This window comes from Castor canadensis, chromosome 2 (genome assembly GCF_047511655.1).
Source record: "Castor canadensis chromosome 2, mCasCan1.hap1v2, whole genome shotgun sequence".
NCBI classification, from domain to species: domain Eukaryota; kingdom Metazoa; phylum Chordata; class Mammalia; order Rodentia; family Castoridae; genus Castor; species Castor canadensis.
The window spans coordinates 130,708,882-131,182,178 of NC_133387.1; the positions used below are offsets into that span (position 1 = coordinate 130,708,882).

Consider the following 473,297-nt stretch of genomic DNA (forward strand, 5'->3'; position numbering starts at 1 on the left):
CCTTTCTGGAGAAAATATCCAATAAGAATGAGTCTAATAACAGACTTCCCCAAATTTCTCCGACTAACACAATCTCATGAAGTTTGTTTCAAAATTCATATACTCCCTGGGCTGGTTCCAGATGAAACGGCTTGACCTTACAACTCAAATTCAGGCTGTGTCTGGCGCAGGCTGGCAGCCATCATGTGTTGTCCTTGCTATGAGTCTGCAGCACCGAAATGCCAGCACAAGGCAGAACAACCAGGAAGTTCACTTTCAAAGTTGTCCATACAGAGAAAATGCATAGCTACTGCCTCAGCCAACTCCTTGAGAGCCCAATGTGCAAGTGGAGAACAACAGGAAAGTTGTGGGCAATCATGTTCCCTCTGCACCACGAACCCAGCAAACCTGCCCAGATAAAAGAAAGAAAGGAAAAATGAATTCAGACACCTGGGACAAAGAGGTACAGGCTGACCCCACATTCCAGACTTGTCAGGCCTGCTCCAAGCCACTGCTTGTCATTTTGAAGGTTGACTTGTCAAACCACACACAAGCAATGCTTAAGCTGTACCAAAAAGAGAAAAGGAAAAAAAGGATCCAAATATGAAGTCCATCTTTGCCAAAGAGAGCCGGCCTGTCATTAGTGGTAAAAGGCAGTGGTATGGCTGGTACAGTCCAAGCATGACAGAGAAGGAAATTTCTTATCCAACTTTTCCACATTTTCGAGAGGCCCTTTTTATATTTCCTAAGAGATTTCTCACATTTGGAAAGAGTGAGGATGCAGGTAAGGTCCCTTCTTCAGAGGTGTCACACACATCCGTCCTTATCTTGCTGGCATCCCAGGTAGGCATGTGTGCTCTGAGAAGGAGAGACATGGTTGTGGACTCTTAATGTCCCTGCAGCTACTGCACCTGAAGAAGATGGGAGCTGGAGAAGAACTACATCAATCACTCACTATTGTGAAGAAGCAAGAGCCAGGACCAGCCCTGATTAACTCTTGATGTTTTCTTTGAAGACCTTCAAAAAATGTTTCCTTTCAGCATCTGTTGTCCTTCTTTTTGCAATCTCCTCTGAGGAACCCCCAGACTGCTTATCAAGCACAACACCCACGCTGCCTGTGACAGTACCGTGTAGGTCTAGAATTCCCTCAGCATCACCAGCCACCAGAATGTACACTCTGTGCCTTTTATTTTACTGCAGGAAAGTGGGTAGCATGAGAAAGGGGCTGATAAAACACTTTCCTGAATAGTTCTTGGGTCAAAGAGGAAGCTAAATTTGCAGTTTCAGAGTTTTTAGAGAAAAAAATGATACTGATGCAATTGTATATCAAAATGCATAGTGTACAACCAAAGTTTATCTAGAGAACAATTGTGATTTTATACATGTCTTAGATAATAAGCGAGAATTAAATAAGTTGAGCAGAAAATAGAATAAGCAGCTTTTGGAAAGAGAAAGGGATATAACTTTAGCCAAAAAAAAAAAGAATATTTTAAGGGAACACTGAACATAATCCAAGGCCAATACATTAGAAAATTCTCTAAAATAATTATATGGAAAAAATGACTCATTGAGATAGAAGCTAATACACTAAGTGAAATTGGGGAAAAAAGGATAAAAAGAATACCATAAAAATTGTCAGGCATAATAATATATAATTCCTAAAATTTTTGTATTGTTTCAAGGAATTTGGAAAGATGGAAATCTTTTTAAAAAATTTTCATAAGTGTTAGAAACCTGACATCCAAAACTTGGCAAAGTCAACATACACACACATACCATTGTATACCATAAACATCATGTACATACATGGAGGTCGTAAGTTCAATGTCTTCCAACATGACCTGGCTAAATATTAAAAGAATGACTCAAAGTGGCCAAGAATATATAAGTAAATCAGTATTAGTGTCGTTCATTAACAGAAGGAAAATAGTTGACCATCTCAACAGACAACACCTAAAAGGCATTTGACAAAGTATACCTTTCATTCCCCCATTTAAACAAAATATAGTAAAGTTAAAAGGGGAATATTTCCTTAAAATGATAAAGACTATGTCCATTGGAAACCCATAATCAGCTTCATACTTCAGGTTAAAAGAGTGGAGTCGTTCCCATTAAAGTCAGGAATAAAGACAGTGGTGCCTGTGGCTACAGAATCTCTGTCCTACATAACCAGACAAGAAAAAAACCCTACTGCACAATGAGCCATAAACACTGGAAAGGAGGAGACAAAAGTAACACTTCCAGCAAAAGAGGTGATTATTTGAGAAACTCATGAGACTCAACTAAAGCAACTTTAAAATTAATAAGATAAAAATAGAACAAACACAACTGTAAAGACTTTAAATATGAAATTTAGGGGAAAATCCATAAAGAATAATGATAAAGATGAGCTAAGAAAATAATTGAGAAAAGTATCTACTGTTTTTTTAAAAGACTAAATTACTGAAGAAAAAAAAAGGAGAATTCTTCTCACTCATAAACACCAGGTTCAGTGGTGGAAAAACTTACTTCCAAAGTCAAGCCAGTTACTTGTAAGCTAATCTGTGAATATTGTACAATTCCATCCAAACCTCATCGAGTTGTTGTTCTGGTTCAAGTTGCTCTTTGCTGCTACTCCTGTTCACTGTTGAACTGAAAAAAATGAATATGAAGTTTATCAAAAACTAGCTCAGAAGCCAGGTGCCAGTGGCTCATACCCACGATCTTTGCTACTTGGAAGGCTAAAATCAGGAGGATCATGGTTTGAGGCCAGCCTTGGCAAAAAAAAATTTGCCAGACCTAATCTCAATGTGAAAAAAGCTGGGAATGGTGACACACACCTGTCATCCCAGCTATGGAAGGAGCATATAATAGGAAGATCACAGTCCAGGCTGGCCTGGGCAAAAAGCAAGACCTTATTTCCAAAATAACCAGAGTAAGAAGGGTTGGAGTCATGGCTCAAGTGGTAGAGTCCTGCCTCACACACATGAAGCCCTCAGTTCAAACCCCAGTACTGCCAAAAAGAAATAAAAATAAAAATTATGAAAAAGAAATATAATGAGAGTAGATGGATTTATAGGTGTCACAACCCATAGCTGGAATACTGAAAAAATGTGATTAGGGTGCAGTGTTCAAAGTGTAGGAAACCGTTTAAGAGATTTTTATTCTCAAGGACATCTCATTCTTTTAAAGGCAATAAACATAAAAATGAAAATGATAAAGTTCAATATTATCCATAATAAAAATATGAATGCCATGTGTTTGCAGGGTCACAGGAAGGGGCTTTCCCTTCTCCCTCTGAAACGCGTAAGTGAGGCTGACACTCTAGAAGGGGCTCACTGGTGAGGAAGGGCAGCAGGGCTTATGGAGCCTCTGAGAACGCATGGCTTTGAAGAAAAAGTGAGAATGTGAGACCCTGAAGGACCTGGGGCTGGAATGGGAATCAGTGGTCTGATTGTGAAGGACTTGAGTATCTCTGGGGCGTGGGGCGCAGGGTGCAGGAAGAGTCCACGAGGTTTTCTCTGAGCGAGCACATACCCAGGATTCATGCTCAGACATGGAGATTTGCTCTCATTGGTGACTTATGGTCACAAGCCACTGGTGTAGCCTAAGGTAGCCTCCAAAGCAAGGTGGCTGTGTGAATCTGGCTGTGTTTTGGAAAAACTGCTGTGGCAGCTGCATGGAGGTATATTGCAGCAAAGAACACCTGAAACAATGGAAGAAACTGAGCCCCCAGAGAGGCGAACTACTTCCCTAAGCCAACACTAGGAACTAGGACAGAGAAAACCCCCACATCCCGGACAGGGAATCCCTAACTCCCAAGTCAGTGCTCTTCATCCTACCACACGGATCTTCTAGATGCCGTCAGGCAGTGTCTAAAGTGTGTCTTACCCAGAAGACATAAGCTACCCAATGTCCTCATAAGACAGACCCTGAGCAAAACAACCCCCAGAAACACTTGAGCTGGATGAGCTCTTTTCACAAGGACAAATAGTGAAGGACACAAGGTGATTTATCACGAAGACCTGGACATAACACACAGTAGAACCCATACACTTACATTAGGAATGAATGAAATAGGAATGCCAGATTATATAAAGATTTCCCTCTTTTCATAGAATGCATGGGCAAAAAGAACACAAGCCCCCAAACATGCTTTGTTCTTTCCTCTCCCAAGAAACCTGGATCATTCGTGTGTGTGTGTGTGTGTGTGTGTGTGTGTGTGTGTGTGTGTGTGTGTACTTTTGAGATCCTATATATGACTAGAAAAGAGGGCCCCTACAAGTCCAATAGAGCCAGTTGTCCTATACCTCCAGCTTATACCTAGATGATAAAGAGGTTGGGGCCACCAAAATATATCATTTCAGTATTTGGTTTCATATGACATTTGCAATACCTGAGGGATATTTCACAATACTGACAGTATCTTCTTACATTTATCAAGTGAGTCAGGAATATTCCCCCAAAAAGAAACTATTTCATTGCTGATAAATTTACTTACCTTGTCTAAACCCAAGATTACAGCATTTACTTCAGGGAAGTAACAGTTAATCTCATAGTTTCAGACGGGCAAGAGTAAAAAATGGAAAGGACGGAAGGAGATAGGGAGGAACACAGGAAGTAGAAGGAACTGACTGCCTCTTTAGACATTTTCCTCTTACTATACAATATTTAAGAACTAAGTATGTCCCAAAAAGATGATGGCAATAAATAAGCAAGGCCAGAGAAAAGATGGAGTTTAATCCACACAGCTCAAACTCCTGTCAGTGTGATGATTAACAATCTCTCCATGACATAGCAAATATCCCTGGACTTCCCAGGGCTTGGAGTGTAGCCTATAATATCCTGAAAGCAATGTGCCAATGAGGACTTTAATGCTCAAAAGCACAGGGTGCCAGGGCTTCTGAATTTGTGGAAGTCACAACCAATAACTTTCAGCACCATAGTCAAGTGTAGGATAGGATCAGACTCAGCTGAGGCATGGCCCTCCATTCTTCCCTAAGTGAGAGAGTCCTGGTTTCCTCGCCCTCTTTCTTGGGGTCCTCTAAGGCCTGAAATGATCATTTATTCTTCCACACATGGTCAGGCATACATGTGTTGCATTTCTATTGCAACTAACACAGCTGAGGGAAACTAACTGGATAACACCCCACACACACTTTTTAAGACCATTTCATGTAGCAGAACACTCATCACCCTCTGCAAATTTTTCATACTCCCTCTCATTTGGACTTACCTCAAACTCTTCCCCACATTGCTGTAAGTTCTTCATGATGCCGTGTTGTGGACACAAGCAGAAAGTAGCATCTGGGTTCCAATTGTGGCCCCAGCACTTACATGTGCCATCTAGAGTAAGTTACTTAGCCTCAGTTTCTCCCTTGTACAGTGAGAATGAGCACTGCATAAGAAATATGAAGCAAAGTTTAGTGCCTAGCATCTGTAAGTGTTCAGGAAACAGAGTATTAGCAATTTACATCCATGGACTTCAAATTCTAATTACTATAAGAGTCACTTAGAGCTTGAGGAAATGCAGATCCTCAGGCCTCAAATCCAAGAACTCTGACTCACTAGATACATGAAGAGGCCCAGGAATCTTCCCATAGAAAAACAGTATCAAAGGAGCCAGGCAGCCTGCAGGCTGCAGTGTGAAAAACCCTCATCTAAGGGTTGCTTCCTTTGCAAATACTTTTCCAATGGTCCACAGTGGCAACAGGTGGCCAGGTCTGGGTCTGAGACCCACAGAACTCTTGGTCCTTAAGTATCCCTATCAAGAAGCCCAGATTCCAACCTCAAAAATAGCAGAAAAGGTAAGATTCCAGGAAATTGACATCTTGTCTCTAAGGTCATCAGTGACAACCAGGGAAACTGCTCTAATTTTATTCTTTTATCTCTTATTCTTTAATGAAGTTATTTTGCTTTGTGATACCAATTGCCTGGAGCCCAGCTTAATTCCAATCTGCCCATTATGTTGATATTTCAGGTCTCAGTGGAGAAGACATTTACTGCTTTCCCATTGACAGGATGCCAAGAGCTGAGCACCAATCCCAGCTCTGGACACGCATTCCAACCAGCATCGTCCTTGGTGAAGACCGACCCTGATGCCGAGGGGAGGGCAAAGCATGTGTGTTTCATCACTTAGGCTTGATTTCTCTTGCACTTTCTCAGTGTTTTCTGTTTGGAATGCCTCAAGTTTCAAAACTCTGGTCAAGAGAGAGCAATCTGGTAAAAAGAACCCAGGAACAAAAACTCATCATGGTGATGCAGAAAAATAGATTCCAATAGGTAGGAACCAGGGGAAAATGGCTGTGCCTGGAGTGGGACAGCCTTGTAAATAGCTCTCTCATGTTCTGAAAAGTCTCTTTCCTGTGGTCCATTGTACTCTTCAGCAAATTAGGGAAATGTCTCCCTGGGTGTCTCTGAGGGTGACTGTAAGTGATTTGGAGTCCTTACTGCCGTCTGCTCTTTGCTGTGGTAGAAATAGCCTCAAACTCAGCTTCCTGGCAGAATTTTATGTCTTATCCAATTTCCCCAGTAGCTGAACAACCAAGAGACCCTGCATGCTGATCCTGTCCCCGAGTCACCTCCAAGGGTGACTTTAGTTATATCCTTTTGTGTCCTCATTGTGCTTTGGTTAATCCATCTATAAACCAAAGTGAATCAGGAAATATTCCAGCAAAATATATTAGACACATACTCTTTTGCACATACACTAGAGGGTAGAAATGAAATTTTTGTTTGATTTTTGTCCTTTTTTTGTATTTATATAGACAAGATAAGTTTTTCCTAACAGAAAAGTAGCTCTAAATTTAAAGGATCACCACTAAATGGGTGGAGATGTAGTTCAGTAACAGTGTTTGCCTACCATGCCCAAGGCTCTGTGGTCAATCTCTAGCACTAAAAAAAAAAAAAAAAAAAAAAAAAAACCTAAAATTTAAGAATTACTGTAAAAATGAACTAGCATTAAAAGTTAATTTTAAATTTAATAATATTAATTCGTGATATTAAATCATGAAGTATGGGTTTGATTACACCTGTCTCTGCTTACCACTATCTGAGTGTTTGGAGGCAAGTTATTTGACCTCTGTAGGGTACCATGTCATCTGTAAAATGAAGATATTATCAGTCCCTATCTAATAAGGTCTTTATGTGTGAGTACATTACAGCAGTTATGTAAAGCACTTTAAAGTGGCACAGTGGTTTTGTTAGTGGTAGCATGCTTTCTTTACGTATAAAAATGCAACACCTGTCAAGTAAACACTCTCAGGCTTGTAGTCCCCAGAGTAGGGTGATATATTTGGTGCACCCCCATATACGTGTATTTATATACACACATTTTCATGGAGTCCCCTTGCAATGACAGCACCCATTTGTAAGAGGGTTAAAAGACTAGACATGAGACCTGTTGAAAAAGTTGCACCTCATGAGCCAGAACAAGAATTGAACCCATGACCTTGGCCTCAGTAGCACCTCATGACACTATGCAGCAGCCAAGCAGAGATTGTGAGTGTGTGGCTGCAGTGATGGGTTCCATAACTCAGCAGCTGTGGACACTTCTGGATTGTAGAAAGGATTTCAAGAACTTCTAGTAACTAGCAACCTTACCAGTGACATCTCTCTCCTCCCCTTCTCGCTCTCTCACACATATACACTCACACACACACACACACACAAAGGAGGAATCTTAGCAGACACATCAAAGTGCTCTTCTGACCATACACACCCTACTAGAGAGTGGGGGAATATCCTCCCCTAAGAGGAATCCTTCATCTCTACCCACTGGATAGCACTGACAATACGTGACGATCATTCCTATGATGAACAGCTGTAACTGATGAGATTGTGTTGGAGAAGGAAATTCTAAAGGAAACTGATACTTTTCTTAGCACGTGTGCACAGGAGTATGTGATTTGTGCATGCTCCCTCCAGCACCTCTGATTCATTTTCATCCTTCCCTCAAGAAACAAGGGGTCCCAGGAGATCTTTTTTTCTGTTCACAAACAAGTCAGCTCTTCCACGAAAACAACACTGTGTTCTACACAGTCATGGTATCCACATCTCTGTTCATGGACCATCCTTGCCCAGCTGAGTAGCAACACAATATTGTGCAAGGCTGTCATAGTTTTATGAAGGACTCCATTTTCAGCCTCTGCCCCATTCTCCTTGGACTAAGACAGCACCCCTCTGACCCAGAATAAAAGCCAGATGACAGATGATACGAATTACTATGAAGGCCCCTCCTTCCCTCCAAAAGCTAACAGATTAAAGTTCTTCCACCAGACCAAGCACATCCAACTGTTCTCCCTCCCTTTAGCGGAAGTTGACTCCTAGAAGGCTCATCAAGCATTCATGCAAATGCATTTTTGCAGATTCTGCTCCACCAGGAGTCTTGACCTACCACCAAGAAGCAAACTTTGCATACACTTAAGCTGGGCCTTCCTCACACACAAACATACAAATAAATGTTTCAGCTCCCCTCTTTCATGTCTGATTTCTAAGGTTCTGAATCTGAACTCTATAAGTGGTTATCCCAAAATCCCATGATTTTAAAGTCGTAAGTAAGTAATTGAGGAGCTAGGGACCTGAAAATATGCTTTCTAAGAAACTGCCTTGATCCAAAACCGCATCCTTTGACCTCCTCCATCTCACCTTTCAGTGCCTTACTGCCCTTGACTCTGCCTACTGGAAAGGCATTGCCTGGCCTCTCTTTGTTCTAATCTAGCAGGGCTCTGGCCCTATATCCTCTCTGAGGTACCTGTCTTGGGTTTGATTCCCACAGGACCTAAACTGCTAAGCTAGCCAGTTTATTTCTCACTGAGGGTGGATTGATGAAGGAACCCTCTAAGTTTTCATAGTTATTTTAAACAGAGTGTTTTAGAAGCAATAACTTAACCTTGAGGCTCTTGGGTGGGCCCCAACCAGGAGACAGTGCCAGCCTCTCCCTGATGCCCTACCACCCTCTCCGTAATGACTGAAAATCTTGTCCTGTTTTTATTGTGATCTCTTCCTTGGCATCTCCAGAAATTATTTAAAAGAAGGTGAGCAAAATAATCACCAAACAAGCATTAGGTCATCTGGTCTCACTTTGGGTGGTTTTACTTTCCATTGGTACTGTAATTTATCCAGTGTCCCCAACCCTTGTCATTTTTCTTGCCCCAAGCCACACCTGTGTAACTCTGATCTTTGAATCCAATCTCCAGTGAGTTCAGAGCTGTGGAACTTAGGCCCTGCTTTCTCCCCTGCCTCCAGCACTTTCACTATGCTGGTCACTATGTAAATAGGAAATCATTTATCTCTAGTTTACTGGAACCTTCTGCGTAACCAGAGCTGCAGGTTCGTGGGAGATCAAGGGCCCTTGGGTGAGTCCACATAAACACATGCTTCAAAGAGAAGATATAAACCTCCCTTTCCTGACCTCCAAAGCCAAGATCCTCTTCCCTTCACTAAACAAAGCCCATCACACTGTTGGAGGAAGTTTTCCAAACCTTCCAGAAGAGGACTTATACAACCATAGGCTGACTTATCAGTAAGCCAAGCACCATGGCTGGAAAAGAATGCTCATTTCTGAGATATCTTTTTATTAAAAAAAAAAGTTGACTTTATAATAATAAGATGATCTTTATTAGTTTGCAATCTTTCCATCATTCAACAGCCAAGGGTGCCTGCCCTACAACAACAGAAATATGCAACAGCATTCTCAGCCCTTCTCCTCTAGCCAAGCTTTTTGGAATATTAGAATCATATAACCATAAAACATCTTCTTTCTTTTCACTCTCCTTTGTAAAGGATCCATTTAAAACAGTGTGTGTCTTCAGTGAAACACTAAGTTAACTCAGTTCAAGGGTAAGGATTTCCAAGCCCCTGTGCTATGAAAGATCTGAATAACTCTCTGAGCCTACTAATCATTTGATTTATCCAATGATTTGCCTAAGTCCACAAAGGATTTTAGGATCAACCTAAAAATTTCTTAGGGATGCCCAAATTTCTGAACACGCTTAGGAGAGAAAAACCTTAATTCGCAGTTTCTTGCCCTTCCATTTTCATCTCATTTCTCCAACATGTTAGTTTAGATCTGTACTGTTTGTGAATGGCAAAAAACCCTAAATAACAGTGGCTCTCCATGGAAGCAGAGATCCAGGTCCCTTCTGTCTTATTGCTCCACTGGGCATTGCTTTAGCCTCATAACCCAAGATGGTGGCTAGTGCACTCCAGGCAGTAGGCAGGAGGAAAGAACAGTGAGCATGTGTGGGTAGAAGTGAAGAGTACCTCCCACTACCTCTTAAGTGTATCGGAGCTGAGCATGATGGTGCATGCCTGCAATCCCAGCACTGGAAAGGCTAAAGCAGGGGTATCTTGAGTTCAAGGCCAGTCTGAGCAACATAATAAGACCTTGTCTCAAAAAATAGAATATCAGATCTTTCCACATGATATTTCTTCTTATAGCCACTGAACAAAACTTTGCACCAGGGCCAAACCCAGACACAGTTGGTCCAGTAAGTGAGATTGCAAGTCTGGAGATTGTAGATCCAGTGAAAAATCTAAGGCTCTATCACCAAAAAATACAAAGAGAACAGATATTAGGGGTTTGCTAGCAATCTCCTCACATTACCTACTATCTTTGTGTCTCAAATCACAAGCAATATTGCATAGAGATAAGGCTGGCTGACATGCTAGCAGCATTCAGGCAGGAGGCAAATTCTATGCAGAAAAGCCAAATGGAACTGAACCAGAAAGCCAAAATCAACAGAGATGAGAGCAGAGCCTAAGTGACAGAAGAAAGCTGACAGTGAACTTGAGAATTATTTCAAACCTACTACTGTATATATCAAATCCTAAATCTATAGGAATTAAAAGACTGCTAACTGTGTAAGAAAAGAGAAGTCAATGACATAGATAGCCCAGGAGCAATGCCAGCAAGAATAGTTTGTCCAGCAGTTTGATGACAAAGGGCTTTTCCATTTTGGAAAAACCAAGTGTGGAGGATCGCTTCCTATCTTAGACTGGCTATTCTAGAAACAGTGCCTAAAGCAAGGCTTCAGTGCTAATGTTGATTAGAAGGTACAATTCTAGGAGAGTAAGGGTGTGGGGAAGAGAAGTGAGGAAAGGAAGCCAGTATCTGTGATGGGTACTGAGCTGGCTGGGTGCATCATGAAGAGATACAGCTGGTCACAGCCAGGCAGGACTCCTAGACATAGTCTATAAAAAGAGGTGCCCCAGAATGGCTTTTGGAAGAACGCACAGAGTGAGCTCCTGTGTCCCACTGGCCATGATTCACTGTGGCCAGTGAATGAGTTATCTCCCATGTTTCTGGGTTGTGTTTCCTGGCAAAACCTACAATTGCTAGACATGCCAGTTATACATGCTCCGATTCTAGAAATAAGGAAGCAGCCATCAATGAGCTTTAAGTGTGAGCCTGGCAGGTGGCACAAACTCGTGTTATGACAGGTGAGATGGCAGAAGTGGTTGGTGTTCAAGTGAGGCTCAGAGAATCCAGGAAGACCAGGAGTCACATTCAAGATGGAACCACACATCCTACACAGAATCAAATGCTAGACAGATTGAGTACATCATTGTTAGAGCAATGGTGGGCAAGTGAAAGCAGGAGGAAAAAACCTTACATCCTATTCTGTGACAGAAAAGGCTTTCCTAAGTATGGCTCAAATCCAGAACCATTGTAAGAAGTGAAATTGGCAGATTTGACTAAAACTTCCTGGAAAGTATACATGCAAAAGTAAAATAACACATGGAAAGCACAGGAGAAAATATTTGCAGCTCACAAAACAGAAGAGAAGATGAACATCAGTCAATTCTACAGCACCCTTACAAATCATTAAGGGAATCATATATGTCCAAGAGTAATTTGCTTGAAAAACCAGAGGGTAAGCTCAGCACAACAGTCTAGCTGTCCAGTTTAATAGATCTACCAAATAATCCTTATTATAGTGGCCAGACTCCTAAAGGAAACTGAAATACAGGAATTGCAGAGAGAGAAAGAGAGAGAGAGAGAGAATAATCTAGTGGATTTGATTACTTTACAGCATGGGAACCATATTTCCAAGGTTCCATCAAATGATCTGACGAACTGCCTCTCACACTTTCATTTCTGTAGCCCCCTTATGTGCTAAAAATCTCAGAGGTTTCTGTCCATTCCAGGAAACCCAAGCTCCATTGAGTGTTTCTATAGCAAACCCCACCCATTTTACCTAGGCACCCCACCTTTACAAAATTCTGAAGTGTTGATTTGAATTGCTTTACTTAAAGGAAAAATGCTATTTTATTTCTTTGAACATAGCAAGGCAATGTTAAGCTACAATAAAAATAACACCTTAAATTTATTGGCTCTTTCTCAGAGCATTTTCTTATCTGTTATCTAATACGATCATTATAAGGACATTAACAGGAATGACGGGCCAGACCTGGTGGCTCATGCCTGCAATACCAGTTACTTAGAAGGTGGAGATCAGGAAGATTGAAGTCCGGCCAGGGCAAAAAGTTACAGACATCCATCTCAACAAACAAGTTGAGAGTGGTGGCGTGAGCTTGTCATCCCATCTACACAGGAGTCATACATAGGAGGATCATGATCTAAGGGCAGCCCTAGGCAAAAAGACAAAAATGCAAGATACTATCTGAAAAATAACTAAAGGGGGGGGGGGGAAGGAAGTAGCTCAAATGGTAGAGCACTTGTTCAGCATGGCAAGGCCCTGAATTCCAACCCCAACATTCCCATGATAAGTGTCTCACTTCCGATTTCAGCTTCTACTGGACAGTGTATAACAACACTAATTGGACAAGTGGCTCAATGAGTTGTTTTCAAAACATACATATTTCAGGATTCACAATGGAGTTTGTCAGCTTCAGAAAAACAAAGTTGCTTGTATTCAACTTTCCCTTAAAAAACAATGGCTAACTGGCCAAAAGCAGTAAAAATGTTAGAATTCACATCAAATGCCAAAGAACCCAACCCTTTTCCTTTAATATTATGAAACTGAGCTGTGAAATGCCTTCTGGATATTAATTTCCATAGTCATTTTCCTTTCCTCCTAGAAGTCAGGGAAGGAAAACTGGGAAAGTTGCCGCCGTCCTTGCCCTTATAGGGCAGGGTCCCTTCCCATCTTCTGTTGAGAAACCCGTAATCAGATCCCGAGTATCTATCATCCAATGTTCATTGAGCAACAAGAGTGTGGAGTGTCTTCCCTCAAGCCAGGCACCAGATCTCACTGAATCTCTTGGTAAGATTTGAAGTTCATCCAGGCTAGATATGAGTCTCTTCCTATTTTGGCCATGACTGATAAAAGGGAAAATAAGAGGGAAAGCCAGAAATGTGAATGGAATTTAGCACTTCTGAAAGCTCTTCCTTTGGATTTGATTTCTATCTGAGGCAATAACTCAAAATCTCAAGTAAAATTTTACTTGATCCATCTTACCTATACTTTACTTGACCCAAGATCAAAGTGGTCCCAAGATCAAAGTGCCAATGGCCAACAAACTTTCCATTTAGGTTTGTATTCCTTAGACTGGGAGTCCTAAGAGGGTAGGGATTTTCATCTGGTTTCTTAACTTGATTTATCCTAGTGCCAGGAAAAGTACCTGCTACATAACAAGTACCCAGCAAACGATTTAACAGATAACTGGAGCTTATTGCAGGGTATTTTTTTTCTTGTCTTGAGTGAACAGAAGATGGACTTTCTGGAATGTTGTCATTCTTTAGATCCAGTCACTGCCTCAGTAAAACGCTTCATTTGGAGAAAGAGAAAGAAACCCACAGAATGGAGCCAAGTGTGTCTCTGTTACTTTCTTAGCTTTCAAATTAGAAACATCTCATGATTAGTCTTTTAGATAAAGGTTTTAAGATTTATCTTGTTAGCTAGGCCTATTTTAAGAACAAAACATGACTGGACATGTTTTCCACATACCTGTAATCCCAGCACTCTGGAAATGAGACAGGGAGATAATGAGTTCAAGGCCAGCCTGGGAGTATATCCAAAAATAAATAAGTAAACAAAAGTGTAACTTTTTAGAAAGAATGAGACACTTGTAGGCTATAGTTCTTCAGCAATCAAAGAAACCAATTCTAGAGAAGTAAGGCAAAAACAAATCTATTGGAAGAACACAAGTTAGCTAAGAAATTAAGGGGAAAGTGGAAAATCTGCGTCAGAATGGGAAGTGGGGAGGGTCTAGGGATAGGGGCTACAGGATTAATTGGCAGCATTTCGGTGTTATCTGCTTGGGAAGAAGAAGCCACAATCGTCACTCTGCTTAATTCTGAAATTTCAGACAGAAAGACTAAGTCAGAGGCACATTGACAGAGTCGCAGCAATAATTATACACAGCGAAGAAACACCTATCCCCTGAAGAAGTGAAAAACGATGATCCTTACAACAGCCTACAGCAACCTTGATGACCCAAGTACATAGCCTGCAATTAAAAAGCAAACCTCACCATGAACTTTTCTCTAGTTAAAGGACCGACACTCAGTAAAGGTGAACACTGACACCAGGTCAGAATATCACCTGAGAGCATCCTTGGGAAACAAAGCAGCGAAAACACAGCCCTGAGCAAAATTTATACACAACTCCTTCAAGTTAGTGTCCCATCTGTCTCCTGTCCCGTGAAATGCAGGAGATCTGAAATATAAAAAGAACCTTCGTTTTAGAAATGGAACTGACAGCAGAAGCAGATTCATGTACTTCCAATCATGGGCTTTTACTGGCCCTTTGTGTCTTTGGTCTTTTCAAAATAGAGGAAGTCCCTTCTTTGTATAACAGCAGGGGACCAAAAAAATGTGCAGAACTGATGCCACACCAATGAATCTGAATAATCAATGAGGAAAATTACAATCATCCCACAGCTTTAAAAAGGCTCTTATGACCAACGCTGTCTAGCTGTTGGTCATAAGAAAATTAACAATTGCTTAGTACCCTGTAATTTAAAAATTAGCAACATGGAGAATTAAAATATTTTCTTTGTAAGAAAATAATGAACTCAAAATTAGTCTGACCAGGATTTGCCTTCTTTCTTCATGCTGAAACTATAGAGGCAAATTGCCACTTCTAACTTTGGGTCAATTTCCACCATTTCATCCTGTGTTTTCAGTGTTGTGAAATGTCTCTAAGAGCTCATTTAACATAGGTTTATTTTCTTCTTTTTCCTGCTGGTATCACTTCCTCTAGCACATTTTCATCCTTCTCATCACAACCGTTTTCCTCCTTCACATCTGTGAGTCCATCTTCATTACGTTTGCCAGCTGCATTTCTAGGGCATGTCAAATGGCAGGGTCAGCACCCAAGGCCAGTTACTTCTCCATTTGACTTTATCTTCGCTTACAGTATTAGCAAGTTCTGTTCTGTGCTGTATTTTTCCCTTTGTGGCCCATTTCCCCTTTCCAGTTACCCATGTTTGTAAAATGTTAGAATTATTAGCAATAGTCAACATGACTAGCTGCTGATCACCTATGTTATTTCCATAGCAATTTGTGGGCTGAAGAGGAAGCAGAAAGATTTGTGCTTTTTATAATTCCTCATGGTTAACATGTCCTGGTCATTATAATAATTTTGAACTACGTTGTTGGGAACTAGTGTTATTTAAGTAAACCATGGTAACTCCAGTTCAGTGGATTTTAAGCCATAGGTATAACTGGGTAAAATGACAATTCCTGCATTGTGAAACATTCTGCTGAAGCCTTTCCATGGGCCCTAAAACTTCTTATAACTTCTTTATTGCCCTCCTCTTTTGGGGGAATTCTTGGACAGGAAAGCAAATATCGTATCTATCAATATTTCCTTACAAACATCATGCAGAGAGTGGCTTATATTTGAGCACTAAATTGGAACTATCCACTAAATCTTATTTTTGACCCTCTCTCAAACAAGTTACGTTCTAGAACAATTTATCCACAATGAAATATGATAATATGTTGCTTATAACTATAAGGTTGAGGTTGATGAAATACCATTCATCCTTCAAGACCCAACTCGGATGTCACCTCCTGCACGAGTCTTCTCTAGTCACACATCTCTAAGAATAAATGGCTGCTGCTGCATCTTCATCTTCTCCTCCTCCTTTTCCGCCCCCATTATCCACATGCCAGCACAATGCCTACTCTATATTAGATGCACAAATTCTTCTTGAGTGATGGTTGATATTTATCTCAAACTAAAGTTTTTCTTTCTTTTTAATAAATAAGGTGTCCCTCTGTAAGAGACTCTAACTAGTAGAAGCACTAGCCAGAGAGCCAGTTTGATGTGCTAGTGTTTATATCTAGGACAAGGACAGCCAGCATCTAATTCTGGATTCTGGACCTTGTGTGTGTGCTGGTCAGGGTGCCCCGAGGGAAGCCCTCAGGAGCAGGTTCCTAAAAGCCACTTATCATCTGCATGTGAGCTCTGCTGGCTCACACTGACTTTGGGGTTTTCAGCCCTCTAGATCCATGATGAATAACACATGGAGTAAGAGTTATAAAATACCATCAGTCATATGGTTCGGTGTACAGATCTAAGGAAAATAACTTTTAAATGAAATTGAACCAAACATCTGTCTCAATCCCCTTGCAAAGTACAGAATGTGCTGCGTGAACTAATCAAACGTTACAGCCCTGACAGAACCTGGTACATTTCCTAACAACATGTCTCCTCCAGAGCTGTCACTTATTGGAAACTCATCACTGACTGAGCCATCAGTGTTCTCTATACTACACAGAATAAAATGTAAATACTACAGAGTACATTTGACTTGGGTAATGAGAAAGCATGAAACAACATATGTCCACACATCCCACATCAGGTCTTTCTCTCTCAAATGAACACACACACATAAATCAGAAACAAATGCCAAGAAAGGATTGTGATCAAGTTTCACACAATCCATTTGATTAAATTAATTCTTTTATCTGCAAATTCCCACAAACACTTAATAGACTTTATCTGATAAAAGGGATTACTGTTGTCATGTTGTGGAAAACAAAGAAATCTGAAGGTCTTGACCCAATGGCACAACGGGACTCAGAACAAAATCAGCTCCTCTGAACCCAAAAGTTTTCCATGCCATGAACTCTGCAAGAAGGAATCATGAAGGCTATGCCAGGTCTTAGAGGACATGCTGTCACCAGAGGGCCAGGCTTAGCAGACTCAAAAGACGTATGGATGTGTGTGCACATGCATGCAGACACTGCATAGAGAGGTAGAAGGGAGCAGATGCTCGCACATGGAGATTACAACCTTCCAAAAGGTTGGCAATGGCAGCAGCACACAATGTGTGAATGGGGGCGGAGTCAGCAAGCCAAAGTGTGAGTTGATGAGACAATAAGGAGTTACAGCTTGGAAAGCCAAGTAGTATTACAAAGAACTCCAATGTCTTACCTCAAGAGCAGTGTCTACATCTGAGAGTTCAGACAATAGGACCTCTGTCCCCAGATTTTGAAGGTGAAGCTCTATTAAAGTCTTGCTTCTTAATTGAAGAGCACCAAGGGAACATACAGAGCATGGGTTTGGAATTATTTTGTTGCTGGTGGTGGTGGTTGGTAGTGGTGGTAGTGGTAGTGGTTTGGTTTAGCATTTTCTCTTTTCTGGATGAAGGCTATGGTTCTGATCTTCCCCTGGTGGCCCTGTTACTCATAGACATAGCACCTGAGCTCATGAATGTAGGCAGGACAACCTGACAAAAAAGCAGCAGTTCATTAACAGAAACAACCGATGCCTTTCTTTCTGTAATTGCAGGAACTCAAGGCCCACCCCCCCCAGAATCTCTTTCAAGCTTTCTATCTAGTTGATAATCATTATAGTTAAGTGCAGAATTCGGTATATCTTCTAACTGTCTTAGTTGATTTGGGCCATTAAAACAGAGTACACTAACTGGATGACTTGTAAACCCAGGGATTTATAGGTCTGGAGCCTGAGAAATCCAAAAGCAAGATGTCAGCAGGTTTGGTGTCTGCCAACACCTACTTTCTGGTTCCTGGATGTCATCTCTGGCTGTATCTTCTCACATGGCAGAAGGAACCAAGACTTCTAAGGGCTCCAGTGTCATTCATGAGGGCCCCACCCTCATGACCTACTGACCTCTCAAATTCCCTATCTCCAAACACTATCACACTGGGGATTAGGTTTCCACATATGAACTTACAGGGACATAAACATTTAGTCTATAGCATTACCAAGAAAGATCTCAGGTTCCTCAATTTGCTATTTCCAAATCAATTCCTTTGAATGGAAAGGAATCAAAGTATCAAAAACTAAGCAAAGTGCAATTCATTATGCTGTGGCCACAGAGAGGACACAAAAAGAAAATAGGGAGTGAAGACATCACCTCCCATCTGAAGCACAGCGTTGACAGTGACAATAAAAAACAGTACCAATCAAATAACACCGATGATGTGGTAGTCCTACATTATTACTTCTTATATTGGCTGTAAGTTGGCTTTATTTTTTGTTTATTTGCATATATTGAGTGTACAAAATGATGAGTTTCCTAGTGACACCTTCATACATGTAAACAATTGATCACATTCACTCCCATCACCCTCTTGTCCGCCCTCCCCCTGCCCCTGGTCCCCTTCATCTTCACAAATAGCTTCCCTTGTACTTTCATGGTTTGTTTTCTTTTTTTAAGAAAATCTGTATTCCACATAAGAGAGAAAACATGTGACATTTGTCTGTCTGAGTTTGGCCTAACATGTTGATCTCCAGTTCTGTCCATTTTCCTGAAAGGAAAATAATCTCTATTGCCTCAAGACACAAAGGGATGTCTTGATAACATTTAGGCTTGTATCTGAAAATTAATTTCTGTGATTTCTTATAAAGGGGGCAGGGTGGATGGTGAGTATGAACACAGGCTCTGGATTTACATGGCCTAGGTTTGAACTGCCCCTCACTCTGTGTGTGATCAATGTCAAGGTAGGACATCCCTCTATGTCTTACTTTCTTTATCTCTAAAATAAAAGCACCAACCTGGGGTTATTGTAAACATTATAAATACATGTTTTAAATTAAAACTCTTTAATTACAGACCTTAAAACATGTAATAAGTGTTCCTTAAGCAGTAACTATGACGATGATACAAACATTTACAGACACTGTTAAGGTCCCTGTCATCAAGAACCTATACATAATTAATCTTCTTCAGACCCAACACATGAAATCATGACAGAACTACATGAATGGAAATGTAGGCGCACTCGTGCCACTATTCTGAGCAATTCATTATAAGCAACATGAAAATTGTCATTTTTTCTAACTTTTCTTTTCCCTCAGACCACTTAAAGGGAAGAGAGCTTGCAGACAGACTCAGGAGTCAGAAAGTACTATACCATCCAAAGATGTTATGTTTCTTTCTCCCTCTCCTTCTTATAGCCTACTTATCCTATCTCCGATTCTTGACTTATCATCCAGGGACCCTCTGACACACCCACACACATGATGGGGATTTCTAGATTTTCACCCTCAAGCTTGATCAGGCCACAAATAGAGCTCCCTTCCGCTCAAGTTTTGCCAAAGTCAAGGGAGCAGCTACCTGGGAGTGAGGGAATAGGAGGGGCTCTTGTTCCTGTTCAGGGTCCCACCAGAAAGAGCTATCATGATCTCACTTCACATCTTCCCAGTACCTACAAAGCATGCCACCGCCCTAAGCTGGACATTGCATTTTTCTGGAGACAGCACTCACCACTATTTTGATTCCATATAAGGAAAAGATGTTTCTCATTTGCTCCTTATCTGCTCCTGGTGGGCAATGGCTGAGGATGACACTCAGATGTGTCCATGTGGAGGGGTGTGTCCCCACAACCACTTTACGTCCCAGTGTAGGAAAGGGAGGCTGAAGTGAGGAACTTCAATAACGTAACACAGCCTAGTGCAACCCAAAAGAATTGGAAGCTAAACCCTTCGTTCTCACCACCATAACAATGTTTACTCCTGCCATATTTGAGAGTAAAAGCAGAACTCATAACTCTTTCAGACAGGCTTAAAATCTGTGGCTAGAAAATCTAATTGCCCCAAAAGTTGGCTTCCCTTGGTAGACACAGCTTTTCCTCGCTGAACTGCTAGCAGAGAAGGAAAGCCTAGAGAACAGTCCAAACTTTGGAGGTCTTCCAGCAGCTTAGACCTCTTGGCCAAGTACCATAAGCCCTGGTCTGCATGTTCTTCCTGAGAGAAGCAATACCAGAACATTTGCTCCCAGCTTCCTTCTGCATACCAATTTGTCTACTTCAACACAACTGCTCTTTCCCAGCATTTCTATGACCAGTTTTCTGAGTCAAACCTTCGGGCCTCTGAACCCTGAATATAGCGATGTTCTTCCCACTCACTGCCTGTCCACACCAAGGATTTGGCTAGAGCCAGTGGAATATGCAGTAGCAAGTGGAATGTCCCCTGTGACCTCGGACTCCTTTTCTTGGCTCTATAATAAGCTCTGTCCCCATCAGGAGCTACTTTTATTTTTTATTTTTCGTTTGGAGTTTTTTAAATATATTTTTAAACTTCTATAGAATAAAATTAACTCTTTTTTGGCATGCAGTCCTGAGTTTTGATAAATGCCTAGAGTCACACAACCACCACAACCATCAGGATAAGAATAATTCCTTTGTTCCTGAAACTTCCCTTGTGATGCACATTTGTAGCCAAACTCATTCTTTAACCGTACCCACCACTGGCCCTTCTGTCTCTCTAATTTTACCTGTTCCAGAATCTCACACAAATGCAATTGCCCAGTAGTTAGCCTTCTGAGTTTGGCTTCTTTCACTTAACACAGAATAGTAAAGATTCCTCTAAGCTCTTTTGTATGTTGAATATTTGGGTGATTTTGGATATTAAAGTGATTATGGGTAAAGCTTTTTATAAACATTTGCATACAAGTTTAATATTAGCATGTTTTTATTTCTGTTGGGGAAATGTTAGGAGTCAGATTGATGGGTAACATGCTAAGTTCATGTTTAACTGCATAAGAAACTGACAAACTTCTATTCCAGGTGACTGTGCCATTTTGCATTTTCACCAGGTATCTATGAGAACTCCCGTTGCATCACTAGCACATGGTATTGTTAGTTGTTTTTCTCTTTTCTCTCAGCCTTTCCCCAAGAACAGCTTCAATCATGAAGCTACTTATCCAAAGATACTCTTGGGGAAAGGGTGGGGTGCTGTAGACCCACAGGAAGCTGTAGGCTTGGCAAGCTTATGGCAGTTAAGACGACCAGGAATATCAGAGGTGACCATCTGACCTCGGCCAACACGAGCCATGATCCATCAAGAGTAAAGGAGTTCAGCAAATGTCCAGTTTAAAGCTCTCCCAACACAGGAAGCTACAGATGTTTTCTTGCTAGAAAAATAAAGAAATGAATAATGTACAAAATATATTTGATGTTCAGCCTTAGACCCTAGTTAAGAAGTACTTCATTCATTAGCAGTCATTATGCCAGCCTTCCATCAAAGGAAGGAGAACTAAGTGGCACTTGAAGTATGGAGGAATTTTTGGACACATTTTTTCTAAGCCACTCCAATCTTATTTCCCACATCTGTCAAATATACACAAAAGTAAGAATATTTTGTCCTAGAAATGAGTACTGAGCTCAGGAACCCAATTCTATACCACACGACCTTGGGAGCCTGCTTCCTCTATATGACTTCAGTCTTCTGTAGGATGAGGAATTTGAATCTCTTTCCCCTCCTACGCCTATGGCCTGCTGCTAGCTCTGTTGGAGCAGGGTGGGCCACTGGTTTCTTGGCCTTCCCTCACTCCTTCCCTACCTCCTTCCAGGTGGGGCTGAGAAAGCCCACTCCAACTGTTTCCCATCAAAACCATAATCAATTCAGGTCATGTGACCCTCAGGCTAACAAACTCCCTGTGTGTAGTATTGAACTGTGCTGTCTTTTTCTCTTTGTGTGCCTATGTCACGTCCCAGTGAGCTGCAGGAAGCCCCCAAGGGCCAGAGCTATTTTTATTTCATATCATCTATACCTGCCATACCCTCGGTAAGCAGGGTCCAGACAAATTCTCCACCAAATAATCTGAGGCTTATCTACTGTGCAAAAATCTGTAATGCCTGCAAGGCTCCTCCCCACTTCTAAAGGATCTGGAAACTTCAGCTCTGTGTCCCACCAGACTGTGTTTCTCAACAAAAGAAATCATCCTCGATTAACTGCCAATGACAAAGGGCTCTGTTTTTCACTTTTAATCTTTTCCAAATACCTTCTTAACTTAAACCAGAAACATCCTTTCCTGGATTAGGAAACCAAATGACAAGTGTGAATGCATAAAACCATCAAACATTTTAGACAGACACACACACAACCGCCTGCCTAAGGCAGGCAGAGGTCAGGAGCCCCACACATCTCTCTAACTGTCCCTTGGCAGCCCTAGGCCTAGGCCACCATCAGACCATGGTGATGTCACAATTGGAAGCTACAGCACTGCTCAGGCCTCCATCCTCAGGGACCTTCTGAAGCAGCAGCTGGAAGGGTCAGAGGCCTGGCTTGGTTTTAGGATCACAGGGCCTTCACTCTTTCAGCTCCAAAATTGGTCTTCAAAGAGAAACCTCTCAATCCTAACCTGGGCTTTGTTAGGCAAGCAGCAGAAATCGCCTCAAGTAGACAAAGAAACAGGACCTCTGAGGAGAAAGTAGAACCATTAAGGCAACAGAAATGATTCTATTAAATTACCCAAGGACACTGGGCTTATTGGGTGGTAATGGTCAGGCAGAACTCCCCTTTCTGAGGTCCCCTCACCTCCTTCTCTGGTCCAGGGCCTCACTGTGGGAGTGGAGGTCCTACTCCTTGTTTCTCATCTGCCTCCTACCCTCTCAGGTGCTGGTCTACACTGAAGCACTAAGTTCAAAGGGCACAAAATCCTTCAAATCCTCAAGGAATGAATGGCAGAAGGTGGTATTCCCAGAACCATGTAAGTAGCAGACCACACAGTTAGCCCCACTGTGGCTCCCTGTACCTCCCTGCTGGGGAGGTGACAGTGACATACCAGCCTCACCCTCCTCCATGGCAGAGTCCTCCTTAACACGCAGAGCAAGTCAGAGCTAGGCAGCACCTCCTAGCCAACAAGTGAGACTTAATCCAGAGAGGGATTCCTAACCTACCATTCCAGACCTCATGGGATCCATGGATGGAATTAAGGAAGGCTATGAACTCAGATGAAAAAAAAAAAAAAAAACTATACCTTTTTGCCCCACTAACATCTAAGTGAAATTTACACTTCTTTCCATTATGAATATGGGCAGTATACCTTAGTAGTATTAGAAGCATCTATGACTATATTACCATTAAAACTATAGGTATTTTAACACCATATCACAGTTGCCACGGAAGTCATGTTTATACATCACTATTTCAAAATTACAATAGTTGAAAACTGGTGTGGTGGCACATGATTGTAATTACAGCACTTGGAGACAAAAGCAGGAGGACTGTGAGTTCCAGGCCAGCCTAGGTGACAGAGAAAGACAAAGGAATGGAGGGAGGGAGGGAGGAAGGAAGAGAGGGGAAGAGGAGGGAGGGGAAGAGGAAAAGGAAGGGGGAAGGAGAGAGGGAGGGAGGGAGGAAGAAGGAAGGAAAGAAGGATGGGAAAGGGAACGAAGGGAGAGAAAAGGAGGAAGGGAGGGAAAGAGGGAAAGATGGAGAAAGAAGGAAAGGAAGGAGGGAAAGAGAGAGGAAGGGAGGGAGGGGAAAGAAGGAAGAGAAAGAGAGGGAGGAAGGGAGGGAGGAAAAGAGGAATGGAGGAAAGGAGGGAAAGAGGGAGGGGAGGAGGAAGGAAGGAAGGGAGGAAGGAAGGGAGAAAGGAAGGGAGAAAGGAAGGGAGGAAGGAAGGGAGGAAGGAAGAAAGGAAGGGAGGAAGGGAGGGAGGAGGGAAGAAAGGAAGGGAGGAAGGAAGGGAGGAAGGTAAAGGAAAGAAAGGGAGGCAAGGGAAAGGAAAGGAAGGGGGAAAGGAAGAAAAAAGAAAGAAGAGAGATAAAGAAAAAGAAAAGTCAATTGTTAGTAGATCCCATGGTAGAGCTTGTTATTTATTTGACAAACATAAAGTACTATATTACTTTTTTATTGGAACTTTATTTCAATGAAATTATTGTCCTTTGTAATTCAACATGTATAATTTTAAATTTTCAAAAAAAATATTTTACTAGGCCTCTCAAAATGTCAAAGGGTCCTAGTGAAAAGAGAAAAAGAAGGGTAAGAACCCTTCGATTACAGTAATACATGGGTTTATTTATCTTCCATCCCGCACCATGGGCCACTTAATCCCCACTGGTAGCATCAAAGCTACCCGAACCATCCATTTGAACACATTCTAAAGGAAAGATGAGAGGTTCAAGAGTTCATCAGTTCAGCACAAGTCAATCTTATTACAAGTTCCATTTTTTCCTGAATTATGAATTTCCTGTAACTAGATTGCCACCTGGTCTTTGAGTTTCTCTCTGACTCAGACCTTACCTTGCTACTGGGCTTTTGTTATGAAAAACGTGAAGGTCCTCCTATACATTTGAATAGCCAAAGTTTCTTGCTCAATAAATTGGGAGACTTTTGTGTTGACTTGTTTTCTTCTTCAGAAATTCCTAATATTGAATGCCTGCCAGACAACAGTTCACAAGACGTTGCACAATGAATCATTAAATGACAGCAGTCTCTCCCTGTGCAAAATCCCAGTCTCCTTTGGATGGAGAGAGTTTTCTAGTTGACCACATTCACAGAATGGCCTGATATCTTCTGTCCAGGTGCCCAAGAAAGCTGATGTTGTATCAAGAGAGGAGCTAATGAGAAGTATAGGATCTAGTGAGTCACCAAGTGTTCTCTCTCAGATATTTGAGGAATGGTTAATGTAGCTCCTAAAGGGCAAAATGGAGACAAACTAAAAAATGTCCTCATAATGTTTAAAGAGTAATGTCCTGAATATTCAAAGCAAGCAGACTATAAAATCAACCCTCAAGATGCCAAAAAAGAAAATAAATAACTCAGTGGCCAGAAAAAAATGACTTGGAACTTAGCAAAGAGTTGTCCACCAAGAAGTCCTCACTTTCCATGCCATGAAGATTTTCTCCCGGGAAGCCACCCAGTTCAGAAGTTCTTTGTACCTAGCAAAGACTCAGGCTCTTTCTCAGTAACATTTTATTAAATCTCTGGATTTTCCCGAGAAGTATGGGCACTGGGTGAAACCAAAGAGAAAATATTTAAGTATAATGTTCATGACAAAACATGTTCAAGTCACAAAGAAAGCTTCTTTGTGCTCAATGCCTATCCTCTCCAGAAACCAGGTTGTTGCCACATTAACTTCTTGAGTTAATGAGAAATAAGAAGATGCAATTTGATTGGATTTTCTTCACCTTAAAAATTTCATATTTGGTGCCAAGAAAAATGGTTGCTAAATTCTTTCCTATACAGCCAATACAGATTTCAGGGCTTAGAGCCCCGCTCACAAATCAACCTAGGCACTACAGAGTTTTTCAATTCATTTTCATGGGCATTCTCAAGTAAGAACATGTGACTCCAGGTGATTGGGTCTACATGAAGTTTTGTTTTACCTCCAAGTTCTTCAGGAACTCTGGTACTACAGACACAATTTCCAAATTCACTTTAAACAACATGTTATCACATCCTATTAAAATGAGGTTCAGACCCTCAGAGTAGTACTTTCTTGATTTCTATCTTCTCCACAGGAGCTACTTACATGAAAGCCAAATTCATTCCCCCAGAGATAGTCCCTTTTCTATTGTCCATGTACCACCATGGTGAACATGCCTGCAGTAAGGGACCCAAGTGTGGTGAACCACGGTGATGAATGAACGAACCCTTTATCTTGAAGGATTGCCATGAAGTAAATATGAATGTAGCCCCCCAAACAATGTATAGGAATGCATCATATTGCAAAGGCTTGCAAATAATAAAATACATTCTCAAGAATTCATCAATTATCTGGACATCAGTGGCTCATGCCTGTAATCCTAGCTATTTGGGAGGTTGAGATCGGGAGGACATGGTTTGAGGCCAGCCCAGGCAAAATGTTTGTGAGACCCCATTTCCAAAATAACCACAGCCAAATACATTGGAAGTGTGGCTCAAGCTGAAGGGTGTCTGCTTCGCAAGTGTGAAGCTATGAGTTCAAACACACACACATACAAAAGAAAAAAAAAAAAGCAAGAACTCATCAGTTATGTCATCCTTTTGCATACTGGGATCTCCAGCCTAGGCAATCACTAAAAATCCCCACAAGGTGCATCAATGGTTCTTAAATTTAGCTGCGTATTAAAATCTAGAATTTCTTTTTAATCTCAGTACCTTGAATACAGCCTAGACCAATTAATTGAGAATATGTGGGACCCAGGAACCAGCATTTTTTTCTAGGTGATCTCAATGTGCATCCAAGTTTGAGAACCAGATCAGCAGACCATGGAAACTCCAGAAGGCTTTCCAGTCACATGGAGAGTAGCTCCAAGCCATGCCCCAAGATCTCTAGACACTCTGGTGTACCCTGAGTCACGCATTTTAGGTGAAGGGGCAGATCTGCTAGGTGGTGATGAAAAGATACCTGACGTCCTTGATATCTATCCTCCACACCCACCCAACACAGTGACCAGCTCCTCAGCAGCCACATTGTGGTGTCTCTTCCCCTATCCAAAGCTACCATTAGTAATCTTTGCAACCCAGCTTCAGACATACAAACAGTATTTACACAGAGGACAGAAGCAATATATTTAGTCCAGTGCCAATCACCTCTGGGAGAGTCCTACCCTAAGACATATACCCACTTAGTGCCAAGCTAACCAAATGAATTAAAGGAAGGTGTTCCAAGGAAGACAAGACTTATATTTGCCAAGCTTTAAAATTGCTTTCTCAGTTAAAAAATAAACCAAGACTCCTTTCCCTTAATGAGCTGGAAATGGCTCTTAGAGTATTTTTTTCAAGCATGAGAGATGAAACGCCAACTTACATAAAGTGCAGATCCTCATCTGTGACTGATTTGCACAGCTAATTAGAGCCCCAGACAAGTGAGAGCCTGGCTCTAGTCTCATTCTATTTTGTTCCAAGGTCACAAGCTATGTGATAATCCCTGGGTACCTCTTCAGCAAAGGCAAGAGTGGCTCAGAAAGCTCTCTTTACCTCCTAAAGAAAGGAGTCTAGCTGCCCTACCATGAAACTTCACCAAGACAGAATGCTCAAATAGATGCCTTGCCCTCCAGAACTTGCAGTTAAGTCATTAAAGCTACTAGCTGATGACCCCAAACAGAGCAGAAAAGTCCACATAAATAAATCCTTATATTTTAAAATGACATATAAATAGTAGATAAAGCTGAGAGTCAGGGGCCATGATCCAGGAGAGAAAATGAAGACAGGGAAAAGGAAGCATTCGGCCATCAAATCTACCAGCTTGTATACAGCCTTCAGTCTCTTCACAGTGGAACAGATGTACCTCTTAGGAGGCTCATTCCTCCACCAGTGATCTAGATTCTTTCCCCTCTCTCCCAGGAGTCTGCTTTTGGCAGTCATTCTTTCTCATACCTTAGCTTCTCCCTAACACCTCTTTCTCTGTAGCATCTATACCCTCAAGCTTCTCTTACCTTTAAAAAATAAATAGAATAAGGAAGGGAAGAAAGGATGACGACATCTGTTCCCACCATGTGCCTCTCTAGCTACTGCCCTACCTTATCATGCTCACATACTTGTTCACCTCCCACTTAATCATCAGTCTGCTGATAGATGGACTCCACCATTACTCCAGTTAAATTGTTGTCGTCAAGATTAACCTCAATCCCCTCTCATAATGTCTGCAGGAAACATCCAGTCTCCATCTTACTTGGCTGTTCTCTTGCATTCAACACGTCTGACCTGTGTCTCTTCAAATCTTCTGTGTTCCAATTCTCTATTCTCCTCTTTCTCTGTTGCTTCCTCTCTCCCCTTTGGTTGTTTCACTTCCCTTGAGTGGATTTGACATACTGCATTCCTCAGAGATTATGCTCTCTTTCTTAGCCCATACCTTCTTGGTGAATGAGTCTCCATGAGTGAAATTACCAATATACCTGTTGTTCACTTCCATATCTAGAAAACTATTTCCACAGAGTTTCAGATCTGGATATCCAACTACGTATTCAACATCTCCACTGATTTCACAGATATCAAGTTCAACACATCCCATAATGGAACGTATTCTCTCTCCCCCAGCCTGATCTTCTTCCTTCTTGTCTCAGAAAATGCCACCATATAACTGGTTGCTTAAGTTAGAAAAGTTGACATCATCCTTCTTTTTTCAGTCTGTTTATCCAATAAATTACCAAGTACAATTGATTCTATCTAATAAATATTTTCAATCCATCACTCCTTATTTCCTCTGCCAAAGTTGAGTTCACCATCATCTCTTGTGATGATTATGGAAATGAACCCCAAATATCCTCCCAGCTTCTAGACATAAGACTCCCAACACAATCTCTACATTGCCACCACACCGACATTTCTGAAATGAAGAGTCAATCTTCCCCCACATACACACTTAAAATCCTTCCTATACTCCCCAGTGCCTCAGAATAAAAGCTCAACACATCAGTAGCAAAAAAGTTATGAGGCCGATTCACAAAGTTCATCCCAACAAGGAGCTGTTTTGTTTCATTAAATTGCTTGAGATCCATTTTATAATTGTGAAATACTGTCTTTTACTAACTGTGCTAAGAAACTGGTGACCCACGTTTTGTCATAAAAACTTTGTAAGGGGAAGGACTGTATCTTTTCTCACTGTAACAAAGAAAGCCTGTCAAAAACTATATTTGGAAACAACACAGATACTGTAGTAATAGAAAAGTATTTCAAGATTGAGGGGAAAAAAAACTCTCTCCTAGACCTCTGAACACTAGGATTCAGAATGATTTCTATCTTCAGGTCTTAGACCTCAGTGAGAGATAGAGGCAATGTCTTCTGATTAAACCTTCCAGCAGCTGATGGCTGAACAGGAAAAAACTTTGTCTCTGTAGTTATCAGTAGAAATGGTTCAGACATTCCAGACAGCATGCACGCATGGAGGTTTGGGACTAACTCATAGACACGTAATCTTGGACCAAGCTCAGAAGTAAATTATTCATCAAAAGTGAAGTTGAGGTTTTCAAGAACTGTGTGCATGCTGTATGTGTGTGCCTTGTTGAGGGCTAAAAGAAACACCGATATTCCCTACAAATCCAATCTACTCAATCACTCTCACCTCTATAATAAGAACACACACACACACAAACTCCTACTTTTATACAAAATTTCCCTAGTCTATCCATTTCCTTAATGCTTAGCTAACATAATCTCCAACCCCCAAACTGCCCACTATTTTCTCCACTTTCAGAAGGTTTAAAGGAGCCTCTAAGAGCTCCTTTCTAAGTGAAAAAAGGAAGCCAGAACTAGAACCTGGTCCACTCAATTCTGAAGAAAGTCCCCTTCCACCCCACCATCCTCCCTCCTGAGCCCTGATTACAAGAAATGTTGGTAGGAAGATCTCTGCATTACGATAAACCACCCTACTAAGAATGATTCGGTGATTATTTTTGAGATGTCAGGGTTGAAAATGTACAGATTTCACAGGACAGAGAACCTGCCAAGTTGTGATTGCACAACCCAAGCACTGCAAGGAACCAAGGCAGCTGAATGTGTGTTGGAAAAACCGCAGATGTCATCTGGGAATGCTCAGAGCAGTGGACTTTCAAGCGGAGACAGCGTCACTTCCGCCGGAACCACAGCCTTATAAGGCCAAAGGCTGGCGAGGACTTCCTCAGCTAATCAACCCGACACACACTGCCTGCTCCCTGAGCGCACTGGGGTCTGACTGGCTGAACATCAGCTCCGTCATGGAAAGAATGCCACTGCCAGGGAGGCCTGCTTCAGTCCCCATCCTGAGCCAGATCACAAACACCCACCTTGCCATAGAGCTGCTATGAGTCTTGTTGGGAGAGATGGGGGAGGCAAGACACGGGGTCAGGAGGAGAGGCATTTAGGCTCCCCAGAGAAATTAGTCACAGTCTTACCTCTGCGTCTCCCTTCACAGTCATTCACTTGGGAGCCACAAGCGCTAAAAGGCTGAAAAACAAAGTCCTCCCAACCCCTGTGTGTGTTCTGAAGTTCACAGGAAGACTCCTCCTTGGCTTTGGGGACCACTGCCTGCTAACAGCTGTCTTCCCATGCACTAATCAGACAGTAAGTGTTCATGACAGAGAGGGCTCCAGGGAACAGAATGAGCCATTTATTTGACTCCCATCATTAGACCCAGTCCCAAAATCTAGGACAATAAAAGGAACTTAGCAGAAATCAGCTGCTCGAGGTTTCAAAAATTCACAATAACCCATGGTTGAGGAATAATGCAAAGGTGTGACACTGTGAAGTTGAGTGTATAAGAAATCTTCGCAAAGTGGAATGTTCACACTAGTATAAGTCAACTTCCTTCCAAGCGTTGATTATTCTCTACAGATTATGGAAAATACTTATGTGAGCGGTTATTTCAATTGCGGACATTTTCAGCTACAAGTAGAGTAGACCTGTAGTAAAACATGTTTTCCAAGCTTTCCCCCAGAGGTAAATTACTGACACATATATGTTACAGTTCTAGGAAGAGGTAAAGAAAATTTTTGTAAGGATGCCAGTGACCTGAGAGTAAAGAGACTACCAGCCCTTACTGGAAACCCATTAGGGTGGTCACCTGAGTGACCTGACAAAGACCCAAGACGAGAAGGAACTACCAGCCTTAAGAGAAAAAAATATCATGAGCCAGTGGGTCCACCTAGACACCAGGAGGAAACTGTGGGAGTGATAGTCTCCAGATCTTTGGGGCTATGACTATAGGACTGGTACTGACCTAGCCCTCCTGGGTATGAATCTGTGCCCTACAAAAAGTGATAGAAGAGAGCCTAAGGTAACGCAGACCAACATTTTTTGTTCCAGGCAGGAGGTTTTGGGAGGGGGGGCGTGATTTTTGGTACATTTTGGGGTCAGGGAATAAAAAGAGCCACTGTGGCTGGCTAGGGTAGGTGTTAGAAGAGGCTCTGCCCCTCCCTCCATTTTCAGGTCTGTATTAACCCATCTAGTTTGCATTTTCCTGGGTAATGGTCTTTACACCTGCTCTCCCACTTGGCAGCCAGGAGCTGCATGACAAAACGGCCAGCTTAGTGGATAGGTTATGCCATCTTTTGCTCTAGAGAGTATGATGGCCGTAAAGATGTGTCTCACAGACCTTTTATAAGGAATGGAATTGATCCAGGGCCCCAAGAGCTGTACTTTTAAGCCCATTGCTGTGCTTGCATCATGCACTTGAGCTGCTCCCTGGCAATGTAGGGTATGGTGGGGAGTTTCCTCAACATCCCATTGTCGGGGTTCTCTCTACCCTACATTCCACAGTCTTGAGAGAGTTCCCTCCACACTGCAGCATTGACCACCGGTCCTGCACGTTCCATCTGGCCCAATCAGGAGTAGAATGGAACAGCCCCTCTACAGGGAAAGAGACAATTTCAGTGTTACAAGCTTCCAACACAGTGCTGTGCCTATATATAACTCATAATAGAAATTTCAACTCATTAAGCACTCATTATGTGCAAAGCATTTGGTATTCATTCCCTCTGTCCATCCATTTAGTCACACACCAGCACTCCCCAAGGAGCAAGGAGACAGCAGAGAAGATGACTACAGAGCCCGGCACTTCATGAAGTTTACAGTGTATTAGTACAGTCCTCAGAAATGAGTAGCAGCAGCATCTCCTTCTCCTATCCCAAAGTCCTTGTAGAACCTTGTAATTACCTCATGAAGGTGCATTTCCCTGCCTGAGCAGAAGTCCCACGGGGAACTTCTAAAACCATCCTTCAGCAAGAAAAGCTGTGACTCACTAAACCCATAGGTATTTATGGTTTTTGTCCTGCAAAGAACATTGTTTCCTCTGGGGTAATAACAGGCCACATAAATAGATCCTAAACCCAAAATAAACTAGTAGAACTCATAGATGCACCACTAGTTCTGATGGGTCACACGCTTTTTCCTTTCTTCCCATTACCTGCTTTCTTTAAATAAACCTCCATCTTATCCAAAGGTCCATGGACCAGTCAAGTGTTCAAGACTACACACTCATGAGGGTCCTCTTTGTTACCAATAAAGTTGTGGTTGATTTTTTATGTATTTTCTCAACAGACACCTTTTGCTTTACTTCTGATTTAAATATGTATCACTGAGCTATTTGATAACTACGTAATTTTCTACAGAGTGGTATATAACAATCTCCCCCAAATCGAAAGCTGAAATAATGCCTTGAGGGCAGAGATGAACTCCTGATTAACTCAGTCCATACAGAATTCCAACACCGTTCTGAATAACATCTCAACATGACTACTGTGACAGTCAGTATGGTTTGGAAATAATGTTGTTACTTACTTTTCCATTCAACCCATAGAGCAATCTTTTACATACAAGTTGGAGTTAACATTCCTTCATTTTCTTCTTCACTATCCTCTAGTGGTGATAGTTAACTAAGTGATTAAGCACAACACCCAAGAAACATCAAGTATTACCACACATGAGTGTAGGAACTCCATTTAATTCAAGAATAGCAAAATACCCTTGAAGTCACAACTCTTTGGAGACTGCCAGCCACTGAGAGAAGACTGAGGAGGCTGCAGGTTTACCCACTGCTGCAGATAGATCCATTCCTTTCCTCCTACTCTGCCCTCATGGGTTTTGGCTGACCGACTCTTCTTAGGTGTGTGTACTACGTCCTTGACAAAGCCCAACAGTATGGCCAGGAACTGGTCAGAAATCTTAGAGTTTAAAAGAAGGAATATATTTAACAAGCAGACAAAGTAGTGGTTTAGCAGGGTAGCCACAATAAGCTCTTTTCAGAATGTGCTTTGTTTATTAGACTCAATTGCATTTTATATCCTTTTTGGTGGGGAAAAAAGACTGAACATTCAGGAATTAACCAACAAACAAGGGATGGGAGGACAAATCCACATAAAGCAATCAGGTTTGTGGTCTCCTAACATTCTTCTTAACCCAAACTGTGTTGTTTCCTTCTTTCTCCTGAATCTAAGGTCTAGTGTTTCTGACCTTGTCTTCGATCTCTGCTCAGTCCTTGACCTCAGTTAGAGTCGTGGCTGGCAGGGAGAACAAAAGTGATATAGTTCAAGTCACCGTCTCCCAACACAAGATACCTGTCTCCAGCATCTTTGGCCAAAGGTCACGTGCCCCTGTCCAAATCCTTCTATGATAGACATACTCAGGCACCACTAATCACTAGAAATGTCATTCTGCCTGCGTCAAGTCTCCCCCTCTGAAAGCTTCATCAATTTACCATCACCCTCCCTCCTGTCTACACTGCTCACTTCCACTATCTAAGCAATGCATTGCGTTCCCTCCAAAGACCCACGCTTCAGTGTGAAGTTTGCTAATGTGTCAGCCTCTGGGTGACCATTCTCTGGGTGCTAAGTGGTCAATCTCTCTCTTAAGTGACGTCCATGTCTGGGGACAATATTCCAGGTACAATCTCAACATGTAGAGTATAGTAAGACTATTTTCCCTCATAATCAAGACAACACCACTTGTTCTATTTCTATAGCCCAGAAAAGGGCTAATAGTTGGCTAACTGAGTTTCAATGCTAACAGATGTTGGAATAATACTAATAAATGCTCTTGGTAGCTTTTCACAAGAATTCCTTTCAATCAATCTCCCCAAATGTGTTGACACTTGTTTATAACTAGCTTATCATGGTTTATGTTTCAATAACAATAATGTCTCTTAAAGGAAATAATTAGGAGTTTTAAGAAATCTGTAACAAAAATTCTCTGATGAAGTTCACTGTCTCTTTAACAATTTCAACTATATAGTCATATAAATGTTTGCACTTAGGTGCTTTCCAGAGCATGGCTTTAGCTGTTGGTCTGCTTGTCCATGCCCAGGTATTTTATTGGCCATCCTGGGGATCTACAAGATATCAGATGTGCAAGCAAGAAGCAAGATGGATGTGGAGGAAGTTGCTACGCAGACAATCAGGACACCTGGATTCTAACCTTGGCAGTGTACTAACTCGCTGTGAGACTCAATGGGATGCAGAGATGTGGGACTTGGCACCCACATGCTCTTCTTGAGCGCTCATTTTTTAAGTTGTAAAGTGAGGGGCCCTGTTTAGATCACCAACTTGGTTCTGCACCAGTGATAAAAGTGTTTGGGATGTGTTTTCACTTTAAGAATACTATTCCTTCTGGGTGGACCAGAGAGATCCCTAGGGTAGAGTCAATGCAGTACTGCCCAGCAGGCAGGGAGATGAGGGGCCCCAGAATCCCCCTTAAAGCAAATGGTTCTTAGCTCAAGGACCACCTCTACCCCTAACAGAAGGGCAAAAGCCCTTCTCTCAGGTTCTTGAAGAGGCCTAATATTTACAGCAGATGGAACACGGGGGAGTCCATCCCCACATACTTTCTACCCTCTGAGCTATTTGCATGCATGAAGGCTTTCTCCTCACCTCTCAGGTCCACTTTAGCTCTTGGGCTTCCCTATCACTTCTTCGCACATTAACTAATAATATTACTTTTCTTATCACGTAAGTTATACATATTTCTTATTAAAAAGGGGGTAGAAGATAAAAATATTGCATTAACCCACCATACAGAGATAACCAGATTTTAGTGTCTATCATTCCAGAACTGTGTGTGCATGTGTAATGTACAAATGTACATTTTTAAAATTTGGCCATATTGTACTAAAGCTTTGTCATCCACTTCATCATTTAGTATGTACAAAACATTCTCCCATACTACTCTGTAGTCTTCCCCAACATAACATCCAATTGCATGAATGGTACATTATGGTATTAATTGTTCTGTGTCATGGGACATTGCAGCTGCCTTTCTGGAGATTGGTCAATCTCTCCACTTACTTTACAGTTTGGGGCAGGATTGCACATTATGACCACAGAGGTATAATGGTAGTACTGAATGGGCCCTGCCTTACAAATCACCTGGTTCAATCCCTCTTTTTTTGCACAGGTGAAACTGTGGCTTAAAAGAGATAAAGAGATTAAGCCAATAATTACATCATCTGACAGAAATATGTCTGGATCAAATCTAGCCACATACAGAGTCATCACTGACACTTTTACATAGAAGTATCCTTAAATTTTAGCCATTTCTACTTTAGTCTAAATTTTCCCAAGTTATTTTGTAATTTTCAAACCTATAAGGCAGAGCAGAAATTTAGAATCTTAATTCCTTTATCAAGTCGTTACAGTCTAAACTCCTTCCAGTTCTATTAGTGTAAAGAATTTAGGAAAACACCATTTTTTTGGTTTTGGGTTTTATTGTTGTGGGGGTTTTTTTGCTTGTTTGTTTGGTTTTTTTGGTAGTGGTGGTAGTGGGGTTTGAACTCAGGGCCTCACACTTGCTAGGCAGGTGCCCTACTAATTGACCCACTCCACCAGTCCCAAGTACTTTGCATAACTGGTTGGGTGAACAAAATTAGGATTAATGGATCACTTCTACTTTTTGCTGCTTCCCTTTGTGGGATGGTTATCATCACTTAGGAGCCCAGTTAAAATTGCTTTCATTAGTGTTGAAAACACATAAATGAATACATATTTCGATGTCACTAACAACTGAACAGTGTTTCAGAGATAGAAGGCATCCAGAGACAACCAAGCCACGTTCATTGCACAGATGGGGGATAAAGACCCACAAAATGGGTACGATGTGTTTAACCAGAAAATGATAAATATAAACAAGATAGCATATCTTATGTCTCTTAACCCAGTATTTTTTATATACCTAAGACCAGGTAGAGAACAAAGGGCTCAGGGATATCAAGGATATTGTAAGCTCATGCCATCCATTCTCCTCCAGCCTCTGAGAACTATCCTTCCATGTTAGATCAAATAGGAAAGAATTAATGCTTTTGAAGTTTCCTCAATTTTGTCATCTATAAAGTGGGGAGAATCTATGCATACCCAACTCAAGGAGGTCTGCTATGGAACTATATTAAGTCACACTTATCTAATATTACTTATCAATGAAAAGGAATGAAGTACTAATACCTGTAATGACACAAGTGAATCTTAAAAACAACTTGGAAAGAACACAGCTAGACACAGAAAAATGCACACTGCATAGTTTCTGTTATAAAATCTACACTATGCAAAAGTGACATTATGATAAGAAAATTACATAATCAGAAAGAATTTAACTGTAGAAGGGAGAAGGTGAGGATTGACTACAAAGAAACATGATAAATCTACATAGGATATTATATACAGTTTGCATCTTGTTTTGAGGGTGGACACACAGTTGTGTGTAATTATTGAGGGCTGTGGAGGGCTGATGGTGTGGCTTAAGTGGTAGAGCACCTGCCTAGCAAGCACAAGACCTGAGTTCAAACCCCAGAACTGCCAAAAATAAAAAAATTTTAAGCTATTGAGGAGGATTCCAAGATGGCGGCTAGAGGGAGGAAACAGAAAGCGAGCCTCCTATAGTGAAATCTTGGAGAGACGCTGTAGACACACTTTGCAGGCAAAATCACCAAGAGGTGGCAAAACTTTGACCCCCTCCACACCTCCAGCCGGTGCAGAGAATCTCCACTTCACATTAAACGGAGAAACAAGGAGGGCCCCGGGGCCACCAGTCGCCCGTGCCCAGACGGCTTGGGAAGACGCAGACAAGCTTACTGTTGATTAGTACACTAATGCTCCCTGTTTATACTTTTGAAACTTTCTTGTCTGATTCCTTGTTCTGTTTTCTTCTTCTTGTCTGTTTGTTTTTCCCTTTTCTTTAACTGCTTGCTCTCCATCTCCGCTCACCATTCCATTCAAATTATTACAAGTTAGAAAATACTTAATTGCACACAGTACAGGAACAGTAACAACACCAAAGACAATGACGGGAAGACAGAAGAAACAGGGAAACCAGTTTCCCCACAGCAAAAAAATTAGGACAGGAACCAGAGGGGAATGAAGAAAACAGATACTCAGATCCAGACTCCAACAAAATGAAGATAAACTATGCCAAAGGACCCAATGAAGCCCACAAGAATAATTTAAAAGAAGACATACTACAGGTACTCAATGAGAATTTTATAGAGATGATACTGGATAGGGTCAACCAAAATGTACAGGAGACACTCAAGAAATTACGAGACAACAAAAATAGAGAATTTGAAAAAGCAAAAGAAGAAATAAAGTAAACCATGGAAGCACTGTGTAAACACCAAAGTGAAAGGGAGAACACGATGAATAAACAGATAAATGAACTCAGGACAAAAATTGACAACATTAAAGAGGAAACCACCCAGGATATGGAAAACCTCAGAAAAAAAAAAGAAACAGAACTGCAAAAAAAAACGGAAGGCCAATCCAGCAGAATAGAACAAACAGAAGACATAATCTCAGAACTTGAAGATGAAATGGTAATTAAAGGAAAAACTGAAGAACTATTAATTAAACAACTCAAGACCTGTGAAAAGAAAATGCAAGAACTTACCGACTCCATCAAAAGACCAAACTTGAGAATCATGGGCATCGAAGAAGGAGAAGAGGTGCGAGCGAAGAGAATACATAATATATTCAACAAAATAATAACAGAAAATTTCCCAAATCTAGAGAAAGATATTCCCATACAGATGCAAGAGGCCTCCAGGACACCAAACAGACCAGATCAAAATAGAACTACCCCACAACATATCGTCATTAAAACAACAAGTTCAGAAACTAAGGAAAGAATATTGAAGGCTGTAAGAGAGAAAAAAAGAGTAACATACAAAGGTAAACCCATCAAAATCACAGCAGACTTCTCAACAGAAACATTAAAAGCAAGAAGAGCGTGGGGTGAGATCTTCCAGGCACTGAATGAAAATAACTTCAACCCCAGGATACTCTACCCAGCAAAAATGTCATTCAAAATAGATGGAGCAATAAAAGTCTTCTATGATAAGCAGAAACTAAAACAATGTGTGACCACAAAGCCACCACTACAAAAGATTCTGCAAGGGATTCTGCACACAGAAAGTGAAACCCAACTTAACCATGAAAAGACAGGCAGCACCAAACCACAGGAAAAGAAAAAGCAAGACAGTAGAGAGTAACCTCAACTTAGGTACACACAATCAAACCTTCAAACAACTAAGACAACTAAATGACAGGAATCACCACATACCTATCAGTACTAATGCTTAATGTTAACGGACTTAATTCACCCATCAAAAGACACCGCTTGACGAAATGGATTAAAAAGGAAGATCCAACAATTTGTTGCTTATAGGAGACCCATCTCACTGACAGAAATAAGCATAGGCTTAGGATGAAAGGCTGGAAGAAGATTTACCAAGCCAATGGCCCCCAAAAACAGGCAGGAGTAGCAATACTTATCTCTGACAAAGTAGACTTCAAACCCACATTGATCAAACGAGATAAAGAAGGACATTCCATGCTAATAAAAGGGGAAATAGACCAAAAGGAAATAATAATCATCAACCTGTATGCACCCAATCTCAACACACCAAATTTCATCAAACATACCCTGAAAGACCTAAAAGCATATATTAACACCAACACAGTGGTTGTGGGAGACTTTAACACCCCATTATCATCAATAGATAGGTCATCCAAACAAAAAAAAAAATCAATAAAGAAATCCAAGATCTAAAATATGGAAAAGATCAAATGGACCTAGTTGATGTCTACAGAACATTTCATCCAACTTCTACACAATTCCATTCACAATAGCCTCAAAAAAATCAAATACGTAGGTGTAAACCTAACAAAAGATGTGAAAGACCTCTACAAGGAAAACTATACACTTCTGAAGAAAGAGATTGAGGAAGACTATAGAAAGTGGAGAGATCTTCCATGCTCATGGATTGGTAGAATCAACATAGTAAAAATGTCGAGCATTTCATGTGTTTTTTGGCCATTTGAATTTCTTCTTTTGAGAAAGTTCTGTTTAGTTCACTTGCCCATTTCTTTATTGGTTCATTAGTTTTGAGAGAATTTAGTTTTTTAAGTTCCCTATATATTCTGTTTGTCAGTCCTTTGTCTGATGTATAGTTGGCAAATATTTTCTCCCACTCTGTGGGTGTTCTCTTCAGTTTAGAGACCATTTCTTTTGATGAACAGAAGCTTTTTAGTTTTATGAGGTCCCATTTATCTATGCTATCTCTTAGTTGCTGTGCTGCTGGGGTTCCATTGAGAAAGTTCTTACCTATACCTACTAACTCCAGAGTATTTCCTACTCTTTCCTATATCAACTTTAGAGTTTGGGGTCTGATATTAAGATCCTTGATCCATTTTGAGTTAATCTTGGTATAGGGTGATATACATGGATCTAGTTTCAGTTTTTTGCAGACTGCTAACCAGTTTTCCCAGCAGTTTTTGTTGAAGAGGCTGCTATTTCTCCATCGTATATTTTTAGCTCCTTTGTCAAAGACAAGCTGGTTATAGTTGTGTGGGTTCATATCTGGATCCTCTATTCTGTTCCACTGGTCTTCATGTCTGTTTTTGTGCCAGTACCATGTTGTTTTTATCATTATTGCTTTGTAATATAGTTTGAAGTCAGGTATTGTGATACCTCCAGCTTTATTCTTTTAACTGAGTATTGCCTTGGCTATTCGTGGCCTCTTGTGTTTCCATATAAATTTCACGGTAGATTTTTCAATCTCTTTAATAAATGTCATTGGAATTTTGATGGGAATTGCATTAAACATGTAGATTACTTTTGGGAGTATCGACATTTTTACTATGTTGATTCCACCAATCCATGAGCATGGGAGATCTCTCCACTTTCTATAGTCTTCCTCAATCTCTTTCTTCAGAAGTTTATAGCTTTCCTTGTAGAGGTCATTCACATCTTTTGTTAGGTTTACACCTAGGTATTTGATTTTTTTTGAGGCTATTGTAAATGGAATTGTTGTCATACATTCTTTTTCAGTTTGCTCATTGTTAGTGTATAGAAATGCTAATGATTTTTCTATGTTGATTTTATATCCTGCTACCTTGCTATAGCTATTGATGATGTCTAGAAGCTTCTGAGTAGAGATTTTTGGGTCTTTAAGGTATAGGATCATGTCATCTGTAAATAGGGATATTTTGACAGTTTCTTTACCTATTTGTATTCCTTTTATTCCTTCTTCTTGCCTAATTGCTCTGGCTAGGAATTCCAGTACTATGTTGAATAGGAGTGGAGATAATGGGCATCTCCAAACGGACAATCTTAGAGTCACAAATTATTGAAACTAACTCAGGAAATAGAAAATCTGAGTAGACCTGTAACAGGTAAAAAGATTGCATTTGTAAGTAAAAATAAACTTCTCACAAAGGAAAGTGCAGACCCAGATGGCTTAACTGGTGAATATTGCCAAACATTTAAAGAATAATTAACACTAGTCCTTTACAAACTTTTCTAGAAAACTGGAGCAAAGGGAACTCATTCTATAAGATTAGTATTAAACTGGTGACAAAGCCAGACAGAGATATCACAAGAAAAAGAAAACTATACACCAATACCCTTTCTGAAAGGTGATGAAAGCTCCAATTTGCATCCTGAAACAAATAAAAAGGTAGCCCACAAAGAAGTGGGATTTATCCAAGAATTCAAGATTAGTTTAATAACCAAAAATCAATGTATATAATAAACCACAACAATAAAATAAAGAGCAAACCCACATGATCATCTCAAAGATCAAAAAACATTTGATAAAATCCAACACTCTTGTGTAATTAAAAAAAAAAAACATACAAAGAATACAAAGGAACTTCCTCAGCCTAACAAAAACCTGTAACCAACGTTATATAAAATCAGGAAAGATTGCATACTTTTTATTCTCAAATATACAGATAATCCCAAGGAATCCACTAAAAAAACTATTGTAATTCATAAAAGGATCCACAGCAAGGTTTATAGATACAATATAAAAATTGTATTTCTGTATGCTACCAATGAAAAATCAAAATAAATTAATAGCATTTATAATTAGCAAAAAGTATAAAACTCTTGGAAATAAATAGTAAGTTAGAAATATAAGTACAAAACTTGTATAATGAAAACTACAAAATCCTGTTGAAAAGTGTTACTGAAGATTCAAATAAATGTAGCCTGTGTTCAAGGACTAAGAGATGTAATGGTTAAGATGGCATTAAATACCCCAAATGTACAAATTTAGTGCAATCCTTATCAAAGCCCTATGGTTTTATAGAAATGTACAACACATCTTAAAATTTGTATAGAAATGAAAGGGATGCAGAATGCCTAGAATGATCTTGAAAAAAATAAAGTTATGAACTCACACTTTCCAATTTCAAAACTTATTAGGAAGCTAGAGTCATGAAAACAGTGTAGTCTGGCATGAGGACAGACATACAAATCAGTGGAATAAAATTAAGAGGCCAGTAAACCTCCACATTATGTTCAAACAGATTTCAGCAAAAGGCTAAACCAATTCTGTGGGAAAATAATGACCTTTAACAAATGATCCTGGACAATTGTATATCTATATGCAAAAGAATGAAGGTGCTTTTCTACGGCACAGGATGCACACAAATTTAGATCATAGATGTAAATTTAAACTTAAATCATAGATCTAAATGTAAGAGCTAAAACCACAGAATTCTAATCAAAATAATAAAACTCAATGTTTATGATCTTCAATCAGGAAACGACCATATAGATTAGAAACTAAAAGCACATGTGATAAAAGAGGGGAGGAATAAACTGAACTTCATGAAAATTTAAATCTTTTGAGCTTCAAAGTATATTTTCAAGAAAGAAAAAGACAAGCAACAGACTGGGAAAAAATAGAAATTAAAATCTGATAAGGGACTGGTATCCAAAATTTGTAACAAACTCTTACCATTTTAATAATGTAAAAAAAGCCAATTTTTAAGTAGGGAAATGATTCAAATAGAAATTTCTCCAAAGAAGATATATGAGTGACAAATAAGCACATGAAAATATACTCAATATCATTAGTCGTTAGGAAAATGCAAATCGAAACCACAAAGAGATGTTACTCCACACCCAATAGAATGGTCATAATTACACAAAAACAAGCAGCCAGAGACGCTGGTGAGGACTGGGGGAAGCAGGACTGCTCGGGCCGTGCTGATGCAAATGAAAGAAAGCACAACCACCTTGGAAAACATTTCGGAAGTTCCTCAAAATATTAATCATACAGCTACCCTCTGACCCAGAAACTTCACTCCTAGATATTTACTCAAGAGAAATGAAAGCATATTGTCCACCTAAAAATATTAAAATGTTCATGGCATCATTATTCAACATAGCCAAAAAGTAGGAAGAACTGATACATCTATCAACTGATGAATGCACAAATACAGCCTCTAAGAGTCAAACTTCAAAATGCCCAGTTCTTGAAAACATTTTTTTTCTTTTCTTTTATTATTCATATGTGCATACAAGGCTTGGGTCATTTCTCCCCCTCCCCCCACCCCCTCCCTTACCACCCACTCCGCCCCCTCCCTGTCCTCCCCACCCCCTCAATACCCAGCAGAAACAATTTTGCCCTTATCTCTAATTTTGTTGAAGAGAGAGTATAAGCAATAATAGGAAGGAACAAGGGTTTTGCTAGTTGAGATAAGGATAGCTCTACAGGGAGTTGACTCACATTAATTTCCTGTGCATGTGTGTTCAAAATACATGATCCCTGAAAACATTATTCTAAGTGAAAGAAGCCCGACACAGAAGGCTGGATGGTATACGACACCACTGATTCAAAATGTCCACACAAGGCAAATCTGTAGAGAAGACAAATTAATGATTTTCTTGGCCTGAGGAGGATTGGAGGAGGTAAATGGAAAATGGTAGATAGCAGGTACGAGACTTCTTTTGGGGTGATAGAGATGTTTGAAATTAGAATGTGGTAATTATTGCACAATTCTGTGAATATTCCTCAAAATCACTGAACTGCACACTTAGAAAACATGAACCACACAACACATCTCTCTCTAATATCCCTCTCTCATCTCACTACCCCAGGTTGACCTCAAATTCTTGATCCTTCTCCCTCCACCTCCTGAGTGCTGGGATTACAAGTGTACACCACCACACCTGGCTCTGGGAACTATATCTCAATAACACTGCTTGAAAAAGAAAAAAAGAAACCAAGACAGAGTGCCAGATGCCCTAGACCTTGAAAAGTACAGCTGAATATTCCAAGTCAGAGGAAAGTTGAACAAGATAGTGTTTTTGATTGTAAACTACAGATCCTTCCTCAAATATATAAAATAAACATAGGAACTATTCAGAGATATAAGGTCAAATGCAGACAAAACGGGAAGTGAAGGCCATAAGAAAATTAACTGCAGAGATACATTCAGTCAATTCCTGTCCCCGTAGTTAAATTTTGCTCTTAATTTTCTGGGGATCAATATAGTAAGATATCAGTAATTTTTTACTTCTATTGACACTCAGTTCTGAAAAAACAGTCAGAAGAGATGCAGCCAGTTTCTCCAATATGGTCCCTTTCCTCTAGGAGCTCATAGCTCAAAGACAGAGAAACATGGAACTGACTAACCTCAGCAAGGTATGTGTTACAGGGAGTTGTGCGCAGGCTCCAATCCACAGGAAAGCCTTACCATTCAGACTCTGGGGTGTGCTGGAGTCAGGGGAGGCTGTTCTGAGGTGGTAATATCTGAAGTGGACTGGGTATGTAGGTGGGAGAACAGTCCATGCCTCCGCAGAATGAAACCGCCCAGCCCATTTGGCAAACTGTCTGTAGTCTAGTTTGGCTGGACTACTGGTCTGAAGATGAGACTGATGGTAGTTGGATAGCTGAGGGTGGCAAGAAGGCTGGAACCTTCCCACGGATGGCCAGACTGAAAACTTAGGACTTCAATGTGTAGGCAGTAGGAGCTATTGAATGGCACACTGGGTAGGGAGAGCCTAGGCCCTGGAATGTGAGGTTAGTTTTCAGAGCTAACCTAAAAAAGATTCTTGCCTTCAGATTTACTTCCAAAGAGTAGTAATCCAAGATGCGTCTAGCCATCTACAACAGTGATTTGTATCAAAAGGTATACAAATCATACTGAAGGTACAGCTAATTTGGGGTTATGGGATATGTGCGCTCCAAGTAGTTCCCATTATAATTATCATAGCTTCCTACTGAGCCCATGGCATTCCTTCATGGTTCGACTTCCTGCAGTTCCAAGGGATTAAGTCAGTGTCAAAGCAAAACTGTGGTCACAAAACAGGCGGCAACCCACGTATGGATTGAAGTGAGGCTCACTGGAGAGGACATCTCTCTCTCTCTCTCTCTCCATCCTTCTCTGTCTCTGTCCTTCTCTCTCTCTCTCACACACACACAGAAAAAAAAAACACACAGTGCTATGACAGTCATGTTACACATCTCATGTAATTCTCATAGCAACCCAGGATAGAAGGTGCTGAATTAACACCCCCACCACCCTGTGCTGCAGATCAAGACTATTTGGGCTTATAGAACTTAGTGCTTTCACTGGCTAGGCTGATATGGGTGCCTCAGTATTTCTAATTCTTACACTATAAACCTTGCAATAACACTTCCTCTATTTTTCATCTGCAGAGAAGAATTAGAGACCATTCTCCTTAAATGGCAGATGGAATAGCTCAAGCAAAAAGATTAGATGACTCACTCAACTCACTCAATAACAAACGCAGGACAGAAATATTTCCTAACAGTTGGTCAAGTATTGCTTGCACTTAGGCATTTTCCTTACATAAATAAAAAATCATAAATGTGCAGGGAACCATATTTGCTTTGTTCTTTTCCCCATCTAGTCACCACAATAGAATCCTTCACTCTTCCTGGGGACACCACTCAACCTCTACATCACCCTACATCAAATACCCTGTTGCCACCATATCACAATGACCAGTGGTTTCTTTTAACACTGCAGTCAGTCCTGACTGGTACCATAGTTATCACCATTCTTATTCTTCAGGCTTGCTAGAGCATCAGCTGTGTCTAACAAAGGTAACAACAATGGCTTCTGGCCAAGTGAGGGTGAGGCTTTTCCCAAGATGGATCTCCACGGAACCTGTGACAAACGCACATACTGTGTCCTCAAGGGCTAACATTCTGTCTGTGGCAGAGGGAAAATCCTCCTGTCTTAAAAAGTGTTCTGAGGCTCATGGAGAGAACAATGAGTGCACTATCATGCTCTCTGAGTGAAGGGCCTATCCCCACCCCCGCAAGGGGCTGGCATGCTGACCTTGGAAAGACAAGTAGGCCCTGACCATGAGGCCTTTAAGACATGACACCAACACCACCCAGGAACCTCCCTTTATCCTACTCCCATTACTTCTCAGTCACCATGGCACAGCCAGAAAACTGACCAGTTGTCAACGTCTATCTAGGACTGTTCCCTAATACTCATCCACTCATGCTCACTAAATCTGCCTGGTAACAGAAAGATCAGTGCTCTATGAAAATAGATAAAACAATCATGCCTCATTTCCCAATAGAGCCAGGAAAAAGCCCCCTGTCTTCTTCCCTCCTTTCAGGGCCTAGTCCCTCCAATTCTCCCAAGATGCTCCAGAGCTTATCAAATGCAAATGTGGCCTTTGATGCATCTAATTAAAAGCTAACGTCAAAGTGACTCTGACAGCAGACTAAAGTCCAAACACCCTTACAAAGCATTCAAGAGTTTTCACAAGCTGATGCCAATCCACCATTCCAGTAACACCTACCAGTTTCTTCCCACACACTGGATACTCTGGCCTTCCCTGACAAGTCACTGCTCCCTTCAGATTTGGTACTTTTTCATTACATAGATTTTTTTCTGCCACCAATTTACTTAGAGTCCATCCCCACCTCACAAGTTCCTAATCATTCTTTGAGATCCAGCTCAAATGTAACCCATTCTTCAGTTGCCTTCCTCAACTGCCCCAGGCCAAACTAACCCATCCTGCCTCTATGCCCCTACAGATTATACTCGTACTGATTTTCCAACTCACTGGGTGTTAGAGTCAAAACTCAAACCAAGGTTCTCTGACTCCAAATTCTAAGGCATTTTTTAAACCATCTACGACGCCATCCAACCAATGGGATCATGCTTTAATTGTGCATCCCTAGTGGTTGGCCTGTAGTGGGTACTCAGTAAATGTACATTAAATGAATGAATGGATGAATGAGTGAAGGAATAACATGCAGATACCTTCTACTACCCTCCTCTTCCCTCATTCTCCAAACTAGAATCTAGAAGTGTGGCTTCTCCAACATACAGTGCACAACACATGGTGCAATCATGCCCCCAATTTAAGGATATTCCAAATCTGTTATCATGTAATTATTTGAACCCTCCAATATGGTCATGATGCCTACCTGACCAAGGAGAAGGGAGGACACAATGTCCTAGGAGAAGCCTCATTCAAAGAAGCAATTCCCTTTCACTCCCTAACACACCTCTTAATGTAACCGCTGCGCATTTGAGCCCTCTAGGGGCCAAGAGCCAAGTCCACACTGAAAGCATCTCAAGTTGTTCGGGAGACAGAAACCAGGGTTCCCACAGTAGTGTAAATGCAGAAACAGGGTAGGACAAGCAGGCCCTGAGGACAGATGCTAATTCTAAGAATGTCAAAAGACTTTGAGTTCTGAGTCCACTCTATGTAAAAGACAAAAACTAAAAAGTGGGAGATTAAAGAACTTGGTGATTTTGCCTTTTCACAAAGAAACTCTTCAAGGAGGAGAAAATAAAATCCTCCCAACTCACTGGATGCTGAGTAAAATGTTGAGACACCGGCCCTTGCAGAAAAAAATGAATAAGCAATTCAAAATTCAAAATTTCCTGCTCTGGGCTCAGCATCTGAAATTACCCATAATGCCAACAGTGTTCTGTCTGCCAACCTACCTGCAAAGAAAGGGGCCATTTAAAACCTTACATCCACCCAGGATGGCTGTTGTACAAAACACACACTCACAGGCTCTTCTAAAGCCTGGTAAGGAAAAAGCAAAGGAAATATTCTGGCACCTTCCAGATTTTAGGAATTTCACAAAGATATTGCCAATATCTACTTGACAAGATATACAGAGAGTTCATAAGGCAAGGGCCGAAAGAAAATTTTAAAAGTTTTAAAACAATCTTGGGATTTCTTAAAGCCAGAGTAATTTGAATGTCTGGATAATCACAGTCTGTTTGAGATTGGCTGTTATGGAGTCTTGTAGTCTCACACTTGCACACACAGAACAGACACTCTCAAGAACCAGGGATTGGGCAGGGGGTGGTGAAGCAACGCTATTGCTCCATGGGGGAAGAAGAAAGCAGTCAACAAAGAGAGAAAACAATACAGCCCAAGGAACAGGGAAGAGCTGACTTTCTATTGCCACTTTGATTGTAAACTATCCCAGACAGAGCTGAGTTTCTTCACAGCCCACGTTACACTGAGCACACCGTAACTACTTAACACATTTGCTGCTGTGTTCATTTCTTTGTTGTTTAAGAAGAAAAGAAAGCTGGTGTGAGACTTGTTCTTTTATGTGAAAACACATCAGAGATACGGTAACACCTTGCTTATTCTTTTTCACATGACCAGAAAAAAAGTGACATCCATAGGAGATAGTGAATGACTCATCAACGCAGCTAAGAGAAAAATTGTGTTCCCTGCTCTAGAATTATTCGCAGAGAGGATTTCAGATGCTTACCCTCCTAAGCTTTTTTGATCACCATGGATTAATTGCTATGCATACAAACATATTTCTTTTCATAAAGTAGTTCTTGAGTACTTCTACTGTAAGCTAGTCACCGTGCTTCGGGTTGGAGATGCAGAGAGAAACAGGAAATGGCCCCTAATCTTCGGGGTTTGTTAGGTGAATTACATCTGGCTACTGTTGATTGTAGCCCCAGGGATCCCTGCCTTCTCATCTCTCTACCCTTACATGACTTGATCTGTCACCACCATGTTGATGACTCTTGGATCTATAAGGCTGACCTTGATCTGACCTCTCCTAGCTTATATCAATCCAACTACCTACACAGAGGTCCTGGCATTGCTCCAAGCATGAACTGAGCTAGGCACCTCTTTTGCCCAAACCACTGCCCCTCAGAACTAGCTCCAGTACCAATGGCCCCCTTACCTTCAATTCCAGCTCCCTTTCTGTCTCTCAGACTTTACTTCCTACTTCTCCTTCAGCTCTGAATGACTATCCTGCCAGTATATGCTAGCACCTCGCTTTTTTTTTTTATTATTCATATGTGCATACAATGCTTGGGTCATTTCTCCCCCTTGCCCCCATCCCCTCCCTTACTACCCACCCTACCTCCTCCCTCTCCCCCCCAGCCCCTTGATACCCAGCAGAAACTATTTTGCCCTTATCTCTAATTTTGTTGAAGAGAGAGTATAAGCAATAATAGGAAGGAACAAGGGTTTTTGCTGGTTGAGATAAGGATAGCTATACAGGGAGTTGACTCACATTGATTTCCTGTGCGTGGGTGTTACCTTCTAGGTTAATTCTTTTTGATCTAACCTTTTCTCTAGTTCCTGGTCTCCTTTTCCTATTGGCCTCAGTTGCTTTTAAGGTATCTGCTTTAGTTTCTCTGCGTTAAGGGCAACAAATGCTAGCTAATTTTTTAGATGTCTTACCTATCCTCACCCCTCCCTTGTGTGTACTCGCTTTTATCTTGTGCTCAAAGTCCAATCCCCTTGTTGTGTTTGCCCTTGATCTAATGTCCACATATGAGGGAGAACATACGATTTTTGGTCTTTTGGGCCAGGCTAACCTCACTCAGAATGATGTTCTCCAATTCCATCCATTTACCAGCGAATGATAACATTTCGTTCTTCTTCATGGCTGCATAAAATTCCATTGTGCATAGATACCACATTTTCTTAATCCATTCGTCAGTGGTGGGGCATCTTGGCTGTTTCCATAACTTGGATATTGTGAATAGTGTTGCAATAAACATGGGTGTGCAGGTAGCACCTCGCTTTTTGAATGCCTTTTCACTTTTCAACTTTTAAAACCCTCTGGGTCTGTGCCTCATTAACTCATAAAAGTGTGACTGACCTCTCTGCCCCTTCCAATCCACTTTTCATAATCTTGAAGCCACTTTCTTCTAAAAACATTCAACACCATTTTCCTACTCACGAAATCAGCGGCTCCCTTTGGCAGTCTTGTCAAGCGTACGCTCTTTCAGGACGTCTGCGGCCTGACATTTCTCCGGCTGTATCATGTTACTTCCATCCAATCCCGAAACCCACACTACCCAACCGTGCAGTCAGTCTAGCTCCCATCTCGCCAAACCCCAAGCCTCATCCATGAGCACAGTTCATTGAATCCAATATCCACTGTGCATAAGCACTGTGCAGGATGCTGTAAACGGCAAAGCATGACAGGTCTGTCCTTTGACCTTGTGAATCTTACCAACTAGTATTACAACAACTAGTTAACTGCCTAAGAAAAAGCGTGACCCTTTTTTCTTATGCTTTCATATTTTTAAAACCCTAGAGGAAAAGTATATTAAAACCCCCAAAATATTCTTTTTTAAAAATATGTAAATGGAATGGATATTTTTCAAATCTGATTAGAAACGGATACATCCAAATAAGTAGTAAAAAAGAATAGAATTTAAAACTTTTTTAATAATCTCACTACTCCCCCCACCCCAGGAAGCCTTGTAAAACAAATACTTTTCAAAGAATCATCCATGACAGGATTTTTCTCCTTCAAATCTAAGTATTAGGTAGACTAGCATTTAGTTATGCTCACTCGTTTTGTGTGCAATAGTTTTTGTCTTTGAAATACTATGCTCTTTTAGAAAAACACAGTTTTGCTTTGTGTTTCTTTTGTAGCCCTCACAAAAGTAAGCAGTGATTAAACTTCACAAATATACTGAGTGGATCAAAGAGCTTCCAAATTCAAATATTCACACTTGCAAATATCTGTATAATTTAAAACCTTGGTAATCCAAGAATCTGTTACAGCAGGCTCAAACGCTAATATCTGTGGATATCTGCAACTAGAAGAAAGCCTGACTCTTGAGGCTGGTCTTCTTTTCAAGCCTTTCCTGCTCATGGTCAAAAACAAGACAGATGAGAAAAAAAGGCAGATTAGAGGAAGTTAACAAAGGAACTAGATTGTAAGGAGTCATTTATTTCTACCTCTAAGTGACGTTTTTATCATTTGGACCTCAAATGAACTTGTCACCAGACATCATGTGGGCTTTTAGAGCCAAATCCCCAGAAGTTTTTTGCATGACTGTTTCTGACACAGCTATTCTTAGTGCAATAACTGCCTCTGCTTCTGTGACATTTCCCAGAACAACAGTAAATCTGAGATCAGACAGGAGGGAATTTTATTTTGATTTAAACTTGTACTCAGTGAGAGTCAGGGATAGCCATATTCTGTATGAGCAAGTCTGTGGTCAAAGTTTAATTCCCAAGGAGTCAGGTCACCTGGACTGGAAAACTGGGACCAAAAATGATAAACTGCCTTCCTTCTTAACTTCTGACTTGATCTCTAAGAAATACCTGTACAGTCTTAGACAGCTGATCCACTCCAAATGAAAGAGAAGATTATGAAAAGCAGGTCTCACTCCCACTATTGCCTCAGTTTCTCATCCTTTCTCACAGCTACCAAGTACAAAGCTAAAGTCAAAATAGGGAGGAAACTCTGACTACACAAAACCTTGCTGCTTTTCAAAGATTTCTCTTTTTTCACCTAACAGTTGTTGTTAAGTCATCTGCATACCTTCAATTCCAGAAATTTGGAAGAGTGTCTACAACTTCCATAATACAATCTGGTTTCAAACAAATACCTTGCCATGTGTGCACAATTACAACCACGAGGTTGTCCAGCAAATGTTCAACACAACCTGGAGACGCAGTTCCAGTCCCATGGATCATCAGATAATGGAAGACTGCACTCTGCCTGCCCCAAACCTGTCTGGACTGGTTTGTAAATGCATCCCTGGGTTGCCTGTAATGGTATATCTGGTGACCTGGCCCACGACAGGCCACTGTCATCCTAAGATGAGCTTAGGAGTGACAACTTAGAAATACTGCATTAGAAACAGACTCTGCATCAGTGCTCGAGGGAAGAAAGTGAGGGTGAGGTGACTGGGAACCCACTGACCCCGTGGACAAACTAAAGGCATGAAAAAGTTGACCAGTAGAAAGAGGAAAATAAAGTTGATGTACAGAAAAAAGCAGGAGCACCATGAATGGACCACTCCATGAGGCCTGGATGTGCCTCACTGCCTGCTCTCAGATTCCCAAAAGAATGTTTTATGCCCTTCTAATAAATCCCCTTTCTGTGAACTATGCTGGGAAAAGGGTGATTATTTTTCTTAAAACCAAAGACCAAAACTGAAAATCACCAGTGATGCTGTAAAAGAAACTTCCACACCCTTTGTAGAACAGAGCTGCACCATGATAAAATAACTTAACATGTTAACAACACCTCTGCAGATCCTGACTCTAAACTTTTGACTGGAGCCCCAAGAAAATGTAAATGATTCTTATATTCGGGCACATTTGGATGAATTCTGTGGTCCTTTCAATTATGAAGGCAACAGACATGAACTAACCATTTCTTCCCAGGCAGCAGGAGTTGAAGATTTAATTCCTCATCCTCCAGGAACAAAACACTTTTTCTAGAATACATTAGACTATTCACTTTGATCTAATTTTAGAGATTATAGCAAACTTTTAAAGCATTTAAACCATGCCTGCATTACATATAATTAAATCCATATAGCTCGTACATCTGTATGTTCTACTCCCCAATTCACAGAGCTGAATATACATAGTTCTATGATGCAGGGAGGAGTGTAATCTACTGGAAACAAACCAAGAAGAAAACATGCAAATATGGACAGGAAAATGATTTGAACACCAAGATTCCACAAGCGTGGGGCAGATGTTAATTAATAAACTAATTAATTAAAGCAAATTCTGCAAAGTTGCTGTGAAAGTACTAAATCCAAACTCCAGAGACATGTGATCCAAACCCAGAAGTGCTTTGTGAGGCCTTAGGAAAACAGAAATAAGCTTCCAGCTGATTTGGACTTTGGCTTTGCTTCAGCACCCAATTCCAGTAGGAGCCATAAATAATTCCAGGATTCCTTCATAGAGAAATAGCTTCTGAACAGAATCTTACCTCCTTTCTATGGAGGAGAATGAGAAATTACCCAGAGAGATTACCTGATTATTACAATTTGACATTTGTCTTATTTGGGCATATTTAAGCAGCATTCAGCCTGCGGTTGGCTAAGAGTCTGACTGTTGTGATTGGCTGGGACTCAGTTGCTTCATTACTAAGATATACTTTTAGGTTCAATTATAATTTGTTTACACATCAAGACAGGTTACAGTTCACTATGTACTGAGACCCCTTTGAGCTGAACCTCACCACCCAAGCATGGAGACAGCTGAGGCCAAACTTCAACAATAACACAAAGTCACTTACCCTTTCTACTTTCTTAATTGGGAAACATTGCTTACAAAGCCCTACCCTGACCCTCATTCTTCAAGACAAACCTCAGAAAAGCTCAGACAAAGAGAGACCCGGGAAAACAACTGTTGCTAGTTGGACATTCACAATGTGCTACCTGTGTTCTCTGTCCACAACAACTTTCAAAACAGGGATTGTTATCAACTCATGCCATACATTAGGAAACCAATATGCAGAAACATGAGATAATTCACCTTGAACCACACAATCAGTAGATGACAAGAATTTGAGGCCGAGTCTCCTGACTGCTCCAGGTCAGCACCATCAGAGTCATTGGTGGGCTGCAGCACAGAGAGACCCTCCCCACCACCACCACCAGGCCACCACATCAGGCTCTGCCATTCTCCGGTGGGATTCTCACAGGAGCCCAGGTGCCGAGACCACAAAGCTAGAGTAAAAAGCCTGCCCGTCCTGGCACCATCAAAAGACTAGCCCGCATGTTTTCAAATTCCATATTTCACAGTCAGAAGTATTTTAATGCCGTTTGCCCAACAATATTTTAAAGCCCTCTCCCTTCTTATGTGGAAAAGCATAGATGCCGAGCTTCCAAATGCCTCCCCAGAAAGAAAACAAACCTCTCCCTCTTGTTTCTTCCAAAACAAACTCAAGTTCTTATGCAAAAAAAAAAGACTCTTCCATCAGAAAAAAAAAAAAAAATGGGTCTAGCCAATATTGTTTACCTTTGCCTTTTTCTGTTTTTCTTTATTAGCCTCCATCTTAAGCAAAAGCCAGGGGACATGCCTGCCTTAAAGCCCTGTCAGTGACCCCCAAGTGCTACCCACTCCCAGATGGACCCTATATGGCCTCATTCCACAAGCCCCCCCCTCCAGTGAAGGCCAACCAGGGATCTCAACCCCAAAGAAAGGACAAAGTGGCAACTCCTACAATCTCACCCAGTAAGGATGGACACAGGGCAGAGACACAGGCCTCCAAAATCCCATCCTGAAGCTTTGACTCAAGAGTTCCTCTCAGAGGCTTGACTGTTCATTGGGCTAGATGTGGTGGGCATCAGAGGAGGCTCAGAAGGCTCAGATCCATTAAAAGTGGGAAAAGCAAAGGAAGACATTAAAAGCCAGCAAGGCATGGTATCTCAGCCTGGAATGTTGGGTGGTTATGTTTGTTGTTGAGGCAGAATCTTACTATGTTGCCTCAGCTGGTCTCAGACTCTCGGGGTCAAGTGATTCCCTGCCTCGGCCTCTTGAATAGCTGGGATCCCATGTCGACTCTTAGTGAGTTGGCTCATCTTCTAATCTTTGAGATGGGCACAGAAGGTTTGAAAAATGGCACCAGGTACCCTTGGAAGGCTGACATGCCGGGGTCTGTGAAGCGCTCTCCTGCTAAGCTCACACACACACACACACTCAGGGAAAGCCTCCACGATAATTTGAGTGTCCGTTTGTCCTTTCATAGGAGCACCCCCCAATCTCAGGGCCACATGAGTAAAGTTAGTTTCAATCATAGACCCAGAAGGGCATTGGCAAGAAAAGTCAGCTAAAACAAAATCTACATTGTGATTCCCACTTCCACCAGAGGGTCCCTTACAGCCACTGTAGCCCAACACAGAAAGATAACTAAAGGCAACTTCATATTACCATCCCTGACATGAAGTAATAGACACTCACCTTGCAACTAGAGAGCTTTGAAAATGCTCATAACTGGGTGAGGCTCATGGTGGGTTTGATAGAATCTAGAAAGAGCTGCACAGACTTCTTTTTAAAATCGGATGCTTTCTGATGGCTCCTGCATTGTCCAGCTTGTAAATAGGAGCTTGGCTGGGATAATCCCTTGAGGGAGGTACTTTTCTGTCCCCAGCTCCCACCAGGAGGTAATGTTGTATTCCAGAGCTTGGGATAAAACCAAGGGAGGGATTGTGTGGTGAAGGCCCTAAGGGTCTCATATTTCCATTCTCAGCAGATGCCAAGAGCAGGCCTGGCAACAGCACCATTAAGTCCTTAGCGGGAAGCCACTTCAAGCCACGTGGGAGGCAGCGACAACCCATCATTATTGGATAAAGAGTCCAAGGACCAAAATAACTAAGGGATGATGACATTCTGAAGTAAAGCAATGGGTTTCATATCCAAGAATTTCCCTTTGAGGAAGAAAGCCAGGGGCCTCCGACTTGGCTGTGTGCTTGGCTGTGTGATTGGCCGGGGAATGCTAGCATACTTCGGCTCGGTACGTATGGCCATTGTGCAGGCAGGGCGGGGCTGCAGCACTTTTTCCAACTACATTTTTGAGGTGCTTCCAATTTCTCCTGAATGAACATTTTTCCAAATATTCTGTGTCAATACTGTCCCTCACCAGCTTAGGACAAAGTTTTCCTTGCTCAAGGCGTGCTGCCAGGGAGTTGACAAGACCAATGGTGCCAAGTGACCTGAAGAGCCAGTCTTAAAGGTTCAGTGGTGTGTCAGACTCTCAAGGCCCTAGAGCAAGGCGGGGTGAGTCTTTCACAGCCTGTACCTTATACTTCTAAGTGAACATAGATGATCAAGCCATTTATCTTCCAAATGAGGCATCCAGGGCTCAATGTGGAATTTGTCTGAGAACACACTTAGCAGCAAGAATTGGTCTGTCACCCCCTCTCCCTCACCGCAGGCCCAAGCTACAGATACCTTAACAAAATATCCAGAGTTTCAGATCCAGGTGGTCTTGGTTTTTGTACATCTGCTCTGAGTCCAATCAGTCATGAGAAATGACCTCAGATGGATAGGACACCAGAGCGGGAGTATTTAGGGATATGGCCAGAGTTAGGGAAAAAGCTAGGGTTTTGGACTACAATGAAAGTTGAGAAAATAGTCCAAGAAAATAGAGTAACATCTTTCCCAGATGTATTTCAGCTTCCATTTCACCTGGCCTGACCAACTCTTCAGATACTGACAATATGAACAAAATTAGCACAAGTTCTAAAGGAAGAATTTAATGTCTTAGTCCCTCTGGAGTGTCATGGTACTAAAGTCTGTGTGTATCTATTACCAGCTGCTAGGTAGGAAAAAAACCCTTTTATTAGAAGCCTTCTTGTAGACTAGGAATCTTGACAGGGCTCAGCAGGCACAATTCATCCATGCCATGTGGTATTGGCTGAGGCAGCTCAGCTGGGGCTGGAGAGTCTAAGATGGTCTCCCTCATACATCTGGGGTCTTGGTGGTGACTGTTATCTGTAGCACCTCTTTCTCTTCTATGTGGCCTCTGTTCCATGGACCTCTCACTCTAGCAGGCTCACGTAGCCTTCTTTACATGGCATCTGGCTTTGACAGGCAAAGTAGAAGGTGCATGGCCTCACAGGAGCCCAGAGTACCACTTCTACCACATTTTATTGCTCAATGCCAGACCCAAGGGCAGCTGGAGTCGATGGGTGGGGAGAGGAGCTCTACCTTTATGTTGAAGAGCAAAAAGGAGGTGGACCTGGGAGGTGGGGTCCTTGGGGACCAGGTTTTGCGATTTGCTCCACAGTACCCGTCTCACCAGGAAGGGCCGTCTGGTGCAATGGAGAGAGAAGGTGATCCGAGTGTACTCCTGGCCCCCTGAAATCACTGTGGCTATGGCAAGCCGCCTCCTGAACCTCCCACAGTAAAGGGGCTTTCTGTAATATTGGGATATGTTAAGGTGACTTAGCTGGAAAGAACACAACCAATGAAATCAAAGTATACTGAAAACCATGGCGGCAAGCCAATTCAAGCAACTTTTAATTCGTATATGAATGTTGTGTTATTTTATTCACACATCTCCTCTTTCTAAAAAGCCTTCAAGATGAATAGTAGGTGGCTGGCAAAAGGTATTTTCAAGTCCTGAAAAGAGCCGTCTTCTCTAACAACTGTAGATGTCAAGCCTGGCTCTACCACTAACATGGAGAATTACTTACCTCTGACTTTGTCTTCACTAGTAAAATTACATTTTTATGAGGGTTAGGAATTTTAAAGTTGAGAATTTTTATAAAAGGATTATAAAATAGCTAGAACAAAAAAATAGCACCACTGGCACAAAAATTTTTTACATAACCATCATTACTAAATCATTTGAATAGTGACAAAAAAGAATCTGAAATGGTCAAAATTTCTAGAAAATCACCAGTTTAGGTAATTTTAGGTAAATCTGTTTAGATTTAGATTTTATTTTTGAAAAACAAAAAGCCAAAACTAAAACTTATTTTAAATTGGAGGTCAACTCTTTAAAAAATAAAAAATACTAAAAAAAAAAGAAGTTCTATTACCTTAGTTGGTGTCTGCGGTCGGTAGTATGAGAAATCCCATCTCAAGGGGCTTGCCTGCCAAGCTACTAGAGAGCCTCGCTATGGCCTGGGAGTGTCCTCTTAGGGCGTGAGGACTAGGCAGGAACACACACACCACGGGTGCTTTTCCCACCCCAAGAGCTGGTCTTTCTTGCTTCCTGCTGCCACCAATGCCCAGCTCTACTCATAGGTGCCAGAGGCTCACATCTGGATATTTAAGACCAGGACTTCAGTGGTGCCGTGTGGCAACTCCACCCTGGAAGGATGGGGTGGGGCCCTCTGCCACCCCCTATTGCTTGACCTGGGCATAGCTGCCTTGTGTGCTTTGGTGAAACTTGGTGGTACTTGGTCCAGCTGATGCAGCTTTCCCAGCTCACACAGTGTTCAAATCCCCAGTCCTCCTCCTGCCTGGTTCATTTTTGCCCCTGCATGGGCCCAGTCTTGGGGCTCATGACCAGAACTGATGCCAGCCAGCGGGACTTAGCTGCTCATACAAATCCATGTGGCTGGCCCCAAAGACAGGGGTCCTGAGAAAGGGAAAGAAGGGGACCATGACAGGCTTTGCTTCCTTCAACCAAGCAGAGCTTAGTCCTGAATAGTAGCAGAGGCAGAGGCTCCTGAGTAAAGCAGATGCCAGATCTGTGCAATTTCTGTTCTGATCTATACTTGAGCACACTTTACAGAACTACTTTTGGGCTTGAGCAGCAGAAAATAAGAAAGCATCATAGGTTCTGAAGAGTAACAGTAAGATTGGTAATTCACTGAGAATTCATTGAGGCTCTGATGGAAGCAGCGGTTTACATGGATTATGGGCTCTACGTACAGTCACCAGGGGTCGTTCTTTTTAATTTCACTTGTAGGTTTAATCGGTTTCATTGGTCAGGATGTCAAGTGGCACCAGGTTAACACTCATAGGTGGTCAGGTTGAAGACTGTAATTAGGAGACAGCTTAGAGCCATGATTCTGAAATGTTAGCCTGGAGTAGAGTCGCATGAGAGGCTGGTCCTCTCTCTCAGAACTTCTGCTTCAGGAAATCTGTGGTGTGACCAAGAATTCAAATTTGTGGCAAGTTCCCAGGTGACGCTGATGCTGCTGATCACAGACCCCAATAAAGCCAGGAAGCCTGATGTTGACAGGTGGTGGCTTTGAGTCCTCACTTGAGTGGGAGAGGGAGGAGAAATGAAGCTGTGCTAATAGGGAAACCGATGCCCCTGAGCCATCTTAACGGCAGACCATGGCTCTCCATCCATTGCTTTGAAGATGGGTCATCAAGGCAGGTGGTGTAAGAATACGTCTCGTGGTTCAACTTCATACACTGACAGAAGACACAGAACACTTTGGGGATGGTGTAGCTCCCTGCTCTTGATCTCATACAGTTACATGTCAGGCTTTCATGCCCCACATTGCAAACCATGGACAACCATTGTCACTATAACTCAGTGCTCCCCAAGTGGTCTAAGTAAACTTGGATTACAGTGGTCTGATATCTGACATCCCATTCCAACTTTCTAAATCTTGGCCAGGCTTTCCTCCCCTTCAAACTCTTATCCTGTATTGTTCCGCCAGCTTGAGCTCCTCCTGCCAGCATGCAAACTCCAGGAGACCGTAGGGTAGCATCACTGATCGACATGTTAGGTCAGCGTTTTGTTTTATATTTTTGCAAAATATGTTGTATAAAAAAGAACTACATAGCAATAAAATGCAGTGTAAACAGAAACCCTCCAAAAGGATGTAGCATATTTCTAAGGAAAGGAAACAACCACCTTCGCTTTATCCATAAAAAAAGAAAAGAAGAAGATGACGAGGAGCCATTTTGTTCACAGATTGTGGAATCCTACTGTTTGCTGCTCTCCAAATGAACATTCCTGAGCAGGACTTAAATGGGAGTTTTCAGACTGAAGCTGCTACTGGCATAGTGAGAAGACCCTGGTGGTGCTGAAAGGTCAGCTTTATATCACTGCTGGGATTGGGGAGAATTCTGACAAAATTACACAGCATGAGCCCATGTCGTCACAAGTATACGGTTCTTGCTGAACTAAGCTGTGGCTGTGGAATTCCTCTTTGAGAAACAGAATGTTCCTTTCAGACAGCCTAGCCACCCTTTCCCAAACTAAAAGCCACCCAGGAGAAGATAATATAAATAAAATGGTCATATCACTGACTTCATCCAGGACAGGCCTCTCTAAGCCCAAACCAGTTAGCACATGATTAAGGCAAACATTTTAAGAAAAAATGAGTCACAGTGACTTAACAGGATAGAATGTATTCCAGCCAGGAGGATGGGTCATAGAGTGACACCAGATCCATGGTGATGGGGTGGTGAAAGACAGACTCAGAGCCCACCTCACAGAAAATCTCCACTGGAGTGAGAGGGAATCTGGGTACAGTTCTTCAGACTGACCCAGTGGGCTTCCTTCAAACTTGTTGCCACCAAGCTGAGAAAGCTCTGAGAGTCTGGTATTGTTTTTCTCTCCTCACCAAGACTCTTGCTTTTGAAGAGAAAGCTGCATGTTCAGCAAGCACAGAGCCTCCCATCTCCATTCTGGGTCAGAGAAGCACGTGCCCCTAAGGACCAGGCTTCAGAGGCTCTGCATGTGATTCTACTCATTCATTTCACAATGTCCCTTGGTTGCCCATTATGTGCCAGAGCCCTGTCCTCTCTTATGGAGAGACTATGCATTCAGTGAACTTGTAGTAAATGTAGACCATCTCTGTAAAAAGCTGAAAAGCAGCCAGTGGGTTTGTCAAAAATGAAGATTTTAAAATGATACATGGCTGGGTATGGTGGTGCACTACCATAATCCCAGCTACTCGGGAGGTAGAAATGCAAGGATTGCAGTTTGAGACCAGCCCAGGCAGAAATCAAAGAGACCCTATCTCAGAAACAAGCCAGGATTGGTGGCACATACCTATGGTCTCAGCTACTTGGGAGGCTGAGATAAGAAGATCATGAGACTGAGGCTAGCCCATGGCAAAGTTAGTGAGACCATCTGAAATAAGCTTAAAAAAAAAAAAAACTGGGGTTGGAGATGTGGCTCCTAGCAAGCACACAAGGTCCCAAGTTCAAAACCCCAGTATAGCAAAAAATAAGTGCTGAGGATATAGCTCAATGGTAGGGCACTTACCAAGAATGTGTGAGGCCTCGGCTTGGTCCCAGCACTGCAAAATTGATTAATTAAGAATAAATTAATGGTTGGCCCTTAGTCTGCCTGGAATTCATCAACCCCTATTGTCAGCAGGCAAACTAGTGTTGTTTCTTTTAAATTCCCAAAATTAGATGTGACCAGGAAAGAAACATTGCCACAAAAGTGTTCATAAATCCTATATTCGAAAGTAAAGGATCTGTCACTAGTTAGACCATGATCCCCCCAGAAGTCGGGTGTTCTTTAACAAAGCATTTCTCTCACATTCTCACCCAGCAAAACAGGCCTGGTGTAGCAGAAGAGCCAGCCAGAGGAAGAGAGCAGGGAACGTTGGTAGTGAGTGACAGTGACAGTTAACACTGACTGGGCTTACTGTGTGGCTGGTGCTCCCTGAGCAGTCTATGTCTATTAACTCCTTAATCACACAGCTGGCTGTCTAGTGAGAACAGTAATTAGCCTCATTTTGCAGAAAAGGTTACAGGAGCAGAAAGGCCAGGTAACATGCCCAAGGTCAAGTCAGAGGCAGAGAGAGGAGAGGAGCAGGGTCTGTGCAAAGGCCAGGATAGCCTGGCTTTCCCTATGGCTCCAAAGGGGACTATCCGTGCTTCTCAGTGGATGTAGCAGGAGCTGTGTACCAGAAAACCCGAGCCGGAATCCCAGTTCTGCCCCTCAGTGCTGTGTGATTGGATAAGCCGTGCAACTTCTCAAGACACAGTGTCCTATTCTGAGGATTTGAGGATTAAATGAAAAAAATAAGGCCCAGACAGAATTTCTTGTCTCAAGGTGAGTATCATCTCCTGGCTGTGCTGTTCATTCCATATGTGTGAGTTTCAATAAAATTCATCCAAGAACTTGCATGCTGTCTGTAGTCAAAGCTGTAAGGACTCACATTAGCAGTTCAGATTCACCTGTGCCCTGAGGACAAGCCAGGCAGTTTCTCTACTTTCTAGAGCTGCTGACAAATTCAGAACAACTTGCTTTGAAACACTAGAAATTCAGTCATGCACTTAAACCAAGGATAAGAGCAGCCTGAGTCACGGTAGCTGTAAAGAAGTCAGAGGAACTGCAGACTACGCAGGACAACGGAGCCCTCTTACTAAGAACAGGGGAGGGTATAGGGAACTTAAACTAAATTCTCCCAAAACTAATGAACCAATAAAGAAATGGGCAAGTGAACTAAACAGAACTTTCTCAAAAGAAGAAATTCTAATGGTCAAAAAACACGTGAAAAAATGCTCACCATCTCTAGCAATAAAGGAAATGCAAATTAAAACCACACTAAGATTCTACCTCAGCCCTGTTAGAATAGCCATCATCAGCAACACCACCAACAACAGGTGTTGGCGAGGATGCGGAGAAAAAGGAACCCTCTTACACTGTTGATGGGAATGTAAACTAGTACAACCACTCTGGAAAAAAATTTGGAGGCTACTTAAAAAGCTAGACATCAATCTACCATTTGATCCAGCAATACCACTCTTGGAGATATACCCAAAAGACTGTGACACAGGTTACTCCAGAGGCACCTGCACACCCATGTTTATTGCGGCACTATTCACAATAGCCAAGTTATGGAAACAGCCAAGATGCCCCACCACTGACGAATGGATTAAGAAAATGTGGTATCTAGACACAATGGAATTTTATGCAGCCATGAAGAAGAATGAAATGTTACCATTTGCTGGTAAATGGATGGAATTGGAGAACATCATTCTGAGTGAGGTTAGCCTGGCCCAAAAGACCAAAAATCGTATGTTCTCCCTCATATGTGGACATTAGATCAAGGGCAAACACAACAATGGGATTGGACTTTGAACACATGATAAAAGCGAGAGCACACAAGGAAGGGGTGAGGATAGGTAAGACACCTAAAAAATTAGCTAGCATTTGTTGCCCTCAACGCAGAGAAACTAAAGCAGATACCTTAAAAGCAACTGAGGCCAATAGGAAAAGGGGACCAGGAACTAGAGAAAAGGTTAGATTAAAAAGAATTAACCTAGAAGGTAACACCCACGCACAGGAAATCAATGTGAGTCAATGCCCTGTATAGCTATCCTTATCTCAACCAGCAAAACCCCTTGTTCCTTCCTATTATTGCTTATACTCTCTCTTCAACAAAATTAGACATAAGGGCAAAATAGTTTCTGCTGGGTATTGAGGGGGTGGGGGGGCAGAGGGAGGGGGCGGAGTGGGTGGTAAGGGAGGGGGTGGGGGCAGGGGGGAGAAATGACCCAAGCATTGTATGCACATATGAAAAAGAAGAAAAGAAAAGAAAAAAAGAAGAGAGAGAGAGAGAGAGGGAGAGAGGGAGGGAGGGAGGGAGGGAGGGAGGGAGGGGAGGGAAGGAAGGAAGAACAGGGGAGGGCTGGGGTGTGGCTCAGCAGTAGAGCACCTGCCTAAGAAGAATAGGAGGCTAAGCGTAGTGGCTCACGTCTATAATCCCAGCCATTTAGGAGGCAGGGATCAGCAGGATTATGTTTTGAGGCCAGATTGGGAAAGACAGCAAGACTCCATCTCAACAATCAAGACGAGCATGGTGGTATACCTGTCCTCACAACTACACAGAGGGTATAAATAGAAGGATGGGGCCCAGTCAGTCCCTAGGCAAAAACATGAGATCCTACCTGAAAAGTAACCTAAAGCAAAAAGTGCTGGAGATGTGGCTCAAGTGGTAGAGCACCTGCTCAGCAAGCATGAGGCCTTCAGTTCAAACCTCAGTATCTCCATTAGAAAAAAAAAAAAAGAAGCAGCCTCATCCTAGTCTGAATTATGAAATGACTAAATACTGAGCAGATGAGTACAGAAAAAATGTGTTACTTAGCATTTCCACAGAATGGTAGAACTGAGAACAACATATACAAGTCCTAAAAACCATATACCCACTGCTCTCCTCATGCTTGAGGTGTAGAGGAACGTGAGAAGGACCCTTCACTTGGATATTCAATGCTACTTTAATATGCACACTATTTCCATAAAACAATCTCAGGACTCCATTACATCCCTACTGTCTGGCTGATGCTCCGTTTGCACTAATGAATCCCGACACCTTCCAAACAGCCTTGGAGCACTTAGCTGGGGTTCTACACAGTTCCAAATACTAAACTCTAAGATAACACCCAAAGTCAACGTGTGCCTCTTACTGGAGAGCAGATACAGTTGTCATCAGCTCCCCCTGGGGTCTGTACACAGACCAAAGTTTACATATTTTAACTAACAGGTCCTCAACAGTACAATAGCCAAAATTTCCTGGTGCAGGACTCGTTTAGGAATCAGTGAATGACACCATTTGTGGGAAATAAAATAAGATTTGAGAGACTTGCAAATAACAAGCTTCACCTACCTAGGGCAGAAAAGTTGGAGCTTGCTGCCGAATTGGTGGCTTAACACAGAAAAATAGTGTAAACACATCAGCAGGAAAACCAAGGCTCTGCCCAGTATTCCCTGGTTTTGCATTTCTAACATGAGTTAGAAACTCTAGCTCACTACTATTGCTCTTCTAGTCACTCAGACACCTAACTGTAGGGCTGTTAAAACATTAGAAGTATGGTGTGATAAAAAGAGCAGCTTTGGCACCAGTTCCACCTAGGTTCCAAATGAAGTTCAGAATTTATTATCTGGATGCCATAGTCCTTGCTATCTGTGGATGTTATCTGAACATTCATAAGGTTAAAGCTGTAGTAAAACAAAGAATCACCCATATGAAATAAGATAGAACCATGATGGGGCAGAGATATTTAAAGGTTTGGGTTTGAGGTATGGTTTTTACACATGGGTACATGAAAGCAATAGTAGGAATCTTTCTGTATAGCTGTCCTTAACTCAGCTAGCAAAAATGCTTTGTCTTTCTTATTATGCTCATGTCTTTTCTTCAACAAAATCAGTGATACGGGCAGAATGGGACCTGCCTGGAACTGCGTGTGGGGGAGGGGGGAGTGGGGAGGGAGGGGAGCAGGGTGGAGAAATGACCCAAACAATGTATGCACATGTGAATAAATGAACAACAAAACAAAAAACAACAATTAATCTCTGCAAGACTCAATAAGGCTAGAAAGTGGAGGATAAAAGGCAGGTTACTGTGTGCTATACCAATAAAATTAGAATTACAATTCTTAAAGAAAATAAAATAAAATAGGGTTTTTTGTTTGTTTTTTTAAAGAAACAGCTCTCATGGGAAAGGACTCGTTTGTGAGTACAGTTCATTTCTACACAGGAACAAAGTCAAAATGTGCAGAAAGGCAGAAGTCAGGAACACAGCACAGCAGAGAAGACCCAATCCAAAGTTACACTTGCTTTTGCTATTTGAACTTGCTGCCACCTGTGTCCCTAGAAAATTATGTCTATATCTCAAGGGCATCTAATGCCTGACCCTGTTAACATCGTGACATGGCACTACCTTAGCATCTAGTATGTACCAAGCATGGTGTGGAGACCTGGCATGTGGCCCTGAACTGCAGTTGTTAGAAGAAGACCCATCTTCCTCCTACCCTTCTTCCCAGCACCATTTTGTTTTATTCCATGCTGTGACATTTTGGTGCTCATGCGGGTCCTGCCTTCAAAGACAAGCTCTCCCAACTCCTCTTCAGAGCAGACCATGGTCACGCACAGCTCACCCCTGAGACTGCAGGACCAAGAGCTCCCCAAGTCCAAAAACCAGACCCACCTTTACAGCTGCTCCCTGTTGGGTGGGGCTGTCTGTTACCTGTGTCTTTACAGGTAACAAAAAGGCCAAAATGGCACCAGGTCTTACACACAGGCCACCATAATTTACATTACATCTCCCAATTCAATGAAAGTTTTCTTTAAACATGCTAATTAAAAAAAAAAAAAAGGAAACATTAAGAAAATTGTTGTGGTGTTTGTCATGGAACAGAGCAAGGATCCAAACCCAGCTCTGTCTGGTTTTACGGCCTGTGGTCTTAGGCAGCACACCACTCAGCTTCCAGGGTCATAGTCCCAAATAATTGACACATTTGTTTACAATCTGTGAGCAAAATCTCAGACATACACATACAAAACTATATAGCCCAAGCCTTCCCTTTGTCTCTGCCCAGGGAGACAATCCCATAACCCCACCTTGCTGCTCAGAGCTCAGTGCTGCTGGCGTGGTGAGGCGCTGCCTTCTGCACCACTTCCTGTCCCTCTCACACACTCTTCCTCCTTTGTCTAGTCCTTAAATCACTTGCGCCCAACCCTCCGGCCTGTGTATGTCCTCCCTACCTGTGGCTTCCATCCCTAGCCCTTTGCTCACCTCTCTCAGATCTACAGCTCCAGACAAGATCACAGTCCTGTGCCTCAGGCTCTGTGTCTCCTGGCTCTGCTCAAGAGAGGACCACTGGATCATGAGGTCCTCAAAGATGAAAACCTGCCTCACTACCATTACATATTCTTAATGCAAGGTATGAAGAAGAAAGTGAATAAGTAGGTTCATTTAATGAATGACAAATTAAAGTGGAAAAAAAAAGAAAAAGACTTATAAAAGGAAAACCTCTGTTCACCTAGAATAGCATAAGGAACCTGGATTCCACAAGGTAGAATGGACTGCCAGGAAGTGATGGTAAGTACATTTAAAAACCACTAGACTAGAATTAAGGAGGACTTTTCGATCCTTTATCATACTACAGTACAGTTTGAGCATCCAAAAGAATGTTTTGTAGTTTTCATGGTTGGTTAGATGTCTATGGATACATTTGAGTTTATTGGTTTAGTGCATATTAATTGTTCTGCGTATTCAGAGTCCATAGTTAGCCAACTGGGAGAACTATGTCCTAGAAAATCAGATCATTGACTGGTCACTGCTTATAAGAAAAAACTTCTAAAAATAATGACCGCAAATCTTCAAAACTAGCTCAGTGGTAGTATTCATAGCACTTGACTTTCTCTGAGAACTCAGTAGATCTTATGTACATCACTTGAATGCAAAAGAAACTTCAGCCTTGACCTAGTGTGAACCACATCCAAGTGGGTGTGGCCATGCCTCAGGGCCATCCAGGTGCCCTGTCCATCAGGCCACCGCTGTTAACAAACTCACTATGCTGAATATGGCTTTCCTTCTGTTGTGGCAAATCTTACTGATACAGTGGCCACAGGGCCCACACACACACTGGCTCTCAACCGTGCTCCTCTCTGGGCCTTGGGAAGGACAGTGACTCCTCAAGCTACAGCAGCTGCAGGAAGAAGAGTGACATCACCTCCCCCCAATGCCAAGAAGCCTCCTCAAGGTCAGACCTGGAGCAGGCATCTTTGGACAAAAAACACAAATATCCTACCTCTTTCCGCCCTGGATATGAGCTCACAGCTCCGGGAAGCCCGGCTTTTTGTGTGTGCCAGGTGATGTCAGGGTTAGTGTCCCAGTACTTCTGACACTCTGCAGGTGCTTCATTCACAGGACACCATGCACCCATACCAGATGGCGGCGTGGGAGACAGACACTTGGCTGTAGACCTTGCCTCACTTTCAGTTACAAGGCCTTTGGGGGACAGACTCGCCCATTTTCTTGGACTGGGTTATATGCGTGTTGGGCCAATTTTAGTGGGATGATATTGGGGTAGGGTGGAGATGGAGAAGAGTTTCTCTAGAGATTTCTCTAGAAATAAAAATTCCTGGCAGTAGCCTCTCACTTCCATCATCAACCATTATTCCATGGGTCATGAGAAACCCTGCATTGTTGGTCAGCCATGGGAGGGAGTGGAAAAGTTAAAGGAAATCTAATTTGCTTGTGGCCAGGTGAGCAGAACTGTTGTAGAACAGGAGAAGCCCATGCAAAAGCTACCCAGGTGACACCAACCCAGGCTCCCCTCTTCCCACTGTGCTTGTTCCAAAGCCAAGAGACAGAGAATTCAAAACATCACGCTTGGTTTTAGTTCCACGGAGAGTGAGCTTTTGGTCGATCGTTGGTTGCTGACAGTTGGCCTGACTGTCCCCTGCGTTCTCATCACAGATAGGAAGTGAGCGTGAATTAAGACTAGTATGCTTCCTTGAATCCCACAACAGAGAAGGGTCAAGATAACCACATTTCAATTGCCTATAATTTTGTCACTTGGATCAGTTGAGGGCCAGGCCCTTTCTGCATCAGGAGGTATCTGTTTATCTGCCTGGTGACAGATAAGGTGTCAGGGACATAGACGTGTGTAGCACAGGAAGATGTACTCTAAAAGGAAGCAGTCCCTTGGAAACTTGCATTCCACCACTGACCAAGTGTCCAAAGCTGACAGAGGTGGCTCTTGCTCTAAGGAAAGGAAGGAGGCAAAAAGACAGGAGGAAGAGGAAGGAGGAGAAATGGAAGGAGAGAATAGGATGATAACGTGAGGAAAAGGGAAAGGGAAAGGGAAAGTGAGGGAGGGAAGAGAGGAAGAAGAGAAAACCCAGGCCAGCCAGGAGCTCCTTGGAATTTAGCTGTAAACCACAGAAGTAGGGAAACATGACTCTTCCCAGATGAAAGAACATGACAGGCATCCTCCTTCCTCAGTTTGCGCCCTGGTGTAGCCAGGCTGCAGCCTAGGAAAGCTGGGTGCAGTCCAGCCTCGGCCCACGGTCCCCAGGGTCAGTGAGTCATAGCTGTGCTGCAAGTGGGCTGCTCCAGGGATCCCTCGAGAGTCGATTGTGGGCGGGCAGACTGTTTCTGCTGCTGCTCAGGAATGTCCCTGTCGGAAGTTGGTTCATTCCACAGTCATTTTCTCTAGGATTTCACGAACAATCCCGAGAAGGATGGACCTATCTCTAAAAAAAATGTCAGCAAGCTTATTTTCTGCCTCATAGTAGGTCCTTCAGGAAGCTGCAGAGAAGGGTGACTTCCTACCAAGATTCCTGCTTGTAAGGGACTGTCCCATCATGGCACACAAATGCCTGTGCCAAGGCAAAGGGAAATGCCTACACCTGAACAGAAGTGACACTACTGCCTGCTCTCATAGTGGCAGGGCTGGAAGGGCCAAGAGTGGGAATCTAAATACTAACCTTCCCAGCCTTCCCAGGGCCAGCGTGATCTCCCTTGTCAGTACACATCCCATGCAGCCCTTCACCAGCTCATCACCACCAAACAGTCCCTGAGCTAATTCAGCTCCACAGCCTTCTCTTGTATGGGTTCCAGGTTTGCTCTGTACTCTCTCATCACCAAAATAAGCAAAACAGCTCCACTGCCAGAATTCATCCAGCTGCTGTTGGGAGAGGGCAGGTGAGCAGCTGTTGTCCTGGTGGACAGAGTGGGGCTTGGGCTTTAGAGTGAGCAAATGATCAGGGTTCAGTCTACTTGCCAGTGAGCTTGGGAAATTCACTTAACCTGTGAGCCACATCTCCCCATATCTGAAATAGTAAGAACAGGAACAGGGTTACTATGAGGATGAAATAGTGTCCCCTTTTTGAGAGCAGACTTTTTTGTCTGGTGATGTTTACCCTACAGAAAGTGTAAGGACAGTTAATGAATGCATTTCAAGCTGCTTCCCACAGTGTTCAGCACATAGACGGCTGTGGTTAGTGGACAGGATATCTGCCTTATCTTTCACGCCTTTCTCAGTGCTATTTCAGCCATTGTATCAGTCTAGGTCCCACAGGAAACAGATGGCATGTTCCCACTGAAGGGGGAATCCTCAAGGAGGAACCATTTGCAGGGGTAATTAAGGGAAGCCACACAGGATAGTTAAGCACTCTGGAACTAGCCACAGCAGAAAGGTGTCATTCCCCTAAACCTGAAGGTCAAGGATGGGATCTGCTCCCAGAATAGAGAGAGTCATAGGTGAGAGGACAGAGCCAGAAGGTCTAAAACCCTTTGGTGGATGAGTGGACAGGGAAGAAGATGGGAAAATGGAGAGCTACTCTCTGACCTGGTGGTACCTGACAATGGCCAAAGCCAAGGTCCACTGAGGAAGCCCATATATACCAGCTAGCCCTCACAGAGCAGAGTGGAGAAGGGGTTCCTGCATCTGGTGATGAGAATGGGGAAGTCTAGGACAGCCCTTGGGTCTCCCAAGAGTTTGTGCTAATAGCCATCTTTCCTAATGTCCCCGAGTTCATCAGCAGATTGATACCACAAAAGCCACGATCTTCTCACAAAAGCTGAGGTCAACGGGAGAGTTTGAAATGTCCCCTTGTATTTCTTCCTGTTGGGGGAGTTTAAACACCTGGAGCCCAGCTGTTTCATAGACTTAATTATACTGTTGTATTAGCCCTTTCTGCCCTTCTTCATACTATAAATTTCTACATGTAAAACCTAGCAGTCATTTCACCTACTTGCTGTTCTTCAAAAAGAGTAAATCTAGGTGTGAACAATCTATAGGAAAAAATGTTTTTATGTTTACAATATGTGGGCAATTTTAAGTAAAAAAAATAGTTAAAACCTGGTCATTTTCATGTCATCTTTGTACTGGATGTTATATTTGTTAAAAGACTTAAAGAAATCCTAGACTTCAAGGACTAAATTAGTTCACTTTTGAAGTGCTGGCCTACGTGTGGGCAAGAGATAAGCCATGTGGCGATTAGAAGCCAGCTCTGCAGAGTCCACTTGGCCTTTGGAGGCCAACATTCACTTTCCCAACACCGCACCCTTGGCTGGGGTGGGCATCCTGCTCACTGGCAGCTAATCTCACTATCCAACAGGTGCCGGGAGAGCCAAGGCCTTCGCTGGAAGTGAAACACTGTGCTGGTCTCTGAACACAGGCTGGCTCTCTTCAGGGCTGGGTTCAGAGGTTAAGCAAATGCAAAAAATACGTGTACCAAGAAGATGAGCCTGTTAAGAGGACGGCGTGCTCACATTAAGGCATGGGTAGCTTCTCAGTCCATTCTTTAGTCTACTCACCTGCACCTAACAGTGGCATCCATTTGGAAACAGATGTAAGCATTGAAGGAATGAAGAGGATAGGCAGGAATTTTGCAGCATTTATTTAGTTCTAGAAATGACACTAAGTGCCTCATATAGACTGTGTCAACCCTCTCAGCCCTGAAATAAGCATGTGTTGTAGACCGTTTTATAGATGAAGAAAACAAAGCCAAGTAATAGTAAGTTACTTGACCGAGATAACAAAACTGGGACTGGAACTCAGGCAGTCCAACTCCAGATTGTACTGTTAACCACCACAGAGTTCTGCCTTGCATCATGGCCTAAAATATTCACTGGGGGGAGGGTGTGGGGGGGCCTGGGGGGGTCAGGGGAACCATACTTTAAGTTAAGAGCAGCTTACCTCAGAGAGGGAGATAAGTGAATGTTTTCCATTACTTTCTACTTTTTGGTCTTTTCCTGATTTTATTTAGGAGTCAACATATTAATTTCATATTGAAAAATATAAATGTTATGTCAAAAAGTCATCAGGGGATCTGGTTCTATTCTGGAATTATGAATTCTTTTTAGTCTATCCTTCCCACATAGGACAGCCAAAAACCCTATACAGAATAGAGATCAATATCACACCCGTGTGTATGGTCAACTGGTTCTCCAACAAAGGTCTCAAGGGCAAGGAAGCCAATAAGGAAAGAACCGCCCTTCTAACAAATGGCACCAGATCAGCTGGACGGCCTCCTTTGGGGGTGCCCATTGCTCTTACCTCTTCCTATGTAACAGGAAGTAATTTGAAATAGATCATACATTTCTAAGTAAAATCTAAAATTATAAAATTCCTCAAAGAAGATAAAGGAGAAAAGCCTTGTGACCTTGGAGCAGGTGAACTTTATCTTAAATAGAACACAAAAATAAAGAACTGTTTTATCAATGTTTTATGATCAAAGGTACTAAATCACAAACTTTGTATAGTCTTATTTATGGTATAAAATATACAGAATAATCACAGCAAAAATGAGAATATTTGATTAAACAGTTATGGAATTATTTGAAAAACACCATTTAAAAACATACACAGGTGAGAGACTGGCTGGGAGAAAATATTTATTTACCCTAAATATATAAAGAACTCTCCCATGTTGAAAATATGAAGACAACCTACTTTCTTTAAGGGAGAAAATAGTTTAACAGGCACTTCAGAACAAGATTTCTGAAGGCCAAAATACCTGTAAGAATGCTACATCAGGGAACTGTACATGAAAACCACTGTGACATGTCACTCTGTAGCCACCAGAAGGGCTTAAATTTGAAAGACCAACCACACCAAGTATTGGCAACAATGCAGAGTGACTGGTACTCTCATACACTATGGGTAAAATAACAAATGATAGAAAAATTTTGGCAAAGAGTTTGACAGTTTCCTTAAAAGCTAGACATAAACCTACCATATGATGCAGTCATTCCACACCTCAGTTCCATATCCAAGCAGGATCTGTCCACACAAAGGCTTGTACATGAAATACTTTACGATGGTTCTCAAAATCATTTGTTCTGTACAAAAGTTGACAGAAAACCAACACATACTGTATGATTCCAGTGATGGAAAATGCTAGAAACTGCAAAGACACATTTACTGGCAAAAGTAGATCAGTGGTTGTCTAGGAAGAAGGGTGGAGGGAGAATGGGTTACTAGGATGCCTGAGGGAATCCAGGGGAGTAATGGAAATGCTTGCTGTCTTGATGGTGGTGATAGTTTCACAAGTACACACGTTTGTCAAAGGTCATCAAGTGGACAATTTTAATATATGCAGTTTGTTGTATACCTGCAAAGACACTTTTAAAGACACCTCTTTTCTTCTGCGCTTCTGTGTTAGGAACTAGACAGCCACGGAAGCATCAGTACCCAAAACCCTGGTTTGCTCTCCCTCAAACAGCAGCGCTGACCCACCATTCCAGACAGACCTTTCTTCTTGTTCTTTGCCTTACCACTTCATCTCTCATTTGTACAGCCCTTTGATTTTTTTCAGAGCCTTTACTGTCGTGTAGTGGCACGCACATTCGACTAATAAGAATTTAAGTATAGAGCCAAGCATGAGGGCACACACCTGTGATCCCAGCTGCTCAGGAGGCATAGGCAGGATTGTGATCTGATGTCTTCCTAGGCAAAAAGTGTGAGACCTTATCTGAAAAATAAACTAAAAGGTCTAGAGCCATGGCTAAAGCAGTAGACCAATTGCCTAGTAAGCTCGAGGCCGTGAGTTCAAACCCCAGGACCACCACCAAAAAAGAGACTTGAAGTACACACACACGAGGTAATAAAGAAAGGCAGTTACACTCGTTACAAGAAGGAAAAGGGAAACAAGGTGCACGTGCAGGCGGGCGCATCCACCACTTCATTACAGGAGTCTAGAATAATGTGACTGCTGCTCCTCCAACTCTCCCACCGCCCACGTCTCTTGTTTTAGGAGAATCTCATCACCTGAAGTGAAATTCTAGTGTTTTGAGCACTTTTTTTGTTTTTGCACAAACACTTCATCATACATTCAACTGAAGAAACAACATGACCTGTCACCGAACTGTAACAAACTGCTGGTTGTGTTGGACTTACAAGGAGACAGAATATTTGTCTCCTACACGGAATCTCATAAGAATAGTTGACTAGACTTAATTCTCACCCTAGGGGCTGGTTTCCCTCACGTGAGACACAACTTTGATGTACCCTTTCGGGTTTTTTGACGTACCCCATGCTGTGGCCAAGGCAAGTATTATTATGCACACTTGACAGAGGAGGAAAGGAAGCTTTGACAAGATTGTGACTTTCTAGTTACACAGCTAATGAGGTGCAACCTCATTTCAAGAACCCAGACTTCGAACCACCACTCTAGTGTCCCTTGAACCCTATCACCACCTCCATATGTCGCCAGTTTGTTTATCACTCGAAAGTATTTATGGTCCGGATTTTCCTGAGTCTCAAGAAAGTTCTCGTGTATTTTCACAATGGAAGCAGAGACCCACGCTAACAACTCCTGGCCCTTACTTAATATTATTTTCCTTGTTAATCAAAAAGGAAAATACATTAAGCCAAATATGATAGCATTTGACTCTTCCCTCCTAATCATAATCAGAATTTACTTTAACTGACAACCGATCTGGCAGTTATTCAAGTTAGAGTGAGCGCAGATGAGGCCAAATTTTGGAGTCATGATTTCACAAATTCGGAGGGAACCAAAATTCTGGAGCAAAACTCCAATCTGCCCAAGGCAGGGGAAAGCACCTAGTACCTACCTAAACCCACCAATGCCAGGAGCTCCCGGGCACACTATCATTGTTTTACATTCTAACTGCAGCCTTTAATAAAAGCTGGGGCAAGGTCGGGGGGTTGGGGGGAGGGTCAACTAGAGCACAGACAAACTTTTTGGAAAGTTATAGTATTTCTGCATGAGGGGATGGATAAGTTATAAAATGGCCTATAAGATAACTGTCACCCTAAAAATCTAAAAACAAACTGTCCCAATCCATTAACCAACACATTTATTACCATTAGAAATAATTTTGCAAAGAGTAACAAAGATGGGAGGACCTCCAACCACTGCCAAAATTTTCACTGACTTCAGCACCAAACCAATTAAGACTTAACAAGGGCCACTGTCCCAGTCATGACAAGTAGAATAGAAACAATCCCATGTCTGATCCAGACAGAAGCTAACACCGGTTACCCAGATATCAGGATCAGGATGTATGTACCTGAGGGGAGAGGGAATGTACCCTGAGAGTCATCCTTCCCACACAGACATTTCCTGCCCTTTTGAGTTTCCATCCTAGAAGCAGACACAGAAGTTAAGCATAGCAAATTCACACACCTAACTTCACAATCTGGGTGGCAACTTCAGTTCCCATGGCTGAGGCTGGAGAGCGGACCTAAGCTTGTGTTTGGGACTACGACATCTGCACTCACTGCTTCCCTCACTAAACTCAGCTGCAGTGTAGACACAGGCTCCCAGCCTTGCCTAGGTAGGTCAGATATGTGATGAGTAATTATTAAGAGAAATACACAGATCAGAATGCCAAGTTCTTTTGCCTGCATTTCAGAGTGAGAGGGAATCCAGGCAACTTGGGTTCTTATTTACAAAGTCTCATCCAATAGGCATCAGCCCGAGGTTTGGCCTGTGGATTTTGTTTGGTTGTACTGTTTGTCTTTTTAAATCAAGGAATCATTCTGCTTTATACCTCCAATTTCCTCCCTGCTGGCCCAGTAGCAAACCAGGACCATAGCAGACAGGTAATAATGTTCTACAGATGGAGTGTCAGAAAAATAAACACATTTGTTCTCTCCTGTTACATTCCTCTCCTTAAGGGAAGAAAATAAGAAAGGAAGACTTAGAGCTAAACACAAATTTTCCAACAACACTCACCTTGCCAGCTCCTGCAGAGGATCCTGTGGCTTTAAAAATGCTCTCTAGGCCTGGGTGCACAATGAATTTTATGCAGCCTTGACTCTGCATGGAGCTGCCATTGCATTCTTTCCGTTGTTTTCTGCTGTCTGCACGAGCATGGTATAAAACACAAGACACCAGCAGGCCCTGGCCAGGTGGGAGAAGCAGGCGCAACACAGCAGTCTTGTTTCTTCCTCAATGTGTTTAAAACCCTTCCCGGACCATAGACTGCTCGGCTTCTCAGAGGGCCTTGGATGCAGAGCCTTTGAAGTTGGCTCTCTCAGTAGGGTTGATTTGTATCAGGTCTCCCTCAAAGCCGCACCAGGCCTTAGAAAGAGTGGACTCGAGAAGGGAGCTATGGCCAAGATCTCCAGGCACTAGCAGGAGTAGCCCAAGGTCAGTGTCACCTTGTCAAGCACGCTGTACTCTCTTCATCCTAAAGCAGCCTGTTTGCCAGTGGAGAAAGTGAGGCACAAACACAGCTCAGTGATTCTCCAGGGGCGGTCAATCCTAGGGCCAAGCAAGAATGGTAATGGAGCTTCTGCTCAGAGGTGTGCCCCACGTGGCTCTAGTAGGACAGAGTCACCAGCAGCAGCCTCATTGTAAGGCAGCTTTATTAGTCTCTATGCTCTCCACCTGTGAGTGTGGCAATCAGGTGTTTCGATGAGCTACCCAGTTAAAACTTAATTAGGTTTCATTATGCTCCCCTTGACGTTTTCCTCACAGCTGGATCTCACTAGGCAGATTAGAGAAGATAGAGGCCAGGCAGGTGACTCTCTGCAGCACGTCCTTCTAGCTTTCAGCTACTATAATATCTGAGGTAAATCAACTTTAAAAAAGGGATCTCAGAGGTTTCAGTCCCCAGTCACTTGGTCCCATTGTCTTTGGGCTGGTATTGGCCCAGTATACCATGTTTGCATATAGCAAAGGCAACATCTCACCTGCCGCTAGCCAGGAAGCAAAGAGGAAGGGGCAGGGCTGGGGTCCCCATCTCCCCTTCAAGGGCATGCCCCAATAGCCTACTTTCTTTCACTAGGCCCACCTCCTAAAGGTCGTACCACCTCTCAATGGCTCCACAGGTTGGGGACCATGCCTTCAACACATGGGTCTTTGGAGGACATTCAAGTTCCAAACATGCACCAACCAACCAGCAGCAGTCAGAATTGATGTCCGGGTATCCACCTGCCACCACTGGGCAGGAGTGGTGAGCAGTTGCTCTTTCACACAGCATTGTTCTTTTTCTAACTTGTACCTCTCCCATTTCCACAATGCTCTTTCAAAATAAGCTGTGTCTGGCAGCATTAGCAAATAAAAGCTGACAAGGGAACAATTGTTCGTATGTGGCTATATGTGTATTTCTTCAGTTTAATTTAGATCTCAAATGCCTTTAGATTTTAAAATGATATTTTCATTTTCTTTGCAGTACAAGTTGCATTTGTATAATGGAGGCACTATTTATAAGTTCATACCATTAAGACACATGTGTCTGAGTCCGTAAACATCTACATGAAAGCCCCAGATACCTGGGCAACAAGGTCTCCGTTAGAGAGCCCACTATTAGTCTTATAAAATTTAAAAAAAAAATTCATTCAATGAAATATTTGATTTAAATGTGATTATGGTCACAATGACAGGGGAAGGGGGAAAGAAGCACTCACAAATTCTCTTACTGCTTTTGAGGGGACAGTATCTCTTGCTGGGCTTAAAAAAAAGTTTTTCAGCAAAATATCTACTGTTCCAATCCATTTAAATGGGTTCAGTATTCAGCTCTAGACTCTTCCCAGTGCCTAAATGAAAAGACATTTTTGTTTCATGGGCCAGTGAATGTGACAGTGAATGTTTATTTGGGAACTAAGACACTATTAGGAGAGATGCAGGTGTCCAATTTTTTAATGGTTTTAATCAGTGCTTGCATGTCTGGAAGCACGAAATGGGCTTGCATTCTGACTCCAAAGCCCACGCACACAATCAGTCTGTCTTTCACATGCTCGTCATCCATTGGGTTTTTCTTTTAAAAGTCAGCCACCTCTCCTGCTTACTCTTTCTCATCAAAGGAGCCTGTGGTTAGACCCTGGGATGCAAAGGCAAAAGGACATAGTCCTGAGGTTTGCAGCCTACAGACAGATGACTACACAGACAATTTGAAATGCAAGGTAGCCTGAGCCAAGGAAGCACAGGAGAGGTATGGGCAGAGATGCTCTAAAGAAAGTAGAGGTCCCAGAGGCTTGCTGTTGGAGGACTTGTCCCCTTAAAGAAAAGAGAGGCACAGATAGAAAACAGAATAATGGAGGGCACTAAGGTGGCGGGGGGGGGGGGGGGGGGGTTGAACAAAAGCAGAAGGTGAAAAGTGGTTTCCACTGGTTGAGGAAATAAAGCTGACCAGTTAAGTAGAATAAAAAGACAGGGTTAGGATGTGGCTCAGGGGTAGAGCACCAGCCAAGCATGTGTGAGGCCCCCACCCCCAGAAAAAATTCAGGATGGACAGACCTAGGAAGTGAAGGCAAAAGCCAAGCTAACCCTCAGCTGCAGACGCCATGAGCGCCAGGCTTGTGTGCACCAGGGGGTCTTCACTGAACTTTCATCAACCTTCTATCAGCGCTAATTCAGAAAATCTCAGTGGTGTTTCCTTTCGTCTTGGTTGGTTGGTTGGTTGGTAGTTGGTTTATTTGTTTTTTTCTTTTATGGCCTTAAAATCACCACCACCTGAACTTAATCTGGTCAGCAATTAGGATTAGAAATTGCATAGCTTCTGGTGAAGAATAGAAGGAATTCCAAAGCTTTGAGCATATGCTAACACAGAATACGCCCCACACGGTAAATAAAAGAACAGTCATTGGATACTTTTCTTGACCACCTGAGGCACAGACCCACTTCTCACTCTGTTTTAAGTTGGTGTTTTTACTGATCAACCTGCCTTTGTATAGTCACTTTATTCCTGAGAGAACTAGCTAGCAGATGAGGCCGCTGGCTTTTTTGTTGTGAGAAAACTTTTTATATCACTAGAGCCTTGGTTCACTGCCTTTCTGTGTGTCCCAATTGATCAGCACTGTGGTCTCACAGGGTGGAGTCATTATCTGCTTTTTACAAATGAGCGAGTTGAGCCTCTGCAGATCAGGTGACTTGTCCTAGGTCACCCAGCCTGAGTCTCAACTCTCCAGTTCACAAGGACCATGCAAGATCTTCATCAAAATCCTGCCTTTTTTCTCTACGTAGCCTATGACATCTCACCAACAGTTTCTTTGAACTTGTCTTCTACATACACTTTGTAAACCATATCCTCTCTAAGGAAGAAAACGTTGCACCTTGTTCGCCATGGCCACCAGGTCCAAGATAACATTCACTACTCTCAGCATTGTCTTTTATCCTCCACGCGCCCATGAAGTATAGGAACTGACACCTACATTTGACAGATGTGAAATTCGGTTTAGAACAAGAAAATGATTTGATTTGATCAAGCTCACATAGCTACTATTGGCAAAGTAAGAATTCTAAGGAACCTTGATTACAGTAGAAGAAAACCGTCCAAATGGATGTGGGGAATCGCGATGTTCCAGGCAAGGTTTCTGGCCCCAGAATCACAGAGAAATCTTGTTCAAACTTCAGAGTTCTGATCCCAAATGTCTGAACTGAGATACAGCCTAGGGAATCTCCATTTCTTTCAGTACTCAGGATGGGATCTTGCACGTGCTAGGCAAGTGCTCTATCACTTGAACTACACAGCACCAGCCCTTTTTTAATTTATTTATTCTGTTTTTCAGACAGGCTCTCACTATCCTTGCCTAACCTGACCTTGGACCATGATCCTCCTGCCTCTACCTCCCAAGTAGCTGGGATTGCAGCTGTGTATCACCATACCAAGTATTTCCAGATTTTTTTTTTTTTTTTTTTTTTTTTACCAACACCAAAAACTATGAAATCCTGGCAGGAGCCATGGTCAGAAAACAGTATAGCTTGTCCCAAATAGCTAGGGGCAAATACATGGAAGTAGTATAAGGCACATGGCAGTAATAGGTTAGGGCCAGATGGTGGAGGCTTCTGAATAAGGTTGCACTGCAATGAACAGGAAAAGGACTGCAGGGAGGGAGGCTTACAAGTATCTATCTGCCCCAAGAACATGAGTGTTTTCCTATGTCAGAAGACACTAGTCTGATATAGGAAAAAGATCACAAGCTGAAAGGCTATTCACCTTGCAATCAACAAACTCAGCTGCCTTGCCTTATTTCTTCTGTAAAGGATGAAGGCCCAATTTGGGAGGAGGCAGATCTGGGTCTGTTCCCAATTTTGCCTCTAACTCTTCCATGACCCTGGGCTAATCATATCACATCTGGGAGCCTCAATTCAGCCTCAGTAAAATGTCACCTGGGGGAGAGGGGATAAGTTAGGGGGTCAGAGTCATGATTGCTAATATGGAGCCCAATGCCAAATATTTTCTATCCTGTCCTTTAAGCCCCAGAGTCTCCATCAAATGGTTGTGGCATTACCTTCTTCTCCACCAGCCAGGCTCAGCAGGAAGGTTTGGAAAGGCCCTAAAGCCAAGAAGTGCTATGAAGAGAAGCAGCTGGAGCCCAGGTCATGGTGGAGAGAGCTGAGCTACAGAAGAACAAATCCCACCATAGATGACCAGAAGTGGCCACATGCTCATTACCTCTAAGGACACCCAGCATCTGGCAACCATCCTGGAGGGGAGAACTTCCAAAGTCCATATGCAAAAGATGCCCAGCTCAAGACTTCTGTTACGAGGCCAGGTTCTAAGCTCCAGGCAGTGTGGAGATGCTCTTTGGTCTTACAGGGGCTTACAGGAAAGATTCCCCAACTTTCATAAAAACTTGGGCACTTGCTCATAAAAGGTAGGCTGGTGTTCATCACTCTGCACAACACTGGAGAAGCATTGCCTCAGATTTGGGAACAAGCAGAGGGAAGGGCCCTGGGGTTTTGCCAGCCTGATTTGGAAATAGGAGACGACTGGCCTGATCGACCCAGGACCTGGAAATGCATTCACAGCCAGACAATGATAAATAACTTCCTTCTTCATGCAAACACCTGGAAACACACATCCTTGAAATGGAAGGGAAAGTCCTTCTAACCTCTTCTAAATTGTTTTGTTCAACAAAATGACTGGAATCGACCTCCAGTCATTCCTGGAAGCTCCTAGAGGAAGGTCTTACCATTCAGTATCAGGAGCACTGGTACTGCAAGGAGAGCTCATGATTTGAACTTGAAGGATGACTTAACTTTCTCAGGAGTTTTTGTTTTTTTTTTTTAAGAAGTCAATTCTGGGTGGCTTCCAAAACAGAAATTTATTGTCTTGGTTCTGGAGAAAAAGTCCAAAATCAAGTTGTCAGTAGAGCTGGTTCCCTCTGAGGACTGTGAGGGAAGGACCTGTTCCAGGCCTCTCTCCTTGATTTGTAGGTGGCTATGTTCTCCCCGGGTCTTCATGTCATCTTGCTCTGTGTGGGTCTCTATGTCCACATTTCTCCCCTTTGGCCCCTTTTTTATAAGGCCACAAGTCATATTGGATTAGGGGCCATGCCAATTTCATTTTAGCTTGACAACCTCTGTAAATGCCCTTAGTACCTCAAAATATGAGGTACTAAGAGTCAGGACTCCAATAGGCCTTTTTTTGGAGTAGACATAATAAAACCCATGACACCTCCCTTTCTATAGAAGCTAGTTCTGAAGGAGGGAGAGACCAGCAGGATTAAGGTCATTTCATGGACAAGGCACAGTGGAGCCCAAGGGAAAATATTAAATCAGAGAGAGTGGGACATGATCCAGAAACCAGTCAAGAAGGCCCAGAATACAGCTGGATCGTCTTAGTCCCTTTTGTGCTGCTGTAACAGAATACCTCAGATTGGATGGTTTATAGAGAACAGAAACTTATTTCTCATACTTCTGGGAAAGTTGGGAGGCTGGGAAGTCCAAGATCATGGTGCCAACAAATTTGATGTCTGGTCAGGACCCAGTCTCTGCTTCCACGATGATGCTTTGAAAGCTCCATCTTCCAGCAGAAGGGAGGAGAGGAAGACTGTTCCAGAAGAGAGTGAACCCACTCCCACAAGCCCTTTACAGAGCAGTATTAATCTATTAATGAGGCCAGAGGCCCACATTAGCTAAACTCCTGCAATGATGCCCTGCCTCCCAGCACTGTTGCATTGGAGATTAAGTTCTAAATTACACATTTTGGAGGGGACACAATCACATCATAGACCAACTGACTCCATCCATGGGTAGCCCTTAATTGCTGGAAGGGACAGCTGCATGAGGAGGTTCTACACAAGGACCCCGGGACCAGAACCCTCCACCACTTGGCAGCCAAGAGCAGAAAAGAACACAGGTTAAAGATGAGTCCACACGCATGCATCGGAGGCACCCACCCTCATGATCACCTTCTTGGAAAGAAGAAAAGGCAGGGACAGGAATCTGAAAGGCTCAGAATTTACCCCAAAGAAATGTTTCCCCAAAGGTGATTGTTTTCCACTGAAAGACTTTTCAAAGCAAAGACTCTGACTGAGTTGTGTTTACTGAGAAGGTGAAACACTAAGAAAGTGTTTTTCCCCTGCTGGGGAGGATGCTAGAACAAGATTAGACCCATTGAAAAAAATGAAAAGTTACATTTCCTTTTCAACTTGGATGAATAATATGAAATTGTCAACCCCCATTCCTACTACAGCGATGGGAAAGGAGTTACCCAAGTGAGGGAACATTTTGGGAAGCAGTTGAAAATCTAACCCCCAGAGGGGTTGATCAAGAATGTGATAAGCCCTGGGCCTGGGTTTCAGTGAAGATGAGAAGACAAAACCCAGTCTCCATAATGTCTCACCTAAGTGGTCATGGCTGTGATAACAGCCCTCCACTGTACTCTCCTGGGAAGCCCCAAGGCCATGGTCTCCTCCTGCCTCTGATTTTAACCATTCCCCGTTCATCTGGGCACTCCCTCTTCAGAGCACACAAAACAACCACATATCAAAAGCTTGACTTAGAGGGAGCTTCTGTTAGCACAGGAGTAAAGCAAGCAGCAGCTTTCAAGGGGGAGATACAAGCAGGATTGGATGGTGGAGCCCATGCCAACTACAGCAGAGCCCCAGGGCCCACAGTGACTGTGTATAAGCCTGGGCTCTGGTATCCTTGAGCCACAGAAGCACCATTTATGGAGATGCCAATTGAAGCCAGGGGTAAGCGAGCAGAGGAGCAGTGAGGCAGCTGCGGGTCTCAGCTCAGCTCCAATGACAGTGGCTAGAGGTACTGACCTCCAAGGCAGCTAGCAGCAAGGATCTCATTCAGGTGGCTGCTTCTCCTCCCAGTGTTAAAGGAGGGCTAAAAATAACCCCCCACAGACAAGCTCTGTACTGTGTTGTTGGCTACAACTACTGTGTTTGGGCCTTCTCTCTTTATAGACGCAGAACCTCTGCACTCGCAGCCCCTGCTTCTCACCCCAGCCTCCTTCAGAGCACATAGCCCTTTCCCTTCAGATGTCCTGTTGCTGGGCTCCATATGACCCCCTGAGGGTCTGCAGCTGTGGAATCCTCTGATAGCCCCGATGGCCTTTCTAGTAAACAGTATTGGGGCCTGTGAGGTCAAGGGGGCACCCCAGGGTCAGTACATCTGCCCCTTTCCCCCACTGTGAATGTCAGCTCACCCATTACCACCAGGTATTAGGATAGGAGAGGAGAGAGGGAGATAGAGATGGCAGAAAGAATAGGAAGGGAAAGGGAAGACGCTGAGAACTGGTAAACCAGGTCCCCAGAAGAAAGTGCCCAATGACAAAGGTTTCAGATTGTGGCCTTGTGGCCAACCACAGCCCTCGCTTCTGACATTGTATCTCACCGTGAGTGCTGGGGGAGCAACTCAGAGGCAGACAGCAGGACTTGTTCACAGCCTCGTCTCTGAGGCCTAGCACTGTGGTGGTACACAGGTGTGTTCCTCACCACCACCACCCAGGGCAGCTGGCACATAGTGTAACCTTCATAGAAAGGGACACACACCCTAACAAACACATTCCAAGGGTCCAGCCATCCAACACAGATGCTTGTATGTGACAGACTCGACTCTGTCCAACCACACTACCGGCCCCCACCTGCCCCTTGGGTCAGATATGAAAGGTCAGACTTTCAAATAAGAACTGTGTTGTGTCTTCTCAGTAGTTTACACATGGAGAGGGCTCTGAGCCAGTATCCTGGACTTTTTTTTTTTGGTGGAACTAGGGTTTGAACTCAGGGCTTTGTGCTTACAAAGCGGTACTCACAAAACAGGCGCTTTACCCCATACCTCCAGTCCATTTTCCTCTGGTTATTTTTTGGACATGGGCTCTCAAGAGTTATTTGCCCAAACAGGCCTCAAATAGCAATCCTCCTAATCTCAGCCTCACGAGTAGTTAGGACTACAGGTGTGGGCCACTGATGCCCTGCCCTTGTACCTTTTTAAAGAGAAGTATAGAAACAACCCCCATCCCATGTTCCCCCTCCCTAAGGCAATCACTTTCCATATCTTACATCTTCTGTTATTCTGTTGCCTTTAGGGGGAACTGGAACAAAGAAATTATTAGATTGGGATGTGCTACTTATGATTATAGAAAACTGGTGAACCTTGGTAAGAGGGACCAAGTCAGACTGTGACAGGGACCAGTTCCCTGCAGAAATGTGACTTCTGTATCCATGTGAGATAATCCTGGGCCCCCAAAAAGAGCTTCAAAGCACCCAGGCTTCTCCCTGCTAGGGGACTGAGCTCCATCCATGGGGCAGCTGATGCCTAGAAAACACAATCCAGTGACACAGGTACAGCTGTGCAGGGAACCAGCCCACTGGCTCTCAGAAATCCCAGGCCCACAGTTGATGGTCTCTATGACTGGTGCCTCACAGAGGGCGAGCCACCCTACCATTCTTGATGGTGAAAGGACCAGGTTAAACCAGATCGTTATCCTGGGGGGGTTTTGACACTGAGGTTATAACTAGCACAAAAGGAATGGATTTGTCATCAGCAGCCAGCATCCTGCAGGCTTTCTGCTATGTAGGACATTGTGTTTCAGGACCCAGAGGCTCTCCCATTTGGGATCTGCTCTTCTTCAGGGCCCAGTGCAGAGACTGGCTCCTCCCTGAAGCCCTCCCTATCCTCACAGCTCTTCATTTGAGAAGCGCCCCTTTAACAGAGCAGGTGCCAAGCTGGAATCAAGGAGGGAGGTCCACCTCCCCTAATTCTGATTTAATCCACACAGGGTGTACCCAAGCATCAAGGGTTTTAAAAGCTCCCCAGGTGATGCTACTGGGCAGCAAGACTTGAGAGCCAGTACTCTGGCATCTCTCCAGGAGGCTCTTCTAGTCACCCATTCAATATCTAGTAATCTAGTTATTGGGCAAAACAATAATGAGCTTTCTGGGCTTTTTGGTGATAGTATTGGGGCTTCACACTTGCAAAGCATGCACTCTACTGCTTGAGCTACACCTCCCATCCATTTTTCTCTAGTTATTTTGGAGATGGGATCTCATAAACTATTTTCCTGGGCTGGCCTCAAGCCACAATCCTCCCCATCTCAGACTCCAACTAGCTAGAATTACAGGCATAACCCAGCAGTGTCCAGCAAGAGCTTTCTTTATAAACTATTAAGTTATCAACAGACTTTAGATCAATGTTTGGTGCTGAGTTCCAAATTTACATCTTTCGTGGAGGTGAGAGGTCTGGAGAAGAGGGTGCAGACACAGGCCCGAACCAGGAGCTGACAGATTTTCAGCCCCAACCTGCAGTCCCCTCAGAGGGCACGGCAAGGGTTCATCCTTGACTATCTGCATGGAAGGAGAGTTTAGGAGATCAATGGGCAGATGGCTAGCCCACAGGGCGCATTGTCATCCCTGGTTAAGAATCCATAACTCCTCCAAGGAGGAGCTCAGCTCTTTCTTCCCTTTGGCTTGAGGCCCAGTAGGTGAAGTACTTTGGTGAACACCCTTCACACCAGCAAGCTCTGATCACATGAGTATGAGCCCGATCTGGGCCCACTCCAAGAATGACATCACTCACTGGCAGGAGCCAGGGGTAGCCAGCCACCATCTATAGAGGAATCGGCCCAGGGAGTTTGGCTAAAGAGACTCTGTTTACATCACAGGAAACGTCCAAGAAGGAGGACAGGAACACGCAGCCCAGGGTTCTCTGAATCTCAAGTGAGGCCAGACCTGGGCCACAGGATTCCTCTCGGTTCTCAAGGAATGCATGCTGACGAGGCCTTTCCCAGACTTTTGGACTGAAGGAGACTTAATGCCTTATGTGGAAAATTGATTTACATTATCATCTGAGTGGTTTATTTATAAAGAGAATTTGACCGCTCCCATTCCCATTGGATATCCCATTTTGGGAATGATAGAGATAGCAATTTTGTGTCCCCACCTTCCTCCCCCCAACACCATCAATATTTTTCTTAAAGTACAGGTTCTTGCTGGCCAGGTACACTTGTGCAGATTAAGAGAGGCAACTCCTCAAACAGCTGTGTGACTTGATAAGCCACCCCCTCCCCACGCCACCCCCATCTGGACCTCAGTGTCCCAATATGTGAAACAAATGAACTCTAGGGAACATCTTCATATTTAAACATTCTGTGGTCTAACTATAGACTGAGGCTTTCATTTCAAAGCCTTGCAACACTTGGCTACAATCCCAAAATTCGGTGACATGCACCTCATGATTGGAACTTAGTTCGTGTACTTATTAACATGTAGAAAATGCCAGAGAGAATGAAAGGGGGGAGAATGAAGGCTGAATGGGACATCGTCGGCCATGATGTGGAGTTCTGGTAGTTTTGACTTGCCTTATTTCATTAAGCATCAAAGATGAATGAATCCTTTGAGCCCATACCAATCTGGCTTTCACTTCACCTCTCCACCAAAACATGTTCCTTTTCCATGATCACCCAATAACTTTGCTTCATACAAACCAAAGGCACAGCTTATTCTCAGTAGTGTTTCTTACTGGTGGCCACTTCCTATTTCTTGAAATGCTGTCTTCCTCTGGTTCCAGGACACCCCATAAGTTTTATTTTCCTACTATTTCCATGGCCGACCCTACCCAGTTTCCTTTACCGATTTCTTTCCATCTCCTCATGCACTTAAGGTCCCTGGTTTTCCAACCTCCTGTCTTTCCTTCCTATATCTACTCTACTGGTGGTCTCACCAGTCTCATGTCTTTAAAATCACCACTAATTACCAACATTTGTCTCCAGCCCTGACACTCTCCTACTGTGGGATGGCCAGTGAGCCTGAACAGCCAGAGATACTCATGACAAAGAGCCTTGTTTTCCTGGTACAGTAGGTGGAAAGACATCTTGAGCTAGTTTGTCAAAGACTTCTCTAGAAAGGAGAATGGATACTGCTGCTTCCTAAACAGGCAATGTGTTTTTCACAAAAGTCAAAAACCCAACTCAGATGAGCAAGGCAGTGCTCTATAGACAGATGGCCTTATGTCATGTACGGTCATCCTTTAATGCACTTTGTCCATTGAAAGAATACGCCTGTTAATCCGAGGGATCCATCCTTTACAGAGGCCTGGGCCTTGGGGTTCCTTTAATTCAACCAGGAAGATGGCATTGGATGACTACTCTTCTGTGTTGCTGAATTTCTAAGTGAATGAAACAAAGAAGACATAGTTCTATGCTAGCAAATGAACCAAAAAGTCCATTAAAAGGCAATAATATATATTAAACATCAACTATAGGCAAGAACCATGGTAGATTCCCCATGAGATGCAAAGTCATGGTTAGGTCCTTCCCAAGGCTATTTGTCACAGAAGACCTAAAATTCTTGCCTCTAAGGGCCTAAGAGCCCTGGAATCCACGAGCCAGGCCATCACATGTGGAGAAGCTAGGGCTTCTCCTGCCCTGAGTCGCCTTGGAAGTCTCTGAGCTCCTTCCCTGTTAGTGGCCCTCTAACCTCACTGGCCTGTTTGTCCCTACTTGTCTGAGCACATACCATGTTTTCCTTGTAATTGGCAACCTTTGAAAAACAAGCGTGTGAGTGACACAAAGCAAAGAGTTTATTTAGCTGGGAATTATATCTCAACAGCCTCTTTTGAGGGACACATGAGGGAGGAGTCCATACTCGAGGACACCATCTTTGGATTTGATAACCATCCTAGTGAAGCCCCGAAGCTATCATTTTGGGGTGGGTTTCTCAAACTGGAATTCGATCAGGATTTCAGTATAACAGGTTTCCTAATCCTTTCTTGGATTAGGAAACTCTCCACAAAGGTGAACAACCAAGGCATTGAGACACACGCTCCCCTAGCCGGTGGATGAGCAATGTCTGCCCACGCAGTCCACGTTATTACCAGCAGGAACTCACAGCCAGGCCTGTTTGCCCTTCTCCAGGCAACACTGGGGTGCTTCCCCACCTCTGACCTGGAGCCTGAGCCAGGCCTCAGCAGAAATCCCAGGAGAGGCCCAGGCCTTCTTCGCCTCCTTCTTCCCAATGTAAGAGCTGGTCAGAACAACAGATTGTAAAGGCCCTTTCATAATGGGACTGCCTTTATAGAGCTTGCTTTTGTTTCTTTATTATCTCCTCATTGCATTGTCCTCTTAAAATCACAGAACCAAGCAAGAGCACATCAGCAGGAGCACATCAGCTGGAGGTGTTTTGTTTGTTCTTATTCAACAACTGCTTCTGCATTTCCAGGTCCCCCTCCTTGAGTTAGGAAGGGACATAAACATCTTCCTGTTCCCCGCCTCTGACTGAAGCTGCAGAAATTTTACCCTACTTCCAGTTACCCTGGTGAATGTACCAGGGCGCCTTCCCTTTTTTAGTAGCTGGAAGCATTAGCTCTAGTGTAGCTCTGGGTCCCTCTGGTAGCAGCTGGCATTCATTCCAGCACATGTGGGTTCCCCTGAAGGGTGGTTGAGGATGGAGTGTGGGGCCAGAGAGGAGGAAACAGAATAAAGAGGTGCCACAGAGCCAGGATCCCCTCTTACATGTGGGAACAAAGATGTCTGCTACACCATAATGAGGTCCATAGATGAGTAGCTGGAAGATAGGATAAGCTAGAGGGGCCAAAGACTTAGAACCAAACCTAACTGGCAGAGTTAAACAGGCAGCTATTCCAACTGCCTGTTTGAATATTTTAGTGTGTAGTGCATATTTAAAATTTACCAGAAAGCTTATTAAAATGCAAATTCCTGGGACCATCCCAGACATTCTGGTTCAGCCAGCCTGGGGTGGGACCAGCATGAACCTACCTTTTTTTTTTTTTTTTCCAGTTTCTCAGCCAATTCTAATTTAGAAGTCTCTAGATTGCAATTTGAGAAGTATCAATGTAGAATGAGTGGTTAAACTAGAGACACTGGCCAACGTAATTTGTAGAGAGGAGTGCTTAATCAAAGTCCTGAGGGCAAATTTAAGGTCGGAGTCCAGAGGAGTGTCCAAGAACAAGCTCACAGCTAGGGCTAGGGATGGAGGAGTGTCTCAAGTGGTTAAGCACCTGCTTTGCATGTGCAAAACCCTGAGTTCAAACCCCAGTCCAAACCAAAAAAAAAAAAAGTGTATGGTTTAAGGACTATGGCTAGAGGCCCAAAAGGCAGAAGGGAATCGATGCAATAAGCAAGGCTCAGAGAAGCATCTGGAAACCAGTTTTCTGACAGATGTTACACATAATGGTCTGACAGATGGCAGACACACACATCAGGTAAGACATAAATGCACAGTGCTTTTAGCGCACGTAGGTGGACCTATGCCAGTGATCTGCCCCACCCCAAATCAATAGTTAATGGGAAGTCCTTTAGAACTATATGGGGGATTTCACCTTCCTCAGCAGAAGCTGGGGTAAGCAGAGGTATGCAAGGAAGTCACAGTCTAGTTGCTCTCCATGTACATTTTCAGCATGGAGGATCCTAGGTTCTGTGAGAGATTATAAATCTAACATGGCTATATCGTCAAAGAGTTTATGATGTAATCATGGAGACAAAGCTAATGTACAAAGCACTTTAGAAAAATTTACTATTTAAGTAAGCTGCCATACAGGATAACAGTGAAGTGGTGAACTACGGTCCAGAACACAAATGGGGTCCTGTGAGGCCAGAAAGAAGCTCCTAGACCAGGCAGAGGCCAGGAATGAGTGATTTAGGGCCTTCATCATCTTTCCTTCTTGACCCCTTTTTCTAGAAGGGCTGATCCCATTCTATGCAGTCCACGCATTCTGGAAATAGACCCTGGCTCTCCTCACAGCATCCACTTTCGCCGTGCACCTTTTGGGACCTATGTTTAGCTTCCTCCCCTGTTCCTACTCTTCTCAGTTTCTGACAGTCTCTCTTCCCTGCTAAGACCTTGCTCTGCTCTTAAACCTGACATTAGGTACCACTCCCATTGGGTCTTTTGCTACCCTGTCTTTCCACTCTGAGCACAATTACGATTTTCAAACCCCCTCCAGCCTCCCCACCTTTGGCTACACTGTATGTTCCCTAATCTATTCTGGTTTAGCATCACCTCCCTCGGCAGCAGCAACTCAGGATTTTGCCAGCACTGAAGGAGAGCTCACCTCCTCATGAAGAGAGCGAGCAAGGGAGTGGACACAGAAGGGGACAGGAAAGACAGCAGGTAAGGAGTGATAGTGAAAGGGGAGAGACTACATCTTGAGATGGCTCACAAGGTCCTCTCAGTCAATGTGCTTCCACCTCTTGACCATCCTGTTGGAAAGATCCATCGTTTCTAGACTCAAATACTCTTTGGCTTGAAGCCCTCTGCAGACATAGTCTTCTACATGTTGGTGGAACCACACTGGGAGGGAGAGGTTTAAGTGCACCTGACAAGGTGAAGGAAAGTCTAGAGGCTGCACCTCAGATACCTACCCTGGTCTCAGCTGGAGCCAGTTTGCTGGAGTCACATTCTTACTGAGATTCATCTATAGCCCCAAAACCTCCGGAGAACCAATTTGAACATTGAAGTCTAGTCCCAACTGGCTTGGTGATCAAAGAACAAATCACGTCTCATGCAAGAACCCATCCTCAGTACACCCCACTGCAGTATCACCAGTAAAAAACAGATCTGATGGTCTGTGGAGTTATGCAATTTGTTTCTTCTCATTTTTCAACCTCCTTGTTTCACACACACAGAGACAACCTTAAAGTATCTAAAAAAAGGGCAATTCTGCAATGCCTGAAGACTGCTTTGCATATAGTAGGACTTCAAACACTGTGCTAATACACAAGATTAAAAATATAGAGTAAGCAATGCTATTGAGAATCTGAGCCATAGGTAAATCTATAAAGGGAAAGAGGTCTAGTACCAATATCTCTAGGGTCTCTCTCAGGAACATAGTCCACTGATGTCCACTTGTCCTTTAAATCACAGGCTTAAATTAATCAAAGGAGCCAGGTGTGATTGCTAGGTGTGGTCTGAAGTTGCCCTTGGCAGGAAAACACAAGGCCTTACCTGAAAAATAGCTAAAGCAAAAAAGACTGGGGATGTGACTCAAGTGGTAAAGCACCTGCCGAGAAAGCAGGGAGCCGTGAGTTCAAACCCCAGTATTGCCAAAAAATATAATAATAACTAATCAAAGTGACTAAAATAACCTTCTCAGGTCCTCGATTGTACTTTTTGTTAAGTGTGTGTGATGATGAGGATCTATGGCCAATTATCAGTCACCCACTACAATCCTACCTTTGGTGGTTTAGGATCTAAATCAATCCTAGACCACAGCTTGATCAGAGAAAGTCGGTGGCAACAGTTAGGCAAATAATGCTGGGTAATAATTATCCAATATACCCACTCTATAACACTGTAGAAAAGCCATTCTTCACTTCCCCCGAGAACCTCTTGCTGTTAAAAATTTACAGGAATTGTCAGTAGGGGCCCCTACAGTTTGCTTCACTTTTCACAAGTCAGACATAGCAGGTTCCTTCCTCCTCCTCATCTCATCATTACCAGATCTCAGCAAAGACTTTAGGAGAAGCTCCTAGGTCTAAGACTTTGTATCCCCCACAGGACGGTGAGAGTCTCAGGAGACATTTTTCAACAGGGCTTGTCCAGGGTTTGGGCCAATCCTGCTGCATTCTGGATTCCCAAAGCTTAGCTGAAAACTTCTAGAAACAGAAACCCTTTTAAGAAAGGGAGAACCAGAATCCAGAATCCTGACTCTGAAATATTATTGTCTACCCTGGTGAACTGATAGACTGTCCTTTGTGAATACGGTAACAGGCTATTTCTCACAAAGAAACACTGACTCAACATACACTGAGGTAACAGGATTGTAGAATAAAGTCACTCTGCAGATTCCCTAACTTTTTGTGACCCATAAACCATTTGAGAAAACTAAATAACATCTTTTCCCAGAGAAAAAGTTGCCATTTTTGGCAAACCAGGTATGACATAGCCTCAGAGGGAAGAGAGAGTTGTCTTGTCTTGGATTAAAGGTTACAAGGACAAACATAAAGGAAAAGAACAAAGACCGTATTGTTGAACTGGATGGCCACCCAAATATCCCAAGAATGAGCTATAACTTCCCCAACAAAAAGCCAACCTCAGAAAGCATGGCAGCTCGTGGAGAAAGTTCCTTCATGAATGTGCAACCTTCACAGCACTGCATCTTTATACAGAATTAACACAAGGTCCTGAAAGATGTGTGTCCTTTCCTGTTGTGTTTTAAGAGCAGACTTAGAACACAGAGTACAGTTTTGCTTCTGTCTTCTGATTCGTCCTTGCTTTGCCCTCCAAGGTTTGCAGCCAGATGAGCATTTTTTGGCCAGACAGAAACTCTCCAGTCCTAAGAATGCCCAGGAATCAACAGATCCAGGTGGTGGTTCTTAATCTTATTTCCTGTGTTCAGACTCTGGAATGAAATCCCATCTGGCCTTGCTATAAAGGCTGGAAGGTAAGGAAGGTGAAAAAAATTCCCTAAAATGTTTCCAAGTTTTCTATTTACTAGGTAGACAACAAGCCAATAGCTGTTTGGAGGAGCTAGCTTGCTGGCAGAAATTTTCTAAGAATTTCCAAACAGCAGTGCATGGCCTAAGGGAGGGAGATACCAGATATGGAGTTAGAAGGGGGGGAAGTAAAAGATGATTTATTGGTGGCCTTGGCAATTGAAAAGTGGAGTAAACAGCCCAGCCAAAGCTATTTTGCTACTGCAACACAGAAAATAGCCAAGAGTGGTGTCAATAAGACCTATGAAGGATGCAATTTCATCTGAGAAGTCACCTCAAGGCAGAGGATATAGGTGCTGAGGAACTGGCCAGGACTATCTGAGAATGTAGGAAAGAGAGAGGAGAGAGAAAGAGAGATGAACGCAAGCCATACTATTGGAGGGAAAGGTTAGAGAGCTGAGGAAGGCCTCTGTTTTCTCTGACTTGTTGTTGGATGAGGAAGAATCATTGTCTGACTGCAGAAAGTCAGGAAAATTGTAAATCAACCTTTTAAGAATGGCAAAGGAGAATCAAAACCAGAGACAGGACAATGCTAAAGTAAAACAGGAAAATAATCTTTTGCTTTCTCTTATTTCTTGGACATACACAATTAGTCAGAGACGCTTTCTTTGGAAGTTAAGTCCAGTGCTCCTGTGAAGGGGGTTGGACCACTGATGAGAATGCCAAGCATGGATCTTCTGCAGACTCTGGAGAGGCTCAGAGGTGGGATCTCCCTGCTGAAGGGTGGGATGTGACCCTGAACAATAGGGACAGTGGGTTAGGAGGAGCTTTGTCCTCTGAGAGGCAATAAGGGTGTGATCATGATCTAACAAAATACCACTGTGCACAAATGTCAGATACACTCAGGGTTTCTATACCAATGGATGCAATGAAGTCTACCAACATAGGAGACACAATTTATCTTTGTATGTACAATAGGAATAATAAAATTGTTTCCTCCTCTTCACACCAAAAGTACCAATAGAAGGACCTTGAGACACATTCTATAGAGATAGAAAAGTAAACGGCCTAAGACAATGGGTAGTTTTGCTCACTGAATCTTCCAACGGAAGATTGAGATAATGGACAAGAAGGAAAGAAAGAGGAAACAAAAGACTAGATATATGGAATCCAAAACAAATTTTGTGTTTCTTTTGCAACTGTGTGTGTGCATATGTGTGTGTGTGCCCATGTGCGAGTGTGAGTGTGCAGGTGTGTGTGTGCATGTGTGTGCGCATATGTGCAAGTGTGTGCATGTGTGTGCATGTGGTAATGAGGATCAAAGCCAGGATCTTGCACGTGCTCAGCAAGCACTCTACCACTGAACTACATTCACTGCCCAAATTTTGTTTTTTTAATTTCAGACATTCAATTTATCGCCTCTGGCTAAGATCAGAGCATCTCTCACTGCCTAGACCCCAAGTGAACTAACCCACAGGATTGAGTATGAGCGAAATAACAGATAGGCCAGTAGAGAAAAACTATAATGCACAAGGAGTTTGGCAAGAAAGATAAAAATCACAAAAGCATTCTGCAAATCACATGAAGAAATAATGGAAAAATAGGCAAAAACAATACGAATGAACCCGGATCTCTGTGTTCCAATGTCAGAACATTGAGCATTGAATGGAAAATCTGACCTCAAAGGTTTTGCCAGGACTGGTTGGAGTGGAACTCAGCATTGGAATACTGCAAACGTGCTAGGAAAGGAGGATAAAATAGGAGTCGGCCCAAATGATGCTCCAGTGGCCAGTATTACTCATTCAGTGTAGGCAGACAAACAAAATGGTACAAATCTTACAGAGGCAGTGCTTGCTATGGCAGGCTGTCAGATATTCCCTCCAGTACCAAAGGAGCCATTACCCTAGGTACAAGAGTGTAGACTGCTGTATTGGTTTCTTATAGCTGCTGTAACAAATTTCCACAAATTTAGTGACTTATGCTTTAAGCATTGGTTAAATATGTTTTAAACAAACTTAAAACTTACTATCTTATAATTCTAGATGAAGAAATCGGAGCTAGGTCTCAATGGAGGTGTTGATAAGTCCGCATTCATTCCGGAGACTAGAGAAGAATCTTTCTGTTTGCTTGCTTGCTTGCTTTTGTTTTTGTTGGGCTGGTTTGTTTTGGTTTGCTTTTTGTCTTTTCAAGCTTTTAGAAGTTGCTGCATTCCCTGGCCCATGACCTCATTCTACCCTGGATGTTATTCTCGTATCACTTCACTCTTATACTCTCTCTCTCTCCCTCTCCCTCTCCCCTTCCCGCCCCCCCATCTCTCTCTCTCTCCCTCTCTCTCTCTCTCTCTCTCTCTCTCTCTCTTTCTTCTGCACTCTTCCACTTACAAAATCTTTGGTAAATGTATTGGGCCCACTTGAATAATCTAGGATAATCTCCCCCATTTTAATTCCATTGCAATCTTAATTCTCTTGTGTCATATATCATAACATAGTCACTGACTCTGAGAATTAGGATACGGACATCTTTGGGAACTATAGTTCTGCCTGCCACATTTGTCAGCAACTTGGAGCTAAATCCTTCCCCAGGAGTTCTTTGGCTGAAGGCATCTGTCCCCTCCCCCACTTAGAGAAAACCAGCAACCAGTGACTGGTTGACTTGAAGGTTAAAGGTCCAGCTCTCTTGCCTCCATATGAGACAACTCCGCCATCCTACCACAGAGCCCTTGTGGATCAACTAAACCCATGGTTGCAATGTATTGCAGAATGTGGCGCCTTTCTCCAGCTGATTATGCCTTCCTAGTCCAGGCGAGATACTGTTCTCAGGAATTCTCTCAAAAATCTTCCTGAACTCTGCCTCAGGGTGTTTCCTGGGAAACTCAACCAAAAGCAATGGAGGTCAGGAGAGGTCTGAGGAAGCTGATTCTAAAATGAGATTTCACAGCTGAATCACATGTGTCCATTATCAGTAAGGACTCCATTGAAAAGTGGAGTATGTGTGGCCCCTGTTTGCTGGTGGTATACCGATGCAAGTGTTATTCTTTGGTGGTGAGCCAGGATAGGGTTTAAGTGGAAAGAAATGCACCAAAGGATGCAATGTCTCCAGCATTTGAGCCACTTGGAGGAAATGGGGTTGCTGTTTGCTGGATACCATCAATGAATTAGGGAAGATGATGAAAATCCAAGGGCAGTCAGTTGCTAATTGAAGTTAAAAGTGTGATAGCCGAAGGACCTCTTTAGCAGTTGCAAAAGAGACTCTTGCTTTGTGCTGCCAGATGGCAGAAAAATCTGAGAATCTGGCTAGGGTTTATTTGCAAGTATATTGGACATCAGAAAAAGTTAAATTTCCAATTCCAACAAATCAGCTATTCCTTTGTTAGGGCCGTGGTTGGGGGAAAGTGAGACCTTGAGAGCGGAGATGAGCACTTCTGAGTCAATGCACTGAAAAATCTTGAAACCCCAAAGCCATTTGATCTTACAGTGGTCCTCTCCTCTCTGACTTAAAGTCAATACAGGAGTCTCTGCCTGAAAACAAGATAGCCTCATTCAGCATCTAGCCCACATCTACCCTTCTGGCCACAAGTGGCAACCTAACCTGGCCAAGAAAGTGCTGGATCTTCTCTGAGAAGAAACCAATCAGCATGTGCCAGGAAGTGGCAGTTATCTGTAAGTAGAACTAGAGTCTCAAAGGGTTGGATGGAGAAGAGTAGGATTTAAGGTTGAATAAGGAAGAGGTGACTGGCATGAAAGCACTTTCCTTCATACAGGAGTCATCAGCCTGGTGAGCACCAGCAGATGGTGTTAAAATCCTGCTAGGGTGTTTCTTGAAAACTAAGGAAAAGCAATGGCCCACAATAAGTGACATAAAAAACCATGTTATGCTGGGTGCTGGTGACTCACGCCTGTAATCCTAGCAACACAGGAGGCAGAGATCAGGAGGATCATGGTTCAAAGCCAGCTGAGGTAAATAATTCTGTGAGACCCTATCTTGAAAAATCCTTCACAAAAAGGGCTGACAGAGTGGCTCAAGGTGAAGGCCCTGAGTTCAAACCCAGTACTGCCAGAAAAGATAAGAAAGAAGGAAGGAAGGAAGGAAGGAAGGAAGGAAGGAGGAAGAAGGAAGGAAGGAAGGAAAGAAGGAAGGAAGGAAGGAAGGAAGGAAGAAAGAAAGAAAGAAAGAAAGAAAGAAAGAAAGAAAGAAAGAAAGAAAGAAAGAAAGAAAGAAAGAAAGAAAACCATGACATGTTATAGGAGAGGAAATCAAAAGTCCCAAAGAGAAGGGCATGAAATGTGAAGCTGAAAACCTATCAACTGATTATGTTGTATGGGAGGTCAGGTGGAGGACATTATGCTCAGCAGAGTGGTGACAGATGCACTGGGAGAACATCAGCCAGAAGCTCCATGGTGACTGTCCATTGTAAGGCAGGCTGGACATTAAAAACTTGTGATCCCTTGCATAGTTTAGAACTAAACCAGGTTACAGATCCTTTTGACTGAAGAAGAGGCCAGGTACTGCAGAGGAACCACCCTGCAGAGCCAAGGATGTAAGTAATCATTACTTCAGCCTTCCCCTAGAGAGTTTGATGATCATTTTACTCAAGTAGCCATACACTGAATAAAGGGGACTGTCCAGACACTTTGAGGACTGATAGAATTAGGATCCAAGATGACACAGAACTTGGGAACTAACGCATCATCATGCACCCCCTGTTAGAGGGAGGGCACAGGGAGCTGGTATGCTCACGCATACATTGCGTCAAAGAAACTTAAAGTTGTTTTCACAAAAAGATAAAGTTGTCACACCTGTAGTTAGGCTAACCAACAAAAAAAGAGAATTCAGATAAATAAAATTATAAGTGAAAGAAGAGCTATTACAACCAAAGTGCAAATGATTATGACACCACTACAAACAATGAAACACCAATTAACTGGATAACCTGAAAGAAATAGATAAATTCTGAGAAATAGAAACCTGCTAAGACTGAAGCATGGAGAAATAGAAAATTTGAATAGAGCAATAACAAGTAAGGAGATTGACTGATTAATCAAAAAACTCCCCAAAGAAAGGGCAAGGACAATAGTTTCACTGAGGAACTCTTAAAAAGATTTAAAGATTAAAACTAATCCTTCTTGAACTCTTCCAGAAATTTGAAAAGGAAAAAACACTTGCAAATACATTTATGAGGCAATATTTACCCTGATACTAACGTCAGTTAAGGATGCTAGCAAGAAAAGAAAATTACAGGCCAATATTGCTAATTTAACTTGATTCAAAAATTCTCAACACTAGCAAACTGAATTCAACAGCACACTAAATAATCATATACCATGATCAGATGGGATTATCTATGGAATACAAGGGTGATTCAACATATACAAATCAATAAATTTGGTGCACTACATTAACAGAATGAATGATAAAATTACATCATCATCTACATAAATGCAGAAAAAGCATTTGGCAAAATTCAATATCCTTTCATGATAAGAACTTGCAAAAAAATTGGGTATAGAAGGAATATTCCTCAACATAATAAAGGCCATATGTGACAAGCCCATAGTTAACATGAACTCAACAGTGAAAGATCAAGATCAAGAGAAGGATGAACACTCACACCTCTTCTATTCAATACAGCACTGGAAATCCTAGCCAAAGCAATTAGGCAAGAAAAAAGATGTCCAAATAGTAAAAGAAGAAGTCAAATTGTCTCTCACAGAATACATGATCTTATATGTGGAAAACCCTAATTATACACACACACACACACACACACACCAATAAATAAGTTCAGTAAAGTTTACACACTCACAGTAAATTTGTTAGTGTTAATTCCACTTCCCATCCTGCCCAATGACCCACTCAGAGTCCCTTCCATCCCTACAATCTGGGCTCTGCATTTCTAGAGATTCTGGTTGTAAGACAGAAACACACCAGGAAACTGCAAGGACACTGTTAAATCTGAAGCTATAGCTGCTACCCAGGCACTTTCTGCTTCTTGTGCCAAGAGATACATAGACAAAGGAAGACATCATCATCCTGGCAGGGGTAATTAACCAGAAGGAGGACATAAAGGCTACATTCATGTTTGGCTCCCAGAAGGACATCTGGGACTTCTCTTGGGAATCCCATATTCAGTTGTAGTGGTAAGTGGATAAGGCTATGGTTTATGAAGAGTATCATGAATAAGGACTCAGCTCCTTCAAGGATGAAGGTCTGGGTCACCCACCATGTAGGCCACCTGGTATGTCACCAAGCAGGAGGGGTATCTGATGAGTGTTGGTTGTGTCCCTGAGATCGGCCATGTCAATGAAGACTATAGTTTATCTCATTGAATTTCTTCTTGTGTGCTTCCCTAGAAAGAAAGGCAGACCAGAATTCTAGAGCAGCTAATTCCTACATGGGATGAATTTGCATAAAAACAAGTAGGTGCAAGAAGTACAAAGAGTGACTGTAGTGGATACTGTGATGCACCGCCAGTTCTCCTTTGCAGTTCTGACCATTTATTCCCTCAGCTGCCTGGTGGATAAGCTGCTGAGAGGTAGCAGTTGAGTCCTTCTCCAGGACTGGCCCTTGGCTACAAGGATACTTTACCTGAAGCCACGCACTTCCCTGGAACAACAGGTATCCAATGAGTGGTCAGTGCAAGAGCTCAAAGGCTCAACGCCCTTTTCTCAGTGTGGAAAACCCTAAAGGAACCTCCAATCTCCAGAGCTCCCCAGGACCAGCAGAGGCCTTGGTTGCAAGAATTCATGGTTTTGCTTCCTGTGCCCAATCCTCTGTCTCACCCTCTCACAGGTGCTGAGGGTACCCCCTAATGAAATCCTGCACACAAGTCTCTATCCCAGAGCCTGTTTCCTTGGAGTATAACCCCAAAACATAATATATAGAAAAGTCCTTTAAAAAATTCTTACACTTTGACCCAGTAGCCTCAGATCTGAGACAGTTTGAGGAAATAATGAAATAAAATCAAGTGTGAGTTGCCTATTGTGACATTGTCATTTTTAAAATTACAAACAACCTAAATGTTCAATAAGAAAGGGAGGTAAGTAAAATAATCACATATGATTCTTTGCAGCCATTACAAAAATTCAGACTTTGGAAAAATATAGTGATACAGCAAAATTTTCACAAAATAACTTAAAGTTAACTCACCAGGATACTGAACTTTGCCATTATAAATGGCTCACAAACATATTACTTGAAGAACTGTCATATGAAAGAGAAATTTGATGACCCCAGTGGTAATATATGAGAAAAATTCAAGGAGACAGTCAAATTTTGCTTAATTGGATAAAATTCTATCTTACAGTCTGACCTATATTTAGTTAAAAAAAAGATAGTGAATTCTCCAGTACTGGGTATTTCAAGTAGAGCACAAATGACATTTGACAGGCTTGATATAAAGTAGAAATAAGTATTAATTTAAAATTTTAAGGTCCCATCTTACCCTATGTAATTCCACCCCACAGTGGGCAGGCATCTTCCCAATGTGTGGTTTTGCTTTGCTTCCCTTTGATTTCCCTCTGTTTTCATTGCTTTGGTTGGTTTTTTCTTATTAACAACTTAACTCTTAGAGAGATCTGATTTCCTTGACAACTCAGTAAGAAGGAATTTTCTTGATCATCCCCACCTCAAAAGTCTGCAACCCTCAGACCTATACCACAACATGAGAGAAAAAGAATTCAAACAAAAGAAAGTGCTTTAAGTTGATACCACTAAATGTTCCTGGTTAATGAGGAGTACCTCTGTCCTAGTACTAAGAGAAGGGTAGTACTTTGTAAAAATAAAATTTTATAGTCATCTAAACTAATTGGGGTGCTATATTATGCTTTGGATTTAAATAATACCATGTGATAGTCTCTTTCAGCAGAACCCAACCACACCAAAAACAGTTCAAAGAGTCTGACCCTTTTTTCACTGGCAAGCCCGTGATATTTTCTAGGCAAGGATAAAAGAATCTAATGCTCTCATTTTCCCAGTGTCTTACCCACCCAAGATCACACTCCTGGAATGGGTATTTCCAGTTGTAAGAAGTGAGATGTATGGCAGAGATGTATGGAAGAGACACCATTGCCAACCACAATCCTACACTAAAGTCTGTTTGGCCTGTGCTGTAGGTGGACAGATAACATTTAAGCTTTATGAAGAGGCAGCCCTGTCCCCATCTTCTTTGTACCCCAGTAAAGACTGTCATTCCCTCTCTGTCCCTGCCCTACCCTTTCCAACCTAGGATGTCCTAGCTGGCAATGGATGAGCAGTTCCTCAAAACAAACATGACTCATGATTTTGGGTTCTCAGTAAGTCATGGAGGTCTGCTGACAGCCTCTCCTTTCCTTTGTATCTAATTTTTCTCTCCAACATGATCAAAGTACAAGAATTACCAAGGTGGGGTGGGGGAGACTTAGAGAATTAAAAGGACAAAGGGACACTAAAATGATTGTATGGGTCATGAGGAAAGAAGAAAAATAATAATGAAAAAACAAAGGTTGCATTAATGGACTGTGTTCCATTGAACATAGTGTGTGCCTCTTGAACTTGGAAAGTCTCTCTCATGTAGAATCAGCGATTGAAGAAGGGCTCACTCAAAATCAGAACTCTTGTGCTTAATTCAACAAATACGTTGCTGTGTGTCAGGCACAGTCCTACCGGCTGGAGAGATATAACCCAGACACTGTGCCCTGTGGATATTACGTTCCACTGGCACATACACACATTTATCAGAAACTTGATCCCCAGCACCTGGTACACTGACCAACAGTTTAGATGCAGCAGTGCTATGGGCATGAGAAAATCCCAACTGAAACACCCTTCAAAAGGGTTGCCTGAACAACAGGAGCAAGGGGAGAGAATCTGCAGAGGTGGCCTGTCTACCTCCTCTCCTCAGCCACCCAGGAAGACCACAAGAACTGGAGCAAGCAGGCGTCAATTCTAAAGAAGCGGCAGCCCCATGGGTGCAACTACAGCCCTGGGAAAATCTGCAAACAGGCGAGGTTGGCCTGCAACCCTCCAAACCTCAGCCTCATTACCAGTCTCCCAGACACCACATGCACTCAAGCTCCGTGAAATCTGCCCCAAATCCTCCAATAAGCCTAGGCATGCCATTGGACTGGTGTCTGATCAAAAACATAAATAAGGCTTAACCTCACCAGGACAGTGCCTCAGTGTCCCCTGGCAGGTCTTCCACTGAGACAGACTGAGGTGGTAATGGAAGGAAATTGGTTTGGGGCCAGAGACACTTGGCTTCTCAGCCCAGGTCCACCACTTAACTTTTTGTCACCACAAGCAAGTTACTGAACTTCATTTAAGCTCAATGTTATTGGCCACTAAGCGTGGATAATAATACCTGCCCAATCTTATTTTGGAAAAGATTAAATACAATCTCTCCATTCTTATCCTGTCCCTCCACATCTTGTAAGGGGAACCTAGAAAGCACAGAAAAAAATAAAATAAAGTAGGCGTTGGCAGAAACTCCTCCAGGAATAAGAAGAGGAAGTACTTCCTAGAGTTTGTTGCTGTTCCTCTTGGCTGGGAGGGGTGAGAAGACTCCCAGTGCAATGTGCAAAACCTAGGTGACCTCCTGAGCAGGAGCCAGGGCTCTGGGGAAACATGCGGAAGAAGCCCTTAGGATTATCATTCCCCTAAGAAAGAACACAAAACCCAAGAGCTTGTTTTTTATTATTATTATCAGTACTGAGGTCTGAACTCAGAGACTCCAGCTTGCTAGACAAGCACTCTACCACTTGAGGCATGCCTCCAGCCCTTTTTCCTTTAATTTTTCAGGTAGGGTCTCATGCTTTTGCCCAGGGCTGGCCGTAGACCATGGTCCTCCTACCTCTGTCTCCCATCTAGCTGGGGTGTACCACCATGCCCAGCCCAGTAAAGTGCACGTTTATTTACTTGGAAAAGCTCTTGGTTCTAAATAATCTGTCCTGGAAATAATGCAGAGAAGAAAGACGGAGCTTGGCTTTATTTACAGAGGTGACACTGCAGGGATATGCAGCTTATGACTTGGTATTCTTTAGGGCTAGCCTCCACTGCCACTTCCACTACAGGGTACAGAAACGACTGTTGCCCTGACCAGCATCGCAACTGGACTCCCAACACTCCCTCAGGGATCCTGCCCTGGGTTCCAGCTCACCGTCTCTTCCCCACACGGCAGCGAGCCTCTGCTTCCCTGTCTCTGTCAGTTCACCCTGCTCTCCTCTCTACCTAGAGAACCCTCCTTTCATGTCTCCCCTTCCACCTTCCCACATATTCAAGTACCACCTCAAACGGATCCTCTGCAGTCAGGGAAAGCAAACAGAAGCCAGGACTCAGTATCCACAGGTGAGGGCACAGGGGCCTACTGAGACCAATCAGAATGGTGAACTAGACTGATCAGAGACCTGGAACTCTTTCTGGAATGTGGCTCTCAATCCAGATTCCCTTTAGAACCAACTCAAGAGCTTTCAGAAATACAGAAACATCCATAGCCCCACGCTAAACCTGCCTAATCGGAATACCTTGGTGGCGGGGGGCAGTGCTGGGCATCTGTATTTTTAGCAGATTCCACCCTGGATTCTACTGTCTAAAGTCCATGGCTCTCGCATAAGGACTTTTCTATAAAGGAACTTGGGCATTATGCTATTACTTCATACTACAAATAGTTCTGATGAAAAATAGCACAAAAGCAGTAGTTGGACAACCCGGGCATTTACAAGTCAAAAGGGCCAGGTTAATGAGTAGCTTGAAATGTTCAAAGATCTGGGAAAGGAACCAGTAAAAGGCTTCAATGTATCTCAAAATTTATTGGCAAGCCAGGGTCAGGGGAGTGGAATTGAAAATGCCCACACATTTGTCCTAAAACTGTACCTGTAATGGGCAAAGCAAGGGTAGTTAGGATAAAAATATGACTTGGAAAAGCATTGAGAATAAGGGAATCTCTCAAGCAATGAGCAAAGAGGCTTTCTTAAGGATAAGGAATGCAAAACAACCTGATTCCTTGCTTTAGACAGGATAACCATATGAGAAGAAAACAGAAGAACACTAGATGTTTCATTTTTGGACTTGGGTACAGCATTCTGTATATCAGCTCATGAAATTTTAATTACTAATGTGGTTCAAACTGGCAAAGTATACAAGTCACATGGGTCAAACACTAACTAATAATTATGAAGAAAAGGTGAGGCTTTGTGGCCAACCTCCAGAAAGATGAGGTGCTTAACAGTTTGCCCTAGGGTCAGGACTGGTTTGCTCTAGATTTAATTTTATACTCTAATTAGTGTGGGAGAGAGAACAAAAGACCCCTGATAAAAACTCAAAGGAAAATTTGCAAAGGTGAATGCTTGCACACCCCAGGGAGAACAACCAAATAAGATGGATGAGCCCACAAGCGTTAACCTATGGGCAAAAACACCAGAAAGCCAAAACTATTGATTAAAAGGCAAACTAGCTCACTGGAGGAAAATCCACTGGAACCCTTTATGATACAGAAGCAAAAGGGCCAGATCACAAAAATGTCTAAACTCACACAGGGATGGTGGCACACAGCTGCAATCCCAGATACTCAGGAAGCAAAGATTGGGAAGACCATGGCTCAGAGCCAGCCTGAGCAAAAAGTTTACTACACTCCATGTCAACCAGTAAAGGCTGGGTGTGAAGACACATGCCTGTCACTCCAGCTATATGCAAAGTATAAATAACAGGACTAAGCTCCAGGCCAACCTGAGTTTGACTATGAAGCCCTAATTCAAAAAATAACAAGAGCAAAAAGGGGTGGAGGAATCGCTCAAGTAGTAGAGCACTTGCCCAGCAAGCAGTAGGCCCTGTGTTCAAACCCCACTGTCACCCCAAAAGAAAGTCTAAACTCTTGAGGAGGATAAGGCTACACAGGAGCCAGTGAGACCCCACCTAGCTACCAGGTCAGTATCAACAGGAGCAAAGGCAAAGTATCACCTGTGAATTGGTTAACAGCTGTGGGAATTTTCCTTGTAACCTAAGCAAAATTTGTCTTCTACCAAATAATCCACCTGATTAAGTAATCCAACCCCTGCCATACTTGGATCAGCATGTACAAATGGCCAAAACCAGGGACGCATTCACACGTCCACAGTGGCCTGCTCTATGAAGAAAAACAGGAGGCTGGGTTGGTGGGATAAGGCAAGAAAGGAATTTTCATCACTGGTATCTGCCGTAAGCAACAAGTGCCCGGTGCCTGCTCTGGGCCTGGCTCTGTACTGGACACCTGATCCGTTGTGTTCCACTGCACTGCAATGGCAGAGTTGTGACTTGGGGGGAGGGGAGGGTGTATAATTGGGTGAGAATGCACTGAAACTGCGTGTCTGCCAGAAATGGGTGTCTTTGGGCAAATTAAAAAGGAGGGGAGGAGATAGTGGGATGAGGAAGAAGGAGAAATTACCATGCAATTGGAGTCCAAAAGTTCCAATCTGAACATTTCCAGTAATGACAGCTTCTTCTGGCTGATTCTAGATAAGGCTTTTATGGTTTGGGCTCCTGGGCAAGCTGAGAAGCTGCTGGGATGTAGAAAAATTAAATCTAAGTGCGGAAGGTCTGAACCTAAGCAGAAATAAAATGAACAGGTCCAAACGAGCCTGGTGGTCTACCATCCATCAAATGCCCAGCTTGTGACAAGCTGCTGAAACTGCTGTCACAAGACAAGGAGAGAGTGACCCCAAGGCTGGTTCTGCCATAAAGGAGCCAGGACTGGGTGAGCTTCCTGCATACTCAGTATGGGTGAATTGCCATGACAGGGTTTTCTACCCCACAGCCGCCAACATGTTAAATGGAAAAGAAAGGGGCCTTACCCGATGAGATATATACTATTTCCCAGCAGCTTTTGCATGCCATCCTTGGATCTCTTGAGACTTCCCAGTATCTAGAACCTACGGGGCTCTCAAAACATCTGCAGAATAAAATATTGAAAGAGTGTATGTGGAGGGGGTGACTGGGTCACTGGACCTCCCCCACACACCCAGAAATCCCATGAGACACAATGAGAACCAGGCTTGGCACCAGCCTCCAAAAGAGTGTGAAAGAATTTCCCCAGGCTCTTAAAATTTCAGACCTGAGGCTCCACCTCCCCAAGCTCTGAGATTCTCAGCAGGGCCCAGGAATTTGCTTTTTAAGTAAGTTCCTTGGGTGATTTTGATCCGGTGGTCTGTGGTTCACTCATTAAGGAATAACTGTTTTAGGGCCCACTTAATGACAGCTTACCTTGAATTCCAAAGATGGGCAAAGTGCTGTCTCATCCCACCCCAGGGGGAGCCTAGTCCCTCAAAATTGAATGGATGCCGGCTGCCTCCTACATAAACCCAGTCATCGGTCAACCTGAAAGGAGCTTATGCTGGGGACCAGGTGCAAGTAGGATTATATGAACCATGGTCGCTGCCCCACTAAAATTTCCATCACGTGAAGGAAGACCTGCTGCATAAAAGCATGTGTTCTTTGGAGATAAAATTCCTGGAAAATAGAGGTTTTCATTGCTTAGTTTTAGAAAGAGAACAGGGAGCATCCCTCTGTTATTGTAAGTGAAATAAATTCTACTTTAGTATACTGTAAAACATCTTAAAATTTTGATTTTGTTATTATTGGCTTGATTTTAATAGCGATTTTTTTAGATGAACAAAATGAAAAGGGATGTCCTCTGGGCACTCCTCAGAGTTGAGGGAGGTTCCATCTGAAAGCCAGCAGGTCTTGGGAGGGGCGAATCCTTTGAGGCTCAAGTTTGAGATACACAAAATTCAGTTCAGGAAACAGCCCCTCCCTGGGCCAGAAGTAGGAGGTCCAGCCAGGTGCATGAGAGGGAGAGAAACCAAATTCAGGATTAAGAAGGAACTGATAAATTCAGCTCCTAACTTTAATCCACTGAAGTGAAATGCAGTCTCCATATCCAGGAGAAGGAAACAGAAGGTCAGGGCCACAGACCACACCCGGGATGGAATGCAGTCCTTCAGCCTTGGGCAGCCCTCTGCAGAACCTGATGCCCTTCCTACCTTCTTCCAAACAGAGACCCTTCTCATCTGTTCTGCTAGTGTTTGCTGAGTGCCTACCCCATGCTCTGGGAAGTGGGGAGATGGTCCCATCTGTCTAACAGAATATCCACCTGAAATAAGAAGGTACCCAAAAAGTCCCCTGTTGAATTTTAAAGAATAAATAACCAGAAATTCAAATTATAAAACCTAAAAGCACAAACTACTTACAAATGGGTTGTACCCCAAAAGTTTCTTTCTAAATTTATTGTTTAGAGGTTACAACTGTTTTAAATGACTATCAACTGTTCAGTCCAAACCTTATGAATTCATAGTGGAGTTAAAATGGAGGAACCCAGGAAAAATAACATTGCTTGCATTATTATAATGAACTTTAAAATAAGTTAAAGAAATAATTAAAAGCATTATCTTTGTCAGGAAATAATGTTTAATTAGAATTTGATGAAGGGAAAGGTGCGGGGTACACACCTGCAACCCCAGCTATCCCAGAGGTAGAGCTAGGAGAATCATAGCAAAAAAAGACAAAAGGACTGGGGTGTGGCTCAAGTAACAGAACATCATGAGGTCCTGAGTTCAATACCCAATACTGACCAAAAAAAATGTAATGAACAGGAAGAGATGTTCGTAGGAATTGTAAGGAAATCTGGATTTACAAGGACTTTAGACTCTTAACTTACATTTTTTTTTTAATTCTCTTTATAAAAGGTAGTACATGTTTGTTGTGGAAATTTTGAAAAATACATTAAAAATTAAAAATATAGATCACACATGGCCAAAAGGATATAACAATTAACATTCTAGTGAATTTCTCTCCAGCCTTTTATTCCAAACATATATACATATAGTTTTAATTGGAAAAGACAATTTTGAAATTTACTTTTTCACTTTTTTGCTATAAAAATGCCTGTTTTATTGCCATTTCATCAACACTGTATATTAGTTTTCTTCTTATCCTTGCCAAATTGATCAACCAAAAATTATATATCACCTTAATTTTCATTTATTTGACTATGAAAGTTATCTTTGCTTCCCTCCTAATGACCGCATGTATTATATATACAAATACACACGTATATACAACACATTTTACATTACATAATATATATTGTCTTTTGCTGCTTTCTGCTGGAGTACTTAAAGTTTTCTTGACTTGACAAGACTATAAACATACACTAATATCTCCTTAGTCAGATATATACATTACAAATATTTTCTTGGTTTATCATTTAATTTTGATTTGGTTCATGGCGTTATCTGACACACTGAGTTCTTAGGTTTGTATATAGTGAAATCTAGCTATGTTTTCTATATAATTTTAAGTATAGAAATTACTTCCTCACATCTAATTCCCTGTTGCTTTAAGGTGGTCTATGATTTAATTTTTATATGTTGAATAGAAAGTTCACTTGCATGATTAAAAGGCCAATCTGTATATGCAGATTAACACAGACAGGGCTTTCCTCTACCTCTACCTTCCTCACCACATTGACCCATATCCCCTCAGGTAGCGTCTTTATTAATATCTCATTCATTCTTCCATGGCTTCGTTGTTTGTCTTTTTGATTAGCATATATTAATTGTACAAGCTAATGGGTTTCGTTATGACATTCTCATACACATATTTTGATCAAATTCACCTCCCATGACCCTCACTTATCCCCCACTCCCCTTCCTTTTCCCAAACAGTCCCCTTTCTACTTTCATGCCAGTGCTTCTTTTTGAAAACTTAAAACTTATTTGTTCTTTCTAGAATTGGTACAGAGTATTGCATTCTGAAGTAGATTTTCTCATTAAATTTTCTAATTGTTTACAGTCAATATCAAAGAAAACCATTGTTTCTGGACATTTATCTTAAATATGTTCATCTTATCAAATTTTTAATAATTTCTCAGCTGACTCTCTTGGGTTCTTAGGTAATCATATCATCTTCATGATTTATGATGATAATTCTGTCCTCTGCTTCCATATGGAACATTGCTATTCCAGTTCTTATTTTAATACAGCTAAATAAACCACCACTCTTTGTGATACATTATAACTAGCACTACTTATGTATTTTAATTGTAATTTTTCTGAGTGCCTCTGGTATTCATCATGTCAATTGGTACCCATAAACTGGTCATTGCTACCTCTAGAGTTGTGCTATTATCATTTATGTTAGTCAGAATGGGCTAAATCAACTTGCTTTTAGTAAACAACCCTAAGATTTCAAAAGTTCAGAATAGTGAAAGTTTATTTCCCACTTAAACTACAAGTTTATCATGGTCATGGAAGGAGGCTCTTAAAGCCTTTTGTCTGGAAGTGACACACACTATTCTCAACCATGTCTTACTGGCAAATCAAGTCTCATAGCTATGCTTAGTGCCAAAAAACAAAGAGACAATTTAAAAAGATCCCTATTTCAATCTAAAGCACACACCTTATACCAAGTCCCACAGACACACATGGCTGGGACTCCACAGTTGGTGAAAGCCTTTTAATACACCTCAGGTTTCTGGAGAGGACAGAAGAGAGTTAACCAGATTAACTACATGATCATTTCAGCAGGCTTTCTAACCAAGCAATGCTCCCTTTCCATAAAGAGTCAATGGAAAGACTGATTTTTTTAATTTATAAACCGATACATTTTCTCTTTCCCTAAATTAAGTTTTACTATGATTTACTTGTTTATTTTTAGATTTAGATTCATCATTGTATATAGCATAACTAGTACTTTAATTACAAATTCAAATAATCCTTAAGTCTCGTTCAATCATATCTTACACATTTCAGAAAACTTGGGTAATCCATATTTTAGGAAAGGCATTGCCTTTGACAGTGAGTAACAGAGATGGTTACATATTCAATACACACCAAGCAATTATTAAATAACTCAGCCTGAAAATGAATAAATCATTTTCAGTTATAAGTCAGTCATCGTTCAATATTTCTGCATTTGGGTTTAATTGTATTTCCTATATGTTAATTACAAGTGTAAACTAAACGGAGTTAAGGGATACCTAGATTGTTGGGAGAACATCATTTCTAGGGACGTCTGGGAAGGCGTTTTTGGAAGAGGTAGGCAACAGGAGACTGAGTAAAGAAGATCCCCCTCACCAATGTGGGCACACATCATCTAAACCCATTAAGGACCTGGGAGGAGCAAAGAGGGAGATGAAAGGCAAAGTTGCTGTCCCTTCAGGACTGGGACGTCCATCCCATTCTGCCTTTAAATATTATAACTCCAGGCTCCGGGGGGGCTTACCCCAGCAGTGCTCCCCTTGGACTGACAGTTACACCATCAGCTCCCCTGTTGGTCAGGCTTTTGGTCTCAGGCTGAATCCCACCACTGGCTTCCTTGGTTCTCTGGCTTACAGATGGCAAATGGTGGAACTTCTTGACCTCCACAATTATGGAGCCAATTCCCATAACAACTCCCATTATGTACATCCACATAGCTAATTACTTCTGTTTCTCTGGAAAACCCTAACACATTATATAAGGCAACTGTTTGCTATATCAGGAAGCAAATGAAGTCATTCAACCCTCACCATCCCAACAAAGCAAACTCTGCCATGACAATGGCCTCTATCTGCTCCTATGGTTGACATGCTGGAGACATGAAATCACAGGGCGTGAATTCTACTGCACTTGTTTATAATGTGCAGTCAACTCACTCTTGTGCCCCTGTATCTCCACTTTCTATCCTTCTGTAATGAGAACTCAGGAAATTACTTTCGATGTGCAGATTAGCTTTGGACTGTTCATATAAATATACCCCAATTATGTCATCAGAATTTCAGTGGTAGGCTGTCGCTGTGACTCCTGCAGCCTGTAGATGAGTAATACAGCATCCTAGCCAGAGGCTCAGGCTGAATATTTTTCCCAAATGCATTGGCTAAAGAAGCTGTTTCATTGTGTTTCATGTCATAAGCACTGAGGAAGAACTAAATGTATTCACAATTGGTTTGATCATGCATCCTCAGTCTACAAGCCAGCTATCTACCCCTGTTAATGAGCAGTGACTGAAAAAGATGTCCCCTTTGGCAAGGAGGACTTTCAGTTCAGTAGTTGAAGAACAATCTGATTACCAGACCTTCAAAATTCGGGCAGTTTAATAAGAGTGTGGTTTGTTTGTACTTGTGTGGCCCTGGAAGTTGTGAAGATAACACTGTTATACTTCCTGATAGAGCAGGCTTTTTCATAAGTAGGGACTGCCTTGTGGATTCACGCCTATCATGAGACTTCTGGGACGGACTCAGAATTTCTATAGCCTCGGAATCCTAAGTTTGTAATGACGATGCATTTAGAAGGTGCCCTAAAGTCAGAGTTCTGCAATTGACCTTGGTCTTCATACTCAGCTACTTTAATCCTCAAACCAGGTTCAGTCTGCGCAAAGATCATTGTCTGGGTTAGTTTCTAATCCCCAATGAAAATTAGCCCATTTTAGGAAAAAGAATTCCATATTATAATTGTGATGCTTTATACATATTTATCATTTTTCATCTAAAAATTCAATTAATAGAAATTATCTCAGGAATCCCCAAACCATGTCACTGAAATATGAGCTGGTAAATACACAAATATGGTATCCGATATCTAGCTAGAAACATGACATACCCTCTTCGTTAGATGGGGAATTACTAATATTTTAGCTAATCCACATTATCTGTATGAGTTTGCTAGGTTATCATAACAAAATACCACAGACTGGGTAACTTCAACAACAACATGTATTTTCTCACAGTTCTGGAGGCTGGAAGTCCTAAGGTCAAGGTGTCAGCAGGTTTGGTTTCTTCTGAGCTCTGTCTCGCTGGTTTGCAGGTGGCTGCCTCCTTACTGTCCACGTACCATCTTTCCTCTGTACACACACCCCTAGTGTCTATTAGTGTGTCCAAATTTCCTCTTCTCATGAGGACTGGATGAGAGCCCACTCTAATCACCTCTTTGAAGACCCTGGCTCCAAATGAAGTCACATTCTGAGGTACTAGGGGTGTGGCTTCAACATAGGAATTTTGGGGGACTTGGTTCAGCCCATAACAATCGTAGATACTGACTTCATCAAAATGGTAGCCCACATCTAATGTTCATTTTGTAATTAATCGTTCACTAATTTCCACAATAAAACTCTTTTCTGATGTTTACATTGCTAATTACAAAGTGTCACCCACTTCTTTATATCACTGCTTCACAATGAGTCAACTAGAAGGACATCTGCTTGACAGAGCCAGGTCATGAGTGAGGCTGGTGAAGCATAAAACCCTGGGGCTTTTACACTGGGGAGAAGGGCTGATTAGAGCTTCGCTGGGCTCTGTGTGGAAGTACCTCTATTCCTTTACAATTGCTCGGCGTAGACAGTATGACAGCATGTGTGTGCCAGCTTCAGCTCCAAGGGCATCCAATTACTCCAACACAAAGTGTAAGCTTGAGGATTGCTTATGAAGCAACACTCAGGCGATTTCAAGTGTCCTGACAATTCCTGGACTGACAGTGTCCTCACTGGGGCACCCTTGGATGGAGTTTGGCCTTATTTCATTATTTTAAGTGCTCTTTGTCTTCCTGGGATTCCATGAGTAACCTCAGAGATAATTCTTTAGTAAATCCTTTTCTGTTTAAACTAGCCATAAGCTATTTCTGTATAGCCAAGTCATCTGATCTGGTGCCCGTCCCTTGGATTTTCAGAAAGCGTGTGTGAGGTGTATAATAGTCTAGTGGTCTCCTCTCCCACACAGCCAGTGAATTGAAGATAGACCAGTTGACCTGCCTACATTTCAGCCATATTCATACCTAAAGCAGAGAGGATTAGAGGATCAGATCAGGTTAAAACTAAAGGGATTGTCACAATCATCTAAGGAAGATGAAGAAACAGAATCTTAGAGAGTAAAAATTGCTCAAATTCATACTGCCTTCATTCCTACCCCCTATCCCACAAGGACCTTTGAAAATAGTCCCTTCAGTTTATTCCATAATGGCAATCCTCAGCCTAGGATCATTGTCATTTAGGCTAAACTCGAGCCCCGTCAATGTCAGCCCGGCAAATGAGTGCCACAGACACTGGAGCATAAAAGAACGACTTCCCTTTTCTGTTTAGAGCCATAACCCAAAGTGCTAGAGTAGGGTATCAGAGGAGAGCAGCTCAGTGAGTCCTTGTTGAAGGAGGCACTCTAGAGCCAGGTTGTGTGGCCCTTTCACCTTGGCATGCCTCAGCAGTGAGTCACTACAGGTCATGTCTTGCTCTGTTCCTCCTCTGTTTCAAATAACAGCTCAACTTGGTTTTACATCAGCATCGTCTTAGAAAGTAGCCAAGGAAACCTCCCTGGTGGGTGGTGGATGAAGGAACAACCTCAACCTGACTGCGTGTCTCCTCCAGGCAGGCCAGGCTTGCCAGGTGGACAACTGCTGCTTTTCTGTGGATGTCACCTGGAGTAACTCAATCCAGTGTGCCGTTCAGCCATATTTGTGGTGGGACATTGTTTTTTTCCTTTGATTTTTTTTGTATGTTTAAAACTTAAACCATTCAAAGAAAATGCATATAGCTCTTGGACCTCAACACAGCATGTTTTCTGAGTTAAATGTATTTTCATAGAAAACTATTTCTTAAAATCCCTGTAAGCTTAAAAACAGACTAAGAACTGTTTCCTATAAGCCCCTCCCTTTGGAATTTCAAGTGTTTTGTGAGCGGTTTGATTTGGGGTAGGGGAATTAGCATAATCAAGGAGCTCAAAAAAGAAAAGAATTTAACTATTTCCTATACTAACCCATGCTTCAAGGCTTACTTGTAGACAGTAAGCCTGTTCCTGGGTTATTTGTCACTCATGCACTCATCCATTCATTCATCCACTTTTTCATTCACAGAGGTGACTGCATACCTATCAGGCTCATGAGGTCACTATACTAAGAGAAACATCCAGAAAGAAGCCTGGAGCATTTAAGAGAAAAAGGATGTTGGTACACATACGCATGGAAGGTACCATTATTTAAGCTTCTCAGAACCTTGGACTAATTAAAGCTCAGAAAAAGTGGCATCTGTGTGACAATTAAACCTTCCAGCAAATTTCACCAATTTGCTGAACCCTCAATTCATCACGCCTATCCAAAGAGAAAGTTAATTACTGGCTTTGGTTAATTGCTTTCCTGGCTCTGAAGTATTATCTTAACACAGAAGGCAAGAGGAGGCAAGAAGGGGTTGAAAGAATGATCCTTCCAATGTACACTTGAGACAATCAAAAACACAGATGTCCCTCTCTGGGGCCCTTATTACTGGTCAGATCTGCTTATCCAGAGGCCAAGAGGGCTTAGTGGGAACAAGAATGATGGTTGTAAGTGTGAACGCACTAATTGGTCTTTTTTCTGTATCCAAAGGTCCAAGCCTTTCTGAATGGAGTCTTTTAAGACTAAGCTTTGGCACCACCTCTTCCAGAAAACCTTTTGTGGCCTTCTCTGCCCCCAGCCCTGCACACACAGGCAGTCCAGCCAGCCCCCTGCTCAGTGCTCCCACACCCACGCTGACCCTCTCAGCTCACCCACTGTTGCCAGCACCTCTCCTGGGCCTGGCAGACACTTGGCACACAGAAGGTACTTAAAAGAGATTTCAGAATAACCATAATGCAAAGGTTACGAAAATTTCAGAACATGAATGTAAGGAAAAGCATTAAAGAAAAATATTCGTGTACATCTAAGCAATGAGAATACATAACAACAAGTTTACATATATAAACAGGGGAAAAGTCGGTTATAATAGAACAGATACAGGGGTCTATCCCACAGGGCAGATGTAATCCATCACATCTTCCAAATTGCTGAAAAGAGATAATTGGACTGAAGATAACGCTCAACTGTAACCGCTAACGGCGTGGGGTCCATTTATTTTTAACAGTGGAGAACATCTCAGAACAGGCTGTTGGCACCCACACTGGAGGTGCCCATACTGAAATCCTAGACTAATTAAAACTTTGGTTGTTGGAGTTAAATGTTGCAGGAGGATTGTACTTAGAAAATGCATGAGGTTACAGTCAAATAAAACTTGGACAAGTTAGTCTGAGATATTAACTGGCATATCTAATTATTATTCTGTTACATAGCAATTAGGTGTTGGTGGCAAGAAATTCATGTAGATTATTATAATAATTAGCACAGGTAAATTACACTTTCCTTTTCCCCTCTGGCTTAACACATTCTCCAATACGTGTAGAAATGTCTAGCTGGTTTCCGTAGTATGGTGGTTATCATGTTTGCCTCACACATGGTGTTCCCAACATCACAATTATTTTTGAGACAGGATCTCATTATGTAGCCCAGGCTGGCCTTGAACTCACCACCCTCCTGCTTCAATCTACTAAGTACTGTGATTACAGGTATGCACCACCATGCCTAGTGTTGTGTATTTTTTAAAATACCTTCCACATATACATGTAAGCACCCATAATTGTACACCCCTACCTCTGTTATGGTTCCAGAAGATTCCTGCAGCTCTCTCCCTCCTCAGTTTCTCTCTTTTTCCCATTCTCCAGGGAAGAATTCAAGGTGAGTGGGCCTGAAATATATACAATTTTTAGGGAGTCTTATTTTAGACAAACAAGGTAAAATTATGAATTCAAAATTAGGTAAAATGAATGTTTACTTAAAAGAGAAAAGTTTCAAAAATGAAAAAAACACAGCAATCAACACCACAATATATGGGGAAAATAAAATATTGGTGTTCTACACATCTATAAACTTTTCCATGGACTACCTACCACTGACTACAGACATTTCAAACTTCCTTCTCCATTGTTCACACGTCACCAGGGTCAGCAGTTACAGGCTGATGTCACCTATATGGTACCACCCCAAACCCTATACATTCAGGTTAGGATACCAGGTGAGCAACAGAAAAACTCAGGAAAGGGTGACTAGTAACTATTCACTGCCTGTAGAAGTGATTGCAAGCCACAGAGATACATCTTCCTACCATGTCCCCTAAGTCAGGCCCAAAATATGCCTGCCATTGCTCTAACTCCAAAATAGGAGGAGCAAGACTCAAGTTAAAATGGAAGTCATTGAACTTTACCAATTGTGGCTAACATCTTGCTTTTGCAAGCAAATGAACACCTCCCTAAGGCCCCTCCAGAGCCTTGGAAGGAACCCAGCATGTAAAGGGTCCTAAAGTTTCATTGGCTTGCTGGTGTGTCCATCTCTGTTCTCCTAGACATCTTCCCACTCAATCCAACACCCAGACTACTGCATGCAACAAGACCATGAGGCTTGAGGCACCAGGCACTATACCTTAGGGAGGGATGAACATACTGGCAAGGCAAACAGGAACAGCAGAGTCATGCAGATGCCCTCTGTTTCAGAGTCTTGGGACAAAGGGAGATGGAGCAAGTGGCTAGAATTCTGAGGCTAGTCAGGACTTTGAACTACAGCAAGTGGACCCCATATTAGTGAATAAATTGAATTAAGTTCTGTACATGTATTCATTCCATCCTCACTACCATCCTAAGGAAAAGAAGAGAGGGATAGAGAAAGGTGCTAGAAGGGGGAGAGAGGAGGAAAAAACGTGAACAGGAAGAAGGAGAAGTGGGGGGAGCAGAGGAGGAGAAGAAGGAGAAGGGTGAGGAGAGAAAGAGATTAAATGAAAAGAAAAGAGAAGAGGAAAAAGAAGAATGCAGAAGAAAGGTGGAGTGGGACAGCCAGAAGCAGAGGTATGAAAAAAAGTTTCCTCTGTATACTCCTCTTCCCTGGGAAGCATCCGTGTTTATCATCAGTGTCACAATAAAATTAAATGCTTTTTTCAGACTATACACTCATCTTCTTAAATTAGAAAGAGTGACAATTCTTTTGGCTCAGTTCTTCAACATCCAAGTTGTCATGATCTCACTATGAAAAAAGGAAAAAGGGAAAAAACCGCCTCCCAAGAGATTGATATCACTGTAAACAGATGCCCGGTAACCCAGCCATTTGGTTACCATCCATGTTTCCAGTGGCATGAGAGCCTTCCGTCCAGACTTCGAATGGAGGCCAATCTGCATGTCATAATCAATCTTCAGCATTTTTCACACAGTCTCAACACTTCCCAGCAACAGTTGGGTTCTTCTTTACATTTGCTGTCTTAATCTTTTAACTGATACTCGTAATTTTCTTCCAAGAAAAAAAAATAACACAAAAGTTGGCAATATCACTTATTCTGGACTGCACATGTGAAGACTGTTCAGAAAATGTGAAAAATTATAATCCACAAATGGGCAGTTTGAAGTAGCATGTCAAACCTTAGAAAAGTTCAATTCTTTTAGGGGGGGTCTGTTTAAGCAGCACTAAAAACAAACTCTATCATGGAAGTTCTGGAAAGTCCATTGTTTTGTAGACTTCCTATCATCATGGACCTCTGCAGGTCATCCAATGAATCTCTAAGTCACTGAGTGAGATCACACTGTCCAGAATTCCAGATTAACCACCTAATCCATAGTATTGGTGAAGACATCTGAGAACATTTCACAACCCGTCTCTGTGACATTCCAATGGGCTTCAGTCCTCACTTTTGGGAGTCCTTCATTTTTCCCAAAGATACTGCCATTACTCCACATCCTTTGTGAAAATAATGAGATAAAAACCTTTACAAATTTCAATAATAAAAAAGGGACAGAATTAAGGCACATTCTTCTCTTCTTCAAAGTAACTTGTCCATACTTTTTGTTTTTAGTCCTTCAACCATGTGTGTAGCCCCTGTACATAAAATATATATATAAAGGAACTTTTAGATATATATATATATATATATAAAAGGAACTCTCTGGGATGCTCAGCTATGGGCAGAATATGTAATATCTCACTCTACAAAAAACTGGTTAGTGCTGGACTAAGTGAAGTATTATTTCATGGTGCCTAGAAACTTGGGAGTTCAGATCACCTCCCCATAGCGTCTGCTTGAGAATTAAAAGTGATGTTTCATTGGGCTCTAGGCTGTTGAAGTGACAACTGACTTCTAACACAATTGGCAATCCCAGTGTCAAGTCAAAACACAGCAGCACACCCAGGAGTAAGTGTTTCAACAAACTCAAAAGAGAGTCAAGAAGCCTGGAGAGTTGAGTCTGAGAGGAGAAGGGACAGGCCAGCACAGGCCTGTGGGTAACACGTGGTGAGCAGTCTCTGCCACTGTCTCTCCTTCTGTCCTCCTCACTTCACTTCCTAACCCACTCCCTCTCCCTTCCTCTCTATCTTGGGCACACCTGGCTTTTAACTGGCAAACTGGTCAATATTTCTGCTGATTCTAATATGGAAGCATTCTTGGAAACCTGTGAAATCAATCTTAAGAAACAGAATGATATAAAGGGAAGGACGCTAAGCTGGAAGTCAGAACACCTGGGTTGGTTTTTTCTCTTTACACCATAACAGGCTCTACGAACTTTTTTATATCACTGTTTGAACTGATTTCTTCATTGGTTACCTGAATGGTTGAACTAGTGATTCATTCTGGCTTTTAAAAAAATTCATCATTTCATTTTGGAGGAATTTCAAGCAGTGGTGGAGAGAGAAGAAACTGAGAGGCAGGAGGCCTACTTTGGATGCGTCACAGTAAATCACACGATGACTTCCCAGCCTCTCCCCTTATATTAAACAAGCCTTTGCCTCTGTGGCATGATGAGATGGAAAACACCAGAAAAGGCGTTTCACACTGAAACCCAAACCAGTCCATACTGACCAGTGCCTCAGAAGATGGAACCCTTACCAAGATGAACACAGATAAAAGTTGGGGAGAGAGGAGACTGATAAAGAGGGAGAGAGAGGCTGCTGAACATAGGGCTTTCTACCACCAACGCTGAATAGCTCTGTGTTTATCATCTGGAAAGGTGGGGGGTCTTTTACTGAAAATGGCACTGGCCGGGGGCCGGGGATGGGGAGTATCACAATTACATGTGAAAAGCCTGTTCTCACACCCTTAATTTCCTGTCGTCATCTTTAAGTTAGGCTGAGATTTCACCATCTCCTCTTTCCATCTTCTTTCCCCCCACCCTTGATTTCCTAGCAGATGGATTTCTCAGCGACTTCCCTTAGTATCCACTCATCCTGGATGTTCCTTCTGTGTGGACCCGAAGAGCTCCAAAAGGCAGACACAAAGGCACAGTAGAGTCAGAAGTAATGCTCACTTTCACCACTCAGTGGTGAGTAGAGATTGGAACTAGAATGGCCTACCAGCAAAGAGGCAGGACGAAAGCTCTCTAACACCAATGGGAAATAGTGCAACTTTTCTGGAAAGCATTTAATAATTAGGGGAGGAGGCCATAAAATGTTTAACCTGGGCCCTATCCCTATTTCTTTTATGCTAAAGAATAAGAGGTTCAAACCATGTATGAGTGGGAAGGTAATCCAGATAGAAGAGAAGGCGCTATCACCAGTTAGACATCTGTGGTTCTGAGGATCAGAAAATGACAGCAAAGAGGCTTAAATGACAAGCACACACCCAAAGACATCTAGAGGTAGGATGGCCTGTAAGGATGACAGAATTAGTAGCTTAAGAATATGATCTGACCTCTGTGTTCTTCCTTCTCCTACATTGGCTTCATGCTAAGTTTGGCTCCCCTGGTGGCCAGCAGTAACAAACAGCACACAACCACATTCTCTCTGGAATCCAAAAGAGATGGAAAAAGACTGATTTCACACAGTTCTTTCTTAAAAGCAAGAAAGAACTTTTCCCAGAACCTCTCATTGGCCAGATTGGGTGACATGCTACTTCCCAAGCCAGTCACTGGCTGGGAGGCACGGAAAGGGACGGGGCAGTTCCTCTAAGTCAATATGGCTACCCCTTCACACTGAAATCAAGTCCCCCAGAGTACTGTTTCCATTCTATGGGGAGGGATGCTGCATTTGGGAGTCAATGGCTATGTCTACACAGAGAGCTAAGGGACAACTGTGACAATGTCAGGGAAGGGTAGGTATTCCAACCTCTCTGTTTTGAAAATTGACTTGACCATAAAGAGATTTAGAGGGCTGGTGGAGTGGCTCAAGTGGTACATCACCTACCTAGCAAGCATAAGACCCTGAGTTCAAACTGAAAAAGAGAGAGAGAGAGATTTGGAAATTCAAACATAAGAGTTCTGCCCATGCCTAAGCCTTTGGGTATTTAAAATCTGGTTCTTAGCCTTTTTAAAAAAGGTAACTTTTTAAAAAGTTAGCTTTTTTAAAAAGGTAACTTTTAAAAACTAAATAATAAAGAGTATTGGTGATGAGTTACATGGTGAAGATAATTCATGCTTTGAAGTTTCTCAGAAAGAAGAAACAAGAGAACCCCTCATGGAGGAAGGGAGTGTGGATTCACATTTGATGGGTGAATAAGAAAAATCGGCTCTTGTCTTCTGGGTCTGACCATCGAGGCAGCTGAACAAAAACAACTTTAAACCATAATCTATATTCACAGGCAATGAGTTGATGACGTCTTCATTTTGAAGATGCTGTACACTCCAGAATATAACAATGCTCCATTGCTATGTGCGCTGAGGAAATCTACCGTTGTGCGTGTCCAATATTTTAATTCCTCACTCAAAATCACAGCCCACCTTGCTGTTCTTTGCTAGATGAACAAAATTTTTTTCCTGGTTATTTTGCTCTCCTGAATCCCATGCAATTTTTAAAGCCAGTGATAAAGCCCTTCCCTCCTGTTACTGGCGGTGCATTTAGGCCAATCTCACCGCCACCCAGAACTCGAAAAAGCGAAACCCTACCATGAAAAGCCACTTTAAGTAAGAAAGTAATCCTCGAGGGTGATAAATTGGCAAAGAAAGAACTAGAAGGTCCATCCCTCAAGACCACGTCCTTATGCTGGCCTGAAATCCTAGTGCTTCTAGGCTGAGGAGACCCCACACACCAAAGGACCATATCCCAGGTGACAGAGGTGACATCCTGCTGCTCTCAGACATCCCAGCAGTGTGTGAGGTTTCTGGGGACTGACTGGTTATAGTGCAGTAACCTGGAGGGATGTGGGTAAGTTCTTCACAGCTGCCCACACATCCCCTCTGCAACCTTGTTTTCACTGGGACAACGGGAGGCTATGACATCTCTCTCGAGGAAGAGCTCTGTGTTTGCAATAAACAGCTCTTTTAAGGCTGCCAGCTTTCTCTGAAAAGAAAGTGCTTCCCTGCTGCCATATAGGTCACCTTCCTATTTGAGGAGCACAGGGAAGGTTACAGTGCCTTTCCTTGTTTTGTTGAAAGAAGCCAAGCCCCAAGACAACTCAAGAGGTGCCCCTACACCCCTCAGTCAGGGCAACCCGTAGCCTCAAGGGTACAAGTACACATTCCTGTTCTATCAGCACTGTCCAGCCTAGGGAAGCCAATCTTCTTACAGAAGGAAACAGCATCTCGCTTTTGTGGGTTTCTCATGAACCTCAAGCCCCATCTGATCTGTACAAAATCATCAAGAGGCCCAGAGGAGGACAGGGCCACCTCTGGATTCTCCTCCAGGAACTGCTCCTAAGCACCCAGTAGGAGGAAGACTTACTGACAAGTAGAAAGAAAAAATAAACCACCTTTCACAGAACAGACAGGATCAGGGAAAGGAAGAGAAGCGGGAAACACACATGCTGCTGACTCTGAGCTCTTCAGGTCTGTGGATGAATCAGCACCTATGACTTCCAGGACATAGAATTCAGGACATAGACTCCAGGAATCTATCTGACAACTCTGGGTCCAGAAGAGACTTTCACTCCTGCCTCGGGACATCTGAAATGTAACAAACAAACATGTGTCTTAGGAACACATGTGTCTTCTAGAGGGACTCTGTGTGTATACTGAGTAACTAGAAAACATTCACTCCGGAACCCTCCCTGTACACGCCTTGTCACACAACACTCCCACACAAGACAAGTGAAATTGCTGTGTGATGAGTGCAAACTCGTGGGTGCTTCCAGCAGTTGGGAGTCCTGCCAGGTGTAACTAAGAACCGAGGTGAGCGTGAGCGCGAGGTGTCTCCCCACCCCCACTGCCCCCTCTCTGCCTGTGCTGAGCTGAGATCCTTATTTGGTGATGCATCTACCTGTGTCTGGCTCTCAAGGCCAGCTTGCTGGCGCAGGACCACAACAGGGAGAGCAAGCGGTGGCTGCTGACGTCTCTTCCAGAGATGAATGGAATTCCAGGCAGCTGGAGTCATGCTGGCTTGCACAGGGGCTTGGAGACCAGACTTCACTGACAGAAGCATCAGACAGCAGCTCTCATGGCAATGTGTGTACCCACAGAAATGTAACCCACACCTCAGTTTCAGAAGCCGAAAAATGAAAAGAACGTTTAGAGAGGAAAAGGAGGAATAAAATAACAGGCAGAGGGTAATTTATTGCTCTGTTGGGTCTGTTCTGTAAATAGTTTAAGACCCTGGGACTCAGATGGCTCTCCAAGTCCTCCAACCAGGAGTCACGTTAAGAAGCACGAGTGGGCATCAAAAATTGTTTTTCAAGACACAATTTCAAGTTTGGCTTGAGGAACGTGGATAGGAATTAGTTTTCTTCAAATTCCCAGACAAGAAGGAAGCTGTCCACTGTGGTCCCTTAATCTGAATACGCATACCGCCCCCAAGCGGCAAGCCCCGGAAGTGCAGTAGCAATTGAAACACAAAAAAACTTTCGCGGGGACTTTGGAAAAAGTATGCCCCGTGGGCAGGGGAACGCGAGCTGTGCGACACCGTACGGCCCCCTTGGAGGTCAGGTGAAAGGCAGGCGTGCGGGGCAGGACAGGAGCGCGGAGTGCAGAGCACGCGTGGTCTCCCCACTCGACCAGGATGGATGGACCAGGGTCAAGGGGCAGCTTCATTAATAACTGGCTTCTCAGGGTCCCACCTACCCCAACGACACCCCCCCTTTTTTTATTAACAAAATACTGTCCGTCTCAGAGTGTCTCGGCCATCTCCCAGACATTCGAGGAGACGGCTTGTCTGAGAGCACCCCACACTCTTGGGAATCGAGGGGCCGCCAGGTCTCGGCGCGGGATTCTCACGCGGGACGCTTGGGGCCCGCGTGGCGCAACAGCCCAAGTGCTGAGCTGTGCGCACCCAGGCTGCGTGGGCGGCCACCCGTTTTGTGAGAAGTTCCAGGGCTGCGGTGCCCGAGCCCTGCCTCCCCCCTCACTTTCGGGCTGGAAAGTTGCGCGCCAGGCGCGGGGGGCGGAGAGAGGAACCCAGCTCGGCCCCCTCCCGCTTCCTGCCCCGCCGCCGCCCATTGGCCAAAGGGATCCCCAGGAATGCGAGCGCCCCTTTAAAGGCGCGCGGCTCCTCCGCCTGGCCAGCCACTGCCCCGGCGAGCCGGCCAGCGCGGGCTCCTGCAGCTGTCCCTGCGCCACCTCCGATCCGACTCCGATCCGACCCCGGGGCGCACCGCCACCCCCGCGCCTCTCCAGGACTCCGCGTCCTTCGCTGCGCCCTTGTCGCCGCTCCCGGCCGCTGCGCCCACGTCCTCAGAGGTAAGCCACCTGCGGCCATCGGTACTTTCCCGTGCTGTCCCCGCTAGCCGCAGGGAGATCTTTTCATGGGAAGGCTTCAGAGCCATTGAACTCGTCAGGACACCCCAAGATTTTCTCATTCACCAGATCTCCCTAAACCTTTCATCAGTCTTCTAGGTTTCTACTTCCCTGTGCTCTGTGTGTCCCCCCGCCCCAAACTACACCTCCTGATCTTGCTGTTCATCCTTGTCTATGCAAGGAAAAGCCCCCCGATGCTTGGTCTTTGCGCCCCTCACTCTCGAACACCACAGTCTCCTGCGGCCGGCACTCTCCTTTTGTGGGATGCCCCCCTGGAAAGAAAACCCTTTTGTCTTTCCTCCCAGCAAACGTGGGGACAAAGAGAGGTGCCAAGCCCTTGGCCCCATGCCCAGCCCCCACTTCTTTTACCCACCTTGGCCCCCACCCCCCACCCCTTGCTTCCTGGTCTCTGACCCTGGGTTCTGGTGCTTCCTTCTACAGGTTCCCTACTGGGCACAACCGGCTCCACCATGGGGCTGGCCTGGGGACTCGGTGTCCTGTTCCTGCTGCATGTGTGTGGCACCAACCACATTCCAGGTGAGTCTGTGATCTCTTTTGGGGGGGTGCAGGGGGAGGAGGCGGCCGCCAGCTCAGGTATACCTCCTCTCCCAGCTGGGTCTCCCCTGAGCCCTATCAGATGGTTTTCTCAGCTCTTTCAGTGGTTGCCAGGAATTTTCACCTTACCTCTCCCCACCCCCACCCCCAGAGTTGAGCCCCGTAGCCCCGGTCTAGAAAGCTGACTGTGTCCTCCCTGTCTAACAGAGTCTGGGGGAGACAACAGCGTGTTTGACATCTTTGAACTCACTGGGGCCACCCGCAAGGGCTCTGGTCGCCGACTGGTGAAGGGCCCTGACCCGTCCAGCCCAGCTTTCCGGATTGAGAATGCCAACCTGATTCCTCCCGTGCCTGATGACAAGTTCCAAGACCTGGTGGATGCTGTGCGGGCAGAGAAAGGGTTCCTCCTCCTGGCCTCCCTGAGGCAGATGAAGAAGACCCGGGGCACGCTGCTGGCCATAGAGCGGAAAGACCACTCTGGCCAGATCTTCAGCGTGGTCTCCAATGGCAAGGCGGGCACCCTGGACCTGAGCCTGAGCATTCCGGGGAAGCACCAAGTGGTGTCCGTGGAAGAAGCTCTCCTGGCCACGGGCCAGTGGAAGACCATCACCCTGTTTGTGCAGGAAGACAGGGCTCAGCTCTACATCGACTGTGAGAAGATGGAGAGTGCAGAGCTGGATGTCCCCATCCAGACCATCTTTACCAGGGATCTGGCTAACATCGCCAGGCTCCGCGTTGCAAAGGGAGACGTCAATGACAATTTCCAGGTAAGTCCTCTTATTGAAGCCCTGGTCCCTGGACTCATTTGCTAGCCAGCTGGCTGGCCTGTAACGAGGGCCACATGGAAATAATGTCTGGAGACTAAAACAGCAGGATGTAAACGTAGGGGGCCCTGGAGGTTAAATTCTCAGGGCCTGAGAGTTTGCATTTCTACTAAATCGCAGGTGACACTGATGCTTGGGACCCGGGAACCATACTTTCAAAACTACTTAAGGAAATGAAAAATGATTTTCCTTTAACAGTCAGCCTGTTAAAGCATTGATACCACCGTGCTCCTAAGAAAATCATAAATATTTCAAATGCATTCCGCCAATCTTAGTGTGTCTTGAAATGGATACTTCTTGTGGGCAGAAGCAATAGCACTGTGCTATTTGATTCCTGGGGCAAAGTGGGAGGGACATAGCCCTGCCTCAAATCAAAGGTTAAAAGGGTGCTGACTTGATGCTGCAGCTTCTCCCTCGCCTAAACTTCCAGATCTTTGCAACTGTGGCTTTGAACTCCCACATTTAACTCTTTGCTGCTGGAGAGTATCATATCCTCCAGACTTAGTATCAGATTCCACTTCCTGTGTGCAGAGCAAGCTGATAATGGAATTCTTTGTAAAATACTGAAGACTTGGCAACAGACATGGGATTTTTAAAGTTTGGCAATTTATGTTGGTGTGTTGTTTTGATACAGTGATCTTAAAACGGAGCTCTTTCAAGCTTTTGGAACATTTACTGTGGCTTTTCCTAGCATAAAGAGCCAGCCTCCCCCACCACACCCGTGCACCTAACATTCAGTATGCTTGTCCTCTGCCCACAGGGGGTGCTGCAGAACGTGAGATTTGTCTTTGGAACTACACCAGAAGACATCCTCAGGAACAAAGGCTGCTCCAGCTGTGAGTACCCCTCTATTTTCAGGACATATGGAGAAATCCGGGGAATTCCACCAATATCACACTGAGAAATTAAAGCAATAGTGTTTGTGCCTAGCTTACGCCAGGGACCATAGTTAAGAGGTACACACACGTGACTTCCCAGGGTATTTTACACACACACACACACACACACACACACACACACACACACACACACACAACTTCTCTATTTGCAACCCTTGCCCCAAAACAAAGGTCTTTCACAACCAACAACTCAAGGGGCTGTCTGGCGAGGTCGTCTGTTTGAAGCTTTTGTATTTTTTTTTTTCATTTCCCAGCGACTACCAATGTCCTGCTCACCCTCGACAACAATGTGGTGAATGGCTCCAGCCCTGCCATCCGTACTAACTACATTGGCCACAAGACAAAGGACCTGCAAGCCATCTGTGGCATCTCCTGTGACGAGCTGTCCAGCATGGTCCTAGAAGTCCGGGGCCTGCGCACCATCGTGACCACGCTGCAGGACAGCATCCGAAAAGTGGTCAGTGTCCTCTGTTCCCAGCCTACTCACCCTTCAAGGGTCACCAAAGAGAGTCCTGAGTGAAGCTGGTTATTAATGATCATTCTCCTTTTAGACGGAAGAGAACAAAGAGTTGGCCAAAGAATGGAGGAAGCCTCCCCTCTGCTACCACAATGGAGTTCAGTACAAGAATAACGATGAGTGGACTGTGGACAGCTGCACTGAGTGTCACTGTCAGGTAAGGGTTCAGGCCAAACTAAAATAAGAACTGGTGGCATGCGTTTGAAGCCACTGTCCCTTGGGAAATACCCAAGCAGCCACACAAAGTACTTTCTATGGACCAAAGTGTTTTCGTTAACATGCGGTTATGACACCTACAAATTCGTCTCTAGACTTGCAGAAGGTTTGTCAAAGTCTTAATTATACCCCAGGCTAAGTATCTAAGAAGACAGATCTACTTAGAAATCTGGATGATTTACCTGCTTTAGTTCAAAGACTGAGTGTTGGATGTCAGGTAAATAAAACCTGCTTAGAACATTTCTTTGTTTCTCCTCAACCCTGATTTGTATTCAGTTCTGGCACGAAGGTGCCTTTAATACAGGACTGATTGTTCAAATCACTTAGCCCCACATCGCTGGGATGTCACTGTCTACTTAACTCAGACGGCACCACATGCTGGCATGTCCCTTCCCTCCCCCCAGTGCCAGCGCAGGTGAGTTTGGCATTTATCTGACTCATCAAGCAAAGTAAAGCTTAAATGTAAATCACAGATTACTGGGCTTGGGAGCCAAACTCATTAAATTTCCATTGCCTCCAATATAATATAAAGTTAGATTTATAGATGAGGAAATTGCTAGTAGGCTTCCTTTTCCCACTAAGGATAAACAACTTCAGGTCCTAGTTGACATTTGTGAGTTTAATTTTAGGTGTACATTTGGCTCACATGTGTGTTGGGGCCCCTTCTGTAAATTCTTGGTGCTGAAAAAGAACTCTCTGAAGAAGGGAGTGACAAGTGACTAATTTCGAGAACTGGTTGACATTGGTGACTGCAAATACAACAGGGATGGCTCTCTTAAAATCACTCCACAAGAGCACTTACAGCCCTCTGCAGTAGCTTGTAATAAAAATTTTCTGATATACAAACTTAGATTTGCTGTATGCTCAGTAACCCATTGCTCCCTTGTGCTCTTGCTCTACAGAACTCAGTTACCATCTGCAAAAAAGTATCCTGTCCCATTATGCCCTGCTCCAATGCCACCGTGCCTGATGGAGAGTGCTGCCCGCGGTGTTGGCGTAAGTTCCCCAAATGGCATAACCACCCTTCAGTGACCAGATCAGTCCTAATGTATCTAGACAGCCAGGCATGACGCTGGACCCCACTCCCTCGCCACCATATGTTTTCATTCAGTGTCTTGCGGCTCCGCCTGGTTAGCTGTCTGCTGTGTGCAACAAAACGTCCAGTTTTAATTACCTGTCTGGACTGTGGTGTAGATAATAATGATCTTGGTGGAAGCTTATTCAGTCTGATTTTATGCTTTGAGGAATGGAGATGAATGTGTAGCACAGCAGGTCTAAGCTGACTGCTTTTAGAGTTTGATCCTAATGCTACAAGTTAAGAAAAAACCTGTTCACCAGAGAGGTTGATAGGCTGGTGGTGTGAGCATTGGACCTGAAAGTTCTGCACTCCCCCCCACCTTTTTTTTTTATCTGTAACATCTCTTTGAATTTCAGGGCACTGAAAGAAATTAGTCACTATTTTGTTCCATGGTACCCTGTCTCTGGGTTTTGTTGCCAGTAAAATCACTTTGTTGAGACAATATTCGATGCAATAGGTACAAGTCACAAAAGTGATTCATCACAACAAAGGAAGAACACACACACACACACACCCTCTTACATACACCCGGCTACACACACTGCCATGGCTCAGAGTGATCAGTCCCATTCAGGGGTCCTGGAAGTGACATTGCACTACAACAGTCACTTGTAGTTATGTTTCTGTTCAGCATTCATTTGAGGTATGAGTGAAAGAACAAAGCCTGCCGGAGGCTGGTGGAGTTCTGAACTTCAATTAGGGAGGGCTGGGAAAATTTCTTGCTGATGGCAAAAGAAAACAAGTTTTCTTGCTGAGTGGAGGCAGAAGTAGGACGGCCGTGAGTTCAAGGCTAGTCTGGGCTACATAGTGAGAACTTGTCTCAAAAAAGTTTTCTGTTTTCTCTCTGATACAGAGATTGTAGTCATGGTACCTGGAAGACAGTAAACAAACACTTTCTCCTCCTGTGGAAATATGTGCGAGGAAGGCCCCAAATGCTAGGGTGTGGGGACAGAGTGACCATCCTTGTGGCTGGTCAACTGCCTTCACAGCTCATCTGTCAAACACACAGTCAGAAATGAACCCTTCCAGCTGCCCCAAACTCCAGATTCTTCGAGGCTGAGACTGGAAATGCTATCCAGAAATCTTAAGTGTGTAAAGGGAAACTCATTCGAAAAGCTCAGAGGATGGAAAGGGAAGCAGCAGGCAGGGACACACGCTGTGGGAAGGCTTGGTTGTACTGGCCAGGGAAAGCATCCGTTGTCCCAAGCTGTGCATAGAGTGGCCTGAGATGAACCCTCCACTGTTGGCCTAAGAAATGTATTGATTTTCATCCTGAATAACTGAAACTTTCGCTCTTAGGCAAGGGAAAGCTCAGGCACGTCACAGTGTATATAGTGAGTATACTGAATCATATACTTGAGATTTGCTGAGAGGAGAAAGTAGTGAGTGTGAGGTGACACATATGTGCAGTGGCTTGACAGTGGTATTCCCGTCACAGTGTGCACATGCGTCAAAGCCTGTATTCATTAGATAGAAACAGAAAGTTCGGGATAAGAAGAACACATTGCTTTACACCCTCTGGCAAGGAGGGACACTGCACAGAGACGTTTAAAGAGTCTCTGTTCCAGACTTTTAATCATCCATCTTTATCACTCTTTATCACTCTACCTTAATCATCGGATGCTAAGTGACTTCCGTTCCCCTGCAGCCAGCGACTCTGCAGACGATGGCTGGTCTCCATGGTCTGAGTGGACCTCGTGCTCTGCCACATGTGGCAATGGAATTCAGCAGCGTGGGCGCTCCTGTGACAGCCTCAACAATCGCTGTGAAGGCTCCTCTGTCCAGACACGGACCTGCCACATCCAGGAGTGTGACAAGAGATGTAAGTGTCTTGGCCACTTAGTGGGAGTGGAGGTCTGACCTATCTTTATTGCCATCACCAAGACTAGCTCCACAGCACAAAGCCTAAGAACACAGGCTGTAGTGTCTCTGTGTCTGAATCCCAGTTCCACTGCTTATCTCGCCCCTGTGAGCTCCACATAACTCCCTGACGTCCTTTCCTCTTCTGTAACTTGGCTCTCTGCAATGCTTGATAGGTTATTTGAAGCATTTTATTTAGATAATACATACAAAACAATCAGCATAGAGCTTGGCTCCTGGTGAGCACCCCGTAAATGTTAAGCTATTGACAGTACCTGCAAAGACAGCTGATACCTTTGCTGTGGCAGAAAAAATTCTCTGTTGACCATTTGGACATGGGCCAAGAGCCAGTTTCTCCTCCAGGCTGGGTTTAGCTGCTATTGACGATGTGTTGGAAGCTCTGGGGAGGGCTTCTAGGATAGCTGTAAGCCAGCACTGTTTGTGACAACCACTTTGTACTGTAGTTAAACAGGATGGTGGCTGGAGCCACTGGTCCCCGTGGTCATCTTGTTCTGTGACATGTGGTGACGGTGTGATCACGAGGATCCGGCTCTGCAACTCTCCCAGCCCCCAGATGAATGGGAAGCCATGTGAAGGAGAAGCTCGGGAGACCAAAGCATGCAAGAAAGACGCCTGCCCCAGTGAGTATGGGCCTGACTATGGGACTGGCACGAGCCGTGGCTGTGCCCAGCTAGCTGGTTGCCTGGTATTTGCAGCCTCGGGATCAGTGGGTCATGGAGCAAGCAGGGAAGGTTATTTACTAGAGAGACAAACAGAAGCAAAGTCCTGCCTGCTCAGCAGCTTCTTTTAATGAAAAACAGAAAGAAAACCTTTTCCAACTGCCCCTCTTCCCGAGCACCCTTTCCACGTGTCAGGGTAGAAGTAGAGTCTTCTGTGATCGGTAAGGCATTTGAAAACTGATGTTAATTTTTGCATGGGATTCATTTTCTCACAGTCAATGGAGGCTGGAGTCCCTGGTCACCATGGGACATCTGTTCTGTCACCTGTGGAGGAGGGGTGCAAAAGCGAAGCCGGCTCTGCAACAGCCCCACACCCCAGTTCGGAGGCAAAGACTGCATTGGTGATGTGACAGAAAACCAAGTCTGCAACAAGCAGGACTGTCCAATTGGTGAGCCATGCAGGCGGGGACAGAGTCACTCTAGATGCTTTCAAAATACTGAACGCCATTGTTGGTGTTCATAGGACCCCAACTTCGATGGGTCCTGGGTGTCTGATTACTGTCAAATTCGGGTGGGCAATTTAATTTTAACCCATTTCCCGTGACAGAGGGACCCTGCAACGTCTTATTCTGTGTTGTGTTTTTAAGTGGCCAGCTTGGCAGTCAGCAACTTAGACCAACACTTACCTGTCTCTCTCACCTTTTCTCAGATGGATGCCTATCAAACCCCTGCTTTGCTGGCACCAAGTGTACTAGCTACCCCGATGGCAGCTGGAAATGTGGTGCTTGCCCCCCTGGCTACAGTGGAAATGGCATCCAATGCAAAGATGTGGATGAGGTGAGGAAGTGATGGCTCTGAGTTACCACACCTAGGAAAGTAGGTCCTAGCACTTCCTCAAGGCAGCTTTTGCTAAACGTTAAGCAAACTCATTTCCTCCACAGTGCAAAGAAGTGCCTGATGCCTGCTTCAACCACAACGGAGAGCACAGATGTAAGAACACAGACCCTGGCTACAACTGCCTGCCCTGCCCACCGCGCTTCACTGGCTCGCAGCCCTTTGGCCGGGGCGTTGAACACGCCATGGCCAACAAACAGGTACAGCAGACTCGTAGACCAGAGGAAAAAGAAAGCCGTTCTTGGCCAAACAGCTGGCAAGGGGGGGGATTGAAAACCACAGGGGAGGGAATGAAGGCACAGTCTAGTTTTTAGAGCATACCTTAAAAGGAACTAGAGAAAAGGTTAGATTAAAAAGAATTAACCTAGAAGGTAACACCCACGCACAGGAAATCAATGTGAGTCAATGCCCTGTATAGCTATCCTTATCTCAACCAGCAAAACCCCTTGTTCCTTCCTATTATTGCTTATACTCTCTCTACAACAAAATTAGAGATAAGGGCAAAATAGTTTCTGCTGGGTATTAAGGGGGGGAGCGGGAGGGGGTGGAGTGGGTGGTAAGGGAGGGGGTGGGGGCAGGGGGGAGAAATAAACCAAGCCTTGTATGCACATATGAATAATAAAAGAAAAATGAAAAAAAAAAAAAAAAGTCACCATGTTTGAAAATTCTGCTCTGAAAAATGTTGTGAGCAGATGGGCTACACAACAATATTTTGGCCTAGGTGCCAAAATATTTCAAGAAAATCAAATGTAATGCAGCCTTTGTTTCTAGCCTGGATATCCTCAGAGAGCAAAGGGAAAGGGACAGAGGTAGCCCACACTCTTCCAAATGGGGCCTCTGTGTACTTGGACACAAGCATGATCTAAATTTTTCATTTCTTCATGGTGTCTGGGGACACACAGGCTCTGTGTTGACAGAAAGACATTGTGCCCTCAGGTGTGCAAACCCCGCAACCCCTGCACAGATGGGACACATGACTGCAACAAGAACGCCAAGTGTAACTACCTGGGCCACTACAGTGACCCCATGTACCGCTGTGAGTGCAAGCCTGGCTATGCTGGCAACGGCATCATCTGTGGGGAGGACACGGACCTTGACGGCTGGCCAAATGAGGACCTGGTGTGTGTGGCCAATGCAACTTACCACTGCAAAAAGGTAAGTCCGGCCTCCCTCTTGTGCCTCCCTAAAGTAGGCCCATCGCCTGGTCAGAAGAACACACTAAGGGATTGGAAAAGTTGAACTTGGAAAATGAATCTGAAGGAGTAACTCTCCCAAAGGCAGAGGGGCATTAATTCTCACTAATATGAAATCATTTGGTACCAAGAACACGAACACAGCGAGCTGTTTTGGTATTTGTGCCCATAGTCAATTCTTTTGTCCAAAAAAAATGCTCACTGCTTTACCAAATACCAGCAGAGTATGACTGTGTTCACAGTGTCTATAGAGCCTAGAGCAGTGACACAAATTCTGTATGCATGGCCCCTGAGAAACCTTTGTGTAGCCTTCCCATAAAAGCACATGCGGGCAGCATCGGCTCTTCCTGTTTGGAAAGTCCTGGTGCCACCCCTCATACCACTCAGACATCATTGTCATGTGTGTCTGCCTTTCCCTAGGACAACTGCCCCAACCTCCCCAACTCTGGACAGGAAGACTATGACAAGGATGGGATTGGTGATGCCTGTGATGACGACGATGACAATGACAAAATTCCAGATGATAGGGTAAAACCAAAATGTCCTCATTCCTTCTTCATCTTCACAATTCAACAACAGCCTGAGCCATTTTAGGATTTAAGAATTACAAGGTTATAGTAAATGTATAGGGGGGTGTGTACATACCAAGTTGATACAGAGGCTAAACTAGAAATTATTTCCTGTGTCTCAGTAATTTGAGACATAGATGCTGCCAAGAGAATTTTTAAATGAACATTTTGTTTTTCATCACAGAATTGACAACACGTAAACAAATGACGTGTTGTTTCTCTGATTCATTTCAAATGCATATCTAAATGACAGTGTGATTTACTTTGAGCATACTGAGAACTAAGTGATATTTTACATCTCACTGATTTTTAACAAATGGGTATCCGTTTTTCATTCATCATCTCCTATCTTTTAACTTTTGTAGTGACTGTTTTACTTATCCTGAGTACTCAGTTGGAGTAGCCACTAAGTAGAAAGGAATTAGCGCAGACGTTTGCAGTTTTCTGCGTGCCATGCATGAGGTTGGAGGCTGCACTGGACTTGTGGGCAGCCCTGCAGTGTGCTCTGTGCCCTTCTTTGTAGGACAACTGTCCATTCCATTACAACCCAGCCCAGTATGACTATGACAGAGATGACGTGGGAGACCGCTGTGACAACTGCCCTTACAACCACAACCCAGACCAGGCAGACACAGACAACAATGGGGAGGGGGACGCCTGTGCGGCAGACATTGATGGAGATGGTAAGATGTGCCCTGGCTCAACAGCCCTGGAGACCAGGGAAAGCCCACAGAGCTTCGGGATACTTCATGACATTACTGTGTGGTTTGATTGAAATCTCCATGGCTCTTACTGGTCCTGTTCTCTGCAGGTATCCTCAACGAACGAGACAACTGCCAGTACGTCTACAATGTGGATCAGAGGGACACTGACATGGATGGAGTTGGGGATCAGTGTGACAACTGCCCCCTGGAGCACAATCCAGATCAGGTGGGTGGACTCCTTCCAGCAATTCTCAGTAAGCTGTTGGGCTCCCTTTCTGGGCCTTTACAACAGTGAGTTTAATAGAGTTCAAACTCTTTGGTTACCACGGTGCCTCAGCATTATCAGAGCCAGCTCCAGGGTGTTGGTGTAAATAGTGTGCCTGCAATGAGCTCTTCGCAGAGTCCATGGATCTTGTGTGAAGATCTTATAACTTTAATCTTGTCTTCTGTAAGAAAGGCCACTTGACTTGCTCAGTGTGACTACCATTGTTAAAAAACACTACACAATGCAGAGATCTGTGATTGGTAACTACAACAGTAGTAACCCAATGTAAGACTAAGAGGGATTCTATCTAGAAGCAAAATAACCATTAGCCATTAAGAAATAATCAAACTAAAAGTACTTCCAAAATCTGGGGAAAGCTCCTGGTTCTCTATCATTTGCCAAAACTATCTGGCATTGTAAACAGATCATCCTTCTCCCATGCTGCGGAGTGCCACAGATCAACATTACTACACAGGTTCCTGTTGAGAACAGGAGTAGGGTTCCTGTCTGAAAGTAGTTCTTTTTTGTGTAAGTAACCATCAGTATTTTCTAGGGATAAAAGTTAAGACTTTTTTCTCTAAAATGCATTGTTCTAAATGTTTGGAAATCAACTTTTTTTAAATGGTAATATTTTTTATTAGAGCAAAGGAAAAAGAAGTCCAGCTTTGCCCTCCTAACATTTGCTCTTGTAAAGCTATGTCAAGCTAAAAGCAACCAGGCAGGTGGTCTTGAGGCCACCATAGGAAAGCTCAAATGACCTGGGATTAGCCTTGCTGAGTTTAGGTCTTACTAAAAATTAAACTTCTTCAATATCATTTAACCTCACTGGGTGAGTTTTGGGTTCCTTAGATTATAATAAATTTTGCTATGACAAAATTCAAGCATCATGTAAAAATCTTACAAGTAAAAAGCATAAGCACTAGCAAGAAAATTCCAGTTTGTATATACACAGCCTCTAAGGAGCCCATGCATACTGAATAACGTTAAGTACTCTGGGAAAATCTGTTTTGAAAAAAAGATTTCATGGCGTAGCATAGAAGCTGACATATCAGTAAGTTTACAAGTGAAACTTAAGTGGGAAATTACAAATTATATCCAGAAAATTTGATATAACATTGAGATATAAGCAGTTAACTTTGCATTCCATCTTGAGTGATTAAATAAGTCTTTCTATGTTCATTAGAAAGTTTTTTATTAAAAAATCTTAAATATCCCTTCTCACCTAATAAAAACAAGGATCAAGAAAAAGGTTTTAAAAATTCAATTGTTAGTATCTTTCTGCAGTAGTATAGAAATAAACATGAAACTCACTGGCCTTATCAAACATGTGAGAATTTTCCCTGACGTGGGGTGTTAACATTACCTTTAACATGACTGGCTCATACTTTATTTACCCTCCTTTTATGTCTGTGTTTCAGCTTGACTCTGACTCGGACCGCATTGGAGATACTTGTGACAACAACCAGGACATTGATGAAGATGGCCACCAGAACAATCTGGACAACTGTCCCTATGTGCCCAATGCCAACCAGGCTGACCACGATAAAGATGGCAAGGGAGATGCCTGTGACCACGATGATGACAATGATGGCATTCCTGATGACAGGGACAACTGCAGGCTGGTACCCAATCCTGACCAGAAAGACTCTGATGGTGAGTCATTGCACCCACTTTTTAAGAGCATAACTGGGTGACTGGGTGAAGAAATAAAAGCAAGGCTGAATGCATTTGAGGGGACAAAGTGACTAAAGGTCAACTTTGACAAGATAGTGCATTTCTGACCTCAATCATAATGGCCTTTCAGAATTTCACTCACCTCTTGCCTTTCTGACTGCAGGTGATGGTCGAGGTGATGCTTGCAAAGATGACTTTGACCACGACAATGTGCCAGACATTGATGACATCTGTCCTGAGAATGTTGATATCAGTGAGACTGATTTCCGCCGATTCCAGATGATTCCTCTAGATCCCAAAGGCACATCTCAAAATGACCCTAACTGGGTTGTGCGCCATCAGGGCAAAGAGTTGGTCCAGACTGTCAACTGTGACCCTGGACTCGCTGTAGGTAAGTAATAAGCTCTGAGGCCAAGAGGCAAATGAGAAAGTTGGGCCTTTCCCTGTGGGAGCTAGGGAACAGAGGACCTTGTAAAGACAGTTTTTAACCTGGCCCTGGCCTCATCTTCCAGGTTACGATGAGTTTAATGCTGTGGACTTCAGTGGCACCTTCTTCATCAACACTGAGAGAGATGATGATTATGCTGGTTTTGTGTTTGGCTACCAGTCCAGCAGCCGCTTCTATGTTGTTATGTGGAAGCAAGTAACCCAGTCCTACTGGGACACCAACCCCACCAGAGCTCAGGGATACTCAGGCCTGTCTGTGAAAGTTGTGAACTCCACCACAGGGCCTGGCGAGCACCTGCGGAATGCCCTCTGGCACACAGGAAACACCCCTGGTCAGGTAAGAAGCAACGTCCTGCAGAAGGGAGAGTTGATGGGTGCTTGACTAGCACTAAGGACACCAGACTTTGGCCAAGAACCCAACAGGGAGTTCTAGGTATAAAGTTCCCAGCATCACCAACTACAGACAGCATTAACCTCTGCTTTGTAAAACTAGAATAGTGTATTAGAAGGGAGCTCACTGTGACCAAGACCTACCCTTCCAACCCAAAGGCAGCTTCAGCCTCTTTGAACAGAAAAGTCCCTTCCGTTTTCTCTCTCTGCAAATGACACACAATAAATGAGAGAAGCCTTGGGAAAAATCCTATCCTGCAGCCCCTCAAGTTTAGGTCAGCTCGGTACCTTTCAAGCATCCAGCATGAAATACAAATCTTCTGATGCAACTGTGTGTCAACCTTTTCGTTTCCTTTCCCTTCAGGTGCGCACCCTGTGGCATGACCCTCGTCACATAGGCTGGAAAGATTTCACCGCCTACAGATGGCGTCTCAGCCACAGGCCAAAGACAGGTTTCATTAGGTAAAATTGCAATGATTAAATTTCACTCAGAGTCACACCAATGGGCAAACTGGATGAAACCAAATGTAGTAATGTCCTGAATGAGAGTTTTGTTTGTTTGCCCTCCCTGCAGAGTGGTGATGTATGAAGGGAAGAAAATCATGGCTGACTCCGGGCCCATCTATGACAAAACCTATGCTGGTGGAAGACTGGGACTGTTTGTCTTCTCTCAAGAAATGGTGTTCTTCTCTGACATGAAATACGAATGCAGAGGTAGGAGCAACGGCCAGTATCAAGGGTGATGATTACGGGGGAGTCAGATTTAAAGACTATTTTAGAGGCAGGGGTATTTCTATTCCGCTTTTGAGGACACAATGCCTAAGAACTGTGGCTAATGAATTCCTCAGTCCTTGTCAACACTTTCTGATTGCATACCAATCTGTGCACTCTGCGTGTACAGTGGAAAGACAAACTGTGACGGTTTAGGTCTTCTTAGTAATACTTCTCTTTAAAATCTTGTATGTTTACATATCTTACGCTCTGCCTAGAGTTCATTCATGACACCACGGCACAACTTGTCTTTCATAGCCTTTTCCTGTGTATGGAGAGGAGAAAGTATGGCCTTCAATTTTCACCATTCACCTTAGCTGTTTTCACTCAGTGGTGATTTAAGCTCTAAGTCTGGCATTGGACCTCCCACAATATAAATGCTTGATAAATACTTGCTGAGCCAGGCCTTGAAGCCTGTGAGATCAAAGGCATCAGACCTCAAGATCAAAGGCTTAAAGAATAAAGAAAGATGGTAGATATTACTCAAAAAGTATTTAACTTAAGATACAATTTTTGAGTCTGAATTTTTAAAATAAAACTCCCTAGGCTCTTACCATCGAATGCCTTACAAGACATAATACAAGTTATGGAAGGTGGTTCTGTATCAGTCTCCTGCCTGGCATCAATGTCAGCTAAAGAACTGTGCTAGTCCAGTGACTGAACAACCTTAAATTATGCTTTGTCACTGGAAAAGTAGAGTTTGCCTACCACGTAGGAGGCCCTGGGTTGTTAATTTGTTAACTGCTGTTAAGATGGTTGTGCCTTCATCAATTAGTTCTCATTTGTGTATTTATTTATTAACAGATTCCTAATCATCCTGCTGATCAGCGTCCTGATCACAACCAACGCTGGTATTGCACCTTCTGGAATCAAGGGCTTGAGAAACCCCCAGGATCTCTCCTCCTCACCTTCCTTTCTCCTCTGCTTGCATCAGTGTGGCCTCCTAGAGCGAGTGACCTGCCTCAAGACAATGCAGTTTTCAAACAGACTCAGTGTTCAGCCTCTACTGAATGAGAAGGCATCTTCCAAGAACATAAACAAGTACTGTGGTTTGCTTTTGCAAAGGCAAAAGCATCTGTTTGCTTTCCATTGGAAAGGTGCCCGCTCCACTCTGCCTTTGTCATAGAGCAGGGTGCTCTGGTGAGGCATCTCTGAGCAGTGCGCTCAGAAGCATGTCCAGGCACGGCAGAGAAGGGAGGACACACTAGAATTAGCAAACATGAACACACCACCTCTGACTAAGCACTAAGGGGAGGGCACATACCCAAGAGGTGGTTATATGAAGAAAACATGGAGGAACTGTTACTTGTTTGGCACTAAATCATTTTCAGGGGACTGAAGGACCATTGCTGGATTTCATGATGCTGACAGTGTCAGCTGATTAACCGTACACCTAAAGAGAAACAGGCAAGGGAGGGGAGACTGGCTTCTGGACTTCCTCCCCACCCCATGCTTCTCACCTGTCACCTGTAAGTGGCCAGAATAGGAGTCAGGAGCCTGAGGCAGTGCTGGCTGCTGTTCACTGTCTGGTCACATTGGAATTGTCAGTTTTATTCTAGGTATACCTTGCGCAGGTGTAGCAGGAAAGTAAGTAACTCTCCCATCTCAGTGAGCTCTAGCTGCCTCCCTGCCGAGGGGCAGCTGTGCTTGTATTTTTATGGTTAGAAAGGCACAAAATTACTAGCGACCTAACTAAAACATTCCTTTTCTTTTTTTCTCAATAACCATGGAATTTTCCAATTCTCCTTTGGACTATAGTTTTTTGGATTTTTTTTTTTCTTTTACAAAGGCTTTAACAATGTAAAATATTTATTTTTTACCTATTGTGGAAGATGTATCTGAAGGATTATTCATGGACCAGGAAGGACTATCAAATCACCTTTGTTTGGAGTCTTCATGACTGTAAGATTGTAAATACAGATTATTTATTAGTTCTGTTCTACCTGGAATTAGATTTCACAAGGAAAATGGAATGAGAGCAGGTAGCTGAGACTCCTCAGCTAATCCCTTCAAAACTCGCATCTGGAAAATCAGAACAAGAAGCTGCTTTTCACTTTGTGCTTAGGGTGAATGATTTAAATTCTGTTTGGCTCTTTTCCACCTTTGTTTGTTTTGTCTGTTCAAGTGGAATTAGTTGGCTGTCTATTTGCAAGTGTTTCAGATTGCAAAGAAAGCCAGGAGATCTTTAATTCTGTTTTACCCATCCCTTGTCCTTCTTCCAGGGGGAAGAATAGCGTATATACCTGTTTGGGGTTTTTTGTTTTTGTTTTTCAGTTTTCCAAAAGAGAAAAGATGACAAAGGTGAAACTTATATACAAATATTACCTCATTTGTTGTGTGACTGAGTAAAGAATATTTGGATCAAGTAGAGTTTTAAGTGTCTCACAAACCTAACGCTACTGTAGTACCTAAAAATTCAGTGTTGTACATAGTATAAAAGCGCTTTGCAGAAAGGTGTTCCCAATAAGGAGATAGCATTGAAATGTTAAGTACAGTTTCTGAAAGTTATGGGTTTTTTTCTATTATCTTGTATACCATTGCTTGACTTTTATAAATTATTTTCTCATTACCTTTGGAATAGATCTCAGATCGTGTAGATACGCTATTTAAATAATTTATCAGGAAATACTGCCTATAGAGTTAGTATTTCTATTTTTATATGTTTGCACACTGAATTGAAGAATTGTTGGTTTTTCTCCTTTTTTGTTTTGGATTTGTTTTGGGGTTTTTTTGGGGTTTTTTGTTTTTTTTTTTGCTATTTGCCAATATTTTTCTAGGAATGTGCTTTGTGTACACATTTTTATCCATTTTACATTCTGAAGCAGTGTAACTTGTATATTACTGTTTCTTATGTACAAGGAACAACAATAAATCATATGGAAATTTATATTTATACTTACTGTCTCCGTGTTTATCCTGTTCTCTACTGGCTTTCTATTAATACAATTCCTAAAGTAGTACAGCATGCACAAAATGAAGTTACAGAAACAACATAACATCCACAGCTCCTACACAAATCAGAGACTGGGCTGCTGAAAACTGGGCCTACAATATACATTTGCTAGACCTGTGGAATGAAAAACAATAAACGAGTTGAACATGCCAAAAGCATAGAAGAGAGAAATAACCCCAAGTCACACAAAAGCCCCAGCACAGTTCATATTTTGTTAAGGGTTCTTGGGTTCTGGGTTCTGAATCCTTCTCAAAGTCCGTTCTGTTTCTAAAAAGAGCAGTGAAAGCACAGGACAGAATAGCTGTGCTGATGGGTTTTCTGGTGGCACTGGATTCAAACTCAGGGCCTCACACTTGCTAGGTAGGTGCTCCACCACTTAGGCTATGTACCCAGCTCTTTTTTGCTCTAGTTGTTTTTCAGGTAAGGTCTCACATTTTTTGCCCAGGTTTTGCCTCATACTGCAATTCTCCTATCTATGTATACCACCACACCAGTCTTATTTTTGAGATGGGGTCTCACTAACTTTTTGTCCAGACTGGACTGCGATCTTTCTGATCTCTGCCTATGGAGTAGCTGGGATTACAGTTGTGAGCTACTATGCCCAGCCTCACATGTAATTCTTGTGTTTCCTTTCTTTGACCCCTGAGTGATGGCTCTGGATGGGCCATGTGCTCAACCATCCTGGAGCAGGTCACGTAGAAAATGGAGCCAAGTGTGACTCCTTTTGGACTAAAGAGAAATGTAAGGTTTGGGAGGGATGTATAAATGTGCCTGTGTGGAATTAGTTTGTGAAGAGAATCAGAGTGTTCCCATATGCGGACTTTCAAATAATGAATATAAAATGCTGACAAATTAATTTCTAGTTTTGATAAAAACAGATCAAAGAAGAAATTTTGTCAGTGGCTTTGCACACTGAATTGAAGAACTGTTAGGATTTCTTTTTTTGTTGTTTGTTTTGGATTTTTGATAAAAGTCTGGCTTTGAGGTTGTTTAAACACTAGAAAGAATTAGCTGAATGAGATAGCATCTTCTTCCCTCCTTGACTTTTCCCTCTTGTTCTAGAAACATCTGTCTGGTAGTATGATTACATATAAATACAAACCACCACATCGTTTTACAGGCCAAAGGCGAGGAAGAGCTGTGTTAGGAAAAATTGTCTCAAAGACATAATTATTTGAAACACGACATCATTTACTCTCGGAGTAGCTCCACACGTGAATTCCTGGGAAAGAACTCAAACTGATTTTTTCACAGTACAGCAGGAGTGATGGAGAGGACCAATATGAGACGGGATGTGATGGAGGTCCTGCCGGGCAGGTCTACTTCACTCCCAGAGTGACCTTCAAGTAAGCGGGATATTTTGGAATAAAGGGCGTGAGGAAAATGAAGATCGTGTCTTCAGGATGACAGCTTTTTCCTCCTACAGGAGCTGACTGTCATGTCTCAGGGCAGTGAGATTAAAGGGCAGTAACCAGGTCCTCTGGGAATTTAGGATTAAGGTGGTGCTGGTGGTTTTCCTTAAGCCATGTGTAAAAAAACTGAATGTTTGATGCTCTTAAATTCATTCCTAAAGTGAATTCACTCTTTCTCTTTTACACTTTTATTCTTGTTCTGGGGAAAATACTCAGGCTTACAGGGAACCTCAAAACAAAACAGTTTTTTTTTTAATGAGAACACCCTCTCTCTAAACCAGAGAGGTTTTGTTTCATTTTGTTTTGATCTGGAGACTTCATGCTGGATTATATGATAAATTCAGTTTACCAGTCATTGTTAGTTACTTTTAGTTGATGTGCTATAGAATGGCGTCACCTCTTTTAATAAGAAAATCATTCCATTTTTTCCCCTTAACTAATCCGATTAACAGAAAGGTTCACTGTGCCTCAAATACCATTTGCAGAAGCAGACTAAAAGTCAGGGGCCCTCTGCAGTACCAACCTAGAAATAGGTTCTCTTTATGTTTCTCTCACTTTCTTTCTCCCCTCTCCCTTCTCGGCACTCACTCTCTCTCTCTCTCTCTCTCTCTCTATCTCGCTCTCTCTCCCTCTCTCTATCTCGCTCTCTCTCCCTCTCTCTCTCTCTCTGGCTCTGCTCCTCATGATACACATACATCAAGTACAAAGACAGTTTGGATTTAGAAAGCTGAGTTCCTCTACAAGGCTGACGGGCAAAGGTGGCCCCTCTCTGTCCCACTCATGTCACCTGTGCTCTCTGGTTGCTCCCACCCAAACCCTTCAATGCCCAGGAGTGCCTCGTGTCATTTGTAGGAGAATCTTTTAACTTTTAACTTCTGCTGGCATCCCACAGCCCACAGCAAAACCCTTGCATCAAGATCAGCCATACTGCAACACATTGACAACAGAACACACCATTGCTATTTTAGATGAACAAACAGTTCCTGCTTGAAATCAGAAATAAATTAGACTTTTAGTTCTAATGCTAATTCATCTTATGGAGTGTTGACATAACACTTTCCCAGGAATTTCAGTTTCTGACCTACACCTAGACAATTAAAGTAGTCCATCTTTATTTGCTTCATTCTATTTTTCCTTTTTTTTTTTTTCAGTGCTGGGGACCAAACTCAGGGCCTTGCACTTGCCAGGCAAGCGTTCTTCCACTGAGCTAAATCCCCAACCCCTATTTGCTTCATTCTAAAAGGCCCAAACTCTGTAAGAATATAACAAGCTGAAAGTAATATATCAAATAATTCACCAAACTCCTGTTTAAGAAAAGTAGTATCACTCAGGACCCTTTCATGTTGCTTTATTAAGGAAATTCACTTCTTCCCACAGCAAGCTGTACTCATTAACAGACAGGCAGAAATAAGGAAAAAACAGGGTGAGAAAAAAAACTCCACAGTGACCACAGTCTGCCTGAATCACAACAAAACCGAAGCACATAAAATCAAATGTAGAATAAGCATCCCACTTCCACCAGTTCTAATATAACGTGTATATGCTGGTGTTGGTTTTTCTACTGTATCCCTGATAGTCAAGATTAGCAGTACATTTATAAACAAATTTCCCAGCACTTTGAATGAAGAAAAAAGCCATTGTACAATTATACCCCAAGTCTCAAAACTATTAAGGAAACGTAATTAACAAAGAGATGATTAAAATGTTAGAATCATTATTTGAGGAATGCAATCCCTTCACTGAATTCAAGCAATTCAGAAGCAGGTGAAACTTAATCTCCAACCTTCTTAACAGTGCCCCCTAGCATATCCTTGCTTGAAGATTTTTCACACTCTTCCGGCATACCTTTAATCTCCTGTTCATCTGCTGATAAAATAACCAGAGTTAATATACAATCAGAAATATGTGCATAATTAAGAAAATAATTCAGTATTCATAGTTAGTATTAAGTCCTTTTACACATAATACAATGTTCACATTCTCATTTAATATTGATTGAATAGTCATCATTAACTTTCCAAGAAAACTTGAATGATCAGTTGTCTGTCTTCACTGAGCTTACAATTCAGAGAGAACTTGCTGGGTTTTCAGAGATACAATGATTGTGAGCTTCAAGACAGACATCAAAATTATTATCTTGCTTTCTGCTAAGTTTCTACAAAGTAGGGTAAAATAGAAAGTAAATATCTTATGTGAGGAGGATGAGGACTGATTGCCTTTTGTCTCTTCACCAGAGAATGAAATTGTGACACTAAGAGAAGTGGAATGGGAGAATTACCCAACCATCAGTAAGAAATGAGGTTAACAAAAAAGACAGAATTGACAGCAGAACCAAATAAAAGAAGAAAATGCAAAATGGTACCCTAGCTCTGCAACAGAGTCAGGCAGCTTCTCAAAAGGTTACAGTAGACCTGGCATACGCCCAAAAGAAATGAAAACATATACTTACACAAAAACTCGTACACAAATATTCATCTCAGCATTATAAGGAACGGCTAGAAAGTGGAAACAACCCAAATGTCCACTGACTGATGAAGAGACAAATAATATGTGGTATGTCTATACTCTGGAACATTATTAAACAATAAGAAAGAATGGAGCACTGATACAAGGTACAACATGGATAATCCTGAAAACATTACGCTGTGTTAAAAGTCAGTCGTAAACAGCCATATAGTCTATGATTCCATTTAGATGAACCGTTCAGACTAGGCAAATGTACATACACAGGGTGGAATAGCAATTACGTAGGGACTGGAGGTTGGGGAAGCAGGGAGTGATAACCACACACAGTTGAATTATACACTGTAACATGGTGGGTTAATTTGGTTGAACAGTGGTCCATTCTTCCTTCTCCCTGCAATTGGTGAATTTTACCTTCTTTTGGAAAAGGTTCTTTATAGCTGTAACTAAGTTAAAGGCACTGAGATGAAGAGAATATCCAGAATTGTCTGGTGGCCCCTAAATCAGTAACAAGAGTCCTTATGAGAAAACAGCAGAGGAAGGCAATATGAAGATGGAGGAAAGACTGGAGTGACAAAGCATGGAGGCCACGAGAAACTGTAAGACACAAGGAAGCACTCTCCCTCTATAAGCTCCAGGAAGGTGGCCCTGGTGATGCCTTGATTTAAGACTTCTGGCTTCCAGAACTGTGAAAGAATAAGTTCCATCTTGGAAACTTGTTATGGAAACCACAGGAAACTAATACAGGCGTATAAATTACATCTCACCACTGTTATTAAGCAATAAAAGAGTCAACTGAATAATTGAGGCCAGATGATTTGGAGTTTCAAAAAGTGAAGTGAGAAATGTAGTGATATTGTCAAGCCATGGGCAGAAAATATTAAACAGAGTGCAGAGGGAAGGGAACAGATGAGAACTGGGCCACAACAACCCACACTTGAGATGAGGAATGATGGGACCAAAGCCTTGTAAGTGCTACTCCCTCTCTGAGGAGTGCTCCATTTGCCCACTCAGAGAGTGACCACTCAACCTTGGAGACAACTTGAGTGCACTCTCCCAGCTCCTCAGTGTTCATCATTTCCTCCGCACACTGAAATGGACTCAGCCCTGAAGTCCTTATAGTACCTACCCTACTTCATTGTCATTATTTTTTTGTGTGCCTGCCTTCAACAGACTGTGGAATAGTTCAGAAAAGTGATTATGTCCTACTCAATCTGTATCCTAGAACAATGGTCCTCAACTCAGGAAACTTTGCCCCCAGTGAACATTCGGTAGTGTCTGGAGACATTTTGTTTATCACAACTGCATGGGGCACCCCTGCCATCTATTGAGTAGAGACAGGGATTCTATTACACTTCCTACAATGCACAGTCCCCAATAGCAAACCAATGTCCAGCTCAAAATGTCAACAGTGCTTAGTGTAAAAATAAAAAAAAGAAAACTGTACTGGAACTTAGAAAAATCATAATAGAAATTCCATGAAATGTTTGTGGGGTGGATATGTGGATGGATGGATAACAGATGGGCAGATGGATGGTGGATGGATGGGTGGTAGCTAGAGGAGGAATAAATAAGATAGAGCTTTGGAGCCACAGTTTTAAAGCCTAACTGCACAACAAAATTGCACACTCCCTATCCTCAGAAACTGACTTGATCAAATTCTGATACCCAGAACCAACCCCTGGAAATTGATTTCATTCAAAAAACTTGGAAGAAACCAAGGTATTAACCTGTTCTGTCTTGCCAGGTGGTTCTAACACATGGCCAGAGGTTAGAAGCAGCACTTCCGAGTTACTAGAATGGCTGAAAACACCAGGCTGACTCCAGGCCAGTGAAAAGTAGAAGAATCTGAACATGAGAACATAGATAGTCCTACACTGGCTTTATGTATCTCTAAAAGAAATATTAACCATGAAATCTGAGAGCTTGTGAAGGCTCCAGGCCATACTTGCTCTGGGTGGCGAATGTTGCCCAAAAGAATAAGAGCAGGATGGCTGGAGAGAAAAGAAGACAATCTGGACAGCCATCTCCTCACTAAAAAGCTCTCAGAAGGAAACAGCAGGGCCCGAGCAGAGAGCAGAGGAGACACTTCTACACATTCTTTTGCACATACCACTGTTACCGTGATGAGCAGACCATCTAGCAGAGCTCCGCACACTAACTGCACAAACACCTGCTGGGGCACCTTGGGAAAGCACGAGCTCTGACCCAGGGGTTCTGGCTGGGCCAGAAACAATGCATGTCTAAGAAGCTCTCAGGCCACTTTCACCATCATCACCGTCATCACCGCTGGTCTTCAGCAACTTCCTTTGACCCAATCTGAATGAAGCAATGGAGTCAGACATCCCCAGCAATTGATGAAGGGTTGAGTGCATTGCAGTTACATACCAAGACTCAAAAAGATGACGTTGCTCACTGTACACAACTAAGTAAAAATGAGAGCCAGTGACAACGGGTAAGCCGACAGAGATGGTGATCAGAAGGTGATCAGAAGGTGATTGGAGGCAAACAGTCACAGGAAACGCCTACCTCAAGAAGAACTGGATTTAAAAAACTAGTTGAAAGGAACTTAAAAAGATAAATGCAAATAATGTCAATGCAGTTTACACTGGAAATTTCTAATTCAGCAGCTCTGATATTTTGTTCAAATAAACTGACCACACAAAGGGAGGTAAAGTCACCAAGAGCATCTGAGAAGCAACTAGTAAATGTGGAAAAAAACGTGACATACATTACATAAGAGGTCTAAGAACACATACTGAGAAAAAGAAACTCATTAGGCAATGATGAATTAGGGCCTTCCCTAAAAGCAATCCAAAATACCCTTTTTGGCGGGGGGAGTGCTGGGTTTTGAACCCAGGGCCTTCACTTTCTAGGTGCTCTATCACTTGACCCATGTTGCCAGTTCTTTTTGCTCTAGCTTGTTTTTTCAGGTAGGATCTTGCTTTTGCCTGGGGCTGGCATCAGACTGGGATCCTTGTACCTATGTCTCCCCTGTAGGTGGGATTATATGCATGTACTTGCTTATTTGTTGAAATGGAGGCCTCAGCAACTTTTTGCACAGGCTGGTCTTGAATGTGATCCTCCTGATCTCTACCTCCCAAGTAGCTGGAATTACAGGTTTGAGCCACAGTGCCCAGCATCAAAATATTCTTTTAATAGAAAAAAACTCAGCTAACAGTATCCTATTTCTAAAATCTCAATGTTCCACCTCGAAACAATAACATTATAACAAGAAAATTTTCTCATGGGATGAGTGATAAAATGTGCCAGCACATACCCCCTTCAAACACTGCAATCTACTTCCCAAAACCCACTCCACCTGCACCCAGCTCCACCGAGACAGTTTCAGTCAAATGGGCAGAGGGCCAATAATAAATGTGTTTAGGTTGTGTTTAACTTGCTCTGTCAATGACCCCAATAGGATGACATAATTGACTTTCATTAAACCAAAACCCTCATTTGTCAAGTATGCACAATGAAATCCTATCACTAGCATTAACTGGACTGCCTGGATGCTCTATCCATGGAGCCCTGACATCAGTAAGTCTGGCTAGGGCCATGGATGTGGATATAAAACAAGCAAGCAAAAACTCCTAGACACCATAAAGATGGTGTGCAACAGGGATCTTGTAAATTGCAACTTCTGATGTAATAGTTTTGAGGTGCAGTCTTGGGGACCCTATATGTGTCACGAGTTCCTAGTTATTGGAACACACTATAAGCAGGAAGGCTCATTGAATGGGTTGGAAACTCAAAAGTCTCCAAAGCTCCAAGTTCATGAGAGGGGCAGACAGTACCCATGTCCTCAGCCAGAGTACACACCCCTTCTACAGGGAGAACCCAGTACTCAATTCAGACTGGCTGATTTGTCAGAAAGGTGAGAAATGCAGATGTCTGTCTCCTGTTTAACGTTGGATGCCATGAGGGCCAACCAGGTCTAGTTACCACACTGATCACTTTATGGGAATTCTCTCATTGGACCCTTATTGCAACCCTAGAAGGGTAAGTATTAAAGCCACTTGTATTCGTCAACTTTCCATCAATAAAATGAAATACTAATAACTCACAGAGTATTTTTATGCGTGTGAGTCAGGGTCCCAACCTGTAGCTGTCTGGCCTTGAACTCACAATCTTCCTGCCTCAGCCTCCCAAGTGCTGGGATTACAGGTATGTACGACTATGCCTGGCTAAACAAAAATGTTTATTTGGGCTCACAGTTCTGGAGGTTCCAGTCCAAAAATCAAGTGGCCCCATTCTTTTGGGCCTCTGACAAGGGCAAGACTTCATGGTGAGAGATTGGGGTAGAGAAAAACCACTCATGATCCAGATATGAGAGAGTAAAAGGAAGGGATCCTACAACCTCCTAAGACGGCATGCTCCAATGATCTAAAGACCTCCCTTTAGGCTCTTACTTCCTAAATGGCCCACCACCTCACAACAGAGCCACAGTGGGACCAAACCTTCATGGTAGTATAGTACCACCTAGTTTTAAAGATAAGGCAGCCACAGAGAGCACTGGCACTTCAGAGCAGTGGCTTGTAGGCCCAGGATTTAGTCAGATTCCCTTATGCTGAGTTGCTTTCTTGGTCGTCAGTGAATGCACATTTACTTCTTGTCTCCGCTAAGTGTTTGAACTAGCTGTCAACAGAAAGTCATACAATAAAGAGGAAAATATGACTATCAAGTAACAAAGTAGGAACACACACTTGGAGGAACTGGGAGTGGAAGCATCCAGCCTTGCTCCACACCCTCCACTCTCTCCAGGGGAAGGAGGGCCAGTTGTCTAGTGAGTTCAAGGATAAAACAGATGCCTACCTCAGCACCTTCCTCTTCACACTCAGTACCCCCACTCCACCCATCCCATTGCCCCAAAAGTGCCTTCTTGGGTCTCCACATTACTGGTTTTACATGGACAGATCTCCACAGGGGAGATCTAAGGTTTTGTCCCCTGCCAGTGACTGGGTAGATAAGTTTATTTTAGGGGCATGGCATTAGAAAGCCATTTGGCTGCCCACTGCATTACAACAGCCCTCTACATTTCATCAGCAATAAAGCTAGCCTTCATCTCCATTCATCAGAAGCATCTCTCAGTTCTAGTCAAGCTAGGGAGGAGAGCAGTGCTACTTGCTGGCCCCTAAATCCCCATAGTTAGCAAGCATAACACTAAATTTAGTAGACCTTGTATCAAGAAGTCAAGTAAGAGTAAATACCACTGAGCTTAAAGCACAGACGTGAAAACTGAAGTATTTCTCATTGAATTTTTAATACAACTGTGAAACAAATCCTTATTTTTCAAAACCACAAATTGCTCATTAGATTCTTTTTTTTTAAGCTTTATCTGACTTTGCTATGTAGAAGCAGAATTAAAATACTTAGAACAAGACCTCAGCTTATCAGGGAAAAGAAAACCTCGCATCAATGATATTTGCTATTAAAAGAGAAAATGATAAATGACTTTCCTTATTTCCCGCTCATCTGCTTATTAGAAATCTAATCTGAATCACATTCATGTGTGCTTGTTTCCTAAGAAAGAGCGAGACCATAATGTAACAGCTGAACGCACAGCAACCCTCATTACAGAAACATCTTGTGGGCTTTTTGCCAGGAAAACTTGTATAGCTTTCAGTTTTGGTCCCCTCTTTTATAGAAAGCACATAATGCACAATTTAGTATTTCAGAATAAAATTGTTTAGCAAGTTATTTTAACAACTGTAAATGCTGAGGTTAGTAAAACAACTCCAACTTCAGATATTCTAACACTTGCTCAGAATGGTAATGGAGGACCCTCTCCTTAGAGCTTACCACACAACACACAGAAAGTGAAACACGGATCACACATTCATATCCATACTACCTTGATGCTCCCTGCTCACAGACATGGAGGTTAACTGTCACAATCATGTACAAGGACTATCTGGTATGATCAGAGGCATGTTCTGGACCTCCAGTAAATCACAGTAACTTCTGGGTCACTCCATCTTTTCATGCTCTACTCAGTGACAGATCTATGTCAAGATGACTCAATCACATTTTAGCAAATACTATTCTAAACACACACACTGAGCTGATCAGATGAAACTCCAAACACAAAATGAATGCATCGAATTTAATAAATTTTATAACAGTAGAAAAGAGGAAATTCAGATATTTTCTAATAAAAAAAACTTTACCCAAAAAGAAAGAAAATATACTGCAATTTTATGGTAGAATAAAGTTTCCATAGGCTATTTATTAAACTTTGGGGGGAGTTGCATGTTGTAAGTAACCTCTGCTGTTGGACCAGAAGCATTAGAGCTTGAAGTTCTGTTCACAAGATGATGGAATAGGAGTTCTCAAGCTCACACCCCCTCACAGAAATCCACTGGCAACTATCCATAGACATGAATACTTGCATAAATATCCCCCGAACTCAGGAAAGAGGCAGAGATTCCACTTTGGGCCAAGGAACAAAGAAAAGTCAAACTCAAACGGTAAGAGAATGGTTTCACTTTGACTATGCCCACCTCCCATACTCTAAACTTAGCACAATGCCACACATAGAGGATTTCCCCAAACCCACACTTTCTATAGTGGGGAAAGAGATATTCAGCTCTCTAGCATTCTGGGTCCTCTCACAGAGTTTCATTCCTTTTTCACCCCACAGGAAACATCAGGAGTACCATTGGGGCTAATCCACCTGGGATCTGTTAGAAACAAAGAATAGAAGGGGATTCCAAGATGGCAGCTAGAGGGAGGAAGCAGAAAGTGTGCCTCCTAAAGTGAAATCTTGGAGCAACACTGGAGACACACCTTACAGACAAAACCACCAAGAAGAGGCAAAACTTTGACCCCTCCACACCTCCAGCCTGCGCAGAGCATCTCCACTTCACGTTAAACAGAGAAATCAGGAGGGCCCCCGGGCCGCCAGTCACCCACGCCCAGACGGCTTTGGAAGACATGGACAAGGTGAGCTAAGCGGTATGCGGTACTCCCACAGACAACCCTGGGCCAGATCAGCATAACCCCCTGGACAGACCGACCTCCACCCAAGAAAAAAGAGAAACTGGGTAATAAGCAATAAGGACAATAAAGACAAGTAGCAAAGAGGGCAGGGCGCCCTGAGAGCCAAAGAAGCGGGGAGGGGAATCCCTCACAGAACTAAATAAACAAACTGGGCCTGGCCGGAGAGGGTGGGAGCGGGGGCGCACGCCCAGCAACCAGGAGCAGGAAAGCTTGTGAGAGTGGCAGTGGGAGGAAAACTCCACAGGAGGGGGCGGGGAAGACCCACCTCCCATGTGAACTGTACACAAACACGCCGGCCTGAGAAAGTGGGTGCAGTGTCACCTCCCCCAGTGTGCTTGGAAAGGGGAAAGCTTCTGGCAGTGGCTCCTGCACAGGAGACCTCTGAGTAAACAAAGCCTGTGGGGCCAGGTGAGTGCTAAGCTCACCCCTGAGATCTGCATAAATAAAGCATCCAGCAACAGCAGGCTGACAGCAGCGGGCAAGCAAGCCACAGCCGCAGATAGCCATTCACAGAACTGTCTCTCCCTACCTTTGATGAGAAAACAACCGAACTAAACCTGCAAGCTGAAAAACTTACTGAAACTGTATTGCATTTGAACTTGGACACTTGGTGGGTTTTATGTTTGTTTGTTTGTTTGTTTTGTGCAGTTTTGGTTTATTTTATTTTTCCCCTTTGATGAGACAACTACAGAACAACATCTGAGGCACCATCTCCAGGATTGAAGACTGAGGGACAAACACCAAAAATTGCATTTGAACTTGGAGATTTTTTTAAATTTTTTACTTTATTATTTTTTACATATATATTTTTTCATTTATTTATTTTTTATTTTTTTATTCTTTATTTTCAAACCTCTCTCTGTCTCTCTAATGCCTTTTCAGCTTACAGTTGAATACTACACTGTCTCTCCCTGTTTATATCTTTGAAACTTTTTTTGTTTGTTTCTTTGTTTTGTTTTTTTCTCTTTGTTTTCCTCTTTTCCTTTAACTTCTTTGCTTTCCATCTCCTCTCACCCTTCCATTCAAATATCACCACTGCTATTATTACAAGCTAGAAAATACTTAATTGCACACAGTACAGGGACAGTAACAACACCAAGGACAATGATGGGAAGATAGAAAAAACAGGGAAACCAGTTTCCCCACAGCAAAAAATTAGTACAGGAACCAGAGGGGAATGAAGAAAACAGATACTCAGATCCAGACTCCAACAAAATGAACATAAACTATGCCAAAGAACCCAATGAAGCCCACAAGAATAATTTAAAAGAAGACATACTATAGGTACTCAATGAGAATTTTATAGAGATGATACTGGATAGGGTCAACCAAAATGTACAGGAGACACTCAAGAAATTCCAAGACAACAAGAATAGAGAATTTGAAAAAGCAAAAGAAGAAATAAGGGAAACCATAGAAGCACTGTATAAACACCAAAGTGAAACAGAGGACATGATTAAAAACAGATAAATGAACTCAGGACAAAAATAGACAACATTAAAGAGGAAACCACCCAGGATATGGAAAACCTCAGAAAAAGGAACGAAACAGAACTGCAAAACAAAACGGAAGGCCAATCCAGCAGAATAGAACAAACAGAAGACATAATCTCAGAACTTGAAGATGAAATGGTAATTAAAGGAAAAACTGAAGAACTATTAATTAAACAAATCAAGACCTGTGAAAAGAAAATGAAAGAACTCACCGACTCCATCAAAGACCAAACTTGAGAATCATGAGCATCAAAGAAGGAGAAGAGGTCCAAGCAAAGGGAATGCATAATATATTCAACAAAATAATAACAGAAAATTTCCCAAATCTAGAGAAAGATATTCCCATACAGATGCAAGAGGCCTCCAGGACACCAAACAGACCAGATAAAAACAGAACTACCCCACGACAAACCATCATTAAAACAACAAGTTCAGAAACTAGGGAAGAATACTGAAGGCTGTAAGAGAGAAAAAACAAGTAACATACAAAGGTAAACCCATCAAAATCACAGCAGACTTCTCAACAGAAACATTAAAAGCAAGAAGAGTGTGGGGTGAGAGCTTCCAGGCACTGAAGTAGAACTCAACAACAAAAGTAAAGACAAAAAACATGCAAATTAAAACCACACTAAGATTCCACCTCACCCCTGTTAGAATAGCCATCATTAGCAATACCACCAACAGGTGTTGGCGAGGATGTGGGGAAAAAGGAACCCTTTTACACTGCTGGTGGGAATGTAAACTAGTACAACCACTCTGGAAAAAAATTTGGAGGCTACTTAAAAAGCTAAACATTGATCTACCATTTGATCCAGCAGTACCACTCTTGGGGTATACCCAAAAGACTGTGACACAGGTTACTCCAGAGGCACCTGCACACCCATGTTTATTGCAGCACTATTCACAACATCCAAGTTATAGAAAAAGCCAGGATGCCCCACTACTGACGAATGGATCAAGAAAATGTGGTATCTATACACAATGGAATTTTACGCAGCTATGAAGAACAAAAATGTTATCATTTGTTGGTAAATGGATGGAATTGGAGAACGTCATTTTGAGTGAGGTTAGCCTGGCCCAAAAGACCAAAAACTGTATGTTCTCCCACATATGTGGACATTAGATCAAGGGTAAACACAACAAGGGGATTGAACTTTGATCACATGGTAAAAGCCAGAGCACACAAGGGAGATTTGAGGATAGGTAAGACACCTAAAAAATTAGTTAGCATTTGTTGCCCTCAACACAAGAAACTAAAGCAGATACCTTAAAAGCAACTGAGGCCAATAGGAGAAGGGGACCAGGAACTAGAGAAAAGGTTAGATCAAGAAGAATTAACCTAGAAGGTAACATACACACACAGGAAATTAATGTGAGTCAACTCCCTGTATAGCTATCCTTATCTCAACTAGCAAAAACCCTTGTTCCTTCATATTATTGCTTATATTCTCTCTTCAACAAAATTAGAGACGCCCCTTATCTCTAAAATAGTTCCTCCTGGGTATTGAAGGGGTGGGAGGGAAAAGAAGGGGGCAGGGCTGGTGGTAAGGGAGGGGGTGGGGGCAGAGAGGAGAAATGACCCAAGAATTGTATGCACATATGAGGCCAATAGGAAAAGGGGAACAGGTACTAGAGAAAAGGTTAGATCAAAAAGAATTAACCTAGAAGGTAACACCCACGCACAGGAAATCAATGTGTCAATGCCCTGTATAGCTATCCTTATCTCAACCAGCAAAAACCCTTGTTCCTTCCTATTGTTGCTTACACTCTCTCTACAACAAAATTAGAAATAAGGACAAAATAGTTTCTGCTGGGTATTGAGGGGGGGAGAGGGAGGGGGCGGAGTGGGTGGTAAGGGAGGGGGTGGGGGCAGGGGGGAGAAATGAACCAAGCCTTGTATGCACATATGAATAATAAAAGAAAAATGAAAAAAAAAAAAAGAAAGTGAAGATAATCCTGAGGATTTCAATGGGAAATTGCCTAAGAAAATAAATGCAAAAATAAGAAAAGAAAAAAAAATAAAATAAAATAAAAAATAAAGGTGAAATAAAAATATCTAAGGGGGGAAAAATTGGGAAATTATGGGGAATTAGAATAATTTGGAGTTTTAATTAAATTAGAAATGTTGAATGCTAAAAAAAAAAAAAACTAGGGAAAGAATATTGAAGGCTATAAGAAAGAAAAAACAAATAACATATAAAGGCAATCCCATCAAAATCACAGGAGACTTCTCAACAGAAACATTAACAGCAAGAAGAGCTTGGGGTGAGATCTTCTGGGCACTGAATGAAAATAACTTCAACCCCAGGATACTCTACCCAGCAAAACTATCATTCAAAATAGATGGAGCAATAAAAGTCTTCCATGATAAGCAGAAACTAAAACAATATGTGACCACAAAGCCACCACTACAAAAGATTCTTCAAGGGATTCCCATGGTTAAGTGAAAACCAACTTAACCATGAAAAGACAGGCAGCACCAAACCACAGGAAAAGAAATAGCAAGAAAGTAGAGAGTAACCTCAACTTAGGTACACACAATTAAACCTTGAAACAACTAAGACAACTTAATGACAGGAATCATCACATACCTATCAGTACTAACACTTAATGTTAACAGACTTAATTCACCCATCAAAAGGCACTGACGAAGAGGATTAAAAAGGAAGATCCAACAATTTGTTGCTTACAGGAGACTCATCTCACTGACAGAAATAAGCATAGGCTTAGGATGAAAGGCTGGAAGAAGATTTAACAAGCCAATGGCCCCCGAAAACAGGCAGGAGTAGCAATACTTATCTCTGACAAAGTAGACTTCAAACCTACATTGATCAAACGAGATAAAGAAGGACATTCCATACTAATAAAAGGGGAAATAGACCAAAAGGAAATAATAATTACCAATCTATATGCACCCAATGTCAATGCACCCAATTTCATCAAACATACCCTGAAAGATCTAAAAGCATATATTCACTCCAACACGGTGGTTGTTGGAGATTTTAACACCCCATTATCATCAATAGATAGGTCATCCAAACAAAAAATCAATAAGAAATTCAAGATCTAAAATATAAAATAGAACAAATGGACCTACTTGATGTCTACAGAACATTTCATCCAACTTCTACACAATATACATTCTTCTCAGTAGCCCATGGAACCTTCTCCAAAATAGATCATATCCTAGGGCACAAAGCAAGCCTCAGCAAATACAAGAAAACAGAAATTATACCATGCATACTATCTGATTTCAATGCAATAAAACTAGAACTCAACAACAAAAGTAAAGACAAAAAAACATGCAAACAGCTGGAAACTGAATAACTCACTACTTAATGAACAATGGGTCATTGATGAAATAAAAGAGGAAATTAAAAAGTTCCTGGAAGTCAATGAAAATGAAAACACAACCTACCAGAACCTATGGGACACAGCAAAGGCAGTCCTGAGAGGAAAGTTTATAGCCAAGAGTTCATATATTAAAAAGACTGAAAGATCCCAAATCATGACCTAATGATATATCTCAAACTCCTAGAAAAACAAGAACAAGCAAACCCCAAAACAAACAGGAGAGAAATAATAAAAATAAGACCTGAAATAAATGAAGTAGAAACCCAAAAACCATACAAAGAATTAATGAAACAAAAAGTTGGTTCTTTGAAAAAATAAACAAGATTGATAGACCCCTGGCAAACATGACTAAAATAAGGAGAGAAAAACCCAAATTAGTAGAATCAGGAATGCAAAAGGGGAGATAACAACAAACACCATGGAAGTCCAGGAAGTCATCAGAGACTACTTTGAGAAACTATATTCAAATAAATTTGAAAATCTTAAAGAAATGGACAGATTTCTAGATACTTATGATCATCCAAAACTGAACCAAGAGGATATTAATCACCTGAATAGATCTATAACACAAAATGAAATTGAAGCAGCAATCAAGAGTCTCCCCAGGTAGCGGCAGTGGCCGCCGGCGGAGCAGTCTGAGCCCAACGATGAGGCCGGGAACGGGAGCTGAGCGTGGATGCCTCATGATGGGGCACCCTGGCATGCATTATGCACCAATGGGAATGCACCCTATGGGTCAGAGAGCAAATATGCCTCCTGTACCTCATGGAATGATGCCACAAATGATGCCCCCTATGGGAGGGCCGCCAATGGGACAAATGCCTGGAATGATGTCATCAGTAATGCCTGGAATGATGATGTCTCATATGTCTCAGGCTTCCATGCAACCTGCTTTACCGCCAGGAGTAAATAGTATGGATATAGCAGCAGGTGCAACTGCTGGCGCAAAGTCAATGTGGACAGAACATAAATCACCCAATGGCAGGACATATTACTACAATACTGAAACAAAACAGTCTACCTGGGAGAAACCTGATGATCTTAAAACACCTGCTGAGCAACTGTTATCTAAATGCCCCTGGAAGGAGTACAAATCTGATTCAGGAAAGCCTTATTATTATAATTCTCAAACAAAAGAATCCCGCTGGGCCAAACCTAAAGAACTTGAAGATCTTGAAGGATACCAGAATACCATTGTTGCTGGAGGTCTTATTACAAAATCAAACCTGCATGCCATGATCAAAGCTGAAGAAAGCAGCAAACAAGAAGAGTGCACCACAACATCAACAGCCCCAGTCCCTACAAAAGAAATTCCCACCACTATGAGCACCATGGCTGCTGCAGAAGCAGCAGCTGCTGTTGTTGCAGCTGCGGCTGCAGCCAATGCCAGTGCTTCCACTTCTACTAGTAATACTGCCGGAAGTGTTCCAGTGGTTCCCGAGCCTGAAGTTACTTCCATCGTAGCTACTGTTGTAGATAATGAAAATACAGTAACTATATCAACTGAGGAACAAGCACAACTTACTAATATCTCTGCTATTCAAGATCTAAGTGTTGAAGTAGCCAGTAATACTAGAGAAGAAACATCTAAGCAAGAAACTATAGCTGATTTTACTCCCAAGAAAGAAGAGGAGGAGAGCCAACCAGCCAAAAAAACATATACTTGGAATACAAAGGAGGAAGCAAAGCAAGCATTTAAAGAATTATTGAAAGAGAAGCAGGTGCCATCCAATGCTTCATGGGAGCAAGCTATGAAAATGATCATTAATGATCCACGATACAGTGCTTTAGCAAAGTTGAGTGAAAAGAAGCAGGCCTTCAATGCATATAAAGTCCAGACAGAGAAAGAAGAAAAAGAAGAAGCAAGATCAAAATATAAAGAGGCTAAGGAATCCTTTCAGCGTTTTCTTGAAAATCATGAAAAAATGACTTCCACAACCAGATACAAAAAAGCAGAACAAATGTTTGGAGAGCTGGAAGTCTGGAACGCAATATCAGAACGTGATCGTCTTGAAATATATGAAGATGTTTTGTTCTTTCTGTCAAAAAAAGAAAAGGAACAAGCAAAGCAGTTACGAAAGAGGAATTGGGAAGCTTTAAAAAACATTCTTGACAACATGGCTAATGTAACTTACTCCACTACTTGGTTTGAAGCCCAGCAGTATCTGATGGATAATCCAACTTTTGCAGAAGATGAGGAATTACAGAACATGGACAAAGAAGATGCATTAATTTGCTTTGAAGAACACATTCGGGCTTTAGAAAAGGAAGAAGAAGAAGAAAAACAGAAGAGTTTGCTGAGAGAAAGGAGACGACAGCGTAAAAATAGGGAATCTTTTCAGATATTTTTAGATGAATTGCATGAACATGGACAACTACATTCTATGTCATCTTGGATGGAATTCTATCCAACTATTAGTTCTGACATTAGATTCACTAATATGCTTGGTCAGCCTGGATCAACTGCACTTGATCTTTTCAAGTTTTATGTTGAGGATCTTAAAGCACGTTATCATGATGAAAAAAAGATAATAAAGGATATTCTAAAGGATAAAGGATTTGTAGTTGAAGTAAATACTACTTTTGAAGATTTTGTGGCAATAATCAGTTCAACTAAAAGATCAACTACTTTGGATGCTGGAAATATCAAATTGGCTTTCAATAGTTTACTAGAAAAGGCAGAAGCCCGAGAACGTGAAAGAGAAAAGGAAGAGGCTCGGAAGATGAAACGAAAGGAATCTGCATTTAAGAGTATGTTGAAACAAGCTACTCCTCCAATAGAGTTGGATGCTGTCTGGGAAGATATCCAGGAGAGATTTGTAAAAGAGCCAGCATTTGAAGACATAACTCTAGAATCTGAAAGAAAAAGAATATTTAAAGATTTTATGCATGTGCTTGAGCATGAATGTCATCATCATTCAAAGAACAAGAAACACTCAAAGAAATCAAAAAAACATCATAGGAAATGTTCCCGATCTCGATCGGGGTCAGATTCTGATGATGATGACAGCCACTCAAAGAAAAAAAGGCAGCGGTCAGAATCCCGTTCTGCTTCAGAACATTCTTCCAGCGCGGAGTCTGAGAGAAGTTATAAGAAATCAAACAAGCATAAGAAGAAAAGCAAGAAAAGGAGACATAAATCTGACTCTCCAGAATCTGATGCTGAGCGAGAGAAGGATAAAAAAGAAAAAGACCGGGAAAGTGAAAAAGACAGAACTAGACAAAGATCAGAATCAAAACACAAATCACCCAAGAAAAAGACTGGAAAGGATTCTGGTAATTGGGATACTTGTAGCAGTGAACTGAGTGAAGGGGAATTAGAAAAACGAAGAAGAACCCTTTTGGAACAGCTGGATGATGATCAATAAATTATACCAAATATATGTTTATAGTATGATTTAAGTCTGATTCAGACCAGGGACTCTATTTTAAGTTCAATTTAAATAACACTGGCTTTTAATTGTATCACAGAAAAAAAAAGTGCATTTAAGTATTCTTATTGTAGACTTTATAAAAGCAAAGGAAATTGAAAATAACTTTTGATTCTGTATCAAGAATCATATTTTCCTACGGTCATAACTGTCTTTCTGTGACCCTTTCATAGGGCATTGCAGGATGGATTAAAGGTGGCAATTTACTGATAACTGCAGATGTCTCTAATTTGTTCTAAAGTCTAAGTCATGAGGTAATTTGATTTACTTTATAGAAGTTGGATTTTGAAGATAAAATGAAAATTTTTTGATAATGTAGTACAAAAAAAAGCACCAGCAACTAATAACTGCTTTTTTGTGCACTACCCAACTGGTTAAAGCCAATATGATCTTTTATGGTGAGCTCCTAAGAAATAGGTGTTTTTGATGGAAACTTGGTAAACCCTTAACTGTAGTGGTGCTAACAAGCGCTACTGTAATAAAGCCACCATTATTTTTTATGAAACATCTGACTACGTTTTAAAAAGGCTATTATGAGGGCATTATTTTGAGCATCTATTTTGAGGTGATGTTTTAAAAAGTTAACATCAAATTGTAAATTAGTTGAAATATATTGCCTTAAGGACCTACTAAAGAATGTGCCACCAAACTTTGAGTGGTAGTTGAAATATCCTTGTCTAGAAAAAAGAAAAAAGAAAAAAAAAAATCAATGTTGACTTTAAGCATTTTCTTTAACAGCTGTCTTTTTTTTTTTTTTAAATCCAATCTTTCTTACTTTTTTTTCATTGAGGAAGTCTTTTATCTTCCCTACTCACTGAGAAGTATTGACTTCATGGTACATGTTCTAAAGCATTTCTGATTTGAATATTTTTGTACATTTTTATCAATTATTAAACCTTCTCTTCTAGTGTGTACTAGTATTTATTTCTACTTAAACTGCTCAGCTCTAAAGAGTGTGTGATCATTTTAAAGATAGTAAATCCCTGAAATTTTGCTTCATCTTGCCCACAATAGCTACGTTCCTTTTTTTAATATTTAAGAATATTATATAAATTAGTGTATTTGAGGTCCCTACATTTGTTTTTCACCTATAAATTTCCTATGGAATATTTGAGAGGTAACGGTTTAAAGATAGCATACTCTTTACATGCTAACTTTTGAAGGTTAGTAATGTAATTTATACTATTTTCCTTCAGTGCAGGAGGTTTTTTTAATTAAATTTTAGCACTTAGTCTTTGTTATTGTTCTTTTAATTTGGATACTTTGTCTTTCAAATTGAGATTTAGAAGAAAACAAGTTGTTCTCAGACAAATCAGGTAAACACTTTCCCATCCTTCCCAGTGTTTTAAGTAAATCTCGTGTCTACTGTTTAAAAGTTCAAATAGGGGAAAAGTTGTTTCTAAACTTTTGGATGGTATGTCATTTTTCTGCTGTGAAATATGGCATAACTATGTAGAAAGTAAGAATCCAACTGCTTGAGTCTCCTATTGTATCTTAGTCAAAACACCTTTACAGCTTTGGCAACAGAATTACCTTCAGTTAATTTTCAGAGATCCCGTTCTTATGATAGTTAATTAAGATTGCTAATCATGTCAAATGACTTTGAAGTCAGTGGTAAAATCTTTAAACATGCGTATAATATTGGCAGGTATGATAGTGTTGTTTCACAGGAGAATTTAGAATCTGTAAAACATTGTTTTAATTACTTCCATGAATGATGATTTTTAAAATACAACTTTAAAGTTTTGATTTTTCTATTTAAATAAAAAGTTATTGATGTGTTTTAGCATGTCCTTAAAAAAAAAAAAAAGAGTCTCCCCAAAAGAAAAATCCAGGACTTCATGGATTCTCTGCTGAATTCTATCAGACCTTTAAAGAAGAACTGATACCAAGCTTCCTTAAACTGTTCCACAAAATAGAAATGGAAGGAAAACTGCCAAACACATTTTATGAAGCCAGTATTATACTTATCCCAAAACCAGGCAAAGACACCTCCAAAAAGGAGAACTATAGGCCAGTCTCCTTAATGAACATTGATGCAAAAATCCTCAACAAAATAATGACAAACCGAATTCAACAACACATCAAAAAGATTATTCACCACGACCAAGTAGGCTTCATCCCAGGAATGCAGGGGTGGTTCAACAACGAAAATCAATAAACGTAATAAACCACATTAACAGAAACAAAGATAAAAACCACTTGATCATCTCAATAGATACAGAAAAAGCCTTTGATAAGATCCAACACCATCTCATGATAAAAGCTCTAAGAAAATTAGGAATAGAAGGAAAGTACCACAACATCATAAAAGCTATATATGACAAACCTACAGCCAGCATTATACTTAACGGAGAAAAACTGAAACCATTCCCTCTAAAATCAGGAACCAGACAAGGATGCCCACTATCTCCACTCCCATTCAACATAGTACTGGAATTCCTAGCCAGAGCAATTAGGCAAGAAGAAGGAATAAAAGGAATACAAATAGGTAAAGAAACTGTCAAAATATTCCTATTTACAGACGACATGATCCTATACCTTAAAGACCCAAAAAAATTCTACTCAGAAGCTCCTCGACACCATCAATAGCTATAGCAAGATAGCAGGATATAAAATCAACATAGAAAAATCATTAGCATTTCTATACACTAACAATGAGCAAACTGAAAAAGAATGTATGAAAACAATTCCATTTACAGTAGCCTCAAAAAAAATCAAATACCCACCTAACAAAAATGTGAAAGACATCTATAAGGAAAACTATAAACTTCTGAAGAAAGAGATTGAGGAAGACTATAGAGAGTGGAGAGATCTCTCATGCACATGGATTGGTAGAATCAACATAGTAAAAATGTCTATACTCCCAAAAGTAATCTACATGTTTAATGCAATTCCCATCAAAATTCCAATGATATTCATTAAAGAGATTTAAAAGTCTACCGTTAAATTTATATGGAAACACAAGAGGCCATGAATAGCCAAGGCAATACTCAGTCAAAAGAATAAAGCTGGAGGTATCACGATACCTGACTTCAAACTATATTACAAAGCAATAACAATGAAAACAGCATGGTTCTGGCACAAAAACAGACATGAAGACCAGTGGAACAGAATAGAGGACCCAGATATGAAGCCACAAAACTATAACCAATTTGTCTTTGACAAAGGTGTTAAAAATATATAATGGAGAAAAAGCAGCCTCTTCAACAAAAACTGATAAATCCCTGCATCCAGTGGGGGAAAAAAAAACTGCTGGGAAAACTGGTTAGCCGTCTGCAAAAAACTGAAACTAGATCCATGTATATCACCCTATACCAAGATTAACTCAAAATGGATCAAGGATCTTAATATCAGACCACAAACTCTAAAGTTGATACAGGAAAGAGTAGGAAATACTCTGGAATTAGCAGGTATAGGTAAGAACTTTCTCAATGGAACCCCAGCAGCACAGCAACTAAGAGATAGCATAGATAAATGGGACCTCATAAAACTAAAAAGCTTCTGCTCATCAAAAGAAATGGTCCCTAAACTGAAGAGAACACCCACAGAGTAGGAGAAAATATTTGCCAGCTATACATCAGACAAAGGACTGATAACCAGAATATATAGGGAACTTAAAAAACTAAATTCTCCCAAAATTAATGAACCAATAAAGAAATGGGCAAGTGAACTAAACAGAACTATCTCAAAAGAGGAAATTCAGATGGATAAAAAACACATGAAAAAATGCTCACCATCTCTAGCAATAAAGGAAATGCAAATTAAAACCACACTAAGATTCCACCTCACCCCTGTTAGAATAGCCATCATCAGCAACACCACCATCAACAGGTGTTGGCGAGGATGTGGGGAAAAAGGAACCCTCTTACACTGTTGGTGGGAATGTAAACTAGTACAACCACTCTGGAAAAAAATTTGGAGGCTACTTAAAAAGCTAAACATTGATCTACCATTTGATCCAGCAATACCACTTGGGGATATACCCAAAAGACTGTGACACAGGTTACTCCAGAGGCACCTGCACACCCATGTTTATTGCGGCACTATTCACAATAGCCAAGTTATGGAAACAGCCAAGATGATCCACTATTGACGAATGGATCAAGAAAATGTGTTATCTATACACAATGGAATTTTATGCAGCCATGAAGAAGAACGAAATGTTATCATTTGTTGGTAAATGGATGGAATTGGAGAACATCATTCTGAGTGAGGTTAGCCTGGCCCAAAAGACCAAAAATCGTATGTTCTCCCTGATATGCGGACATTAGATCAAGGGCAAACACAACAAAGGCACTGGACTTTGAGCACATGACAAAAGCCAGAGCACACAAGGGAGATATGAGGATAGGTAAGACACCTAAAAAATTAGTTAGCATTTGTTGACCTTAACACAGAAAAACTAAAGCAGATACCTTAAAAGTAGCTGAGGCCAGTAGGAACTGGGACCAGGAACTAGAGAAAGGTTAGATCAAGAAGAAATAACTTAAAAAAGTAACACACATGCATAGGAAATCAGTACAAGTCAACTCCCTGTATAGCTATCCTTATCTCAACTAGCAAAAACTCTTGTTCCTTCCTATTATTGCTTATACTCTCTCTTTAACAAAATTAGAGATAAGGGCAAAATAGTTTCTGCTGGGTATTGAGGGGGTGGGGGGCAGAGGGAGGGGGCGGAGTGGGTGATAAGGGAGGGGGTGGGGGCAGGGGGGAGAAATGACCCAAGCATTGTATGCACATATGAATAATAAAAAAATTAAAAATAAATAAATAAATATTTAAAAAGAAACAAAGAATAGGGGTGGGGCTCACAGCAACCACACATGGATTTTGGCAGTGGCTCTGCATTCTAGCCAAAAGTGGCACTTCCTTGGAGAAACTAGCCAACAGCACAGATCTGTGGCAAGCCCAGTCAACAGGTCTATCAGACATCAGTCCCCAGCCAGCTTCCTTACCCAGCCCCAGTGCTCTCTTTAGCTTTCCCCCTGACTAGGAGGCAAGGGTAAGTCAGCACTTATTTACATAGGGAAGTGATGCCCAACCCTATGGCCAAGTGGTGACCCCACCAAACCTTGGTTCTCTCCTCAAGCATTTCCCAGGCCAGGAAGCAAGTGTGGGTCCTAGAACATCTGCATAAGGGAGCAGCTGGCTCCACTCAACCCCTGCAGCTGATAGTACAACCCTACCAAGACTTGTTCTTTGCTTAAGGCTTCCTAGGAAGGAAAACCCACATGCATGCGTATCTGTACAGCACAGCCTCTGGCCTGGCCCCTCCAAGTGACTGAGCAGCAACTTCAGAGACCTTGAGGGACCTCAGAATCCATCATGTGGACAATAGTACTTCCCGCTTAGGGAAAATGTCCTGAAACCCTGTCCAATCAGAGGCTCTGAGAGAGCCCAACCATCAGCTCCACCTGACTATTGAGTCCAGCCAGTGGTCTCCTCTGACTTCAGCATTCAGCTACTAGTTCCACTTGACTTCAGAGCACAGGCAACAGCCCAGTTCAATGAAAGAACTCAATATCAAGGACTGTCTATCCAGATCGCTACAGCTGGCCCATCCAGACACAAGGCTAGACTAACTAATGACAGTCTACCACCAAAGAACACCTGAAAAGCTGGAAGAGGTGTCTTTTCCTCACAGGTGTAGACACCAACACAAAGACATAGTTTACAGGAATTGGGGAAATGTGACACCATAAAAGGTCAATAATAAAGCTCCAATAGTGGACCCTGAAGAAACATAGATTTATGAAATGAATAACAAAGAACTCAGAATAATTCTTAAACAAGCTCAGGGAACTGCAAAGAAATACAGACAAAAAAATTAATGAAATTTGGATAAAACACACACACACAAAACAAGAAGTTTGACAGTGAATTAGAAACAATTAAAAATCAAGCACAAGTCCTAAAAATCAAAACTGCAATGAGAACTGGTGGAGTGGCTCAAGTGGTAGAGTGCCTGCTGAGCAAGCATGAAGCCCTGAGTTCAAACCCCAGTGCCACCAAAAAAAAAAAAAACCCAAAACTGCAATGAGTGAACTGAACATTTCAACAGACAGCTTCTAAGAAAGAGAGCTTGCTCAAGTAGGAGAATCAATGGTCATGATAACAAGTTGTGTGAAATTATGCAAAGGAGCAAATAGACAAAAAACAAAGACTGAAGAAAGACTGTGGACTGTGGCACATGATCAAAAGAACTAACTTTGCATATAGCGGTCTCAGAAAGAAAAGAGAAAAAAAAGACCCAAAAGACGTATCTGTGGATATAATGGGATACAAAGCAGATTCAAGATGGCAGTACACTGATAGCTCCGAACTCCTGAGCTCCTACAAACCTGAACAAAGGTGGAAACTGAGGGCCCTGGGACACACATCCCAGGTCCCACAGGCAGCAAGAAGCAGAATTCTGCCCAAACCTAAATGGAGTGAAGCAACAGAATATGTGTAGAAACGTTTGCAGGTCTGCACTTCTCATGAAACCAGAGCTGAGCACCAGTTCCCCAAGTGGGGCTGAGGGAGCTGAAACCTTTACCACAAGAACCTCCAGGAGAGGGTCAGTGCCTAAGCAACAAAGGTGTCCAGCGAGCAACCTGCTGAGAAAAGCTGAAGGCCTCAGTGAGCACAAGTGAAACAAAAGTCCTCTCTGCAAGCCAGCTATGAACTTCCCTGGAATGTATGGAGCCTCTCCTTCCTGCTAGAGTCCACTTGACTCCCATTGCCGCTGGCAAGACCCCCACTTGAGCTTGCATGACCACCCATGGTGAAAGTGAAGACTTGCAAGGAACAGGTACCCAACAGGGAAAGTTTACTGGAACTCAACAGCAGCCCACAGAGGTCATAGGGAATGGGTCACAGTTTGGCAGCACTACCAACAGTGAGCTGCACCTCCAACCCTGCCAGAATCCTCCACCAGGGACACCATCAGGAAAAACCCTCTACTTGCACATGACTACAGACTACAAGTTCTGGGGACCTTGAGAGATGGGAACATTGCAAATGTGAATGGGGTGAGGCTGGCAAGTTGTCAGTACGAACTCTAGAGAGTTAGATCTACAAACACCTCTCTCTCTCCAGCACCGGTTACCAACCCCAAGGCAGGTATCCAGTTCAGCCTACCATCTAGTGGACTGAAAGACTCAGACACAGAGGGTTTGGGTAAGGGCAACAGCAATGAAAAATTTGCAATTTCTATGTAAAATTTATGCCCATTGCTGCTGAAAGTGGAATGTTCTTCTCTTGCTCATTTACTTGCAGCTGTTTTCTTTCTGCACATTCCAACAGAGGTTTTGCCCTCTTCCTCAATTTTCTCTTTTGTCCTCCCTCCCTTTTCACTGCAGTCATTACAGGAGCCCCCCACCCACGACCACCTTAAAGTATGCAACCCTAACCCATCTCTTCTCCTACCCTTTCTACCACCTTCACTAATTCATGCTTTCTACCTGTCAACCACCAGAAAAACTCCCTAGCTATCAATCTTCTTTCTCTGTTTGCCCTCCTACAATCCTTCTTCACTACCAATAATTCCAGTAGATAAAGGGATTCCCAGATGTTATTTTTTTCTTTTTTTTCTGTACTGTGGAGTTTATATTTGTCCAATTTTCTCCATTGTTCTTCTCTCTGCCCTATTTTATTACCTACCTGATCTTTTCTACACATCCTCATCTGCCTCTCAGTTAAGGCCTTATGTTAGCTCAGCCACCACTCCTCCTACTTCATAAACTTTTCACCTCATATTACTCACTAGACCTTTCCTTCTGTCTTCCTCTCATCACAACTCTTACAACCTTTCGTCTTCCAGGACCATGAAGATTCATCTCTGCTTCAACAGAAAACCAAACATACTGGAACAGTAGGTAACTGATCTTCATTAGGGATTACTGTAGCTTCAAGGCTGCAGTTCAATAAATATAATAGCTTTAGTAGCTAAACCTCCTTGCCCCATGTGGAACAGGGGGTAGAATTCAACATCTTAAGAATAAGAAACCGAAGGAATTAATATTGAGCCACTATCCACTCCCATCTTGAAATAAGAAAACCCATCAGAGCTTAACCACCGCCTAGTCCTGTACAATCTTCCATAAAATCCCAAGTAAAGAGGCACAGAGGACTGGAACCTTGAACCAAAAACAGTCCTAGATGTGTAAATCGCAATGCAGAAACATGAAGCAGCATGGCTATAGCGCTCCCTTAAAAGCCAACACCACCACTAAAGATCTAAACAACAATAAAGATGAGAAAATATCAAATATTGAATTCCAAAATATAATAGTAAGAATGATCAATGAGCTCAAAGAAGAGACACACAGCTAGTGTCTGAACTCAAAGAGGACATGAATAAACAACTAAAAAAGCTCAAAGTGAATTCAAACAAACAGATGAATGAAATTAAGAAGACCATGCAGGATATAAAAGAGGAAATCAATAAATATATAGGAATCCTGAAAAATAACCAATCTGAAATGAACAGCTCAATATCCCAAATAAAAATCTCAATCTAAAGCTTGGTGAACAGAGTGGAGCAAGTTGAAAATAGAGTGTTCAGCACAGAAGACAAAGTAGAGGCATTAGACCAAATAGTCAAAGACCATGAAAAAATGTGAAGAAAATATGAATGGAACATGCAAAGACCAAACTTAAAAATCACAGGTATAGAAGAAGGAGATGAGCAACAAACTAATGACATAGATAACTTATTCAAATACATAATAGCTGAAAACTTCCCCAACATTGAAAAAGGGAGGGACATCCAGGTTCAGAAGGCTTATAGAACACCAAAGAGGACCAGAAAAAGAAACACCCCCAGACATATCATAATCAAAACACTCAATATACAGAACAAGGAAAGAATTCTGGAAGCTGCAAAAGAGAAAAGACTGGTCACATAAAAAGGCAAACCCATCAGAGTAACAGCAGATTTCTCAACACAAACTCTAAATGCAAGAAGGTCATAGAAAAACATAATTCAGGCCCTGAAAGAAAACAACTGTCAACCTTATCTACCCAACAAAACTATCCTTCCTAATTGAAGGAGAGATCAAAACCTTCCACAACAAGAAAAAAACTAAAGGAATTCATGACCATCAAACCAGCACTGCAGAAAATACTTAAAGGACTCATACACAGAAGAAGAAACTAAGAGCCAGACAGGAAGATGCAAGAAAGAATAAATACTTTTGACCAAGCACCCTAGTAAACAAGGACTAGGGGAAAAGTAAACATCAGGGGAATAAAAATGACTGGAAATACCACACACCCCTCCCTAGATACTAACAATGAGTGTTAGTGGCCTCAGTGCCCCAATCAAAAGACAAAGAAAAAAATTGGGTTTAAAAAAAATTAAAGACCCAGTCATATGTTGCTTACAAGAGACTCATATCACTGAGAGAAACCAACAGTGGCTTAGAGCCAAAGGGTGGAAAAAGGTTTTCCAACCAAATAGACCCCATAAACAGGCAGGAATAGCTATACTCATATCAGACAAAATGGACTTCAGACTAAAATCAGTCAGAAGAGACAATGAAAGTCACTTCATATTAATTAAAGGAACAATTCATCAAGAGGAAATATCAATTCTTAACATATATATTCCAAACATAGGGAAACCCAACTACTTTAAAAAATACTAATGGACTTAAAAACACAGGTAAGTCCCAACACAGTGATAGTGGGAGACCTGAATGAAAAAAGGGAACACAGCCACAAATAATATGAAATCCACAGGATCATTAGGGAATACTTTAAAAACTTACATTCAAGTTAACTGGAAAGTCTTGGAGAAATGGATACATTTCTAGATGCATATAACCAACCAAAATTGAACAAATACGATATTAAACACCTAAATAGACCTATTACGAGTAATGAGATTGAAGCAGTAACAAAGAGTCTCCTTGCAAAGAAGAGCCCATAACCTGATGGATTCATTGCTGAATTCTTCCAGACCTCTAAAAAACTTACACCAATACTCCTCAAACTTTTCCAGGAAATAGAAAGGAAAGAAACACTACCAAACTCATTCTATAACACCAGTATTACACTCATTCCAAAACCCAATAAAGATGAAACAAAAAAGAGAATTATAGACCAATATCTTTAATGAATATAGATGCAAAAATTCTCAACAAAATACTGCCAAACAGAATTCAACAACACATCAAAAAGATCATACACCATGACCAAATCAGTTTCATTCCAGGGATGCAAGGATGGATTAACATACACAAATCTATAAATGTAACACAGCATATAAACAGAAGTAAGGACAAAAATCACATGATCCTCTCAATAGATGCAGAAAAGGCCTTTGATAAAACTCAGCACCCTTTCATGACAAAAGCTGTGAAGAAACTAGGAATAGAAGGAATGTTTCTCAACATAATAAAGACTATATCTGACAAATCTATAGTGAACATTATCCTAAATGGAGGAACAACTGAAACCATTCCTGCTGAAGTCAGGAATAAGATAGGGATGTCCTCTTTCCCTACTCCAATACAGCTTTGGAATTCCTATCCAGCGCAATAAGACAAGAGCAAGAAATAAAAGGGACTCAAATAGGGAAGGAAGAAGTTAAATTATCCCTACTTGCAGGTGACATGATCCTATACTTAATAGACCCTAAAAACTCCACCAGAAACTCTTAGAAATAATAAACTTTTTTGGTAAATAAACAGGATACAAAATTAATATACAGAAATTAGTATCCTTCCTATATACTAACAATGAAAAGGCTGAAAAAGAAATCAGGGAAATAATCCCATTTATGATAGCCTCAAAAAATACCTAGAAATAAATTTAATGAAGGAAACCAAAGACCTTTTCAATGAAAACTATAAACCAGTGAAGAGAGAAACTGAAAAAGGCATCAGAAGATGGAAAGCCCTCCATGCTCGTGGATTGGCAGAATCAACATTGTGAAAATGGCCATACTACCAAAAGCAGTCTACATGTTCAACACAATCCCTATCTAAATTCTAATGGCATTCTCCACAGAGATAGAGAAAAATCAATCCTAAAATTCAAATGGAAAAAATGCAGAAATAGACAAATGAAATTACATCAAAGTGAAAAGGTTCTGCATAGCAAAAGAAACAATAAACAAAGTAGAAAGATAATCCATGGAGTGGTAGAAAATATTTGAAAACCATACATCTGATAAGAGGTTAATATATGAATAATATAAGGAACCCAAAAGCTCAACAGCAAGAAAACAACTTAATATAAAATGGGCAAAGCACCTGAACAGATATTTCTCAAAAGAAGATCAACAAGTTGTTGAAAAATTATCAGCATCATTAATAATTGGAATAATGTAAATTGAAGCCACAAGGAGATGTCACTTCATACCATCTGAATGACTGTGAAAAAGATGAAAGATAACAAGTGTTGGTGAGGAAAAAGAGAAAACAGAACCTTTGTGCACTAATGGCAAAAATATAAATTAATGCATCCTCAAAAACAAAAACTAAAAATAGGACTACCACATGATCCAGAAAACCCACTTCTGGGTATATGTCCAAAGGAACTGAAGTCAGTATGTTAAATGGATATCTGAGCTCCCATGCATCACTCACAATATCCTGTTCTTACAAAGGCTACACAATTTTAAGAACAGAACGTTACGTGTGCACATAAAAATATCAAGGCATCATGTGTAAAATGATTCACTAGAGAGCCTATGTGCTTGAATAGAGGGGACAAGAAAATTCCCCTTCCAAGAAGATGGGATTGGAAAGAAACCACCACTGACACACCCTAAGCATTCCTAGAAAGCAAAGGGCCTGAGCAAAAGCATAGGAAGTCACCAGGAATCTTGACAGCAAATTAGCTATAGCCTGAAAAACATTTAGGTGGCTGAGCCGAGGCTGACTAGGAAGTGAACATCAGGTCAGACCGTCAGGCCTGAAGCACCAAGTGGGGGAGTTCAGACTTCATGCAGTAAGCAACAAAGAAGCATAGAAGCTTTTGAGTTGAGAAATAGTAGTTGAAGCTGTACTTTGAGGAAATTAATTTAGTGGTGGTCAGCAATAGCAGGGGGAGGGGTGAAGACCTCTCACAGTGGTCCAGTTACAGCAGGAAGAGAACAGAAGGGATAGCCACAAAAACTGCAGCACAAGACAAGATACATGAAGACTAGAAGTAGACAGCCAGGGAGAGAGATGATTCAGTGATGACTTGGGTTTGGAGCCTGGGAGACTGAGGAGAGGCAGAGTTGAGAGGAAAGGACGAGTCAGGCAGTCCAGTTGGCCATCAGGCAATTAGAAATATGGAACTGAAGTGTCAGTTCAGAATTAGTAGATTATAGACTTAAAAGGAGTAGATTGGTAAATAAATATATATTTAATAGACAATATATTTTATAGTAATCTACATTAGAGGTAGAAGTTGAAGCTATTTCAATAGACTCATGAATTATGACATAAAATTCTAACACAAATAAATAACTAAATGTTTGTTTTTGTCAAAAACTGTCCACAGTATTTGAATCCTGTACTATTGTACTACTGTAAGATGCAAAACTGAGTCATAACAAAATATCTGCAAATATATGAGTGAGATAGATAGGAAGTTTGCATACAGAAAATAACCACCACGCATATGGCATTTTACAAATTCATTCTTTGGGGAAGATTTTCATCAATGAAGTTTGGAAGCTGAAATTCTAAGCCAATTCTATTTTTCATTCATGTAAATTGCTTGCACAAAGGAGGTTCATTGTGATATTGCCACTCATGCATACAATGTACTTTGACCAAATTTATCCCCTCTGTTACTCTTCTTAAACCCCCAGAAAATACTGACATAACAACATCAAGGAAGCATATGTGTAAAATGTTGCACCCCTCTTAACAGCTGTTAGTGGGTTCATCACTGAGAAAATCTATTTAAATTATTTATCCACGTTTAACTATTTTCTCTTTCCTCTGAAATCAAGACTGTTTTTCTGGATGACAGAATTAATTGACCATCAAGAATAATGTAAGTACAGTATAATCTTAACCTTGATCTCATAAGAACACTGGTAACTATGTTCTTATGTTTGCATTGCTCTTACTGACACCATCTATGACCTACAAATTCACCTTTCTTCTTAGTCTACTTCAAACCAAAATATCTTTATTTTGAGATGCTTCTAAGACTTATTCACAAAACACCTGTTCTCAAGGCCTTACCTGTTGTTGGTGTCTCTGGAGGGCTGAATGTCAGATGTTGGTCTTCTGATGGAATGCTCACACTGATACCATACAGTGGATCATCCAAGAAAGAAGGCCTTCTCAGTCCCCCAATGCCAACTGTCTTTGACATAAAATAGTCTTTTGTGTCATTAATAACCTCATCCTTGGAGAACTGGAGGTGTTTCACATTCTCTGCTTCCTTGACAAGAGCTGGTGACAAGCAAGGCTCAGTCAAGGCTTTAGTGAGATAGCAGCCTTCAGATGCCTCCCACTCAGCAGTCTCAAGCAGACTTGCATCTTCTACCCCCGTTTTCTGGACCTTTGCTTCTGACCCATCTAGTAGCTTAGAGAGGCCAGGTCCAGCAGGCTGGGGGGATTCAGGTGTTATATCCTCAGTGCCTTTGTTCCCTCCTTCAGAAGGAAGCCTAGTGATAGTCTTTTGTTTGGATGTGCATTCACCCAGAAGATGCTTTATCTGTTGCTCAGAGAGAAGTGATGTGGAATCTAACTGATGAAACAAACCAAAAGTTTTCATAGTTAGTGGGTTGAGTAAACGTGTTTAAATTTTTTTTGGTAAGCTTCTAGCAATATAATATAAATGTAAGTGCCAGGAATCTCCTTAGACAACATACACAAATAGGAAAATAATTCATTTTAGTGTATTCACTAGAGCAGGAAAATGTATGGCATACCTAGAGAATAAGTTTTGAATCATTCCTGCACACTGCTCACTGTATCACTGCATCACTGCAGTGATGGCATCAAATTATACTAATAAACACCCTCTTTACACAAACGAATAACTCGAGCCAAAAGAGATATTAGATGAGCACCTCCAATTTGTAAAGTCTTGGCTCATAAAGCAGAGAAGTCAGCAATCACCTCTTGATAAACATCCCTGAATCCAGCCATGATCTCCTGTAGGTATTTCCCTGTCTCCACCTATTCCCCAGTGTGAGCCTCACCACCACCCAACTCTATAACTGGGTGGGGAGAATCTCAGGATTCACCACTCTGTCTGTCCACAACTTTAATCAGGCAATACTGCTAAGGACAAACAAGGAAGAGTGAGGGAGTGGTGCATCCTGAGATGGGCAACTGCTTTAAAGCTACAGGCCTCAGCAGAGCCAGGGGCATTACAGGAGCAGTGCATTTTGGGAGAATGGTTTGGTCAAACATGCTTAATCTCTGCTTGTCAAATTTATCAGGGCTGAGTGTTTCAACCAAGACCTAAGGATTTAAAAACATGTTTTTCTTCCAGTAACACTCTAAGGAAACAAAAATGAATCAAATGAAAGCATAGAACCATGTTCTAAAAGAATCCACTCTTCATAGCTGCTACCTGAGTTACAAAAATCTCCAAAAGAAGTGGTATTACAATATATTGAAACACTCTGGAAAAAAAAAGAAAGCTTCTGTTCCTTTAATGAGTCAGCATCTTCCCTGAGTTCACCATAGATGATCTAGAAAAACACTAATCCTTCTTTGAACTGGAATGAATGATCTGAGAATAAGAAGGGCCCAGAAGAAAGCTTAATCATTCATTGAAATGGCCTTAGTTTCTACTTCAGCAAAGTAAAATAATGCTATTGGCGTATTTTGGAAATACACAATAGGGTCTGGAGGTGTGGCTCAAGACACAGAGTACCTGCCCAGCAACAGTGAGGCCCTGAGTTCAAACACCAGTATCACCAAAAAAGGGGGTGTGGGGTGTGCAGCTCAGTGGTAAAGTACTTGCCTAGGATATGCAAGGCCATGGGTTCAATTCCTAACATGAAAGGAAGAAAAGAGAAAGAGAGCAAAAAAAGAAAGAAAGAGAGAGAGAAAAGAAAAGGGAGGGGGAGAAATAACTAAATATTCTGTGTATATAAAGTGCTGGGGGAAAGTTGCTATTGGCAGTAGTGTAGTTAACTTTCCATTGTTATATAGTGCTTCTAAAGTAGCTAATAAAAATAGTATGCAAAACAAGTTTTGGATCATGGTTTTAAAATATGTTGTGTGTTTTTAAATTATATTTAATTTACCTATATTAAAATTCAGCGGCTAGTGCCACTGAGTAATAGTAAATTGTCTGGGAATTTATTCTTAGTAATTATTGGGAACTTATAATTCAAGTAATTCAATCTAAGGTTAACACCCATGTCAGGAAATAAGTAAATTATACAACAGCAAATCCTCCTTTTAATCAATAAACACTTCAGATGTGACACTTTACCCAACATCAGTAGCATTTCTTCACCCTACCACATAATCCTAATCACCTAGAGAAAGAAGGTAGTTCTTGTTTAGTGATAGGTACTTACTATAGATTTTGAAAATTTGCTTATATAAAATTGTTTATAAAAAGTAGACAATTCCCTACAACTTAGAAAGAGACAACTGAGCATCATCCTCACCAAACATCCTCATCAAAGGCTTATCATAATGAAATTTCCAAACACTAGGAACAAAATCAGTCCCAATTTGAGTAGGAGGACAGAAGACTATGGAAAAGTCTCTAAAGGAGCAAAGGTGGAAGGAGGAAGATTGTAGATTTTCTGACTTGCTTGACCATTTACAAAAGTAAGATTGATAGGCTAAAAGCTTGGCAGTTGTGAGGATATATTTGGCTACAAACATGGAAAATGAAACAAACGGGAAAGCAGAGCAATTATGAATTCTGGGAAAAACAAAGCATTTTATAAAAAGAAAGGCAAAGCGGTGTAATCAGATATACACACAGAACACTAAGCAAAAGAAAAAATGAGATGATTATTAGCTTAGGGCAAGAAAGAACAACACTCACACTGTCATCACGATGTAAACACTGATGCTTCAGGTGACCAAAACTTTGATTTAGCTCTTCACAGGAAGGAGGAGACAGGGATATTTGGAGTTACAAAGTTAAATTTTCAGTAACCACTTCAAGAACCCAATAAGTAATGTCTAAAACTAATGGATTGGGCGGGTGACGTAGCCTAGCAAGTGTGAGGCAATAGGAGGCCCTGAGTTCAAATCACAGTATCACCAAATAAATAAATAAATAAAACAAATTAACTGACAAAGTAAGTTATTAAAAACAATATAGGTAAACAGACACCTAAGGGAATCCAAAGTTGGTGCTGGAGAGCAGAATTAAGGGATGGGGAAGTCTGAGCCAAGGAGCTGTCATTTTTGTTTAATAGAATCTAGAACAACTTTTTCTTTAGTTCCATAATGAGAATTAAACTCACTTCAAGTAAAATATAAAAGAAATTTAAATGTATTCAAATCTTTAAATAAAAATTATTATTTTGTGTGTGTGGTACTGAGTGTTGAACTCAGTTCACAAGACCCTATCTCGAAAAAAAACCAACACAAAAAGGACTGGCAGAGTGGCTCCAAGTGTAGGGCCTATTTACCAAGGCTGGCTTCGAACTGTGATCCTCCTGATCTCTGCCTCCTGAGTAGCTAGGATTATAGGCATGAGCCACCAGCATCCAGCTAAAAATTAATTTTAATGTAAACAAATGTAAATATTGAAATTAAATTCCAAGCTGCTGGTTTCTTTGGACATCAGAAGCAAATCTAGTTTTCACGGAACCAGAAATATATATAATCTTACACAGGGGAGAACAGTTCTTTAAGAATAGAACACAAAATTAAAATATAAAGACAGACACAAGACACAAAAAATTACTAGCATCTTAGAGAGTTCAGTCCATGTCATACAGTATTTGTTTAGGTCACTGACTAGAAGTGCTTACAGAAATGTCTGCTGATTGCAACCTCACTTCCTCTCTACACTGCAAAGCTCATCCAAGTGAGCACCCTGACACTGAAGCCTCCCTGGCTTCATATAAATCTGCTTCTGGATAGTCTAAGATAAGATATAACGCAATCCAGCCTGTGCATACACAGCAAAAAAACTCAAGTAAAAGCCTGATCCCCATGGGGGAGGCAGCCTGATAGGAAAGAAACACAGAAAACTGGAGCCTGGGCTTCTAGCCAGGCCTTGCCATCTGAGCATGTCGCCCAATATCTGTGAAATGAGGGACTGGAAGTAATCTCTCAACTCACTTTGAACTCTAAAATTGCTTTTTATGAACAACTACACTAAAACTAAAAATGAAGTGCTGTGGGTAGGGCTCAGTGGTAGAGCTCAGTACTTAGCAGGCACATGGCCCTGGGTTCAATACTCAGGTACCCACCAAAAATAATAATAAAAATTCAAGAACTAAATGAAAGACTAAACTTTCCTATTGACAATAGAGTGTCGCCTAGGTAGAATTATAAAAACAAAACAACAAGAAAAAAGAGAACTGTTATTTCTTTAGCTTTCTCACAACATCAAGGGAGAACTTATAAAAATTCTTTGGTCTCCAAACTCTGTAAGTAAAAGTGAGTCAAGTATAATACGCCCTCAAATTAATTTGATTACAATGTTTCTGGGTAGCACTGCAGATCAGGATCTTCAACGTGACACATCTTTCTCATCTTTTGGCTGCCAGGCAGAGCCTTGGCCACGGTGAAAGCTCTGTAAATAATTACTGTGAGAACCAAATGAATTAAGGATGTTTAGCATATCTTATGAAGTACTTTATCAACATATTAGATGCTGAACTGGACTAAATTGGGGCTCCACCACAAACGTCCTGACCACTCTTGATAGTTACAGGACCATCGCCCACAGCCTTCATCCAGATTGCTCCCAACACTCCTGCGCTAGCGAGGCTGGTACCTGGACCGCTCACTGCACAAGCATAGAAAAGGGAACGTCTGTTTAAACATTCACCTCAAAGAATTCACCTTTCATGCCAGCTCTGATTTCCTGCTATTTCATAAACAAGTTACTCTTACTGTTCTGTCCCTCATAAAATTTAACACAGTGCACCTCAGTCTTCATTTTCCTCTTTCCATCTTCATGTCAGTAGCCCTTCATGGCCCTTCTTTCTTGTTTTAGACAAACACACACAGTCCACAGTCAAGGAGTAAATGTACTGAGTATTTTTCATCAAGAAAAGAATGCAGCGCACTTGTGGTGCTGCTCCCGTGGACCTTGCTGGTCTTGTCCGCGTGCCAGCTGCTAAGAGAGACAATATAGTATGTGCCTACTCTAGGCCAGGCATCGCCCTCTGACTATTAAGATTCAATCTTAATAGTCAGATTAAAACTTAATAGTCAGATTAAATCTTTGCAATGAACCTAAGCAGTGGGTACTAATATTTTTGTCATTTTACAAATGAAGATATTGAGGCACCAAGAAATTAAGTAGCTGTCCAAGGTCAAACAGCAGCTAAGTGGTAGGTGTGGGATTTGAACGCAGATAGCCTGGTCCAAAGCCCATGGGCCCTACCACTGGGCCTCACTGCCTCTCAGAGCAAGCGAGCTCTCCCTCTCCCTTTCTCCAAGAGTCTTTTTCCTAACTGACATTCACTTTTCTATCTATTCTCTTAGATGCAAAGTACTTCTGCTAACTTTGGACTTTTTTTTTTAATTTTACCCAGACTAACTTTGTGTTTTAGGCAAATTCATACATTGCCCTCTCTTTCAGCTCATTTCCAATAAAAGAAAAAAGCCACAGCCACAGTTCCATTCCTATGGTGCCACTGTTTACACATCTCCACCCAGATAAATGCTGTCTTGGTGTAGGAGCTAAATCTGATGAGGAGGACAACTTGCACCTGCTGGAGATGGAACACAGACTACAGATTGCCTCACTCTTATCCCTGCCTCTTCTCCTATGTATATATCTGGAGTTTCCCCAGTCATAAATGCCTCAGTTATTTGGGCAATGGACTTGTTGACAAGCCCATCGAACCCATGTCTGTGGTACAATCAGTCATGAAGTGTGGGGTGACAAAGCAGCAGAGGCAATCTTGAGCTTTGATCTAAGCTTATGTCAGATGCTTTTTCTCCAAAGAGTGTTTCTAAAGGCCTACTGCCATTAGGTTTATCATGGGGGAGAAAGTGGAAAAGCCAGGATGTTCTAAATGAGTAGTGATGAGAGCACAAATGTGAACACTTCTCAGGGAATCGTACTTCAAAATAAGCAGCCAGGAAACATTCTGCCCTTCACTTAATTACCAAGATACAACTTGGCTTTAGTTGATGACATAGTCAGAGACATAAGTTTACAACTCTAGATGACAACCACTGCTGGCAACACTTACATGGTAGTTTATTTTAGTGAAGGCTCTTTGGCTGTAAGGAAGAGAAACTCCTGTCTCACAAAAAAAAGAGGTGAGGGCTGTTGTAGTATATAAGAGGTTTATTTCATGGACGCTAAAAAGCAGGCTTTTTGGAGCTTAGAACTGCGAAGCCACCAGGCACTAAAGGTATGTGCTCCATCTTCTCCTTCTGTAGCCCTGTGGTCTCTTAACCACTGCTTTCCTGATGCATCTTCCTCTCTCTTTAAAACAGACTTACTTTTCTGTTCTCTCCAACCTCAGCTTACCTATGTAGCATAAACCTTCAGAGTCCAGTACCCACCAACTCATAATGGACACTATTTCCTTTAGGTCAAGTTTTCAATAAGGAGACTTCATTGATTACTGACAAGTTTGATGGACCTGCTTTGTCAGGTTCAAGTGTCTACCACTGGTCCAATCACCTACGGTGAGGATCGTGTAGTATAAATATGGCCACCCAAGCCCATGCTTCTAGCAGGGCTGTGGGTAGGGGTGATTTCCCATGAATAAGGCATGAGAAGAGCAAGAACCACCCAAAACATCTATAATATTGTTAAACTACACTTGCTATGAAATAAATAAGCCTCAGAAGGGATCTGCTACTTAACGAAGTTCTATAGTCAGCTGAAGGACTAGCAATCAAGGTATTTCTAGACTTCATTCATCTCATTGAATCTGAGTACTCATTGAATAATTAATTGAGATATAAAAGTAGAACAACTTGTCAAAAAATATCCATTTGTGTCTGGGTGTGGTGGCACATACTTGTAATACCAACACTCCAGAGGCTAAGGCAGGTGGATTAAGAGTTCGAGGCCAGCTGGGCTACATAGCAAGACACTATCTTAAAAAAGGAGGCGGAGGAAAGGAAGGAGGGAGGGGGGTTGGGGGGAAAGAAAAGGAAAATATTCTCTTTACAAAAAAATCTTTGCAAATAGAATAATAAAGGCATTTATTGGGCTATAGAGCAACAAAATGCAGTGAAAAATGCTCCCACTGGGCCACATAGGCTCAAGAGTCTCAGATCACTGGCTGTGGCTCTTTTAGATTAAACAAATCTAAAACCCATGGGGTAAAATGATTGATGTTCATTTACTGTCTGCACCAATTGTGCTAAGGATTTATAGAAAGAATGGGATTGATCCTTCTTTTCCTAGCTCCTTCCCTTCTAATTTATCTACTTTACCACCTACCAACTACCTCCCACTACCCACATTCCTCTCTTACACTGAGGCTAGCCAAATCATATAAAGGCAGGTCTGGCAGAGTCACTGCTCCTAGGAGAACACAAAGAGTCCTAGGGGACAGGGAAGATCTGGCATATTTTTAACCAAAATAGTTAGAGGCTGTCTGGCCAGAAGAGAAAATGACCTGAAGTCAAAAGGAAATCAAGGGTCATTGCCAGAGGAACTATGAAAAATATTAGCAGTGAGGGCTAAAACAAGGCTATAAACAGGAAAGTGAGTCAGCCCCCAGGTCAGAAGCTGGGAGGATCTGAGGAAAGAATACCACTGAGTGTGAAGTGGGTCAAGGCAAGCCTCCCTATGAAGTGAGGCCATGAACAGCCTACTAGTATGTCCCTGGTGTGTCAAAGTGACTCTGCAGATCCAGACACCACCCTTGCCTGGGCCACCTATCTTCCATGAATAGTCAATTGGATGGGGAAGGGTTTGCCTGGGGTTTGGCTGGTGAGAGACCACAGTGCCTTGAGCTGTGAAGGTTCTCTTCCTGTAACCTAAATGCCAGGGCTGGCTCTACAGCACTGGAAATCCACGTTTTCTGTTTCTATCTAGGATGGGAGGGCAGGCTGTCGGCAGCACCCCAGTGAGTAAGGTAAGGATGCACATGGATGAGAGGCAGTAGAAGCAGGAGGTGGGATTCTCTGTACCTACAATTCCAACAGGGACCAGGAACTTGGCACTAGTTGATGCTATAGTCATGCAGATGTGGATGTGCACAGAGGAGAGCCAGACCAACTTTCATCCTTTGATTTCTAGTATGGTAACTGGTCAGAAGGGAATCTAATTTTCCCATTTTGTGGGATGACTACTGCTTAAGGATTGTCAGTGATTACTCTTGTCCAGCAATAGAGAAGTCCACTTGGATGGGATCCCCTTTGTTTGGAGTAAGAGACTGAATGACCCTTTTGTCACATGTCCATCACTTCCTCTCCTGAAACTAGGCTGGGGCTCCAGATCTGCAGTGGAGGGAGTCTGGCAATCTTGTGCCATATTCAGAAAACAAGCTCGGCCAGGAGACAAGGTGCCCAAATTTGCATAAAGAAGTTAAAAATGGGTTCCGGATGGAGCAATTATTATGGTCACAGGGGAGCAATTATTATGGTCACAGGGGACTGGACCTCCTCCCCTACTTCATCCTAGAAAAGTACATCCTGTGTGTTGCTGCAGAACAACTACTCCCACTAACTCACCAAGACGGTTGGTTTATTGGCCAATAAAATGAGATTCGTTTGCATGGGTGAAGACCTTCTGTACTCTCAGTTTGATGATGTCCATTTTTACTATGAAGAGAGAAGGTGGGTCCATGGATGTTATGATGGGGTAAGAGATCAAGAAGACCATTAACAAGTTTGCCTTCACTTCAGCTGGAATCCAAATCATGCCTTGCCCTATCTAGGACATTAACTGGTAGGTGAAATACTCAGTATAACAACCCTACGGAACCACTATGTGCCCACAGGGGCTACCTCTCTAGATCCTTAAATATCTTGCTTGAGATCATCCAAACTCCAAAACTGAAGAGAAGATGTCTTCAGAATGCCATTCCTAGGACCTCCAAGAAGCATTTTCTGGGTGTGGCTGGCCTGGAGGAGGTGGTACTGTGATAGTACAGGACCACCCTGAAAAGGAGCTCACATAGGCCAGATTAGGGGAGTATATCCAACAGGATAAATGATGCCCACTCACATCCAGGCCAGGAGGGCACTGAGGAGGCAGATATTGGTGCTGAAACAAGGAGGACATGGGACCCAGCCTAGAAGTCAAAACCTGGCCTCATACACCCACCAATAGATTAGACAAAGCCTTGGGTTAAGACCACAAATACTTTCCAATTTCCAGAAACATGGGCCTCAATACACAATTGATGACACATTCATCAATGTGTCACCTCCAAAGAACAGCTCTTCTGGTTCTTATTGTGGGATGATACATCTCACCATTGTAGCATTATCTGGATGTCCCTCCCCAGTCAGACAGAAAACCCAGCTGGACCTCACACACAAGACCCTCAGAATAATGCTCAACCTTAGGAGCCGGAAAGGGAAATTGAGCATTTCCTTGCACAACCAGGCTTCCTCATAGCATGACAAGTCCAGAAACCAAGCTTCACCACCATTAAAATTCTCCAGCATGACCAAATTTGGCTTCTCCATCACCCAGATCTGTGCCCTTGCTGCCACCAGGCTGAGCAGCTCGAACACGGCCTGTACTGCAGCTACTGGTGGGACCCAGGTATCTATCAATGCCACTACCAGGGCCCTCATGTCAGCCATGAACACAGCACATCCCTTTTGCCTCCCACCCAGGACTTCTCTGTTGCTGCTGAGGTGTGTGTGGTCCACAGAGTGAGAGGGTCAGCTGACCACTTCCTGGCATGTGCTAACCAGTACAGGAGAACTGATGGCACTTGGTGTCAACTTTGGCCAAGAAGAGAGCCAGTGAATACATTCTCTTCTCTTCCCTTCCCTTCCTCTCCCTGTAATGACTGCCCTAAAATTCAGTCACTCATCTGGCACCTCACTGAAGGTGTCTCATAAAATCAAACATCACTATACTTGCTAGCAAATAGTAGACAGAGGGATAACACTGCTTTCACATTTGTTCTCCACCTTTCTTTGCCCCAATTCCTTTGATCCCACCTCTGTTTCTCCACTGTCACTTTCACCAGTTAAGGTAGCATATAAGCTTTTGCCTCTGGCTCTACTATCCCTAAGACAATCACAATGAGCAGCAGCTTTCAAGTCCTGGCAGGGCCCAGAAGGTAGCAGCTGGAGCTAGACAGGGTGGGCCTGGAAGCACAGGGCTGGCAGCTCCACCCAGCTCTGCAAGCTGGTCAAGAAGGCTCACAGGGCAAGCTGGCTGGGTGCAGACCCTGCAGAGTTTCGGCAAAGGGGTGCTTCCAGACCCTTGGCGCTCAAGGCTTAATAAGCTGGTTCCTGTCACTACTGGGACCAGAGAGGCAGAGCATTATATAAGGGGCAGGATCAAAGGAGAAAAATCCTCTGGAGCCCTGGGAGTACTTTTGCCCAGAACAGCCAGAAGCAGCATAGTTGAAGGGAGAATATGAGCTGGAGCCAGGGGAAGAAAGCCAAAGTCATAGCTCAGGTTGGAGTGTCAAGATAGACAGGAAAAGAATGACTAGCATGAGATGTAAATGGGATCACACTGTGTTGTTCAGTCACAAAAGCATGTGCACCACAAAAACAGAAGGCATGCATTCATTCTAGGGGTCAAGGGTAAGACCAGGCCTGAGATCTGAAGGAGTTAAGCAGAAGCAGACCCTGACAGCCACTGAGGAATCAAGACAAGAGGAGGCAAGCCATGCAGACCTGACAGTCCTCTGCAGCTTCCATGTGTCTCAGGTATCCTTTCTCAATTTGTCTTCCCACTGCCATTTATATTCCCATGGCCAGTTGGGAAAGAGCCCCAGGTGAGATGTTCCTTAGGCTTACACTCCATCTTTTTTAAAACAATAGCAACCCCTCCCGGCCCCAGGGAAAGGAAATGCCCTAAACAGCATAAAGTAGCAGGTGGCTGACTAAGTTTAGAAAGCAGTTTGACAGTGGGCAGATGACCTAACCTCTCAATGCCTCACATTTCTAGTTGGTAAATAAAAATAGTAGCAACGAGCTGACTCCTCTTGACTACTGAGAAACACTGACAAATAGCACTCTGCAAATGAGCAAGAGATACTCACTGAAACTGCTAGCACCAAGCCTTGTGCAAAGCATGTAGAATTTCAGCCACAGCTAGGATCCCTCTGAAGCTGGCAGCAGCAGTGGCCAGGTGAGCTTTCCCCAGAAGTTACAGACTGAAGTTTGTAACTGGCTCTTACCTTTGAGGGCCTCTCTGGGATACCAGGAATGGAGCTTTACAGATAATTTCATGACAGCTTGTAATGAGTAAATTGTCATTTGTACTCTATAAGGAAAAAGGTGGACTGTAGATCTCTACTGTCACACACTTCAGGCCAAATGCTATAAGGCCTTCAGTAGCCAACAGAAAGAAGCTGGTTAATAGACACTTTTACCTTTGCTCAAAACAGTCAATGCCAGTGCTCCAGGTGAGTAATGTGACACACAGGGACATAAGTAAAACAGGATCAGCCCTTGCCTCACACATACAGACATGGACAGTCCTTTCACCTGCCCCCTGCCCATGAGTCCCTGCTTCCCCTCCACCCACTCCCTCTGAGCACACCCTCCTTAGGAAGTATACTCAATTCCAAACTTTAAAATACTTCCTACTGCCCTCATAGAAAACTTACCTACCCTAAAACGTGTTTCCTCATTGCTTTCCCCAAGACTAAGCAATCTAGTCAATGTATAACTCTCAGGAGGAACAAACTCACATTTACAGGACCCCTTTGAATCAGAATGACGTAACCCTAAGAGGTGATTCCAGGAATGGAATCCAGGCCCCACATCCAGATGGCAGAAAGATATTTGGAAGACATCCCTCTTAGTACCTCAAATCAGCTACACTGGGCAGAGTTAGTCCTAGTCCAGCTTGATAAACCATCAGTCCTGTCAAATTTCATCAGACTTGATTGTCCTGGTGAGTGCAAATCTAGAGCCATGGATCTAAGTCCACATTTAATTCACTGATCAAGGAGAACTTTTTCTGGTCCCAAATGAGGGACCTGTAGCGTTTCCCAGGGCTGAACAAGTGCTCCTGAGGCTTTGCCCTGTCTAGACATGTATCTGAAACATCTAATTACCCCATACATTCTGTGCAGCCACAAAGCCCGACATAAACATGAAACTCCCTGTTAATATCGCTGCTCAGTGAACTGTCCTTCTACATTTGCCAATCTCAATGTGAAATCATGCTACTGCTGAGAATAAGAGTAATAAGCTGTGAGTAACAAGTTCCAAGTTAGGCTGTGGTCCAAATTACAAAAGTCAACTTCTCTACCTATCAAACCGAAAATACCATTTAGTGAATCAGATACAAATTCAAGAGGATCTAAATGGCTTGATGTATATTCTCTCATAAATTACACATTCAAATATTTTTCCTTTCACAGGCAACAGGGATGAATCTTTCCACTTCCCTTTCTGTCAGCAGGACCACATTAGGCAAGGGTCCAGACAAGCCCCTGTCATTACATAGATGCACTGGGGTCAGGTTGGGGCAGGACCTGGAGTGGACAGGGCCTGAAGTTGGCAGCCCTTGACTTCTACCATGTACCAAGAGTGCTGACATACATTATTATATTTTGCTCTTCCACCTACCCAGTGGAGGAATTAGAGAATCATTGTCCACCCTGAAAAGATACAAAAACTAAGGCTCAGAGAAATCAAGTATCTTGATCCAAAGCCCAGAGCTAATAAAAAACAACAAAGCCAGAATACAAAACCAGGGCTTTTCATACTCATAACTGTCTTCATGCAGAAGAGTTCTCAGGGGAGCACCCTGAACACAGCCTTGTACCATGACACATGCCCTCCCCACTTTTTTTTACATCTGAGAGCAGCCAAGAGCGAAAGCCCCTTTCCTCTCATAAACCTGCAGCAAATGGGTGAACAAGAGGCCCTCTCCAGTGGGGGAGGCCACACTTTTTGTGTCCCCCAAACAGGAGCTGCAGGTTCCATCATCACAGCACCCTCTGCATCCACCTTCCCTGATAGATGCCAAGTTTCTCAAGGGTGGGACCATGTCCAACTCCCCATGTGTGCCCATGCCCAGCACAAAGCTTTGGCACAAGATGGAAACATAGTGAAGGTTTATCGACTACATGATGCCTTCTTTGGGTGCCCCTCCACCTTCTGCAGGGAATCCACACCTCCATAAACTCGAAGGTCCTGGTCTGCTCCTTTATTGACCAGTGGTCCCAGGACATGGCCCAGGCTAACCCCAACTCCTTTTCCCTTCCCTGAGTCCTATCCCCTCTGGAGCCTGCTTTGGAATCCTTGAGGCTTTGAAGATAATGATTTAATCAGTTAACAAACCTTTGCTTATGATTTGGGCATACCAGACAACAATGCTTTAACTCCTGAAGAATTCCCCACCATGAGGACTTTCAGATTCCAGCAAGGGTCAACAGACAGACAATATGGTTGAATGGATAGGTATTTCAGGTAATCTCCATGTTACCCTCTACAGGTAATGCCTCACCAACACATCAAAGTAAAGGTGATGCTAATGAGGATACCCCCTAAACTTCATGTCAACTCACCAAAGAATAATGCTTCAGATTCATAAAAATCCCAAGTGCAATAAAAAGCTTGAATTGTGGACCTTTCACTGTGACATTCACTACAAGTGTGACACAGAGGTTTAATTTGGTCTGCCATAAAAATAGAACTAAGTGATATTCAGTGCTTGATTGTGGTTGGGTTTAATTATGGAAATCTACTTGTGTATTTCTATATAAAGCCTCACAAACATGATAGAAAACCACCCCTTTTCATAAGTATTTATAGGGTAAAGTTCCTCTTAAAAGGTCCTTTATTAGTAAATAAATACTTCAAATAAATGAAATAGGGGCTCAACCTTTCTTGTGAACATTTTCTGGTCATGTCACATTAATGTTTTCTCTTTTGATGGGCTGGGAGGAGCTCAGCTTCTGCACTGGGTGGGGGGCTGGGTCATTTACCCAGGATGGGATAGAGATTGGATAAAGACTGGCAAGCACACCAGATGCTCAATGTGGTGGTTGTTGGAAATAGACCCAACTGAATATGCTATAATCTTGGCTGAAGAAATAGACAAAGGACTTCAAATCTCTCTACCTTCTGACAGTATAATAAGAAAAATAACTATCATTGGAAGCCAGACAACATAATGACCCGCCTTTGTTTCCTTTTAATTAAATTTCAAATTAATGTTTTAATTTCAAGTATGTGGAGTACAAACCACATTTTCTCCCCAAAATCCTATAATAAAAATGAATTAAGCATGACAGCTGAGATCCAAAGTACAAATGGAAACCCAGAGAAGCAGACTGAGACATGTGCTTTCATTTGCTGGATGCAATCTGCCCTACTACAATTATTACTTTTAAGATCCAAAATCTCCCACTTTTAAGATGCTAAGACAACTGATCAACTTAATCAATCTGTTTTTTAATGACAAAAATGCATTACTGAACTAAATGCACTAGCTAATTAATTAAGCCAGGAGACTTTTTTCATGACCAACCTGTTAAAATTAATTTTACATTTACAAATTATCATGAGTCTGTTAATCTATAGTATAATTACTGTATAACTAACTTACTGAATTAAAACTAGCCACATGTAACTGCAAATTCAGTAGAGATGAAAATGTTTAGGCATAGTTAATTTAATAAACATATGAATTTGAAGATTCATTAGGGTTTAAATATCCTGTTTTAAAATTGAAGCCATTGCACAGTATCATTCTAATTTATTCCAACACACTTTCCATATTTAAGTTCTAGACATTAAAATGTTAGATGCTGGTTGCATTGTCTTTGTGTAAGCTGAAACAGTAGAGTTTGTTGCCATACAGACTATACAATAGGTGAAAAAAATTAACAGCTGAGACCATCATGACCCTCAAATTCGCAAAGACAGACACTTAGACATGGGCCTCTGACTTTCCCCTCGGGTCTCCCACAAGGTTCTCCTACCTTCCCTCATGTTCCTAGGAACTCTCCATGCTCCTTTTGACAGCCAGGCCCTCCACCTGCACAAAACAGACCACCCTCTCACCTATGCAAGGCCATTGCTTTGGCAATTTTCCCTACTCTGCCTTGCATCACCACTCTCTGCTGCTTTAGCAGATCCTTATTTACCGGCTTACAAAAAATGGCTATTATTCTCCCGTCTTAAGAAAAAGCTCTACTTTGACCCCATTCCTCTATCTGCCACTCCATTTCTCTCATTGTCTTTATAACAAAATTTCTTAAATCATTAGTCTGGTACCATCACTCAATCCCTCTCTTTCTACTGTCTCTTAAACCCACTCCAAACAGGGTTTAGTCCACCACTCCATTGAAACTGCTCTTGTCCATAGAGACAGTGCCCTGGACATTTCTACAGCAGCACTCAACTCTCAGTCCCCATCTTGCCAGATCTCTCAGCAGTGGATGGCACAGAGGGCCACCCTTTCCTTGGCTTCCCAATCCCTGATATCTCCTGATTTTTTTTAATCTTCTTTGTTGGATGCTCCTCCTCAGTCTCCTTGACCAGTTTGTCCCAACCTCTTTATGTTTTTAGAAAGTCCAGGGCTCAGTCCTTGGACCACTTCTTTTTTCTATTTATTCATTCTCACTCTCTTGTGATCTTATAAATCTACACAGTGGTGACTTCCACATTTACATCTTTCTTTTTTTCTTTATCAGTACTGGGGATGAACCCACAGCCTCAAGTCTACTAGGCAAGCACTCTACCACTTGAGCTATGCACCCCCAGCCTTTTTGTTTTTATTTCATTTTTGAGATAGATTCTTACTAACTTTCCCAACTGGCCTCAAACTTACCATCCTCTTGCCTTCTCCTCTGGAGTAGCTGAGATTACAGGTGTGTGCTACTACCACACCCAAACTAAAATTATATCTCTTGATTGGACCTCTCTTCTACTTATGACTCACATATTCAAATGTTTATTTAACATCTCCTCTTAGATGTGTAATATACATCTGAAATGTAACATAAATTTAGAAAAGTTAATTCCTGATCTCACCCTTAGTCTTCCATCTCAGTTCGTAGCAACTGCAGCCTTCTATTTTCAAGTGAAAACCTTGGAGACATCCTGCTTCCATCCTTTCTCTCATAGCAGTTATACATCTAGAAATTTTTCTGTGTCTACACTCAAAATAAATCCATAATCTTATTCATTCTCATTTCCTCCACACTCCCACACCGATCCAACATTTTTTCTCACCAAATCTTTGCAACAGCCTCCAAATTGTTCTTTCTGCTTCCACTGATAAGTTGAATAATGGAGTACTCTCAGTGGTCTCCAGTTCCCTCAGAGTCAGAGTCAAAGTCCTTAGGAATTACGGTTCTTGCCTTTCAAGCTCATCCTTTTCTCCCTCACCTCTCCTCCTCCTCCTCCAGCCACAATGCCGCCCTGCTCAACTCCTTGGACATGGCGCCATGCCCCTTTTAGGGACTACTTGATGAGTTACATTTGTATTTCTGGAATCTTTGGTCAAATAATTTCATAAATATCTTTCCTTACTTCTTTGTCATAGTATCATCACAAACCAATATATTTCCTCAGGACAGTACAGTATTTTTAGGATTTTTTCATTTAAATGGCTTTCAAGAAAAAAAAATGTACATCCTCAGTCATCCAGGACAATGTTCCTCTTTACTTTCTTATCCTCATCTGTTCGTGTATTTGCTATGCCCCTAGTCTCTTATAGATACCATAAATCAGCTCCATTTCCTCATGCAACTTTCTACTTTAATTTATTCAATAATCCCATTTTTTTTGCCAAGAATGATCTTCTCAGGGCTATTTCTCATAACAAAATAATGCTTCTATAACACAATAAACATTACTGTATATATAGTAAGAGACACAGAACAGGGCTTCATCTCACACAGATGCTGGGAGGTTATGTCCTTCCCAACAATACACATGTACTTCAGACCAAGACATCACTGAAACCTGCTACATCTTACCCACGAGCTCCTATTAATGTGATGTCACAATAAATTGAAGTATCATGATATCCTGTGTGATGGTCAACAACCTTGTAGACAAAATGGTGACAGAGAGTCAGAAAGATGTAACCCTGAGGCAAGGCAGTGAAGTGATGGTGCTGCTTCTATGTAAAAGCAAACTATTTAAAGTATCTGTCCTTTTGCCTGCAGGAGAAAAGCATTTTCCAGATAAATTAATGTACAGCAAGGATGAAGGCATGTTCTGAGCTGCTACAGCAAAGAGACTGCATCTGGAACAGAGCAAAGTGTCCAATAATCACTATAAAGTGTCAATGTTTCCCTTTCCCTAGTTAGCCTATCTTTTCATTTTTATTAGCATATATTTGTAATACAGAGCAGAATTCATTGTAACAATTCCAAATTGCCTCACACTGTACATTGGCTAGACCACCCCCACCATCTCCTCCAACCACCCCCCAACCCCACTTAAACAGTTATAAGTTTTCATAATTCTATTTCATATATGCATATAAAGCCCATCGACCATATCCTCTCACCTTCATCTCTTCCATTCACCCTCCTGCCTCCCACAATTACCGCCCCCCCACCTTAGTACCTATTTTACAGTCCCATCTTTCATTTTTATTTACAAAGTCAGTGTTCGCAGTGTTCGGAGGAGTTTCTAGATGTATCCCAGCAGTGATTATACTTTACTTTGGTCACTTCATCCCCTCTATTGCTCTTCCTTACCGTTCCTTCCTACCCCCTATTACTCAACAGCTTTCAGTCACATCATTACATCCTCTACCTGCACAGATGGGATGTATCTCGATATTGTTGACTCTCTATCATTCTCTTTTCCTTTCTCTCCCCTCCAAGTTCCATAGAGTTGTTCCACTACAACAAATATGTTCTCTACATAAATGCGTGTATGATCATGTTTGTTTTTGTGTATACATCTAGCTTTTGGATCAATCTTCCACATATAAAAGAAAACATGCAACCTTTGTGTTTCTGAACCTGGCTTGCATCAATTTACTGTCAAATGACATAATTTCATTCTTCCTTATGACCGAATAAAACTCCATTGTGTATATATGCCACATTTTCTTAATCCATTCAGCAATTGCAGGGCATCTAGGTTGTTTATATAACTTGGTTTTTGTGAACAGTGCTGCAATAAACAGCAGTGTGCAAGTGTTGAGTAAATACATTGAAGTCTCTTTCACAATGCCCTCTTTAGTAAGTTCTTGATCCATATAAGGGATGCAAAGGCTAAGGAACTAGGCTCTGTCTGGGAACTGGGTGAGATACACGATTTCCTATTGTAATGGCTTAAGTCAAACCCCAGTTTGCCAGAAAACCAGAGAGTTTAGGTTTTTAAAAAAATCAAATGATATAGCTGAGAGCCTGTCTGTTTCAGTTACAGGGATCCATTATCAAGATCTATCTGCAAGGGCTCCTGTTGGTCATTCCTATTGAAATGTCCATCTTGCTTCCTATTATGTAGCCATGCTACCCACCTTGCCTTCTGATGGTAAGGTGCTACTTGAGATTCCTCACATAGTAACATCAGGAACTTCATTTCATCTGTAGCATCAGCTGCACTGGCTAGGGTAAAATGGTTCTTTCATCCCCAAAGGCGCTAGTGGTCCCTCATCACTTAATTTTTCAAGCTCTTGTTGAAGAGAGTCTCAGTCAGGACCCTCTCAAGAGGCTGAAGTAACTTGAAATGTGGGTCTCCATATCCATGACATATTACCTCAAACAATCTTATATTTATGTGTTTGGATTCCTTGCTCTGATGGTATGTAAAAGATTTCTTAGCGTCTCTTTGGGGTGGGCATCCAAGTTTTGGTCAACAGATCAAAGAAACAGCTAGAATCAATGCCATCTATTCATGCTAAGTATATTAAATCCAGAACTTCTGGTTAAGTGCTGTCACAGCACTAAATTCAACCCATCTAAAACTGCATTTTTCTTTACTTGACCTAGAACTTTCAAACCCATTCTCATACATGTTCCCCAGATGTTCTTGTCAATATTAATTGGCAAAGTCTTGCAACTTTGTACCACCATAAACTATCTCCTCCTAGCTTTGACTTTGTCATTGGCATTTCTGAGGTAGGCTGTGACCAAAGTTTAATTCAGATCTGAAAATGAATGGGGCATAAAAGACTTAAAGAGAACTAACTTGCCTCTGTTAATACAACTGCACAAGGATATAGAAATTTCCACAGACAGGAGTAGCCTCATCAAAGAGGGGCATAGAGTTCCTTCAGCTCACAAGAGTGGTTTGATGGTCTGTGGAGATACAAGACACTGTGTGTTCACCAATCCTACTACACACTGTGGTCTAGTTTTCAGATCCCACTCTTTCCAGAGTACCCAAAGTTTAACATGGGGCCTGACACCAGAATTTGGCAACCCACATGACTGCATTTGGCTTTTAAGCTTTTTAATCTTGAATTCTGCAAGATTTTTATTGCAGAAAGTCAATACTTTTCAATGCATGCCTAGATAGGGAAATTTAGGAATTTGAGCCTCACATTCCCATTCTCTAAGCCATCTGGTACTGTTAGAAGCAGCCGCCATATCAGCTCACTCATGTGTTCATCTTTTCACAATTGGTTCCCAAAAGCCTTTCCTTTAACATGCCTAGATAACCAATCCTAGTTTCCCACAATTTCTCTGTGATTCTATTTCCTGCAACCATTCCAGATGTCAAAATTGATATCAAACAGGGTTCTTAGTTGCAAATAATAAAAATAGCAAAACTGAGAGTGGCTGCTTTAAGCAGCAATGGAATTGAAACAATGTGGGAAATTGTCACAGAATCAGTGAAAAGGCTAAATAAAGATACTAGAAAAGCAACCAGGAACACATCAGAGTCTCCCCAACCACAACCAAAACCATGCCAAAGAATTCGAGGCTGTAGCTTCCACTGGACCACTCGGCTAACTGGTGGAGCTAACTGCGTCAATGTTGTGCCACCAGGGGACAGGATGTCCCTGCTGGCAAGGCTGTCATGGCTGCCTTGGTAGATGAACGTTTCTATCACCACTCAGACATCAAGAGGGTTCTCCATTTTCCTGGTACCTGGGTATACCCTACAGCCTAGGTCTAGCCCAGGTTCTATGCCAAGGGCAGCTGAGAAACTGAACAGTGGAATGTCCCAAACTATGGTGAAAGGCAAGCTTTGAATCCTGCTAAGATTTGCAAAGAGGGAAATGACCCAAACAAGAGAAGAGATGAATCGAATGCTAGGCAAAAAAAGAGAAAAGTCCCCCATAAGTGTTCCTTTATATTATTGGTATGCATCATTATGGCAAAAGAAGACAGAATTTTGGGGGAGTTAAAGTTGTAAAAATTCCATACTAAGGGGAAACAGAGTGTTGCAAAAGTTTCACCTATTTGCAGATGTTTGATATTTCTGGTGACAGTAAAGAAAAAGAAAGCCAAAGAAAAGAAAAGATTCCTTTGAGTTTAACCATACAAATTACAGAATCCAGAAGTGAAACATTTTATCCTTTTCTCAGTCCTCAATAAGGCTTATTCATAAAAAGGTATTTAAAATATCTGCTAGTATTTTTCCCAAGATGTTTTAAAATTCCACAGGGACTTCCTGAAGAACATTTGCTACCAATTTCAATGGGTATGAGCATCAAAGAAGAGAAAAATTCTTGTAATAAGTTGATTCCATACTGCCTTTTAAGCATGTTTAAAATCCATCAAAGAAAGCACATTAAAGCAACCTGCCTTCCTAGAAGTTCAGAGAAAAGGAGAAACAATGAAAGAACGGAGAACCAGAAGTTTAATTGGAATGAGAGAAAAGGAAATACGAGGCTAGACAAGGGAACCTGTGAGTACTTGGTGACTTTAGATATTTGTCATTGGTGAGGAACAGGACATTTCTTCTCCATATTAGAAAAACAGAGCATACAGAAGCTGCAGGAACACCATTGACTTTCCATCTTGAGCAGAGCATTCTTGCTTTCTGTTGCAAGTCACCTGAGTACTAGGCAAGTGCTTTCATTTATCCACAGGTTAACATTTGCATCCTTTTCACCATGTGTATTTTGATGACAGATATGTAAAAGACAATGTACTCAATAAAACAATGGTTAGATAGGCTGCAAGCAGGACAGAAAGAGAGGAAAGTAAGATAGTAAGAAAGTGAAAGGGAGTGTTTTACTCTTTGTGCACGATTCTGACTAGTAAATTTGCTCCATTTCAGAGAAACTTTAAACTTCATTATTCTTTTTTTTTCTTATTTCTAAATATAAAAGCTAATGCCACTTTAAGACCTAATGTTACATGTTGAGAAAAATATAAAAGTACACTCTCAGATTTCAAATCTAGTCTATGAAATTAGAGTGATATCGTAAAGTAAGAAGATATACTGGGAAGAGAAAAAGCACAAATGGCTTCAAAATAGAGGTTAAAAATTGACCAATTTCTCTTGGTTTCCAACTGACACCAAAGACCAAAGTACTTCATTTTCCTAGCGGTCATTGCCAAAGGCCAGGGGGGGTTCAGAGGAATTTAAGAAGAATGCCTCAGAGTTCTGGAGGTGATGAACCAGAAAAGTATTTTTCTTATACTTCTGGCTACATTTTTTCTTAATGTTTTTAACGTAGCTCTCCTAAGTCTGTCCTTGCCAGCAAGTAAAAAGAAAGCTAGGAGACCACAATCCTGGTCTATCATTGAAACAAACAATTCCAGTTACACGTAATTATAGCAGTAAAAACAAAAGTGAATTACAAGTCGGTACACAAAACTCTGCAATTATGTCTTTTAAAAGGTTGTAGTCAGGAACTGGATATACTGTGTTTTGTATTGGGATTTTGTGACACCAGTGAATATGCTAGGGTTTTTCACGGGCCCTATAATTACCAGGCTCTTCTCCTCCAGATAGCCCTTTTGATTCCCCCTAAAGCACACTGCCATATGGTAAGTCCCTTTCCTGTTTGAAATCACAAGACACTCTTTAAACAATACACACCTATAGTAAAAGGTTGAATATGCAACAGCATACTCTAGGTATCCAAGAGTAAACTACAGAGTAGTATATTTTTTCATAATAATTCTTACTAATTCATGATGGGAAAAAGAGAAAGAATTACAAACAAGTAAAGAGCAAGTACATTTAGTTATAAAGCTTTCATTTCACGTTCATATCAAAATTAAAACAACACATACAGTATTATATTGCCATCAGACTGTGAGGATCATTTGGACCACGGTCGAGTTTATCAGTTCATAGTTGCAATCTTAGAACCCAGCAGGTTGTCCAACAAAGACAAGATGCACAGTAAGTGTTTGTTGATTAAATAAATGAATACTTACCATTGTAAAACAATTTAATGAATATTTATGTTGAATTTGTATACATACACAAACAAAATACACTTAGGCGCAAATAAGAAATACTGAGTAACAACTAAGAAATCAGTAGACACTATAAAAGAAAGAACAGAGAAGAATGAGAGACAAAAGCATAAAATGGAAAGAGAGAAATAGCAGTTGTCCTGGAAATTCTTATCAGCAGTGCATTGATTGTTCATGGCTCCTTGAAGACTCTCATCCTTAAACTATTAGAGGTTCTTCTTTGAATGCAACAGCCACAGGGTCCTCCAAGGAGACAATTTGTCTAGATAAAACTCATTTATCCCATTGGGCCTAATATTACATGAGACTTCATCAGGCGTGTTATTTCCAGGACCTATAGTAATGTTGCAGAATCAGAGAACCTTAAAGCTGGGAGGAAACATGTGAACCATCTAATTCAACCACCTTACTACACAAAGGAGGGATTTCCCAGAGTCTGCGTGCCTCGTCCCAGGGCCCTTGAATCACTCCTCTGCAGAGTTCGGGATCTTACCCAGTCAAGCTGCTTGTTAGCTTGCACTGACTAGTGTTCTAATACTCATTAGGAACACGTGGTTTCTTAAACCACTTCTCGGTTTCAGCCCCTCCACTTCCACACTGGTAGCAAGGCTTTCATGCCCCACAAAACTCAGGCTAAGTTCCACTGTGACAGCAGGACATGTATAGGAAAGTGGAGACATACTAACTAGCAAATATTTCCATTTCCAGTTTCTCACCTCCCACTCATAAGTTGGACCTTCCAAAGGCATTCTTTTTAAAAGTAAAATTAAACTTAAGCTGCCTCAATAATGATAGCAGGCCCCTAAACATCCAGCTGGTAACGACAGGAACTAAATCCTATTGGTCTCTACAGTTGCTCAATTCCCACAAGGGATGGTCAGAGGGAGACTTTAATAGTGGTTATGAGGGAAACATGGGAGGGATACATGGGAGGAAATTAAATCAGGAGAGCCTATGCATAAAACACTATTCTCCTAAATTCCCTTTCTCACCTAGTATCACAGGGAACAATCTGGATGTCATCAACTAAGGCACTGCAAAGAACACTAAATTATACATCACTCTAACCAAGTTTTCTCACCCCAAAAGGCTGGAAATCTTTGAAGACAAGCATGCCTCAAATAGCCAGGGAAGGAAGATAACACACTACACATACAGAATCAATCCAAATTCAAATTGAAAAAAAAGATTTTAATGGCCATGATTCTTCCATGGGGAAGTAGGAGCTGGTCCACACAGTACAACAGTCTGAGTCATGGTATCAGCACATCATCCCCCACAAAAGCAAAGTTCAGGCCTTCATTTAGAGTCTTCCTGGGCGGCTGGCAACTGTCGTGTCATCAGTAGGTGACACAACTTCCCTTGATGCCTCTCATCTATCTCATCACATCATCCTTAGTAACTAGTTGCATAATCAGGAGAAGAAAAACCTCAACACTGTTTGACTATCAATAAGAGTTGATAGTATTCGAAAGCAAAAAATACTATGATTAATATCATAAAATATGATGCACAAAAATGATTTAAAAAAAAAAAAACAGCTTGGTCTTTCACTCGACTTTCCAATGGGAAGCATTTTCCAGGTCTACCCGGTGAAATGTTGTTTCAGAGGTTGAGTGAATCAACTATGAATCGTAGTTCAAGTCCCTACCACTTTACAACATCTGATTTAGGGCCAAAATATGCTCTCCTTCCTGTTATAACGAAATTGCACAGGGCTAAAATTCAAGCCTTACCACAAGTGTCCCAGGGCCATCTCAACAATCAACAAATGTAAAATGAGAAAACTCCAGAACTCCGAACAGATCTGTGTAAATTTACTGCAATCTATAAGCCTTGTAATATTAGGAATAGACATAAAATCATTGAGCAGTTCATAATTATGGGGTGCTATAAAAATGCAAATTGCAGTCACAGGAATGCATGTGGGCTAGGACCCTTGAAATTAACCTTCATTTTTTTGAGCTCACATTTGAAATTTTGCTATCAAGCCTTCGATTTTAAGGCTGTACCTGTCACAGTTAATGAAACTGAAGTGAGTCATAGACACCGTTGGTCACCCACATTACTGTATCATTATATAACACTGCAAGTATTCATGGTGCAAAGAATGCCTTAGGTGCACACTCCATGATTCTATGATTTTAAGAGCAGGGAAGAGCTTAATGCACACGGCCCTCCCCTACCCCTATTATTTATTGATTTTATTATTTTTAACCTGCTTGTGGTCCAAGGAGCTATTCCCTAGCCTGAGTGACAGGCATTTATTTATTAATGGCCTTTCCAGCAGGGCTGGCTCACTCACAGACTCTGGGTGGCTCCTAACAGCTCCTTTCTACCTGAGGGTCTTTGTGTTTAACCAAATTCTTTAGTGACAGGGACCTGCAGAGTAAAGAATGCTGCCTGGGGTCGGAATGCGCACACATGTTTTCAACTGCTTTATATTCAACCCTGCTGTGACTCCGTTTGCAAGTTCAAAGTTAGAAAGTTATTTTTCATTTCTTGGGGGAAACCATCTCGGTAAGAGCAGAAAAGTCTAAGAAAAATCCAAGACCTGTTTTTTTAAAGGAGCATGGAGCTAGCTTTCAGAAAGACTTGGACTCTTGCTAAGTAGTGGTGAGAATCATGAAACGACATCAAGAACTGAATCTAAAACTGAAAATGATGCACAAGTTTATTCCTTTGGTAAAGTGTATAAATTGACTATTTATTGTCATTGTGCTATTGACTTTTATTGAACACATATCTAAAACAATTTTCTACTATGATGTTTTACCAGGAATTTTTGAGAGAAAATAAAATTTCTTGAATGGAGACAGTTTTTCTACACAATTGATTTAGTTTTCAAAGCAAATTATTTTTAGGTGATAGCCACAAATTTGAATCAACAAATTCATACTTAGACTTTGCCTACAGAGAAAATCCTGTAGCAGTATAAATTAAGCCTTTGCAACTAAGATGAAATTGTGGCAGAATACTGGTGCCATTTTAGACATGGGCAGAGAAAACTACATCTAGTGCAGAGTGGGAAAGAGAAGGGGAAAAAAGGAGGAAAGACCCAACATATGAAGTGACTGCCATTTTGTTTCAATAGTGATTATATATATTTGGAAATACTTAAAAGATGAACAGTGAAATGGCATAGCACAAGAACTTTGTTTTCTTCTTACAAGTTTCAATACTGCAGTTGTTAGAGAAACAAAACCTGAGTTTTTAAATGCAAGAGTAATTCTGAAAAATACTTGTGCACACAAATCCTGACTGGAAGCTAGTCATTCTAGATAGTATTCCTAGTGGAACTGCCCAACTAGGTTAACTTGGGTATTACCAAATCCTGAGATGCCAAAAAAGGGTGGCCTGAGAAAAGTTCATGCAAAAAAGAGGGAAGGTGGGGGACCAGATGAACACTATAGCCCATTTTCTGATTTAAAAAAAAAAGCCTGCCTATCACCCATGAGAGACTGTAACACTTGTGTGTCTCAAATTCACCTGAGTTTATTCTGGAACTTCTTGACTATATCTGGAAAGTTTAAGCGATGTGTTTCATTGTTAAGAAACGACAGGCGTTAAGCAAACAACTGGGAACTGTAAGCCCGGACCTTGGGAGGAGGGGCTAATTCCCATAACTTACCACATCCTTAATATTTATGCAGTTTACTTCTCTGCATAAATATTCTTTCATAAGCGAGTTACCTAAGTGGGATCTCAGCTTCAAAATTCAGTATCACATTTTTCAACCTTCCAGTTTACTTTGGTATGATTGGAAAATTCTGCAGAGCTAAGGAAGTGTGCCAGCCATAAATTAAAACAACATCTGAAGGCGCAAAATGTAGCTGCATGGTTTATAAACCTACAAAGGCTCTAATGTCATGAGTTACATTGATGACAGAAATTTTCCTTAGCTGAAACTATCAACTGAAAGAGCCTGTGAGACATGGTGTTACACTTGAGATTTCTCATCAGGCTTTAGTATTGAGTTTTTAAAATAAAATTTCTCCAAATACTGACTCCTCCAAAACCACCTCCTCATGGAATGTCACGCTCATCTCATCAGAAAGCCTGTGAGTGTCCCGAACATCTCCCCTGGCTACAGGAAAATGCATTAGCCTCCAGCCACCTGGCCAAGGGTGCCACGTCTGTATCAATTAGGCGTGAGGGTTTAGAACAGCTGTTTCTGAAGTGATTAATGACTGGAAACACCCGGCCCTTTCAATTCCCAGGGACAGGTGACCCCAGACCCTCTGTTACCGCCACTGCCAAGGAGCCCTGCTGAACCCGCAGGCCGGGCATCCCCATGCCCAACTGTTTTATCAGTCACATCTGCCAAGAAGATTTCTTTTAACGTCTGCATCTGAGACAAAAAACAAGAAGACAGACCTTTGTTTAGATTGCTCAGAACTTGCTTTACGGCCTCCAAGCACTCAGAACTTTTACCAAAGAAGTTTCAAATTCAGAGACTGAGAAGAAAGCAAGTACGGAAAAATGAACTTAGTGGAGAGGGTTTTTAAATTTGTAACTAAAGGTCAAGTTGTTTTATAATTAGCTTCTCCTTGTTTCAGGGGCTCCTTTTCAAGGCTGACTGCCCACAAAAGTTGAAAAAAATAAAGTTATTTAATTCAAGTTTTCAAATCATTCATGTAAAATGGTACAATTCCATTTGTCATTCAGGCACCAGTGAGCTGAATCATTAGAGAAGCTTGTCAGAACAAAGCTGCTGGGAGGAAGACAGGAAACGCCCCGGGATCAAACTTGGGGCTTACTCAACACTGAGCACGTGGCTTTGTCTTCTGGTAGGGAGGCTCAGCCCTCCCGGCCCTGGGCACACCAAATCGATGCTCAGGGGAAACTCTTAGTATCCCTTTCCACACTTCCTGACCCTGTTGACTCTGCTGGTGTGTGACCATTGCTGTGAGGTTTCTAACAGTCTCAGGCCATGGAAGAATATTTACAGTTAACATTTCAGTACAGTCAGTTTAAAAAGGATCACTTAAAGGCTGAAAAAACGCATATGGGGGAGGCATATTGGAAAAAAAAAAAAAGATTTCTTAAGGCAGATTTTCCAAAAGATCTATGCTCAAATTGTTCTAACAATATCTACCTAAGAAGGACATATAGACACTCAACTCTCATATTGGTTTAAAAAATACTAAGTGACACATAAAGTTTGGAATCCAACACCAAGTTTGTCCTTGAATTAATCAAAAGCAAGTCACTAGGGAACAGGGGTGATAGAATGTGTTTAGCATTCCTGGGTTCAATCCTCAGCACCAAATAAAAAAAGTAACTAACATTAGATGCACATGAAAATCCATTATAAAATTGTTACCAAAAAAAAAAAATCCAAAAGCAGGAAAGAGAGAAATTTGAGATTGGACCAGCAGTTGAAATTTCCTAGACAATTTTAATTTTGGTCCCTACCTTAATATAAAACATTTGCCATAGTTTCATACAACATATGGCTTTGTCCAACTCTGTATTACATAGTGTTTTCATAATTTGATATAGACTAGCATTTCGACAAATTAAACCACAAAGTTAGCGAGCTTTATGCATCAGAATGATTAAAAAGCTTTCCAGGTGATTCTCAATGGTTGAGTACCACTGATGAAGACCAATGAGCCTCAAGAACTTCCCTTCTCAGGAGAAGTCAAGTGTAACAGCAATGAGCCCAGAAGAAGAAAGCTAAACAAACAGAAAACGCTAACCATGTAAATAAAGGACTGACATCTGTGCCTTCCATAAGGAAAGGCAGGTTGGAAAAGGTGGACTGTGTGATGTATGAGATGCTTTGGGGCCTAGACTTCCTATTACAGTGAATCACAGAGTAAAGCATTTCAGGACAACTTCTTAACACACCTGCACATTCAAGCCACTGAGCAATAACAGCTGTGATTATAATGTGTCTTATCTTTATATCACATTTTAAAAGGAATGTTATTCAAAACTAGGATTCTGTTGTTAAGGACAGTTGTTTTTTTGATTTTTGTTTTTTTAATTTTGGTGGTTTTTTGTAACTGTTCTAGAAAATATTTCACCTAAAATCTCTGTCTAGCCTAACAGTGAATGAAGAAAAGTCAGCAGAGCAAACAGAAAATAACCAGTAACTCTCTGCAAAATAAAGGCAAGCGTGTAAGCCTCAGACAACAATATTTTAGTCTTCTTTCTTTAAGCAAAGGAATGACGTGAAGAGTCAAAGGAGTTTTTAGCAAGAATAAGACGCAAAAAGAGAAGTTACATGCTTATTCACAGAAACCAACTGGCGATAAGAAGACATCAAAAACACTTGGAAATTGTGTACGGTGGCACATATGTATGACCCAAGCATTCAGGAGGCGTGAACTCAAGGCCAGCCGGGCTGACACATGGAGCTCCTGAGCTACATCATGAGACCGTGTCTAAACATCAAAAATAACACTTGGAAATTCAGTGGCAATCCTGCTCTAGGCACCCCAACTGATAACGTTTCCTGACAGAGGAGTTTATCCTGAATTTGTACACTGTAAGCATAATCGGGACAAATATATTTTAAAATAAACACTGCAGGAGAGCACACAGGGAGGGGTGAGGATAGGTAAGACACCTAAAAAATTAGCTAGCATTTGTTGCCCTTAACGCAGAGAAACTAAAACAGATACCTTAAAAGCAACTGAGGCCAATAGGAAAAGGGGACCAGGAACTAGAGAAAAGGTTAGATCAAAAAGAATTAACCTAGAAGGTAACACACATGCACAGGAAATCAATGTGAGTCAACTCCCTGTATAGCTATCCTTATCTCAACTAGCAAAAACCCTTGTTCCTTCCTATTATTGCTTATACTCTCTCTTCAACAAAATTAGAGATAAGGGCAAAATAGTTTCTGCTGGGTATTGAGGGGGTGGGGGGGCAGAGGGAGGGGTGGAGTGAGTGGTAAGGGAGGGGGTGGGGGCAGGGGGGAGAAATGACCCAAGCATTGTATGCACATATGAATAATAAAACAATAAAAAAATTTTAAAAATTAAAAAAAAAAAGATCTGTTGTTGTGTCTTTACTGAGGCACATCAAAACCAGTAGGTGACCTCCTTTCTGCCTGTGGAGGTCAGCGTCACTGTCTAAGGCTCTTTGCTCTTCACTGTATTCTTGGTCTTTTCCATCTCTGCCTGTGCCACACCACTTTCAGGTCATTCTTCCTGAACACTATTTCTACTGTGTCATCCTTTGCCCAGGAACCAACAAAGGTTGGATATTCAGGACTGTTTGATCAAGTCCTGAATATTCATCATGGCCCTCCATAATCTGACATCTGCTCTTCAACTTTCTTTCCACCTCTCCCAACACATTCCTCCAAATCAAGCTGATAGCTACACTGCCTTCCTTAGAAGTCAAGTTTTCATTCACATACTCAGCAAACATTTACTGAGCACAAACTGAGGGCCAGGCCTGGTGCCCTTTTCTAGTTCCATACCTTTGCTCATCTCTGTCCCTCTCTGTGTAGTCACACCTGACCTATTCCTAAAGGTGAGGCTCAAATACAAATCCTCCACAAAGCAATCCTCAGTTATGCTGAGCTTATCACTCAGCTCTGTATCCTCAGGCTCCCTAATGCACTGCTCATTCTGGGCTCACATAGCACTCTTCTGACACAGATTCCATTTCAAAAAAAACTTGGGAAGTCTGGTTTAAACTAAGTGGAGCGTATTTCTCTCCTGTAGGAATTCTAAGAGCCTTTAATAGCCTCACATCTGTTGCAAATTCCTAAGAGGCAATCCAGGAATCAACATTTCAAAAACTTAGGCATGAAAATTTCACAGCATAACTACTGATAACCTAGGATAATCTTGCTTGGGAATGTTAGCTATATTTCTTTAAAACTGGAACCACGTGATATACCATTAATTGTATGCCGACTATAAGGTATTATCCTGTTACTCCCCTCTCCTCTTTCTTAGACATCTTAGTGCTCTTCAAATATCCGAAATATTAAGTCCTTCCTTCCTTTAACTAAAAACCAAGGGCTAAAGCAATAAGTGACTGTCAACTCAACCTTTGGTGAAAGTACTTTAAAATGCATGAATTTATTCCTCACCTTAACAAGCAGAACAATGAGTGAAACTTTGATGGCCGATGCTGGCGAAATAACACAAAGGCAACACTTTTGAAATGGATTTCAAGAGGACCACCTTGCTGGTGTCAGCGTCTTCATCAAGGTATGAGAAGAACCTCTCTATTCACAGCATCTTGGTACTGTGATTCCTTAAATGAGAGCCACAACACAGCCCCATACAGGTACAAGCAAAACCATAAGATATCACCCCCAGCACACTCATAGGAAGTCTCTGTGCTCAGCTTCAACTTGTTTTCTTATGATTTGCCTCCTTAAAATTAAAAATAAATTCCTGTTAATTTAGGCATCTTGTGACTTGGATTTGAGTTAACAAAGGTTTTACTAGACAGAGAATGGATTGACTTTCAGCAGTTGTAAGAACACAGCTCTCCTAGGGCTCTTTAGTTTACCATATGCATCCCAGGAATCGGCCAGGTGGAGTCCCAGGAGGGCGGTCACGAACCTGTGAAAACCAACCACAGTAAATCTCCACGGCCAGCTATCCTTCAGGTACCAGCAGGTGAGTTAACAACTACACCAACGGTTCACTTCAGAGCATAAGGATTTCTCAGCTAACAAATCTTAAATTTCTTAAGCTTCAAGAACTCATTTGAGGAAAAAAATCCTAATGACTCCAGAAGTAATAAATCTTGAAAAATCTCTATCCCTTCACTCTAATGAATTCTATAACATTGATATGCTTTTCTGACAGTATTTAATGCAGAACAAGCAAATCAAATTTTCTTATTTTCCCTTCAACCATCTATAAAAATAGGGATAAATACTACATGTAGCCCAAGCTTTACTGAGTAAAAAATGCGCTGTTTCTGCCACACATCAGGTGTGTGACTCAGGACAAGTTAGCTGCTCTAAGCCTGTTTTCCCAACTGTAAAACGGGGCTCACAACAATGGCCACCTCTTAGGGTTGTCATTGGTGTTCAAGAAAAGAATTACTAAAAACACTCCGGCTTATGGTTACTATTTTTGTTATTATGATTGTTATTTGACTGGTGGTATTATTATTACAGAAACAACAATTTGAAAGGATTATGCTGAGCCTCTGGAGGGTCATATCACTTTGGTTTGAAAGTCAAACATTTCTGAACTGTTCTAAATCAACCTATAACTGTAAACATAGATAAATCCAAACTGGTCTCTTTTGCCTTTAACCAGTGTCTCTTTCTCAGTCAAGCTACGTACAATTAAGTAGAGAAAGAACTAAGATGAAATTAGATGAAGCCAGAGACTGAAATGTCAGCTCGTTTCTTGACACATAGACTAAGAAGACAGATTAAGGGATAACAAGGGAGGTGTTTTCCTCCCCAGACAGGAGGCATGAGCCATACCCCCATCATGTGAACGGCCAGCCATGTGGGCTGAGAAACCACTGGACTAGATGACATCCATGGTTCCCTTCTGGCTGAGAGTCAGCCCCACAGTACACAAGGCTGCCTTCTGCAAAATCGAGTATTGAGGAGAGGATCAAACCAAATACCAGCATTTTATGAAAAAGCTTAGTGCTATTCACTATCCTCAAAAATACAACCCTCACTCATTAACTTAGAGAAGTGGTTTTCTGTGCAGACTGAGATAACATGAAGCAGTGTTTTGATTAAAAGTTAATTCTCAACATTTGCTACATTCAAGTTATACTTTTGTTAATTATTTGAACTTACATCTGTGTTTATAGAAGCAAATTCTACTTGTACAGGACTAAGGGGTGCTGAGATTAAAAAGTGTTGTAGATTTTACACATGCAGGGTGAAAAATCAAAAGATTTCATTTACCTAAACTTTTTTTTTTTTAAGTCTTGGATCCTCCTTATCTAAGTGGGCTTCCTTTCTACTGAGTTTAAATAACTTCAGAAACCAAAAGAAAAGTAAACTTAGCTATGAAATTGCTCAAACACTTTTTTCTAGGTCTTAAGCATACTTTCTTTGTTACATCATTTAACAATTATTAACTAGTGGAAGACCCTCATGCAAACACTATCCTCTTGTGGACTGGGTCAAACATAGCTAATTTTTTAACCAAAACCAGTTTTTAACTGTTTATTATGCTAGAAGTTTAGGGAGAGTCAAGCTCCTTAGAGTTTTTGTTCGGTGATTTACAGTAATTTGGGAAATCTGTATGACAAAGACTAGAAATGAAATGAAGCTCAGAAATGTCCCATTCTCTTTCCCATGGACATGAAGAGGCATCAGGGATGACCACAAACATCACACAGTCAAATGCATGGCTCCCAACCTCCAGAAGCTTGCCTCATAAAGGGTTATACCTTTCAGATCTAAGTCTGATACCATGTTTTTATTTATTTTTCTGCATTTTGTGTGCGGATACATGTAACAAGTTCCACTTTCCCAATGTTTCTGTCTTATTCGTCTTCAAATTTCTTGAAAGACATTTTAGAAGCCCAAGAATGTATTGAGAATGTCAAGGATGAGTGTTGCCTAATGACCAGTAGAGAATTTAAGGCAAAAGCCTCCTACTGCTTTTTTCTTCCATTTATATTCAGAAAAGTTTCAGTCTTACTAATGTCAAAGGTTTCTATCAATAGAAGAGTGATTATATCACTCTCCAAGTTCATTGGTGCAATAAATAGCTTGGTGATCTGCTCTACCCTACCTGTTGAAGTCAAGGTTCCCTGGTTGCTTCACAATGGAAAAGCTATCCTCTCAGAAGCCCGTGGGCTCAGGAAGTGTTCTCACGGTCACACATCACATGACAGAGATGTTTCTTAAGGTTAAACCAGATGAACTGGCTTCGTTCTTTATCAGATTAGAAAGCTGCAACCTTTCTCTTACATTGTCCACAAAGAGAACATTAAATGAGAGTACTAAACATCTGAAATACTGTAACTCGGGAGAAACTTTCAACAGATTACCTGTAAAGAAAAACTGCTAGGGCCCTGTGAGAGGCAGTGGATCCCATTCTGTCTGCTCAGTCAGCAGAAAGCCTGTTTAGAAATTTTTAGAGGCTAGTGGCGGCAAGCTCATGCATTCTCTCAGACATAACAAGCGCGTTCACTTTTCAATGGTCTCAGGGACTACTGATGTTACATGAGAACACCACAATAGCCAGGAAGACCTGCAACCCCTGGCTCTCATGTGTGCACATACTATCCAGGGAACAGAACCCAATGGAACCCAAGTGTGGCAAATGATGAAAGGCAAGAAAAAAGGAGGTCTATCTTCCAACCATGTAAACTCCTTTACTTTAAAGGGAGGTTCTTTTGCCTAAAGGCTTAAAGGAGAATCAGGAAATTGCTCATGTTATGGTAAAAGACATACTAACTGATTAAAAAAAAAAAAAGAAGATGGTTTTGGTCCAGGCATAGTAGCACATACCTATAATCCCAGCTAATGGGAGGGAGGGCACACACAGGAGGATACTGGTCTGAGGCCAGCCCCAACAAAGTTAGAGCAAGACTATCTGAAACCAAAAGGAGACAAAAGGATGGCTGAAGTAGTAAAGCACTTGCCTGGGAGGCCCTGGGTTCCCCAGTGGAGACATCACCGGCCACAATGTACCAGGGTAAGGAAGGTTACAAAAACTAGATGGAGAAAAATTCCAAGGAAATAGATGGAATTAGTACAGAAAAGATATTAATTCATATCACAGTCTTTGTTGCATGAGCACTTTCTCTTCTAGAAAAGAAATGTAAACTTTTTCTAGTTTTTTCCCATAGTGACAGGGATTTTCACTATGTTGCCTAGACTGGCCTTGAACTCATGCTCCTATTTCATCCTCCTGAGTGCTGGAATTACAGGTGTGCACCACCATGTCAGGCCAGGGGTCTTTGTTAAAGAGTCTTCCCATCCCCCAATACCAGTGCCTTTTAAGCTCAAATGCATTGAATAAGAAACCTATTATCTGAAAAGGGCATTTCCATCTTAGAAATTATTTCAGACAAAATTTTTTTTTGAAAAATGTCTGAAATTATTTCAGACTTTTATGTCTCAAAATGTAACTCTTCCATTCAAGTGCTATCAGTTCTGCTGACTATTCACCCATCCATCCATTCATTATTCACTCATCCATCCATCCATTCATCCTTTCACTCATCCATCCATCTATTCAAAAACTTACTGAACAGTCACTATGAAACTCAGTGCCACTATAATTTCTTTCTGGGCTCTGGAAATCCTAGCTCCAAAACCTCAAACCTATAAAATCTTGGATAAATTTCTTAAACTCTAAAAGCTAAGCTTTAGTGCATTCAGCTGCTGGTATGCAAATACTTAACAGCCAATCTAGAGAACATTATCTTCCTTACCCAGATGCCCCACTGGTATATGGCCTAAGTCATGGTTCTCCAAAGAAATACAGATGACACATATAAAAATATAAATACATGAAAAAGCAATTTATCAGAAGAATTAGCATATGCAATTACAGAAGTCAAGTCCCATGACAAATAATATGAAAAGTAAAGACCCTGGGATGCCAGTAGCATGGCTTAGTCCAAGTTCAAAGGCCTCAAAACCAGGGAAGCCAATGGTGTAACTCTGAGACCAAGGTTGAAAGCTGCTGGTGTAACTCCCAAGTCCAAAGGCCAGGCAAGCTAGAGTTCTGATGTTCTAAGGGTAGGAGAAGAAGGGTGTCCTGGCTTTAGGAGAAAAGAGAGAGAACTCACTAGTTGGCACCTGCCTACATTGAGGGTGGATCTTCCCCACTCAGTCCATGAACTCACATTCCAATCTCCTTCACAAACACCCTCACAGACACACCCAGAAATATCATGCTATACCAGCTCTCTAAGTATTCCTTAATCCAGTAAAGTCAACATAAAAAATTAGCCATCACTACGATGATGTATTTTGGAACAAAATTTTTAGGACAGGCAGGTTGCTCCGGACCCTTTCACTGGTTTAAGAACAGGATCACTCACTGAGGCACTGAAAGTAATCATTCCCGTGACATACAGATAAATGTAAGCCTAGATCATGACTGAGATGAAGAAAGCTTTAAGGCATCAGTCAAAGCCAGAGTCCTGGTAAACCCTCACTCCACTTTTTGAAGTTGGTCAAGAAGTCAGTAAGACTGCAGAAATGAAGAATAATATGACAGTGCCCTAAAATCCCAGGGACTCTGAATACCTTAGCTGGCTGTGGGCATGAATGGAGAGTGAACAGATTCTGTCACTCTTGGACTATTATTGTCACCATCATACCCCCAAATAGAAAGGTAGCAAGCTAGAAAATTTGACTTCTGTATCCTTAAAGACAAAGTTGCCTTGATTGGCTTAGAAAAGACGGCTCCACCTATGGAGCATCAACAAACTTTTTAAGCTTGATTTCCTATACGAAACCTTCCTTACCTATACCACTTTATAATAGCATGTGAATTTTAAGCATATGGCACCTTTGTTAGACTGTAAACTTATGTGTTTCATGACTCCAGAAGTAATCCTTGCCACATTGTAGGTGCTCAACTTTCTAGAATGTCTACTCAGTCCTGATGAGGAATCCCTGATGTGCCATCAAGAAATACAGGTCAAGCAGTGCTTGGGCTGTGTTTGGAGGTGGCCCCTGGTATTTCTCTTGCATAAGAAATAGACTGTGAATCAATAGGTTCATTGTCACTTTTCATCTGGACTGCTCAGGATTTCTAGGGAAGCAGTATCTAGATTTGCTGTGAAATAGTTCACAATGCCTAAAGAGCTACATCTCTTCTTTGGGAAAAATACTCTATACTGTCATAGATACAAAAAAGAAAAAAGGCTGGGCACATTTAGGATGGATAGTTATCATTTGCCCTTAAAGTTATACTCTGTTCCCTTCTATACCTCCTGTATACCCTGAGAGGCATCAATAGGTTTCCTTGCCCTCTAGTTTCTTGTTGGATTCAACCAAAGGGAACCACTGTCAGGCAGCTAAAATGAGAGAAGAGTACAAAGTCAAGGTGTTTATTCCCCACCTCCCTCCCTGCAAGGTCACCATGGGTGGGCAGCATCCATCAACAAAGGCCACAGCTCTTGTTAACAAGTACCAACCTTTCTGGCTCCTGGTGACCTCTCTTCATCCTCCTCCCCTTTCTGGTGGGGGTGAAAACAGGATGTAATTCCTCACAGTTGTATCCCACGGAGTTTCGTCACCCTGGGTTGGCTTCACTTTACTGTGCAAGTGGTCCCTTTATTAAACTCTCAATTATTCCACTTGAGGGTTATTCTATTTCCCATGGGAACTCAGATACACAAATATTCAAAACTGACATGTCTGAAACCTAAAGGTTTTAAGTGATTCAATCTTCTTCACTGTCACAAAAGATCAGTAGATACCTGCACGCCACACTTCATCATTGATAGTTACAAAAGTGCACATTGGCCACACTTAAAGTATTTGAAAATGCACAAAGCATTAGTATTTATCTTAGAGGAATGAAGAATTTTTTCCTAACAAATTTACCTTCTACTCTTTTCTTTAAAAGTAAATTGTTTAAAGTTGTGCTGACCAAACAGTGATGAGATAGAAACCAGAAAGTACACTGAACATGAGAGACAAAGCATCCAAACATCTTAATTTGTCACAGATAAACTGTAGGCAATTAATACTAACAAAAATGCACAAAGATTTCTTCTTACTTCCTAAATATCCGTCCTACCTTAATACAAGTGCGTAATGGAAAACTGAATTCAACACCACTTTACTGGGGACTCATGCATCAGAAAATACACAATCTGAACAGAAAAGGTAAATGTAACAAGTTATTAAGACTTGGCTGCCATATGATCCAGCAATCCCACTCCTAGGGATATACCCAAAGGAATGTGACTCAGGTTATTCCATAGGCACCTGCACACCCATGTTTATTGCAGCACTATTCACAATAGCCAAGTTATGGAAACAGTCAAGATGCCCCACTACTGAAAAATGGATTAAGAAAATGTAGCATTTACACACAATGAAATTTTACTCAGCCACAAAGAAGAATGAAATTTTGTCACTTGCAAGTAAATGGATGGAACTAGAGAACATCAACTTAAGCAAAGTTAGCCAGGCTCAGAAGGCCAAAAATTGTATGTTCTCCCTCATATGCAGATTATAGACCTAAAACAATGCAGTAATATTATTGGACATGGGTCACACACTAAGGGGAGAATGTGTACAGGAGGAATAGGGAAAGGGAAGGAAACCTAAAACTTGAAAGCATTTGATGTGCTTACTGTAGAGAAGCAAATAAAGTAATCTTAAACTTACAGAGGGCACCATGGGAAGGGGACTGGGAAATAGTGAAGAGTCTGGTAGAGATGAACCAATGTGGGTTGCAATGCACATATGCATGGAAGCAACATTAGGAATCTCTCTGTATAGCTAACTTCATCTCAAGCTAGCAAAAAATGCTATGCCTTTCTTATCATCTTATGTTTTCACTTCAACAAAATTGGACAAGAGGGTAGAACAGGTTCTGCCTGGAAGCAAGGGGGGAGAGGGAGTGGGGGAGGGAGGGTGAAGGGCAGGAGGGAGAGATGGCACAAACAATGTATGTACAAATGAATAAATGTGTAAACAATTTTTAAAAAGTCTTGGCTGGGCTTACTCCTAACTTTTAAAGCAGTATGAACTGTAAATCTGCAGCAAAGACACTGTTAATAGAATCTGTACACTTGTGTTTAATTCAACTGAAGTAATTTAATAGCACTTGAGAACACTAACACATTCCTATTTTTGATAGGATGTAAAAGGAAGTTGTCATGGAAATAAGTAGCAGCTCAAGGATATAATTCATAACTTCTCCACTATAAACTCAGGAATTTGGTTCATTAAATTAGGGAACACACCTGACTTTAGAGCTAAAAAAGTACCATTGCCCAAGAGGTCACAGTTCACATGTCAGAATTAAACCTAGAAAGCTCATATACCACTCATCAAAGCAATCAGGTTATAAGGTCAAAAGTAACCACATGAGGATTCCAAGATGGTGGCTAGAGAAGGAAGCAGAAAGCGTGCCTCCTATAGTGAAATCTTGGAGAGACGCTGGAGACACATCTGGCAGGCAAAACCACCAAGAAGAGGCAAAACTTTGACCCCTCCACACCTCCAGCCAGTGCAGAGAATCTCCACTTCACGTTAAAGGGAGAAACTAGGAGGGCCCCCGGGCCACCAGTCGCCTGCGCCCAGACGGCTTGGGAAGACGCGGACAAGCTTACTGTCGATTAGCACACTAACACTCCCTGTCTACACCTTTGAAACTTTCTTGTTTGATTCCTTGTTTTGTTTTCTCCTACTTGTCTGTTTTTCCCTTTTCTTTAACTTCTTGCTTTCCATCTTCTCTCACCCTTCCATTCTAAATATTACCATTGTTATTACTACAAGCTAGAAAATACTTAATTGCACACAGTACAGGGACAGTAACAACACCAAAGACAATGACGGGAAGACAGAAAAAACAGGGAAACCAGTTTACCACAGCAAAAAATTAGTACAGGAACCAGAGGGGAATGAAGAAAACAGATACTCAGATCCAGACACCAACAAAATGAAGATAAACTATGCCAGGACCCAATGAAGCCCACAAGAATAATTTAAAAGAAGACATACTACAGGTACTCAATGAGAATTTTATAGAGATGATACTGGATAGGGTCAACCAAAATGTACAGGAGACACTCAAGAAATTCCAAGACAACAAAAATAGAGAATTTGAAAAAGCAAAAGAAGAAATAAAGGAAACCATAGAAGCACTGTATAAACACCAAAGTGAAACAGAGAACACGATTAATAAACAGATAAATGAACTCAGGACAAAAATAGACAACATTAAAGAGGAAACCACCCAGGATATGGAAAACCTCAGAAAAAAGAACGAAACAGAACTGCAAAACAAAACAGAAGGCCAATCCAGCAGAATAGAACAAACAGAAGACAGAATCTCAGAACTCGAAGATGAAATGGTAATTAAAGGAAAAACTGAAGAACTATTAATTAAACAACTCAAGACCTGTGAAAAGAAAATGCAAGAACTCACCCACTCCATCAAAAGACCAAACTTGAGAATCATGGGCATCAAAGAAGGAGAAGAGGTGCAAGCGAAGGGAATGCATAATATATTCAACAAAATAATAACAGAAAATTTCCCAAATCTAGAGAAATCTATTCTCATACAGATGCAAGAGGCCTCCAGGACACCAAACAGACCAGATCAAAATAGAACTACCCCACAACATAACATCATTAAAACAACAAGTTCAGAAACTAAGGAAAGAATATTGAAGGCTGTAAAGAGAAAAAAAGAGTAACATACAAAGGTAAACCCATCAAAATCATGGCAGACTTCTCAACAGAAACATTAAAAGCAAGAAGAGCGTGGGGTGAGATCTTCCGGGCACTGAATGAAAATAACTTCAACCCCAGGGTTTTTGTGCTGTTTTTATTGCTATTGCTTTTGTAATATAGTTTGAAGTCAGGTATTGTGATACCTCCAGCGTTGTTCTTTTTACTGAGTATTGCCTTGGCTATTCGTGGCCTCTTGTGTTTCCATATAAATTTAATGTTAGATTTTTCAATCTCTTTAATGAATGTCATTGGGATTTTGATGGGAATTGCATTAAACACGTAATTGATTTTGGGAGTATAGACATTTTTACTATGTTGATTCTACCAATCCATGAGCATGGGCGATCTCTCCACTTTCTATAGTCTTCCTCAATCTCTTTCTTTAGAAGATTATAGTTTTCCTTGTAGAGGTCATTCCCAAACTTTGTTAAGTTTACACCTAGGTATTTGATTTTTTTGAGGATATTGTAAATGGTATTGTTTTCATATATTCTTTCTCAGTTTGTTCACTATTAGTGTATAGAAATGCTAATGATTTTTCTATGTTGATTTTATATCCTGCTACCTTGCTATAGCTGTTGATGGGGTCTAGGAGCTCTTGAGTAGAGTTTTTTGGGTCTTTAAGGTATAAGATCATATTGTCTGTAAATAGGGATATTTTGATAGTTTCTTTACCTATTTGTATTCCTTTTATTCCTTCTTCTTGCCTAATTGCTCTGGCTAGGAATTCCAGTACTATGTTGAATAGGAGTGGAGATAGTGGGCATCCTTGTCTGGTTCCTGATTTTAGAGGGAATGGTTTCAGTTTTTCTCCGTTAAGTATAATGCTGGCTGTAGGTTTGTCATATATAGCTTTTATGATGTTGAGGTACTTTCCTTCTATTCCTAGTTTTCTTAGAGCTTTTATCATGAAATGGTGTTGGATCTTATCAAAGGCTTTTTCTGCATCTGTTGAGATGATCAAGTAGTTTTTGTCTTTGCTTCTGTTAATGTGGTTTATTACATTTATTGATTTTCGTATGTTGAACCACCCCTGCATTCCTGGGATGAAGTCTACTTGGTGGTGGTGAATAATCATTTTGATGTGTTGTTGAATTCAGTTTGCCATTATTTTATTGAGGATTTTTGCATCAATGTTCATTAAGGAGATTGGCCTATAGTTCTCCTTTTTGGAGGTGTCTTTGCCTGGTTTTGGGATAAGTGTACTACTGGTTCATAAAATGTGTTAGGCAGTTTTCCTTCCCTTTCTATTTTGTGGAACAGTTTAAGGAGGGTTGGTATTAGTTCTTCTTTAAAGGTCTGATAGAATTCAGCAGGGAATCCATCAGGTCCTGGACTTTCCATTTTTGGGAGACTCTTGATTGCTGCTTCAATTTCATTTTGTGTTATAGATCTATTCAGGTGATTAATGTCCTTTGGTTCAGTTTTGGATGATCATAAGTATCTAGAAATCTGTCCATTTCTTCAATATTTTCAAATTTATTTGAATATAGGTTCTCACAGTAGTCTCTGATGATTTCCTGGACTTCCATGGTGTTTCTTGTTATCTCCCCTTTTGCATTCCTGATTTTACTGATTTGGGTTTTTTCTCACCTCATCTTAGTCAGGTTTGCCAGGGGTCTATCGAGCTTTTTTTTTTTTTTCCAAAGAACAAACTTTTTGTTTCATTAATTCTTTTTTTTATTGTTTTATTATTCATATGTGCATACAAGGCTTGGGTCATTTCTCCCCCCAACCCCCACCCCCTCCCTTACCACCCACTCTGCCCTCTCCCTCTACCCCCATCCCCTCAATACTTGGCAGAAACTATTTTGCCCTTATCTCTAATTTTGTTGAAGAGAGAGTATAAGCAATAATAGGAAGGAACAAGTGTTTTTGCTAGTTGAGATAAGGATAGCTATACAGAGAGTTGACTCACATTAATTTCCTGTGCGTGTGTGTTACCTTCTAGGTTAATTCTTTTTGATCTAACCTTTTCTCTAGTTCCTGGTCTCCTTTTCCTATTGGCCTCCGTTGCTTTTAAGGTGTCTGCTTTAGTTTCTTTGCGTTAAGGGCAACAAATGCTAGCTAATTTTTTAGGTGTCTTACCTATCCTCACCCCTGCCTTGTGTGCTCTCGCTTTTATCATGTGCTCAAAGTCCAATCCACTTGTTGTGTTTGCCCTTGATCTAATGTCCACATCTGAGGGAGAACATATGATTTTTGGTCTTTTGGGCCAGGCTAACCTCACTCAGAATGATGTTCTCCTATTCCATCCATTTACCAACGAATGATAACATTTCGTTCTTCTTCATGGCTGCATAAAATTCCATTGTGTATAGATACCACATTTTCTTGATCCATTTGTCATTAGTGGGGCATCCTGGCTGTTTCCATAACTTGGCTATTGTGAATAGTGCTGCAATAAACATGGTTGTGCAGGTGCCTCTGGAGTAACCTGTGTCACAGTCTTTTGGGTATATCCCCAAGAGTGGTATTGCTGGATCAAATGGTAGATCAATCTTTAGCTTTTAAGTAGCCTCCAATTTTTTTTCCAGAGTGGTTGTACTAGTTTACATTCCCACCAACAGTGTTAAAGAGGGTTCCTTTTTCCCCACATCCTCACCAATACCTGTTGGTGGTGGTGTTGCTAATGATGGCTATTCTAACAGGGGTGAGGTGGAATCTTAGTGTGGTTTTAATTTGCATTTTCTTTATTGCTAGAGATGGTGAGCATTTTTTCATGTGTTTTTTGGCCATTTGAATTTCTTATTCTGAGAAAGTTCTGTTTAGTTCACTTGCCCATTTCTTTATTGGTTCATTAGTTTTGGGAGAATTTAGTTTTTTAAGTTCCCTATATATTCTGGTTATCAGTCCCTTGTCTGTTGTGTAGCTGGCAAATATTTTCTCCCACTCTGTGGGTGTTCTCTTCAGTTTAGAGACCATTTCTTTTGATGAACAGAAGCTTTTTAGCTTTATGAGGTCCCATTTATCTATGCTATCTCTTAGTTGCTGCGCTGCTGGGGTTTCGTTGAGAAAATTCTTACCTATACCTACTAACTCCAGAGTATTTCCTACTCTTTCCTGTATCAACTTTAGAGTTTGGGGTCTGATATTAAGATCCTTGATCCATTTTGAGTTAATATTGGTATACGGTGATATACATCGGTCTAGTTTCAGTTTTTTGCAGACTGCTAACCAGTTTCCCAGCAGTTTTTGTTGAAGAGGCTGCTATTTCTCCATCGTATATTTTTAGCACCTTTGTCAAAGACAAGTTGGTTATACGTTGTGTGGCTTCATATCTGGGTCCTCTATTCTGTTCCACTGGTCTTCATGTCTGTTTTTGTGCCAGTACCATGCTGTTTTTATTGCTATTGCTTTTGTAATATAGTTTGAAGTCAGGTATTGTGATACCTCCTGCATTGTTCTTTTGACTGAGTATTGCCTTGGCTATTCGTGGCCTCTTGTGTTTCCATATAAATTAACGGTAGATTTTTCAATCTCTTTAATGAATGTCATTGGAATTTTGATGGGAATTGCATTAAACATGTAGATTACTTTTGGGAGTATAGACATTTTTACTATATTGATTCTACCAATCCATGAGCATGGGAAATCTCTCCACTTTCTATAGTCTTCCTCAATCTCTTTCTTCAGAAGTTTATAGTTTTCCTTGTAGAGGTCGTTCACATCTTTTGTTAGGTTTACACCTAGGTATTTGATTTTTTTTGAGGCTATTGTAAATGGAATTGTTTTCATACATTCTTTTTCAGTTTGCTCATTAGTGTCATTAATTCTTTATATAGTTTTGTTTGTTTGTTTGTTTGTATTTCATTGATTTAAGCTCTTATTTTTATTATTTCTCTCCTATTTGTTTTGAGATATTCTTGTACTTGTCTTTCTAGGAGTTTGATATGTATCATTAGGTCATTGATTTGAGATCTTTCAGTCTTTTTAATATATGCACTCATGGTTATAAACTTTCCTCTCAGGACTGCCTTTGCTCTGTCCCACATAGGTTCCGGTAGGTTGTGTTTTCATTTTCATGGACTTCCAGGTACCTTTTAATTTCCTCTTTTAGTTCATCAATGACCCATTGTTCATTAAGCAATGATTTATTCAGTTTCCAGCTGTTTGCATGTTTTTTGTCTTTATTTTTGTTGTTGAGTTCTAGTTTTATTGCATTGTGATCTGATAGAATGCATGGTATAATTTCTATTTTCTTACATTTGCTGAGGCTTTCTTTGTGCCCTAGGATATGATCTATTTTGGAGAAGGTTCTGTGAACTGCTGAGAAGAAGATATATTGTGTAGAAGTTGGATGAAATGTTCTGTAGACATCAACTAGGTCCATTTGATCTATTTTAGATCTAGGATTTCTTTATTGATTTTTTTGTTTGGATGACCTATCTATTGATGATAATGGGGTGTTAAAGTCTCCCACAACCACTGTGTTGGAGTTAATATATGCTTTTAGGTCCTTCAGGTTATGTTTGATGAAATTGGGTGCATTGACATTGGGTGCATATAGGTTGATAATTATTATTTCCTTTTGGTCTGTTTCCCCTTTTATTAGTATGAAATGTCCTCCTTTATCTCATTTGATCAATGTAGGTTTGAAGTCTACTTTATCAGAGATAAGTATTGCTATTCCTGCCTGTTTGGTGCTGCCTGTCTTTTCATGGTTAAGTTGGGTTTCACTTTCTGTGTGCAGAATCCCTTGCAGAATATTTTGTAGTGGTGGCTTTGTGGTCACATATTGTTTTAGTTTCTGCTTATCATGGAAGACTTTTATTGCTCCATCTATTTTGAGTGATAGTTTTGCTGGGTAGAGTATCCTGGGGTTGAAGTTATTTTCATTCAGTGCCCGGAAGACCTCACCCAAGCTCCTCTTGCTTTTAATGTTTTTGTTGAGAAGTCTGCTGTGATTTTGATGGGTTTACCTTTGTATGTTATTTGTTTTTTCTCTCTTACAGCCTTTAATATTCTTTCTCTAGTCTCTGTACTTGTTGTTTTAATGATAATATGTCATGGGGTAGTTCTATTTTGGTCAGGTCTGTTTGGAGTTCTGAAGGTTTCCTGTACCTGTATGGGCATAGTTTTCTCTAGATTTGGGAAATTTTCTGTAATTATTTTGTTGAATATGTTACACATTCCTTTTTCTTGCACTTCTTCTCCTTCTCCAATGCCCATGACTCTCAGGTTTGGTCTTTTGATGTTGTCAGTAATTTCTTGCATTTTCTTTTCATAGGTCTTGAGATGTTTAACTAATAGTTCTTTGGTTTTTCCTTTAATTACCATTTCATCTTTGAGTTCGAGATTCTGTCTTCTGCTTGTGCTGGTCTGCTGGATTGGCCTTCCATTTTGTTTTGCATTTCTGTTTTGTTCTTTTTTCTGAGGTTTTCCATATCCTGAGCCTCTTCCTTTTAATATTGTCTATTTTCATCCTGAGTTCATTTATCTCTTTATTTATAGTGGTCTTTGTTTCACTTTGGTGTTTATACAGTGCTTCTATGGTTTCTTTTATTTGTTCTTGTGCTTTCTCAAATTCTCTATTTTTGTTGTCTTGGAATTTCTTGAGTGTCTCCTGTACATTTTGGTTGACCATATCCAGTATCATCTCTATAAAATTCTCATTGATTACTTGCAGCATTTCTTCTTTCAGGTTGTTCTTGTAGGCTTCATTGGGTTCTTTGGCATAATTTATCTTCATTTTTTGGAGTCTGGATCTGGGTATCTGATTTCTTCATTTCCCTCTGGTTCCTGTACTGATGGTCTACGTCTTCCCAAGCAGTCTGGGAGCTGGTGTCTGGCAGCGCAGGAGCCCTCCTGGTTTCTCCATTTAACGTGGAGTGGGGCTATTATGCGTGGGCTGGGGGTGTGGAGGAGTCAGAATTTCACCTCTTCTTGGTCGTTTTTCCTGCAAGGTGTATCTCCAGCGTCTTTCCAAGATTTTACTTTAGGAAGCACACTTTCTGCTTCCTCCCTCTGGTCACCATCTTGGAATCTCTGAACTACATTCTTGAAAGAGGTTAAAATGATAAATTTTATGATCCATGTTTATATATACACACACCATAATAGAAGGTGTATATAGATTTAAACTTTCCTTTTTATGTCCTCTGTCATCTGCCTGAGGCCTTGTGGGAACTTTTGATGTGGAAGGAATTTGGCCTGGCTATAAAGGTTGGAGAGGACTGAACACTCAGAAGTTGGGAGCTGGGAAGAGACAAGGAGCCACCAAAGGCACTGGCACTGGGTGTTGCAAAGGGTGGGATTCAGTATAGAATTACATAACTAGAATGGGGACTAGCGATCAGACAAGGCTGAAAAGGCAGCTATGCATTTTTCAAAGAGCTTTAAATGTCATGCAAGAACATCAGTGCACAGACGAAGGGAGAACATGAATATATTTGAACCCTAAAAGAATGTCATTGTCAACACCAGGTAGACTAGATTGGGGTAGGGTGTGAGTGGAAGTTGGGAAGTCAGTGAAGAGTTTGAGTTAAGAGATGAGACAAGACCATGAGGAAGGAAAAGCCTTCAAGGACACAACGCTGTAACACAGTTCTTCACAGCCTTGACTACTGCACAGGACATTTAAAATGATTTGTAAAGTTTGAACAATAATATTGTACTGTTACTTTAATGTGTACAACATTCCTTATACCTATAGCTCCAATGGAACTAAAAACAAAGTTATAAATCTAGATAGTTCTAAGCCCTATCCTCTTTCTGGTTTTTTGACACTTCACTAGGACTTCCAACCTCCTTTCTAACAAAACTAGCAATTGTCTAAAGGTATGACAAATGAAGCAAAAGAGCTGGTGTTATGGTTTGAATGTGTTCTCCAAAGTTCATGTGTTGGAAACTTAATGCAACAGTGTTGAGGGGTGGGACCTCTAAGTGGTGATTAGGTCTTGAGAGTCCTTCCTTCCTGAATGGATTGGATTAATGCCATTATAGCAGGACTAGATTTCTCACAAAAGCATGACACATGAGTTAATTTCTCCTTCTCTCTTTCTCTCTCCTTTATTTTATCTCTCTCTCTCTCTCTCTCTCTCTCTTTCTCTCTCTCTCTTTCTCTGTCTCCTTCCCTCCCTCCTTTCCTCCCTCTTTCCTCCTTTGCCATCCTGCCTTCTCTCATAAGATAACACAAGAAGACCTTCACCAGATGTGGACACCTTGACCTTGGATTCTAGTCTCCAGAACTGTAAGTAATACATCTCTATTTTTCATAAATTACCCAGCCTCAGGTATTCTTTCTTTGTAGGAAAAACAATAGCAAAGTTTATTAGAAAAGGAATTTAGTATAACAGGATAAAAGTGGGGAGAAATGAAAAACAGGGAGGAACATTTCCTACTCCCCACACAGGAAATGGGAATAAAGACTCCTCGTGAGTTCTTTTACATTACCACAAAATGGACAAAGACACCTGGGTTCAAATTGTGACTGCAACTTACTATCTAGAGATGGGCCAATTGCTTAATCAATGGAAGCCTCAGTTTTCTCATCTACAAAGTAAGCAGAAAAGATTGCTTTGTGCAGTTTTGAGTGAGAATAAAGCATTGTTACCTACAAACTACTTAATATATAATAAATAGTCACTATTACCATTTTGTGGACTTGAGTTAATATGCAAAAGACAATAGAAATTTGCTGAAGTAAGTGACTTTTTTAAAGTGTTCTGAATGATTTTAAAAGGAAATGATCAAAACTTGCTATAGGATGGAGGTAACAATTTATCCTTAACTACTCATACAGTAGGAACCATGACTCCTGTGTTTCATACTATAATTTACAGAAGAGAAAAGGAGGCAGATCAAGAGCCTATGTGTGTTGGTGACAAGGACAAACTAATCCCAGGCATGCAGACTTCCAGATCTGTTCAATCAAAAGCCAGAAGCTTCAGCAATAATGCTCAGAAAAAGAAAAAAGCAGGACCCTACATGGAAAGCATGTCCTGCAATCCTCTGCAATGTGCTAACACAGGCCTGAGAAGACTTGACATTTCTCAGAGAAAACCAAAGTCACCACACCTCAGACCTTCACTGTGTTCTTGGATAGAGCTGATTCTTCACCATATGTTACATCAAGAAGGGCAGCACTTGTCAACTGTGGCATGCACCTTCCAACCTGACAAGTGGCATGGTATTACCCTTACTACCAACTTCTTTTAACTCTCCTTTAAAGTACTTCTCAGGCAGTCAGGCATGGTGGCCTATGCCTGCAATCCCAGCTACTCAGAAGACAGAGGTAGAAGTTCCCAGGCCAAGGACAGCCCAGGAAAAGTTAGTGAAATCCTATCTCAAAAACAAAACAAAATAAAAAGCAAAAAGGCTGGGGGCATAGCTCAAGTGGTAGAGCACTTGCCTAGTATGTGTGAGGTCCTGGGTTTAATCTCCAGTACTGCCACAGTCACACACACACACACACACACACACACACACACAAAATCTCAAGCAAAGTTTATCATATTATAACTCTCTAAACCTTGGCTTTCTCCCCTCATTTCCAAAGAGATTTCCTTCAGAAGCAGAATTATTAGTACTATGACATTTTGCCCTTTCTGGAATCCTATGAACCATTAGATTGCTTCTTTTATTTATCTTTCAAAATAGTGACTCTTTTTGTTATTGTGTTTAAGAGTCAACTTTGAGAGGTTGTTTTTTAAATGTTTAGGCCAAAATATTAAGCAGAAACATTGCTAGATGAAACAGTTCCTAAGAGAAGCTGCAAAAGCCAAACCTTCTTTCTGAGGTCTGAACTGTGCGCTTTGCTGGCATCCCTCCCACGGACCTCACACAGCTGCAGGGCCAAACGCATCTGGCATACTCTGTGACTGACCAACAGCACTGCCTCTCAGAATAGTGGCCACCCCCAAGTGCCTGAAAGAATGCAGCACACTCACACCTTTGGATCTCAGTCCATTTGGCCAGGATGGCTGAATTTATTTATTTAGTTTATTAACATATTTTTTTGTACTGGGAGTACATTGTAATAGAAGTGCTTATGATATAGGTTAGTTAAATTCATCCCCTCCATCATTCTCCTTTATCTCCTCTCCCCCCATTCTTAGAATAGTTTCAGCAGGTCTCATTTTTCCATTTTCATACATGAGTGCATAATATCTCCACCACACTCACCTCCTACACCCTTTCCTTATATCTCCCATACACACTGGTGCCAACCCCCAGACAGGACCTGTTTTACCTTCCTGTTCTCCATTTTTGAAAAAGTCATTTTTGTTTGTTTTCATTATGACATTTCCATATATATATGGATGGAAATCCAGAATAAATCCAGAATGGCTGGATTTAAATGTAACAGTTGGAGTCATCAATGCTGTCCTTGCTTAACAGGGACTCTGCTTGTCTTCTTCCATGACTGCTCTAGCTGGCACAGAAATTCCTCAGCCCTGAGATCTTCTCAGTGGAGAACCAGCAGTGACAAACTCTGGTACCAAGAAAGGTATCCCTGCAACTCAGTCTGATGAAGAGCAGGGGGCATCTGCTAAGGGCAATATGGAAGCAGTTTCTGTGACTGCTGGAACTACATCATCCAGAAATTAGAGGAGTTAGCACAAAAAGCCTTTTCTTGACTCTTCCAAGCCACAAGGAAAAAGTAGAGTAATTCACCAAGCTTTCAACAAGTAGAAGAATCAATATCCTTTAGAAAGGATGATTTTGGGGGTTGGGGGGGTGCGGCACTGGGATTTGAACTCAGGGCTTCATGCTTGCTAGGCAGGTGCTCTACCACTTAAGCTACTGTGCCAGCCCCAGGAAAGATAAATTGCATGTATAAACATTACTGTCAACCTCTAGTAGCTCTCATATACTTAAAGAATTCTTGTTCGGATTAAATAAATTTATTTTAATAGAAATAATTGAAACAAAAAATTACGATGTAGAATGAAAAGTAACTGAGACTTTAGTAATAAAATCCTAAAGAAGTAAAGAATTTGGACGCTCAAATCAGATTTGGTCCAGAAGTTTACAGGATGTTTATCATATAAAAAACTTGATTATAAGTAGAGAACAGAAAGCAGTGAAGCGATGAGGATTAGCAGAAAGGGATATGTTTAACTCAGTAATGAACATCCTGTTTGGGAAGGCTTAAATAAGGTCCATAAAAATGGCAAAGAAAATTCTACTCCACCATTCCTCTTTCTTGGAAAAAATATGAAACAGTTCCAAATTCCATTCATTCTTTCATTTACTCATAAAACAAACACTTTGGAGGCACCCATAATATGCTGACATTGTGTTATTGGGAGGACATAAAAATGAAGACAACCAACGCTGTCTCCATCCTCTGATCATAAAACTGACATGCATACAAAACCATAACCAGCAGATGTGGGCTGAAGTAGTTACTTCCAAGGGTAGAGAAAGGTCCAAAAATCACAAATTGTGGATAAAAGCAAAGTTACTTCAGAGAGGGATGATTTGCAAAAAATATATAAGAAGGAAATTACCAATGAAAAAACTCCTGAAAATGCCTCGTTAGGATTTGGGCCATTTCTTGGAGAATAGTGTATTTAGTAGAGACAGTGATGGATGAATAGAACAAAACACTGTGGAATTAATTTGTGATTTAACAAGTATTAGCTAGATATTTTTCATATAAAACAAAATGTACGCATACATTTCCAGTATTTAAATAGCTATCCTATAATTCTTTAACTCCACCCTTTTAAAAGCAAGGAATCTGTTAACATTAGTAATTAAGTTACTATTTGAGGCAATAAAATATGAAGACTCAATGCAAATTAGACAATATTCTACTAGAAATTTGATTCATCTTTCAGCCTCAACAGAAATAAGTCTATTCCTTAAATCAAAATAATTTATGCAACCAAATAAATCTCCCTAAGAATGTGGCATTAAAATAAGATTTTGAAGTTAAATACAGCAATACCTAGCTTACCCTAAATAATCTAATTCCAAGCTTTTGTTTATATTTTACTGTTCCTTATTCAAAAATTATATTAAAAGTCAATAGTTTCTTTGAAAAGCAAAAAAGGTTCGCATATGACCCAATAATCCCACCCATGGGTGTATACTGAAGAGAACTGAAAATGTGTGTGACAATATCTATGAAATTATTATTCATAATAGTCCCAAATAGGAACAATCCAAATGTCCATCAGATGTTGAATGAGCAAACAAAATGTGATATGTACATAAGATGGAATATTATTTGGAGATAAAAGGGAGTACAGTGCTGATATGTACTACACCATCAATAATCTCAAAAGCACTAAGCACAGTGAATGAAACAAACACGAAAGACCACATATTGTATCATTCTACTTATACAAATGTCTAAATGATGCAGATCCACGGGGACAGGATTAGTTATGATAGGAGATGAGGAATGACTGCTCTGGAGATATGAAAAATACTCTAGCAATGGCTAGATGAAGAATGTGCAATTTTGTTAAGATGCTAAAAACTACTGAAGAGTATATAAATTACACCTCAATTCAATAAAGGTGTCATGTTTTAAAAAATAAAAAGCAATGGCCTTTCAAAGGCTTCCTGAAATTTGCTGTTTTCTTTTTGCCCTTTCTTGTTTGCTACAGACTTATTTTCTCAGAAATAATAAAAAAAAATCATGACCCGAATCAGTGTAAGTTCTTTGTCAGTGTATGCAGCACTATAACCTTCTGATTCTGCAACTATTATTCAAGTTTACTTCCAAAATTGGAATGCTATCATATAAAAACATTCAGCATCATTAGGAATTGTTATGATAGCAAGAAGTTAGTTAAATTCTGAAATGTTTTCTAAATATGTACTCTCTAAGACTAGAAATTATGTCAAGACATGAAATAAACACAAGGCTTAGGCCTAGAATTTTAACTGTGACCTCCCACTCCGTCCCTCCCCTCCATCTCCACAGACCCTGTATCTACTACTACATGAGATAGAAAAATGGCCAAACTGTAGCCAGTCACGAGACAGGAGGAAAGAGAGAGGTGCCTGCATTTCTATATTGACAATGGTAGCAAGTAAAACTCAGCACATTCTTCTCCCCACTCCCACCAGTTGGATGACCTGCCCCATCTCCCACGGGGGACTGGAGAGAAGACCACTGTGTGTTAGTTACCAATATTATGATAGCATTTAGGCCAGTGAGTTTATCCCTTGATTATAAATCTTAAGTGAGATTTCTTCTGGCAGAGAGTAACATTTGCTATGTTTTAGCCAAATCAAGGCACTTGCTAGCCTCAATGAAAAATGGCTAGTAAAAGTCTAAAACATATAGTACATGAGTAACAACCCACTGGTTTAACTCAAGATTATTTATTTAACTTAGAGTAAAATTTTATTTGTTTGAAATAAGAAAACTGAAAATTAGTCTTATGTATTTTGTTAATCTGCTCCTTAAATCTTAGCAGCTCTTCTTATGTGAAGTAGACACTTTAATCTAAAAACAAAATTAATAATTTGGACCCTCTTAGCTTTCTAGTGAAAAAAAAATTCTAGATTGGTATGCAAACTAGGGACTTAAAAATATTAAGGAGTCTAAACACTCGCCTTGGAATTCTCCATTTATTTGCTTAGCAAACTCTTTCCACATACACGACAGGGATAAGCTTCCATTTAATCCAGATCTAGATGATGAGATGGTCTTCTTTACATAGTAAATCTTGATAAATAATTTGGAACCAGAGCATCTGCTAGGCTTAGGCTCATCTAAGCCTAGCTTAGCTAATGTGAAAGTTTTCCACTTAGAGATCAGCCCAAAATGGCAGACTGATGACAGGCACCACTTTCCCTTGTCTCCACGGACTGCAAGGAGAGGTAGGAAAGTTAGTAAGCTGGTAGGAAAGGCACCACTTTCCCTTGTCTCCACGGACTGCAAGGAGAGGTAGGAAAGTTAGTAAGCCACGAGTAAAATGAAAGATAGTAGATAGAGGAAATCAAAAATTACTGAACTCTAACCAAACCTCTAGAAGAAATAAAGAAAAAAAACCTGCTCAGAGAGAGCCCAGAACCACAGCACAGATCCACTCAATCCTGCAACCTTCCCAGCACATTTGTTTTGTTTTGTTTTAACAATTCTGTTTTGTTTTTCTTCTAGCAAAAGTTACTCCACAGGCCACTCTGAACAAAACAACTGCATGGAGGGCTAAGCACAGGTTAGCAAGCCTTGTCCAGGCCACCGGACAGAAACCAACTGACATCTGTGCCCCACTACCCAGGGCAAAAAGGGCAGCTTGGAAATGAGGCAGCAGAGCAAACCGATTTCAGTCCTGAGGGCCACAGGCCAGCCCAGCATGCAGACATGAATACATCTGGCCCCCAGAGAAGATAAATGAGCTGACTGACTAAAAACCTCCATCCTGAACCTGGACCTATGAGGAGCTACACAAACTTTCCTATAACCAGTGTTACCCCTGAGGGTGGCCATAAATACATTTGACCCCCAAGAAAACTTTTGGCTAAGTGGGGAAAAGCACAGGCTTCAAGAGTGGCACAGTGCTTTCTGATCCATTAACTGCACTTGGGGACCCCACCCCCCACCCCCACCCCCACCTGCTACTTCACATGTCTGGAACTGCCCCCACCAAACCACAGAAGAGCAGCCAATCCCTGGGAACTATTTCTCTACAGGACCTGCTCCTCCTCACCCAGCAGCTGCCCCAGTCCAGAACCTTCCTCCCAAACTGCACCTGGTCAATCCAGAGGCTGAGGAGATACATGAGTACACATGACAGGAGGACCACAGGCGGAAGGCTGAGGATCAGAGGCTGGAGGACAGCGTCCATTGTACTGAGAGAGCCATCTCATCAACAAGGAAGAAATGCTGAATTTTTAAATTTTTAACATTTGTTTCCCTTTTATATACTGACTTTTTTTTCTCTGTTTCTTTTCACTTTTCCTATCTCTCATTTGCAAACTATTCTACTGGCTATTTATTCTACCTCCTTATTTTATTATTCTTAACCTTTCTATCCCTTTGCTATCCCTGAAGACAGCTTCCTTCTCCACAATAACTGAACTATATCCCTACACGCTAGCATTTTGTTCACCTGCAGCTTCACACTTCACTCCCTTGTCCCCTTCTTCCTTCTGCCTTATTTCTTCCCCAACACCCCCCTTAGTTTTACTATTTAATTTTTAACTCCTATGCAAATAAGCTTTATTTTCTAATCCCTTTCTGTACCACATGAGAATGTTAGTCCCTTCATATATAATATGACTGGCTCTCTAGCTAATGTTGCTAATGGTGTTTTACTTCATGTAAATTTCTGGTCTGGTATTGAATTGGTGAATTTGTTATTGCTGAGTTATACTTCCAGGCCAGTGGTGAGAAATGGCACATCAACCCTGCTACTACCCACTCATGCCAGAACATAGAGAATAATTCAACCGAAAGACTTTAGGTGACTAAATCTTCAGCCAACAAACTGACTTCAGATGAGCCAATCTCAACATAGAAACACACAAAATATGAAATATCAAAAAGTCAACAATCACACAACAAAGATCTGAATGATAGGGGAGTAGATGAAACCTCAACTTTTGTGCTGAAAAGAATAGTGATAAGAATCATTAATGAGACAAAAGAAGACATGTATAACCACTTCAATGAAACCAAAGAGAATACAAATAAACAGCGAAATGAAGTAAAGAAGACAATGCAAGACATGAAAGAGGAGTTCAATAAGGACACAGAAATCATGGGGGTGGGGGAGTTAAACTGAAGCTCTGGGAATGAAAAGCTCCTTAAGTCAAATAAAAAATTCAGTTGAAAGCCTCTCCAACAGACTGAACCAAATGGAAGACAGAATTTCAGGGCATGAAGATTGAGTAGATATAGTATAAATACCAGATGAAGACAGGGAAAAAAATAATGAAGAAATACAAATGGAATACGCAAGAACTCTGTGACTCCATTAAAAGACCACATCTACAAATTATGGGTTTTGAAGAACAAGAAGAGGTACAAGGTAAAGGCGTAAGAAAAGTACTCAATAAAATAACAGCAAAAAAATTCTCAATTTTGAGAAAGAGATGCTCACCAGGAACAGAAGGCCTTTAGGACTCCAAATAGACAAGACCAAAATATAACCTATCCACAGCATGTCACAGTTAAAACATTACATGCAGAGCACAAAGAAAGAGCGTTGAAAACTGCAATGGGGAAGCACCAAGTCATCTATAGAGGCAAACTCATCAGAATAATGGCAGATTTTTCAATTGAAACCTTACAAGCATGCTGAAAGAGAATTACTGCCAACCTAGATTACTCTACCCAGGAAAGCCATCATTCAAAATGACTTCAGAAAATACTCAAAGGAATCCTACACAGAGGAGAAGATAAATATACCCATGTAAATGTGGGAAACAATAAATCTCACCAGATAAACAAGCAAATGAAGAGTAGAAAAGAATTAAACACTAAAAAAAAAAAAAAGCAACAAAATGGCAGGAATTACTACATACCTTTCAATATTAACACAATACTAATGGTCTCAGTCCTCAAATCAAAAGACATAAAATGGTGAGCTGGAGTAAAAAGCAAGATGCAACCATTTGTTGTCTACAAGAAATGCTTCTCACTGACCAAAAAAATGTTTCTCACTGGCTTAGGGTGAACAAATAGAAAAAAAGATCTTCCAAGCACATGGATCCCAAAAGCAGGAAGGAGTAGCTACATTTATATCTGATAAAGTATACTTAAAACCAAAATTAGTAAGAAGAAACAAAGATGTTCCCTTCATTTTAGTACGAGAACAATCAATACATAAGAGGAAATAACAATTGTTAACTTATACACCAAATGCCTGTGTACCAACTTCATTTATTACAATAAAAAAAAAGCACTACTGCACTTAAAAGCACAGATAATATACCCCCAACACAATGGAGGCAAGAGGTTTCAATACCCAACTCTCACATCAATAGGTAGGTCATCCAGATAAAAAAAATCAACAAAGAAATCCCAGAATTAAATGACACTATGGACCAAATGGACTTCACAGACATCAGCAGAGTATTTTGTCCAGCAGCTTGCACAATATACATTATTCTTAGCAGCCCTTGGAACTTTTTCCAGAAAAGGTCATATTTTAGGACACAAAGCAATTCTTAGCAAAGATAAGAAAGTTGAAATAACTCCCTGTATCCTATCAGAACTTATTGGAATAAAACTAGAAGTCAACAGCAATAGAAACTATAGAAAATATTCAAACACATGGAGACTGAACAATACATTGTCGAATGATAAGTGGATCTCAAAGAAGTAGGAAATAAAAAAGTAACTAGAATCTAATGAAAATGCAGCCTACTAGAACCATAGGAATACAGCCCAATATGAAGAAAGTTTATAGACATGAGTGCCGACATCAAAAAAGCAGAGAAGTCTTGAGTTAGCTGTGTGGCTCAAGCGGTAAAAGCACCTGCATAACAAGGGTGAGACCCTGAGTTCAAAACACCCCAATGCCACTAAAAAATAAAAACAAACAAAAAACCACCAGAGACATCTCAAATAAGTAGCCTAATGATGCACCTCAAGCTCCTAGAAAAAAAAAAAACCCAAAATTAGAAGACATAAATAATAATAAAGATTAGGGGAGAAATAAATTAAATAGAGCCAAAAAATCTATACAAAGAATTAATGAAACAAAAAGTCAGTTATTTGAAAAGATAAGATTGACAAAGCCTTAGCCAAACTGATTAAAAGAAGGAGGGGAAAATGCCCAAAATAATAAAATTATAGATTTTAAAAAAAGGGGGATATCATAACAAATACCAGTGGACTCTAGAGGATAGAGAGGATCTTTGAAAACCTATATTCAAAGAAACTGGAAAATCTATAAGAAATTGGGTAGATTTCTAGATGTATTTAACCTACCAAAATTGTACCAAGAAGATATAAACCACTTAAGTAGGTCTATAATAACCAATAAGATTGAAGCAATAATAGAGTTTCCACACAAAGAAAAAAGCCCAGGACCCCATGGATTCATGGCTGAATTCTATCAGACCTTTAAAGAAGAACTGGTACCAATACTCCTCAGACTTTTTCATGAAATTGAAAAGGAAAAGAGTACTACCAAACCTATTCTATGAAACCAGTATTATACTCATTCCAAAACTGGACAAGGACACAACAACAAAAAAAAAGAGAATATAGACCAATCTTTCTAATGAACATAGATGTAAAAATTCTCAGTAAAATATTTGTAAATGAAACTCAACAGACATGGAAAAGATCATACATCATGATCAAACTGGTTTCATTCCAGAGATGCAAGGATGGTTTGACATACATAAATCAATAAACAGAATCAAGAGCAAAAACCACATGATCATCTCAATGCAGAAAAAGCCTTTGACAAAATTCAACATCTTTTTATGATAACATCTCTAAAGAAACTAGGAATATAAGGAATGTACCTCAACAAACCTATAGCCAGCATCATACTAAATGAGGAAAAACTGAAATCATGTCCTCTAAAGTTAGGAACAAGACAAGGGGTCCACTCTCTCTACTCTTATTCAATAGAGTAATGAAATTCCTAGCCAGAGCAATAAGGCAAACAAAATAAATACAAGGGATTCAAATAGGGAAGAAAGAAGTCAAAATTATCCCTATTTTCAGATGGTATGGTTTTATACTTAAAAGATCCTAAACATCCCACCAAAAAAACTCTTTAAAAAAAAAAAGACACTCTCAATAATGTAGAAGGATATAAAATCAACATAAAAAATCACTAGTTCTTCTATATACTGACAATGAACAGCTGAGAAAGAAATCAGAAAAACAGTTCTATTCACAATAGCCTCAAAAAAATAAAATACCTAGGTATGAATTTAACCAAGGAGGTTAAGCCCTTGAAAAACTATAAAGCCCTGATGAAATAAATTGAAGACACCAGAAGATGGAAAGACTTCCCATGCTAATGGATTGACAGAACAAGTATCATGAAAAATGGCTATACTACCAAAAACAATCTACAGATTCAATGCAATGCCCATCAAAATCCCAGTATCATTCTTCACTAAATAGAAAAATCAATCCTAAAATGGAAGCAAACTAATCCTGAAAAAAAAAAAGCAATCAATGTTGGAGGTAGCACAATGCTGGACCTCAAATTATACTATAGGCCACAGTAACAAGTATAGCATTGTTCTGGTACAAAAACAGACATGAAGACCAATGGAACAGAATAGAAGACCCAGAAGTAAAACCACAGAGCTACAGCCATCATGAAAAAGGAGCCAAAAGCATACACTAGAGAAAAGACAGCGACTTCAATGAATGGTGCTGGGAAAACTGATTACCTACATGCAGAAGACCAAAACTAGACCCCTATCTCTCTCCTTGTATAAAAATCAACTCCAAATATATCAAAGATCTCAATGTAAGACCTGAACCTTTGAAACTACTACAGAAAAACTTAAGGAAAACTCTGGAAGATACAGGCATAGGTAATTATTTTTAAATAGACTCTAATTGCCCAGGAAGTAAGAGCAAGAATTGACAAATGGCACTGCAATAAATTACAAAGCTTCTGCACTTCAAAAGAAACAATTACCAGAATGAAGAGACACCCACAGAATGGGAGAATATCTTCTCCAGCTATTCAGCCAATAAAGGATTAAAATCCAGAAGATACAAAGAGCTCAAAACACTAAACAGCAAAAGAAAAAGTAATCCAACTAATAAATGGGCAAATGAATTGAACAGGCAGTATTCAGAAGAATCATAAATTATTCATAAATACATAAAGAAATGTTCAACGTCCTTAGCCATAAAGGAAATCATATATACCACGCGCTAACCTATTGTGCCACTGGAGCTCCAACCATGAAGGAAATCAAAGCAAAACTGCACTAAGTTTCACCTCAATCAGATTGGCAATCATCAAGAAAAAAAAAATGCCAATGAGGATGCAGGGAAAAAGGAATCCTCATACACTTTGGTGGGAATATAAGCCCATGCAACCACTATGGAAATCAGTATAGAAGGTCCTCAAAACACTGAAAAATAGTCCTACCTTATAGCCCCACCAAACCACTCTTGGGCATATATCTGAAGAAGCATACATCAACAGTCAAGAGAAACTCCTGCATGCCCATGGTTACTGCAGCTCCGTTCCCAACAGCCAAACCACAGAATCATCTGAGGTGCCCAACAACAGGTGAAAAGACAAAGAAAACATTATATATTCTTGCTCATATATTTAGCCACAAACATAAAGGGAATGATGTCATTTGCAGGTAAATGGATGGAACTGGAGATCATCATGTTGAGCAAGAGAAGCCAAGCTCTAGAAGCCAAATACCATGTGCTCTTGCTCATTTGTGAAACCTAGGCCCTAAATGATGATGACTTTGATAATGATGATGAGGTGATGGGACATGATGAGAGAGAGGACTGTCTGAGGGGGAATTAGTGGGAGGGGCCAAGGGATGGGAAAGGAAACTGAGAAGTGAAGATCAAAGCATAACACACCCAAAAAGACAGCATAACAAAACCCACCAAACACTGAAAAGGTGGGAAGGAGGGGAACATGGACACAATGGAGGGGTGAGTTTGTTCGAGGTATACTGTACACATATATGGGATTATCACAATGAAGCCCTCCTCAAATTAATGTATGCAAATTCAAAACTAAAATGAAATTTAAAAATTTTCCCACTTAAAACAATCTGAGTCGTCTGTATAATCTTACCACTTGAACCATGTTTTATACCTATACTCACTAACATGATTCCTCCAAGAAAAATCTGAGTGATATGACAATTAGAATATAATTTCAAACAGATTTGGTTCATTCCCCTTGAGCTCCAGGATGGTTATATTTTTTTCAGGACAACATTGAAATTCATTTTGCAGCAGTTGTTGGAAATGTGAGAATCTAGAGGCAAAGCACTGTGGGTTAGTTATGGGCACTAGAACTAGTTAGCTTTGTTACCCTCTTCTCCCCAGTTCCATTCGAGAGAATATTTGTCTCTGTGAGAGAGACACTTCCAACCTAACCACACACATTCATTTTTAGGTTATATCTCTTAGAGTTCTGCCCAGCTGGGAATCATTCTCAGGTTGCCTGGTTTTAACATTATTTCAGGATATAAAAATGCTATTTAATCAGTCATTCAGGAGTCTACTCTCCTATTCTCCATTAACACCCTCAAATACAGGGTAAGCACTGGAAGGTTATGTTCCTGGACAGACGAGGATGACGTTGAGAACTTAATAGCTCATCCCCAGAAGGATAATATAACTAACTGGAAGCAGGGCAGTATCTAGCTTTCAGAAATACAGTTGACTTTAAAAAGATTTCTTATTTAATATTCAACTACTTACATCTCTTCCTGGCTGAAGTGGGGGTGGGGAAACAAGCTGTGAGGAGGGGATGAAGGTCATTATTCAAATGGACTCAGGCAAAAACTTTAGACAAACTGAATTATTTGAAAATATTAACAAGGTTATAGTGGTTTGCAGGTGTACTCATCCCTAGAATAAATCTAATCAAGCCCCAAAAATGATAAACATAATTTATAAGAAATATAAAGTTTTATTAAAATTCAGCTAAATATAAAACCTAGAAAAATTAAAAACTGAACATGTAAGAGGATTCATTAGAAGATGAATTATCACAAGGGTTCCAGTATCCACCCAAAAAGGAGGAAGATTTAGAAGGTAAGAAGTCTCAAAGTAACATAGGTTCTGGAACATAAGGATTTGTAGTCACATACCCACAATTCTTTTTCCAACTAAACAATGTTGCTCCATGAAGAATAAGAAGGTGGGCACACTCATAGCAGCGAGGTCTTCTCGAGCCTGCCATGTTCAACAGTGCTGGGAAGTTAAACCCACCCCCCTTCTGCTGAGGCAGGCAGGTAGAATTATCTTACTATCCAACAGTAGAGTATGAGGTAAGAAAAATCCACTAAGTTGCAAGAAAAATACAACCAATGCCTTGTACTAATTGACTTTAAAAGACAATCCATTAACTGACAATAAAATGCAAGTGTTAACCCTACTAAACAACACTGAGGAAAGCAAAGCAAAGTAATGCGTGCTAATTGCAAACCTTAATAATATGGTTAATGTCATAAATAAAAGGCCATAAATTAAAGCACAGCCAGAGGGTTTCTATCTCATGTACTCAACATTTCCTCACTGGCAAAAAGCTTATCCAGCAAAAACTACAAACGACATATTTAACACATAGTCTTAGAAAAGACCCTTGCTAAAGTCAAGCAAGCTGTCTCTTGTTAGAGATTTGTTTTGATAAAATTAATTCTGCTCAAAACTTGAATGAGTCATCGTGTGCAAAATAAAGCTCCCTTCCAGGTGCACACTGTGGTTTTCAAAACCCCTAAATGCCATGTGAGAGTGAAGAAATTTAACTCCTCCTTCCCACCTGAGGATGAGTAAAGCAGGCTACTACCCACACAACTCTTGAGCACAGTTCTTCAACAAAGCCTATAGCTCCACAGACAAGCTGAATTTATGTGTACCATAAGTAATTGATATCACAAGGGAAGAAATGTGCTCCCCAGAGAATATGTAGGTGACTTTAAATAAATGCAGAAATTTTAACTTATTTCTAAATAGATACAAATAATCTCCATATCTATTTGTATTCAAATCTAGGGACAAATACATCTGACTCAATACCCCGTCCATGTTAACTCAGACATGGAGCAAAGGGAAGGTAATGAAAATTCACTTAGTTCTCTATGATAGCTGCAGTTACATTCAAATCAAAATGATAGGAAAACTGTACTTGGCACACCCAGAATACAGCTCTGTAATATAAGATTAAGAATGGAAATGCCCTAAACCATCTTCACTGAAGGTGACTTGGGCAGAAGTAACAATGTGGAAGGTATTGAGAAAAATAAGGTATGAAATAAAAGGGGCTGCAGAATTAATTTCCAGGATAAAATAATACTGCCATGGAGAGTAACAATAATACCTGGTCTTTAAACAGCTATTTCTTCCCCCAGCACCTGGGCTCCATGAGCACAGGGGGGCTGTCTTATTCACACTGGCTCCCTAACACATGGAAGGGGGCACCCAGAGAGCAGAAATGCAATAAAAACTCCTGGGTATTTGTTAAAAATCATCTTCTCTTAAGCTTCCCCTTCTCTCATGGCTCCAACCCACAGCATCATCCAGGGAAATTTAGTCACTACACCTTTAGGTTCCTATAACATTTGTATCCTTTCCACAACACAGGAGGGATATTGTTACTTATTTCTCTCCTTATTCTGATTCTCATTCCACCTGATAAAACAAGAAATTAAAAGAAAAGACTGACTTATTTACTGCTTACTGGATTCTGAATTAATGCCTGAAAGAAGTCGACAAGAAATCCCATAACTGAATTGAGGGAAAGTCCAAACTGCCTTACGAATTAATTTCTAATTTGTCCTCTGTTTTTTCACAGGAACCATATAAGATAAAATACCTATTTAACAAATACCAAGACATTACTTCATTTATGTAAGTTATTTAGACATGAAGTAGACAAGTAGAATACCACTTAGTTTAGTAAAAAGATAGTCTAAGTCTATAATGAAAAACTGAAAACTGAAACCCCATGGGAGTTGTTTTCCCAAGATCCCAGACCAAGGCTATGGTGGCAAAAATCAATAACAATTCTTTATCTCACCAAAAAAGAGCTTTCCTTCCCACCACTCCACATCCTTAGATTTCAAGATTTTTGTTATGAAGATAGTCGAAAACTTTACTTTGTATATTAGTAAAACAGAGTAAAGTATTTGGTGTTTCTTTTTGGGGAGGGAGATGGGTCTCACTATGTTACCCAGGCTGGCCCTCAGCTTAAGGGTTTAAGCAATCCTCCCACCTCAGCCTCCCAAGTTGCTGGGACTCTAAGAGTAAATCTCTAATTAATTATTGTGCTAAATAAAATGTGGGGTGAGAGAAGCTATTAATAAGAACAAACAGATTTTTGTTGTGGGCCATACTGTCCAAACAAAAGCAGCTTTAAAAACCTCCTTCAGAGTACAATAGCTGCTTTTTTTTTTTTCTATAGTGTCTTATTAGATAATGACTATGCAAGAAAAACAACTAATTTCCTTTTTCCCTTTTATTCTTGTACTTCCCAAGAGAGATTACATTCACAAATGTGGAAGATGAAGCCCTTGAAAGAATCTTACACACTTTTTTACCTCCAGTAAACTTGAAAATTAAGTAAAACATCAGTAATTTGGAGCTGGGAACAAACAGTGGAGCCAGAATCTTCAAATTAGTCACCTATGTCCATCTTGTCAGTCCCTGTGTTCCTAGAGACAAAGTAGTGAGCTACAATGAAAGTTAAAACAAGACAAACCTCTGTACACATGAAAAGTCTGGCCAGCCCTCTGTCTGGCACAGTTAGCACATATTGCAGAATTATGGCCAAGAGCTGGAAAGACCAGCCTAGTTTTTGATTTGCAAGAAGTAGCTTTATTAGTGATAAAAAAAAAAAAAAAAAAAGGATACGTTTCCAGATAGGTATTGTTACTACAATTTCGATGTTATTTGCATGAGTGATTATTAAATATGTTTTTAGGCCGTTAGCTCCAGTGTTCACATATAGGAACCACTGGAATGTCAGAGGCAATAAGCATAATAAACTACCAATTATTTTAATTTGTTCAAAATGAACATAAATATTCATAGGGAACACTTTACAGAGTAAATACTTTCAAAATAAAAACACAAAGACAAAATGGCCAATTAAATTTCACAATCAAAGTGAATGAAACACAAATTTTCAAATTTTTTATGCATCTGACTGATCTCATGTTTTCTGAAAGATACGATATTCAACTTCAGAGTCAGTTGTGTCCAATTTTTAGGGTGCCTTTAGAATTGGTGTCTAAGACCACAACTAACAAAGAGTAAGCACTTCCCCCACTTCACAGCAGGATGCAGATTCCTTTTTCTGAGCAGAATTCCAGACATTCCAGGAGTTTCCTATAAAAATAGAAGATGTCCATTTTAAAGTAGGAATGCATACCAGCACAAAACAGCCAAGAAATGCACTTATTACAAGGAGATTCACATTGCTCTTGTGAGCAAACTCTATGGAGCCCATTCTTCAGTTCCATTCTTAATCCTCTAATCTTCCCCCTTGACTCTTACTTCCTAGTACAAGACACTCAATGCTGTGAAGACAAGGGTTTGTTGGTCAAGGAGAATCAATAGATTAGGAGAGACTTAGGAGAAAATACATGAAGTGTTTAACTCTTCCTGCCTCCAAGCCTCCAAAATCTACTCCCTTAAAAAAAACTGATTTGATTATAGTATTTAAAGTTATCATTCCTGGGCTGGGATGTAGCTCGGTGGTACATCCCAAAAAAGAAAAGACAAAAAAAAACCTCTCCCCTAAAGTTATCATTGCTCGTGACTCAGTGACTTGATTAAGGAAAGTAATTTGGTAAATAAATCAAAAGTGTTAGGATTCTTTTAACATGACGAGATAGCATACGCTAAAGTATCATGAAGAGCAGAGTTGAAACGAGGTAAGAATTTTTTTTTTTTTTAACTACAGACATCAAAGACTTGTTCCTTGTCTCGGTGTTATAGTACATGTATTGCTTACTATACACAGGAGTAACACAGATCCATCCATCCTTAGATAAGATGAGATGGGAAGCTCTCTGGACTCTGTGAACCTTCCAAACACTTCATTCAAAAAGATCCATGAAGTCCCTACATTGTGCCAGGACTGTGCTTGGCAACTGAGAGCTGAAACAGGACCAGTCACTGCCCTGATGGGGCTGTAGTCTGTGAGGGAAACAGTCACACAAGTAAAACCCACCAGTGCCTCCTTGATCAGTTACAGGAGGGAAGTAAAAGGAAAGTAAGAGCGCCACCCAATGTAAGCTGGGGAGCAGCTAAAGCTTTCCCAAAGGGAGAAACATTTACCCCAAGAGTAAAAGGAAAGGGAAAGGTATTCTAAGATTAGCAATCAGGGCCAGCAAACACCTGATGCAAAGGGAAATAGCCTATTGGAGGAGCTAGCGAGGCAGAAGGATGTGGAGGGTGTGAGGGTTGAGAGAGTAATGTAAGAGGTGAGGTTTAGCAGGAAACAACATCAAGTCCTTGGGGCTTTATTTAGGTAATGGGAAGCAGGAAATCACATGATCAGAACTTCTGTACAGTGGAGAATGGGTTGAACCTGGCCTATGGTAGATAGGTGAAAACAGGTACCAGCCAATTGCGGTAAACCTAGGGTAACAACAGTAGCCTAAACCAGGAGGGTAGCAATGGTAACAAGAAGGGGCAACTGCTCTCTGATCTGGTGCTTTCAATGATTTTCTAACGAACTCTCTCAGTAAAATTCAAAAGGGGCTTGACTCATAATAAGCATCCCATGAATATTTATTGACTCAGAGAATGTTTTTCATCCGGGCTTCTTCCTCACCAATTTTTTATAGTCCGTTCCCCACACCTATTTGGAGTAGATCCATGATGCACAAGCAACTTCTCCCCAAAGAGAAAGAGGGAAAATCTGTCAATTCATTTCCTAATATAATAAAACTGAAGGGATAAGAAAAATGCAAGGGAAAAATACTAGAGAGAAAAATTCTGTCTTCAAGTTCAGATCTTCATTTCTCTATTGATATTTTACAGGCTTACGATGAGTATTCAGGAACATTAGCCTATATTGTGTTTCCAGTGTGAAACACATTGCATTACATGCTTTCATCTACACAGTTTAATCAGCTCATCAGCGTCATTCCTTTTAGTGACAGATCAGAACCCAAAAGGACCCAGAGTGACCTACTGACCTAGACCTGCCTGGTCACAGAGCCAGAGACCATGAGCTAGGAGTCCAGGTCAGTTAGATCTAAACTTACCCTTTGTGTTAACCATACTAGTCCTTCCGTAACTGCAATTTCTCCTCTTACTCTTTCCAAACATTTACTGACTGACCCCCCCACCCCCCATTTAAAAATAACTACGTCCATGGCAGCATGCTGAAGGTCAGGAGTAAGACCCAAGTTATTCTTTCTAGATTTGCCCAGAGGCAGATTCTTTTGCCTCTGCTTTTTCGTTGATCAGATGAAGATAATGATATAAATACAGAAAATATAAATACTATAGTTAGTAATTATGAGAGTCCTACATGATAGACACACAGAGGTGTCACTTGGTGCCCCTTCAAGAAAGGACTTTCTGCCCAGCTATGGGAATGTTGCCCATCAGTCTAGAGTTCTTTTGTTCAATTCAGGGCAGAAATCATGAAAAGGAAAGTAACAGCAAGCAAACAAAGCCTTTAGAGGGCTTGTGTTCAAGCACATGAGAAAGAGAGAGCAAAGAGACAGATCCAGGTTCCCAGACTGACTCTCCATGGACATGAGGAGTAAAGCTTATATGGAAAAAAGGGCAGGCTCGTGCAGGTACACACAAGCCCAGGATCTCTGCATACCTCTTGTTGGTTCTTCGTTCATGGCACCAGGGTTTGCACGGGACAATGTGTTCATGCAAGTTGCACCAGTCTGCACTCAGCCAGTAAAGGGTGGTGGAGGTGCTCACTACTGCCACCCTGGGAAGGTTGTATATGGACGGGCCAAAGCTGGACATTCTCACAGTGTGGGTTGCTGTGTGAGAGGACTCAGCAGCTTCTGAGCCTGATCATTGGTGGGAACATCTTTTGAAGACAGCTTACATCATGGACAAGAACCTTGGTGGGGGATTAGAGCCCTTTCTACTCTGTATCAGGGAAGGTGGTCAGCAGGCAGCAACATCAGGGCCAGCTTCAGATGCAGAAAGCACTTCATAAAGATGTCATGCATTTTCCAGGGTGGCCTGCATTCAGTGACCAAGCAAGGGGGACATGGAAGCCAGGCACTTTGTCCGTACAGGCAACTGCTGACCGCTCTGCATCCACAGGAGCTTGCCAGGCAAGCACGGCAATGCAGTTCCTCCTTCTGCCCAAACCTGCTTCTCCACCTTCCTTTCACAAGTCATGACTCCTAATATATATCCTGGACCCCAAGCCTAATCTCAGCACTACTTCCACAGAGACCAAACAGTCATGCTCCACTGTGAAGATACTTACTCTGAAGATATGAACTAGGCCAGAAAAGGTAATTAAATACTTGAAGTGTGAATAACAGATCTGTTAAGTAACTTGATTTGATGGTGCTCTATTAATTAACACAAGTATAGTATTATTTTGTATTATAAGCAAATCAAATCCCAGCTGGTACTTCAAATACCTTAAGTTAATTATATGTTCTATTTGGTCATTTGACCTTTTAATCCCAAAAAACTGTAGAAGAAATGTAGTCTGTCTCATAATTAGTGTCTCTGCAGTGACACTGTTACAGTACCAGTATGTGGCAGAGATTACCAAATTAAAAATGGACAATATTCCTTCTGTAACTATTGACAGGACCTTTTATCCTCTCTGCCTCCTGCATACCTAGCTCAGTGGTCATATATTCAGAGCTTTAGAGTGGCCATTGCCTGATAAATTATATATTGAAACAAAAAGTACATTTTGAAAAATAGTAATAAAACATGTATTCTCATTATAACAGATTAATTTGGGTTATCTTGAAAACACAAGTTTTCAAGTATATCTTGAAAGACTATTGTGAAGTATAAACAAGAATAACATCAGTAGGATTACTTCTCCAAGTACACATGCAATTACATGGTGTGAGAGAATATAAACACAAAAACAATCCGCAAAGCACTTCAGCCTCGTTTTCACAGGACCGATGGCACAGAGCTGCTCTATAACTGCTTGGCGTCAAGAAGTCAGCCCTCAGCACTCTGCAGCAAAGCCCGGGAGCCTGTGCAGAAAACCAGCAGGACAGCAGATCCACTCGGGGAGCTGCCAAAGCTTTATGAGGCTAGAATCACTTAATTTAGTTCCCATATCAAAGTGGAACCATGTGCATCTTGGGAGAGTCTTTTTTCCAATCTCCCCAGAAACCAGAAAATATTTTTTCCCTATTTGCTTATAGCCAACACCACAATTTTATCCAAATCTGGAGGCAATGTTTAATGTCTGGAATTTTAAACAATTTAGGTAAAGGTAACTTTTAAAATATTACATGAATAGCCATGATATGAAGGGAAATGTGCACTCTAAATCCCTAAACAATATGACACTGAACAAGATCTGCAGAGAAGCATTTATTCATCCAAACATTACTTCTTGGGCACTTACTGTGTGCAGCTCAATGTTTGAGTGAGTAGATCTGCTCCAACAGTGGTTATCTTGCTTGGCGAACAGAAATAGGAACTTAAATGAGAGGGGTTGAACCGACCAAAGTAAAGTATACTCACAGGAGGGGTACATCAAAAATCCCTTTGAACACTGACTTGGGAATGACTAAGGAAAGACGACTGTAAAATGGGTACAAAGTGTGTGGAGGGAACGGAATACTTATGAGAGAGGAAGTTGAATGGAGGAGATGAAGGTAAAGGAATATGGTCCAGGGGCTTCATATTCATATACATATACAAAATAGAACAATGAAACCTCTTGCAATTGCTCTAAGTGGGGTGGGGAGGGGGATGAGGGGGAGCTGGTGGGGGTGATCTAAGCAGTGTACAATATAAGCCTATTCAGAACTGTCACAATAAATCGCCCCATTCAGTGAATATATCCTAATAAAAATTTTAAAAAGAAGAAAGAAAAAGAAATAGAAACTCAGAAAATAAACTACCAAAAGAGTTAACAAATGGAAATGGAGGAAAAAAATGTACTTCCACATATTAGGAGTAAACAAAAGGTGCAAACCAAAGATCTGTGGTTATTGTTTGCTTACTGGTGTCCAAAACAATACTGGGGAAAAAGAAAAAAAACAGATTACAAGCACATGCCTGCAATCCCAGCACTTGGGAGGCTGAGGCAAAAGGATCACAAGTTCAAGGCTGGCCTGGGCTTGAACACAGTGACACCCTGTCTCAGGAAATACAGCCAAAAGAATAGTGAAGCCAACTTCTCTCCTAGCTGCTGTCTTACTAAGGCTGCTTCACCACAAAGCCTGTTAGGGCTGCAGAATTACACTGCATGTCACCCAAATGTTAGCCGAAACTTCAACTCGCTGTAAATACTGAATGTTTGGGAAGGCCACAGAAACTCTGCAGAGTAACAGACTTCCAAATGTGCAGCACTTCTACAGACAGAATCTGAAAACTATGATCTTCCTTTTCATATGATGATCATTTTCTTCACTAAACCAAGTTCGTACTACTCGGGCTAAAAGGGCAGGGGGTGCTAGAAAAATAGCACTTGAAAATCAGGCAGGAAAAAAAAATGCTACCTCCTGCAGAGGAATAAAGGTGTTGAAACAAATCACCTTGATGCTTGCTTTTATTAATGTTTAATCATTTACAGGGCATACTCCATTTGCAATGAAAATACTTGCTCATCAAGTTGAAAGATGAATAGTAACTGCTTTTTGAGCATTTTATATTAACTAGATTAAGGTAGCAAAAGGACAAAAATAAAATTTAATGATTTCTTTAAATTTTTTTTTAATCTGCTAGGGAATAAAAGAATTTTTGAACACAAAAGTTTTATTCTTTTATCCTTCAGTTAAATGAATTAAATATTTGGTGAAAATAGAAAAGTAAACTATCTTTTTAAGTTGAATTTCTTTTTGAGAAAAACCCCACTGTCTGTGTGGGATGAGAGGATCCGGGATTCGTTCTGTAAAGGCTGCACTGATGTTTGATTTGGTCGTCTATTAAAGAACCCAAGGGCTCCTGCAGACTGTTTTCATACTATGCTGCTACCCTGCTCCTGGGCACAACCACCAAATTTTAGTGCCACCCCCATAAAAGCCAAGGGAGAAAGTTTATTTTTCCCAAGGTTCAACAGAGGTCTCTTGTGCTTACTGTGAGAGCAGTGGATTCCTGCATTAATGCATATTTTTATTAAGCTCCAACTTTATTTCAGCATGCTACAGATATTTTCCAAAGCTTTTTATAAACCTTGTTTTCTGACTTAAAAATCCAAAGTACAGTGAATGCCACATATCTAAATATTCCTTATCCAAAGTGAATAATGAAAAAAATCTTTCAAACCTACCATTTCCAGTATTAAATGACTTTAGATTTAATTTTTAATGGAAAATGAACAAATACATCCCAAAGTTTCCAGAGCCTCTCTTTCCTGGACAGGTTGCTAGCTTTCCCAAACAGCACAGGAAATCTAACTAGAGTCACCTTCTGTTTAGGGGTACAGGCTCCATGGATTTTCCTGCAAAAAGTCCCCCCTCCCCCCAAAAATAAGAAGAGATAAAGACTATCCAGAGAATAGCCTCTCATAGGCAGTGGCTCTGAGGGTGGGCTTTGGAGTCAAGAGCAGGGAATGCCTGCTGGTTTCATCAATTACAAATTATAGGACACAAGGCTAGTCATTGAGGGAATTGGGCTTGAATCCAGTGAGATGCTGAGGCAAGAGATTTAAGCAACAGTGTGGCTGTCACAGAGGAGTCCCAGGCAGAGGGGACTGAGTTCTCAGCACCATGATCAGCACAAACACTTCCATCTGTCATCTGTGCTCAGAAAGGACATGGCTAGGAGCCACTGAGTGCCTTCTCTCCCTTCTCTCCAAGAAATAATACAGACAACATAGAAAAGTCACTAGTTAAGGAATAAGAGCCAAGAATATTTTGGCACTGTTGTTCTTTTCCATACGTAGGAAATAAAACACTTTTAGAACACTCAAGGGAAAATCTAGATTAGAGGCTTGAAACTGTATCTAGTATACTTGAAGATGCAAAAATTAATTATAAGCCAGGCAGTGGTGGCTAACGCCTATAATCCTAGCTACTCAGGAGGCAGAGATCAGGAGGATTGTTGTTTGAAGCCTGCCTGAACAAATAGTTCACGAGACACTATCTCAAAAAAGAACCTTCACAAAAAAAGGGCTGGCAGAGTATCTCAAGGTGAAGGCCTGAGTTCAAACCCCAGTACCACAAAAACACAAAAAAATAATTACATAGGATGGCAATATAATGATAATAGTAAGAATAGGTATAATTTCATACAATGATCTCAGAGAAAATGCCATATAAATTTCTCAGACAACTGGTGCTCAGAGTTGTAATAAAATTTCTGAAGACCATGTGGCTGGAAGGAGAAGAACCAAGATGGGAATCTACGTCTGTTTCGTTAACCACAGTAATTCATCCCAAGCATCCTCCCCACAGGCTCCAACCCTCACACAGCAGCACCAAGCGATGGTTTGACAGGAGGCATGGGGAAAGACATAAATGCCCAACTGAAGTAGCCAAAGGAAAGAACCAAGCCCTCCATACACTACAGAACATTCTGCACATGCCAACCAACAACAAGGGCCATTCATCTTCTGGAAATTTTAGGCCTAAGCAACTGAGAACACAAGATAAATGTGGAACTTCTCACTTCTACAATGTGCAGACCTTTAACATGCCTGTGACCAAATCTCACAACCAAAACCACCCAAAATGCCTCTAAAGTTAAAGAGAAACTGAACCAACAACCATAAAGAACAAATATGGGCATTTTAAAAGACTCTTTATTAACTTGAGGACAAATGCAACACAATCTTAAAAAAGTATGTTAAAATTTTCCTTCTTTTTTTTTTGAACCACAGCATTGGGTTCATTGTATTTCTTAGTTTGCACCACATTCATTGGTCTCTCCTTAACCGTCCATGCATGACTTGCTCTGTACTTAATGGTTTATGTTTTAGAAATACAATACGCCCTCACCACCTTACACAAGTGCTGGAACATTAAGTACTCATATCTACCAAGTGTCTCTGCCTCCCACTTGCGTTAACTGCTATCCTGAGTAAGCCTTATCATTGATTTGTCTCCAGTACAGTTTTTATTACATATGCATATCTTTAAAGGATTGTTTAAATTTAACTATTTTTTATTTTAACACATTAGAAGTTTAAAAGAGGAAACAGGCATCACATCAATAGATTCAGAAAAGCATTTGAGCAAATTTGATGTAAAAAAATACCAATAAAAACTCAGTAAATTAGAAGCAAAGAAAGGAAATCCCTCACTGGATTTAATTTTTAAAAGATATATAACAAACATCACACTTTAATGTGATCGAATATAAACTCAACATATATGTTAAACCAGAAATCAAAATAACAATCAAACTGAAATTCCTACCACACTAAAGACTTATCCTAAAAGTACAAGTCTCAGAATTTCTATGATGTAATATGCAATTTACTTCACTTATTTCATTTGATAAATAAAATTACACATTCATAGAAATGAATGGGATCAGTGTGGGGGGAGAGAGGATACTGAGGGACAAAGAGGATGGAAGTATGCCACATACAAACATACATACATACATACATACACAGGAAGGCTGCACAATGACACCCTCCAAACACTGAAAAAGAGGAAGGGGAATGGAAATATAATGGGGGGAGGGGTGAGCACGTTGAAGGTACACTGTATGCATGTACCAAATTACTACAATGGAATCCCCTCATTTTATTAATGCATGCAAATTCAAAAATAAAAGAAAAATTTAAAAATACAAATACAAATGAAAGAAAGTACAAGGATAGAGCAGTAGATGACATACCATCTCTCCGTGTGTATTTATTAGGATAATTTGCTTGTTCATTTAAGCATGAAGATCGTACACTCAGGCATAAAGACAGCCTTAAGAAACTCAAGTGAACAAGAAAAATATGAGGTACATTATCCTGAAAAAGCACACTCTGGAAAATAGCTCAGCCACATAATCTATCTTGCCACAGTCAGCACAATGTCCATCTGTGGCCATTTGTGGGTAAACAGGGAAGGTCATACATTGGCTTAAAGATCACTGTTAAGCCCAGTAAGGAAATCCTTTAGCTCCTAAATTAGAAGCCAGACGAGCCTGGCAGCCTTCACATGTGGGAAACCTATTGAGCAGTGAATAGAATGCTTATTCCCGAGGAATGCATGTTCTGGATTGGGGAGGGCAGTTCAAAACTCCATGAAAGTCATCTTTTTCTCCCAACTCTCAGACAACACTAAAAATGTGGGGTTTCACCCTCCAAAATGACATTAGCGTATTTCAGGACAAATAACTGTTTTGATTCCCAGATATTTCACATTCTAGTCATACAGGTGCAGTCAATCAACCTGGCAAATCTATATCTACCCTGCATACTGAGGCAGTAGGTGCTCAGTAGGTGCTGGGAGTCTGTAAGTTAGATGTAATAGCATTGCCATGAGTTTTCAGTATGGAGTTACTAGGTTCCACTCATCTGAAAGATCATCTTGTTAAGTGAAATAAGCCAGGCTGAGAAGGACAAATACTGCATGTTCTCTCTCCTATGTAGAAGGGAGTCCCTTAAAATGAACGACAGGAATGTTAAGACAGGCTCTGTTTGGAGGTGGATAACAGCGGGAGGGGGGAAGGCAAAAGGAGTAAAGGGGAGGTGAAGGTGGTGACAGCACTTTATACACATGTATAAAAGCAGAACGATGAAACCTGTTGAAATGGTTTTAAGAAGGGACAAGGGAGGATAAAGAGGGGTGATAGGTGAATTTGATTGGGGTGCATTGTATGCATTATGGAAATATCTAAATGAAACCCCCTTGTACAATTAATATATGCTAATAAAAATGTTTAAACAGGAAAACGAATAGGTATAAAATAATTCTACCTTTGAAATAGAGAACAAAATAGTAACAGATTGTTTTAAACAATGTGAGCTTAGCATCCTTCATAAAGTGTCACGGGGTGTTCTGTTTGTTAGCACTGTAACATGAGCATCAAGACAAAGTGCAGTAAGTAATATAGTGAGACTATCCCCACTGAACTATGGAAATGAGGACCAATACAAGCATGGATACATGCCTGTTTACAGAAATGAGGCCCTGAAACTAATGAGGGTTTTGATTGATACTGTAAAAAAATGTTAAGCACGTGAATCACGATATGCAATAATCAAAACAAAAATGCCCTTATTTCCTAAAACACATTCTATGATGTGCTAATTCCAAAATAACGCATACAGGCGCGGGGCGCGGAGCTCAAGTGTCAGAGCACTCGCCTAGCATGTGTGAGGTTCTAGGTTCAACCCGTAGCACCAAAAAAAAGTTAAACAAGCAAAATAACAAAAGCCCTCTGGCTGGGATTGGGGATAGCTCAGTGGTAGAGCTTGAGGGCTCAGTCTCCATCGTTGCACACCACGAGAGAACATATACACATATTCCAACACTACTTGCATATATTGGCAATGTCAGTGACAGGTAATTAATATAACCTTTCTGGAGAACTTGAACTTCGTCCCCCAACTGCCTGTGAGTTGAGAGCAGAAACTATGTCTCCTTCATCATTGTATCCAGGCCATGATACAATACTCCTGCCTATTGTTCATTTGACTGAACAAATGAACTTGACAGCTTTAATCAAGAGCCTTTAAACTTTTTTCTCACCTTTTTAAAGCGAGTACTTCTACTCCCAGAAATTTATTCTAAGGAAATACATAGAGACAGAAAATAAGATAAAATATAAGGATGTTTGTCACAGCATCATTTCTAAGAGTGAGAAGTCTAACCATCCAAAACTGAACCAAGAGGATATTAACCACCTAAACAGACCTATAACATGAAATTAAATTGAAGCAGCAATAAAGAATCTCCCAAAACAGAAAAGTCCAGGACTTGATAGATTCTCTTCTGAATTCAATCAGATCTTTACAGAAGAACTAATACCAACACTCCTTAAACTTTTCCACAAAATAGAAAGGGAAGGAATACTGCCTAACTCATTCTATGAAGCCAGCATTATACTCATCCCAAAACCAGACAAAGACACCTCCAAAAAGGAGAACTACAGGCCAATTTCCTTGATGAATATCGATGTAAAAATCCTCAATAAAATAATGACAAACCGAATTCAACAACATATCAGAAAGATCACTCACCACAGCCAAGTCAGCTTCATCCCAGGGATGCAGGGACAGTTCAACATATGCAAATCTATAAATGTAATACAGCACATTATAGAAGCAAAGACAAAACCACTTGATATCTCAATAGATGCAGAAAAAGCCTTTGATAAGATCCAACACCACTTCATGATAAAAGCTCTAAGAAAACTAGGAATAGAAGGGAAGTACCTCAACATTATAAAGGCTATATACGACAAAACTACAGCCAACATCATACTTAATGGAGAAAAACTGAAACCATTTCCCCTAAAATCGTATGTTCTCCCTCACACACAGACATTAGATCAAGGGCAAACACAACAAGGGGATTGGACTTTGATCACATGATAAAGTGAGAGCACACAAGGAAGGTATGAGGATTAGGTAAGACACCCAAAAAACTAGATAGCATTTGTTGCCCTCAACGCGGAGAAACTAAAGCAGATACCTAAAAGCAACTGAGGCCAATAGGAGAAGGGAACCAGGAACTAGAGAAAAAGTTAGATCAAGAAGAATTAACCTAGAAGGTAACACACATGTACAGGAAAGCAATGTGAGTCAACTCCCTGTTTAGCTATCTTTATCTCAACTAGCAAAACCCCTTGGTCCTTCCTATTATTGCTTATACTCTCTCTTCAACAAAATTAGAGATAAGGGCAAAATAGTTTCTGCCTGGAAGTGAGGGGGTGGGGAAGAAAGGGAGGGGGCAGGGGAATATGGGAGGGGATGGGGGAAGGGGGGAAAAATGACCCAAACATTGCATGCACATATGAATAAAATAAAAAGAGTACATGGGTAGCTGGCGGTATGGCCTAGGTGGTAGAGCACCTGCTTAGCAAGCAGGAGGTCCTGAGTTCAAACCCCAGTACCACTACAACCCCCAAAAAAACAAAGGGTACAGGTATGCAACTGTAAGTTATGGAGAAAAAGTGCCAAAGTGCTAGAGAAATGTAATTATACACAAGAAATAATAAATCAGATTCTATTTTCGACTGTTATTCCAGAGTAGGTTTGAAGCAATTTATAACAAGAGCTACAGTATAACATGGGAAGAGAATTAAGTGAAAACTTCAGGCAAAGAAGGAAATGATGACCGAAATAAGATAAAGATGACTCCAGATGCACAGTCAGTATTCAAAACACAGCAGCAAAGGTCCTACCCTGTTAGACATGAGCTTCCAGCAGAGAGTGTCAAAAGAAGAGAGGAGATTGGCGGGTCAGAAGGAAACAGGATGGTGAGTCCACAGAAGAAAGGCACAGGTCCATGGAAGGAATTCTGTCTCCACACACAACCAGGACTTTCAGAACTTTGGGGCCCAGTTTCAGATACCAAAATTAAATCATTTTCAGACCAAAGTCTGAATCACCAAAAGCTGAACAGCACAGAAGGTACATAGAAGCGTGAGTCTAACGGTCTTCACGTGGTGATGGACCAACTTCCAACCACCTGTTCCTGCGTACAGATGACACGCAGGAAAAGTCCCTGTAAGTGACGTTCTTTACAGGCACTAATATCTTAAACATTAGTGAGCATTTAAAAACATGCAGCACTAAAATCATTATGGCCCAACATTTTTACGTGCTTATAAAACACATTTTGTTCCAACTGTTTTCATTAGAAGAAATGTAGCCTGATAAAAATCAAAACCTACATATTTTACTTTTAAAGGGAAGAGGAGGTACAGCTGGAACTATAAAATGCCCTTAACACACTTTCCCTTCACACTGCATACAGACTGTAACTGTAGCACACTTGACACCCATTGATGGTTTGCAAAAAAGAGCTATGTTGGAACAGCAGCAGGCAACTCCCAGCAAGGGCCACAGGGAGGGCAGCCTTGAACCTGAAGCCGAAAGCTCACTTATATCACTCTCTTGTTTGTTTACATTGCTCTCCAAAATAAATTTCAATTTAAAATCAGATGTCAGAAGACTACCCAAGACAAGACATCCATATGATTTCATGAAAGGATAAAAGTTGCAAAGTCTTACTTAATATCACTTAAATTTTAGCACTCTAACCACAGACATGTTTACATTTAAATAAATGTTTGTTTCTTAAAATACAATTTATCCCGGGCTCCGCTGCTCTAATCCTAAGTGGCAGGAGATGCTACCAATGACTTCAATGGACAGAAGTCCTGTCCTGAGTGAGGGAAAGAGAATGAACACAGGTATTTGTAGACAGAAGAGGTGAAGGCCAACCAAGTACATGGGCAGGAAAGGCCTGCGAGTCCCAGCTGGGTCTGGGGAAGTAATGGGGTGATCAGTAGCCCCAAGGATCAACTATTTTCCAAAATACTGGCCCAAATACAGGTCTGTATGTTCTCTGTTAATTGATCCTTTATTACACAGTTTTAGCTGAACCTTCAAAATTTGACAAAAACCATGACCAAGTGGGGTTTTGTCGTGGGAATAGAAGATTGGTTCAACATTCAAAAGCCAGCCATGGGCCAGGTGCAGTGGTGCACAACTATAATCCCAGCTACTCAAGAGGCCAAAGCAGGAGGATCACAAGTTCAAACCCAGCCCTAGCAAAGGTAGCCAAGTGACCCTGTCTCAAAAATGAAGTAAAAACAAAAGGCTAGGGGTGTGGCTCAAATGTTAGAGTGCTTGCCTAGCAGGCAAGAGGCACTGGGTTCAATCCCCCCCACATACACACACACAAATCTACATAATTAGCAACTTAAGAATGAATGTAGAAGGAATTTTAATATTTTCAACATCCATTCTTGATTTTTTAAAATCTCAGCAAATTGGGAATAAAAGAGAATGTGTTTTGTCTCATAAAAACCTACCCCTGGAACTGGAAGATGGCGGCTAGAGGTAGGAAGCAGAAATCGAGCCTCCTATAGTGAAATCTTGGAGAGACGCTGGAGACACACTTTGCAGGCATAATCACTGAGAAGAGGCATAACTTTGACCCCACCACACCTCCAGCCGGTGCAGAGAATCTCCACTTCACGTTAAACGGAGAAACCAAGAGGGCCCCAGGGCCTCCAGTTGCCCGCGCCCAGATGGCTTGGGAAGACGCGGACCAGGTGAGCTTCGCGGTACTGCGGTACTCCCACAGACAAGCCTGGGCCAGAGCAGCAAAGCCCCCTGGACAGACTGACCTGCACCCAGGGAAAAAAGAGAAACTGACTAATAAGCAATAAGAACAAATAAGACACACGGGAAAGAGGGTGGGGCGCACTGAGCTCCGAAGATTGGGGGAAGGGAATCCTTCCCGGGACTGTAAATAAACAAGCCAGGCAAGCAGGAGCGGGGGCGCACACCCAGCAACCAGGAGTGGGAAAGCTTGTGAGAGTGGCTGAGGGAGGAAAACTCCACAGGAGAGGAGGGAAGACCCACTTCCCACATGAACTGTAAACAAACATAGCGGCTGGCAGGAGCAGCAGCACCGCCCAGTAATCAGGAGCAGGAAAACTTGTGAAAGTGGAGGTGGGAGGAAAACTCCACAGGAGAGGGGGGAAGACCCACCTCCCACATGAACTGTAAATAAACACGCAGGCCTGACAACGCGGGTGCAGTGTCACCTTTCCCAGTGCTTGGAAAGGGGAAAGCCTGTAGCAGAGGCTCCCGCACAGGAGAACTCTGAGCAAACAAAGCCTGTGGGACCAGGTGAGTGCTAAGCTCACCCTAGAGATGTGCAAAAATAACACTGCCAGCAACAGCAGGCTGACAGCAGCGAGCAGGCAAGCCACAGCTGCAGATACCATTCTCAGAACTCTCTCCAGACTCTTTTTTTTTTCTTTTTCTCCCTACCCTTGATGAGAGAACAACCGAATTACACCTGCATACTGAAAAACTTACTGAAACTGTACTGCATTTGAACTTGGGACACTTGGTGGGGTTTTGTGTGTGTGTATGTGTGTGTAGTTTTGTTCTACTTTATGCATCCCCTTTGATGAGACAACTACAGAACAACATCTGAGGGACCATCTCCAGACTGGAGACTGAGATGGACACCTAAATTATTAAGACTGAAACTTCATTGCATTTGAACTTGGTTTTTAGGTTTTATGGGTTTTTTTAATTTTCTATTTTTCATCTTATTTTATTTTTTTTTTTCATTTTTCTTTTATTATTCATATGTGCATACAAGGCTTGGTTTATTTCTCCCCCCTGACCCCACCCCCTCCCTTACCACCCACTCCACCCCCTCCCGCTCCCCCCCTCAATACCCAGCAGAAACTATTTTGCCCTTATCTCTAATTTTGTTGTAGAGAGAGTATAAGCAATAATAGGAAGGAACAAGGGGTTTTGCTGGTTGAGATAAGGATAGCTATACAGGGCATTGACTCACATTGATTTCCTGTGCGTGGGTGTTACCTTCTAGGTTAATTCTTTTTAATCTAACCTTTTCTCTAGTTCCTGGTCTCCTTTTCCTATTGGCCTCAGTTGCTTTAAGGTATCTGCTTTAGTTTCTCTGCATTAAGGGCAACAAATGCTAGCTAGTTTTTTAGGTGTCTTACCTATCCTCACCCCTCCCTTGTGTGCTCTCGCTTTTATCATGTGCTCATAGTCCAATCCCCTTGTTGTGTTTGCCCTTGATCTAATGTCCACATATGAGGGAGAACATACGATTTTTGGTCTTTTGAGCCAGGCTAACCTCACTCAGAATGATGTTCTCCAATTCCATCCATTTACCAGCGAATGATAACATTTCGTTCTTCTTCATGGCTGCATAAAATTCCATTGTGTATAGATACCACATTTTCTTAATCCATTCGTCAGTGCTGGGGCATCTTGGCTGTTTCCATAACTTGGCTATTGTGAATAGTGCCGCAATAAACATGGATGTGCAGGTGCCTCTGGAGTAACAGTCTTTTGGGTATATCCCCAAGAGTGGTATTGCTGGATCAAATGGTAGATCGATGTCCAGCTTTTTAAGTAGCCTCCAAATTTTTTTCCAGAGTGGTTGTACTAGTCTACATTCCCACCAACAGTGTAAGAGGGTTCCTTTTTCCCCGCATCCTCGCCAACACCTGTTGTTGGTGGTGTTGCTAATGATGGCTATTCTAACAGGGGTGAGGTGGAATCTTAGTGTGGTTTTAATTTGCATTTCCTTTATTGCTAGAGATGGTGAGCATTTTTTCATGTGTTTTCTGGCCATTTGAATTTCTTCTTTTGAGAAAGTTCTGTTTAGTTCACCTGCCCATTTCTTTATTGGTTCATTAGTTTTGGGAGAATTTAGTTTTTTAAGTTCCCTGTATATTCTGGTTATCAGTCCTTTGTCTGATGTATAGTTGGCAAATATTTTCTCCCACTCTGTGGGTGTTCTCTTCAGTTTAGAGACCATTTCTTTTGATGAACAGAAGCTTTTTAGTTTTATGAGGTCCCATTTATCTATGCTATCTCTTAGTTGCTGTGCTGCTGGGGTTTCATTGAGAAAGTTCTTACCTATACCTACTAACTCCAGAGTATTTCCTACTCTTTCTTGTATCAACTTAAGAGTTTGGGGTCTGATATTCAGATCCTTGATCCATTTTGAGTTAATCTTGGTATAGGGTGATATACATGGATCTAGTTTCAGTGTTTTGCAGACTGCTAACCAGTTTTCCCAGCAGTTTTTGTTGAAGAGGCTGCTATTTCTCCATCGTATATTTTTAGCTCCTTTGTCAAAGATAAGTTGCTTATAGTTGTGTGGCTTCATATCTGGATCCTCTATTCTGTTCCACTGGTCTTCATGTCTGTTTTTGTGCCAGTACCATGCTGTTTTTATTATTATTGCTTTGTAATATAGTTTGAAGTCAGGTATTGTGATACCTCCTGCATTGTTCTTTTGACTGAGTATTGCCTTGGCTATTCGTGGCCTCTTGTGTTTCCATATAAATTTAACAGTAGATTTTTCAATCTCTTTGATGAATGTCATTGGAATTTTGATGGGAATTGCATTAAACATGTAGATTACTTTTGGGAGTATAGACATTTTTACTATATTGATTCTACCAATCCATGAGCATGGGAGATCTCTCCACTTTCTATAGTCTTCCTCAATCTCTTTCTTCAGAAGTGTATAGTTTTCCTTGTAGAGGTCTTTCACATCTTTTGTTAGGTTTACACCTAGGTATTTGATTTTTTTTGAGGCTATTGTAAATGGAATTGTTTTCATACATTCTTTTTCCGTTTGCTCATTGTTAGTGTATAGAAATGCTAATGATTTTTCTATGTTGATTTTATATCCTGCTACCTTGCTATAGCTATTGATGATGTCTAGAAGCTTCTGAGTAGAGTTTTTTGGGTCTTTAAGGTATAGGATCATGTCGTCTGCAAATAGGGATATTTTGACAGTTTCTTTACCTATTTGTATTCCTTTTATTCCTTCTTCTTGCCTAATTGCTCTGGCTAGGAATTCCAGTACTATGTTGAATAGGAGTGGAGATAGTGGGCATCCTTGTCTGGTTCCTGATTTTAGAGGGAATGGTTTTAATTTTTCTCCGTTAAGTATAATGCTGGCTGTAGGTTTGTCATATATAGCTTTTATAATGTTGAGGAACTTTCCTTCTATTCCTAGTTTTCTTAGAGCTTTTATCATGAAATGATGTTGGATCTTATCAAAGGCTTTTTCTGCATCTATTGAGATGATCAAGTGATTTTTGTCTTTGCTTCTGTTAATGTGGTTTATTACGTTTATTGATTTTCGTATGTTGAACCACCCCTGCATCCCTGGGATGAAGCCTACCTGGTCGTGGTGAATAATCTTTTTGATGTGTTGCTGAATTCGATTTGCCATTATTTTGTTGAGGATTTTTGCATCAATGTTCATTAAGGAGATTGGCCTATAGTTCTCCTTTTTGGAGGTGTCTTTGCCTGGTTTTGGGATAAGTGTAATAGTGGCTTCATAAAATGTGTTTGGCAGTTTTCCTTCCCTTTCTATTTCATGGAACAGTTTAAGGAGGGTTGGTATCAGTTCTTCTTTAAAGGTCTGATAGAATTCAGCAGAGAATCCATCAGGTCCTGGACTTTTCTTTTTGGGGAGACTCTTGATTGCTGCTTCAATTTCATTTTGTGTTATAGGTCTATTCAGGTGATTAATTTCCTCTTGGTTCAGTTTTGGATGATCATATGTATCTAGAAATCTGTCCATTTCTTTTAGATTTTCAAATTTATTTGAATATATGTTCTCAAAGTAGTCTCTGATGATTTCCTGGACTTCCATGGTGTTTGTTGTTATCTCCCCTTTTGCATTCCTGATTCTACTAATTTGGGTTTTTTCTCTCCTCATTTTAGTCAGGTTTGCCAGGGGTCTATCGATCTTGTTTATTTTTTCAAAGAACCAACTTTTTGTTTCATTAATTCTTTGTATGGTTTTTTTGGTTTCTATTTCGTTGATTTCAGCTCTTATTTTTATTATTTCTCTCCTTCTATTTGTTTTGGGATTTGCTTGTTCTTGTTTTTCTAGGAGTTTGAGATGTATCATTAGGTCATTGATTTGGGATCTTTCAGTCTTTTTAATATATGCACTCATGGCTATAAACTTTCCTCTCAAGACTGCCTTAGCTGTGTCCCATAGGTTCTGGTAGGTTGTGTTTTCATTTTCATTGACTTCTAGGAACTTTTTAATTTCCTCTTTTATTGCATCAATGATCCATTCTTCATTAAGTAATGAGTTATTTAGTTTCCAGCTGTTTGCATGTTTTTTGTCTTTACTTTTGTTGTTGAGTTCTACTTTTACTGCATTGTGGTCAGATAGTATGCATGGTATTATTTCTATTTTCTTATATTTGCTGAGGCTTGCTTTGTGCCCTAGGATATGATCTATTTTGGAGAAGGTTCCATGGGCTGCTGAGAAGAATGTATATTGTGTAGAGGTTGGATGAAATGTTCTGTAGACATCTACTAGGTCCACTTGATCTATTGCATATTTTAGATCTTGGATTTCTTTATTGAGTTTTTGTTTGGATGACCTATCTATTGATGATAATGGAGTGTTAAAGTCTCCCACAACCACTGTGTTGGCGTTTATATATGCTTTTAGGTCTTTCAGGGTATGTTTGATGAAATTGGGTGTGTTGACATTGGATGCATACAGGTTGATAATTATTATTTCCTTTTGGTCTATTTCCCCTTTTATTAGTATGGAATGTCCTTCTTTATCTCGTTTGATCAATGTAGGTTTGAAGTCTACTTTGTCAGAGATAAGTATTGCTACTCCTGCTTGTTTTCGGGGGCCATTGGCTTGGTAAATCTTCTTCCAGCCTTTCATCCTAAGCATATGCTTGTTTCTGTCGGTGAGATGAGTCTCCTGTAAGCAACAAATTGTTGGATCTTCTTTTTTAATCCATTTTGTCAAACGGTGTCTTTTGATGGGTGAATTAAGTCCATTAACATTAAGTGTTAGTACTGATAGGTATGTGGTGATTCCTGCCATTTAGTTATCTTAGTTGTTTGAAGGTTTGATTGTGTGTACCTAACTTGATGTTACTCTCTACTGTCTTGCTTTTTCTTATCCTGTGGTTTGGTGCTGCCTGCCTTTTCATGGTTAAGTTGGGTGTCACTTTCTGTGTGCAGGATCCCTTGCAGAATCTTTTGTAATGGTGGCTTTGTGGTCACATATTGTTTTAGTTTCTGCTTATCATGGAAGACTTTTATTGCTCCATCTATTTTGAATGATAGCTTTGCTGGGTAGAGTATCCTGGGGTTGAAGTTATTTTCATTCAGTGCCCGGAAGATCTCACCCCACGCTCTTCTTGCTTTTAATGTTTCTGTTGAGAACTCTGCTGTGATTTTGATGGGTTTACCTTTGTATGTTACTTGTTTTTTCTCTCTTGCAGCCTTCAATATTCTTTCCTTAGTTTCTGAACTTGTTGTTTTAATGATGATATGTCGTGGAGTAGTTCTATTTTGATCTGGTCTGTTTGGTGTCCTGGAGGCCTCCTGCACGTGTATGGGAATATCTTTCTCTAGATTTGGGAAATTTTCCGTTATTATTTTGTTGAATATATTACGCATTCCCTTCGCTTGCACCTCTTCTCCTTCTTCGATGCCCATGATTCTCAAGTTTGGTCTTTTGATGGAGTCGGTGAGTTCTTGCATTTTCTTTTCACAGGTCTTGAGTTGTTTAATTAGTAGTTCTTCAGTTTTTCCTTTAATTACCATTTCATCTTCAAGTTCTGAGATTCTGTCTTCTGTTTGTTCTATTCTGCTGGATTGGCCTTCCGTTTTGTTTTGCAGTTCTGTTTCGTTCTTTTTTCTGAGGTTTTCCATATCCTGGCTGTTTTCTTCTTTATTGTTGTCTATTTTTGTCCTGAGTTCATTTATCCATTTATTCATTGTGTTCTCTCTTTCATTTTGGTGTTTATACAGTGCTTCTATGGTTTCCTTTATTTCTTCTTTTGCTTTTTCAAATTCTCTATTTTTATTGTCTTGGAATTTCTTGAGTGTCTCCTGTACATTTTGGTTGACCCTATCCAGTATCATCTCTATAAAATTCTCATTGAGTACTTGTAGTATGTCTTCTTTTAAATTATTCTTGTAGGCTTCATTGGGTCCTTTGGCATAGTTTATCTTCATTTTGTTGGAGTCTGGCTCTGAGTTTCTGTTCTCTTCATTCCCCTCTGGTTCCTGTACTAATTTTTTGCTGTGGGGAAACTGGTTTCCTTGTTTTTTCTGTCTTCCTGTCATTGTCCTTGGTGTTGTTACTGTCCCTGTACTGTGTGTAATTAAGTATTTTCTAGCTTGTAATAATAACAATGGTAATATTGAGAATGGAAGAGTGAGCTGAGATGGAAAGCAAGAAGTTAAAGAAAAGGGGAAAACAAATATACAGACAAGAGGGAGAAAGCAGAACAAGGTATCAGACAAGAGAGTTTCAAAGGTATAAACAGGGAGTGTTAGTGTACTAATCGACAGTAAGCTGAACAGACAATAGAGTGACAGAGAGAGGATTGAAAATCAAAGATAAAAAAAATAAAAAATAAGTATATGAAAGTAATATCTATTTATAAAAATGAATTAAAATAAAATGGAAAATAGAAAATTAAAAAAAACAAAAAAAACAAAAAACCAAAAAACTTCCAAGTTTATATGCAATGCAATTTCAGTCTTAATAATTTGGATGTCCGTCTCAATCTCCAGTCCTGGAGTTGGTGCCTCAGATGTTGTTCTGTAGTTGTCTCATCAAAGGGGATGCATAAAGTAGAACAAAACTACACTCACACACACACAGAAGAAAAAAAAAAAAAAAAAGCCCCACCAAGTGTCCCCAGTTCAAATGCAATACAGTTTCAGTAAGTTTTTCGGCTTGCAGGTGTAATTCGGTTGTTCTCTCATCAAAGGTAGGGAGAAAAAGAAAAAAAAAGCGTCTGGAGGCAGTTCTGAGAGTGGTATCTGCAACTGTGGCTTGCCTGCCTGCTGCTCTCAGCCTGTAGCTGGCGGCGTTATTTATGCAGATCTCTGGGGTGAGCTTAGCACTCACCTGGTCCCACAGGCTTTGTTTGCTCAGAGTTCTCCTGTGCGGTGGCCTCTGCTACAGGCTTTTCCCTTTCCAAGCACTGGGAAAGGCGACACTGCCCCGCGTTGTCAGGCCTGCGTGTTTATTTACAGTTCACGTGGGAAGTGGGTCTTCCCTCCTCTCACAAGCGTCCCCGCTCCTGGTTGCTGGCGCGCCCCGCTCCCGCCAGAGCCTCTCCAGCCCGCCCGGCTCGTTTATTTACAGTCCCGGGAAGGATTCCCTTCCCCCAATCTTCAGCGCTCAGGGCGCCCCACCCTCTTTCCAGCGTGTCTTAACTGTTCTTATTGCTTAGTACTCAGTTTCTCTTTTTTTCCCGGGTGGAGGTCAGTCTGTCCAGGGGGCTATGCTGCTCTGGCCCAGGCTTGTCTGTGGGGGAACTGCGGTACCGCGAAGCTCACCTGGTCCGCGTCTTCCCGAGCCGTATGGGCGCCGGCCACTGGCGGCCCGGGGGCCTCCTCGGTTCTCCGTTTAACGTGAAGTGGAGATTCTCTGCTCCGGCTGGAGATGTGGAGGAGTCAAAGTTATGCCTTTTCTCGGTGATTATGCCTGCAAAGTGTGTCTCCACCGTCTCTCCAAGATTTCACTATAGGAGGATCGCTTTCTGCTTCCTACCTCTAGCCGCCATCTTGGAATTCCTCATCTTATTTTAATTCATTTTTATATATAGATATTTCTTTCATTTACTTATTTTTTATTTTTATTCTTTTTTTTTTATTTTTGATTTTCAATCCTCTCTCTGTCTCTCTAATGTCTGTTCAGCTTACTGTCGATTAGTACACTAACGCTCCCTGTTTATACCTTTGAAACTTTCTTGTCTGATACCTTGTTCTGTTTTCTCCTTCTTGTCTGTGTATTTGTTTTCCACCTTTCTTTAACTTCTTGCTTTCCATCTCAGCTCACCTTTCCATTCTAAATATTAATATTGTTATTATTACAAGCTAGAAAATACTTAATTGCACACAGTACAGGGACAGTAACAACACCAAAGACAATGACGGGAAGACAGAAAAAAACGAGGAAACCAGTTTCCCCACAGCAAAAAATTAGTACAGGAACCAGAGGGGAATGAAGAAAACAGATACTCAGAACCAGACTCCAACAAAATGAAGATAAACTATGCCAAAGGACCCAATGAAGCCCACAAGAATAATTTAAAAGAAGACATACTACAGGTACTCAATGAGAATTTTATACAGATGATACTGGATAGGGTCAACCAAAATGTATAGGAGACACTCAAGAAATTCCAAGACAACAAAAATAGAGAATTTGAAAAAGCAAAAGAAGAAATAAAGGAAACCATAGAAGCACTGTATAAACACCAAAGTGAAAGAGAACATGATGAATAAACAGATAAATGAACTCAGGACAAAAATAGGCAAGATTAAAGAGGAAACAACCCAGGATATGGAAAACCTCGGAAAAAAGAACGAAACAGAACTACAAAACAAAACGGAAGGCCAATCCAGCAGAATAGAACAAACAGAAGACGGAATCTCAGAACTCGAAGATGAAATGGTAATTAAAAGAAAAACCAAAGAACTATTAATTAAACAACTCAAGACCTGTGAAAAGACAATGCAAGAATTCACCGACTCCATCAAAAGACCAAACTTGAGAATCATGGGCATCGAAGAAGGAGAAGAGGTGCAAGCGAAGGGAATGCGTAATATATTCAACAAAATAATAACGGAAAACTTCCCAAATCTAGAGAAAGATATTCCCATACACATGCAAGAGGCCTCCAGTACACCAAACAGACCAGATCAAAATAGAACTACCCCATGACATATCATCATTAAAACAACAAGTTCAGAAACTAAGGAAAGAATATTGAAGGCTGTAAGAGAGAAAAAACAAATAACATACAAAGGTAAACCCATCAAAATCACAGCAGACTTCTCAACAGAAACATTAAAAGCAAGAAGAGCATGGGGTGAGATCTTCCAGGCACTGAATGAAAATAACTTCAACCCCAGGATACTCTACCCAGCAAAACTATCACTCAAAATAGATGGAGCAATAAAAGTCTTCCATGATAAGCAGAAACTAAAACAATATGTGACCACAAAGCCACCATTACAAAAGATTCTGCAAGGGATCCTGCACACAGAAAGTGAAACCCAACTTAACCGTGAAAAGATAGGCAGCACCAAACCACAGGAAAAGAAAAAGCAAGACAGTAGAGAGTAACCTCAACTTAGGTACACACAATCAAACCTTCAAACACCTAAGACAACTAAATGACAGGAATCACCACATGCCTTAATGCTTAATGTTAATGGACTTAATTCACCCATCAAAAGGCTCCACTTGACGAAATGGATTAAAAGGGAAGATCCAACAATTTGTTGCTTACAGGAGACCCATCTCACTGACAAAAATAAGCATAGGCTTAGGGTGAAAGGCTGGAAGAAGATTTACCAAGCAAATGGCCCCCGAAAACAGGCAGGAGTAGCAATACTTATCTCTGACAAAGTAAACTTCAAACCTACATTGATCAAACGAGATAAAGAAGGACATTCCATACTAATAAAAGGGGAAATAGACCAAAAGGAAATAATAATTATCAACCTGTATGCATCCAATGTCAACACACCCAATTTCATCAAACATACCCTGAAAGACCTAAAAGCATATATTAACGCCAACACAGTGGTTGTGGGAGACTTTAACACCCCATTATCATCAATAGATAGGTCATCCAAACAAAAAATCAATAAAGAAATCCAAGATCTAAAATATGCAATAGATCAAATGGACCTAGTTGATGTCTACAGAACATTTCATCCAACCTCTACACAATATACATTCTTCTCAGCAGCCCATGGAACCTTCTCCAAAATAGATCATATCCTAGGGCACAAAGCAAGTCTCAGCAAATATAAGAAAATAGGAATTATACCGTGCATACTATGTGATCACAATGCAGTAAAAGTACAACTCAACAACAAAAGTAAAGACAAAAAACATGCAAACAGCTGGAAACTAAATAACTCATTACTTAATGAAGAATGGATCATCAATGCAATAAAAGAGGAAATTAAAAAGTTCCTGGAAGTCAATGAAAATGAAAACACAACCTACCGGCACCTATGGGACACAGCTAAGGCAGTCTTGAGAGGAAAGTTTATAGCCATGAGTGCATATATTAAAAAGACTGAAAGATCCCAAATCAATGACCTAATGATACATCTCAAACTCCTAGAAAAACAAGAACAAGCAAATCCCAAAACAAATAGAAGGAGAGAAATAATAAAAATAAGAGCTGAAATCAACGAAATGGAAACCAAAAACACCATACAAAGAATTAATGAAACAAAAAGTTGGTTCTTTGAAAAAATAAACAAGAACGATAGAACCCTGGCAAACCAAACTAAAATGAGGAGAGAAAAAACCCAAATTAGTAGAATCAGGAATGCAAAAGGGGAGATAACAACAAACACCATGGAAGTCCAGGAAATCATCAGAGACTACTGTGAGAACCTATATTCAAATAATTTGAAAATCTTAAAGAAATGGACATATTTCTAGATACATATGATCATCCAAAACTGAACCAAGAAGAAATTAATCACCTGAATAGACCTATAACACAAAATAAAATTGAAGCAGCACAAAAAGAAAAGTTCAGGACCTGATGGATTCTCTGCTGAATTCTATCAGACCTTTAAAGAAGAACTGATATCAACCCTCCTTAAACTGTTCCATGAAATAGAAAGGGAAGGAAAACTGCCTAACACATTTTATGAAGCCACTATTACACTTATCCCAAAACCAGGCAAAGACACCTCCAAAAAGGAGAACTATAGGCCAATCTCCTTAATGAACATTGACACAAAAATCCTCAACAAAAAATGGCAAAGTGAATTCAACAACACATCAAAAAGATTATCCACCACGACCAAGTAGGCTTCATCCCAGGGATGCAGGGGTGGTTCAACATATGAAAATCAATAAATGTAATAAACCACATTAACAGAAGCAAAGACAAAAACCACTTGATCATCTCAATAGATGCAGAAAAAGCCTTTGATAAGATCCAACACCATTTCATGATAAAAGTTCTAAGAAAATTAGGAATAGAACGAAAGTACCGCAACATTATAAAAGCTATATATGACAAACCTACAGCCAGCATTATACTTAACAGAGAAAAACTGAAACCATTCCCTCTAAAATCAGGAACCAGACAAGGATGCCCACTATCCAAGGATGCCCACTATCTCCACTCCTATTCAACATAGTACTGGAATTCCTAGCCAGAGCAATTAGGCAAGAAGAAGGAATAAAAGGAATACAAATAGGTAAAGATACTGTCAAAATATCCCTATTTGCAGACGACATGATCCTATACCTTAAAAACCCAGAAAACTGTACTCAGAAGCTTCTAGACATCATCAATAGCTATAGCAAGGTAGCAGGATATAAAATCAACATAGAAAAATCATTAGCATTTCTATACACTAACAAAGAGCAAACTGAAAAAGAATGTATGAAAATAATTCCATTTACAATAGCCTCAAAAAAATCAAATACATAGGTGTAAACCTAACAAAAATGTGAAAGACCTCTACAAGGAAAACTATACACTTCTGAAGAAAGAGATTGAGAAAGACTATAGAAAGTGGAGAGATCTCCCATGCTCATGGATTGGTAGAATCAACATAGTAAAAATGTCGATACTCCCAAAAGTAATCTACATGTTTAATGCAATTCCCATCAAAATTCCAATGACATTCATTAAAAAGATTGAAAAATCTACCGTTAGATTTATATGGAAACACAAGAGGCCACGAATAGCCAAGGCAATACTCAGTCAAAAGAACAATGCAGGAGGTATCACAATACCTGACTTCAAACTATATTACAAAGCAGTAACAATAAAAACAGCATGGTACTGGCATAAAAACAGACATGAAGAACAGTGGAACAGAATAGAGGACCCAGATATGAACCCACACAACTATAACCAACTTGTCTTTGACAAAGGTGCTAAAAATATACGATGGGGAAATAGCAGCCTCTTCAACAAAAACTGCTGGGAAAACTGGTTAGCAGTCTGCAAAACACTGAAACTAGATCCATGTATATCACCCTATACCAATATTAACTCAAAATGGATCAAAGATCTTAATATCAGACCCCAAACTCTAAAGCTGATAAAGTAAAGAGTAGGAAATACTCTGGAATTAGTAGGTATAGGTAAGAACTTTCTCAACAAAACCCCAGCAGCACAGCAACTAAGAGATAGCATAGATAAATGGGACCTCATAAAGCTAAAAAGCTTCTGTTCATCAAAAGAAATGGTCTCTAAACTGAAGAGAACACCCACAGAGTGGGAGAAAATATTTGTCAGCTATACATCAGACAAAGGACTGATAACCAGAATATATAGGGAACTTAAAAAACTAAATTCTCCCAAAACTAATGAACCAATAAAGAAATGGGCAAGTGAACTAAACAGAACTTTCTCAAAAGAAGAAATTCAGATGGCTAAAAAACACATGAAAAAATGCTCACCATCTCTAGCAATAAAGGAAATGCAAATTAAAACCACACTAAGATTCCACCTCACCCCTGTTAGAATAGGCATCATCAGCAACACCAACAACAACAGGTGTTGGCGAGGATGTGGGGAAAAAGGAACCCTCTTACACTGTTGGTGGGAATGTAAACTAGTACAACCACTCTGGAAAAAAATTTGGAGGCTACTTAAAAAGCTAGACATTGATCTACCATTTGATCCAGCAATACCACTCTTGGGGATATACCCAAAAGACTGTGACACGGTTACTCCAGAGGCACCTGCACACCCATGTTTATTGCGGCACTATTCACAATAGCCAAGTTATGGAAACAGCCAAGATGCCCCACCCCTGACGAATGGATTAAGAAAATGTTGTATCTAGACACATGGAATTTTATGCAGCCATGAAGAAGAACGAAATGTTATCATTCGCTGGTAAATGGATGGAATTGGCGAACATCATTCTGAGTGTGGTTAGCCTGGCCCAAAAGACCAAAACTCGTATGTTCTCCCTCATATGTGGACATTAGATCAAGAGCAAACACAACAATGGGATTGGACTTTGAGCACATGATAAAAGCGAAAGCACACAAGGGAGGGGTGAGGATAGGTAAGACACCTAAAAAATTAGCTAGCATTTGTTGCCCTTAACGCAAAGAAACTAAAGCAGACACCTTAAAAGCAACGGAGGCCAATAGGAAAAGGAGACCAGGAACTAGAGAAAAGGTTAGATCAAAAAGAATTAACCTAGAAGGTAACACACACACACAGGAAATTAATGCGAGTCAACTCCCTGTATAGCTATCCTTATCTCAACCAGCAAAAACCTTGTTCCTTACTATTACTGCTTATACTCTCTCTTCAACAAAATTAGAGATAAGGGCAAAATAGTTTCTGCTGGGTATTGAGGCGGGGTGGGGGTGAGTGGGGGGCGGAGTGGGTGGTAAGGGAGGGGGTGGGGGCAGGGGGGAGAAATGACCCAAGCTTTGTATGCACATATGAATAAAAAAAAAAAAACCTACCCCTAACATCATGCTGAATGATGAAAAACTGGATGCTCCTCTTCAGATAAGGAACAAGGTAAAAAAATGTCCACTCTCAGACCTACTTAACATTGTACTGCAGGTCTAGCCAGGGTAAGGAAAAAATAAAAGGCATACAAATTGGAAATACAGTCATGCTTATTTATGGATAAAATGATACACAGAAAACCCCAAGGAATCAAGGATAAAAGAACTTCCTAGCACTAATAAGTGGCTTTAGCAAGTTCACAAGATAAAAGATCAAAAAACAAAAGTTAATCATATTTCTACATATTTTAGCAATGTACAATTACAAATCAAAAATACTTTATTTAGATCCAAAAAAATAAATTACTTAAGTGAAAATCTCAAAAAGTAATTATTGATCAAGAGATGGACATATGCTTATTTGAAAATTTTCATCATAAATGGTTCTTTAAATAAAAATTTAAAAGGACAGGACATAGAGAGTGTGGACAGGACACAGAAGCGCACGGGGGCATTGCAAGAGGCTGGAGAATAGAACTGCAGGTGTAGGTGTTGCCCACCTCACCCATACGCACAAGCAGTGCCTGAAGATAGAGAAAGCAGGCTTTAAAATTAAAATTTATTTTGGAATGTTCCAAATCCAGATCTATCATCCTCCTGCAAAATACCACAGTGCACACTGGTTTCTCCTCTATGAACTCCCCTAGCCAAATCATCTTAATTTCTTTTTTTTTTAATATATACTAGAGTATATTTCTTGTTGGTTAAAATATCCCTTTGTCTGTGGTGTCTAAGCTTTGGCTACCCATACCCCCTCCCACAACCACCAATGGTGAGGATGAAAATAGCTGAGGTGTACTGAGTGCCCACCATACATCCAGACAAGTTTTCACTGTCCCCTCTCACAGAAGGAAGGAGGCATAAAGAGGTAAAGTAAGACCCTCAAGGTCACACTACCAGTATGGGGCAGGGCATGTACTGGAACCCAGGCAATTTGGCTCCATCCTTCCTTCAGTATTGCATCTTACAAGGACCCAGACTGTATGATGCTTTTTTGTTTGTTCTTCTCAGTAACCACCAAGAATAATTGGGTTGTCATGGACACTTTAAGATGTAAGACTGGCCTGTCATCTAGGCGCTGCAAATTCAGAGATCATCTGTAGGAAAAGATTTTAGCTGAAGTCTTCGTGGTCTGAAGAGCCCTCCTGAGCTCTGTATGTTTTATTTAATTCCACCATGATAATTCCCATGCCAAAAAATTATCCCTGTGTAATAAAAATGTTAGTATGTATTAAATGTTAAGATTTTCTTCATGTAACTATGCCCAAAATGGATACCTAAAAAATGCTAGCAAAGTAAAAATCCTCCCGGGTAAATTGTATACCAATGAAAGTTTTTTCCTATAAATGTTGACACACAAAGAGACAGACAGACAGACAGAGAAGACAGAGAGCCTTTGATGGAGAAGGAAACTTCAAAGGTTCCTGGTGACTGAGGAGACAAAGTATTCTGTGCCCTGTGGAAATGATCTCTATCACTAATAGTTTCGGAAAACCTCAGTATTTGTCACAATTTTGATCTATGTGGTTTAAGGGTGAAACAAGAAAGAAATTATTGCCCCACTGGCTAATGTGGTGCGTGTTTGGAACCATATCTCAACTAAGAAAGAATGACTTTCTCCAAAAGATGGTGCTTCCCCTTGATCCTTCTCTTATACAGTATTCTACTGAGAGAGATTGGTCCCAAAAGAACAAGAAAGGCTTAGATGAGATGTCACAGCAGTTGGCCACCAGCCAGGCTTCTGTTAGGAACAAAAACGCCCTGCAGATATTCTTGGTGTTTCTGTTTGTTACACATCAGAACATGCCAATGAAATGATAAAATATAACTAAGAAATAACTTTAAAGTTCAATCCGAATTTCAGCTGACTTAATTGGCTAAAAGTATTAGTAAAAAGGATAACAAATACTGCCCAGCTCATAAAACTAATTTCAAATAAATGTGAAACAGGAGAATTTTTGTGAGCATAAATTAAGAAGATGTTCCATCAAGAATACTATGCTAATCAACTCACCACTTACAGGGTCCCTCCGGGAAACCCGCACCCTCCTGCCAACACAGCACTGGTACCCAGTTTCAACTGACAAGAGAACATGTGCAGACATGCCGATGTGACCAACAGGTGGCGCATCCACACTATTTCATCTCCAAACCATACTTCCTCCTTGATTGGCTTTCCCAAAGAATTCTCGGTATAAAATTCAAAACACAGCTTCCTCACTTTAACAAAAAAACAAACAAGTAAAGCAAACTTAGAAACACATTTTTTAAAAAAAAAATCTTCCTGAGCCTTCTAAATATAATGCTTTGGAATACAGTCACTAAAGAATATCTCACCCAACTCATCAAACACTGGGATGCTGACTCCCTCTCTCTCTCAATGTATCATTCCAGTGTTATGCTACATACCTGAGCTACACTTATGTCAGAAGCATCTTCTAAATGCCAATAACCAAAATGCTGTCTGCCTGTCCCCACATAAGGTGGCTGATGTGAAATCATCTAGACAGAGTACCACTCTCTTCAAGATGCCTTGACAAAGGTGTTAGCTGTATGTATTTACTTATACACACAAAAGGACTCACCAAAATGACTCTTAAAACTTTGCATGCTGTGGAATTTGGTCTGGTACAGTAGTTTGGACTGAGTGTATAAATGAATTAAGACAATTTCAAAGGCCCTGTGAGCAAAGCATGTGTCTAATTGAAAAATAAATAAATATATAAAGCCTATACTACTTCTCAAGTCCACCTGTGATGACGAATGCCAAGTAACTGCATGCTGGAGAGAATGCATATCATTTCTTTGTCAATTTTAAATAAATGGTGTTGAGGTTTTGAAAGAGTTTTTAAAACAGATACAGATAGGATCTTGTAGCATCCACAAGGAGCATATTTTCCAAAACTGGAGTGACTTTAGATTTATATCTGAGAAATGAGCATTTTGCTTATTTGGAATATTGTCATTGTTTTGTCTGTGGTTGGCAGGGACATGAGGTAGACAGTTCTGTTTATTCATTTGTATTTCTTTGCAAAATACCACCTCGGTTCCAGGTGGTGACAAACAGGATTGATCCCAAGTAAAACCGTACATGTGTGCAGGTTCTCCCTGGCTCCCCCTCCTACCTCTGCCTCTCCAAGCTGTGTTCCCTGCTTTGTAGGATCCTGCTTAGCACACCTTGCTCTGGACCCTCAGTACCCTTCCCCCTCTCCAAACGGATGATGGCAAAGATCTCAAACCAGCCATTCGCATCCGAAGGCAAGTAAGTGCCACTCACCTGCAGTCAGTCAGAGACACAAAATGAGTTCCACATTTCTAGCTGCATGGCTGCTGGTAAAGCCACACAGTTGCCATCTTTGTCCACTGCTGCCTGAAGACTGGGAGTTCCACTAAAGAGAACACTCACAGAGTGGGAGAAAATATTTGCCAGCTACACATCAGACAAAGGACTGATAACCAGAATATATAGGGAACTTAAAAAAATAAATTCTCCCAAAACTAATGAACCAATAAAGAAATGGGCAGGTGAACTAAACAGAACTTTCTCAAAAGAAGAAATTCAAATGGCCAAAAAGCACATGAGAAAATGCTCACCATCTCTAGCAATAAAGGAAATGCAAATTAAAACCACACTAAGATTCCACCTCACCCCTGTTAGAATAGGCATCATCAGCAACACCACCACCAACAGGTGTTGGCGAGGATGTGGGAAAAAGGAACCCTCTTACACTGTTGGTGGGAATGTAAAATAGTACAACTACTCTGGAAAAAAATTGGAGGCTACTTAAAAAGCTAAACATTGATCTACCATTTGATCCAGCAATACCACTCTTGGGGATATACCCAAAAGACTGTGACACAGGTTACTCCAGAGGCACCTGCACAACCATGTTTATTGCGGCACTATTCACACAATGGAAGTTTATGCAGCCATGAAGAAGAACAAAATGTTATCATTCGCTGGTAAATGGATGGAATTGGAGAACATCATTCTGAGAGAGGTTAGCCTGGCCCAAAAGACCAAAAATCGTATGTTCTCCCTCATATGTGGACATTAGATCAAGGACAAACACAACAAGGGGATTGCACTTTGAGTACATGATATAAGCAAGAGCACACAAGGCAGGGGTGAGGATAGGTAAGACACCTAAAAAATTAGCTAGCATTTGTTGCCCTTAACACAGAGAAACTAAAGCAGATACCTTAAAAGCAACTGAGGCCAATAGGAGATGGGGACCAGGAACTAGAGAAAAGGTTAGATCAAAAAGAATTAACCTAGAAGGTAATACACATGCACAGGAAATTAATGTGAGTCAACTCCCTGTATAGCTATCCTTACCTCAACCAGCAAAAACCCTTGTTCCTTCCTATTGTTGCTTATACTCTCTCTTCAACAAAATTAAAGATAAGGGCAAAATAGTTTCTGCTGGGTATTGAGGGGTGGGGGGGAGAGGGAGGGAGTGGGTGGTTAGGGAGGGGGTGGGGGCGGGGGGGGGGGGAGAAATGACCCAAGCCTTGTATGCACATATGAATAATAAAACAAAAAAAAAAACTGGGAGTTCCAGATTCCCATGAAGACTACAGTTGTGTTTCACACTTGGGACCCCAAGACACTGCTTTTGTCCCTTAATTCACTGTTTTGTCAAAGGATCAGCACTGTGTCCAGGACCCAGGCTCAGTCACAAGCCCTCTCTTATGAACTACAAAAGCTGTAATGTTAAGTCCAGGTCACCAGTTCAACTTCCTTCTTCCTCCCTGACAGTTTCTCTTTGGACTCCTTGGAATCTTTTCCTGTCCAGGGACCTCAGCTGGAGAACTAGCAATCCCTGAGACAGGTTCTACTAAAAATGAACCCAAAAAGAGAATATAATTAGAGTCCAGTACCCTCTTCATCCAGGAAGTCCCTGCTCCCCTGTGCACACAACCAGCAGTGCATGCTAAAGGAAACTGGTGTCTTTGGCCACCAATTTCCTCCAGAATAGTGTTTTACATTTGCATAATTAGAAGTCAACTCAAGTGTTTAGATGACCATCTGTGTTCACCTAAGAGCCTGGTGCCAAGACATTCTTCTCAGTTTAGAGAAAAGATGGGAAGCATCTGGCCTTGGTGATGGGGTGACAAGTACAAATGGTGATGCAGTTGTTCCTGGTCTGACTGTTGGCAACAGGGGAGGGTTCACAGGTAAGAGGCCTCTGATCAAGTTGGAAAAGGTGCCTGGCACGGTACAAGCAACCCACTGAAGGGCCTGGCTATAAGCAGAGCCTCTGGTGTAACAACAAGCAGTGTACTAGGGAGTGCACAAATCAAATGGAGCTCATCGGATTGCAGTCCCTCCATGCCCTTCGCCAATCACCTCCCACAATGCCCAGGGACCCAGTGGCCCTGCCTGACACCAGCAAGGCTGAATGTTTGCCCCCTTCTTCAAGGCATTAAGCTCCATAAGTCTTTCCACAGAGTCTCCTCCTTTAAGGGAGAGAGCCCAGATGAAGTACAGATGAGATTCAGCTGGCAGCAGGATGTGACGAAGGGGAGGGGGGGAGCTGGGCTGGAGACTTCAGTGGCTCTCCACCAACTCCATTCTTCCACAGCTTTGCTCTGAAGAGAACACATCTAATCTCTCCCATCTGACTACAGGTTCTCAAGGGCACAGTCATCAATCAAACCATCTTCTTCGCAGTTTTCAACAGGCTTAAAATCCTGAGAGGGAGGGAGGAAAAGAGGGAAGGAGACACAGAGGCAGAGATAAAGATAGAGACAGTAAGAGGTAGAGAACTTATTTAAGAAGCTAGAATAGCAATTCTTTGCCAAAATTTTTAATGCCCTGCTTTATGCTATCAGTAAAATGTAAAATTTTGTAGAATGACCATAAGGGATCCTCTTTACATACTACAAATTAAGGAATTTCCAGAAAGTCTCATAAAAATATAAAGAAAGTTGATAGGAAAAGAGAATCCCTGTGGTTCAGGGAAAGAGCACCATGTGCACCTCATGTGCACCACGAGGTTCAGGGAGAGAGACCTCCACCACCCACCCAACAGAGGTGGGACTTATGCCCTAGTGCCAGCCGTGCTACCACCAACCAACCAAGCAAGCGTGTGGTCTTCAACAACTGCCTCATGATAATCCCTAAATTGCCCACGCTGAGGGTTATTTAAACTCCAAACAAAATTGTTTCTATGGGAAGTACTTTGCAACTATAAATTATTATTCAACTGTAAGTACTATAATTATGTTTCTACAAATTGTGCTTATCAATTCATATCCCTACACAGGAGACCCCATGTCGCAAATTTAAAAAGGACATTAGAAAGCTCTAAATCACACCCTGGAAGAAAATACAGATCTCTTTAGGAAAAAATAATGCATCCTCCCCTATCTTCAACTACACATCCGAAGTGAAGGGTTTAATCCCATCTCACAACATGGCAAAGCCTGTTATCCTACAAGTGGAAAGTACTAAATCCCCAATTTCAGGATGAGTTACAAGTGATTAAAATAAGGATACTTATAATTTAGTGTGTAAGAATGTGTGCTGAAACATAATTAGTGCCTGTGAATTAAAGCAGGATGAATTAGGCTAATTTGTGGAATGCTGTAGGACTTAAAAAAGAAAAAAGAGGAAGAAGAAGAAAAGAGGAAAAAAGAGAAAAAGAACGGTTCTCATGTTGGCACTTACTGTTTCTCTAATCCATCTGGATGAGAAGAAAGCAGAGAGGGGAGCCCAGTCCCCCCTGCCCCCCCCAACCACACTACCCCACCAGCACCAGCCAGCATCAGGCCTGCTTGGCATTGCAGCCCTTGCAACCTGGGTACCAGCAGAAGGGCCAGGCACCCTCCACTCATTCCCCAGCTTAATTTATATGATAATAGGAGCTCTGCTGCCAGAGGGCCAGCATCTGCCAGAAGGAAAGTCCTCGGGATACCAGCGCTGATGTGTGCCACGGTCTCATCAGCTGCTGACTCAGAGCTTGCTTTTATCTCCTTCTGAAGCCACAAAGTGCGATTCATGTTATTACTAGCCGGGAATTTGTAGCAGTCTTGCACTGACAGCATTATTTAACACATGCACAAAACAATGGAGTTTCACTTCACTTAATAAACCTTTGGGCTCCATGACTTCCAATCTTCTCACTGGCTGGATTTTATGGTCTGGTAGCTTCTGAACAGTCAAGTATACAAGCCACAAAAACAGAATAAAAAGGACTTGAAAGGACCGGTTTTTGTGCCCTTGCAGATGTATTTAATGAATGAGGCACACTCCCTAGCCATGGGCTAGTGAAAAGACTTGTCTGCCCACTTTACTCTCTGTGCTTAATTGCTACAAAAATCCCTACAAAGGATGAAGCTAAGCACACAGTTGTTGGTTTATCCCAATACCTAGTGTTTTCAAAACATCTGCCAGAGTAAGAGTAAGAATCTTAACAATCTGCTTAGGGGAGTTATACTCTGAAAGGTATTTGAATACAAACTTCTCTAAATCTGAAACAGAATGGCATGACAAAGAAGAAAATCAAGAATACTATCATCTAATTAAGAAGCTGTAATCAATCGACAATGCTAAAGACCATATAGCTTTCTCCTGCGAGTCAGGAAACAAGGGCAACAGCAAGCCACTAAGCCCTCTGTCTTGGTATCATTACCTGTGAAAACAGAGGTAGTGATGGCTATGCCAACTATCTCCAAGGTTTTCACAAAGATCAAATCAAAACTTCTGGAAACATACAAGAATAGATATTAAACATTCTCACTACAAAAAAAATACAATAAGATATCTGTTAATTAGCCTGATTTAATTCTTCCACAATGTATACATTCATCAAAACATCACATTGTATCCCACAAATACAATTATTATTTGCCAAATAAATTAACTGCTTTTTAAACTGCATAGGAATAAGCACTTGGCAAACTATGATGCACTATCAAAACCAAGGGAACAATTGTGCTCTGCAAATGACACCAAGGTATCTATTTTTTCACTGAGACTCAAGGACTTCACCATGTAGCCACTTCCATGGAAGCCTTGAGATCTCGTTCCATTATTCTGGGTTATCACTGGGAATTTCCTAACCCAGCATCAAGATCACAGAAATCAAAATATCAGTTTTTAAGAATTATGAAATTTATCTAAAGGTTTTCAGTTGATGCCTAAAACCCACCAAACACTATAAAACAGAATCCACCTTTTAAAAAAATCCAAATTATATACACAAAATTCTTGACAACTACATACTCTCATGCCTATATATATATATGCAAAGTTTGAATTATAACTCTGACCCATATTTAAAGCCTTCTTTAGCCAACTAATTGCAGATTCACATTCACAGATTCATAGCCCATTATTTGTCAGTCGGATTTGCACTCCCACAGTAAATGGAGACCTAGAACCACAGGGTTTAGATCTTGAGATGATGTTGGTGTACTTCTCTAATCTTTGCATATGTCAGCATCTCAACCTATGTTCTTGAGCTGCATGCAATAGCCATGTTCACCATTTTGAAAAGGCTCTACCTGCCCACCCAGGGTTAGTCCTTGACCTCTACATCAAGATGCACTGCTAGTCATTGCCAGCTTGCCTCCCATGGCTGCCCATCCCCACCATATCCTTGTGACATCCAGAACCCAACAGTCCTCTCCTTGTCTCACTCTTCTCTGAATGATATCTCAAGTTTTACCTATCAAGTGTTCTTTCCTTCTTGCCAAAGTACCACCTTCTCTCTTCCACACTTTATCCTTAAAACCTTTAAATTATTGTTTAATATTCCCACTACTTATGTTTTTCCTTGTGTCCTGTATATAATTTTAAATTCTTAGAGACAGGGATTTAATGTTACAGTAGACCCTTGGTGTTTGTGGGTCTGTAGTTCCAAGGAGACCACCGTTGAGGAAAACCTGCACACGCTCAGGGTGCACAGAGTTCAGTGCTGCACCCGCATGCTGGATTCGTTTCTCCTATAATGCTGCCCAACTTCCACTAGAGACAGGCCACCTTTGAACAGAGCTCACGTTTTCACTTTATCACTTCAGTTAAGCACATTCATTTTTACCTTGCTTTTGGGACACCGTTTGCTTTTCACAAAATGAGGGTCTGGGAACACTCACCAGATCACAATTTAAACACAACTGATCTTAATGAAGAACTGAGACCTTCTCTCCACAAGTGCAGAGTGTTTTTGAAATTTCTTTGATTTTTATTTGTTTTTGACCACACTTGGTCAAAACCATGTGTAATAAGTCCACAATAAGACAGGCTTACTGTATTATCTTTCAGTCAGTCTTAATATAACCATGTTACTTTCATACCCAAAATTAAGGCAACGGGTAGACTTTCCACTCTATGGAAAGACCCACTGGATATAGGAATTTAAATCTCAACACACTGTTAAGAGTTCACTGAGTACCGGGGACTTGGCTTGAATAAGAAATCTTTCTGGAGGGCAATCTGAGGTCATGTGAATCGTGCATTTTCATATAATGTAGAGACAGAACAAATAAAAATAAAAATAATGCATTTTCTCCCCAATGAACATCAAATTTAAGTAATAAAAGTAGGCTTGATTAAGAGGAAAAATTACACTCTTCAATGTTTGTACTTGTCATTGCTTATCTAAACCGTAGCTTCTCAGAAATGTGGCTGAGCAGTAAGAGATTAGCAGCAAACTTCAAAGCCAGTAGCACCGCTTTAGCAAGAGTGTAACTAGATGGCAGCTTCGCTGGCAATACTCACTCAGAGCAGAGGCAAGAGAAGAGGCAGGGTTTATCCATGAAAGGATATAAATACTTTTGATGGATCATTTCGTAAACCACAAAGCAAGTTGCAACAGCCAAAATACATTTCTCATAAATGACTCCAAATTAAAACAAAGTGGAAAAACAGCACCTCACAAAACTTTAATACTGAGAACAGTGAGTAGAATTAACATTTTGGAAGAAGGGTAAATCTGTGACAAGTGTGACAAAGAAAATATGTCCTCCATACATAAAGACAGCTTTTCAAAAGAAAAATACCTTAATTTTTAAAATGTTCAAAGATAAAAAATATTAATAAACACTTGGAAATACTGTCCAAATTCTCTACAAACCAAAAAAACATAAATTAAGCATGACATCATTTTAAAACTATCAGATTGGCAAAAAGAACACTAGCTAACACTATGGGCACAGACACAGTGTTCTGGAACATGGTTATGGAAAGTATAAATTAAACTCCCTTTCTGAAGACCAATTTGACAACACTTAGCCAAATGCTTCACACATATACTGTCAGCAGTTTCACTTAAGAATATAGCTAAGAGCCAAACATGATAGTTCATGCCTGTAATCCCAGCTTCTTAGGAGGCAGAGATAGAAGGATCATGATTCAAGGTTTGCCCAAGGAAAAGCACAAGACCCTATCTGAAAAACACACTGAAAGAAAAAGGACTGGGGACATGGTTCAAGTGGTAGAGCACTTGCCTAATAAGTGCTAGGCTCTGAGTTCAATCCTTGTACTGCCAAAAAATGAAAAAGAATATGTCCTAAGATAATAATTAAACAAATGCACAGAGAAGTATGTTCACTGTGTTATGGTTCACAATAATTAAAAACACTGAAAATAATTAGGAGCCAAGAGATGCCTCATCCAATAAACACACCTACACAGAGGCACACTATTAAAAATGAGTATTTACATACTACAGTAACACAAGAATTTTCCCACAATGTATTGTTAAGTGAAAGAGCAGGCTACGAGATATGTGTAGAATATAATCCTGGTTTTGTAAAAATACAAAGAAGAAAGGAAGAAAGGGGATGAGAAGATAGTAGAAGGGAGAGGAATGAGAAGAGGAGAGAGGAGGACATGGAGGGTTGTGGGTTTGCATTTGGGAGGGGGGTATGTGGGGTGCATATAAAGAGCAAAATGCCAGGCAGGATAATAGTCCAGGCTGAACTATGGTGTGTGGGTAAGGAGTACGGCCTACCCCATAGTCCCTAAATTTGTCTTTTTTTTCATCCTTCCCAATTTAAGGAAAGAAAAAGGCTATACCTACACAATGGTGACACAAGCTGAGCACATGTCCATCATTGTAGACAACACTGAATGGTTCTAAAAGGACGTACTATTCCTGCTTTTCTATACACCTCAACAGTGAAAGGGGCAGTTTTCGTTTTTTTTCCAAGATTACACATGTGCCTTCAATAATTGTTTGATTTAAGTTCTTTTTCTTAGCCATCATTTTTTATATCTAATCTAACAACCCAGATTAGACTCTCTTTGCAAACATTCAGTTAAATATTCCCATGGGACCTTTCTCTTCACTGTCAGATGCTCCTAGAAATTTATAATGACCTGTTTCTTCTGCAACCTTAGAAAATTAGAATTTTGGTGAAAATGTTTGCCTATTTAAAAAAAATAAAGCAAATACCTGTATACTACTATAAATCACTTTGTTCTCTGGACCTGCCTTGTGCAATTGTCACATGTCACCTGTGGCTGTGCAGATTTGCAATGTGGCTGGTCCAACTCAAGATGTTCTGCGAATGCAAGATATATACAATAGATTTCAAAGACTTACTACAAAATACACATGTTTAATTCATAATTTTCATTCTGATTGATTATGTTTGCTAAAATAATGAAAATCTGTGCTAAATGTAATTCCACCTGTTTCTTTTTACCTTTTCTAATGTAACTATTAGAAGATTTTAAATGGCATGTTTTGACAGTGCTGATACTCAGGATTCTTATTACCACTGCTTTAAGTCTGCAAGTACTCAGCATTCTCTTTGAATAAAAGATCTTCATCGGTGGCATTCTGTAGGCTTGTTCCTTCTACCATACTCTACAAAAGGCCCATCATCTATAACCTATCCCCCAAATGACTTGTGTATTAACTGGAATGTCCAGCTCACTTTAATCTGAGCACCCTGTGCCTGTTATAATCAGTGGCCCCTCCCCATGGTCTTTTGCCCCTCTGTGCCACACACTTGAGCAAGGAAGAAGAGGTATGCCCTACTACTAATGGTGGAATGTTTAACTTTCCATTTGGGGTTCAAACTTGCTTCCCACAGGACAAATACACTGACATGCCACAGCAATTCCCTGTACAGCTCATTAATTCCCTTAAGTCCCCCAGTGCTCTATCAGGAATGTATGCCTACGAGGAAGTGGGCTACTGATTAGGATTGTTTCCATAAAAGAAACCCAGCAAACCAAAGTTGGTTTATTTTTCTAAATGAAACCTAAGTCGCAGGTAAACAGAAGAGGTATAGAGCAGTGGTTTCACAATAGCACCACTGCTCCAAACCCCATATTTCCACGTAGCCCTGGTGATTTCAAGATGCCTCCAAAAGGTTCAGACATATTTTTAGGTGTCAACCAGAAGAGAAGGGATGAAGGGTCAAGGGTACAAGTCAGTTAAGTCTCTTTTTAATCAGGAAACTTCTTTCACTGGCTACAACAGTTTACATGGCCACCTAGGAACAAAGGAGTCTGGAACAGTGAGTATTTTTTACTAGGTGCATGGCTGCCCCAGAGTTTTATCAGTAAGAAAGAGAAGTAAATGGATTTGGAGTAAGTGGTTGGTAATGTCTACCACAGCTCTAGCTTTACAACAAATATGCTTGCAATTCCACTAAAGAGATAGGAATAAATGCCTAGAGAAAGATTACAGATGAACCCAACAAAATTCCCAACAGTGACCTTGGACACAAAGCGAGGAGAATGGAAGCTATTGTGTTGGTAAGAAGTACCACTGTCTTTGCCCTCTTTATTTTTCAATCACTTTATTTTTCAATCAGTTAAGATCTTTTTCTTACAAAGACACAGAAACACAAGATCTCACACCTCACAGGGTTAAGGCTCAGGCCAGGCCACATAGAATAGGAGTGCTGCAGTGGCTGTAGTTGCCACACCCTCAAGCCGGGAGCACTTCTCACTCCTAAGTAACTCACTCCCACACAGGGCCCTGAAGAAAGCCTGATTCACAGTCCTGCTGCAGCAAAACCCAAGTTTCTAAAATGTCATGTATCTTTGTGTCATTGTCAGAAAGTTAAGACTTTACATGATTAATCCATAAGTGCTACTGATCCTTTCTGGCCACTAAAATGGCCCAAGTTTTCCACATCTGGCCCTTTTCCACAGTATCTTCTTTCTTATACCCACCCTCACCTATGCCAAGTGAAACCTCAAGGATCCACTCTGATTTCACATTTTCCATAAAGTCTTTCCAGATCCTTCCACCACAATTATTCTCTATTCTGATATTCCCTATTTCAAACAAGTTCAGCACTTTCTTTGCTGTGCCATTTTGCTCCATCTTCTATCATCATACTTGCTGACTAGTCCCATCCTTTCCTACTAAATCATAAGCTTGACTCTACACCCTACTATACCAGAGTCCTACACATAGTAAATATACAGAAACTTGACTGCATTGAATTAAATCTGATTTTTTTCTCTATTTGATAGGATAAATAAACATAATCTTATAACATCATTGATCACAGTGGTTTTTAAAATATGGCCATGAATTAAGACTCTGAAAATAATAATCAACTCATTTGTGTCCATTTTGAGGTCCAGAAAAAAAATTATTACTAATATCTGGAAGAATGTCCTTTGGCTTTAGGAGGGAGGAAAACTGTCTACCTGTGTCTATACAAGGTATTAGACACAGGTGTGTGTCTAACTATTCCACTATGCAGGCAATTGGTTGTAAATCCAGCAGCAGAATTTGGCAAAACAAAGATACTTGAGCATCTACAGAAGATGAATAGATTTTTTTGAACCAAAAATATGGACACAGGGTAACTGTGTCCTATTTAAAGTATCTTTAAATAGGAGGGGTTCTTAGACTTGCAGCTACTTCAATGGCTGGTGGATAGAGCAGCTGAAACCAGAATTATCTTTGAAAATTGAGACTGTGTTATTATAACATTTATATCTACTTTTCATTCCCATATGAACTTAATTTCTGTCTGTAATAATCTTAAACACAAAATCATGGTTTTTTACTGAGGGATGCACATGCAGAAAGCTCTAGAAAAAGAGCTTTGGTTTCTACGGCTCTGAGCTATACAAAACTGCCAGTGTTCTACCGCTTTGTGACACATGATTCAAATTATTTCTTTCAAACTCCGATATGCCATATTGTTTTTAAATTATATTCTGGAATTTTTTACTCGTAACAAAAATATGTCATCCTTGAAAGCAGTGAAAAATGTATCAGGAATTAAAAGTATGAAAAGACGAATCTCAGGAAGAGACAAAATCATTGCAAACCCATACCCTATAAAGCATTTGTACTCTTGTTACAAGCATAAGAATATAAATATACAAAGAATTCTTAAAAGTCAACAATAAGAATACAAACAACCCAATTTTAAAACAGGCAAAAGACCTGAACAGACACCTCACCAAAGAAAATACACAGATGGCAAAGAGGCACTTGAAAGGTATAGATGTCATTGTCTCAGGCAACTGCAGATTAAGGCAGCAATGAGATTACAGTTCACACCTACGAGAATGACTAAAATTCAAAACATTGACAACACGAAATGCCACAAGGATATGGAGCAACAGGAACTCTGATTTTGCTGTTGGGAATGATACAGCCATTGTGGAAGTTTGGAAAGCTCTTACAAAGTTAAAAATGAGCTTACCATAAGATCCACCAACTGCACTCCTAGCCATGTAACCAAATACATAGAAAACTTGTACACAAAAACCTGCATAGGAATGTTTATAGCAGCTTTATTTAAAATTGCCAAAATGTGGATACAATCAAACTGCATTTTGACAGGTGAACACAGTACATCCATTCAGTGGAACATCTCAGTAGGGAAAAGAAATGAGCAATCAATCCAGGATAAGACAAGAATGAATCTTAAATACATATTGCTAAGTAGGAGAATCAAGTCCGAAGATTGTATATACTGTAATGATTTCAACTAGATGTCATTCTGAAAAGGGAAAAAAGGACAGGAGAAAGATTGGCATTGTCAAGGGTTCATGGGGAAGGGAGGAGGAATGAGCGATGTGAATACAGGGGATCATGGGTAGTGAAACTACTGCTCCAGTCATGTCAGAACAGTACATGTGCACACATCTAGGTAACATCATTAGTCAAGCCCCACAGAGTGAAGCCCAGCGTGAACACCAAACTATATTCTTCAGTTAGTAATGCATCAATATGGATTCACCAACTATAACAATGTAGCACAAGATGTAAGATATTAACAGTAGTGGAAACTGGGAACAGTGTGGTAAGAAGGTACATAGGAACTCTCTGTACTTTTTGCTCATTTTTTCCTGTAAACTGAGCAGTTTTAACCGCTTGAAAAATGGCTTGTTAATTTTTTAAAGGCTGCACACTGAATGATTCCAAGTAGATGATATTCCAAGTGGATGATTTTAATCACAGAGAACTTAAAATCAGTGGTTGCCAGGAGTCGGGAGAAAGAGGAAGAAATGCACACTTGGAACATGGAATCACAGCACAGTTAAAATTCTGTATGATGCTATTTGTAATATTACAATCACAACATTATATATTTGTTGCAACACAGAACTGAACAACACAAGGAGTGGGCTCTAATGCAAACTATGGAAATTAGTTCACAATAACATATCAATATTGGTTCATCAATTGTAATAAACATACCACCTTAATGCAAAAGCCTAATCACAGGGGGAACTGCAGGTGGGTGTACAGCAACTCTGTACTCCTTGCACAATTTTTCTGTAAACCTAACAATGCTCTGAAAACAAGTCTATTAAAAATTTTAATACATTTGAATAATAAGAGCTAATGCTTTAAGGAACAAAGAGCTAAATTAAGAGAAACAGTAAGAAAGACCAAAACAATGGAAAAATTCATCAAATTGAGAAAAAATAACAGTGATGTATTCTTGCAAATGTAGGTTATGTGTGATTATATTCCTTTTTCTTTCTTATGCCCTAGAGCTCAGAATCTGATGTGTTATTCTAGGAAAACCAGACAATGTTTCTCTGACTCATTGAAAAGATTGATGGTGGTCTCATTAGAGGAATTATGCAAAGCTTTAGAAAAGGCATAGAAAAATGAAGAGGGGGGCCAGACATGGTGGCTCATGCCTATAATCCTAGTTATGCAGGAAACAGCGATAATAGCATCATGGGTTGAGGCCAGCACAAGGAAAAAGTAAGAATCTATCTCAAAAAACAAGCCAGGTATGGTGGTGCATGACTGTAACTCCAGCTTTGTGAGAGGCAGAAGTAGAAGGATTGTGGAACAAGGCTGGCCCAGGCAAAGTATGAGACCCTATCAGAAAAATAAACTAAAGCAAAAAAGGGCTGGGGATGTGATTCAAATGGTAGAGGCTCCTGCTTCGTAAGTGTAAGGCCCTAAGTTCAAACCCCAGTACTGCCAAAAGGAAAATTGAGGAAGAAATAAGTACTAGAATTCTGTACAGAGAGTCAAAGAAAGACCAACCCCCATAATTTCCTTTGTCATTTTATTTTCATTTCTGTAAATTCTATTTGATTTCCTTTGCCATACTCTGAAATGCTCCTTTTATTTCTTTAAATACCTTAAACAGATTTATTTTACATTCTGAAATGGACTGTTCCAAACTCTTCAGGCTATGTGGAATTGATTCTATAGTGTGTTTTTTCTATTAAATCCTGCTCATGGTGACTTATTTCTCCATGTGTTGGTAGAAAAGGGGAAGATGTAGTTCTTTTTGTGAATTCATGGCCCTTAAATGTTGCTTGTGGGAATTTGTTAATGTCTACACTTAAATTACATTCTTCCAGAGGCATTTTTCTTTCTTTCTACCAGGATCCAGGAGTTCTGCCAACCTAAGACCACTTTCAACTAAACATTCAACTTGAATGTTTCAGGGCCTACAAGCAGTGTGAACTTAAACCCAAAACCTACCTCCGTGAAGACTCCATGAGTTAGAAATTCTCATGGACTTTTTTTCCATTCCACCTACAACCAAAGCAGATAGATTAGATAGATAGATAGATAGATAGATAGATAGATAGATAGATAGATAGATAGATCTCCACCATTCTTCTCTCCAGAGCAGGTTTTTCCTAGTTCTCCCACTGAAGTTTTAGCCCTGTGCTATACCAATCCAATGAGGGAGCTCTGATTTGACCTCCCACTCATCTTGGACTCTGTTTCCTGAACCCCCATCCATGGCCTGTAAAACCCACACTACAAGCCTTTGGAGATGGATAGAAAAAATGGGGACAAACATAAGGACCACTGGCTCCAGTGGTCACTTACCACTTTCATTCAATTCATACTGTCCCGTCACTTCTGTCCTTCAAGGATTTTCCTTAAATTTCTGCTAGCACAGCCATGCTTTAAAAACTACATTTTTGAAGGAAGCAATTACTCATGTTTGCAGAAATTTGGTTTTATACATAGAAAAACCTAAGCACTCTTATCAAAAAAGCTGTTAGAACTGATAAGGAAATTCAGTACATTTGCAGAATACAGAAATCAACCTGCAAATAACAGTGGCATTTTATACACCAAGCTGAGAAAGAAATCAAGAAAGCAATCCAATTCACAACATCTACCAAAACAACATTTACAAATAAATTTAATAAAGGAAGTTAAAGACCTCTACAACAAAAATTATAAAGCATTGATGAAAGAAATTATACAGGGCACAAAAAATGGAAAGATATCACATGTTCATGGGTCAGGAGAATTAGTATTGTGAAAATGACCATACTTCCCAAAATAATCTGTAGATTCAATGCAATCTCCACCAAAAAAAAAATGACATTTTTCACAGAAATAGAAAACACAATCCTAAAATTCATATGAAAGCACAAAAGAGCAAGAATAGCCAAAGCAATCTTAAGGGAAAACAAAGATTTAGAAACTGTTGGAGGCATCACAATACTTACAAGACATCCAAAACATTACAAGAATATACAAAACTGTAGCAACCAAAACAGCATGCTACTGGCACAAAAATTGACCATACATCAGTGGAACACAATAGAGAATACAAAAATTAATCCACATACATACAACCAAATGATGTTTTACAAGATGTCAAAAACATACATTAGAGAAAAGATAGTCTTTTCAATAAACATTGCAGGTAAAACTAAATATACAGGTGTAAAAGGATAAAACCAGATCCCTCTCATCAAACACAAAAATCAACTCAAAATATATCAAAGACTTAAATGTAAGATCCAAGACTATGAAATCACTACAAGTAAACACAGAAGAAACACCCAAGATATTGGCACAGGTAAAGATTTTTTTCGATAGCATCTCCAAAAGCATAGGCAGCAAAAGTAAAAACAGACAAATGAGATTATATCAAACTAAGAAGTTTCTGCACAGCAAAGGAAATGTTCACAAGAGCAAAGAGACAACCTACTGAGTAGAAGAAAATATTTACAAACTATTCACCAAATCAGGGATTCATATCTAGAATAAACAAGAAACTTTAAAAACAAAATGAACACCCTATCTCCAGTACGAATTTGCTTATGTTATGTAAGGAAGACTTTTTAATGAAGACAAAGTAGAAAAGAAAAGAATGGTTATGCTATTACAAACATGTTCTACATCTGGGTTTGTACATGATCCTGCTTGGTTTTGTGTACATGCTTATCTTTGGATCTGTCTTCCATGTATGAGAGAAAACATGCAGCCTTTGTCTTTCTGAGCCTGGCTTACTTCACTTAACATGATGTCCTCCAATTGCATCCATTTACCTTCAAATCATATGGTTCATTATTCCTCATGGCATGAAACAGGACAAAGAAACCTCTTGCAATAGTTTCAAATGGGGTAGAGAGAGGGTTGAGAGGGAGAGACAGTGGGGGTGATCTAAACAAGGTACAATATAAGCCTATATGGAATTGTCATAATGAATTCCCCCTGTACAAAGAATATAGCCTAATAAAAAATTAATGGGAAAATGGTGTAAATGAATGATCAGGAAAGAAGGAAAAGAGAGGAAGTGAGAAAAAAGAAGGGAGAAAGAAAGAATGGCAAAAGGCAGAGTAAGAAAAGAGACAGAATGAAAGCAAGGTCGAGAAGTGAAGCTGGAAGGAAATGGTTTAGAAACACATTTTGACTTGTTGTCCAGGTCACTGTCTGCTTGCCTAAATTCTACAGCATCAGGAAAGGTGCTAGCTTCCATGGGAGCAGGCACAGAGACAGCTTGATTTGATTTGTTAACACTAGACATGTTTCTTGGTCACTATACTCAACTGATCATTTAATACTAATGATCCAACATTTTATCTGTTACTGGATCTCAATTTGTGAGCTAGGGCCTGTGGAAACACAAGTATTTTCATTATAACTTTGTCCATTAGCCATCCCAAATGCTGGATTATGTAAGACTAACCACATATTCCTTAGGGGAGGCTGGGGTGGAAGGGATGGCTTCATTAGGTCTTAGGGGGCCCAGGGATCTCCTTGGTTTTCCCAAATGATGCTGATAGAAGTTGGGTTTGGGACTCACTGCCCTGCCTTAAATGGTAGACTGCACAACAGATCACACCTGTTTTTTTCAGTTGAGTTATTACTAGTGGACTAAGAACAGGAGATGGTAGAAACATATTACAGGGAAAGCCTCAAAAGATATCACTCACTGTGATTTTCAAATTTTCAAATGCTTATATTGAAAGTGATAAACACTGCAGTTGTAATCTGAACCTCTTTGAGAGGATTTTACAAAGATTACTGAATGTTTTTGTTTTCCTATAGTAAATGGAGCCAGTTAATCCATTTATTAAATGCAATTTCAAGTGTCTGAAAGTAGTAATTGCCTTGTTGCATTTTAATATTTAACAAAAGATTAAAATTGAAAAAACCTGAATACCAAAAAGTTAATAATCCAATTTTAAAATGGGCTAACCACCTGAAAAAACATTTCTCAAAAGATATACAAATGGCAAGTAGGTACATGAAAAAAATACTCATTAACCATAAACATCATGGAAATGCAAATCAAAACCAGCCCATTTAGAATGGTTCTTTCCAAAAAGTCCAAAAATAACAAAAGCTGGTGAGGATGCGGAGAAAAAGGGGAACTCATATACTATTGATGGGTATGAAAATTAATACAGCAATTATGTAAGGCAGTATGGAGACCCCCTTTAAAAACTAAATAGCGACCTCTATCAAAACTCAGCAATCCCACCCCTGGGTACATATCCAAGGCAGATGAAATCTGAGAGAAACTGCATCCCCATGTTCACTGCAGCATTACTCATAATACACACAATATGGAACCAACCAAGTTGTCCATCAGTTAGTGAGTGAATAAGAAAAACATGGTGTAAATATGCACATAACATGTTATTCAGCCATAAAAGGGGAATGGAATCCTGTCATCTGCAGTGACTTGGGTGGGACTAGAGGTCACTGTGTTTGTGTTGTGAAATAAGCAGACACAGAAAGACAAATACCACATGTTCTTTCACTCATTTGCAGAAACTAAGAACCTAATCTCAAAGAATGGCATGGAATAGTGGTCTCTAGGAACTTGGAAGGACCAGAGGAGGGAGACAGAAAGAAGTGAGATATGGGGCATCAAAACACAATAATAATTGGTTACAATAACCTATGATACATTTCAAAATAAGTAGGAGAGCAAAAAAGTTCCCACATATAGAAATGATCAAAGTCCATGGAGCTGGTAGTGCTTATCACCCCAACCTGATCATCTCATGTATTGAACTATCACCTCTGACCCTTATGCATGATTATTTCTAGAATTTTCCATTTAATATTTTTGAACCACTGTGGACCAGGAATAACTAAACTGAAAAGTAAAACTATAGGTGGGATGGATATTGTAGCTCTTAGATCTGATGGTCTGTTAAAAAAAAAAAAAGCTGTCTGTGTTGGCTAAAAAATAAGGAAGGGATTAAAAACTACATGTGAATACATCTCACTTGGGAAATAATCATTCAAAAATGTATTATAAATGGCATTAGGTGTTAGAAAAAGTAACAACAGCATTAGTACCCCATGCTAACACCCAAATAATAGACTTAACATGTGGCTGTAAAATTGTTGTAATTTTTGACTATGTATACCTACATTCTACATTCACCTCAATGCATGCTATACTGGTTAAATGTTTTGTGTGTGTGTATATAGTGTATTAATTTTTATATTACTCATTTTATTTTATTATACTTAAAAGTTAAATTATTTGCTTATTTCTTTTTGTTTGGGTTTTTTAAGGTTTTAGCAAGGACTTATTTTAGTACAAGAGGATAAAGAAGGAGAAGTAGGAGAAAGATAGGAAGGAACACTTCCTGCCCCACATGCAGGCAATGGGAGTAGACCACTATGGTCACTTCTTGATGCACGTATAGGCAGTTGTTCCATGCCTCAACCCATAATGAACTTTGAAAACTAATTGACAAAGCAAAAGGTGAGCTGTGCTAAAACACAATTAGCCTTATTCTAGAGCTTCTGCTCAACAATAAAGCTTTAAACAGGTAATATTGTAACATCAAGTTGCCATCATAACTTTCAGTGGTAAGATGCTTTGCAAAATACAGTACTTTATCACTCAGAAACAGCACAACACCTACACATTCTATCACAATATCAAGTCTACATCATAATAGTTGTGAAAAAATCATACTCTAGAACCAGTCTTAGTAATGTTTAATGTTTTTAGAGAACAGACTGCATATACAAAGTAAATTTATTGCTTCTCTTGTTCCAAAGTGAATGTGAAACTGCAATCTATTAATATATTTTAATGAACTTAAAATGATCATTGATGGGCTGAGGTGACAGTTCAGGGTTAGAGTGCTTGCCTAGCATGCAGGAGGCCCTGGTTCATTCTCTAGCACTGCAAAAACAATTTTTAATTAAAAATAAAAATGATAGTTGAAACAAATTAATGAAAAGTTTTCTTTAACATTTTCCTTCCAAAGCACTCCAGCTAATTGTGTTTTCAATTTATCTTATATTATATTCACTTATAATACATATCCAATAACTTTTACAAGGTTATTAATTCTGGAATAATTCCTGAATGCCAGCCATGAATTGCTAACTGTGCTACAGACTATTTCTCAACCACTAAGTGATATTATTTTGTAAGGAGTCTTTCCAAGATTTCTGCATCAAATATTGTAGAAATATACATGTGCTCCTAGAAATTTTATGATCTACTTACTTGTTCTAAAATGTGCCTATGATTATGTGAACAAATTTCTTAAAGTTTAACTATTAACATAAAAATCTCTCAAATTTCACAACCAGATATTTTGTATCATTATTCCATATACCTGCCATCACCATTTTATGTATCAGTGCTATTATTTTATCCATCTTCATAAAAGCTGTTACAAATGAAAAAAAGACAGTTCTAAACAATGGCACCAGAAAAAGTCTAAGTGCTTTTCCAATTCAGGCCTTACTTAAAGTATAAATTTCCAAAGCACACCAGCTGGTCTTCCAGTTCAACCACAAACAGATTTGTTTAGAGGTCTGCTACATTTGGAAAAGATGTTTATCTGGTTAGTAACAGCTTAAAGGTTTTAGAATGAAAGCCCACATTTTTGGGTGACCACAAATCCTAGCTGAAAATTAGCTGAACTACACAGATACGATTTCGGGAGTTTGGATTTAGTGAAAAATTTGCAGATTGAGGTGTCAGAAGCACTGAGGATTGGTACAAGTCTACTATTAACTATTTGTGAGTTTTTGAAAAACCATTTAGCTATTCAGCACTTTGGTTTCTAATCCCTGGAACTGGCTCACGTGACCAAGGCCCCTTCAGCTCTCACATTCTAGAATTGATTCTATAGTGTATTTAAGAACTGGAGGTAGACCCTCCTTCCATTCTCTGAGAAGGAGAAATGCCCTACTCTTCTGACCCAGGGTCTATATATTCTTATGTCAGGTTAAGTGACAAGAGCATGTCAAGTAAGAATAAGGGCACAGGATTTACCATCCTTCGAGAGCCACATTCCTGTCCTCACTGCTTAGCAACAGGGCTCAGGGTGCTGAATGCTCTGAAACTATGATAATGCAGCTCACCAAACAAGCCCAAGCTCTGTGGTTTCCAGGAAACCACACAGGGGAAGAACGTGTGGAGAAACAGTAGAGACTTCAAGTGATGAAAACAGTGAATGGGGACACAATAAAGACTAGAAAGTGTGGTCGATGCACTTGGAACCACTGGAACCGCAGAAAGCTTTTCCTAACAATGCTGACAAACCATCTTCAAGAGCACTTCATCATTCATAGGTCAGTGAGCCCTTCATCATTAATAAAGAATTGAATAAAGAATTGAATTGCTTTGATTTGTGAAAGGTAGATTATACAACTACATTGAAGGGATTTTTACCTTACCCTAGAAGTTAAAGATGTTATTTAAGAAAAAAAAAAACAAAACAAGAATCCTTATTATCACAGTGGAACACTCAATACTTCAGGAAAATTAAACAAAACAAATTGCTATTATTTATTTAAATTGTTCAAAAGTCTATCATTTAACCACTTAGATAAAACAGCGAAATTATTAAGTGTCCTCAATTATGACTCCCTTTCTTTAGGAAAAAAGACAAATTAACAGAAAGTAGAAAATAATCTAATAAGGGTAAAAGCTATTAACACATGTATGTGTTCTAGTGTGTGCACATGTTACATATAGTCGATAAAATCTACCTTACATTTCTATTGTTCTGTTTTGTATCATTTGGTTCCAGTTACCAGTCCTACAGTGACAAAGTCCACGTACATATCATTTTTATTGTCCTACTATACTATTAATTGTACCAATATTGTGTAAGTTGTTCTGCTCTTCATTTATGTGAGAGCATTTAAGTTATCTGCCTTGGTTTTGGTTGGGTGTTATTTTTGGGGAAGATTTTTAAAATTAGAACAATATAGGTAAAACAGAAATAATATTACAGTCACCATCCTATTCATTAATCAATTGTTTTTAGGGGAACTATAACCAATTTTAGGAGTTTGTTCAAATACCACTGCCGCCCATATCCACACTGCTCCTGCTAACACACAAGTGTCACGTTGCTACTCTTGCTGGTCTGACATGTGGACATAGTGCCTGAACGTTGTCTGAATATCAATCATAATTTCTCGTAAAGCTGAACATTACCCTTGGGATGACTCATACTTTTTCTACATGTTTGAAGATCACTTATTGAGAGACAATAAGTAATGGTCATCTGTATGTATCAATATAAATTAATATTAATAAGCATTAATTTTTGTTTACAAATGCAACACTTGTATATCTCAGAAATCAGGGAAATAGAGAAAACCACAAGAAAGAACATAAAAATAACCCATAATCCCAAAACACTTTTCCCTTTAAATACTGTATTTTTATTGTTATAAAACCTGAATTTCCTTTTTCCCTCTCTTTCCACCCTCATCCTCACTAAAAGTAATCACTATTAAATATTTGGTCTACCTCCTTCCAGGATTTTTCAATAACTTTTTTTTTTCTTTTGGAAGTACTGGAGTTTGAACTTGGAGCCCTGTGTTAGCCATGCAGGTGCTCCATCACTTGAGCCATGCTCCCAGCCTTTTCTGCTTTCGTTGTGTTTCAAACAGGCTCTTGCATTTATACCCAGGCCACCTCCCAAGTACCTGGGATTATAAGCATAAGCCACCACACCCAGCTGTCCATGACTTTTTAGTGTAATCACACTGACCACTGTCTTATACACAGGATCTTTCTCCTTTTCAAGATGGATAGGTAGATATACCGCATTCTTTTGATGGCTGCGTGCCATTCTGTGCTGTGTAGATACTGTAAGTTATGAGACTGGGTCAAAACAAAGCAAAGGGGCTGGTATCTGAGGTACACATGTCACATTTGTTTCTTTTTTTTTTCAGTTATGAAATCACAGAGATCCCCATTTGCCCCTTTGATATTTTTTTTCTAGAGTTTAAAAACACTTTTCATTGTTTATTCATTTATTCATATGTGCATACATTGTTTGGGCCATTTCTCACTGCCCGCCCCCCCCCCACTTCCAGGCAGAACCTGTTCTACCCTCTGCTTTTCCAATTTTGTTGAGGAGAACACATAAGAGATAATAAGAAAGACATAGCATTTTTGCTAGCTTGAAAAAAAGATAGGTATACAGAGAGATTCCTAGTGTGGCTTCCATGCACATGACCTTTAATTACAATCACGCAGCCTCTCCTCACCCTGCCTGGACCCACCATCCACTGTCTCCATTTCCTCATCATAGCTGGGACTAGTCCCTTGGCAGGGCTGTCTTCATTCTCACCAGCACACTGTTCTCATCCTGACAGGGTCTATCCCATGCCTTTCCTCCCTTCTTCTACCCCACTCTACCCTCTCACTCTAGTCACATAGCCTGACCTCTAATGTACAGAGCAAGCTTCTTGCTTTCTCTTCATTTCTAGACGTGCCTTTCTGGGCCTACCCTGCCATTCTTTCCTCGAGTCAAGAAATGGACCTCTTGGTTCTTTTCCAGCTATCGCCCCTCCATCTTCAATTTCACCCTCTATACTACGTCCTCCTCTCCTCATCTTAGAAATAGCTTATATAAAAATATCAGTGATAACAAGAACTAGAACAATAGGTATGCAGCACTTAAAATGTTGCAAGCATGCTCTAAGCAACACATATACAAATTTGATCATAACATGATATCGACCTGGGAGCTGAAGCACAGAGTGATCAGGTGGCCTGCCCAAGGCCACAGAGCTAGTAAAGGCAAAATTGAGTTCAAACCCAAGAATTCTGCTCTTTTTTTATAGAGAAAGAAAAACTATGTAAGTTGTAGCATTCTTTTCAAAATAAAACTGTGATGGATACTTGATTTGCCAAGTTCTGAGCTCCATAAACAATTTTTTGAGGTGGTAGCATTCTGACTCTTAATGTCCATGTATAGAACCTTACATAACAGGATTATAACTCAGGGGAATAATATACAGCAAAAAAAGTGGGGCTAGAAGAATGAACAGAGAAGCCCCCAAAATAGAGAGCAACTTTCTGAGCTGGATGGAAAAAATCAGGGATTAGAGGTGCCATATGTGTGACAAATGATGGAGAGGCTGTCCATGAGGGTTGCACTATCTTGCTGCTTTACAGGCCTGTGGGCCTGTTGAATCTCACATCAGGTTTGTGGGCTTCAACCTCACTTCATTGTGTCTGCTTCCCCTCGCTCCTAATCGCTAAAACTCATTGGTAGACACAATACCACCACCTACAGAATGAACCGAACCACACTTCTTGGACCAATCTTGACCAAGACAATCATCAAGACATCAATAGGTGCAGCCTACCATCAGAAACAGAATCAAGTCACTTTTCCAGCCTTATTCACAAATCACTCCTGCATCTCCAGGAGGAGCCTGCAGGGCTCCTAGATTTCTCTTAGCCCCTTCTTTCCCATCCCTATGACTGACATGAATTTGGTCTTTAAATCACCAAATTCTGTGATCACACATCACCTTCTGAAATGATGTTCCACTGCAGGACAAGAGTAAGCTAGAGAGTAAGTCATTTCCAGAAGCTATTATTTTTTTTTTTCATTTTTCTTTTATTATTCATATGTGCATACAAGGCTTGGTTTATTTCTCCCCCCTGCCCCCACCCCCTCCCTTACCACCCACTCCACCCCCTCCCGCTCCCCCCCTCAATACCCAGCAGAAACTATTTTGCCCTTATCTCTAATTTTGTTGTAGAGAGAGTATAAGCAATAATAGGAAGGAACAAGGGGTTTTGCTGGTTGAGATAAGGATAGCTATACAGGGCATTGACTCACATTGATTTCCTGTGCATGGGTGTTACCTTCTAGGTTAATTCTTTTTGATCTAACCTTTTCTCTAGTACCTGTTCCCCTTTTCCTATTGGCCTCAGTTGCTTTAAGGTATCTGCTTTAGTTTCTCTGCATTAAGGGCAACAAATGCTAGCTAGTTTTTTAGGTGTCTTACCTATCCTCACCCCTCCCTTGTGTGCTCTCGCTTTTATCATGTGCTCATAGTCCAATCCCCTTGTTGTGTTTGCCCTTGATCTAATGTCCACATATGAGGGAGAACATACGATTTTTGGTCTTTTGAGCCAGGCTAACCTCACTCAGAATGATGTTCTCCAATTCCATCCATTTACCAGCGAATGATAACATTTCGTTCTTCTTCATGGCTGCATAAAATTCCATTGTGTATAGATACCACATTTTCTTAATCCATTCGTCAGTGCTGGGGCATCTTGGCTGTTTCCATAACTTGGCTATTGTGAATAGTGCCGCAATAAACATGGATGTGCAGGTGCCTCTGGAGTAACAGTCTTTTGGGTATATCCCCAAGAGTGGTATTGCTGGATCAAATGGTAGATCGATGTCCAGCTTTTTAAGTAGCCTCCAAATTTTTTTCCAGAGTGGTTGTACTAGTCTACATTCCCACCAACAGTGTAAGAGGGTTCCTTTTTCCCCGCATCCTCGCCAACACCTGTTGTTGGTGGTGTTGCTGATGATGGCTATTCTAACAGGGGTGAGGTGGAATCTTAGTGTGGTTTTAATTTGCATTTCCTTTATTGCTAGAGATGGTGAGCATTTTTTCATGTGTTTTCTGGCCATTTGAATTTCTTCTTTTGAGAAAGTTCTGTTTAGTTCACCTGCCCATTTCTTTATTGGTTCATTAGTTTTGGGAGAATTTAGTTTTTTAAGTTCCCTGTATATTCTGGTTATCAGTCCTTTGTCTGATGTATAATTGGCAAATATTTTCTCCCACTCTGTGGGTGTTCTCTTCAGTTTAGAGACCATTTCTTTTGATGAACAGAAGCTTTTTAGTTTTATGAGGTCCCATTTATCTATGCTATCTCTTAGTTGCTGTGCTGCTGGGGTTTCATTGAGAAAGTTCTTACCTATACCTACTAACTCCAGAGTATTTCCTACTCTTTCTTGTATCAACTTAAGAGTTTGGGGTCTGATATTAAGATCCTTGATCCATTTTGAGTTAATCTTGGTATAGGGTGATATACATGGATCTAGTTTCAGTTTTTTGCAGACTGCTAACCAGTTTTCCCAGCAGTTTTTGTTGAAGAGGCTGCTATTTCTCCATTGTATATTTTTAGCTCCTTTGTCAAAGATAAGTTGCTTATAGTTGTGTGGCTTCATATCTGGATCCTCTATTCTGTTCCACTGGTCAGAAGCTATTATTCAGAAACCATATTGTAGGCAGTAAACTACTTTTTAAATATAAAAGACAATCTTCCATACTCCTAAAAATGTCACTCAACTTCCAAAAGTAACTTTCAATAGACCATTTAAGTCAATTGCTATGAGCTTTCTCTCATCAATAATGATATGTCTTCAAATTGTGAACAAGAAAACATATAGCAGGTTCAAAAGGATTTAGAATGTATTAAAACTAGTTAATGGTTAACATATCCTTAATTATAAACAAAAAGTGGGAATATTTAAGCTATAAACTCAATATATAAAAATGTTTTCATGAAGAACTACCAAATTTTTCCACAAAAAAAGAATATTTGTGTCACTGTTGGACACAGACCACTAGAATTATGGATTATTATTCTGATTTCAGATAGTATTTTATAGGATTATTATGTTATATAAATTACATAAAATATTATTATGTTATATACATTAGATAATATAATACCATTTAAGTCCTTTGAATCATATCCTTAGCTTTTCCTTAAATTCTTTTTCCCCCTCAATACTGGGGTTTCAACTCAGAACTTTGCCCTTCTGGATAGGCGCTCAGCTCTATCACTTGAGCCATTGCTCCAATCTATTTTTTGCTCTGTTATTTTGAGGAGAAGGGTTTGCTTTTTGCCCAGGCCTTCCTGGATCAAAATCTTCCCATTTGAAGCTTTCCACCATCACTGGGATGCAGACACACACCATTGCACCCAACTATTGGTTGAGATGGGGTCTCTTCAACTTTTTGTACAGATTGGCCTTGAGCCATGATCCTTCTGATCTCAGCTCCCAAGTAGCTAGGATTAAAGATGTGAGCCACCTGCACTTGGCTAGCTTTTACTTAAATTCTTAATAACAAATTTGCATGTCTGAATAATACATAAGAACAGTCATAACACCGTCAAAAGAAACATTGACTTTTTAGTACAATTATTAGCTACAATTAGATTTTAAATAGAAAAGGCCTACCACATTTTCCTTAATCTTTCTCAGCTTTTCGTCTATCTCTCTCAGTCGGGTTTGCTGATCCCGTTGCTCTTTGGTGTTCCGAAGCACCTTTTCTCCTGGAGTTATTTCCATATTTCTTTCATCATTAAGGTCAGGATTCTAATTAAAAAAAAAAAAAGTCATTCCCAGGCTGGCAATGTGCCAATGTCACAAAACCCTCCAAAGCACTTGTGCCTTGAGGATCCACTGTGCTTCTCGATCCTTCCCTTCAAAACTGCATTTATAATTCTTTTAAATTGCCCTATTTAAGGGAGTAAAAGTCCAACCGTACAGAAGAAAGAAAGTAGGGGAATAAGCTCAACTTCTGGAATCATCAGGAAAGCAGGAAGATATAATGAAAAGACCAGGGGTAGGGAGAGACCTAAGTTCTGGTCCTGATCTGATACTTACCAGCTTGAGCCCTTAGACAAACTAAAGTTTCTCTGGACTTCAAGTTCATCAAATATAAGTAATTTTTAAACCTGCTTATCCATGTTGTTAGAAGCAGGTAGAAAATAATGGAAAACCTGGCCTTAGCAATGTCATGAGTTTTGAATCTTGGTGCCCCCTGGCTCCTGACTAAAATGACCTTACAGAAATGAACTGACTTCTCCTGCTTCATTTTCATCACCTATAAATTGGTAAGAATGATGAGTCCTAGCCTAAAAGTCATCATAACACAAATATGCAACAAAGATTAGTGCTTAGTGCCTAAGAAACATGACCTGAATATGTCCTTTGAAAAGAGTATATAAGCTTTATAAAGAAGATAACTCATTGCTACAAATAATATTGGTATTGAAGAATCATACTTGATCAAAAATAGTAGTTCTAAGTGATAAAATGGGTATTTCTTACCACGGCAAACCTCCCTTGAACAATCAATATGCACTTTAAAAAATGAATGACAGTAAGGTAAAATAGGTCCTGTCCAGGTGTGGGTACCAGTAGGAGTGGGATGGTAAGCAGAGAGGTGAAGGAGGGCAAACATGGTGGATATGCTTTGTATACACATATGAAAATAATGAAACCTGTTGAAACAGATCTAAGAAAGGGGGAAAACAGAAGAGGGAGAATAAGGGAGGGGGTAAATCTTATTAAGATACATTTTCAGAACATATGCAAATCTCACACTGAAATGACCCATAAACTCATGTATGTTAAATGGGTATTTCTTGACAGTAAGTCAATCCTATAACTAAAACTAAATTTCCTCTCTCTTCTCTCCCACAAATCTCCCATTCCATGCTGCCACACAGGAAACCGACATGAACAACATTTCTAATTGCATTTGTGGGAACAGAATCCTCCCCCTCTCTCATTCCTACCCCTGTTGATCACCAGGAATGCTCGCCAACCTAAGTTCCAACACCTCTCTAATCAAGGCATTCATTCTTTCCCACTGCTTTAGTTCAGACCTCACCAGGGTTCACCTGTATTGTCAAGCTCCAGTGTGTCTCAGAATCCTCCACAGAGCCTACGACAGAATGCAAATGCCCACCTTCCATCCAAGAGATTCTGATTCCCAAGGAGAGCTAAGGACTGACAACCTGAAGCGGAGTTATTTGATTTAGTGACTTAAGTTACTGCATGAGCCTCCTGACTTCTCTCAATGCTACCAGTCACCCCATTCATTCACCCTCTGCAGAGAAGCCCCAGAACAAGGTACCAAGTAGTTCTGGTCTGGGACCTGTCTGTCCCTTCCATCTCATCTCCCACTGCTTAGGTCTCAGATTGAAAACCCCAGCCACATTTCATACTGCTCGCTCTCCACCACTCCACACCACCACCCTCCAACTCCCTGCGCAGACTCCAACCTACTCTGAACACAGCTCAAGAATATATCTACTGTCAGTATTGCCTGGCACAGTCAGGAAGATTGTATTTTTCTCTCAGCCATGCTTCGTGTTCCTTTATTGCATGTGCCACACAGTCACTTCCTAGACAGTGACATTCTGTATCCCAACACAAACTGAAGCATCCAGAGACTAAACTATTATCACGAATACGTGTTTGTAAATAAATGGTCATAGCAGTGTTATTCATAATAGTCAAAAGTGAAAGCAACCCAAATGTCCATCACCTGATGAATAGATAAATACACTTCGATGTCTCCATACAAGGGAATGCTAATTCAACAATAAAAAAGAGTGAAGCAGGTCACAATGAACGCATCACTTTATGTAATGAACAATAAAGGAATGAAGTACTGGTAAATAACATAATTTGGATGCACCTTGAATTATTCTAAATGAATAAAAGACCTCATATTATATGATTCCATTTATATGAAATGTCCAGAAATTAATATATACTACTCAGAAGCCGCCACAGTGTTTAATGTCTGTACTTTAATTCAAAAAATGAAATCCAATGTGGGTGCTGGAATTACAGACACAAGGGACACTGCACTTAAGGAAGCCCAAATATGGATTCCCCGTGAGGTCTTTAGGATTCTCCCAACCCCAGAGGTCATTTTTAGCATAAACAAAGTTGCCTCCCCACCTTGGTGGCATTCCAACTTTTATCAAATTCCCAGGAAACAGAGTTAGGGAGTTCACCTCAGCTCTCATGAGGAAGGGGAAGAGCTGGTTAACTCTCTTCCCACATCCTCCATTCTTATGCCTCTGGGGGCCAGTACTCTGGCTCTTCCTGAGCTTCATTATGGAGGTTTTTCTTCCCCTACCCACTGTGGCTAGTTCCTGAGTGACTTAATGCTCCTTTTTATTTTTTTTTAATTCATATGTGCATACAATGTTTGTTTCATTTCTCCCCCCTCCCCCCTCCCTTACCACCCACCCCACCCCCTCCCTCTCCCTTCCACCCCCTCAATACCCGGCAGAAACTATTTTGCCCTTATCTCTGATTTTGTTGAAGAGAGAATATAAGCAATAATAGGAAGGAACAAGGGTTTTTGCTAGTTGAGATAAGGATAGCTATATAGGGAGTTGACTCACATTGATTTCCTGTGCATGTGTGTTACCTTCTAGGTTAATTCTTCCTGATCTAACCTTTTCTCTAGTTCCTGGTCCACTTTTCCTATTGGCCTCAGTTGCTTTTAAGGTATCTGCTTTAGTTTCTCTGTGTTAAAATCTCTAAATGGTTCCTTTACTTAATAATTTTCAAAAACTAAACTGGGTATTCCTTCCATTTCTTGACAGAACTCTAACTGCTATAATATTTGGGGAGGGGACAGGTGGGTATATTTGTATGAAAATAAAGAGGAAGGAACTTTAACAGTTATTAACTTGATGGCAAATTTTTTAATTTTTTTTTTTATATTTTTCTCACATTTCTTTGTTGCTGAGTTTTATACAATAAACATACATCAATTTAATAAGCAAGAAAGTCATTTTCTCATTTTTAAAAGAGCAGAAGGATTATTCTAACAAGGCTATTTTTGCTCTGCTCTGAAAATCCAATGGTATGGGCCTAGAGGATGGATCAGCTCCAATACTGTCAGAACAATCATTGAGAAAATCACCTGCTCTTTCCAGGTCTCAGTTTCCTCTGGGAAATTTTATTCCACCTCCAGTAGTCTGTAATCCTCTACAGTTAGATCCCAAGGATACATAGTGTCCTTCCTTCGTCAAATACTTAAAGAACACAATGTGATAAGAGTGGAGGCCAAGAGGGAGCAAGGAAAGAAAGCCACTGAGCTGAAGCCACCCAGATGCATTACCAGAAGGCTCTGTGGTAGGGCTGTGGGAACAGGGGTATCTTTTCTCGCAACCAAGTGCCAGCCAGTACTGTTATTTGCATGATCATCAAATTATCTTTTTTTTTATTCATATGTGCATACAATGCTTGGGTCATTTCTCCCCCCTGTCTCCACCCCCTCCCTTACCACCCACTCCGCCCCCTCCCTCTCCCCCCAACCCCCTCAATACCCAGCAGAAACTATTTTGCCCTTATTTCTAATTTTGTTGAAGAGAGAGTATAAGCAATAATAGGAAGGAACAAGGGTTTTTGCCAGTTGAGATAAGGATAGCTATACAGGGAGTTGACTCACATTAATTTCCTGTGCGTGTGTGTTACCTTCTAGGTTAATTCTTTTTGATCTAACCTTTTCTCTAGTTCCTGGTCCCCTTTTCCTATTGGCCTCAGTTGCTTTTAAGGTATCTGCTTTAGTTTCTCTGTGTCAAGGGCAACAAATGCTAGCTAATTTTTTAGGTGTCTTACCTATCTTCATATCTCCCTTCTGTGCTCTCATTTTTATCTTGTGATCAAAGTTCAATCCCCTCTTTGTGTTTGATATTGATCTAATGTCCTCATATGAGGGAGAACATATGATTTTTGGTCTTTTGGGCCAGGCTAACCTCACTCAGAATGATGTTCTCCAATTCCATCCATTTACCAGCGAATGATAACATTTCGTTCTTCTTCATGGCTGCATAAAATTCCATTGTGTATAGATACCACATTTTCTTGATCCATTCGTCAGTAGTAGGGCATCTTGGCTGTTTCCATAACTTGGCTATTGTGAATAGTGCTGCAATAAACATGCGTGTGCAGGTGCCTCTGGAGTAACCTGTGTCACAGTCTTTTGGGTATATCCCCAAGAGTGGTATTGCTGGATCAAATGGTAGACCAATGTTTAGCTTTTAAGTAACCTCCAAATTTTTTTCCAGAGTGGTTGTACTAGTTTACATTCCCACCAGCAGTGGGAATGTCCCCGCATCCTTGCCAACACCTGTTGGTGGTGGTGTTGCTGATGATGGCTATTCTAATAGGGGTGAGGTGGAATCTTAGTGTGGTTTTAATTTGCATTTTCTTTATTGCTAGAGATGGTGAGCATTTTTTCATGTGCTTTTTGGCCATTTGAATTTCTTCTTTTGAGAAAGTTCTGTTTAGTTCACTTGCCCATTTCTTTATTGGTTCATTAGTTTTGGGAGAATTTAGTTTTTTAAGTTCCCTGTATATTCTGGTTATCAGTCCTTTGTCTGATGTATAGCTGGCAAATATTTTCTCCCACTCTGTGGGTATTCTCTTCAGTTTAGAGACCATTTCTTTTGTTGAGCAGAAGCTTTTTAGTTTTATGAAGTCCCATTTATCTATGCTATCTCTTGGTTGCTGTGCTGCTGGGGTTCCATTGAGAAAGTTCTTACCTATACCTACTAATTCCAGAGTATTTCCTACTCTTTACTTTATCAACTTTGGAGTTTGGGGTCTGATATTAAGATCTTTGATCCATTTTGAGTTAATCTTGTTATAGGGTGATATACATGGATATAGTTTCAGTTTTTTGCAGACTGCTAACCAGTTTTCCCAGCAGTTTTTGTTGAAGAGGCTGTTTTTCCCCATCATATATTTTTAGTGACTTTGTCAAAGACAAGTTGGTTATAGCTGTGTGGCTTCATATCTGGGTCCTCTATTCTGTTGGTCTTCATGTCTGTTTTTGTGCCAGTACCATGCTGTTTTTATCATTATTGCTTTGTAATATAGTTTGAAGTCAGGTATTGTGATACCTCCAGCATTGTTCTTTTGACAGTATTGTCTTGGCTATTTGTGGCCTGTTGTATTTCCATATAAATTTAACGGTAGATTTTTCAATCTCTTTAATGAATGTCATTGGAATTTTGATAGGAATTGCATTAAACATGTAGATTACTTTTGGGAGTATCGACATTTTTACTATGTTGATTCTACCAATCCATGAGCATGGGAGATCTGTCTACTTTCTATAGTCTTCCTCAATCTCTTTCTTCAGAAGTTTATAATTTTCCTTGTAGAGGTCGTTCACATCTTTTGTTAGGTTTACACCTAGGTATTGATCATCAAATTATCTTGATTTCTAACAGTAGAAAGACTTCAGCAGATTCTCCAATCTGTGACTGAAGGTCATGCAGGAATGATTTCCTGCGAATTCTGCAAAAGCTATCTGTGATAGACACAGAATATCTAATAATCCTTGAGGTAAATTGATATTTGTTCATTTTGACTAACTGATTGCCAGTGGATTCTGAGTTCATCCTTAGAAAAATATCTGTGGTGATGACTGAGCCAACAGGATCTTTGAAGCTAAATAAACTCATTTTTAAAAGTCAATACAAAGGAAATGACTCGCAGCTTCCTAAGCTATTTGATATGCAAAGGAGACATGCATTAGGGGCAACAGGCCTGCCTGAATGAAGCCAGCTTGTCCTGTGTTTTGAGGCTCAGGGTATACATTTCCACTGGCTAATGCTACTTCCTGTCATCACATGGGTGTTTGCCTGGCCATACCAAAAAGGAGGGGGGATCACTCTAGAAGATTGCTTTTGTCATCTTGGAATATCACTATGAAATGAAGGAAACTTTGACTGCATCAGAGGACTAACAGAAAAACAAAGATATATAAACTTCAAAATAATCTGTAAGATACAGGTGGCAAGAGCCATTCATCAGATTTAACTGGGACTGTTTGACCAAGTTGGTTCTGATGATAAGAACCTCTGAAGTACTTCTTGCCTATTCCTCAGTCCAGAAATCCAAGCCCCTGGGACATACTTCTGCAGTTTCTGGAAACAACCAAATGCTCACTAAGAGTTCTGTGCCTGTGGCTAGCATATACTGAAAAATTCTTAGTTAGATTCCTGCTCCCAACCAATATATTAAGTAAATTTGGGGCTAGCTGGACTCTATGGCCATTACCAGAATGCTCAGATCACTGGAGCTGGCAATACAATATCTTTCAGGATTATATACCAACAAAAGTGTGTATTCCCTCAGTTTTAACTGATGTTGGGACAGGAAGCAATTAATGTTGCTGCCAGCAATTGTGTGATCTTGGCAGAGAAAGAGAGAGAGAGAGAGAGAGGTTGGAGGGAGGGAAGAACAACTATGGTTTTCCTTAATCACGTTTGTTTTTTGTTGGTCTTTCCAAATTGTGTACAATGGAATCAACACTTTCAGAATAGAAAAGAAATCAAATTAGAGAGGATGTTTACATTCAATTAAATTAGCTGGTCTAAGAACAAAGAGCTACATCTTGTCATTGAGAGCCATTTCTGAAAACTTTCCTTTGACCAGAAAATAAAAATCTAACTATGAACTCGAATTTTAAATTTAGTAATACTGATTGTATGAGTGATGAATAAACTACACTTCTTTACATGAGCCAAACAGAACAGTATTATTGAATCCAGTTGCTAAGGATTTAAGAAACTGGAGCTTACATAACTCCTGTATCTTAGGTATTTCTGGAGAAGGCCAGAATCTAATATATCTACAAATAAGAAAAACTAAATTATAGACCATCACTCAATTTTATGGTGGGATTTATAATACGTGGAAAGAACTAACTGATTCCCTCAAGACTTAAGAGATGGATATGAAAAGGTATGCACAAAGAAGCCGCAGATCTTAAGAAAAAAACTGCTTCAATTAGTTTTGCAAAAATGAAATGAAAATAAAAAGCAGATGTAAAAACTGCAACCACATTACAGCAGTAGCAGGAATAGGACATTCTTTCTTTTGAATATGACCAAGTACTTTGTCATACACAAAGGGAAATTGGATATGTAAAAGCCAAGTGCTGCTTTGAAAACATTGCCATAAAGTTGAGCACCAGGTCAGGCCATCTACACAAGAATTTCATAATGAGCAAGCTCATATGAAGAGATTTCCTATCTGCCCTTTCACAGTGACCAACACTTCAGTAATCTCTGAGCCACATTTGTTAAGTCCCTCAAATATTCTGATTTAGCTGTGTTTATCTTCGTAGGTTTATGTGCTTACCCACTTTGCACTGCATAGTTAGCACAGACAGATAAGTCAGACGATATATGTGTCTCAACTTGTTCGGAAAGCTGTTTTCTTGACAACACAATATGGAGGGTAGATACTGGAGCGAAGTGAAGAATCTGTGCCCCAGTTGCTCCTCAGCTCAATCCAGAGCAGTGACTGACAAGCAAGGGCCCTGGTCTAATGTTGCCAGATTCTCTTTCTTTTTTTTTTTTTTTCAAGACAAAGTAGAAATTTGAATTCTTACATGGATTCACCTAAACTCTTAAATATGGCTACAAATATTTTTTAAACACATCTGTGAGTTTAATTTGCCCCAGGACCATGAGGTTGGACCTCATGCTGTGCCACGGTAGTCTTAAGTATCTCCTGGTCTAGCTCTTCTGTTCCTGTCCCTCTGTAACAAAATAGACTTTCTGGATGCTCTTGCTCTCTCCCCTGAATCACCACAGCTCTTTACTTAAAACCTTTAGCCACTGGCCTATGTTGTCTTGTATCTCAGCTATCTCTGTATTCCAGTGTCTCCCATGAGGAAAAAGTTCAAGTTACCTATATATAACAATACTAATTTCATTGAATTCTGTACCAAAGTGCTAAGCACTTTATGATGTTAATCCAGCTATTCTTCACAAGAGCCCTAAAGAATATCATTACCACTCTATAAACAAGGAAATTGAGGTTTAGAGCGTTAATTACTGCCCAAATCCACAAAACTAGCAAGAGCTATAGCCAAAACCTGAAGCAAGGCTTCCATACTCCAAAGTAATACATTGCCTAACTTGTCATAAAGTCTTCAACAACACTTTACATACAGTAAAGCACTCACTCAATTAACATTTGTTGAATTGATTACTTAAAAACAGAAATTTACATTCCACTGTAGAAGATGTTCTGAAGAATCATGAAGAAAAAATGACTGATGAGTTAATGGTTTACAGAAGGGTTAAAAATAAAAACAAAGGGAGTAAGTACTATGAGTCTTTGTGGTTCAGGCCAACCATCAACTGACTAGCTGGGGGTTTATACAAGATACTTTTCAGTGTACTTATTCAAAAAGTATTATTATACAAAAATAATATCCATAAAATAATTGTCCAACTCAAGCATTTCTGCTTGAAAACTCAATATGCAATTCTGGTTTTACTTAAAAATGGGGAAATGCCAAGAGGAAACTGAACAAAGGCTCAAAACATACTCTTGGCTGCATGCAAGAAGCACCAGTCCCTTCTTTTCAACAGCAATGATGGGAATCCCAAAATGCAGTTCACTCTTCTTTGTAAATGTATGTTCTTTCATATAAAATACATAATCTCAGTATGTAACAACAAAATAATGTACTGATTTTTCTCTTTAATTAGTTTTCAAGTATTTTATTGGGGCCATAAAAGCGAACTCTGAAAATGTGATTTAGACAACAATGGCAAAAATCTGACAATGTTCATGCTTTATATGAAGTTCCTAATAGCTGAACAAATCTCTAAATTCTGAGTCTCTCTTGCAAGAATGACATTTGACAGTCATGAAAAAGAAATATTCTATCTTTAAGACTTGTTCAATTTGAGATCTCAACTATCCTTGAAATCTAACAACCAAAAAAAGAGAACTAAAACATGAAAAGAACAAAGAATATCTCCAACAATTTTATCACTCCATCTTGACTTCCTCCTTTTGAGAAATAGAACCTAGCACAAATAAATCAGTGGAAATTGTGTCAAAGTCCTGGGGTGCATTTGGGTGAGAATGAAGATTCCAAGTCTCTCTGTTTTTCATGAATTCTGACCCCAACCCAGAAATTAGTTGTGGGAACATCATCACCCCTACTACTGTCTCAAGGGGTCAGAAGTGGCCAATATAACCTAAGGAAACTGAGATGCTCCATGAAGGTGCCACCAGTCACCACACTGGATTTTTGGGGGTTTTTTTTGGAACACCTTAACTCTGATTCTTTCCCTGAGGTAATTTCAACTGGTCTGAAGCAGAGCCCTAACCTTCAACTGATACCTTCAAGAAAGGACTCACTATAAATCATTGTTATTACTATATGTTACTGATATTCAAGTCTTTTAAAATATCAAAAGAATCATAAAAAATGATTTGCTGATACCTTTACAAAGCTGGTAGAGGGATAACAGAAAATAGAAAACCAGACACTTTCTCCTCAGACCCAACCCCACACTAGATCCCACAAGTACTGAAATAGAGGGGGTCAGGGAAGAAATCTATTCTTCCAAAGCACTGTATTCAACAACTTCTATCAGCTTTATAAAAGAATATTTGAGGGAATTTTTGAGAAATAATAATAAATTGACATTTATTTCAAAACTGTCATAGAGGCAGGAGGATTGTGAGTTCAAGACCAGCCCAGACAAAGGTAGCAAAAACCTATCTCAAAAACAAAATATAAAACAAAAGGGCTTGGGGTGTGGCTCAAGAGGTAGAATACTTCCTGCACCTGGCCCTGCATTCAATCCCCAGTACTGGGGGGAAATAAAAAACTGTCATGGGAAAGAAGGCTTCAACATAGTAAGTGTCACTCTTAAATTAAAGGATATAGAAGAATGTGGCCAAGTAATGGACAAGTGACTGCCATTGCTTATAAGTATCCAGCACCAAAGGAAAAAAGAAAAACAAGGCTCTCAAAGGAGCACTATTAATTTTCCTCCCTCCTGATCATGACCAAGAATAACTCAAATCATAAAGACATACTAGTATTATTAAAATAAGTATTTCCTCAGTGACCCCCATCCCTGTAAATTACCAACTGAAAGGAAAACAGGTAGGAAGTAGAAGGAATGAAAGGGAAACACACTGCTATGAAACAACTACTGAAGTTGTAGGTACAGAAAAAGCATCGGGAAGAAGCTTCTGGAGTTAATGGGCAGATTGTAAAATCATGCAAACAAGCTTTAGCACACAAAACCAGAACAGCATCTGTGCCCTTGGATGAAATATACCTGGTCATTCTGATTTTCAAGCCTTGGAGAAAAGTTGGAAGTTTCTGGAGAGGCTGCAGAGAGTTCTTGGAGTTTTGTATCAATTTCAGTGAGCTGCTGGTGCTGAGTGGCCGCAGGTGTATATCCTTCTCCTGGGACCCACCAGCCAGACGGATCACCCTGGGGGAGACAAAGGTTATCAGGCCAGTCCAACACAGCAGCTTTCCCAAAACATACCTACACAGAGCTCAGGACTTCACACAAACAAACAAAAACAACAACAAGACATTCAGAATTAATACTGGGACAGTTAAAGAAAAAACAAAATAATGTGTAGTTTTGTTATTTGCCAGTCCTATGAAAAATATCTTCTTCCATTCTGTCTAGGCGTTTCCCCTGTGGAATAAATTGCTGAGTCTCACAGTCTTGTTCTCTTGACTTTCTCATTTTTCTACACTAGAAAAGAGTTTTGTTGTCCTAATCCTGTGTTAGTCAGTTTTTGTCACTGACAAAATACCTGAGCAAATCAAATACCTGAGGAAAGGTTTATTTTGGCTCATGGTTTCTGAGCTATCAGTCCATGTTTAGCAGACCCATGGCTTTTAGGCTTGTGGCAAGGCAGAGACACTGTGGCAGAAGGACATGGCAGGGGAGCTGCTCAACTCATAGCAGCCAGGAAGCAGAGAAAGAGATTGAGAGGAAGGGTCCAGGGACAAGATGTACCTTTAAAGGCACGCCCCCTGTGACCTACTTCCTTCTAAGAGCCCATTCAGCTCTGAATTCAAATCCACTGATGAAGCAAGAGCCCTAGTGACCAATCACCTCTAACAGCCATTGGCTAGCAACCAAGCCTTCAGAACTTAACACTCCTGATTTCTTGTTACTGAAGAAAACTAAATTCCTTTCTTGTTAAAGCCACTGTTCATAAAGTTGTCTGTTACTTGCAACCAATCATAAACCACCTGGTACCCAATTTTATCAGTATCCCAAAAAGAAACAAACAAACAAAAAATGATGGAAGGGAAGAAATAACAGAAGATAACTTCATAAGCTAGGAAGGATCTAGAAGGTACTGAGCAAGAATAAAAATGTTATTAAAGACACATAATCTAACAGAACTTGTGGATCTCAAAAGGGAGAAAATCCCACATCCTTCCAAAAGGAAGGATTTTGCAGAAATTTATTACCATTCAAGCTGCCATGCAAGTGACAGACAAAAAAATAAAATAGTAAAAATGCAAACTCTCAAAAATTATCCACACATCACCATTTCTTGGAGAAAAACTATTCAAAAAGAATGCAAGGCAAATAATACAAGAAAATTTATTTATACAAATCAATAATTAGAGTCCAGACACACAATTAATTATATGGATAAAAGAATGGCTAAATTTGGTTGAAAAGGAATCCTAAAAAAACAAGGAACATGCTGTTTCAAAGGTAAAGGTAAGCCTTTACAACACTCTGAAGGTAAAATTCTTGATAATTGTAACACATCTCAGAGAAAAGGAAATGGGGGAAAATAGGAATAAAACCATACCAAAGATCCTGTCTTGTTATGAGGCTGTAGAAACTAATTCCTAAAGAGTAATGAAAAATATATGTTTTAATATATTTTAAAGAACTTGAGAGATAACCATACCATATCAGAAACAGGATGCTAAATTTCCAAACCATAAGAGAAAAGATGGTAAAGTAAACAAATCAGATACAATAAATAAAATACATAATTTGAAGTCAGGAAAAGTTACAAAACTTCTTAGTGGCCATAAAATATAAATGAAATATTCTCTCTAATGTATAAACACCTCATCTGCCTTCACCCAAGTTGCTCCTTTATTTTAATTTCTGATATAGTTGTACTTCATACTTTGTTTTTTTAAAATTTTCTCCATAAATTTTAATCTTTCATTCTCCTTTCCTTTATCTTCAGTTTTTCTTTCTGTACATTTAATCAAGCCCTGGGATCATCTGTTCATAGGCATTGTGTTTAACACTCCTGGAACAAGATTATCTAACCCATTCTTGATATTTGGACAATACAGGTGAACTGTTTAAGTGGTATGGAGTCTAGAAGTTAAAAGATAAGGTTGACTTCTGTCTTTTGTCCATGTCCATCCATTCCTACATTACTTTACTAAGTTGTTTTTAAGGCCTGCCCTTCCAGTTTAGAACAGTACTGTACATCCCACTTGTGTCAATATTAACTATAACTGAGAAGTACTTTCAGATGCTCAGCCCCTCCTCAAGACATCTAGGAGAAAAATGGTTATGTCTAATTAGGGATTTCACATCCAGACATAATCATATCTGCTGCTAGTGCTACCCAAGCTTCTAGTTCTCGACATTTGGGGTACTTGCACTAAAACACAATGTCTTTGTGATCCATTCACATTCCTCAAATTGACCACCTCCCTCTTCCTGGCTACTCTCTGTGTCATCAGTCCTCTCTTGTCTATCAGAAATGAGGCTGTGATTTTGGAGACCATGGGTTCAGTGAGTGTTTGTGCCATTTCCCATCGGTCCTGAACTATCAGGAGACTCCATCTCTGCCACTAGAGTGTTAGCATTTCAAGAGGCAGTTGGTTATGCTGGTATGTACAGATTACTCATATGTACCCCATTTCCTTCCAACCAACCCAGCATTTCACTGCATCGTTCTGTCTCTGAAATCCCTTCTTTACTTCCCCCTAAGCCTTTTGAGTGTCATCCTGTAGCGATTGTTCCTCAGCTCCATTTCATCCATTACTTTTTCAGTGGAGACTCAACATAAGCCAGCCCAACCTGGGCTTTTAACCCAGGATTGCACTCACTAGGGTGGAAGGCAAATTGTTATAAAGGTGTAGGCCCAGAAAGTGGAAGAGGCAGGTGACTGTAGATAATCTCTGCACTCTTAGCACCACTCCTGCTCTGAACTCCTAGCCCACTCTACAAAGAGTGTCCTGCACATGAAGCAGAGCAGTCACACACAAATGGCAATGGCTGGAATTGCTTGCCAAAGACATTTCTGGCCTTTCCCTTTCCCCTAACTGCATCAGGGAAGAAACTTTAGCTTGGTTTCCACATGAAATTTTTCTGAGGAAGGGGACTGGGACAATAAGTCTGTCATGTAGTTAAGTAGTCAAGAAATCTTATTAATCCAGTTTTGTTTGAGAGTTGTTTGTCCGTATGATTTTTAAACAGTCAAGTTTAATTTCACAAAAACTTTTTCTGAAATTACTTTTGGGGTAATATTTAAAATGAGAGACATTTTGTAACCCTGTAAAATATGTAGGGAATATAACATTCCAGTGTACACAAGGAAGGCAAATTCTTTAATCAAATAAAGAGTATTATAAAATGAAAAAAATAAATAAATAAATAAATAAATAAATAAATAAAAAAGCCACAGCCATAAAAATCCAGCTACGGGATATGGTATTTGTAAAGGGTCTACCTAAAACTGAAATTATAGAGCTTAAACTAATGAGAGGGATAAGATGTAAGTACTAACATAAGCAACACACTAACAGCACTTCTAATAACAAAAATTCATTATCAAACCATCCCTCGAATGTGTCAGGAAACTCTATCATGCCATAGTTTGACACCCACACAGAGACAGTGGGTAGCAGCTTGCCCAACTTCACAAATAATAGCAAAACCGAGAATGAAACCCAGGTCTCTTAATTCTTAATTCTTATTAACTTTTGTTAAGAAAATTAACAAGAACAGCGAAGCGAAAGTGTCTCGGCAGTGTGTGGGCGTTTAGCAGTGGACCTTACCCACCCTTTCCTCCCTTCCTAGACACAGCCCTCACTGGGCCCTCACCACCTCAGTTGTTTAGAGGTTGTAATCTGTAATGTTTTATAGATTTGCATTTGGTTTGGAGTGGAAGGGAGGCTAGTCTGTTTGCCCACACAGAACTTTTCTAAATGGAATTAGCTGTCAATGTTTAAATCATATAATGCTTCCCATGAAAATCCAAATCTCTAGTTTCTTTTGAAAAATTGGGTGATCCCAGCAGCCTGGTCTAGGACTTCCACAGAGCAGTCACTAGCTGACACTGAGTGTTAGCCTGAATTTGACTGGCACATCCTTCCCACTGGCCTCAGCCATCACTGTGTATGTACTACTTTTGAACATGACTGCCCTCTGAACTTATGTGTCCTAGGCCAGGTTCCCTAGGTATAAAACCTGAGACCAGGATTCTTGCTCAAGTGATTTATTTTGTAGGAGTGTCTTTAGGAGCAGGTGCAGAGGGCAAACAGGCAAGGACCAGAGCACAGAGAAGCAAGGATATGGTCTCAGCTGAAGACCAGCTTCAATCTGATCCCAGGGAAGTACCCAGAGCTAATCCCATCTTGAGGTAAGGAGCCTGGGGTGGGAGGGGTGATAGGCCCAATGGGATGGACTCCCATTTGGCTCAGGGCAATTCTCTAAGGAAGGGGACAGCAATGCACCCTTAGACAGGGCGGAGACGGAGAAACAAAGAGTTGGGAGATAACAGGGCTATAGGCAGGGTTCAGCAGCATTCATTCTATCATATCTTTATTCAGCACAGGAGAATGAAAGCCAGACAACAGGCCAAGTGCTTCAAGGAACACAGAAAGGTGTATTTCTTTGTGGAAGTGAGGAACATGCTGACTAGAAAAACATGCAAACACATGTCAACACTGGGCCACTACACTCCTTACAGGACTTTCTGGGCCCTACAGACAACTGCATTTGTTCCTATGTCACATGATACTCCCCCTTTCTGCTCAGTCTGTTCTCCCCCAGGCTCTCGAGGGAACTGGGTGGTCGGATTAACTGGGCGGGAGCAGAACAGTGTGTACTTTAGGATTACTAAAGAATGCACTGAAGTATCACAATGCCAGTGTGGGGATAATAAGAGGAGACTGAGAAACCTATTCTTATGGCATCAGTGACTTAAGCCTGTCACATCACAGACACTGAGAGTTTATTACCCTGGTAACCAATATGTAGTCACTCATAACCACTTAAGATAATCTTTGAGAGTCAATAATGAATTGACCAAGAATAAATTTGAAAGCGTCAGTAAAAATAAATGTCTAAAAGAGAATCTTTTAATGTCAGAAAATAATGTCTCACAACCTGGAAAATCATTGTAAATTTGTGCTAACAGGCTGATAACATAAGAAAACCAAAATGAAGAACTGTGACATTGTTGACTGTCGGAGTTTACATACCTCGGAACTAGATAGCCCTGAATCTCTGTCATCTAAGTCCCTCAAAAGTTCTGCCAGTCGTTTCTTCTCCCTGTCAATCAGAACCACTGGGTCTCTTGAATTCTTGGCCAACTGCAAAATTTATTAGTGAAAAACATTAAATACTTAAAAGCAATTCATAATTCAGTGAAATAAGAATAGAATCTGTGGTTTCTACAGAATACATACAGTGAGGTAAAATTTGAGAAATGAGGCATTTTATATTAGCTAGGTAATTTTATCTTATAACAAATCTTTTATATTTGGCCATTCTCCAAGCAAGGATATTTCCATGTAAGAAGGCTCTCTTGTTAGCCATTTCAACAAACACTTTATATTAAAAAATAATAATAAAACATGAGCAGTTTTCAAATCTCTCTCTCCAAATGTATATATAGTTATAGATGCAAAAACTGTACTTTCTAAGACACTTGGAAAGACTCTTCTTGCCACTTCTATCCACTAGATGAAACTGCTTTTAAACTTCAAGAAGATCATATAAGACATTTAAATAAAGATCCAGTCACTATTATTAAAAGGAGGAAGGATAATTGATGGTGGAGCTGCTGTTTGTGTCAGCAAGAACTTAGATGGGGAGAAATTCTACAACAAACCAAGACACAATGGGCCACACAAAGAGACAGACAGAACTGGGGATGGTTTGCTGCAGCTAACATGAACACGGAGCACAGAAAATGGAGAGTGCCAGAGGCCAGTCAGGCAGAGGCAGGCTCACTCAAGAATTCAATCTGTCTGGTAACGACATGCCGACTGTGAAAGAAGCACTGGACCTGAACTGTAGGAATTGCTTAGCTCTCTCCTCCGGTTAAGGCTTCTCACTCATCCATGCAGTTCTCTAGTGACTAGGTGCCCAAGAGGTAGGTTGCTGTGAGCCTTCTGTCTACCCCATTTGTATTTCTTGTAAATTAAACAATTAGCATTCTGTTCCAATATAGGAGTCACCGTGCCCTTGACTAGTCTGCATCTACCTTTAAGGCAAACCAAATGAGGCTGTAGGACCTGCAAGACCAAGGATGGCCCCTGAAGCAGGGAACTAATCAGGGGCAGTGGCCGGGGCCACGAGGCTGGGGAGGTAGACAGCCAGGTGTCCTGTCCAGCCCACCCTGCTGCTGTGTAGCCATTTTCCGTTCAGAGTTGTAAATGCACTAGCTGCACACACGGTCTCATTACTTTAAAAAACTTCACTAATATGCAATTTAATGTCTGGAAACATTGTCCAAACCTCTATTTTTCAAATTACAGGAACCAGACTATTTCTGCGTGGTGAAATAAATGCTAGTTGCAGCTAGCATTTTTAAAAGGGGATAGGACAGGATGTAGGGGAATAAAAAAAATAGGGAACAGTGAAGATAAGTGTTAGCTCAGAAAGCTTCCTTTCACTTATATTTAATTATGCATATATTCATCTTGACCAAAAAATAGCTAAAGGCCCCGAGCACACCACTGCCAGTTTTGCAACTCATTTGCTCCCCCTCTCATCTAGATACACACCTCGATGTTTCGCTTGATAAAATCCCGGCTATGTTCACCCCTGAGTGCAATCTTCTCTGCATTTGAGAAAGGCTTCTTTTCTGCTTTGATCAATGACTCATTTTTTTCCACATTGAAGGCAAAATCTAATGTTAAAAAAGTTCAAAATCTTTCATAATTACAATTGTGGATTGTACTGAAAATTCACTTTAAGCATATATTAAAATATATGAGAAAATACACAAAAAGGAGCAATTGCTAAATGCCAGATCCAGAAACCTATCTATGGAGGTTTTTTCTTAAAAATATAAATGTGCTGTGGTAACTTCCAGTAAGGTTCTCATTAAACTTCTTGCATTATCATGTACCAAACTTCTTCCATTGACTCCTTAGGAGTGACAGAAATGTGAACAGAGCTCCAAGTCACACATGTGAGAAGGAAATCTCTGATGTTATGAGGATTTAAAATATATACTGTGTTTTGTCTTTATATGAATCAAAACTTTCCCTAAAGACTAATTTCCTACTCCTCTATTAATTTTTCAGCCCTCTCTGAACAACAAATTTTTTGCCCAGCCTTTCTTTTTAAAGCACTGTCTGGGGTAAGTGTCCTGGGCAGTCTGTATCCCCCTTGCACACTCCCCACAGCCCATCTCAGTTTGTCCGTTTTCTCCAACCTTTGATAAGAGGCCTGAGTAAACCTCTGAGACCTTCAGACATTAAGTGCTCAAAACAAAGGTGAGAAAAATACTTGCAGATTCTTATTCCTGTTAGTATCTTTTTTCACTGTGTCATATTTAGAGCTTTTAAAACAAGATCATGTAAACCCTTCATTAAAGTTCTAAAAATATTCACAAAGAGGACTGGGGTATGGCTCAAGTGGTAGAATGCCTGCCTAGCTAAGTACAAGCCCCTGAGTTCAAACCCCAGTGCCACAAAAAAATTAAATATTCACAAAGTCTCCTTAAATGACACAAGGAACTTACCCTACAAAACAGGAGAAAGTACTACACTGAAGTACGAAGGAGAAAAAATATCACCAGTCAATAGCTCAACCTAGACTAGGCTTACTTAAAAGTTATCTTTGTTTTATAAGAGAAGTGACCTCAACAAAAAGGAATCAGTGAGTTAATCAATTGTTGTACTTATAGCCACTTATCAAAATAAGGTGAGTGACCACCTTAGATATAACATATATCACTTTCCCCATTATTCAAGTTTCATATAGTCTTTTTAGTTTAAATATGAGGTGTATATATTCAATTGAAGTTTCATATACAGTTAACCAATACAATACTAAAATAACTCAAATTAAATACACCCATTTCTGCATTTATAACAGTGCCTTTAAAATATATTTCTAATAAATTGTGGGGAAAAAATTGGATTATCTGGCCAGAACTGTTTCACAGAAATGTCCTCTTCTCTGGTCTGGTGATGGCGCAGCAGGAGCTGCCATGTTCCCACAGTAACTCTGACCTTGCTATGTTGGACAAGTTGCTTGGACCAGGGATAGGCACCTGATCTAGGACTTTGGAACTAAGCCTTCCTCTAAATGACTTACCATGGTATATGTGCTCTTGGGAACCAAAGAGAGCTGTTTATCACCAAGATCCTTTCTATATTTTTTTTTTTTTTAGCTTAAGCCAGGTTTCCATGGTTAGTTGCATCCAGATATTTTCCCTCTATTTCAAACATCCAAAGGCAGAATGGTGTAATGAACTCTCAACAAGAACTTCAACAAGGATCAACTCATGATGGATTGTGTGCCATCTTGAACCTCATCTACTTCTACCACCTCTGGATTAAATTATATTGAAACATTTTATCCGTGAATATTTCCATATACAGCTACTATTCCTTGTAACAATATATATAATCACACAGACTAAAACATACCCTTATTGGCATTCTGTGTATGGTTTTCATAATCTTCTGGACGGAGTTGAGTGTGAAACACTGAGAAGAAGCTGTCTTCATCTTCATGATGGGAAGGACCTAGTGATTTAAGCAGTCCCTTGGTCAATGCTCACAAAGATAAAAAATTGTCTACATGGTTGTTTAAAAACAAGTTAAGATCTAATACTCTCTCTGCTATTCCTTACTCATGCATACACATGAATCTTTTTTGCTGTTAAATTCAATTTATTGTGGAACATAAGGGCAATTAAAGAATAGGAGATGACATTATATCACATCAAAGTGAACTACAGAAGAAAGAGGAGTATACCGTAATTTGATTTATATAAACATAATTTTGAGTATTTTTCCCAGGATAAAGTGACAGATACTATTTCTACCAACTCACTATGTGTCAAATCCTTTATGTAGCACTTGATTGCTATCAAAGAGCTAATAAATCGTCAATTGAATATTGGAATGGATAAGCATATAACAAACTAAAAATTCTAAAATTCAGAAAAATATCATTGATATCACAAAATCCATAAATATTAATCAGTCCCGAAATACCTGTATGACCAGTACATCAAATACTTGTTTCCCCTCTATTTCTCTTTTATTTTTAATTATGACATATTCGTTATACAGGAGGGGTTCATAATGGCAATTCTGATTAGGCGTATATTGTACATCAGTTTCATTGCCATCATCTGTCCCCCGCCCTCTCCCTGCCCCAGTCCAAACAATGCAAGAGGTTTCATTGTTCTACCTCATACAGGTACATGAAATCCCACTTGAATCTTTTCAAACAATGTCCACATCACTTCCCAGTAGAAATGACTGTCATCTTTGTACATATGAGCCACTGAAACAAACTAAAAAGTCACAATGGCAAACAGCATTTCCCTAGAACATACAGGCAAAAAGCGATGTGTGAATGTAGGCTACCCTATCACAATAACCCTCCAGAAATAATAAACCCAGATCCCAGAGTTCATAATAGAAAATATGTATTTTTCTTTTTTCTTTCAGATCCCCAAGTACAATATTTCAAATATATGGTCAGTCACTAAGATTTTAAAAAGAAGAGAAAAGGCTTGGGAGACCTTTGTCAGTTAGTGTTCTTCTTTTGTGAGTTATTCTCTTGAACAAATCTTCATAAAGAAAATAGGAAGTGGCATTTACTTCAGTGTGATTTATTTTTATGTTCTCCTATTAGCTAATTTAAACTCTGTATTTTCAAGAAATTCCTCATCCAAATAGATTTTTGTACAAAATGTTAACTCTGCCAGACTATGGCATAGAAACCTTTTCTTTCAGAAAGTATAACAATTCTTGAAGACCTTTCAGAATCCACCACCTACCTCAGAAAACAACCTGGTTACACACTATACACAAAATTAAAAATAAATAAATAGGACTTCATTAAAATTAGAAATTGCTATTCAAAAGATACCATTAGGAAAATTTAAGGTAAACCATAGACTGGGAGAGAACATTTTCAAAATATGTAACTGATAAAAATCTTCAATCTAAAATATACAAAGAGCTTTTAAAAGTCAACAATAAAAGAACCCAAGATAAAAAGTAGACAATAAATGTCTACAGAAAATATAAAGATAATAAGCAAGCATAGGAAAAGAGGCTTATCATTTATCATTAGGGAAACGCAAGTTAAAGCAACAGTGATATACAGCTCTGAGCCTTCTGGAATGGCTAAAATGAAAAAAACTGCTAACTACCAACTGCAGGCAAAGATGCAGAGCAACAAGGACTTTCAGTCACTGGAAATGCAAAATGGTACAGCTACTTAGGAAGACAGGCACTTTCATACAAGGCTAAATGGTCTTATCATATGATCCAGCAATTGTATTCCTAGATATTTACCCTTAAGCTGAAAACTTATGCCCACACATAAACCACACACAAATGCTTATAGCAACTTTATTTTTTTTCTTTATTCATTTATTCATATGTGCATACATTGTTTGGGCCATTTCTCCCCCGCCCCGACCCCCATCCTGTCCCTCTCCCCCGGCACTCCCTTTACTTCCAGGCAGAATCTGTTCTGCTTTCTCCAGTTTTGTTTAACTTTATTACTAACAGCAAAACCTAAAAGCAACCAAGATTCTTTCAACAGGTAAAGGGATAAACAAACAGTGGTTTACCCATGGAATGAAATATTATTCAGTGACAAAAAGATACCACTATCAAGTCACAAAAAACACATGGATGAATCCTAAATGCACATTACTAAGTGAAAGAACCCAGTCTGAAAAAGCTATATACTGCAGTTTCAATTATACAACATTCTTGAAAAGGCAAAACTTGAGGACAGTAAAAACTCAGTGGTAGTAAGGGGTTTGGGGAAGGAGGGAAGGTTTAATGGGAATTCACAAAAAGGTTCATTTAGGGTGGTAAAGCTATTCTGATTTATACTGTAATGATTAATACATTTTTGAAAACCCATGTACATTCACAGCACAGAGTGAAACTTGATGTCTGTGAATTTTTAAAAAGATCATTGAAGAGGTTGAGGAATCACAGCATGGAAAGCAAAGTGTGATGAAAAAAATCTAACTGTATAACAAATGTCTGAACAACCTCTCTAAAGAAAATGGCAGAAAAAGGTGCTCACCTAAGTAACTTTGAAAATGGAAGCAGGGAGCCAGTGGTTCACACCTGCAATCCTGGTTACTCAGGAGAGGATCAGGAGGATTGGGTTCCAGGCCAGCTTGGGCAAAAGGTTAGTGAGACCCCCATATCTCAACCACTGTCTGGGCACTATGGCCAGAGCCTGTCATCCCAAGTGATAAGATTACAATCTGGGCCAGTCCAGGCAAAAAAATCAAGACCCTGTTTCAAAAATAACCAGAGCAAAAAGGACTACAGGTGTGGCTCAAGCAGTAGAGCACCTGCCTAGCAAGTGCAAGCTCAAACTCCAGTACTGGGGGAAAAATATAGTCTTCAAGACTAAAGGCAACAGAAAGCACAAATGAACATTATATTCTAATTGATGAAGTTTTTTTAATGGAGTAGGATAACAATTTGACATCCTTATACATGTCTAGTAGGGTTGAACAATTCAGATAAATGGTAAATGGTGAGACCAGGTTTCTCACTGTTGGGGTGGAATGTTACAGATAAGCAAGGGAAAAAGCCAGAATGACCCACATGGTAATAGAATAAAGCCAGAGACATGACTGAGTACTCAATTTTAGCTTAGCATACACATATACATATATCTATAGATACACATACGCCTAGTGAACTAGTACACATACATATATTCCCTTTCTTAGAGGATCGACAATGCCCTAGAAGCAAGAATCACATCTGCCATCCAGATGTTAGTTTCCCATACCACTCTTCAATACAAGGAATCAGGGCAGCTGGTGGAATGGCTCAAGCAGTAGAGTACTTGCCTAGCAAGTGTGAGGCCCTGAGTTCAAACCCCAGGACTTCCAAAGATAAAAAATAAATAAATAAAAGGAATCAAGGCTTCCTGGGGAAATGGCTGATTCTAGAACTCAGGTAAGAAATAAAGTAGACGAGTCTGGAGCATCCTGCAATGCCAGAAATTCTAAGAACATACTTAACGCAACAAAACAAAACCCACAATGATGGAGATGTGCCAAAGAGACACAGGAGCCAACTGAGAAGGCTCCCAGTGGCCGAAGCTGGAAAACTATGGCAACACAATAAAGAAAGTAGTACTGAATTCTAACCCAAAGTATAAAATAAATATCCACAAGTCTATATTGATATAAATTAATGACTGAATAAAATGTAGAACACCAGACAGCTCTCCCGTGCAGAATAACTGAAAATAATGCATGTAAATACGCTACTTTCAAGGAAGTGAAGCACACCCTCCCACCTTAAGTGGGGGCTGCATATAACAACTTCCTTCCAAAAAGTACAGTATGGAAAAGAGGGGAAATAGAGTGATTTTACAAGGGGAAATCTGACCAACACTTCCTCAGCCAGGTGATGGGAGTGGACTTCAACAATGATGCAACTTAACAGTTTGATGTAATGTGATGAAAATGGTTCTTTAACTCCGTCATCTTCCTCCTAAGAACATAGCACCTCAATATAACCATGAAGAAATCTTGAGATTTTTCCAACTGCTGGACATTCTGCAAAATACCTGACCATTATGCCTCAAAAACTGTCTCAGTCATTAAAAACAAGGACAGTCTGAGAAGTATACTAGTCAGGATTAGACTAAGAAAATCTGAGGACCAAATGTAATGTGGTATCCTGGGTAGGGTCCTGGGACAGAAAAAGAACAGTAGGTAAAAACTAAGGAAATCTGAATAAACTTGGACTTTAGTTAATAATAACATATCAATACTGGTTCACTAGTAGCAACAAACATACCATACTAATGTAAGATGTTCCTAATGGGGAAACTGGGTGTAGCTAAATGGGAAATCTCTGTATTATCTTTGTAATTTTTCTATAATTGTAAGGTTGTGCTAAAATAAAAAGGTTACTTAAAAAAAAAACTTCCAGATTTTTTTTCAAGTAGGGAAAAATAGGAACAAAATTAGAAAGGGGATATATAAACAATGACAATTACTATTAAAATGCTGTATGAGATTGTATGTTAGCAAATTTTTAATCATAGTAAATAGATACTTTAAAATCTCAGAGACACACATTCTTCACAGAAATAGGAAAAATCCATCCTAAAATTCATATGGAAGCATAAAAGACCCTGAACAGCAAAAGTAATGCTGCAAAAAAGAGTAATGCTGGAGGCATCACAATATCGGACTTCAAATTATACTATGGAGCCATAGTTTAAAAAAAAAACAGCATGGAAGACCAAAGGAATAAAATAGATGACATGGAAATAAACCCACCCGGCTTCAGCCATCTGATTTTGTCAAAAGAGCCAAAAACACATGTTGGAGAAAACTCTTCAACAAATGGTATTAGGAAAACTGGATTTCCACTTGTAGAAGACTGAAATTAGACCCTCTCTCTCACCCTATATAACAAAAAGTTCAAAATGGATCAAAGATCCTAATGTAAGACCTGAAACTTTGAAACTACTGTGAGAAACACAGCAAAGCCCTTGAAGATGTAGTCATAGGCAACAAGTTTCTGAACAGAACGACCCCAGTAGCTTAGGAAAGAGCAAGAATTGACAAATGGGATGACATCAAATTAAAAGGCCCTGCACAGCAAAGAAAATAATTACCAGAATCAAAAGACAGCCCACTGAATAGTACAAAATCTTTACTGGCTATTCATCAGATAAAGTATTAATATTCAGAATATATAAAATGCTCAAAAAGAAACACTGAAAGAACAAATAATCCACTTAATAAATGGGCAAATTGACAGTTCTCAAAAGAAGTACAAATGGGTACATGAAGAAATGTTTAACATCCTTTGCCATGAAGGAAATGCAGATCAAAATAACACTGATAGGGAGGGGAAAGGAGGGAGAAATTACCCAAACATTGTATACACATATGAATAAAAGATATATTTAAAATAATAATAACACTGATAAAACTAGCACCAGCCCCAGTCAGGATGGCTAGCATCAAGAAAACAAACACCACTAATGCTGGGCGAGGATGCAGGGGAAAAGGAACCCTTTCAACCGTGGCAGGAAAGTAAATTAGTGTAGTCACTATGGAACTCAAAAAATCTAAAAATAAAACTACCATTTGATCCTCCTATATCACTCCTAGGCCTATATTCATAAGAATGCACCTGCACACCCATGTTTATAGCAGCACTACTCACAGTAGCCAAGCTATGGAATCAGCATAGGAGCCCAACAACATATATGTATGTGTTTCCATAGATATGTGCATACACATATACACAATGAATTCTTATTCAGCAATAAAGAAAAATGAAATCATGTCATTTGCAGGAAAGTGGATGGAACTGGAGGTCATCGTGTTCAGTGAGATAAGCCAAGCCCAGAAAGACAACTACTGCATGTTTTTGCTCACGTGCAGAATCTAGACCTAAATGCTAATAATAGTAATAATAATAGTAAGACAGGATTGTAAAAGGGGGACTGTTTGGAGGAACCAGCAAAAGGAGGAAGGGTGAGGGAGGTAATATGATTGAAACAGTGTGTGTGTGTGTGTGTGTGTGTGTGTGTGTGTGTGTGTGTGTGTGTGAGTACACACAGGTATGAAAATAACATAATGAAATCCCTTTGTGCAATTAATTTATGCTAATAAAAACTTTTAATAAAATCTCAGAGACATGGGTGCATTGCCAAAACTGACTCCAGAAGACCAGTAAACTGAGAACAGTAAATATGAAAGAAGCTGAGAAAAGAGTCAGAGAACTGCCTACAAGAAATTATTTAAACCAGATGGGTTTTTTCCAGTGAAATCTTTCAAATTTTTAGGGAACAGATATCCTTGTGTTATATAAACTGTTTCAAAGCACAGAAATAAACAAGTAGTCACCCCCACTCATTTTATGAAGTTAACAGAGCTGACAAAGTTGATACATGTCTGCACACCCCATTCATGCTGCCACCCCAAAACTAGAACATATGTTCATGTACACACACACACACACACACACACACACACACAAACAAATCTCACTTTACAGGTATAAAAATTCTGAATAGACTAGCCACTCAAATCTAGTACTAAATTAAAATAGATAATTTAATAGAATATTAGAAGAATAACACACCCTCCCCGAAAAAAAGAATAGCTGAAAAGGGTTGACCCAGAGGAAAAAGACTATTTAGTACATAAATGTATTAATTTTAAAACAAGAAAGAAAATCTATGATAAATTAAGTAGATACTAAAGTGTCTTCAAATTTCAACATTTAGTCTATAGTTCTCAGAATAGGAACAATTATTGAAAGAGACACAAAAATGAAAATTATTTTCTGGTGATGTGTTCATAAACTAACAAGATCCAAGACAATTAAAGATAATGAGCATGAATAATATAATCTGGTTGATTCCCTAAATAGAAAACAAATTCTAAATGTGTAAAAAGTCACTAGCTTCTGTCTGTATCATTAGTAATACATTAAATGCATGGTGGGTAGTCACCAACGGGGAAGTTAACAATAGTAAAGAACCACATCAGACCTATGAATAGAATAAATGCATGAAACCTGCAAGATTTCCCTGATATATGATAAACAACTCACACACAGAGGCCATGTTCCTGCTGATGTTGTCTAGCGATCACAGGAAGGCTGACAATAGCTCAATTTATCGAGCACTTACTATGTGCTTTAAGGGAAGCAAGCTGCCGTGCTGAAAACACCTGCAGGTAATCCTATTGCAGCATTATACAGTAAAAAACTAAAAGGGGCAGCCAATCACCAGCAAGGAACTGAGGTCTGCCAACAACCACTTGAATGAGCTTAGAAGCAGCATCTCCAGCTCCAGTATAGCCTCCAGATGACTATAGCACTGACCATCCACTTACTGCCCCATCAAGAGAGATGCTGACTCAGAACCACCCTGTCAAACTCCTCCCAGAGGGCTGAAACTATAAGAGAAGAAGTGTTTGTGGGTTTAAGCTGCCATGTTTTGGGGGCAATTTATACACAGCAATAGATAGCCAATACAGTGACTGTAGGAATAATACCAGGGAGACAAGACGGCAAGACTAAACGCTATTCAAATAGTCTGAGAGAAATGGTGAAGACTAGTACCAAACTATTGATAATGGAGATGAACACATCCTCATGTGAGGAGCTGTCAGTCAGGGAAGAAGTGTAAGAGATTAATGAGGGGAACACAGAGTGGCTCTTGTGTTTGTAGTTTAGAGGAATGAGAGAGTGACAAAACCATTAACCAAAAGACAAAGTTTTATATGAAAGAAGGAACAGGTTTCAAAAATAGTGAGGAAAAGGAAGGAAAAAGAGGAGAACCAGCAGGGAATAATGAACCCAGCAGAAATCTTACTATGCTGTAAGCAGTCAACTGTGTAAGATGTTATGGAAGGTCAAGTAGGATAGAAATCAAAGTATACCATGAGACTAGAATTACAGGCTTCCTACAGTGTGATAAACTAGCTCTTCAAGTACAGCTAAGAGTTGTGACGCATTCTTTCAAAAAAAATCTGACCTTAAAGAAAAGGATGGAAACTACCTATCAGCATTTAGGATATTGTGAAGAACTGAGGGAAAATTTTGTTTGTATGTTTGGTTGGTTATTGGTTGGTTCAACAGCTCTTTTATTATGTTTTGGGACTAGTTTTAAACAGTAATTCGAAGGGAAGGAGCCAGAGGAGTAGAGGAAATTGAAGCTCTTATTCAAAAAAAAAAAAAAACTCTTTAAAATTTAAAAAAGAAATCGGAATGATCAATGGGGTCAGAGGCCCAGTAACAGGGATGGAATGTCACTGATACTGTCCTTGAGAAGAAGAGAAACTTCCTTCCTCTAAAGTGAGAGGGAAGGGGTAGGGACTGCATGGGCACAGTCAGAGGGAAGTTTAGAAACACGAGGAGAGAATGTGGAAGGAATTTCCTCCGAGTAGATCCATTTCTCTGGGAAGTAAGGCCAAAGAATGAAGGTCTTACAGAAGAAGATGGAGGTTAGGCACAGAGTAAGTTTCCAACAGTCACTCTGGAGAATGTAAGAGATTACTAAGCAATGCTGAAAACTCAACAGAGGTTAAAAACCAAACATCCTTTTTTCTGTTGGCTGGCACACAAATTAGATATTCTCCCTCGGTCCTTTGCAAATCAGAAAAGAAAGAAACTACAAGATTTTCTGGAAATATTTAATCTTGACAATAAAGAACAGAAGTATCATATACCTGAATTTAGCAGAAAAAGCACCCAGGAAAAAGTATTCACAAATTTGTAAAACCCAAATAAAGATGGTGATGTTTTGTGCTTGTGTGCATTTATAAATCTGGAGCTGGGAACACGAGAGAGAAATGTGGCAGTCACAAGGACACTGACTGACAATCACCCTTCCTCTCACTAGACATGTTTGTCTCAAGGAAATATGCAGGTGCTGGGAGCAGGGGAAACTCCTGGTGGAGTAAGGAGGGTTAACTTTTACACCACTGCTCAATATTGCAACAAGACAGACTTTTTAAATATCTTCAAGAACTCTAGCAAGTACTTTTTACTGTTTACTTCAACACCTCAGAAGTTAAGTTCAAGGTTATTACATGTGAATTATTAGGTCAAAATGTGGTATAAATCAACATAGATTTCATCTTTCTCTCGGAGTTAAGGCCTCAATTTTGTCTAGTATCTGTAAATAAGACTAAATATACTACCCAACTACCTTCATTTATTTTCTGTTGCATATTTGTAAGGTTAGAAGGGTGATGGGGTTGATTTTGTGTTTGGGGGGGCTAGAAAACAAGTTGGGAATTGCTGTTCAGCCTCCAGCCTAAGTCCTTAAAGTTAACTACTAAATAAGAAGTTAAGAAAAACTGCCCAGAGTAGATGAAAACAAATATTCGTCCTCAAAATTGCTCCCTTGTTTAAAAGTGGAAAGTGAAAAGAAAAGTAAAAAGTAGGTTTTAGTGCGTCTGTGTGTGTTTAAAGATCAAGTCTAAATAGGTCCAGAGCTGTACTTACTGCAATGAGATGCTGCCACCTACTGGACTACATACAAACGCCTTCACTTCACTAGTCAAAAAGTTACTCTTGTTCTAATCACACAGAAAGAAACATCTTACTTAAGACTTTGTGACATACATAAGTCTGGTTAAAATAATTTTTAATTCTTTGTATTTTATTAAGACTGGTTACTAAGGCTCAGTGGGTAACGGAAAAAAAATTCCTCTGAGTAAACAGATATAAGCAGCTTCGTAGCGTCCTGTGAGATGGCTGTATTGGAGTAGTAGGACTATGACACCTTCAAAACTCAGCACTCTGTGGCCAAATTTGAGTCTTCCACTTTTACAATAAGATAATAATGATATAATGACAAGTATTTTTAAAATGTAATTAGGCTAGTAATATATCCTGAAGTAAATACTAACCTTTCTTGTTTTTTTCAGACTTCTAAAACAAAATCACATATGTACCAATAAGTGACTGCTGAATACACGCCTATGATGTAAAGATCCAAAAAGAAATTTCTTTAAAGAATTGGCTTTACACAGTGGTCGTGGGAGACTTTAACACTCCATTATCATCAATAGATAGGTCATCCAAACAAAAAATCAATAAAGAAATCCAAGATCTAAAATATACAATAGATCAAATGGACCTACTTGATGTCTACAGAACATTTCACCCAACTTCTACACAATATACATTCTTCTCAGCAGCCCATGGAACCTTCTCCAAAATAGATCATATCCTAGAGCACAAAGCAAGCCTTGGCAAATATAAGAAAATAGAAATTATACCATGCATTCTATCTGATCACAATGCAATAAAACTAGAACTCAACAACAAAAGTAAAGACAAAAAACATGCAAACAGCTGGAAATTGAATAACTCATTGCTTAATGAACAATGGATCATTGATGAAATAAAAGAGGAAATTAAAAAGTTCCTGAAAGTAAATGAAAATGAAAACACAACCTACCAGAACCTATGGGACACAGCTAAGGCAGTCCTGAGAGGAAAGTTTATAGCCAAGAGTGCATATATTAAAAAGACTGAACGATCCCAAATCATGACCTAATGATACATCTCAAACTCCTAGAAAAACAAGAACAAGCAAACCCGAAAACAAACAGGAGAGAAATAATAAAAATAAGACCTGAAATCAATGAAGTAGAAACCAAAAAACCATACAAAGAATTAATGAAACAAAAAGTTGGTTCTTTGAAAAAATAAACAAGATCGATAGACCCCTGGCAAACCTGACTAAAATAAGGAGAGAAAAACCCAAATTAGTAGAATCAGGAATGCAAAAGGGGAGATAACAACAAACACCATGGAAGTCCAGGAAGTCATCAGAGACTACTTTGAGTACCCTAACCCTTAATGCAGAGAAACTAAAGCAGATACCTTAAAGCAACTGAGGCCAATAGGAAAAGGGGACCAGGAACTAGAGAAAAGGTTAGATCAAAAAGAATTAACCTAGAAGGTAACACCCAAGCACAGGAAATCAATGTGAGTCAATGCCCTGTATAGCTCAACCAGCAAAACCCCTTGTTCCTTCCTATTATTGCTTATACTCTCTCTACAACAAAATTAGAGATAAGGGCAAAATAGTTTCTGCTGGGTATTGAGGGGGGGGAGCGGGAGGGGGTGGAGTGAGTGGTAAGGGAGGGGGTGGGGGCAGGGGGGAGAAATGAACCAAGCCTTGTATGCACATATGAATAATAAAAGAAAAAAAAATACTAATCAAAATTTCAAAAAAAAAAAAAAAAAGGGGAGATAACAACAAACACCATGGAAGTCCAGGAAGTCATCAGAGACTACTTTGAGAACCTATATTCAAATAAATTTGAAAATCTTAAAGAAATGGACAGATTTCTAGATACATATGATCATCCAAAACTGAACCAATAGGATATTAATCACCTGAATAAATCTATAACACAAAATGAAATTGAAGCAGCAATCAAGAGTCTCCCCGAAAAGAAAAATCCAGGACCTCATGGATTCTCTGCTGAATTCTACCAGACCTTTAAAGAAAAACTGATACCAAGCTTCCTTAAACTGTTCCACAAAATAGAAAGGGAAGGAAAACTGCCAAACACATTTTATGAAGCCAGTATTATACTTATCCCAAAACCAGGCAAAGACACCTCCAAAAAGGAGAACTATAGGCCAGTCTCCTTAATGAACATTGATGCAAAAATCCTCAACAAAATAATGACAAACCGAATTCAACAACACATCAAAAAGATTATTCACCACGACCAAGTAGGCTTCATCCCAGGAATGCAGGGGTGGTTCAACAACGAAAATCAATAAACGTAATAAACCACATTAACAGAAACAAAGACAAAAACCACTTGATCATCTCAATAGATACAGAAAAAGCCTTTGATAAGATCCAACACCATTTCATGATAAAAGCTCTAAGAAAATTAGGAATAGAAGGAAAGTACCACAACATCATAAAAGCTATATATGACAAACCTACAGCCAGCATTATACTTAACGGAGAAAAACTGAAACCATTCCCTCTAAAATCAGGAACCAGACAAGGATGCCCACTATCTCCACTCCTATTCAACATAGTACTGGAATTCCTAGCCAGAGCAATTAGGCAAGAAGAAGGAATAAAAGGAATACAAATAGGTAAAGAAACTGTCAAAATATCCCTATTTGCGGACGACATGATCCTATACCTTAAAGACCCCAAAAAATTCTACTCAGAAGCTCCTCGACACCATCAATAGCTATAGCAAGATAACAGGATATAAAATCAACATAGAAAAATCATTAGCATTTCTATACACTAACAATGAGCAAACTCAAAAAGAATGTATGAAAACAATTCCATTTACAATAGCCTCAAAAAAAAATCAAATACCTAGGTGTAAACCTAACAAAGGATGTTAACAACCTCTATAAGGAAATCTATAAACTTCTGAAGAGATTGAGGAAGACTATAAAAAGTGGAGAGATCTCCCATGCTCATGGATTGGTAGAATCAACATGGTAAAAATGTCTATACTCCCAAAAGTAATCTACATGTTTAATGCAATTCCCATCAAAATTCCAATGACATTCATTAAAGAGACTGAAAAATCTACTGTTAAATTTATATGGAAACACAAGAGGCCACGAATAGATAAGACAATACTCAATCAAAAGAACAATGCTGGAGGTATCACAATACCCAACTTCAAACTATATTACAAAGCAATAATGATAAAAACAACATGGTACTGGCACAAAAACAGACATGAAGAACAGTGGAACAGAATAGAGGACCCAGATATGAAGCCACACAACTATAACCAACTTGTCCTTGACAAAGGCACTAAAAATATACGATGGAGAAAAGACAGCCTCTTCAACAAAAACTGCTGGGAAAACTGGTTAGATAGCAGTTGCAAAAAAACTGAAACTAGATCCATGTATATCACCCTATACCAATGTTAATGCAAAATGGATCAAGGATCTTAATATCAGACCACAAACTCTAAAGTTGGTACAGGAAAGAGTAGGAAATACTCTGGAATTAATAGGTATAGGCAAGAACTTTCTCAATGGAACCCCAGCAGCACAGCAACCAAGAGATAGCATAGATAAATGGGACTTCATAAAACTAAAAAGCTTCTGCTCAACAAAAGAAATGGTCTCTAAACTGAAGAGAATACCCACAGAGTGGGAGAAAATATTTGCCAGCTATACATCAGACAAAGGACTGATAACCAGAATATAGAAGGAACTTAAAAAACTAAATTCTCCCAAAACTAATGAACCAATAAAGAAATGGGCACGTGAACTAAACAGAACTTTCTCAAAAGAAGAAATTCAAATGGCCAAAAAGCACATGAAAAAATGCTCACCATCTCTAGCAATAAAGAAAATGCAAATTAAAACCACACTAAGATTCCACCTCACCCCTGTTAGAATAGCCATCATTAGCTACACCACTAACAACTGGTGTTGACGAGGATTCGGGAAAAAGGAACCCTCTTACACTGCTGGTGGGAATGTAAACTAGTACAACCACTCTGGAAAAAAATTTGGAGGCTACTTAAAAGCTAAACATTGACCTACCATTTGATCCAGCAATACCACTCTTGGGGATATACCCAAAAGAATGTGACACAGGTTACTCCAGAGGCACCTGCACATGCATGTTTATTGCAGCACTATTCACAATAGCCAAGTTATGGAAACAGCCAAGATGCCCCACGACTGACGAATGGATCAAGAAAATGTGGTATCTATACACAATGAAATTTTATACAGCCATGAAGAAGAACAAAATGTTATCATTCACTGGCAAATGGATGGAATTGGAGAACATCATTCTGAGTGAGGTTAGCCTGGCCCAAAAGACCAAAAATCGTATGTTCTCCCTCATATGTGGACATTAGATCAAGCGCAAACACAACAAGGGGATTAGATTTTGATCACATGATAAAGCAAGAGCACACAAGGGAAGTATGAGGATAGGTAAGACACCCAAAAAACTAGATAGCGTTTGTTGCCCTCAACACAGACAAACTAAAACAGATATTTTAAAGCAACTGAGGCCAGTAGGAGAAGGGGACCAGGAACTAGAGAAAAGGTTAGTTCAAGAAGAATTAACTTAGAAGGTAACACACACGCACAGGAAATCAATGTGAGTCAACTCCCTGTATAGCTATCCTTATCTCAACCAGCAAAACCCCTTGTTGCTTCCTATTATTGCTTATACTCTCTCTACAACAAAATGAGAAATAAGGGCAAAATAGTTTCTGCCAGGTAGCGAGGGGGTTGGGGGAAGGGAGGGGGCAGGGGGAAGGGAGGGGGCAGGGGGAAGGGGGGAGAAATGACCCAAACATTGTATGCATATATGAATAAAATAAAAATTAAAAAAAAAAGAATTGGCTTTAAAGAACAGTCATCAAAAAAGACTAGTAAATCTAAAGAAGCCAAAATACAATAGCATTGCCTCTTTCTTTTGGTGAGCTGGTCAAGTGTGAGCCAAAATGAACAGCAATAGACATTTGGTTCACCCGGTAGTACCCTTTATTCCTGTTTCATTTTACACTGACCCTACTCCTTACTCTTTTGCACACACTGCCATATGTAATAACTTAGAATTCAAAATCTAAACATTGAAACCTTAGCATGATACTATTTCAAGCAATGATTCTCTCTGCACATAACTTTTAAGCTTGTAGTTTAAATGAGCTTTTTGCTCATTAAGTCCACCTAATTTCCATGGTATTGTTAAATTAGTAGTAATTTAACAGTGTCTCTTCAGGGCCCATACTGACCATTTGACTTTAGGCTTTATGAAAGAGCCTAAGATAGGAACAGGTAATTTATAGCACAGCTAGACAAAAGAATGAATATTTAGCATCTCTGATAATCACAGATACACAAATTATTATGATCCCATTTTAAATAAACAAAGCTTAAAAATAATTACAAAATTCATTATTATTGTGGGTATGGGAAAACAATACTCAGATACAATGTTAGTTTAAGTAAGTCAGTATGGATAGAAGACCTTTTTACTAGGAATTGAACTCAAATGTTCCACCACTTAAACCATTTGTTTTTCAGATAGAGTCTTGTGTTTCTGCCCGGTCAGCCTCAGACCACACCTCCACCTCCCAAGTACCAAGAACTACAGAAGAACTGCCACCATGCCCAGCTTCTGAGATAGGGTCTTGCTAACTCTTGCCCACGCTGGCCCTCAATGGAACTGTAATCCTCTTGTCTCTGCCTCCAAAAACCTTTTTAAAGTTCAACCCCTTTGACTAAGTGATTTCTTTTGTAGGAATTCATTTGAAGGTGTATCTGTTTCCTGTAGTAGCTACCCTAACAATTTACTATAAACACAGTAGGTTAAAACAATACAAATAAATTCTCTAACAATTCTAGAGGCTAGAAATCCAATGGGAAGGTATGGGCAGGCAGCACGGTCTCTGGAGGCTCATGGAGAGCTTCCATTCCTTGCCTTTTCCAGTTTCAGGTGACTGCCAGCCTTCTTGGGCTTTAGTCTCTGCCTCCACCTTCACAGTACTTTTTCCTCTGGGAGGCTCTTCTCCCTCCACCTCTCTCTTGTAAGTATATTCACCTATCATGGCACTTAGGGCCCATATCAATATTCCTGATTATCTCCTCACCTCAAGTTCCTTATTTGTTTCAAATAAGGTAACACTCACAGCTTCTATGGACTTGACAAGGACCTCTGGAGGAAGGGTGTTATTTAGCCTACTACAGAAGGTAAAGCATGGCAGCCTAGGGTCCTCTGACTTCTCACACAATGGCTGGCTTTCCTCTGTGTCTAGGAACAGAAATGCCAGTCTTCATGAAGACAAGGCCTGGAAATAGCATAGTATCATTTTGTTTGTAATCAAAGTTATCCCAGGCTAGCCCAGCTGAAAAGAAAGGGAGAAATAGATTCCACCTCTCCAGAGGAGTAGAATGAAAGTGAATAGAGAGAAGGACCTCACGGCAGCCATATCACACGGGTTAATTCTTACTGACAGCCCACCTACTAATGTGAACTACACATTAGTGAAGTTACAAAACAACATGTATCTAATTTTGTCCCACTTTATTCTTTAAAAAATATGTGGATATTTACACTAAACAGGTCTCAAAAGATAAAAATTAAAATATTAGTGGTGATTGAATGTTAAAAAGTCAGGTGATAGTGTTGCTTTTCTTTTTTGCCTACTAATATTTTCTAAAATAGATTACCCACCTGAGTTCAAACCCCAGTACTCCCCCCAAAAGTCACAATGAGGCTCGTTATTTTGTATTATTAGTATAATGCTAATTCGAAAATATATATGTACAAGAGAGAAAAATAGAAATATGTATGCAGAATTGATTGGCTGGTCTCGAACTATATGACTATAAAAGAACAGGAGATAGGACAAACTGGTACTAGATTTTTTTTTTTTTTTCAGTACTGGGGCTTGAACTCAGGGCCTTCACCTTGAGCCACTCCAACAAACCTATTTCTGTGATGAGTTTTTTCAAGATAGGGTCTATTTGCCCCGGGCTGGCTTCAAACTGCGATCCTCCTGGTCTCTGCCTCCTGAGTATCTAGGATTACAGATGTGAGCCACTGGCGCCTGGCCTGGTACCAGATTTTTATGAAAGGGGTTGCACAGGCCTAAGTGATACCTGGAGAGGGGACCGTTGACAGTTAGAGGACAATGGCATAAAATACCCTCTAGAAGAATCTAAGAAGGCCAGAAAGCAAATGCAAAGACACACTGGGCCTACTTCCCAGGTTTCCCTGCCCTGTGCCCCTCACCCTTGCACAGACCCAAACCTAAAAGCCACTAAAACATGCCTCAATCACACCTTTATAATTCTACCTGACACAATTTTTCCCATAAAAGGTGAGTCAAACCAAGAAAAGGGGAAAATTTTGGACTGGAAATTTTACTTTACTCCATATAGTCTATGACTCTGAGATTAAAAACAGAATGAATGTCATTCCCATCCACTTACCAACAGTTTCTTCAGATTCAGCCGTCAAAGACAGAAACCTTTTTGTATTTTCCATCTCCTCGCTACTTTGCAAGCCTTTACTGCTTTTTGCAGACTAATGAAAGAAAAATTAAAGTTTAAACACAGGAAAAGAAGGCAACTGTTCTCATTGATTTGTATTCCAACATAGTTCCCAATCATATACATATCAGCAAAAAAAGGGTCAAGCCGTTTACATCCCTTTAAGTAGGAAATTTGTTATCATTTCCAGTCTCCACAAAATTCTGTCCACAGGTTTCCCAGATAGAGCTGAAGTATTTGTTTACCATTATAGGACAATTACCTTGCTAAAGAATCTTTGGTTTCTATTAGATTTTTTTATAACTCACTAACAACCCAAAGGTACACCATCAAAATGAAATTTCAGAAGCTTTAAATTTGGTAGTGTGTTTTATTGTGTTTCCACTTATAACTCTCATCTCTCTCAAGAAAATAAAAACTACTTTGAGTTTCAATAGGAAAAAGTAATAGACTAACTTTTTTGTTATGCTTTATAGGAATTATTTCTCTAGTTCAAAACACTACACTTTGCTTTTTTTTCCATCTCAATGATCTTCCTGGGGAGCTTAAAAAAAAGTATTCCCAATCACTTCATTCTCTTTTTTTCTTTTAATCTTATGTCTGTCTCACATATACCACTTTCCATTGGGCTAGGGAAGAGGTAGTTTAATTGTGTGACATTTTTTCCCACAGAAGAATGCTACAACTGCTACCACTAAGAAGAACTGTAGACCAGTAGCTCTGGACATCACCTCATTCTTAATTCAGATAACTGCCTAGGGAATTTGCTCTGAAATTGGTCAGTGATTAAGGATGACTCTGTCAAAAACAACCTGTCTGTAATCAGTTTCTTACCGCAGGTACTCTCCTTTGAGGGGCAAAATTCAAATCTGAGTCCAGGGCTGTCTACCATGTCAGTGCCAGCCTCTGGTCAACTTCAACCCCTCAATACTATGGAGACAGGAGATGCAGAAGCAGTGGAGCATGGTCAGACCATAACACTTCATGGCTTTCTGAAGAGATCTCGGCCAGTGCATGAGACAGTGAATTCCCCAACCCGTTTGTCGCCAAGGTTTACTTAATAGTGCTAGCCACACAGTTACGTTTTTGTATACTTGTCTTTTTATCTCCATACTGTAAGCTCACTGAAGAAAATGCAGACATTTACACCTGATTAAAGTAGCTGTCACACCCTTTCCTATTCTAGAGGTGACAGGGCCCAAAGTCTGGGATGTTGCAGACCAACTTATCCTCTCTGGTTCTAGCGGAATATCACCCCTGCAGTCACAAACACACACACACACACACACACACACACACACGCTCACTCACCTCCACAAAATAAGTCAATAAAGGCATGCCACACACTGACACTACTACAGGTCATGCTTTTCTTACTCATCTTAGAGGAAATAGTTTCTTACCTGTCAGCATATGGTTATACAACTCTTACCTTAAGTTCTTCCCACAGCTTTATTCTCATTTCTAGGCCTTGCTTCTTAATTTCTTTTTCTCTATGTTGTCTTTTTGCCAATATTTTATCAAGTCTGTTCATCTTATGAATAGCATCTTGAAGTTGAGAATCTATTTCTTTCAATTTGGGATCATCTGTATTGTGTTCAGAGTAGGAAATGAGTTTGAAGTTTCATAAAACCAAAAAGTTTTGGGGTTTTTTACTGTTTGTTCTTTCATTCAACAGATATTTATGACTGATGGTAATTACTACATTGGTGTCATGTAACTAACTTGATTTACAAGGTGGTTTATAATGCATGTTTTCATATAATTATCCAACAACCCTGTGAAATAGACATTTACCTCTATTTTACAGTTGAGATAGTTGGGTCCTTTCAAAAGGTAATAAATTATAGCACTGGACTCAGAAATGGTTCTCTTATTATTCTAAATCCCAAATTCTTTCTCTTTCACTCTCTATACCTCTGAATCCATGACTAACAAATAGGAAGAAAGGAGGAAGACCCTGACCCTATCCTAAAATTGCTTCAGACTAATGGAAAGAGAAGGCAGGTCTACTGAGAGCTCATAGTTGGTGATAATAGCAGCAAACATGCATAGATTCACCTTAGAGGGAAATGTTAAGTGCTTTATTTATGTGCATTGTTCCCTTCATCCTCTTCTTAACACTGGGAGGTTATATAGTTTGTCTATTGCTGTTTTTTCAAGTAAAAATGGCAATCCATTAAACATGGCATCCCAGTTCAGCTCTCAGCTCAAGCTATCACACAAGTGCCTTTCCCCAATGCAGTCCTTCCACTGGGGTCTCCATGAAACTGTTTTATGTCTACTTCCCATTTTGCCCCACAGGATATTAAGGCTGTGCATTATCTTAAAGTGATCCAATTAATTTTATTGACTTAATAAATTTTTTAAAAACATTTCCTTTTTTTATTTTATCGTTTTTACATTTACTCACATGTGTATACATTGTTTGGGCCACCTCCTCACCCCCTAACCCCCTACCCCCCTCACCTCCTGCAGAACCTGTTCTGCCCTCTTGTATTCAATTTTGTTGAAGAGAAAACATAAGAGATAATAAGAAAACAATAGCATTTTGCTAGTTTGAGATAAAGACAGCTATGTGAGAGATTCCTAGCACTGTAATTTGCAGCTCACACTGGTTCATCTCTACCAGACCTCTTCACTACCTCCTGGTCCCCTCCCCTTAGTGGCCTCTGCCAGTTTAAGATTACCATATTTGCCCCTCTACAGTGAGCACCTCAACCATATTCAAGATTTAGGTTTCCTTCCCTTTCCCTATTCTTCCCATGTGTGTTCTCCCCTTAGTGTGTGGCCCATGTCCAATAATATTACTGCATTTTTTTAAAAAAAATATTTCTACTACTTCATCAGGGACATCCTTGAGTGACACTGCCTACTTCTTGTGCCTGCCGGTGCCAGGAAGTAACTGCTGCACAGTCTGTCCTGACTCAGGCTAAGGCGTTAGCAGTCCAGCCCACCATTGCTTTTGTGCCATCAGCTCAAATGTCAACACAGGGACAGAATAGCAAGTAGCATCTGAGTGTTTTTATGAAAACAGTGTTTATCATGCAGCACTGCTGCAAGGCTCAGGGACACCCCATCCCCAGAGGTCTACAAATCATACTTGAGAACCACTGTTCTAACCCAATCTAGCCAGAATTAGTGAAAAAATAGCTTTTTAAATACAAATGTTGTTAATTCTGAGTGGGATTATTCCTTAAAGAGTTTTATAAATTATAGTATATATATTATTCTGAAATTTTAATCATCAAAATTACCCATAAATCATGATATAAGATGCAAAAATACCACCTACTTGATTAATGTTAAATGAGCATGAGAACAATTTTAATAAATGACATATTTGTTAAATTTATAAATACATTTAGGTGCTCTCAATATTCTTATTATTTAAAAATGGTGATTTTTCTCACAAAAAGTATGCCTAATTTTGGGGTTTTTTTTCCTTTTTAATGATACTAGGATTTGAACTCAGGACCTCAACCTTGCTAGGCAAGCAAGGTCACCCTGTCACTTGGGCTATACCCCAGTCTATTATTTTTACTTAGCTAATAAAAACTCATGTAATTCCAGTATTTTAAATATAACATCTGTAGTTATCATTGTCCAACCACCTGGTGATTGTCCTACCTGAGCGCTCAGAGGTTATGGGATGCTGAACCAGGTCCAGATCTTCACTTGACCCTTCTTGGACCAGTTTTATTTTCTCGGAGTAGTTTGCCCATCTAGCATCACTACTATTTCTTCTTTCTTCTCTATTACTGATTTCTGAGTGGTCCTCTTTACCAGAATTCAATTTGCTTGCAGTATCAATCTAAAAATAATTTCCAAAACACAGGTTACAAAAATTAATATATTTTCTCCTGCTTGACCAAAGGATACTGAAAAAAAATAATGTATTTACTTAAAACCTTATACTTCAGAATATCTTAACACTAATGAAATCATATGTGGAGATAAATAGAGAGAGATAGAGATGCAAATATACACACAGACACACACTAGCATTAAAATATCTAGAAGTGTAACACTTTTTAATTAAATGTAATTTAACTGTACAATTAAATTCAATAACACTTACACCAATGACTATGTGGTATAGGCATTACTACCTCACTCAACAGAAGACAACACAGATTTGGTACAGGATGAAACTAGTGAAGAACCAGCTCATAGATGAGTATGAATGCAAAAGAAGGAATCAAAAGACATGAGAAAAGGGCGATGCTGTAAAGAACAGATAGAATTGGGAAAAAAAACTAAAATGAACTTTTAGAAATTAAAGAGCATCATTAAACTGTAAATTTCAAGCCAGTAGCTCACACCTGTAATTCTAGTTACCCAGGAGGCAGATATCAGGAGGATCGTGATTCAATCCTCCTGGTCCTGGACAAGCAGTTCTCAAGACCCTATCTTGAACATACCCAACACAAAAAAAGGGCTGGTGGAGTGGCTCAAGTGGTAGAGCACCTGCCTGGCAAGCACAAGACCTCTGAGTTCAAACCCCAGTACTACCAAGAAAAAAAATTAAATTTCAGTAGATGGATTAAAAACAGATTAGAAAGAACTCAAAACCTGAAAATATATGCTAAAATTACTCAGAGTGAGGCAGAGAAAGACAAATGATTAGAAAATATTAAAAAGAAAAGAGAAATGAAGGATAAAAGGGTAAGTTTGAACAGACACTTAATATGACTTCTGGGTGGAGAAAACAGAAAAAACAGGCAATACTTGGAACATGGAAATTTATTTGGAAACATTAAAATATGGTTGGGGATTTCTCAAAACAGATGAAAGGCCCAAATCCTTACACTGAGGAAGTACTAGTCTCCAAAATGATAAATTGAATAAACCCATGCCTAGATGAGTGATAGTGACACCAAAGACAAAGAGAAAAAAGTTACAGCAACCAGAAAAAAATATCCAAGCTAGACAATCCATAGTAGAATGAACACGTGAGGCCACAAAGACTTCTCACTGGCAACAAGAGAGCCACAGCCAAATAAGCAACTCCTCCAAGGTGCTCTGTGAAGATAGTTCCTACTCAGCCATAATATTCCCATGAATGAGAGAAAAATAAAGACATTTTCAAAAGATGATTTAGAATTTGCCATTCACAGATGCTTAAAGAAAGATTAATGAAGGATATGTGTACATATATCTACTTCAAGATGAAAGATTACTAAAGAATATGTGTCTACTTGGGAGGCTGAGATGGAGAGGATCACAATTTAAGGCCAGTCCAGACAAAAAGTTAGCAAGACCCCATCTCAACCAATATCTGGGCACAGTGGTTCACACCTGTTATCCCAAGCCACACAAGAGGCTAAGATCAGGAGGATCATGGTTCCAGGCCAGCCAGGACAAAAAATCTTGGTGAGACTCCATCTCAATGGAAAAAACCTGGGCATGGTAGCACACACCTGTCATCCCAATCCTGGGCAAGAAGTGTAAAGCAGGAAGATTGTAGTTCAGGCCAGTAGGGGCAAAAAGTGAGATCCTAACTCCAAAGTAACCAGAGCAAAAAGGGTTGGGATATGGCTCAAGCGGTAGAGTACCTGCCTAGCAAGCACGAATCACTGAGTTCAAACCCCAGTCCCACAAAAAGGGGAAATTTTTCTAAAGAGCAAGGGTAAGCAAAGGAGCCAGTGAAATTATAGGTAAAGTGAAGTTAGCATGTCCAAATAATGATGGTGGTAATATCTAGGCAGAATATCAATAACATATAAATTGTACAGAGTAACAAGGTTAACATCTATGGTCTCTGCATTTTTCAGGAGGAAAATAGGGATATTGGTAAACTTTAGAACTTGTTAGTTCGGTACAAATGTTAATTTGAAGGAAAGAACAGAAATAAGTATAATTTCCAAACCAGTTAATTGAAGCAGAAAGAAACATAATTAAGTCAACCAATCCAATAAAAGGTAAAGAAAAACACCAAGATGCTAGAAATAAATTCAGCTAGTTGAACATATATTAGTTAAAATGAAAAATGTATGTTTAACCCATTATTTTCAAAAAGAGATTTGCAGATGGAATAAAATAAGTAAAATCTCACTTAAAGCATGAAGAAAAAGAAGACAGAAAATTATTTTGAGCTGCTATGTTAAAATCAAACAATTAGGCATACTATACAAGAAAGTAATCTTGACCTATACTTCCTGACTTCACAGAAAAATTAACTGAGACTGTATCATAGGCAAAAATGCAAAACAAAGTATAAAGTTTTCAGAAATAAAAAATTAGAAAAAGTCTTGGGAACCTTGAGTTAGAGTTCTTAGATACAACACCAAAAGCACCATCTCAAAAGAAGGAAAATTTATAAATTGTACTTAACAAAACTAGAAATGCTTGTATTCCAAAGACACAGCTGAAAGAATGGAAGTCAAGTCGTAGGGTGGGAGAAAATATTTGCAAATCATATATCTGACAAAGGACTGTATTTAGAGCATATAAAGAGTGCTCACCCTGTAACCCGAGCTACTCAGGAGGCTGATATCAGGACAATCATGGGTCTAGGCCAGCCCCTGGCCACAAATGTGAGACCTTATTTGAAAAATACCTAAAGCAAAAAGGACTAGTGGAGTGACACAAGTGATAGAGTACCTGCCTTGAAAGCGCAAGGCCCTGAGTTCAAACCCCAAAAGTGAATAAAAAAGAAAAAACAAACTCGCAAAACTTAACAGTAAGAAAAAAAGACAATTTAAATGACTAGGCAAAAAATTTGAATAGCTACTTTCTAAAAATATATACATGCATTGAAATTAAGCACATGAAACATTATGAATTATATTAGCTCTAGGGAACTACAAAAGAAAACCACAAGATGCTACCATACAGAATTTTTTAAACACTGGTTAATAGCAAGGATGCAGAGCAATGGAAACTCTCCTTCATTTCTGGTGGGAACAGAAAACAACTGACAATTTTTTATAGTTAAATAGACACGTACCACACAGCCCAGCAACTGCACTCCTAGCTATTTCCTCTAGAGAAAAAAAAATACATCTATTTCCCCCACAAAAATATAAGATATTTATAACAATATTAAAAAACTGGAATTAATGTTCCTCAACTGGAGAATGAACAGACTGTGCATACCCGTTAAATAGAATACTACTCTGCAATGAAAAATAAAGTTTTGATATCAACATGGATACATCTCAACTGCATTAATCATACTAGGAAATAAAAATCCAGCTGAAGAGCTGTATACAATATGATTCCATTTCTATGACCTTCTAGAAAAGGAAAAACCACAAGGACAGAGAATAGATTGGTAATTATCAGAGAGAATGGGTAAAAGCAAGTTATTTACAAAGGATTAGAATGAAGGATTTTTTTGAAGAGTGATAGAGCTGATCTATATCTTGATTGTCATCACTCCACACATTTCCAAAACTCATAGAACTCTATACCAAAAAATGAATTTTACTTATGTAAAATTTTAGATTAAAAACTGAAAGTTAATAAGAGGTCAAATGAGGCATAATTGTAACTAGATGGGTAGATTAAATGTCATACAGCTAGAAATTCTCCCCAAATTAATCTGTGACTTCAATTTCAATCAAAACCCCAACAGGGTTTTATAGAACTTGAGAAACTGATATAAAATGCATGTAGAAGAACAAAATCCAAAGACAGTCCTGAAAAAAGTACGGTGGGGAAACCCAGTCTTCAATATCGGTAATGATCACATAGCTACAAGAGTTAGCCCACCACATAGGAATGAAGTAGGATCAGGGACACAAAGCTGAAAGCCCAGCTGGTATTTGCAACGTGGCTTCCAGCTTGGGCTCTGTATGCTTGTTGGATCATCTAGTTAGATGTCGCTGCCAGAGACAGAAAGCAGAAGTGAAGAAGCCATCTGGCTAAACTCCTGATAGGAAGCTGGGACAGTGTGTCAAAGGTGCCCATTGCCTGCCTGGTCGCCAGCTTCATGGTTCTGAAGGCCTGTGGCAATACCAGCAGTTAGCAGTCATCTCACCTCTGGACTGCAGCGGTGGTGGCCAGACCTGGGAATCTATAACCCCTGGACTTCTTTTCCCACTGGTGTCTGCCAATTTGGAGAAACTGGAGTCTTGTATTCAATCCCTTTCTGCTAGAAATACCTAGAATGCCATTTCTTGTACTAAATCATGATAGACAAAAAAAAAAAAAAAACCTCTTATGAATTCTATAATGCAGAGTCCAGTCTAGCCCGTAAGTCGAAAAATTTAATAAGGACTTATTAACTTTTTTCACCATAAACTTCAAAAATTTTTATTCACTACAACTTTAAAAAATTACCATATCACAAATAAGGAAATTGATTTTTTTTAATCAAGTTTAGATATTTTAAGAAAACAGACTATTTTAAAGAAAAGAAAAGCATATCATAACCAGGTAATACACCTACCAAATATATGCCACATGACCACAATCATTTTTACAAATACTGAATCTTTTTCATAGTAAATGTGAACAGGTACATATTAGATATTAGAGTAAAAACCTTTCTAATAAAGAAAAAAAGCCAATGTATTAGTCTTAACAAGTTACAATGGGGACAAATAAACTACACCCCAAAATAAGCAAGATGGGAGGAAGGAGTAAGCATGCCTTCCTACTAACCAATCTTGAGTAAAACCCAGAAGTCTGTGTGTAGCCCCTGAACACATAAGAAGGAGAGTTGAGATGGGGTGCTAACCACAACCTTGGTTTCACCAACTGCTAGGTTAAAAGACAGAGTTCAATTTATTTCTAAGCAGCAAATTACCTTGAAGTAACCTGGTTCTGGCGACAGCACCTCCAGAGAAACATTTGAACATCTGCTCCCAGGACGTGCTCTCGAACTTGAGACTGGTTTTGAAATTTCATCTAGGTTTCCCTTTATGATATCCATTGGTATCCTAAAACAGACAAAAAGATTTTAAAAACAAGTGACTTGGGGGTCTACCTGTTTCACTGGTCAATTGATGTTTACATCCAGTTAATCAGAACCTTTGTTATGATTACTATGTTACTAGTACAGTCGTACATAAGAGCTCCCCAATTTCATCAAAAGACATCTTGTGCACATGAATTGTTAAATCCTATGTCCCTGAAGGCACAAAGTACACTACCTGGATGTTAGATGCTTTGGAAGGACCTAGGACAGAATGCAGAAGAGAAAGTGCCTTGCTGGTTTCCTGTGCCTGCAGGGAAACACCTGCTGTCTTCTTGGTCTGCCCTAAAAGAACACGTGGGACCCTGTCTCTCAACCAAGACCCACTTTGGCTTCGTGACCTGCCAAGGCCTCTGGCTGCCTTCTAGTTTTCTGGGTTTGCCGTCCTTATCCTAGCCTTTCCCACTCTAGCTCAGCTTCATCCCAAGCCTCCCTCCCAGCTCTGGCTTCTCCTCTCCTCCTTGCTGCCACCTTATCTGGAGCACCTATCTCAGCCCTACTCAATAACCCCTGATTCTACTTCTTCTCTCCGACACAAGAGAACAAACCCTACTCCCTTTACTAGAGGATAGACTGTCATCTGGCTTCAATCTGCAATCTCCCTGTCACATGACACTGTCCACAGACCTCTTACCACCCCACCTTCTCTACCCCCAGTGCAGTTTTTCAAAGCAAGAAACACTAGGCAGAGTGGCATTAGCAAGAGAGAATGCAGGTGTTGCTGGTGCATTCAATCTTCCACGCTGTGCCCTGGATCAGACCCTTCCAGCTTTGCCCAGTGATATTGGAGTAACAGGCAGGCAAGTATAAGGTGGGAGAAACAGAGCCAATTCCAGCTTTTGTCTTCTCAATACTTAGCTTAAATGTGAATGGATGTCTTCCTCCACAGCCTTTTAAATGCTTATAATTATGTAGTAAACCATTTCTCTCATGGCAGAAGAACAATTGCGTCTCTCCTTGCAAGTGTAACAATGTCCTTTCTTACCCTACAAAATGACTCATCTTCCTTTCTGTTTGTGAACAGCAGAGGTACAGTCTAGAGAAGCTTGGACAAAGGAGGAACCACAGACAACCTGAAGGTCCTCTCTCCAACCATGCAATGTGCTGACGGTAATACTTAGGAGACCAGCAGGTCAATTCTCCCCACTCAGCAACTGACAAAGGCATTGATTTCAACATTATTCACACTCTGCAAAGGGGTTCTGGCTCACTCGGGAAGGTACTGACATTATTATTGTGGGATGATGGATAACCCTAGCCCCATCACATCTCAACCAAAAAGCACAAGTCACCAAAAAGCCAAATGTCTTTTACACACCCTGAGCAGCCTGTCAAAGGGGATTTATTAGAGCTTGCAAGGGAGCGGTGAGCTGCAAGCAGTACACAGCTGATGTAATGCATGTCAATAAAGACAGAGACCGGGGACCCATCAAGGACACAGGTCAGCTCGGAGGCTCCAGAAACCTTCCAACTTGCTTTAGGAGTAGGTTCTCTCCATTGTTCTCTTGAAAGTAAGATAAAAACTGCAGTCCCCAGGAAAAGTGGGAATGCGACTGACTGTCTTGTCCATCTGGGAAAAAAGTCTGGATAAAGAGCACTGACATTGGATCTTACAGACAATTTGAGTGTTCAAGAAAAAGTTGCTTGTCGCATAGAAATTCCATGTGGAAAGCAAAGCATTGTACAAGAAAACAATCAGACAAGATGTAAATAGTTACAGTTATAAAGCACTCAGAATTCTAGAAAGATTTCTAGAATTGCCAAAATGTATTCAAAGTAAATAAAAAATCATTCAAAACTGGACCACCCTGAGCTAATCACTGTTGGTTCATTTCTTTCCTATTTTTTTTCAGTATCTGTCAACAAAATTGGACTCATGTATTTCCTATTTAACATGATGAACATTTCTTATGACATTAAAAGACTTCAAAAATAGAATATTATTCACTCTATGATATTTGATGAAATAGACAGATGTATAACCAGATTCTAAATTATAAAAAATCACTCTGAACACATGCCAACTTTTTATAACATTCACTTGAAACAAGATTAACTTAAACTTTTTCAGAGGCTGTGAAAAATTCAACTTCCATGGATGATTTAAAGCCCAAATGAAAACACACTGCTGCTGTAATTTGATATTTTTAGATGAGTTAAAGAATTAAAAGAAAAATGAATCCTCCTCTGCTTAGTAATTATGAATAGCAAGCCTACAAAATGTGGAATTTTTTTTCATTATTTTTAAGTTTAAAACTGATTTATGGTCAGTTTGTTTTACTTTTATTATGTACAAAATACTTGTCTATGAGGGGAAAAAATCAAGTAATATAGAAGAATGTAAAAGATTTTAAAGTTAAAATTCCCCTCACCCCAAGAACTCAGATTAATCAATTCATGTAAGCCTTCTTCTTCTTCTTTCTTTTTTTTTTTTTTTTTTTACATTTTAAGCATATGCAAAGCTTCTACCCTTTACACCCATCTGCTGCTCCCCAACACAAACACACACACAATGTCATGGCACTTTGAGACTGGCTTTTACACACCTTGTTTTTTTGCTCTGGTTATTTTGGAGATGGAGTCTCTCAAACTATTTGCCCAGGCTGGCCTCAAACCACGATCCTCCTGATCTCAGCCTCCCAAGTAGCTAGGATTATGGGCATAAGCCACTGGCACTCCCAGCTTCCTTTTCACACTTAACAATATATTTTAGTTTTAATCATTATTTATATATATGCTTCATGCTTTCAAACAATGATGCAATGATACCCCATTACATCAATGTAGCATTTTAATCTGCTCATGTAGATTGTATATACAATATTTGCTATTAAAAGCAATTTTTAAATTTACTTTAACATGGATCACAGACCTAAAGTAAAACTTAAAATTATAAAATGTCTAGGAAATATGTGTCACCATGGGTTAGGCAAAGATTTCTTGGATAGAAATCAAAAACTCGATTCAACAAGAAAACAATGATAAATTGGAATGCACTAGAATTAAATACCTGTGCTCTTCAAAGACTTTGTAAGGAAAAGGAGAACAAAACCTTGAAGAAAATATTTGTGAAACACGTCTGACAAAGGACTTGCATACAGAATATATAAAATAGTATCAAGACTCAATAATAAGAAAACAAAGATTTTAGACATCACCCAAGAAGATGTATGGATCACAAATTAGCACATGAAAAAGTGTTCAACATCATTGGTCGTCTGAAAGTTTTAAACTTAAAATCACAATGACAAACCATCACACACCTATTTAAATGGTGAAAATTATCGTTTTTGAGATTACAATGCCAAGGGTTGAGAACGTTGGAGAGCAACCAAAACTCTTACAAATGGTCAGTAACCATTCATTTTGGGGAAGCCACTCTGCAAAAGTGCTTGACTGTTTCTTATAAAGTTAAACATATATTAATCACAGATGCACCCAAGAAATGAAAATCTGTATTCACGTGAATATTTATAGCAGTTTATTAAAACGTGGAAAACAATTAAACTCTTGAAAAGAGTAGAAACTCTTGAAAAGGTAGACTGTGATAACGTTTATACAATGTATCATCACAACAACAAAAGGGAAACAAGCAACTGATACACAGAACACGGATGAATATCCACTGCCTTGTGCTAAATTGAAAGAAGCCAGATACAAAAGGTGACAGAGTGCTCACTTCCATCAGTGTGACATTCTGGAATAGCGCAAAAGCTATGAGAAAAATCCATGAGTGATTGCAGGGTGGGGTCTGGGAAAGGGGTTAAACCTAAGGGATGGAGGGGTGGATGATTACACTGTTCTGTATCTTGATTGCAGAGGTAGTAATTACACACCTGTGTTTGCCAAAACTCAGAGAATTGTACATTAATCATAAATGGTGAATTTCACCGTATATAATTGATATCTCCTGTAGTTATGCTTCTACATCCATAACATAAATTAATATTGCTGCGTCAAAGAGCACTTTGGCTTCAGTTTTGCTAGTCCTCCAACCTCTGGAGGAGACCAGAGGTATCTGTGCATTTGGTTTACCTTCCTTTAGTTACGAGAAAAGTTGAATCTCTACTCAAATATCTACGGGCCATCTTTTTATCTTCATTTTTTCCTGGGAAATGCCTACTTGCATCCTTTACGGTTTATGACGGGGACTAAAGGACTGAGCAGTTCTAGATCCTAGTGGGTAGCAGGCACCGGAATGCGGCGTCCGGACCTCAGAGCTCAGACCACAAGGTGCAAGAAACCCCGCGAAACAGTCTCCGCCCAGCAGCAGCCATTCAATGGTCCCGCCCCAGCCTGGCCCCGCCCCCCTGCCCCGCCCCGAGACCGAGCCCGCCTCACATTGGCCCTTCTCGCTCTCCTTGACAGCCTGTCTTCCGCCACGCAGCCGGCCACGGCTCCGCCCCGCCCACTCATTGCCGCGTCGCGCGGCTCTGGTGCTTCGCTTCACTCGGTGTCGACCCTCACCTTCCCCGCGGGGACTCAAGCAGCTGGCCGCCAGTCCGAGCGCGGACGGGGCAGAAGCGTGTCACTGACAGTCGCAGCGTCACCCACTTCCCCCTTTAGGGGAGCGGCCTTTTTCCACACCGCTGCTTCTCAGGAGGTGGAAGACTACGACGCTCCACCGCCCTGTTGTCTCTAGCATCGCTGTTGCCCTGGCAACCAGAAGATCGCCGCTCCCAGTCTCGCGATAGGAAAAAGGGCCGTACCATCCGGAAACAGGATGTAGGGGTCACTGGGCAGCCAGGGACCATTGCAACCGGCGCGGGTGAGGGTCCGGGCAGGCCTGGCTGGGGAGGCCCTGTTGTCTCCTCCAGTCTTCGCCGCAGACGTCTGGAAGGAGAAGCATTTGTTGGTATTTAGGTTGGGGTCGGAACGGAGACTCTGGGTGCTTGGATGGTTCTGCCCTGTTATTGGGACGTCCTGCACCCGAGCTGTTTCCTCCACCATCAAATGAGGGTGGTGTTATTCCCTTCTCAAAAGATTGCTGTGCAGTCGGAAGAGATCGTGTATGAGAATCTCATGGCAAGTTTTGGGTGCTATGTAAATAAAAAATAGTACTTTTGTGAAGATTTGTTCACAGTCCAAAAAGGGTAATAATTGCTATTTGCACCTTCTTTTGTATTCCTGGTTTCTCTAATTCGCAGTGCAAGAAGACTGTTTCCCTGGGCCCCCCAAACTGGTTTTCCTTATCCTCAGTGCCGTCGGATGTCCTCTGCGTTCCGGTCTCACTGACACTTTACAGTTTGTAAGGCTTTTTCACATTCGCGGCCCCTTTGTCCTCACTGGTTTAGGTAGGGAGAGTGTATTTCTTCTGCTTTTTGGGGCAGAGCAAATAGGTATAAGTTAAGTGAGTTGCTATAACGCAAGGCAGGGCTGGGTATAAAAACTTTCTAGCTGTGCCCTACATCTGCTAGTGAATCCTTTATTTCTATCTTCAGCACAGACTTCTCCTTTAAGCCCCAGATTCCTTTGTCTTAACTGCCTATTTGACATTTCCACTTAGATGTGTAAGAAGCCCCTCAAATTTAACACATCAAAAATCAGAGTTGGATGTGCAGTGGTGGACATCTGTAATCCCAGCCCTTGGGAGGAAGAGGCAGGAGGATCACAAGTTCCAGGACAGCACGGGCAACATAGATCCTGTATTAGAAAAAATAAAATCAAACTACTTTCCTACAGTCTCTCTCCACTCCAACTCCTATCCATCTCAGTAAATGGTAACTGCATCCTGCCAGGCTCAGGTCAGAAATATTGGAGTCATCTTCAATTACTCTTCCTCTTATGTTTGTTACAAATCTTATCACCTCTACAGTCAAAATATATCCAGGATCCACCAGGTGTTGTGGCTCACACTTGTAATCCCAGCTACTTGGGAAACAGAGATAGGATCTCTGTTCAAGGCCAGCCCAGACAAAAGAAGTTAGTGAGACCCAACCTCCAAGAACAAGCCAGAAGTCTGGACATAGTGACCCAGCTCTATAATCCCAGGTATGTAGGAGGCATAGGTAGGAGGATCGGCCTCTGGGGCAAGCCCACTTAAAAAGTGAGAGACCCTATCTGAAAAGTAGCTAAAACAAGAGAGCAGGGTTTGGAATATCCTCAAGCAGTAGAGCACTTGCCTTTCAGGGCATAGAGCCATCACTCTCGCCTAAATAACCTACCTGTAGTCTTTCTGGACCGGGGACCTTGCCCCTGCTCTATACTTTAAACGCAGCAGCCTAAATATATTTTCAAAACCTATGTCCAAACCTGTCAGTCCTCTGCTAAGAGCTCCCCATTTCACTCAAAGTCCTTACAATGCCCTAAGTGATCAGAGAGTTACTTTCATGACCCCCAGTTCTATTCCTGGTATTGTTTTCTCCAACCTCACTGTCCTTGTTGGTGTTTCTATGTCCTCTGAGTAATTCTCAGGAAATTCATATTTTTTCCAAATTCCAAATTAAAAAAAAAAAGTTGAGAAATTAGCAAAATGGGAGGCAGTATTCTAATTCTCTTTGAAAACTAAACCTTAGCAGCAAAGAGATTTTTCTGAAGAAATCCACTGATGTCCAGTCAAAAACAAGGGCAGAAATGCTGACACTCTGCATCAGAGATTGAAATGAACATTTCTGGGAACCAGGACAGGAGCATCTGGGAAAGCACAGCACAGTCTAATGTACCAGTCTTGCTTGTAGCTGGTGATTGTTCTTGGCCTCTCCTGTCTGCTGCTAATAGTGAATCATTCTTTTTCTTTCTTTCTTTCTTTTTGTTTTGTTTTTTGAGACAAAGTCTCATTAAGCAGTCCAGTCTGGCCTTGAACTCTTGATCCTCCTGCTTCAGTCTCCAGAATGCTGGGATCACAGCAGGGGTGTGCCAGGGACTCGGTCTTGCAAATAAAATAAATATTAAGCAGTTGATACTCGTAGGTTTTATACAAACTCTATGAGCAGTGTTTCAAGAAATAATGAGTTGTGGATTCAAACTAAGTCCTTACTGTCAATTTCCAGCTCATGGTTCTAAGAAGTGTGCTAACCTTGCTGGAAGATTTGTATGTTATGTGAAGGAAAAATAATTCGGTAGAGTGCTTGCCTAGCATGTGTGAGACCCTGGGTTTGATCTCCAGCACTGTTGGAAATGAAAAGGAAGTACCTAAGGCTAAGGCTTTCTAGAGTGGAATCAGGAGACTTCGAGGAGCCTTCATATCTGTCAGCTAAAGGTCAAAACCCAGGATGTTTTCACAGGCTTGACAAGCAATGGAAGGCAGTGTCTGCTGCCAGCCTCTCAGCTGGGAAAACCCTAGTTAAGGAACCAATAGAACAGGTTTGCCTATGAGACTTTCTTCCCAGCCAATGAAGGCCTCTGAAAGTACTCCTAATGGAAATCTCCTGTAAAAGAAGAAAAAAGAAAAGAAAAAACCTCTCCTGTGCTTGCCTTAATGGGCAGTGTTCCAGGGCTGTCCTGACTCAGTCCACCTGAACTGAAATTCTTTGTTTCCCAAAAACTGCTATTTCCTTTTACCTTAGTCAACCTTTTTTTTTTTAGTTAACAGTTACATTTTTCAAATTTTACCCAATAATGTTCTCTGTGTTTTCTAGTATTTGAATATTTGCTGTGGGTGATAATTCTTATAAACACTTTTAAATTTATTTTTTAAATAAATGCTTCAGATAGTCATAGGAACAAGTAAAGAATATGAAGAAGGTTGGAAGTATTTTAAGATTAACTTAAGGAGCCAGGAGTATAATGATAGAGTCTGTACGTTTAGCATGCTTGAGGCCCTGGGTTCAATCCCCAGCACCAAAGAAAAAGAATAATTTAAGAGTTTGAGATTAACTGATAGTTGTGAATGCTGGATGTTGATGGCAGACTCCTATAATCTCAGCTATGCAGAAGGCATAGGTAGGAGGACCAAGGTTGACCCCAAGCGAAAATCACAAGACCTCATCTGAAAAATAGTTAAGGCAAAAAAGAAAAAAAATTGTTAGAGGTGTGACTCAAGCAGTAGAGCACCTGTATAGCAAGTGGGAGACCCTGAGTTCGAACCCCAGTACTACCAAAACAAACAAACAAAACTGGCAATGCTGATTTCTTGTTTCTACACAAAGGTTATTTTCTGTCAGGAGCTCAGAAATACTACTCCTTGTTGTTGCTTCTCTAATACAAATAGTAATGCACGTGTACCAGCTCACTGCTGCTTCTGCCTGGAATACAGTGTCCCAGCTGTCCCCATGGCTGGCTTCCTGTCTTGCCTCGGGAGGCCTTTTCCCAACCACACTGGGTAAAATAATAATCCTCACACCACACTTGCGTCTGTCACCTCGACCCTGCTATGTTGTCAGCTTCCCATTGCTGTGACAAAATACTTGAGATAATGAACATATAAGGAGGAAAAGTTTTGTTTGGGGTCATGGTTTCAGAAGTTTTGGTCCATGGTCATTTGACCGCATTGCTAGGGGCCTGTGTCTGCACAGTGTGTCATGACAGGCGTGCTGGTGAAAGAGGCTCAAACCAAGAAACCCCTCTGAGCCTTGATTTTGGATTAACGAAAGACAGGGACTGTAAAATAGGCAGTGTGGGGAGTACTGGTGGAAGGGGGTGAATGAGGAGGTGAAAGTGAGGGAATATGGCTGATGTGCTTCATACACACATGAACTTGACGATGAAACCTCTTGCAAGTGCTTTAAGTGGGGCAAGGACAGGGTTGCAGGGCTGGGGGAGCTGGTGGGGGTCATCTAACCAATGTACAGTGTAAGCCTATTCAAAATTGTCACAATGAATCCTAATAAAAATGGGCAAAGAAAAAGGCTTAATCACCTCGTGGCAGCCCAGAAGCAGAGAAAGAGAAGGGAGGGACAATAGTCCCAGTATTTCCCTCCAGGGTACAACCCCAGTGACCTAACTTCCCTCTCCTAGGCTCCACCTTCTAAAGGTTCCACTGTCTCCCAATAGCACAAGTGACCAAGACTCTAACACATTGGCCTCTGCTGGACACTTACACAGTCTCTATCACCTCTTTAATTTATTTACAAGGAAGAAAGTTACCACTATTTGGATTCTGATACTAACTAGCTAAGTGATCTTAAATCCATTATCTTCCATGGGCCACATTTCTTCATTTGAAGAACAAGCTTGGACTACTTTTGATCTGCAAAAGTAGAACCACCTGGAGAGTTTCCTAAAACATCCATCCCAGGGTTACCCCTGACATCAAATGAAACTACGCTGCTCAAACTTTAAAGTGTAGACAAATCACCTGGCGATGGTGTTAATATACTAATTCAGCATCAGGTGAGACCCAAGACTCACAGACTGGAAGTACTGCCAGCGCTCCTGGTCCACCAACCACTCTCTGAGTGACTTCACACGGTCAGCTTCGGTTCCCACACAGCTTGTTTTCCATGACCCAAGGCCACTCTTTCCCTTTTTTTTTTGGTGGCTAATGGGGACTCATTCAATACATTTCACATTTCTTGTTGATATGAGGGGGACGAAAACTAAGAAAATGCAGAGCTACGATCAGCACCTAGGATGAGATTACTGCTGATTTCACTTTTTAAACGATTGCCTTTTGGATGCATGCAGCATGACATGGACATTTCACATAAACTGTGTCTCATCTTCAATTATTTTCTGTCTCTGTGTTTTTCTCAGTTTTTTACCTCCTGCTGCTTCCATTTTGTGAATGTCTGAGAGGCTGGGTGTGTGCCTGTGCCTAGAGAGTGAAGTTTAATACATTGTAGTTGTTCTGTATTTGTTTTTAATTTCTGGAATCACTCCTGTGTCAGCAATTGAGGGTGGCACTCTCAAAACAGTTAACGTTCAGATAGAAGTAGAAAGAAACATATTTTTCTATGATGTGTTTTCTGTAGTTCTGTGATCTTTCTGCAAACATAGTCTCTAAAGTGCTATGCCTTTCCAAGTCATTCATAAAGATTTCCTCTAAACTCAAGATATTTTAAGAAAATTTTCCTGGTCTTTTTCCACTTTGGTGACATATGGCAGTGTCGGTTTCAGAACTAGCTTTTGTTTTTGTTTTCAGTCTCTCGCTGTTCTTGACATCCTCCTGAGTGGAGTCAGATGGGAATAACTGAGAAAGAGCCCACGTTGCATTCCATCTGGGCTCCAACCACCAGCTCCGCACCCCAATTTCCCTCTTCTCACCATAAGCTTTTACCAAATGTAACATGCTAGGAGAGGGGTCTTTAAGCCTTACACCATAGATGCCACATACCAGGTTACATAGCCATTTCTTCTGAAAGGCAGTGATAGCATGTGGCATGATTCCGTACTTAGCATTATTAAAAACATTGAAGCATTTTATTGCGTGTTTAGGACATGCCTTACACACATCACTTCACTTCATTCTGTCACAGCCTGGGATTGCACGATTACTGTGCAGATTTATGTTTGAGAAGACTGGCATCAAAAGGTTAGGTTTTTCGAGGTCATTCGGGAGCAAATTTGTACTGGGATCCCAACACAGGTTCCAAAGCCAGCTGTCTTAACCTCCTCTCTGATCTTAAGAGGTTGTATTTCCTCTTGTAGGAAGAAAGTATAATGACGCATACTGAAAGCTGTTGGTTGATAGGCGATGGGGGAAGGGCAAGTACTAGAGGGGGTTGATCTGATTAAAGTTCAGTATATTCAGGGGTGAAAATACCCTTTAAACAATGAATAGACATTTAAAAATGAAGGACAGGAATGTGAAACAGGTCCTGTTATAGAGGAGGACTCTAATGGAAGAGGGAGGGTGAATAGAGAGGGTAAAGCAGGGTAAATATGATCCATGCGTTTTATATATTTGTATGCAAGTAGAATAATGAAACCTGTTGAAATTGTTTTAGGTTGAGGGGAGGGGGATGAAGGGGAATGCTGGAGGGGGTGACTAACCAAGGTACATTGAAAGCATATGTGGAAATGTCACAATGAAACCTCCTGTACAACTAATTCACGCTAATAAAAATGTGAAAGAAAGAGAAAAAGAGGTTATTTCTATCCACTAGATGGCACCGATTGTCTTCTGTTAAAGAAAAATCGCAGTCACTCAAAAACTCACTGTCCTCAGATTGTAGGTGTGATTTAAGAAACCACTGAACTGAAATATCCTGTATGTTTAAAGCAGAGTGCATTTCTTCTTTTTAAATAAAGATTTATTGGCAGTGTTCAGGAGTCTCATATTTCTGAACACTTTTCACACGACTCACATTGCACTAGGAGAGAGGAAATACATAAGCCTAACTCAGATTTCTTTTTCTTCTATTGCCTCCCCTCCTCAGTGGGGAAGGCTATTTAAGCAGGATTTTCCAGATCCCTCTGCACTGGAGAGGCTTGTCAGCCAGGGAGATTTAGAATCTGGCTTCTTCTTTTTCTAGCTTCTAACTGACAGTGTGCATTGGGATGAAAGCATACATCCAGACTTGATTTTTGTGTCAGGCAGGAGACTGTAGTCATGGTTCATTTTCTTGCCTGGGGATATGCAGTTGTTCCAGCATTATTCGTGGAAGAGTAACCTTTAGGGAGTGTCTTTAAACAGCCATCCAAATACAAAAAGTGAGAATTAGATCTCAAAAAACAAGAGTGGACTTTTAACAATGTCTTAGTACACATTATAAATAATATCAAAGAACCATTTGGGAACTTTTGAGAAACAAAGTGCTCATACATATTTACATGAAATTAGAAGACATGAAAAGAAGTCTATGCTTTATTCTATTAACCTTTTATACCAAGCTCCTAGCCACAGAGAAATCCACTACACAAGAGACGCACAAGGGAGTTAATAAAGACATAAAGACAAAAATCGGGTTCTGGAACAGGTAATCTTATTTTTTATACAAAGTAAAGTGTCCTTTTTTTATAGCACATTTTTTTAGCGCTTACAGCTGTGAGATAAATCTTCTTCTGGGGTTCTTAGATCTTGCTATTCATATGGATCAGGTGAGGTATTGGTAGTTCTCCCTGTTCCCTGACCTAGTAGATGTAGGGTCCAGACAAGAAATTGGCATTTATATATATATATATGAATCAGGCTTTTTTTGAATTTTTATTTATTTATTTATTCACATGTGCATACATTATTTGGGTCATTTCTCTCCCCTACCTCCCACCATTGTCTCCCTCTCCCCCGCACCCCCTCGCTTCCATGCAGAATCTGTTCTTCCCTTATGTCTAATTTTGTTGAAGAGAAGACATAAGCATAATAACAAAGACAAAGCGTTTTTGCTAGTTAAGTTAAGGATAACTGTACAGAGAGATTCCTAGCATTGCTTCCAGGTACAAATGTGTTACAACCCAAGTTGATTCATCTCTAACTGATCTTTACACTGGTTCCTGATCACCTTCTCATGTTAACTTCTGTCACTTTAAGGTTTCTGCATTAGTTCCTCTGGAGTGGGGACATCAAACACTTTCATGTTTTGGGTTTTCTACCTATTCCTATATCTCCCGTATGTGCTCTCCCCTTGTCATGTGACCCAAGTCCAACTACAATCCTGCATTTGCCCTAGATCTAAAGTCTGCATATGAGGGAGAACATACAATTTTTGGTCTTCTGAGCCTGGCTAACCTCACTCAGAATGATGTTCTCCAGTTCCATCCATTTACTTGCCAGAAACTGGCATTTTAATGAGGACCTGAGTGGTTCTGGTGTGGCTGCCGGGAGCTCACTGGGAAGCCACTGACCTGAGCTGAGGTGGTAGAAGAGAAGTAGTGGAGAGGCCCTGGTGCCACAGTGCCACCAAGCTCTCATGGAGTCAGCTACACAGGGATTCTGACAGTGACACGCATACTCCCTTCATAAACAGTGAGCCCAAAGACTGAAAGAATGCCTCCCTCCCCACGTCCTGCCTTTGAATCTTTTCCCATCTACTGTGGACTCCTACACAGAAGTAGGTGCTGGTCAATGGATGCCCTCAGCTTTAAAAAACGAGGTGAAAAAAAAAATGCTTGCTACTTCTCAATGCCTGAAAACTGATAAACCTTTTGAATACTTTCTGAGTGGAAGGAGTCAGCCACACATGCTCACGTGACCTCATTTAACTAGTTCAAGTGACATGAATACCCATGTGGGGGTGGGATTGTGCCAAAAATTGTGGAAATATGTAACAGTCAGCTCACACACTTTCACACACAGCAGGGAAGCTATGGTTTATAGATGGCAGAGGTTTATTTTTTAAAGACAGTAAAACAGGCCAGGCATAGTGGTGCACACCTTGTAATCCCAACACTCAGGAAGCTGAGGCAAGAGATGGTGACTTCAGGCCAACCTGGGCTACATAAAGAGGCACTGTCTCAAAATAGTAATAAGATAAAGTCAATACAGTCAATCTGAATGAAGATATGTTCTAATGTCCACTGTGATTTGGGGATGGGGGTCACCTCAGTCCTGTCCTCAAGAGTGAATGGTTCTCACAAAAGGGGGAATCTCTCTTCTTCCCCAAAGGAACTCCTTGAGTAGCAGACTGCTAAACTCTTTTATTATATTGTTAGCTCCAAAGTCTGCTGCCTGCAGCAGTTCTGTACCTGTGAAGAATTAAAGAGCTTCCAAAGGCCTTCCGAGGCTGAGGGTCCTTCCAGCTGCTGGATGCCAGCAGCGATGTCACTGTTCTGCTCCTGGAACTTCGCCCTGCCAGCAGAATGAATGAGACACTCACGGTTTGTGAGCAGTTGTTGAAGAGAGGTTTAGTGAGTTCACCGCAGCAATCAGCCCTGAGCTAAAACCCACGGTGCCTGAACACTGCCCATGCCTGGGTATCAGGCTTCAGGCTTCACACATAACTGGCAAGATTGTCTGAGTCCAAAACAACTACTGGTATGTCTCCACACTGGAGTACTATGCCGTGATAAAGAAGAATGACACCATGTCATTTGCAGGGAAATGGATGGATCCGGACATCAGTATGTTAAGCAAAATAAACCAAAATCTAGATCTAAAGAAAAACAAAATAGACATGAACATGAATGGGCACTGCTTGGAGAGACCAGCAGGAGACGGGAGGGGGCAGGACAGTGGAAATGGAAGAATATGATTGAGCACATGGTAGGATGTATCAAAAGGTCACAATGAAACCCAGTTTTAAAAATTGCCAGAAAGATTTGAAAGGGGTTGAGGGAGAGGATAAGAAGGAGTAAAAGAAGGGCAAATGTGATCAAACATGTATTTCTGGCACTATCACAGTGAATCCCGCATTGTACAATTAATAGGCACTAATAAAAATGTGAAAAAGCTCTCTGTGTTGATCTTGGTCTCTCTGGCCCCATAGGGATTTTGTTTGTCTACTGAATTATTCACATGTCATCCTGCAAAAGGCAGTCAAAAGCATTGGTTTCTATTCCCTACATCTTATGGATTAGGCCTTTTTTTAAAACTCATGAGTTCTAATCCATGGTCTTGAACAAAGTACTGTGCCTCGATTTCTTCCCATTAAACAATTAGGGTGGCGTATGACTAAATCAAGATCCTCTGTATTCAAAGTGCTGAGACTCTGACGTAAATAGTAATTTTATGATGAAAGAAAACTGCTAAATTTTAAAGCAGCCTTACTATCATCCATCAACCAAAAATCACTGAAGAGGACACGTTCTCTCCATGAAGCAGTAATTTTCACTTTCCCTCTGCATTTTTGCTCCACGTGATCATTCTCTGCACTCGCTGGTGGCTTGTTTCTCTTCTAAGCTGTGTAGTGAGCACAGACCATAATCGGAACCCTTTTTACTTCATTATAACAGCATGTGCTAAGCACAATATTTACTGTCGTGATCTGGTCAACATTTTGTATATTTGCAGGGAAGAGTATCAAGTGCCCCTTGGGAGCATTGGAGGGTTGTGAGAGGGGTTTCATAGCAAGGGCTCTTAAAGTAAGGGTAACTAAGTGCAGAATCAGCCAATAGGACATGGCATAGGACACGCTGAGTGCCCCCATAGAGCCATTTCTTTCCTCTTACAGTTTCTTACCATTCACTCTAAACCCAACGTCTCTACCACTAAGCAAAACAGCTGCCAAGCATTAAGGATTTTAATCTAGTCCCTGGTACAGTTTAATAATATGTGCCAAGTGGTACTCAAAACAAAGTCCTGATAATGCCAAATCATAATGGTCACCAGTGTTTCGGGAGGCGTGGGGCAGAACTGGGCCTGGATGCCTCCATACTGATTTTAGCTGTCTCTGACTTGCTTCATCTCGCAGGGCTAATGACACAGCCATCTGTGCCTCCAATTTCTCCGTCTGCGAGACAGAGATCACGTCATTTCCTATGGAAAGTTTGTGGGCTACACTTGAATATCCTCCAGTGAGACATCCTATATAAATAGAAGACAGGTGATCAGAAGTCAAGGACTGCCAAGGGAGCACACTTTAAGACATGGTATTATAAATTAAAATTAATTAAAAACTTCAAAACAATATTCTTATGACTCAACTCAAAGTGGGTGATATGGAAGTGTTTATATTGCATTTATTTCAGATTTTTTAAGGAGAACATAAATTGTTAATAAATAAACAAATCCTAGGTTAACTTGACTCATTGAACTCAAAATTTCTCCAAAAAATTATGTGGATTCCTAATTAATTTCTGAAGCCAACTACCATTTATTTAAGTTAAATTACTTTAGCAAAGTAGAATTGTCTTAAAAACACTGAGATAGTTCTTTGCAAATCTACTGAGAGAATGAAGACCATTGTCAGCAATCAGATTGCTGTCATGCCAGAAACTCTCTCTTCAGACAGCACTCTGGAGGGACGCACAGTTATCGTAATGGGCCCCAGAGGAACCCTCTGGAGGAATTTTGGTCACATCCATGTGGAATTCAGTCTCCTTGGAAAGAAGGAGAGGTTCCGGGTTGACATATGGTGGAAAAGTAGGAAGGAGCTGGCTACCGTTCGCACTACCTATAGTCATGTACAGAACAAGATCAAGGGTGTTACCCAGGGCTTCCATGATAACACGAGACCTGTGTTTGTTCATTCCCCCATCAATGTTGTTATTCAGGAGAATGGGTCCCTTGTTGAAATCCGAAATTTCTTGGGTGAGAAATATATTGGTAGAGTTCAGCTGAGGACAGATGTTGCCTGTTTGGTTAATCCTCAAAGGAAATAATATTGAACTTCTTTCAAATTCTGCTGCTTTGATTCAGCAAGCCACAACAGTTAAAAACAAGGCTGTTGGAACATTTTTGGATGGTGTCCCCTGTTATTCAGCAGGGGAGTGAATAACAACCATGTTACCAGTTACAGAAAGAAGATCCTGGATTATAAAACCCATTTACAGTAAAAGATTGATTTGAGGAGAAAATATAAGCACTGTGATAAATACACAAAAGAAGAAAAAAGGAATCTTTCTTTTTGATTTTTCCAGACGATAGGAGGAGAAAAATAGAATTCAGACCAGTTTATACAGCAAAATCAAAGGGATCATCAAACACATGCAGAGCCATCGGTAGCTCTGACCATGCCAGCAAAAACTGCCTCATTTCCTCAATTCCCTTTAATGACACATCAGTTTCTTCTTTTTTCTTTTGTTCAGTTGGATTTTGCACTGTAAAATTCAGACACTCTTTATAAATTATCCAGTCTGTGGTATTCTGTTATAGCACAACAAATAGACTAAGACTTCTTAGTCTCAAGTCACACTACTCCAGCATGCACTGTTGACTTCAACACCCTAGATAGCTGTCATCCTGATACAGGAGTTAGGCAGAAAGTCAGGAGACCTGATGCTGAGAGCCACGGCTTGGATGTTGATAAGGAATCACATCCTGGGCTGCTGACATTATCAGAAGGACTGCTACCTACAGCAGGGTCTTGTTACCCAGTGCTCCTGCAACCCATGAAAAATACAGCTCCAGTCTAACCATTCAAAGTCAAGAACTCCTACCACCCCCACACACCCCATGGGTGGGAGGAATTGGTGATGCACAACCCAGTCTCCAGAAGTTAATGACAAATTAACCCAGTTTCCAGGACTGGCAACCCCCATGTCCACAGACCCCAATGAGAGCTTGGGGTCTTGGGACCTTGAGCACAGTGTTCCTTCTTGAGACTGCCCACCCTCCTGTCTGGACAGAGCACTTCTGCTTTGCTTTGCATTAACAAAATTGTTCCTGTTTAAGTCTCCTCTATGTCCATCCCCGAACTCTTTCTCCAATGAGACCAAGCACTTCATGGTCTTCAGATCCAGTGACCCGAATCCAGTGACAATCCTAAAATCTCCCTTCTCCATGACACTGGGATGCTCTTTGCAGCCCTTGTGCATTACACCCCGCGTGTCCAACCCCTGACTTCTTTCTGTTTTAGAGGACAATATCCTCTAGTGGCTTTTAGGAAAAGAATCCGTGAGAGGAAGTTTTTTGAAACTTGGCTGTTTGAAGTATTTTTATTCCACCTTCACATTTAAGTTGGGTTGGGTAAAAAATTCTAGATTGGAAAAAAATCCTCTCAGAACATTGAAGTCACCATTCTATTATCTCATAGCTGCTGGTGTCATTAAGCTCAAGGCCATTTGGACTCCTCACCCTTAGTGCACGACCTAGTTCCTATTTCTGAAAAACTTGCAAAATTGTGTTTTTGAAATTTCACAATGGTGTGGGCCTATTTTCATCCATTTAGGTGATACTCAAAGGTCCCTTTCAACATGAAAATGTGTTCTTTGGGTCTGAGACTGACTCCTGAATTATTTCAGTGACTGTTTCCTCCCTTCCATTTGTCTCTTCCCTCTTTCTGAAGTTCCTCTTAGTTACATGTTGAACCTCCTAGATTCCTTCTCGAAATTTCTTATCTTTTGGTTTTCCCTCCATCTGTTTATCTTTTTGCAATACTTTCTGGGCTATTTCAACTCAATTTCCATTGAGTTTTTGTTTGTTTGTTTGCGCTATCAGTTTTGAAAGTCCCAAGAGCTCACTGATGCCTCTGAATGTTCTCTTTAGGGGCATGCAATCCTTTCTTCTGTCTCTCTAAGGAGATTGAGTGGAGTTACTCTTTCAAGTTTTCTTTTGCATATGCTCTCTTTTCCTCTTTCTTTTTTCTGCGTGTTTGCTTTGTCATCTGGCTGATACCTCTTGGCTGTCTGCCTATGTTTAAGGTGTTGGGTGGGGCAGGAGGCATGTTGATTCATGACTTCATAGTAGGGAGATCTGGTTGGGCTGTTTGTTGGGAAACATCCACTGCTGGTACCTTTAAGTCTTTCTCCTTAGGCTAGCCAGGTTCTTCAAAAAAGGCACAGCCAGTCTCGTTGAAGGGTACAGTCCTGACCCCAGGGTCTGGCAGTGGAGTGTGGGGAGATGGGAGGTGCAGGGGGCAGGGAATCTGGAGCAAGGAGAGGCAGATGATGCCGCGGTGTGGAACAAGAGAGTCAATCTCACTGAGCCCCAATTGTTTCTCCAATGACCATCAGCAACCTGGAGAAGCCAACACCTTAGCCCAGCCTTGCCAGTTGTGAAAAAAAAAAAAAACAACTCTCGCATGAAAAATAGACTCTAAGACAAACCCACAGGAAATAATTATCCTTAATACCCTCAGAGAAATATTAGAAAATATTCCATGACCTTTATTTATTTTTTTTCTGATTTTATTATTATTCATATGTGCATACAAGGCTTGGGTCATTTCTCCCCCCTGCCCCCACCCCCTCCCCTACCACCCACTCCGCCCCTCCCTCCCCCCTACACCCTCAATACCCAGCAGAAACTATTTTGCCCTTATTTCTAATTTTGTTGTAGAGAGAGTATAAGCAATAATAGGAAGGAACAAGGGTTTTTGCTGGTTGAGATAAGGATAGCTATACAGGGAGTTGACTCACATTAATTTCCCATGCGTGTGTGTTACCTTCTAGGTTAATTCTTTTTGATCTCACCATTTCTCTAGTTCCTGGTCCCCTTTTCCTATTGGCCTCAGTTGCTTTTAAGGTATCTGCTTTAGTTTCTCTGCGTTGAGGGCAACAAATGCTAGCTAATTTTTTAGGTGTCTTACCTGTCCTTACCCCTCCCTTGTGTGCTCTCACTTTTATCATGTGCTCAAAGTCCAATCCCCTTGTTGTGTTTGTCCTTGATCTAATGTCCACATACGAGGGAGAACATACAATTTTTGGTCTTTTGGGCCAGGCTAACCTCACTCAGAATGATGTTCTCCAATTCCATCCATTTACCAGCGAATGATAACATTTTATTCTTCTTCATGGCTGCATAAAATTCCATTGTGTATAGATACCACATTTTCTTGATCCATTCGTCAGTGGTGGGGCATCTTGGCTGTTTCCATAACTTGGCTATTGTGAATAGTGCCGCAATAAACATGGTCCCACGACCTTTAAAATGAAGGAAAACTAAGTCAGTTCCCACTACCAGCTGTGAAACGTGTTACTGTTGTACAGCTCACTGGAACCAAAGAGGGCTTTTACTCCTTTCCTATTCCTGTGGCTTTACGAATTTGTGAGTTTCAGTTTCATTTTTATCCTCATAAATGGAGTTTTAGTGGGAATGAGATTAGATATGTATAGCTTGACCATGTAACCACTTGACCATGTCTTAATCAGGAACCACAAATGACGCCTTTGTGAGTTTTCTTCATTAAATTAATATAAAAAAGAATATCAAAAAGATGTAGATCTCAAGCAGGAAAAAGAGATTAATCTTGGAAGATTGTTCTATTGAGATTGTATTCCTGAATAGGAGCAACCTTCAAATGTCTTCTTTGCAAATATTAAGTTTGCTTGTGTACCAGAGGATGCTTTCAGCAGAAAATCAACACACTGATTCAAACTAATGCACACATAACATTTGTTTCCACGTAAGTGGAAGTTCAGAAGCAGGGCATATGATTTATCAGCTCAGAGCCATCATTAAGAACATGCCACCTTGTCTCTCTACTTTGCTGTTTTCTTTGTCCCCATCATTCCAAGGCTGGTTCCCCTCATGGTCACCATGACTTACTGCAGAGTCTGATCTCAGAAAAGACAATTTATCCATGTACGCATCCTTTCTTGTTACTTAACTATAGCCCAGGAAGACACTATCACTCTCTGGTCACTCAGATATTAAAGAGTCTAGTCCAGTCTAAAACCTCATTATGACTTCTTCCCTTCCCCCAAATTAGACTTGACTTGTAACTCAAGCAGCTGACCACGGGACCACAAGAATCCTATCTACCTGTGCCATCTTCTGAGTCTCCTGATCGCCTGCATGAAGAAGATGGGGGGAAGAAGGAAATAGCTTCTCCTTCATTGGCACAGCCATTGACCTCTTAATGGGTACTTGTGGGGCAAACCCAGAGCGTGGCACTGATGTGATCACTTTCAACTCACTCAGCATCCATACTCAGTCTCCTCCCAGATTGGCCTCTGGCCCCTTTCCAGTCAAATGCTTGTAGAAACTACCTGACATCTATGAATGTCACCCATTCTCATCATGTCACACAATGGGATGCCTCCTTCCTTGTCCTGGCATCTCTCTCCAATTCCTTTCTCATGCCTCAAAATTCACAGAGGCACACCTGCAAATCCACCCCCTAATCAGATTGTCAACTGAAGAAGAGAAGGCCAGGCCTACATTGTCCACCAAGAAGAAGTCTTAGGACCTAGATAACTACTTGAATTTCTCCTGTGTTCACTCTCCCTATAGCCTGGGAATGTATGGGAGGATAGGGGGCAGCTTGTTCTGCTTCTTTTTAATCACAATTTTGTTCTCAGCTTTGGGACTTCAGAGATAATCCCAAGACATCAGGGAAAGTCCTACTGAGAATCTTGCTTTATAATCACAAGGTGGCCACCAGAAGAATTCTGGTCCAGTGCTTCCTCATTTGAACTACCGGGAGATCACTGACAACCATTCACAGAATAGAAACCCTTCCTTCAGTTGGATGGGTCCACTCAGAGTACACAGTCAGAGTTACCAGGGACACAGCAGAAGTGGATTCGTTTCTAATCAGGATCCACTCACAGCTCCACTCACAGCTCCCAACTCTGACCCACCACACCCGTCTGCCATGATGTTCTGCTTCACTTCAAGCCCAAAGCCATGGACTAAAACCTCAAAACTGTGAGCCAAAACAAATCCTTCCTCCTTTTAAATTGTTTCTCTCAGGTGTTTGTCCCAGCAATGAAAAACTAACATACTCTTTTAGGAAGAAGGGAGATAGACATTGCTGAATGACTAATGCATGTACTCCTGCTGACGTGTTCACATAAAAAGGCTCTCATGCCAGGTGCTGGTGGCTCATGCCTGCAATCCTAGCCAATCAGAAGGCAGAGATCAGGAGGATCATGGTTCAAAGCCAGACTGGGCAAATAGTTTAGGAGACCCTATCTCGAAAATATCCATCACAAAAAGAGCTGGTAGAATGGCTTAAGGTGTAGGCTCTGAGTTCAAATCCCAGTACTGCAAACAAAACAAAACAAACAAACAAAACACTCTTTTGTGTCCAGAACAGTCTTCAGGGTGACAGAATCTATCAGCCCTCCTTTCTCAAAAGCAGCTCCCAGTAAGCCAATGAAAACCTTGACCAAATTTTAGGCACATTTTCCTTTTCAGTGTGTTTCTGTTCTCTCAGTTTCCTCAGATCTGTAGCCATGATTTCACCAAAAATCCTCGTATTCTCTTCCGAGGGCTGAGTTTGGGAAGGGACGTATATGTGTTACCATCTGTCTTTTAAGTGATTAGACACTTAAATTTTCCTCTAAAATAACCTGGAGGCAGAAGGCTGGACCTTAATTCTCTATGGGCCTCAGAATATTATTAGATAATATTATTTATACCAAATTTCCTCCATGAATCCTACAAATGCAGATGGAATGACTTTGGCTAGGGCAAAGCCAAAGCAAACTGGAAGAGACCTTCTGCAAGCATGCGTCCATGTGAAATGGTGCCCTGGCTGCCTGGGCTCAGTACCTGGCCCTTATGTACTAGGGATCCATGACCTGAGGAGCAGGGCACACAATCTTCCTTTGCAATCCCGCTAATCTCTGTCTTGCTGCATCCCTGGGACTTGGCCTGGCACTGGGCCTTGGGGCCCATTTCTCCAGAAAGTACAGCTGTCTACACCCTCTTTACTACCTCTGGCTTCTCCTCTCTACCGCTCAACCCCAGGGAAGCTTTCTCAGTGGGAAAGGTAACTCCCCCCTCCTCGAATCACCTCCCAAGCCATAGTGGCAAGTAGCATCCCCTGCTTCTTGACAATCGTTACCAAAAGGCCACTCTTGGCTAATCCAAGAGTCCCCTCTGTTCTCCTAAAGCCTGGGCTCTGATACACGAAAGCTGTAGAGAGACTCAAAGGCTTTCTGCTTCCCTTTGAAACAATGAGTGCTGTGTCCTTCCCTAAGCGGATGCACATGAACGGGAGGCGCAAGGCAAAGAGAAATGGACAACGGATGGGAGATACACTTTTTTCTTTTTTGCGGCATTGGGTTTGAACTCAGAACCTCACACTTGCTAGAAGGTACTCTACCACTTGAGCCACTCCACCCACCCTTTCTGCTTTAGTTATTGTTCAGATAGGGTCTTGTGCTTTTGTCTGGGCAGGCCTGGACTGCAAGGCTCCTATCTATACCTCCTGTTCAGCTGGGATGACAGGCAGTAGCCACCAAGACCTGGGTTGGCCTCAAACTACAATCCTCCCCATCTGTGCTTCCTTTATAGCTGGGATTACAGGCATGAGCCACCATACCCGGGAGATGTGATTAATATTTCAAAAGCATTATCTCATGTGTTGTGTTTTCTTCCAACTGCCTTAGAATACACACTCACATTCATTCTAGCACCTCTTTTGTGTATATGTTACCTTTTGTATATGGGCTGCAAGCAATTAGAATATAGGAAAAAATTGGGTTTGGAAGGTTTTTTTTGGCAGTACTAGGGCTTGAACTCAGGGCCTTCACCTTGAACCACTCCACCAGCCCAATTTTTTGTGATAGGGTTTTTCGAGATAAGGTCTCATGAATATTTGCCCGAGCTGGCTTTGAACTGTGATCCTCCTGATCTCTGCCTTCTGATTAGCTAGGATTACAGACGTGAGCCACATTGTCCGGCTGGGCCAGGGAGATTTAATCACCTAAATTCTGATCCACAGAGTTGAAGAAAAGAATTATTCTTCACACCTGATGCTCGTATCAGGAACTGTGTTTCTCAGTATGGAACCTCTCTGCCAGGTTTGGAGCTCACAGTCCCTGTAGAGAGTCGGAGCGAGGTGGGGTGTGAGAGGGAGGTGGATTGGGGTGTGAGAGGGAGGTGGTTCAGAGTGTGAGTTTCATGCCTCTCATCCTTGCGGGAGTCACTGGGAGGAAAACAGTAAGAAGCAGCCTTAACTCTACCAACAGCAAGCCTCCCGTCAGCTCCAGGGCGAGGGAGGGTCACCACGGCTCCGGGGGCTGCCACCTCTTACTTCTTCCTTCATTTATCACTCATTCATTTAAATGTAGCAGTAAAAGGCTCCCGAGTTCCCAGAACACCAGTAGCCAGGAAGGCTGGCAGGAAACGGTGCTGGGAGTCACACTCTCGGTTCTCCCAGTGTCCCCAGGCTTTTTCTGCTGCTAAGTTGTATCTTGTCCGCACAAATGAAGAAAAACACTGGCTGGAACTCGAGGCTAAAGGGGTGATATTTTAGATCATTTAGCATCTGAAACATCATGTGTGGAGGGCTAAGATCATTTGCATTTATTTTAAAAGCCTCCCACATGAAGCTTTTGCCACGGCCCTGGGCATCAGTACCGATTCCACTCCCTGTCTTGTTCACGTGCCCCTGGGTAGTTATCGTGATTCATCCTTCTCGTAACTACAGAACTCTAACACAGCACCAGCTGTGACATAAACTGGCTGAATTGGTACAACTCTTGGGGGAGTTGATCACTTTGTGGTCGTGTTAGTTTGCCTGTACGTTGATGCAGGGGTAGTTGATGCATGAAAGCATCGACTGTTCTCCACCAGAACTCAGCCTACAACGCCCTCCCGCCCAAGCTCCTCTGATCTGCCTTGTTGCGGCCGCTGTGTGTGTACACCCTGAGCCCAGACGCAGAGCTACAAAGAGCTCAGCGCCACAGAGTCAGAATGGAGCCATGTCTGCTCTCTCTAATGCAGTCACACTTGGGCTTGAACTCAGGACTTCATTTGGTGCAGCAGGTAATTAACTTAAGGTTCCTTTGGTGTGGAGGGGCCGCTTTGGACTTGAATGTCTGCCCTTAGCTACTTCATACAGTCTGCTCTACCCTATGTCATCAACATAGCACATCGACTATGTAACTAATCCATGGTCAGATATGGCTTATAGGTTTGCAGAAAAGTTGAACATGTTTTTAACATCTTCATTTTTTATCTGAAAATTGTCTGGACAAATACTCTGTGTGGCTAACCAGGTATGGTGGCTCATGCCTGTAATCTCACATACTTGAGAGGCAGAGATTGGGAGGATGGTGGCTTGAATCCAGCCTGAGTAAAAAGTTATAGAGTCCTTATCTCAATGAACAAGTCAGGCATGGTACTACATGTCTATCATCCCAGCTACACAGGAAGTGCAGGTCAGATCATTGTCTTAGGCCACCGCAGGCTTAAAGAAAAACAAAAAACAAAACCGCAAGAACTTCTATGAAAATTACTAAAGCAAAAAAATGCTGGAGGCAAGGCTCAAGTGGATAAAATGCCTGCCTAGCAACTGTGAGGCCCTGAGTTCAAATCCCAGTACTGCCAAAGAAAAAAGAAAAAAGTACTCTGGTTTACCATTTCTTTCTCCAGGGATTCAAATAGTCCTAGGGCATATGAACTAGCCCCAGAGTGAATCACTGGTCACCACTGTGAATACTGTTGTTGAGTAACTGGTGAAAACACTAGGTACTACAATTCTCAGAGTAACATTCCAAAGAAATCCCTGATCACTGCTCAGCAGAGTGCACGGGCCCAACAGTGAAGTAGCTCTGTTCTGTGCCAGGTGCTGCACTGAACAGGTCATTCCACCACTGCCCATGTCTCACCTTGATTCTCATTGAAGACACAGCTTGAGAAACAGCTTTGTGCAACTAACTAGTATTTGAAAGGTGATCTCTGAGGGTAGGAATGAGGCTGGCGGAAGCCGGGTACAAAGGACTAGGAGCCTGTTCAATTGCACAAGGATGTGTTGTTTAGGCACCACAGTGGCAAGGGGTTGGTTCTGCTCAGCCTCCTGAGTGCCCTGTCACTGCCCCCATACCCCATGGGCCAAGTGTTACCCCAGCGGTAGGGCACTCTCCCACGGAGAAAGCAGAGGAGCCTGGTCACCGTTGCCTGCCAGGAGGTGCATGGACACAACAGACATGTGAAGCATATGCATCAGGCCAACAGAAGTGGTGGTCACAATCACCATCCCATTTCACAGAGAGGAAACAGAGAGATGTGGCAGTTACGCACCTGTCCAAGGTCACAGGTTCATCAGTCGGGGAGCCGGGTTGGAACATGGGTAATCTCACCTCAGAGCTCAGGGCCCTAACCACTGTACTACTGGCCCTGCCACAGGAGGGATGATGGGAGCCTGTGCCATTCTTCTGTGTGGGCTGCACCTGGAGATTTGGGCAGCCATCCATCAACCGAACTGGGACTCCATCTTTGTGATATTTATTCAAATGCTGCATTTTCTCCTGGGGATTTACTTTTCTTTCGTTGCAGCAACACAGGAAAATGCTAATGCCATGCTACGCCTGCAGAGAAAACCCAGTATCTTTCATTTGACACCATGTAGGGAGAGAGAGGTCCTACTACTCGAGGGGGAAGGTGAGGAAAACATAGCTCATACAACTTTTAAAATTTTTTTATTAAAACATTATTCTTCAAAGAGTATAGAAATAAACCTGGCAACAGCCTGTTAGAAGTAAGCCATCTGCTTTGAACATACACTAGAATCATACCCAACTAAATTCTCATTCATCACAATTTATTAAGTTGTACATCCATAACATCAGGATGACACCAACATGGCTACATTCAGCAGATTCTTCTAAAGTGGACAGAATTTCCTGGCGTGATTTCTCTCCATGGTAAATGCGTAACAACAAGGAAAGCTTTGAAAGCTAAGCTGGAAGGCCACAGCAGTAAACAGAGGGCCAGGAGTCACAGATAGCACTCATGTAAGGTTCAGGGTGGTGGAGCCCCAAAAGAGGCGCCAGCCTCCCATTTCTGCTGTGAGCAAACAAAACTGTGAGGTGACAAACACAAACGAAGGTGCTCCTCCAGCAGGGCAGGACTCACAAGACACCATATTCAAGACAAGAAAGGAAAAGGAAACGCCCTCCCCATGGTCTGAGCCTCCTCCAAGGAGCAGAGGGAGTAAAAGGAGGGGCTGTGTGAGGACCACTGCCTTTGGGACAGGGAAATCACTGGGGAGGAGACTGCCCACCTCCCCCTAAACTTGCCCAAGGCACGGGATGGGCTACACCAGGTGCTATTCACAAGAACAAAACACCCTATTGAGGAATGGGACTGGCACTTGAGTTGCCCTCATTAAGCTGAAGTGTTGGGTTTGAATTCAGTCTGACATCAGTCATGGAGTGCTCTCCAGTCACCTGTAAGGGCCCCAGGGGACTAAGGAACAGAGGACCCCCTCTTGCACCCCACTCTGGCTCCTTCTGAAACTTCACCTGGAAGGAAGAAGTACTGTGCTCACCTGGGCTAGGTGTTGCCTTGGCATTTTAGGATGATTACTTCTTCTGTTCTGTTCACCTCTCTGTCTACGGGAGTCATAGCGGGACAATGAACTGGCACCTGTCCACTCTCTCAGAGTGGAATCGTCGTTCTCAGGCACGGGCACCCTCTGTCTTTTGGGGAGAATCGCCTTTTCTAACCAAGTGTTTTTAGTGGATGTTTCCAACAGACACCACTCATTCTATCTTTGCATTTCTTGGCTCCCTTTTAATCCCAAACCTTTGCACAAGACGACTTTTCCCCAATGTGCTCCACTCTAACGCTGCCTGTCACATAGCACCTTTCACGTGAGATCATGTGCAAGAGAAAAGACCACGGTGCTTTGGGCCTTCTCACATTTCTTATCCTTTTTTTTTTTTTGGCGGTATTGGGGTTTGAACTCAGGGCTTTGTGCTTGCTAGAAAGGTGCTCTACCACTTGAACCACACCTCCAGCCATTTTTGCTCTCGCTATTCTGCAGATAGGGTCTTGCTTTTTTGCCCAGTCCAGCCTGGACTGCGATCCTCCTAGTTTAAGCCTCCTACCGGATCTGGGATGACAAGCATGCACCACCAGACCCAGCTTTTTCTGTTGAGATGGGATCTCCTGGGGGTTTTGCTCAGGCTGGCCTGGAACTGCATCCTCCTGATCTCAACTGCCTATGTAGCTTGAGATGGCAGGTGCACGCCACTGTGACCAGCTATTGATTGAGGTGGGGTCTCACTAACTGGCCTTGAACTACAATCCTCCAGATCTTAGCCTCTCAACTAGCTAGGATTACAAGCTTGAGTCACCAACACCTGGCTTTTTCTCCACTTCTAAGCTTCTCACTCATTTATGAAGAAGACAGTTTAAAGGAAAAACCACAGTGAGGACCTTGCAGGGTTTTCCAGCCAACACTGCCTGGCACTGGGGAAGGGGGAGTGCAATCTGTCTGAGATCTTGGTGATGCCAAGAGTCAGGATAATGAAGGACTCCCTCACCCGGGGCACATCTACTGCCACATCTGTCACACAGGGACAGAAGAGACCCCAACTTATATCCCGTGAACAGGTGAAGGGTTCCTGGGGAGAGAGCAAGTGAGATGATGGCACTTCCAGGGGACAGATGTCCACCGCCACAACCCTATCTTCTCAAGATAAAAGCTTTCCCTTTTGTCACATTTCAGTTACCCATACAGGAATCATATCTGTGGCCATTCCACCCAACAATTATCTTGGGATTCCTCAGAATGTCCCTTTGAGCTCACAGACGCTCTTCTCCCTGTTTGCTCTCTGCTGTGCTCAGAGGAATGAGGAGTCCCTAGAAAATGTGCAGGGAGGATCCCTCTTCATTCGCCCCCGCAAGACCTGCTCCAAACTGCCTGCTTTCATCCCACAGAGAGGAACATGGAGGTTACTAAGGACATGGGTCACTGAGACAAATATATATACTCCCCTCAATAAATCTGATTTGATTTTACCTAGATTTCCCTTTGATTCAGAAGTACTGGCCCACACAGGAGGAACCTACAGAGGACTGCAAGGAGATCACACAACCCATGGCCAAGCGGGGGGGTGGGGACATGACACAGGGGGACGGACACCCCCCTGCTGCTTCCAGGAATGTGTGGTGCTTGCTAGGAATCCACCTTTGGGAAAATGCTCACTTTGTTATTCCTGCTCATTTTCCGTTCCACTCTACCTGCCTTGGGCATCTTGATCTGGATCAGCTCTTCTGGGGTGTTGCCCAGGGGAGGAAGCAGCCTCTTCTTGCTGTTTCGGGTTTCTGAGAGCCACTGAGGGGGCAACTCAAAAGGCCCAAAGCCAAATTGCAGAGAATATTTGTCTGGGAAAGTCTCAGGCTCCATGGGGACTGCTGGGGCCACCTGGGCTAAGGAGTCCACTGTGCCCGGTGGTGGTGCAAACTGGGGCCCCTGCTCTCCTTCCAGGCAGGAGGTAAGGCCCTCCTTGGCCTGTAAGTCCCCTGAGCCAAGGCACTTGGCCTCACTCTCCTCATCGTCGTCGGTAGGCTTGAAGATCTGCTGCTGTCCAATGTGGAACATCTCCAGGAGCTGACTGCCCGAGCGTAGGCTGGGTTCCAGGCTGGCCTCAGCCACCCCACTCCCGGTGCTCACCACATTTCGGCGGCTGTACCGGTGATGCAGCTGCACCAGTGACCCCAGCAAGCACTTGCGGACAGATCTGTTCACAGTTAGGAAGAGCACGGGGTTTGCCAACAGAGAGACTTTGGGCAGCCAAAGGGCAGTAAGCAGTAAGAAGACAGAGGCGTCAGGGACGTTGAGCACGGTCTGGTATACCACCAGGGTGGCATAGGGCACACTGCACAGGATGAAGACTGTAACCATGGACAGCAGGGTGGCGTGCAGCTCGGCCTCCCTCTGGGAGGCATAGGGGATGGAGATGGTGTTCTGTGGGGTGCGCAGCGCGGCTATGATGACCTTCTTCTTCTGGCTGGCACTCAGGGCCCGACGGATCAGAATCAGGAAGAGGAACACCACCAGCACAGGCACGATGACCGTGGTGACATTGTAGACCAGAACATAAACCAGGTGGCCCAAGGAGTTACTCCAGACTTCCGTGCAGGTGGACATGGCATAGACGTCGGCCACGTTGGTGACTGCAAACACGGGGATGCTGGCCACCACTGCGTGGACCCAAATATACATCACCAGTTCCCGAGACCTGGCATCAGATATTTTTCTTTCCAGTGGGTAGAGGACGGAGTAGTACCTGCACAATACACACACAATCAACTTCACAGAGAAAGACACGCTTTAAAATTAGAGGACTCTAAGTGACCCAAAGTAGGCAAGAGGGGGAAATGGCCAAGTTCTTATATCCAGCCTAAGAAAGAAGGGACTACTGGAAGAATCCAGGAAGCCAGATCTTAAATTTGAGGACTCTGGAACACAATAAGAAGCATCACTGACCAAAAAGCAAAACAAGCTGGACATAGTGGTGCATGTCTGTATTCCCAGCTACTTGGGAGGCTGAGATTGGGAGGGCTGTGGTTTGAGGCCAGCCCAAACAAAAAGTTCACAAGACCCTATCTCAATGGAAGAAAGCTGGGTACAGTGCTACATGCCTGTCATCCCAGCTATGGCAGGAAGCCTAAAATAGGAAGGATCACTGTCCAAGTTGGTTTAGGCAAAAAAGTGAGACTCCTTTTTGGGAGAGTAGTACTATGGTTTGAACTCAGGGCCTCATCCTTGCTAGGATTAAAACAATTAAAATTTTAATTCAATTAAATTTTTAATTTAAATTAAAACAATTAAGTTTAAAACAATTAATTTTTATTAAAATCAGCTGAGACTTATTTTTCCTTTCAAGCTTTAATGCAATTGTTCTGTAACTACCTAAATGAACTTTGTTTTTGATATCACCAGTGATTTGAGGGAACTGAATAATTCCTCAAACCCCAGAAGTACTTCTGTCACGAAGGGGCTGCCACCAGCCACCACAGATACGGTGAGTTTTACCACATTAACTGTCAGCTAACACTGGCATTGATCCCCAGCCACAGTGACACTCACTCACCCGTGGGACCAGGTAAGCATCGATGACAAGCATTATATAGAGACAGAAAACAGATCAGTGGTTCCACGGGGGTGGAAATGGGGAGAAAGTATGAATGGGCATGAGGTTTCTATGGGAGGATAGGGGAAATTCTAAAATTATATTGCAGTGCTGGCTGTACAACTCAATAAACATACTAAGATTCATTGACTTGTGCCTTAAAATGGGCACAAGTGGGTAGAGTAGGTAAACTATACTTCAAACCATTTTTTAAAAAGCTTCCAGGAAAGAAGAGTCCAGGATATGACACAGAAGACTTAGGACTTCACCAACAGGGCTGGTGGAATGGCTCAAGTGGTAGAGCACCTGCTTATCAAGCATGAGGCCCTACATTCAAGCCTCAGTACCATCGATCTATCTACATCTCTCTTTCTCTCTCTCTCTCTATATATATATGTATATACTATATTTCATATAATATATACACTATATTTCGTATACTATATTTCATATAGTATATATACATATATTAGTTCATATATTTCATATATTTTATATATAAGTGTGTGTATATATATTTCACCAATGCTGGTTCTGGGGTGCACCTGTAGTCCCAGCTACAGAAGAGGCTGAGCTCGGGGTATCACTTGAGCCCAGAAATTTGACGCCAGAGTGGCAATATAATGAAACCCCATTCAAAAAAAAAAAAAAACAACAACTTCAGCAGAGTAGGCAGTACACAGGACACGTGCCATGAACACAAGTGGCTCAACACAAATGCAAACTCGACACAGGACTCTCACTTCCAAATAGTGAACGGTAGCATTACTGAGGCGCGGGATTCCGTTCCAAATGAGTATGCTTTAAAGGAGACGAGGGGAAGAGAAACAGGACGCCACCTTGCAAATAAGTCCTCCAGAGGAATTCTGGGGCTATCTGCTGGGTCCACCTGGACCACGGAACCATCTGTTCAATGATCACTGAACCATTCCCTTGCTCTTCCAGAAATGTTTTCATCCTACATCGAAGAGCCTTATTGGCACAGTTATCAATCAGATGAGCAATGTACTTCAAATTGCGATGCAAATACTGATTCCACCTAAGCCTGAAGTGGCACTGTGATCCAGTAGCATCCAATGACATAACCCCACCCCCAGGTCTTTCTCAAGCCTCCTACAGTTGAGCATAGCCGCTCAACCCACCTTTTTCACGGCGGTGTTTTGAACACCTGTTCTCTTTCTGCTGACTGCACGCAGACTATAAACAGCAGCATATGGAGCACTGACTATTCATTGTTAGCTTCATGATGCTCATTTCTCAATGCCTTAAAAAAGTTGAGTCCTTGGACACCTGACCTTACCTGTCCAAAGCAATGGCAGGGAAGCTGAGGATAGTCACAGAGCAGAAGACTTTGTGGAAAAACTTGACGACCTTGCAGAAGAGCATGGTATAGATCCACCAGCAACAGTGAGGGCTGGTGCTGAGGATGATGTCAAACGGCACGCAGACAAGGCTGGCGCAGATCCCTGAGCAAGCCAGGTTTTTAATGAACCTGTTGGTGACAGATTTGAACACAGTTGTGCGGCAAGTTGACCATAACACCATGAAGTTTCCTGGCCAGAGATGCAAAAATAAAATAAAATAAAATAAAAAGGAATTTAAATAAAGAGAAAAAAGACAAAAAGGAGAGAAAGAAAATACAGGTTAAAAATATTTTTAAAACACAGTTGAGTTGATTTCAAAGGGCTTAATACATATTTTATTGTCAATTTATGTGAAATTATTAGGGCACACACATGTCAAAAAGTCTACATGAAATTTTAGTGGCGAGTTTTGTTAATTTTAGGCAAAAAGGTATTACTATGATGATGACTCAGCTTCACTGGTGTATAAAAATTGGGCTAGGTATTATTTAATCTGAGGCAGTCTACTCTTAGCAAGTTTCCTAGTGACTTCCAAAAGAAATATAATGCAAGCCACACATGTAATTTTAAGTTTTCTCGTGAATATTAAAATATATTAAATTTAAAATTTTATATATATATTTTGAGGTACTGGGGGTTGAACTCAAAGCCTCTTGGTGTGAGGCAAGCACTTTGCCACTTGAACCACACTCTCAGTCCTTTTGCTATTAGCCTGTTCTGAGACAGTCTTCTGGCTTTTGCTAGAGCTAGCCTTGAACTGTGATCCTCTTACCTCTGCCTCCCAAGTAGCTGGGGTTACAGGTATACAACCATGTCTTGCCCACCTAGTGGCCATAATTTTATAAAAAGAAGTGAAATTTTAATAATATATTTTATTTAACCAAATGTGAGAATCCACTAAGTTGGGTCTTTTCTGTCAAAGAGCTAGCTCAGTTGGTAGAGCATGAGACTCTTCATCTCAGGGGCACGGGTTTGACCCCTTTCTCCCCCTCCTCCCCAGTATCACACTATGGAATATGTCTGTCATTGTGTGGATATTAGCTAATTTCCCCAGTTGTCTATGTGCTCAGTGGCATGATGCCTAGCTGTAAAGTTTCTGCTTTAAGCAGAGAATTGTTTCACTGGATGTTCTAAAACTCAAACTGCTAGCTTTAACATAATCATTGTCCAAAGGAATCTCTGCTTCAAGGTCCCCTTGGCCCATGGGTGGATTATTACTTGGTCCTGCCATTTCAGGTCAACAGTCATTTCAGACCTCAGTTTCCCCAGAATCCTAGAATTCCTGCCTCATGGGTCACCTCTTTGTCTTTTGGTGCACCAGCCAAATTAAGTTTCTTGTCCATGTTCTCCAATCATGTTTGCTCTTCCCCTATGTCCTCCCCTAAACCTCAACCCTAATCAATCCTGAAGACCATGAACCCGAGCTCCCTCCTTTAGAGCAAGGGGCAGTCCTAACTTAGGGATAAAAACTGAGGTGGCTTTTCTGCCTCAGTGTGCTGGCTTGCCTGACTCTGGTCAGAGGCACACCCTTCTGCAGAAGTAAATGTTTCCATGTCCATCAACTTTCACACACATGTCTGATTTGTGATCACAACAGTGCCCCAATATTTCTAACACCAAATAAATTCCAATGTTATCATTTCAACATGTAATCACTACTGAAAAGGTATTAATGAAATATTTACACTCTTATTTTTGTACTAAGTGTTCAAAATCCGGTGTATGTTTTATTTTACACTTCCAGCACATTTCAAGCCTCAAAGGCCCCATGCAGTTAAGTGACCACCATAATTGGACATTGATATTCTAGACTTTTCATGACAATCAAAACCCAATCAACCATCTGTCTCCCAGGGTTCTCCTACTGTGCCTTCCAGAGGCCGACAGTCTCCTGGTTCCACCTCCACCAACTCAACTGGCTTTTTACTAGGTCCTCCTCTATTCTCTCCACACCCCTAAGTTAGACTTTCTACAGCAGTCTGTGGCTTTGTCAGAATACTTATGACTCCCAATGCTTATGACCCTCCAAGGAGGCTCTCCTCTTAACTGAAGATTCCTATTTCTGTCCCCTCTCAATCTACCACGCCTCAGCACGGTCCTCAGACCCACCTCAGACCCACACGCCTCGCTTATACCTTTCCCACCTGGCTTGCTGGGCACCAGACATTCTGTGTCTTTTTCTGCTCTTGAGACACATCAAGGTTTATCCTGCCTCAGTTCCCTTGCCCAAGTGTTCTGTACGCCCAGCACATTCCTGTGTCTGCTTCCTTTTAATCCAGGTCTTAGTTTAGATGATCCCTGCTCAAAAAGGCCTTCTCTCCCCATCTTTTTGTTTTAACTCCTCATTGCTTCTCCACCCATTGTATTATAGTGTCCTGGTGTGTCCTTTGTGGTTCTTAGATACAGTAGTTTGTTTACTTGTTTTCTCTCCATTTCATGAGAACAAAACACACAACAACATATTCACTGTTACAGTACCACACCAACCTCAGTACCTGGCACAGAGCAGGTACCATCACCCCTCCCTCCTTTCCTTCCAAGAAAGGCAGACTGCCACAAGCAGCGCCTCACTTGGCTGCGTCTGGAGTCCTGGAAGCTGGACTCCCCTATGTTCTCCTACAAATGGACCTTGAGGACTTGTTCGGAGACTCTAGTAGAAATGTGTAACTACTCATATCCCCTTGAGTCAAGTACGGCCCTCCTCTACTGGGGAAGGTCAGGAGGGATGGGAGAGACTTACAGGGAGCAGTGACAGTCACCCGGTTCAGACAGATCAACCCTTGTGATCAAGAGGTGACAGATATCACCACCACATTGCTCTCAATTCCAGGAAAACTCTTTTCAGTTAGTTATTATGGAAAACCCCAAAACTCTCTATCAGTCTAGGCAGCATTTAGGGCCTGATCTCTTTTGCTATTAAGAACTTGATACTAAAAAGCCTGTATTCTCTTTTTAAAAATTTTTTTCGTAGTGCTGGGGTTTGAATTCAGGGTTTTGCACATACAAAACATGTGCTCTTCTGCCTGAGCCACACCTCCAGTCCCTTTTGCTCTGGGTTATTCTGGAGATGGGGTCTCACGAACTATTTGCCTGAGCTGGCCTTGAACCACAAACCTTCTGATCTCAGCCTCCCCAGTAACTAGGATTACAGGTGTGAGTCACTGGTACCCAGCAGTCGATATTCTTTTCATCTTGTAAATCACCACACTCTTCATTTAGAGTGGACTTGCTTGGATCTAACAAGCTGAATTGGATCAAAATATCTGGAGAAAAGCATAACATCCAACTTCTAATTAATCACACATTTAAAAAAATCCACACCCACAATTAACTACAACTCACAGATAGCGCATGGCTGGTAATGACCCATTTCGTGTGCACACACACAAATCACAGTGAGCTCAGAATGCCCCCAGAACCCTGAGGGAAGGCTTCCCTGGTCAAGAATCAGTGTGGAGTCACTGCTTGGCTGCTCAACCTAGTGCAGACGGGCTGAGCTCCAGCTGCAGAGGCAAGTTTTCCTCCCAGAGGAAAACTACAAGAAGGATCACACCCTGACCAATTCTTTATTACCAATGCTCACTGATTGTTTGTACCTCTCCCAGAAGATCACAGTCATTGACCAAACAGGAAAGATGGAAAGATGTTGACTTTAATCCAGTTATTTCCATGTTTAAAAATGACCTCACTCATGGAGTGGGCATGAATTACATTGGGATCTTATACTTTGTTTTAGAAAGAAGAGGAAAAGCTGAAAAAAATAGCTGTTTTACTAAAAGCTTCCCAGGAAAAGAGAAAGCAGGATGGACTAAAAGAAAAGGCAATCAGTATCGCTCTCCAGCCCAGGTCTGGGCTGTCGTGTAACACGCTGTCTTCCTCAGCCATCATGGCTGGTTACTTGCAGTTGAGAACTTGAGAGCGTCGTTTTTCTTTCAGGTTTGGTTCTTGTGTTTCCCAAGTGAACTATCTGATTTTTTTTTTTAATGGCTGTTAAGATAACACACGAAGCTAATTTAAAAACTTAAGACAAGTAAAAGTATAAAAGAGAAAGTAAGAACTAACCATCCAGTGATAAGCAACTGTAAATTCAAGTATTTATCCTGCCACACTTCTTTGATTGCACCAGGGGTGCAGCTCCAGCACCCCTGCAAGTGCAGCAAGTGAAGGCACTGAGTTCAATCCCCAGTATTGCCCAAAAAAACTTTTTATATATACAGATCTTTGTTTATGCCATTGGACCAAACATTGTACACTGCTTTCTAACTAGCTGTTTTCATGATATTAACTACCTCTGACAATAAATAAAAATAGACCCATATTATCATTTTTAACAGCTACATAGAAACAGCAGTGCTTTTATGGCTATATCCTAACTAAGTTTATCTATTACATATTGGTGTTCTGAATATTCTATTATTAAGTATACAAGATCAAGTGGGAATTGCATATTTATTGAGAAGAAACTCCTTCAAGCAGAATTTCTGGGTCAAAAGGCTTATATATTTTTTAAGCCATATTGCCAATGGCTGGATTAATTAGTTTTGCAACACTGTGAGCAAGTATGTGACAGAAACAACTTAAGGGAGGGAGGATTTGTTTTGGCAAAATTCAGTCCGTGGTTACTTGGCTCTGTGTTCTGGGCTCACGGTGAGGAAGAACACTCCAGCAACAGGAGCAAAAGGCACAGGAGCTTGTGACACAGGCATTTCTTCACCTCATTGTGGACAGGAAGAATAACAGGAAGGGCAAGGACAAGATACAGCCTCCAGGCACACGCTGCCAATGACCTGCTTCCTCCACCTTCCAGTCCCCATCTCCCACACTTCCACCACCTCTCACTAGTCATTCAGGGTGTGACTCCATCAACGCAGTAAAGCATCGTTAGGCCAGGGCCTTCACAGACATGCCCAGAGGTGGGCTTTACTAATCCCGTAGGTGTTTCTCAATCTGGTCAAGTTGGCAGTGACCATTAACCATCATGTGTGGTTCGCCCAAGCTCAATAAAGTTCTTCAGCCTCACCAGCACATGTCAACTCTGCCTGCGTCCTCAGTTCTAGGATCCAGGTTTTCTGTATGTCTAGGAAATTTCTAGAAATTTCTTTTAATTTTGCCCTGCTCTCTTTCTCTTTACTCTCTTTTGGATCTCTCTTTAGACACACATTAGATCTCGTTCTATCAGTTATCTCTTAACCATGCATTCACATCTTCCATCAATGTATCTTCTGCAAACTGGTTCTCAAATCTACCTTCCATTCCATTCATCAATTCCCAGCTCATCTGGAAGTAATCAAACCACACATTTTTTTATAAATGTATTTGGATCTACCTCCAGCAGCCATATTCCTTCATCCAGTTTTCTTACTATGGCTTCCATTCTCCCCACAATCTGATCATTTTTACATGCTTTCAGTTTCTTTCAGGTTATCCCACTGTATCTATCCCTACAAGTATTCATTCTTCTGTTCGTTGGGTCTCTTGGCTCTCCCTTCTGATTTTCCTCAAATGATTTTTCATATTCAGTTATGAGCTCTTAGCTCGTGGGGGTTGTTTGAGGTTTTTTGTGGCAGGCTATATTCTTTGGTTGTGGAAGTGCTCCACATGGTTAGCCAAACACACAGTAATACTTTGCTAGGCTTCTGTACACAACTAAGAGACAGTATGATGGAAGGATTATTCAAGGAAGGATTAAGTTGTAGGGAAATTTTTACCCGAGGGAGTGGCAGGATATTTGATGACTCAGAGCACAAAGCTAAAGCTCTACATCTGAGGTTCAGGTCCTAGATGTACCACTTACCAGCTGTATGACCACAGGTAAATTAATTTCTCTATGCTTTAGTTTTACCATCTGCAAATAGATGAAATAACAAAGCTTATGTCCTCAGGGCACTGGGAGGATTAAATAAGTCATTAGAGTGTCATATGTGCAGGGCTTAGAACAGCTTCCCGCGCATAGCAGTGCTGAGTCCATGGTATGCATTACTGTTATTGGTTGCACTGAGTTTCTGGGCACCGAGGAGAGGTCTGACAGAAAAAGAGAGGAAAAAGAAACACGGAATTGTGTACAGAGACTCCACCGAAAGATACTCACCAAAGAGAGCTGGGAAGGGAGCAAGAATGACAGACATGGTAGGACTTACTGATTTTGGGGTTTTAAACAGAGCATCAAGTAGATGTGCCTCCTTGAGCAGAATCACAGCAGATATCACGTGCCATCAGGATGGGTGTCTGGAACCATGTCATGGGCAAAGCTCAGAGCTGTCTCCTCAGGCTAAAATCAAGGGGCAGCACACACTTGTCCCCCTCCTCTTCACTGTCATCTGGACTCAGGGACTCCTCTAAAGCCCTTTTTCCCCCTAGCAGGGAGCTCTCTGGTGACAGGACTGCTCATTCCTAGAATGTCCACCTCAACGTGAAGCCCACGTGAGGTCAAAGAACGAGGACGTCACTTCTCCAGATGGAGTCCTGCTCCCAAATCCACCAACTACTATAAAGCATTCAAAATGCCCCAAAGAAATCTTACAGCAGCATGCAAACATAATACAGCTTTTTCTTTTCTTTGTTGGCAGATCTGAGGTTTGAACTCAGGGCCTCAAACTTGTCAGGCAGGCACTCTACCACTGAGCCAAGCCCTCCCCCATTTTTGCCTTAGTTATTTTTCAGAGGGAGTCTAGCAACCTCAGATGACGATCCCCCTACTTACTGTTCCCTTGTAGTTGGGGGTCACAGTCATGTGCCACCATGCCTGGTTTATTTGTTGAGATGGGGGTTGGGGATCTCACTAGCTTTTTGCTGGGGCTGGTCTCAAACTGAGATCCTCCTTATCTCAAACTGGGATTACATACATGATCCACCATGCCTAGCTCTAATATATCTTAATATAAAGCTCAAGAGCAAATTTAAAACTAGAAAGGTTCAAGAAAATTGAAAAATAAATCAATTCTTTTGACATTGCTTCATTAAGAAAAAGTAAAAAATCTTAAAGTAATGATAACTGCCTGACAGTGCTTTAAATTCAATTAGCTAAACAGCTTGAAACCATCAAGAGATTATTGGTATCATTATGAAAAAAAAATTTTAATGCTGTCTAGTCAATATACTTGATTGCATAAAGAAAAACCAACCTTTAAATGTATTCATCTCTACCCATCATCATCCAGAAGGCAACCATTGAGTTCCCTTGTGCACTCAGGCTTAATAATAAGCAATTAAGAATTTTAATCAAAAAAGAAAAACTTTTTTGAGAAGTAAATTTTTACTGAGAAGTAAAAGCATCCCTGAGGACATTGCTCCATTTTATTTAAGCATGATTCAGATGTGACTTCATTGTGACACTGATTATTTTTAAAGAGTCGGCTATTTATTCATTTACAAATAAGTACATAAAGAAACAAATAAGAACAAAAGAGTGAGATTAATGAATTAAATCCATTTTTAAGAGCAGAGATGCAGAAGTAATGACTGATCTTACCAAAAGCATTCCATGAATCCCTATTGCCATTAACAAAAAAGTAAAACCAAAGGTCTCAACACCATGTAATCCTTCATTTCAGATGTGACTCCCAGCTACTCCCACACTTACTACCTAAACGTGCAGCATAACGAAGGAGGAGAAAGAGCTTCCAAGTCTTAGTCCTGTTGTGCAGCTATAACAGAATACCACAGATGGGAAAGTTTATGAAAGAGAAATAATTTACTAAAACACAGAAGTTTATTTCTCAGTGCTGGAGTGTGAATGTCCAGTATGGATGGATGCTCTGGTAGGTCTGGTGAAGGCCACTCTCTGCTTCCAAGATGGCGCCTTGTTGCTGTGTCCTCTGGAGGAGAGGAATTTGGTGGTTCTCACATGGTGGGAAGAAGAAAGGCAAGCGAGCCAAATGTTGCATGAGTCTCACAGTGGGGGAGCCCTTGTGCCCTATCATCTCTGAAAGGCCCTATCTAATACCATTCCATCAGCCACCAAACTTTAACACTTGGACTTTGGAGGGGACACATTCGAACTGTGGCCCACTCTCAGTCAACCTCATAAATTTCTTTGAACCCTAAATCTGCTGCCCCAGCAAATCCCTCAAAGGGAACTCCCTTTCCTAAAACAGGATGAGAAACAAAACAGGAGACAGTGAGGGAAAAGCAAGACAGGAATAAAGAACTCCTCAGTAAACAGAAGGCAAATTGTGCCTAGAGAGTTAAAGACAAGACAGTGTTAAACTGTGTGGACCTGGGGACATTTAGCAGGGAGAAAGGCTACCAACACCAAACAGCTGAGTTTCAAAGTTCATACTTCCAAAGGAAAGCTTAAGTAGTTCTAAAAAGTATTCTACCTTACCCTGATTTTAAAAACAAATCTTTCTGTCTTTATTTGATGTCGATAACCAAAGAGCCGACACCAGCAAGGTGAAAAGAGGATTTCTGCTGTTATGAGAATTGTGATCATCAGCCAGGGTAGGAGAGGAAACCAGCGTGTAGCCAGGCGGCTATGCCTCATGGTTTTAATAAACTTGCTCTTCCTTGTATACAAAAGTGGGCTTCCTTCTCACTAATGAAGTGTCAATTTGCCCTAACTTGTGATTAAACTATCTAATATCCACCCAATTCTGTTTAAGCTGATCGCTATCATCATGAGAAAATTATGTTAGTTTAGCTTCAATTAATTTGATTCCAAAGCTTTTTCTTAAGTGATACAGGAAGTTCAAATTATGTAGGAATTGAATTAACAGGAGAGAAAGCTATGTAGTAGGTTTATTAAAATTCATGGTGAATTTTAAGTAATTACTTTGAATGAAAAGCATCTTATGAAATATATATCTCCAATTTAACCTTGGAGAGTTTCTCCTTAAAATACTTGAATTCCCATGAATAATTCAAGAAAAATATTAACAGGATTCATTTTTGCAACACATAAGAATATACAAAGAGGCTCCAACAATAGCCTATTTGGTCCGCTCTTGTGAGGCCACACAAAGAATTTTAGGTGAGTGTGACACAAATGCACATAGGTTTTAGCAACAAATTGTTCCTGCAGTCTCTGAAGTCAGATCCTTGTCTTCTGCACCATTCCTGTTGCATTTAGCCTGGAGGAGTTGTTTCTCCTCTGACATATTATGAAGGTAAGGTTAAGATTATGAAGCATATAAAGAACCTTCTCTGAGCCAGGTATGGTGGTTCACATATGTAATCCCAGCACTCAGGAGGGGAAGGCAAGAGGGTTATGAGTTCCAGCCCAGCCTGAGCTATATAGCAAGACCCTATCTCAAAATATTTTTAAAAAGTAGAAAGAAAATAATGCCTTATCTGAAAATTCTGTCAACCTTCCTAGTTGTATAACTAGGAAGCTTGAAATTTAATTTGACTTTATCAGAATCATCAGAAGTTTTTCTGTGCACTCAATTTTGAGGAACACCTGCTGACAGTAACAGGTGTCAGTCAACAAGCTGAATGTTGCTGGGAGCAGTGGTTCACATCTGTAGTTTTAGTTACTTAAGAGGCTGAGATCAGGAAGATCACAGTTTGAGGCCAGCCCAGGCAAACAGTTTGTGACAACCCATCTTCAAAATAACCAAAGCAAAAAGGGTTGAAAGTGTGGCTCAAGCGGTAGAATGCCTTCTTTGCAAGTGTGAAGCCCTGAGTTCAAAGGCCAGTTCCACCAAAAAAACAAAACAACAAAAAAAGCTAAATGTTTACCATTGCCCATTGCCAACAAAGAATGGAAGCTTGCGAGAGATGCGCTTAACAATAGCACATACCCTCCATTCCCATACTCCCTGTATTCCAGTAACTATAATTACTCAGTCTGAAAGAGAAAATGTGCTGGAAATATTTCCAGGTACTCAAGGGTAAGATAATTACTGGACTAAGAAAGGAAAGTGAACCCGATCCTGCTTCAGTCCACTGGGATCCAGCACAGTTGATGTGCGTGGGAAGAATAAGGTTTTGTAAATGGAAGCCCCTCACTCCTTGTGAGCTGGCACAATTTGACAACAACATTTTTTTTTTATTTTTTATTTTTTTTTTCATTTTTCTTTTATTATTCATATGTGCATACAAGGCTTGGTTCATTTCTCCCCCCTGCCCCCACCCCCTCCCTTACCACCCACTCCACCCCCTCCCACTCCCCCCCTCAATACCCAGCAGAAACTATTTTGCCCTTATCTCTAATTTTGTTGTAGAGAGAGTATAAGCAATAATAGGAAGGAACAAGGGGTTTTGCTGGTTGAGATAAAGATAGCTATACAGGGCATTGACTCACATTGATTTCCTGTGCATGGGTGTTACCTTCTAGGTTAATTCTTTTTGATCTAACCTTTTCTCTAGTACCTGGTCCCCTTTTCCTATTGGCCTCAGTTGCTTTAAGGTATCTGCTTTAGTTTCTCTGCATTAAGGGCAACAAATGCTAGCTAGTTTTTTAGGTGTCTTACCTATCCTCACCCCTCCCTTGTTTGCTCTCGCTTTTATCATGTGCTCATAGTCCAATCCCCTTGTTGTGTTTGCCCTTGATCTAATGTCCACATATGAGGGAGAACATACGATTTTTGGTTTTTTGAGCCAGGCTAACCTCACTCAGAATGATGTTCTCCAATTCCATCCATTTACCAGCGAATGATAACATTTCGTTCTTCTTCATGGCTGCATAAAATTCCATTGTGACAACAACATTAATTAAAGTTCATGGCTGAGTTTAGGAGGGGAGGGAGAGGAGGAAAGGCTGGAGGGTAAGGGGTGAGGAACAGTATTGTAACTCTAACAGTCTCTGGCCTCTCTCCCACTACTGGGGTTACATTTGCCTAGAGCAGACTCCCCCTCTCCATATGTCCTTCATCACTCTCTCCTGTCCCCACAAAGGAGGAGATGGCCAGCAGAAGAAGGGCTTTGTAGAATGAGGAGAAAGAAGAGCGGCAGATGGGCCCAGGGCTAGAGGTGGCCAGGTCCAAGACAGGGCCAGAGACAGATGGTCAAGGCAGGCAAGGCTCTGGGAGGAAGTGAGGGTTGAGAAGGTCAGAGCAAGGTCAAGACTAGAACATAAGAGGCACTGAAAGGGTGAGTTACAGCACACAGCCCAGGAGAGCCCATGACAAAATATGAGCATGGAATAAATACTCAGAATCCTAAAGAGCTGAGAACTCTGGAAGGAGGCAAGGGGCAAAGTAAGGAACAGAATGGATTGGTAACACCGAAAGAACTTGGTGACTAAGACACATGCAAAGTCTACACTCAGAACTTGCATGTGGTTCCTCCTGAGGCAAGAGCTAAACCAGCAAAATGTTTTTAAGGTCCTTGCTGGTATAACATGATTTTAGAAGTACTTATTTGTAATGAAGGGCATGAGAGCAGGCAGAAATAATACCTTTTGAAAAGCAAATCTAACACTTTCCTTCCCTCTTCTGCCCTCTCTCAAGTAGTAACAGAGGATACCACTGGATGGACGAAAGGCAGAGAGAGGCCAAAACTCAAGAACAAAATAGTGGGGAGAAAGATTTCGGTTCCATCTCCATTCCCATGCTAAGCCCTAATTTGTATATGCACGTCCCAGGGACTATTTGAGGCAACTGAGACTTTCCATGCCTGGCTCTCCCTTACTCACATTACTGAAAACTGGACAAAAGGTTTCCTTGCATTTTATCATTTTTGGAAGAATCCAGGATTCATGAAGATGGTGGCCACAGTGACACAGATTCACACAGAAGAATTCGCCTAACATTTTAGTATTACATGAATAATCCGTTTCCAGCTTCTGTGTATTTCCTCTAATATTAGTTATTAGAATAACGCTGTTATTTATCATGTAATTTTCTTGCTAGATCAAAATAAAACCAGCACAAAATCCTATTAGCCTGTTACAACACTGAGATCAATGAGGAGAGATGGCCTCCTATTTTCCCATTAGAAAACAAAAGACAGGGAGACATTTTTTCTCTCCTAGAAGACACAGATTTTCTACTTTGTGGGTTTGTGAAATACTGGCTTTCACAGTGAAATCGATGTCTTTGGTTTAATGTGGATGGAGCAAAGAAGACAAATTAGAAAAACTGTTTACATTCATTAAGCCACAGTTTTCATTATTTTGCTCTTGAGATGATGCTCATAAAAGTTTAAGTAAATACCATGGCTGAAGATAGACTATTGGCTAATTATTGCTAGCCAACCACGTAAGGAAATAAAAGTAAGCATATACACAAATATCTGTAACATGCTACAATTTTTTAACTTGTTAATTTTCCAACAAAGAACTCTCTGAGATACTTTCTTAGGAACAAAAAGGTAATTCACAACACCAAAAAGATTTTATACCTTCATACAGACAGAAGAAACCTGGAAGAGTCATCTATACTTCCTTTGCTCCACATAAGGCTAGATAAGTGTTGTACAGAGAACAGATATTTCTGCTAATTATGAAGACTGTTGCAAAAGCAACATCCTAAGGCCCCCTGCCTAATCTAGCTCTAAGATGGCCAGCGGTCCCCACCTCTGGGGATCCATGTCCCTGAGGACCTCTCCCACACTGAAAGGGCCATCTCGTGTAAAGGGGAGACTTCTGGGCTGGTCATAGTACACAATGCACTTCTGTTTTAATCTCTTTTGAATCACTGGTCCTGGTGAAAGCCAGCCAATATTTCTCAAGGAAATGTGTGCCATGGTCCTACAAAAAGGCCCATGCAGTGAAGAATGGAGGCCTCCCACCAGTGCCATGTGAGTGAACCAACTTGGAAGTAGATCTTCCAGCCCCCTGAAGCCTTCTTGTGCCTGCATCTCTGGCCAGCATCTTGACTACAAGGTCTACAAGAGACCCTGAACCACAGACACCTGACCAACCTGCTCGCAAATTTCTGATCCACAGAAACTGTGAGATAATCCACGTTTGCTGCTTTAAGATGCTATGTGGTGAGACATAGTGCATAGACTGTCTTACTTCTCTCACCTACAGAACAGGAATGCTAAACTGACATTGAATGGCTTTATATCAGATGAAATGATGCATAAAAACTGCCAAACATAGCCAGGCACAGTGGTGCACGCCGGTAGTCACACCTCTGCAGGAGTCATTTGTAGGAGGGTCATAGTGCATGGCAGCCCTGGGCAAAAGCAGGAAACCCTATCCAAAAAATTACATCAACAACAAAAACGGTGTGGCTCCTTCAGAGCGTTAGGTTTTATTTGCCCTCTTTTAAGAAAAATAAAAACAAAAATCCTTAAAACTTTTCTTCTAGATACAGCTGTTAGCACTTGAGAGTAAATTTCCCGTTTACTTTCTGACTTTCTCAGATGTGTAATGCATACCAAAAACCCAAACAACTAATAGTCCTTAAAGTAAGTTTATCAACCTAATGTCTTTCCATCAGCAGTAAAAATTTTTTTTTTCATTTTTCTTTTATTATTCATATGTGCATACAAGGCTTGGTTCATTTCTCCCCCCTGCCCCCACCCCCTCCCTTACCACCCACTCCGCCCCTCCCTCCCCCCTACACCCTCAATACCCAGCAGAAACTATTTTGCCCTTATCTCTAATTTTGTTGTAGAGAGAGTATAAGCAATAATAGGAAGGAACAAGGGGTTTTGCTGGTTGAGATAAGGATAGCTATACAGGGCATTGACTCACATTGATTTCCTGTGCGTGGGTGTTACCTTCTAGGTTAATTCTTTTTGATCTAACCTTTTCTCTAGTTCCTGGTCCCCTTTTCCTATTGGCCTCAGTTGCTTTAAGGTATCTGCTTTAGTTTCTCTGCATTAAGGGCAACAAATGCTAGCTAGTTTTTTAGGTGTCTTACCTATCCTCACCCCTCCCTTGTGTGCTCTCGCTTTTATCATGTGCTCAAAGTCCAATCCACTTGTTGTGTTTGCCCTTGATCTAATGTCCACATATGAGGGAGAACATACGATTTTTGGTCTTTTGAGCCAGGCTAACCTCACTCAGAATGATGTTCTCCAATTCCATCCATTTACCAGCGAATGATAACATTTCGTTCTTCTTCATGGCTGCATAAAATTCCATTGTGTCTAGATACCACATTTTCTTAATCCATTCGTCAGTGGTGGGACATCTTGGCTGTTTCCATAACTTGGCTATTGTGAATAGTGCCGCAATAAACATGGATGTGCAGGTGCCTCTGGAGTAACAGTCTTTTGGGTATATCCCCAAGAGTGGTATTGCTGGATCAAATGGTAGATCGATGTCCAGCTTTTTAAGTAGCCTCCAAATTTTTTTCCAGAGTGGTTGTACTAGTCTACATTCCCACCAACAGTGTAAGAGGGTTCCTTTTTCCCCGCATCCTCGCCAACACCTGTTGTTGGTGGTGTTGCTGATGATGGCTACCCTAACAGGGGTGAGGTGGAATCTTAGTGTGGTTTTAATTTGCATTTCCTTTATTGCTAGAGATGGTGAGCATTTTTTCATGTGTTTTCTGGCCATTTGAATTTCTTCTTTTGAGAAAGTTCTGTTTAGTTCACATGCCCATTTCTTTATTGGTTCATTAGTTTTGGGAGAATTTAGTTTTTTAAGTTCCCTGTATATTCTGGTTATCAGTCCTTTGTCTGATGTATAATTGGCAAATATTTTCTCCCACTCTGTGGGTGTTCTCTTCAGTTTAGAGACCATTTCTTTTGATGAACAGAAGCTTTTTAGTTTTATGAGGTCCCATTTATCTATGCTATCTCTTAGTTGCTGTGCTGCTGGGGTTTCATTGAGAAAGTTTTTACCTATACCTACTAACTCCAGAGTATTTCCTACTGTTTCTTGTATCAACTTAAGAGTTTGGGGTCTGATATTAAGATCCTTGATCCATTTTGAGTTAATCTTGGTATAGGGTGATATACATGGATCTAGTTTCAGTTTTTTGCAGACTGCTAACCAGTTTTCCCAGCAGTTTTTGTTGAAGAGGCTGCTATTTCTCCATCGTATATTTTTAGCTCCTTTGTCAAAGATAAGTTGCTCATAGTTGTGTGGCTTCATATCTGGATCCTCTATTCTGTTCCACTGGTCTTCATGTCTGTTTTTGTGCCAGTACCATGCTGTTTTTATTGTTATTGCGTTGTAATATAGTTTGAAGTCAGGTATTGTGATACCTCCTGCATTGTTCTTTTGACTGAGTATTGCCTTGGCTATTCGTGGCCTCTTGTGTTTCCATATAAATTTCACGGTAGATTTTTCAATCTCTTTAATGAATGTCATTGGAATTTTAATGGGAATTGCATTAAACATGTAGATTACTTTGGGGAGTATCGACATTTTTACTATGTTGATTCTACCAATCCATGAGCATGGGAGATCTCTCCACTTTCTATAGTCTTCCTCAATCTCTTTCTTCAGAAGTGTATAGTTTTCCTTGTAGAGGTCTTTCACATCTTTTGTTAGGTTTACACCTAGGTATTTGATTTTGTTTGAGGCTATTGTAAATGGAATTGTTTTCATACATTCTTTTTCTGTTTGCTCATTGTTAGTGTATAGAAATGCTAATGATTTTTCTATGTTGATTTTATATCCTGCTACCTTGCTATAGCTATTGATGATGTCTAGAAGCTTCTGAGTAGAGTTTTTTGGGTCTTTAAGGTATAGGATCATGTCGTCTGCAAATAGGGATATTTTGACAGTTTCTTTACCTATTTGTATTCCTTTTATTCCTTCTTCTTGCCTAATTGCTCTGGCTAGGAATTCCAGTACTATGTTGAATAGGAGTGGAGATAGTGGGCATCCTTGTCTGGTTCCTGATTTTAGAGGGAATGGTTTCAGTTTTTCTCCGTTAAGTATAATGCTGGCTGTAGGTTTGTCATATATAGCTTTTATAATGTTGAGGAACTTTCCTTCTATTCCTAGTTTTCTTAGAGCTTTTATCATGAAATGATGTTGGATCTTATCAAAGGCTTTTTCTGCATCTATTGAGATGATCAAGTGGTTTTTGTCTTTGCTTCTGTTAATGTGGTTTATTACGTTTATTGATTTTCGTATGTAGAACCACCCCTGCATTCCTGGGATGAAGCCTACCTGGTCGTGGTGAATAATCTTTTTGATGTGTTGCTGAATTCGATTTGCCATTATTTTGTTGAGGATTTTTGCATCAATGTTCATTAAGGAGATTGGCCTATAGTTCTCCTTTTTGGAGGTGTCTTTGCCTGGTTTTGGGATAAGTGTAATACTGGCTTCATAAAATGTGTTAGGCAGTTTTCCTTCCCTTTCTATTTCATGGAACAGTTTAAGGAGGGTTGGTATCAGTTCTTCTTTAAATGTCTGATAGAATTCAGCAGAGAATCCATCAGGTCCTGGACTTTTCTTTTTGGGGAGACTCTTGATTGCTGCTTCAATTTCATTTTGTGTTATAGGTCTATTCAGGTGATTAATTTCCTCTTGGTTCAGTTTTGGATGATCATATGTATCTAGAAATCTGTCCATTTCTTTTAGATTTTCAAATTTATTTGAATATAGGTTCTCAAAGTAGTCTCTGATGATTTCCTGGACTTCCATGGTGTTTGTTGTTATCTCCCCTTTTGCATTCCTAATTCTACTAATTTGGGTTTTTTCTCTCCTCATTTTAGTCAGGTTTGCCAGGGGTCTATCGATCTTGTTTATTTTTTCAAAGAACCAACTTTTTGTTTCATTAATTCTTTGTATGGTTTTTTTGGTTTCTATTTCGTTGATTTCAGCTCTTATTTTTATTATTTCTCTCCTTCTATTTGTTTTGGGATTTGCTTGTTCTTGTTTTTCTAGGAGTTTGAGATGTATCATTAGGTCATTGATTTGGGATCTTTCAATCTTTTTAATATATGCACTCATGGCTATAAACTTTCCTCTCAAGACTGCCTTAGCTGTGTCCCATAGGTTCCGGTAGGTTGTGTTTTCATTTTCATTGACTTCTAGGAACTTTTTAATTTCCTCTTTTATTGCATCGATGATCCATTCTTCATTAAGTAATGAGTTATTTAGTTTCCAGCTGTTTGCATGTTTTTTGTCTTTACTTTTGTTGTTGAGTTCTACTTTTACTGCATTGTGGTCAGATAGTATGCATGGTATTATTTCTATTTTCTTATATTTGCTGAGGCTTGCTTTGTGCCCTAGGATATGATCTATTTTGGAGAAGGTTCCATGGACTGCTGAGAAGAATGTATATTGTGTAGAGGTTGGATGAAATGTTCTGTAGACATCTACTAGGTCCACTTGATCTATTGCATATTTTAGATCTTGGATTTCTTTACTGAGTTTTTGTTTGGATGACCTACCTATTGATGATAATGGAGTGTTAAAATCTCCCACAACCACTGTGTTGGCGTTTATATATGCTTTTAGGTCTTTCAGGGTATGTTTGATGAAATTGGGTGCGTTGACATTGGGTGCGTACAGATTGATGATTATTATTTCCTTTTGGTCTATTTCCCCTTTTATTAGTATGGAATGTCCTTCTTTATCTCGTTTGATCAATGTAGGTTTGAAGTCTACTTTGTCAGAGATAAGTATTGCTACTCCTGCTTGTTTTCGGGGGCCATTGGCTTGGTAAATCTTCTTCCAGCCTTTCATCCTAAGCATATGCTTATTTCTGTCAGTGAGATGAGTCTCCTGTAAGCAACAAATTGTTGGATCTTCTTTTTTAATCCATTTTGTCAAACGGTGTCTTTTGATGGGTGAATTAAGTCCATTAACATTAAGTGTTAGTACTGATAGGTATGTGGTGATTCCTGCCATTTAGTTATCTTAGTTGTTTGAAGGTTTGATTGTGTGTACCTAACTTGATGTTACTCTCTTCTGTCTTGCTTTTTCTTATCCTGTGGTTTGGTGCTGCCTGCCTTTTCATAGTTAAGTTGGGTGTCACTTTCTGTGTGCAGGATCCCTTGCAGAATCTTTTGTAATGGTGGCTTTGTGGTCACATATTGTTTTAGTTTCTGCTTATCATGGAAGACTTTTATTGCTCCATCTATTTTGAATGATAGCTTTGCTGGGTAGAGTATCCTGGGGTTGAAGTTATTTTCATTCAGTGCCCGGAAGATCTCACCCCACGCTCTTCTTGCTTTTAATGTTTCTGTTGAGAACTCTGCTGTGATTTTGATGGGTTTACCTTTGTATGTTACTTGTTTTTTCTCTCTTACAGCCTTCAATATTCTTTCCTTAGTTTCTGAACTTGTTGTTTTAATGATGATATGTCGTGGAGTAGTTCTATTTTGATCTGGTCTGTTTGGTGTCCTGGAGGCCTCTTGCATTTGTATGGGAATATCTTTCTCTAGATTTGGGAAATTTTCCGTTATTATTTTGTTGAATATATTACGCATTCCCTTCGCTTGCACCTCTTCTCCTTCTTCGATGCCCATGATTCTCAAGTTTGGTCTTTTGATGGAGTCAGTGAGTTCTTGCATTTTCTTTTCACAGGTCTTGAGTTGTTTAATTAATAGTTCTTCAGTTTTTCCTTTAATTACCATTTCATCTTCAAGTTCTGAGATTCTGTCTTCTGTTTGTTCTATTCTGCTGGATTGGCCTTCCGTTTTGTTTTGCAGTTCTGTTTCGTTCTTTTTTCTGAGGTTTTCCATATCCTGGCTGTTTTCTTCTTTATTGTTGTCTATTTTTGTCCTGAGTTCATTTATCCATTTATTCATTGTGTTCTCTCTTTCATTTTGGTGTTTATACAGTGCTTCTATGGTTTCCTTTATTTCTTCTTTTGCTTTTTCAAATTCTCTATTTTTATTGTCTTGGAATTTCTTGAGTGTCTCCTGTACATTTTGGTTGACCCTATCCAGTATCATCTCTATAAAATTCTCATTGAGTACTTGTAGTATGTCTTCTTTTAAATTATTCTTGTGGGCTTCATTGGGTCCTTTGGCATAGTTTATCTTCATTTTGTTGGAGTCTGGATCTGAGTTTCTGTTCTCTTCATTCCCCTCTGGTTCCTGTACTAATTTTTTGCTGTGGGGAAACTGGTTTCCTTGTTTTTTCTGTCTTCCTGTCATTGTCCTTGGTGTTGTTACTGTCCCTGTACTGTGTGTAATTAAGTATTTTCTAGCTTGTAATAATAACAATGGTAATATTGAGAATGGAAGAGTGAGCTGAGATGGAAAGCAAGAAGTTAAAGAAAAGGGGAAAACAAATATACAGACAAGAGGGAGAAAGCAGAACAAGGTATCAGACAAGAGAGTTTCAAAGGTATAAACAGGGAGTGTTAGTGTACTAATCGACAGTAAGCTGAACAGACAATAGAGAGACAGAGAGAGGATTGAAAGTCAAAGATAAAAAAATAAAAAATAAGTATATGAAAGTAATATCTATTTATAAAAATGAATTAAAATAAAATGGAAAATAGAAAATTAAAAAAAAAAAAAAAAACTTCCAAATTTATATGCAATGCAATTTCAGTCTTAATAATTTGGATGTCCGTCTCAATCTCCGGTCCTGGAGTTGTGCCTCAGATGTTGTTCTGTAGTTGTCTCATCAAAGGGGATGCATAAAGTAGAACAAAACTACACTCACACACACACAGAAGATAAAAAAAAAAAAAAAAAGCCCCACCAAGTGTCCCCAGTTCAAATGCAATACAGTTTCAGTAAGTTTTTCAGCTTGCAGGTGTAATTCGGTTGTTCTCTCATCAAAGGTAGGGAGAAAAAGAAAAAAAAGCGTCTGGAGGCAGTTCTGAGAGTGGTATCTGCAACTGTGGCTTGCCTGCCTGCTGCTCTCAGCCTGTAGCTGGCGGTGTTATTTATGCAGATCTCTGGGGTGAGCTAGCACTCACCTGGTCCCACAGGCTTTGTTTGCTCAGAGTTCTCCTGTGCGGGGGGCCTCTGCTACAGGCTTTCCCCTTTCCAAGCACTGGGAAAGGTGACAAGCACTAAAATTAATGAAATCAGAAAATGTTGCTACTCAACTGGCAAAATGGGATTGGTAAGCAGTTTGCAAGAGCACAAAGCCAGAGTCAAGGAACAGGGATCACCACCCCAGGGGACTAGGCCTGCGTGGTGGCAGGGAGGGCCTGGAGGTGGTAGCAGCAAGGTCTACCTTATGGGATGACCTTAGCCAGGTCACTAGAGGCCTCGCCGTTCCCAGCTGGATGGTAGGAGCTGCCTATGTCGTACACAGAGTACACACGTCTGGATTTCCGCCTACTACTTTGGTCACTTCTCAGTGTCTTTTGCTGGCATCTCTTCCTTCATCGGGGCTCAACCTTGGCCCTTCTCTTGCTGTTCTCTCCCACACGCCCTGACTATTTCAGGTGAAATTTGAATGGCTGCCATGCTTCTTGCCCACCTCCCCTCTTATCTGAGCCATATGCCAACCTGTGTCCATATGCTCACCCAACACCTCCACCTTGGGTCTTCATGAGCATCTCCATGAGCTTCTGACCTTCCTTCCCGAGTCTCCTCCTCCCCAGTGTTCTCCATCTCAGAAAATGGCAGCCACATCTCCTGGTGGCTCATGTTATAAACCCATCCTCTGGCCTATCACCCACTTACCCCAGCTGCTAAGCCGTCTCCTGGCCAATTTCCTACCCCACACCCCCCAGCCCTCTAACCCATGCTCCACTGCCCATCTTAAAAGCAACTAGGAAGGTCACTTCCCTTCTTGAAACTTCTATTGCTCCCCCATTGTTTGTAAGGATAGAATCCAAAAGTCTAGCCTGCCTGCCTCCTACTGAACTTCGTGAGAATGAGAGAAACCACTCCTCTGCGCCATCTGTTAATTGTAACAGATAAAAAGTCTATGACTTTGAACTTGAATGATGTCCCCCACTTCCACAGCTGCTGTGGACAAGGGGGTGTGGCATATCCTCCCTGGACCTTCTCTGAAATCCTAAGACATCAAAGCTCTCCTCTGCATTTCTTCCCTCTATCTCTCTCCCTTTAACCATGAAAATAGTTTTAGTTTCTGAGTTTTTTAAAAAAAAAAAAAAACACAGAAACTAAAACCAACACATGTTCACTAAATTCAAATGGTTCAAAAAAGTATAGGAAGAAAGGTAAAACACCTAAAATCCCACCACCCTAAAATAAGCATGGAATATCTGGTCATCACCTTTTCATATGTCTTTTTAAATATAGTTTATATATGTAATTTTATATATTATTTGGTCATGCTGTTCTTTGTGAATATCGTTTTCTCAAAGTGAACACACTTTTCTTCATTATCATTATTTAATCATACATAAACATGCATGTTATATTTATAGACAAATATAGCGTATTATCATTTATTTTGTGAAAATAGAATCTTATTTTATCACAACTCATTCAGCCTTTGTTCTACAAATAGGCAATAGCTTTGCTTGAGGTTTTGCCATTATAAACAACACTGCAATAAATATCATTATATATATAAAATGTTTATTTTCTGATGTTTTTATTTCTGTGATCCTGATTGCTCATTTCCATCAGCGATGTATATAGAGCTTTTCCCAAAAATTCCTGCCTGCAGCAGGTGCTATCATTGCTAATTGATTTTTTCTAATCAGTAAATGAGAAGTTATACCAAGACTCAGAAAGAAGCCAGGTGTGGTGGTTCACACCTGTAATCCCAGCTACTCAGGAGGCTGAGATCAGGAGGATCACAGCTCCAGGACAGCCAGGGTAAAAAAATTTGTGAGACCCCCAACACAAAGGAGAAAAGCTGGGGGTGCGGGGTTGGAAATGCATGCCTGTTATCCCAGTGATGGCAGAAGTCTTAAATAGGAGGATCGTGGTCCACTAGCCTGGGCAAAAGGCGAGACCCTAGCTCCAAAATAACCAGAGCAAAAAGGTCTGGAAGTGGGGCTCAAGTGGTAGAGTGTCTGCCTTGCAAGCACAAAGCCCTGAGTGCAAGCCTTCAATACTGCTAAAAGATAAATACATTTTTAAAAGCTTGAGACCCTCCCTGAAAAACTACAGAAAAAGGGCTGGAGGCACGGCTCAAGGGGTAGAACACCTGCCTGAGTTCAATCCTCAATACTGGCAAAAAGAAAAAGAGGAAGAGCCACCAGGAAGCCAAGCATTGTGGTGCGTGCCTGCAATCCCACCCAGAAGGCTTAGGCAAGAGGATCAAGAGATCAAGGCCAGCTGGGTTATCCTGTGAGTTCTAGGTCAACCAGGGCCACACACACACACAAAATCCCAAAGACCAGAAGGAGTATTTCCCATGCCACAGCTTCAGGATAAAGTATGAACATCCACACAACTTACTTCCCAAATGGATTACTGTAATTTTTCTGGACAGTAATCAGCTGATCTGGGCTTGGATGCTGCTCTCAGTGCCCCAGAAGTTCACCAAGTCCCAGTGGGTCACAGTACTGCCTGCCTGCTGCTCGGTCTTCCAGCCTTCATGGGGAAAAGCCACTCCAAGAGAGTATCAGCCTGCATCACCTTGGGGTGCCACTTCCTAGCTCCCAGGATGCAAAGGACAGAGTGGCAGGAAAGGGAGGAAGAAGGAAGCCTCAGAGGAAAGCTACACTCCACAACAAACAAGTCCCAAAGGCCATGGTCACTCCAATCCAAGAGCATGCAATCGGGTTAGCTAGGACAGGGTAGCAGAGTGGGCAGCTGAGGTGTGGTCCAGACACAGAGATGCAAAGTGATTTTTGAAAAAGCCATTTACCATTCAGCCAAGGGCGTATCTGGAAAAGAGCTTCAAGGTTTCCAGGTGGAGTACAGACAGGACTCCAGGGCTGCTCAGAGCCAGAATGTCCCCAGAAAAGGAGGAAACCCCAGGAATAGGCACTTCGATAGCAGGGGGCTGGGAGAATGCTCAGGAAGCCTTTCAGCTTTAGAGTCCTCATGTGTTCCAGAAGCACCTCACTCAAAATCTAACAGTCTACCTGAGTTCCTCCCACCCTGCAGGGGCTCCTGCAGGGTCTGCAGGTTCAATCGGCCTGATGGTGAGCACTGCAAAACTGGGCTACGCTGAACACCCCCAGCAACCTGTGCACACATTAGCCATTCTCTCCTCCTCATTCCTGTAAACTTTCCTAATGGCATTTGCTTGCAATCCATCTTTTTGATGGTTTTAAATCCATATAGCAAGCAACAGCTGCTGTGATGAAATCCATCATGTTCACTGAAGCTGCTGCTTCAGCTCTTGCATGAAGAAAACAGAAGGCACTGGGGCCCAAAGGCAGTGCCAGAGTTGCCATCAAGGTCAACATCCAGGAAAAAACCCTGACCACTGACTTCGTGCATCCTAAGGGAATGGTAAATTAAAAATGAAAAGGAGAAAACATTTTGCACCACTCCTTGGCAAAATCAAAATAAAATTGGTAATATCAAATATTAAGGAGTAAGGAGATAAAAACATTTTTATGTGTTTCAGGTGGGCAATTAGATTACGGTAGATATTCAGCACTATCTCCTAAATGCATGTACCTCGAACAGTTTTACTTTTGTGAGGCCTCTACAAATATTAAAAAATCAATATAGCAGGCACTGGTGGTGCACACCTGTAATCCCAGCCTGAGATGGGGAGGATGGTGGATCCAGGCAACCTGGGCAAAAAAAAAAGAAGAAGAAGAAGAAAAAATTGGCCAGATCCTACCTCAACTGGAAAAAAAGCTGGGTGTGGTGGTATACACCTGTCATCCCAGCAATAGTGAGAAGTATAAAATAGGAAGACTGAGATCCGGGCCAGCCTGGGCAAAAGCAAGACTCTATCTCTGAAATACCAGAGCAAAATGGGCTGGAGGTGTGGCTCAAAGGGGTAGAGTGTCAGCTTGGCAAGTGTGAAACCCCAAGTTCACCCCAGTACCACCAAGAAAAAGCAATACATATGATTACTATGGTTGTATGTTCAAACCTGTTTGTTGGCAGTGACTCCCGCCCTGAATGTATATCATTTAGATAAATTATGGCATGGTTTTATGGGAAAATGGAGAACCATGTGGAAGATTGCATCCCAGGCTGTCAACATTATTCCAACTAAAATAGAATAGGGAGACGGAATAATAAATGTGTGACTTAATTTGTTTCTTAACTAAAGAAGTGAAAGGGGAAATACATTTGCACGCACGTGCACACATACACACACACCCCTTTTTTAGCCAGACAAGTATGATGCTGAAAATCTCAAGTGTAGCAGTTAATTTTTTTGTATTTCTTAATCTGTTATTAAAATGCAAATACTCCTGGAGTTGTTTTTTGGTCCTCAACATCTGGGGGGCAGAGAAACAATGTTTTGATTGGTTTCCAGCTGTGACAGCAAGCTGACAGAAGCATCCTTAACTAGGATAGGTAGGTGTTGGTGTAGAAAGGTGGGAGGAAAGGCACACTAATGCCTCATCTTGGAAGGAGAAGCAAAAGAGGAAAAGACCCTAAGTGGAGTGGCTGATGGGCGCTCACATTTCCTGCTGCCTATGAACCTCAGGCCAGCACTCCAGGAGGCTCCGGTTTCCTTTCTGGTCCTTGGGGGTTGGCACAAGCAATGAGTTGTCCCTCTGGCAACAGAAAGGGCAGTTACCAGGGACCATGAAGGGATGGAAGGCAGCCTCAGCTAAGAGTGTGATATTCCCAGCAGGGATCGAAGGTGACAGACTGGGTTTCTTGCAATACACCCAGGGAGCAGCATAAGTAATCAGAAAAGTGTGATTTTTCCTCTGCTCCAATAAGATAAAACAGCCTGTCCTTATTATAAAGTACGAGAATCAATAAGGAATTTAAGGAGACACTGGCCAGCTCCACAGGCAAAGCAAGGGGAACAAGCTACTACTGCTTTCTTCAGGATTTAAACTTGACCTAGATGAGCATATGGCCAATCTCCCTCCCCCGCCCTGAATGTGGACCTGCTGGCCCAGGCTGGGGTCACTGGAATACAGCAGTATTCCAGTGTTGGAGAGAATGATACTACCAGCCAGCCTCACCAACTGCTAAGCATTCACATGCATCATTTGATCTCTGCAAGAACCCTGTGAGGCAGGTTCTGTTCAACCTCAGATGAGAAAATTGAGGCATACAGACCTTCAGAGATTTGCCCATGGTTAGAGAAATAAGAAGCAGCAGAGCTGGAGTTAAGCGCCAGCAATGGAACCCTACTCATGAAGAAAAAACTCCTGACTGAGCAACCCCAATGCTGAGACTACAGGCTAGAGATGTGTTCCTGGAAACCATGATGACTCCAGTGGGGTGGAACCAAACAAAAACCAGACATGAGTAAAGAGGCAGCGAGAGCAGAAAGAATTCGGAGTTCCTCAGGGGAGATGGACACACAGGCTGTAAGGAGCTTGTAGTGGTCCTTAGCTTATAGGTCCCATCCAGGAAAGCCCTGCAGAGTGATGTCGCAGGTATCTTCAGGAACAGAAGCCATCCTAGGAATGAAGGTGGACGTGGGACACACCCAGAAGGGACCTGAGAGCCTAAGCTGCCTCACAGACTGTGGTCAAAAATAAAAATGAAATCAACTACTTCAGGCAGATCTACAGGGTCTCATCTGTTTTGACTACTTTCTTTGCAATAAAACATCTAAGTTTATTGCTTTGACTTTATTGACTCTGTCCCCATGCCACCTGAAAACCTGGCTACCTGGCTTTGCAGTTCTAATATGAAATTTTAAACATCCCCCTCAAGCCAAAGTTGAGCCATGGCTCAGTCCCTGTCCCTTATCTCAGAGCAGGGAACAGATAGACACCCTGCCCCACACAGGACACACTGGCCCCTGAAATGAGCTGCTCTCTGCCTTCTCCTCTAACCCGCTATACTACCTAAGGCTGCTCTCACACAGGGATGGGTAATAAATATTAATTGGGGAGCCAATTTTATCTTCTCTGTCAAGAATAACTCAACCTTGTATATTCTTAATAAATGCCTGTGGTATTATAATTACACACATTCCCAGCCAGTCAGATAAATAAACCTTGTTATTGCTACTGGTGTGTATAATTCATAGAATTCAAATCACCACGTATATATTTTGCATGATAAGAAAACTGGTATGAAGAAAATGCTAACATGTTGCTGAAAACATAGCATCATTATTGGGTTATATTTCTGATATTTTTCATAGCATAATTTAAGAAATGTTGGATGTGGTGGCCTACACCAATGGAAGGATTGTTTGAGACCAGCCTGGGCAACAAAGCAAGACACCATTTCAAAAAAATTAGAGCAGTTACAAATTGTCACCACTTCACATTAAACAATCAATAAATTGTATATAAGATAATAGCAAAGAAAAAGTTAACTTATTCAACAAGTATTTGTTGAATTATTAGAATGTGGGGCTCTGAGTTAAGTATCAGTTTTATCAAAATAAGTAAGACAAAATCTAAAAGTAAGTTGAACATGTAGTAGCAAATTAGTTACCAAACATCTGCTGGGTACTTGCAGAGCAGAGAGAAACAAGGACCCAACTCCTTGGGAGGGGACGCAGTAGCACCAAAAGGTATGCTTGGGCAGAGTTTTGAATGGAGGCTCAGGTTGACCCTGGGAGGGGCAGGATTGGAAGAGAGAATACCCCAGGCCTGCAGGCAGGCCTTACAACATGAGTACTGCAATAACTAACGCATATGGCAGTCACACAGCCATAGGAGAGGATGACTTTGGGAACATAAAATTAGAATCAGCAGACAACTAAAAAGTGACTCAATTCTGTGTGTAAATGTCAATAGCTCATGTCTGTAAAATAAAAAAAAGCAAAATTATCCACAAGTCACAGGAGACGGGAATCTTAACACTGCCTTCTCAGTTCTAAGATATTCTATTGATTTAAGTAACACCTTGATTGTAAAACATAACCCAATTTAAGAAATGTTAGAATTCTACCACTGGGGAGGCAGAAGTAGTAGGATTGTAAGCTCCAGGCCAGCCTAAGCCACAGAGCAAGAACCTGTCTCAAAAACCAAACAACAAAAAGAAAACAAGAAAGAAAAATGTCAGAATGTGGAAAGATTCTTTTAAAAAATAAGGCAATAACAATGGTTAGAACACCTCATCCTGGAGACTATAAACACAGAACTAGTAAAAGATGGACTCTCTCTGGCCATATTCAGAGTCAGGCTACATCCAACAAGTGAGCATTTCAAGGTCAAAGAACATTATCTTTGAAACTTTAACTGACTGAGCTAATTTAGAGTCATTTAAAGTTGAAATAGTTCTTTTCAGCTTAGGGTTGGAACAGAGGGGACCAGTGAAGCCTGTGTTGCTGTTGTTTTTAGGTACTTAGGCGTACAATAGAAACCTAGAGCTGTTTGGGTTTCTACCGCCCACCCATGGCAAATGAAGATCCTTCACTCTCATCTCTGCACCTCCACAATGGCTTCCTCTTCCACACCTACTTCCTCGAAAGATCTTTCTATCCTTCACCCTCTTCCCTTCACACACTATCCAGCCCCCCAGGGAATCTCATCCTCACCCACGGCTTCAGCTAAAGCCACAAGCAGCTGATGCTGTATCTGTCCGGTCCAGACCCTTCTTAAATCCAGACTTGTGTGTCAAACCACCCAGGGACATATCCAGTTGGATGTGTCATAGAAACCTCACAGTCGACCTGCTCAAAGTATTGTGGCCAGTGCTGGGGGTAAAGAACTTGAGAGGCCCAGGGTTTGATCCCCAGCATGGCAAAAATGACAAAACATTGTTGCTTTCTTACCTGCCCCTAAACATTCCTGCTTTGTGGGTGCCTGTGTTCCTAAACAGCCCCTCCTTCCAGCAAATGGCCCAAACCAGATATCTAGGATTTTCCCACTCATCCAACCAAGTCCTTCAGATTTAATTATTTCCTCCAAATCTCTTCAATCTATCAGTTCTTCTCTGCCCTGCCACTACTGCTCTGGTTTTGAGCCTCATCATTTCTTGGTTGTACCACTACAGCGGCCCAAAACCTCTCAACCACTAATGGCCCTCTATCTCCCCCGACCAGTCTCCAGTGCACCTTACACTGTCTACTCTGTATTTTTTTCTAAATTCAAATTAGACCAGGATGTCACCTAGTTTTATATCCTTCAACAACCCCTTGCAGACCTCAGTGTTTCATCCCAAATTCATGTGCATGGCACACCAGGGCCCTTCATGAACTGCCCCTGCATGAGTCCTGCTCCTCTGACATCACTCACACCACACACACAAGTTCGTCCACTGAGTGAGTGGATTATCTGACATCGCCTTGCTTTTGCACATGCTCTTTGGTCTCTCTGGAATGAGCCATGCTTTTCTGGAGCCCTTTGCCTGTTAAAGTCCTCCTTGTCCTTTAAGATTCAAGACTCATTCCTTCTGTGGAGCCATTCTTGACCCTCCCAGGCAGAACAAAAGTTTCTCTCTCTGAGCTACCGAAGTCTGTCCACTTCTATCAGGACACCACTGCCCCCATCCCATGCTGTGTCTTCAGCTGTGTCACACCACTAGACGGGGAAGATCTTGAGCAGGAATTGGGACTTTTGCCTCTATACCAGCCCCTTCCATAGTGCTGACAGCATATAAAGAAACCCAGTCAGACAGGTGTAAATCTTTGTGATTTGGGATTAGGAAATGGTTTCTTAGGTATGACACCAATGGCACAAGCAGCAGAAGAAATAATAAACTGGACATCATTAAAATTAAAATCTCTTGTGCTTCCAAAGGACACTGCCAAGAAAGTGACAGGACAGCCCATAAAATAGAAGAAAATGTTTGCAAGGCATGTGGGATAAGATACTTGTATCTAGCTTATCTTTAGATATGCTTCATAATAAAAAGGTTATCAGATTTTTTAAATGGGCAAAGGATCTGAACAGATATTTCTCCAAAGAAGATGTATACAGGTCGCCAGTAAGCACATGAAAAGTTAACAGCTTCAGCCATCAAAGAGTGCACATCAAAACCGCAATGATGGTTACAGCATGTCACACCCACTAGGATGGCTTTAACCAAAAGAACACATAATAAATAGCAAGTGTAGTTTAGCACACAGAAAAACTGGGACCTCATGTGCTGCTGGTGGGAATGTGGAATGGTGCAGCCCCTTCAGGAAACATTCTGGCACTTCCTCAAAAGACTGGACAGAATTACCCCATAACCCAGTATATCCTAGTGCTGTTGCTGCCATTAACTAATTACTACAAACTTGGTGACTTAAAACAGTACAAAATCATCACCTTACAGTTCTCAAGGTCAGAAATCCAAAGCAAGGGCAATAACCAAGGTCTGGGCAGGGTTGTGTTCTTTTTGAACTCAGGGGAACATCCATTTCCTTGCTTCTTCCAGCTTCCTGAGGCTGCCTACTCTCATTGGCTTGTGGCCCCCTTCCATGCTGAGGGCCAGCAATGGCTGGACAAGCAGTTCTCACACTGCATCACTCAGACTGACTTCTGATTCCTTCAGCTATCCTTTAAAGGACCCTCTGGATTACATTGGGTCCATCCAGATAATCAGGAATTGGAATATCTTCCTATTTTAAGGTGAGCTGATTAACAACCTTTAATTCTATCTGCACCCTTAATTCATGTTCAGTTACCCTGTGACATAACATATTCACAGGTTCCAAGGATTAGAGCATGGACATCTTTGGGGGAACAGGAGGTAAGGGTATTATTCTGCTGTCTACCACATCCAGCATTTCCACTACTTGGCATATGAACCCAAGAGAAATGAAAAGGACGTCCACACAGCAACTTGCCTAAGAATATCCATGTACTATTGCTAATAGCCCCAAACTGGAAACAATCCAGATGTTCAACTGGTAAATACAAAAATGCGCTATGTCCCTTCAATAAAGTATTATTTACCTAACACATACCACAGCATGGATGAGCCTCGAAAACATGAGGCTACATGAAGCAGCCAGTGGCAAAAGGCCACACATTGCATATGTCCATCTGTAAATGTCCAGAATAAGCAATTCCTTTGTGACAGCAGGTAGACTGGTGGCTGTCCAGGGATCAGGGGCACAGATATCAGAAAGAAAGAGATACTGATGAGTATGATGTTTTCTTTCTGGAGCAATAAAAATGTTCTAAAGCTGACCGTGGTAACAGTTCCACAATGTTGGGAACACAGTAAAAACCATTAAATTGTGTGCTCCGCGGGGTGGCTCAGTAAGGCTGTTAGATTTTAAAAAGTAAATCAGTCAGTATGCTTCTGAAAGTGTGGGGCTGAAAAGTGAGGGAAACCCCAATACTCATTCAATTTATATTGCCCTTAAAGGTTGCTTTTAAGTGACTGCTTTGCAGGGAATGTAGTGTCTCAAAAGTCAGAGTCTAAAGACAGCTGGCACAGAAATGCATCTGGCCTCTCAGACACCAGCCCCAATTTCATGCACCCAGGAATCTGCCATCACTCCCCAGGAAGACATGGAGCAGAGCAACAACTAGCCATATGAAGTGTGTGGTTTGAAGATATACTTACACTCACTCTCTCTGTCTGTCTCTCTCTCTCTCACTCACACACACACACACACACACACACACACGCACAGAAAGCCCATTTTCTAATTCTCCCTAGATATAGTGTAAGCACACCCTCTCTCTGCATCCTTTCACAGTTCAGCAAACAGCTCATTCATTTTGCTAAAAGCAAGCTTGTTGTAATTCACTAATAACAAATCACAGGCTAAGCAGACCTCGAGCCTACATAGTCAATTCTCTTAATTTACAAGAGAATGTAACTAGCTGTGACTATTTTCATCAAATAAAATAATTGTTTAAAGTTCTAAATCCACTGATTGGCAAAAAATAAAAAGGCTATAAAATTAAAGCAAGGGGTTGGGGTGTGACTCTGTGCTAGGGCATTTACCTAGAATGTGTGGGGCTCTGGGTTCAATCCCCACCACCACAAATATATATATAAAACAAAAATCTTGTATGCCACAAAGACTTATTATGAGGAAGAAGCCAATCAATTCCCCATTTTCAAAGACAGGCCAAGAGAAAACAAGCAGATCGTATGACAGACACTTTTTAATTAGCACTGGGTGCTCTGTGCTTGAGGGTGACCAAACCCTACCACAAGCTCCCAGGAAATGCAGTGAAACACCCTGGCTCAAGAAAGTACCACTGAATCACTTCAGATTTAGCTAAATGCAAAATACTATCTTAAGCAAGACTTAAGTGTCTTTCGGTGTCATACAAAAACCCAAGAGATGTTCAGACAGTCCAGGGCTACTTATGGGGGACTGCCCAGGGAAATCTTCAGCAACTTCCCAGCTCACTATTCTACCTCCCCAAACACCAGGCCCCATCTTCATAGTCCAGGGTGAGAACCAGAGCTCCACAAACACACCTGCATAATAGGTGCCAGGTAGAAGAACGAATGAAGAAACTAGAAAGGGGTCACACTAGCCAGGGTCATCTTCCTGCCCCTAAAGAAAATTCCAGGAAGTTATCACATGACACTCTGCATCGGCCACACAACCACACTGGCTGCCATGTCTTTATTCTGTCTTTATTCTGGACAGCCATGTGCCCATCTAAAACTCATGGTGCTGGAAAGAGTGGGAAAGAACATTGTTGATGAGCTTTGGAGGTGGAGCCTTTGGGAGGCGATCAGGATTAGTGGCTTTATACAAGGGACCCAAGAGAGGTCCCTTGCCTCTTCCACCCTGAGAGGACACAATGAAGGTGAGAGGGATGTCCTTCTGTGCTTTGTGAGTGAGTACTTGGCAGGAGGGGGGAGTCATGGTGCTCGGCAGACACAGATTATCAGCCTGATGTGAAAAGGAAGAAGATATAAATTTGGCTATCACACAGGCACCTAGACTTTTGAGAACAAGTGCAAATCCAAGAAACACTGGGATGGGGAGAATGTGAAGAGAGCTTTTCTCTTACAAGTAGGGTACAAAAACCAACACAAAGGTTTCAATTATAATTGGATTTCAAAGATAACTTAAAATCAAGAGAAACTTGACTTCTAAATCATTTTTGCTGCTGTTGCAGGGCTGGGAATTGAACCTAGGGCCTTGCACAAGACAGGCAAGCACTCTCTCATTGAGCTACATCCTCAGCCCTAGATAATTATTGTACCCTAAATTTGAGTTTTTGTTAGAATAACCCAGGGATAATGCTAAATATTAAAAAGGGAGATTGCTGTCCAGCTGCCCACACTCCGTACATCACTGCCCCAGGAAGGTCCTGCCATCTGAAATTGATCCTTCAAAAAAACCCCAGATGGGCCCTTCTATAGTTTGGATCTTGAATGTCCCCCCAAAGAACCATGTGTTAAAGTCCCCATTGTGGCACTAGTGGGAGGTGACAGGACCTTTAAGAAATGGGGTCTAGGAGGAGTGCAATGGGCCACTGAAGGTGTGCCTTCAAAGTACAGCAAGGGATCCTGGACCCTTCCTTTCTCACTTCCTGGTTCATGATGATGTGAGCAGTTTTGCACCACCATGCACTCCCACTGTGATGTTCTGCCTTGCCACCAGCCCAAAGCAACACAGCCAACCAATCATAGACTGGAACCTGTAAAACCGTGAGCCAAAACAACCCTTTCCTCTTTATAAGTTGATTATCTCTGGCATTTTTTTTTTTATTTACAGTGACAGGAAGCTGACTAGCACAGCCCCAGTTACAGCGACTCAAATAGCCACTCCCCAAATCACATTTTGCAAGGTATCCCACATCTGGAGTTTGAACATACCAGCTGATTGACAGATCAACCGCATTCTCCGTTTGTGCAAAAGGTTATCACATAAGCTTAATTCTGTCTGTGTTAAGAGAGAAAGTCAAACACCCAGTTAGGATGCCATCTGGATTTATAATGCAATAAATGTCACTCCAGAATAAAATATTATTTTAAAAATACTAGATATTTGATTGCAGAAGGTACAGTTAACAGGGAGGAAAGCTGACTTTGACAAAAAATATCCTAAAGATCTCATGGGAATTTTGCCCTGTTTCAGAACACAAGGAAGCAAGTGCTATCCTTTCTATGTCACCTTGACTCCCTTCCAACCCCAGGGGAGATCTATAAAGCCAAGAAAAAAGCCACAAAATTGCTATGAAAATGTTATTCTGTCATTTACCACCAAAGTTCTCTCTCTTTCCACTACTAAAGGGAGAGAGAAAAGTATCCAAAACATGGGGCGGACTGTTACTACTGTTCTCAGTTTCACTCATGCAATTAGTGGAATGATAGTAACAAAACCTCCCAAAGTTCCCAATATTTATTTGTTGGCCCTTCCAACAAAAAGCAAAGTCCAGTGCAGATTTCTTCTGATGTCATGGGGACATCACCACCAGAACAGTGGTTCTCAAAGGTCGGGATTCATAAGTATTTTGTGAGTTGCTTGAAAAAGTTGTGTTTCCTGGCTCCTTCCCCCAAGCCCACTGGTTCAGAATCTACATTCAGTAACCCCCTGAGTGATCTTGAAAAAGGTAGTTTCAGGCCACACACTGGGCAACACTGCTATAAAATGTGCATTTAACCTCAACCCACACTATGTACCTGTCATGGAGGTTATTCACCTATCCCAGCATCCAAGTCACAACGAGACAGTGCTCCACGGTTCTCACCATAGTCACAGGATCAGACAAGAGACCACTAAAAAGAGAGTAAGAAATCTTCTTTTAGACTGTTCCTGGTAACCTGGTGGGAGCCCTCGACCCCCATATACACTCTACCCCCACCTTCCACTGAAAAATAAAATATGTCAGATGTAATTGGGCAAGAACCTGTAGGCTACTTAGCTCTAAGCCCAAGAAGTTCCATGCTCTTCCTTGGTTGGTTGTCTTAAGGCCTCCACAGTACCAGGCATTGAAGAATCGAACTTGGACAGCCCAGCAATGACCTCAAACCATTTTGCAGTCTTCTCAACCTTTTCCTTCCTAAGACCCAACCAGGGAAGGTGCTGAGGTGACTTCTGAGCTCTCTTAGGGTGACCAGCCATCCTGGTTTACCCAGGAATGAGGGAGTGTATAGCATGCAGGGCTTTCATGGTAAAACTGAGAGAATTCTGAGCAAACCAAGATAAAACAGACCTCTCTCTCTTCTGGTGCTACCAATATCCAAAGGCCAACTCCTGAGAGCACTGGTGTCATCAACACCATTAGCATCAGAGAGCAACGCCCCGAAGACCAGGCAGAGAGACAGGCATAGCCTTGCAAAAAGCTCTCAGATGAGGATGAACTCTAGCCAGGACATGGAACCCTAGTCCCACCAAAAAAAATTGAGGGCTGGAAGTGTGGCTCAAGTAGCAGAGTACCTACTTTGCAAATACAAAGCCCTGAGTTCAAACGAAGAAAAAAAAGAAGAAAAATCAGACCTAGCTACAATGTCTGATTTAAAAGTACAAAACTCAGCTGGGCATGTGGGATGTTGAGGCAGGAGAGCCCTCAAGTTTAATGTCAGCATGAGCAACAGAAGAGAGTTCAAGTCCAACCTCAGCTCCATAGGGAGACTCTGTCTCAAAGGAACAATGGCTGGGGATGTGTTTGAGGCCGACCCAGGCAAAAGAGTTAGCAAGATCCTATCTCAAAAACAAGCAGGGTATGGTGGTGCAAATCTGTAAATCCAGCTACATGAAAGGCAGAGGTAGGAGGATCCCAATCCAAGTTGGCCCCAGGCAGAAACACAAGATACTATCTGCAAAATAACTAAAGCAAAAAGGACTGAGGGCACAGTTCAAGTGACAGAACACTTAGCCCTGAGTTCAAACCCCAGCACTGCCAATTAAATAAATAAATAATCACTCTGGACTTATGTTTCTGAAAAGATGGAGTAGCTATATTTTTCCCAGTTCCTCCCACTAAGAACAATTTAAAACACAGGACTTTATATATAAGACAAACATAAGAAAACTGAAAAGTGGAGATAAACAAGCAGACTGGCTAAACACCTTTAGACCCAGGAAACAATATGGTGATGAATTCTCTGAGTTTTCATTTTGCCTCATGTATCCCAGACTTAGAACTAAAAAAGACTACAACCTAGAAACACCAATGGACACAGATGTCAACAAAAGGGTCTGCTCCTGCTAGCAAAAGTACCAGGAAAGAAGCAGTCTAAGACAGAATTTTTCAAACAATTACTCCAGACAAACTGCATGGAAACCACCATGATTCATCCACACCTGTGCCAAGACAGGCTAAGGGGGAAACCCAGACTTCCAGCCTCACTAGGCTGTGGTGAGTAGCCTATCTCTTCCACCTGAATGGTGTCATAAAACGTAAAATAGAATTAGGAGTCTTACTGCTGCCCCTGGGGGTCACTAGAGGTCACACAGGGAACAGTAACATGACACTTTTACTTCTCATCCCCAGCAAGGGTCAGAGGCCTGGTGGAAAGCCAGAACTGCTGCTCCACCGAGCTCCCTTCTGTGTATCAACAGAGGCTACATGGGGGAGCCTGGTCCTCTATCCTGCCTAATGGTTACAAATGGTGTACCCTATATCCCATCACAGTGGCATCAGAAAACACCACTGAAACAGAAGATTTGGTGGAGATCTAGAATCTTATAATGTAATTCCTCAAATATCTAAGTTTCAAACAAAAATCTCTCCCTACCAAGAACCATGAAAGTCTCAAACTGAATGAAATGAGACCACAACTGCCAAGACCAATATGACAGATGTTAGAATGATTTGACAAGAATTTTAAGGAAACCACTGTAAACATACTCCAGCAAGTGATTACAAGCATTCTTGAAGCAAATAATCACACAGAAAGTCTCCACCAGGTAATAGAAAATATAAAGAAGAATCAAATGAAATTTTAGAAATGAAAATAAAATAACCAAAATTAAAAACTCAGTGAATAGGTGCTCCAACATGATGGAAAGGACCCAGGAAAAACACAGTAATCAGGAGTATGGAACAATAGGAATGAATTTATATTCTCTGAATGTAAGAGAGAAAATAGACTGAAAAAGGTGAACCAAGCCTTAGAAACCTGTGGAACTGTAATGAAAGACCTAACATTTATGTCACTGGAATTATGAAATTAGAGGAGAAAGATGATATGGCTGAAAAAATATTCAAATAACGGCTGAAACTGTTGCAGAGTTGACAAGACAATTATGCAGACTCAAGAAGCAGAGTAAACACAAAACAAGGCAAACTTAAAGACCACACCAAGACACATCACAGCTAAACTTCTGCAAAACTAAAGACAAGAAAAGAATCCTTAAGAACAGTAAGCAAGAAATAAATGACATCTTCCACATAGAAAGAAACAATTAGAACAACAGTGGATTTCCCACCAGAAATCAGAGGCACAACATTGTTTATGTGCTGACTGTAAAAAGATGTCAAAGCAGAACTGTAGCAATGAGCACATGACCAGGGGAAATTTAGGCAAAGCTACAGTTATAGTGAGCACTCACATTTTAAAAATTATATTTAGTTACCTTCTCAATATTATAGGAGCAGAGTGTTTAAATTTAGCAGGATCCCTAGTAGAACTATAATTTGTGCCCTGGTGGTATTAAGAGCACGAATGTAACAAATGAAAAAGATAAGTCAGAATGTATGATATGGAAGCACAAAAGCCAGTGTCCTTTTTTATCTTTTTATTATATAATTTTAGAACATAAATTAGTATATGAATTTTGAGTTTCCAACTGAATCAAATTATAGGAAATATGTCATATATACATGTAACTATTTATTATATACTTACTTTAAAAAATCAGAATTGTGTATCCAGTGGAAATATCAGTAAGGAATGAAGGGGAAGCAGACCTACCTTAAAGAGTGGCCAGAGAAAGTCTCTTAAATAGAAAGGAAGAGCATTGGAAGAATAGGAAGAAAAACAACAGAAATAATAAAATACATAAAAATAGATTTTTCTTGTTCTCGAGTTTCCAAATTGCATTTGATGATTGATACAACATTATAGTACTGTCTAATATGATTCTAAAATAGACATTTACAATTACACTATACATGGGGAAGGGTAAAGGAGAGATAAAGTTTTAATACCATGAACTGATAACATGATGAAACCAGTAAACTTTGATAAGTTATATAAAACCTACAGCAACCACTCAAAAACACTATGGATAAAATAAACACAGAATTCTGAAAAATGTTTGTATTACCCATGGAAAAGCAAGAAAGACAAAAACTGAAAGAACAAACAGAAAACAAAAAATAAAATCATAGAATTATGCCCTAACATATCAATACTTATACTAAACGCAAATGGTACAAATATTCCACTTAAAAGACAGAGACAGGCAGAGAATATTTAAAAAAATCTGACCCAATGATATATTGTCTCCAAGAAACTCACTTAGAATATAATGATTTATGTAATTTGAAAGTAAAAGAATGGGGCTGGAGGCACTTGAGAGTGGTAGAAGCCTTGCCCAGCATGTGTGAGACCCAGGCTCAATTCCCAGCACCACACAAAAAGAAAAGAAAGGAAAAAGAAGGAGGAGAGAGAAGAGGAGAAGGAGAAGAAGAGTAAAAGGATAGGGAAAAAATGTATTATGCAGACCTAATCGAGGCACGCACAGCAATATTAACATCAGATAAAGTAGAATTCAAAAATAAGCAAAACTTCCAGAAAAAGAGACATTATATAATGATAAAAGGTTAATCCAAGAACAAGATATTGTGATTCTAAATGTATATGCATTAAACAACAAAATATGTGAATCAAAAACTTATAGAAATGAAAGCAGAAATATACAAATCCACAGTTACAGTTGGAGATTTTAATACTCCTTTTACAGTAATTGACAGAACTAGACAGAAAATCTTCAAGGACATAGAAGAATTTAATACCATCAACCAACTGGATCTGACTGACATTTATAGAATACTCCACCCAATAACAGCACATTCTTTTTCAAGTGCTACAAAACAAAATCAAGATAAACCAAACCCATGGTCAGAAAACTATACCATAAGTCTTTAAAGATTGAAATTATAGTGTGATATCTGATCATGATGGGGTCAAACTAGAAGTCAGTAAAAGAAAGAGAACGGGAAAATCTCCAAATACTTCTAATCTCTAGACAACACATTTCCAAACTGATAAGAACTTTCTCTTGCCACCATTCTGCATCCTGAGCTGCAGCTGGTTTCATCCCTTGCAGAATAAAGCCCACTGTCCCTTATCTCCTGCCACCTCTCTTTGCCTGTCCCTAGCCCTTGCTTTCTCCCAAATGCTACTTAAGGCCAGACCCACTGAGAAAAGCTGCTGCACCATTTTTTCTTCTCAGCCAGCCAGCCTGCTTATTAAACTTTGGACATGGGATACCTCTTATGAGCCTCCTTTGTGTGTGGTGTGTGGCATTTTCCTAACATTTTGATGCATTGGCCAGGAACAGGTGAACTTCCAGCATTGATCTTGCTCTCCCAGTCAGTAAACTCAGGCCCTCCTGATATACACTGCACTCCCAAGCCTACTTTGGCCACAAGGCAGACATCCCCTATACAGGGATGCCTGGCCGGGGGATTATACTGGCCTGCCAAAGCCATGTAAGTGGGAGCTGCATTCCTTAAGCCTGGATAAACTTACTGGGATTTGAGCTGCTTTGTCAGGACCTCTGACCCCAGACTAGTGCCACCATTGCCACTCTCGCTCACAGGGAAACTCCTCAAGGCCAGTGCGCTCCCATTACTCGCCCACCACCAGTTAATTTCCTTGGTCCTCCCTTGGTGAGTTCCCTCACGCTGCCACGCCATGAGTCGTCATTCTCTCTCTCTCAGTTGGTCGAAAATCCTAGTACTAGGTCCCAGCTCACTTGCCCCAGGAACCAGGTTCCTGGCGCATGGATGGTCCTCTCAGTAAAGACGTTCCCTTGAGGTCTTCCACTCCTCTGTTTCGTCCAGGAAAGCACTATCTCAGGGATGCCCGCCATATTCTTCCTCAGACCGGGTCTCACCATGGGGATTAGACCTTCCAAAATTCCCTCAGACACTCCTCTGGGCTGCCTACTGGTCAACCTCAAGCCCTTACGGCTCTCACCTGATCTCAATGCCCAAAAACTCGTTTTTCTTTCCAATCAGGCTTGGCCACAATACCAACTGGACAATGACTCAAAATGGCCACTTGATGGCACACTCGACCCTAACAGTCTCAGGGATCTCTACACCTTCTGTGAATGCACTGAAAAATAAAAGGAGATTCCCTATGTCCAGGCCTTCTCTTACCTCCCCTCTAAGCCTTCTCTCTGCACCTCTTGCTCCCCTCCCCAAGTCCTTCTGGCCATAAAAACCCCAATTAACATTCCTGACTCTGAAACCTTCCCTTCCTTCAACCCTGCCAACAAACCAAATCCTCTCCCAAACCTCCTCCTTCCCCATGTATGCAGACTTCTTGTGCTGCTTACGCTGCTTGTCTCTTCCTGTCTTCCTGAGGAACTTCCCCGTCATAGAGTTAAACAAGCCACTCCTTGCCAACTCTGGCCTCAAGGCGATTCCGGCTCTGGGAGAACTGATGCTCCCTCCCTGTGGGCTGAGACCAAGCCCTAGGTTTATTCGGTTACGCCTCATGCTACATTGGCAGAGTCCTGTTTGATTATGGCATCTGATGACTGCTTCTCTTTCCCCCCATCTAATGCCCCTTTTTCCTGAGACAACAACCAGAGAGTGGAGGTTTCACGTTGTTGAAAATGTTCCAGTACCAGTCAATGGGAGTGACCTAGAGGCACAGATGATGGCTAATCCCTCAGGCGTGTGTCATGCCTCCAGGCTCTGCCTTCCCCTCCCTTACCTAAGATGTCAGCTCACCTTTTCTGCCTCCTCCATGGTCTCACCACATGTCCTTTGTCTCTGTCTGCCTTTCCCTCCCTGGGCTTACTGGGACCCTGCCACCCATGAAAAACCTGCAGCATGGTACCTTATGACTTAAGTTATTCCAACTAGTTTGCCAAGCTTCTCAGTCTAAAGTAACTTTAAATCAGCTGCTTTTCAAAAGTGTTTACAAAAACCTGTGGCTGCCACACTCATGCCCTAACTCCACCCCCACAAGGGGAGGAGGGAAAGCAAACAGGCGCACCTGTGCACAGGATGCTGGCTCCTGGACACAGCAAAAAATGCCTGCCATAGCTAAGAAAATCCATACAGAGGACCCAGCACATCCTGGGCCACCGGTCACACGTGGCGATGGCTACGGCCTGCCACCACTTCCCCTAAAATAAACACACACAGAGTACACAGGAAGGGGGGAGGGGCGACAGGCCACAGGATCAGGCCTAGGCAGACAGGCTCACTTGTCCTGGGTATGTGTGGAGGGAGTGGCACCTTGCACAAGCCCTGCTCCTAGCCCCACCTCACACCTGGCACCAGACCCAGCCCTTGTAAGCCAATTGTCAGCTCAAGGTTATAGTCCCAAAAATAACACATTACTGTGGTCTCTAAACTTCTCATTTAAATTTTTCTATATTTTTGGCCTCAACGTAAATTTTTCCCTCCAAATATTAACACTAGTTGTCCCTTATGGTACTGTTATTGGCCCAAAATGCCCTCAAAATGCCCTTCTCTAACTTTACAGGTGATTTATTCCTTTATTTAAAAAGCAGCCTTTATTAAAGAGGCTGCCTACTGTTAGCTAAAAGACAGGATCCTAACGTTTTGTTCTTTCTAGATGGGATCTGCACCTTCCAGTCTTTGGCTTGTAGATGTTAAAAGCTTTGTACTGAGGCCTGGCCTCAATATGCCTTGGGTGACCAAGAGAAGTGGCCTTCACAGGGTTCCTTAAATTACAATACCATACTCCAATTAGATCTTTTCTATAAAAGGGAAAAAAGTAAACTAAGGTCCCCATACAAATTTTCTTTTATCTCAGATTGGCTCCGCGATTACTATTTAGATACTCAAACGCTGGCCATTCTTTGTAAGCCACAGGATAAACATGGAAAGGAGGACCAGAAAAGCCCCTTATCCATGACAAGGCCCACCCCTACTGCTCCACCCTCTGCCCTACTTTCTAAGCCACCCCAATATCCAAAACGTCCTAATGGGTGCTTCCCCTTCAACAGGCAATGGTAGGAAGAGGGCCAATCTATGTGCCCTTCCAGCTCTCAGATCTAAGGAAAATTTAAAAACATCTAGACAGCTATACTTATGCCCAGACAAATACATTCAAGCCTTTATCTCTGTGATCCAAACCTTTCAATTAACATGAAAAGATATTATGCTTCTACTAGACGAGACTCTTGTCTCATTAAAAATGCAATGGATTCTGGCCTAGGCTACTCAGGTTAAAAATGATTACCATTTACAATAAGCCCCAATACTAGTGACACCTAGAAATTCACAGACAGTCCCCTTAACTGATCCACACTAAAAGGGACTAATGATATAACTCAAGCAGTAGAGTGCCACTTTACAGGCATAAAACCCTGAGTTCAAATCCAGCACAGCCAAAGACAAAAAAATATTTGGGGCTAAAGAAGTAGATCAGTGAAAAAATGTCTTCCCAGCATGTGCAAAGCCCTGAGTTCAATTCCCCAACATTACTAAATCAAAATAATAATAATAATAATAATAAAGAGGATAAATAGTGTTAATGCCACTTCAGCCATCTCACAGTGAAAAAAAGTAGTTTAACCTAGACCAGATCCCTCATTCTTCAAGTGAGGAAAGTGAGGCCCAAAACAGTTCAGAGACCTGCTCTCCAGAGTGTCAGGTGTCAATGTAAAATAACTTTACTTTACAGCAATGCCCTAAAAGAAAATCCCCTTACCTTTCTACAACATCTTAAGGAGGCTATCAGAAAACATAACACGATGGACCCAGAGTCACAGGTGAGAGAGGTTCTCCTCAAAGATAAATTTCTAACAGTCAGCCCCTGATACTTGTAGAAAACTCAGTCTACAGCTAAAGGAGTAAAATCATTGGATCAACTAATACAACTAGCCATTATCTGCATATTATAACCGGGACATTACTAACAGAGAGAAGGATAAGAGATATGACCTCATTGCTGCCCCCACCTGACTGGGGCCTACATGAGTTTGCTACCATGATGGACAAGAGGGGCACTTTTGCAGAGAATGCGTAAGGCGGGACAGCCCGGGAGACAGCCCCGCCCCCAACCAGGACCCTGCCCTCTCTGCAAAGGTAACCACTGGAAGTCTAAGTGCCCCCATCTCCAGAAGTGGCGAAGTGCCACCTCCTATGGATTGATGGGTCCCAGCCTCCTGTCCATGCTCCACTTCTTGGCATCAATGTTGAGGAGCCTCATGGTAGCCATTATGACAAAAAAACCCAAAAGATCATTTTCCAGCTAGACAGTAGAGCTCATTTCTCTGTTTTACCTTTCTCTCCTGGTCCCTGGTCCATGACAAAAATTATCGTTCAGGACAAATCTGGCCAGCCTCTAGAGCACTAATTTACAAGCCTCTGGCCTGCTCTTGGGGAGACCTCCTCTTCTGTCACCCTTTCCTCATCATTCCTAAAACTCCAGTGACTGCTGAGATAGGATTTACTATCTCAACTAAAAGCTCAAATTCTCCTCCCCACCAGGCAGCTATCTCTGCTGTCCCCTCCTTCAGGAACAAATAGATCCCACAGTGTGGACTGATGAGATGAGTGGAGAGTGAGCCTTGACGGCCCTCCCTATTCAAATAAAACTCAAAAATTCCTCACAGTTTCCACACCCAAAAACAATATCCCCTCAAGCCTGAGGGGTGATAAGGCCTTATGCCTATCATAAATTCCTTAAAACAACAAGGGCTACTAATTAGTTACTCCAGCCCATATAATAAATTTAAAATTCTTATAAAAGTTCATTTTAAAATACAAGTTACAAAGTAAACAACTAAAAAGGATATAGATAGATAATAAATATATTTTTTGAGAAGTTAAAGGAAAAATGTATTTTTGAATGAGAAAGGATTTTATAAAAAAAGGGTTTGTCCTAAAGATTGTTTCAAATAGGAGGGATAAAGATAAGCCACCAAAGGGTTTAATATGTTATATAAAGGTCTGAGTAAGTTTTAAAAGTGTATAATAAAAAGCTTCAATGTGTAATAAAGTTAAAGTTGAGTATAAGAGTTGCCTAAAAGATTTTTAGGGTCATATCAAACTAAAATGAAATTCTCTATGTCAAATTTTAAGTACTACTAAATCAGAGTTCATTTATATATTTGCTCATGCAGTGGTCTCTTAAATGGCCACCTTATAACTGTGTTTGGTATCTCAACTTTATTTACATATGGTACAAACATTTACAGAGTTAAGAGTGTCAGTTTATGTAAAATGATGAGCTAAATCTCTCTTTCATCCCAAAATGTTACATTTAACCTGCATCCTGACAGTCAGCTTCTATTTGCCTTTAAAGGTCCCACACACGCTTCACAACAACTAACCTGGTCTTTTTTTTTTTTTTTTTTTTGAGGTCGGAAAGATTTTATTTGTAGAGAATTTAGTTGGAGAAAAGAGAAGAGAAAGACTGCATATTGGAGAATGCAGGGGGACCTGGAAACCGGTGATCCCGTGGGTCAGGGTGGCGAGTCTAACCTGGTCAGACTTGCCACAAGAATTTAAAGACAGCCCTCATCTTTGGGGACAGGCCATAACCAGAGACTTATTAGACTAGCACTACGCAGAGGCCACCCTTCTTCAATGCAGAGCCACAAAGCCCCTTATCTGCAGGGCAACTGAGTCCTTTTAAAACTTTCTGGCCTCTGGGAATACAAAGTCTCTAAGGACTCAATTATGTCTCAATAAAGGCTCAATTATGTCTCCCTCAGGTCACCTACCTAGGTGTGTTCTTAAAGGGACAGACTCACTCCCTGAGTCATGAGTGCATCAACCCAATCTTCCATTTCCCTCCCGCCATACGTAAGACAGCTTACAGCAAGCTTGGGAGTTACAGGATTTTACAAAATTTAGATCCCTAGGTATGCAGTCCCTGAGCAGACACCATTTTATGCTCCTCCTAATATTCCTACTTGGGTCTTAAATAATATATGGCCACTCATTTCTCTTAGAAAACTTGCCTCCAACAGACCCTGCTCCTCTGGCTGACTACCTGCCTAATCTTAATCTTCTCAGGGAACTTCTCAAAGAGCATACAGATCAGATCCTGCCCCACCCTGTAACAATTTCTGTTAAACCAGGGGATCTTTTTCTCCTAAAAGATCTTCTACCCTCTCCATTGGGACTTCAATGGACCAGCCCTCATCTGGTCATTCTTACGACACCCACTGCTGTAAAGCTCAATGGGATCCCCCAGTGGCAGCACCTCTTAAGGAATGGACACTTAGAATCCTCTAGGGAACAACATTTCACAGTGGTTCTCCTGGCTAATGCCCATCCTAATGCCTATATTTCTTGCTCTCCTATTCTTAAACTTCCCCCCTTGTATCATACTACATGTCTGCTACTGCTAATCAAAAATTTAACCAGTTGTACCTCCAGGAATAGCAACCTCTCCAAAACTACCTGGAAAAACTACTGTGAAGGCCCCATCCTGGATGCCACAGGAGCCTGAGGATACTGACCCATACAACACTCCCTGCCAGCAGAAAGCAGCTACAGAGACCGATGCTTTGCCCTAATTCCTGATCCTCAGCCCCTACCCTCATCATTATTAAACAAAACATGGGGGAATGATAAGAACTGCCCCTTGCCACCATTTTGCAGCCTGAGCCACAGCTGGTTTCATCCCTTGCAGAACAAAGCCCCACTGCCCCTTATCTCCTGCCACCTCTCTTTGCCCATCCCTAGCCCTTGCTTTCTCCCAAATGCTATTTAAGCATTAAGGCCAGACCCGCTGAGAAAAGCTGCTGTGCCATCTTTTCTTCTTGGCCAACCAACCTGCTTATTAAACTATGGACATGAGATACCTCTTATGAGCCTCCTTTGTGTGCAGTGTGTGTCGTTTTCCTAACACAAATAATCCATGGGCTGATGGGGTAAATCAAAGAATATGTTGAAATGAATGAAAATGAAAATACAACATATCAAAATTTGAAGGATATAACTAAAGTAGTGCCAAGAGAGAAATTTATAGCCCTAAATCACTATAAAGAGAGAAAGTCTAAGATGGATTAACTAAGCTCCCAACTCCAAAACCTAGAAATAGGAAGAGAAAAGTAAACCCAAAACAGAAAGGAAATAATAAAGAATAGAAATCCATGAAATTTACACACTAGAGAAAACAGATGAAGTAAAGACCTGGTCCTTTGAAGAGATCAATAAAATTAACAAACTTCTAGCAACAGTGACAAAGGAAAGAGAGAAGATATAAATTACCAATATCAGAAATTAATTGGGAGAAACTGGGTTAAGGGTACATGGGATCTTGCTATTGTTTCTTACAAATGCATGTCAATCTATGGCTATCACAGAATAAAATGTTTAACTGCAAAAAAGATCATTCTGCCAGTTGTAAAGAGAATATTAAAAAAAAAAAAAAAGAGTAGTGAAAGAGAGACCAGATAGGAGAACATGACGTCATCTAGGCAAGAGAGGACTGTGTTAGAACTATCATGGCAGGAGCTGAAACAGATGAAAGTGTGTAGATCTGGGATATGTCATAAAAAGCAGAATCAAGATTATTTGATTAGCTGTTGAGGCAGGCCTGGACATAGAAAAGATCAGACTTCTTAAACAGATATGACTTTGCAGATTGTTCACACCCTAGCCTGGGGACGGCCCAAATCCTACCCCAGGGACCACCCAAACCGCTCCCCACTCGACCATTACTGGTGATCAAAAACTGCTCAGGTTTTTTCCCTCCTGCAGATTAGCAGGATCTTTTAAAAACACCTTGAAGCAGACCGAGCTCTCTGTCTGCTTCCCATTTCCACCTGGCCCATCATTTTCCCTAATCTTTTATTGTCACCCTTACTACATCTATATATCTAGCCTGGATGTATTCACACAGGATATAAGATCTGGGATTTTCTGCTTACAGCGACTACAACACTGTGACTCTTAGGTCTCTTACCTGAACATCTAGACAGATAATGGTGTCACTTACTATAACAAGGACAATTCTGTTCTGGAGAAACTTAAGATATGGGACCACCATTTAATTAGTTTACTCTCTTCTTTTAAAATATTGAAAACTGGGATGTAAACAACCCCACAAAGAATCAACAGCCCAACAAATAAATGGGCAAATGAACAGAACACACAGTTCTGAAAAGCAGCGCAAATGACCAGTAAATACCTGAAGAAACGCTCACCATCCCTGGCCACAAAGGAACTGCAATCAAAACTGCACTCAGACGCCACCTCACCCGTTAGAATGGCCACCATCAAGAACACCACCACCACAAATGCTGATGAAGACACAGAAGGAAGGAACTCATACACCTCATACAATGTTGGTAAGAGGATAGTTAGTGCAACCACTATGGAAAGCAGTAAGGGGGTTCCTGAAAAAAACTAAAAATAGACCTACCATAAAATCCTGTGATACCACTCCTAGACATGTACCCAAATGTAAGCCAGGATATAATAGGGCCACTTGCACATCCATGCTTATTACATGCTACTCACAATAGACAAGCTTTGCAAACAGTCTAGATGCCCTGGAATGAATGGATTAAGATTATGTGTCATATATACACAATGGAGTATTACTCAGCCACAAAGAAAAATGAAATTAAGTTGTTTGCAAGTAAATGGATGGAACTGAAGAACATCATGTTAAGCAAGGTAACCCAGGCTAAGACGATCAAAGGTTACATGTTTTCCCTCAGATGTGGAAGCTAAACCTATAAGCTAAATGTATACATAAATACATATATGATCTTCTACGTATTTATGTGTGCGTGTGTACATATACATATATAGAGAGAAAGAGAACATGATTGTAAGAGGGGGTCTATCAGAGGAGACTGGGGGGGAGGCAGGAGGAAAAGAGAATGATAAATGAAATCCCCTTGAACAATCAATACACACTTAAAAAATGAAGACAGGAAAGTAAAACAGGTCCTGTCTGGCAGAAGGTACCTGTGCAAGGGGACAGGATAAATGCAGAGAGTGCAGGAGGGTGAATATGGTGGATGTACTTTGTATATGCACGTATGAAAACAGAACAATGCAACCTGATGAAATTGTTCTAAGAAGGGGCAAGGGAAGATGAGGGAGAAAGATGGAGGGGATAAGTCTAAGCACTGTAAGCACATATGTAAATGTCACAATGAATCCTTCCTGTACAACTAATATATGCTAATAAAAATGCAAAAAAAAAAAATATATATATATATATATAGTCCCTACACATGAAGAGCTTCCAAGGCTCAAAACAGGCTATGGTTCTTGGAACAAAAACAGTGAAAAAAACATAAGCTTAAAAAGCCCAAAACAAGGAAGCATGGTGGAGTCAGAAACTCTTCATTCCTTCCTTTACCAAGAACAGAACAGCAGAGCGAGATGGGGTTCCTTACCCCGAATTTGTGAACGAACAGTCTACTTAAAATATTTCCCCCACTCAAATTGATAGTCTTGTTTACTTGGTGTTTTCCCTGATGTCAGACACGTAATTAAAAATCCTTGAATGGCATGCCCCAAAAGGCAGCTGAGCATGCGCCGGTGGACAGCTTATTTCCTCCGAGACACAAGAGGGGGCCTGGCCCTGAAATGAACACGTGCCAGGCTCAGTCTTCCTCTTTAAGTCAACGCTTGGTTCTCATCCATTAGCATCAACTCTTGTTTTCCTGGTGAGCACCAGTCAGTGGGCTGCAGCCCTGGTTGTCATAGCAACTGCAATTTCATGCACCAAAATGGTTATCTCAGAATGCAGACTTAGAGTAGCACTTTTTTTTTAAGCATCTATTTTAGCACATGAAGGATCTGGTGCCATTTCCAGTCATCTCTTTTGTCTCAGATACATTTTGTTTCTAAAATGTCACTGTGACTGGAGACCAAGACCAAAAAAGGATTTCCAGCTTTGTCCCTTCCTCAGACTTTGACTGTAATTGTCCCTTTGGCTGCTCTCTGCCTCTGAGCGGTCTCCTTTTGGTACTGTGCCCAGGGGAATCATAAGGCCATGTAATCAGATTCAGCTCACCAGACAAAAATAATCCACTCTTCTCTCTGGAAAGAAAGGACACACATATTTTTATGTTGTCCTTGTTCTTCTGGTCTAGTGTTTCCTGTTGGCCAAAGAAGAGAAAATAATGAGGCTGCTCAACTATTATGTTGTGATAATTCAGAAAAAGAATCATGAAGGCCATGGTTTCCTGTTTGAGAAGTTCCCAAATGGCCCTAGAGTCCAAATGGCCCTAAAATACATCTATTGTCACTCCCCCCTCACCCACAGTAAGCACGGAAATTCCAGCACAGCCCTCTATTCCTCTGAGACCTGCACCAGACCTCAGACCCTTGTGAACACTCCATTCCAGGCAAATGCATTGACATCTATTTTCTGCCTGGACTTAAGCCAGCCAGGCCAAGTATTTCCAAAGTCAAATTCAACACTCTGATTGTAGGAGTCAAAAAGTCATCCTAATACAAGAGCTCAGATTTTTGCAAAACAATTTAAAACTAGTTGGACTGAGTTACTTGTAGAACTAATTGGTCCACACCTATCAGCGCAGCCATTAAAATGCAAAGTCATAGAGGAAGCTCAGAAGGGCCTGGTAGTTTTTCTCTGTTGCCCAAACAGACTATAGGCTTAACCCTAACTCATTATTCTACGAGTATATTATACCATACATGCAGCAGCTCAAAACTGTCACAGCCTCTGGAAAAACAACTTGACACACGTTTAAATAAGTATCTTCAAGTATATACTTTGTCTTTTCTGCCACTGTATCCATAATGCTCAAAAAATACCTGTTACTCTAACATCCATTAGAATAATGAATATAAAAAGTAACGAGTTCCCAATACATAAAAATGGTAAATATTTAAGCTAGTGGTTTTAATTACCCTGATTTCATTGCATATTATATGCATTGAATTATAATAATGTACCCCACACATAAGTGCAAGTCTCATATATACGTCAATTAAAAACTAGAAATTTTCAAGCTGGGCTATGTGGGAAGCAAAGATCAGAAGGATCAAGGTTTGAAACCAGCCCCGAGCAAATAGTTTGAGAGACCCTATCTTGAAAATACTCAACACAAAACAGGGCTGGCAGAGTGACTCAAGTGGCACAGCACCTGCCCAGTAAGCATGAGGCCCTGAGTTCAAATCCCAGGGTGAAAGAAGGAAAGAAGGAAGGAAGAACTGACAACATGAGGGCATGGAATCCTGGAATCCTTGTGCACTGTTATTGGGAATGTAAAATGGCATGAACTGTTATTTTAAAAATTAAACAATTAAAAATACAGAGCTAGGCTCCAGTGGCTCATGCCTGCAACTTGGGAGGCTAAGGTCAGGAGGATCATATTTTGAGGCCAGCCTGGGCAAACAGTTCGAGAGACCCCCATCTCCAAAATAACCAGAGCAAAATGGACTAGAAGTGTAGCTCAAGTGGTAGAGAACCTGCTTTGTAAGCATGAAGCTCTGAATTCAAACCCCAATCCTACCACACACACAAAACAAAACAAAAAAAAACATTAAAAACTGGGGGCTCAGAAAGGGAAGAAAAGGAAGTCATTTAATTAGCATAGTTTCAGTTTTGCAAAATGGAGAAGTACTGGAGACTGGATGCACAGCAGTGTAAATGTAGTTAGTTAACACTAATGAACTGTACACTTAAAATGGTTATGATGGTAAATATATATGTATTTTTGCCACAATTAAAAGCCTTAAATTCCTCCCCCTCTCAAAGAAAGAGCCATTGTTTGTAATTACACCAATGATTACAACTGAACACACAGGCCACTTTTATTAATTCCTTGACTCTTAGACTTGAAAGTGATACTTATTGAAAATAATACTAGAGTATAAAAAAAAAATCCACTCACAGGTAAGTGTGAATGAATGATGAATCCATGCTTGTTGGAAAAGTAGGCCCCAAAAATGACCATGTGGAGAGGAGTGATCTGGCCAAGAGATTCTTTATTGCTGGGTGGGAGAGGGAGAGCCAAGAGAGAAGCAGGAAGGGCAGGGGCTTAAATACCCCTCAGTGGGACTCAGCATGATCTGATCGGTTAGGATCTTATGGTTCATGCTGATTGAAGGTTGGGGCAGAAGGAGGATTCAAGCTAGACTTGAGGCAGGACTGTGACCCTGGGAGGCAGGACTGTGACCCTGGAAAACAGAAGCTTAAGGGTGTAGTAAGAACTGAAACCCATCAGCGCTATTATTGCCAACATTCTTCCCTGTTTTGTTTGTTAAGGAAGGGGGGCGTTGTATTTGCTCTGGCTTCTTCGAGCTGGCAAGGGGTGGTGTAGGGGAAGGGAGGGTCAGTTGGCAAACAATGTTGGGGTGGTGAGCCTCATGATGGCGTGCACTCAGTCTCCAAAAATGAAGATTTCTTCTTCCCTGAAGTTGATGAAGGTCCCTTGTAGCCATAGGTCATAAAGAGTCTCGAGCCAATCCTCCGACCTCCGCATGGTGGGTATCAGCCAACTATCCTTGCGTTTTGGAGAGGTTGGTATCCCTGGAGGTACAACTGGTTAAATTTTTGATTAGCAATAGCAGACATGTAGTATGATACAAGGGAGGAAGCTTAAGAATAGGAGAGCAAGAACATAGGCATCAGGATGGGCACTGGCCAGGAGAACCACTGTGAAATGTTGTTCCCTAGACAATTTCAAGAGTCCTCCAACTACAGAGAGAGAAATGGGTGGCCATACGTTATCTAAGACCCAAATAGGACTATTAGGAGGAGCATAAAAGGTGTCTGTTCAGGGACTGCATACCTAGGGATCTAAATTCTGCAAAATTCTATAACTGCCAGGAAAGTTGTAAGCTGTCTTATGGTTTGGGGGTTGGGAAACAGAAGATTGGGTTGATGCATTTATGACTCAGGGAGTGAGTCTGTCCCTTTAAGGCCACACCTAGGTAGGTGACCTGTGGGAGGGAGGGGCTGTCAGGATTTAAATGTAACATTCTTGGGTAAAAGAGAGCTTTAGCTCATTATTTTATATAAGTTGACACTTTAAACTTTTTAAATGTTTGTACCATATTTAGATAAAGTATAACACTGTTACAAGGTGGTCATTTAAGACACATAAGCAAATATGTAAATGAACTCTGATTTGGTAGTACTTAAAGCTTGACAAGATCAGCAGAAAACACGAATAATTTCTTTGATAAAATCTTTTGTAGATGTTACTCAGATCAGAACAATATTAAGATAACCTTGTTATTTCACAGACATAGAGAATTTTATTTTAGTTTGACGTGACCCTAAAAATCTTTTAGGAAACTCTTAGATTATATTCAACTTTAACTTTATCACACACCGAAGCTTTATTATACACTTTTCAAACTTACTCAGACCTTCATACAACATACTAAACCCTTTGATGGTTTGTCCTTATCCTTCCTATTTGAAACAATCTTTAGGACAAATCCTTCTTTACAAAATCCCTTCCCATCCAAAAAACCATTCCTTTTTCCTTTAACTTCTCAAAAGATACATTTATTACTTATCTATATCCTTTCCAGTTGTTTACTTTGTAACTTGTATTTTAAAATTAACTTTTATAAGAATTTTAAATTTATTATAGGGGCTGGAACAACTAATTAGTAGCCCTTATTGTTTTCAGGAATAGGCATAAGGCCTCATGTCCCTCAGGCTTGAGGGGATATTGTTTTAGGTGTGGAAACTGTGAGGGATTTTTGAATTTTATTTGAATAGGGAGGGCCATCCTGGCTCACCCTACACTCATCTCATCAGTCCACACTGTGGAATCTTTTTGTTCCTGAAGGAGGGGGCAGCAGAGATAGCTGCCTGGGGGGAGGAGAATTTGAGCTTTAGTTGAGATAGTAAATCCCGTCCCACCAGGGACACTGGAGTTTCAGGTACTATGGGGAAAGAGTGACAGAAGAGGAGGTCTCCCCAAGAGCAGGCCAGAGGCCAGGTAAACTAGCGCTCTAGGGGCTAGCCAGATATGCCCCGAACGATAACTTTTGTCATTGGACCGGGGATCAGGAGAAAAAGGTAAAACAGAGAAATGGGCTCCACTGTCTAGGAGAAGAATGGCCTTTTGTTTTTCTGCCATTATGGCTCCTCAACATTGATGCCAAGAAGTGGAGTGTGGACAGGAGGCTTGGACCCCTCAATCCATAGAAGGTGGCACCTCGCCTTCCATCTGGTGACAGGGGCACTTAGACCTCCAGTGGTTACCCTTGCAGAGGGCAGGGTCCCAGCTGGGGGCGGGGCTGTCTCCCGGGTTGTCCCCCCTTAAGCATTCTCTGCAGAAGTGCCCCTCCTGTCCACCATGGTAGCAAGTTCAGGATACAGGTCCCAGTCGGGTGGGGCCCTCTCTGAGAGCAGCAATGAGGCCATGGTGTCTCTTATCTTTTTCTCTCCTGTTAGTAAGGTCCCGGACATACAGACATAGCCATAAATACAGACATGGCTAGCTGTATTACTTGGTTCAGTGACTTTTCCCTTTAGCCACAGTCCGAATTTTTATGAATATCTGGGGCTGACTGTTAGAAATTTATCTTTGAGGAGAACCTCTCTCACCTGTGACTCTGGGTCCACCGTGGTATGCTTTCTGATAGCATCCTTAAGATGCTGTAGAAAGGTAAGAGGATTTTTTTCTTTTTCTTTTTTTTTTAAGTTGTTGCCATAAAGTAAAGTTGTTATTTTACATTGACACCTGACACTCTGGAGAGCAAGTCTCTGAACTGTTCTGGGCCTCAGTTTCCTCACTTGAAGAATGAGGGATCTGGTTTAGGTTAAACTACGTTTTTCCACTATGAGATGGCTGAAGTGACATTAATGCCACTTATCTTCTTTACCATTTTTTATTTTTATTTTTAGTAATGCTGGGGAATTGAACCCAGGGCTTTGCACATGCTGGGTAGACATTCTCCCATGGAGCTACTTCCTCAGCCCCAAATATCATTATTATTATTATGGTTTTTTACTCTGGCTGTACTGGGCTTGAACTCAGGACTTTGTGCTTGTAAAGCGGCACTCTACTGCTTGAGCCATATAATCATTTCCAACCTGAGTGGCCTGGGCCCGAACCCATTGCTTTTCTAATGAGATAAGAGTCTGGTCTAGTAGAAGCAAAATATCCCTTCATGTCAGTTGAAAGGTTTGGATCACTGAGATAAAGGCTTGAATGTATTTGTCTGGGCATCAGTACAGCTGTTTAGATGTTTTTAAATTTCCCTTAGATCTGATAACTGGAAGGGGACATACGATTTGCCCTCTTCCTACCATTGCCTGTTGGAGAGGGAAGCACTCATTAAGAGGTTCTGAGTGTTGGGGTGGCTTAGAAGGTAGAAATTTGTATAGGAGACCTCAGTATACTTTTTTACTTTTATAGAAAAGGTCTATTGTAATTTAAGGAGCCCTGAGAAAGCCACTTCTCTTGGTCACCCAAGGCATACTGAGGCCGACCTCAGTACAAAGCTTCCAACATCTACCAGCCAAAGACTGGAAGATGCAGGTCCCATCTAGAAAGAACAAAACGTTAGGATCCTGTCTTTTAGCTAACAGCAGGCAGCCTCTTTAATAAAGGCTACCTTTTTAACAAAGAAATAAATCATTTGTAAAGTTAGAGGAGGGCATTCAGAGGGCATTTCAGGCCAATAACAGTGCCATAGGGGACAACTAGTGTTAATATTTGGAGGGAAAAATTTATGCTGAGGCCAAAGGTATAGAAATTCTAAATGAGAAGTTTAGAGACCACAGTAATGTCCATTTTGTTATTTCTAGAAATATAACCTTGAGCTAACAATTGGCTTACAAGGGCTGGATCTGATACCCTGAGGTGTGAGGTGGGGTTAGGAGCAGGGCTTGTGCAAGGCACCACTCCCTCCACACACACCTGGGACAAATGACCCTGACTGCCTAGGCCTGATCCTGCGGCCTGTCGCCCCTCCCCCCTTCCTGTGTACTCCGCATGCATTTATTCTGGAGGAAGTGGCAGTGGGCCACAGCCATCACCACGTGTGGCTGGCGGCCCAGGATGTGCTGGGTCCTCTCTATGGATTTTCTTAGCTATGGCAGGCGTTTTTGCTGTGTCCAGGAGCCAGCATCCTGTGCACAGGTGCGCCTGTTTGCTTTCCCTCCTCCCCTTGTGGGGGTGGAGTTACAGCGTGAGCGTGGCAACTGCAGTTTTTTGTAAGCGCTTTTGTAAAGCAGCTGATTTAAAGTTACTTTAGACTGAGAGGCCTGGCAAACTAGTTGGAACAACTTAAGTCATAAGGTACCATGCTACGGGTTTTTCGTGGGAGGCAAGGTCCCAGTAAGCCCAGGGAAGGGAAGGCAGACAGAGACAAAGGACACGTGGGAGGAAATAGGTATGGTAAGCAGTGCAAGAAGTCTGTTTACATGGGGAAGGAGCAGATTTGGAGAGGAACTGGCTGATTCAGAAACTGGTTTACAGGCTGATAGAATCTGCACAGGGGAACAGAAAGTACAGAGGGAGGGTTTAAAGTCAGAGAGCCGGATTTAGATGGAGGTATGAAAAGGCTTGGACATAATGGAATCTCTCCCCATCATCCCGATTGCTCACAGTTGTTATATGTCCCATAAAAGGTTGGGATCTAAAGACCCGAAAAGGGGCCAGTGACTTTGGTTGTCTAAAGGATAAGTGGCCAGATTTGAGTGCAAAAGTGGATCAAATTTTTTGGTTTTATGTCTGGGGTCAAACCCAAGGTGTCTAAATTATTGAGGAGGCATCTCAATGGGGAGTCAGATGGCAGAGAAGACGTAGAGGCACCCATTATGAGGGACCCAGTCCCAGAATGGGAGAGGAGGATATTATGTACTGTGGAGCATCCCCACGCAGCACAAATATCCAAGAAAACGCAAAGCGCACGAGAATCAGTTGTCACTGAGTTCAGGTGGTTTGCAGGCCAGAGGCCAGCAGCTTGGATTACCTAGGCCTAGGTTTTGTAGGGTCCCGGACCCTGTAAAATCCAAGCCCTGTGGAGAAGGGGATCCCTCTACCGTCTGAGCCACCCAGAGAAAGCCAAATAGGGGAAATGCTTGAAACCCAGAGACACCAGAGGGAGAGACTGCAGAGGGAGCCCAGAAGGGTATGTGGACTCACCAAAGAATGTCCGGTGTTGGATGCAAGCAAGGGCAATCGGGAGGATGAGTCCTGGCTAGTCACGTCCTCAGGGTGGTTGTGGGATGAGTGAGTCAGAATCGGGGTCCCACCAGGATTAGTGGGGAGCCCTGATCCGAGTCATGGCACCAAAATGTTGGAAAAGTAGGCCCCAAAAATGACCATGTGGAGAGGAGTGATCTGGCCAAGAGATTCTTTATTGCTGGGTGGGAGAGGGAGAGAGCCAAGAGAGAGAAGCAGGAAGGGCAGGGGCTTAAATACCCCTCAGTGGGACTCAGCATGATCTGATTGGTTAAGATCTTATGGTTCATGCTGATTGGAGGTTGGAGAAGAAGGAGGATTCAAGCTAGACTTGAGGCAGGGCCCTGACCCTGGAAAACAGAAACTTAAGGGTGCAGTAAGAACCTAAACCTATCAGTGCCATTATTGCCAACAATGCTCATTAGTGGATGAGAGGATGCATGATGTAGAGGGTAGGCAGTATTTTAAAATAAAAGCCTCAAGTCCTGGTCCAGCAGGGCCAACACTGAAGAGCTTCAAGCTGCCTTAGCCAAGAAAACAGTCTCTCTAGTGTCACCATTGCAAGGAAAACAGACACAGTCCTCCCCTACCTGGGCACCTGAAGAGTTCTTCCCTTTGTGCATTTCCCTTGTCCCCTGCAAAGGAGACAGAAACAAGGTGACCACTCTCTGGGGAGAAAGTTCAGACACAAGGGTGTTATATGGCCAGCTTGCATCACACCCAGCATCAAGGCAAACATTCTTAATTTTGTTTCTTCTCCTTCAGATTCTACCTCTTCTGTTAGCCATAATTTTAGAGTGTTTTTTGAGAAAATGCCTCTGTTTATAATCACTTTTCAGTCATTGACTATACCTCCTATGGTTACTTAACTAAGGGCAATAAAAAAGAAGAAGAAGGATGAGGTATAGTTCGATAGTAGAGTGTTTGCCTGACGTGGTGAAGGCCCTGGGTTGAATCCCCAGCATGGAAGAGATACACAGACAGGCAGCAGATAGACAGACTGACCTGAGGGCTCATAGCACAGGCTTGCCCTGGTATAGATAAGAGAAGCTGGCTTAAACTTGCTCACTGATGGGGGATTTAGGATGATACCACCGTGCGTCATGGAGACCTTGGCTGACTTTGTCTTCTGTGAGTATTTACATTCTACTTTTCCAATGCTAATGTCCCCTGAAAATGAAACACACTCCATTCTTAATTATTGTGGTGCTGAGAACCTGGGAATACCTTGTAACTGGCTCCATTTGGAAAGCAAGTATCAAGTGGAATGGCTAAAGGAACGAACACCGATTACCTCAAAGAGGAGAAACCCTCCTTAAAGAGGTTTGACTGCAAGCCTTCCGTTCATCGTGCCTCTGATACCTCCCCGAATGTCCTATTAATTCTAATGTCACAGCCAACTATAACTGAATGAAGTCAATCAATTCCAGATGGGAAGCCTCCAAACACCCTCTGCAATCATACAGATTGCAAAGTTTATAGCCATGGCAGGATTTTCACAAACCATACAGTAGAGAGAGCTACTTACCTGTAAGATGAAGAATTTGAAATAATTATAAAAGCATATTTCAGTGTCAATGTGACTAAGAAACTACATCTTTAACAAGAGTTTGTAAAAGAAATCTCTTTTTTTTTCTTAAGATTTGTGACAATCCCCATTTAACATTCTGCAGCCTTTATGACCGAATTAGTGTGCCCAACAGAAAATCTGACACCAGTGCACATCAAAGAGACATTGGTTGACTCTTGGCTCTAGTATTTCCAGTATTTCAATTTAGAAATTTCTCATTTAAAAATGTTAAAGATGTGTTTTACAAAGGAATCAATGTTTGCATATCAGATTAACAAAATTAAGTTCCAGGTCTTGAGAAGCAATGTTGAGCTATCAGCACAAATCCTGTGCCTAAGATGAGTTCCTCAAGTATCACAACTGGGCCTTGGGGCAACTTCCCTCTGTTCTAGGTCATTGTATAGGACCTTTTGCTGCTTGGGGGACTTTTAGGACCTGCCTGACTAGTTCAACTGTTGGCTTAGTCCCCTCTCCTGGTTCTGTTCATAGTGTTTACATCATTCTTGTACTCTGTATGCAACATGTATTGCTCCTGGATTTTTGGGTAGCTCAACCTTGACCTAAGAAGTAGAGTGTCCAACCTCCCTCTCCCAACACACATATACACACACATATACACACACATATACACACACATATACACATACACACACATACACACATACACACACATATACACACACATACACACATACACACATATACACACAAACACACACATACACACATACACACACACACACATACACACACATACACATACATATACACACACACATACACACATATACACACATATACACACACATACACACATATACACACAAACACACACATACACACATATACACACATACACACATACATACACACATACACACACATATACACATACACACATACACATATACACACACATACACACATATATACACACACATTCACACATATACACACATACACACACACAGATTCTAGATTTTGAACAAGGTAAATGTTTAGCATTATTTTAAAATAAATTGAAAGAGGGAAAACCCTATAATTGAACAAAACAAAAGCAAGAAAATGTAATTATATCTTAATATCATAACCACAAGGAGAAATGATTTCAAGTAACTTTTGTGCACACTACTTGTCGAGTGATGTACAAGTCTAAGTACAAAATGAATTGCAGGAAGTCTCAAACTTCAGTAGTAAGTTTTTAGTAGTAGTTTTTCTTTTCTTTTTTTTCTTTTGGTGGGACTAGGTTTGAACTTAGGGCTTCATGCATACAAAGCTTGATCCACACCTCCAGTACAAGGATTTTAAAAAGTGAGTATATTAATGTTATTAGGAGCCAAGATTCTGAGTAAAAGAAAACAGTAAAACAAATCAAATCAGAGCTTTGATTCTGATTCTTATTTTGAAGTGATTTTTTAAAACTGTACCATTTTCAGTGATACCATAAGTGTGTCAAGAAATAAATCACTGAAATCAGACTGTAAAGCTTTAAGAAGTAGGGGACTGACTGGGTAGTGGAGCCCATTTTCTAATACTGAGGGAACAAGAGGCCACAGATCAAGCAAAGGACACTGAGAGAAGAATGAGTGGTGACCAGAGAGAAGACAGACTACATGACTGTAAGCAAGGGGAACAGTCATAGAGTGCAGAATCCAGTGAAGATTCATTGAGGGAATGCTCACACTCGAAAGCATTAGGACTTATCACAGATGTCAATGCCAGCTGAGCCCACAGGCCAAAACCAAGTGCACCCACCACCAGCTTGTTGCGTGTAGTATAAGGGTTCTGCCAGAAGACAGGTGCCATGGAGCCACAGAGAAGCGGCACTGGACTGGACTCAGGAGGTCAGCGTCCAAGTCACTGGAGGATTTAAAGCAGTAAGTGAAATCACCAGACATGGCTTTTAGAACAACTAGAGAAGAAAGAACTAGGAGAGAGACTCTCAGAAGCATCCCTCCATGATGCATGACTAAGCAGTGCAGAGAGGAAGGTCCTAGGCTAGGTGTATTTATTTGGTTGAGTTCAAAGGAGAAGAGTCCTGGGAGGGGTGGAAGCAGGGCTAGGGCAGAAGGGAATGTGAAGTGTTACAACCACTGACTACTCAGGACCACCGGTGGTAAGTGATGAGAACCAAGGGGCCTTTGCTAAAGTATTTCTGAAATAAGACACCTAGGGTGGGGGGCAAGATTTTACATGTGCTTTGAAGCCTCCTCCAGTCTTAATGTTAACTGGATTCCAGCTATTTGCTCAGGCTGACCTAACCAAAGCCTAGGCATGAGGCCATCTGCCAGTTGATAAAGGACACCTCACTAGAGAAGTGGGTTGGGGCTGCGAGACCCTCCATCAGTGTAATACCACTAGCAAGAAGGCACTGGAAATGAACAAACGGAGTCTTAAAAGGCACACAAGAAAGCTAGATGAGAAGACACAAGCAGAACCTAAGTCAGGGGTAATGAAAACCCATCCACCAATCAATTTTTCATGCTCACAAAGTCTTTGCGCTTTTTTGACACATTTCACGGTAGGTTAGGAGTGAAATGGTTGGTGAAGCAATCAGAAGACAGTCTACAGAGTGTTTTCTCAGCAAATAACCCGTACACCAGCACAAGAATGAAGCAAGCCCTCAGTGCTGACAGTGAGCACGAGGTGCTTCCAAATGGAAGCAGCGTGGAAAGGTGGCCAGGACACCTTAGTAGGACTCAAATGAGACATGAAGTAGGAATGAACACTCAAGCAGTTCTTCACCGGAGCTGGCACACTGCAAATCATCTTATCTAGGACAGTCAAGGAGGCCACTCAAAGACGAAGTGACGCTTCGTGCACACAGTCATTTTAATTCCGAAAGGCTTGCTCTGATTTTTTTAATTGGACTTACATGAACTCGCAAGAAAAAGGCTTTAAGACATTTTTAATTAGTGTTAACATTAGCCCATTAACCCAGCAGTTACAATTAAATATGGGATAGACCCAAATTTCAGTAACCTACCAGCCTGCCAGTCCTCTAGGAAGCCCATTAAATGCAGGGGCTGAAACTTTTGTGCTGAAAGATAAGAGTAAAAAGGACAAAGCCAGGTTCTCTCCCTCTTCACACACTTGACCTGGGTCCTGACTTCAGCCAAGTAATAGGATGAGCTTCACTCAAGGGTCTGAGGTCACCAGAAATGGGAAATACTATTGAAGTAAGGCCCTAATAAGCACCTTACCCTATAGAATGTTCCAGAGGTAGCTAAGTTTCCATACTGTGCGCACACACTCCCCTCTGCATTCTGTTCAAGTGCATCACTTCCCTTCACTCCACACTTGTTTACTTTCATTTATTAGAAAAGGTGGGACCCTTGTGCGAGCTTATTATTTTGCAGTTTTGGGGCCCCCATAGTTTTGCTTTACAAAGGACTATATCATGCATACTTTGGAAAATGCTTAAATTTGATGAAACAAAAAATACAGTCTATCTTTTCCTTTATAAAATCATTGTAGAGGGAAGGTGGAGATTCCTGGATCTGTTGTCCCAGACGCAGCAGCTGAAGCCAGGAGAGGCCATGGCAAGCTGCTCCTGTGACAGCCCTGCCAGGCTGTGGAGAAGAAACAGCTCTGTTATGGTGCTGACCTCTGGCAGTCTGTTGGCTCCCAGAAGTCCAGCCCTGAGCCATCAATCCTCCCAAACACAAGCCACTTGTCACAGCTGTTTACAGAGCAAGTCTGCAAGCCAAGTCACACCTCTCGTCCCTTCTTTTCCGTTCTCTCTTCCTCTCATCTTGACTTCCTCCATCATTTCCCCCCCTTTAATCCTTTCCTTCTCTTACTGTTTCTCTTGATTATCTTTTATTTCTTTTGAACTCAAAGGCTTCTCTGCAACAGTTCGTTATTAATTCTTTACCCAAATCACATTTGATCTTGGGATCCCTCAAGTTCTACCTCTTCCAGTTTTGTTCCCTAATAGTCTCAGGGCATTGTTTTAGAAAGAGTAGTCAGCATAGATACATGGGGTGATAGTGTTCTTATGGTACCCCCAGTATGTATGACATTATGTACAAATTTGTGCAGTTATTAGGATCATTACACCCACAGTAGGGGTATATTGTGTTTTTAGGATTACTATAAAAAATTACCACAAATTTCATAGCTTAAAACACCACAAATTTATTCTCTTACAATTCTGGAGCCAGAAGTCCAAAGTCAGTTGCACTGGGCTACAGTGAAGGTGTGGGCAGGACAGTACCTTCAGAAGCTCTAGGGGAGATCCACCTCCTGTGTTCCCAGTCTCTAGAGGCTGCCTGCATTCTTGGCCTCATGCCCTATTCCCATTGTCACATCCCCTCTACAGTCAAATTTCTCTCTACCTGTCACTTATAAGAACATTGTGATTACACTGAGGGCCCTCAGTGTTCTCTATCACAACATCCTTAGCTTAAGTCTATCTGCCAAGTCCCTTTTGCCATAGAAGGTCATAGAAAGGGGTTCTAGAAATTAGAACAAGGATATTTCAGGGCCATTGTTCATCCCACCACAAGGGCTAAAGTAACTCTACCCATTTCTATTCAATAGATCCAGGAAAGAGGAGTAATATAATTTCAATGATAACCAAGAAGTTGCTCTCATTAGAAGAAAACAGTAAATTCCAGAACTTTATAGAAAACATATCATTTGTGACCTCTCACAACTTACCTCAATTCATCAATGTTTTGTAAAACAAAAACTAAAAAACTAACAAAACGGCCAACTGGTGCTTTTGGCTGAATCCTAAGATGGCCCCAAGGTTCTCAACCCCTAGCCTATACACCCTTATGATCCTCTCCCCTGTAGTGTTAAGTAGAACCTGAAAATCTTCCACAATGTCACTCCCTTAAGGGAGCTGCATAACATATGAGACTGTCACCAAAGACTGGACTAAGTTTCTCCCATTGACTTTGAAGTGAGGCACCATGTCCTAAGAGGGCCATGTCAGTAAGAGCTCAGGGTATGTTCTTACAATCTGGTAACAGGGAACAAGCAGGTAACAGCCAGCAAGAAAGAGCTGCAAGGAAATTAATTCCACCAACAAACTGATCTTGGAAGAGGACTTCAGATGAAATCAGTTCCAGATGACACCTTGACTCAACCTGGTAAGACCTAAGGAGAGGACACATGCTCATGGAAACTGAGGTAATATATCTACACTGTTCAAGCCACTATGTTTATATTAATTTATTGTGTAGTAAGAGAAAATTACCATAGTTGACAAACATACATGCAAACAGGGAACTATGTAAATAGACTTTGGAAGAGTCGATAAGCTACCTGAGTTACACATGAAAATTTTGGGGTTCCCATAAATATGTGCATTTAATTAAGGAATGGCTACTCAACTTGCATCAGCTACTCAACAGCCCAATGGCAAGAAGAAGAACACTAAATTAGGAGTCTAATGGAGCAGTGAAAAAATAACCTCTGGAGATGTTTGAGATTCCTACATGGCCTGGTATCAGAAAGTGTAGAAATTCTACAAACAAAAAGTGGGAACTCAGAAACCATTCTTTGTGGGTATCCTCTCATACAGGGCAAGATGGGGAGTGGAAATGGAGGAGTATATTTCATTGTGAAGTGTTTCTATAGACAAAACTATAATATAGTCCCCTCCTCCAGGGAGGGTCTCACTGCCTAGTGCACTAGCACACAGCCAGCAGTGCCTACCTTCCTCAATTGTCACTCTGACCTCATGTCCCCTCCCCTAACATTCTCCTTTGTTCCTCATCACTCAATGGATAAAATGCTTCAAAACCCTCTGCAGAGTTTCCTCAAATGGACCCAAAGTCCTCTCCCTTCATCTCAAGACATCTGCATAAACTCTTCCACCACCCATTCAGATGACAAATGCCTGGTGGAGTGACATCTTTTTATTAAATGATTTCCTAGCAACCAAAAAAGTTAACCTGCCTAAGAATCTAACCAATCAGACACTGAATTTAAAACACTCACATTCTCTAATGCCAACACCATGCTCTGGACTGATCTCTGCTGAGTGACCTAAAAGCTAAAGTGGAAAGATGTTCAAAAGGAAGCCCTAGATTAGCAAATGAGACTGCTGTTAAATGTGCAGAGGCTAATGAAGCTATAATTATTTTATCCAATTCAGCATTTATTTCCTGAGTACTTGCAAATATGCAACCCACTGAGTTAGGCTCTATGGAGAATACAAAGATTCCTAGAGCAAGTCTCTTACATTCCCAAGGCTAGAATATGATGATGGCAGAGGCATGAAAACAACTCAGTAAACTCTTTAAGGAAGGAAGAAATAAGTTGTATCATGGACGGACAACACTGTGGGAGAAAGGAGAGGACAGGAAGTCTGATTTGGTGGGCCATGAAGAATGAGTAGTGATTGTGGATGGGACACTCCTTCCAAATTGAAGGAGAATACAGTCAAAGGCAGACAGAAAACTAAAAATTCATGATGTCTGCAGAAGGGTGAGAAGTAGGAAAAGGGAAGATATAGGCTAAAAACTGGACACAACAGACATGAAGTTAAGGCAGGATGGGACCCAGATGTAAAATATCATAATAGACCAGTGTTATCCTACAGGTAATAAGATGCCAGGAAAAGGCTTCATTATGTCGTTATTGCTGCTTGTGTGTGTGTGTGTGTGTGTGTGTGTGTGTGTGTGCGTGCATGCTTAATTATGAAATGAAGAGACTCCAAACAGTGCTTTTAGAAAATAACTCTGACAGAAGTAGGTAGGAAAAGTGGCTACAGAAGCAAAAGACTAGAAGTCTACCATAGTAATGATAGCTAACACAGTGAACACCAGTGCTATACTTGTATTACCTTGTCTCATTTCAAGACAACTCACAAAGTAGGTACTATTTCTTACCTCATTTTCTGACTGAGAAATAGCTAGCTCAAGGTTATCAAGCTGGTGTGAGCAGTACCAGGTTCATAAATCAGGTCCTACCCCTGAGCCCAAGTTTTGGTTACGCTGTACCTCAGTTGACAAGGCATGGACTAGGACAGTGGCAGGAGATAATGGGGAATATTTCAGGGGTAGAATAATAGATTAGAGCTTAATCTGTACTGGTGCAAGATTAGATCTGGAAATGTGGAAGAGAGAAAAATGACTATTAAAGATGACTGAAAGAGTTCTGGTGTAGGTGTCTGCAAGTCAAGATGTCACAGGTCAAGATAACAGAATCGGACTGAAAACTCTAACACTGGCTGCCACAAAGGCAGAGCTACTGACTCTGTGAACCTTGTGGCTGACCTTGGATGGGAAGTTAGCTCTATATTCCTGGAAATGATCTTCAGTCATGAACTAAAGTTCTCTTGCTTGAGATTCAGTGCTAGACCAGCCATAGGGGCGCTTACACCTCTACTGGCACTCTGCATGGACACAACCAGCAGCCAGGCCCCCCTATTGTCATTCGTGCTATTAACTTTTTGTCTTCCTCTCTTCTTCATACTTTTTCACCAGTCTATCCATTAACCACATTTTTGTCACCCAGCAGGAAAGCACAAAGCCAAATGGCCAAATTCGAACTGATAAGCTTTACCTCCTGTTAGTGGTTCTAGTTAAAGGTTTTCCAGGGCAGATGTTCAAATTACCAGACAAAATGAAATCTGTGAAATCAACTAGCCATGGTTTTCTTAAAACCCAACAGCATGAAGAATTCAAACTTCACTATTTAAAAAACGAAGTCATCAAGGGCTTTTCAGAAGTCCCAAGTGACATTTAAACTTGCAGTCTATATCTGGTTTCCACCAATAGGTGGGTGACGCTTTCAAACATCAGTGCCAGTCATCTTCCTTCTCCTTTCATTGATCCTCCATGTGCATCTTTTCCAAAGCTTACTTGTCGTAGTAATAGCATCCATCCTTAAGGACTCCCCAGGAGCTGACCACCCTCAGGCATCCACCAAACACTCCTCATGTGATGACGTGCTAATGAGCACAGCCACCCATGTTCACCAAACCACACTTGCTCCTCATCTTGGCCTAAATTGCTGTCAGATGAACTGGTATCCACTTTTCCTACTTACTGACACTTCTGGAGGAAAAAAAGCCAGAGTTTTCCTATCTCCTCAACCATTTTTCTTCCCTTTTTGCTGCGTATTGTTAATTGCATCAGGACATTTTTTAATGTATCATTTGATTTGTAGTTTGTCCTTCTGGAACATTCTGGTGTCAAATGACTCATCTCTTGCATATTTACAGAACTCACCACATTGCCCTTTTATCCCTTATCACTTTTATGTTCTTAAGAGTTAGAGTAATTAGATGCTTCTTGTTATACATTCTCCTGAGATTAAGTGTTTATAAAACTGGAGATTAAGAGCAAGCCTAATAAACAAGGGTTTACCATAGGCTGACAGAAAACTGAAGCCAGTACACAACCAATAACGCCATCTGTTGGTGGCAGACAGAGTTGGTTCATGGTTGTTTGGAATCGTGGCTTTATGCTACCTATCCAAGTCAGTCATTTTTAAATTCCTGAATGTAGAGCCACCACACCACTTTTTGAACCCGATAAAAAAGCAATCATTTCTAAAAACATCTTAGATTGCCAGGATCCTTCAACAAATATCGATGTCTATTGCTTTTTTTAACTACAAAGTTAATCATAATTTGTTTGGTAAGATTTGCTTTCAGAGAAATATTTATCTTTGCAGAATCCATGCTAGATGGACAAATATTTCCATATCACTTAGAGGTGACATTTCAAAGCATTCCTGGAAAAATGCATACATTCTCACACACAAGCAGAGTTCACTCATTCACGAACAGAGTGCTTTAAAGCTACGTATTTATAGGCAGAAGAGAGGGAAAGGTAGACCATAAGATGGACAGCCAGCAGCCAGGTTCTCACCCAATCTGCCATGCATCAGTACTTTGAGCTTAATCAAAACCTGACTCAATTTCTTCACATATAAAATGCAGTTATGACACAATTCTCTTTATCTGATGGGTCTGTTGAGAAAAAATCAAGATAATGTGAAAATGTTTGAAAACTGAAGTATGATAAAAACTTAAGAATCTTATCTTGCTTAACTTAGTTCCTCACAAGCACACATTTATCTCAACTATCATTAACTAATTTATGTGGTGTATATTTTTGCAGATATCTAAATCTATTCTATATTCCTCCCAAAGTCTGTCTGTCTTTCTTTCTTTCATTTCTTTCCTTCCTTCCTTCTCTTTCTTTCTTCCTTCCTTTTTAAAATAGGGGGTGGGGGCTCATTGCTATGCTACCCAGGCTGGCCTGAAACTCAACTCTCTTGCCTCAGTTTCCTGAGTATTGAGACTATAGTCATGTGCTACCAAACCTGGCTTGACTTTAAAAAAGAAAGTATTTAAAAGTATACAGACAGAAAGGAACTGGACAGTGGAATAAGAATAAGTGGTTCTGCTTTTATATACCAAGGACCCTTTTTGTGGTCCTACTAACATGCATTTAAAATCAGCATGAAGCATGTAAAAATACACAAAAGATGTCAAACTCCCTTAAGAGAGAATTTCAGAAATCTCTTTTCCTGATGAAGGGAACTTAGGTTCCCTTTAAAACTAATGATCTATTAGGTTGGGAGGATAACTCAGTGGCAGAGCACTTACCTAGCATGTGTGAGGCCTTGGGTTTGATCCCCACCATCAGGGAGGGAGGGAAGGAGGGAGGGAGAGAGGGAGGGAAGGAAGGAAGGAAGGAAGGAAGGAATGAAGGAAGGAACGAAGGAAGGAACAAAGGAAAGGTAAGGGCCATGGCCAAGTGGTAGATCACTTGCCTAGTATGTGTGAGGCCTTGGGTTCAATACCCAGTACTGAAAGAAAGGAAGAAAAGGAAGGAAAGAAGGAAGAGGAGGGAAATTCCCATAGTTAGCACCTTCTTGTGCACAGGGAATTCAGGCCCAATAAAACTAGACTTACACACATCTCTCATCTTGCTGAATACTAAATCAGCTCCCCAAATGGACCTTACCCGTTATTCCAGTGAGAGGTGTAATGCTAATGATATTTATGCTGGTGGTAATGCTGATAATTTAATTTCTACTACTGTTACTGTTGAATGGCCTATCCAGTAGCTCATGAGAACCAGTATTTTTCTTTTTTAAAAATGTTTTTATTGGCATATGATAAACAGGTATAAAGGGGGTTTTGTTGTGGGATTTCCCTTCCATTATTCCCCCTCTTCCCCACTCCCCTTCTTAAAATGCCTTTGACAGATTTCAATGTTCCATATTCATGCACATATAGAAAGCACCTAAACCATATTCACCCTCTTTACCCAATTCATTTACCTTCCCCATCCTGCTATTGCTCTTCCCTTAACATGACCTGTTTTACAGTCCTGTCCTTCACTGACTGCTCATTGTTCAGAGGAGATTCACCTTGGTATTTTACCTGTAAATATACTGTATTTTAATCAGTCACACCCCCTATTACTCTTACTTATCCTTCCCCCTGCCCTGTATTGTTCAAGTTTTCAGTGCATTTAGTTATATCTTGGAGAACTAACATTTTTCTTAGCATTTTTTCTAGTGAAAAAAAAAAATCACAGTGGCCAAGAAGATGCTCTAACCATACGTGGTCAACAGCACTTTTTGTCCCCTCAAGGTGGTTTGAGAAATCGGGGCAGGGGTGAGGGGTGTTACTTCAATTTACAAAGAGACATCTTCAGTTTTGGAGCTTGGCTGTCTTACCTGTTTAATTTTATTTCATCTGATTTTTCTTAATAACACATTAAAAGTCTCAGAATAAAACCCAATTACTGAGTCTAGCAACTTTGAGACACATAACGGAAATCCATGTTGGTCCCCAGTGCTATTTATATTCTCTCTTCTTTCATTCTTTAGTTTTTTTAATCTCATTAGGCTTAGACAGATCTCTTTTATCACAGTTACTGCTGCTGAGAAACATAAGAATAAGATGGAGAACAAAACCTAAGAGCAGAATAGTTTTCTTTTCTTCTCCCTCCCTAGTCACAGTTATGTCCAAGTGAACAGCCCTGCACACACTCAAAGTCATGCTCACCCAACCCAACTAAATCCAAATGTAGTCAAAGCACTAATGTTTTACATTTAGGTCACATTAAGTCATGGCTCAAGTCTCCTGGCTCCTCCCACTGAGCGAGCACTACGTTCTGATAAGGGGGTGGGAACAGAGACAGCCACATTTCCCTTCACTATAAGCTCTTCTTTTTTCCAGCCTTATTGAAGTAGAACTGAAAATTTAAAATGCATATATTTACGATGTGGAACATGCTTTATATCCAAGTACATTATGAAATGATGACCCCAATCAAGCTTACCAATGTGTCCATCACCTCACACAGTTACCTGTGTGTTATGCTGAGAATATCTAAGATCTATTCTCTTGGCAAATTACAAGATGTAATACTGTATCAACCGTAGTCAACGTGCTGTAGTTAGAGCTCCAGCACTGATTGTTCTATCTACTCAAACCTTTGTACCCTCTCACCAACATCTGATTCCTGCATACATCCCCTTACTGGCAACCACTTTTCCTTTCTTCTTCTATAAGTGCAATTTTTGAGATAGTGAGATCATGCAGATTTTATCTTCTTATAACTGGCTTATTTCACTTAGCCAATGTCCTTCGGGTTCACTCATACTGTCACAAATGGCAGGGTTCCCTTCTTTTCTAAGGCTAAGTAGTATTTCATTAACACAGATATACCACATTTTTGGCTGATTCTGTACCTTGACTATTGTGAATAATGCTGCAATGAACATGGGAATACAGATATCTCTTTGAAATACTGATTTTATTTCCTTTGGATATGTACCCAGAAGTGGGATAGCTGAATCATATGGTATTTCTCTTTTCAACTTTTTGAAGAACCTCCATACTATTTTCTACAATTGCTATATCAATTAATTTATATTCATATTAGTGTACAATGGTTCCTGTCTTTATTGTGAAACCACTTTAAACTCTTTGATAATAAATCTCACTATTATACCAAAGAAAAGAATGAGATAAAATGTAAATGACCAGAATGACAGCCAGGAAAGGTTGGCTGGCTGAAAGGCCATTCTTTGAAGTTAGATGGAAGCCTGTATGTTTGGGCACTGAGTTCATGGTCCCTCCTAAATGTCTCAGATGAAGTAAGACGAGAGCAGGGGGATGGGATATATGCACATGTGTATGTGTGTGTGTCTGGGCCTGAAAGGTGGTCCTTCTTAGAGATTAGAATAAGAGGTTGTTGGGTGCTTCAGTAATCACTGAGATGCCACAATCACATCACATCTGGTGGTAAAAAACACTGGGATCAGCTTACCCAGTGGGAATTATCTAGAGGCTGGAAATGACAGAAACACAGAGGAGTAGAAGGAGATGTAGCTAGATGATATGAGCCTTAAAGAAGCTGGAGTTTATAGGAATATGAAGGAGCTGTGTGCCTGCTGCTCTGATGATGCAATTCTTAACCCCAAAGTGGAGTGCAGAGGAGAACTAGCAACATCAGTGGGAAGCTGGGCTCTTGGCTTCCGCTAAGCCTGAAGGCTTCAGGGAGTAATGTGTGAAGAAGGAGGCTACTCCCACCACTCTTCTGAAACAGTTCTCTCCCCTGGGCATCGTGCATTCCCCTTTGCAGCCAATGAACACTGTCTGGCATTTCTGCTGGATTTGATGTCTTGATCCCTCACGGGTGCAAACTCTCTGTTCCCTTTGCTTCTGAGGTACAGCTCTCCAGCCACCTCTTTGACCATTCAGTGTCTCTTTCATGGGACTCCCACTCAATACTCTCTCTAAATGAACTCAGCTACTGTAGCAGGCTGAACTGATGGCTTCCAAGCCTCAGGCTCTTCATCAAGCCAGGTATTTCACAAAAACTTCAAATTTAACTTGTACTAAACTTAATACTTTATCTCCTATACATGCTGCCTCATCCCATCTACCTCTCCTCTCAATCTCTTTCTCTGTATTGACGGCACTACTCCTGGAACCCAACCCAGGGAACTAAGCACCATCCTCAACTCTACCTTAACCCACCTTCACTTTCATATCTGTCAGTCACCAAGTCCTGACAATTTCATCTTCTATTCTTCTGGAGTTTTTTCAACTCTGAGCCTCGATGGCCTCATCTGAGTCTTCCATGTATCTTACCTAGAATTCTAGGTAATTAATTGGTCTTCCCGCTTCTAGGTTTTCCTCCCTTCAGTGCATCTTTCACACAGCCAACAGAATTTCACCAAACACAAACCCATCCCTGCCCCTTCCCTGTTTAAAACCACTCTGTGGCTACCTGAAGCCCAGAGAACAAATCCAAGCCTCCCAACCAGCTATGTTTAGCCTTGTGGGATCTGGTTTCTGCCCACCCCTCACCTCACCTTTAACCACTCTTGACAGCATTTGTGTTCTTGCCCCTCTGAACTACTTGTGGTTTCCGCCAGCCATGCTGTGCTCTCACTGGCATATCTCCAGCCCTGCACATAGCACAGTGAAGTATATCTATTTGTTTTTATTTCTATCTTCCCCCAATAGACCATGAGCTGGCTCCCTAGGGGTATCTAATTTTCTGTATATCTCAGGCCTATAACAAAATGGTTAGCATATAGTTAGCACTCAATTCTACAAATGAATGAATGAATGAATAAACTTAAAAGACATAACTCTGTAACCTACTGCATTGTTTCTAAGGACCTCACAATTGAAGGTTCTCAGACAATCAATCAGTCAAATGACCTGAGGGGACTGGGTAGTCTGGGAGCAATAGTTTTATCCCATATACACTTTACCTTTGAAAGACAAAGCTGGTGAGGATTTTACACAGCAATCATGCTATGTACTTAATAATCACCATACTCACCCTAATTGTGCAGCTGGTTCCTGCTGACATATTTTAGTGTCCTTATGTGTTACCATTTGTTAATAAACTTTGCATTTTTCACCATTTGTGGGGAGTGGATTATAAGAACCTTATGAGAACGTGACATAACCACAGCTGTGCCCAATAATCGGCAGGCTGAGTTTGGCATGAAGAGAGAAGTGCAAAATGCAGAACAGCTGCTTTTACTAAGTTGTTTGCATTCAGAGAAGTAGGAACACAGATTTCTGTAGTTACAATGCCACCTCCCCAGAACTGTTGCTCCACCTCCTTGTTTACCACTGGATATAAAAGACTTGCTGAAGGAGGACAGGGGATTTTGATTGGCTTGCTGTGGCCTGCTTGTGAGGCTGCTGCTGGTGAGTTATGCTAGAGATTAGAGAAAACACCGGACAGTGCAAGTATGAGCACCGAGACTTTAAGAAAGCTAAAGAGAGAGCATGAGACAGTGCAAGTCTAAGAACTGAGATTTTCAGGGTTATGCTAATTCAGTTTTTAGACATGGCTGCTGGTTTTTGTCTGCAAGTCTGAGCACCGAGACTTTAAAGGGAACATGGGACAGTGCAAGTCTGAGGGCCAAGACTTTAAGAGAGATTAAAGAAAACATGGGACAGAGTGAGTCTCAGGACCGGGACTTTAAAGAACAGAAAAGAAGAAAGACTTCAGAAGCAAGTTCTTAAAGAATAAAGATAGAGAAAAGAAACAGAGTAAAGAGAAGTAAAAAATCAATGAGGCTGTTGTGTGTGTCCATCTGAGAGCCCAACACACCTGACCCCAGCTTTCTGCATATCTGTTTGTCTATCCTTTGTTCTTTCTGCATCTCCAGTCGCCCCCAGTTAGGCCAGTTAGTTCAACAGTAATGGGAGCAAGAGAAAGCTCACTCCAACCATTACTGATGTGCTGTGTTTTATCCCCAGTTCATACAAATGAATGGGTGGTTCAAAGTGCACCTTATAGCTGGTGGAGATACTCAAGTGGTAGAGCATGAGGCCCTGAGTTCAAACCCCAGTACTGCCAAAAACCAAAGTGCTCCTGTGACATAAACATACAGATGAAATTAGTAATAAAGACGTCAGGCCTCACAACAGTGCACTAAACAGCAAATCTCAGTCTAGTACAAGTAGAGAAAATGAATGCATAACTGAGATGATTTCACACCAGTGAAGGAAGCCCATATTGGACAAGATTAGACTGGACAATTACCCCACATGGCAGTGTGTTCCTGTCACAAACCCTTATCAAAAAGCAGCTTGAAGCAGTCAAGGATTCCACATCATTTTCAGACCACATTTCAAAATTTTCACAGCAACCTTCCTGTTAAACTTTCTGAGTTTCTCCAAAACAAGCATAAAACAATACTTTCTAGGAGGAAATTGACTCGTTTTACAAGTAAGGGCATTAAAGAAACCAAAACTGCTGAAGCATTACTCAAAACTACATTCCTCAGACAAAACAGATAAATATTACTCCACTTTCAAGAGACTACTGCAGCTAGCCACAGGTTAATGACAACCTGCTCGGGGAAAACCAGACTGTTCATTGGTAAACTGGGAAATTATTAGCAGCTGCATTGAATACCACAAATAAAAGGCATGCAACATGGAAGGAAAGTCACAAGCACGTATTTTCCTTTAGAGTTAGGAGAAACCAACGGTATGGGGAACATGCCTGTTGATCAGTGTACAAGTGGAACATGTTTGAGAGACACAAACTTAAAAACTCTTGGTTCTGTCACCAAAAACCCAAGTTATAGAAGCAATTTTTCATTTAGTTAACATTTACTTTGTAAATAACATAAACTGAGAAGGGTGCTTTGGGATCTGTACTGACAGAAAAACCAGCTACGTGTGCAGCAGGAAGGAAGACACTACAAAAATAAAAGAAGTTTTATCTTTATGCCAAAACACCCACTTCTTTGTTCACCAAAACAGATAAAACACAGTACAGCTTCTACTCTTAACATAAGGTTATAGAAAATAGTTTGAAGTGTGACTATAACAAACTCACAGCCACTGACTGTATGTCTTCTCAGCCCACTCTTCAAAGACCTGAGCAGAAAGCATTAGACTGACTGCCCCCCACCCTACCCCAGAGCACGCTGATGTCAGGGGTGCTCATGCAAGCTTGTAAATGAGGGATGTGACTAAAGTGATCCTATTCCACACATACACCATCTCATGAGGGAGCTGTTCCATGGCTTGACTGTGGTAAATACCAGGAATGGAGTTAGGGTCTTGACATTCCTGCTCCTCTTACCCAGGACCAAAACATGTCCTTTTCATTCATGGTTTCACTCCATGGGCTCGTGGCTCTGTGTTTCTTGGCCTGTGGTGAGTGGGAGCATGTGGCTGAGGCTGTTTACCTCATAGGGGCCAGGAAGTAGTGAGTGACAGACAGAAAGGGATAAGGGGCTAGATACATCCTTCCAGAGCATGCCCCCAGTGACGCCTGACCCCTTGCTTTTCACCACCTCCACTAAGGCCATCATATTATGAGTCCATCAAGGGGTAAATCCATTGATTAGGTCAGAGCCGTCGGGATCCAATCACTTCTGAAAAGCCCTTCAGCTGACCACCAAGCCCCCAGTACATGATCCTATGGGAATATTTCATATTCAAACCATAATATCCATGAAACTATCCCAGCATCAGGGACACAAGTATACCCATCATCCCCCAAACTTCCTTCTACCCCCTTTATTGTGCACGAACCCAGGGTCTTGACCCATGTAAGGCAATGCTCTACCACTGAGCTACCCTCCCCCCTAGCTCACCAAGCACACTTTTTATTTAAAATTTATCTCAATTTATGATCTACTCATGCATGAAGCACCCTAAATGGTCCATAGGTGCTGAAAGTTTGAGAAATATCATGGTGTGTGAGCAAACGTTGTAATATTCTATGTGATCCCTGGTCATTTTCTCTTCATAGGCCTAAGTGTCATAAAACATCCCCCATGCCATTATTTTCCTTTCATGTCATAAGCAAATGGAATTATCAATCTATTATTGCCTATTTTGCATACCTAACTATCAGATCCAGAAGATATATTACACAATGGCAAAACAGGGCAGGCAGGAACCAGTGAGTTAGTGTGGCTCCTGTGTTTGAAGGATGTGTGTCCAGAGGGATTTACTCACAGCCCACAAGGAGGCTCTGTAGGCATGATCCAGTGACTGCTTCTAAGAGAAGGTGTTCAAGCTTTTTCTCTGCTAGACTGGAAATGCTGGGAAGGGCCAAGGTCAAGGGCAAAAGGCATGCTTCAACTTAGGCTATTCCTTTTTACAAATAAAAACAGCATTCCAGAGCTTCACCCAATAAACTTCCACTCACACAACTCGCTGGTCAAAACATGGGTGATGCAGCCACTCCTTCCTCCTACCAGGAGTCTGGGAAGTATTTTTATATATCTGGGCACATTGTTATCCTAAACAAAATCAGGATTCCTTAAACAAGAAATAATAAGAGGTGCTGGGGATGTAGCTCAGTGGTAGAGTGCTGACCTAGCATGGAAAGTCCCTGGGTTCAATCTCCAGGACTGCAAAATAATAATAATAATAATAATAATGAAAAATAATAATAGCAACAGCAAGAAGAAGTTTACTGAGTAGGAAATGAACAAAGACTGCCAAATGATTGAGGACTTTTTAAAGTTTTTGCTGAAGTACCACAAGTCAAAAATCATTGACTCAAAGCTCAAACTGTCTACTAACATCAGTATTTTTTTCCTTCCGAGGATCTAAGTTCCTGATCCTTTACCATTAAACTTACCATTTACCAATGACTTAGGTTACCCTTGTTCCCCTAAAAGAACTGACAACACACTCCAGAAAACCACATTCTCACCAATCACAAAGAACATCTGAAAAGAAGACATGAAGACTCTGCACCTTATCAGCAAAGCATCTAGCATTGCTCCATTTAATAGCATGTTCTCCCTGCCAGTTCCATAGTAAGAAATCCAGGATGTTCTCCAGAGCATATTAGGCAAAGAGGGTGGTAGAAGGAAGAAGGAAGGCCAGGCACAACGGTACATGTCTGTAATCCCGGCACTCAGGAGGCTGAGGCACGAGGAGCATGAGTTCAAGACCAGTTTAGGCTACTTAGCAGGACTCCATCTCAAAAAAGAAGAAAAAAAAAAAACGAGAAAGAACGGGAATACAAAATAATAAATACAAACCCATCCCCCCCTCTTTATTCCTAGGCAGCTGCTCCAGTCCATTAATTGACTCACCTGTAGGTCTCCAAAGTAAATTAGAAACAAATCTTCCAATTAATTACCTGTGGCACATTTACCACAGGACTTGCTAATTACAGCACACTGCCCTTACAGACACCCCGGCAGTCCCTGATTATTTCAGCCACACGGGACCCCTCTCTAAGATGTGATGGCTCACTGATGTAGAACAAGACAGACAGGAAGACACCGTTTCTCCAAGCCTCAGACTGAATACAGTTCTTCGCAACCTCCCTGCTTTCACAGGACACAGTGTGTGTCTTTAGAAATGGGAACATTGGACTTTGTCTGCCAAGAACTGTGACACTCTGCAGAGCATTTAAAAGGACACGCACATCCCTCTTGTTGGGAGGCCATGAGATGAAAGAACACACTCCTCTAGAAGTGGGGACCTGGGGACTTTTTCCAGCCCTGACTTGCCTGCAAGAAGACAGCATCCTCATCCCCATCTCACGCCTCTAAAATGACAACACTGGACCAAAATAAAGACACCTGTTATTTCCCCCTCAACAGTGGACCAAATGGAGATGAGAGAATCCACACTTAGCTCTCAAATACTAGAGTGACAAAACATGAGTCAAGGGCTTGGGAAGCAAGCTTTATTCATCCTCCTCATGCATTCTTATGCAGATGCCTGGGTTTCATAACATAATGGCAGAATTAGATTTTAGCAACTGAAAATGAAATAATTATGTTCATCTTGAGTTGTAATGACTGATTGACGAGCCTGCTAGCAGAAAGTGTCAGCCACATCACATCACGGCAGCCCTTCAGAAAGGGCATTGTCCTAACTGTCCTGAGACTGTGTGAGTACCCCAACTTCAATGGGAAATCTGGGCTCCAAATCCCTTCCAAGGTTAACTCCAGTGTCAGGCAGGCTGCTTTTGCTCCAGTGGGACCCAGGTTGAGACCTCAGTGGACCTCTGACATTACTTCCTAATCTTTCATGAGTCTAAGCCAGTGATCCTCAAACTTTAGTGTGCCCAAGAGTCACCTGTGAAACTTACTAAGAATGCTCTGACATGTGGAGTGCTTCCAGTCTGAATCCAATGCAGGTAATCTAAAACGGAGGAATCCCCGTACCAGAAAAGGCCCTGAATTTTCTTCATTTGGCTAAGTGCAACACAGCCAAAAACTAAATTCCAAACCAGCATGATGAGCATGTATGTCCTTGCTGCTCAGGGAGATCAAGGTGGCTTGCACAGGAATAGGGCCACGTGTCTTCTAGAGAAGCACAAGAGTAAGTGTGGCATGATTCAGCCTTGCTGGGATGAGCATTAGATTCTGAGTGCAAAAGAACCACTATTCACAGGCAAAACACAGCAGGGCAAAGGCTTTAGGGAGCCCTGCAACCCTGATCAGGACTTTGTGGCAGCCAAGGGCTCATTTCAGAACCATCTGTCCTCCTCCCTTTTGTTTCTGCTCTTGCTCAACCTACAGCTTTTGAATTTCCTGAGGACCTACCTTCCTAGAGGGAAATCTTACTTTTCAGTCACATCATCCATTAGTAAACCTGATACAGTGATTTTCCAACAAGAAAGATTAGATATTCTTCACTAGGAATCCTGAAACCTCTGAGTACACAGAAGGGTAGCAGAACATACATCCCCAAGCATGCCACTTTTGCATAAAAACTACTTTGAGTTGAAGGCAATTGAAAAGAATGAGACACAAGAAAAGTTCTGTCACCTGTCACCATCTGCCTAAAATCAGGACATAAATTTACAATCATCCCCCACCCTCACTTCCCCCCTCCCTCCCCACACACACACCTGGAAGGCTAACTGCCCACGTGACTTTAGCCCTTTACCAGCCCAAGAGCTAGCAAACTTTATTTGCTAGCTTTTATCTACAATGAGTTTCCCAAATACAATAATGCACTGCACTAAGGTTGGTTATAGATTGGCCACATATAGGACTGTGGTCCCATAAGATTAAAATAGGGCTGACAATTCCCATTGCCTAGATTTTTACCCTACTTTTTCTGTGTCTAGATATGCTTAGACACACAAATAGTTACACTGTGTTACAAATGCCCCAATTGTATTCGTACAGTAGTCATACAGTAACACGCTGAGTAACTTAGTGCCCTTGGTGTGCAGGACGCGCTACCATCTAGGTTAACGTGAGCACACCCTATACTGCTCACATAACAAGTCACTAAACAACACACTTCTCAGGTCATAGCCTCATTGTTAAATGACATGTGACCGTATTGCCTTCCAAAAACCTGCTTCCCCTAGAGACTCAAGTCCCTCTTCCTTTGTTTTGTAGCTTCAAACATTTATTGCTCTATGTTAAAGATACTGTAAAAACCAGGGCACTAAAGCCACCTCTTTGAGATTTATTTATTTATCTGGATATCTGCCATGCTTTATAGTTTATATGTATGTCTCCTTCAAAATTCATGTTGAAACCTAATGGCCCCAGTGCCCGTGTTGCGAAAAGGACATTCAGGAGGTGATTATGTCAGGAGGGCTCCACTCTAATGAATCGGTCGGTGTTGGTTATCACAGAGTGGTACTGTGGTTACTGTGGGGTGAGCTCTTTCTCAATGCTCATGTGTTCTCTTGCTCTTGCCTCTCTTGCCACATGACATCCTTCACCATGTTATGACAGAGCGAGGAGACCCCCATCAGATGCCAGTATCTTGATATTGGACTTGTTGAGCCTTCAGAACTGTGAGAAATAAGTTGCTTTTCTATATATTGCTAGTCTGGCATTTTATTTTGGGAGCATAAAATGGGCTAAGACATATGTCCTTATAAGACCTTACATGTTACTAAACGTTGTTCTCTTGTTCATCTGTCTGTTGCTACAGGAGGCCCATCTGGGAACTCAGAAGGGTAAAGGGAAAATCACCTTCCTCCACTGCAATATAAAAGTCAGCCTTGTCTCTAGAACTCTGCCATATGTGGTCTCACCAGCCCCGTCCTACCCTTTCTTAGTGGAGGACAAGTCGTAGACAGGATTTTGGTTTCTAGAAGCTTCTCTACTCTGTCTAACTTTTAGTTTACAGTCACTTCTGGGTCACTGGTTAGGACACTGGAATCCCAAGCACGACCCTTATTGTCTCTGCCCTCTACTTCTCATCCTGAGCAGTGTCAGCGCTCCCAGCAGTGCGTGGTCTAGGGTTCTGCAGCTCCAACCCTGAGACAAGTCAGAAAGCAGTCTCACCTCTTCCTCCACAGTCCCCACTACACATCCAGAAGCACTAAGATGAACCCATGCTATTCTCTTCATTTAACAAATTAAAGTGTAATAGGAGGTTGCCTCAAGTTTCTTTGTTTAATAACGTGTGAGGAGACCCAAACCAAATTGTCCCCAAACACGAGAATGGCAGGGTTCCAAACCTTCCACTGGGATGTAACTTTAAGAAGACAGGGATTTCCTTTGGCTCTCCACTATTTCCCCACTACTACTCGGCATGTAGTGGGTGCCTAATAAATATTTGTAGAATAATGATTGAACAAATGGCCACACCCAGAAGAGCTCTTCTTGGCATCTCCTCAAACCCTTGATCCTCCACTGACCTTTGGAAACCAGTCCTCGTGTGGAGGCCTGCTGGGCTCTGCCCTCCCTCCCTGCCCACCTCTGCTTCTGTGACATCATGCCAGTAGCTTGGGGCGGCCACCCTGGGGATGTATGTCTATGCTGTGAAAGTCACAAAGACGACACATCAGGGCTCATTCCTGAGAGGGAGCCAAGTATTAATGGATACTAGTGTGCCGCTCTTCAGACTCACAACACCTCTTTCCAGAAACACAAACGCAAGAAAGTTAAATTCAGGGTTTCTGACAGTTCCAATATAGAAAGCTAAGCAGTATTTGTCAGCTTATTTTGCCAAAATATAAATTCACACCAATTTTTCAGTAGTTCTCTCTAGAAGAGACTTCTCTGAGCACTGGACAGGCTCCTGTGTGAGGGCATTCCCACTTGCAGAAAGTTACAGTCACTGACAGTTAAAGAAGCAAAGAGCAGTCTGAACACAGGGTAAGTGGAAGACACAGGAGATAAGATTTAGGCTCAGCCCACCAAGAGTTTATGGGCATGCTGAGAGGACTCTTCTGAACTGAGCAATATGGAATCATCCACTCTGGTTTGGACTACAAATTTTACTTTTATTTCATTTTCAAACATATTTATAGCATTTGCTGTGTACCATGCATTAGTGTATTTGCCTAGCACTTATAAACACCACATATGCACAAGTGCTCAATATCACTCAGCAAAAGGAGCTCTCCTGACTCCTGCCTGCCCTTTTATCCATGAAGGGTCAGAAACATGAATCTGTTCACCATCCACTTAATGCCTCTGGTCAGATGACAATAAGAAATCTGGACTGGAATGAAGGTCCACCAAACCATGGATGAATGGGGCTTGACCAGACCTCCAGAGGTCTAGCACCCTGGTACATTCCCTTCAAATTTATAATTCTGGCATAAGCACACAAGGAGGAAGGGGGAAGCAGTTAGCATTGCCATAGGCCTTCCTTTTTAGAAGAGGTAGAATTCTAGAGTAGAACTTCTAAGGGAGTGCAGCCCAGTGGAAGAGCTCATGCTTAGTGTGCATGCCTAGGTACAAGCACCAACACCCCCCCCCCCCAAAAAAATCTCTTAAATCTTTTCCAACTGTATAACAATAGTAACAATGAAGATAAAACAAACATCAAAGCTGGTTGCATTTATGCTTGCTACACCACTGATAAATTATTTTCAGACACAGAACTCAGGATTGACAACAAATAACAAAAGCTTCCCCTACAGTGATTGACATGCCCAGAGCATCTGCTCATGCTATTTTAGAGAAAACATAGGCTGAGACTAAAATACACTGCTAATGTTCCAGGCAGAAATGTTAAAACAAGGGCTGGTGCAGTGGTTCATGCCTATAATCACAGATACTTGTCTAGCAAGCACAAGGCCCTGAGTTCAAACCCTAGTATTGTCAAAAAAAAAAAAAAAAGGAAGGAGGAAGGAAGGAAGGAAGGAAGGAAGAAAGGAAGGCAGGCAGAAAAGGTTAAAACAAAGACGATAGTCTACTTGAATAATTTAAGCTATCAAGACAGATCAACTCTCAAGCAAGTTAAATTTGGGGAATAAAACACAAGAAACACTATTTAATTTTTGTTCCAATCTAGAATCTGTATCTTTGTATTTTATTGGGGAAATTAATCATAATATTTATTGAGCATATAGTATGGATTAGCAATGGGCAAGGTGCTACAGGAAGAGCAGAAGGTCCAGAGAAAAATCGCTGCCCTTAGAAACAAGAAAGAAGGGGAGAGAGGGCCTCCCATGCTCTAAGGGAATAGTTCAAAGACAGAACTATTCAAAAGACTGACTTGGTACAATAAGAAATCACCTTGGTTAGCCTATTTCGAACATTGTACAAATGTGTATGTGTATGAAATATAACACGGTACCCCAAAAGATGTACAATTTGTAATGCATCATTTAAAAATAGTTGATTTTTCAAATCACCTTTGATAGATAGAGTAGAGCAAGGCAGAGAAACTTATCCTAAACATAGTAGGCAGTGCGAAGCCAGTGATGATGCCAGATGGCTTGATAAACTGAGGTCAAAGATGACAGCAGGGGATAGGAGAGAACAATGAGACTCTATTTGAATTTAGTAAGTTTGCCACTGTGGTGGGCTAACCTGTGCCCAAAAAATACAGGTTCAAGTCCTACCTCCTCTACCACCTCTCCCTCTCCCCACCCCAACTGTGAATATGACCTCATGCCCATAAGCTCAACTTCCTAAGAGGCAAAGACAGGAGACTCACAGTTTTAAAAGAGTAAGCAAGACCCTATCTCAAAGAGCAAGTCAGTAATGGTGATATGCACCCCTGAAATCCCAGCTACTCAGAAGGCAAAGCTAGGAGTTCATGGCCAGCCTGGACAAAGTTAGCAAGAGACCTTATCAGGACCTTATCAAATTTGGGGCTGGCCTGGGCTACAAAATGCCTCAAAAAAATAGATATTGGTACAAGCAAATAAAACTCTGTAATGCCCTTCATAGGAAAAGTCCATTGAAAAAAATAAATTTGGACAAAAAACCAATTTTGGTGGTACTGGGGTTTGAACTGAAAGCCTTTAACTTGCTAGGCACTTGAGCCACGCCTCCAGCCCAAAGACTTCTTTAATTAAAAGATATTTATCACAACACTGTTTCATGGTATAACCAAGAAACACCCTCAATGTCCACAACTATAAGGATGATTAAATGAGTGAATAATTAAAGTCCATCTAACTGTACAAAACAGCACCTTTGAAGAATGTTTAGTAATAAGTGGATATTTAGTCTTTTCTTCTTTGTAACTTTATGTGTTTCAAATTCTCTATTATTTCACAATGGGAGAAGCTTTTTTTAAAATAATAAAAGCTGGCCAAAGGACAAAATATTAGCAAGTGGCAGAAGCAGGGCTTAAGCCACACCTGCCTGACTCCTGACCCGGTGGCCCCCTGCCCCACCCAGGTCTTATGTAAAGTCCTATTTTTATCCCATGAATGTTATCCTCAAAAGATGGATAGCTTTGACATGGCCAAGTATGTTTTCACAAAACAGACTATTATGACTACGAACTTTCATAATTTAAAATACTGCCTCCCACTCTGCTTGTGTTTCTTTGGTTTTCTGGTACAACCTGCCAGAGGCTGTTATTCATTTATACTGAATTAATGCATCAAGCTGAAAAGTAACAGAAACCAAGAGCCATTGTCAGAAACAGACAGGCCAGGAAAGCAGGCTGGAGCTCCTACCCCAGGCATATTAGCCAGAAAATCATTCAACAGCAGCTCCGTGCCCTGGGCAGAAGGAAAGCACATCAGTGCAGAGGATCACATCTGTAATGAAGCTGGAGAGTCTTCCTCTCTGCGTGGCTTCTCTACAGGCACAGGAATCTAGGTCACAAGATGCAGAGGCAAAGAACGGCACTGGAAAGAACAGTCCTTCGGCAAGGCGAAAGCATTCCCTTCACTCACCTTGAAGCAGCTCTCACGTACTTGGTACTCATTCTGTATGCATTCACAAAATACCCGTGCTGTGGAAGGTGTTCACATTTATCTCTGAGCCGCGCACGCGCACTTAAGGCTGAAGTGCCGCCATCCCATCTCCTCTCCGCCAGCACCATAGCAACGATACATGGGAGAGCAAATTGCATTTGTGCCTCAGAGATCGTGACCACAGCTATGGGAAAGATTTTCAAATTTTATTAAAAACTCTTACTTGGCCATAACCTAGTTTTGGATTTAATTCGTTTCAGACCCTGTACATCTTCAACACGAATGGTCAGCTAACAATGCCTCAGCCCTCAGTGTCTGCACCTTCTCAGGCGGTTCTCCATCTCTGCTCTTTGCTGCTGTGGGGAAAACCCAATCAGTTCAGTGATTTGCCTGAGGCCACCGTCTAAGCCAACAAGGGGCCCCGTGGTCACTGGTGTCAGGGGAGCCAATGCAAGATGACACAAAAACCTTGTCATTCCCATCGCTGTCTTGGTGCACATCGATGAAAATACTCTCATCTGATTAAATGTATTTTATTACTTCACTGCCATGAAGCTATGTACCAATGACTGTAGTGTGGATAAGCTAGAGTAATTCATGCGATAATAAACTAATTTAAAATATCTTTCCTTTTCATTTACAGTGATGGCTTATTTAACCTCTGGTTAAAACAAGATTACAGCATTCTGCCAAGTGACTTGGTATCATTAAACCCTTCAATGAGCTGCACCACCACTCTGTCTAACATCTTATAACACTTCTACAGTTACAGCTGTAGACTAGAAGCCTGGTACTTCAGTCATTCTTGACTTGTGCAAGTAATAGACACAAGCAAAGCTAAGAACTTAAATTTCCAGGGGGAGACAGACAGTAGAAGGCATATCCAAAGAATGAGAGGAGTTAGCCAGGTAACTCTGACAGGGACGCCAGGTGACATGGACAGAGGAACAACAAAAGCTAAGGTGATGAGAAAGGACAAAGTGGTATGCCCTGGGAACCAAACAGAGCATGGACTCCTGCAGTAGAAAAGGCCAGCCAGAAAGGAAAACAGAAGCCAGATCAGGAATGTCACCAGGAGAAACTACAGGGAATGGAAGCCAGGAGGGGCTTCAAAGAAGACAGTGAGATGATCAGAGTTGTGATTTGAGGAGTGATCAGAAAGGGATAAAACAGAAGTATGCACTTAAGGCTGTTCTTCCAAGAAGAGTGACTGAATGGAAGAAAGAAAGGCACTGTGCAGGCAGGGGACAGAGGACAGAAGAGCCAGTGGGCGCAAAAGCCTTTGATGATGAAAGGATAAGGGAAACAGCCGTTGGAAGACAAGGATGCTGGTGTGTTTGTAAGCATGAGAATAAATACAAGCATTACCCATCAGAGGCCTCCTTCCTGCCTGGAGCCCTGAAATCCATGTCTCTCCACAACACCAAGTCTTCTAGCCCGTGGTTACCCAAAGTTTAGTCTGTAGAGCAGCGGTGCCAACATCATCTTGCTGGAAATGCAGAATCTCAGACCCCCTCAGAGCTCCGGAGTCAGGACTGCATTGTAACAAGGTTCCTAGGAGATTCATCCCCACGTTGAAGATTAAGGAACACTATTCAAGACCAGCTCTGGAGGAGCTCTCAGGAATTATGGAAAATAGGAAAGGAGCCAAAAGACTAAAGACAGGAAAAAGAAGAAGAATACAGCAACCTGACTGTGCTATGAATTACGGAGAGGAAGCCAAGGGGTAATCACTGGAAGCCAGTATGCACTAAGAATAAATTATATCGGGTTCGTATTTTTCCTTATTAGTACAACTAAGAAGTACCACAGACACAGTATAGCTAGCTTTCTCTAAACTATGTGAACAAGAGGTCTCAAACTATTTTTGTAAACAAGCTAAAGAAATAGGGCAGCATGACAGTTCTATTTATAGAGCTCTCTATGGATGCATCTATCACTGCATTCTTCACTGGTTTCACAATTATTCCAAAAATATTTTGACTAATGAATGGCAATCAACTTAGATTAGCAGGCCTCCAGAGGCAAGCTCCCTCCCTGCCAACTTAAGTTAGGACAAAAGATACACAGGAAATTTCACTGAGAGCATAGCTACACAGCATAATCAGCCCCCTTCTCCCATCCTGCTCCCTTCAAAATTAGCAGGTTGATAAAAAAATAATAATAATAAAAACTTTTTAAATGTAGAAAAATTTAAATGATAAAATTAAAGTGCTAATTGGAGCTCCTAAATTGAATAAAAACAAGGATGGTTTAATGAACATAACAACAGTCCATGAAATAAAGGCTCAGGAGTTTAGTAAATGTTAAATTCAACATGGGTCAACCCGCTGAAGTTACCACTGAGTCAACAGGATGCCACGTGGATTCAGTTAAAGCTGTGTTCCTCACTCCCCACAACACAAGACTCCTGTTAGGAGTAAAAGGGGGCAGAAGAGATTTAAACCAGCTTTTGCATTCATGTTTTGAGATTGTGTCAGGATTAGAGATGCTGGATACTAACAATTCGAAGGCCTAATAAGCAGACTGAATCATGTGGAGTGTCCTTGTTAGGCTGCCCATGTGCTCCCTGGATGTCTAAATTCTAACACTGGATTTACATGCTAAATCCATCACATTTCTGCCCAAAGCCAAATAGCCCTCAATTGGTCTTTCTGATCACCCACCTGCCCCTTCTGTTCTCTTCTGCACCCAGCTTGAAACAACCTTTAGGTACAGTCCCAGAAGAAGGTGGAACACAGCATGATTGAAATAGCCAAAGAGGAGAAGAGCTTAACATACCAGAGGTGGCATATGATCAGTTCTCATGAGGAGGTGCACATTGTCTGAAGTTTCCCTTTCTAGATAGTGAAAATTTTGAAAATGTGAAAAAAAATTCTGCCAAGAAATGATTTTGTATTTTCCATTTATGTAGCTTCAGACAATTCTGTCATGTTTCCAACAGCCAAGTACTCCAACTGGTCACCCACACGGAGATATTAGGATGCCAGGAAGAGAAGGGGCACGCAAGAAAATGGGGGAGGCCGCACATGGCCCAACCTGCTTTTATAGAGAGATTTACTCCAGAAGACAAATGTCAGAATTCCCCTCCTAAGCTAGGCATGGTTTCTCATGCCTGTAATCCCAGTACTTGGGAGGATTTAATGATTACTTATAAGATGTGGATTGACATGGAGATGGTTAGTAGAGGGAACAGCTGGGAAATTCAACAATCCCATTCGCAATTTCTTTTTTTTGGTGGTACTGAGGTTTGAAACTCAGGGCCTTGTGCTTGCTAAGTGGACACTCTGTCACATGCCTAGCCATTTTTGCTTTAGTTATTTTTCAGCTAGGGTCTCACGCTTTTGCCCAGGCCTCAGATCACAGTTCTCCTACCTATGCCTCCCACTTAGCTGGTGTTACAGACATATGCTGCCATGCCCAGTCTTAAGTCCAGTTTCTTTAAGACCAATCTGCGAAGGGGGTCTCTGCTTATTCATAGTAGAAGCTCTCTTTTTTCATATTACCTACTTCTCTTAAGCAATACTAGTCATTAAAAGATGGGTAAGAGCTGGAGGCGTGGCTTGAGCAGTAGAGTGCCGGTTTTGCAAATGTGAAGCCCTAAGTTCAAACCCCAATCCTACCAAAAAAAAAAAAAAAAAAAGATGGGTAGAACTGGTACCAATAATCCCAAATTAAATTAAATCTCTACTTCCTCTCCCTCCCAACCTTACCTACCTTTACAAAAGTAAGTTGCTATTAGTCCCCTACAAGGAAAAATGGTCTGCTAATGACCTCAGCACTTACCTTACATAACAACTTTCTCCCTTCTGGACATTCGCCCTCCTGTCTGACTCCTGGGGCTATTGCCTGGGGTGACCCTTATGCCCATCCGCCATCTCCACAAACATGGAGAAACTGGTCAGGCATCCCTCAGGTCAATGTTAAAGTGTGTATCAACTGCATCAAACTCACCTGGAGTGTTGGTTAAAAACACAGCCTCTGGGGGGCCGCAGTGAACCCACTAAAATAGAAATTACGTTGGTAGAACTCAGGAATCTGCATCTCTAACAAGTGATTTTTATGCCTACTACATCTAAGAACCTCTGCCTTGCAATTAAGATTACAGAGAGGTAAACTGACTGACCATCAGTGCAGGCCAGGCCAGACACCTTCACCTTCCCCTGAACCTACTATGATTCCCCTCCAGCTAGAGCCCATTAATTTGTTACTAACAAGAAACAACAATTTCTTCAGAGAGAAAGATTTGGTGCTCTTCAGAGAGAAGTTCCATCCAATCTTAACTGCAGAGAACAGGCAGTTACCCTCTAGTCCCTCATTTTGTCTTTCCTGTGCAGAGACAGAAAGCCTCCTGCTAGGGCTCCTCAGCGTTTGCACTTTCATGGCTGCTAACGATTTGCAACCTTGGGAGCAAGCCACTGAAATGACAGAACAACTACAAAAGGTGCTATTCTCATCCATCAATGAGAGGGTTGGGAAACTGAGATTTGATTACGATGGCTCTGCTTGAGTCCTTCTTGAACTCTGTGTTCCTGGAAATTAAATTCACACTCACGTTGACTATAGAGAGTTATTCTTTCCTTTCCACTTAGCAACCTCTGAAAGTGTTTCTGCTCTGAAGAAACTGCACAGTAAGCCCCAACAAAAAGTAGCTGTAATTAAAAGTGTAAATGAGTAGACATGGGGACACCCAGGTGACAGGGAGTGAAGAGCTCATGCCCACTAATAAAAGGCAGATGAGTCCTCAAACATTCTTGCTCAGAAAATACAAAGTCATCCTTAATCCGAGTCACTCTCTCAATGACTTTATTTGGAACAAGTAATAAATTATTTGGAACTTTGGATAAGGCATGCTGACCTGAAGTTAACTCAGTTGCTGCTACTCTGGGCTTCCTGAAGAGGTCACCCAATGGGATAAGTGAAAAAAAGGAGGCACCATTGTCCCCAGACACAGGAATTCACAGCTCAAAGTTTATGACCTCTCTCTGTAACTATCTCTTTTTTTTTCCATCCTGGGTTTTGAACTCAGGGCCTTGCACTTGCTCTAAACAGATGCTCTACCACTCGAGCACACCTCCAGTCCTTTTTGCCCTAGTCATTCTTCAGCTATGGTCTCACACTGTTTGCCTGGGTCACAGATCCTCCCAATCTCCATCTCCCAAGTAGCTGGGACTACAGGTGTGAGTCCCTGAGCCCTAAAAACCTCTCTTTTAAAATCCATATGTAACCAGGTGTCTGTGGCTCATGCCTGGAATCCTATCTACTCAGGAGAAAGAGGTCAGGAAGATCATTGTTTGAAGCCAGCCTGGGGCAAACAGTTCTGGAGACTATATCTCAGAAAAAAAAACCCATCACACAGTATATGGTAGATGGACTTCATATGAAACAGAACTAGAAAATCTCTTGCAATTGCTTTAAGAGGGGTGGGGAGGGGGCTGAGGGGGAGAGATGGTGGGGGCAATGTAACCAATGTACAATATAAGTCTAATCGGAATTGTCACTATGAACCTCCCCCCCCCGTATCATGAATATATCCTAATAAAAATTTATTTTAAGAAAGAAAAGACCCATCACAAAAAAAAAAAAAAAACAAGGCAGAGTGGCTCAAATGGTAGAAGCACCTGCCTAGCAAGCATGAGTCCCTGAGTTCAAGCCCCATTGCCTCAAAAAAAAAAAGAATAATCAGAAAGGGGGGGGGGCTGTCCATGCTTTCATTCAAGAAGGTTGTATAAATGGACTTGCAATAAAAAAGGAACAAACTCTTAAAAGAATGCAACAATTTAGATGAATCTCCAGAGAAATACACTGAGTGGGGGAAAAAAATCCCAAAGGGTTATATTCCATATTATTCCATTTATATAATGCTCGTGAAATGACACGATTATAGAAATGGGAAACACACTGGTGGCTGCCAAGGACAAGCAAGGGTTGGGGTGGGAGAGAAGAGGGTGTGGCTATAAAGTACAAAAGGAATCCTTGCACTGGCAGATTCAGTTAAGATACCGAACCCATCTTACACACAGACCACATAACACGTGTCCGAGCACTGCAAGATGTTAACACTGGGGGAAACTGGATAAAGGGTGCAGGCATCTCTTCAAATTGTTTCTTTTGTGAATCTGTAATTACTTCAAAGTAAAAGCAGTCTAGTTTTTAAAATACTGAAAGCTATGTGAGCACAAGTGGCTGGAAAGGAATGACCCACCTTTATTATACTGGCACGTGTCCTATCAGCAGACGACACTTTATCTGACTCCCTTGCTAAATCTTCTGCACTCATTTGTGCAAAAATATTTTCCAGTTACTTTGACTGGAGTTAAAGTATTCTATTGTTTTCAGTCCTTATTCAACTGTTCCCACCCACTGTGAAGCTTCCCAGATGGACAGTCGGAGTGGTGGCTCCCTAACAGTTGATAGAAACTCACAGGCAGCACTCTGATCCCACATACCTGGGAGCCACAGGCAGCCAAATGTCACCTGGAATTCCCTGATGACAACATGTGCCTCCCAGACTCTCTCCCGTAGGAAAGGTAAGGCTACTAGCAATACTTCTGACCTAGAATCCAAAAGGCTCCAAAATCTGTGATGACATCCCCATCTACACTAAGCTGTCTGCCTCAAAATGCTTCCTGTTTTATTTTACAGGTTCACTCTAATTTATATCAGGCTATAATTCCTGACCTTGTGGATTTCCAATCATGAGACCAGCTGTCTCTTTTGTAAGCACCTACCTCTTCAGGCCACTGGACACTGCTGTGTGTGTCTGAATCCTGGCTGTGGACACAATTCATATTCATTTCCACAGGTTCCCTAAGTCTAACACAAATCAAGAAAGTGGGTATTTAATTAACTGTACTATTTGTCTCCAGCATTTCATTCAATCAGTCACTACTTAGTGAGCCCCAACTATGGGCAAGGCACTATTCTAGAGGTTGGGGACACAGCAAGACTTGAAACAAAGTCCCTCCCCTCACACAGATGGGGACAGAACACTACAAGAACAAGGTAATTTCCAGGGTTATGACTGCTACAAACAGGGCGATGTGACAGAACTGAAGTGATCTATTTTAAGTAAGTGGTCAGGGAAGCACCCTCAGAAGTGACATTTGAATGCAATTTGAAATGGCAAAGCCGGAGGCTGGGGAGGTAGCTCAGGTGTTGAATACTTGCGTACCATGTTCAAGGTGCTGGGTTCTATCCCCACCAACACTAAAAAAAAAAAAAAAAAAGAATGGCAGCTGAGTGTAGTGGTACACACATATAATCCCAACACTGCAGCAAGCAGACTGAGGAGGAGGATTATGAGTTCAGGGCCAGCCAGGGATACATAGTGAGATTCTGTCACAGCATGGGAAGCAATAGGAAAGAACATTCCAGGGCAGACAGCACAGCCAAGCAAGGTCAATGGCCTTTTGTGGTATCAACCCTGCTGTGTGAAAGAAACTGAGAGGGAGTGGGGAGGCTGCTGGGGATCGCTCTGCTTTGCCCCTCTCCACCTTCCACCAAGTGCTCTGTGCCTTCCATCTTTGTACTGTTTTCCCTCGAGAGGCTGGCCCACAACTGTCTCCGCACGTAGACATCTGGACCTTGTGTTAGCAGAGCACTCAGGCCCTCCAAGCCCTCAGCTCTATCAGTTGACCATACTCAGGTCAGCCTCACCATCATCCATCCTGAGAGCTGGCCACTGGTCACATGAAGCAGAAAACACAGAGCAGCTCACTCCTCCAACCACACACCTGCCAGGTGGCCAGGACTTCCTGCACACATGCAAGCTGACTGTGGTGAGGCTGTTTCCCTATACTGACCCTCACCCTTGCCCACCGACCACAGCGGGTGAACACTCAGGAAGGCAGAAGTCGCTTCCACCCCAGACACGACTGAGCTCACCATCTTCTGGGAAGTTCCAGCTACTGATGGCAGCATTTCCCTTCCTAACATCGTTCAGTTTCTTTCCTTGTTTCTGGGGTTTTCTAATTACTACCAACAACTACTTCTGTGTAAAAAGCTGTCGATTGAATATAGATGATCAACCAAGAGATAAAAAAGAATCAGAGACTGTATGCTGGTTCAGGACAGCTGCCAAATGTTTCCCAGTCCAGCAAGTCTCCTCTGGATTCCTGCCCCTGCACACCCACAACCCTCTACCATCCTTGCTTCCAGTGCCTTTACAACCTGAGCTCATGACTCCTAGAGCCTGAGCACAACCTTCACACCTGACCTCTTCCCCTGCCAGACCTCACAAACCGCTTCCGTGCCTGGGAGTGTCGCCCCAGCTGCCAGGCCCTCTCCAGCCCCTCCTCAATCCTCCAGGCTCTGGGTTTCAGTCACCACTCCTCCTGAGCACCCAATGTCCATGGCTTCAGGCCCTGGTGGACTAGAGAAATGGGCTATTAACCAAACATATGTCTTTACCCATCTATAGGATGTGAACAGTGATTTCAAAAAAAAAACCACTGTCAGTTCTGTTGTGGGTGACAAACTCTACTCAAGCAAGCTTAAGTTATGAAGGAGATTTGGATGTTTTTGGTTTGTGGAACTGGAAAACACAGGGAAAGAATGAAGCCCTGGTCCTCTGGGAAATCAGGATTCGTTTATTGTGTCTCTCCCGTTCTTCCCCCTTGTTTATGTCTTTTTTTTCTCTCTCCCCATATCATCCTCACCTCTGCTTTCCTCTCATCATTCTTTCCCAAGCAGACACCTCCTGGTTTCCATTATGGCTGCTTAGCAACTCTGTTACAAAGAGTCTTCTCTCTACCAAGGACTTTAATTACTGACAGGTCAAGCTTCCATCTCATGACCAGCCCTGGCCTATCACTGTGGACAGGAAAACAGGACTTAATCGGCAAGGGCTGGTCATAACCCCACCCTTGCATCCCAGGATGGGAGTGGGGCTGTACAGAGTGAGGGGCAGCCATATAAGAATCACACAAAAGCCGGGCTCCCGTGGCTCACACCTGTCATCCTAGCTACTTGGGAGACTGAGATCAAGAGGGTAGCAGTTTGAGACAAGCCTGGGCAAATAGTTTGCAAAACCCTATTAGCCAGAGCAAAATGGACTGGAGGTGTAGTTCAAACTGCTTTGCACCTGCTTTGCAAATGAGTCCCAAGTTCAAACCCCAATCCCACAAAAAAAAAAGGAAGAATCACTTGAAAGAGAAGGTGGCAGGTACTACAGTTTTGCTCAATGAATATTCCCTCTGTAATTCTTTTAACCATCTACTACCCTTTGCCACAAAGGCTGAAAAGCTAAAATCACTGCTGTTCAGACAATCTTGTGGCAAGGGTACAGATTAGAATCCAGGTCCTAGTGAGCAGATGTTCCTGAGGAGAGAGGACAGGTCTCACGTGAGGTGGTGGCTAGGGCAGAGGCACCAGACCAGCAGGTTTCTCGGTAGGTGCAGAGGGGACAGGTGCCTCTGGTTCTTCTGGGCCAGCTGTCTGTGGTTAAGACACAGACAGTTTCTCTCCAGTCATGGTCACAGCTTCAGGGTTTCTGTAGAGCCCGTGGTATATTTGTACATATTTCTCCACAGGCATCCAGGCTTGGTTCCCAGACCCTCCCGTAAATCCTAAAAGCACCTAATGACCTATAACAAATTTCTTTCTTCATAAAATGACTAGTTTGGTATAAAAATAAAACTAACACCATGCTATGCTGTATTGTGCAAACCTGCAAATTATTCCTATAGTCAGGGTAGGAAAATAAAAGACCCTTTACCTGAGCTCCTCCCCTCTCAAAAAATAAATGAATATTTTTGAAAAAAAACTACTCTAATTCTGATCCCCAAAAGAAATTAAATCTTGAGCCTTTTTAAGTTACTGACAAGTTTATGGCCAGGCATGATAACTCATGCCTGTAATCCCAGCTACTTGAAAGGCATAGGTAAAAGGATCATTGTTCCAGGCTGGCTCTGTGCAAAAACATGAGGCTGTATCTGGAAAATAAAGCAAAAAGAGCTGGGGGCATGGCTCAAGTAGCAGAGCACCTACCTACCAAGTATAAGGCCTTGAGTTCAAACCTAATACTACCAAAACCAAACCCAACTTTGTTGTTTTATAACTTTATTGGCTTTTGCAATACTTGTATCTGAAGGCACGGTACCATCTTTGAGGCTGTATGAAACAACTGCCCTTTATCTCAATGAGCACAGTGACTGTATACTAGGTAAACCTGCAGTTTACTTCATCTGGCGAGCCCGAGCTCCCTGCAACCCATCTTCACGAGCAAATGTTTTCCTCACTGAGTGCTTCTGTATCTGTGCCCTCTTTTGACAGCAGGATCTTGACACAGCTTGGCCCTGGCATCCCCCAAAGGCCCATATGTTGAAGGCATGCTCCCCAGCTTGTGGAGCTGCTGGAACATGGTAGAAGCTTTAGGGGGTGGAGCTTAGGGGAGGAAGCTAAGTCATTGGGAGCTCACCCTTCCTGTCTCTTCCTCTGTGCTGTTGTGAGGTGACCAGCTTTGCTCCACCATGCACTCCTACCAGGAGGCTCTGCCTTGCCACAGGCCAACTCTGTGACCATGAACTAAAATAAACCTTTGCTTCTTATAGGTTGTCTTAGGCATTTTGTCACAGTGATGGAAAACTAACCCACTCAGCTATCTACAACTAAGTACCTTGCTGGACACTTCAGGGCAGAGTCACTAATGGGTGCTGCTGGGAGAGGGCTGGTGAGAAAAAGCAAAGAGAAAATGTTCCCTACATCATTTCATAAGGTTGCTATGATGATGGAACAGTATGTGTCATAAACTGAAGCCCAAGGTACAATCGAGGTGGACGTAGCCTTCTTGTTAGGTAGTTACTGTGTTGGCAGATTACCAGGAAGCATTCCTCTCCCATCACCAAAGCTCCACAGTGTCCTCAGTAGAGACCTTCTATGAGTTTCCTGAACTTCAGGTGTACATTGTCTTTCGAAACTAGTCAGCTACCACTGGGAAATCAGCACTGCACATGGATCATGTACCCATGTAATAGGCGTTGACTAAGATTAACTGGTAAAACTCCATGATCACAAGCAAACATCAGGCAGAAGCAATAGGCCAAGAGCAGGGAGGCAATTTGTACTGCCCCCCAAATCCAGTGCAGGATGGGCTCTGAAGGAGAAGGAACAGAACAGGCTAAGAGGCACAGAGGACACTCAACTGTATCCAGGATCTTTGGCTTATTTTGACAAAATATGAAAACAGTTATTATGAAAAGATTTGAAAGAAATAGTAAATATTTTTAAAGGCCTAAAACAAATATTATAAAATGTTAGCATCTGTTATTTATAAGTGGGGATTTACGATAATTTGTTAGCTCTATTTAAAGTGCTGGAGTGCCTAGCACTTGTGGCTCAGAGTTTTCCACGGTCTCAGATTTAGTGAACACAATTTCTAGCGTGAGCCAGAAAGAATCATTTCTCAGTGTGGCCACTGAAGCAAATGTTGCTCGAGTCACCTTGAAGACATTTCTCTATAAGATGTTCGGATGCAAAGCAAGAGACACCACAAATCTGCTAAGTAGGAGCTCTGAGTCTTCTGAGAGGCCATCAGAAGAAGAGAGTATATGTGGGGGGGTGGTGAAGGGTGTTTTGTTTTTTAACTGATACAATGATAATTAGGAGTGTTGGGAGCTCCTGACTAGCTTACTGAGTTTTGGGCCCACCTCACAGTATGTCAAGAGACTTTATTTATTTATTTTTTTTTTCTGGATAACATTGCTGAATGGTTTTCTTTTTTTTTTTTTTTTTTCATTTTTCTTTTATTATTCATATGTGCATACAAGGCTTGGTTCATTTCAAGAGACTTTATTTATTAATTGGTCTCCTCTTGTCAGTAATCCTTGATAATGCTTCATGAAGGACTTTTAGCCGAATCAAGCTTATGCAAATCACAACTGTATAATTAATTAATTCCACAATTACCAAATGATCTAAGCTTAGAAGCAGGAGTTCTGGAAACAGTCATTCACACAACAGGTACAGCAATACTAAAATTGAGTTTAAAGCTATTTTGACGGAAAATCGCAAGTCTGTCCCCCCCCCTCCAAACCTCAGGCTTGCCCCACTCCTTTCCTGAGGAGTGAGTTTGTCTCACTCAAGCTGTGGGCTCTGCATTTGACCCAAGGGCTACGTGCTCAGCTACCAAGGAACTTTGAGGTTAAAAAGACAGAGAAATGACTTTGTTTTATGAGTCCAAAGTAATAGAAAGGCAAATTTTACTCATTCATCCAATAAAATTTACTAAAGTCCCACACTGTGTATCAAAACCAGGTCCTTGAGATACAAGTGGGTTTAAGTGCTCTTTCCAAAACTCTCCCTGAACTTCAGACAACTTTACCCCATCCAGGGTCTCTCAAAACACAAGGGTTCTTATTTTCACATCCAAACTCAAATTTGTCTATCACAAATATTCCGATATCCAACCTGAATTTGTATATCATTAATATTCCAATATTTTGTAATCAGGTAGCTCTCTTACAAAAAATTTTTAATATACCTCTATTAACCCTAACTTATTTCAACACAAATGTTTGTTTAAAAATAAAAAAACTCCAAAAGTTAGTTTGAGCCATGTAAAATTGTAGTATTTAAAGGTCACAGATGGTCAAATATTGACACTACAGAAGCGGACAGTCACGTCCTTAGTGCTTTTAGGTGGATTTCACACGGGGTCCTGAGCTCTCTCCCTCACTCCCCTGCAAGTCTTCCTTAACCTTCCAAGGTGTTTTTACTCTAACCAGACCTCACAGCCCTACTTGATAACGATTTAAATTTGGTTAAGTGTCTTCAAGCACCGTGTCCTGGCAATCGTTCCACTTTTTGATTTTCATGTTTTACTTATTGTTCGACTTCTGATTCTGGCAACATGGCACACTGAATTTCTATGAACTTAGTGTACTGCTACAAATGGCTATAAATGCTGAGAAAAATGAAACACATCTTTAAGTTAATAGCTGAGCTTACAAAATACGAAAGGAAATTCTCTAAGACATGAAACAAGAATGCAGAGTGCCTGCACTGAGGGATGCTTTTTTTCACAGTTAAATTCAGGTTTCAATGTGGTATCTATACACAATGGAATTTTATGCAGCCATGAAGAAGAACGAAATGTTATCATTCGCTGGTAAATGGATGGAATTGGAGAACATCATTCTGAGTGAGGTTAGCCTGGCTCAAAAAACCAAAAATCGTATGTTCTCCCTCATATGTGGACATTAGATCAAGGGCAAACACAACAATGGGATTGGACTATGAGCACATGATAAAAGCGAGAGCACACAAGGGAGGGGTGAGGATAGGTAAGACACCTAAAAAACTAGCTAGCATTTGTTGCCCTTAACGCAGAGAAACTAAAGCAGATACCTTAAAGCAACTGAGGCCAATAGGAAAAGGGGACCAGGTACTAGAGAAAAGGTTAGATCAAAAAGAATTAACCTAGAAGGTAACACCCACGCACAGGAAATCAATGTGAGTCAATGCCCTGTATAGCTATCTTTATCTCAACCAGCAAAACCCCTTGTTCCTTCCTATTATTGCTTATACTCTCTCTACAACAAAATTAGAGATAAGGGCAAAATAGTTTCTGCTGGGTATTGAGGGGGGGAGCGGGAGGGGGTGGAGTGGGTGGTAAGGGAGGGGGTGGGGGCAGGGGGGAGAAATAAACCAAGCCTTGTATGCACATATGAATAATAAAAAAAATAAAAATAAAAAAAAAATTCAGGTTTCACTAACCATGTAGAACTGAGTACTAAACCCTCACCCAGAAACAGAATTGGAAGTAGAAACCCTTCAGGAAGCCAAAATCATCAAAGGGTGGCCACTTAAGAAAAAAAGAGGCTGAAAAACTATTCCCTACCTCAGAGAACTAACAAGGAAATTTGTCTTTTCCTGTGGTTAAGCTCTTTGGTGATAACCCTGAGACACCTTGCAAGAGAAAATGTCACACTATCCTGAAGGCCAGGCCTATGGGCAAGACCTCACAGAATGCTTCAGAAAAAACAGAAGGGCTCATAATCAAATACTCAGAAACACACAAGGAAATGACCAAGCATGCATGAGCACAGGAGACCTAACATGCACTCTAAGGTAGCAATCTGACATACATGCTTAAAATTACAATTGCTTTAAAACATACCTGGGATTTGATTTACAGGTAAGACAGACTGCCATTGAAAGAGGTGTCGTGCCATTCCCCAGAAACAAGAGCATATCATGCTATGCAGAGTCACACAAATTTACCAAGGTCAGCCCAGACAAAGTTAGGGACACCATATCTCAAAAACAAAATATAAGCAGAAAGGGCCAGGGTTGTGGCTCAAGTGGTAGAGCACCTGCCTAGCAAGCATTAGGCCCTGAGTTCAAATCCAAGTATGCCCCCCCCCAAAAAAAAAAGAGAAGAAAGAAATTAAAGGTTTTCACAAGTAACAAAATAACACAAAGGGAACAGAATTGTCATTTCAACAAATGGTGCTGGGACAACTGGCTGTCCACATGCAAAGGAATGAATGTTCCTAACTTACAAGATACGCAAAAATGAACACAAATGGATCAAAGAGCCACACTACAAACCTCTCACAAGAGAACATAACAGTAGCCTTGCATCAGACACTGGTTTCTGAGACATGACACCAAGGACACATGCAACAACAAGCTAAATGACTTCATTAAAAACTCGCATGGCTATGGCTCAGTGGTACAGCACTTGCCTCGCATGCAGAAGGCCCTGGGTTTTATCCCTAAAACCACCAAACACAAAAACAAAAAACCCTCTGTGCTTTCAAAGGACACCACCAAGAAAGTGAAAGGAGGCTGGGCAAGGTGGCCCACACCTATAATCCCAGCTATGCAGGTAGGACAGTCAATCTGAGGCCTAACAGGGCAAAAGTGCAGACACTATCTGAAAAACAAACTAAAAGCAAAAGGCCCTGAGTCCATCCCCTGCACCACCAAAGAAGTAAGGAAGGGAAAAGACACCACACAAAAGAAGAGAAAATATTTTTAAATCATATATTTGCTAGGGGTCTGGTATCTTGAATAGGTAAGGAATTCTTACAATTCAACAATAAAAAGAAACCCTACAAATGAATAAGAAGCACTTGAGAAGCTGCTCAATATCCCTAGCCACTAGGGAAATGCAAACCAAAACAACAGCGAGACACCACTTCATGCCCACGAGGGTGACCTCACGCACAAGGCAAGTAACAACATATACTGGCAGAGATGTGAAAAAATGGGAACCGTCACACACACTGCTCGTGGGACTGTAAAATGAGGCAGCGACTTTGCAAATGTCTGGCAATTCCAGAAAGGATAAACATGGAGTTACCCTGTGATCTTGATAATTCCACTCCAAGGTATATACCCCCAAAAAACAATGAAAACATATGTATCCCCACCAATTCTACATATGAATATTCACAGTAGCATATTCATGATAGCTAAAAAGAAAAAATAACCCAAATAGCCATCAAATGATAAATACACAAAATGTGGTATATCCATACAAGGAACTATTACTCAGCAATAAAAAAGGAATGAAGTTCTGACACATACTACAATATGGATGACACCTAAAAATGTCATGCCAAATGAAAGAATTCAGTCACAAAAGACCACATAATATGTGACTCCATACATATGAAATATCTAGAACGGGAAAATCCACAGAGACAGTAGGTTACTAGTTGCTTGTTGCTCAGGTTACTGAGAGGAAACACAACAACTGCTAATGGGTACATGGCTTCTTTGTGGGGTGAAAGTGTTCTAGAATTAAACAGTAGGAATGGGTGCATGATTATGTGGATATATGAAAGGTCATTAAGTGCATCCTTTAATTGGGTGAATTCCAGAGTATATAAATTTCATTTCAATAAAACTATTATTTTTTAAGTGTTTTCAAAAGAAAACTTCTAAGCAGAATTGACAGGTAGAAAGATATACATATGAATGCCAAGAAAGGAGTGACATAGGGTTGCCCACAGCACTTCATCCCAATGGAGGTCAGATTAATTTTCTGTGCCTAACATATTATAAAAGAATGGATTGAGCCAGGTGCAGCAGTCATGCCTGTAATCCTATCCCAGCTACTTGGGAGGTGACAATCAGAAGGATCAGTCTGAGGACAGCCTGGACAAAAAGTATGCAAGACCCCCATCTCCCCCAAAAAACAGCTGGGCATGGTGGTGCATGCCTGTCATCCCAGCTACGACGAAATCTTAAAGTAGGAGGATCTCGGGCCAAGGTGGCTCCAGCATAGAGACACTATTCAAAAAATACCTAAAGCAGAACAGAACTCAAGAGGTGGAAGGCCTGCCGAGAAAGCACAAGAACCTGAATTCAAAACCCAGTACCACCGAAATAAATACATAAATAAAAAAATGAGTTGGGAATACATCCATCACAGAAACATGAAGCAATTTGATTCGGTACTTTAGGTTTACACACCCGGGCTAACTACTGATCTCACTTCCCAACTCCTTAGGTCAGTTTAAGATACCTTATTCTTGATGTAATCTGCCAGGTTTCTGGGCATGCCAAAACAGAAATGGCACATAGAAGTAAGACTGTTGATATCATATTATACTATCAGCTGTAATTATGGTTAAGTAAAAATTGTTTTGCATGATTCTGAATTACAAGCACAAACTACAATAACACATTATCTACCAAACACTTAACTAAGGAACTCCCAAGAACTGTACATTATCTGGTTAATTATCTGGTTAATTTCAACTAGTATAAAAGGTACAAATATAATTTCTCTGTCAAACAATTACCATGAACATTGCTGGTGTTGCATAGGATTTTGCTAGAAGACTATAAATAAGCATGAGCAAAAATGGTGTTTCTATCATCTGTTGGACAGACTCAGTCAACTCTCCATCACTCTTCCTTTCTTTCTTTTTCCCCATCCTCTGCTAGGTGGGCGCTAGGACCTCTCCCGTGCTTTTTCTACCAGGGAACTATGTGCTCAGTCCCACCCCATCCCACTTCCCTTTGAAATGAATACTTAAATAACTGCCTCATGAGATTAAGCCACAGACAGACCAACTGGATATTTATTTGGAGGTCACTGTTTCATTGTGGCTCACTACAGACCATTCGTAAGTGTACTGGTCTTCAAGACTGATATAACAAAATACCATAGACTGGGTGGCTTACGCAACATTTACTTCTAACAGTTCTGGAAGGTAGGAAGTCCCAAAGCAGTTGGGTTCTTGGGAGGACTCTCTGTCTTGCAGACAGCTGCCCTTCTTGCTACATCTTCACATGGTGACAAGAGAGACTGAGCTAGCTCTTTGGCACTAATTCCATCATGAGGACCCCACCCTCATGACCTCATCTACACTTGACCACCTCCCAAAGCCCCACCTCCTAAGTAACCATCACATTGGGGTTAGAGCTGCAACATATGAATTGGGGGGGTAGGGGGCGGGATATAAGTATTCAGACCACAACAGTAGGGAAAGGGGTTACAGCTTTAAAAATAAGAACCATACATAGGGCTGACTTCTATATTTTAAAATAAAATTCAGCATAGGACACATAAGTGTTGGCTATTGTCTACAGTGATCATTTTCTTTTAAGTAACAGGAAATTCATTTATAAAAATCCTTCCATGTTTCCAATGATGACAGGCACAGATGCCGAGTAATCTATGCAGGTGCAGCCTACATGGAAAAAGCTAGGTCATAGCTGCTAATGGTTCCTAAGTCAAAGCACCAAGAAGGAGCCCAGCTTTCCAGGCACTTGGATGGTAATCCAAGGAAAGTGGGAAAAAGACCAATCCTGTAGAGTCCAAATTTTTTGTTTTTGATTTCACACTGTTGACTACTAAAAGTGGTATGAGCCATCTATTTACAGAAGGGGAATTATTTGACTCTCTTTCAAGATCCTGTACATATCTAAGATATCCCAAGATGTTGTACACAGAAGGCTGAGGCTCTAGTTTACCCAAACCCCCAAAAGGACTATTACTTGAATAATATCATATTCAACTGTTACATTCATTTCAGCACAGCAAATAATGTTCCCTATGGTCAGAATGTTATATTTATTCCAAGTTGCTAGGGATTTTTCCTGTTACAGGACACTAAAACAGTTTTCAAAAAGAGGTGCAAGGAAGGCATCAGTGGTGCAAAGGAATCAATTTCACATAATGGGAAGCCTCTGAAAAGTCTAAAAAGTTCTAAAAGAAGATGGACAGTATGTTTCGATTTGTTTAAGGGGGGGATGAAAGAAAAACTCACTTGTCTATGTTTGGGAAGAAAGGAATAAGTACACAAAGCCAGTTAGTTAATCTGTCATTTATTCTAGATACTGGTCCATCCTCCCACAATTTCACCTAACCTGTGAGTTTTCTCCATTTTGGGGCTTTGAAACTATACCTCCCAAGTTTATCTGCCTTGCAGTTGACTGCACATGGCTTTGGAACCTAAGCTCTGAGCCTCAGTTGGCATTACCAGGGAAATCTGAATGTGCATAGATATGTCTGAATGGATCAGATCCATACAAAACAAAAAACCAAGAGAACCAGCAAGTAACAAGGGCACAGGGCAATATTACGATTCAGCTAAGCTTTCAAGGAAACCAGAAACACTATCTGTATTTATATTCTTTTGAAAATAGAAAGGAACAAATGGAATTCTCTCTTAGGAAGGCACAAATAATGGGGGTGGAGAATATAGTATAGCTCCCTGGTTCAAGCCAGGTAAAACCAAAGATCAGGGAGCAATCAGTCTCCTCTTTAGATACATGGCTGAAAGCAGGTTTCACCTGCCACTCATTTTCCACCCATGCTGTGTGTAAGAGAGCTCAAGGAAGAGCGGGTTTGCCTATGAATGCCTGAACCCAATGCCACCCTCAAGAGCAGACAGGACACAGGAAGCAGAAGTGCCGTTCACGGAACATCCACTATTAGCTGTCTTTTACACACATGCTCTGCTTTGTCTCAATGGCACTCAACTTTATGGAGTCAAACATGAAAAAGATTCACCCAACACTATACTTCTTCAGAATCAAGTTGCCAATAAGGAAAACTGATGATAGATGAATAGATGGATGATTGATAGATAGATGGATGACAGATAGATAGATAGATACGAAGGAAACATGCATAAGTAAAGACAGCCATTCCTCCTGCCTTACCAGTATTCCCCACACCACGCCAAGCATCTATCAGGTGATTTCTGTTTGTTAAATGAATGTTGAACATATTTTGGACATAGACTTTTGTTTTCTTAATGTGTTAACACTCTACTCATAAAAACACATACACATCAACACATCGTTGGTGATGTCTATTCCTGAAAATGCCCTCATGACAAAACATGGAAGGTAAATATTACAACAGAATGGAACAGGGTGATGACAATTAGAGAAAATATGAAGGGAAATTCCAAACATTTGAAATTCTCCCAAATATGGTGTATTTGACTTCAGCTATTTTTTCATGGAAATTCCCAAGTATCTAAGAAAAACAACCTATTTCCACTTTGAAACTTTAGGAATGCTCTTGCGCGTACGATCACACGCAATGCAAAGCTTTCCATCATGATAAATTCCACATCAGAGAATTTGCCCTATTTCCAAACAGTACGCCAATGTTTGACAACTCTCAATATAAAAATGGGCTTTGGTTGCATCATCTGTCATTTTAAGAGTCGTTTGGAGAGTCGTGAAAAGCACAGTAACTCTCACTAGTGGGCACACATTTTTGCCAGCCACAGTACAAAGGAATGACTAGTATAATAATTCCTTTGCACTACTGATGTCTTGAAGCTCCTTCTGAAAACTGATCGAGTATCCCGGATTAGGAAGAATCCCCCTTTCAGTCCCTGGACTTATTCTTCCCCCTGAACAAAGGAAGAAATCTATGGTACGTGGTTTGAGGTTGTTGTGTTTGTCTTGTGTCATTCTGTCTCTATTGTGTACTTCACACAATAGGTGCAGAAGCGTCGTGGGTTTTGTTTTAGTGGGGGGTTTTAAGAATATCTGAAGGCAAAGGAAAGTTTAACTTTGCAGGCTTGTTAACTAGTAGATCGGTGTTGTGGAGAACCAAGTCACGAACTACGCGCAAAAGAGGGCTCATTCAAAATAATTTCTAATATATATAAGGAATAGGTGGTAGTGCAAAACACATCTTTAACAACATAGTAACATTCCTTCGTCAGCAACAAATTCCCCGGAATCTTTGTTTCTATTTGTAAACAAGAGCGGCGCCCGCGCTGCTGGGCGACACGAGAGGTGAAAACGGTGCGCGCAGCCCTGCGCCCTCCTGCAGCGTTGCGCCGGGGCTGTCTGGAGAGAGTGACCTCCGCCGGGACCAGGCACCCACCTGGTCCAGGAGCAAAGCCCTGTCCTGTCGGAACTCTCCCGCTTCCAGCTTCGGGGCTGCAGGCGACAGTCCCTGCATCACTTCCCTGCAGTTGCCCGGGGACTCTGAACCCGCCTGGAGCCACCTGCGCGCGGTCAGTCTCCCTGCCCCCCCGTTCCCCGTGGACCTCAGCCCCGAGCTGTGCCCTCGGGCAGGGTGGCTTACCGAGCAGCGAGCCCACGAAGATGACGACCTGCACGGCGGTGGTGAACTGGCGGTACAGCTGCGCCTCGCCCGGCTCCCCGAGCGCGCTGCGGTTCGCGCCCGCAGCCTCGGCGCCCGACGTGTTGCGCGGCTCGCTGGCGTTTCGGGGGACCCAGCTCGCGTTGTGCCCCATGGTGACAGTGGGGCTGTGGCTCCTCCAGCCTCCGAGAGTCTCCTGCAGCGAGAGCCGGGGCAGCCGGCGGGGCCCCTCACGTCTCCACATCGCCAGCCCCGCCGTCTGGGAGGCGGGGTGCGAGGGAGGCGAGGCCGCGCCCCGCGCCCGACCCCCCCTGGGTCTCCATCAGCCGCCACATGGAGGCGACACGGCTCGGGCCGGGGGCCGAGCGCCGCCGAGCCCGCCCCGCAGAGGCGGGGACACCGGCGGAGGCATGCGGGGGTCTGGCGGGGCGCACCCGCCAACCCCCGGGGGAACCGGGGCACCCCTCGCGAGTCCCTATCCTTAGTGGGGGAAGGACATTTGGCTGAAGCTATATTTCAATCCTGAGAGCTTCCAGGCTGAATGTAGAGGTGAACCCCATAAAACGCCCAAGCCGAGCGCTCGAAGCTCAGCGGGGACCCCACTCTGCAGCCCCCCACCTTTGCCACTGCGCCGCCACCCCGCACCCTTGGTCCCACACCCGCGCTCGGAGGTCGGGACGCGGCTTCGTGACGCCGCGGGGACCTGGGAGGGCGCCCCTCGTGGGGCAGTAGCTACGCCCCCACGGCCGCCCGGCTCCGGCGCGTGCCCGAGGCAGCCGGGGACGCGCGGCCGGGGGGGGGTGGGGAGGGGCGGGCACGTGATTGTCGCGCGGCCCCGCCCCTCGCGCGGCCCAGAGGCCGGCGCCATGTTGGCCCAGGCGGCCCTGCCGAGCGTGATTTCCTCGCGCGGAGCGTGGGAGGCCCGGTGTCCCGGGGACACGCTCGCCCGCCACTCCGCGTCGATCACGCCGGCGGTACCGCGCCGGGTGTCATAAGCCTCGGCTGCAGCAGCCTCTTAATGACACACGAGTGCCACCTGGTCTTGAGTGTAGCGAAGCATTTAAGAAAGATACAGCTGTAATCCCAGCTAAGGGGGGAGGACCACGGTTCGAGGCCAGCCTAGGCAAAAAGTTAGGGCCCTCCCCCTCCCCCCCACCACCCAATCTCAACCAATAAGCTGGGCATAGTGGCAAGCACCTGTCATCCAGCTGTGCCAGAGGCCTGATAGGATAGAGATGGAGGCCTGTCCCTGGGCAAAAAAAGTGAGACCCTGTCTCAAAAACAACCAGAGCAGAAACGGCTGTAGACTGGCTGAAGCAGTAGAGTACCTGCCTCGAAAGCGGAAGGGCCTGAGTTCAACAGTACCTCCAAAAAAAGAAAGAAATCAGATGCAATATAAGAACCCAGGGATGGTTGTTGAGGCCATTTCATGGGATCTTGGTTCTAAAATGTACGTGTCCCAACTCCGGTATAGTGGATTCCAACAATAAAAGGGGTGGGAGGAAGCAAAGTCCTGTCTGTGAGGATGGGAAGCTGAGAGAACCAAGGAAAGAAGAAACGGAAATGGTAACGTAAGAGAAGCGAGAAGGAAGGAAAGTACAGCACCCAGAAAAGAGGGATGACACAGAAGATTCGCTAGGTTTGGCTCCATGGCAACTCGTTCCTTTTAAATAAGGAAAGTAGATGGTAGAGTGGCAAGATGGGGGTCAATGCCAATAACGCTTAGGAATTGATGACAACAAGGATGGTTTTGCTATAAAATGGCTACATCACTTTAATGGATAACTTTTACTCTCTTCATATTGCTTCTTCGTATTTCTATTGTTATATTTTTGCAGTGTCGGGGATCAAACCCAAGGCCTTGTACATGCCAGGCAAGCACTCTACCACTGAGCTACATCCCAATCCCAAAGTTCACTGCTGACCTTTCTTATTTTCTGTTCTTAAAAGGCGAAAAATCCATGTCTTATACATCTTTTGGATTCTCACAATACCTGCACATGGTAATTCTCCATGTAAACAGCTAGTTTAAACATTTTAGGGTCCAAAAAAGAGCAAGAGATGGAAAGTTAATAATTATACTAATCATATTTTCAGTAAAAAAGAATAGTTAGCCATTTCCAGTAGTTAAAACTAGTTCTGGGAGGCCAGGAATATTTTCCCTTTACAATGTAATGATTATAAAGCATAAATAATAATAATGCAGCAATAACCAGCACACTCCTTTAGAAAGGGTTGACAAAGAATGCGTTGTAAATATTGATGCTTACCAATAGTTGTAAAAATACTCTCTTGCCCACCTTCATCCTCCACCCCTTACTCAAAACAACTGGGAGAAAGGTGTAGAAAAGAATCTATTTTGTTGGTGTAAAAAGTGAAGAAAATAAGAAACCTCTCATGTTTTTGTGGGGGGAACAAACAGTGAGGGGCAGGAATGACTCTGGGAATGTAAAGGAAACAAATGGCAGAAGTAACTTTGTCTTAAATAAAGGAGACAGGAAAGCATTCTTAAAGACAAACATCTAACGAGATAAAATACAGACCCCTTAAGGAAGATAGTGGTAGTCATAAAATGTGTTTGGAAAGTTTTGAGGACAGAATGGACTAACAAGGCCTTCCTAGAACGCCCAGTCTGATAAGGGAAGACCCTCCTGTAATGCCCAGTTCAATAAGGATGAGGTCAATAAAAAAGTTACTGAGTCAATTATAGATCCAGCTCCAAAGTAGAGAAAGGGGTGCCAAAGTCAGGCCCTATATTATCTCTTGGACTTCAGCTATTCTTTGGCTTAGCTCTCCACTAAGTCCCACTCATCAGAGTGCTTTGCTGTCCTGTCATTAAAGTTTGTGCTTGCTTTAACTCTTAATTCCTGGTCCAGCACCTTCAGTCATCAACTACTCTAGGACATGAACGTGGGAGCAATACTCCAGCATCATTTTCATTCTGAAAAGACACCACTAAATTCTTCACAGTCCCTAAGTTGGCATTAGGGTACAGGATTAGTAGAATCAAGAAACAACCTGATCGGCTGAAGCCACCCTGATTCTCAGACATGAGGAAGGATTGCTTTGTGAAAATTAGGCCAAGGACAGGGTGGCATGATTCTTATAACCATGTGTCATACAAATTTTTCACTGATTACAAAATGAGTCAAGAGAAGTTAAAACTGACATGTGATACGAGAGACTGGACATGATTTGAATAGGTTAGTTACACCTGTCTGGCCATCTACCACTGCATAAGAAACCATCACAAATGTACTGACTTGAACACCTCTGCATGCTCTCAGCTAGTGTAGCTGAAAGTCACCATCTGGGTTTGAAACTGAATGCTGTTCACTCATACAGCTGGCAGTAGTCGCTGGCTGTTATCTGGAACTCCCTAGGACTGTCAGCTGAAATGTCTCCATGTGGCCTCTCTGAGCTGCTGCCTGGCTTCCTTACTGCCTGGCAGCGATAGTCCACAAGTGAGTATCCTGAAACAGTCCCACGAGGACATGGCAGAAGATGCATTGACTTTTATGACCTGTTTCAGAAGTCACATATCACTTCCACTGTACTCCATTTGTTGAGGACGTCACAAAATTGTTTTAAGAGGAAGGGACATA

At 41.2% G+C, this 473,297-nt stretch overlaps 3 protein-coding genes, 1 non-coding gene and 2 pseudogenes across 9 annotated transcripts; 3 read left to right on the forward strand and 3 right to left on the reverse strand.

Annotated features, from left to right (window-relative positions):
* The first annotated feature begins 120,920 nt into the window (after positions 1-120,920).
* On the forward strand, positions 120,921-137,594 carry Thbs1 (thrombospondin 1). The gene is made up of 22 exons (XM_020185158.2): positions 120,921-121,106; positions 121,605-121,700; positions 121,926-122,485; positions 123,303-123,378; positions 123,696-123,898; positions 123,993-124,115; positions 125,077-125,170; positions 126,901-127,074; positions 127,577-127,753; positions 128,068-128,241; positions 128,502-128,629; positions 128,734-128,886; positions 129,623-129,841; positions 130,300-130,407; positions 130,972-131,131; positions 131,260-131,378; positions 132,836-133,070; positions 133,255-133,482; positions 133,604-133,875; positions 134,293-134,390; positions 134,503-134,642; positions 135,504-137,594. Exons 2-22 carry the CDS (start codon positions 121,634-121,636, stop codon positions 135,509-135,511), a joined length of 3,516 nt encoding a protein of 1,171 aa, XP_020040747.1. The 5' UTR covers positions 120,921-121,106; positions 121,605-121,633; the 3' UTR covers positions 135,512-137,594.
* Positions 137,595-140,283: 2,689 nt separating this feature from the next.
* Fsip1 (fibrous sheath interacting protein 1) lies at positions 140,284-341,034 on the reverse strand. Of its 5 annotated transcripts, none has more exons than XM_074065635.1 (12): positions 340,602-341,030; positions 335,967-336,099; positions 330,839-331,022; positions 328,641-328,795; positions 327,149-327,242; positions 310,091-310,189; positions 308,213-308,337; positions 306,683-306,793; positions 301,512-301,670; positions 290,815-290,952; positions 169,992-170,502; positions 140,284-140,930 (listed from the first exon to the last, which is right to left on the reverse strand). In XM_074065635.1, exons 2-12 carry the CDS (start codon positions 336,090-336,092, stop codon positions 140,836-140,838), a joined length of 1,797 nt encoding a protein of 598 aa, XP_073921736.1. In that variant the 5' UTR covers positions 336,093-336,099; positions 340,602-341,030; the 3' UTR covers positions 140,284-140,835. The 5 variants fall into 5 exon arrangements, with proteins under 5 accessions (XP_073921736.1, XP_073921735.1, XP_073921737.1 ...); XM_074065634.1 differs by having other exon boundaries at positions 340,476-341,030; XM_074065636.1 differs by lacking the exon at positions 306,683-306,793 and having other exon boundaries at positions 340,476-341,034.
* On the forward strand, positions 153,992-156,762 carry LOC109678494 (pre-mRNA-processing factor 40 homolog A pseudogene; annotated as a pseudogene).
* Positions 327,803-327,934, reverse strand: LOC141421109 (small nucleolar RNA SNORA41). Its single transcript, XR_012445786.1, has one exon. It is a non-coding gene; the product is annotated as a small nucleolar RNA SNORA41 (small nucleolar RNA).
* A 10,748-nt stretch (positions 341,035-351,782) lies between the features above and the next one.
* On the forward strand, positions 351,783-352,323 carry LOC109677836 (large ribosomal subunit protein uL6 pseudogene; annotated as a pseudogene).
* A 2,455-nt stretch (positions 352,324-354,778) lies between these two features.
* Gpr176 (G protein-coupled receptor 176) lies at positions 354,779-470,447 on the reverse strand. 2 transcript variants are annotated; one of them, XM_074065639.1, is made up of 4 exons: positions 469,675-470,447; positions 367,615-367,867; positions 364,385-365,468; positions 354,779-355,412 (listed from the first exon to the last, which is right to left on the reverse strand). In XM_074065639.1, exons 1-4 carry the CDS (start codon positions 469,934-469,936, stop codon positions 355,374-355,376), a joined length of 1,638 nt encoding a protein of 545 aa, XP_073921740.1. In that variant the 5' UTR covers positions 469,937-470,447; the 3' UTR covers positions 354,779-355,373. The 2 variants fall into 2 exon arrangements, with proteins under 2 accessions (XP_073921740.1, XP_073921741.1); XM_074065640.1 differs by lacking the exon at positions 354,779-355,412 and having other exon boundaries at positions 361,888-365,468.
* Positions 470,448-473,297: the final 2,850 nt, after the last annotated feature.

Excerpts from the sequence above, each read along its gene's own strand:
- Thbs1 (XM_020185158.2), top strand. The coding sequence starts at position 121,634 with ATGGGGCTGGCCTGGGGACTCGGTGTCCTGTTCCTGCTGCATGTGTGT. Across the intron at positions 130,408-130,971 it reads ACAAAATTCCAGATGATAGG|GACAACTGTCCATTCCATTA; the intron begins GTAAAACCAAAA and ends CCTTCTTTGTAG. Across the intron at positions 133,483-133,603 it reads TGACCCTGGACTCGCTGTAG|GTTACGATGAGTTTAATGCT; the intron begins GTAAGTAATAAG and ends CTCATCTTCCAG.
- Fsip1 (XM_074065634.1), bottom strand. Across the intron at positions 170,503-290,814 it reads GAAAGATTAAGGAAAATGTG|TTAGATTCCACATCACTTCT; the intron begins GTAGGCCTTTTC and ends TTGTTTCATCAG. Across the intron at positions 140,931-169,991 it reads TCCAGAGACACCAACAACAG|CAGATGAACAGGAGATTAAA; the intron begins GTAAGGCCTTGA and ends TTATTTTATCAG.
- Gpr176 (XM_074065639.1), bottom strand. The coding sequence starts at position 469,936 with ATGTGGAGACGTGAGGGGCCCCGCCGGCTGCCCCGGCTCTCGCTGCAG. Across the intron at positions 367,868-469,674 it reads CTTCGTGGGCTCGCTGCTCG|GAAACTTCATGGTGTTATGG; the intron begins GTAAGCCACCCT and ends ATCTCTGGCCAG. Across the intron at positions 355,413-364,384 it reads AAATGAGCAGGAATAACAAA|GTCGTGGGACCATGTTTATT; the intron begins GTGAGCATTTTC and ends TTCATTTTAAAG.